Here is a 576,716-nt window from a genome sequence, read left to right as displayed (position 1 = left end):
GTGCACCTGTTTGCCAGGGGTAGTTCGGGGTTGGTAACAGGTTCCCCTCCCCTCCTGGGCGGAGGAGAACGGCAGCAAGGGCCGCCATGACAGGGTCACTCCGGGGGAAGCTGTCGAACTGAGCGGACGGAATCGAGGACAATCTCCATCTTTGCCGCCAAATTCTTTCTGGGATGAGGTATAATTTATTATATTGTTATTAATCATCTCTTTTTCAGGATGGAAGGTACGACCATTCACTTTTTTTTTGAGAAATTTTGCCTGTAAAAATTAGAATTTTCAGTTATGATTTTTTTTTTCCTGTGGGTGAGCATGGGGGGCTCACATTACCCATATGTAGTAATGCAATCAGTCAGTGCCTTCAGCACACGAGAGCAGCAATAGTAACAAAAATCATATAGTTCCACTTGTAGCAGTAGCGTTTTGTGCTTTTAAAATTTCTAACTGGTCTTGCTAACGTAACATGGGACCTCACCCCGCCAAGTTAGCTTAACCCGTGGTCGTAACTCCTGATGAGAAATTTAGACGATGATTCCGTGTGAAACCTGCTAGAACATGCGTGTGTTTCGTGTGAGTTACTTAAGGCTCTAAGTGTGTGACGTAATTTTTTTTAGCAAATTCATAAATTTTGTGCACGGATCTCTTGATTCATGACTAAAGCCCATTCGCAAGCAGCAACCTAGACGATGCTCCACGTCCTAAGTAATTGGTAAATAATAGGTTGTGGGTGTTGTAAGTAGGCTGTTTAGGTTTTTATGCTGGTGACGCCACGTAGCGCTCTTATGAAAATCGCTGACTGCGCTGTGTGCAGTCTGTGGCTGGTTGGACTCATTGTCGGAATGAATATTCAACAGTTGGATGTGAACAGCGCATAGCATCGTGTAGTTGGAGGTGAGCCGCCAGCAGTGGTAGATGTGGGGAGAGAGATGCCAAAGTTTTGACATGTTAATATGAGAGGACGATATGGACGTGTGTCTATTATAAAAGGGAAATTTGTCTGATGGATATATATATATATATATATATATATATATATATATATATATATATATATATATATATATATATAGTGTTGTTGTTGTCTCCAGTCCTGAAACTGGTTTGCTGCAGCTCTCCATGCTACCCTATTCTGTGCAAGCTGCTTCATCTCCCAGTACGTACTGCAGCCTACATCTTTCTGAATCTGCTTGGTGTATTCATCCCTTGGTCTCCCTCTACGATTTTTACCCTCCACGCTGCCCTCCAATACTAAATTGGTGATCCCTTGATGCCTCTTCTAGTCAAGTTGTGCCACAAACTCCTCCCCAATTCTATTCAATACCTCCTCATTAGTTATGTGATCTACTCATCTAATCTTCAGCATTCTTCTGTAGCACCACATTTCGAAAGCTTCTATTCTCTTCTTGTCCGAACTATTTATCGTCCATGTTTCACTTCCATACATGGCTACACTACATACAAATACTTTCAGAAACGACTTCCTGACACTTAAATCTATACTCGATGTCAACAAATTTCTCTTCTTCAGAAACGCTTTCCTTGCCATTGCCAGTCTACATTTTATATCCTCTCTACTTCGACCATCATCAGTTATTTTGCTCCCCAAATAGCAAAACTCCTTTACTATATTAAGTGTCTCATTCCCTAATCTAATTCCCTCAGCATCACCCGAGTTAACTCGACTACATTCCATTATCCTCGTTTTGCTTTTGTTGATGTTCATCTTATATCCTCCTTTCAAGACACTGTCCATTCCGTTCAACTGCTCTTCCAGGTCCTTTGCTGTCTCTGACAGAATTACAATGTCATCAGCGAACCTCAAAGTTTTTATTTCTTCTCCATGGATTTTAATGCCTACTCCGAATATTTCTTTTGTTTGCTTTATTGCTTACTCAATATACAGATTGAATAACATGGGGGAGAGGCTACAACCCTGTCTCACTCCTTTCCCAACCACTGCTTCCCTTTCATGCCCGTCGACTCTTATAGCTGCCATTTGGTTTCTGTACAAATTGTAAATAGCCTTTCGCTCCCTGTATTTTACCTCTCCCACCTTCAGAATTTGAAAGAGAGTATTCCAGTCAACACTGTCAAAAACTTTCTCTAAGTCTACAAATCTAAGATAAGTCGTAGGATCAGCCTCACGTGTTCCAATATTTCTACGGAATCTAAACTGATCTTTCCCGTTTTTCCATTAGTATATATATATATATATATATATATATATATATATATATATATATATATATATATATAATGACTTTTGAACACTATTAAGGTAAATACATTGTCTGCTCTCTATTAAAATTCTTCAGTAGGTAGAACCTTTTATTTGTCTGGTAGTATTGGCGCTCGCTTTATTGTAGTACTTCGAGTAACGAAGATTTTGCCGAGGTAAGTGATTCATGAAGCATAGGTTATTGTTGGTCAGGGATATTCTTTTGTAGGGATTATCAAAAGCCAGATTGCGTTGCGATAAAAATATTGTGTGTCAGTTTAGAAATGATCAGAATAAGTAAAGAGAAAACTGTCGGAGAACGTTCAGTTTTACTCAGCTATTTCAGTATCAAATAATATAGAAGTTTACCAGCACAGTCATTCTTTACATTCAAAGGGGAAGTTTCGTGTGAACAGTTGTATAGATTGAAAACAAGAACGAACAGTGGGGTGAGTACAAAAAATTAGCCGTTGGTGTCGGTCAGCCACGCGGTGTCGAATTGCACCGCCAGCGAGCTACCAGTTCGTCCACGAAAATAGTTAAGGTGAGGGTGCTTGCGTGTGCTATAAACTGTTTATTTGCGTGTACCAAATTTTATAGGATGTTTTATTTTTAAGAATTTTTTTTACGTATACGAGAGATGTTTTGTGTCTGCTTTGTTCCCCCGTTTTCCCTCCAAGAGTCTTCGCTGTAATTTTGACTAAGGGAACGGTGCTGAGAAGCAATGGAGAGAGTTACCATTGAGGAGCCGAACCGTGGTTCATCCGTTAATAACTATTCGGTCCAAGTAACAACATGGCGTGCGAATTTCAATCGCTGTCCAAGCAGACGGACTACATACGCAGCAACGTAGATCCCTCCCATTTCCCTATGCATAATATTAAAAACGAGACCAGATTTCTGATAGCATGAGCACCTTCAGTGCGAGACAGTGTTGAATAGATTTTTGATAACATGGGCACTTTCAGTGCTAAATAATATAGAATTTATTCGTCTTTGCTTTGTTAATCGCAATTGCGAGATGGCTTTAGCAGCGAGTAAAAAAGGATGGTTATAACATTTGTAAAGTTTCTGCGTAAATTATAACAAAACGTCATGTATATTTAATTTCATGGATTCAGTTACTGATTATAACGCCGCCATCCTGTGTAGAGAACAATGTTAGTACTAAATTGAAGTCATGATAATCTGGCGGGAATAAAAATTAAGGACAGAGAATATAGATCATGTTAGAGCGTGGTAATTAGCTACTTGCCCACTTGGTTGCTGAGCACTCCCCGCGTTATCCGTAGCGAAATCTTGATATGATAATCACCTAATCAATCAGACACTAGCTTCGGGCCGGTCCCCTTTCAGTGAATCCCTCCGAGCATTGGACCAAGCGGGTAAGCAGCGTGTATATGAGAAGCTTTGGCACACACGCAATTGGCACGCTTTTACAGATACTGAGTGAGAAAAAAGATAACAACGGAGAAGGTAACCGTTTAATATTAGCTACTGTCCTTGCAATACCACGCACACGAAAAAGAATCGCACGAGGCAGAGCACCTCCAACTTCTCGCAGCACAAGAAATAACTTTCCGGAATATTTACCATCCAGATTAACTGTCAGCATAATTGTATACGAATACGTGAAGGCATAAATGTTAGTTCACCTTGATACGACTCGCTTGGTACCTCTAATTTCTACGGTTCCTTTCATATGCTTTCCCTCTTCAAATTCCGATTAATCGGAGTTGAAAACAAATCCTTTACTGAACGATGGGGTAGACAGACAAGGATGATGAGCTACATGGCTAGACACCTGGTTTAATATCATTTTCACTTGTTAGACACGTATCGTCATCACTGTACTCCTCATGTACATTTTCCGCACAGTCGAGCGTATACGACACCACACATTCCACTGACTCATCTTGCAGAAACGCTAGTATTTCTTCTGCCACTTCTTTCTCACTCTGCGAATTTCCTTGGGTTCCTTTCTGACGAAATGTGAAATTTGGCAACTGTTGTTGTAAATACAATGCAATGATGCTTAGTTTATTGTTGCCGTTGCTCTGCTTTGTATCAGCAGCCCTTCCACTGTAGCATTGTTGTCAGTTACTCGTCGAGCCGTGCGAGGTAGCCGCGCGGTCTCAAGCGCCTTGCCACGTTGCGCGCGGCTGCCCCCGTCGGAGGTTCGAGTCCTCCCTCGTGCATGGGTGTGTGTGGTCCTTAGCGTAAGTTAGTCCAAGTTAGATTAAGGAATGCGTAAGCCTAGGGACCGATGACCTCAGCAATTTGGTCCCATAGGAACTTATCACATATCTACAGATTTTACTCGTCGATTAAGCGGACCAACTACGCTCGTTCATCTCATGGTGCAATCGCCATTGGATACCTCCAGTCCTATCCCCTGTTGCCACTCACAGCCAATATTGTGGTGGAATGGTAGACGATACGTGAGGTGTGAAATGCCGTAAGGATCATTGGCCTTTTGCGACTTCGCATTCAAGGAGTTCCTTGTTAGTATTGCAGTTCAGTTTGGCTGTTTCCTTCCTAGTTTCAAGAAGAAATCTTATCCCATTTTCCCTGTTCTTGTCTTCACTCCACTTTTGTCACACATTATATCTTCTTGTGACTGCGACATTATATTTCAAATTCTACCACTCTTGTTTTCATTACCATGTTTTGGGCAACCAATTATTGCAATGCGTTTTCAGTAGACAGTGTTATCTGTTTCGGTGAAACTTATTGTATTTTGTATCAGCGAACGATTTATAACTTTGGTTAATCAGAATCTACACTACTGGCCACTAAAATTGCTACACCACGAAGATGACGTGCTACAGACGCGAAATTTAACCGACAGGAAGAAGATGCTGTGATATGCAAATGATTAGCCTTTCAGAGCATTCACACAAGGTTGGCGCCGGTGGCGACACCTACAACGTGCTGACATGAGGAAAGTTTCCAACCGATTTCTCATACACAAACAGCAGTTGACCGGCGTTGCCTGGTGAAACGTTGTTGTGATGCCTCGTGTAAGTAGGAGAAATGCGTACCATCACGTTTCCGACTTTGATAAAGGTCGGATTGTAGCCTATCGGGATTGCGGTTTATCGTATCGCGACATTGCTGCTCGCGTTGGTCGAGATCCAATGACTGTCGGCAGGATATGGAATCGGTGGGTTCAGGAGGGTAATACGGAAAGCCGTGCTGGATCCCAACGGCCTCGTATCACTAGCAGTTGAGATGACAGGCATCTTATCCGCATGGCTGTAACAGATCGTGCAGCGATGTCTCGATCCCTGGGTCAACAGATGGGGACGTTTGCGAGACAACAACCATCTGCACGACCAGTTCGACGACGTTTGCAGCAGCTCGGAGACCGTGGCTGCGGTTACCCTTGACGCTGCATCACAGACAGGAGCGACTGCGATGGTGTACTCAACGACGAACCTGGGTGCACGAATGGTAAAACGTCATTTTTTCGGATGAATCCACGTCGTGTTTACAGCATCGCTATTTGGCGACATCGCGGTGAACGCACATTGGAAGCGTGTATTGGTCAACGCCATACTGGCGTATCACCCGGCGTGATGGTATGGGGTGCCACTGGTTACACGTCTCGGTCACCTCTTGTTCGCAGTCACGGGACTTTGAACAGTGGACGTTACATTTGAGATCTGTTACGACCCGTGGCTCTACCCTTCATTCGATCCCTGTGAAACCCTACATTTCAGCAGGATAATGCACGACCGCATGTTGCAGGTCCTGTACGGGCCTTTCGGATACAGAAAATGTTCAACTGCTGCCCTGGCCAGCACATTCTCCAGATGTCTCACCAATTGAAAACGTCTAGTCAATGGTGGCCGAGCAACTGGCTCGTCACAATACGCCAGTCACTACTCTTGATGAACTGTGGTATCGTGTTGAAGCTGTACACAGCGTCCAAGCTCTGTTTGACTCAATGCCCGGGCCGTTATTACGGCCAGAGGTGGTTGTTCTGGGTACTGATTTCTCAGGATCTATGCACCGAAATTACATGAAAATGTAATCACATGTCAGTTCTAGTATAATATATTTGTCTAGTGAATACCCGTTTATCATCTGCATTTCTTCTTGGTGTAGCAATTTTAATGGCCAGTAGTGTATTACAAACAAGAGAGTCCTAAAAGAAACTTTTGTTTTGAAGCCTGACACAAACTTTGCATGTAGGGCGTGGAAACCAGAATCGACGCTAAGTCAACGGCCGAAAAGACAGTTAAGAGCGAATGTTGTGATTGCAAGCACTATCAGGTCAAATCAATATCGTCGAACAAAGCCGGAATCGTCATCCATAACAACTCACAGCGAATTAGACACTAAATCCAAGGCCAAGGCTAGATAATCGAGGTAACCGTTGTATTCTCATGTCGGTGTAACGAAGGTTTCAGCCGGGGCGGGTACCTGTTTCCCGTGGTGGACCAGCGGCCATCTGCACAGCGAAGCGTTTGCCTCCACCCCTGGTGCCGGTGTTACAGCAGCGCCGAAAGCGGAACTCTCTGCCACGCAGATAATACAGGCGACACTCTTTGGAACTTTCTGCCACACACATAATACAGGCGCCACTCTTTTGGTCTGCTTCCTTAGCGGTGGAGAGGCAGGACATTAGAGAAACTCTTTCAAATAAGAAGAAACGTGACACATACCTGAATATTCTCAGGATTGGCTAATTTTTTGATAGAGCGCACAGCACAGTCAAAAATACAGGGTGTACATGAAGTCCGGAAACACTTTCAGTTATTTATTGCACAGGAACTAACCATTGAACAGATGTCATACATATTGCATTTGGAAGAGAAACTCTGAAAGTTTTTTTTACAGACATTCGATATCCGAACCATGAGTGACCCGGCAGACGTGAATACCGTAATCGAATTCTTTCCTTACCCGTCCTAGCATGGCATCGTCGACTGTGGCAGTCGCTTCCCATATTCTCTCCCGGAGCTCTGCTACATCACGTGGTAGAGCCGGTACATACACCAGATCTTTAATGTGTCTTCGTTGGTGGCTACTTGCCGTACTTGGTTCTAAACATTCGTTGAACAGCTGTAGCACACTTGTTTTTGTCGAACTATAACACACAGAAAGCTCGTTCCCCACTTGAAATCGCCATTTTTGCGACTAGCGCTGACTGTCGGTAAATTACCAGATTATGCTATGGCGGCATACATGAGAAAAAAAAACTTTGATTTTTCTTCGAAATGACGTATGTATGATATCTGTACAATGTTCGGTTCTTGTGCAATAACTAATTGAAAGTGTTCCCAGACTTTATGTACACTCTGTATTGTAGCGACTAATGTTAGTATTAATATTTAGCTTGTAGTAATCGAAGTTCTGAACTGATCTGAGAGTACCCTGCGTTGCACAGGTGTGTACTTAATCCAATCTTTCATTACTCCATATCTTTCTTTCCTATCTCCTCCTTCACCCCCTCTCTTTCCATCTACTCCACTCACCCTCTCTGTCCACCCTCTCCAACCCCACTCTCTCTCTCCTCCTGCTCGTCTCTGGGTCCATCTCCTCCTCCAGTTTCTGTTCCATGTCCTCCTTCCACCCCTCTCTTTTGATTCCACATACTCTATGTGGACACCCCCTCCAACATACGTTTTTCACATTAGGTGCATTCTGCTGCAACCTACTGCCGGGTACTCCATATCAGTGACCTCAGTAGTCATTAGACGTCGTGAGAGAGCCGAACGCGGCGCTCCGCGGAACTCACGGACTTCTAATGTGGTCAGGTGATCGGGTGTCACTTGTGTCATACGCTTGTACGCGAGATTTCCACACTCCTAAACATCCCTAGGTCCACTGTTTCCGATGTGATAGTGAAGTGGAAACTTGAAGGGACACGCACAACACAAAAGCGTACAGGCCGACCTCGTCTGTTGACTGACAGAGACCGCAGATATTTGAAGACGGACGTAACGTGTAATAGGCAGACATCTATCCCGACCATCACACAGGAATTCCAAAATGCATCAGGATCCACTGCAAGTACTATGACAGTTAGGCGGGAGGTGAGAAAACTTGGATTTCATGGTCGAGCGGCTGCTTATAAGCCACACATCACGCCGGTAAATGCGAAACGACGCCTCATTTGGTGTAAGGAGCGTAAACATTGGACGAATGAACAGTGAAAAACGTTGTGTGGAGTGACGAATCACGGTACACAATGTGTCGATCCGATGGCAGGATGTGGGTATGGCGAATGCCCAGTGAACATCATCTGTAGCGTGTGTAGTGCCAACAGTAAAATTCGGAGGGGGTGGTGTTATAGTGTGATCGTGGTTTTCGTGGAGGTGGTTGCACCCCTTGTTGCTTTGCGTGGCACTATAACGGCTCAGGCCTACACTGATGCTTTAAACACCTTCTTGCTTTCCAGTGTTCAAGAGTAATTCGGGGATGGCGACTGCATCTTTCAACACGATCCAGCACCTGTCCATAATGCACGGCCTGTGGCGGAGTGGATACACGACAATAACATCCCGCCGCGCGGGCTAGCCCTCCTGAAAGGGGGCAGCAGTCTTTTCAGTAGTTGCTGGGGTAGTAACAGTCTGGATTATTGATTGATCTGACCTTGTAAGATTAACCAAAACGCCCTTGCTGTGCTGGTACTGCGGACGGCTGAAAGCAAGGAGAAACTACAGCCGTAAATTTTCCCGAGGACATGCAGCTTTACAGTATGGTTAAATGATGATGGCGTCCTCTTGGGCAAAATACTCCGGAGGTAAAACAGTTCAAATGGTTCAAATGGCTCTGAGCACTACGGGACTTAACATTTGAGGTCATCAGTCCCCTAGAACTCAGAACTACTTAATCCTAACTAACCTAAGAACACCACACACATCCATGCCCGAGGCAGGATTCCAACCTGCGACCGTGGCGGTCGCGCGGTTCCAGACTGACGCGCCTAGAACCGCTCGGCCACTCTGGCCGGCGGTAAAATGGTCCCCCATTCGTATTCCCGGGCGGGGATTGCTCGGGAGGACGTCATTATCAGGAGAAACAAACCTGGCGTCCTAAGCATCGGAGCGTGAAATGTCAGATCCCTTAATCAGGTAGGTAGGTTAGAAAATTTAAAAAGGGGAATGGATACGTTAAAGTTGATATAGTAGGAATTAGTGAAGTTCGTTGGTAGGAGGATCAAGACTTCTGTTCAGGTGAATACAAAATCAAATAGGGGTAATGCAGGATTATGTTTAATAACGAATTTAAAAAAAATAGGAGCGCGGGTAAGCTACTACAAACAGCATTGTGAACGCATTATCGTAGCCAAGATAGACACGAAGCCCACGCGTACCACAGAAGTAAATGTTTATACGTCAAATAGCTCCGCAGATAATGAAGAGATTGACGGAATGTATGATGAGATAAAAGAAATTAAACACTTGGTTTAAGAACCATGAAAGAAGGTTGTATACGTGGAAAAGGCGTGGAGATACTGGGAGATTTCAGATAGATTATATAATGGTAAGACAGAGATTTAGGAACCAGGTTTTAAATTGTAAGACGTTTCCAGCTGCAGATATGGACTCTGACCACAATCTATTGGTTATGAACTGTAGATTAAAACTGAAGAAACTGCAAAAAGGTGAGAATTTAAGGAAATGGGATCTGCATAAACTGACTAAACCAAAGGTTGTACAGAGTTTCAGGGAGAGCATAAGGGAACAATTGACAAGAACGGGGGAAAGAAATACAGTAGAAGAAGAATGGGTAGTTTTGAGAGATGAAGTAGTGAAGGCAGCAGAGGATCAAGTAGGTAAAAAGACGAGGGCTTGTAGAAATCCTTGGGTAACAGAAGAAATATTGAATTTAATTGATGAAAGGAGAAAATATAAAAACGCAGTAAATGAAACAGCCAAAAAGGAATACAAATGTCTCAAATATGAGATAGACAGGAAGTGCAGAATGGCTAATCAGGGATGTCTAGAAGACAAATTTAAGGATGCAGAGGCATATATCACTAGGGGTTAGATAGATACTGCCTACAGGAAATTTAAAGAGACCTTTGGAGAAAAGAGAATCACTTGTATGAATATCAAGAGCTCAGATGGAAAGCCAGCCCTAAACAAAGAAGGGAATACTGAATGGTGGAAGGAGCATCAGAGGTTCTATACAAGGACGATGTACTTGTAAGCAATATTATGGAAATGGAAGAGGACGAAGATGATGATGAAATGGGAGATATGATACTGCTTGAAGAATTTGACAGAGCACTGAAAGACCTAAGTCAAAACAAGGCCCCGGGGGTAGACAATATTCAATTAGAACTACTGATAGCCTTGGGTGAGCCAGCCCTGACAAAATTCTACCATCTGGTGAGCAAGATGTATGAGACAGGCGAAATACCCTCAGACTTCAAGGAGAATATAATAATTCCAATCCCAAAGAAAGCAGGTGTTAACAGGTGTGAAAATTATCGAACTATCAGTTTAATAAGTCACGACTGCAAAATATTAACACGAATTCTTTACAGACAAATGGAATAACTGGTTGAATCTGACATCAGGGAAGATCAGTTTGTATTCCGGAACACGTGAAGCAATACTGCCCTACGAATTATTTTAGAAGGTAGGAAAGGCAAACGTACTGTACAGGATGGGGGTATGGGCAGGCGGTGGGCGTTGTGGAATAATAGGGTAATTTGTAGAGAAAGGCCATTTATTGGCTAAAGCATGTTGAAAGGGGATACATAGGCCTAGGGAAGTTAGGGTGAGCCAGAGCTTATCATTTGGCGAACATTGTTCGCGAAGCTACCGAAAATTGTATCTGCCAAAACTAAGTCCACAGTGCCGCAGCACCGGGAGAAGCGGGAGATGTTCGATGCTACAGGGCGTGCATCCGACTCGCTGGTGAGCAAGAATACAAGAGAGCGGGCTCGGTGACGGGCGGCCGGGTATGTTCGACGCACCACGCGGCTTCCTCCGCCCTGATTGGTCAGGACCGAGCAAACCGTGCGGGCGGCATGGAACTTTCCAGAGCGTTGCCTGCTAAGCGACGCCTGGGGCGGCGTTACCTCGTAAGCACATGAGGGAGGCACGTGATCAAGGTGCTCTTCCTCGGTGCTGACTTACTGTTAGTAGACCGTGGGACGAAAGAATTTACAGGCAGCTAACACCGCCGGCCGTGGCTTGGCCGCAATGGAAAAATGAAGTTACCGGTTGGAGGCTCATATAATAAAGTAAAATCACCTAATGTCTGGCTCATCCTTTACACTACGTTTCTAGCATTTGTAGACTTAGAAAAGCTTTTGACGATGCTTTTTACAATGTTGACTGGAATGTTCTCTTTCAAATTCTGAAGGTGGCGAGGGTTAAATACAGGGAGCGAAAGGCTATTTACAATTTGTACAGAAACCAGATGGCAGTTACAAGAGTCGAGGGGCAAGAAAGGGAAGTAGTGGTTGGGAAGGGAGTGAGACAGGTTTGTAGCCTATCCTCGATGTTATTCAATCTGTATATTGAGCAAGTAGTAACGGAAACAAAAGAAAAGTTTGGAGTAGGAATTAAAATCCATGGAGAAGAAATAGAAACTCTGAGGTTTGCTGATGACATTATAAATTCTGTCAGAGACAGTAAAATACCTAGAAGAGCAGCTGAACGGTATGGACAGTGTCTTGAAAGGAGGATATAAGATTAACATCAACAAAAGCAAAACAAGGATAATGGAATGTAATTAAATTAAATTGGGTGATGCTGAGGGAATTAGATTAGGAAATGAGGCACTTAAAGTAGTAAAGGAGTTTTGCTATTTGTGAAGCAAAATAACTGATGATGGTCGAAGCAGAGAGGATATAAAATGTAGACTGGCAATGGCAAGTAAAGCGGTCCTGAAGAAGAGAAATTTGTTAATATCGAGTCCAGATTTAAGTGTCAGCAAGTCTTTTCTGAACGTATTTGTAGGGAGTATAGCCACGTATGGAAGTGAGTCTTACTGCATGAAGAGCGAAAATGTGGTAAGTGTAAACACGTTTTTCCTTTCATCATTTTGTGGAGGACACACACACACACACACACACACACACACACACACACACACACACACACACACACACACACACAAGAACAAGTTTTGTAAAGGTTTGAAATCATGTATAAAGTTTGTTGTAAGTCACTAAACGCTACCATTCTCAAATATTGGATGTCTAAAGTATTGATATTCGCATGTAGAGGGCAACTTTTCCTTTTTACCCAAACTCCACCCTTTTGGTAAGTAAGTGGTTATTACCCCCACAGCAATTCTTTCCAGACTGTGTATCAACTTTGATTGAAATCGGTCTTGTGGTTTAGGAGGAGACGTGTAACATCGATAGTCATCAGTCTTCTGACTTGTTTGATGCGGCCCGCCACAAATTCCTGTGCTGTGCCAACCTCTTCACCTCAGAGTAGCCCTTGCAACCTACGTCCTCAATTATTTGCTGGATGAATTCCAATCTCTCTTTTCCCCTACAGTTTTTGCCCCCTACTGCTCCATCTAGTATCTTGGAAGTCTTTCCCTAATGGGGTGGTGGTAAGCTCCTATGGGACCAAACTGCTGAGGTCATCCGTTCCTAGGCTTACATACTATTTGATCTAACCTAATCTAACTTACGCTAAGGACAACACACACGTCCATGCCCCAGGGAGGACGCGAACCTCTGACGGGGGAAAGCCGCGCGAACCCTGGCAAGGCGCCGGAGACGACGCGGCATTCCCTGATGTCTTACAGATGTCCTATCATCCTGTCCCTTCTCCTTGTCCGTGTTTTCCACATATTCCGTTCCTCTCCGACTCTGCGCAGCACGTCCTCATTCTTTAACTTATCAGTCCACCAAATTTTCAACATTCGTCTGTAGCTCCACATCTCAAATGCTTCAGTTCTCTTCTGTTCCGGTTTTCCCACAGACCATGTTTCACAACCCTAAAATGCTGTGCTCCAAATGTACATTCTCAGAAATGTCTTCCTAAAATTAAGGCCAATGTTGGAAACTAGCAGACTTCTCTCGGCCGGGAACGCCCTTTTCGCCAGTGGTAGTCTGCCTTTTGATGTCTTCCTTGCTCCATCCGTCATTGGTTGTTTTGCTTACTGGGTAGCAGAGTTGCTTAACTTCATCTACTTCGTGACTATCAATCCTGATGTTAAGTTTCTCGCTGTTCTCATTTCTACTATTCCTCATTACTTTCGCCTTTCTTCGATTGACTCTCAATCCATATTTTTTATTCATTAGACTGTCCATTCCATTCAGCAAATCATGTAATTATTCTTCACTTTCTTTAGGAGTACCGATGTCATCAGCGAATCGTATCATCAATATCTTTGCACCTCGAATTTTTATTCCACTCGTGAGTCTTTCTTTTAGATCCATCATTGGTTCTTCAGAGTACATATTGAACACTAGGGGCTATAGACTCCACCCCTGTCTTACATCCTTTTTAATCGGACCACTTCGTTTTTCGCCGTCCACTCTTAACATTTTCCTCCTTGGCTCTTGTACATATTTGTGTATTACCGTCTCTCCCTAAAGCTTACCTCTATGTTTCTCTGAATTTCGAACATCTTGCGCGATTTTACATTGTCGAAAGCTTTTTCCAGGTCGCCAAATCCTATGAACGTGCCTTGATTTTCCTTTAGTCTTGCTTTCGTTATCAACAGCAACGTCAGAATTGCCTTTCTGTTGCCTTTATCTTTCCTAAAGCCAAACTGATAGTCATCTCTCTCTCTCTCTCACTCACTCATATATGGATAACAGCGACAATAACAAATTTTGTCGCTCACAACGCACTGTCACATACGACTATTTTATACACACCTCACACAGTTTCCGACCATGAAGACAGGCCGCTCGCATGTGGCTTTCCTAGTTGCGCAGAGGCAGTGCGTCAACCGCTGCTTACACGGATGGCCCGGGTGAGTCACGCGTCTCCTGGTAAAGTCCCCGGCAACGTGCCACTGAGGTGTCGCTAGTCGAATTCCATAACGCAACCGACACACACACACACACAAACGAGCGAGCGCGCGACGCACTCATTCCCCGACAGAAAAACTAGATCTATGGGTGAAGGTTTGACGTGCCGCGGCTGCGTAGCCGAGTAAAGTCTCAACTCGAGCGACGATTGCGGTGCGTCAGACACGACCATGGATTTTCTGCGTTCCTTTCACCTACAGAAGTATTTGCAAAGACCTGAGTGTGCAGAACGACGCGTGTGAAACAGGATGATGCAACTATACGGTTACGGTACGCTTCAGCGAGTAACTGGCGTTGAAAATACGAGGTGCATTCAAGTTCTAAGGCCTCCGATTTTTTTTCTCCGGACTGGAAAGAGATAGCAACATGCGCATTGTTTTAAAATGAGACCGCGTTCATTGTCAATACGTCCCAGAGATGGCAGCACCATACGGCAGATGGAATTTTACCGCCAGCGGCGAGAATGTGAACTGTTTTAAATACTTAAAATGGCGACGTTTTCCTTACTTGAACGGCGTGCAATCATTCGTTTTCTGAATTTGCGTGGTGTGAAACCAATTGAAATTCATCGACAGTTGAAGGAGACATGTGGTGATGGAGTTATGGATGTGTCGAAAGCGCGTTCGTGGGTGCGACATTTAATGAAGGCAGAACATTGTGTGACAACAAACCGAAACAACCTCGGGCTCGCACAAGCCGGTCTGATGACACGATCGAGAAAGTGGAGAGAATTGTTTTTGGGGATCGCCGAATGACTGTTGGACAGATCGCCTCCAGAGTTGGCATTTCTGTGGCTTCTGTGCACACAATCCTGCATGACGACCTGAAAATGCGAAAAGTGTCATCCAGGTGGGTGCCACGAATGCTGATAGACGACCACATAGCTGCCCGTGTGGCATGTTGCCGAGCAATGTTGACACGCAACGACAGCATGAATGGGACTTTCTTTTCGTCGGTTGTGACAATGGATGAGACGTGGATGCCATTTTTCAATCCAGAAACAAAGAGCCAGTCAGCTCAATGGAAGCACACAGATTCACCGCCACCAAAAAAATTTCGGGAAACCGCCAGTGCTGAAAAAATGATGGTGTCCATGTTCTGGGACAGCGAGGGCGTAATCCTTACCCATTGTGTTCCAAAGGGCACTACGGTAACAGGTGCATCCTACGAAAATGTTTTGAAGAACAAATTCCTTCCTGCACTGCAACAAAAACGTCCGGGAAGGGCTGTGGGTGTGCAGTTTCACCGAGACAACGCACCCGCACATCGAGCTAACGTTACGCAACAGTTTCTTCGTGATAACAACTTTGAAGTGATTCCTCATGCTCCCTACTCACATGACCTGGCTCCTACTGACTTTTGGCTTTTTCCAACAATGAAAGACACTCTCCGTGGCCGCACATTCACCAGCCGTGCTGCTATTGCCTCAGCGATTTTCCAGTGGTCAAAACAGACTCCTAAAGAAGCCTTCGCCGCTGCCATGGAATCATGGCGTCAGCGTTGTGAAAAATGTGTACGTCTGCAGGGCGATTATGTCGAGAAGTAACGCCAGTCTCATCGATTTCGGGTGAGTAGTTAATTAGAAAAAAAATCGGAGGCCTTAGAACTTGAATGCACCTTGTAAAACGGTTGGCCACGTCACTGAAATTTAACCGAGTGAGGTGGCGCTATTGTCTCTACGTTAGGCTCGATTAAGGGCGAATGGGAGTGAAAGGATCGATATTTAAATTCTCCGTGGTTTACCCAGAAATACTTCGTATAAATTTCTTCGCATCTTCTTACCCGTAGTGAGACACTGCTGTTGTTATTAACGCACCCGACTGCAATCATGTTACCTCTAGTAGTCTATCCAGTTTACTCTCTCTCTCTTCCATTTATAGCCAGATTAAATAATCCTCGATGCCTCAGGATGTGTTCAGTCAACTTTGTTTTATTTAAGTTGCACATTAGAGCTCTTTTCTCTCCAATAAATTCACTATTCTTAGTTATCAGATCTATCTATATGATCTTCACCATTCTTATGTAACGCAGCTTTTCAGCAGCCGCTATTCTACCCTTATTTCTGGTGTTTACCAACCACAGTTCACATCCATTTGAGGCAACACTCCATAAAAATACTTCTAAGAAGGACCTCATAACATTTAAATTAATTTCAGATGTTAACGTATTTATCTTTTTCAAAACAGTTTTTCTTGCTGAAGTGAATCTACATGCTTTCATGCGTCAGGTTGTAGTCTGATAGAAGCATAGACTAATGGGTATTTCAATCTCAAACGCTGTAAGTCAAAAGTATTCTATGGCTAGAAACGCTATCGTTTTTTGATGACTTCTCGTAGCGATTGTTGGTTCCTTTGGCTTATTCTACGCCACTTAACTGCACCTAAAGATGGCCTAACAAATTACTTGATCACGAGAGACGTTGCTCTTTTATACTGTCTTAGACTGCACTGTCTTTCGAACTGTTGTTGTTGTTGTGGTCTTCAGTCCTGAGACTGGTTTGATGCAGCTCTCCATGCTACTCTATCCTGTGCAAGCTTCTTCATCTCCCAGTACCTACTGCAACCTACATCCTTCTGAATCCGCTTAGTGTATTCATCTCTTGGTCTCCCTTTACGATTTTTACCCTCCACGCTGCCCTCCAATGCTAAATTTGTGATCCCTTGTTGCCTCAGAACATGTTCTACCAACCGATCCCTTCTTCTTGTCAAGTTGTGCCACAAACTCCTCTTCTCCCCAATTCTATTCAATACCTCCTTATTAGTTATGTGATCTACCCACCTTATCTTCAGCGTTCTTCTGTAGCACCACATTTCGAAAGCTTCTATTCTCTTCTTGTCCAAACTATTTAAGGTCCATGTTTCACTTCCATACAAATACTTTCAGAAACGACTTCCTGACACTTAAATCTATACTCGATGTTAACAAATTTCTCTTCTTCAGAAACGATTTCCTTGCCATTGCCAGTCTACATTTTATATCCCCTCTACTTCGACCATCATCAGTTATTTTACTCCCTAAATAGCAAAACTCCTTTACTACTTTAAGCGTCTCATTGCCTAATCTAATTCCCTCAGCATCACCCAATTTAATTTAATTACATTCCATTATCCTCGTTTTTCTTTTGTTGATGTTCATCTTATATCCTCCTTTCAAGACACTGTCCATTCCGTTCAACTGCTCTTCCAAGTCCTTTGCTGTCTCTGACAGAATTACAATGTCATCGGGAAACCTCAAAGTTTTTACTTCTTCTCCATGAATTTTAATACCTACTCCGAATTATTCTTTTGTTTCCTTTACTGCTTGCTCAATATACAGATTGAATAACATCGGGGAGAGGCTACAGCCCTGTCTCACTCCCTTCCCAACCACTGCTTCCCTTTCATGTCCCTCGACTCTTACAACTGCCATCTGGTTTCTGTACAAATTGTAAATAGCCTTTTGCTCCCTGTATTTTACCCCTGCCACCTTCAGAATTTGAAAGAGAGTATTACAGTTAACATTGTCAAAAGCTTTCTCTAAGTCTACAAATGCTAGAAACATAGGTTTGCTTTTCCTTAATCTTTCTTCTAAAATAAGTCGTAAGGTTAGTAATGCCTCACGTGTTCCAACATTTCTACGGAATCCAAACTGATCTTCCCCGAGGTCCGCTTCTACCAGTTTTTCCATTCATCTGTAAAGAATTCGCGTTAGTATTTTGCAACTGTGGCTTATTAAACTGATAGTTCGGTAATTTTCACATCTGTCAACACCTGCTTTCTTGGGGATTGGAATTATTATATTCTTCTTGAAGTCTGAGGGTATTTCGCCTGTCTCATACATCTTGCTCACCAGATGGTAGAGTTTTGTCATGACTGGCTCTCCCAAGGCCGTCAGTAGTTCTAATGGAATGTTGTCTACTCCCGGGGCCTTGTTTCGACTCAGGTCTTTCAGTGCTCTGTCAAAATCTTCACGCAGTATCTTATCTCCCATTTCGTGTTCATCTACATCCTCTTCCATTTCCATAATATTGTCCTCAAGTACATCGCCCTTGTATAAACCCTCTATTTACTCCTTCCACCTTTCCGCCTTCCCTTCTTTGCTTAGAACTGGGTTTCCATCTGAGCTCTTGATATTCATACAAGTGGTTCTCTTCTCTCCGAAGGTCTCTTTAATTTTCCTGTAGGCAGTATCTATCTTACCCCTAGTGAGATAAGCCTCTACATCCTTACATTAGTCCTCTAACCATCCCTGCTTAGCCATTTTGCACTTACTGTCGATCTCATTTTTGATTAGTTTGTATTCCTTTTTCCCTGCTTCATTTACTACATTTTTATATTTTCTCCTTTCATCAATTAAATTCAATATTTCTTCTGTTACCCAAGGATTTCTATTAGCCCTCCTCTTTTTACGTACTTTATCGTCTGCTTGTAACGCCGGAAATGCATATACTCCTATTTCCATCTATTGTACTATTATTTTTTTTCCTTGTTTTGTTACCTCAAGATACGACATTTCTGTCTCTTTATATATTGTAATTGTTTTACTGTTTGTATATATATATATTTATGCACATATGTCGATGTATAATTGGTTTGTTTCGTAAATATTATTTGTATTTTTACACGGGATCTTGCCTAGGGAAAACTGCTATCGAACGATTACATCGATAGGTCGTGTGAAGAATCAAAGTGTGTAGGATCTTTGGTAGTGTGAACTCAGCCGCGTGGAGCGCGGGCAGAGCATGGGGGAGTCTGGCTGGAGCAGCGAGTGGAGCAGGTGTGTTGTGGGTAGCTCCCGCGAGTTGCCGCGCTTTCGGGGTTTGGCAGCATGTAATTGCGCTCGACTTGCGATGATAGTTTCTGACATGGTGTCGCGGACGGGAAGCATTAGCTCGCGCACATCAAGAGCCCGTTTCGTCTGGTGACCGTGTTGAGAAGAAGGCGCGCCAACATCCAGCTTCTGCAACAGCGACGGCCGACAATGAGTGACTGTCGCCACCTCCTCGATCGACGACCTCAAACCTTCAATCAACCAACAAGGAAGACTAAAAGCACGTAAAGTTTCAGAACGGTATGGCAGACCTCAGCTTTTCAAACTGTTCCATTTGCCTCGCAAAATTACAGCAACTTAGCATGAACTTTTGTTGCTCATTGTCCCAATTGCATTACCAAGCAAGGGCCCCTTCCTTTTCCGGAATGAACCCGAGTGTCGTTGAAATTCAAACGCCAGCATCATTCAATTTCACTGCCTTAATTTCAAAGTTCAAGTATTAATAGCTGGCTACAATACTTAGATTACACAAGCACAAATTAAGAGTGCTAGTTTTGTTACCATATTTTAACTTACCTGTGACTGCAGCTCAGCTTGGTACGTACTAAATTATACTATTGTTAATTGTTCAGAATCATTTAATTCAAGTTCAAAGCTAAATCTCTTATTTCTAAATTGCGTAGATTCAAGTAGCTTTTGAAATGATTGTTGAGGTAGTCCAAGACTAACCGTATTTTACTGAATTTCGATGTGCTTAAGAAAGAAAGCTTCTTATTAATTTCAGTCACTAAATTAACTTTCAGTTTTCCGGTTTTATTAATTCTTTTGCTAAATTAAGTCAGAGTGCAGCGAAAGTTATTACTTCTGACAAACTTTCAGTTTTCACACTACACGTGTCAACCTTCAGTTGCCACGCTTCTAGTGCTAATTATATGTGTAATTACCTTTCTTTTTCAGTTACTATAGTAATTGTCCTTAGGACAATTACCGCTAGTTAATTGTTAACGTAACGGCCGCACATTTACTTTCTTTATTAACTTTACCCCTTTTCAAAATTAATTTCCACCAATTTCATTTGCTTTTTTCCTTTCATTTAGATGTAACCGTTTCCTCCCTCTTTACCGACAGATTAACTTCGGTGACGATTGCTTTTCCAAAATTTCCATTAGGTACACGCGGTTTAATTTTTCACTGTCATTAAGGTCGATAAGTGAGGGGGAGGTTACACGTGGCGACCTGGTGACTGGACAATCTTCAAATTTGAGGTTGTTCTGGACACGAATTTTGCATTGTGTAAATCTCGTAACAAAGTACTGGTTACGAAATGGTCGATACGTCAGCGAGAATAAGTAGTGGGAGTAATCCTAATTATATTTGAGATTTAGCAGTTATATTGAAAATTATTAAAATGAGTGAAGGCAACAATTGCCAAAATTTGGTAGACTTGGATACGGAACAATCGGTCGAACAGTGGGAAACGCGCGCCGCGGTACCCATTGTTCAGGGGCAGGCTGCTAGCATGAAAGACGCGACCGCCGAAACGCAACAAAGAGCAGAAATGGAATTCCAAAGTTTAGAAAATGTTTCGGAATCAGAAGTGAAAATCAAATCTGAATCCCTTGATGACGAATACGGGGGGACGATTAAAGAGGAAGCCGCTACGGAAGTAAAACCGGTAGTTTCCGGGAATTTAACTGATTTATTGAATGTTTTGATTAACGAAATCAAGAGTCAATCGGCCAAGCAAGAAGATCAGGCTGCCAAACAAGAAGCTCAGGCTGCCAAGCAAGAAGCTCAGTCTGAAAAATTTGAACGGATGCTAGACAATCAGAACAAAGCTATTAACGTTGTTATCAACAATGTTGGAGTTGTTAACACAAAAGTTGATAAAATCGAAGAAGATATTGTTGTAATTAATACCGAAATCGGTAATCTTAAACAGGAAATGATAGGCGTTCAGGCGGAAATTGCGAGCATAAATACTCGTTTTGATTCCGAAATTAGCAGAATCGAGAAAAGTGTAGGAGACGCAGTTGCTCCGATCATCGAGAATAAGGTGACGGAACAAATTCAATTAGTGAGAAAAGAGGATCATCAGAAGGTGGAAACTTTAAAGGCTTTAGTATCCGAAGTAGATACCAAAGTGACGAAGCAGGCTAATACCTGCGAAGAGAAAAAGAGGGAAGTGGAAACGCTTGCGACAACCACTTGCCAAGTGATTACGAGGGTGTCGGAATTAGAAAGGAAACTTGACGAAAAACAGAGCTATGTGCCAATCTGTGCACATAGTTCGGAGTTGTTGACGAAAGAGGAGCGGTTCGACCCCTTGAAAAAAGGCGGTATACACGCGACGGATTTCATTAAGAATTGTGAAAGAGTTTTACCCAGATCATGGACTAATGAGAGAAAAATTAATGCGGTTATTGATGTGTTGGCTGGTGATGCCAAGCGTTGGGGCTTAAACCTCAACATTACGAACCTGACTTTTGACGAGTTTAAAAATTTGTTTCTGGCTGAATACTGGTCAGAGCAAAAACAGCAAAGTGTCTGGCGCGAATTTGTCGTATCGTGGCCTTTCGATGCGAATTCGCGCGGCTCGATGAAGGAGTTTTGTGAGGGCTGGATCCGCAAGTTGGAATATTTGCGTGATCGCCGCACGGAATCCGAAATAGTCTGGGAACTCTACAAAAAGCTTCCAGATGATACAAAACGCTACGTAGGAAGCAATCACAGGACAATCAATGATTTCCTGGGAAGAGTTGAGGACGAGGACAATTGGCGCAATAATCGCGACAGTGGTAGAGGCCGTGGTAACAACAACGGGTACCACAGCAACCACAACAACGATAACCATGGGAATAATGCATACCGCAACCATGGCAGCAATAACAATAATGATTCGGGCCGTAATAACAATCGGTACAATGCAAATAATAACCGGAATGACGGAAACCAGTATCATACTAGCATGATACGGGCTGCGCAGAATAGTAATAACGCCAGAGGGTGTGACCAGCCGCCTCAGCAGTATCCGGGGAGCGTATCTGCTGGGACGAGACAGGGAAACCATTAGCCGCGCCGGTGAGGGGCCGACCGGGCGTGGAGAAATTTTGGCGGCCCAATAACAGGAGAAAACCCAGGTGTCGTCGTTATGAAAATCCGTATAAAATAATCAACGGCGGGAGAGTGTGCCAGTATTAGGAGAAAGGAGTGCGCCCACAAGTAGTAGATCAGCTGTAGACACAGCAGTAGAAAATACATTCACTGTCAGTGAGAACAATTTAAGTAGTGTTCCGGAAATCGACTATAAAGTGGCAGCTGTAATACCCACTGCGGAACTGGAGATTGAGTTTAAGAATAATTCGCAAGTGTTGAGAGAAGATCAGATGTCGGATAAAACGTCCGTCATCGAGCGAGGGGATGCAGAGAGGGATGAGGTCTGGTTAAGGCTGTTCGGTCGCTTATACCATGAACTAAGAGATTATAGGGGCCTGTACGGGAGAAGTGTTTATGGGGAGCGCGGGCAGGATTTGCCGCGTCTCGTCCCGCAGGAAGATAGTGTTTGTGAAGTGATAGAAAGTTCTGGCCCTAACCGGCAGACTTTACTAGAAATAGTTGATGTTAAGGGGGAGCACGAGCAAGATGCGTCGTGTTTCGTCCCGCAGGAGTTGAATGTTGAAGTAGTAACGGAAAGTTCTGGCCCTAACCGGCAGACTTTACCGAAAGTTATAGTGTTAGAAGTGGCCGACCCATCTGACGCGAACATCCAGTTTAAACATTGCGAGAGTATTAAGGAGAAAGATTACGAAAATTTTAGTGATAGCCGAACACGATTGGTAGAAAAGCACGTAGATTACAGCGTGTATGAGGTTAGAGCTGACATTACACGGTCAGAAGATAACAGTGTGGGTTGCGCAGATCTAGAGGAAGGAATTTCAGATGCTACTGGGCACATTCCTCCAGGTAGATTGGCAGATGAGATCAATCTGACCAAAGTGGAATCAACGAAGGTGACAATTAGTGAATTGATAGCAAAGCAACACTCACTAGTTGACGAGTTACAGGAAAAGGTTTCGGTATTGGAGGCGACGCTACAGACTATGCCTCAGGACAAACGTGTTGAAATTAAAACTGTATGTGAACAGAGGCTGAAAAAGCCGCCAGATAAACCGGATTTAGGATCAAAGCCGGATGGTTTTTTCTGGAATGACCTGGATATAGACGAGGATTTACTGTGGGAAAATAAAGAAACAGTCGAGGACAAGTGTAGACAGATAATAGTGTCTGTTAATATGCACGACCTACAACTAAACGTGTTGATTGACACCGGTGCAGAATTGAGTGCTGCATCTGGGGAAATATTTGAGTTACTGAAAGACAGACCTGGCATCGTAGTTATGCCAGTAACAGGAGTGAAAATTATAGGTGCTACTGGGAAGGCCAGTAAACCGGTCACAAAACAGATTTTTGTCAACTTCGAGATATATGGGGCACGATTTGAACAAGAGTTTGTCGTCGTGCCAGACTTAACTACGGAAGTAATTATCGGGTTAGATTGGCTATTAAAGTACCGTGCAGTGATTAATTGCGAAAGCAAAACTTTGACATGTACGTCCCAAGATAAAACAATAGTAGTTAGTTTTGACGAGGCAGGAGACGGTGTGCATAGGCAATACCAGCCTATACACATTGTTAACTGGCCGGATGACATTGACGCAGGAATTAATTTGAACTGCTGTAACGTGAGGAATTTCGGCATTGACGAAAGTGTAGAAAGTGAATTGGAAGAGATAATCAAATTCCCTCCACGGATTGACATTAGTATTGGTGTGAAAAAAGATCGTTTGCGAGAAGTAATGAAGCTAAAAGTCGATGCTGGCATACGTCGTATTGACGCTAAAGCGCGTTTTGCTAAGTTTGCGATCGGAGACTTAGTACTTGTAAAAGCTCATGAGAAATCGAGCGAGATAGACAATGAAATCTCTAAATTTAAGTTTGTTTATAATGGATCATATAAAGTCATTGGTATACCTCACACAAATGCTTATTGCTTAGAGTATCCAAGCTCTGGAAAGCTATTAGGTATACGAAACATTGTAGGCTTGAAATTGTACCAACCTAGGATCGATTAATACCACACAATGGGTAATTTGTACAGTATGTAAAATAGAGTGTAAGATTTAACGATTTGCTAGATTGCCATGCTTTTGACTGACCTAGAGGTCATTAAAAAAGTTGTAATTAATAAGTAATTAATGTTGATTAAATGATTTAAGAGTTACTGAATATTAATCAATTTAAAAATCCAAGCTGCTAGTTTAAGTTTTCAGCTGAGTCACAGTAGATTAAGGAATGTAAATATGATTTTGTAAATAGCTGTAAGATTTCATAAATATGTGATTTACTAGTCATTGCCGGTGTACTTAGACGCTGTTTTAAGTTTCAGGCTAGTACATGCGTGTGATGATGGACAGTGTTGAGTTATCCACTGTGATAGTATTAATGGACTCCTTGAGATTACTCGGGAGTGAGTTTTTCCGAAAGAATTCAGTGAAACGGACGTTCTGGAAACGCCGTTACGAGGGCGAGTGAGATCAAGCGTGCCGCACAGGCGGGTGCAACAATACTGGCGAGGCGGAGCCGCTGTCGGCTTTTGTGCCGCTGTCGGCATTCTTTGTACTTGCGAGTACGGAAGGCGGAGTTGTTTTTCTTCCCGGACAGCTGATGTGAAAGAATTCTGCTGTCAATATTTATGTTTTTTCGATCTGATGTGTATCATTTTCTCGTTTACCGTTTAAGTGGACTCTCATGGCGAGAGTATTAATTATGAAAAGGTATATAAAATGTGTAGTCTATTTAATTATTTATTTGCATATTTTCATCTACCTGTTTTTATGACCATGTACTCTGATTCCATTTCTTGATAGTGTTACGCATTTTGACGATTTTGGAATAGCTAAACCATTTTCTATATTTTCTATGAATTATAATATGTTGTCAACCTGTTTTATTTTGTGCAAGATGACAGAGTGGAATATGATTAGGAGTGTCTCCACTCAATTATTATGGTCTAAAAATCGATTTATGGTTAATTAGACGAATGCTAAATTTTGTTGATGTTTTGAGCATATGCATTTCCGCTGTTTCTTTTTTGGGACATTTTCTGAGTCTGTTTACGTTACACGAACATCCTCAGATAATGTGGGGCACGTGTAACGCCGGAAATGCATATACTCCTATTTCCATCTATTGTACTATTATTTTTTTTCCTTGTTTTGTTACCTCAAGATACGACATTTCTGTCTCTTTATATATTGTAATTGTTTTACTGTTTGTATATATATATTTATGGACATATGTCGATATATAATTGGTTTGTTTCGTAAATATTATTTGTATTTTTACACGGGGTCTTGCCTAGGGAAAACTGCTATCGAACGATTACATCGATAGGTCGTGTGAAGAATCAAAGTGTGTAGGATCTTTGGTAGTGTGAACTCAGCCGCGTGGAGCGCGGGCAGAGCATAGGGGAGTCTGGCTGGAGCAGCGAGTGGAGCAGGTGTGTTGTGGGTAGCTCCCGCGAGTTGCCGCGCTTTCGGGGTTTGGCAGCATGTAATTGCGCTCGACTTGCGATGATAGTTTCTGACATGGTGTCGCGGACGGGAAGCATTAGCTCGCGCACATCAAGAGCCCGTTTCGTCTGGTGACCGTGTTGAGAAGAAGGCGCGCCAACATCCAGCTTCTGCAACAGCGACGGCCGACAATGAGTGACTGTCGCCACCTCCTCGATCGACGACCTCAAACCTTCAATCAACCAACAAGGAAGACTAAAAGCACGTAAAGTTTCAGAACGGTATGGCAGACCTCAGCTTTTCAAACTGTTCCATTTGCCTCGCAAAATTACAGCAACTTAGCATGAACTTTTGTTGCTCATTGTCCCAATTGCATTACCAAGCAAGGGCCCCTTCCTTTTCCGGAATGAACCCGAGTGTCGTTGAAATTCAAACGCCAGCATCATTCAATTTCACTGCCTTAATTTCAAAGTTCAAGTATTAATAGCTGGCTACAATACTTAGATTACACAAGCACAAATTAAGAGTGCTAGTTTTGTTACCATATTTTAACTTACCTGTGACTGCAGCTCAGCTTGGTACGTACTAAATTATACTATTGTTAATTGTTCAGAATCATTTAATTCAAGTTCAAAGCTAAATCTCTTATTTCTAAATTGCGTAGATTCAAGTAGCTTTTGAAATGATTGTTGAGGTAGTCCAAGACTAACCGTATTTTACTGAATTTCGATGTGCTTAAGAAAGAAAGCTTCTTATTAATTTCAGTCACTAAATTAACTTTCAGTTTTCCGGTTTTATTAATTCTTTTGCTAAATTAAGTCAGAGTGCAGCGAAAGTTATTACTTCTGACAAACTTTCAGTTTTCACACTACACGTGTCAACCTTCAGTTGCCACGCTTCTAGTGCTAATTATATGTGTAATTACCTTTCTTTTTCAGTTACTATAGTAATTGTCCTTAGGACAATTACCGCTAGTTAATTGTTAACGTAACGGCCGCACATTTACTTTCTTTATTAACTTTACCCCTTTTCAAAATTAATTTCCACCAATTTCATTTGCTTTTTTCCTTTCATTTAGATGTAACCGTTTCCTCCCTCTTTACCGACAGATTAACTTCGGTGACGATTGCTTTTCCAAAATTTCCATTAGGTACACGCGGTTTAATTTTTCACTGTCATTAAGGTCGATAAGTGAGGGGGAGGTTACACGTGGCGACCTGGTGACTGGACAATCTTCAAATTTGAGGTTGTTCTGGACACGAATTTTGCATTGTGTAAATCTCGTAACAAAGTACTGGTTACGAAATGGTCGATACGTCAGCGAGAATAAGTAGTGGGAGTAATCCTAATTATATTTGAGATTTAGCAGTTATATTGAAAATTATTAAAATGAGTGAAGGCAACAATTGCCAAAATTTGGTAGACTTGGATACGGAACAATCGGTCGAACAGTGGGAAACGCGCGCCGCGGTACCCATTGTTCAGGGGCAGGCTGCTAGCATGAAAGATGCGACCGCCGAAACGCAACAAAGAGCAGAAATGGAATTCCAAAGTTTAGAAAATGTTTCGGAATCAGAAGTGAAAATCAAATCTGAATCCCTTGATGACGAATACGGGGGGACGATTAAAGAGGAAGCCGCTACGGAAGTAAAACCGGTAGTTTCCGGGAATTTAACTGATTTATTGAATGTTTTGATTAACGAAATCAAGAGTCAATCGGCCAAGCAAGAAGATCAGGCTGCCAAACAAGAAGCTCAGGCTGCCAAGCAAGAAGCTCAGTCTGAAAAATTTGAACGGATGCTAGACAATCAGAACAAAGCTATTAACGTTGTTATCAACAATGTTGGAGTTGTTAACACAAAAGTTGATAAAATCGAAGAAGATATTGTTGTAATTAATACCGAAATCGGTAATCTTAAACAGGAAATGATAGGCGTTCAGGCGGAAATTGCGAGCATAAATACTCGTTTTGATTCCGAAATTAGCAGAATCGAGAAAAGTGTAGGAGACGCAGTTGCTCCGATCATCGAGAATAAGGTGACGGAACAAATTCAATTAGTGAGAAAAGAGGATCATCAGAAGGTGGAAACTTTAAAGGCTTTAGTATCCGAAGTAGATACCAAAGTGACGAAGCAGGCTAATACCTGCGAAGAGAAAAAGAGGGAAGTGGAAACGCTTGCGACAACCACTTGCCAAGTGATTACGAGGGTGTCGGAATTAGAAAGGAAACTTGACGAAAAACAGAGCTATGTGCCAATCTGTGCACATAGTTCGGAGTTGTTGACGAAAGAGGAGCGGTTCGACCCCTTGAAAAAAGGCGGTATACACGCGACGGATTTCATTAAGAATTGTGAAAGAGTTTTACCCAGATCATGGACTAATGAGAGAAAAATTAATGCGGTTATTGATGTGTTGGCTGGTGATGCCAAGCGTTGGGGCTTAAACCTCAACATTACGAACCTGACTTTTGACGAGTTTAAAAATTTGTTTCTGGCTGAATACTGGTCAGAGCAAAAACAGCAAAGTGTCTGGCGCGAATTTGTCGTATCGTGGCCTTTCGATGCGAATTCGCGCGGCTCGATGAAGGAGTTTTGTGAGGGCTGGATCCGCAAGTTGGAATATTTGCGTGATCGCCGCACGGAATCCGAAATAGTCTGGGAACTCTACAAAAAGCTTCCAGATGATACAAAACGCTACGTAGGAAGCAATCACAGGACAATCAATGATTTCCTGGGAAGAGTTGAGGACGAGGACAATTGGCGCAATAATCGCGACAGTGGTAGAGGCCGTGGTAACAACAACGGGTACCACAGCAACCACAACAACGATAACCATGGGAATAATGCATACCGCAACCATGGCAGCAATAACAATAATGATTCGGGCCGTAATAACAATCGGTACAATGCAAATAATAACCGGAATGACGGAAACCAGTATCATACTAGCATGATACGGGCTGCGCAGAATAGTAATAACGCCAGAGGGTGTGACCAGCCGCCTCAGCAGTATCCGGGGAGCGTATCTGCTGGGACGAGACAGGGAAACCATTAGCCGCGCCGGTGAGGGGCCGACCGGGCGTGGAGAAATTTTGGCGGCCCAATAACAGGAGAAAACCCAGGTGTCGTCGTTATGAAAATCCGTATAAAATAATCAACGGCGGGAGAGTGTGCCAGTATTAGGAGAAAGGAGTGCGCCCACAAGTAGTAGATCAGCTGTAGACACAGCAGTAGAAAATACATTCACTGTCAGTGAGAACAATTTAAGTAGTGTTCCGGAAATCGACTATAAAGTGGCAGCTGTAATACCCACTGCGGAACTGGAGATTGAGTTTAAGAATAATTCGCAAGTGTTGAGAGAAGATCAGATGTCGGATAAAACGTCCGTCATCGAGCGAGGGGATGCAGAGAGGGATGAGGTCTGGTTAAGGCTGTTCGGTCGCTTATACCATGAACTAAGAGATTATAGGGGCCTGTACGGGAGAAGTGTTTATGGGGAGCGCGGGCAGGATTTGCCGCGTCTCGTCCCGCAGGAAGATAGTGTTTGTGAAGTGATAGAAAGTTCTGGCCCTAACCGGCAGACTTTACTAGAAATAGTTGATGTTAAGGGGGAGCACGAGCAAGATGCGTCGTGTTTCGTCCCGCAGGAGTTGAATGTTGAAGTAGTAACGGAAAGTTCTGGCCCTAACCGGCAGACTTTACCGAAAGTTATAGTGTTAGAAGTGGCCGACCCATCTGACGCGAACATCCAGTTTAAACATTGCGAGAGTATTAAGGAGAAAGATTACGAAAATTTTAGTGATAGCCGAACACGATTGGTAGAAAAGCACGTAGATTACAGCGTGTATGAGGTTAGAGCTGACATTACACGGTCAGAAGATAACAGTGTGGGTTGCGCAGATCTAGAGGAAGGAATTTCAGATGCTACTGGGCACATTCCTCCAGGTAGATTGGCAGATGAGATCAATCTGACCAAAGTGGAATCAACGAAGGTGACAATTAGTGAATTGATAGCAAAGCAACACTCACTAGTTGACGAGTTACAGGAAAAGGTTTCGGTATTGGAGGCGACGCTACAGACTATGCCTCAGGACAAACGTGTTGAAATTAAAACTGTATGTGAACAGAGGCTGAAAAAGCCGCCAGATAAACCGGATTTAGGATCAAAGCCGGATGGTTTTTTCTGGAATGACCTGGATATAGACGAGGATTTACTGTGGGAAAATAAAGAAACAGTCGAGGACAAGTGTAGACAGATAATAGTGTCTGTTAATATGCACGACCTACAACTAAACGTGTTGATTGACACCGGTGCAGAATTGAGTGCTGCATCTGGGGAAATATTTGAGTTACTGAAAGACAGACCTGGCATCGTAGTTATGCCAGTAACAGGAGTGAAAATTATAGGTGCTACTGGGAAGGCCAGTAAACCGGTCACAAAACAGATTTTTGTCAACTTCGAGATATATGGGGCACGATTTGAACAAGAGTTTGTCGTCGTGCCAGACTTAACTACGGAAGTAATTATCGGGTTAGATTGGCTATTAAAGTACCGTGCAGTGATTAATTGCGAAAGCAAAACTTTGACATGTACGTCCCAAGATAAAACAATAGTAGTTAGTTTTGACGAGGCAGGAGACGGTGTGCATAGGCAATACCAGCCTATACACATTGTTAACTGGCCGGATGACATTGACGCAGGAATTAATTTGAACTGCTGTAACGTGAGGAATTTCGGCATTGACGAAAGTGTAGAAAGTGAATTGGAAGAGATAATCAAATTCCCTCCACGGATTGACATTAGTATTGGTGTGAAAAAAGATCGTTTGCGAGAAGTAATGAAGCTAAAAGTCGATGCTGGCATACGTCGTATTGACGCTAAAGCGCGTTTTGCTAAGTTTGCGATCGGAGACTTAGTACTTGTAAAAGCTCATGAGAAATCGAGCGAGATAGACAATGAAATCTCTAAATTTAAGTTTGTTTATAATGGATCATATAAAGTCATTGGTATACCTCACACAAATGCTTATTGCTTAGAGTATCCAAGCTCTGGAAAGCTATTAGGTATACGAAACATTGTAGGCTTGAAATTGTACCAACCTAGGATCGATTAATACCACACAATGGGTAATTTGTACAGTATGTAAAATAGAGTGTAAGATTTAACGATTTGCTAGATTGCCATGCTTTTGACTGACCTAGAGGTCATTAAAAAAGTTGTAATTAATAAGTAATTAATGTTGATTAAATGATTTAAGAGTTACTGAATATTAATCAATTTAAAAATCCAAGCTGCTAGTTTAAGTTTTCAGCTGAGTCACAGTAGATTAAGGAATGTAAATATGATTTTGTAAATAGCTGTAAGATTTCATAAATATGTGATTTACTAGTCATTGCCGGTGTACTTAGACGCTGTTTTAAGTTTCAGGCTAGTACATGCGTGTGATGATGGACAGTGTTGAGTTATCCACTGTGATAGTATTAATGGACTCCTTGAGATTACTCGGGAGTGAGTTTTTCCGAAAGAATTCAGTGAAACGGACGTTCTGGAAACGCCGTTACGAGGGCGAGTGAGATCAAGCGTGCCGCACAGGCGGGTGCAACAATACTGGCGAGGCGGAGCCGCTGTCGGCTTTTGTGCCGCTGTCGGCATTCTTTGTACTTGCGAGTACGGAAGGCGGAGTTGTTTTTCTTCCCGGACAGCTGATGTGAAAGAATTCTGCTGTCAATATTTATGTTTTTTCGATCTGATGTGTATCATTTTCTCGTTTACCGTTTAAGTGGACTCTCATGGCGAGAGTATTAATTATGAAAAGGTATATAAAATGTGTAGTCTATTTAATTATTTATTTGCATATTTTCATCTACCTGTTTTTATGACCATGTACTCTGATTCCATTTCTTGATAGTGTTACGCATTTTGACGATTTTGGAATAGCTAAACCATTTTCTATATTTTCTATGAATTATAATATGTTGTCAACCTGTTTTATTTTGTGCAAGATGACAGAGTGGAATATGATTAGGAGTGTCTCCACTCAATTATTATGGTCTAAAAATCGATTTATGGTTAATTAGACGAATGCTAAATTTTGTTGATGTTTTGAGCATATGCATTTCCGCTGTTTCTTTTTTGGGACATTTTCTGAGTCTGTTTACGTTACACGAACATCCTCAGATAATGTGGGGCACGTGTAACGCCGGAAATGCATATACTCCTATTTCCATCTATTGTACTATTATTTTTTTTCCTTGTTTTGTTACCTCAAGATACGACATTTCTGTCTCTTTATATATTGTAATTGTTTTACTGTTTGTATATATATATTTATGGACATATGTCGATATATAATTGGTTTGTTTCGTAAATATTATTTGTATTTTTACACGGGGTCTTGCCTAGGGAAAACTGCTATCGAACGATTACATCGATAGGTCGTGTGAAGAATCAAAGTGTGTAGGATCTTTGGTAGTGTGAACTCAGCCGCGTGGAGCGCGGGCAGAGCATAGGGGAGTCTGGCTGGAGCAGCGAGTGGAGCAGGTGTGTTGTGGGTAGCTCCCGCGAGTTGCCGCGCTTTCGGGGTTTGGCAGCATGTAATTGCGCTCGACTTGCGATGATAGTTTCTGACATGGTGTCGCGGACGGGAAGCATTAGCTCGCGCACATCAAGAGCCCGTTTCGTCTGGTGACCGTGTTGAGAAGAAGGCGCGCCAACATCCAGCTTCTGCAACAGCGACGGCCGACAATGAGTGACTGTCGCCACCTCCTCGATCGACGACCTCAAACCTTCAATCAACCAACAAGGAAGACTAAAAGCACGTAAAGTTTCAGAACGGTATGGCAGACCTCAGCTTTTCAAACTGTTCCATTTGCCTCGCAAAATTACAGCAACTTAGCATGAACTTTTGTTGCTCATTGTCCCAATTGCATTACCAAGCAAGGGCCCCTTCCTTTTCCGGAATGAACCCGAGTGTCGTTGAAATTCAAACGCCAGCATCATTCAATTTCACTGCCTTAATTTCAAAGTTCAAGTATTAATAGCTGGCTACAATACTTAGATTACACAAGCACAAATTAAGAGTGCTAGTTTTGTTACCATATTTTAACTTACCTGTGACTGCAGCTCAGCTTGGTACGTACTAAATTATACTATTGTTAATTGTTCAGAATCATTTAATTCAAGTTCAAAGCTAAATCTCTTATTTCTAAATTGCGTAGATTCAAGTAGCTTTTGAAATGATTGTTGAGGTAGTCCAAGACTAACCGTATTTTACTGAATTTCGATGTGCTTAAGAAAGAAAGCTTCTTATTAATTTCAGTCACTAAATTAACTTTCAGTTTTCCGGTTTTATTAATTCTTTTGCTAAATTAAGTCAGAGTGCAGCGAAAGTTATTACTTCTGACAAACTTTCAGTTTTCACACTACACATGTCAACCTTCAGTTGCCACGCTTCTAGTGCTAATTATATGTGTAATTACCTTTCTTTTTCAGTTACTATAGTAATTGTCCTTAGGACAATTACCGCTAGTTAATTGTTAACGTAACGGCCGCACATTTACTTTCTTTATTAACTTTACCCCTTTTCAAAATTAATTTCCACCAATTTCATTTGCTTTTTTCCTTTCATTTAGATGTAACCGTTTCCTCCCTCTTTACCGACAGATTAACTTCGGTGACGATTGCTTTTCCAAAATTTCCATTAGGTACACGCGGTTTAATTTTTCACTGTCATTAAGGTCGATAAGTGAGGGGGAGGTTACACGTGGCGACCTGGTGACTGGACAATCTTCAAATTTGAGGTTGTTCTGGACACGAATTTTGCATTGTGTAAATCTCGTAACAAAGTACTGGTTACGAAATGGTCGATACGTCAGCGAGAATAAGTAGTGGGAGTAATCCTAATTATATTTGAGATTTAGCAGTTATATTGAAAATTATTAAAATGAGTGAAGGCAACAATTGCCAAAATTTGGTAGACTTGGATACGGAACAATCGGTCGAACAGTGGGAAACGCGCGCCGCGGTACCCATTGTTCAGGGGCAGGCTGCTAGCATGAAAGACGCGACCGCCGAAACGCAACAAAGAGCAGAAATGGAATTCCAAAGTTTAGAAAATGTTTCGGAATCAGAAGTGAAAATCAAATCTGAATCCCTTGATGACGAATACGGGGGGACGATTAAAGAGGAAGCCGCTACGGAAGTAAAACCGGTAGTTTCCGGGAATTTAACTGATTTATTGAATGTTTTGATTAACGAAATCAAGAGTCAATCGGCCAAGCAAGAAGATCAGGCTGCCAAACAAGAAGCTCAGGCTGCCAAGCAAGAAGCTCAGTCTGAAAAATTTGAACGGATGCTAGACAATCAGAACAAAGCTATTAACATTGTTATCAACAATGTTGGAGTTGTTAACACAAAAGTTGATAAAATCGAAGAAGATATTGTTGTAATTAATACCGAAATCGGTAATCTTAAACAGGAAATGATAGGCGTTCAGGCGGAAATTGCGAGCGTAAATACTCGTTTTGATTCCGAAATTAGCAGAATCGAGAAAAGTGTAGGAGACGCAGTTGCTCCGATCATCGAGAATAAGGTGACGGAACAAATTCAATTAGTGAGAAAAGAGGATCATCAGAAGGTGGAAACTTTAAAGGCTTTAGTATCCGAAGTAGATACCAAAGTGACGAAGCAGGCTAATACCTGCGAAGAGAAAAAGAGGGAAGTGGAAACGCTTGCGACAACCACTTGCCAAGTGATTACGAGGGTGTCGGAATTAGAAAGGAAACTTGACGAAAAACAGAGCTATGTGCCAATCTGTGCACATAGTTCGGAGTTGTTGACGAAAGAGGAGCGGTTCGACCCCTTGAAAAAAGGCGGTATACACGCGACGGATTTCATTAAGAATTGTGAAAGAGTTTTACCCAGATCATGGACTAATGAGAGAAAAATTAATGCGGTTATTGATGTGTTGGCTGGTGATGCCAAGCGTTGGGGCTTAAACCTCAACATTACGAACCTGACTTTTGACGAGTTTAAAAATTTGTTTCTGGCTGAATACTGGTCAGAGCAAAAACAGCAAAGTGTCTGGCGCGAATTTGTCGTATCGTGGCCTTTCGATGCGAATTCGCGCGGCTCGATGAAGGAGTTTTGTGAGGGCTGGATCCGCAAGTTGGAATATTTGCGTGATCGCCGCACGGAATCCGAAATAGTCTGGGAACTCTACAAAAAGCTTCCAGATGATACAAAACGCTACGTAGGAAGCAATCACAGGACAATCAATGATTTCCTGGGAAGAGTTGAGGACGAGGACAATTGGCGCAATAATCGCGACAGTGGTAGAGGCCGTGGTAACAACAACGGGTACCACAGCAACCACAACAACGATAACCATGGGAATAATGCATACCGCAACCATGGCAGCAATAACAATAATGATTCGGGCCGTAATAACAATCGGTACAATGCAAATAATAACCGGAATGACGGAAACCAGTATCATACTAGCATGATACGGGCTGCGCAGAATAGTAATAACGCCAGAGGGTGTGACCAGCCGCCTCAGCAGTATCCGGGGAGCGTATCTGCTGGGACGAGACAGGGAAACCATTAGCCGCGCCGGTGAGGGGCCGACCGGGCGTGGAGAAATTTTGGCGGCCCAATAACAGGAGAAAACCCAGGTGTCGTCGTTATGAAAATCCGTATAAAATAATCAACGGCGGGAGAGTGTGCCAGTATTAGGAGAAAGGAGTGCGCCCACAAGTAGTAGATCAGCTGTAGACACAGCAGTAGAAAATACATTCACTGTCAGTGAGAACAATTTAAGTAGTGTTCCGGAAATCGACTATAAAGTGGCAGCTGTAATACCCACTGCGGAACTGGAGATTGCGTTTAAGAATAATTCGCAAGTGTTGAGAGAAGATCAGATGTCGGATAAAACGTCCGTCATCGAGCGAGGGGATGCAGAGAGGGATGAGGTCTGGTTAAGGCTGTTCGGTCGCCTATACCATGAACTAAGAGATTATAGGGGCCTGTACGGGAGAAGTGTTTATGGGGAGCGCGGGCAGGATTTGCCGCGTCTCGTCCCGCAGGAAGATAGTGTTTGTGAAGTGATAGAAAGTTCTGGCCCTAACCGGCAGACTTTACTAGAAATAGTTGATGTTAAGGGGGAGCACGAGCAAGATGCGTCGTGTTTCGTCCCGCAGGAGTTGAATGTTGAAGTAGTAACGGAAAGTTCTGGCCCTAACCGGCAGACTTTACCGAAAGTTATAGTGTTAGAAGTGGCCGACCCATCTGACGCGAACATCCAGTTTAAACATTGCGAGAGTATTAAGGAGAAAGATTACGAAAATTTTAGTGATAGCCGAACACGATTGGTAGAAAAGCACGTAGATTACAGCGTGTATGAGGTTAGAGCTGACATTACACGGTCAGAAGATAACAGTGTGGGTTGCGCAGATCTAGAGGAAGGAATTTCAGATGCTACTGGGCACATTCCTCCAGGTAGATTGGCAGATGAGATCAATCTGACCAAAGTGGAATCAACGAAGGTGACAATTAGTGAATTGATAGCAAAGCAACACTCACTAGTTGACGAGTTACAGGAAAAGGTTTCGGTATTGGAGGCGACGCTACAGACTATGCCTCAGGACAAACGTGTTGAAATTAAAACTGTATGTGAACAGAGGCTGAAAAAGCCGCCAGATAAACCGGATTTAGGATCAAAGCCGGATGGTTTTTTCTGGAATGACCTGGATATAGACGAGGATTTACTGTGGGAAAATAAAGAAACAGTCGAGGACAAGTGTAGACAGATAATAGTGTCTGTTAATATGCACGACCTACAACTAAACGTGTTGATTGACACCGGTGCAGAATTGAGTGCTGCATCTGGGGAAATATTTGAGTTACTGAAAGACAGACCTGGCATCGTAGTTATGCCAGTAACAGGAGTGAAAATTATAGGTGCTACTGGGAAGGCCAGTAAACCGGTCACAAAACAGATTTTTGTCAACTTCGAGATATATGGGGCACGATTTGAACAAGAGTTTGTCGTCGTGCCAGACTTAACTACGGAAGTAATTATCGGGTTAGATTGGCTATTAAAGTACCGTGCAGTGATTAATTGCGAAAGCAAAACTTTGACATGTACGTCCCAAGATAAAACAATAGTAGTTAGTTTTGACGAGGCAGGAGACGGTGTGCATAGGCAATACCAGCCTATACACATTGTTAACTGGCCGGATGACATTGACGCAGGAATTAATTTGAACTGCTGTAACGTGAGGAATTTCGGCATTGACGAAAGTGTAGAAAGTGAATTGGAAGAGATAATCAAATTCCCTCCACGGATTGACATTAGTATTGGTGTGAAAAAAGATCGTTTGCGAGAAGTAATGAAGCTAAAAGTCGATGCTGGCATACGTCGTATTGACGCTAAAGCGCGTTTTGCTAAGTTTGCGATCGGAGACTTAGTACTTGTAAAAGCTCATGAGAAATCGAGTGAGATAGACAATGAAATCTCTAAATTTAAGTTTGTTTATAATGGATCATATAAAGTCATTGGTATACCTCACACAAATGCTTATTGCTTAGAGTATCCAAGCTCTGGAAAGCTATTAGGTATACGAAACATTGTAGGCTTGAAATTGTACCAACCTAGGATCGATTAATACCACACAATGGGTAATTTGTACAGTATGTAAAATAGAGTGTAAGATTTAACGATTTGCTAGATTGCCATGCTTTTGACTGACCTAGAGGTCATTAAAAAAGTTGTAATTAATAAGTAATTAATGTTGATTAAATGATTTAAGAGTTACTGAATATTAATCAATTTAAAAATCCAAGCTGCTAGTTTAAGTTTTCAGCTGAGTCACAGTAGATTAAGGAATGTAAATATGATTTTGTAAATAGCTGTAAGATTTCATAAATATGTGATTTACTAGTCATTGCCGGTGTACTTAGACGCTGTTTTAAGTTTCAGGCTAGTACATGCGTGTGATGATGGACAGTGTTGAGTTATCCACTGTGATAGTATTAATGGACTCCTTGAGATTACTCGGGAGTGAGTTTTTCCGAAAGAATTCAGTGAAACGGACGTTCTGGAAACGCCGTTACGAGGGCGAGTGAGATCAAGCGTGCCGCACAGGCGGGTGCAACAATACTGGCGAGGCGGAGCCGCTGTCGGCTTTTGTGCCGCTGTCGGCATTCTTTGTACTTGCGAGTACGGAAGGCGGAGTTGTTTTTCTTCCCGGACAGCTGATGTGAAAGAATTCTGCTGTCAATATTTATGTTTTTTCGATCTGATGTGTATCATTTTCTCGTTTACCGTTTAAGTGGACTCTCATGGCGAGAGTATTAATTATGAAAAGGTATATAAAATGTGTAGTCTATTTAATTATTTATTTGCATATTTTCATCTACCTGTTTTTATGACCATGTACTCTGATTCCATTTCTTGATAGTGTTACGCATTTTGACGATTTTGGAATAGCTAAACCATTTTCTATATTTTCTATGAATTATAATATGTTGTCAACCTGTTTTATTTTGTGCAAGATGACAGAGTGGAATATGATTAGGAGTGTCTCCACTCAATTATTATGGTCTAAAAATCGATTTATGGTTAATTAGACGAATGCTAAATTTTGTTGATGTTTTGAGCATATGCATTTCCGCTGTTTCTTTTTTGGGACATTTTCTGAGTCTGTTTACGTTACACGAACATCCTCAGATAATGTGGGGCACGTGTAACGCCGGAAATGCATATACTCCTATTTCCATCTACTGTACTATTATTTTTTTTCCTTGTTTTGTTACCTCAAGATACGACATTTCTGTCTCTTTATATATTGTAATTGTTTTACTGTTTGTATATATATATTTATGCACATATGTCGATGTATAATTGGTTTGTTTCGTAAATATTATTTGTATTTTTACACGGGATCTTGCCTAGGGAAAACTGCTATCGAACGATTACATCGATAGGTCGTGTGAAGAATCAAAGTGTGTAGGATCTTTGGTAGTGTGAACTCAGCCGCGTGGAGCGCGGGCAGAGCATGGGGGAGTCTGGCTGGAGCAGCGAGTGGAGCAGGTGTGTTGTGGGTAGCTCCCGCGAGTTGCCGCGCTTTCGGGGTTTGGCAGCATGTAATTGCGCTCGACTTGCGATGATAGTTTCTGACATGGTGTCGCGGACGGGAAGCATTAGCTCGCGCACATCAAGAGCCCGTTTCGTCTGGTGACCGTGTTGAGAAGAAGGCGCGCCAACATCCAGCTTCTGCAACAGCGACGGCCGACAATGAGTGACTGTCGCCACCTCCTCGATCGACGACCTCAAACCTTCAATCAACCAACAAGGAAGACTAAAAGCACGTAAAGTTTCAGAACGGTATGGCAGACCTCAGCTTTTCAAACTGTTCCATTTGCCTCGCAAAATTACAGCAACTTAGCATGAACTTTTGTTGCTCATTGTCCCAATTGCATTACCAAGCAAGGGCCCCTTCCTTTTTCGGAATGAACCCGAGTGTCGTTGAAATTCAAACGCCAGCATCATTCAATTTCACTGCCTTAATTTCAAAGTTCAAGTATTAATAGCTGGCTACAATACTTAGATTACACAAGCACAAATTAAGAGTGCTAGTTTTGTTACCATATTTTAACTTACCTGTGACTGCAGCTCAGCTTGGTACGTACTAAATTATACTATTGTTAATTGTTCAGAATCATTTAATTCAAGTTCAAAGCTAAATCTCTTATTTCTAAATTGCGTAGATTCAAGTAGCTTTTGAAATGATTGTTGAGGTAGTCCAAGACTAACCGTATTTTACTGAATTTCGATGTGCTTAAGAAAGAAAGCTTCTTATTAATTTCAGTCACTAAATTAACTTTCAGTTTTCCGGTTTTATTAATTCTTTTGCTAAATTAAGTCAGAGTGCAGCGAAAGTTATTACTTCTGACAAACTTTCAGTTTTCACACTACACGTGTCAACCTTCAGTTGCCACGCTTCTAGTGCTAATTATATGTGTAATTACCTTTCTTTTTCAGTTACTATAGTAATTGTCCTTAGGACAATTACCGCTAGTTAATTGTTAACGTAACGGCCGCACATTTACTTTCTTTATTAACTTTACCCCTTTTCAAAATTAATTTCCACCAATTTCATTTGCTTTTTTCCTTTCATTTAGATGTAACCGTTTCCTCCCTCTTTACCGACAGATTAACTTCGGTGACGATTGCTTTTCCAAAATTTCCATTAGGTACACGCGGTTTAATTTTTCACTGTCATTAAGGTCGATAAGTGAGGGGGAGGTTACACGTGGCGACCTGGTGACTGGACAATCTTCAAATTTGAGGTTGTTCTGGACACGAATTTTGCATTGTGTAAATCTCGTAACAAAGTACTGGTTACGAAATGGTCGATACGTCAGCGAGAATAAGTAGTGGGAGTAATCCTAATTATATTTGAGATTTAGCAGTTATATTGAAAATTATTAAAATGAGTGAAGGCAACAATTGCCAAAATTTGGTAGACTTGGATACGGAACAATCGGTCGAACAGTGGGAAACGCGCGCCGCGGTACCCATTGTTCAGGGGCAGGCTGCTAGCATGAAAGACGCGACCGCCGAAACGCAACAAAGAGCAGAAATGGAATTCCAAAGTTTAGAAAATGTTTCGGAATCAGAAGTGAAAATCAAATCTGAATCCCTTGATGACGAATACGGGGGGACGATTAAAGAGGAAGCCGCTACGGAAGTAAAACCGGTAGTTTCCGGGAATTTAACTGATTTATTGAATGTTTTGATTAACGAAATCAAGAGTCAATCGGCCAAGCAAGAAGATCAGGCTGCCAAACAAGAAGCTCAGGCTGCCAAGCAAGAAGCTCAGTCTGAAAAATTTGAACGGATGCTAGACAATCAGAACAAAGCTATTAACGTTGTTATCAACAATGTTGGAGTTGTTAACACAAAAGTTGATAAAATCGAAGAAGATATTGTTGTAATTAATACCGAAATCGGTAATCTTAAACAGGAAATGATAGGCGTTCAGGCGGAAATTGCGAGCATAAATACTCGTTTTGATTCCGAAATTAGCAGAATCGAGAAAAGTGTAGGAGACGCAGTTGCTCCGATCATCGAGAATAAGGTGACGGAACAAATTCAATTAGTGAGAAAAGAGGATCATCAGAAGGTGGAAACTTTAAAGGCTTTAGTATCCGAAGTAGATACCAAAGTGACGAAGCAGGCTAATACCTGCGAAGAGAAAAAGAGGGAAGTGGAAACGCTTGCGACAACCACTTGCCAAGTGATTACGAGGGTGTCGGAATTAGAAAGGAAACTTGACGAAAAACAGAGCTATGTGCCAATCTGTGCACATAGTTCGGAGTTGTTGACGAAAGAGGAGCGGTTCGACCCCTTGAAAAAAGGCGGTATACACGCGACGGATTTCATTAAGAATTGTGAAAGAGTTTTACCCAGATCATGGACTAATGAGAGAAAAATTAATGCGGTTATTGATGTGTTGGCTGGTGATGCCAAGCGTTGGGGCTTAAACCTCAACATTACGAACCTGACTTTTGACGAGTTTAAAAATTTGTTTCTGGCTGAATACTGGTCAGAGCAAAAACAGCAAAGTGTCTGGCGCGAATTTGTCGTATCGAGGCCTTTCGATGCGAATTCGCGCGGCTTGATAAAGGAGTTTTGTGAGGGCTGGATCCGCAAGTTGGAATATTTGCGTGATCGCCGCACGGAATCCGAAATAGTCTGGGAACTCTACAAAAAGCTTCCAGATGATACAAAACGCTACGTAGGAAGCAATCACAGGACAATCAATGATTTCCTGGGAAGAGTTGAGGACGAGGACAATTGGCGCAATAATCGCGACAGTGGTAGAGGCCGTGGTAACAACAACGGGTACCACAGCAACCACAACAACGATAACCATGGGAATAATGCATACCGCAACCATGGCAGCAATAACAATAATGATTCGGGCCGTAATAACAATCGGTACAATGCAAATAATAACCGGAATGACGGAAACCAGTATCATACTAGCATGATACGGGCTGCGCAGAATAGTAATAACGCCAGAGGGTGTGACCAGCCGCCTCAGCAGTATCCGGGGAGCGTATCTGCTGGGACGAGACAGGGAAACCATTAGCCGCGCCGGTGAGGGGCCGACCGGGCGTGGAGAAATTTTGGCGGCCCAATAACAGGAGAAAACCCAGGTGTCGTCGTTATGAAAATCCGTATAAAATAATCAACGGCGGGAGAGTGTGCCAGTATTAGGAGAAAGGAGTGCGCCCACAAGTAGTAGATCAGCTGTAGACACAGCAGTAGAAAATACATTCACTGTCAGTGAGAACAATTTAAGTAGTGTTCCGGAAATCGACTATAAAGTGGCAGCTGTAATACCCACTGCGGAACTGGAGATTGCGTTTAAGAATAATTCGCAAGTGTTGAGAGAAGATCAGATGTCGGATAAAACGTCCGTCATCGAGCGAGGGGATGCAGAGAGGGATGAGGTCTGGTTAAGGCTGTTCGGTCGCCTATACCATGAACTAAGAGATTATAGGGGCCTGTACGGGAGAAGTGTTTATGGGGAGCGCGGGCAGGATTTGCCGCGTCTCGTCCCGCAGGAAGATAGTGTTTGTGAAGTGATAGAAAGTTCTGGCCCTAACCGGCAGACTTTACTAGAAATAGTTGATGTTAAGGGGGAGCACGAGCAAGATGCGTCGTGTTTCGTCCCGCAGGAGTTGAATGTTGAAGTAGTAACGGAAAGTTCTGGCCCTAACCGGCAGACTTTACCGAAAGTTATAGTGTTAGAAGTGGCCGACCCATCTGACGCGAACATCCAGTTTAAACATTGCGAGAGTATTAAGGAGAAAGATTACGAAAATTTTAGTGATAGCCGAACACGATTGGTAGAAAAGCACGTAGATTACAGCGTGTATGAGGTTAGAGCTGACATTACACGGTCAGAAGATAACAGTGTGGGTTGCGCAGATCTAGAGGAAGGAATTTCAGATGCTACTGGGCACATTCCTCCAGGTAGATTGGCAGATGAGATCAATCTGACCAAAGTGGAATCAACGAAGGTGACAATTAGTGAATTGATAGCAAAGCAACACTCACTAGTTGACGAGTTACAGGAAAAGGTTTCGGTATTGGAGGCGACGCTACAGACTATGCCTCAGGACAAACGTGTTGAAATTAAAACTGTATGTGAACAGAGGCTGAAAAAGCCGCCAGATAAACCGGATTTAGGATCAAAGCCGGATGGTTTTTTCTGGAATGACCTGGATATAGACGAGGATTTACTGTGGGAAAATAAAGAAACAGTCGAGGACAAGTGTAGACAGATAATAGTGTCTGTTAATATGCACGACCTACAACTAAACGTGTTGATTGACACCGGTGCAGAATTGAGTGCTGCATCTGGGGAAATATTTGAGTTACTGAAAGACAGACCTGGCATCGTAGTTATGCCAGTAACAGGAGTGAAAATTATAGGTGCTACTGGGAAGGCCAGTAAACCGGTCACAAAACAGATTTTTGTCAACTTCGAGATATATGGGGCACGATTTGAACAAGAGTTTGTCGTCGTGCCAGACTTAACTACGGAAGTAATTATCGGGTTAGATTGGCTATTAAAGTACCGTGCAGTGATTAATTGCGAAAGCAAAACTTTGACATGTACGTCCCAAGATAAAACAATAGTAGTTAGTTTTGACGAGGCAGGAGACGGTGTGCATAGGCAATACCAGCCTATACACATTGTTAACTGGCCGGATGACATTGACGCAGGAATTAATTTGAACTGCTGTAACGTGAGGAATTTCGGCATTGACGAAAGTGTAGAAAGTGAATTGGAAGAGATAATCAAATTCCCTCCACGGATTGACATTAGTATTGGTGTGAAAAAAGATCGTTTGCGAGAAGTAATGAAGCTAAAAGTCGATGCTGGCATACGTCGTATTGACGCTAAAGCGCGTTTTGCTAAGTTTGCGATCGGAGACTTAGTACTTGTAAAAGCTCATGAGAAATCGAGTGAGATAGACAATGAAATCTCTAAATTTAAGTTTGTTTATAATGGATCATATAAAGTCATTGGTATACCTCACACAAATGCTTATTGCTTAGAGTATCCAAGCTCTGGAAAGCTATTAGGTATACGAAACATTGTAGGCTTGAAATTGTACCAACCTAGGATCGATTAATACCACACAATGGGTAATTTGTACAGTATGTAAAATAGAGTGTAAGATTTAACGATTTGCTAGATTGCCATGCTTTTGACTGACCTAGAGGTCATTAAAAAAGTTGTAATTAATAAGTAATTAATGTTGATTAAATGATTTAAGAGTTACTGAATATTAATCAATTTAAAAATCCAAGCTGCTAGTTTAAGTTTTCAGCTGAGTCACAGTAGATTAAGGAATGTAAATATGATTTTGTAAATAGCTGTAAGATTTCATAAATATGTGATTTACTAGTCATTGCCGGTGTACTTAGACGCTGTTTTAAGTTTCAGGCTAGTACATGCGTGTGATGATGGACAGTGTTGAGTTATCCACTGTGATAGTATTAATGGACTCCTTGAGATTACTCGGGAGTGAGTTTTTCCGAAAGAATTCAGTGAAACGGACGTTCTGGAAACGCCGTTACGAGGGCGAGTGAGATCAAGCGTGCCGCACAGGCGGGTGCAACAATACTGGCGAGGCGGAGCCGCTGTCGGCTTTTGTGCCGCTGTCGGCATTCTTTGTACTTGCGAGTACGGAAGGCGGAGTTGTTTTTCTTCCCGGACAGCTGATGTGAAAGAATTCTGCTGTCAATATTTATGTTTTTTCGATCTGATGTGTATCATTTTCTCGTTTACCGTTTAAGTGGACTCTCATGGCGAGAGTATTAATTATGAAAAGGTATATAAAATGTGTAGTCTATTTAATTATTTATTTGCATATTTTCATCTACCTGTTTTTATGACCATGTACTCTGATTCCATTTCTTGATAGTGTTACGCATTTTGACGATTTTGGAATAGCTAAACCATTTTCTATATTTTCTATGAATTATAATATGTTGTCAACCTGTTTTATTTTGTGCAAGATGACAGAGTGGAATATGATTAGGAGTGTCTCCACTCAATTATTATGGTCTAAAAATCGATTTATGGTTAATTAGACGAATGCTAAATTTTGTTGATGTTTTGAGCATATGCATTTCCGCTGTTTCTTTTTTGGGACATTTTCTGAGTCTGTTTACGTTACACGAACATCCTCAGATAATGTGGGGCACGTGTAACGCCGGAAATGCATATACTCCTATTTCCATCTACTGTACTATTATTTTTTTTCCTTGTTTTGTTACCTCAAGATACGACATTTCTGTCTCTTTATATATTGTAATTGTTTTACTGTTTGTATATATATATTTATGCACATATGTCGATGTATAATTGGTTTGTTTCGTAAATATTATTTGTATTTTTACACGGGATCTTGCCTAGGGAAAACTGCTATCGAACGATTACATCGATAGGTCGTGTGAAGAATCAAAGTGTGTAGGATCTTTGGTAGTGTGAACTCAGCCGCGTGGAGCGCGGGCAGAGCATGGGGGAGTCTGGCTGGAGCAGCGAGTGGAGCAGGTGTGTTGTGGGTAGCTCCCGCGAGTTGCCGCGCTTTCGGGGTTTGGCAGCATGTAATTGCGCTCGACTTGCGATGATAGTTTCTGACATGGTGTCGCGGACGGGAAGCATTAGCTCGCGCACATCAAGAGCCCGTTTCGTCTGGTGACCGTGTTGAGAAGAAGGCGCGCCAACATCCAGCTTCTGCAACAGCGACGGCCGACAATGAGTGACTGTCGCCACCTCCTCGATCGACGACCTCAAACCTTCAATCAACCAACAAGGAAGACTAAAAGCACGTAAAGTTTCAGAACGGTATGGCAGACCTCAGCTTTTCAAACTGTTCCATTTGCCTCGCAAAATTACAGCAACTTAGCATGAACTTTTGTTGCTCATTGTCCCAATTGCATTACCAAGCAAGGGCCCCTTCCTTTTTCGGAATGAACCCGAGTGTCGTTGAAATTCAAACGCCAGCATCATTCAATTTCACTGCCTTAATTTCAAAGTTCAAGTATTAATAGCTGGCTACAATACTTAGATTACACAAGCACAAATTAAGAGTGCTAGTTTTGTTACCATATTTTAACTTACCTGTGACTGCAGCTCAGCTTGGTACGTACTAAATTATACTATTGTTAATTGTTCAGAATCATTTAATTCAAGTTCAAAGCTAAATCTCTTATTTCTAAATTGCGTAGATTCAAGTAGCTTTTGAAATGATTGTTGAGGTAGTCCAAGACTAACCGTATTTTACTGAATTTCGATGTGCTTAAGAAAGAAAGCTTCTTATTAATTTCAGTCACTAAATTAACTTTCAGTTTTCCGGTTTTATTAATTCTTTTGCTAAATTAAGTCAGAGTGCAGCGAAAGTTATTACTTCTGACAAACTTTCAGTTTTCACACTACACGTGTCAACCTTCAGTTGCCACGCTTCTAGTGCTAATTATATGTGTAATTACCTTTCTTTTTCAGTTACTATAGTAATTGTCCTTAGGACAATTACCGCTAGTTAATTGTTAACGTAACGGCCGCACATTTACTTTCTTTATTAACTTTACCCCTTTTCAAAATTAATTTCCACCAATTTCATTTGCTTTTTTCCTTTCATTTAGATGTAACCGTTTCCTCCCTCTTTACCGACAGATTAACTTCGGTGACGATTGCTTTTCCAAAATTTCCATTAGGTACACGCGGTTTAATTTTTCACTGTCATTAAGGTCGATAAGTGAGGGGGAGGTTACACGTGGCGACCTGGTGACTGGACAATCTTCAAATTTGAGGTTGTTCTGGACACGAATTTTGCATTGTGTAAATCTCGTAACAAAGTACTGGTTACGAAATGGTCGATACGTCAGCGAGAATAAGTAGTGGGAGTAATCCTAATTATATTTGAGATTTAGCAGTTATATTGAAAATTATTAAAATGAGTGAAGGCAACAATTGCCAAAATTTGGTAGACTTGGATACGGAACAATCGGTCGAACAGTGGGAAACGCGCGCCGCGGTACCCATTGTTCAGGGGCAGGCTGCTAGCATGAAAGACGCGACCGCCGAAACGCAACAAAGAGCAGAAATGGAATTCCAAAGTTTAGAAAATGTTTCGGAATCAGAAGTGAAAATCAAATCTGAATCCCTTGATGACGAATACGGGGGGACGATTAAAGAGGAAGCCGCTACGGAAGTAAAACCGGTAGTTTCCGGGAATTTAACTGATTTATTGAATGTTTTGATTAACGAAATCAAGAGTCAATCGGCCAAGCAAGAAGATCAGGCTGCCAAACAAGAAGCTCAGGCTGCCAAGCAAGAAGCTCAGTCTGAAAAATTTGAACGGATGCTAGACAATCAGAACAAAGCTATTAACGTTGTTATCAACAATGTTGGAGTTGTTAACACAAAAGTTGATAAAATCGAAGAAGATATTGTTGTAATTAATACCGAAATCGGTAATCTTAAACAGGAAATGATAGGCGTTCAGGCGGAAATTGCGAGCATAAATACTCGTTTTGATTCCGAAATTAGCAGAATCGAGAAAAGTGTAGGAGACGCAGTTGCTCCGATCATCGAGAATAAGGTGACGGAACAAATTCAATTAGTGAGAAAAGAGGATCATCAGAAGGTGGAAACTTTAAAGGCTTTAGTATCCGAAGTAGATACCAAAGTGACGAAGCAGGCTAATACCTGCGAAGAGAAAAAGAGGGAAGTGGAAACGCTTGCGACAACCACTTGCCAAGTGATTACGAGGGTGTCGGAATTAGAAAGGAAACTTGACGAAAAACAGAGCTATGTGCCAATCTGTGCACATAGTTCGGAGTTGTTGACGAAAGAGGAGCGGTTCGACCCCTTGAAAAAAGGCGGTATACACGCGACGGATTTCATTAAGAATTGTGAAAGAGTTTTACCCAGATCATGGACTAATGAGAGAAAAATTAATGCGGTTATTGATGTGTTGGCTGGTGATGCCAAGCGTTGGGGCTTAAACCTCAACATTACGAACCTGACTTTTGACGAGTTTAAAAATTTGTTTCTGGCTGAATACTGGTCAGAGCAAAAACAGCAAAGTGTCTGGCGCGAATTTGTCGTATCGAGGCCTTTCGATGCGAATTCGCGCGGCTTGATAAAGGAGTTTTGTGAGGGCTGGATCCGCAAGTTGGAATATTTGCGTGATCGCCGCACGGAATCCGAAATAGTCTGGGAACTCTACAAAAAGCTTCCAGATGATACAAAACGCTACGTAGGAAGCAATCACAGGACAATCAATGATTTCCTGGGAAGAGTTGAGGACGAGGACAATTGGCGCAATAATCGCGACAGTGGTAGAGGCCGTGGTAACAACAACGGGTACCACAGCAACCACAACAACGATAACCATGGGAATAATGCATACCGCAACCATGGCAGCAATAACAATAATGGTTCGGACCGTAATAACAATCGGTACAATGCAAATAATAACCGGAATGACGGAAACCAGTATCATACTAGCATGATACGGGCTGCGCAGAATAGTAATAATGCCAGAGGGTGTGACCAGCCGCCTCAGCAGTATCCGGGGAGCGTATCTGCTGGGACGAGACAGGGAAACCATTAGCCGCGCCGGTGAGGGGCCGACCGGGCGTGGAGAAATTTTGGCGGCCCAATAACAGGAGAAAACCCAGGTGTCGTCGTTATGAAAATTCCGTATAAAATAATCAACGGCGGGAGAGTGTGCCAGTATTAGGAGAAAGGAGTGCGCCCACAAGTAGTAGATCAGCTGTAGACACAGCAGTAGAAAATACATTCACTGTCAGTGAGAACAATTTAAGTAGTGTTCCGGAAATCGACTATAAAGTGGCAGCTGTAATACCCACTGCGGAACTGGAGATTGAGTTTAAGAATAATTCGCAAGTGTTGAGAGAAGATCAGATGTCGGATAAAACGTCCGTCATCGAGCGAGGGGATGCAGAGAGGGATGAGGTCTGGTTAAGGCTGTTCGGTCGCCTATACCATGAACTAAGAGATTATAGGGGCCTGTACGGGAGAAGTGTTTATGGGGAGCGCGGGCAGGATTTGCCGCGTCTCGTCCCGCAGGAAGATAGTGTTTGTGAAGTGATAGAAAGTTCTGGCCCTAACCGGCAGACTTTACTAGAAATAGTTGATGTTAAGGGGGAGCACGAGCAAGATGCGTCGTGTTTCGTCCCGCAGGAGTTGAATGTTGAAGTAGTAACGGAAAGTTCTGGCCCTAACCGGCAGACTTTACCGAAAGTTATAGTGTTAGAAGTGGCCGATCCATCTGACGCGAACATCCAGTTTAAACATTGCGAGAGTATTAAGGAGAAAGATTACGAAAATTTTAGTGATAGCCGAACACGATTGGTAGAAAAGCACGTAGATTACAGCGTGTATGAGGTTAGAGCTGACATTACACGGTCAGAAGATAACAGTGTGGGTTGCGCAGATCTAGAGGAAGGAATTTCAGATGCTACTGGGCACATTCCTCCAGGTAGATTGGCAGATGAGATCAATCTGACCAAAGTGGAATCAACGAAGGTGACAATTAGTGAATTGATAGCAAAGCAACACTCACTAGTTGACGAGTTACAGGAAAAGGTTTCGGTATTGGAGGCGACGCTACAGACTATGCCTCAGGACAAACGTGTTGAAATTAAAACTGTATGTGAACAGAGGCTGAAAAAGCCGCCAGATAAACCGGATTTAGGATCAAAGCCGGATGGTTTTTTCTGGAATGACCTGGATATAGATGAGGATTTACTGTGGGAAAATAATCCCTCAGAGCTACCCATTCCTCTTCTACTGTATTTCTTCCCCCCATTCCTGTCAATTGTTCCCTTATGCTCTCCCTGAAACTCTCTACAACCTCTGGTTCTTTTAGTTTATCCTGGTCCCATATTCTTAAATTAGCACCTTTTTGTAGTTTCTTCAGTTTTCTACAGTTTTCTACAGTTCACAACCAATAGATTGTGGTCAGAGTGCACATCTGCCCCTGGAAATGTCTTACAATTTAAAACCTGATTCCTGAATCTCTGTCTTACCATTATTTAATTTATCTGATACCGTTTAGTATCTCCAGGGTTCTTCCATGTATACAACCTTCTCTCATGATTCTTTAACCAAGTGTTAGCTATGATTAAGTTATGCTCTGTGCAAAATTCTACCAGGCGGCTTCCTCTTTCATTTCTTACTCCCAATCCATATTCACCTACTATGCTTCCTTCTCTCCCTTTTCCTACTGACGAATTCCAGTCACCCATGACTATTAAATTTTCGTCTCCCTTCACTACCTGAATAATTTCTTTTATCTCATCATACATTTCATCAATTTCTTCATCATCTGCAGAGCTAGTTGGCATATAAACTTGTACTACTGTAGTAGGCGTGGGCTTCGTGTCTATCTTGGCCACAATAATGCGTTCACTATGCTGTTGGTAGTAGCTTACCCGCACTCCTATTTTTTTTATTCATTATTAAACCTACTCCTGCATTACCCCTATTTGATTTTGTATTTATAACCCTGTATTCACCTGACCAAAAGTCTTGTTCCTCCTGCCACCGAACTTCACTAATTCCCACTATATCTAACTTTAACCTATCCATTTCCCTTTTTAAATTTTCTAACCTCCCTGCCCGATTAAGGGATCTGACATTCCACGCTCCGATCCGTAGAATGCCAGTTTTATTTCTCCTGATGACGACGTCCTCTTGAGTAATCCCCGCCCGGAGATCCGAATGGGGGACTATTTTACCTCCGGAATATTTGACCCAAGAGGACGCCATCATCATTTTATCATACAGTAAAGCTGCATGCCCTCGGGAAAAATTACGGCTGTAGTTTCCCCTTGCTTTCAGCCGTTCGCATTACCAGCACAGCAAGGCCGTTTTGGTTAGTGTTACAAGGCCAGATCAGTCAATCATCCAGACTGTTGCCCCTGGAACTACTGAAAAGGCTGCTGCCCCTCTTCAGGAACCACACGTTTGTCTGGCCTCTCAACAGATACCCCTCCGATGTTGTTGCACCTACGGTACGGCCATCTGTATCGCTGAGGCATGCAAGCCTCCCCACCAACGGCAAGGTCCATGGTTCCTTAGTTTGCTACTGTACCCAGCCAGTGGAAGACAACTTGTGTAGTCACACAGATCTTGACAGTTTTCTCTCATTTCTTTGCTAAGTATGTGTTATCAAATGAACTTTTTTAATAGAGTAAAACTAAAAGTTCTCCAGAGTCCCACGTTAGGTCTTTTGTTTATCACAGGATTCAAGTGGGCCTAATGAGTACGCCTTATGGCATGATTCAAAGATTCACTCTTCTGGTATCTATCTTCTATATTTTTGAAGTACAATGAAATATTCCTGAAACGTAGATGGGTTGGCATACGGGAGAGAAGATACGGCGCAAAATAGAATAGCCACAGATGTCGCTCTTAACTAAACCTTAAACTGAAATGTCTTTAAATTTCTAGTTTTAAAATGAAGAAAGAAAAATCATATTTAGCTACCACTCGAACACATAAAATACACATGTTTTTGTGGACGTTTTGATAAACCAAGAAATCATTATACAGCGTGGCGGTTGGCACTTCTTATTGCTGACAATCGTTTCTTATTATTGCTTTTGGTATCTGTCAGTACACAACGTAAGTACTCGCTTTTATTTTCATTGCCACCATAGTTGAAATCCGCCTACCACCTCTAAAGCGAATGTAGTCTTCGTCTATGAAGTTCGTGACAGTACGTCCCCCACTGAACGAGTTATCAGGGGCTCTTCCTGTTCCAGCCATGTATGCAGTGCGGGAAGAATGACTTAACTCTAGGCGTGCTGTAATTACTTTAATCTTGCCTTTGAGGTCCTTACCTCAGCGACACGTAGGGGGTCTATTATATTTCTAGATTCCTTACTTAAAACCGCTTCTTGAAACTTTGTGAAGGGGCTTCCCCGGGATGGATGGCGTCTGTCTTCAACCATTTGCCACTTCAAGATTTGCAGCATCTGCGCTACGCTCTCCCACGCGTCAGACAAACCTGTGACCGTTCGTGGTACTCTTATCATTAGACTTTCAATATTCAGTATATACAGGTCCACACCAGCCGTGAATCCCCTGAGGGAAGTAATTTTGATGCGTACGCTGTATTAATTTTGAAAGAACCACTTTTTCCATAAGTTAGCTATTAGCTAATCTCACTTCCTTTGGTATTTCCGACCTACCAGGCGGTACGTGCAATACCATAAGTTATAGCAGCTTTGGAAAGCAACAAAAAATAAAATAAAAAATTAACACGCATAAAAATGTTACACACGTCTGTTACTTGGATCACAGTAAAACATTGTAAGCATGTGGCATCATAATTATATTTGAGATATCTGTTTGGAGGAATAAACTGCTGATGGCATCCTTAATGATGTCATTTCGTTCATCATCTCCGTGGTTTCGGAAAGCCTGCAACTGTGTCATTTATGATTTACGTAATGTCACACTGCTCCAGTGTGGCATTTTCACGCTGAGCACAGCACTTTTCCAGAATTTTTTCTCATTTTCAAGTGAATTTATTGAAATAGGTATCACCTGCTTCTCTTGCACTGTAGCGTAACCTCAAAGTGACAATAACAGTGCAAGAGATACAGATGGTCATGCATGCAGACATCACAAAAAATATTGACGTAAAGAAATACACTTGAAAATGAGGATAAATTCTCAAAACGCGTTGTGATAAGCATGAAAAAACAAGTAACTAATGCGGCTTTCATTATTTAAACCATTAATAATGCTTTCTCACTACCACGGCTGTTGCGCGTGTACACACTAGTATTTAGTATGATTCATGTAACAAACGTAAAAATATAAATTTCACTTGATATTGCTGTCATATAACGCAGTAAATTACTATTTCGGATGTGAAGTACGTACGTAAAATAAAAAAATAAATGCGGCCCTTACGTGGGTTTTGTCACTGTGAGCGCTTACACCACGTTAAAATTATGTTAGTGCAACATTTCAAACCCAGCTACACATGGTGTGGTCAACGTCTTAAATTAAATGGAGTGCATGTCAACGAATTTAACATAGCATTATCAAATCACACGTCCACACGGTTTTTAATGCTCTATTTCGGGCCCCGATGGCAAATTTATAAAACATTAAAAAAGAAGAAAAAACAGATTTTTGGACTTTCATGCCAGACACTGCAGTCAAGTGTATACTGAAACTACTTCAGAAAAACAATCCGTCACGAAAGTATGTTGAAACTGCAAAGATAACGCCAATGTAAACTTTGGGGGACTAGAACGATCTGGTTCCTACAATGCGTTCAGTAAACCGAAGAAAGAATTGGGGACAACATTTTAGGAAGTTGCTGTTCATCGCATGTTATACATTATCCTGGTAGAATTCCTTCAAAAATGGTTCAAATGGCTCTGAGCACTATGGGACTCAACTGCTGTGGTCATCAGTCCCCTAGAACATAGAACTACTTAAACCTAACTAACCTAAGGACATCACACACATCCATGCCCGAGGCAGGATTCGAACCTGCGACCGTAGCAGTCGCACGGTTCCGGACTGCGCGCCTAGAACCGCGAGACCACCGCGGCCGGCTAGAATTCCTTCAGACATTATGAAGATGGATGTTAAAATATTTGTCCAGAAAGTATTGTTTCATTTTTCAATTTATACTGTGAGAGCACGAAACATGGTTGAATTTTGTAATTTTGTAGGAACTGAAAATAAGACAATACTTTCTCGTAGTAAGACAAGGCGCCTATCACTTATGCTTGCAACTGAAAGAAATTTGCAAAAGCCGGCCGATGTGGCCGAGCGGTTCTAGGCGCTTCAGTCTGGAACCGCGTGACCGCTACGGTCGCAGCTTCGAATCCTGCCTCGGGCATGGATGTGTGTGCTGTCGTTAGGTTAGTTAGGTTTAAGTAGTTCTAAGTTCTACGGGACTGATGGCCAAAGATGTTAAGTCCCATAGTGCTCACAGACATTTGAACCATTTTTTTGAAATTTGCAAATGTTCGAGTTTCTTAAATCTTTCTTCATATCTGAAAATAAAGTCCCTATCACAATTAGGCTTTTCCTGGAAAGTTCTCTGGCTGAATGGTACCTATGGTTTCTTCACAGTGTTTCCAGTTACCTGCAAAAACAAATATTGCGCATTGAAGGTGAAAATAAGATTTTAGTTGAGTGTATTCTGTCCTGAATGATACTGTGTCAAGACTGCAAGCTAATGCTAAAAATAACTTCGTTCCGCTGAAAGAAGAGATGCCGTCTCCAAATGGGACAATGACGACCTTGGTAATGTGTTGAGAAAAGATGTAAATGCTTTTTATTCTGTTTGTAGTGATTACGTTAGCAAATGGATGAGGCATCCGATGATTTAACTGTGTTCAATTGTTTAACTGTTAGCAAACAACTTGATTGGGGAAGTGTGGCAAATGATGTACCTTTTTTGAGAAAGAGTTTTTTTTGTGGATGACACTGACTTGGTTGATAAAGTAAATCGCCTAAAAATGTTTCTAACTCAACAGCTCAAATCTGATCGTGTTCTCAGTACACAGTTTTCCCCCCTGGCTCATATTATTCATGCACGTGATATTATCTTTCCATATTCGAAAACGGTATTGACGCTCCTCGACTGAAATTCCAACGAGTAGGCACTGAACGTGGCAGTCGTTTTCGTACTGTTTCGTGGAGAACTGCTGTTTTTTGAGGAGATGCTGAAGAGAAGCTGCAAACTCCCTGAAGTTTAGTGAAGAATATTCGCACATATTTATTAATGGAAGAGGCTTTAAGCATAATCAGATTCAACTGCTGGGCGTAACAATGAATGTATGAAGTATTGGGAAACTTTTGCTTAACAAGAGCCTGCACACACGTGACGAATCACTGATGACTGGTGCACCATCATATGTTTGCGCTATTAGCTCATGTGGACAGTTCCCCAAATGATTATTTATCTGTTCGATGATGGACGTTGCCAAAGACTCGGCATCATGCTTTTCTGGTGCTATGAAGTCCCAAAATCTTTCAACTGGTTTCCATTAATGATGTACCTTTATACTATAACCATCTGGTAAACACAGGCTACGTCACTGCTTTCGTCAGCTATTACGTCAAAAACTCAGCACCCTTAATTTCCTTTCTAATTTTCTCTTGGCAGACTTGAAGCATGCACTGGAGGAGTTCATTCGGGATGGTTTTTGAGGTTCCTTTGAAAACTGTAGCTTTGTCTAAATCCGATTTTAATACCGAATCTAATTCTGCACTAAAATTAATCAAGGAACGAAAAACACCAGGACTGGAAGATGATTCAGTCTCTTCATGTCCTCTAAGGGCAAGTTCCAACGCACCACAGAAACGAATACAGTTAATAATTAGATTCAATATGTACCTACTATCGGTAACTTTTTGGTTCTGTAATGCCACGGACCTTCTGTACCCATTGTTTAATTGCGTAGCTATATTTACATTGCCTAGACTTGGCATATTCAAAACGTTACTTTCATGGACTGAAGAAAGTTCGTGTTTTCTAATTTTGTCATGGAGATGTTGAATGTGACAGACTCCGTGTTTAGACTATGAAAGATGTCCTCCAAATAATAAACAAGGAAAATAAAATAAGGCATTTTTCATGTCACAACCACACACCCATTCACGCATGTTGTACAATTCAGAGTTAAATTTCCTATTGAATTGGCGACTTTTCGTTTTAACGGTCTGCGAAATTGTTAAAGCAGGAGTTGGTCTACCTAGCCTCTTGATTTCTAATTTTTCCCCAAACTTCCGTGAACTGAAGGGTTCAGAGAGCAATGAAATTACCTGATTCATTATTTCATGTATTTACTTGTCACTTGAGCCTCAAAATTCACTGTAGCATGTGCTAAAATAAATAACAGGACGCACAGGAAATAGTTAGTTCACTCGCACCTACACTTGAACTGGTAAGGTGGCGCGAGAATGCCGCTCTGTTCGAAGATCCGATAGTCCCGTTTCCCTTCAGAGCAGTTCGGGCCCTCTCCCTGCGGCTGGCAGGGTGGCACGGGTGAGGTGTTTATACACACAAGGCCCGCGTACGAGTAAATTGTTGCCAAGCGTTGCCCCTGCACCCCGCACCCCCTCTGAGACACCCAAGTTCGCGTTCGCAGCCACAGTGCAACCCGCTGTCGCCGTTGGCACATTCCGTACAACCCTGCCGCTTTTGGCGTTTGGAGCCCGGGCATTTCAAAAGAGATAAGCAGCGTGCTACTTCACCACTAGTATAGAATGCTCAGAGAGCAAACACAGTCCAACAAAATTATTCCTTGGGGGTAGCGCAAACCTGAAAAACCTATACAGGAGCCACCCCTGCATACAATACAGCAAAATCATGTTTTTCGGAGTCTAGTACAACCGCTCTGGGATCGTAAAACAGGATGTAGCATCAGTGAGCCATGATGGGTCTTCTTTGACCATAGACAAATGTTAAACTACTGGTGCGACAAAGTTGTGCAGCAGCAGGAAGGGTGACGCGACGTGACTTCCAGGCTTCATCAGGGGCACACCACTTTGCCTCCAGATCTACTGTGGAATGGTGTGTGGTGTTTTCTTCTCGTCGTCTTGTTGTCTTCACGTTGGCCTCCTCAGGATTTTTCTCTTCTATGGTGCCTGCGTGGCAGTCAGCTGTGGCGGCCCATTACAGACCTACTTTGCTGCTCCCGGCGCGTACGGCGTAGGGAGCGCCTTAGCACTGCCTCGGCGACTGCAGCGTATCGGCCGGGTGCAAGATGTTTTCGATCAGTGCAGAGAGTCTGGAGGTTACTGCAGCCTGCTCTCCTTCGTGCACTGTGTACACAGTGCTGTGGGTGGGTGCAGCCGGGTTGTGGGTGGTGGCTGGTGTCTTTGCCGCTCGTGCCGCTTCCCGCCGATGTGGCTTCTCCTTTGCACGTTTTTCTCCTGGGGGGGATCGATGCGCTGGTCTGCAGGCATGCCCTCACGAGCAAGTTTTCTGGTGCAGGCGTGTCGTCTTCTGTTGCCCCCTTCACGGGAGGCTGAGGTGGCAGCAACAGCTGCCGGGGTCACTCACTCACTCACTTGTCCGTACGAGTGCCCTGAGTCGTGGGGGGGGGGGGGGGGGTTCAGCATTCGTTGCTATTACTGCATTTCCTCTTGGCTTGGGGTATGATCCTCTCGGTCTGAATTGGCCTGAGGTGGGTTTGTAGTAGGGGGTGTACTGGCTCTGTTACGGGATTTTACTCCCGCAGCAGGTCAGGCCAACGTGTGGTTGGCCTGTCGTGAATAGGCTGGCCAAAGTCCGTGATGAGCCTGTTATCGGACCATTCGGCCCGCTCGTAGAATACTCGCGCTGACTGCCTGCATCTTACGCAGAGGAGGGGGATGCCTGTCTGCTCATGAAGTGGAGCAGTGGAGTACGAGGTGCATTCAAGCTCTAAGGCCTCCGATTTTTTTTTCTCCGGACTGGAAAGAGATAGAAACATGCGCATTGTTTTAAAATGAGGCCGCGTTCATTGTCAATACGTCCCAGAGATGGCAGCACCGTACGGCAGATGGAATTCTACCGCCAGCAGTGAGAATGAGAACTGTTTTAAATACTTAAAATGGCGACATTTTCCTTACTTCAACAGCGTGCAATCATTCGTTTTCTGAATTTGCGTGGTGTGAAACCAGTTGAAATTCATCAACAGTTGAAGGAGACATGTGGTGATGGAGTTATGGATGTGTCGAAAGTGCGTTCGTGGGTGCGACAGTTTAATGAAGGCAGAACATCGTGTGACAACAAACCGAAACAACCTCGGGCTCACACAAGCCGGTCTGACGACACGATCGAGAAAGTGGAGAGAATTGTTTTGGGGCATTGCCGAATGACTGTTGAACACATCGCCTCCAGAGTTGGCATTTCTGTGGGCTCTGTGCACACAATCCTGCATGACGACCTGAAAATGCGAAAAGTGTCATCCAGGTGGGTGCCACGAATGCTGACGGATGACCACACGGCTGCCCGTGTGGCATGTTGCCGAGCAATGTTGACGCGCAACGACAGCACGAATGGGACTTTCTTTTCGTCGGTTGTGACAGTGGATGAGACGTGGATGCCATTTTTCAATCCAGAAACAAAGCGCCACTCAGCTCAATGGAAGCACACAGATTCACCGCCACCAAAAAAATTTCGGGTAACCGCCAGTGCTGAAAAAGTGATGGTGTCCATGTTCTGGGACAGCGAGGGCGTAATCCTTACCCATTGCGTTCAAAAGGGCACTACGGTAACAGATGCATCCTACGAAAATGTTTTGAAGAACAAATTCCTTCCTGCACTGCAACAAAAACGTCCGGGAAGGACTGTGGGTGTTCAGTTTCACCGAGACAACGCACCCGCACATCGAGCTAACGTTACGCAACAGTCTCTTCGTGATAACAACTTTGAAGTGATTCCTCATGCTCCCTACTCACCTGACCTGGCTCCTAGTGACTTTTGGCTTTTTGCAACAATGAAAGACACTCTCTGTGGCCGCACATTCACCAGCCGTGCTGCTATTGCCTCAGCGATTTTCCAGTGGTCAAAACAGACTCCTAAAGAAGCCTTCGCCGCTGCCATGGAATCATGGCGTCAGCGTTGTGAAAAACGTGTACGTCTGCAGGGCGATTACGTCGAGAAGTAACGCCAGTTTCATCGATTTCGGGTGAGTAGTTAATTAGGAAAAAAGTAGGAAGCCTTAGAACTTGAATGCACCTCGTATAGCCTCGGCAGGCGCAGAGCGAGCTTGAGCGCCCGGTTGTGCACACTCTGTAGTTTGTCGATGTGTGTATCGACTGCTTTGCCCCACACAATGGACGCGTATTCCAGCACTGGACGTACCAATGCCAGATAGAGCGTAATTCCGTGGTGGGGAGGCAGAGTAGACGATGGGTTGAGTAGAGGATACAGAACGCGTAGGCGCCCAACTGCTCTCCCCCTTACGTCCTCGATATGCGGCTTCCACGTCATCTTCTGGTCGAGGATGACTCCCAGGTAGCGGCCAGTGTTACTCCATGGGACAGGGCTTCCCACGACGGTAAGGGGCGGGAGATAGGTGGCAGTAGTCTTCATGTGAACACTACTACCTGACTCTCCGCCCCGTCTTGCTTGAGGTGCCACTTGGTCGACCATGCACCAAGGGCCTCGCATCCGCACTGGAGAAGACTGTGCATCTGGACCACCTTCATGCTCCATACGAATAGCGCAGTGTTGTCGGCGTACAGTGCCAGCTTCACTGGCGCCACGTGCGGAGCGTCGGTGGTGAATATGGAGTAGAGCAGAGGGCACCCCAGTATGTACGGGTCAGTGTGTTTATGTTCCATCGCCCAGCTGGACGTGGAACGTCCTGTCAGCCAGATATGACCGGAGTAGGAACCCGTGCACGTCGGCATCCTGTGCACAGAAAGTTTATACATGAGGGTGTCGTGCAACACAGAGTCAAATGCCCCGGAGATGTCAAGGAATATCGCCCCAAGGAATTCCTGAGTCTCCAGGGCGTGCATGGCCTCTCCCACCAGCCGTTTAAGTCACGTGGCGAAGCAGGTGCCTGGCGTAGAGGTGCTCAAACACCTTGGAGAGTGCAGGTAGCAGGCTGATGGGTCTGAAGTTGGCGGCCCCACGTGGGTCCTTGTTCGCCTTGCGGATGACCACCACCTCTGTTTATTTCCACACAGAGGGGTAGACCCCAGAGCAAAGGACCTGGTTGAAGATATCCGCCAGGAGCGGGTGGGTCCCTGCTGGCAGGTTCCTCAGAAGCTTTTTATTATTTGCGTTGGGAGCAAAAAGCCATCTAAATGACGATAAAGATTGTCATACAATAAAAATCCTAGAATATAGCTGCTATACTACATGTATGGAACGGAGTTACACACCAAGACGTCAGTCATTCCAGTGAAGTTACCATGAACGTTGTGACTCGAACTTTTTTGTTTTTACGAGGTTATGATTTCTAACAAAATCGCAACTCGAAGTTGAAAATAGCAAACATTCGAGACTGCTGTTGAAATGGGAAACTAAATTTAATACAATATCAGAGTTACAGTAGGTGCAACACAGAATTGCGTCACACCAGTAGGATTTGTAAGACTTGTGGTCCTAGGCTTGTCCGATAATGATGACCAAACTACCTTGCCATTGTACCATCAAAATGTGTCTTCAGCGTATTTTCTTCGTGGAATTTAAGAAATTGTATTTTAGCTCGAATTTTACTATTTAAAATATTATTTCATTCATTGAAAATGGTCGTAGAACTTACTTAACGATTTTCCAAAACAGAAAAATAGTTGCCTATAGGATTTATTTCTAATTACAAGAGCTGACATACATAATCTATCAACGAAAGTTTTCCATTGTTTGTGTCCAGCATCATTGTTGCCGCTGGGCACACCTAAACGTCGTCAGTTTCGGTGTCCGGAAATACGCGGAAATGGAGATTCACGTTCATCGGAATTTGTGGTCACAATCGGTTCATGGAAAGATTTAGCTGGACCGAAGGGATCGGTATCCTGTACCCTCCCCTTGCTCTCCCCCTGTAATTTTCCCTTTCTCCATCGATCAAGATCTGCTTGAACGTCGCGCTAGCCGAAACATAAATCCTATGCTTACTTTGCTCCCGACACAAGAGCAGGAACATATGGGGGTTTAACACGAAAAATGCAAAGTTTCAAATAAAAGTTCATGTTTTCTAGTCTATACAAACGCTAAAAACGTTGTTTGGCCTCAGAATATTCCTGAAATACCAGTACATACGCTATGCGATCAAAAGTATCCGGAGACCCCCAAAAAAATACATTTTCACGTTAGCTGCATTGTGCTGCCACCTACTGCCTGCCAGGTACTTCATATCAGCGACCTCAGTAGTCATTAGGCATCGTGAGAGAGCAGAATGGGACTTCTAACGTGGTCAGGTGATTGGGTGTCACTTGTGTCATTTCCACACTCCTAAACATCCCCTAGGTCCACTGTTTCCGATGTGATAGTGAAGTGGAAACGTGAAGGGACATGTACAGCACAAAAGCGTACAGGCCGACCTCGTCTGTTGACTGACAGAGACTGCCGACACTTGAAGACGCTCGTAATGTGTAATAGGCAGACATCTATCCAGACCATCACACAGGAATTCCAAACTGCATCAGGATCGACTGCAAGTACTGTGACAGTTAAGCGGGAGTGTGGAAACTTGAATTTCATGGTCGAGCGGCTGCTCATAACCCACACATCACGCCAGTAAATGCTAAACGACGCCTCGCTTGGTGTAAGGAGCGTAAACATTGGACGACTGAACAGTGGAAAAACGTTGTGTGGAGTGACGAATCACGGTACACAATGTGGCGGTTCGATGGCAGGGTGTGGGTGTGGCGAATGCCCGGTGAACGTCATCTGCCAGCGTGTGTAGTGCCAACAGTAAAATTCGGAGGCGGTGGTGTTGTGGTGTGGTCGTGTTTTTCATGGAGGGGGCTTGCACGCCTTATTGTTTTGCGTGGCACTATCGCAGCACAGGCCTACATTGATGTTTTAAGCACCTTCTTACTTCCCAGTGTTGAAGAGCAATTCAGGGATGGCAACTGCGTCTTTCAACACGATCGAGCACCTGTTCATATCGCACGGCCTGTGACGGAGTGGTTACACAACAATAACATCCCTGTAATGGGACCCAGTGGTCTAGGGGTAGCGTCTTTGATTCATAATCAAAAACGTCTTCGGTCCCGGGTTCGATCCCCGTCACTGCCTAAATTTTGATAAATAATCAGCATTGCCGGCCGAAGACTTCCGACATAAGAAGTCAGCCTCACTCTGCCAACGGCCTTGTCAAGGAGGGCGGAGGAGCGGATAGAGGTTCAGGGCACTCTCTTGTACTAGGGGTGGGAAATTGCCCCTAAAGGCGGAAGAATCAGCAATGATCAACGACATGAGGATGCAGAAGGCAATGGAAACCACTGCATTAAAGACGCGTAACGTGTATCCGCAGGACATGTGGCCTGCAATTGAAGAAGTGTCATGATGATCTCTCCATTGGCAAAAGATTCCGGAATAGTCCCCCATTCGGATCTCCGGGTGGGGACTGCCAAGGGGGAGGTTACCATGAGAAAAAGATTGAATAATCAACAAAAGGATAACGTTCTACGAGTCGGGGCGTGGAATGTCAGAAGCTTGAACGTGGTAGGGAAACTAGAAAATCTGAAAAGGGAAATGCAGAGGCTCAATCTAGATATAGTAGGGGTCAGTGAAGTGGAAGAAAGACAAGGATGCCTGGTCAGATGAGTATCGGGTAATATCAACAGCAGCAGAAAATGGTATAACAGGTGTAGGATTCGTTATGAATAGGAAGGTAGGGCAGAGGGTGTGTTACTGTGAACAGTTCAGTGACCGGGTTGTTCTAATCAGAATCGACAGCAGACCAACACCGACAACGATAGTTCAGGTATACATGCCGACGTCGCAAGCTGAAGATGAGCAGATAGAGAAAGTGTATGAGGATATTGAAAGGGTAATGCAGTATGTAAAGGGGGACGAAAGTCTAATAGTCATGGGCGACTGGAATGCAGTTGTAGGGGAAGGAGTAGAAGAAAAGGTTACAGGAGAATATGGGCTTGGGACAAGGAATGAAAGAGGAGAAAGAATAATTGAGTTCTGTAACAAGTTTCAGCTAGTAATAGCGAATACCCTGTTCAAGAATCACAAGAGGAGGAGGTATACTTGGAAAAGGCCGGGAGATACGGGAAGATTTCAATTAGATTACATCATGGTCAGACAGAGATTCCGAAATCAGATACTGGATTGTAAGGCGTACCCAGGAGCAGATATAGACTCAGATCACAATATAGTAGTGATGAAGAGTAGGTTGAAGTTCAAGACATTAGTCAGGAAGAATCAATACGCAAAGAAGTGGGATACGGAAGTACTAAGGAATGACGAGATACGTTTGAAGTTCTCTAACGCTATAGATACAGCAATAAGGAATAGCGCAGGAGGCAGTACAGTTGAAGAGGAATGGACATTTCTAAAAAGGGCCATCACAGAAGTTGGGAAGGAAAACATAGGTACAAAGAAGGTAGCTGCGAAGAAACCATGGGTAACAGAAGAAATACTTCAGTTGATTGATGAAAGGAGGAAGTACAAACATGTTCCGGGAAAATCAGGAACACATAAATACAAGTCGCTGACCAATGAAATAAACAGGAAGTGCAGGGAAGCTAAGACGAAATGGCTGCAGGAAAAATGTGAAGACATCGAAAAAGATATGATTGTCGGAAGGACAGACTCAGCATACAGGAAAGTCAAAACAACCTTTGGTGACATTAAAAGCAACGGTGGTAACATTAAGAATGCAACGGGAATTCCACTGTTAAATGCAGAGGAGAGAGCAGATAGGTGGAAAGAATACATTAAAAGCCTCTATGAGGGTGAAGATTTGTCTGATGTGATAGAAGAAGAAACAGGAGTCGATTTAGAAGAGATAGGGGATCCAGTATTAGAATCGGAATTTAAAAGAGCTTTGGAGGACTAGTGATATCAGTTGCATCTGCGGAATCAGCGGCGCCGAATGAAAATGCGTGCCGGACCGGGACTCGAAGCCGGGATATCGTGCTTACTGCGCAGTTGTGTTAAGCACTGCGCCACACGGAACTAACTGTTTATCGTACATGCGCGGATTATCTCCGTACGCTCCCAGGCGACTCACATATTCACATAGCGCTACCTATCTGCAGTTCACGTCCATGATCTCTATGCTCTCTAATTTTAGATCCCCGCTGGAGGTCGACGTAAATGTGCACTCGCACTGACAGTAGTGGATTCATTGCACACAGAGGCGAGTCGATTATATGAATGAATGGTGTCTGGTCTTTTGACATGTCTGAAAGAGCAGACACCACTCATTCGAATAAAAACCTAGTTCCTCAGACTGAAATTCCCGATTATTATTTTAATACAAACTTTTTAGGTAGCGTAAGTTTGCAGTGACAAATGGGAATAACGTTTATAGATGATTCTCTTGGACACTGATTTCATTTTAAATATTAAAACTGAGTACTAGTGTATCGAATTAAATCAATGTTCCTCGTTGAAGCTCCGGAAAACTGCTTCAACTTCGAACATTTATACAATAACTGATAAATCATTCTGTAAAATACGATTAAGGAATTTGGTAAATCAGCTGTAGCAAAACATAGTAACATGATGATCAAAATACAAATTAGAACTTTTAAGACTTGTATATCTATTTGTTTATATTTGCATATTAATCTGCAGTAGCATTGATTTTCTCGCCATAGAAAATAAAAATCACAAAGCAGAAAAGATTTATTTTTTATTTTATGTTATTGATTAGAAATATTGTTGAACGAGAGATATAACTGATTTGCTGGTTGCCATGACACTTATACTGCTGCCGTTAGCTGATATTAAACACTTATAAACGTCACTCAACTGACCTCTCTGTTGCTAGAAATTTCAGTTACTCATAGTCATTTTTGAACAGCAGTTTCCTCTCTGATTCCAAGTTTTCATTCCCTATTCTGTCCAGTGATATCATTAATAATTTTCCATAAGCGGCCAGAAACATTGGATTTCACTTAACATATTAACATTAAGAGTGTCCTTTTTTTTCTCGTCCACTCGCTTTGAGATATTACTGACGTCCTGTCACACTGAACGCCACTGAGATATTTTCTCAGGCGTGGCCACATCGCAATCTCTTTACACAGACGCTACGGAACAGTAGCTTATGTCATTCTTCTGGCCGAGCATATCTTCGTAGCTCTGTTGCGAAACTATAAAGTTCGCTACCTTCTTTTCAGAAATCGCACCTAAACACTCATATATATTCGAAGATTGATAAGATTATTATTTAAACATGTTCTTTTCTGCTTCAGTAGTTGAATTGTGAGCACTGAATAGTACTTGTATTTCAAGAAACTTATCTTCCAAATGTAATTACGTGAGTTGAATCAAAGATTATTTTTATCAGTCTATTTCGGCTACAATGCTGACCAAGGATTATTGTTAACACCAAGATCAGCGAGTGGAATTATCTCTGGCTCGCGTTTCAGATTCTCAAGTATATGAAATTATTATTTGCCTAATCCGTAATCGCTCCACTAAATCTAATTACTTCTCATTGATATACCTTATGAAGTTCCGATTTTTTCCAAATATTTCAGCATTTACAGTTTATAATTAGTTTTCGTGAGATTGCTAAATCGGAGATGAAATAGCACTTCCCCTTCATAACAGATTTTAAATTTCCATTCAGAACAAAATCAATCGCCGCGCTGGATTAGCCGAGCGGTCTGGGGCGCTGCTGTCATGGACTGTGCGGCTGGTCCCGGCGGAGGTTCGAGTCCTCCCTTGGGCATGGGTGTGTGTATTTGTCCTTAGGATAATTTAGGTTAAGTAGTGTGTAAGCTTAGGGACTGACGAACTTAGCATGGTTCAAATGGCTCTGAGCACTATGGGACTTAACATCTATGGTTATCAGTCCCCTAGGACTTAGAACTACTTAAACCTAAGTAACCTAAGGACATCACACAACACCCAGTCATCACGAGGCAGAGAAAATCCCTGACCCCGCCGGGAATCGAAACCGGGAACCCGGGTGCGGGAAGCGAGAACGCTACCGCACGACCACGAGCTGCGGACGATGACCTTAGCAGTTAAATCCTATAAGATTTTTAGAATCACTCTTTTTCATGATCTTCTCAGTGCAAATAAATTGGATTCTATATCTTCTCCAACAACTTTTATCTTATTTCTCGAAGACCCAATCCGCATTATCTCGGAACACTATATACAGACCACTGCCACTTAACTAATTTAACATACATGTGTTAGCAAGTGTGACTGTCATAAAACTGAACTGAAACAGGTCTCAGTAAGAACTGAGTAATATTTCAGTTATCGTTTTCGAGCTGTTTTAGAGTGATTAATTAACATACGCTATAGCACCTAAGGGAAGCTTGCTGCGTCTTATTGAACGCGGCCGTCGGCTCTTTGAACGTGGCGTCCTGCGGCATTAAAGTGTAGTACAAGGTTGAAGATTCCTTCCGCTACCACTTAACATCTGTGCCCCTCATGAAAACGGAAATAAACAAATACATGCTTTTGTAGTTCTCGAAAAAGATAAGCATCATACATATGAACATTGCTTTCTTTACGTAATAACTACAATCAATAAACTAGGGTGGACATTTATCACACGCCGTTGCTGTGAAACTTATATAGGAAGAAGCCCTGTATCATCGCAACATATCTAGTTTTTCATTTGTTGTTGTTGTTTTTTTTTGACAGAATTAGTTAATAAAATATCAAAAAACGCTTAATCGTTCTTAGACATCGTAGCTTCTTCAAACCGCGTTTCCAAATGAAAATACTGACATAAGTACTGACGGCGGGATGGTGAATTCAGTATATCGAAGGGCTAATATACAGGGTGTCCATAAAGTCTTTCCCTGATTACATAAATTGATAACTCAGGCTACAAGTAAGATACAAATATGAAACTGGTGTCTAATTGCTTACAAACTATCAAGGTTTTTGTCACACATCAGTAAACTTCCACATGAGCACCCTTGGTAGCACGTAGCACATCTTGGCGATATTCAGTTTCCGTCCACACATTAGCCAACATCACTGGAGGGATCGATTCAACGACTGTGGTTATCCGTTGCCGCAGGTTTTCAAGATCTGGTACACGTGTTCGGTAGACCTCGTCCTTGACAAAATTCCATAAAAAGAAGTCTAATGGGGTTATGTCAGGAGAGCGTGGAGGCCACACCGTTGGCCCATCACGAACAATCCATCGCCCAGGAAAGGTCATATCGAGATAGGCACGGACGTCCAAACCCCAATGAGGCGGTGCACCGTCTTGCTGAAACGAGACATCGGGATGATACTGAAGCAGCTGGGGAACAGCATACAGTTGCAACATGTCCAGATATACTGCAGATGTGACGGTAGCCCCAGCGGAGAAGAATGGCCCGATAATTCGATCGTGCAATAGCGCGCATCAAACATTCACCTTTGGACTGCCTCTGGTGCACTCCATGACCTCGCCAGGGGGTTGTGAACCCCAAATGCGCACATTATGGCGAGTCACTACTCCACTGACAAAAAAGGTCGCTTCTTCGGAAAAGGCAATTCGTCTGAGATAAGCATCATCGTCGTCAATACGTGATAGCATTTCGAAAATGGCTCTGAGCACTATGGGACTTAACTGCTGAGGTCATCAGTCCCCTAGAACTTAAAACTACTTAAACCTAACTAACCTAAGGACATCACACACATCCATGCCCGAGGCGGGATTCGAACCTGCGACAGTAGCGGTCGCGCGGTTCCAGACTGTAGCGCCTAGAACCGCTTGACCACCCGGGCCGGCGATAGCATTTCGACCGCGAAGTCATATCGACGTGTACTGTCATTGGGCAACAAGGCCTGGACGATTTGCACTTTGTATTCTCGAAACAATAAACGTTTGTGTAAAATGTCATGGAGAGAGCTTTTTGGCATCTGTAATTCACGTGAGGCCCTGCGCACCGATTTCTGCGGGAGACTTCGCAGAAAAGACCGCCTTACGGCTTCCACCCTGTCTGCTGAGGTTCTTGGTCGGCCAGACCACGGAAGGTCAGCAACCGATCCTGTGTTCTTGAACTTCTCATACCAGGCTTTAATGCTCTTGACATCAGGTGGTTTCCTTCCAAATGTTGTCTAGGCGCTCAGTCCGGAACCGCGCGACCGCTACAGTCGCAGGTTCGAATCCTGCCTCGGGCATGGATGTGTGTGATGTCCTTAGGTTAGTTAGGTTTAAGTTGTTCTAAGTTCTAGGGGACTTATGACCACAGATGTTGAGTCCCATAGTGCTCAGAGCCGCCGGCCGAAGTGGCTGTGCGGTTAAAGGCGCTGCAGTCTGGAACCACAAGACCGCTACGGTCGCAGGTTCGAATCCTGCCTAGGGCATGGATTTTTGTGATGTCCTTAGGTTAGTTAGGTTTAACTAGTTCTAAGTTCTAGGGGACTAATGACCTCAGCAGTTGAGACCCATAGTGCTCAGAGCCATTTGAACCAGTGCTCAGAGCCATTTGAACCTTCCAAATGTTGTCTGGAAGTGTCTCTGCACTGTGGTTGGTGATCGTGTCTCATGGTACCACAGGACACACTGTGGCTCCTGATTGGTTAACATGGCTTCTTAGGCACTGCACCTCATCCACTACTTACGTACTGCGAACCTAAAACAGAAAAAAAGCTTTGATAGTTGTAAACAATTCGACACAAGTTTCATATTTGTATCTTACTTCTAGCCTGAGTTATCAATCTATGTAATCAGGGAAAGTCTTTTCAGACACCCTGTATAACTGTTAAGAAATGCCGAACGTGTGGAGGCCCGCTGTGTAATATCCATGTCGTGAAAGACACGGCGCCTTGAAAGTGCAGATTTGCTGAAGAAACCTGGAAATTGTACCTTTTGCTGTTACAATATTCATCACATTTCTTTGCAATGCAAGCTGGGACTAAATGTTTTGATTTACTCGAAGATATTAGCAAGAAAAGCCAGTTTTTAAATAAACAGACATGTTGTTATTTTGGTTTGTAAATCCTCTTTCGTCTTCGTGCTTTTCAGAATCTGACAAATTTCCCGCCGAAGCTTGAGTACTCAATGCAACACCTTTCCCAATGACAGCCAATATGTTTCTGTGCAGAACAAGATCACATCGAATCTGACTCGAACATATTTGCACTATTATTTCTGTCTCTTGCACTACCTCGGACATAGTTTACAATCTTGTCTACCTATGTGAATCAATCAAAAAATTGCGTGGTAGTCGTTTCATTGTGAAAGCATGAGTGACATTCAAAACAAAATATGGTGCTCTGTCTGCACATACGTCCGTCATATATGCCAACTGTAGCTTCTTTACCTCAACAAGTTATTTTACATATCGGAAGAAGTCTTCTCCGTGTACAAATAGTGCTTTAATAATTTTGCGAACAACAGCATAATACGAGGTTTCTCGTTATCAGTAATTCGAAAAGCTGTTGATGTGACACTTCGACCACTGCTTCTGTTGACTGTGACACTAATGTAACGATCCCCTCGTAAATTTTTGAAGCAAGTTTCTTTACGTTACAGGAATTAAAGTCTTTCCCAAATAACTTCCCGACATCCAGACTGAAATTTTCATTCTGCAGTGGAGTGCGCGTTAATATGAAACTTCCTGGCAGATCAAACCTATCTGTCGGACTGAGACTCGAACTCGGGACCTTTCCATTTCGCGGACAAGTGCTCTACCAGTTGAGCTACTCAACCAAACATGATTAAAAACCAGCCCTCACACAGTGTGTATACGACCCGAGACAACCGGGAGATCCGGGAATTTTTTCATCCGGGAGAAAACGGGATCTTTCGTTGTTTTAGTTTTCAGTTAAATTTTTGTAATTTTGACTGGTAAGAACCGTTACTGCAGAATAATACTGCAGCATTAAAACATTAACGAGAGAAAAAAATGAAAATAAAACTTGAATTTCAAAGGAAATGCGCCACATAAAATAACACAGTGCTCGTACAAGCGTCTGCCAACAGCAAAATGTGTCAAAGGCAATGCTTCATAATAAGACTATGCAATGCTTCATAATAACAAATTGCCTTCGATGAGCATGACGTCACAGCTGTTTACACTAGACTTATTTAATCAGTTACGAGCGGGCTCATGTACACGCGCAGTTTCGAGTCGCGTGTGAGTAGTACCTTCTCCCGCTTCTGGCTACAGAAATGTGGCCGTTGGCTGTGTAAGCAGCAACAGTAGCAACCAGCCACATGGTACCCGGAAAAAATTTACTGGCGCGCCCAAGCTTCCAGATTCACGCGTGTGCAGCCGGCCCGTATCTAGTGGGGAGTGCGGGCAAACCGGGGTATCTGAACAGGGTGGCAATTTCGGGGGGAGGGGGCGAAAGCATACTCTTGAGAAAAAAAAAAAAAAACTTATTTCACAAAGCAGCTAGCATCCAGCGCACGTCGGTCTATCGGTTATTCATGTGATTTTGAAACGCCCCTGCTGGGTTTTGAACACATTCTAAGTTGATTTATGAATGAATTATAAGTTGATTTTTGAATGCGTGCATAGTGTACGTGATGTCTCTACCAGGGGAATCCTCTTCACATCTAGAAATAAACTTTCCTGCTGACAAAACAGGAAGGGGGTATACGAGCTGAGGGGAATAAAGCCGAACCGGTGAATGCCAAGTGCTGCTTGTTTATGTGGTTGATTTGGTTTGCGAATGTTCAGCGTTGTTATAATTACTAGCGAAATCCATAGATTCAGACTACCAGAGTGGAAATAAACGACTAACGGGTAAGAATGATTACATATTATCTACTCGGTGTATCCAAGAAAGTGAAATTTTGACAGAAATTTTTTGGCCAGATCGCTACACGAGACAGGACCAGTTGTGGTCCCCGGCTAGCAGCCATTCTGGGAGTAGCGCGGAAAACGCACTGTAGGAACACGTAATAACGCCTAACCGGAAAATAATCACTGGATAACTAAACGGGTGATTGTGGCAGGGTTAGTGAAGTTAACCGGAGAATGACAGTGGTAGGAATAGTTTAAGAATTAGTGATCACAAGACTGTTTGTTAGCACGAAGAAGGAGAAGAAACGGGGACATCACACAAATTATGGAAGAATATGACGATACCAAATTTATACAAAAATTTCGTTCTACTACTTTTCGGTCTCGTGCATGAGAAACTGGAGCGTATGAATGAAATGTGAAACTATTTCCTGACGTAAAGCTTTTCGCTTGTAGTAGGCCAAGTACGTATTTTGTATTGGTACTTCGTGAATTATATTCTGACATATTATAAAAATGATCATTGTTGCCAAAAAAGTTTCGTTTATTTGGTGTGTGTTACAATTGGGGAAATATTAGAAAGGCCTATTTTGTTTTCTCCAGCACACAGTGACAAAATAGACGTAATCAGATCGAGAAACCACACCAGTCTTGGGTACTATTTGTATTAACAGCTTTTTCAGTATTAGACGATAAGGTAATCGTCCTTTTGCAGAAAGGAAAGCACGCCATGTAAATCTGTAGCAAGTTTAGAGAGAAAAATCGCTAGGACCTAAGGATAGAAGAAAAGTGTACTGTCTTGCCTGTCTCTTGTCTTTACTGGTTTTAGGTGTCCTATATTTAATTTTATGTCAGCAGAAGAGGCGCTACAGGACATTTTAATTTCCAGGACATTTTAATTTCCACTATCCTGAAATAGTTTGATGGCATACATTACAAAATATACACGTTTGGGTTCCACAGAGCGAAATATAGTGACGTGCGGCATAACAATGTCGTTTGAAGATGCGTGGCACCTCACTGCACACTTAAGACCAAATAACATGTCTTACATTTCCTCGAAGATATATCTTTACTGTATCAGACTCTTCAGAAAGACGTGCGAAATATGTGTTTTTTTTTTTTTTTTTTTTTTTTCCTGACGTTCTGATGCGCAGAGCAGTCTGAGTTATAGTGTATAGTGGGGGGCGGGGATGTCTCCACATGACCCGTTTTTACATTCAGTGATTTTTGTTTCCTCTTCGTTTACTGCTCTCACGTCAAATGAAAACAAGACGGATTTCTGTGGCTGGGAGCTATCAAGTGAATTAAAATATGTTCACATAATTACGGAAGGGTAAACTATGTTACTAGTTTCAGATATTTTATTTTATTTCCACCTTTCTGAGAGTCAAGCATTAATCGCCTTGAAGAACAATGAAGCTATTTTTGTCAGTCTGATAAATAAATTTGGCTTTTAGTAAGCTTTCCTGCTTAGGCTGTCAGTTTATTCCATACTATTAGCTAGTTTCAACTAATCGCTGCATTTCAGGTGCACGTTTTCATCTTCTAGCACGTATGGCATTATGCCATAATAAAGAACCAAACATGAGATAATACAGTACTGGTACTCCAAGAAAATTTACGTCCCGAAAACCACACCGCAAGCTTCATATCTGGTCGAGGCCTACGTCATTGAGAATCTGGACATACGAATGTGCGCTGTAAGGCGAACTATGCATTTTAGTATGGTTCACGAAATTCTGACGCTCTTTGAGTATCCTCTGATGTCTTGTTTCTTTTATGACATAATGTAAGATCTTTTAATGGTTTACACGTACGAACATACGGGCTTCCTACATCACCGTAGCTGCGCAAGCGCGGTTAACGCCTCTTATCTGGCGCTCTCTAATTGCTGAAATGAATCTATTTCTAATAGCTCACGGGAAAATATTGCGAATTGTTGTTCGGAAGCGTAATTTTCAAAGTAAATTTTCTTTTACGCAAGATGAACTATGTGCGAGAATGTACGATGGATTTCTTAAATCAGAGTGTTTGGTCTCTTTTAAAAATCAATTCTTTGATGACGAGCCATTTAGAAGAATTTCGAGCCCAGAAGATTAGAGATTCATGTCGATATTAAAAATTTTGCTATCGTATTTGTGTGATGTATCTTAAAGTGTAACGTGCGGCCGGCCGGAGTGGCCCAGCGGTTCTAGGCGCTATAGTCTGGAACCGCGCGACCGCTACGGTCGCAGGTTCGAATCCTGCCTCGGGCTTGGATGTGTGTGATGTCCTTAGGTTAGTTAGATTTAAGTAGTTCTAAGTTCTAGGGGCTGATGACCTCAGAGGTTAAGTCCCATAGTGCTCAGAGCCATTTGAACCATTTTCTAGGCGCTTCAGTCCGGAACCGCGCTACTGCTACGGTCAAATCCTGCCTCGGGCATGGATTTGTGTGATGTCCTTAGGTTAGCTAGGTTTAAGTAGTTCTAAGTTCTAGGGGACTGATGACCTCAGAAGTTAAGTCCCATAGTGCTCAGAGCCTTTTGAACCATTTGTAACGTGCGCTAAACTGATCAACATTAGAAGTGAAAGCTTAGCTTCTCTTGTAGCTTATTAATCTTCGAGACAAATATTATATGCGAAAGGTTTGCTTTTCTTGTAGCAACACTATGTATATTAATTTAAACCATTAACTTTTCCTGTTGGTGGAATTCGAATTTAAACTTTCGTAATACGAGAATATGCAGCGTACATGTTCTGCACATCAAAGTTCTTTCCAAAACGTGTTTTTTCCCCCCTGAGTAACGTTTTCTAAACTTCCGGGAAATTCTACGCTGCTGTATAAAGCAATATCCTATAAGAGGATAAGTTTTACAGTTCCGAGGGAAAGTATACTGTCACATAACATGGCAAAAGCGTATTTTCAGCCGGGAGATCTGGGAAAAATCCGGGAATTTTTTTCTCCTTGTCCGCGTACACACCCTGTCACAGCTCTGTGTCATCGAAAATTGTAATTTAATTTGCTGGATTTCATACTCCTTGCAGTGAGCACTTTATTGCACTGAAAACGTCACTGAATTTCAATATTTATGTCAATAATAGCAGAAAAGCTTACATGACTGTTTTTCCAACAACAAAAAAAAAAGAATAAATAAAGCCTCAATGGGATGACAAGGGATAGAACCCGGCGTCTTAGATTAATAGTGATAGGTTGGCACATGTTCACTGAGATGGCAGTGCCCGTTGGGAACATATCGATTTCGAAATATGATGGACAGACGTGAGGAAGAGTGAGTGCTCACTGCAGAGATAAACGAAGCTCCCAGTCACCGTTGCCCTTCCGATGTCAGCAGAGATGGCGCCCGCCTGCTCTCTTTCAGTGAGACACCAGTGGGTCTGCAGAAAGACTACCAACATCTGGTGTCGCTTACAGGCCGCAACATCCTGTTTACCCGTACACACGCTGCTAGCAAGTGCTGCGTTGTAAGTGACCATTCATAACTGCAGGTGAGGAACACTGAAGGTGAGACAAACCTACCACTGACTAAAATACGAGGGTTGGAACTTAAATAGTGGCAACTATTTATTCACAACCGATACCAAGGAGTTACTGTCCTTCAAAGTAGTCAATATGGCACTGTGCCAGCTGGCTGTGGCTCCATAATGATATAGGTTACTTTTACACGGAACAGACTGGGTCCGGTCCAACTGAACCGATCATTCATTGGCAATGGTTATATTCGGCTCCTCGGAGACCATTTGCAGCCATTCATGACCTCATGTACCCAAACAACGAAGGAATTTATTATAGATGACAATGTGCCATGTCACGGTCCACAACTGTCAGCGACTGGTCTGAAGGAGATTCTGGACCATTCGAGCGAACGATTTAGCCACCTACATCGCCCGACATGAATCCTATTGCACATTTATAAGACACAATCAAGAGATCAGTTCGTGCACAAAATCCCGCAGTGACAACATTTTCGCTCATATGGAGGGACACAGAGACATTATGGCTCGATATTTCTGCAGGGGACTTTCAGTGACTCGTCAAGTCCATGCCACGCGAGTTGTGGCGTTACGCCGGGTAAAAAGAGATCCGCCTAAGTGTCTTTCACCAGATGTTAGCCTTCGCTTTCCTTTGATGGTTATCCCGTCTGGTAGTTTCTTCTCTGATAGCCTTTGTCGCAGTTTTCACAGTCTAATTTCCAGCCTCTTTTGCGCATGACCTACACATCCAAGTTTTTCAATATTTACACTGTCTCTTACTTTCAGGAAACATATTTTTTATACTTAGATATTTTGTATACTGAAGCCCACGTGACTCTTCTGACCGCAAGAACATGTTCTCTAATCCACTCACTTTCATGCCTCCACTAGATCCTTCACAATTTTAAGTACACTTATCAGATGGGCTTCAAATTCACAAAATATCTTTACACCTGTCAACTAGCAGAAATGCACTTCTCTGCAGCTATTTTATAACATCTTTCAGATCATGTAGGGCAACACCGTTTTCTGCATCTGTATCTACGTCATTACTCTGCTATTTACAATAAAGTGCCTGGCAGAGGGTTCAATGAACCACCTTCAAGCTGTCTCTCTACCGTTCCACTCTCAAACGGCACGCGGGAACAACGAGCACTTAAATTTTTCTGTGCGAGCCCTGATTTCTCTTATTTTATTGTGAAGATCATTTCTCCGTATGTAGGTGGGTACCAACAGAATGTTTTCGCAATCGGAGGAGAAAACTGGTGATTGAAATTTCATGAGAAGATCCCGTCGCAAATAAAAACGCCTTTGTTTTAATGATTCCCACTCCAATTCACGTATCATGTCTGTGCCACTATCTCCCCTATTTCGCGATAGTACAAAACGAGCCGCGCTTCTTTGAACTTTTTCGATGTCATCCGTCAGTCCCACCTGATGCGGATCCCACACCGCACAGCAATACTTCAGAACAGGGCGGACAGGCGTGGTGTAAGCTGTCTCTTTGGTAGACCTCTTGCACCTTCTAAGTGTTCTGCCAATGAATCGCAGTCTTTCGTCTGCTCTACCCACAACATTATCTGTGTGATCGTTCCAATTTAGGGTTTTTGTAATTCTAATCCCTAAGTATTTAGTTGAATTTACAGCCTTAAGAATTGCCTTTACTTATCGCGTAATCGAAATTTAGTGGATTTCTTTTAGTATTCGTGTGAATAACTTCACACTTTTCTTTATTCAGGGTCAATTGCCACTTTTCGCACCATACAGATATCTTATATAAATCAGTTTGCAAGTTGTTTTCGTCAGTTGATGACTTTACGAGACTGTAAATGACAGCATCATCTGCAAACAATCTAATAGGGCTGCTCAGATTGTCTCCTATATCGTTAATGTAGATCAGGAACAATAGAGAGCCTATAACACTTCCTTGGGGAACGCCGGATATTACTTCTGTTTTACTCGATGACTTTCCGCCTATTACTACGAACTGCGACCTTTCTGACAGGAAATCACGAATCTAGTCCCATAACTGACGCGATATTCCACAGGCATGCAGTTTGGTTAGAAGACGCTTGTGAGGAACGGTGTCGAAGGCCTTCTGGAAATCTAAAAATATGGCGTCAATTTGACATCCCCTGTCGATAGCACTTATTACTTCATGAGTGTAAAGAGCTAGTTGTGTTTCGCAAGAACGATATTTTCTGAATCCGTGCTGACTATGTGTCAATAAATCGTTTTCTTCGAGATACTTCATAATGTTCGAATAGAGTATATGTTCCAAAACCCTACTGAAAATCGACGTTAGAGATGTGGGCCTGTAATTCACCGAATTAATCCTATTTCTCTTCTTGGGTATTGGTGTGACTTGAGCAATTTTCCAGTCTTTAGGTGCGGATCTTTCTGTGAGCGAGCGGCTGTATATAATTGCTTAATATCGAGCTATTTATCAATAAAACTTGGGAGGAGGCGCTGGCATATTCCTCAAAGCAGCAAATGTTCTAGCTCCTCTATGACCCTTTCCTATGCACTATATATCATGTGCTAACCTGAGATTTAATCCAAAAACCTTCTTCCACTGAATGAATTTTGGTATCATACAAGATTTATTCTCTTGGCAGAGTCTACCTATTCAAACTCAGCTTAGCTGCAAAACTTCTTATAGCATTTGCATCCTCACTATTTTCCTCACGGTTTGTCATGTCACAGTATTTTCAGTTAACACTACTCGTGATAAGATTACTCAGTATGTTTAAATCCACCAAAACACAAACATTATCACTGTCACAATTACTGATGTCATGTAACTCAATTTTTTCTCTTTGATGCACTCAGGATGATATTTGTGAAATGTAGGCGCACTCAGATTGATTAGGCTGCTGTTCTGGTGACACTGTTGAGCATTGTGCGCTGTGTCTGATGCCAGAATGGCGTTGGTTGCTATTAAATAAGCGTATCCTAGGCGTACTCTGTAATAAACACAAGAAGACACATCCGAACTACAGCTGTACTGCAACTGTACAGTAGTACACATGTAAGTACAACAGAACAAAGATAATGACTTAATAGACTACTGAAGGCTCTCTCCGTGGTACCAACACTGTGCAATGCACTGCTGCCAACGTGGAAATTTGGAAAAATTCAGTCCTCCACATAGTTTGACGATATCTGAAGGGGGCGTCGTTACAGTGCATGGTCTTGTTTCAATCAACTCTACAGGCGGAAAAATAATCAAATATGTATGTATAACCCGCCATTCGATTCAGAAAATATTACTCTATAGGACATATTCAAAACTGAAAATTTGTATTTTTCACCCATTTTCATTTCCTTACGCGCTTAAACTTGTTTTAGATTAGAGCATGAGTGGCTTAAATAGCCGCTACATATGATGTCAACAAAAATAGGTAGGGGGCCTCAGGGCAGAACGGGATAGCGGGACACAATGGGAAATTGCTCTTTTCTAGACTGGACAGTGTCGCAACCTGTTGTATGGGCACGTGACTATTTGTCCGAATGGAAGTGAGGGCAGCCATTCTGATTTAGTTTGCAGTGCGAGATCTGAGTGAATTGTTGTCCGTCACGTTACTACTTGCGTTGTTCTAACGTTTGGTGAATTTCAACGCCAGGTAAACTGTTAATGTTAATTGTTGTTGTTGTTGTTGTGGTCTTCAGTCCTGAGACTGGTTTGATGCAGCTCTCCATGCTACTCTATCCTGTGCAAGCTCCTTCATCTCCCAGTACCTACTGCAGCCTACATCCTTCTGAATCTGCTTAGTGTATTCGTCTCTTGGTCTCCCCCTACGATTTTTACCCTCCACACTGCCCTCCAATGCTAAATTGGTGATCCCTTGATGCCTCAAAACATGTCCTACCAACCGATCCCTTCTTCTAGTCAAGTTGTGCTACAAACTTCTCTTCCCCCCCAAATCCTATTCAATACCTCCTCATTAGTTATATGATCTACCCATCTAATCTTCAGCATTCTTCTGTAGCACCACATTTCGAAAGCTTCTATTCTCTTCTTGTCTAAACTATTTATCGTCCACGTTTCACTACCATACATGGCTACACTCCATACAAATACTTTCAGAAACGACTTCCTGACATTTAAATCTATACTCGATGTTAACAAATTTTTCTTCTTCAGAAACGCTTTCCTTCCCATTGCCAGTCTACATTTTATATCCTCTCTACTTCGACCATTATCAGTTATTTTGCTCCCCAAATAGCAAAACTCCTTTACTACTTTAAGTGTCTCATTTCCTAATCTAATACCCTCAACATCACCCGATTTAATTCGACTACATTCCATTATACTCGTTTTGCTTTTGTTGTTCATCCTATATCCTCCCTTCAAGACACTGTCCATTCCGTTCAACTGCTCTTCCAAGTCCTTTGCTGTCTCTGACAGAATTACAATGTCATCGGCGAACCTCAAAGTTTTTATTTCTTCTCCATGGATTTTAATACCTACTCCGAATTTTTCTTTTGTTTCCTTTACTGCTTGCTTAATATACAGATTGAATAACACCGGGGAGAGGCTACAACCATGTCTTACTCCCTTCCCAACCACTGCTTCCCTTTCATGTCCCTCGACTGTTATAACTGCCATCTGGTTTCTGTACAAATTGTAAATAGAAATACTGGAACACGTGAGGCAATACTGACCTTACGACTTATCTTAGTAGAAAGATTAAGGAAAGGCAAACCTACGTTTCTAGCATTTGTAGACTTAGAGAAAGCTTTTGACAATGTTGATTGGAATACTCTCTTTCAAATTCTAAAGGTGGCAGAGGTAAAATACAGGGAGCGAAAGGCTATTTACAATTAACATCGAGTATAGATAGAGAATAGAAGCTTTCGAAATGTGGTGCTACAGAAGAATGCTGAAGATTAGATGGGTAGATCACATAACTAATATATTGTATACCATGTGTCATTTTTTTTGGTATACAATGTATATGTTAATTGTATACCAAAAAATGAGACATTCCCTTAAAGTGCATGACATTTGTTATACTTCAGTTATTTAATGCGTTTAAATACGTCAGTTATTACACTTCATAAAAGCCGTTAACCTCAAAAGTGCTCTTGGGGCGGAACGGGACGGGGCAGAATGGGATATTGTCCCGTTCTGCCCCGTCATATTTTGATCCAAGTAGAAAGCAAACCCAGCCTGGATGTTCATGGATGCCAGACTCTCCCAAGCAGCTATGTTCGACGAACAACTCAGCTTTCCACATATCGCCCGAGGCTGTCATTCCAATCCCACTAATCTGTCAAAATACTCGGCGGACTACAAGACGAAAAGGAAAAACCGTCGTATTAACAGATTCTCCTTATAAGAAGGAACTGCAGAATGCTGTCGCACGTAAAGTAGGCCCTCAGAAAGGCGGAGCGTGCACAAATATGAACAACGTCAGGACAGAGACGTCAGGTGCAATGCAACTTAAGGTAAAAATATCAAACTGTACACCCAAAAAAACCAAAACAGAGGACATCAGAGACCTTAACAAAAATGAAAGGAAGAAGATGATGGACAAGAGAGAATCAGAGAGAGAGAGGATGCTGAGTGTCTGTACTGTGGGAACTTGTACGCCGTTTGTAATGAGGGCTGGCTCGCATGCCAGAGTGGGCGCACAACTCATGTGCTGACACAGACAGGGAAGGTGGAGAGGAAACACTGATTTGTGACTATTGTCGAAAGGGCTGGTAGTTAGTGGTTTGGTGGCTACTAACCATTGTACATTTTTCAGAATGACATTAAAATATTTTCTTATTTTGAAGAATGACTTTTTAATTGTTTAAATTACACATTCCTTAGTCTGAATTGCCTGTTATACAACATTTTGTCATAGTTTAATACGATATTCGTAATTCAAATTCAACGTTTATGCAATAATTTAACAAAAAATACCCTTATCCCATTCTACCCCGTGGGTGGGGCGGAACGGGAAATATGCAAGACTTTCTTTGAAAAATTGTAAAAAAATGCAAAATGTATTGTTTTAAGTGATTTTAAAATAACGTACATTAGGATACACAACAAGGTGTTTTTTTATCACTTTAAGAAGTGTTTCCTTGTGCTCCCCCTTACTTTATAGAAATTGCTAAACATTGAGTACCCCGTTCCGCCCCGAGTTGCCCTACCTCTGTAGATGAGCTCTTCGATCTGAGAACTTTGTCATCTTGATAGGTCGTTTAGTTAAACAGTTACTTTTAATGTTAAATACTCTTTACATTCTTTCCACAAACGTGGTATCAAATTCTTCAGCACGGTTCAAATGGCTCTGAGCACTATGCGACTTAACTTCTGAGGTCATCAGTCGCCTAGAACTTAGAACTACTTAAACCTAACTAACCTAAGGACATCACACACATCCATGCCCGAGGCAGAATTCGAACCTGCGACCGTAGCGGTCACGCGGTTCCAGACTGAAGCGCTTAGAACCGCACGGCCACACTGGCCGGCTCTTCAGTACGTTACGCTCTTTAACTTAGTATTTTACTTTTATGTAACTCGTGTGGTTGCTGTGGTGTGTATAATACTATAAGTTGTTGTTTAACATTGTTACGAAAAACTTGGGAAAGCTTTTGACTAGTTTACTTCAAATTTTTACGTCATACTCTAATAAGCATTCGGACGGAAGTAGACTTTATTTATATAATACATTACTATACAGAGTGAAGCAAAAGATGTTAACGTTAAATGAGTGTTCTCTTTTTTGTTTTTCTTTTCACAGATTAAATCACTGCCTCCCATTATTCCATTGAAGAACGAAAGAAGATAGCTGCTTGGATGTTCTTTCAGTCCACAAGCATCGTGGGACGAAAATCCAAGACCTGGATCGGATGGGAGGCACTATTTCGAGTGACAGTTGGTAGGATCTACGAAAAGTTTGTATGGATGGGGTCCGTTTAAGACGACTGCAAAGGAAACAGCGGTGGAAAGAGACCTGCCGGAACTGAAGAGGATGTCATCCTCGTCCAGGGAGCGACGGTGGCCAGCCCAACCACGTCCTCTCGCAGCTTTCTCTAGAGACTAACATTTCTCAAAGGCCAGAGGTTAGAATTTTGCACCGCGGTTTAGGAATGAAGCCCTACCATTTGGAGTTTGTGCAGCAGCTCACAAACGCAGACGAGCAAGCACGTCTGAGTGCTGCACAAATTATCTTGGAAATAGAGGACATGGAGCCTGACGTTCCGTTCATCTTGTAACGCTGGAAATGCATATCCTCCTATTTCCATCTATTGTACTATAAATTTATTTACCTTATTTTTGTTACCTGAATATTTAACATTTCTGTGTCTTCGTATATTGTAATTGTTTTATTATTTGTATATATATATTTATGCATTTATGTCGATGTATAATTGGTTTGTTGTGTAAAGATTATTTGTATTTTTACGCTGGGTCTTGCCTAGGGAAAACTGCTATCGAACGATTACATCGATAGGTCGTGTGAAGAATCAAAGTGTGTAGGATCTTTGGTAGTGTTAACTCTGCCGCGTGGATCGCGGGCAGAGGGAGAGTCTGGCTGGAGTAGCGAGTGGAGCAGGTGTGTTGTGTGACGCTCCCGCGAGTTGCCGCGCTTTCGGGGTTGGGCAGCATGTAATTGCGCTCGACTCGTGATGATAGTTTCTGACACGGTGTCGCGGACGGGAAGCATTAGCTGGCGCACATCAAGAGCCCGTTTCGTCTGGTGACCGTGTCGAGAAGAAGGCGCGCGCCAACATCCAGCTTCTGCAACAGCGACGGCCGACAATGAGTGACTGTCGCCACCTCCTCGATCGACGGCTTCAAACCTTCAATCAACCAACAAGGAAGACTGAAAGCACGTAAAGTTTTAGAACTCTATGGCAGACCTCAGCTTTTCAAATTGTTCCATTTGCCTCGCAAAATTACAGCAACTTAGCATGAACCTTTGTTGCTCATTGTCCCAATTGCATTACCAAGCAGGGTCCCTTCCTTTTCCGAAATCAACCCGAGTGTCGTTGAAATTCAGATGCCAGCATTAAAGTACAATCATTCCATTTCACTGCTTTAATTTCAAAGTTCAGTTAAAGTATTCATAGCTGGCTACAATATTTAGATTACGCAAGCACAAATTAAGAGTGCGAGTTTTGTTACCGTATTTTAGCTTACCTGTGACTGCAGCTCAGCTTGGTACGTACTAAATCTTACTATTGTTAATTGTTCAGAATCATTTAATTCAAGTTCAAAGCTAAATCTCTTATTTCTAAATTGCGCAGATTCAAGTAGCTTTTGAAATGATTGTTGAAGTAGTCCAAGACTAACCGTATTTTACTTAATTTCGATGTGCTTAAGAAAGAAAGCTTCTTATTAATTTCAGTCACTAAATTAACTTTCAGTTTTCCGGTTTTATTAATTCTTTTGCTAAATTAAGTCAGAGTGCAGCGAAAGTTATTACTTCTGACAAACTTTCAGTTTTCACACTACACGTGTCAACCTTCAGTTGCCACGCTTCTAGTGCTAATTATATGTGTAATTACCTTTCTTTTTCAGTTACTATAGTAATTGTCCTTAGGACTGGCGACCGTAATTTCCCCCAAATCTCAAATATCCAATTACCGCTAGTTAATTGTTAACGTAACGGCCGCACATTTACTTTCTTCATTAACTTTACCCCTTTTCAAAATTAATTTCCACCAGTTTCAGTTGCATTTTTCCTTTCATTTAGATGTAACCCTTCCCTCCCTCTTTACCGACAGATTAACTTCGGTGACGATTGCTTTTTCCCAAATTTCCATTAGGTACACGCGGTTTAATTTTTCACTGTCATTAAGGTCGATAAGTGGGGGGGAGGTTACAATCTTTTTCGACGAAGCAACATTCCATATCAGCGATCGTGTTAACAGGCAGAACCGTCATCTGGGCGTCAGAGCAATACCTGCAATTTCGAGAGAATTCCTCTAAGGTGGACGTTTGATGGGCAGTGAGCAAATTAGGAGTGTTTGGACGTTTATTTTTTGAAGAACATGCCGTCATGGGAGAGAATTACCTTGCCATGCTCAGCGCGTTCATGGAGGAGTACGCACCGCATGCCGTTCACCAGCGAGGGCACTTTCCGCAAGGAGGCGTCCCCTCCCATTACAGTCAGATGGTTCGGCATTGCCTGAACGACATGTTCGGTAAACATTGGATTGGTAGGCGTGGTTCTCTCCCATTTCACCCGACCTGACGCCATGCGTTTGTTTGGCTGTGGGGCATGGTCAAGGATCTTGTCTATACCGGCAAACCTAGCAACTTGGACGACCTGAACCTAGGCATCACTGAGATCATCGCTTCTGCCCCTGCCCAAACGATTCAGTGAGCCTTACAATCAGCAATGGATAGACTCTACAAGGGGACTGAGAGGGATGGGTGCCAAATTGAAAACCTGTAACGAAATCCCTGCCTTGTAATTTCACGTGATTAAACACTCATTCAGTGTTCACATCTTGTTACCTCGCCTAGTACATTGTTAGAGGGCGTTTGGGGGGGGGGGGGGGAGGGTAGGGTTTGGTGCTCGGTTCCTATTTGATCTAGGAACATGGGGTAAAAGTTGGATTTAGTCAGGACCAGCGGCCATTTGCATAGCCACTCTAACATCTGTATTACTGCAGCTACATGTACGTTACATTCATGTAACAGCGCATTAAGCAAGGTTTGAACGACGAACAGGAGCTGGTGCCCAGGTAAATTGTGTGCGTATCGAATAATTCCTTTTCCAAAAGATTTTAATTGGACTGAAGTTAATGCTCAGCTAATGGCACAATTTGTACGCGCACCGTTCGAATTTTATGTGAAAAAAAAAAACACCTTTGTCTGAGAGGTTAGTGAAGCGCGCCACTCCTGTACTTTGAAATTGTTAGAATCGGTTCAGACTTTCCACTGAGGTAGATAAATGAGATAAATGGATGAAGTCAAAAGGAAAATTTTTCATCCAGTAATCTTTATCCGTTGTCGGGATATGATGATTTACAGCCGAGATAAGCGTAACACACGTGTTTTTTTTTTTTTTTTTTTTTTTTTTTTTTTTTTTTTTTTTTTTTGGGCGGGGGGACTTTTTGAAGCGCGCCACAAACTTGTACGAATCGAGAATGAAATTTATTTTCTCTCTGTAGCGGAGTGTGCGGTGATGTATGTAATGTAACTTCCTGGCAAATTAAAACCGTGTGACGAGCCTAGACTTGAACTCGGAACTCGTCCCTCCAAGCCTGGGGAATGTTTCCAGAATGAGATTTTCACTCTTTAGCGAAGTGCACGCTCATATGAAACTTCTTGGCCGATTAAACCTTTGGGCCGGACCGAGACTCGAAACCGGGTCCTTTGCCTTTCGCGGGCAAGCGCTAGAAGCCACGTCTCCGCAATATCCTTTCTTCCGGGAGTGCTGGTCCTGCAAGTTTCGCAGGTGAACTTTCAGGAAGTTTGGAAGGTAGGAGACGAGGTACTGACGGAAGTAAAATTTTGAAGAGGCGTTCTCCTGAGTTGTGCTTCGGTACCTCGGATGGTAAAGCACTGTCTCGCGATAGGCAAAGGTACCGACTTCGAGTCTCCGTCTGGGACACAGTTTTTCATGCGAAGCGGTTCAAATTTTCGCCATTTCTATAGTTTAAACTTGTACGAATCGGTTCAAACTTTGCACGATGGTAGATAAACGGATAAAGTCTAACTACATTTTTTAATCCAGTAATCGTTATCCGTTGTTGAGGTTCAGCTAAATGTAGCACGTAAAATTAGTTCTTACATGAATTACTGTTTAAGTGAATCATATAAATAAATAAAAATTGTTCTTACGATAAAACTGAAAACTCGCTTTCAAAAAATCTAGCTATACTCGAATTATAAGTGCAAAAAATACACTTTTTGTAATTTTTTATGTGCCCACTTCTGTGTTTCAGACCTGTGCCAATCGGCTCAAATTTTGTAAGAAGGTATAAGAAAGCATGTAATTAATGGTCGTCCTGCTGTCTTGTGAAAGCTTTATCCGTTGCCACGATATAAGCAACATAGTTCGAAAGACAATAAAAGGCCTACACCGAATTAGCCGTCCAATGAGTCAACGAAAATCTACATCTGTTGCAAAGCGATGGCGGTCTAATGTCAAAATTACCGCAGAGTAAAAGTTCTCCAATCATAGAAAAAAAAAGTCCTGGGCGGGATTAAGGATGTAAAAGAAAGGAACTGGCTTTTGACTGACCTAGCAGCTTCAAAGGCACTTCAATCAAAACATGTTGAAATATTCGCCCTTTTTTACGAGGTAGCGTTACTTCCGCAGCGGAGTGAGCTCTCTTAGCTGCAAGCTGTTGGCATACTTGCATCTTGCAATGTATAGGCGTAAGTCCCCGATCCTGTGCCAAAAATCCAGAAGATTCGCAGACATACTAAACAATATATGATATCATTTGGCTGAAGAACATATATGTAATAAATTATAATGAAATGAATACCCTTAGCTGCATACAGGCGTTGACATAAGTCAACGGGGACAGCTGAAAATGTGTACCCCGACCGGGACTCGAACCTGGGATCTCCTGCTTACGTGGCAGGCGCTCTATCCATTTTTCTTTAAATCTCATGTTGTTCTATGTTGTTCGTTGACTATGTTCGTGGCGGACGTCCGATGACACTCGTTCAGGTTGTTGATTGATCCGTTCACTCAGTTTTTTTATTACTGAGGGGAGCTAAACCCTCTGACCGAACACGCTGAGCTACCGTGCCAGCGTCCATCGGAGCCACCGAGGACACAGAGCAAAGTGCGACTGCAGGGACTTATCTCTGGCACGCCTCCCGTGAGACCCACATTCCCAACTTGTGGTCCCGCACTATATTCGTGGTGCCCCTGGCCATTATGCTCATTACTCGCAGCTTTACTGCCGATTCCCGTAAGAGTTCGGGCACTGTTTGTGCATCTGCACAGAAGAAGATGGTGAAATGGCCGGTGAGACTTAACTATGTATATATGAATATCGTATCTGTTGTTTCGGACATGTCCGAAAAAACAGATACCATCTTCATAAATATATAAAATAGCTTAAAATGTTTTTGTCGGGGGATAAAATTTCTGGGACTGGGTTTGTTCCCGTGAGGACGCTAAAAAGATTTTTCGATTTCTGGGTGGGGAGTGGGAGAAGGGGGTTGTATTTTTCTCCCAGGAGACCATTTCCGACAGTGCAGGTCTATGTGCAGTAGGTAGTATCCCTGAGTGGGGATGTACGCATCCTAAACTTTAACGACACGTTGTGTCATATTGCATGACATGACAAATGCCATGCTGGATGCCGTGGTGGCCCGCGTCTTGTTACACGACATGACATCATGTACCATGTTACCTTACTTGACACGATGCATCGTATTACATTATGTGAATACTAACAAGTAAAAAAGCACGAATATGTGAAAATGTTTTGATTTAAAGCTGCCAGGTAAGTCTAAAAGCTAGTTCCCTTATTTTACCTCTTTAACTTTGCACAGGACACAAGTATTAGCCTTTTTGTGTGCTATGATAGGAGCATTTTCCATTCTGGTATAATACATGAAGGAAAACGTTGTTAGCATACGTCTCAAAAAGTTATTGACCACCTTAGTTCAGACCTTTACGCGATATACTAATAGACTTTCGGATGGACATAGGTTATATATTTTTTAATATATATGGCATATGAAGAGAAGTCATCATTTAGTTTTCTTACCAAAAATCTCGAAAAGTTGTTGACCAATTTACTTCAAATTTTTATGCAGTGCTCCAATAAACATTTGGACCGATATGGGATATTTTTGTTTATGTTGGTAGTACTGCCGTTTTACGTTTATGACGAATGCTTTGTTTAATTGTTGTATGCGGTATGTCTAATGGTTTAAATGCTATCGTAGTTAAGTGTCTGTGAGAAGGTAAACAAAACCGAACATTTTCGCTGCACGATATAGCATTTTCTTCCTCGCAATCAGTTTTGACGGAAAATCTGTAGATTTTTTGTTGTTTTAAAAAATTTTGCCTACATCCAAAACAATGTTTCCCTGTTATATATTTATACACCACATATATTTAAAATATGTAGCCTTTTTTTTTTTGGTCATCAGTCTATTGACTGGTTTGATGCGGCCCGCCACGAATTCCTTTCCTGTGCTAACCTCTTCATCTCCGAGTAGCACTTGCAACCTACGTCCTCAATTATTTGCTTGACGTATTCCAATCTCTGTCTTCCTCTACAGTTTTTGCCCTCTACAGCTCCCTCTAGTTCCATGGAAGTCATTCCCTCATGTCTTAGCAGATGTCCTATCATCCTGTCCCTTCTCCTTATCAGTGTTTTCCACATATTCCTTTCCTCTCCGATTCTGCGTAGAACCTCCTCATTCCTTACCTTATCACTCCACCTAATTTTCAACATTCGTCTGTAGCACCACATTTCAAATGCTTCGATTCTCTTCTGTTCCGGTTTTCCCACAGTCCATGTTTCACTACCATACAATGCTGTACCCCAGACTTACATCATCAGAAATTTCTTCCTCAAATTAAGTCCGGTATTCGATATTAGTAGACTTCTCTTGGCCAGAAATGCCTTTTTTGCCATAGCGAGTCTGCTTTTGATGTCCTCCTTGCTCCGTCTGTCATTGGATATTTTACTGCCTAGGTAGCAGAATTCCTTAACTTCATTGACTTCGTGACCATCAATCCTGATGTTAAGTTTCTTGCTGTTCTCATTTCTACTACTTCTCATTACCTTCGTCTTTCTCCGATTTACTCTCAAACCATACGGTGTACTCATTAGACTGTTCATTCCGTTCAGCAGATCATTTAATTCTTCTTCACTTTCACTCAGGATAGCAATGTCATCAGCGAATCGTATCATTGATATCTTTTCACCTTCTATTTTAATTCCACTCCTGAACCTTTCTTTTATTTCCATCATTGCTTCCTCGATGTACAGATTGAAGAGTAGGGGCGAAAGGCTACAGCCTTGTCTTACACCCTTCTTCATACAAGCACTTCGTTCTTGATCGTCCACTCTTATTATTCCCTCTTGGTTGTTGTACATATTGTATATGACCCGTCTCTCCCTATAGCTTACCCCTACTTTTTTCAGAATCTCGAACAGCTTGCACCATTTTGTATTGTCGAACGCTTTTTCCAGGTCGACAAATCCTATGAAAGTGTCTTGATTTTTCTTTAGCCTTGCTTCCATTATTAGCCGTAACGTCAGAATTGCCTCTCTCGTCCCTTTACTCTTCCGAAAGCCAAACTGATCGTCACCTAGCGCATTCTCAATTTTCTTTTCCATTCTTCTGTATATTATTCTTGTAAGCAGCTTCGATGCATGAGCTGTTAAGCTGATTGTGCGATAATTCTCGCACTTGTCAGCTCTTGCCGTCTTCGGAATTGTGTGGATGATGCTTTTCCGAAAGTCAGATGGTATGTCGCCAGACTCATATATTCTACACACCAACGTGAATAGTCGTTTTGTTGCCACTTCCCCCAATGATTTTTAGAAATTCTGATGGAATGTTATCTATCCCTTCTGCCTTATTTGACCGTAAGTCCTCCAAAGCTCTTTTAAATTCCGATTCTAATACTGGATCCCCTATCTCTTCTAAATCGACTCCTGTTTCTTCTTCTATCACATCAGACAAATCTTCACCCTCATAGAGGCTTTCAATGTATTCTTTCCACCTATCTGCTTTCGCCTCTGCATTTAACAGTGGAATTCCCGTTGCACTCTTAATGTTACCACCGTTGCTTTTAATGTCACCAAAGGTTGTTTTGACTTTCCTGTATGCTGAGTCTGTCCTTCCGACAATCATATCTTTTCGGATGTCTTCACATTTTTCCTGCAGCCATTTCGTCTTAGCTTCCCTGCACTTCCTGTTTATTTCATTCCTCAGCGACTTGTATTTCTGTATTCCTGATATTCCCGGAACATGTTTGTACTTCCTCCTTTCATCAATCAACTTAAGTATTTCTTCTGTTACCCATGGTTTCTTCGCAGCTACCTTCTTTGTACCTATGTTTCCCTTCCCAACTTCTGTGATGGCCCTTTTTAGAAATGTCCATTCCTCTTCAACTGTACTGCCTACTGCGCTATTCCTTATTGCTGTATCTATAGCGTTAGAGAACTTCAAGCGTATCTCGTCATTCCTTAGTACTTCCGTATCGCACTTCTTTGCGTATTGATTCTTCCTGAGTAATGTCTTGAACTTCAACCTACTCTTCATGACTACTATATTGTGATCTGAGTCTATATCTGCTCCTGGGTACGCCTTAGAATCCAGTATCTGATTTCGGAATCTCTGTCTGACCATGATGTAATCTAACTGATATCTTCCCGTATCTCCCGGCCTTTTCCAAGTATACCTCCTCCTCTTGTGATTCTTGAACAGGGTATTCGCTATTACTAGCTGAAACTTGTTACAGAACTCAATTAGTCTTTCTCCTCTTTCATTCCTTGTCCCAAGCCCATATTCTCCTGTAACCTTTTCTTCTACTCCTTCCCCTACAACTGCATTCCAGTCGCCCATGACTATCAGACTTTCGTCCCCCTTTACATACTGCATTACCCTTTCAATATCCTCATATACTTTCTCTATCTGTTCATCTTCAGCTTGCGACGTCGCCATGTATACCTGAACTATCGTTGTCGGTGTTGGTCTGCTGTCGATTCTGATTAGAACAACCCGGTCACTGAACTGTTCATAGTAACACACCCTCTGCCCTACCTTCCTATTCATAACGAATCCTACACCTGTTATACCATTTTCTGCTGCTGTTGATATTACCCGATACTCATCTGACCAGGCATCCTTGTCTTTCTTCCACTTCACTTCACTGACCCCTACTATATCTAGATTGAGCCTTTGCATTTCTCTTTTCAGATTTTCTAGTTTCCCTACCACGTTCAAGCTTCTGACATTCCACGCCCCGATTGGTAGAACGTTATCCTTTCGTTGATTATTCAATCTTTTTCTCATGGTAACCTCCCCCTTGGCAGTCCCCTCCCGGAGATCCGAATGGGGGACTATTCCGGAATCTTTTGCCAATGGAGAGATATATGTAGCCTATGCCCATCGAAATGTTATTAGAGTCTCATGTAAAATTTTGATGTAAATGCGTGAAGAACTACAGAGATTTTTGCTAATAGTGCTTCCCCTTCATATGCTATACAAATAATTTTGTGTATATGCAGTATTTATTTAAAATATGTAACCTATGTCCGTCTGAATGATTATAAGAGTATCGTGTAAAACTCGGAAGTGAATCAATCACGAACTTTTCGATGTTTCTGCCAACAACGTTTCCCTTTTTTATATCATATTTGAATACAATATATATTAAAAATATATAGCCTATATCAGTATAGACTTTAGAGTATCAAGTAAAAATTCGAAGTAATCTGGTTAAGTACTTTTGAAGATTTTTCTTAAGAACTTTTCCCACTTATACGAGGGTAAGTCAATTATTATCCGCAAACTAGTTACAAAATTTTATTGTAATCAAATAGAAAACTTAATCAACATCATATGCGCCATTTCAAAACTTATCTCTTGGAGGTATTGAGGAACGAGGCACTTGCGGCCCACCAAACCGCACAACATCGAGACAGACACCTACCGTAATCTACTGTATACGCCACTGTAAAACTACGTTCCGAGACTTCTTGTTCTCTGCGTAGATGTTGACAATTATGGCTCTCGATACTCGCGAGCTGCCAACGTAGAGTTTCCCGTGTGAAAAATGTGGTGTGGCCATATGAATACCTACCACTTTGAACGTCTGTCTTTGACTCTCATTTATGGTGATCGAGAAGGCCACTTCCGAAGGGAACTGCAAGCGTTTGAATGGAAAAGCAAGTTTGCTGGGATGGCAGAAATTCGTGATCTCAGTACCGTCTCTGCTTTGGCTCCACCGGTGATGGTGGTGGCCTGCAAGATACGCCTTCTCGGCTCCGCGATGCGCAACCTGGTACCACTGCGCAGTCTCGGTGCATCCAGGTCACGCATCAGTATGACAGGCACATCCAACTTCAGCGCCAACTTGTGGGACGGGTGTGATGAGTTTAGAAACTCCTAGAGGGTGTGCAGTAGCGTCATGTCTTGTCATCACTGTATCGATTGTCGTTTCAGCGTGAAGAAGTAACAAGCACAGTAATTCGACGAAGAAAGAAAGTAGGCAATGTCTATGTCCGTGCAACGCAAGTTTTATAATATTCGCACGTGCAACAACGTCATCTGCCCACACCTGTATGCCTGTTTACACTGGATACGCTCGCACATCGTAATGAAATAAAGCCTCGCTGAAAGCTTACTACGTTCTGCATTTAAGGCACTACGTCTCTTTTGTAGTACAGCATTTAAATGGCACCGCCGTTGTGAGTTATCAAACGTTTCGAAAGCCGTAACATGCGCCTGACACTCTGCAGCTACAATCCAACGGGCATGTATGAAGTATTGGTTCAACTTCTTTGACGATCGTTTAAGCATTGTATTCATTGCGTTGAATCTTATTACGCACGTAATGTTAAACAATAAGAGCAATTTCATACATATGATCCAGTTCAAAAGTCAAACAGTAAATAAGCGTTTTATAAGAGTAATTATGGTTGCACATTTCGCGTTATATTCTTCCAGTAGATAAATATCTTGTGCTACACACTTTTAAATGTAAATTCAAATGGCTCTGAGCACTATGGGACTTAACATCTGAGGTCATCAGTCCCCTAGAACTTAGAACTACTTAAACCTAACCAACCTAAGGACATCACACACATCCATGCCCGAGGCAGGATTCGAACCTGCGACCGTAGCGGTCGCGCGGTTCCAGACTAAAGCGCCTAGAACCCCTCAGCCTCACCGGCCGGCTTTTAAATGTAACCTATGTGTTAATTAAGGGTGTAAGTTGGTTCCATTCCAAATTCATTCCAAATACGTACAGACGTTACTGCGTGAAGGAGTAACATAAACCAAACTTTCGCATTTATAAGGTATATATGATAAGAATAGGCAGACTTTTTCGTATGAAACGTGTTGGCGAATTTCTGTCGACCGGGCAGGGACTCGAACCTGAGACTTGTGGACTTTTTCAAATGTTTAACCCAAATTTGTGAATAACCAATCCGAAACCAAACTGCTGTATGTTCAGTGCCCGCCATTAAAGTTGCAACAACGTGAACGCGTCATTTAACGAACCTTACGAATTGTACTGCGCGCTTGGATATGCAAATGACTGGTATTTCAACAGAGCCGCACAGCGTAGATAGGAGAAACACCATTTACATTCTGTACATAGGGAAAGGTTACGCAGCGGATCTGTCGTTTAGAAATGCCGTTTCAGTGTTGTCTGTGAGAAGGTCGTGTTAGATACCGTGCAAGAAGGCGGAAGGTCTACCAGAATTCAAAGACGGCAGCATCGTGACCTTGCAAGGCGTCGGATTGTCGTTCCACGGTGTTAGATATTACTGGTGGTGTTGGTTGGAGTCCTACAACTCCCATACAGAAGAGTAATCGTCTGAGACAGGAGGAGGCACACTCGACGTCATGCAGGAAATCAACACAACCCGACTAGCGCGCGATAGGAAAGTCGTATGGTTCGATCGGCCGTGCAGGATCGTACACCCCCGCTGCGTACCTTGAGTAAAGCCGTCGTCGCACACGACGAGTTAGCTGACTCGGACTCCTATAACCTGAGCTGAACTGTCCGCCTTGGTTTCCCCAAAGTAATTTTTATGTGAAGTTCCTATGGGACCAAACTGCTGAGGTCACCGGTCCCTAGGCTTACATACTACTTAACCTAACTTAAACTAACTTACGCTGAGGACATCCATGCCCGAGGGAGTACTCGAACCTCCGACAAGAGTGGGGGGGGGGGGGGGGGGGGGGGGCGCGAACTGTGTCAAGCCGCCCTAGATCGCGCGGCTACCCCGCGTGGCCCCCCAAAGTAGATGATATTCATCCTTGTTTACATACGAGTCACGATGCGAGTAGAGATATTTTAATTAGGTGTATTGAACAATTCGTCATAAATATGGGTGGCTGCGAAGCTGTGAACTGCAGTTTTCGCATGTTTAAATTCCCTAGTGACCTGAATGAAGAAAAAGATAAAGGTGAGGTATAGACTGACAGAGACAATTGGGAACCACATGGCACTCAGTTACATATTGTAAATATACGTTAATAAAAGCAGTAATAAACATGAAAACAGTTGCATGCATTTATTCCCAGCCAAAAACTGTACTTAAGCAGTTCGTCTCAAAATTTTTCGATTCCTGAGATATTTTTGCAATTGGAAAAGTGGAGAGGAATATTTGTGATGCATTTATGTGCCTTATCATAAATACACGAACTGTATAATACTTAACCCCATTTTTATATAGGCACGGTAGAACTAGTGAAAATTCAGATGGTTTTTATAGCGGACTGTTCATTGTGAATGAACCTGCGCAAGTAACATAACTTTCAAAGCATAAAGTTCTTACCACAACTCAGCAAGTAACAGACGTATCATGAAGTACATAAAATGGATACTGGTTAAGTTATAGATGAAGCTATTATTAAAAATGCGTTTCACTATAAGATGAAACTATAGTTTCCCCAGCTGTGTAAAATAAAAATGTGGCATTCCTTAAAGTACATCCTTTCGAATAAAAAATAAACACCTCTGTTACAAGTGGCTGTACACAGTGAAAATTAATGAACAGCCGCCACAGGTTGTTACTGCATAACATCCATAATGGAAGGCATTGGTACCATGTTCTTAACTCATTGCTGATCTGAATTATTATATTTGGGTCCTTAGCCGAGAAGATATTTTAATTTTACTTAAGTAAGGCCTTCAGCCATTCCTCTAAATCCTTGTGTTTTAAAAGCAATTATTTAAACTTTATTATTGAGAAGTTACTTGCGCCCTCAGCCGTGAATTGATTCTTGTTGTTTTAAAGAGAAAACTGTGCATTGGTTTTCGAGGAATAAACTTGTGTGTTCTTGTGTAACTAACAGTAACTGATCTTAGCCCCTTTCCACAAACTGATCCGCTCTGTCCTGCGAAACCATATTTCAGCTGGTAGCAAGTTCCGAGCCTACGTTTCTATAGTTGTGTGATATTACATTTCAATTTTTCAGTTTTGTAGATATCTCTATAAATATTAATTACTATTTGGTTCACTTCATCATGCAATATCAAATATTTTATAAGAAATGCTGTAAAAAGTTTGCATGAATATGATAACTACAGAAAAGGTAAATACTGCTGAATCCTCAGAGATGGGAAAAACATGGCGGACGATTCAGCCTGTTGTATAGGAGCACTATAGCTGACGATGATCTCACTTCCTGCTATTGCACCTTGAGAAGCCATTTCGTCAAGTGAAGCAGAAAATAAGCTCTGCGATATTTTGAGAGCGTGCACCGTAAAGTATAGCCCGTGGGAAACAATAACGCTCCCTACGTCACAAGCAGGAAGGAAGACGTCATATTATATTTGTCGTGTTCAGCACAAGCCCATATTCGATGGGTTTTATGTTATACCTTATACCCTACGAATATATGCTGTTGCTACGCACCAGTACACAGAATGCCTCGAGAACGAATCGTTAATTAGTACTATTTGTTGTAACATAATGACTGGAAACATCATATTGATGGTTAAAGAATTTTCGTATTACAAATGGCGTATAATGAAAGTACACCGTTTTAAAACAACGACACGTTGAAGGCTCACGAAAAACATGTCGCTCTTGGTAGGATTTGTTACATTTGTCAGTTAATAACATATCGCAAATGTAAGCCTTTAGGAACCCATAACGCCGGCCGGTGTAGCCGTGCGGTTCTAGGCGCTTCAGTCTGGAACTGCGTGACCGCTGCGGTCGTAGGTTCGAATCCTGCCTCGGGCATGGATGTGTGTGGTGTCCAGTAAAATTTCGATTTTTTTTATAGTTCCTGGAATTGCAATTTTAATGGCCAGAAGTATACTTACGTAACGGAACGAATCGCTTCTTTGGGTTTACACCTACAGAGTTTTCTATTCGTTGTTTCCACATTACTCGTCGGAGGAAGATGCCACAGTTGTTTCTAATGCGGGCTCATAATTCATTCTGTGGACTCTATCAGGTGCCATTAAGGAAAACATCTTTGTGATGCAGTTTCAGTGCGTAACAAGTTAAGTCTACGTTTGTGTTGCGCTATATCAGTCTATGCGGGATGTAGCTTGTATTGGCGCCAGACACCCGAGGATGCGCACATAATGTATCTATCAACAAACGAGTCAGCACAAAGATATCGTCGTTCAATGCTTAATTCACTGAATTCTGTTCCCACTTCGCTTGCTAGTGTGTAATTTGCTGGTTAGAGGTTTTGTGCGATGATCTTCTCCATTGCGTTAGTGATATGACGATGACGCCATCACTGAAACGGGTTAACCAAGCGGACCGCCGTTTGGCATTTCGTCTCCGGAGCGCCGACAACGGCTTCTTCAGTTACACCAGAAGCGTTGCTATTTATTAATTTCCAGAAATCTTATGGAAAGAAGAATGCGTTTTAATACTACAATAAACTTCATGTTCTGTGCCACGTGTTCATCGCATTTGCTTGTTTGTAGGGTGCGGGGCCCAAATTTGGTACCCTTAGTAGTTTAGGACCTGTATAAGCTCTGAAAGGTTATGGAAAAGGCTACAAATTCGAGTATATTTTCCTGGAAAGTATATTTTCTTGGAAAGTTACGATGAAATTGTTATGACATACTAAAGTAAACCAAAGTGAACACTGCAAAAACAGAAATACAAAAAAGTGTTTATAATTTAATCCTCCATAAAAATCTGAAAAGTACAGTTAATTAAAATTTATTTTTCCGTTCTAGGATTACCAAACACTTTCAGCATTAAACATCAACTGAAGAGGGGCGAAATTACGAACATCCCCAGATTTTTTATAATGGCTGCTACACCAGCATAGGTCAAACTCCCGACTATTGAGGTTACACGCCAGAGACTAGAGGACACAACTGAAATACAGCCCAGTATTTGAACACAAATCAGTGCTCGCACTAGGAATAGGTGTTAATTTGACGGCTGCGCCAGCTGACCTGAACGTAAAAACACGAATCCCTTCGTAAACGGAAGCTGAATGTTCTGCACACAACAGACTCTCTCAACAAAACAATGGAATCAGATGATGCAAGCACGTCAGCTAAACATTTGTTACCAACTGTGGAAACCGGAAATTCCTAGCGCAGGGACGATACTAGGGCGCTTTACCTTACGGCATCCAATTTGATATTTTACATTTTTGTCGGATTCATTTATAGAGGTCACCTCAAGACACCATTCAGATAACAAATGAAGAAGTTTTCACGTCCATCTCCTGATGGTTCACTTCCAGTTTACCACTATGAGATACGTTCTTGTACTTCCAGTGCTATCTTTACCTCAGTGTAACCTACGAGATTTGCAACGAAAAGCATGGTTTAATGAGTTTGTGTGTTTGAGGTACAACTCAGCATTCACATGCCTAGACGAACAGGCATCGGAAGTAAAAATTGATGGAGTATGAAATCTAGTTCTGGTTACTGTTTGCCACTGAATGTTGTTTGTAATATCACACCGTACAGTTTGTGTGTATTGTGCATTCCTACACGTAGCCACATTGACATCAACAGAGAAGAATTTGCCAGTAACGCGAACAAGTAGCATAGTTTTCATTCGCTTTGTACGGTTTTGAACTGAAACTCTATCTTTGTGAAATGAGCCTGGATGCAGCCGAAACTGGCCAAGTGTAGTAAAATAAATCAGTTCACTTAAATAGTGACCGACTGCTGAATATAATTCTGTAGTAATAAAAGTTCAGATACGATGCACTACAATCCATTATCGAGAGAACAATGACATAAAATGGTTTTTTCAGGTGGGACTGAATATATTCTATGCGTATACGAAAGAATTAAGTTTTCAAAAGAAATATGGATAAAAAGCTAACTACACACATTGTAGATGGTAGAAATTTGGGGTGAATTTAAATTTAGGCACAGGATAAAGAAGTTTTTTTTTTTTCAAGGGAAACTTCTGGTTTAACAAGTGCCTGTCTTCCGTAAGATCGCACGTCAACGTCCGAATATTACGGAGATGCGACCTTAACTCAAGTGGGAATGCTTGGAGGGAAGACGACAATCCTTTTGCGGAACGTTATTGAGAAACTTAAGAGAACTGGTATCTGAAGTTGGACGGTTCTGCTACCACCAGTGTACATTTCGCGTTAAGAACCGCGAAGATACGAGAAATTAGGGTTCGTCCGAAGGCCTATAGGTAGTCGTTTCTCCCTCGCTCTATTTGCTTGTGGAACAGGACAGGAAGCCACTGGCAGTTGTACAAAGGAAGCCTCCGCTAGGCAGCATAACGTGGCTTGCTGAGTATGTATGTAAATGTAGATAGAACCTTGCTGCTCGTTTTTGAATTGCGTTTGGGTTCAAAGTTTTCATTTACCTTTCACGACTGTTCATTGTGCGCTCCACCGGTTCCCCGGCAATTATCCAGACGATGGTCAAACACGTCTCATACTTTTGTGACATGTCCGAAGATGCTGCATGCACTGCTGTAGCAATTCACTCAAAGTTGTTGAAACAGTCGGCACGCTCACCTCCACAATAATAACAATAATAATAATGTCCTTATGGGGGACTTCAGTACCCAGATTGGAAAAGAGAGAAAATTCCCGAACATTGTGGGCAAACATGTAGCTCACAGAAGGACAAACAGAAATGGTGAAAGATTGATTGATGTTTGCGAATCATTTGTAAAGAAAATTATTTCCACCCAGTTTAAGAGTGCTCCAAAGCAGATGAAAACATGGCGATCACTCAATCCCATGTTCGGAGAATTTCAGATTGATCACGTAGCGGCCACCAGCCCGAAGGAAATAATGAACGTCAAAGTGCAGAAGGGTCCTAATTTTGATTCCGACCATTATTTGACAAGGGTCGAAGTGAATCCAATCCCTGGCAATCGGAGAAGGAAAACCCTCAGAATACAGAGGTACAGAACTGAAGAACTGAAAATCAGTGAAGAAATAGTTGTGAAGTATCAGCATGAACTTGACACGTTAAACTCCAACGAGTGGGACAAAATGGCTCAGAAGATTCGGGAAGCAGCCAACAAACAATTTTCCTTGCTAAGAAAAAGAAACATCCATGGTGGGATGATGACTGTGAAGATGCCTGACGGAAGCGTTCTGAAGCTTGGAACAAGTGGAATTCTACCAAGCAGAGCTCCGAAGAATTTAAAACCCAAAGGAGGACGACAACAAAAGTATTTAGGAACGCCAAACGAAGGAGATAGAAGAGAATTTCCAGAAGAACAACACCAGAAGCTTCTGTCGGACATTTAAATCAAAACTTAGAGGTCACTCTTCACCCAACATCTGTTTCAAAAATGATCAGGGTAAATTGATTATGAACAACAAACAGAATTGTGAACACTTGGCTAGATACTTCAAAGAGTTGCTCAACTGTGACCCAACACCAGTAAAATAAACCTTCCAGAAACCACAAAAGAAACTTCCTGATTTCACCCCACCAGATAAAAAGGAAATACCAGAGATCATCAGGGGCTTGAAAAACCACAAAGTGTCTGGCAAGGATTCAATTGTTGCAGAACTTTTGAAGTATGCAGGAGACAGTTTCGTGGAACGACTTGAAAGACTCTTTCAAGAAATCTGTCTCACGGGAGTGATCCCAGAAGAATGGAGAGATGCTGTCATCCACCCATTGCACAAGAAAGGGGTCAAATCCAATGTAAAGAATTAGATAGGCATATCACTTCTACCAGTAGCATACAAGACCCTTGCCATTGCTCTCAAACGTAGAATAGAGCAATGCGTAGATCAACAACTAGGTGAATATCAAGCCGGCTTTAGGACAGGAAGATCGTGTGCAGAGCACATCTTTACCATCAAAACCTTAATCAAAACAAAGACACTAGCAGCTGATAAGAAAGTGATCATGACATTTGTGGACAAAAAGGCGTACGACTCAGTATATAGAGACACATTAATAGAAGTGCTGAAAGAATTTGGAATAGATGACAAGACAACGAGGCTTATTCAGCAAACACTAATAAACACTCGATCACAAATTAAATTTTTAGGAGAACTGTCAGAGCCCTTTGAAATCAACGCATGTTTGAGACAAGGAGACAGTCTCTCTCCGATCTCGTTCAACTGCGTTTTAGAAAAAGTTATCAGGGAAGGGCGAAAAGAAATGAGCCAGTTCAACTTTCCAAATGGAATCAGGCTTGGCCGCAAACAGTCTGGGCTTACACTTGAAAGCCTCGCGTTTGCAGATGATATAGTGTTTTTTGCAGAGAATCTGCAAATTGCAACTAAACAGATTGAAATCCTCAAGGAAACAGCAGTGAAAGCAGTATTGCAAATAGCTTTTGAGAAGACACAATATATGAAGATAAATGCCACTGGTCTGGTCTGGACAATGAGGACCAAGTATGACGACATCAAAAGAGTTCGGAAGTTCAAGTACCTTGGAGAGATTTTGACTCCAAACGACAATGAAAAGGCAGCAATTGAAGAACGGGCAAGAGAATTGGAAACAGCATTCAGATTGTGTCAGAACACATACGAATCTAAATCACTCTCACACCAGGCCAAATTCCGACACTACAGCACAGTCGTCAAACCTGAATGTTTATATGCATCTGAGACAATAGCCAGGAAGGGACTTTCAGACTTAGAAAAGAAAGAAAGGAAATTTCTTACAAAGATTCTTGGGCCCAGAAAAATATATAATGAATTTACGTTCCGCCTAAGAGAAAATCAAGAACTTTATCAACGATTTGAAATATCACCACCACAATGAAGAAAAGAAGATGTCTTTCTATGGACATATTAAAATAATGGAATCAGAGACCTTCTCCAACAAGATTCTTCTCTTCCAGGAGAACAGGAAGACACGAGTTCCGTGGGTGAAAGAAGTGCACTGGGATATAGAAAAATGTGGGATCACGGCAGAAAAAAATGTGAACAAGCAGATATTTAGGAAAAAGGTTGTGGAGGTGAAGGATTTCTTCGAGGAGAAAACGAGGAAGAACAGAGCATTCTCGGCAGAAAGACGTGCACGAGTGAGCCAACGGATGGACTACTGGCGAAAGAGGAAGTAAGAGAATTTTAGAAAGTGAGGGAAGTTGTGTAAACGTAGCCCATTGATGGCTGTAACGAAAATTTAAAAAAAAAATGTCGTATACAGTAAGATCAGGCAACCTCGCAGGCCAATGGTGCAAGGAGTGGGCCGTGCGCCCTTTACGACGGATGCACCATTGACGCAGCAGCGCTTGTTAAGAAATGCTCTCACTTGAAACTGCATGTTGCACCGGAGATAGCCAAATGACTTTTGTTGCTGTGATATCTCGACGCACGTCGTGTAATGAACGAGCGGGAAACGTAGTTGCACCAGGGCTGTTCCTACGTCCAGTCACATGAACTGCTAACTTACAACAGGCGCCAAGGAAAACTTCGATGCGTTAAATTAAAATATACTCGAAGTTTCTATCTTCATTCATGTACATACAGTCTAGGGTCGAATAAATCTTTTTGAAATATTCTGTAATATAATGCTACTAGTTTTGCGTTTACGTGGTACGTCCAGCTTCTCTGGCAGTGCTGCTAGTCTCTATGTACTACCCAGTGGCTTGCAGCAATATTCTGCAGTTTAATTTTGGATTTACAATAAAGTCAGCACATGGGCTATGTCCTCTATGGATTTTGTTCAGCTAAGTCCAGATCTTTCTCTCAGGAGCTGTGTTACGGATTTACTGTCACACTGTGCAAACCTTACATCATATTCTATGTTTATCAGAGAGTGGCATAATTTGTTTCATGTGGATGACCATATGAAGCCAAAATTATTGACGCATTTGTATTAATGTATGCTTGCTGCGTCTCTCCTATACAAGCAGGCAAACTCTTCTTAACAGATATACGTCGAAACAATTCGCATAGAAATAACACAAATCTGCCAGGAAGTGTCTTGATAATAAAATCGCTGTAGAGCCACGACCTTCAACCAGCCCATTATCACTGTGATTAAGGAAGTTTTCTCTTTGACCTCTCGATTCTGGAGCTATCGTTTCGGTCTGTGAGAAAGCAGGCAGATCGTAAACGGCGAGAAACACGGTGTTTTCCTTGTATATTTTCCCGTCACCCACAGAGTACATCACGCTGCGAAAGTAGATCGAGAAGCATCTTCCCCACAAAGTCCTCTTAAACGTTGTGCTTGATTTCGTCATTGACTGCATCATGGCCACCGAAAAGCACTAAACATGCAAAAGAGTTCTGGAAAGAGATGCCTCCGAATTTTTTATGTGAAAGCTCTTAAGGCTTTCTAAATATACCAGACTTTATTAACATTCTACATCTTTATTTTTCACGTCTACGTATATATTTTCTCAATATACATAGTCACTCTGGCGACGAATACATTTCTCCCAACGAGAGGCCAGTTTGTTGATGCCGTCACTGTGGAATGTTTGACTTTGCCGGCCAGTGTGGCCGAGCGGTTCTAGGCGCGTCAGTCTGGAATCGCGCGATCGCTACGACCGCAGGTTTGAATCCTGCCTCGGGCGTGGATGAGTGTGGTGTCCTTAGGTTAGTTAGGTTTAAGTAGTTCTAAGTTCTAGGGGACTGATGACCTCAGATGTTAAGTCCCATAGTGCTCAGAGTCATTTGAATCACTGACTTTGTTGCCGGAGCCACAACCTGACCTCTGCTTGCATTCATTCATCGTCCGCAGCTCGTGGTCTTGCGGTAGCGTTCATGCTTCCGGTGCAAGGGGTCCCGGGTTCGATTCCCGGTGGGGTAGAGATTTTTCTCTGCCTCGTGATGACTGCGTGTTGTGTGTTCTTCATTATCATTGACTCGCAAGTCGCCGAAGTGGTGCCAACTAGAAAGGACTTGCGATACGGCGCCCGAACTTCCCCGCATGGGGCCTCCCAGCCAGCAATGCCATACGATCATTTCATTTCATTCCTTCATCATAATAAAAGTGGATTCCTCGGAAGTGTTCAAGTTTTAGGAACAGCTGAAGATGGAATGGGGCGAAGTTGTAACTGTATAAAGATCGATCGATGACAGCAGCCCCGAGGCGTCGGATAGCTGCAGCACTCGTGTGAGGTCCGGCATTGTGATGCCTAAGAACAGGATTCTCCACGTGTGGAATAAGTTTTCTGCCGTTAGGATCTCTACTGCAGCACGCTGTTTCTCACGTGCCGACATAGTTACGTCACACACCACCATGTTGCAGGCCACAATTTGGAGCCCTCCGCATCAGCGATGCGGGAAAGTCAACCTAGTAATGTGCACGACATGTAATTCAGCGGATACTGAAAACAGAATAAAAATTTCGGAGGCATTACTTTTCAGCACACCCTCGTCTTTTTAGGTGGAACTATTTGTAATGTTGCCAAGACACACTGGATCCATGCTGAAAAAACTCGGTGTAGTCTGAGAAGGTTATTAATTGTCATTCATCTCATGGTAATGGTACAAGCACCGTCTTTCAGTTGATGAACAGAATGTCACTAACAAACCACATCGTAACCCCCCTTTCTGTCGATCCTACCTATCGCTTCTTGATTGCGTCACATTCCGTTTCACAATAAAGAAACAAGGGGGTCTCACGAGACATGTCTAACATACAAAAATCTCATTCGATACTTTACGTACTGATGATCTTCGGAGCAGAAACAGTCCGAGTACACCTCGTTAGGCGATAGAAAGTAACTGTCCTGGCTAAATTTTTTTATCGACATATAACCTTAACACTTTCAGTATATATAAAAGACTGGTAATCAATCATAGAGAAGAAAGGTACTAGATCACCTACAAGGCTGATGGGAGGAAGGAAGGAAGGAAGAAAGGAAAGAAGGAAGATTAGAGTTTAACGTCCCGTCGACAGTGCGGTCACTAAAGACGGCAAACAATCTCGGGTTAAGAAAGGATAGAGAAGGAAATCAGCCGTGTCCTGTGAAAGGAACTGTCCAGGCATTTGTCTCGCAAGATTTAGGGAAATCACGGGAAAACCTAAATCTGGATGGCCGGACGGGGGCTCGAACCGTCGGCCTCCTGAATGTGAGTCCAGCGTGCTAGTAAGAACTACGTCAGGTAAAGTTGTGCTTTTCGCCTTTCGTGACCTCGTTACTACACATGTCATTCATTCCTGGAGCTGCTGGTAATTCAAAAGGGGGAAACTTTCTTGTAAAGAACCAATTTACACTACAGCTGAGTATATCGCTTTCCTTTTTAATGCTTTGTGATTATTCATTTCTCGTTACAACTGGAAATTTTCATGGCGGATTTTCGACGCATAGAGAAAAGTATCACGACAGCCTTAACGAGAACTAAGAAGTTGTATCTCTCTTGGGATTTAAATAATACATAAGACAATGTCTCGTAGTTTTGTGAGGTGGTGTCAGCGACCCGATGCGACCCCACTTGTACAGGAATGAAAAACAAAGTAGCAACACGTGAGAACTTGTGTCAGACTGCCACTGGTACCAGAATCTCCTCTTTATCACGAGCAGCCACCTTGATCATTAGGCGCCGGCCGCAGTGGCCGTGCGGTTCTGGGCGCTACAGTCTGGAACCGAGCGACCGCTACGGTCGCAGGTTCGAATCCTGCCTCGGGCATGGATGTGTGTGATATCCTTAGGTTACTTAGGTTTAAGTAGTTCTAAGTTCTAGGGGACTGATGACCACAGAAGTTAAGTCCCATAGTGCTCAGGGCCATTTGAACCAACCATTTTTCTGAAGAAGGACAATAAGTGCACGAAACCGGGTAAGAAATTAAATTTCCTTTATGCACCTGGTTGCTGATTATTTCGATGCATACGGCTACAGTTGATGAGGGTGGATAAAGTAGTATCTTTAAGTACCTTCGCTCAAAAACAGCTGCCGACTTCTTACATGATTCTAAAATCTTAAACCGTTACGCGATGCGTGGCTTATATAGCGAACAGCGACTGGTGTTCTTTGCAATAAGAAGGTCCTGGACCGATTCAAGTCGAAACACGCAGTCCGCTCAGTTGCCTTGTAGAATGTTGGCATACAAGAAAAGAAGCAGAGCATTGACCTGCTTTAATAGAAAGCAGAAGGCTCCGATCGAGATCTTGCTTGAAACTTTATGATCATGTCACCCATGACAATTTTCGCCGGCGATATGGAATTTTATTTGTCGTTGAGAAAATGGTGGAAAGCGTCTATGGTGCTACTGAGACATACAGCGAACAGACTATGAAACAATAGGCATCTGAAAGATGCAGTGTTAAAGGAAGGACCCCAAAGTTACAGACCACTATCGATAACTCCTTTTGCTGCAGAATCCTTGAACATATTCTCAGTTCGAATATAATAAACTTTCTTGATACTAACAAGCTTATGTCCACGTATCAGCACGGCTTAAGAAAGCATCGCTCGTGCGAGATTCAGCTTGCCCTTTTCTCACATGATATACTGAGAACCATGGATGAAGGGCAACAGGCAGGTTCCATGTTTCTAGATTTCCGGAAAGCATTTGACGCGGTGCTCATATGGAATAAGTTCAGAGATATGTGAGTGGCTCGAAGACTTCTTAAATAATAGAACCCAGTATGTTGTCCTGTGATGAATGGCAGCTACCTCTAAATGTGGGAAAATGTAAGTTAACGCGGACGACTAGGAAAAACAAACCCGTAATGTTTGTATACAGCATTGTCAGTGACACAGTCACGTATTTTAAATATCTGGGTGTAACGTTGCAAAGAGATATGAAATTGAATGAGCATGTGAGGATTGTGGTAGGAAAGGCGAACGGTCGACTTCGGTTTATTGGGACAATATTATGAAAGAGTCACCTGTAAAGGAGACCGCGTATAGGACGCTGGTGCGACCTGTTCTTGAGTACTGCTCGAGTGTTTGGGATCCGTACCAGCTCGGGTTGAAGCAGGACATCGAGGCAAATAAGAGCCGGGCTACTAGATTTGTTACCGGTAGGTTGGAGCAACAAGTAAGTGCTACGGAGATGCTTCAGGAATTCAAATGAAAATCCCTGGAGCGAAGGCGACGTTCTTTTCGAGAAACACTGTTGAGAAAATTTAGAGAGCCGGCATTTGAAGCTGACTGCCGAACAATTCTACTACCGCCAACAAATATTGTGCGTAAGATACGAGAAATTATGGCTCATACGGAGGCGTACAGACAGTCTTTTTCCCTCGCTCTGTTTGCTAATGGAACGGGAGGTGAAATGACAGGTAGTAGTAAAGAGTGCCCTCCTCCACGCACCGTACGGTGGCTTGCAGAGCATCAACGTAAATGTATACGGTGACATGGGGAGATACAGAGAACAGACCATGGAACAAAAGGCGTCAGAAAGATACGTATTTTTGATACGGGAGTTAAGGTGTATGTAGGATGTATTCAGCAAGCTGTACCACGGTTACTAATTAGAAGAGAGATTTGGAGTGTAACTTTCTTTGCACCTCATGACCAGTATTAGATACTGATGATTCTCGTAAGACAAAGACGGGATTATATGGGCCGTGAATGTCACACACACGTAGTACCGTTGGAATGGCGACGTAATTGAAGAGTTCACTTTCGGTCAAGAAAATTTGGATATGAAGCTTCCTTTTAGATAAAACCTCGGTGTCTGATCGAGAAACGAAACCGGAATCTTGCGTTCCACGGGCCATACGCTTACCGACTGAGCTAGTCAGGCAAGACACATGAGCCATTTTATTCTACTATTGATTGTTGTTGACCAGAAGTTGACCCTGTCTTGTAACACCGATCGCTTTTTGTAGATGGCATACTTCTTGGGGCCTCCAATACTCAACGAGATGTGATCTCGGTGAACGAACTGCGAGAGTTTTTCTACAATATGAAATCGAACGTTACAGATGCCTCCTCATGGACATGGTCTTTTCTAGAATGAGATTTTCACTCTGCAGCGGAGTGTGCGCTGATATGAAACTTCCTGGCAGATTAAAACTGTGTGCCCGACCCAGACTCGAACTCGTGAGTCGTGCTTCGGTAGCTCAGTTGGTAGAGCACTTGCCCGCGAAAGGCAAAGGTCCCGAGTTCGAGTCTCGGTCGGGCACACAGTTTTAATCTGCCAGGAAGTTTCATATCAGCGCACACTCCGCTGCAGAGTGAAAATCTCATTCTGGAAACATCCCCCAGGCTGTGGCTAAGCCATGTCTCCGGTATATCCTTTCTTTCAGGAGTGCTAGTTCTGCAAGGTTCGCAGGAGAACTTCTGTAAAGTTTGGAAGGTAGGAGACGAGATACTGGCAGAAGTAAAGCTGTGGGTACCGGGCGTGAGTCGTGCTTCGGTAGCTCAGTTGGTAGAGCACTTGCCCGCGAAAGGCAAAGGTCCCGAGTTCGAGTCTCGGTCGGGCACACAGTTTTAATCTGCCAGGAAGTTTCATGGTCTTTTCTGTTCCAAAAAACAAGTCAGCAGTTAAGATCGGTTGGCCTATTAAACTGTAAGATTAGCGAGGAAAGACACATAATCTACGATGGACGGATGTTCTCAGAACATTATAATTAGCGTTGTAATCCGTGCTTAGCCTATGACAAACTACAAGGACTTCGCACCAAATGACGATGTTCAGCAACGCTCTAAATACTGCAGAAAATGAACGACTTTCCGTAAGGTGCTTCTCCAAGGACATCTACGCCCTCTGGCATATACCTGCTGGACTTGAAGAAACTCTCATTTGACGGACAGAAGCGAAAAAAACTTGAATGGCATGTCCGGAAACGTTCGTCTCAATCTCAGCTAATAAAGAAAGATGTGTTTCCAATAAACTTGATGCTTAAAAAGGAAAAAGAACAAAGGAATACAAAGTTTTTAAAGTGGGTAGGCAATCTGAGCTATTAAAAACCCCTTAACCGCATGAGTATGACAGTCGTCATTTAATGCTACTATGCCTGCGGACAGTGGAGGTATGCAGGTATGAGCCGTTTCTTTGACTGTCTGATGGTGAGGTCCATTCTTGGCCGGCCGCTGTGGCCGAGCGTTTCTAGGCGCTTCAGTCCGGAACCGCGCGACCGCTACGGTCGGAGGTTCGAATCCTGCCTCGGGCACGGATGTGTGTGATGTCCTTAGGTTAGTTATGTTTAAGTAGTTCTAAGTTCTAGGGGACTGATGACCTCAGATGTTAAGCCCCATAGTGCTCAGATCCATTTGAACCAGTCGTGGGTCACTAACTTTTTGTGCTACAGTCATCGTTCAAAAATATAAAAGGTGTTTAAAAAATGATTCATTTGACTTCCCATAACTGTATCTTCAACATGTATGAAGATAGAAAATTTGGGTACACTTCAGCTTACACATACACTTCTGACAAAAAACTGAACGACCCAGAAGGGGAGGTGGAAACGAAATGGAACTTGACGGATGGAGAGGGTATGCGATGGTATTTGAGTGATTGCAACAGCGAGTCAAGTTTACAAATAACTTCGCAGTATGAGCCTATTTGTCAGTATGACGTTGCATCTTGTATGGCCTGAGTGTATGCTCTGATCCAGTTGGGAAGGCTGTCATTAAGTAGCTGTTTCTTCTCCTTAGGCGAGCTGGGCCACAACTGTTGTAACAGGTCCTTCACATCCTACCTGCTCGCACTGGCGCAGAGTTGACGTCCGAGCTAATCCCACACTGGTTACAGATCTGGGGACTTTGCTGACCACGGGAGAACCTGAACATCACGCATACATTACAGTGCGACAAGCGCCATGTGTGGACGAGCAACTCCTGGTGAAAAATGGCGCCACCATACCGTGGCTTGCGAGGTAACACATGAGGACCCAGGGTGTCCGTGACGTACCGTTGTGCTGCCAGTGTTTCCACAGTCACTATCAACCTTGACATGAAATCCTGCCCGAAGAATTCCCACACCTTGAGCCCTGGAGTAACTCCACTGTGTAACCATCATATCCGTAGACGATGGTCATCCTGGATAGTGCAGAACCGCGATTCATCACTGAACCCTATGTGGACCGGATCATCACTACTCTATACTCCCCAGTCACATCAACACCCCAAACGTAGCAGGTTGTGTTGAGGTGCTAACGGCAGCAGACGCATGGGGCAGTAATCCCCTAGCCCCCCGGTCGCTGCTAGTCTCTGACTAATGGCGCCAGACGACATAGAATGTTCTCGGCTGGCAGGCGCTGATGTCAACGGATTATAAAGTTGTTGCTGCACGATACGGCGATCGTCCCTTGTGGTGGCCAGACTTGGTGGATTGGAACGTAGACGGCGATGAGTTTGACTGCTCTCACGTTCCATGCAGTCCAGCATCAGGCCACTGTCACATATGACTGACCCACAAATCCAGGTAACTGCACGATTCGACCAGTCCGGTAAATGCAGTCCCACAATGAGGCCCCTTCCAAACTGTGTCTGGTGCTGATAAGGCTATCTCATATGCATACGCGGCACCCTCGTGTTCTTAACAGTGATCGCTCAACATCTGGCGCTGTTCACGTGTCTTACATACTCTAACAGCGCTGGTAACAATACTTAACACGAGGAACACTAATCCACTCTGGTGGCCGTTCTACCTGTCACAGAGAACTGGAACTCCAACCATCTACATACCCGGCGATGATGTGTACGTGTATGAAGTTACATTGACATTCGGCCATCTCTGCTCGATGCTTAATATTGCTCTTTTAGGCAGTGTAGAAGTAAAAAGTTTTTATTTTCGAAAGATCCTTTCGATTTTACGAGGCAACATATTTTACATGCATGCATATACACTATATGATCAAAAGTATGCGGACACCTGGTTCAAAATAACTTACAAGTTCGATGCGCCCTCCACCGGTAATGCTGGCATTAAATATGGTGTTGGCCCACCCTTAGCCTTGAAACGGCTTCCACTGTCGCAGGCATACGTTCAATCAGGTGCTGGAAGGTTTCTTGGGGAATGGCAGCCCTTTCTTCACGGAATGCTGCACTGAGGAGAAGTATCGATTTCGGTCGGTGAGGCCTGCTACACAGTCGGCGTTGCAAAACATCCCAGAGGTGTTCTATAGGATTCAGGTCAGAACTCTGTGCAGGCCAGTCCATTACAGGGATGTTATTGTCGTGTAACCACTCCCCCACAGGCCGTGCATTATGAACAGGTGCTCGATCGCGTTGAAAAATGCAATTGCCATCCCAGAATTGCTCTTCAACAGTGGCAAGAAAGAAGGTGCTTAAAATAGCATTGTAGGCCCGTGCTGTGATAGTGCCACGCTAAACAACAAGGGGAGCAAGCCGCCTCCATGAAAAACGCGACCACACCATAACACCACCGCCTCCGAATTTTACTGTTGACACTACACACGCTGGCAGATGACGTTCACCGGGCATTCGCCATACCCACACCCTTCCATCGGATCGCCACATTGTGTGCCGTGATTCGTCACTCCACACAACGTTTTTCCACTGTTCAGTTGTCCAGTGTTTACGCTCCTTACACCAAGCGAGGCGACATTTGGCATTTACCGGCGTGATGTGTGGCTTATGAGCAGCCGCTCGACCACGAAATCCAAGTTTTCTCACCTCCCGCCTAACTGTCATGGTACTTGCAGTGGATCCTAATGCAGTTTGGAATTCCTGTGTGATGGTCTGGGTAGATGTCTGCCTGTTACAGATTACGACCCTCTTCAACTGTCGGCGGTCTCTGTCAGTCAACAGACGAGGTCGGCCTGTACGCTTTTGTGCTGTACGTGTTCCTTCACGTATCCACTTCACTATCACGTCGGAATCAGTGGACCTAGGGATCTTTAGAAGTGTGGAAATCTTGCCTATAGATATATGACACAATTGACACCCAATTACCTGAGCACGTCCGAAGTCCGTGCGTTCCGCTCAGCGCCCCATTCTGCTCTGTCACGATGTCTAATGACTACTGAGTCACTGATATGGAGTACCTGGCAGTAGGTGGCAGCACAATGCACTTGATATGATAAACGTGTTTTTTGGCGGTCTCTAGATACTTTTGATCACATAGTGTACAACCGTGTGGTGCTTGTAACACAACACATTTAGGATCAAAGTTTTCAGTTACCTATTACAAATATTCAGTGTCCTCTCCACTAGACGCACAACAACATCCAGGTGATAGTCAAACTCCTCTCATCTTTTGCACAGCTGTCTTGTAATTCTACGTTGACTGCTGTTGCTATGCAGCACTGCAGTTCACCCAAATTTGTTCGAAAGGGAGACGTATACGCAGGCTTTCACGAATCCTCACAGAGAAAACAACACAACGTGAGGTCAGGTGACCTTGGAGGCCGCTTAACACCGATCCAACGTGCGTCATCTAATTGTTACGAAATGCTCTTTCACGCAGGTCGCCAGCTCAGCCGTGCTCCGTCCTGTTGAAAAATGAACTTCTACGTCATGTTCTCGTATTTGTGGCAAACGTCAGATCACCAGCATATGCAGAATCGGTCTTTTTCGGATATTTATGCCACCTACAGAAAAAGCGCAAAATCATCATCCGCTAAGTCACAACTCGAGCGAAAGTGTGTATCGAGTGATCGTGACAGAGCCTCATGAAAGAGGACAGTGGTGGAAAATAAGAAGACGAATGATTCAGAACTGTATATCGCAGTCGCGAAACCTGTCAGCATCAAAACAACACGAAGAGAGCTCCAGAAATATTGAATTACAGGCCGAACTAGAACTCCAAAGCCACTCACCAGCGAAGGAAATGCCCGAACCGGATTAGGAGCGGTAATGTGTAGCGTTTTCGGTGATTTCATATTTTTGTCCACCCTGAGTTATGCTGCATTAAGCTGACATGAGATGCCGAAGCATTTGGTTATATCAGTGTTACTTTCCAATCATCTTCCAAGTAAGCTATTGTATAATACTGTGCGTAGTGAATTAATTTCTTGTTCATTTCCTCCTAATGTTACTATGCCTTAGTATACCACTAAATTATAAAGATGTGTTCCACTTTTGTTCCAGGAGGCGATGGATTTATTTTCCTGGTGATTTGCTCTGTAAGAAGGTTCAAAAGAAGATGGCCTAGCATCTCATTGTTTCACTCCAAAAGTTGGAAAGAATATTTTTGAAAGACAACTCTGATTCATAATTCTAAAATTGTATACATACAACTGCAGCTTTTGTAAAAATGTTTTAGAATTTGTACCAACTTTTAGGGAATCCAAAATTTTTTGTTGTTATTCACACACTTGCTGTTACTGCAATGAAATCGTTTCTTAATGTCTATGAAAGCACGTGGGAATATTGAAATTTCTTTTCAAACAGGATCTGTAAATTGAAAATGTTAGGCACTATGGATTTATTTCTTCTAAAATCAGTTTGTGCGTCATCAAGAACTTTCTCCAGAAATTCTTGTAGTCATGTAGAGTTTTATTGTAAATATCTTTTACGTAGATTTGAGTAATGATATTTCTCTACAGTCGGTGCAGGAAGATGAAACTCCTTTTTATGTAATGAATGAACTGAAACATCTTTCCAGTCTTCTGGGATTTGCTCATGTTTCCATCTCTAGACAGATAATGAAATTTACAAAGTAGATTCCTTCCTTTCAAAACATCAGTCACTGCCAGCTGCTCCATACTTTTTCCCCTAAGTACATTTTCGTTCACTACTTGCAGAAAGGAATTCTCAGTATTTTTTCACCAGTTTAGAAATCTGTATTCCGGTCTTTGTTTTTTAATATTTCCTGCAAACATGAACATATTTTAGTTCTTTTATTAGATTCCTATTTACATAGATTGTATAACTACTGAAATTATAATTTTGTCTTCTATTCAATTTGTACATTGTTTGCAGTATCCAATGACGGTGTAGACTGAATTCCCATCTGTCGGGCTCAATTACAAGGCCCGAATGCCGCGCCATGGCCGGAAAAACGTGTGACGACAAAGATGAAACCGTACCCATAAAAATCTAGGTATCATCCTAATGTTATGATTTTACATGATATTAAAATTCAATGTGTGAGTAAGTCTGTATTTTCCTTCTTAGTCAATGATGTGATGGTAAGACCGCCTTAACGATGTGCACTAACGAATTTTCTTGTTGTTATCCTGAAGGACTTGACCAACTGTCGAAGATAGTTCGTTCAGTAAGTTCATGGCTATTTTTTATCCGGAGCTCATCCAACTAAGATATTCTAACTCACTCTTGACCTAGAGTTGATGTGTGTGAACAACAAAGAAAGGATGAAATGTAGAAAAATTAAGTCTAAACCTACCCCACGTAAGAGAGCACAAATCCGCTCTAGCGCCGGTGACAGTAGAAGAATTGGTGACTGTAAGTTCACCATAAAAAGACGCGCGAAGCTCATGGGCTGAATACCAGTCTTCTTTGTAGTGTGTGCGGGTCGTGGTCTGTTACTCAGATAAGGACGTTAAGCTTTGCAGCTTTGCTATTCCAGAGGAGTACGGTATGAGCTCTTTAGGCATTTCATCCTCCCCTTAATTTTCATTTCGTGCTCTCCTATAAAAGCATAAACTCAGCACGACAATAGAGAATTGGCGCATTGTCCACGATGCTCATTTCTTGAATGTGTGATTAATTTTGGTTTGGACCATTGACATAAAATTTTCGTGGAATGCATGTTATTTGGGAATGAATACGAGTGAATCATAGCCGCAACCCAGAGTGATCTCGTCTGTGAAGGCAGAAGGTATGCACCAGGAACATCAGAAGTATTCGTAGCTTAAAGAGAATTTAGAACGGCTAGCAACAAGTGTTTCGTGGCCTATTTGTCGGCCATTGCCACGGTATAACTTCACAATGCAGGGTATCCTATTATACAATCGAGATTGTCACTTGTTGCTCTTGGTAGGCCAAGGGCAGCGGACGTCAATAAGTTGTTGCGACAGTCGAGTCACGTGAACAGTCACACTTATGCACTCGCTTGAAGGGCGGGGCAAAGTACAGCCTGCCTGCCTTACATGCTGATCACGTGTCTGGCAGCCTAATAAGCCTACGAAGCTATAAACTGATCATACTATATGCAGGCCGAGACAAGAGAGTCGTTTCATTCCTCCTACTGATAGTTTAATTATCAGATTAGACTGTCGCAGGGATTTAGTCTGTTTGGTAGTTTTACAAAGGCAAGAAATGAACTTTATCTGTATACAAGCTGTAAGGGGTGTAACTGCAGGAATGACTGAGGGTCGTGTACTGAACAACACTCCATCAGCATTTACTTCATTTTCCCACTAATAATTGCAGTTATTAGGAGTAGTATGTTTTTAGGTTGGGTAGCACCTCTACATCTACATCTACATCTACATGATTACTCTGCAATTCACATTTAAGTGCTTGGCAGAGGGTTCATCGAACCACAATCATACTATCTCTCTATCATTCCACCCCCGAACAACGCGCGGGAAAAACGAACACCTAAACGTTTCTGTTAGAGCTCTGATTTCTCTTATTTTATTTTGGTGACCATTCCTACCTATGTAGGTTGGGCTCAACAAAATATTTTCGCATTCGGAAGAGAAAGTTGATGACTGAAATTTCGTAAATAGATCTCGCCGCGACGAAAAACGTATTTGCTTTAATGACTTCCATCTCAACTCGCGTATCATATCTGCCACACTCTCTCCCCTATTACGCGATAATACAAAACGAGCTGCCCTTTTTTGCACCCTTTCGATGTCCTCCGTCAGTCCCACCTGGTAAGGATCCCACACCGCGCAGCAATATTCTAACAGAGGACGAACGAGTGTAGTGTAAGCTGTCTCTTTAGTGGACCTGTTGCATCTTCTAAGTGTCCTGCCAATGAAACGCAGCTTTTGGCTCGTCTTCCCCACAATATTATCTATGTGGTCTTTTCAACTGAAGTTGTTCGTAATTTTAACACCCAGATACTTAGTTGAATTGACAGCCTTCAGAATTTTACTACTTATCGAGTAATCGCATTCCAACGGATTTCTTTTTGAACTCATATGGATCACCTCAGACTTTTCGTTATTTAGAGTCAACTGCCACCTGCCACACCATACCGCAATCTTTCCTAAATCGCTTTGCAACTGATACTGGTCTTCGTGGCCTATTTGTCGGTCATTGCCACGGTATAGCTTACTAGACGGTAAATTACAGCATCATCTGCGAACAACCTAAGAGAACTGCTCAGATTGTCACCCAGGTCATTTATATAGATCAGGAACAGCAGAGGTCCCAGGACGCTTCCCTGGGGAACACCTGATATCACTTCAGTTTTACTCGATGATTTGCCGTCTATTACTACGAACTGCGACCTTCCTGACAGGAAATTACGAATCCAGTCGCACAACTGAGACGATACCCCATAGGCCCGCAGCTTGATTAAAAGTCGCTTGTGAGGAACGGTGTCAAAAGCTTTCCGGGAATCTAGAAATACGGAATCAACTTGAGATCCCCTGTCGATAGCGGCCATTACTTCGCGCGAATAAAGAGCTAGCTGCGTTGCACAAGAACGATGTTTTCTGAAACCATCTCCAAGTACGTTTGGCAAGAGCAAACTATTAACGCTCATTTTCCCCTGGGCAGCAGGCCAGGTGTTGAAGTGTGGACACGTCGACACGAAACATTTAGTCTATACTGACAGGTGTAGTCCACTTACTGGTGCGGTACAACTCTACAGTTGTACAGAAAACATCAGGTCCAAAGGGTCTTCAAAAAGTTTTGCACAGTCGTCTCTAATTTATTTATTTTTTTGCAGGAGGAGAACGAAATTATATGTGAACATACTTGAAACATTCAGCTACACATTGAGCCTACTCAATGTGGCCTCTATCAGCTGCGACGCATCTCGCCCAACGTTCTTTCCATGATGTAAATGCACTTTGGTAAAATTCTGGGGATTGACTTTTGCACTATCGCTTGACACAGGAAAAAAGGTCTTTCTCACTATCAAATGTTTTACCGCGCAGGTGGGCCTTCAGACGACCAAAGAGGTAAAAATCAGACAGAGCCGACCGGGCGCGGTGGCCGAGCGGTTCTAGGCGCTTCAGTCCGGAAACGCGCGACTGCTACGGTCGCAGGTTCGAATCCTGCCTCAGGCATGGATGTGTGTGATGTCCTTAGGTTGGTTAGGTTTAAGTAGTTCTAAGTTCTAGGGGACTGATGGCCTCAGATGTTAAGTCCCATAGTGCTCAGAGCCATTTGAACCATTTTTTTGAGACGGAGCCAAGTCCCGACTGTAGGGAGAATGAACAACAATTTTCCAATCCATTTTCCTGATTTTCTCCTGCGTCATAACGGCTGTATGGGGTTTGGCGTTGTCATGGTGTAGTCTGATGAGCTGACCCTGAAGCTGTGGTCTGTTGGTCTTGATGGCACGTCGCAGGTTGTCCAGTGACAAACATTAATGGTCCCGGTTAATTGTGGAGCCAGGTTCCAAAAAGTCAATAAAAATGACACCGCACTGATCCCAGAAGAAGGAGGCCATCACCTCTCGGACTGCTGTTCGTGAAAGTCTCGGTTTCTTTCTCCGAGGGGAACCCAGATGACCCCATTCAATTGATTGAGTTTTGCTCTCATGTTCGAAAAAAAACAACAACCATGTTTCAGCCTGGGTAATGACGCCGTCAGAACACTGTTTCCACTCTTCAGTACAGGTCTTCATGAGACCCTCGCACACATTTTTCCTCGTCGTTTTCATTTCTCTTGTCATGATCTAGGCACCCAACGTGCACAGATTTTTCTGTACCCTAGTTTCTGTGCCAGTGATACCACACTACCCAATGACAAACGAGTCATTTCAGCAAGCTGTCGTGTCGTCACACATCTGTCACTCTGGATGATTTGATCAATGGTCTCCTTATTCACATCACTCACTGCCGTCGATGGTCTACCGCATCGTGGATTGTCCAGTAGAGAGAAATCACCTTCTTTAAACCTCTGCAACCACCGCTGGATACTGCTGCGTTGCACTGTGTCCTTCTGATAAACAGGGAGCAACTTCCTGTAAATCTAGTCATCGCCGGCCTTCAATAGGAACTCCATCACCGACCGTTGTAGCAAATTGACATCTTCTTCATGGTCCATTATCGCTCACCTGTAAATGAAAGAAAATACTTTCATATACCAACTGATAGCTAAAAATAAAAAAATTAGAGACGACTATGCAGAAATTTTTGAACGCCCTTTGTAGTAAATTATGTGACGTGTTTGTGGGAGGACTGTTACGTGCAGAGGAACATCAACTAATACACTGAAGTGAGTACATACATTACTGGCCATTAATATTGCTAAACCAAGAAGAAATGCTGATGATAAACGGGTATTCATTGGACAAATATATTATACTAGAACTGACATGTGATTACAGTTTCACGCAATTTGGGTGCATAGATCCTGAGAAATCAGTACCCAGAACAACCACCTCTGGCCGTAATAACGGCCTTCATACGCCTGGGCATTTAGTCAAACAGACCTAGGATGGCGCGTACAGGTAGCCATGCAGCTTCAAGACGATACCACAGTTCATCAAGAGTAGTGACTGGCGTATTGTGACGAGCCAGTTGCTCGGCCATCATTGACCAAACGTTTTCAACTGGTGAGAGATCTGGAGAATGTGCTGGTCAGGGCAGCAGTCGAACATTTTCTGTATCCAGAAAAGCCCGTACAGGACCTGCAACATGCGGTCGTGCATTATCCTTCTGAAATGTAGGGTTTCGCAGGGATCGAATGCAGGGTAGAGCCATGGGTCGTAACACATCTGAAGTGTAAGGTCCACTGTTCAAAGTGCCGTGAATGCGAACAAAATATGACCGAGACGTGTAACCAATGGCACCCCATACCATCACGCCGGGTGATACGCCAATATGGCGATGACGAATACACGCTTCCAATGTGCGTTCACCGCGATGTCGCCAAATACGGATGCGACCATCATGATGCTGTAAACAGAACCTGGATTCATCCGAAAAAATGACGTTTTGCCTTTCGTGTGCCCAGGTTCGTCGTCGAGTACACCATCGCAGGCGCTCCTGTCTGTGATGCAGCATCAAGAGTAACCGCAGCCACGGTCTCCGAGCTAATAGTCCACGCTGCTGCAAACGTCGTCGAACTGTTCGTGCAGATGGTTGTTGTCTTGCAAACGTCTCCATCTGTTGACTCAGCGATCGAGACGTGGCTGCACGATCCGTTACAGCCATGCGGATAAGATGCTTGTCATCTCGACTGCTAGGGATACGAGGCCGTTGGGATCCAGCACGGCGTTCCGTATTACCCTCCTGAACCCACAGATTCCATATTCTGCTAACAGTCATTGGATCTCGACCAACGCGAGCAGCAAAGTCGCGATACGATAAACCGCAAGGGCGGTGGGCTACAATCCACCTATATATAAGTCGGAAACGTGATGGCACGCATTTCTACTCCTCACACGAGGCATCACAACAACGTTTGACCAGGCAACGCCGGTCAACTGCTGTTTGTGTATGAGAAATCGGTTGGAAACTTTCGTCATGTCAGCACGTTGTAGGTGTCGCCACCGGCGCCAATCTTGTGTGAATGCTCTGAAAAGCTAATCATTTGCATATGACAGCATCTTCTTCCTGTCGGTTAAATTTCTCGTCTGTAGCACGTCATCTTCGTGGTGTAGCAATTTTAATGGCCAGTAGTGTGTTAAGGTAACAATGATGGTAATGTATGCTGTTATATTCATAACACAGTGTAGCACTAGCTGTGGAGGGTATACAAGAAATGTCAGGAGGGATGTGGAGAACAGTGCAGTCGTCGTCGTAATGTGGAAACTCAGCGATTTATGTGACGTCCAAAAGGGTATGATCATTGGCTTTTGAGCCGAAGGTGGACATCACACATATCCATGCCCGAGGCAGGATTCCAACCTGCGACCGTAGCGGTCTCGCGGTTCCAGACTGTAGCGCCTAGAACCGCTCGGTCACCTCGGCCGGCGCAGCTGTGGTTCATCTCGGCTCATACATGACAGGCATGAACGACGGCTGTGGGGGCTTTCCATCGGTGGCGAAGGCTGGATTTTGCACGTCATTATCGGAACTGGACATCCACTGAGGATCGACGGGCGGGCTTTTCTGACGAATCACATTTTATGCTTCATCGGACAGATGGTCGTTGGCGTGTACGGCGTGAAACGTCTGAAAGCAAACATCCTACAGCCTGGATGGAGCGCTATGGTCTGGGGAATGTTTTCGTGGCATTCCCTGGGCGATCTAGTCATTCTGTAAGGCACAACGCATCAGCACAAGCCATACTTCATCGGTAGGCACACTATCTTGTGGATTATCAACTGCATGAGACCATCAATTGTACATGCAAGAGTATCAATAGATTGGAAATAACAGCCAGTCAGTTGCAAAATAAAAGTTTATTAAGCCTTGACCACGGTTTCGACAGTTTTAAAACTGTCGTCTTCCGGCGGTGTTGTATGTAGAATCACACATTATCTATATCCGATATGGGAGTTGTCATCTGTCTACTGCATGTTCATGTCATCCACTTAATCACCACTTAAAATGCACGGGATATTTGCAAAATAACTGAGTTTCGTTATTATTTTGACAGTTTTACCTAGCTTGAAAATGGGTTTATGTTTTAGTTTACAATAGCTTCAATTTCAAAATGAATTTAACTTTTAACTGGTCTTTGATAATACTTCAGCTTAATTTGATTTCACTTTTTGTTGTTGTGGTCTTCAGTCCTGATACTGGTTTTATGCAGCTCTCCATGCTACTCTATCCTGTGCATGCTTCTTCATCTCCCAGTACCTACAGCAGCCTACATCCTTCTGAATCTGCTTAGTGTATTCATCTCTTAGTCTCCCTCTACAATTTTTACCCTCCGCGCTGCCCTCCAATACTAAATTGGTGATCCCTCGATGTCTCAGCACATGTCCTACCAACCGATCCCTTCTTCTAGTCAAGTTGTGGCACAAACTCCTCTTCTCCCCAATTCTATTCAATCCCTCCTCATTATTAATGTGATCTACCCATCTAATCTTCAGCATTCTTCTGTAGCACCACGTTTCGAAAGCTTCTATTCTCTTCTTGTCCAAACTACTTATCGTCCACGTTTCACTTCCATACATGGCTACACTCCATACAAATACTTTCAGAAACGACTTCTTGACACTTAAATCTATACTCGATGTTAACAAATTTCTCTTCTTCAGAAACGCTTTCCTTTCCATTGCCAGTCTATATTTTATATCCTCTCTACTTCGACCATCATCAGATATTTTGCTCCCCAAATAGCAAAACTCCTTTACTACTTTAAGTGTCTCATTTCCTAATCTAATTCCCTCAGTATCACCCGACTTAATTCGACTACATTCCATTATCCTCGTTTTGCTTTTGTTGATGTTCATCTTATATCCTCCTTTCAAGACACTGTCCATTCCGTTCAACTGCTCTTACAAGTCCTTTGCTGTCTCTGACAGAATTACAATGTCATCGGCGAACCTCAACGTTTTTATTTCTTCTCCTTGGATTTTAATTCCTACTCCGAACTTTTCTTATGTTTCCTTTATTGCTTGCTCAATATACAGATTGAATAACTTCGGGGATAGGCTACAACCCTGTATCACTCCCCTCTCAACCACTGCTTCCCTTTCATACCCCTCGACTCTTATAACTGTAAATAGTCTTTCGCTCTCTGTATTTTACCCCTTCCACCTTCAGAATTTGAAAGAGAGTATTCCAATCAACATTTTCAAAAGCTTTCTCTAAGTCTACAAATGCTAGAAACGTAGGTTTGCCTTTCCTTAATCTTTCTTCTAAGATAAGTCGTAGGGTTAGTATTGCCTCAAGTGTTCCAACATTTCTACGGAATCCAAACTGATCTTCCCCGAGGTCGGCTTCTACCAGTTTTTCCATTCGTCTGTAAAGAATTCGCGTTAGCATTTTGCAGCTGTGACTTATTAAACTGATAGTTCGGTAATTTTCACATCTGTCAACACCTGCTTTCTTTGGGATTGGAATTATTATATTCTTCTTGAAGTCTGAGGGTATTTCGCCTGTTTCATACGTCTTGCTCACCAGATGGTAGAGTTTTGTCATGACTGGCTCTCCCAAGGCTGTCAGTAGTTCTACTGGAATGTTGTCTACTCCGGGGGCCTTGTTTCGACTTAGGTCTTTCAGTGCTCTGTCAAACTCTTCACGCAATATCATATCTCCCATTTCATCTTCATCTACATCCTCTTCAATTTCCATAGTATTGTCCTCAAGTACATCGCCCTTGTATAGACCCTCTATATACTCCTTCCACCTTCCTGCTTTCCCTTCTTTGCTTAGAACTGGGTTTCCATCAAAGCTCTTGATATTAATACAAGTGGCTTTCTTTTCTCCAAAGGTCTCTTTAATTTTCCTGTAGCCAGTATCTATCTTACCCCTAGTGAGATAAGCCTCTACATCCTTACAATTGTCCTCTAGCCAACCCTGCTTAGCCATTTTGCACTTCCTGTCGATATCATTTTTGAGACGTTTGAATTCCTTTTTGCCTGCTTCATTTACTGCATTTTTATATTTTCTCCTTTCATCAATTAAATTCAATATTTCTTCTGTCACCCAAGGGTTTCTACTAGCCCTCGTCTTTTTACCTATTTGATCCTCCGCTGCCTTCACTATTTCATCCCTCAAACCTACCCATTCTTATTCTACTGTATTTCTTTGCCCCATTCCTGTCAATTGTTCCCTTATGCTCTCCCTGAAACTCTGTACAACTGTCAATTGTTCCCTTATGCTCTCCCTGAAACTCTGTACAACGTCTGGTTCTTTCAGTTTATCCAGGTCTAATCTTCTCAAATTCCCACCTTTTTGCGGTTTCTTCAGTTTTAATCTACAGTTCATAACCAATAAATTGTGGTCAGAGTCCACATCTGCCCCTGGAAATGTCTTTCAATTTAAAACCTTGTTCCTAAATCTCTGTCTTACCATTATATAAGCTATCTGATACCTTTTAGTATCTCCAGGGTTCTTCCATGTATACAACCTGCTTTCATGATTGTTAAACCAAGTGTTAGCTATGATTAAGTTATGCTCTGCGCAAAATTCTACCAGGCGGCTTCCTCTTTCATTTCTTAGCCCCAATCCATATTCACCTACTACGTTTCCTTCTCTTCCTTTTCCTACTCTTGAATTCCAGTCACCCATGACTATTAAATTTTCGTCTCGCTTCTACCTGAATAATTTCTTTTATCTCATCATACTTTTCATCAATTTCTTCGTCATCTGCAGAGCCAGTTGGCATATAAACTTGTACTACTGTAGTAGGCGTGGGCTTCGTGTTTATCTTAGCCTACCGATTATTGGTGCGTAGCAGAGCAAATACGTAAGAGATAGGGGACTAAATGCAGTAATGACAAGATTTTTTACTGCAATACTCTTAAATTTCGATAGCGTATTTGTTCCTAGGTACAGGACATTGCAACATGTTTTTACATTTGGAAAAATCTTAATTTATGGGAGAATTTTTTGTAATTTCAGAAAAAGACTGTCGCACATAAAAAAATGAATGGCTTGATTTAAAAATGGAATACGAGAACACATTGCACTTCTATTACAGAACTGGCCAGAGGCGATAATCTGAAATGTTGTAAGTAGGCTGTTTAGGTTTTTTTTGTTGGTAACGCCACGTAGCGCTCTGTATGAAAATCACTGGCTGTGCTGTGTGCAGTCTGTGGCTAGTTTGCATTGTTGTCTGCCATTGTAGTGTTGGACAGCTGGATGTTAACAGCGTGTAGCGTTGCGCAGTTGGAGGTGATCCGCCTGCTGTGATGTATGTGGGGAGTGAGAGATGGCGGATGATCTGGACGTGTGTCCATCAGAGACAGTAAATTTGTAAGACTGGATCTCATGGACTGACATATATATGACGCCCTTTGAACATTATTAAGGTAAATACATTGCTTGTTCTGTATCAAAATCTTTCATTTGCTAACTATGCCTATCAGTAGTTAGTGCCTTCAGTAGTGAGAACCTTTTATTTAGCTGGCAGTATTGGCGCTCGCTGTATTGCAGTAGTTCGAGCAACGAAGATTTTCCTTAGGTAAGAAGTCATGTTAGGTATAGGTTATTGTTAGTCAGGGCCATTCTTTTGTAGGGATTACTGAAAGTCAGTGCTTTGTTAATGTGTTTTCTTATTTTGCTCTTCAAATTGTGCTTTTCTGTGTTATCGTGTGAAATATTGTGGCAATAATGGCGTGTGAGAAACGTAACACTAGGCTCCAAAGTAAACTGAGAAATAATAGTGACGACGAGCGTAGCTTATCAGCACCACCGTGTAAAGAATTAACAGACATTCGAAGTAATAATTTGGTAATTGTGCATAGGGAAATGGAGCGGGCGGCAAATAATGGTGTAGACAGTGAAACAATTAGTGAACAGGGTAGCATTATCGATCGATCGGTCGGCAACAGCTCGCCTCAGGAATCCGAAATGACAGGACACAATCTCGCAAATACTGTAGATTCAGGTTTTGCGACCTCACCGTTTTCTCAAATAAGTCAAGACACATTTTCTGCTCGTCAAAATGTGAATGTTGCCGGTGCAAATGCACTGCCGAAAAGCATAGAGGAACAGATTCCAGACACTAATACATTATTATTGCAATTAATGCAAAAAATGAAACAAAATCAGAGACAAACACAGCAACAGTTAGACACGATATAACAAAATCTTCAAAAGTTCGACACAATTTATCAAAATCTTCAAAAGTTAGACACAATGGAACAAAATCTTCAAAAGTTAGACGCAACGGAACAAAATCAAAAACAGTCACAGCAACAGCTTCAAAAGTTAGACACCACGCTTGAACAGACACGTGAAGGTTTTACTGCTGATTTACTTAAAATCGAATCGAAATGTCAAAAAGTCTTTAATGACGTAAAAACACAAATTTGTGAGCATTTCCATCGTATTTTTTCGCGTCATGAAAATGCATTACAGAATCACGAAGCAGCCATAAAAAAACTGCAAACTATTGTTCATGAAAATCACGACACGTAGCAAGCTAAAATTGACTCAGTTGCATCTACTGATTCGGTTATGCAACTAGCAAGAGCTCAGGAAAACTTAAAGGACACAATAGATACGATTTCAACACAAATGGACACTCTGAAACGTGGTTCAGAAAGACACATGGAGGAAATAAGTACACTATCGGAGAAAGTAGCCGAACTTTCGGATCAGGTCACTAACTTATCTACAAAGGTAGATGATGATCTGAATGACACAAGACCCGTAGCCTTCACTGACACAGAAAAGTATGAACAAATTAAGAAATTCAAACAAAATCAGAATCAAATTAATACGCAACACAAAAGAGAAATCCGGGAAGTACAAGATCAGTTGGCACAAGTAATACAAGAATTACGTATTTCAGAGGACACTCGCGCTCCAACACGGGAAGAGGGACTTGGAAATACGGAGCAGCCACAAAATAATAACACAGGGCACTTCGGAAATTATGAAAGAAATTGGCAAGGTATTATTTTGGCAGGACGTTGCAAAGACGACATTGAAGCTTTCCAGGGACTCTTACAAGAATTGGAAATTGACACTGACAATCGTGGAACGCGAAAACAGGAACACAGCAATTACAGGTCACATCCGTCACAATTCCGCGATGACAGAAATAATAACTGGACATGACAAGGCTATTCTTACAACGTAAATCGTGACCAAAACAGACACCACCCGTATGACAACCGTTGGCAGAGTAGTAATAATTACAGGGAAAGATCACCTCTCCGCAGAAAAAGGCTTTCACAGAGACAATGAGAGAAACAGACAATATGGGAACCAAAATAATTATTATCAAGGGAGACAGAATAACTTCAGACACAACAGTTCAGCGCGCAGTTACGATTCAGGGAGTAATTCTACACCACGTGACCAACATTGTATCAATAAGTGTGTGCATTTGATATCTTTGTTATTGTAATTATGAAAAATTTTATCAAATCAGTATTGGCCACTGCCAAAAACAATTTGTAAAACTTTTTGTGGGGAGCATGGGGGCTATGTGAGTAGGCTGTTTAGGTTTTTTTATTGGTAACGCCACGTAGCGCTCTGTATGAAAATCACTGACTGTGCTGTGTGCAGTCTGTGGCTGGTTTGCATTGTTGTTTGCTATTGTAGTGTTGGGCAGCTGGGTGTTAAAAGCGCGTAGCGTTGCGCAGTTGGAGGTGAGCCGCCAGCTGTGGTGGATGTGGGGAGAGAGATGGCGGATGATCTGGACGTGTGTCCACCAGAGACAGTAAATTTGTAAGACTAGATGTCATGAACTGACATATATATGATGTCCTTTGAACATTATTAAGGTAAATACATTGCTTGTTCTCTATCAAAATCTTTCATTTGCTAACTATGCCTATCAGTAGGTAGTCTTTTATTTAGTTGGCAGTATTGGCGCTCGCTGTATTGTAGTAGTTCGAGTAACGAAGATTTTTCTTAGGTAAGAATTCATGAAAGGTATAGGTTATTGTTAGTCAGGGCCATTCTTTTGTAGGGATTACAGAAAGTCAGATTGCGTTGCGCTAAAAATATTGTGTGTCACTTTAGTGAATGTCTACGTTCAGTTTTGCTCAGCTGTTTGAAAATCAAATAACATAAGATGTTTATCAGCACAGTAATTCATTAATTTTTCTAAGGAGACGTTACAATGTGTCAAGGTACAACACTCTCTCCTATTGCTCGTAATGTTAGCTAATGTTCTAGTTTTGCTAAATGGTGTTTTAACATACCTTTGACGTTGGTGACTCTATACCCCACGGTACCATACTTAAAACTATTTCCACTCTCTTCCATTATTATTACTTTACTACTGTTACCGTTAATAGGGAACATCCCAATAATAGTTTCAATATGATACATGGTATCGATAAAAATACCAAAAATTATATCTCGATAATACTTGAACAAAGGAATCGATATTGACAGCATCGTAAGGTATTCTTTATTTCAAGTAATGTTTTTAAGCTTCTAAGCTTTTCTGCCTTTAATTTGGCGTTCAAGGGATCTTAGCGTGGGATTCCATAATCGAGTTGGCAGTTTAGATCGTTTAAAAAGGGAAATGAATGTTTTGAAGTTACATATTGTGGAAACTAGTGAAGTACGCTGGTAGGAAGTACAGTATTTCTGGTCAGATGAGAATAGATTTGTAAATGTAAAATCAATAAAAGAATATTGTAAGAGTAGGTCTAATAAACAATAAGAAAATTGGAATGCGAGTAAGTTAATAACAACAACGTAGTGAACGGATTATCTTAAGAAAGACAGACACGAAGCCAACATACAGTACAATGGCAGCAATTTATATGGCTATAAACTCCGCAGATGATGAAGCGGTTGAAACAATGTGTGGAAGGGATTATTCATATAGTTAAGGGAGGAGAATATTTAATTTTTGTAGTAGACTGGAATTAGATAATAGGAAGAGAAAGAGAAGCAAAAATGGTATATAAGTTGTACTCGGAGAAAATGAATGAAAGAAGGAGCCACCTGGTAGAATTATCCACAGACGATAATTTGCCGAAATTCTTAGATAACACACAAGTTATTCAACTTCAGTGACGAAAGGAGAAAATGTATAAACATCACAAACGGAGTAGCAAAAGGGAATACAGACGTCTAAGAACTGAGACCCACAAAGAGTGAAAGATGACTAAGCACTTGTGCCTTAGAACAAGTGCAAGGCTATAGAAGCATTTATGTCTATGCAAAAGGTAGATGCCACATATAAAAAGATTAAAAAGACACTTGGAGAAAAGACAAGCACATCCACGAATATGAAGAGCCAAGAAAGCAAGCCATTACAAAACGAAGAAAAGAAAGCAGAAAGATAAAAGGAATACATAAGAACCACTGACCTTGCCGTTGGTGGGGAGGCTTGCGTGCCTCAGCGATACAGACGGCCGTACCGTAGGAGCAACCACAACGGAGGGGTATCTGTTGAGAGGGCAGACAAACGTGTGGTTCCTGAAGAGGGGCAGCAGCCTTTTCAGTAGTTGCAGGGGCAACAGTCTGGATGATTGACTGATCTGGCCTTGTAACACTAACCAAAACTGTGCTGTGCTGGTACTGTGAACAGCTGAAAGCAAAGGGAAACTACAGCCGTAATTTTTCCTGAGGGCATGTAGCTTTACTGTATGGTTAAATGATGATGGCGTCCTCTTGGGTAAAATATCCCGGAGGTAAAATAGTCCCCCATTCGGATCTCCGGCCGGGGACTACTCAAGAGGATGTCGTTATCAGGAGAAAGAAAACTGGCGTTCTACGGATCGGAGTGTGGAATGTCAGATCCCTTAATCGGGCAGGTAGGTTAGAAAATTTAAAAAGGGAAATGGATAGGTTAAAGTTTGATATAGTGGGGATTAGTGAGGTTCGGTGGCAGGAGGAACAAGACTTTTGGTCAGGTGAATACAGGGTTATAAATACAAAATCAAATAGGGGTAATGCAGGAGTAGGCTTAATGATGAATAAAAAAATAGGAGTGCGGGTTAGCTACTACAAACAGCATAGTGAACGCATTATTGTGGCCAAGATAGACACAAAGCCCATGCCTACTACAGTAGTACAAGTTTATATGCCAACTAGCTCTGCAGATGAAGAAATTGATGAAATGTATGATGAGATAAAAGAAATTATTGAGGTAGTAAAGCGAGACGAAACTTTAATAGTCATGGGTGACTGGAATTCAAGAGTAGGAAAAGGGAGAGAAGGAAACATAATAGGTGAATATGGATTGGTGCTAAGAAATGAAAGAGGAAGCCGCCTGACAGAATTTTGCGCAGAATATAACTTAATCATAGCTAACACTTGGTTCAAGAATCATGAAAGAAGGTTGTATACCTGGAAGAATCCTGGAGATGCTAAAAGGTATCAGATAGATTATATAATGGTAAGACAGAGATTTAGGAACCAGGTTTTAAATTGTAAGACATTTCCAGGGGCAGATGTGGATTCTGACCACAATCTACTGGTTATGAATTGCAGATTGAAACTGAAGAAACTGCAAAAAGGCGGGAATCTAAGGAGATGGGACCTGGATAAACTGAAAGAACCAGAGGTTGTAGAGAGTTTTAGGGAGAGCATAATGGAACAATTGACAGGAATGGGGGAAAGAAATACAGTGGAAGAAGAATGGGTAGCTCTGAGAGATGAAGTAGTGAAGGCAGCAGAGGATCAAGTAGGTAAAAAGACGAGGGCTAATAGAAATCCTTGGGTAACAGAAGAAATATTGAATTTAATTGATGAAAGAAGAAAATATAAAAATGCAGTAAATGAAGCAGGCAAAAAGGAATTCAAACGTCTCAAAAATGAGATCGACAGGAAATGCAAAATGGCTAAGCAGGGATGGCTAGAGGACAAATGTAAGGATGTAGAGGCTTGTCTGACTAGCGGTAAGATAGATACTGCCTACAGGAAATTTAAAGAGACCTTTGGAGAGAAGAGAACCACTTGTACGAATATCAAGAGCTCAGATGGCAACCCAGTTCTAAGCAAAGAAGGGAAGGCAGAAAGTTGGAAGGAGTATATAGAGGGTTTATACAAGGGCGATGTATTTGAGGACAATATTATGGAAATGGAAGAGGATGTAGATGAAGACGAAATGGGAGATAAGATACTGCGTGAAGAGTTTGACAGAGCACTGAAAGACCTGAGTCGAAACAAGGCCCCGGGAGTAGACAACATTCCATTAGAACTACTGATGGCCTTGAGAGAGCCAGTCATGACAAAACTCTACCATCTGGTGAGCAAGATGTATGAGACAGGCGAAATACCCTCAGACTTCAAGAAGAATATAATAATTCCAATCCCAAAGAAAGCAGGTGTTGACAGATGTGAAAATTACCGAACTATTAGTTTAATAAGTCACAGCTGCAAAATACTAACGCGAATTCTTTACAGACGAATGGAAAAACTGGTAGAAGCGGACCTCGGGGAAGATCAGTTTCGATTCCGTAGAAATGTTGGAACACGTGAGGCAATACTAACCTTACGACTTATCTTAGAAGAAAGATTAAGAAAAGGCAAACCTACGTTTCTAGCATTTGTAGACTTAGAGAAAGCTTTTGACAATGTTAACTGGAATACTCTCTTTCCAATTCTGAAGGTGGCAGGTATAAAATACAGGGAGCGAAAGGCTATTTACAATTTGTACAGAAATCAGATGGCAGTTATAAGAGTCGAGGGGCATGAAAGGGAAGCAGTGGTTGGGAAAGGAGTGAGACAGGGTTATACCCTCTCCCCGATGTCATTCAATCTGTATATTGAGCAAGCAGGAAAAGAAACAAAAGAAAAATTTGGAGTAGGAATTAAAATCCATGGAGAAGAAATAAAAACGTTGAAGTTCGCCGATAACGTTGTAATTCTGTCAGAGACAGCAAAGGACTTGTAAGAGCAGTTGAACGGAATGGACAGTGTCTTGAAAGGAGGGTATAAGATGAACATCAACAAAATCAAAACGAGGATAATGGAATGTAGTCAAATTAAATCGGGTGATGCTGAGGGAATTAGATTAGGAAATGAGACACTTAAAGTAGTAAAGGAGTTTTGCTATTTGGGGAGTAAAATAGCTGATGATGGTCGAAGTAGAGAGGATATAAAATGTAGACTGGCAATGGCAAGGAAATCGTTTCTGAAGAAGAGAAATTTGTTAACATCGAGTATAGATTTAAGTGTCAGGAAGTCGTTTCTGAAAGTATTTGTATGGAGTGTAGCCATGTATGGAAGTGAAACATGGACGACAACTAGTTTGGACAAGAAGAGAATAGAAGCTTTCGAAATGTGGTGCTACAGAAGAATGCTGAAGATAAGATGGGTAGATCACGTAACTAATGAGGAGGCACTGAATAGGATTGGGGAGAAGAGAAGTTTGTGGCACAACTTGGCTAGAAGAAGGGATCGGTTGGTGGGACATGTTTTGAGGCATCAAGGGATCACAAATTTAGCATTGGAGGGCAGCATGGAGGGTAAAAATCGTAGAGGGAGACCAAGTGATGAATACACTAAGCAGATTCAGATGGATGTAGGTTGCAGTAGGTACTGGGAGATGAAGAAGCTTGCACAGGATAGAGTAGCATGGAGAGCTGCATCAAACCAGTCTCAGGACTGAAGACCACAACAACAACAACAACAGCAGCAGCAGCAAATCCTGTATAGCTTTATAAAATCGCTGCTAGTGGCATTTTAATGGGCGTTAAACAACAATAAATATTTTATGGTGAACTCACTGTCATTAAAATTCGAAAAGACTCACAACATGCAGTTCAGAACATATAAAAAGTTTCTTCCCAGCATATGTATAAAGTGTTATAACCGAGGATAGAAGAAGTTGACAGTATCAAAATCAATGCCTGGTATTACAACTTGCTAATAAATTCGATTGGGAGGAGCATAACACAGAAGTGCTAAACCGCCTAACGAATCCTTATTAGCATTGCGAGCGTTGTCAGGTATAGAACACAAGCATAAAAATGCTGGCGTACTTTCTGCATTACGCTTTGTGGTGTGAGTTCACGAACATCCTGCCGAAGCCTGTTCAAGAAACTGGATGTACTTCTACTGCTTCTCAATATATTTATTCATTAATGAATTTTGTTGTAAATAGTATATTTCTTTTCCCAACAAACAGTTTAGTTCACAAAATCAATACGAGGAACAAGAACAATCTACAGGCCGCGCGGGGTAGCCGTGCGGTATTAGGCGCCTTGCCACGGTTCGCGCGGCTCCCGCCGTCGGAGGTTCGAGTCCTCCATCGGGCATGTGCGTGTGTGTGTGTTGCCTTAGCGTAAGCTGCTATAAGTTGGGTTAAGTAGTGTGTAGGCTTAGGGTCCGATGACCTCAGCAGTTTGGTCTCATAGGAACGTACCACAAATTTCCAAACAATCTACATAAAAGACTTAATGGCTCTTAATTTAGTTGAGAAAAGAGTCCACTATTCTGGAACACACATTTTGAATACCGTAACTTGCCGACAACTGTAGAAAGTTAAGCTACAAATAAAGTTCAGTTTTAGAGGAGCCTGAGAGACTTACTTGTGGTCAACTCCTTCTACTCCATAGACGAATTTCTAAACAGAACCATTTGATGTACAGTGTGTATTATTGGTACTCTTATTATTACTGAAATTTTTTATTATTAGCTTGATGCAAAAGCTCTTAGCGTTTTGTTTTGCACGTTGGTTTCGCAGCTGCTATGGGTTTATTTATGGGTTATCATTTTTTATTCGTAGTTCACTGTTGCTATTTGAATATACTTATTGTCATTTTCGCATTTGGAAATAGTGAGTGGAGCTGTGGACGCTAGAAAATAGAATGCGAAGTGGATAATATTCATCTGTTTGAGTTCAGTAGAGTGATAAGAGTGACGACACCGGATGCTTCCAGAAACATTTGCGCTGTGCGTGGGGATAATGCCGTAGCACAGAGAGCGGCAGGCCGGCCGGAGTGGCCGTGCGGTTCTAGGCGCTACAGTCTGGAGCCGAGCAACCGCTACGGTTGCAGGTTCGAATCCTGTCTCGGGCATGGATGTGTGTGATGTCCTTAGGTTAGTTAGGTTTAATTAGTTGTAAGTACTAGACGACTGATGACCTCAGAAGTTAAGTCGCATAGTGCTCAGAGCCACTTGAACCATTTTTTGAGAACGGCAAGAAAATGGTTTTCTCGTTTTAAGGAGGATTGTTTTGAGATTAGTAATTCTCCACGTTCAGGAAGACTTCAGGGCTTGATGAAGATTGTTTAAACGCATTAGACACTTCATTGTGCTCTAAAGCTGGCAGATGCGATGAATTATGTTCATTTCACCATCGTGCGGCTAAGGGGAAGGTTCAAAAGTCGGGTGTGTTCGTACCGCATGCTCTAAACCAAGATCACAAATATCAACAGGTGGCCATATGTGCATCTCTGCACGTTCATCCTTAATTAGCTCGTGAACAACACCGACTATTCCTATCCTGCATCATTACTGGTGACGAGAAATTAAGTCTTTATGATAACATAAGGAAAAGGGAAGGTATGGTCGAACCCAAACAAGGCAGCAGCCCCTACTCCAGAAGGGAAAAACGGACCACCCAATTTATAAACAACCACCTTCCCGCGTGTGGGAAAACGGAGAAGAATGGTGGGACGACCCCAAAGCAAAACGGCTGTGATTTCACCAAGAAAACAAGTAGAATTTAACAAGAGTAAATCGAACAAGATGTCACCAATCACTTAACTTCCAATAAACTGCGATTTCTCGAGAAGACATGGCGCAGCACCCCCAAATCGCTCTCCCGAACCGTCCGCTGCCAGCCGCCACAACGGACGCAGGAAGGCGCGCCGATCTCCCGTCTCACGGCGTCGCAGCTCGCACCGGCCAGACCGATGTCTTGGGTTGACTCCTGTTGCTCTCGTGTCGACCGCGAAGCCACTACCCCTCGCTGTACGCCGCGGCCCACTGGACTCACGTGGCGACCTCACATGTGCCGACGCTCAAGACGGACAAGTCATCTCGTGTCTCAGTGCGCGACCGACCAACCGATCGATCCAACCGCCAATGACCATTGCCTGAGCAAACTCGAGCAGACTGGCGGCCTAACGCGCAGACTCAGATGCAGGAACTAAACCCCGATCGGGCGACCACTGACTGAGTTCTCTTACTGGCGGAGTGGAAAGAGACTCATTTTGCCAGCTTTAAAGGCTGATCCGAACGACAAACATACTAGCACTCCGAACGACAGACTGACACTAACTGCCTAACAAATGCGGACGAGAGACAGACTAGCAAGCTGGGGACGAGAGACTGACCCAGACTGACCCACTGGCGATCTCATAGCGCCCCTTAAATGCACGTGAACAGGCAACCTTTCCCCTTTCCCACCAGAGGGAGACACGAAAGCTGCGATTTCCACAGCGGCTCCACCGCCAGAAACTGAGGGTGACTGCTTCGTACTACGCACTGCGGCGCGCTCTTCAAAACAGCAATTTTTATGACGGCCCAACATCGTCATCATGGGCTTTCGGAGCCGGATGACCACTCGTGTACCCTTGATGACTGCACGACACAAAGCTTTACGCCTCGCCTCGGTCCGTCGACACCGTCATTGGACTGCTGACGACTGGAAACATGTTGCCTGGTCGGACGAGTCTCGTTTCAAGTTGTATTGAGCAGATGGACGTGTAGGGGTATGGAGACAGGCTCATGTATCCATTGACCCTGCATGTCAGCAGGGGACTGTTCAAGCTGGTGGAGGTTCTGTAATGGTGTGGGTCGTGTAGAGCTGGAGTGATATGGGACTCCTGGTACGTCTAGATACGACTCTGACACGTGACACGTACGTAAGCATCCTGTCTGAACACCTGTACCCATTCATGTCCTTTGTGAATTCCAACGGCCCTGGGCAATTCCAACAGGAGGATGCGACACCCCATACGTCCAGAATTGCTACAGAGTGTCTCCAGGAAGACTCTTCTGAATTTAAACACTTCCGCTGTCCACCAAACTCCGAAGACATGAACATTATTGAGCATATCTGGGATGCCTTGCAAACGTACTCTTACGGATTTATGGACAGCCCTGCAGGATTCATGTTATCAGTTCCGTCCAGCACTGATTCAGACATTAATAGAGTCCATTATTAGGCAGGTGTACCAGTGCATTTGGCTCTTCAGTGTATTATTTATGACTAAAATCCCTGTTGTATCTACTTGTTGTGTTTATTAAACTTACGGAAAAACGCTACGAAATTATGCATCAAACTAATAATATGACATTTTGTGAGTTAAATATATATTTCTTTCACATAAATTAGAGTCATCTCCGTACGAGTCCATGTAACAAAAATTCCATCTAGTGTAATCACAAATATGTGCTTGTTGTTAGTTTAACAGAATCTTTTTTCTTTTTGTTGTGCCTTTCTCCCGCGTCGGCGCAAGATCGCCACGGTTACTAACGGCTTTGGTACGGTTAGTTTAAGGGGTGGACGGATGCCCTTCCTGTCGCAATTCCGTTAACCCCCCCCCGTGACGTTACCCAACTATCTTCGTGTAGTGTCAGTCAATTGAAAGTGAGCAAAAATTTTCTAAATGTTTGCAAATCGTGTAACCGAGCCTGGACTTGGTTACCATCCCGGTATTCACCTTGTGGGATGTGGAAAAACCGCCTAAAAATCGCATTTCGGCCACCTGGCACACCGACCCTCGCCATTAGTCCGCCCAGCCGATTCGATGTCGTACCAGCGCACCTCCCCGTCTGCTTTAACACGCACGGCTATCCAGGCGGGTTTTGGAGTTAAATGTCCTGACGACAGAGGGGTCAAGTGTTAGACGACCCACCGAAAAGAGCGCAATTGTGGGACTTCCAAACGAAAGAAATAAAAAGGGTCGCAGCGTCGCTTTGGGCCACAAGTCAAGGCTAAAGGATCGGAAGTCTTATACAACTGAACAGAGCTAATAGAGACTACACTGAAATAAATGCCAAGGTTCGATCGGCATCACGCGCCTAGCTTACATTATGCTCGAGTTACGAAAAAGATACTTGTGTTTTACCACGTATGTATCATTGATGACAAAGACACCGTAATAGGTGAAGATCTGTGAGTAGTCTGCGTAACATTTGTGTAAGACTTTAGCTCACAGATTTAATATGTCCTACACGTTTAAATAAATGACTACATTAGTTTTAATAACTGTCAACAGTTCTCTGAAACAACTGAAAGAAAAACAGCCCTCGGTCACTATATTTAAACGAATTAACCGGGTTTCAACACGGCTAGGAGTGTCTTTCTCAGAATTAAAATCAAAGAATGGTCTATATTCTATAACATGGTCACAGAACTATGACTAAAAACGTATGGTAGAGTATATGTACGGAATTATTGTACTTATATGTCATTTATAAAATAATAAATAGTGCAAAAGGGCATTAGTCACATAAATATTTAAGATAAAGAATACTGTGATGGCCGACGGACTTCCGTCTTGCAACCTGCACCACCCAAGTAATGAACAACCCTTAGTGGCTCGCCATCACAGTTTTCTTTACCTTAAATATCTTTGTGACTAATGCCCTTTTGGCATGTTTATTATTTTATAAATGACATATAAGTACGATAATTCCGTGCTTATACTCTACCATACGTTTTTAGTCATAATTCTGTGACCATGTTATAGACCATTCTTTGATTTAAATTCTGAGGAAGACACTCCTAGCAGTGTTGAGACCTGGTTAATTCGTTTAAAAATAGTGACCGAGGGCTATTTTTCTTTCAATTGTAACTACTCACGGTCTCTGAACGTGCAGCCATGTACAAAATTTTGCGTTCTCTGAAGATTGTTTCCGCAATCACCAATGTCATTTTTTCGGAAACGGTGAGTCCAACCTCTTTCATGTGAAATGCGTTTTAGGGAAACCGATAAGATCGAACAGAATCGTCACTCTTGCTTTGTCTGGAAGCTACCGGAAAAAAAACAGAGAACGAAATTGAGAGAGAATATGAAATGGAGCCACACGAAATAATGAACACCGCTGAAAAGGGCTCTTAAAACAGAAAATATTTCTGCAACTAACTTTTTTTTGTACTTTGCTCGGTTTCAGTGACTAAAATAAATCTTCCTGACGCGACCGCACGGCACACCACGCCATCCAATCGAAGCGAACGGGAGCTGTTTACGCAAGAGAGCGTAATTTTCATTTCCTCACCGCCACAACTACAACTTGCGCCTAGCAAACGCCTTTCGACATTATCTTCTCAAAACGGTTTGTGGTGTTCCTCAGTTTGTTAATGTTATTCCTTAATGTTATTGTAAGTGACGATGGCCGAGGAAGAATGGATACAAAATGCAGACTTGCTACAGTAAGAAATAATTTACGAAAAAGAGGAACTTGTTGAGATCTAATTTAACTCAAGTGTTAGCAGATCTTTTCTGATGGCATTTCTCTGGAATGTTGCCTTGTATGGAAGTGAAATGTGGACCATAAACACTTCAGACAAGAGCAGAATTGAAGACATGCAAGGAAAAACGGGCTAACCCTCAAGTGTAAGAGCTTAGAGATAAGTACATCTACATCTACATTTATACTCCGCAAGCCACCCAACGGTGTGTCGCGGAGGGCACTTTACGTGCCACTGTCATTACCTCCCTTTCCTGTTCCAGTCGCGTACGGTTCGCGGGTAGAACGACTGCCAGAAAGCATCCGTGCGCGCTCGAATATCTCTAATTTTACATTCGTGATCTCCTCAGGAGGTATAAGTAGGGGGAAGCAATATATTCGATACCTCATCCAGAAACGCACCCTCTCGAAACCTGGGCAGCAAGCTACACCGCGATGCAGAGCGCCTCTCTTGCAGACTCTGCCACTTGAGTTTGCTAAACATCTCCGTAACGCTATCACGCTTACCAAATAACCCTGTGTCGAAACGCGCCGCTCTTCTTTGGATCTTCTCTATCTCCTCCGTCAACCCGATCTGGTACGGATCCCACACTGATGAGCAATACTCAAGTATAGGTCGAACGAGTGTTTTGTAAGCCACCTCCTTTGTTGATGGACTACATTTTCTAAGGACTCTCCCAATGAATCTCAACTTTGCACCTGCCTTACCGACAATTAATTTTATATGATCATTCCACTTCAAATCGTTCCGCACGCATACTCCCAGATATTTTACACAAGTAACTGCCACCAGTGTTTGTTCCGCTATCATATAATCAAACAATAACGGATCCTTCTTTCTATGTATTCGCAGTACATTACATTTGTCTATGTTAAGGGTCAGTTGCCACTCACTGCACCAAGTGCCTATCCGCTGCAGATCTTCCTGCATTTCGCTACAATTTTCTAATGCTGCAACTTCTCTGTATACTACAGCATCATCCACGATAAGCGGAAAGTGTTGCCATCTGTTGCTGGGTGCAGAACCTACCAGAATTGACATTCGTCTCAGGCCTAAATATCACTTAAAATAGGGGTGATAGCAGTGTCAGCAACAGATGGCAACACTTAACTTGAAGCTTTTGCGTTTGAGGGTTAGCCCGTTTTCCCGCTCATACCTTCAATTGAAGATTTTGAAATGTGGTGCTACAGAAGACTGCTGAGATTAAATGGGTAGGTCCGGTAAGAAACGAGATGGTACTGGATCGAACTGGGGAAAAACCAAATCTATCGCTAAACTTAATTGAAAGAAGTCATCAGTTGATAGGAGGCATGAAGGAATTGTCAGTTTTGTAACGGAAGGAATTGTAGGGGGTTAAAATTGTAGATGATGACAAAGAGTTGAATACAGTAAGCAGTTTCAAACGGGTGTGGGTTGCGGTAGCTATTCAGAGACGAAGAAGCTCTAGCAGAGCATAGATCAGCTTGGAGAGCCGCATCAAGCTAGCCTTCAGACTGAAGACCACAACAACATTGGATTCCCACCGTTTAGAATATATCCATCACAAGTTAAGAGATGTGCTGTTGTGTACCGTGTTTGTATGATGTAACAAACATGTGCGAGCAGTATGTATACCGACATGGCACCTTGCACCACGCGCTTTATGTTTTTAAATATTTTAACTATGACAAACCTTTTATAAGTGCTGGGCGGCCGCGGTGGTCTCGCGGTTAAGGCGCTCAGTCCGGAACCGCGCGACTGCTACGGTCGCAGGTTCGAATCCTGCCTCGGGCATGGATGTGTGTGATGTTCTTAGGTTAGTTAGGTTTAAGTAGTTCTAAGTTCTAGGGGACTGATGACCGCAGATGTTAAGTGCCATAGGGCTCAGAGCCATTTGAACATTTTTTTTTTATAAGTGCTAATCTTTACCCGCTTGGCATCTTGCGCTTGAGGTTAAACTTAAAATGAACGTCTTTTACAACAAAAGATTCTAAGACCTGAAGATGACAGCACAGTCTGTTGAAACTGGTTGTCTAACATAAAGAAATATATTGTGCGATCTTGGCTGTTGGATGGTTTTTTACAATTAAAACAGATCGCCCTTCATTCACAGAGTATAGGATTATTGGTAGTTGAGAAACCAAATGTTAGGTGCGTGATGGAGTCGCTCAGGGATATGGCTGCCAAACATGAGAAGAAATCCATTGTGCACTCTGTGAGAGTCATCCCAAATGCCAAACGGGTCCTTCCGGATACCATGAAGAGCACAGGGAGCAGCCAGCTGCAAATGGTGGCTAATATCGAATGTATCGCTTCCAGTCACAAGACATTTCCGCGCTCGTTGTCTGGAGTGGAGAGGCCGCCGGTCTTGCTTGTAAGATGAGGGCGGAGTCCACCATCTGAAGCATCGCAGAGAGGACCGACGGCGGGCCTTTCGTACAGAAACAAGTGAATGGTCTAAATCAGCGGATCAGATGATTTCGCAACCATCTACCCTGCAGATTCTTTGACTTTCGTCGTTTGGTGGAGGGGGGTCTCAGGATCCGCTTAATAAATCAGGGGTGCACTACACACAGGACGCAGCTACACAGCTACCGGGGACTGCGGGCGTCTTTTTAGGTTAGAGGCTCTCGGAATTGTCCAAACTGGGCTACTGTCTTACGCGGAGACACGTCTAGTCACAGTTTTACCAAGTACATGACAGTATTCAGAAAGGATAGGCTCAATTCAGTTGGAGGTGCGAGTTTGTGGTGTTAGAAGTAGTTTATCTTGTAACGAAACCGAAGTACGTGGTTGCTGTGAATTAGTACGGGTAATGGTTATACTCAATGGAGAAAATATTGTTCTTCTGGAGCACAACTGGTTCTTTATTCACACGAGATAAAGAGTGCTATCGACATGCAATCTCTAGCTGATTACATATTTCTGCATTTCCAAAAAGATTTTGACAACTATGAAGTATCGTCTCATTTATGCGACTGGATTTGTGATTTTCTCTCAGAGAGGTCAGAAATCGTACTAACTGAGAGAAAGTCATGTAGTGAAACCGAAACGATAGCTGGGATTCCCCGAGGATGTGTTATAGGCTCTCTGCCGTTTTTAATCTCTATGCACGTTGTTGTTGTTGTTGTCTTCAGTCCTGAGACTGGTTTGATGCAGCTCTCCATGCTACTCTATCCTGTGCAAGCTGCTTCATCTCCCAGTACTTACTGCAACCTACATCCTTCTGAATCTGCTTAGTGTATTCATCTCTTGGTCTCCCTCTACGATTTTTACCCTCCACGCTGCCCTCCAATGCTAAATTTGTGATCCCTTGATGCCTCAGAACATGTCCTACCAACCGATCCCTTCTTCTGGTCAAGTTGTGCCACAAACTCCTCTTCTCCCCAATTCTATTCAATAGCTCCTCATTAGTTACGTGATCTACCCATCTAATCTTCAGCATTTTTCTGTAGAACCACATTTCAAAAGCTTCTATTCTCTTCTTGTCCAAGCTATTTATCGTCCATGTTTCACTTCCATACGTGGCTACACTCCATACAAATACTTTCAGAAACGACTTCCTGACACTTAAATCTATACTCGATGTTAACAAATTTCGCTTCTTCAGAAACGCTTTCCTTGCCATTCCCAGTCTACATTTTATATCCTCTCTACTTCGACCATCATCAGTTATAATTGAAGTTCAACTTTCAAACCGCTGTAGAAATAACACCACTAGTCAGAATGACGTCAAATTGCAACGGAGTAGGAGGAAAAGGTATGGTAGAAGAAAAATAAATAACTACAAAATGTACAAATAGAAAGCATTTTAAGCATCAGAATTTAATAGTTGTCGACTACAAATGACAAATGAAGCATACAACAATGCCTAAGGTGTACGTCTGACATTCAACAAACTGTATTTCTCAGTGTAAATGGATGTGATAATGTTACTTACATAAGCCCATCCACCACGACAAGGTCATATCACATCGGACGAGAAAAACCGGTTTTTAATTGCTCGGAGGCCAAAAACTGCATAAAAAGCATCAGTCACATCGATTTTTAATTCTCCTAAAGCCAAAAACCGCATAAAAAGCATCAATCAAAATGAAATAAGATTATTAATTTCCGTGTGACTAGTGCAAAACATGTTCAATATGCTGTCCACCGTTTTCTGCAACAAGCTGAAATTGACAAACAGCATGTTCCTCAACTGATCGAAGTGTATGCGGGGTCATGTTCAGAATTTGTTGCGCAGTGCGTGCCTTCGATGCAGCTAAGTTTGCAATCGGAACACTGAACACAACAGCTTCCAGATAGACCCACAGCCAGAAGTCACACGGATTAAGATCACGTGGTAGGAACGGCCGGTCTATAGGGAAATGGCAGATGTTAACTCTAGCATTTCCGAAATGGCGCTTCATCAGCTGCTTAACTGGATTTGCAATGTGCGGAGGTGCGCCATCTTGCATAAACATGATCGCATTGACACATCCACTCTGTTGGAGAGCTGGAATGACGTGGTTACACAAAAGACACTCATAGCGCCTACCAGTGACGGTACAGGTAACAGGACCGGAAGCACCTGTCTCTTCGAAATAATATGGCCCTATGATAAATGATGCCGTAAAAAAAATGTTTCAAATGGCTCTGAGCACTATGGGACTTAACATCTGTGGTCATCAGTCCCCTAGAACTTAGAACTACTTAAACCTAACTAACCTAAGGACGTCACACACATCCATGCCCGAGGTAGGATTCGAACCTGCGACCGTAGCAGCCCCGCGGTTCCGGACTGCAGCGCTAGAACCGCACGGCCACCGCGGCCGGCGATGCCGTAAACCTCACTACACAGACCTTTGCAGGATGAAGTGGAGCTGGTTGATTTGCGTGTGGATTTTCCGTTGTCCATATTCGGCAGTTCTGTGTGTTGACATATCCTGTCAGACGGAAGTGGGCTTCGTCTGTCCACAAAATCTTCCACGGCAATCATTGTCCAGTTCCATGCGAGCAAGAAATTCTAAGGCAAAGGTCTCTCTTGCTGGCAGGTCAACAGGAAGCAACTGGTGCACATGGGGAATTTTGAATGGATAGAAAAGAACAATGTTTCGTAGGAATTTACGCACCGTGCTCACGGGTATGTCCAATGTTTGGGCAATTCTCCGTGCACTGCACGTTTGCCCACCATCACTCGTCTCCTCCTGCATTGCTGTGGCCACTGCTTCCACTGACGTTGAATCAATTCGTTTCCCCCCCTCTACCAGGTTGCACACCAAAAGAACTCGTCTTTTAGAATTTCCGAATCATTTTCTCCAGACCCACGGCAGTCATCGGACCAACGCCTTTTTTGAAACCCTTCAGTGTCCGGATCTTATACAAAGCGACGTGTGCACAGTCACCATTCTTGTAATACAGCTTTACAAGCAGAGCGCGATCCTGCATTGAGACAGTCATGGCGAACGTCGCAGACGCGGAAAGACGAAAAGCAGTGTACCCAAACCAACTTCAATGGGTCGTGCGAATGACAGGTGTTTTCATTTACATATTCTGACACATGCAGCGACATCTATTGGACAATTTTCACATTATTTTTTTCTTCTGCTATACGTTTCCCCCTTCTCCGATAATATACCTTGCAATTTGACGTCACTCTGACCAGTGGTGTTATTTCTACAGCGTTTTGAAAGTTTAACTTTAATTATAAACACGCTGCACAATTTAGGAACAATGTTCACATCCCTATCGTATTGTTTGCAGATGATGATGTTGTTTACGGTCTATGAAACTCATCAGAACTGCAAATTGGTTTTACAGGACCTGCATAGTGCGAAAATTGCAAGTTGACACCAATCAATAAAAGGTGTGTGGTATACTACTTACAAAAAAATAATTCCGTTAAATTTCGGTTACACGATAAATCACACAAATGTAATGGTTGCCGATTCAACTAATTGTCGAGGATTTACAATTACAAAACATTTAAAATGGAACTGTCTAATACTAAATGTTGTGGGGAAGAACAGCCAAAGACTGATTTTTACTGGCAGAAAGTTTAGAAGGTGCAACAAACCTTGTTAAGTGACTTCCTACAGTAGTGTACTTGCCCGTCCTCTTCTGGAATATTACTGACCACTATGGGATCCTTACCAGATGGGATATCCAAAAACCTCAAAGAAGGACAGCTCGCTTTTTATTATGGCAGAGAGTGTCTCCTACGTGTTACGTGTGTTGCGGGGCAATCATCAAAACAAAGGCGGTTTTCTTGCATCTAAATCTTTTTCAAGAAAACTTGATAATCAACTTTCCCCTCCGAATGACAAAGTGAGTTAAATGGTTCAAATGGCTGTAAGGACTATAGGACTTAACATCTGAGGTCATCGGCCCCATAGACTTATAACTACTTAAATCTAACTAACGTAAGGACATCACACACATCCATGCCCGAGGCAGGATTCGAACCTGCGACCGTAGCAGCAGCGCGGTTCCGGACTGCAGCGCCTAGAACCGCTCGGTCAGAACGGTCGGCAAAGTGAGCTCATTTCAGCTTATTAATGGTTGCCCATATTCCCATTTCCCTCCCCCCGTGAACCAGGGACCTTGCCGTTGGTGGGGCGGCTTGCGTGCCTCAGCGATACAGATAGCCGTACAGTAGGTGCAACCACAACGGAGGGGTATCTGTTGACAGGCCAGACAAACGTGTGGTTCCTGAATAGCGGCAGCAGCCTTTTCAATAGTTGCAGGGGCAACAGTCTGGATGATTGACCGATCTCGCCTTGTAACAATAACCAAAACGGCCTTGCTGTGCTGGTACTGCGAACGGCTGAAAGCAAGGGGAAACTACAGCCGTAATTTTTCCCGAGGGCATGCAGCTTTACTGTACGGTTAAATGATGATGGCGTCCTCTTGGGTAAAATATTCCGGAGGTACAATAGTCCCCCATTCGGATCTCTGGGCGGGGACTACTCAGGAGGACGTCGTTATCAGGAGAAAGAAAACTGGCGTTCTACGGATCGTAGCGTGGAATGTCAGATCCCTTAATCGGGCAGGTAGGTTAGAAAATTTAAAAAGGGAAATGGATAGGTTAAAGTTGGATATAGTGGGAATTAGTGAAGTTTGGTGGCAGGGGGAACAAGACTTTTGGTCAGGCGAATACAGGATTATAAATACAAAATCAAATAGAGGTAATGAAGGAGTAGGTTTAATAATGAATAAATAAATAGGAGTGCGGGTAAGCTACTACAAACAGCATAGTGAGCGCATTATTGTGGCGAAGATAGACACGAAGCCCACGCCTACTACAGTAGTACAAGTTTATATGCCAACTAGCTCTGCAGATGAAGAAGAAATTGAAGAAATGTATGATGAAATCAAAGAAATTATTCAGATAGTGAAGGGAGATGAAACTTTAATAGTCATGGGTGACTGGAATTCGGTAGTAGGAAAAGGGAGAGAAGGAAACATAGTAGGTGAATATGGACTGGGGCTAAGAAATGAAAGAGGAAGCCGCCTGGTAGAATTTTGCACAGAACACAACTTCATCATAGCTAACACATGGTTCAAGAATCATGAAAGAAGGCTGTGTACATGGAAGAATCCTGGAGATACTGACAGGTTTCAGATAGATTATATAATGGTAAGACAGATTTAGAAACCAGGTTTTAAATTGTAGGACATTTCCAGGGGAAGATGTGGACTCTGACCACAATCTATTGGTTATGAACTGTAGACTAAAACTGAAGAAACTGCAAAAAGGTAGGAATTTAAGGAGATGGGACTTGGATAAACTGAAAGAACCAGAGGTTGTACAGAGTTTCAGGGAGAGCATAAGGGAACAATTGGCAAGAATGGGGGAAAGAAATACAGTAGAAGAAGAATGGGTATCTTTGAGGGATGAAGTAGTGAAGGCAGCAGAGGTTCAAGTAGGTAAAAAGACGATGGCTAGTAGAAATTCTTGGGTAACAGAAGAAATATTGAATTTAATTGACGAAAGGAGAAAATATAAAAATGCAGTAAATGAAGCAGGCAAAAAGGAATACAAACGTCTCAAAAATGAGATCGACAGCAAGTGCAAAATGGCTAAGCAGGGATGGCTAGAGGACTAATGTAAGGATATAGAGGCTTATCTCACTAGGGGTAAGATAGATACAGCCTACAGGAAAATTAAAGAGACCTTTGGAGAAAAGAGAACCACTTGTATGAATATCAAGAGCTCAGAAGGAAACCCAGTTCTAAGCAAAGAAGGGAAAGCAGAAAGGTTGAAGGAGTATACAGAGAGTCTATACAAGGGCGATGTACTTAAGGACAATATCATGGAAATAGGAGAGGTTGAAGATGAAATGGGAGATATGATACTGCGTGAAGAGTTTGACAGAGCACTGGAAGATCTGAGTCGAAACAAGGCCCCGGAAGTAGACAACATTCCATGAGAACTACTGACAGCCTTGGGAGAGCCAGTCCTGACAAAATTCTACCATCTGGTGAGGAAGATGTATGAGACAGGCGAAATACCCTCAGACTTCAAGAAGAATATAATAATTCAAATCCCAAAGAAAGCAGGTGTTGACAGATGTGAAAATTACCGAACTATCAGTTTAATAAGGCACAGCTGCAAAATACTAACGCGAATTCTTTACAGACGACTGGAAAAACTAGTAAAACCCGACCTCTGGGAAGATCAGTTTGGATTCCGTAGGAATATTGGAACACATGAGGCAATACTGACCCTATGACTTATCTTAGAAGATAGATTAAGGAAAGGCAAACCTACGATTCTAGTATTTGTAAACTTAGAGAAAGCTTTTGACAATGTTGACTGGAATACTCTCTTTCAAATTGTGAAGGTGGCAGGGGTAAAATACAGGGAGCGAAAGGCTATTTACAATTTGTCAGAAACCAGGTGGCAGTTATAAGAGTCGAGGGACATGAAAGGGAAGCAGTGGTTGGGAAGGGAGTGAGACAGGGTTGTCGCCTGTCCCCGATGTTATTCAATCTGTATATTGAGCAAGCAGTAACGGAAACAAAAGAAAAATTTGGAGTAGGTATTAAAATCCATGGAGAAGAAATAAATACTTTGAGGTTTGCCGATGACATTGTAATTCTGTCAGAGACAGCAAAGGACTTGGAAGAGCAGCTGAACGGAATGGACAGTGTTTTGAAGGGAGGATATAAGATGAACATCAACAAAAGCAAAACAAGGATAATGGAATGTCGTCGAATTAAGTCGGGTGATGCTGAGAGAATTACATTAGGAAATGAAACACTTAAAGTAGTAAAGGAGTTTTGCTATTTGGGGAGCAAAATAAGTGATGATGTCGAAGTAGAGAGGATATAAAATGTAGACTGGCAATGGCAAGGAAAGCGTTTCTGAAGAAGAGAAATTTGTTAACATCGAGTATAGATTTAAGTGTCAGGAAGTCGTTTCTGAAAGTATTTGTATGGAGCGTAGCCATGTACGGATGTGAAACATGGGCGATAACTAGTTTGGACAATAAGTGAATAGAAGGTTTCGAAATGTGGTGCTACAGAAGAATGCTGAAGGTTAGATGGGTAGAACACATAAGTAATGAGGAGGTACTGAATAGGATTGGGGAGAAGAGGAGTTTGTGGCACAACTTGACTAGAAGAAGGGATCGGTTGGTAGGACATGTCCTGAGGCATCAAGGGACCACGAATTTAGCATTGGAGGGCAGTGTGGAGGGTAAAAATCGTAGAGGGAGACCAAGAGATGAATACACTAAGCAGATTCAGAAGGATGTAGGTTGCAGTAGGTAGTGGGAGACGAAGAAGCTTGCACAGGATAGAGTAGCATGGAGAGCTACATCAAACCAGTCTCAGGACTAAAGACCACATCAACAACAACATTCCCATTTCAATTGTGGAGTTGAGTTTCATTTCTCTATATTCGGGTAACTTTGGGCAATGAAAGGTTCTTCATTCTGCTCGCCCTTGTCGGTTTTCCTAAAACGCATTTTACCCGAAAAAGGTAAGACTCACTGTTTTCGAAGAAAACCGGGCAGAAATATTTGTTTCCTCCGTCATATATCACTCATCGTTGTGCCAAATGTGAGGAACTGTAGTCTATACTGGGTGTTTGTAAGAGGATGCAGATTTTTTGAGGTGACGGAGAAGAACAAATTTACAATTGCAATAGATAACCGTAGTTCTGAAGAGACTTAAGCAGAAATTATAACCAAAAATGGTGAAGTTGCAACTGCACTGTTTGTCTGCTCACAACGATAAAATTCCAAGCGGCGCATTTTTATAATAACTTTGTTTACCTGCACAACTCGCAGCGTCTGTTCAAAATTGCGTTCGATGGTGTTATTCGATCAACGTTACAGACAGCGAGGATTCTTGGCAGGCGTTTGGAAAACAAGTCGTTTGACATAATCTCGCAAGAAGAGATCGATGAGGTCAGATCAGGTGCACGAGTTTCCCATGACGCAGGATCCCTTATAAGGTATACCTTAAGTTACCTACAATGGTAGAAACTCCGTACAGTACTGAGAAATTTATTGCATCGTGCAAACAACGATTCCTGGGCTCTGGTTTTCCTCTAGCAGAGTTATCCCACAATACGTTTGACTCATTCGTTTTCGGACGACAGCCCGTTACCTCAGATTGATACTTGTTTCTCATCCCCTAACGTGCATCGAGTCGACAAAAGGCGTCTTGCCTTCTCCGTTTCAGCTGGTGTAATTCATATCCAAACCTTCAGATGTCAGACACTCAGATCGGTGCCAAACGTTGTATGTCGACAGAACATCAACCAAAACTCTGATTTAGGTATTGCTATGTACTATCGTCCAGTAGAAAATGCTTAAATGACAGTTAAAAGTAACGCCACAACCACGGAGCACAGAAAAAGAGTATCTGTGTTAACGTGCCACAGCAATGCATCTGCGACGTGGTTACCGTCGTCGCTGGCGGAGCAGTGTACCAGTGTATCGCAGTTTGAAGGCGATTGATATTGACTTGGCTGGGCAGTTTAATAAACAGTAATTGATTGGAGGTCCAAATGTTTTTCGTGGACTCCATCAGAACTTTACCTGTGATGTACAAGCAGTGTTTGGAGGTAGTACCTGGTTGACACTTGCTGTTGTGTGGGGCAATCAAGCAGATTATGGTGGCCTTGAAGCATTTCCAGATGCTAACATTTTGGCTTGGAAGACATGGAGTATAGCTGAGACAACAGGAGTGTTGGGTAAACAGCCTTATGGTACTCTTGTTCCAAGCATGCCATTTGTTTTGACTACGAGAAGGAAGAAGAAGTTAAATGCTGATGAGTACCTCTTTTTATGAGCGAAAGTCGGCAATGGCAATTGTAAAATAAAGATCAACGGTGATTGTATGATTTATTATTGACAATAAAGTGTGTTCTGTCCTTTCCTTATCTCTTTTCCTTGTCTTCCTCCCTTTTTTTATTAAAAAAAATCTATTCACTTTTTGTTTTGGTGGCCGTGCCGCTCTTGGTTGCACGCTAGGCGGGTGACCTTGAACGGGACTTAGCCGCTGGACCAGGCTGCCGGGCAACACGGGTACTTGAGTACCACTCCGCCGCTGTTCGATCGTGTGTATCGGAGAGCACCGAATTACGTAGGGATCCAAAGGGAACGGTGATGGACCTTAGGTACAGAAGAGGCTGGAACAGCACATTACGTCCACATGCTAACACCTTTTTATTGGTCTTTTTCACTGACGCGCATGTACATTACCATGAGGGGTGAGGTACACGTACACACGTGGTTTCCGTTTTCAATTACGGAGTGGAATAGGCTGTGTCCCGACATGTCAGGCCAATAGATGTTCAATGTGGTGGCCATCATTTGCTGCATACAATTGCAATCTCTGGCGTAATGAATGTCGTAGACGCCGCAGTACATCTGGTGTAATGTCGCCGCAGGCTGCCACAATACGTTGTTTCATATCCTCTGGGGTTGTAGGCACATCACGCTACACATTCTCCTTTTTAGGTACCCCACAGAACGAAGTCCAGAGGTGTAAGATCAGGAGAACGGGCTGGCCAATTTATACGTCCTCCACGTCCTATGAAACGCCCTTCGAACGTGTACCTCACCCCTCATGGTAATGTACATGTGCGTCAGTGAAAAAGACCAATAAAAAGGTGTTAGTATGTGGACGTAATGTGCTGTTCCAGTCTCTTCTGTACCTAAGGTCCATCACCGTTCCCTCTGGATCCCTACGTAATTCGGTGCTCTCCGATACACACGATCGAACAGCGGAGGAATGGTACTCAAGCGTCGACTTTAGGTTACAATATCTCCGGATGTAATTAACATTTTACAATGCAACAAACGGCACTGATTACGTATTTGTTTATATGTTCAGATGCGCTAACAAAACTAACGGGGTTCCATTTAAAAAAACGTAGGTTTGTGTTAAAAAATATACTTCCGTGCATTTTTTAATGGTTTGTATTAACCAATTACACTAGCCCCTCTCCTCAAGTTCGGTCTGTGGAATTGATTCGTCAGTATTTGATGTGGCTTACGAAATATATCCAGCGGAAATGTTAGGTGACTCACCCTGTATATATATATATATATATATATATATATATATATATATATATATATATATATATATAATTTAAATCATATCATGAGTCGCTAAGCACATTATGCTCACTGTACACGATATACACACTCCCTTCGGGCAGAAGCCCCTGTCTCCCCATTCCGTTCCCTGTGCGTTGCAATCCGTCTGTCTGAAAAATAAATCGGTATAACACCATAATAAGAGAGATGCTGAGATCAGGAAGACGGCAGAACGGTAGAATTTTCCACCACAGATATTGTGTTTCCAGAACTATACCTTAGCTTCATTTTTAAACATGCTCCTTTTAGTAAGCTCTTTCATTTCCTTGGCCAGTTTATTACACAATTTGATTCACTATTAGAAAATACAGTTCCGAAATTTTTGCTTATTTTTCTCGGTAGTTTTAATTAATTCTTGCTCTTGTTCTATAATTATGAATAGAGCAGTTGATGTAAAAATTTCCAATGTTTTTCGTCATATGCATAAGTAGTAGCACGTTCTTACACTACTTTACGTAGTTTTTTTAATTAAACCGATGTACTCCACTTGATGTCCTATTATTTGCATTTGACTCCACTAAATACACTTTTAGTGCAATGTTTCCCACAAGTTAACTCAGCACAACGCCGGAAAGATTTCCTCGACAAAGACAGTGCTGCATCCATGTATGATCTTTTATGCATATACGAGACATTGTTCTGTCTCTAATGACGTCTATGTAGCATGGACGTAAAACAGTAAACTTTTTTTGCTGTTATTAATGGCGTACAAAACATTGCCATAAAACAACGTCTGGCATGTCGTCCTGGTGCAAGTCTTTCAATCAGGTGGCGCCTGCCCCACTTGCGCACCCTTGAAACACTTCTATAAAATGCAAGTAAACTATGTTGTCGTTGGAGAAATCTTCGACGAAAATAATGTCAGAAGGTTTCTCGAAGTAAATATTGAGCTGACACTCATTTAGGACATCATCCAGCCCTGTGATAGCGGAGTAATGTGCTGCAGTATTTTGTAACGAGACCATCCGTTAATAACATTTTTCGCAACTCACGCAGACATATCGCTGGATGCTTTGTGCGTCGTCCAAAAGTCGGCAGAGCCTGCTGGTAGCTACAGATAATTTATTACACGATAGAAAGTGTCATAATTCAGTTCATTAGTGAATATTTCCTCGAATTACAATCTTCAAGAGACGTACTTGGTTCCTGGAAAACAGGGCGTCAGATAGGGCTGGTACTTGTGTCAGCAATGAGCAGAAGTTCCTGGAAGCAACGCGATATGATGATTTCCTGGGGTGTTTCTAACTTGCAAAAATTATCACGTGTCCGACCGGGACACGTCGCAAGCTCTCGGCGATGTTTCGCTCGAAATATTGTGGAGAATTTACGACATGACCCGTGCAGACCCCGAAATTCCTGGACCTTCCTGCAGCTGCCATGTTTGTTGTCTGGTTTATCGCCTTCTTGGGTGAAGCCTCGTTCTCTCTTGGCTGGTTGGCGATAAGCCCTTCACAGAAGCCGAGAGCAGAACAGTGCAACTGCTGCTGTTCCGGTCTGCTTCATTCGCAGCTCGCTGAAGTTGCGTTTTCTTTTCTGTGACTTTATCTCCTAAACAGTTAACAGCTGTTTGTGAATAGTACGAGCTATCTGTTTCACTCAAAAAGATGTAATGTTGACGGGAAAAAGCAATCCTGCCACTCTGATAGGCTACGCTACTGATGATGTCTCCGTGTGCATAGTAGATCATGGAGTGTAGTTATCAGAGGGGGTGTTCGTATAGGATAAAAAAATGCTTAACTTTCGCAACACTAACTCCAGCATCAAATAAAAAATTAGATCAACTAGTGCAATCACGAAACAACTAATACAGAAAAAGAGATACGGAATGACTCAAGTGGACAAAGTAGTCCCAAATAACTGGAAATAACACGGTTGCCAATCCAAAAAGGTAACAGTATTAATAGAACTATTTGTCGTTGAAAATGGACTTTAAGTAAGTTAAATGAACAACATCGAGTGCAAAATCAGTTTGCGACACCTGCGCAGTGGACAATGTTTCGCGTAATGACTAAAAAATAGCCTCTCGGCTCCTTAAGATCTTTAAATCCAATAAAAAACTAAATAATATTACTCAGTAAAACTACGGAAGATGTACTTCGATATTAACAATGATAGTGCATTCGCTCACAGTAATACTTACTTGCATTAAAAGCCTGACTACTATCGCTACTGAAGACTACGCAGATTACCCCTCTGTATACATAAAAAAAGGGTTAGAGGGCCTCAGGGAACCACAGAAAGGGCGTCCGTCTAAAAGGGGGCAGGTGAAACACAGTAAGGTAGTTGTAGAAACGATTGGTATTGTAGTTGTAAATTGTCATAGCTGTGTTGGGAAAGAACCAGAGCTAAAAGCCCTAATAGAAAGCTCTGAAGCTCAAATAGTTGTAGGTACAGAGAGCTGGCTAAAACCGGAAATAAGCTCAGCAGAAATTTTTTCTAACGACCTAACAGTGTTCAGAAAGGATAGATTAAATACAGTTGGTGGTGGAGTATTTATTGCTGTCAGAGGTAGTTTGCCTTGTAGTGAAATTGAAGTAAATATTTCCTGCGAAATAGTATGGGTAGAGGTTATACTTGACAATCGGACTAAACTGTTTACTGGGTCCTTTCACCGACTCCCTCGACTCAGAAGATGTAGTTTCTGAACAGTTCAAAGAAAATTTGGGTCTCATTTCAAATAGGTACCCCACTCATACAATTATACTCGGTGGTGACTTTAATCTACCCTCGATATGCTGGAAAAATTATAAGTTTAAAGCCGGCGGCAGGCATAAATCGTCATCCGAAATTCTACTGAATGCTTTCTCAGAAACTTATTTTGAACAATTAGTTCATGAGCCCACTCGAAGCGTAAATGGTTGCGAAAGCATGCTTGACCTCTTAGCAACAAATAATCAGGGACAAATAGTGAGTATCGTGATGAATACAGGGATTAGCGACCACAAGGCAGTAGCTGCCAGGCTGAATACTGTAGCTCCTATAACCATAAAAAAGAAACGCTAAGTATATCTATTTAAAAAATCTGATAAAAATGCTTTTAACGCCTTTTTAAGAGACAGTCTGGACTCCTTGTGATCTGATCATGTAAGCGTAGAAAAGTTGTGGAATGATTTCAAAGAGATAGTACCGACAGCAATTGAGATATATATACCACATAAATTAATAAGTGATGGTACTGATTCCCCATGGTACACAAAACGGGTCAGATCGCAGTTGCAGAAGCAGCGAAAAAAAAAGCCAAATTTAAAAGAACGCAAAATCCCCAAGATTGGTACAGTTTTGCAGAAGTTGGAAATATAGTGAGTACTTCAGTGCGATATGCTTTCAATAATTTCCACAACGAAACTCTGTCTCGAAATCTGGCAGAAAACCACACCAGTGGCAAGACGCAATCAGTACCTTCTCTGCACGATAACAACGGTGAAGTCACTGGTGACAGTGCCACTAAAGCAGAGTTATTAAACACGGTTTTCCGAAACTCCTTCACCAAAGAAAACAAAGTAAATAATCCTGAATTCCAAACAAGAACAACTGCTAGGATGAGAAACATAGAAATAGATGTCGCAAGGCAGCTTAAATCACTTAATAAAAGCAAGGCTTCCAGTCCAGATGGTAGTCAGGTTCCTTTCAGAGTATGCTGATACAATAGCTCTATATTGAGCAATTACATACAACCGCTCCCTCACAGAAAGGTCCGTACCTAAAGACTGGAAAATTGCTCAAGCCACACCAATACTCAAAATGGGAAGTAGGAGTAATCCGTTGAATTACAGGCCCATACCACTAACGTCGATTTGTAGTAGGATTTTGGAACATATACTGTATTCGAACATTATGAAGTACCTCGAAGTAAACGATTTATTGACACGTAGTCAGCACGGATTCAGAAAATAAAGTGCTATCTACAGGGAATGTCAAATTGATACTATATTTTTAGATTTCCAGAAGGCTTTTGACACCGTGCCTATGGAATATCGCCTCAGTTGTGCGACTGGATTCGTGATTTCCTGTCAGAAACTTCACAGTTCGTAGTTATAGACGGAAAGTCATCGAGTAAAACAGAAATAATATCCGGCGTTCCCCAAGAAAGTGTTTTAGGCCCTCTATTGTTCCTGATCTATATTAACGACATAGAAGACAATTTCAGTACCCGTCTTAGATTGTTTGCAGATGATGCTGTCATTTACCGTCTCGTAAAGTAATCAGATGTCCAAAAAGAATTGCAAAACGATTTACATATCTGTATGGTGCGAAAAGCGCCAATTGACCCTGAATAAACAAAATTGTGAAGTTATTTACATGAGTACTAAAACAAATCCGCTAAATTTCAAATAAGCGATAACTTACACAAATCTGAAGTCTGTAGATTCAACTAAATACTTAGGGATTACAATTACAAATACCCTAAATTGGAACTATTACATAGATAATGTTGTGGGTATAGCCAACCAAAGACTACGATTTATTGGCAGAACACTTAGAAGGTGCAACAGGTCTACTAAAGAGACTGCTTACACCACGCTTGTCCGCCCTATTCTGAAGTATTGCTGTGCGGTGTGGGATCCGCATCAGATGGGACTGACGGATGCCATCGAAAAAGTACAAAGAAGGGCAGCTAGTTTTGTATTATCGCGAAGTAGGGGAGATAGCGCCACAGACATGATACACGAATTGGAGTGGATCGTTATAACTAATGCGTTTTTCGTTGCCACGGGATCTTCTCATGAAATTTCAATCACCAGTTTTCTCCTCCGATTACGAGAATATTCCGTTGACACGCAACTACATAGGGAGAAATGATCACCACGATAAAATAAGAGAAATCAACGCTCGCTCAGAAAAATTTAAGTGCTCGTTTTTCCCGCGCGCCGTTCGAGAGTCGAACGGTAGAGAGACAGCTTGAAGGTGGTTCATTGAACCCTCTGGCAGGCACTTTATTGTGAATAGCAGAGTAACCACGTAGATGTAGATGTAGATGCAGACGTAGAAAAAACGCTGAAACTTTTCAGAGCGACAGTGTGATACGAGTACAGCGAAGGAATACAACAGTCCTAGCAGATAAAGTAGAGCTGGAAGTTCGAGCCAAATATCAAAAGAATTAATCAATTTTAACCAGTCTTCATAATTTAATTTAGATTCACAGTACCATATGAAACACTCATAGTTCTTTCACTGAACTCATTTACTTTAGAAAAAATTAAATTAGTCAAGTATTCTGATTCTCAGACCATAAGTCTAATACAAAACGTGTTTACGCAAATTATCTGGACAAACTTAATAGCCTTTGATCTTTGCATTATTTATCTGCTATTAACAAGATCAGTAGTTAAATAGTACTAGGGACTCAAAAGGAAAAAGTAGTTGCGACTCTAATCAAGAGAAATATAACATGAATTGATGTCAAGAACAGAATGTAGATAGCATTGCTTTAAACAGATTTTTTTCCAATCATAGTTGAAATCAAGCGCTTTAGATTTATTTTAGAAGCTACAGTGCCATCGATGCTAGGCCTTACATTTTGTATGTGAGAGAAACACAGCTGTAGAACAGACTGAAGTCAACAACATGGAGTGCGGTAGTTGACTGCACTGTTGGCCTTATACGTCTTTCAAAGAGATCTGGAAGACAACCAACTCTCTGGGAGTTGATATACTGCTACAAATAACCGCAGATATAGATCAGTACTATGAAAGATTAAATATCATAACTGGTTGACAATAGATATTGTTCATGGAATAAAAAAATTTAAAAATGATAATTACAGTTACATATAAAATTATTTAAATTACAAAGTATGTTTCACAAAACTGAACAAAAATTTCTCGCAGTATTTATACAACCCACAAAAAATTTCTTGATACAACGGGATATTTGTTGTCCACTGATGTCAGTCTGAGGGCATGCCCTATGATAACCTTCTTAATTGGTTGTAGAACTGTCGTAGTAGAAGATCTGAAGAGAGTTTGTAAATTAATCCAAAACTGGTAATCTACTAGTGACGTATAAGAATAATTCAAGTATTTACTTTGGAACACGCAGTGTAACGGCAGCATTGGGGTTAGTACATTACCAGTGCGTTAAACAATGAAATCACTTGTCCTCTTGGTGGTATCGCCTTTCTGGTTTATGTAGTATCAAAGATTTCCGGGGAAGTTCTTGGCTAGTGAATCAGCACAGCCAACAGAACTTAATTTGCGTTATAGCCTCGTGTGCCAGAAGACTACACACACACACACACACACACACACACACACACACATATATATATATATATATATATATATATATATATATATATATAATTTCATATCCGCATGTTTTTCTTCTTTGCTTCCCAAAAACTCTTCATACTCTCAGAATGCTCCTTCTTCCGTTCTCCTGGCGCGATGTGCTTTCCTCTAACTTCAGACTTGTGATTTTATTCCAGCACTCAGTGCGGTCTCCGAAATTTTTTATGTTGATCTGCTGCAGATCCCTCTGGACTTCTTCCACCCATTCTGTGCCGCATTTACTCTTTGTTGTAATACTGAAAAGTTTCCTTGCTGTTCTTGAGTCTTCCATTCTGTAGATATGTCTATAAAATTTGGCTCGGCATTTCCTGATATCGTCTGTTACTGTGTTGGTCTTTATATAGAGCTCGTTTTGTGGTCTATTCATCCAAATGCCGTTTTTGTTGATTGACCCGTAAATCTTCCTGAGAATTTTCCTTTCCTGCTTTTCTATTTCCCTAAGTTTTGAATGACCACCAATCACCATCGTTTCAGCTGCGTAGATGGCTTCTGGAAGAATCAATGTTCTATAGTGTCTTAATTTTGCATCTGTCGAAATGCACTTCTTGTTGTAATGCGTCCATGTTAGCTTGTAGGCCTTCTGGGGCTTGGTGATTCTTTGTTCATTGGCGATTCGGTTTAATCCTGAGGACTGTATAGTTTCTCCAAGGTATTTAAAACGGCAGACTTGTGCAATTTTACCACGTTTTGTGGTTAAAGGCGATTTATTTTCTGGCTGTCTTTCCATATATTTGGTTTTCTCATAAGATATGTGTAGTCCGTTTTTCCACTGCGTGAATCGCTTCTGTTCTGTTATTGGCGATAATTGCAATATCGTCAGCGAAAGCAAGGCACTTGACTTTAATTCGGTTCTCTTTTTTGATACCAATTTAGATGCCCATTACATGCGATTCCCATTCCCTGATGACCTTTTCTAGAACAATATTGAAAACCATTGGGGATAGTCCGTCTCCCTGCCGGACTCCCGTTTTGATTTCGAAGTGTTCTGATATTTCGCCCATTTCACTTTGGATGTTGTTCCTGCAAGTGTCTGTTCTGTGATTTTTCGTGTCTTATGGTCGATCCCAAATTCTTCCATGATTTTAAACGGGGTTTCACGGTCCACTGAATCGTATGCTTGCCTGAAGTCGATGAATGTAATTACTGTGTTTCTGGATTTCCTCATTTGTAATATCGTCTTTAATGGCCAGATCTGTTCCGCACACGATCGTCCTTTTCTGAATCCGGCATGGTATTCACCAATTAGTGGATCTGCTTGGGATTCTGTCCTGTTTAAAAGTCTTTTGGAAAGGCTTTTGTAAGCGACTGGGAGCAGGTAAATTCTTCTGTAATTGTTGGTGTCTGTCTTGTCGTCCTTTTTGTGCAGCAGGTGAAATAGGGTACATTTCCATTCCTCTGGTATTTGCTCCGTCATCAATATGTCTGATATTATATGTTGTAGTTTTTAATAAGTATAGGATCATTTAGTTTCCAGAATTCAGTAATGATTCCATCTTCTCCTGGTGCTTTGTTATTTTTCAACTGTTTGACTATCTCGATAATTTCTTCGTGATACGGGCATGTGAGTCTGATTGTGTAAATACAGGAGAAGAGAAGACAAGTTTTTCTTGGGGTGGTTCGCAGTTGAGGAGGGGACTGAAATATTGGGCTAAGATTTTGCAGTTATTTTTCGTGTTAGTTTCCAAAGAGTCATCGGCTTTTTGAAGCACAAGCTAGGCACTTGGTATCTCTGAAAGTTTTCTGTGAAAGTCTTATAGAAATTTCTTGTATTATTTTTGACGAAAGCTTGATGGATTTCGCAGAGTCTGTTGTTGTCATATCCCCGTTTTTCTTTTCTAATTATTTTCTGAGGTCTGTTTTTGGGTTTTAAGAAAGTTCTCCAGTTTTCTTCAATATTGTAACAGCTAAATTTTTTCCACGCAGTTATTGGGTTCTCGACTGCCTGATCGCAGGTTGCGCCACCAGCGATGTTTCCTGGTGCGAGGGGGTTGTCCTAATTTGATGGCTTCCTCAATTTTCTCTGTTCGTTTCTTCCAGTCTGTTGATTTTTCCTGATTGATTTTCACGATGATTTTTTCTTTGTTGAGTTTCAGATATTCCGGATCTGGTCTGGGTGGCCTTTTTAGCATTCTGTTGGGTTGTAATTCTGTTTCTATTTCGAGAAGATGATCTGATTCAAAGACACCTTTACGGGTTCTAACCTTTAGAATTTCTTTTACGTTTTCCTTGGAAATTGCGACATGGTCAGTTTGGTATTCACCCTATCTAAGAGTGGGTGATCTGCATGTGGTTAATTTATGAGCAGGTTTTTGAAACTGGGTACTCATGACTTTTGTCCGAAGTTTCTGCAGAAGTCGATTAGTTTTTCGCCATTCTTGTTGGTACGTATGGAGGCCAATGGTGTCTCTGAATTTTTTTTCCTTGCCTAACTTTGCGTTAAAATTGCCTAATAAGATTTTGACATGGTGCCTTGCTATTTTATTTGTTGTTTCTTCTTGTGTTTCCCAGAAATTGTCCACTGTTCCATGATCGATTTTATTGTGTGGGGGCGTGCACTTTGATAAAAGTGTAGGCTTTATTAGCTGATGTTACTGAAAGCCTGGAGCTCGTTCACTGGGAGACGTGAATTCAATAACTGAGTCAAGTATGGAAGTGTGTACGGCGAATCCAGTTCCGAAAAGTGATATAGGCTGTCTGTCAGATGTTTTAGTTTGATGGGTAGTGTGTTAAAAAGTTGTATAGATAGCTGTATACTTCACCCCTAAACGAGGAGTTACCCCAGATTGTATCCCATAAGACATCAGTGAACGAGAATATGCTAAATACACTCCTGGAAATGGAAAAAAGAACACATTGACACCGGTGTGTCAGACCCACCATACTTGCTCCGGACACTGCGAGAGGGCTGTACAAGCAATGATCACACGCACGGCACAGCGGACACACCAGGAACCGTGGTGTTGGCCGTCGAATGGCGCTAGCTGCGCAGCATTTGTGCACCGCCGCCGTCAGTGTCAGCCAGTTTGCCGTGGCATACGAAGCTCCATCGCAGTCTTTAACACTGGTAGCATGCCGCGACAGCGTGGACGTGAACCGTATGTGCAGTTGACGGACTTTGAGCGAGGGCGTATAGTGGGCATGCGGGAGGCCGGGTGGACGTACCGCCGAATTGCTCAACACGTGGGGCGTGAGGTCTCCACAGTACATCGATGTTGTCGCCAGTGGTCGGCGGAAGGTGCACGTGCCCGTCGACCTGGGACCGGACCGCAGCGACGCACGGATGCACGCCAAGACCGTAGGATCCTACGCAGTGCCGTAGGGGACCGCACCGCCACTTCCCAGCAAATTAGGGACACTGTTGCTCCTGGGGTATCGGCGAGGACCATTCGCAACCGTCTCCATGAAGCTGGGCTACGGTCCCGCACACCGTTAGGCCGTCTTCCGCTCACGCCCCAACATCGTGCAGCCCGCCTCCAGTGGTGTCGCGACAGGCGTGAATGGAGGGACGAATGGAGACGTGTCGTCTTCAGCGATGAGAGTCGCTTCTGCCTTGGTACCAATGATGGTCGTATGCGTGTTTGGCGCCGTGCAGATGAGCGCCACAATCAGGACTGCATACGACCGAGGCACACAGGGCCAACACCCGGCATCATGGTGTGGGGAGCGATCTCCTACACTGGCCGTACACCACTGGTGATCGTCGAGGGGACACTGAATAGTGCACGGTACATCCAAACCGTCATCGAACCCATCGTTCTACCATTCCTAGACCGGCAAGGAAACTTGCTGTTCCAACAGGACAATGCACGTCCGCATGTATCCCGTGCCACCCAACGTGCTCTAGAAGGTGTAAGTCAACTACCCTGGCCAGCAAGATCTCCGGATCTGTCCCCCATTGAGCATGTTTGGGACTGGATGAAGCGTCGTCTCACGCGGTCTGTACGTCCAGCACGAACGCTGGTCCAACTGAGGCGCCAGGTGGAAATGGCATGGCAAGCCGTTCCACAGGACTACATCCAGCATCTCTACGATCGTCTCCATGGGAGAATAGCAGCCTGCATTGCTGCGAAAGGTGGATATACACTGTACTAGTGCCGACATTGTGCATGCTCTGTTGCCTGTGTCTATGTGCCTGTGGTTCTGTCAGTGTGATCATGTGATGTATCTGACCCCAGGAATGTGTCAATAAAGTTTCCCCTTCCTGGGACAATGAATTCACGGTGTTCTTATTTCAATTTCCAGGAGTGTACTTACTGAACCCTAAATCCCCAGAGATGGCAGTTATTCTTATAGCAAAAGTAGCTGCACATAAACGTATTAACAGATCCACTACATAGTTTTTTCAGTTTAAGTTTTCATGAATACGCACACACAAGAACTTACAATTTTCTACCCTTTTTATTACATCTTACTGGTATACGAGTTTGATAGGAAGTGAGTTATTTTTGACAGTACAATACTGAACGAACTGTGTTTTTTGAATGTTTAAAGCTAGCCACGTTGTGCAAAAACATTGAGTAACTTTCGCAAGAATATCATTCACGATTTTCTCTGTTGAAACTTATTTGTTCGGCTTCCCAGCGATACTTGTCTCATCTGCAAACAGGGCTAATTCTGCCTCTTGATTCAATTAAATTGGCGGATCCTTAACATGAAGCAAGAATAATAGCGGACCAGTGATCGAACCCTGAGGGGCTCCCATTGTAATTTCTCCCCATACAGATGATGTGGCATCCCTCTTTGTATCACTCGAACAGCCTAGAGTGACTTTCTGCGTTCTGTTTCTTAAATAAGAACTGACTTCGATAAATCATAGAAGATTCATATTGGAGACATTTAATCATTTAAAGATTTTATAGTGTGCTCACTGAATGTATAAATAAAGTTAGGTTACACGATAAGTCAATCAAAGCTAAGGAACGTAAATTTAACTAAATGTCCAGGCATTACAGTTATGAACAACTTAATTTGGAAAAGAACGCATAGGAAACGTTTAGGGGAAGGCGCACTAAAGACAGTTTTACTGGCAGAACACTTAGAAGGCGCAGCAGATCTACTAAAGCGACTGCCTACACTACGCTTGTCCGTCCTCTTTTGGAGAACTGCTACGCGATGCGGTAACCTTACTAGGTAGGATTAACGGAATACACCGAAAAAGTTCAAAGAAGAGCAGCACGTTTGGTTTTACAGCGAAATAGCGGACAGGACGTGATACAGTATTTGGGGTAGACATCACTAAAAAATCGACGTTTCTCGTTGCGGCGGGATCTCCTCACAAGCGTCTTCTAACCAAACTGCGGGCCTTGGGAGTATCGCCTCAGTTGTGCGGCTGGGTTTGTGATTTCCTGTCAGAAAGGTCACAGTTCGTAGTAATAGATGGAAAATCATCGAGTAAAACAGTAGTAATATCCGGCGTTCCCCAAGGAAGTGTTATAGGCCCTCTATTGTTCCTGATCTATATTAACGGTATAGGAGACAATCTGAGTAGTCGTCTTAGATTGTTTGCAGATGATGCTGTCATTTACCGTCTTGTAAAGTCATCAGATGATCAAAACGACTTGCAAAATGATTTAGATAAGGTATCTGTATGGTGCGAAAAGTGGTAGTTGACCCTGAATAAGGAAAAGTGTGAAGTTCTTCACGTGAGAACCAAAAGAAATCGGCTAAATTTCGATTACGCGATAAGTCACACAGATCTGAAAGCTGTAATTCAACTAAATACTTAGGCATTACAATTAAAAATAACCTAAATTGGAACGATCACATAGATAATATTGTGGGAAGAGCAAACCAAAGACTGCGATTCATTGGCAGAACACTTAGAAGGTGCAACTGGTCTACCAAAGAGACTGCTTACACCACGTTTGTCCGCCCTATTCTATAGTATTGCTTTGCGGTGTGGGATCCGCATCAGGTGGGGCTGACGGATGACATCGAAAAAGTACAAAGAAGGGCAGCTCGTTTTGTATTATCGCGAAGTAGGGGAGATAGTGCCACATACGTGATACCTGAATTGGAGTGGCAATCATGAAAACAAAGGCGTTTTTCGTTGCGACGGAATCTTCTCATGAAATTTCAATCACCAGTTTTCTCCTCCGATTGCGAAAACATTCTATTTGCACCCACCTACATAGGGAGAAATGATCATCACGATAAAAGAAGAGAAATCATGGCTCGCACAGAAAAATTGAAGTGCTCGTTTTTCCCGCGCACCGTTCGAGAGTGGAACGGTAGAGAGACAGCTTGAAGGCGGTTCACTGAACCCTCTGCCAGGCACTTTATTGTAAATAGCAGAGTAATCACGTAGATGTAGATTTTCAGACGATATTTCAGTCACCAACTTTATGCTGCGAATGCGAAAATATTTTGTTGACGCCGACTTAAATGGGAGGCACGATCATCAGAATAAAATAAGGGAAATAAGAGCTCGCACGGAGAGACATAGGTGTTCCTTTCTTCCGTGTGCTGTTCGAGAGTGGAATAATAGAGAATTATTGTAAAGGTGGTTCCATGAACCGTCTACCAGGCACTTAAATGTGATTTTCAGAGTATCCACATAGATGTAGATGTACACATCTTAACTCAGTAGAACGGCCCTTTTGAAATTCAAGCTGTGATTGGCTACGTATCCCATTACAACATCGGCGGTTGACAACCCTGATGTACATAACCTTCTCAAATATTTTACAAGATGACGTGAGGAGCTACACTGGGCGGTAGTTATTGATATCTGTGGAGTCATCATTTTTATGCAGAGGTCTAACAACGGCATATTTTAGTCTTTCTAGGAAATCATCCTTAGTTACTGATGCATTACAGGACTAACAATATAACATGTTACAGGACGACAAATTTTAGTGTCTTGTTGGAGATAATATCCAACCCTTATGAACTTTCACTGTTTTGAATCATGATGATCTTCAGTGTGAGATTAAATTTAATTCACTAAACGTCGCCTGTACTGTTTCTTCAGTTTGCTTTCTCTTCTGAACTTTTTGCATCAATTTTCTCATCAGTTTTAAAAAGTAATTACTTAGACTGTATGCTATGTATGAACTTTTTTAATATGCTCCCATTATTTTTAACAGAAATAATTGCATTTTCTGTTATTTCTTTCCATGTATCTCTTTTAACAATATTCTAAACTGATTTTATTTTGCTATTTGACCTTTCATTTTCAGACAAGAGCTGCATACTACTTTCACAACACATTAAGAAATATGCTGAATTTGGAGTTAGCGTTAGGTTCATTGTGAACTTCACCCCACTCAATATTTCTTAAGCTTTCTTCAAAATCTTCGGTAGTTTTGTTATCGATCAACCTCACTGATTGCTTAGACTGTTTCTGATATATGCAAGAAGCTAAGTTATATGATGTGACCAACTGTACATCGTAATCTGACAATCCTTTTAGTGCCAGATAGGTGTGTGTCTCTGTAACTTGCACTTGTTGACAGAATACATTTTCTATAAGGATAATACTATCTCGAACAACTCAGGTGGCGAAATTTGTCACTGATACCGAATTATAAGTGATTAAAAGAACCTCTATATCACTTTTCCATTTAGATACTTTCAATATATTTGCATTAATATCACCACAAATTAGTAATCTCTCTTTCTGTCTGATAGAGAGCACAATAATTCATCAAAAGTTTTCGTGAAGATTTCCCAACTACCCAGTGGAGACCAATATACTGTAACAATCACGAATATTTCCCGATAGCGGCTCACAAGTCCATGTATCTATATCCTGGTCTATGCTGAATTTACTTATTTTTTTCAGTTTTTTATTTGTGAATGTGGCAACTTCTTTATTATTAGGGTGCAGCGGAGCTATTACGCTCACGGGGCTAATCCCCCTGATATAAGGAATGTTGCAAGAGTGCTCTATGCGCTCACAGAGTCAAGGGCGTTTTACCTTCAGTGTGGGCCAGAATCTCTGTGTCGCCGCATGTGGTAAGGGCTTTGTCTGATACTTTATTGACAGGACAGAAGAACAAAGCCTACAGGTAAGTGAATAGTGATCGATTATTTTCGTACCTAAAGAACACAGCCTTACAAATTATGGAGTACCATGTAGTAACGTTGAATTTTAAACTTTTATTGTTACTTGTGCAGTATCAGAACACAGGTTATGCAGTGTCAGAATCAACAAATATTGCTGACCTTTTTCCACAAAAAGTCCGATTGGCGCCTCTTTCGAAATGCCTGCACATGGCGCTACTTCGCCCTGTACATGTGAGCCTGTTTCCTCTGTCAGATTATTAGTGTAATTGATGCTTTAATGTAGAATTCTAGAGGACTTGTTTTCTTGGTTTCTTTTCAGGTGGTCGGTACATACAAAAGGAAAAATCCAAGCGCTTCATGGTCTGAGGAAGAGAATTATGAACCAAGCAGTAACAAATGTTATTGGTGGGAGCTGATAAATTATTCAAAATTCGTTATTCGACACTTAAAGTTGGAGAAAACTATTTCAAAATGTGATTCAGCAACGGAAGAAGAGGTTCTTGTAGACCAACTGACCATCCAACCGCATTTAGCGCAGAACAAGTGGATGATCTAGGCTGAAAGACTTAGCTGAAAGAGGTTTCGGCTGCATTCCTCAACAAATTCGAAGAGCAGCATTTACTTAGGCGACGACGAATAACACCAGTCATTCCTGGGGAATGGTAAATATGATTGCACGTAAAGACTGGTTTACTGGGTTTATGAAGCATAGCGATTTATCACTCCGAAAACCACAAGTCTTGCCAAGAACTAGAGCTAAGGAAATGAGTAAGCAGGCCGTGACTGAATTTTTCGACTTGTATCGGAATTTATTTCAGCAGACTGGAGTTTATGGTATGGCTCATCTCATCTTCAATGTTGATGAGGCAGGTTTGCCCCTTAATAATTCCCCACGCAAAATAGTGGCAACAAAAGGTACCAGGCAAGTAGTGAACATAACAAACATGGAGAGCTGTAGTGCTAGCGGCGTTTTTATTCCTCTCTTTACTATCTTCAAATATGTTTTCGGTTTAGAGAGGTCTACAAATATCCTCTACCGGCAGGTTCAGAAGCTACCATGTCTGATTCTATGATTGTGAACGAAGATGTTTTCTAAAGTGGCTCAAACACTTTCAGAAGAACCGCTCACGTAAAAAGTGTGTTTTAATTTTGGATGGCCGTAGTTCTCATTGTTCTCTCCAGTGCCTGGAATATCGACAATGAGATAGAAATGATCTGCTTTCTACCCCACATGACACATGCGCTTCAGCCTCTGGACAGTTAAGTTTTCAAACCGCTGAAAATTTTCGACTATCATGCTGAAAAAAAATGACATGCATTCGACTTCAGAAACTGCAAACAACAAGTTTAACTTTGGAGAACTGTCTTCCACAGCTTGATATAAATGTGCCACTGTTGGAAATTGTGTTAAAGCATTAAAATGCATTGGATTGTTTCCTTTAAACCTGTTAGCTATTCCTGACGACAAATTTTTTCCCTCGGTTCATTTCCAGGCAGACATTTCCAGAGTGCAAGCATCTCCACTTTCGAAGATTCCTCAGTTTTGCCAGCTGCAACCTGAGTCCCCCTTTTGCCAGGATGCTGTTCCTCCGTTCATCAGAAGGCTTCTCCTTTCAATGCATTTATATCGAGTCCAGCAAAAATAATACCAAACAAAAGTAAAAAAAGGTAAGAAGAGAACCGAAGCATTTGAACTCAGATACAAACTACGAAGCGACGAAGGCTAAACACAGACTGAAAATGGAGGATGAAAGGGCAAGGGTAAGAAGTGTCGCCGTCACTTGAGTGGATTGTTTGATGACTGACAGCCAACTGAAATTGAAGGCGATGATGAGAATACTCCTTGTGGATTCTGCGATCTAAAATTGCCAGCAATGTGCTACGTGGTTTGACGAAGCGTGTGGGGTGAAAAAGGACGAAAAATGTTTATTTATGGTATTTGACACTGAAATATACTGGCTGGAATAGTCTCTTGACTGGTCAGAACAGGCCCACCATTTTTGTATGTTGTGATTTCCACCTTTCTTCAGATATTTATTTAATACTTTGTTCATGCAAAGGAAGTTCCGCAAGTATTCACAATTAAAATACCACAATTGTATCACATTTATAGATTCTTTATGAATGAGGAAATCAAAGAAAAACTGGGAATGAACTCTATAGATGTAACAGTCAGGGCGAACAGGCTTAGATGGTGGGGTCATGTTACACGCATGGGAGAAGCAAGGTTACCCAAGAGACTCACGGATTCAGCAGTAGAGGGTAGGAGGAGTCGGGGCAGACCGAGGAGAAGGTACCTGGATTCGGTTAAGAATGATTTTGAAGTAATAGGTTTAACATCAGAAGAGGCACCAATGTTAGCACTGAACAGGGGATCATGGAGGAAGTGTATACGGGGGGCTATGCTCCAGACTGAACGCTGAAAGGCATAATCAGTCTTAAATGATGATGATGATGATGATATAAAGTCTTATGTCGTATTATATAGTGCTTACAGTTGAAATAAGCGAAATGGCCCCGCTCAACCCTCTTGGATCAATATGAGTATGCAGCTAACTGCTAGACACTAACTTTAAGATTTTCTATCTCTGTGGTCATATGCATTCAGATATACAAATGGCGTCAGTTTCTTTCTAACTACTAAGCTCTTGCAACAAAATTAACAACTCGTTTAACTTACTTTTTGCTTCCCTAATATTCTGACAAAGCAATCTGATTTCACATTTGCCTACATAATTACACCAGGTCGAGTTGCAAAGCAATGCCTCTGAATTTTTTTTCTGTGAAAACTCTTAAGGATTTTTAATTCCTGTTAATGCCATGTAGAATGTTTGACTTTGTTGAGAGAGCCACAACCTTATCTCTGATTGCACCGCTTCATCACTGTCGAAGTAAAGTCCTCGAAGGTGTTTTTTAGCTTTTGGAAGCAGATAAATGTCGGAGGAGGCCACGTCGAGAGTGTACAGAGGATGACTGGTGACCAGGAACTCGGTGTGTCGGAATACTGCAGATGTCATATCATTCGTGTGTGGTCCGGCATTGTCATGATGGAGAGGCTGCTCCGTGTGTGAGGGAACACTGAATTCGAAAATTTATTACAGCTCGCTGTTTCTCACTCACCGACACGGTTACGTTAAACATCGCCATGTTACACTCTACCATTCGGAGTCCTGTTGTGGCAGAGAGCTGCAAATGTTTAGGCAGGAAGAATAACAATGTAGAATGTTGCTCGAACAGTCCACGGGTGTACTGCCGGTGCATAGTGTCCAACGAGCGCAATATTTCGGCGATCAGACATGTCGCCATCGTCAGGTGTGCTGACGAACTGAGCTCCTGAGGGCGGGCGGTCGGTTTAAATCCCCTCCCCGCGTGTCAGCTGTCGCTGAGACGCCGGCGTCGGCGTCTGTGGTGGCGTCGGTGTAGCTGCCTCGTCCGCCCTAGTCGCCCATTTGTTCCCTATGCTGAGCGTCTTTTTAATCAGACTCAGTGCTGGTTCCCATGCCCTGCTGAGGTTGTAGCCGCAATCTCGGTTGATGAGTCCGTCCCTGGTACGAATTTCGATAGCCTCTCTAACGACGCAGTCCCAGTATTTAGATGTCTGTGCCAACACCCTGGTATGTTGGTAGTACATCTCGTTATTTTCGGACAAACAGTGCTCTGCGACCGCCGACTTGTTGGGGTACCCAAGTCGAGTGTGCCTCTGATGTTCTCGGCAACGATCTTTGATGGTGCGCACTTTCTGTTCAATATGAGTCTTCCCACACTGACGCGGAATCTGGTATACGCCGGCCTTCCGCAAACCGAGATCGTCTTTGACACTTCCCAATAATGCTCGCGTTTTATTTGGTGTGCAAAAGACTGTTCCTACTCGGCGTTTCCTCAATATTCGTACTATTTTCCCCGATAGTGCGCCAGTATACGGTATATAGGCAGTGGCTACCTCTTCCTCCGTGACTTCTTCCGTCCCGACACGCTGTACTGTAGAGGTAGGGCGGAGAGCGCGTCTGATCTGCCATTCACAGGAACTCCTGTGGACGGTAACGCGTTATGCAGATCTTGGTGCCTCTCGCGTCCATCTAGAAAAGATAACCTGTAATTGCAACCAAGACTGTTTTTAACCAATACTGTTAAGCACTAGTTTGCTGTTATGCGACATATGGACTGGAAGGACTTCTAACTTAACCCATCCTTGCATGACCTGTCACAGTCAGCAAGATTCCACTAGTGCTCTTACTACGAGACCTAACTATCGCAGAGGTTTTTCTCTTTTGGCGCTTGCCTTGGCACTTTTTTGCCCTCCTATACCCTTCAAACCGCTACCCTTCGTTCGACATTCGACCCAATCTACATCCAGATGGGCACGTATTAATGATTAACCTTAACTAGAAGTACGCGAACATTGCAGTACCCACATCCTGCGACACCTCACTTTAGTGAAAACTAACCCCTATGCAGAGAGGGCAGCAGACCTTTTGAGTTGGCCATCATGTCGGTGTGGGCGTGGAGGGGCTCTACCAATAAAAAAGGCCGAAGAACCATTCTCGGGTAGCACCTGAAGAAGACAGCGAGTTACGCCGTCGAAATATCGTGCGAGAACAACCCAAACATCCGCCAGAAGTCCCGTTTTTTTTTTGAAAATGTCAACAGTTCGCCTAGAAAGCCCGAAGAATTACATTAGATTAAACATGTTTTTCCTTAGCAACTCGTTCTATACCGCAGAGGAATTATTGAGTACAGATAATCAGTCACTAGCAAAACCTTGTAAATGGCCTTCATCTAGCCAGTAAATTTTATTTTCTATTTTTTTACTTTTATAATGGGCAGTGAAATGAAATCGAGACAGATGGAACCATTAACTTCACTGTGAGACATGATCGTCAACGACTTCACGGAAGAAAGTTTGCAGTCGCCTACGGAAGCATGATTGCACCAGGTGTGCATCTCCTCGTTCGGAGGAAATCGACGGCCGTGAATGTATTTCTGCGAGGCTCCAAAAATATGGAAATGGCAAAGGGAGAGATCGGGACTGAATGGTGGATCTGTAAGGAGTAAAAGCTTCGAAACAACCTCGGCAATCTTGGTTCTGTAGGGAACCACAAACATTCTCCCATGAAGGCAATGACGATTACTTCTGAAATAATAAACAGCTGATGTACGTTTCCCCGTCTCCTTTTCATTTGACTGCCACTTACGCAAGGACGTGCTGAAAAGTAATGCCTCGGAATGTTTTATTCTGTTCTCAATATCGTTTGAGGTGCTACATGTCCTCCATATTACCTAATCGACTTGGCTGACGCAAGTTGCAGCCGTCTGCCGCCAGAAGGCCTATAACATGGCAGTGTGTAACGTAATGATGTCGGTGCGTGAGAAAAGGTGTGCTTTAATCGAGTTTCTGACGGCAGAAAACGTGCGGCTAATTAAAATCCATAGAATAGTGAAAGGATGTACCCGTGGTCTAGGAGTAGCGTCTTTGATTCATAATCAAAAACGTCTTCGGTCCCGGGTTCAATCCCCGCCACTGCCTAAATTTTGATAAATAATCAGCATTGGCAACCGAAGACTTCCGGCATAAGAAGTCAGCCACATTCTGCCAACGGCCTTATCAAAGAGGGCGGAGGAGCGGATAGAGGTTCAGGGCACTCTCTTGTCCTAGGGGTGGGAAATTGCCCCTAAAGGCGGAAGAATCAGCAATGATCAACGACATGAGGATGCAGAAGGCAATGGAAACCACTGCATTAAAGACACGTAACGTGTATCCACAGCACATGTGGCCTGTAATTGAAGAAGTGTCATGATGATCTCTCCATTGGCAAAAGATTCCGGAATAGTCCCCCATTCGGATCTCCGGGAGGGGACTGCCAAGGGGGAGGTTCCCACGAGAAAAAGATTGAATAATCAACGAAAGGATAACGTTCTACGAGTCGGGGCGTAGAATGTCAGAAGCTTGAACGTGGTAGGGAAACTAGAAAATCTGAAAAGGGAAATGAAAAGGCTTAATCTAGATATAGTAGGGGTCAGTGAAGTGAAGTGGAAGGAAGACAAGGATTTCTGGTCAGATAAGCATCGGGTAATATCAACAGCAGCAGAAAATGGTATAACAGGTGTAGGATTCGTTATGAATAGGAAGGTAGGACAGAGAGTGTGTTACTGTGAACAGTTCAGTGACCGGGTTGTTCTAATCAGAATCGACAGCAGACCAACACCGACAACGATAGTTCAGGTATACATGCCGACGTCGCAAGCTGAAGATGAACAGAAAAAGAAAGTGTATGAGGATATTGGAATGGTAATGCAGTATGTAAATGGGGACGAAAATCTAATAGTCATGGGCGACTGGAATACAGTTGTAGGGGAAGGAGTAGAAGAAAAGGTTACAGGAGAATATGGGCTTGGGACAAGGAATGAAAGAGGAGAAAGACTAATTGAGTTCTGTAACAAGTTTCAGCTAGTAATAGCGAATACCCTGTTCAAGAATCACAAGAGGAGGAGGTATACTTGGAAAAGGCCGGGAGATACGGGAAGATTTCAATTAGATTACATCATGGTCAGACAGAGATTCCGAAATCAGATACTGGATTGTAAGGCGTTCCCAGGAGCAGATATAGACTCAGATCACAATATAGTAGTAATGAAGAGTAGGCTGAAGGTCAAGACATTAGTCAGGAAGAATCAATATGCAAAGAAGTGGGATACAGAAGTACTAAGGAATGACGAGATACGTTTGAAGTTCTCTAACGCTATAGATACAGCAATAAGGAATAGCGCAGTAGGCAGTACAGTTGAAGAGGAATGGACATCTCTAAAAAGGGCCATCACAGAAGTTGGGAAGGAAAACATAGGTACAAAGAAGGTAGCTGCGAAGAAACCATGGGTAACAGAAGAAATACTTCAGTTGATTCATGAAAGGAGGAAGTACAAACATGTTCCGGGAAAATCAGGAATACAGAAATACAAGTCGCTGAGGAATGAAATAAATAGGAAGTGCAGGGAAGCTAAGACGAAATGGCTGCAGGAAAAATGTGAAGACATCGAAAAAGATATGATTGTCGGAAGGACAGACTCAGCATACAGGAAAGTCAAAACAACCTTTGGTGACATTAGAATCAACGGTGGTAACATTAAGAGTGCAACGGGAATTCCACTGTTAAATGCAGAGGAGAGAGCAGATAGGTGGAAAGAATACATTGAAAGCCTCTATGAGGGTGAAGACTTGTCTGATGCGATAGAAGAAGAAACAGGAGTCGATTTAGAAGAGATAGGGGATCCAGTATTAGAATCGGAATTTAAAAGAGGTTTGGAGGACTTACGGTCAAATAAGGCAGAAGGGATAGATAACATTCCATCAGAATTTCTAAAATCATTGGGGGAAGTGACAACAAAACGACTATTCACGTTGCTGTGTAGAATATATGAGTCTGGTGATATACCATCTGACTTTCGGAAAAGCATCATCCACATAATTCCGAAGACGGCAAGAGCTGACAAGTGCGAGAATTATCGCACAATCAGCTTAACAGCTCATGCATCGAAGCTGCTTACAAGAATAATATACAGAAGAATGCAAAAGAAAATTGAGAATGCGCTAGGTGACGATCAGTTTGGCTTTAGGAAAAGTAAAGGGACGAGAGAGGCAATTCTGACGTTACGGCTAATAATGGAAGCAAGGCTAAAGAAAAGTCAAGACACTTTCATAGGATTTGTCGACCTGGAAAAAGCGTTCGACAATATAAAATGGTGCAAGCTGTTCGAGATTCTGAAAAAAGTAGGGGTAAGCTATAGGGAGAGACGGGTCATATACAATATGTACAACAACCGAGAGGGAATAATAAGAGCGGACGATCAAGAACGAAGTGCTCCTATTAAGAAGGGTGTGAGACAAGGCTGTAGCCTTTCGCCCCTACTCTTCAATCTGTACATCGAGGAAGCAATGATGGAAATAAATGAAAGGTTCAGGAGTGGAATTAAAATACAAGGTGAAAGGATATCAATGATACGATTCGCTGATGACATTGCTATCCTAAGTGAAAGTGAAGAAGAATTAAATGATCTGCTGAACGGAATGAACAGTCTAAAGAGTAGACAGTATGGTTTGAGAGTAAATCGGAGAAAGACGACGGTAATGAGAAGTAGTAGAAATGAGAACAGCGAGAAACTTAACATCAGGATTGATGGTCACGAAGTCAGTGAAGTTAAGGAATTCTGCTACCTAGGCAGTAAAATAACCAATGACGGACGGAGCAAGGAGGACATCAAAAGCAGACTCGCTATGGCAAAAAAGGCATTTGTGGCCAAGAGAAGTCTACTAATATCAAATACCGGCCTTAATTTGAGGAAGAAATTTCTGAGGATGTACGTCTGGAGTACAGCAATGTATGGTAGTGAGACATGGACTGTGGGAAAACTGGAACAGAAGAGAATCGAAGCATTTGAGATGTGGTGCTATAGACGAATGTTGAAAATTAGGTGGACTGATAAGGTAAAGAATGAGGAGGTTCTACGCAGAATCGGGGAGGAAAGGAATATGTGGAAAACACTGATAAGGAGAATGGACGGATGATAGGACATCTGCTAAGACATGAGGGAATGACTTCCATGGTACTAGAGGGAGCTGTAGAGGGCAAAAACTGTAGAGGAAGACAGAGATTGGGATAGGTCAAGCAAATAATTGAGGACGTAGGTTGCAAGTGCTACTCTGAGATGAAGAGGTTAGCACAGGAAAGGAATTCGTGGCGGGCCGCATCAAACCAGTCAGTAGAATAATGAAAGCCGTGTACGGTGATTATGACTTCAACGTCAGTAATGTCTGGCGTTAGGCTGTTCGTACTCTCAGTGAATAAAACGGTTGTTCTTACCTTTAATGTGTGACAGAACAAGAAGTGGACGATCGCGTACGGCAGCCGCCGAGACTCGTCGGAATCGGGTTGACGAACTCATCAGAGAATATCGTCGACTAAGAGCGACACAGCTCTCGGGGAAATGTGGCATATGACGAGAGCGTGTACAGCCTATCATTGCACAACTGCAGTACAAAAAACTGTGTGGTCGGTGGGTGCGTCTAAAGCTCACTTCTGACGTGATACAGAGGAGATTAAACATCTGCCAACAATTTCTTTTGAAATTTGAGCTTCTGAGTGTTGGGTTCCTTAAGACCACTGTGACTAGTGACGAAAACTTGATTCACCATTTTGACCCCGAAAGTAATAGAGTGCAGTGAAGTTCGGCCACAAAGGATCACCGACGCAAGAAAAGTTCAAGACCGTGCCATCAGCAGGCAAAGTCATGCTCACAGTGTTCTGGGAGGTGTGGTGGATTAGGAATTCATGTCTGAAGGCACCGCCACAAACTGCAAGGTACTGCGAGATCTTCAGAAAACTGAAAGCACGAACTCTAGGGTTCGTTCACACATGGAGCGCCCCCTTCTTCAGCATGATAATGCCAGACCGCACACGACCTCTGCGACATCTGCAACGACCCGACGCCTTGGGTTCCACTGGCATCGATCATCCTCCATACACTCCCGACTTGGCCCCATCCGAGTTTCACCTTTTTAGAACTTAAAGAACGCCTTCGAGGATTTCACTTTGATGGCGTCGCAGCGGTACAAACAGAGGTCAAGTTGTGGCTCCGTCAACAAAGTCAAACATTCTACACTAACGGTATCAACAAACTGGTGTCTTGTTAGGAGAAATGTGTTCGTCGCCAGGATGAATATGTTGAGAAATAAATATGTAGAAATGAAGAATAAAGGTTTAGAATGTTGATAGAGTTTGTATTGTTTAAGAAGCTTAAAGAGTTGTTGTGACTGACAATTCGCAATTTCTCACAACACAACTTTTATTGATGTAAGTTTACAAGGTTGATGACTGAACATACAAACTAAAGGTAACAATAACGAAAAAAGTCTCATAATTGAGGCAAATAAAAGTTCATTTCTTATTTTCCACAAAGGTTCGTGGTAACACATTCACACACTAGTAACAGTCCAATTCCGAGACGAAAACGTAATCTTTGGCGGTTGCAATACATGAGGTCGGCATCCGGCGTGAAGTGAACATCGGGCCTGCCTCTAGCCCCTAAATAGCTGTCTCCAGCCAATCAGATTTCGGCGTAGTGATACTTCCTGCAGGCCGTGGCTCGAGCTCCCCCTGCAGGAAGTAGTGCTCTGAATGTCTGTTTCCATTATCTTGTATGTAAACAGCCAGTGTTCACCGTGGTGCTTTTGTGTACGACTTGGGCGTAGACAACCTCGTCCTCTGTGGTGTTATATGGGTTGCCGGCCCTCAGGGGCTACATTGGCTCTGGTATAACAAGAGGTTTCACATAAATAATTCGGAGGCATTTGTTCTCAACACGCCCTCGTATATAAGAGTTCTGTGGTTGTTCTGTTGACACGTTTCACACCATAACGGTTTTCGTAAATTAGATCTGTGGAACAAGCAGCCAACTAATAAACTAACAGGTTCCGTCTTAGATATCGATTTCGACACAGGACGCGCTCGCAATACATCAAGTTTACCATCAATTAAGGCACTTCGGTCATATCGGAGCACTTCGTATTCTCAAGCAGCGAGTGACATTGCACGGAATGATCGAGGACGCTTCTCTCGGATACATTCAGGATTATCACAGAGGTGGACTTTATTACTGCATACCTGAACATTCTCGTTAAACTATCTTGTTCTGCTTTGGGTTCAAGTGAATTTTGACTCGTCGCGAACAGCTTTCGAACTCGTGCGTCAGTAGTAATGTGATTGTTATTTCAGTGTGCGGATGCATTAGAGTATTAGTCAAGGCAGTGTCTTTACGTTAGCCGAGCGGTCTACGGCGCTGCAGTCATGGACTGTTCGGCTGCTCCCGGCGAAGGTTCGAGTCCTGCCTCGAGCATGGGTGTGTGTGTTTGTCCTTAGGATAATTTAGGTTAAGTAGTGTGTAAGCTTAGGGACTGATGACCTTAGCAGTTAAGTCCCATAATATTTCAAACACATTTCAAGATTTTGTTTTGTCTTTACGTTGGATGCAGTTACCCTAGGGCTGTTCTATCGGAAACTGTTTGAGATGGATCTGCTTTCACTAACAGCAGCACTTTCCGTCAGATGTTAACCAGACTGTCACTGAGAAGGGGTGGCCATCCTTGCCGCTCCCTGCCGGTTACGATCTTTCTAAGAACACTGTCCTTATGCCACGATTGTTTCACCATTCCTCGCAGACACGCTGGAACAGTCCGCGTTGATACAGCAGCAGATAGGTCAGCTTGATTCACGGTGTGGTCGTGGGCACGTCCCAGCACGGTAGTTCCTTTCTCCCGTTTTGTCGCACCTGCGCGTCGGCCCGTATCGCTTCGCTGATCCCATACCACAGACTGTCACAGAGACAGCACCTCTCTGACATGGCTTACGTCAGCGGTGTAGGGTTACATGACCGCTTGATGCCAGTCCTGCACCACTCACGGTGCTACAGATCTGCTATTTTAAGGGCGGGGCTAAATTTTGCTCCGTGTAGCACAGAACGCAATAAATGAATGCAAAGAGAAGACACTGCAGTGTTCTGATTATGTAGACGCTGGATCACGGATTGGAGCACCGGCGGGAGGTAGTCCTGCGGTATCGGACGTACACGTTAAGAGCAAAATGATTCAACGACAAGACTGCGGCCAGTCTGTGGCGAGTCCTACATAGGAAGTAGGCTGGGAGGGGTGTGGCTCTCTTGACACGCAGTGGGCGGCGTCAAAGGCGATGACGTGCGTGTTGTATGTAACGCGTATGTGTAAACAGTAGCCGCGTTTCTAAAAGCGCTCCTCTTCAAGCAATCATTAGCGTAACTGGCAATCTCATTATCTTTCAATTTAGTCTCTAATTCTATCCACTGGTCGGTAAGTCAGGACCTTAAGTTTGTCGCCATAAAATTAACCACTTTTAAATTAAATTATCAGTGCAGTGGAAGGAGTATCACCGTAATGGTTGTTTACGCAGCCTGTTTCCTCGTTTTATCGTTGTAGGTACTGGATTTTTTTTCTGAGTCATCAGACTTCTGACTGATTTCCTGCGGCCTCCCACGAATGTCTCTCCTGCGCTAATTTCTTCACCTCTCAGTGCTACTTGCAACCTACGTTCTCAATTATTTGCGGGATGTATCTCAATCTCTGTCTTAATCTACAGTGTTTACCCTCTACAGCTCCCTCTAGTACCATGGAAGTTATTCCGAGATATCATAACAGATGCCTAGCCTTCCTGTCCCATCTTGGCCGGCCGCTGTGGCCGAGCGGTTCTGAGCGCTTCAGTCTGCAACCGCGCGACCCCTACTGTTGCAGGGTCGAATCCTGCCTCGGGCATGGATGTGTGTGATGTCCTTAGGTTAGTTAGGTTTAAGTAGTTCTAAGTTCTAGGGGACTGATGACCTCAGATGTTAAGTCCCATAGTGCTCAGAGCCATTTGAACCACCTTTTTTGTCCCATCTTGTGGTCAGTGTTTTCCATATATATCTTTCCTCATCGACTCTGCGGACAATCTCATATATTTTCTCTGTCTGCTCATCTTTAGCATGCGACGTCACCATGTATATCTGAAGTTTCGTTGGCGGTGTTGATTCGCCGTCAATTCTGGTGAAATCAACAGTGTCACTCAACTGTTTCACTCATTCTCTGCTCCACCTTTCTGTTCGTAACGAATCCTACTCCCGTTATACCATTTCCTACTGCTGTTGATATTATCCCTACTGTATCTAGATCGAGCGGCAGCGTTTCTCTTTTCAGATTTTCTATCTCTTGTACCAGAGTGAAACTTCTCGCAGTACGTTATCCTTTAGTTGGTTATTCAATCTAGTTCTCGTGGTCACCTCCCACTTGATAGTCCCCTCCCAGAGATCCGAACAGGGGACTAGCCCGGAATCTTTTGCCAAAGGCGAGATCATCCTGACACGCTTTGAATCACAGGCCACATGTCCTGTGCATACACGTTACGTGTCTTTAATGCAGTTGTTTCCATTGCCTTCTGCATACTCATCCCGTTGATCATTGCTGGTTTTCCGCCTTTAGGGGCAGGAGAAAGAAAACTGGCATTCTACGGATCGGAGCGTGGAATGTCAGATCCCTTAATCGGGCAGGTAGGTTAGAAAATTTATAAAGGGAAATGGATAGGTTAAAGTTAGATATAGTGGGAATTAGTGAAGTTCGGTGGCAGGAGGAACAAGACTTTTGGTCAGGTGATTATAGGGTTATAAATACAAAATCAAATAGAGGTAATGCAGGAGTAGGTTTAATAATGAATAAAAAAAATAGGAGTGCGGGTTAGCTACTACAAACAGCATAGTGAACGCATTATTGTGGCCAAGATAGACACAAAGCCCATGCCTACTACAGTAGTACAAGTTTATATGCCAACTAGCACTGCAGATGATGAAGAAATTGATGAAATGTATGACGAGATAAAAGAAATTATTCAGGTAGTGAAGGGAGACGAAAATTTAATAGTCATGGGTGACTGGAATTCGTCAGTAGGAAAAGGGAGAGAAGGAAACATAGTAGGTGAATATGGATTGGGGGGAAGAAATGAAAGAGGAAGCCGCCTTGTAGAATTTTGCACAGAGCATAACTTAATCATAGCTAACACTTGGTTCAAGAATCATGAAAGAAGGTTGTATACCTGGAAGAATCCTGGAGGTACTAAAAGGTATCAGATAGATTACATAATGGTAAGACAGAGATTTAGGAACCAGGTTTTAAATTGTAAGACATTTCCAGGGGCAGATGTGGATTCTGACCACAATCTATTGGTTATGAACTGCAGATTGAAACTGAAGAAACTGCAAAAAGGCGGGAATTTAAGGAGATCGGACCTGGATAAACTGAAAGAACCAGAGGTTGCAGAGAGTTTCAGGGAGAGCATAAGGGAACAATTGACAGGAATGGGGGAAAGAAATACAGTAGAAGAAGAATGGGTAGCTCTGAGGGATGAAGTAGTGAAGGCAGCAGAGGATCAAGTAGGTAAAAAGACGAGGGCTAATAGAAATCCTTGGGTAACAGAAGATATATTGAATTTAATTGATGAAAGGAGAAAATATAAAAATACAGTAAATGAAGCAGGCAAAAAGGAATACAAACGTCTCAAAAATGAGATCGACAGGAAGTACAAAATGGCTAAGCAGGGATGGCTGGAGTACAAATGTAAGGATGTAGAGGCTTGTCTCACTAGGGGTAAGATAGATACTGCCTACAGGAAAATGAAAGAGGCCTTTCGAGAGAAGAGAACCACTTGTATAAATATCAAGAGCTCAGATGGGAACCCAGTTCTAAGCAAAGAAAGGAAGGCAGAAAGGTGGAAGGAGTATATAGAGGGTTTATACAAGGGCGATGTACTTGAGGACAATATTATGGAAATTGAAGAGGATGTAGATGAAGACGAAATGGGAGATACGATACTGCGTGAAGAGTTTGACAGAGCACTGAAAGACCTGAGTCGAAACAAGGCCCCGGGAGTAGACAACATTCCATTAGAACTACTGATGCCCTTGGGAGAGCCAGTCATGACAAAACTCTACCATCTGGTGAGCAAGATGTATGAGACAGGCGAAATACCCACAGACTTCAAGAAGAATATAATAATTCCAATCGCAAAGAAAGCAGGTGTTGACAGATGTGAAAATTACAGAACTATCAGTTTAATAAGTCACAGCTGCAAAGTACTAACGCGAATTCTTTACAGACGAATGGAAAAACTGGTAGAAGCGGACCTAGGGGAGGATCATTTTGGATTCCGTAGAAATGTTGGAACACGTGAGGCAATACTAACCTTACGACTTATCTTAGAAGAAAGATTAAGAAAAGGCAAACCTACGTTTCTAGCATTTGTAGACTTAGAGAAAGGTTTTGACAACGTTAACTGGAATACTCTCTTTCAAATTCTGAAGGTGACAGGAGTAAAATACAGGGAGCGAAAGGCTATTTACAATTTGTACAGAAACCAGATGGCAGTTATAAGAGTCGAGGGGCATGAAAGGGAAGCAGTGGTTGGGAAAGGAGTGAGACAGGGTTGTAGGCTCTCCCCGATGTTATTCAATCTGTATATTGAGCAAGCAGTAAAGGAAACAAAAGAAAAATTCGGAGTAGGTATTAAAATCCATGGAGAAGAAATAAAAACTTTGAGGTTCGCCGATGTCATTGTAATTCTGTCAGAGACAGCAAAGGACTTGGAAGAGCAGCTGAACGGAATGGACAGTGTCTTGAAAGGAGGATATAAGATGAACATCAACAAAAGCAAAACGAGGATATGGGATGTAGTCAAATTAAATCGGGTGATGCTGAGGGGATTAGATTAGGAAATGAGACACTTAAAGTAGTAAAGGAGTTTTGCTATTTAGGGAGTAAAATAACTGATGATGGTCGAAGTAGAGAGGATATAAAATGTAGATTGGCAATGGCAAGGAAAGCGTTTCTGAAGAAGAGAAATTTGTTAACATCGAATATAGATTTAAGTGTCAGGAAGTCGTTTCTGAAAGTATTTGTTTGGAGTGTAGCCATGTATGGAAGTGAAACATGGACGATAACCAGTTTGGACAAGAAGAGAATAGAAGCTTTCGAAATGTGGTGCTACAGAAGAATGCTGAAGATAAGGTGGGTAGATCACGTAACTAATGAGGAGGTATTGAATAGGATTGGGGAGAAGAGAAGTTTGTGGCACAACTTGACCAGAAGAAGGGATCGGTTGGTAGGACATGATCTGAGACATCGAGGGATCACCAATTTAGTATTGGAGGGCAGCGTGGAGGGTAAAAATCGTAGAGGGAGACCAAGAGATGAATACACTAAGCAGATTCAGAAGGATGTAGGTTGCAGTAGGTACTGGGAGATGAAGAAGCTTGCACAGGGTAGAGTAGCATGGAGAGCTGCATCAAACCAGTCTCGGGACTGTAGACCACAACAACAGCAACAACAGGGGCAGACTCCCACGCCACGGACAAGGCAGTGCCCAGAACCTCTGCCTGCAACTACGCCCTCTTTGACAAGGTCGTTACAGATTGAGAGTGGCTTCTAATGCCGGAAGTCTTCGGCCACGATTTCGGATGATTTTATTCAAACTTTAAGCGGAAGCGGGGTCCGAACCCGTGACCGAGGACATTTTGATTCCTGATCAAAGACGCTACCCTAGAGCACAGGTGCTGCGTACTAGTTGTGTGCAACAAAGACGTGGCAGCCTCTACCAGGAGGATACTTCCTCCGAGACTCCGCCTCTGTGAGAAAAATGGACTCTGTCAAAGGAGGCAGTCTGGGGTAGGGAACAAAGTACAGCAGTGCGTATCTGTAGAGGTATTTTAAGGTGTATTCCTACAACAATCATGGCTACAAATATCGTACGGCTTTTATGTCTGTATCAACAATCATACCACTGTTAAGTGCATGACAGAGGATATTTCTCATTGTGTCACATATTAAAGTCTCTCCTCGCTGCATTCGCGTGTGAAGCGCGGAAATAATGTTGAAATGGATAACTGAAAAGGGAATGATTATGGAGAAAACAAAATATAAACTTATGTTAAGTAGACACGGTACTTCATCAGTAAAAAACAAGAGAAATAGCCCAGAGACATACAACAGAAAGAAAATTGCGCAAGCATTCCAACACTTCTTTAAATGCATTATGAACGCGAAAGTATGTGCGTGAGTATGGTTGTTACTTCTTCAAGCTGAAACTGCTGGACGGATTTCGAAGAGGTTTGGGATACATCTGTATTACAAGTTATTTATTGATTTGAACAATACAATGCGAAATGTGGAACTGTATCATATTTGTGAAGGTAACCTTATTGTTTAATATGTCCTTCGCAGTACGATTCAAGGAAATCAGTACAATGCTTGTACAATCCTCAAAGAGTTTGATCCACACTTCCACACAAGCCCGTTGCATTTCCGCTGCTGAGCAGTCAGGTGCATTTTGAAGACTCACAGCGATGGCGACATTTACGTGTGTGCGACAGAGAGACGACGTGCATTTACATGCAGAACGTGATGGGATTTTAGTGTTCTTGGTTATGATGTGCGAGTGTGTCCACCGGTAACAGGCACACATGCGAAGGTAGATGACGTTGTTGCACTTACAAATAAAGATTTGCGCTGCATCGAATTAGCAATTCTTTATTTTCTTTCTTCGTTGAGGTAGTATGTTTGTTACTCCATCACGCCGAAGCGGCAGGACGGATTTGGATGAAATCTGGAAGGGAGGTAGCCTATACCCTGGATCAGTAGATAATCTAAATTTTATTCCGAAAGAAATAGCTGTTCCCGTAGGACGTGTAACGTGACTAAAAAGTCATCCATGAAAGTTAACTATCAAATGAATGCATTACGTTTTGCATACAGATTTGTTGTTAACTGCTTTGCTAAATGAAATACCCATGTACATACAGGTATGCATAGGACAGTAGAAATATTCCTATAGGAATAACTCCGTACCTGGCGAGGTGACCACCCACACGTGAATCGGTACACTGATGACAAGAGGCGACGGTACTACATAGGCAGCAGAGCTTTTAAACTCACTAGAGCTATCGACGGTACCGTCCCACAAGTTGATGCTGAAGGTCGGCGTGCCTGTCCTATTGACGCGTGACCTGCGTGCATCAAGGTGGTGCAATGGAACCAGGTTACGCATGTATTGCAGGCCATCATCGTCACCGCTAAAAATGGAAATGATTGTTGGCTGGGAGGCCGCATTCGGGGGATTTAGGCCGCCGTATTCCAGTTCCTTTTAACACTACTGGCCATTACAATTGCTACACTAAGAAGAAATGCAGATGATAAACGGGTATTCATTGGACAAATATATTATACTAGAACTGACATGTGATTGCATTTTCACACAGTTTGGGTGCATAGATCCTGAGAAATCAGTACCCAGAACAACCACCTCTGGCCGTAATAACGGCCTTGATACTCCTGGGGATGGAATCAAACAGAGCTTTGATGGCGTGTACAGGTACAGCTGCCCATGCAGCTTCAACACGATAGAACAGTTCATGAAGAGTAGTGACTGGCGTGTTGTGACGAGCCAGTTGCTCGGTCACCATTGACCAGACGTTTTCAATTGGAGAGAGACCTGGAAAATGTGCTGGCCAGGGCAGCAGTCGAACATTTTCTGTATCCAGAAAGGCCCGTACAGGATCTGCAACATGCGGTTGTGCATTATCCTGCTGAAATGTAGGGTTTCGCAGGGATCGAATGAAGGGTACAGCCACGGGTCGTAACAGATCTGAAATGTAACGTCCACTGTTCAAAGTGCCGTCAATGCGAACAAGAGGTGACCGAGACGTGTAACCAATGCCACCCCATACCATCACGCCGGGTGATACGCCAGTACGGCGATGATGAATACACGCTTCCAATGTGCGTTGACCGCGATGTCGCCAAACACGGATGCGACCATCATGATGCTGTAAACAGAACCTGGATTCATCCGAAATAATGACGTTTTGCCATTCGTGCACCCAGGTTCGTCGTTGAGTACACCATGGCAAGCGCTCCTGTCTGTGATGCAGCGTCAAGGGTAACCGCAGCCATGGTCTCCGAGCTGATAGTCCGCGCTGCTGCAAACGTCGTCGAACTGTTCGTGCAAATGGTTGTTGTCTTGCAACGTCCCCATCTGTTGACTCGGGGATCGAGACGTGGCTGCACGATCCGTTACAGCAGTGCGGATAAGATGCCTGTCATCTCTGCTGCTAGAGATACGAGGCCGTTGGGATCCAGCACGGCGTTCCGTATTACCCTCCTGAACCCACCGATTCCATATTCTGCTAACAGTCATTGGATCTCGACCAACGCGAGCAGCAATGTCGCAATACGATAAACCGCAATCGCGGTAGGCTACAATTCGACCTTTATCAAAGTCGGAAATGTGATGGTACGCATTTCTGCTCCTTAGACGAAGCATCACAACAACGTTTCTCCAAGGAACGCCGGTCAACTGCTGTTTGTGTATGAGAAATCGGTTGGAAACTTTCCTCATCTCTGCACGTTGTAGGTGTGTGTGAGTGATCTGAAAAGCTGATCATTTGCATATCACAGCATCTTCTTCCGGTCTGTTAAATTTCGCGTCTGTAGCACGTCATCTTCGTGGTGTGGCAATTTTAATGGCCAGTAGTGTAGTTGACGCCACTTCGGCGACTGGCGAGTCAATGATGGTGAAACACACACAACACCCAGACCCCTGCAGGGAATCGAACCCGGACCCCGTACGTGGTAGGCGGTAAAGCTGCCGCTACGCTGCGGAGCCGGACATCGTCACCGGTGGAGCGAAAGGAGAGACGGTATTGAAACCACGAATTCTTGTCATCTCAACAAACTTTACTTTGCAGTTCAGACGCTTGCAATTCTGTTTGAAAGTGGCCTTCTCGACCGCTGTAAAAAGGGAGTGAAGGACAAATGTTGAAGTGGGAGGTGTCTATCCGAGCAGGCCATGTTTTTCGCACGCATAACTCTACGTTGGCTGCTCACGTGTGTCGAGAGCCGGGTATCTGTATACATATGCAGAGAACAAGAAGTGTCGAAACGTTGTTTACGGAGACGCATTACAATAGATTTCTGGTTTCCATTCACACCAAGACAATTATGATCTTCTCCATGGTAGACATGTCGCAAACAGCCACGAAATTTCTTACTCCGTTTGCTGGCACACTCCGGCACGCAGTTTCCTGCCGGCGTGTGTCATCATCTCAAAATTAAGTGTTTTTTCCCGATGTCGCGCTGTTTGCTGTGCCAGAAGTAGCTCGCGCCTCAATACTTTCAAGAGAGAACTTATGTGATGGCGCATACGCGTGGACAGTTGCTTTCGGCTTTAATATTTCCTTATAAAGAACCGTTTAACCGCGGGTAACACAGCGGGGCCCACCTAGTATTTGTACATTTTAAGACATGAACTGCGAGCCCAGCTAGTTAGTACCGAAAATAGTAGCCATCAGGAAGTAACGTAAAACGTGATGTATAAAACTTTTCGGGGTTCGAAGGAAAGAAAGGACCCTAGGGATGATGTTTGTTCAATAGAAATGAATGACCACGGAAGGAAAATAATACAGAGGAATGTGCAAAAATGTTTACAGAATGCTTGTGAACGAAGACGATTTACGAAAACTGGTACAGTATTGTTCACTAAAAGCCTTACCAGCCGCGCAGAAAAGAACAGAGATTGTAGTCCGGCAAAGGAAGTAACGCATGCAGCTCAGTCGAGCGTATACAAGCTACAGAACCGAATTTAACACTTCGCCTGCGATTAACAAATTTTGGGAAATCTTTCGACTCACAATTCCAACAATACATCCACTTACAGCATTTCAGGAACAAGGCAGAGATTCAGCCTGTAATTTGAGTTCCTCCCGGCTTATTGAATGTTCAAACAATTTGCACCAATGCAGCGTCAGCGCACAATCAAAGGTGACCAACGTCAGAAGTCATCAACACTAAATATTAATTAGCAACTGACGAGAAAGTTGCATTAATTCTGTCCTGTTGTTTCATCAGGGAGAGAGCAGGATTCCAAGCAAACTTTAAACAAACACCTTCGGCGCAAACCTGCGCTGTCAGTGTTAATTTATTGGGGGCTGTTTTCTTAATACCACTGGCACAGTAGCTAGATGTGAACGCCAAGGTCATTGCGTTCCAGTATTCCATAGGGTGACCGGTGCCAAAGCATTGTTCTGCAATGATAAATTTGGCCAGTCGTTGTAACAGTGTGTGACGCTTTTGCTCAGTAGACCGGTCCTCCACCGTCCTGGTGGTCTGTCATACCACTAGACACCCCCTTTACGCAAAGGATAAGAAGGGCCTTCACCTTAAATGACTGCGAGAAACACACTTAACGCCGCTTCCTGCAGAGTACGACCAATACTGTTGGAAGCGCTATCTGTGTGAGGCAGAAATGACGCAGACTCACAGGAAAGATTGCAGCCGGTGGGATCGTCTTTTTCAAACCAAATATACGGCGATGTAAGTTAAGACCCGTGGTATCACTCCGCAGCTATTCACCCTGGTGGGCCCACGTTTGTGAGTAATTGGCGAAAACAATTTTGAAGTTTTGCGTGATGCTCAATAACGTTAAAAAAAGTCGAATTACGTACGAACCTGGTTGCGTGGTGTAATGTATAGGATGATAGCTTCACGTGCAACAGGTTACGTATTTGAATGTCGTCAGGTGCTGTAAATTTTTTTTTAATTTTTAAATCTTTATCGAAATGACTTTGAACATTATTTTTATTCAGTTAATTGGTTTAAATGTATTTTTTTATTTCTATTCGTTTCTCACATTATTTTAATCACCGTATGAAGTTTTTTCATGTGTTTCATTTTGTCTTTATATCATTCTTTTTCCAGTCAGTATTTTTGTGAATATGAATTTAACTATAGTTATCTATAATAATACTCTTTTTTTGAAAATAGCATGTATCAGTTGAAAAACAGAATACCATATAATTTATTTATATTGACTGTCTAGTGCTGTGAAAAATGTATTTTTCGATACCAGGTGCGCAGTTTTTTTGCATACACACATTTAAAACATAAGGAAAATACCTATTGCACTATGGACAAAATAAGGCAGATGAAGATTTAAATGAAACAAGGATTTATAAGCATAACAAAATTCAAACAATATGAGGAACGGATATAATGAGCGCAATAATGTGGACGAAAAAACAGAGCGGTGAAACAAAAGAAATTAAATCGAAATTACTGCATTAAATTAGCTAAGAACAGATGAACAAAGATTTGAAGTCGAATAAGAATGATAGAAATAAAAATGAGAGCTAATATAAAATGGCACACTACGACTAAAATGGTGCAAGAAAGGATATCTACTATCGTACCCATTACGACAAGCAACCAGAGTCCTTGACACGTCTTTTTAACGCTATTGAGTGATACAGAAAATTGCGACATTTCTTTTCGTCAATTACTCGCAAATGAGGACTTACGAGGATGGATGACTGCAGTGTGTGATACCTGGGATCTTAATTTAGAAAACCGTGCACATGGTTTCAAAAAGTCGATCCCACCGCTGAGGACACCCCCCCCCCCCCCCCCCCCCCTGTCAGAGGCCACCTCGTTAATGTCAATATCCACCCGATTCACCGTTGACCGATAGCGCAACCGGCGTCTGATATGTCTCTCATTAAGTATTCTGGCGAAACGTAACTTCCGTATGGGACAACTCAGGAGAGAACTTCCATGGGTTGAGATGACGTGGGCCCTGTGAACCAAGGTACGAAATAGCCACTCACGCTGAGTCTATAAAAGCGGTTTCTATAACTACAAATATAATTACTGTCCCAATTATTCAGGTACGTAGGTATATGTAAAATCCGTAATAAATTCGTCGTCCCACATGTAAGTAAATGAAAGTGAAAAATATAGATGCTCCATTTCATGACACCTATGAGCCTGAAAATACAAACCACAGTGAGATGGCTTCCAATAAACGACACGTCCTAAGGTACCATCAACCTTCCTCCTGTAGCGAAGCGATTATTTGGCTGGTTGGTTGATTCTGGGGAGGGACCAAACAGTGAAGTCATCGGTCCCACCTGATTAGGAAAGAGTGGAGAAGGGAGTCGGCCGTGCCCTTTCTAAGGAACCATTGCGGCATTTACCTGAAGCGGCTGACGGAAATGACGGAAAACCTAAATCAGAATGGCCAGACGCGGGTTTGAACCGTCGTCCTCCCGAATGCGAGTCCAGTGTGTTAACCACTGCGCCACCTTGCTCGGTGCGAATATTTGGGTGTATTGGATTGAAAGGTTCTAAAAAGCTGTTTATGGTCTTACTATCTTGAGACCAAACAACGAAAAACCATTGTATACATATAAAAAAAAGTTGGGCAGGCACGAGTAAGATTCGCTCTCTCAGGATTCCGCACAAACTTAATTATGTATGTAGGTAACAACAGTAATACGCGACTGCTACGGTCGCAGGTTCGAATCCTACCCCGGGCATGGATGTGTGTGATGTCCTTAGGTTAGTTAGGTTTAAGTAGTTCTAAGTTCTAGGGGACTGATGACCACAGTATTTAAGTCCCATAGTGCTCAGAGCCAACCTTCATCGTCCTTCTTAATAATACGGGCACTGCAATATGGTAGGTATCCGCCTGTACCATGTACGCAACTTTCAATTAAAATGTCACCTTCTGTACGGGAATTACAGAAAGTGTGTACGAGTGTAGGTTGTGACGCAGGGACGACGACATTTGGATCTGTCCGTGAGTCGCGCTCGGGTAGTCGATTGGTAAGGCGAGCACTCGCGATAAGCGGGAAATACAGGTTCGAGTCCCGGTGTGGTACAAACTGTCATTATCGCCATTCCCTTGCGTACAGCTGATGGTTGTTCGTATTCGTAACTGCGAATACCTTTTATGTATGACAGACAACAAAGGGTCTCTATCAGGGTTCCATTTTTTTCCGACTGAGGTACGGAATCCTACAAAGCATACGGATTTCAGGTAACAAAGGACTCTCCTGTGCAACTCCATCTGTTTTTACATGAAACTGTCATAGAGTAAATCGTACGTGGAATTCAACGCAGTTCGAAATATGTTAGTGAACTCAGCGAAAAGTGTGACCACCATCTAAGATTACAGCCCTTGTATGGTCTGTAAAGCATGATCTTGGTTTGTGCAGGGCGGTTGTCTACTGTTTCCTTTAAAGTTGTGGCATGTCATATGTTCGTCAGGCTGTCAGGACCGTGGAAGACCGATGAATAGGACACAAGCGTCACGCAAGAAACAGACGAGCATATCAGCAGTTGCAGAGCATTGCCTTGTTACCGGTCATCCTATGGAATATAACAACATAGAGATTGCGGGGTGCACTTCCGGCTACTGAGATAGTGTTATTAAAGAAGCAATTGATAGTGACTTTATAAACAGAAACGGAGGTGTTTGCTTAAATTCTGCGTGGAATCCTGCCATCTCGCTAGTCAAACAACACGGGGGCAGAGTTAATTCTGTCAGTTCACCCGTTAGTAATTAATACACGCTATCGTCAATTTCCGATGTTCATCATTATTGGTTATGTGGAGGCGCTAGTCGTCTACGATGTGTTTGGGTATGTTGTCTTTGTGAAAATTCAGTATTACGGTTCTTGGTCGGCATAGCCAAACCTACCGACGGTTTAAATTCCTTGCACAGCGTTCTCTGGTTGCATTTGAGCCTTGAAATTGACGGGGTGTTGAAATATCGGCTGTTGTGGAAGACATCACTCGGCTGCACCCCCGTAAGCTGTTTGAATATGACGTTACCGCTGACAGCCGAAATGTCGGAACGAAAGGTGAGGGAATAAGTGTATACTTAAATGTTTCATGGTCCTTCCCAATAAGAAAACAGTTAAACCGATGAGGTGGCTATTCAATCATGTGTCAAGACTGTCAGATCGAGGTAGGAGTGAGAGGGCGAAATGTTCCGAGTCGGTTGTGCTGGTCAACCTCAGTGAGATTTTTACACGATCCCCCGCCCTCATCTAGGCATTGGTCGTCTAGATAAGCATTTCTACCTCACACATTACGCAAACGGGCTTGATATGAGAAAAAGCACGTCAACATTCTTCGAAGGCGGAGAATACCGTTCCAAATAGATTTCAAGACCCACACAGCCTCAATAGCCAACCTCTTTAACAAAAAAGGCACAAAAGGACATTCATGCGAAAAAATCGGACAAGTGGGAATAGGACTTGCGCTCTGAGGTTACCGTGCCATCTTAATTAGAAAAATTAATGCCTCCCAATTTTTATATGAAAACTCTTAAAGCTTATTAAATGAAACAACTTTGTTAACATTCTACATCTTTATTATTCATGTCTACACATTTTTTGTCTCAACGCAGTCACCTTGGTGATGAACACGTTTCCCCCAAGCAGGCAATAGTTTGTTGACATCGTCACAGTACGATGTTTGACTTTGTTGACGGACCCACAACCTCACCTCTGCTTGCATCGCTCCATCACTATCGAAGTGAGGCCCTTGAAGGCGTTCTTTAAGCTTTGCAAACAGATGAGAATCGGATGAAGCTAAGTAGGGACTGTATGAAGGATGGCACCAATGTTTTCTGCATTACCAGCACGATTAACCCAACGTCGCACATTATAGTGACTTTTTTCTGTATATATGAGTGGTAGATTCATTATAGCGTCAATGTGGTGTGTTTTACATGTATGTGTATCGTGTGTGTGTACGAGTCACTGAACAATAGGTGTGAGTACACTTTTTCTGTTAACAACACATCGTAAGGTCACATGAGGCTACGTACAGCTTATTCTCTACCATTTCATTACATCGGCATGTAATTTTAGCTTTGGTATTGTTAAGGCTTTCGATATTCAAGCGCACGATACGTAAATCAGTTTGGAGTGTCTGTATAGACGTAATATAAATTGCAAACAGATCGGTGTGCAGCACCCTTATCTTTTACTTTCAGAAATATCTCGGGGTTGTAATTGAATGTCTTTTAGCATAAATAATAATTTATACTTTTGTAGTTTCGCGTCGAGAAACACTTTCTGATTGGTACGCTTATTATTAATTCAACGCTGAACACTTTCGTAACTGCGAAAAAGCTCGTCACTTGACAAAAGATAGCGTGAAGCATCAACCGTAAGAATCTGTTTTCATATCGGACTACTTTTTCAAAATTAGTGAACTTAACATGACTTTAGCCTGTTTGTTCACGAAATAAATTGCAAACCATCTTCTTTTGGCTTAGCACTACGTAATACTGGAGTAATTTAAAAAAGAATCTGCTGTCTTGCAAATGGCGGGCAGCAATACTAAGTGCAAAAATCTCCGAAAAATCGACAATTAATTTTTCATACATGTAGGGGTGCTAATGCTAGTGAAATAAGTGGTTTAGCTATCAATAACAGCTTACGTTTACCAGATACACGTTACAAGATACCAACGTCTCCATCCACGTCTTTCTCGTAGCAAGATTCAAACCAGAGTAAAACGATTGTAAAATTTTATTTCTGTTGTTTTCATTGTTCTCACTATCTTTACTACAGAACATAGCTTCATTATCATTCCATGCGGCTTTTCGTGGATGATGCTGTAGTATACAGAGAAGTTGCAGCATTTGAACATTGTAGCGAAATGCACCAAGGTCTGCAGCGGATATGTACTTGGTGCAGGGAGTGGCAACTGACCCTTAACATAGACAAATGTAATGTATTGCGAGTACATAGAAAGAAGGATCCTTTATTGTATGATTATATGATAGCGGAACAAACACTGGTAGCAGTTACCTCTCTAAAATATCTGGGAGTATGCGTACGGAAAAATTTGAAGTGGAATGATCATATAAAATTAATTGTCGGTAAGGCGGGTGCCAAGTTGAGATTCATTGGGAGAGTCCTTAGAAAATGTAGTCCATCAACAAAGGAGGTGGCTTACAAAACACTCGTTCGGCCTATACTCGAGTATTGCTCATCAGTGTGGGATCCGTACCAGGTCGGTTTGACAGAGGAGATAGAGAAGATCCAAAGAAGAGCGGCGCGTTTCGTCACAGGGTTATATGGTAACCGTGATAGCGATACGGAGATGTTTAGCAAACTGAAGTGGCAGACTCTGCAAGAGAGGCGCTCTGCATCGCGGTGTAGCTTGCTGTCCAGGTTTCGAGAGGGTGCGTTTCTGGATGAGGTATCGAATATATTGCTTCCCCCAACTTATACCTCCCGACGAGATCACGAATGTAAAAGTAGAGAGATTCGAGCGCCCACGGAGGCTTTCCGGCAGTCGTTCTTCCCGCGAACCATACGCGACTGGAACAGGAAAGGGAGGAAATGACAGTGGCACGTAAAGTGCACTCCGCCACATACCGTTGGGTGGCTTGCGGAGTATAAATGTAGATGTAGATGTAGAAATATCGATACTGCTTTCATACACATCACAGTGAGATAATTAATATTTTTACGCACTCTTTTGCACACAGAATAACAGTTCGTTTTATTATGTAAAGGTTTCATGTCAACCGCAAATCGACGTTTCTCGTCCCCAGAGGACCAGTACACCCTCACTGATGTTGATGCAATCAACACCGTACACAGCTTTCATTCTTCTGCAGAATTCAATTGGAGGCACGTTTTGTACAATCACAAATTCGATGACATCATGCTCTTTCTCACGCACCGACATCTTTACGTTACACAACGCCTTGTTACCCGCTACGATTGTTTTATTTAACAGGGTTTCAGGGTTTTAATGTAAAAACTTCGCAGGCATTACTCTTCAGCTCGCCCTCGCACCCTACAGGTTCTGATGAGTGTGTTCGAAGTATCGTAACAGCTGACATAAATGGCCATATCTTTTGACTGCATTCACTTTGATGCTTAAATTTTTCACACCGCCAAGGGCCCGTAGACCTTAGTACTGATATAAATTTCAACTTGATAGTGTATTATTTCCTGAGAAAAAGGGGTCCTAACAGCAGGACAGACAGACAGATGAACAAAAAATTGATCCTTTAATGGTTCCGTTTTTACCGAGTGAGGTGGTGAACCCGAGAAAGGAAAAAGTCTGCAAATGAGTACGTCGGATCCTCCATCTCTGTAATTTGTATCTTGTATCTCGGAGCTCTCACAAATAATCAACATTTCCCTTATAAAGTTTGGATCTGTGGACAGAAGAAAATAACGGGACACATTCTCTAGGACTTCTCCACACATTAAAACGTCACGACACGTCAGTTTGAAAAGCCTCATCCGTACTGAAGATAACAGTGAGCAAACTGACGCAGCTGAACGCGTTGAACATTAAAGCGAGCACGAAAACTTTACGGAAATGCGTTCAAACATGTTCGACAAACATACTGTAAAGGAACACCCTGACTATAAGAAATAGTGAAAAAAAACATAAAAGGACTGAAAAAAAAGCATTAACAGAGCTTAGCTTGAGAGTTGGCAATACTCTCTCAGGATGTAACGGTTGGCTACAGCGCGCATACACAAGCTCTGGAATCTAAGATATTGTTGTCACGCTTCGCAGCGCACGGATTAATCAGTGGCAGTTTGGAGGCCAGTGTAGGGGCCCGCCTGTCCGCCAGCCCGCCTGCTGTGGTGAGCACGTGTGTTGGGCGAGGGGTCGTCGCCGAGCTGCCGTACTGCCGTGTCCGCCAGCAGCCACACAGGATTTGGTAGTGAGTTGATATTTTTTATAATTTGCAGCGCGCTTATTAATTTAAAGAAAAGGGTTTGTGTATGTGCGTAGCAGCAGACGGTAATTTTGATAACGATAGAAGTTGAATTCTTAAGGGGAAACCATTGTTAGGCGAATAGATTAAGTATTGATTTTTGTCAGTGATTTCTTTTGCAATCGTCAGAGAATTGTTTCACTATGTATTTAATTGAGAAGTATTTCAGTCTGTCTCAAGAGTTTGATTAATTTGTAATATTGCTTTAATGCCACTGGAGGCAGATTTACATACGAAGCGATTGTTCAAAGAGCTTCTAGCGTTTTGTTAATTGAATGAGAAAGAATCGCTTTCAGAATATAGTTTTTGAAAAAAGGAATTACTTGTTTGGATTATCATTTATCGAGTTTAGATTTGACCAAACCCTTTCTCTTGAATGATATGTAGTTGTAGTAAGCAGCCGCAGAAACAGCAGGAACCGCCATACAGAACTTGCATTGCACTCAGCATGAATAATAGGTTTTTTTAAAGTTTTTGTTAAATAATGGAATACAGCAAATCAAGCAGTGGCAGCAGAAAGACCAAGAAAGTTATTTGTTGCGCACAGGACCAATAAAAAAATAAAGGTTAGGCGATCTCTGTAATAGTAAAGTTAACAAGAGTACAAGCACGAGAGTACAAGCACGATAGTTGTCAGATTGTGGGTGTATACGTCGACTTAGCGGCCAAAGTCGTTATGCGCGAGGGAAACGCAACAAGTGATTTTCAGGAGAGCTGTAAAATCAGTCCTTGTCGACAATATTTTTGCGCAAGTTGTTAATAATGCACAACAGACAAGCATGGAAAAGAAAATGTAAATAAAACTGTTGTGACAATTTATAGTACATAAAATTTGTTTAATAAACTTGATTTACGAAGAATATATGATATGGTATTCAAAATTCGGAAATACGTGCAGTTTTACATGACTGATGTATGATTTAAAGATATCATTAACAGTAATGTATTATTATCTTCAATTGAAAATAACTAACGGGTAATTCTGACTGGTAGTATGGCTACAGGAGCCCTTAGCACCTGCCACACTTGTGCTGAGTGGGTAAACCGCCTGTGCATTGTGGTCTTCGTAGCAGAACCCTTATGGACCCATATTCGACTTGGCTCCGTCCTCTGCTCCAAATATTTCTACGTATCTTTCTCTGTGAGGTTGCACGAGATCTGTGTCGTTTTTGTCTTCAGTCAGAGTGTGAAAGCACGTCTGTAATAAACGTCTCGTCAACCCCACTGTGATGATAGATTCTTATGGAGCTTCTGACGTGCCGACACAGACACAGTTCAAGGTTGAAAAACAATAGGACACTAATTGCCTACAACAAGTACGACAGGAGTCGTATTTATTTTTTGTCACGGTATGAGTCTGACATCTCTTTACTCGGACTAGTTTTGTTCTTCTTGGGTTTTCTTCTTCCTTAGTATTCAAGAGCAGCTATTTTCAACCAACATCTCAATCGTAATTATGCTCTGTGATAATTGTTGTTGACGTTCCTCCAATGCAATAAGATATCTCGGTTTCGGCTATTATTACGATAATGAACTTATAACTGCTGTTCATGAGCGCTCTTGGTACAAGCTGTGAGCCATGCACGGCTCGCGTTTATCCCATTTATTGTTTGTCATCTTCTATTACGGTACTGCCGCCTCGTTTTCTTATTCCATTTACTGGCGTCACTAACTTCCTGCCTTACTTTCCCGTGAGCGGCAGCACCAGCGTGTGTCGATAAGTGCACTGTTGTACCATGTCTGGAGCGACCTTGTGGATAACATCGGAAGTTCACTGAGGCTTTTTTGCGGATGATGCTGTGCTACATCGAGACGATGTAACAATGGAAAATTGTACTGAAATGCGGGAGGGTCTGCAACGAATTGACGCATGGTGCAGGGAATGGCTATTGAATCTCAATGAAGACAAGTGTAAAGTGCTGCGAATACATAGAAACAAAGAGTGTTTATCATTCAGCTACAGTATAGCAGGTCAGCAACTGGAAGCAGTTAATTTCATAAATTATCTGGGAGTAGGCATTAGGAGTGATTTAAAATGGAATGATCATATAAAGTTGATCGTCGGTAAAGCAGATGTCAGACTGAGATTCATTGCAAGAGTCCTAAGAAAATGCAATCCGAAAACAAAGGAAGTAGGTTACAGTACGCTTGTTCGCCCACTGCTTGATTACTGCTCAGCAGTGTGGGATCCGTACCAGATAGGGTTGATAGAAGAGATAGAGAAGATTCAACGGAGAGCAGCGCGCTTCGTTACAGGATCATTTAGTAATCGCGAAAGCGTTACGGAGATGATAGATAAACTCCAGTGGAAGACTCTGCAGGAGAGACGCACAGTAGCTCGGTACGGACTTTTGTTGAAGTTTCGAGAACATACCTTCACCGAAGAGTCAAGCAGTATATTGCTCCCTCCTACGTATATCTCGCGAAGAGACCACGACGATAAAATCGAAGAGATTATAGCCCACACAGAGGCATACCGACAATCTTTCTTTCCACGAAAAATACGAGACTGGAATGGAAGGGAGAACCGATAGAGGTAGTCAAAGTACCCTCCGCCACACACCGTCAGGTGGCTTGCGGAGTATGAATGTAGATGTAGATAGTATTTCCAGGTCGTCGTGTGTCTGGCGGTCAGTCCGGGACGGACCAGCAGTGCAGTCGGGACGCAGCGGCAGCGAAGTCGGGGGACGGAGCGCCGGTGAGGCGCCGACAGCCAGGGCTCGCCGACCGCTGGCCACACACGTGAACTGTCCGACGGAGGCAGATTGGAGCGGGACGACCGTTGGTCGGTCGTTCGGTTGGTCGTCTCATCGGCCGACGTATACTTGGTGCTTTCACCGTTTCCTGGCCTGGGCAGTTGCTCGGATGGTGTCTAGCAGCGAGGAAATCTCCGCGGCACGTAGTTTGGTCGGGCCCGCTGCCGGCCTCTTTGCGGTGTCGGAGTGTGTGGTGCTGTTCCCACTGCTACGAGGTTCGTGGCTCACCGATGCTGAAGATGAAAGTTGAGTTTTGACTTAATCTACCAGTAAGTCACGACTGTTCACACTGTGTCGTTTGGAGTTCGTTGTCGGCTGTTGGGATATTCCCGCGAGCAACAACGTGTTTTCAAGTTGGCAAATTTTAGCCACCCTCCAGTGGAGTTACTTGGTTAGTTGAACTGAAGTGCACCAATGGAATCTTCTGCCTTGTGGCGGTTAATGTTTCAGTTACCTGCCCTGGCCGTTGACGTAAATTCAGGCAGTGTATTTTCCCCATCGTGTTGTCGCTGCCCAGCAGGGTGTGTAGTTTGAAAGCTCGATGTATAATTGGTTGTGGGAGCCAATACCTTCTACGTTGTTCTGTTGAACTCCCTGTTGTGTGCTGGTCGGGTGAAGCGGAGGTTATCTTGTCGGTGGGTCCGTTGACTGTCTGACGGTTGGGTTGTCGTCGGATGGGAAATGGTTGGGCCGACTGCCTGTCTCACCTAAGCGAGCGTTAGTGTTTGAATTCCAGGCCGACGCTCGGAAATTCTGAGCGCCCTTTGGTGTACTGCCTTTTCTTGTTTGTTCTTGCTGTTTGTACTTGAATGGCTTCAAGCCGATTTTTAGATTAAGGTTGTTTGGCGCTTAAGGCGTCAGATGGTTTGGGTCTTCAGCCTAATTTAAGAACTGTTTTAGGTAAAGCCTTTGGAATTTTTTTTAAAAAAGTTAATGTTATTGAGTCTTAAGTCTTGGACCTTCAGCCGATTTTGAATTTAAGTTTTCTGCTGTTAAAGTGTCAGATTCTTTGGGCCTTCAGCCTTAATTAAGCGAAGGCTTTGCCTTTTAAATTTCTGAGTTTTGGTTGAGTTTTAAATTATTGGCTTTCAGCCGTTCTTAAATTAAAGTGGTCTTGCTCTTAAGGCATGAGATTGTATGGCGCATTCAGCCGCTAATTAAGTGCCAAAACTAAAGCTGTATTTTTTTAAAAATTTCTTGACCCTTGTAATGTTTGATCAAATAAAAGGTTGTATGTTCGAGTGTGGCTGACAGCCGCTTATTTTGGCCCCTTCCCACAACTTAAACTACCTGTCCTGTCCTGCCGGCTTACTGGGCGTCTCAAGCTGCAAATACTGTGGTAGAGTCATCTTATTTCCGCAGTCAGTCAGTGATGTAAATGTATTATTTCGGGGGCTATCACGAGAGTGTGTGCAGTACATGTTGTGGTACTTTGCAAACTAAAGTGGAAAGCGTAGTAGGTGGTATTTCACATTGTAGTACATATTAGGGTTTCGTACCGTTCCATTCGCGAATGACTGCTACAGTGACAGTTTAGGTTTTGCTTACATTCCGTGTCGTCAGTCAAACAAATCTGAGACCGTTCGTGTTGTTCGTCTTTATATACGTTCGATATCTCCTATCTGTCCTATTTGGCGCGGGTATTCTTTGATTGCTACGACTAGTCTTTTATAACAAATCTTCTTTGTACGAGTGAATTGAAGTCTTCTACCAGATTTACCTGTGACTGAGCCTACATGATCGTTCGTATTTCATATCCCTACAAATTATTACGCCCAGGTATTTGTATGATTTGACTGATTCCAATTGTGACCAGCGATAATGTAATCAAAGTAAATTACAGCTTCGCGTGTTTCAAAGTGCGCAGGTTTACATTTCTGAATATTTATATCGAGTTGCCAATTTTTGCACCAATTTGAAAACTTATCAAAATATGACAGAATAGTTTCGCAGGTTTTTTCTTAGCGTATACTTCATTATACATAACTGCATCGCCTGAAAAAAAGCTTGAGGTTCTTATTAATATTGTCCACTAGGTAATAAAATACTTCTTAAACTGCAAGGGTCCCAAAATATTCCCCATGAAACTCCTGAAGCTGTTACTTCTACGTCCGTCGACGATCCTGTCTCCAGGACAACAAGCTGTTTCCTCCCCGCGAAGAAATCCTCATTGCTGTCACAAATTTCGCTTGATACACGATACGATAGTGAATCGTGGACTGCGAGAAATTCGAAAAAGATGAGAATCGAAGTCTCTGAGATTTGGTGGTATAGATGGATGCTGAAAATTAAGAGGACTGGTAAGAGAAGAAATTACGAATTTTCTTCAGAATTGAACAGTAAAGGAATGAGTAGAACATACTAACTGGAAGAAGAGGCAGGATGATATCAACTGCTTTTAAGAAGGGAACATGCATCGGATCACGGAACGGATTTAAAGGAAACCGACCAAGCAATGGAAAAGGATTACGAGATGGTTTACGACAGGGCACATTAAACGTAAGGACTCTAACTGGGAAGTTAGAAGAAATTGTAGAAATGATGGAAAGGAGGAAATTGGACATCTCGGGACTAGCTGAGACTAGGTGGAGAGGAGTTGGTGAAAAACCACTAAGTAAAGGATGTAAACTGTACTGGATAGGGAATGAAAGGGGAAGAAATGGAGTGGCAATAGTGGTCAGAGAGGATCTGCAGGAGGAGGTGAAAGGTATCAATGATCGAATGATAAAAGCTAGAGTACGAGTGAAAGGAAAAAGCATTGAAATCATCCAAGCATATGCCCCACAGGTGGGGTGTACAAAAAAGGAGAAGGAGGAATTTGAAGATGACATGCAAAAGCAGCTAAATGGAGGAAATCAGATTATAATAGGGGACCTCAATGCACATGTTGGCTCAGACAGGAAAGGATTCGAGGAGATAATGGGACCAGAGGGTTGGGGGAACCGAAATAGAGAAGGAAAATTGTTGCTGGAATTCTGCAAGAGGAATGGGCTGGCGATCGCAAATTCCTGGTACAAGAAGAGAAGTAGCCACAAAATAACTTGGTACAGTGGAGACTGGTCCCAAACTTCAGTAGTAGACTATGTACTAGTGGATAGGCAGATGATGAGCAGCCTCACAGATGTTAAGGTCATTCCATCTGAGGCCTTAGACAGTGACCATCGGCTGTTGGTAGCCACCCTGAGAGAGAAAAAAGATAGGAGGGCAACAGATATACAGGAGAAAAGGTTGAAGACATGGATGCTGAAAGAGGATGAACGGAGGACCCAGTACCAGACACTGATCAGGAAGAAGCTGCCAAAGGAAGATCAGAGAACAGTGGAAGAAGAATGGGGAGATTTTAAGAGGGCTCTAGTTGAGGCAACTGAAACTGTGTGCGGAAGAACTAGCACAAAGAGGAGAAGTAAGGAAACCCCATGGTGGAACAACATATGTAAAGAGGCAGTACTTAGAAAGAACAAAGCCTTCAGAGAATGGTTCCGGACCCGAACGGAGGAAGCTAGGGTAAAATATAAGGAAAGCAAGAAAGCGGCACAGACCATAGTAAGGGCGGAGAAGAAGAAGTGGATGGAAAATGGACAAGAAAGAAGAGGACAGTGAAGGGAACAAAAAAGTACTTTACACCATGGTAAGAAATAAGAGGAACGACAGAAGCGAGTGCCTGAGGATCATGGATAATAATGGAAGAGTTGTGGAGGAAATGCATGAGCTCAAAAAGATTTGGAAGGAGTACTTTGAAGATCTGTTGAATGCCGCCAAGCGGGTAACTAACAGCGATGGAGAGCCTAAGGCAGCAGACGATTACAATAGTGGGGAAATTGATGATCTAACTTGGAATGAAGTGGAAGAAGCCATAAAGAGGATGAAAGGGGGCAAGGCACCAGGTTGGGACGAAGTAACAGTGGATATGATACGAGCAGCAGGAGAAGTAGGAACCCAGTGGCTATACAGAGTGCTGAGGGTGGTGTGGAAGGAGAACAGAATTCCTGAGGATTGGAAGAAAGGAATTATAGTCCCGATCTTCAATAAAGGGGATAAAAGGAGATGTGAGAACTACAGAGGAATCACCCTGCTATGCCACTGTGGAAAAATCTATGAAAAGATCCTGGAGAAGAGAATAAGAAGCAGTATTGAAAGTAGACTGCAAGAGGAGCAGTATGGTTTCAGACCGGGAAGATCAACAACGGACCTCATATTTGCGGTAAGGCAACTGCAGGAAAGGCACTATGAGTACGGGAAGGACTTAATCATGGCCTTTTTAGATATCGAGAAGGCGTATGACAGTATCTGTAGGGACAAGCTCTCGGATGTGCTGAACGCAAAAGGGATAGATGAAGAGATAACACGAAAAGTCAGAAAAATGTATGAGGGAAGTGAGAGTTGTGTGAAAGTGGGGAGGGAACGTACTGCATGGTTCAAGCTGGAAAATGGGCTGCGACAGGGAAGTGCACTTTCGCCTTTAATGTTTATTATTGTTATGGATGAAATCCTACAGCAAGTATCAGATGCAATTGGAGATCATAAAATGAAAGCAGTGCTTTTTGCCGATGACCTGATGTTATGGGGAAACTGCGAGAAGGAGATGCAAGCGCAGTTAGATGCATGGGAGGCAACGGCAGCACAATATGGAATGCATTTCTCTGCAAAGAAAAGTGAAATAATTGTCACAACAAGGAAGAAGAATAGGCCAAATGTGGATATAACTTGTGGAGGGGAAAAACTACAAGTGCTAGAGAACTTCAAGTACCTGGGAAGCATGATTGAAAGTTAGGGGGGAAACGCAATGGAAATAAATGAAAGGTGCAGAAAAGCAGGGCAGTTCTACAAATGCATTAGGGGGCTTATTTGGAGCAAGGAGGTGCCACAGAAATCCAAGGGAATTATATACCGAACCTACTTTGTCCCCATATTGGCATACGGAAGTGAGACATGGGTAATGCACAAAAGCGACAAAAGTAGAATACAGGCTAGTGAAATGAAGTTCCAGAGGAGCAGGTTGAGTGTAACGAGACGAGACAGATTGCGAAATGTGTATGTGAGGGAAAGACTAAAGGAGGAACCAGTACAGGAGAGGATAGAAAAATCAAGACTGCAGTGGTATGGACGCATGAAGAGAATGGATGAGGGAAGAATTCCAAAGAGGATGTTTGATCTGCAACTGGAGGGGAAGAGGCCCAGAGGAAGACCAAGAGATAGATGGGTGAAGGGAGTGAAGGAATGTGTGACGAGAAGAGGAGAGAACTGGACGAAGGTGGAACAGGGGGAATGGTGGAAAGACAGAACACGATGGAGAGGCTTGTGTTCCCGACAGACCCAGCCAGTGGCTGGAAACTGTCCAAGATGATGATGATGATGGATGCTGAAAATTAAGAGGACTGGTAAGAGAAGAAATTACGAATTTTCTTCAGAATTGAACAGTAAAGGAATGAGTAGAACATACTAACTGGAAGTAGAGGCAGGATGATATTGTGTTAAGACGTCATGCAATACTCTCCGTGGTGTATGTGGACCGATAGAAGGTAAAAGCTGTAGGGAAGACAGAGATTGGAATACATCTAATAAGGAGTTGGATGTAAATGCTGCTTGGAGACGAAGATTTCAGCACATATACATGCAATCGACATCTGTACTCCGCAAGCCACCATGCGGCATGTGTGGCGGAGGGTAGTTTGTGTAGCAGTGTCTTTTCACCTCCCTTCCTGTTCCAGTCGCGAATAGTTCGCGGAAAGAACGATTGCCGTTAAGCCTCCGTGGGGATCGAATTTCCCTAATCTTTTTATCTTCGTTCCCTTTCCGCGAGATGTATGTAGAAGGGAGCAAATACTTGTTGACTCTAGTAGAAACGTACGCTCTCGGAACTGTGATAGTAAACCACACCGTGATGCCCAGCTTCTCTTTTGCAGCGACTGCTACTGGAGTTCGTTGATCATCTCTACCACTCTAACGTGCTTGCTAAATGAACCTGTAACGAAACGCACTGCTCTTCTTTGGATCTTCTATATTTCCTCTATCTGGTACGGATCTCATACTGATGATCCGTATTCAAGTATTGGTCGAACGAGTGTTTTGTAAGCTACTTCCGTTGTAGATGGCCTACGTTTCCTGAAGATTCTTCTAGTAAATATCAGTCTGGCATCCATGTGCCTTATCTGCGATTAATTTTGTGTGTCTCTTCCACTTTAAATCGCTCCATACGTATGTTGTTGTTGCGGTCTTCAGTCCAGAGACTGGTTTGATGCAGCACTCCATGCTACTCTATCCTGTGCAAGCTTATTCATCTCTGATTAACTGCTGCAACCTACATCCTTCTGAATTTGCTCAGTGTATTCATCTCTCGGTCTCCCTCTATGATTTTTACCCTCCACGCTTCTCTGAAACGAGTAGAACCACTCGGCCACAGCGGCCGGCACAGATGTTTGGGGTATGGACCGTGACCTGTTAATACGTGCACCATTCATCGAGTAGGCGCAATGACGCGCAGTTTGAGTCCCTTATTCCTGGGAATATGCTGGGAAACCACGTTGTGGTGTTTCTAGTATCCCAGTTAGACTGCCATTCATCTAATTTCCAGCCTCGAAACAGTCTTTTCTCAGTAATATGAGTTTCTGTGGTCTTGTTGTCACGCTCCAACCAATACAGCGCTGCCCTGTAACGAACCCCCTGTGGTAGTCGTACGCGCCACCCTTACACCGCAGCGGTACGATATTCTACGGCCCGTTTTGTAGCCCACCATACCGAGCCATCCTGGGCTTACATTTCAGCCAGATAGAGGCCAACACCGTACGACGAGAGTTTCTACTGTCTTCGCGCTTGCCTCACTCTACCTTCTCCAGCAAGGCCGCCGGATCCGTCCCCAATTGAGAACGTTTGGAATGTTATGGGCAGGGCCCTCGAACCATCTCGTGATTCTGAAGATTTAAGTGCCAGTTGGACAGTATTTGGCACGGCAGCCCTCAGGAAGGCATCCAAGAACTCCGTCAATCGATGCCAGGTCGAATGTTTGCATGAGGGCCAAAGATGGGCTAACGCGATGTTGACTAGCTGCATTTGTGAAGCTCTTTCTGTTGAGTAAATGATCGAATGTTTCTGAAATTGTAATCGTATATCGATAAAATCCCTGCGATGAAGGATGAAGCTTTCTTTCGCCGCCAGGATCTGGAAATGCTAGTCACATGGGTAGATTCTGCGTACTGACTGGTCAGTTTACACTCGAGGTATCGTTTGCGACGTCTTTTGAGTCGGTCACTCGGCGCTGTGAGGTGTAGGACTGGCGTGAGCCAAAGCCTTCTAGATACAAGGCCTACGCACAGCGGCCATATTGGCACGTGACGTCAAAAACTGTTGGCCATTTTATCTCTAGTCGGCACTCCTGTTGACGTGTATGTTGTGTTGAAAGTGTGTGCGACGTGGCACTGATATAGATTTCATGCAGTATTCGCCTACAGTTCCTCGAAGTGTTGCGTTCCCTTATGCCAGGGTAATTATAAATTCCAAAAAGGCATGGAAGTGCACATGCTTCGATTTCCCAGATGTGTGAAGTTGAGAAATCGCTAGATTGCAGCTATTCCCAGACAGGAATTCGTGTCTACGCATCATCCAAGGGTGAGTAAATGACAAAAAATTTATAGCGTGTTATTTGTTTCCATTGCACCACATTTGCCGATTGTTTTTAAAAGCAGTTATGTATCATATACCAGTATAATTTGTTTCTTAATTCTGGATCATTGCTGCGAGGTCAGTACGAAGCTGGCTGTGAAATGTGTCTCATATTTGCAACTATTGTCAGATAGAATAGTTATATTAATTAGTGTGGCTCGAAAACGTTTAGTATTTCTTAGCATTCCGACCAGATTATTGAGTTTCCAGTACTTTTATTTGGGAGAGCTACAGATTGATTTTGTTCAGTTTCATATATATATATATATACAGCTATTCGGAAATAATTTCAATTTGAGTTAACTACCATAGAAACGCGTTCGATACAGTTCCCCACAGTCGTTTAATGAACAAAGTAAGAGCGTATGGACTATCAGACCAATTGTGTGATTGGATTGAAGAGTTCCTAGATAACAGAACGCAGCATGTCATTCTCAGTGGAGAGAAGTCTTCCGAAGTAAGAGTGATTTCAGGTGTGCCGCAGGGGAGTGTCATAGGACCGTTGCTATTCTCAACATACATAAATGACCTTGTGGATGACATCGGAAGTTCACTGAGGCTTTTTCCAGATGATGCTGCGGTGTATCGAGAGGTTGTAACAATGGAAACTTGTACTGAAATGCAGGAGGATCTGCAGCGAATTGACGCATAGTGCAGGGAATGGCAATTGAATATCAATGTAAACAAGTGTAATCTGCTGAAAATACATAGAAAAATAGATCCCTTATCATTTAGCTACAAAATAGCAGGTCAGCAACTGGAAGCAGTTAATTCCATAAATTATCTGTGAGTACGCACTAGGAGTGATTTAAAATGGAATGATCATATAAAGTTGATCATCGGTAAAGCAGATGCCAGACTGAGATTCATTGAGAGAGCCCTAAGAAAATGCAATCCGAAAACAAAGGAAGTAGTTTACAGTACGCTTGTTCGCCCACTGCTTGAATACTGCTCAGCGGTGTGGGATCTGCACCAGATAGAGTTGATAGAAGAGATAGAGAAGATCCAACGGAGAGCAGCGCGCTTCGTTACAGGATCATTTAGTAATCGCGAAAGCGTTACGGAGATGATAAACTCCAGTGGAAGACTTTGCAGGAGAGATGCTCAGTAGCTCGGTAAGGGCTTTTGTTGAAGTTTCGAGAACATACCTTCACCGAAGAGTCCAGCAGTATGTTGCTCCCTCCTACGTATATCTCGCGAAGAGACCACGAGGATAAAATCGGAGAGATTAGAGCCCACACAGAGGCATACCGACACTCTTTCTTTCCATGAACAATACGAGACTGGAATGGAAGGGAGAACCGATAGAGGTAGTCAAAGTACCCTCCGCCACACACCGTCAGGTGGCTTGCGGAGTATGGATGTAGATGTAGATGTAGAAAATTGTTTTAATGAATTCAGTGTTCGACAGATTAAGCAGTATATAAAGTAGATTTCGAGGTAAGTGCATTGCTATTAAATTAACAGCACTCTGTGACACGAATTTTAATCAAGGATATAGGAGAAACAATCTTTTCATGTTTAAGGTTCTAAAGGTCTGGAGAAACAGGGAAATGAAATATTTTTTCGGGTTTTCTCGTTTATTAAACGTTATGCCACTTCGTCGAATGATCTGAGTTTCGTGAGAGGACAGCAAATTTTGAAGTGGAGAGGAAAATTAAAAAAAAAAAAAACCGGGGAAACAAATTCTTAAATTCTGTAGGAGCTCCAGCTGCTTTATTTAAAACCGAAGACGTCGGCTCGTTGTTGCATATTGCCGATTTTTTACTGCAAGAAAACGCAGCTCCTGGGGTAAAAAGCAGAATTTAAAATTACAGTTTGTATTCAAGCCTAGAAACGCGTATTTAAGGCAAATCGTCAAAATAATTTTGCATCTTGAAATAACGTTAACTCGTGAAGTCCTTATAGCTGCAGAGTGCTTGACAGGAGCGCTCCGATACAGACCCGACCATCAGTACGTGACGTCACAAGTGTGCGCGCAGGCCTGTAGTGTAGGTGGCGTTGCGTGAGCCGCCGCCGGCCGCCTGCAGAGAGCGCCAGAGAAGCGAAAGCTGGCCGCAGCCGCACGCAGCTGTTGCGCGCACACGCGTGATGCGGTGGGCGTGGCGTGTGCCGGCGCGCCTTAACACTACTACTGGGTCGCATTGCGTCAGCGGCCGTGCTCGCCAGCACGCGGGCCTACGTGACGCTACGGCACGGGCGTGTCAGTCGGGGTTTCCACCGCGAGGTTTCGTACGGGCAGTCACGCTCACAGAGGCGCGAAAAAGACGACCCACGTTCCTGATTGCGTCACGTGTGTGGGATAGTCATAAGGTTTTAATTGTCACCTCGAAAAAGCCGACCTGCGACCATCAAATCTGATAATGGGGTCACTTCTTCTGTACACGTCCACGCCTCAATGCGACACATCTTTCCCAAAGCACAGTGGGATCAGAATCTCGAAAAAGTGGCTACAAATAAAAAATAAAGTTGTGAGTAATAAAACTTTCGTTTAATGGTTCGGCTGGAGTAATGCTGGGACTATTGAACCCCTGTCTCAGAGACGGCCAACTGTATCTTCCGAAATTTTAAATATGGCTGCTGATAATGATGTTTGGTTTGTGGGGCTCTCAACTGCGCAGTTATCAGCGCCCGTACAAATTGCCAACCTTCGCTCAGTCCATACTCGCCACTTTCATGAATGATGATGAAATGATGAGGACAACACAAACACCCAGTCATCTCGAGGCAGGTGAAAATCCCTGACCCCGCCGGGAATCGAACCCGGGACCCCGTGCTCTGGAAGCGAGAATGCGACCGCGACACCAGGAGCTGCGGACTGAATGTGACTGTGATTCAACAACTGTATAAATTTGAAGAGATTGCAAAACCCAGCCAACCTTTTGCAAAACAAAGGTTTATTTAGCCCTTGACCTAGGTTTCGATATTTGTAATAATATCTTCTTCTGAAGGAGTGGGCCTTGTTACATCACATGATGGTTCCGAAGGCTGAATTTTGTTTAGATGGGAATATTTTTGTTCAGCAAAACCAGACCGATTTTTTTATAAATAGAAGCTGCTGATGAAAGTTTGTAAGTGTATAATACACTACTGGCCATTAAAATGGCTACACCAAGAAGAAATGCAGATGATAAACGGGTATTCATTGGACAAATATATTATACTAGAACTGACATGTGGTTACATTTTCACGCAATTTGGGTGCATAGATACTGAGAAATCAGTACCCAGAACAACCACCTCTGACCGTAATACCGGCCTTGATACGCCTGGGCATTGAGTCAAACAGAGCTTGGATGGCGTGTACAGGTACAGCTGCCCATGCAGCTTCAACACGGTACCACACTTCATCAAGAGTAGTGACTGGCGTGTTGTGACGAGCCAGTTGCTCGGTCACCATTGACCAGACGTTTTCAGTTGGTGAGAGACCTGGAGAATGTGCTGGCCAGGGCAGCAGTCGAACATTTTCTGTATTGAGAAAGGCCCGCTCAGGACCTGCAACATGCGGTCGTCCATTATCCTGCTGAAATGTAGGGTTTCGCAGGGATCGAATGTAGGGTAGAGCCACGGGTCTTAACACATCTGAAATGTAACGTCCACTGTTCAAAGTGCCGTCAATGCGAACAAGAGGTGACCCAGACGTGTAACCAATGGCACCCCGTACCATCACGCCGGGTGATAAGCCAGTATGCCGATGACGAATACACGCTTCCAATGTGCGTTCACCGCGATGGCACCAAACACGGATGCGACCATCATGATGCTGTAAACGGAACCTGCATTCATCAGAAAAAATGACGTTTTGCCATTCGTGCACCCAGGTTCGTCATTGAGTACACCATCGCAGGCGCTCCTGTCTGTGATTCAGCGTCAAGGGTAACCGCAGCCATGGTCTCCGAGCTGATAGTCCATGCCGCTGCAAACGTCGTCGAACTGTTCGTGCAGATGGTTGTTGTCTTGCAAACGTCCGCATCTGTTGACTCAGGGATCGAGACGTGGCTGCACGATCCGTTACAGCCATGTGGGTAAGATGCCTTTCATCTGGACTGCTAGTGATACGAGGCCGTTGGGATCCAGCACGGCGTTCCGTATTACCCTCCTGAACCCACCGATTCCATATTCTGCTGACAGTCATTGGTTCTCGACCAACGCGAGCAACAATGTCGCGATACGATTAACCGCAATCGCGGTAGGCTACAATCCGACCTTTATCAAAGTCGGAAACGTGATGGTACGCATTTCTCCTTGTTACACGAGGCATCACAACAACGTTTCACCAGGCAACGCTGGTCAAGTGCTGTTTGTGTATGAGAAATCGGTTGGAAACTTTCCTCGTGTCAGCACGTTGTAGGTCTCGCTAAGCTAGTGCGAGTGCTCTGAAAAGCTAATCATTTGCATATCACAGCATCTTCTTCCTGTCGGTTAAATTTCGCGCCTGTAGCACGTCATCTTCGTGGTGTAGCAATTATAATGGCCAGTAGTGTATGACTGCGATTCAACAACTGTATAAATTTGAAGAGGTTGGAAAAACCAGCCAACCTTTTGCAAAACAATGGTTAATTTAGCCCTGGACCTAGGTTTCAATATTTATAAAAAATATCTTCTTCTGAAGGAGTGGGCCTTCTTACATCACATGATCGTTCCGAAGGTTGAATTTCGTTTAGATGGAAATATTTTTGTTCAGCAAAATCAGACCGACTTTTTTTTTTTAATAGAAGCTGCTGAAGAAGGTTTGTATGTGTATTATCTGAACACTTATTTCATTACTTATAATTAATTAACAATATGTTTTTGTTGATAAACTTCTTAACGGAATGGAAGCAAACAAATTCTATAACACAAGCCAAAAAAAAGAGATGTTTTAGATACCACGACACTCCGCCTTCTTTTTCGTTAGTTGTTAAGTCTGTACTGCAGCCTTTGCGAATGAGCCTAAAATCCATCTACTAGCCGCAACGCCCGCTTTGCGCCGTTTCTGAAGCGACATTTGGAAAATGCCGTTATTTACATTGACGAAATAGAATTAAAAGTTTTACTAAAATACAAATACAAAATTTACAAATAAAATGCACATGCACGTGTAATCACGCAACTGTCATTTCTATAACATTGCTAATAAGCTATTACAAAATAAGAAAAATTACTCTACTGACCATTAAAATTGCTAAACCACGAAGATGAAGTGCTACAGACGCGAAATTTAAGCGACAGGAAGGAGATGCTGTGATATGCAAATGATTACCTTTTCAGAGCATTCACAAAAGGTTGGCGCCGGTGGTGACACATACAACGTGCTGACACGAGGAAAGTTTCCAACCGACTTCCCATACACAAACAGCAGTTGACCGGCGTTGCCTGGTGAAACGTTGTTGTGATGCCTCGTGTAACAAGGAGAAATGCGTACCATCACGTTTCCGACTTTGATAAAGGTCGGATTGTAGCCTACCGCGATTGCGGTTAATCGTATCGCGACATTGTTGCTCGCGTTGATCGAGATCCAGTGACTGTTACCTGAATATGGAATCGGTGGGTTCTGGAGGGTAATACGGAACGCCGTGCTGGATCCCAACGGCCTCGTATCACTAGCAGTCGAGATGAAAGGCATCTTATCCGCATGGCTGTAACGGATCGTGCAGCCACGTCTCGATCCCTGAGTCAACAGATGCGGACGTTTGCAAGACAACAACCATCTGCACGAACAGTTCGACGACGTTTGCAGCGGCATGGACTATCAGCTCGGAGACCATGGCTGCGGTAACCCTTGACGCTGAATCACAGACAGGAGCGCCTGCGATGGTGTACTCAATGACGAACCTGGGTGCACGAATGGCAAAACGTCATTTTTTCTGATGAATGCAGGTTCCGTTTACAGCATCATGATGGTCGCATCCGTGTTTGGTGCCATCGCGGTGAACGCACATTGGAAGCGTGTATTCGTCATCGGCATACTGGCGTATCACCCGGCGTGATGGTACGGGGTGCCATTGGTTACACGTCTCGGTCACCTCTTGTTCGCATTGACGGCACTTTGAACAGTGGACGTTACATTTCAGTTGTGTTACGACCCGTGGCTCTACCCTACATTCGATCGCTGGGAAATCCTACATTTCAGCAGGATAATGCACGACCACATGTTGCAGTACTGTACAGGCCTTTCTGGATACAGAAAATGTTCGACTGCTGCCCTGGCCAGCACATTCTCCAGATCTCTCACCAATTGAAAGCGTCTGGTTAATGTTGGCCGGGTAACTGGCTCGTCAGAATACGCCAGTCACTACTCTTGATGAACTGTGGTATCGTGTTGAAGCTGCATAGGCAGCTGTATCTGTACACGCCATCCAAGCTCTGTTTGACTCAATGCCCAGGCGTATCGAAGCTGTTATTACGGCCGGAGGTGGTTGTTCTGGGTGCTGATTTCTCAGGATCTGTGCACCCAAATTGCGTGAAAATGAAATCACATGTCAGTTCTAGTATAATATATTTGTCCAATGAATACCCGTTTATCATCTGCATTTCTTCTTGGTGTAGCAATTTTAATGGTCAGTAGTGTACTAAACATAAGAAATATTTTAAATATATTAAAAGTGTACTCCCGGCTGTGGTGCAAATTTTAATTCACTTACTCAGCTTCGATCAACATCGGAAAAGTATAAAAAGTACTCTTTATAAAATAATTACTTTATTTCATATTCGTAAGATTTTACTTCATAAATTCAAGTTTGTTGATTTATATTTTACCACTCGTATTTCATCCTCATAGAAACTATCTCCGAGGAAAGTGAAAACTTTGTCGTCGGAAGCTCTTGCCCGCATAGTGCGTGCTACAAGGAATTACGAGGGATCAGATGCTGAGGATGTTGAAGAGAATACAAATGTCAGTGAGGAAGAAGGTAAAGAAGGAAATGAAGTTAAAGAACGAGAAGCATACGAGGCTGAAGATTAAGGAGACTTAAACTTTCTAGTTTTGTTGCTAATAGACTGTCGGGAAAAAAATCGCAGTACCAAGAAGAAGTTGTGCGACATAAATGGTGGTGGTGTGTGAAATCTTACGGGACTTAACTGCTAAGGTAATCAGTCCCTAAGCTTACACGCTACTTAACCTAAATTATCCTAAGGACAAACACACACACCCATGCCCGAGGGAGGACTCGAACCCCCGCCGGGACCAGCCGCACAGTCCATGACTGCAGCCGCTCGGCTAATCCCGTGCGGCTGCGACACAAACTAAAACTGGTAAGTGTGTTTCTACATCTGTTCAAATTTCGCGCTAGTCGCGTAAGAGTGGCGCCAGTTGCACCATTCCGACGATGCAAATCAGGTTTGCTTTAAATACACGCTATAACGGTCGTGAATGTTTGTTGCCTTTGAGATTGGTCGTGCTGGGTTGATGTTAGTCAACAAAGCCTTTAAGGTGACAAAGGCGGCATTATCAGTATCTCACTGAGTTTGATCGAGGTCGCGTAATAGAACTTCGAGAAACTGAATGTTTCTTCCGCGATAGTGTGGAAAGACTTTGCAGGAATGTAGCCACTGTACGTGACTGCTGACAGCGGTGCTCACGAGAAAGTATGGTCGCAGGAAGACGAGACTACAAAAAAGGTTCAAATGGCTCTGAGCACTATCGGACTCAAATTCTGAGGTCATCAGTCCCCTAGAACTTAGAAATACTTAAACCTAACTAACCTAAGGACATCACACACATCCGTGACCGAGGCAGGATTCGAACCTGCGACCGTAGCGGTCGTGCGGTTCCAGACTGTAGCGCCTAGAACCGCACGGGCACACCGGCCGGCAGACCGGACTACAGAAGGCCACGCTGACACCACAGTGACACAACGAGTTGTTACAGATCGGTTGCTCGAGCACATATCGGAGACACACGCCATGTAGCGTCTGACCCCAAACCACCACCGTTTACGACCTCAGGAGTGTCAAGTGAGAGCTCAGTGGTGGGCTACGTAGAGGTCTGTTGCGTTTTGTGACAGCTGGTGCTGCCCCGGTGCCAATGATGGCAGTGTGTTGATTTTAGGGAGGCCAGCTGAATGCCTGCAGGCCAGCAGTCACCGCGGTAGACACACACATTCTACAGCTGGAGTTATGGCCGGGGTTTCGACTTCCTAGGACAGCAAGAGCACTTTCGTGATAATCCCGTGCACTTTCACTGCAAAATTGTTCGTCATTCTGTTGATTCGAGTTGTTGCGCTGCCATTCGGGAACAACATTCCAGGAGGTGTTTTATAGCAGAATAACATACCGCTATGTAACCCAATATACTCTACAGAGTGTCGACATACTGCCTTGGATTGCTCGGTCGTCTCCAATTGACCTCATATGGGACATCATCGGGCGACAACCCCAGCATCATCCAACATCTTTAACTGTCCGGCCGGCCGGTGTGGCCGTGCGGTTCTAGGCGCTTCAGTCTGGAACCGCGTGACCGCTACGGTCGCAGGTTCGAATCCTGCCTCGGGCATGGATGTGTATGGTGTCCTTAGGTTAGTTAGGTTTAAGTAGTTCTAACTTCTAGGGGACTGATGACCACAGATGTTAAATCCCATAGTGCTCAGAGCCATTTGAACCATTTAACTGTCCCTGTAATGACCGAACAAGTGTAACAGGCATGGAAATCTATCCCACATCCTGACATCCGGCACCCGTACAATTGTAAGTTGTTGTTGTGGTCTTCAGTCCTGAGACTGGTTTGATGCACCTCTCCATGCTACTCTATCCTGTGCAAGCTTCTTCATCTCCCAGTACCTACTGCAACCTACATCCTTCTGAATCTGCTTAGTGTATTCATCTCTTGGTCTCCCCCTATGATTTTTACCCTCCACGCTGCCCTCCAATACTAAATTGGTGATCCCTTGATGCCTCAGAACATGTCCTACCAACCGATCCCTTCTTCTGGCCAAGTTGTGCCACAAACGTCTCTTCTCCCCAATCCTATTCAATACTTCCTCATTAGTTATGTGATCTACCCATCTAATCTTCAGCATTCTTCTGTAGCACCACACTTCAAAAGCCTCCATTCTCTTCTTGTCCAAACTATTTACCGTCCATGTTTCACTTCCATACATGGCTACACTCCATACAAATACTTTCAGAAATAACTTCCTGACACTTAAATCTATACTCGATGTTAACAAATTTGTCTTCTTCAGAAACGCTTTCCTTGCCATTGCCAGTCTACATTTTATATCCTCTCTACTTCGACCATCATCAGTTATTTTGCTCCCCAAATAGCAAAACTCCTTTACTACTATAAGTGTCTCATTGTAATTAAGTGTCAATTCTAAGTAGGTTGTTTATATTTTTATGTTGGTAACGAAACGTAGCGCTCTGTATGAAAATCACTGGCTGTGCTGAGTGCAGTCTGTGGCTGATCGGCATTGTTAGAATATTCGCTATTGTAGTGTTGGGCAGTTGGATGTGAACAGCGGACAGCGTTGCGCAGTTGGAGGTGAGCCGCCAGCAGTGGTGGATGTGGAGAGAGTGATGGCAAAGTTTTGAGAACGGACGATCTCGACGTGTGTCCGCCAGAGAAAGGAAATTTGTAAAGATGGATGTGATATATTAATGTAAATACATTGTTTGTTCTCTACAAAAATCTTTCATTTGCTAACTGTGCCTATCAGTAGTTAGTGCCTTCAGTAGTTAGAATCTTTTATTTAGCTGGCATTATTGGCGCTCGTTGTATTGCAGAATTTCGAGTAACGAAGATTTTTGTGAGGTAAGTGATTGATGAGCAAGGTCGCAGAAATAGCTCAATATCACATTCGCCGTAGTGTAGTGATTCTGAAATTATACTCTTGCCTGGAGGGTCGTGAGTTCAAAACTCCCCTGCACTGTAAAATTTTAATTTCTATATTAGGTTCGAGTACATTCTAGAAATATCCACAAATGGCAAGAATCATTGTACTGGAATGTTCTGTAGCTGTATATATACCGTATGTGTTCTGGCTGGAGGCAGTTCGCTGCGCGCTATTGTATATGCAAGTGCTAAATAAACCTTCGTTAAGTGAAGTTAGTGTTTGTTATTCATCTACTTACACCTTCTTCTATGTGACAATATGGGCCTGTAATTTAGTTGATTACTCCAATTAGCTTTCTTGAATATTGGTGTGACCTGTGCAATTTTCTAGTTTTTAGGTGCGGATCTTTCGTAGAGGGAACGGTTGTATGTGATTGTTAAGTATGGAGTTATTGTATCAGCATATTCGGAAAGTAACCTAACTGGTATACAGTCTGGAATGTAAGATTTGGTTTTGTTAAGTGATTTCAGTTGCTTCACTACTCCGAGGGTATCTACAGCTATAGCACTCGTGTTGGCAGCTGTTCTTGATTCGAATTCTGGAATATTTCCTTCATCTTCTTTGGTGAAGGAATTTCGGAAGCCTGTGTTTAGTAACTCTGCTTTGGCAGAGTCTTCGATAGTATCTCCATTGCTATCGCGCAGAGAAGGCATTAATTGTGCCCTGCCGCTGGAATCTCTTTGGATTTTCTGCTAGGATTCGAGACAGATGGGTTAACTGGGAACCGATTTACGATGGAAAAAAAATTAGTTGCAATTTTGGTTACCAGTTGCAAATTTGCCTTGTGAATACAAGAAAGACGTTTAGAAATGTTTCGATGTGCAATGGATTACGAACGGGACACAGGCAGAAAAGGTCAAGCAAGTGAGAAAGGCATAACGTTGATTTTATTAGCCTATTGATTGGCGATTACACAGTTTGTTCAGTATGCGCACCGTGGTCGTCGACGACATACTGCATCCGTTAAAACGACGCGATCAACATTTGCTGGCAGCAGTTCTGGAGGAATCTGAGCAATGTTTACCTGTGCACTGGCCATCGGATCAGGTAGAGACCGAACGTGCCGCTGGTAAACGCGTTGTTGTAGATATCCTTAGAGCCAGGTCAGGGGATCTTGCAGGCCATGCTTCTGGAAAACCTCTGGAGATAACGTGCGTGGGAGGCCGTATTAAGCAGATCTTTCACCGGGCGACCGACATGGGATGTTGCCCCTTGTTGCCTGAAAACAGTGGTTTCGACACAGCTGCGCTCCTCCAGAGCTGGAAACACATGCCTTACGAGGAGGTCTGGATACCGTGCAGAAGTCACGGTACACCCTACACGCGTTCTGGTAGTGTTCTGTTCAACGAAGAACGGACCGAGAGTAAAGATGGCTGTGAATGCACGCCGCACAGTCACATACGGCGGAAGTAATGGCTCTTCATGTACAACGCTCGGCTTAACAGTGCCTCTAACTGGGCAGTTCCGTATAGTCACTGGACACTGTTGTCCACCGAACGAGGTGGCGCAGTGGTTAGACACTGGACTCGCATTCGGGAGGACGACGGTTCAATCCCGCGTCCGGCCATCCTGATTTAGGTTTTCCGTGATTTCCCCAAATCACTCCAGGCAAATGCCGGGATGGTTCCTCTGAAAGGGCACGGCCGACTTCCTTCACCATCCTTCCCTAATCCGATGAGACCGATGACCACGCTGTCTGGTCTCCTTCCCCAAAACAACCAACCAACCACTGTTGTCCACCTGTTTAGCTGGGTGCTAACGTGCTGGCCTCCCATGCAAGCGGGCCCGGGTTCGATTCCCGGCCGGGTTAAAGATTTTCTCCGCTCGTGGACTGGTTGTTGTCTTGTTCTCATCATCACTTCATCCTCCTCACCGGTACCCGAGTCGCCCAATTTGGCGTCGACTGAAATGAGACTCGCACTTGGCGGACGAACTTCCCCAGATAGGGCCTCACGGCCAGCGCTGCCATACACTCATTTCCATTGGACACTGTAGTGTAACATGTGCCTAGTGACTCCGTGGAATATTGCTTGGCCACACGTCATCGACTTCGATTCGTGCCAGAAACCAAAGAGCAAATGCAGAATGTTGCTCCCGATTATGAGGTTTCAGATGCTGCATCGTCTGGATCTTTGACTGGCATCAGTGTAAACTAGACCGCAAAACTTTCCGTACTGTTGACTATGGTCCGGACACTTCTCGTGACACCACATGAGCGCTAGCACTACCCAGGACACTTGCTGCATGGTCAGTTGCAGCAACAGTCAATAACTTCCAACGGGACAGGGCAACTTCCTCCTGGAGGTACCACACCAAGCTCACCCATGTTTTCGATTTCCATTATCATCTTTCTAAACCATTTACTGACATCGGAACTCTCCTCAGACCTTTCAGGTGACTATGCTCTCTCAGTGCGGCAGTGTAACTGCTGCCTTTCACACAATACTAACAGCACTCTTTCTTCTAGCTAGTCGTACTGTTCACTCACATAATGGCTTGTAAAATGACTGTGTGACGTCATATTGTCATACAAAAAATGTGCAACGCCAGATTTGCACCTGGTGGCCAAAAATGGAACTAATTTTGTTTCAAGTGTAAATCGGTTCTGCACTAATGCATTGGCATAGCTAAACAAGTTTCGCCGCCTTACGATAATTGCAGCCCACACTGGATCTCTGTGAGTAGTTTCACAATAATTATAATCACCTGGCAGTTCGGTCTCGGCGTTTTTCTTGACTATGGTCAGTCCACGTGTTTCCACTGCTTCGTCTAGATCTCACAGGGGGCGTGATGGTGATGAGATTGGTGGAATGGAAAGAGGTGGCGGCAAGAGGGCGGCAACTGGTAATAGAAGCTATACATAGATTGGTGAGTAAAAGGGGTGGGGGCGGCAGGTAAGGGGAAAAGGATGAGATGTGGCACGGGGGGAGGAGGAGGAGGAGGAGGGAGACTACTTGGGGTGGGGAGAGAGGAGGTTGAATAGGGTAGGACGGAATCTGTGGGGAGGAGTTCGTGGTCCAGCAGAGAGTTGAAATTTCTTTGGGGGAGGAAGTGGACGGTGTGCAGATAAGATGTTTGTGGGATGTGTAGGTTGATGCGCGGCAGCACACTAGGATTGGAAAGAAGAGGGTATACAATAGAATTGTTGGAGTCGAGTATGCGGAGATGTTGAGTGTGAGCGAGGAGAGTTGAGAATTTGATGAGTTGGTAAAGCATCCCTGTGGGAGAGGGTAAGCGGATGCAGTAAGCGAGACAGAAAGCATGGTGTTCGAGGATCTGGAGGGGGTTATAGAACTTTAGAGAGGCCGAGATGCATGCAACATTTGCACAGCAAAGGATGAGGCAGATCAGAGGTTTGTACATCTGAAGGACAGTGCAGGGCCTATATTCAGCTGGTTACTGGTTTTAGTATTATATTCTATTGTGGCCATTCTGTTGGATGGTTAGGAGGTGAGGTGGTTTAGTTCAAAAATGGCTCTGAGCACTATGGGACTCAACTGCTGAGGTCATTAGTCCCCTAGAACTTAGAACTAGTTAAACCTAATTAACCTAAGGACATCACAAACATCCATGCCCGAGGCAGGATTAGAACCTGCGACCGTAGCGGTCTTGCGGTTCCAGACTGCAGCGCCTTTAACTGCACGGCCACTTCGGCCGGCGGTGGTTTAGTTGAACGATCGATTGCTTTATGTATTGATGCTATGTAATTTCGTAATGCAGCTAATTGTTAATAAAGCGTAATTCATTATTACATTTTAATTTTGTCGCATAACATATAAGAACACTAATCTGCGTTTTGAGATGTATTTGCGCTAATGTGGGAAAGTTTTTGTGCAGTTAATTGAAAAGAGCATTTCTTGCAAGTTATGTGAACTGACATGCAACAACGACATCTAGCGTGACAGAATGCAAGCAGATAACTCGTCGCTGCATGGGCCACATGGCAGTATATGTAATGACTTCAAATTGTGAACATGTCTGGCGTAATAGTATACACGCACTCAGAATCTTGTTTTAGATTTTTATGACGAAGCTTGTGTGACTGATTAGTGTGGCTGTGCGATCTATATACGCAAACACCAATTATGTAAAGTACTGCATTCACTGTGGTACGGAAATCCTGTCATGTTTCCTAATAGTGATTTCTGAATACATATATATATATATATATATATATATATATATATATATATATATATATATATATATATATATGCCCCCCCACTCCCCCCACCTCCAGTACACCTCCTGCAGTATGCCGATGACACCGCATTCCTCGCCCTCACTCCTATCCTCCCACGGTCCCAATGCCTGCTCCAGAATCACGTTGACCTTTTTGCCGCATGGTGTAACCAGTGGCTCCTGAAAATCAATCCTTCTAAGACCCAGGCAATGATCGTAGGTCGTACCACTCGCTTCTTCTGGCTCCTGGATTTCTCCTTTACCATCTGCGCCCGTCCTGTCCGCCTCTCCCCCACCCTCACCTACCTTGACCTCACCATTGACCGTCACCTCACTTGGATCCCTCATTTCCTCTCCATCCAATCCAAAGCCCACAACCACCTTCCAACTCCTCAAACTCCTCTCTGGCCGGACATGGGGGTTAAACCCCTCTACCATCCTCCACACCTACAAATCCTTAATCCATCCCATCCTCTGTTATGCCAGTCCCACCTGGATATCATCCCTTCCCCAAGTCCCTCCAGATCCTCGAGCGCCATGCACTCCACCTCACCTTCCATATACTCCTCACGTCCCCCACGCGGATCCTCTACAACCTGATTCCTATCCCCCATCTGTTCCTATTCCTTGAACATATCCACATACTCTACACCTCCCGCTGCCTTGATCCCCCTCATCCCCTGGTTGCTCCTCTCCTCTCCAACCCCCACCCTCTGCCACTCCTTCACTGTTGTGTCCCCTCTACCCTCCATCTCTACACCTTTCATCTCCTTTCCCAAGGTGGCTTCCGTCAACTCTCCCTCCTAGATGATGATCTCTCTCCCTCCATTAATCCCTATCAACTCTGATCCTCATCTCCCCTCCTTTCCTTTGTCCTTTTCCCGCATTCCCTCTTCCCCTCCCCCATCCCCCCTTCCAGCCTGTTTTTTGCCCACTTACCCTCTGCCTCCCTTCTCTCCCCCGAGCCCTTTTGCGTTTTCCTTCCTCTGCCTTTCCCCATTCCCTCTCGTGTCTACCCTGGTCCACCCTTCTGAGTCCTCTCCCTTCGTCGTTCCCCCCCCCCCCCCCAACCTTTCGTTTTTTCCTCTCCTCCCCCAATTCTCTTCCCCCTACTCTGTCCAGGTCCCCCTCCCATCTGCCCTTGCCTCTGGAGTGTCATCTCCGTGCCGACCTTTTAGTGCAGCATTCCTAGTGATTGTTAAGTGTTGTGCATCTTTTCCGAAGTGTTGTGAGCAGACATCATGCTATCGTAGGGTGTGATTTTTTTTATATATCTCTTGCGAACAGAATCCAGACTGTCGCCGTGTTTTTTTAATTGTCTGTCTACTTTTTCCCTGTCTGCTTCCTATATATTTTATTATCATCGCTCACCATTCGTTTTATGTTTTAAGTTTCGACAATTTTCCGTCGTTTTTCATTTTACGTCAACGTTTTATCGCCTGTTTTTATTGTTTCTTATCTTCTTATGTTTTAAAAATTCTTTACGCTGAAGAGCAGCGCACTAAGCTGCTTCCACCCCGCCCCCTTCGGGAGGAATCGAAATCCAATAAAGTAAAAGAAAAAAACTATATTTTATTTGATTTGGAAACACTGTATATCAAGCTACCTTTGTATATTATATTTTTTAGGTCTGAAGATAGTCGTAGCTGACCGAAATTATTTAACTGATTAATAATTTTTTTGTAATCCATGACTGTATTTATAACAAAAGAAATATTTCCTGGATCGCTGTGTGAATATGTCGCAGCTCGTAAATAATAATGTAACTTCGTAGCTTTATTTGTTCGAGCTATTAACTGAAACAGTATGACTAGCCTAGTTTTTTCGAATGTATGTGGGCTTAGTGACAAAGTGAATATGCCTTATCAAGCTTGCACAAAAACTTTTATGTGAAATAAGAGCTAAACAATAACTAACATAAAGCCAATGTGTTTGAAACTGCACCTTTTTGGATGTCAGCGAAATCGAAATCTGCTTTTGGGTAGCACTCATTATCGTATTGCTCGACCATGTGCGTAGCAGAGGCCAACCCTGGCCCATTCCTCATGCAAGGACGCACTGCACGTTTCAGTAGGTATGAAGAACGCTCAGCCAGGAACATGTTAACACACACCGCAGTCAGTTCTATTCGGTTGATTCTTGCTTCCTGTCGGAAGGTGCTAACGAAATGGGCGCGGTATGGTCTTGCATTATCGTCTTGAAAGACGAACCCAACTTTGTAAGATGTTGACTGCAAGGTTGGACAAGTGACTGGAATGTCCTGTCCCAGTATTGTACAGGCCTCAAATTATTCTCGTTACGCCGAGAGCCGTCCGATATCCATACTTAGTACCTGAACAAGACTCTCTTCTCCCGCTAAACGGCTGCTACTGTATGCCCGAGACGTTAACAGTTACATGGCTGACTCCACTATCTTCTAAGATTGTCATCAGAGGTCAGACAAATCTTACAACCGTCGGTAAAGAGAGACCCGATGCTACTGATTCATTTTTCGTTTAAAGTTTCCAATCAAAGAAACACAAACTGTGCAAGCCATGACTTTTTTAAACGGTTTATGTACTGAGAACACCAATGAAGACTTTACAACTCTTCAATTATTTACTATGACGGCTCAAAGAGCTGCTTTTGATGTCTGGTAGTGCAAATTCGTGTTCTGAGCTCGTCAGAAGCAACAAGTCTAGATAATGTAAAACTGTGATCTTTAATAAATCCCCAGGTGCGAAAATTACGAGGTATCAGACCTTGCGATCGGTTTGGCAATTGTTCCAATTTGACCTAATGCAATTAGCACTGAGTTTCTGTACGAATCTGAACTTATGAAAATTTCTTTACCTGCTGTCCGATTCTGTGAGAGAAATGCAACATTTTCTGGTATTTATCTGACACACACACTATCTCTTCAAAACTCCACTATCTTTATCGCCTATTACCAATCACTGGTCATTTTCAGAGCGTTATCCGCTAAAATACCTCTTACTCGTAGAAAGTCCTTGTTATCAGGTCCCACGTGAACACGATGAAATGATTTCCACGACGACACACATCTTAACAACAGTCCCCTGACAAACGCTGTCGTGAGATTGTTTGGTACGCACAGTTCACAGAGACTGAGATGGAGAGATGGGAGCGTCTAAGCATTTAGAAGCGATCAGCCACCAATTCAGTCGTCACCAAATGTATTTGGGCAAGATGACGAACAGAACGAGCCATACACGGAACGGCTCTGTTCCGTATGGAAACAGATGTCTTAACTCTTTCCAGTATGAAAGGGCATAATGTCACATGTTAGCGAAATAGTAACGTTACCCCACGACACTGGATGTGCTCATACTTTGACGGCCAACCACACAGACACCAAAGGACCAATGACGTAACTACAGGGAAGCAAACCAACACTTTGCAAAGGAACTTCATACTATATAGTAAACTATGCGTTTTTCGTGTTCACTATACCAACAATCAAAAAGGATGTCTGACAGTGACGTTCGTAAATGATAATTGGAAACTTCAGTGACAATGAAAGTTTGAGTCAGTCCTGTAAGCATGCTCAGAGAACCTAATGGTTAAGGCGACTGTTCGCGATGAGGGGGAAATCCCGGTTCGAGTCCCGGTCTGGCACAAATTTGCACTTGTCACTGTTCGTCCATTAACGGGGGTACATTGTGAGGAAAACACTGTAGTGACGCGTTTTCTTCACAAGTTCGATGGTGGAAATCATTTAACGTCTTTTGAAATCTCCGTCATTAGGATTGAGGAAGACATCATCTCCAAAAGGACAGAGATCGGAATTTCTTTCTACGTTGGTGAGCCACAGACACAAATTTTGCATTATTATCGTCACAGAGTTGACACAGCATGGGTATATCTTGTGGATGTTACACTGAAATGAAATCAAATGATCGTATGGCATTGTTGGCCGGGGGCCCCATGCGGGGAAGTTCGACCGCCGTATTACAAGTCCTTTTCAGTTGACGCCACTTCGGCGACTTGAGGGTCAATGACGATGAAAATGGTGATGAAGGACGCACAACTCCCAGTCCCCTGCCGGGAATCGAACGCGGGCCCCCTGCGTGGTAGGCGGATGTTACATTGTCTTTCTGTGATATAGAGCTCATCCTTTTTAAGCGATGCAGAATTCACTGATCTTGAATCCCGTCGCAGAAGTGGGCGGTGAAGCGGAACCACTTTCCCATTTCTATCCCTTTTCCTTCCTGCTCCGTCTTCAGTCTCGTTCCTTCCTTTAACCTTAAACCCTGTGAAATGACCCCTTTTATAATTATTTAATTAATTTTGCAACGAATGACAGCCACATGCTCCAATAGTACCAGTGGTATCTAAATTTTACATACACCATGACATTGTCCTTATTATTATATTATCCGTCGGTTGGTGGGAGTGTTGCTACTTATGTACTACATCCAAAGTTGATGATTGTTTTGCCAAGCCCAGTATCTATTTTCAGTTTTATGTAAATAACTTCTGTAATACTATTTCACCAAAGATTTTATAACATTTTGTTCAACTTTCGGTTTTTATGCAAATAACTTTTATATTATGTGCAGACCTTAATTACTCATTTTCTGGTATGACATAATTATTAATATTAATTTTAATTGTTAATTTATTAATTTTCCATTTCCAAGGGTATTAATGATTGTCAGTTGTTTGTTCTTTGGAAAAGACAAACTGGAGAGGGGAGATGGGTTTTGGAGGCAAGTTTTAACGGCAGATGAAAGCACGTGGTTCGTTGTGATGGAACATTTTGGAAGTGAAAATGTGTTTGTATTATCCGTAAATAAATGACGATCATTCAAAGAAAAATTCTGCAGATTATTATTCTGTCATTTAGGAAGACCAGCTGCAGTAAGACGTAGGATTTCCATTTCCAGAGGAGCAATCAACATCGCCAAGGAATTTAAGTATTACCCTTACCAGCAACACGTACAGCAATAGAGAACTGACTTTTTTTCAGCTTTTCCGGACGTTTATCTGGTGGTGCAGGAGACCGATATGTATGTGCCTAATTCTGTAAGTACAGACATTACTATGCGATGTAATCTCTAACTTGTGAAGAACCCTCTCATCACATCGACAGTAATTGGAATGCTCCCCAAAGAAGCGGAAACATTTCAGAGGCAGTAGTAAACACGCACTGGCAAAAATGGCATCGGTATGATACATGAGTCGCACTCACGCAAATAGTCATTATGCTTATTGCAGTGCAACGGCATGCAAGCGCATCACATGCTTATTGCAGTAATTCCAATACGTAGTAAGCAGCTCACCTCTAGAAATCGTCTCATATATTAACTGTGTGAACCTTAAGATCAGGCGATGTTGTAAACTGTTACTGAAATCTGAGTACGAATCCAAGAATTACAAGAAAAATTCAACTACACCGCGCCTCATAACTCATTACATACATTTTATAAATGATACAGCACAGGAAGCGAGGGAATCAACATGCATCGAGACTAAAAAATAGTGCACTGGTAATGGCTAGACACTAGCCGAAATCTGGATTAGCGTAATAAAACCTGCAAAAAAAAAATATAAAAAAAGACGACTGATTGCTGCGCTCATCATTTAAATTACGTAACAGTCACTGAGTGAACCCACTTTCATAATGGAAGGTAACATGATGATCGTTACATACAGCTAGAAAAAATCACACTAACGAAAATTCTGCGTGAAATGACGAGTATCGGATACATTCAGGAGACCAGCGACGAAGTAGCTACGGCAGTTTCCAACCATTCTTCTTTCCTTAACTGTTAATCATAGGAGACAGGCTGTAAGCGCTCCAAGTGATCTTCATTAAGATGTTGTAATCTTATTCAGGTAGTGAAGGGAGACGAAAATTTAAGAGTCATGGGTCACTGGAATTCAACAGTAGGAAAAGGAAGAGAAGGAAACGTAGTAGGTGAATATGGATTGGGGCTAAGAAATGAAAGAGGAAGCCGCCTGGGAGAATTTTGCACAGACCATAACTTAATTATAGCTAACACTTGGTTCAAGAATCATGAAAGAAGGTTGTATACATAGAAGAGGCCTGGATAAACTGGAAGGTTTCAGATAGATTATATAATGGTAAGACAGATTTAGGAACCAGGTTTTAAATCGTAGGACGTTTCCAGGGGCAGATGTGGACTCTGACCACAATCTATTGGTTATGAACTATAGGTTAAAACTGAAAAAACTGCAAAAAGGTGGGAATTTGAGGAGATGGGACCTGGATAAAGTGAAACAACCAGAGATTGTAGAGAGTTTCAGAGAGAGCCTTAGTGAATGACTAACAAGAACAGAGGAAACAAATACAGTAGAAGAAGAATGGGTAGCTTTGAGAGATGGAATAGTGAAGGCAGCAGAGGATCAAGTAGGTAAAAAGACGAGGGCTAGTGGAAATCCTTGGGCAAAAGAAGATATTTTGAATTTAATCGATGAAAGGAGAAAATATAAAAAAGCTGTAAATGAACTAGGCAAAGAGGAATACAAACGTCTCAAAACTGAGATCAACAGGAAGTGCAAAATGGCTAAACAGGGATGGCTAGAGGACAAATGTAAGGATGCAGAGCCATATATCACTAGAGGTAAGATAGATACTGCCTACAGAAAAATTAAAGAGACCTTTGGAGAAAACAGATCCACTCGTATGAATATCAAGAGCTCAGATGTAAACCCAGTTCTAAGCAAAGAAGGGAAAGCAGAAAGGTTGAAGGAGTATATAGAGGGTTCATACAAGGGCGATGTACTTGGGGACAATATTATGGAAATGGAAGAGGATGTAGATGAAAATGAAATGGGAGATATGATACTGCGTGAAGAGTTTGACAGAGCACTGAAAGAGCTAAGTCGAAACAAGTTCCCGAGAGTAGACAACATTCCATTTGAACTACTGACAGCCTTGGGAGAGCCAGCCCTGACAAAATTCTACCGTCTGGTGAGCAAAATGTATGAATCAGGCGAAATAGCCTCAGACTTCAAGAAGAATATAATAATTCCAATCCCAAAGAAAGCAGGTGAAAATTACCGAACTATCAGTTTAATAAGTCACAGCTGCAAAATGCTAACGCGAATTCTTTACAGACGAATGGAAAAACTGGTAGAAGCCGACGTCAGGGAAGCTCAGTTTGGATTCCGTAGAAATATTGGAACACGTGAGGCAATACTGACCCTACGACGGATCTTAGAAAATAGAATAAGGAAAGGCAAACCTACGTTTGTAGCATTTGTAGACTTAGAGAAAGCTTTTGACAATGTTGACTGGAATAATCTCTTTCAAAATCTGAAGGTGGCAGGGGTAAAATAGAGGGAGCGAAAGGCTATTTACAATTTGTACGGAAACTAGATGGCAGTTATAAGAGTCGAGTGATATGAAAGGGAAGCAGTGGTTGGGAAGGGAGTGAGACAGGAATGTAGCCTCTTTCCGATGTTATTCAATCTGTATATTGAGCAAGCAGTAAAGGAAACAAAAGAAAAATTCGGTGTAGGTATTAAAATCCATGGAGAAGAAATAAAATCTTTGAGGTTCGTTGATGACTTTGTCGTTCTGTCAGAGACAGCAAAGGACTCAGAAGAGCAGTTGAACGTCACGGACAGTGTCTTGAAAGGAGGATATAAGATGAACATCAACAAAAGCAAAACGAGGATAATGGACTGTAGTCGAATTAAGTCGGGTGATGCTGAGGAAATTAGATTGGAAAATGAGACACTTAAGGTAGTAAAGGAGTTTTGCTATTTAGGGAGCAAAACAACTGATGATGGTCGAAGTAGAGAGGATATCAAATGTAGACTGGCAACGGGCAAGGAAAGCGTTTCTGAAGAAGGGAAATTTGTTAACATCGAGTATAGATTTAAGTGTCAGGAAGTCATTTTTAAAAGTATTTGTATGGAAGTGAGACATGGACGATAAATAGTTTGGACAGAAGAACGCTGAAGATTAGATGGGTATTTGAGATAACTAATGAGGAAGTACTGAATAGAATTGGGGAGAAGAGAAATTTTTGGGACAAGTTGACTAGAAGAAGGGATCGGTTGGTAGGACATGTTCTGAGGCATCAAGGGATGAAGAATTTAGTATTGGAGGGCAGCGTGGAGGGTAAAAATCGTAGAGAGACGCGAAGAGATGAATACACTAAGCAGATTCAGGAGGATGTAGGTTGCAGTAGGTACTGGGAGATGAAAAAGTTTACGCAGGATAGAGTAGCATGGAGAGCTGCATCAAACCAGTCTCTGGACTGAAGACCACAAACAACAACAATCTATATGAAGAAACAGACGATTTGTTGACGACATTTAATAAATTTAGTGTTGACGAACAAGTCGATGCTGCAGCTGTGTGACTTAATCGTCTGTGGTTTGTCCGCAGCAGAATCTACCACTGTGCACAATTCGTGCATAGTTGTCGAAGATGGGACATTACTCGCTTAAGGAAATTGCAGACATGTGTTTAGTCTAAGGCGCAGTAGATTCCCGAAACCCGAACGCAGGTGCGTCAAAGCTTTTCGCAACAAACCTTATCCTAAACGCAAGAAATTTAATGCCAAAGATAGAGATTTTCGAGAAACTGGACCATTGGGACCACAGAGAGATAGCCGAGATACTTGTAAAAGTATTGAGCGCACTTTGCAATTTGGGAGATTTGCTACTGGATCGTGTAGGATAAGTATCGCCACTAAGCACCCGGCAATTGGCTCTTAAAATGCACGATTTCAGTAATACAATATGGAGAAACTATTACGCTCCTATCATTACCAACGTATACAACCAAAGGAGTAAATGATTTTGAAGCCACCTTATTTTGCTGTTGTTTCACCTATACAAGAACCTGGAACGGATGATTATTGAAAGAATTCGCCGGTCGTCGAACCACTGCTCATTCCAGAACAAGCTGGCTTTCTGAGAGGGAAAAGTTGCTCTTCACAGGTCCTATATCTGACGCAGTGCATTGAAGATGGGTATGAGATTCATAAAATCACAGGAATGGCCTTTCTCGACTTATCTGTTGCATATCACACGGATAGTTACCGTATAATGTTACGTTAACTGTACAAGACTACAGTATTATGAAATGGCTGAAGTTTATGGTACTCTTCTTTCAGATACTAGGTTCTTTGTTGAATTTCAAGGTCACAGCAGTCGATGAAGGAAGCAAAAGAACGGCTTGCAATAGATCCCATCCTCACCTAAAGCGCAGCATAAACCCCAAACAGGAAGCGCCAGCTACTAATAACACCTAACACCCTTCTGCATCTAACTCTATATCTACATCTACTCTGCAAATGACAGTTAAGTGCCTTGCAAAGGGTTCATCGAACCATAGTTAAGCTATTTGTCTGTCGTTCCATTCTAGAACAGCATGCGAAAAAACAAACACTTACAGTTTTCCGTGCAAGCTCCGATTTCTCGTATTTTATTACAATAATCATTTCTCCCTACGTAGGTGAGGGCCAATATTTTCGCATTAGGAGGAGAAAGTTGGAGATTGCAATCATTCTGCAGTTGGTTTTGATCATCTAATGACTTCACTAGATAGTAAAATGACAGTATCATCTGCAAACAATCTAAGGGGATTGCTTAGACTGTCTCCTAAATCATTTGCATAGATTAGGAGCAGAAGAGGGCCTGTAACACATCCTTGGGAACGCGAGATATCACTTCTGTTTGACTCCATGACTTTCCGTCAGTTATTACGAACTGCGACTGTTCTGACAGGAAATCACGAATCGAGTCGCACATTCGGGACGATATTTCGCAGGGGAGCTGTTTTATTAGAAGTCACTTTCGTCGAACGGTGTCAAAAGCCTTCTGAAAATTTAGAAATATACAACCAATTTGGGATCACCTGTCGATAGCGCTCATTTCTTCACGTGAATAAAGAGCTAACTCTGTTTCACAAGAATCATATTTTCTGAATCGTTTTATCCGAGATAATTCAGTATATTCGGACACAGTATATGTTTCAAAATACTATTCAAAATCGCCGTTAGTGATATACACTCCTGGAAATTGAAATAAGAACACCGTGAATTCATTGTCCCAGGAAGGGGAAACTTTATTGACACATTCCTGGGGTCAGATACATCACATGATCACACTGACAGAACCACAGGCACATAGACACAGGCAACAGAGCATGCACAGTGTCGGCACTAGTACAGTGTATATCCACCTTTCGCAGCAATGCAGGCTGCTATTCTCCCATGGAGACGGTCGTAGAGATGCTGGATGTAGTCCTGTGGAACGGCTTGCCATGCCATTTCCACCTGGCGCCTCAGTTGGACCAGCGTTCGTGCTGGACGTGCAGACCGCGTGAGACGACGCTTCATCCAGTCCCAAACATGCTCAATGGGGGACAGATCCGGAGATCTTGCTGGCCAGGGTAGTTGACGTACACCTTCTAGAGCACGTTGGGTGGCACGGGATACATGCGGACGTGCATTGTCCTGTTGGAACAGCAAGTTCCCTTGCCGGTCTAGGAATGGTAGAACGATGGGTTCGATGACGGTTTGGATGTACCGTGCACTATTCACTGTCCCCTCGACGATCACCAGTGGTGTACGGCCAATGTAGGAGATCGCTCCCCACACCATGATGCCGGGTGTTGGCCCTGTGTGCCTCGGTCGTATGCAGTCCTGATTGTGGCGCTCACCTGAACGGCGCCAAACACGCATACAACCATCATTGGCACCAAGGCAGAAGCGACTTTCATCGCTGAAGACGACACGTCTCCATTCGTCCCTCCATTCACGCCTGTCGCGACACCACTGGAGGCGGGCTGCACGATGTTGGGGCGTGAGCGGAAGACGGCCTAACGGTGTGCGGGACCGTAGCCCAGCTTCATGGAGACGGTTGCGAATGGTCCTCGCCGATACCCCAGGAGCAACAGTGTCCCTAATTTGCTGGGAAGTGGCGGTGCGGTGCCCTACGGCACTGCGTAGGATCCTACGGTCTTGGCGTGCATCCGTGCGTCGCTGCGGTCCGGTCCCAGGTCGACGGGCACGTGCACCTTCCGCCGACCACTGGCGACAACTTCGATGTACTGTGGAGACCTCACGCCCCACGTGTTGAGCAATTCGGCGGTACGTCCACCCGGCCTCCCGCATGCCCACTATACGCCCTCGCTCAAAGTCCGTCAACTGCACATACGGTTCACGTCCACGCTGTCGCGGCATGCTACCAGTGTTAAAGACTGCGATGGAGCTCCGTATGCCACGGCAAACTGGCTGACATTGACGGCGGCGGTGCACAAATGCTGCGCAGCTAGCGCCATTCGACGGCCAACACCGCGGTTCCTGGTGTGTCCGCTGTGCCGTGCGTGTGATCATTGCTTGTACAGCCCTCTCGCAGTGTCCGGAGCAAGTATGGTGGGTCTGACACACCGGTGTCAATGTGTTCTTTTTTCCATTTCCAGGAGTGTAGTTATGTAAGTCAGCGGATTACTGTACTTCCTTTCATGAGTATTGGGGTGACCTGTGCAAATTTCCAGTCTTTATGCACGATTCTTTCATCGAGTAAGTAGTTGTATGTGGCTGCTGAGTAGGGAGCTATTGTCTCAGTACACTTTGAAAGGGACCAGACTGGTATATAATCTGACAGGAGGCCTTGGCTTTACTAAGATCTGTAAGTTGCTTTTCTCCACCAAGACTATCTGCTTCTAAGTTATGTTGGCAAATGTTCTTGATTCGAATTCTGGAACATTTACTTCGTCTTCTTTGCTGAAGAAATTTCGGAGAAATACGTCTAGTAGTCTCAGCTTATGAAACATCCCCTTTGAACAATTTATACAAGACTGCTTAACCTGACACACAATATTTTGTTAGCGCAACGCAATCTGACTTTCAAAATTCCCTACAAAAGAATGGCCCTGACTAACATTAAACTATACCTTTCACAAATCACTTACCTCACAAAAATCTTCGCTGCTCAAGCTACTGCAATACAGCGAGCGCCACTACTGCCAGCTAAATAAAAGATTCAAACTATGGAAGGCACTAACTACTGATAGGGATAGTTAGCAAATGAAAGATATTAATAGAGAACAAACAATGTATTTACCTTGATATCATCATATATAAATATAGCAGTTCATGACAAATTTCAAAACTCCGCCATCTCTCACCCCACATCCACCACTGCTGGCGGCTCACCTCCAACTGCGCAACGCTACGCGCTGTTCACATCCAGCTGCCGCTGCCCAACACTACAATGGCGAGTATTACAACAATGCAAAGCAGACACAGACTGCCCACAGCACAACCAGTGATTTTCATACAGAGGTGGCGTTACCAATAAAAAAACCTAAACAGCCTACTTACATAGCCCCCATGCTCCCCACAAAAAGTTTTACAAATTGGATTGGGCAGTGGCCAATACAGATTTGAAAAAATTTTTTCATAATTACAATAACAAAGAAATCAAATGCACACACTTATTGATACAACGTTGGTCAAAAGCTAAAATTTTGTCACAGTCCATAAAGACAGTCCTGACCATTCATTACGGTAAAATATAGTGTTTTTCTCAAAGTCTGAGCAGTAGAAGAAAATGCACACGGAAGTAGTGGATTTCCATGCAGTCTTGAAGAAGTAGTGTTGTCCTTCCAACGGAAAGACAGTGCTGACTCTCGACATGCTGACAGGTAATGGGCCACAACAGAGCAAACCCACTGCAGAGTCAGTCGAAGTTTTGATGAATATTGGTAGGTAGGTCATCACAGAGTAGACCCACTGTAGTCCTGGTAGAGATTACGATATTGGTGGGTCATCAAAGGTGCAGACCCACTGCAGTCCTTGTAGAAATAATGGTATTGATGGATCATCAAAGATGTAGACCCACTGTAGTCCTTGTAGAAATAATGGCGTTGGTGGGTCATCAGAGATGCAGACCCACTGTAGTCCTTGTAGAGATAATGGTATTGGTGGGCCACCAGAGGTGTAGACCCACTGTAGTCCTTGTAGAGACGGCCAGCAGCCATCTGTTGCGACTGTGCAGGTGCACAATCACCATCGAAGAGTCTTGCGGAGAATATAGCAAGTCCATAAACCACCACTTGTGCACTCACAAAGTTTTTGAAATTGTCCTTAGAACCAGCAATGCTGTTATCCAGTCCCTTGCTGAATTATTAACACATGTGCAAACACTAACAGTCCCTACTTCTCACATATTGTCCATATACTATGACCAACAGAAACGTGTGCAGTGTAATGTAACTAACAAGTTAATAATATCATGAACTGGTGACAATTACAATTTTATAACATAAGAATACAATTACAAAGGTACAAAATACATCATTAAAAACATAACAATACAGATAACATTTGAAGTACAGGCTTTACAAAAGAATCGAAATAACATATACATCAGTGTTACAAAAATAATGACATAAGTACATACATAAAGATCAGAATAACTTTTGAAACATCAACTTCACACATGAGCATTAAACAGAAAACAGAATAAATAATGTCTAAACATCTTTACAAAGTAAATAACACATTATTAATGCCAATTGTATTTGAGGATAACAGTTTTCCTCATCATAGTGAATGTAACTTAGTATTAGAAGAGAAAAAAGTTCTATGAAACAGTACACAGAGACAGGAAGAAAACAAATACACAAGGGTACACAAACATATAGTGGGATAACACAAAAGGGAAAGGACAGAGTTTGTTTACTGCAGTATTTTGCGTGGAGATCTCCCTTTGTTCATCATTATTCCCAAAAAGTCCTATCTAAGCCTGCTTTCTGTATTCTGTTCATATTTCTTTCAAAATAATTATTTCTGATTGTACATTTGGGCCCAAATCTTTTTTATATAACTTCGCAATGCATTCTTTACCTATTCTCCATAGTCAGTTTCTCATATAGTCTACCCCCTCTTAAGCTAACTTAAATCTACTGAGCTCAGATGCTAAACTAAGGGACGAGGCAATGCAGCAGCACATAAAACAATTAATATAAACAGCAAAAAAAATGGAAAATCGCAAAGCAAGCTACAGTAAGTCTAAATTACCAAGCAATTCAACATTACAACTAATATGAGGCAATGCGCAGCAAACAAAAAAATAAATCTGGCTTAGCAGAGTAACACAAATTAAAGTTCAGTAGCACTGTGCCTGGCAAACAGCAGCTTATATCTAGACATGACAAAGCTCAAGCAGAAAAAATAGTACACTAAAGATAACAATGCAGATAAGGAAAATGTATAATCACATCTTAATGTCTAAGTAATTAAAGTGGTGCACCACAACAACTTATTGTAAAAGAAATATTACCATGTACTTGAAAAGAAAATTATGTATGCAGTTACTGTTACTAGTCCCTTCTTATTGTTCTTTCCTTTCCGAGTGCTCCTTTTTTGAAGAATGTGGATCACAAAATTATTATTTAATAGATCTGTTGACAGAAAGTGTTCACATTAGCAAAGGCATTTAATTTTATTTTATGAAACCAATGCTGCAACACAGCTGGAAAACAGATGTCAAAAGAAATAAGCAATTACACAAACCAAAGCATAAAAACATCATTCAATAGCTATGTGGCATTTCGTAAGTCAGTAGCTCTCAACTCTCATAGAAAGACACTTGTCCTAATCAGGTGTGCAGATGTAAAAATATTTCTTGTCATTTTATTAGGCATTTCAGTAAATATCATAAATTACGAGCTCCACGGTATGCTTTCAACAAGGAAATGTCAGTAGCGCGGACAATGGCCTCCCCTTTTTTTTTCTACCTGTGCCGCTGAAAGGCTAATGGCCTTTTTTTTTTTCGGCCGGCTGTCGCCCAGGTGGGTGCCCGCGACGCATTACGTGCAGGTGGTCACTTAACTTTCTTACGGAAATATTTACGACAGCAGTTTCCGCTACAGTGACAGTCTCACATAAAAATATTTCACAGGTCAAGAATTAGCGTTTCAAAACTGTAGAAACAAAATCCTATAAATATAACAGTGTCCAAAAAATTTTCGCCAGCATTGTGATACATTCACTCATATACACACATTTCATAACTCTTAAAGTACGATTCTTGGTTTCCAACAACCTTTTTCACAAATCAGAGTCCCTAATCACTACTCATTATTACTTACCTTATTCGTCGACACTTCTTCAGTATTTCATCATAAGAAATACGTAGCATAATCAAACTCCTCATATACGGTATCATCATCTTATTAATCATAAACATACCTCAACAGTATAATACACATCGTCGTCGTAATAATATCATAACATCTTAGTCAACTCTCAAAATCGTCGTAGCTTCCTCCAATAATTTCAAAACCTAAAAAAAATTCTCTGCTCATGTCAAAAGTGTCATCTGCCTCAAACGTACTTTAAAAATCATGATCTCATACCAAATACATCATATAAAGCTCTCATAGTATCACAATGGTTCCGAAAAATATGAGCATTTCACAAAGTACAGACAAAATACAATTTCATAAGTGTGAAGTTACCCAACTGTGAAATTGCGTAAACATGTGTCACTGATGTAGTAAAAAAAGTTTATCTCTCAGTTAAATGATCAGATAGCTGTGTAATTCTGTGTTAGAGAAATATGGTACCGATGTGTAAAGTTGTATAAGCAAATACCATATCAGCTAGGGTTCCTTGTGGTTGCCACACACATGGTACACAAAGTAAGCGTGTACCCCCCTGAGGATTAATGTAATTATACCCTCAGGTGTTACAGATTACAGCAATGGAATGAAATGTATCACGGAAAACTTTCTTTGTAATTCAAAAATCTTTAAAAATAAATGTTTTAAGTACAAAATTAATCACCGAAATGCGTGTCCTGTAGCGCTAAATGTGCATCTTATTGTAAGATAATCTCTGTGGAAGTGTCGTAGTTATTTTCCTCCGAAAGCTAAGTTCTGCAGAAGCCAATGTACTTACCTCATGATAAACAAAAGTGAAATGCTTTGCGTAGAGATATCTTAGTTATTACGCTTATTGTTGTGATGATGAAAGTACTGTGCTGTAACGTATTGCTGTGCTATGGAAAAGGCTGGCTCCTTGTAGCTATACCACAAAAGTTACTAATAAAACATGTTTTGATTTCCAGAAGAATTCAGAAAAACTGTGCAGATATAAAACACATACACCGCAAAAGCAACATTGTAAATTGTCACTCATTAGTAGCGTCGTGATAACACCATGTAGTTGTCACTTAAACTAACCACTGTGTCGTCTGTTCACTATAACAATGCATTCGTAATTTCTGTTTAAAAATGTTCCCTAGGTTCTAGACTGGATAATTAACTTCAAACATTGTTGCATGTTAACAGTTTCTTAAGTCTGACAAAGCATACTAGAAATGTGAAGTGAAAAGTTTTATGGCAAAGACAAAGTTAAAAAGCAGATTATCTTTCAATAAACGGTTTTACGTGTGAAATGTGGTGTAAACCTTTACTCTTCCTAGTACGCAGAGTTTCAAACTTCAACGCAATTATCATGTGGTATACGTCGGATTCTGTAAGGTCCATTGTAAACTAGAAAGAATTTGTGACTCAAGTGTTTCTTCTTATGTGACAATGAATGAGCTTTAATGAGAACTTTCTGACCATTATACAATTTCTTTGCATTTGCTTTACCGTGTAGTTTTCTCCTTTTGTCTGCTGCAGATTTTATATTTTTAAGAGCCAAATCAATTATGTCTTTGTGTCGAAGTTTACGTGTATTCAGGAAAGGTACAAGCTCTCTGATTCTGTTCGGTGGTTCTTCATTCTTCAGTACAAGAATAGGTGGTAAAGCAGTGGAATCATGAGGCATTTCATTCAGCACATTTTGAAATAAGTGTAAATATCTGTCCCAATGCTGATGCTTTCTGTGACAATAAAGTCTGCAAAGCTTATTGATTTCTTTCATAATCCTTTCAGACGGGTTGCAATGTGGTGAGTACAATGAAATAAAAACAGGTTTGATTTTATGATTCCGAAGCGTGCGTGACCAAACAGCAGATCTAAATTGCGGTCCGTTATCTGAAATGACTTTAGCAACGTGGCCAACTTCACGTAAGAAATTTTTAACAAAGGCGTTGGATACAGATCGTCCAGTGGCTTTACGTAACGGAGTGAAAGAAACAAATTTTGAAGTAAGTTCAACAGCGACTAGAACGCACGAAAATCCATTGGATGTTCTGACAAGGGGTCCCAAGAGATCAACAGCAGCAAATTCTTTTAATTTAGAAGGAATAATAGGAAACAAGGGAGCACGATGTGAGACAGTAGATGGTTTCGCCTTTTGACAAAGTTTACAAATAGACAAGACTCTTCGAATTCGCTTTTCCATATTGTTAAAATAACAAGTCGTTCGAAGAATATGATAACATTTTCGTGGACCAAAATGTGCGTAGCTGAAATGAATGTACCAAATGAGCTTATTAACAAAATCGTCTGGAATGCAAAGTACCCATAGCTTGTCATCAACAGTGCAGCGTTTGAAGAGTATGTTGTTTCTAACCAGGTAATAATGCCGAATCTGAGTGTATGTCTTTTCATGCCATTTACTTTTGATGTCTTTCCAAATCGGATCTTTATCTTGTTCATGAGCAATGTCCTTTAAAGATGTGGTGATGAAGTTTTCAAAGGCGACTTTCTGAATGTAAAAAATATTGAAATTTTTCTCGAGGTTGCCTTCTGTGTTACTTTTCTCAAGCCCAGCAGGTGCGCGTGACAGTGAGTCCGCAACAATGTTCTCCTTGCCGGGAATGTAGACTATTGTAAAGTGGAATTCTTGTAGAAACAATGCCCAACGTTTTAACCTGTCATGATTTAATTTTGAAGACATAAGAAATTGTAATGCACGATGATCACTGTATACTTTTACGTGCTTACCAGAAAGAAAGAAACGGAATTTGTTAAATGCCCAAACGATAGCTAAAGCTTCTAATTCAGTAACGGAATAATTTTTTTCAGATTTTGTTAGCACTCGGCTAGCAAAAGCAATGGTTTTCTGAATGGTAGTGTCATTTTCTATGGCTTCTTGAAATAAATGGGCACCAAGACCGACTTTAGAAGAATCCGTGCTAAGGCAGAAATCTTGTGACAGATCTGGATGAGCTAAGATTGGCGCGTGAAGTAACGCTTCTTTCAAAGAATTGAATTCCAATTGTGCTTGTTCGTCCCAGTTCCAAATAGTATTTTTTCCATTGAAAGAACAAAGTTTTGGTGTAACAAGAATTTGCATATTCAGAAAACGACGGTAAAAATTTACGAGACCTAGAAAGCTGCGGACTTGTCTTTTTGTGGATGGAACTGGAATGGCTCTGATTGCTTCTAACTTTTCAGGATCCGGCTGAATCCCTTCAGAAGAAATAATATGTCCCAAAAACTTCACCTTTGTCCTACCGAATTCAGACTTTTCCAAGTTAACTGTAATTCCAGATTCTGCAAAAATACGTAACAAACTGTTGAGAATGCGATTATGTTGTTCCCATGAAGCTTCTGCTACCAGAATATCGTCCACATATAAGGTGATGTGACGTTTTAAGAACTCAGGTAATATGGAATTTAACCCACGAATGAATGCTGCCGAAGAAATGTTCAAACCAAAACGAACTTTCGAAACTGGTAACAAACGCCGAAACAAAGGAAAGCTGTGTATTTTCTACATTCTGGATGAAGTTCGATCTGATAAAAGCTGGATCTGAGATCAATGGAAGACAACACTTTTACACCATTAAAATTTTGAAGAAGTTCTTCCATCGTCTGCGGCCTGTCTGTTTCAGGAATGATGATAGTATTGATTTGTCTCGAATCTAAGACAAGCCTGATCGATCCATTTTTCTTCTCAACAACATGTAATGGGTTGTTGTATGAGCTTACTGCAGGCTCAATAATGCCCTCATTAAGCATAGATTGTATTTCTGTTCTAACACGGTCCCTATAATGCGCCGGAATTACGTATGGTCTAACACAAAATTTAGTATGCTCACGAACACGAAATTGGTATTGAAATCCCTTGATTGTTCCTGTTTTGTGAGTAAAAACTGTGGAATGTTGTAAAATCTCAAAAAGGTCCTGCCTATCAGTGTCATTACAATTCTCAATTGTTTGAATTTTATTCTGAATTAACTCATTAATTTCAAATATGCCGTCGATGTCATCCCTGTCAGTACTTGCAGAGTGATTGTTAGTGTCTAGTTCCGTAGAAAATTCCGAACTGTTGTCTAACAGAACGTAAAGCCGATTAATTTCCTCATCATAGTTTGAGAGCCAGTCTTCAAATTTCAAAGCTATTGACTTACCTTCTTTCTCTAAACTTATTTCAGCATCGTGAAAGTTTAAGATTGCTTTGAATTCATTCAAAAAGTCTACTCCCAATATAATTTCCGTCGACAATAATGGAACAATAAGAAAGTTCGTAGAGAAGTTGTGGCTTTGACAAAAGAATTCTAAGTTGGTTTGTTGGCGTACATCTACACTTTTTCCAAAGATTGCACCTTGTAATTTAATCTTACGTAACGGAAGTGTGGGGCAATCGTTCGATTTGTTGCATTTGCTAAAGGCTGTTTCACTAATTACTGAGATGGGACTGCCAGAGTCAAGTACTGCCGTAAATTTTACGTCATTTACAGTAATGTGAATCACAGGATATGCAATGTTGTTAAGTTTTACGTCGTGTTCCTGGAGTAAGATGTCCCTAATGTCTTCCATTTTTACGTAATTACTAGCTACGGCAGCTGCGTCATAAGTACGTTTTGTTGCTGCCAGCGGTGTGAGTCATTGCCTATTGTCTCTTTGTTGGCGCGCGTCGTTATTGGGATTTGGAGACCTAACTTCTACAAATTCACCGTGACGAGAGGGCCCTGCTCTGTTTGAATCCCGCCAGTTCTGATGCAATTCAGGTCTGTCGTTACGATCATATCGTCTGTCGTCATGTCGGTAGATTCCATAGTTTCTTTCTTGTCGGTCACATGGTGGAGAATTTCTCCCTGAATCGTAACTGCACGCTGGTCCGTTGCGTCTAAAGTTATTCTGTCTCCCTTGATAGTATTTATTTTGGTTCCCATATTGTCTGTTTATCTTATTGTCTCTGTGATAGTCATTACCACGGAGAGGTGATCTTTCCCTGTAGTTATTACTACTCTGCCAACGGTTGTCATACGGGTGGTGTCTGTTTTGGTCACGATTTGTGTTGTGAGAATAGCCTTGTCGTGTCAAGTTATTACTTCTTTCATCGCGGAATTGTGACGGATGTGACCTGTAATTGTTGTGTTCCTGGTTTCGCGTTCCGCGATTGTCAGTGTCAATTTCTAATTATTGTAAAAGTCCCTGAAATGCTTCAATGTCGTCTTTGCAACGTCCTGCCAAAATAATATGTCGTAAATGTTCAGGCAGTTTGATTAAGCAAATGCGGATGAGTTCTGAGGGGCTGTAAGGGTTTGAAAGATACTGATTCTTATGCAACATGTCTTCAAAATATTTCATAAGACTGGAAAATTCAGATTGTTCGAAACGTTTCATCATTATGATGCTATGTTTTACTCGGTCTTGTGTGGCTTGAGACCAATATGCTGAGAGGAAGGCATGGTAAAACTCTCCTTCACTGTGGCAATCGTGAATTACCGATCGCATTCTTACAGCTGGTTCATTCTCCAAGCAGCCACACATAAATTCTAATCTGTGTTCTAACGACCAGTTGGGAGGAAAACAATGCGAGAATTGATGGAGCCATGCTTGTGGATGAATGTCGTTGCCAGAATTCTTAAATGTTTTGAATTTACGTGTAGTAATGAACAGCTTATAGTCAAAATCATCATGTCGGCGAGTCGCATATCGGTCATTGTTAGGTCGTGTCGGCCGTTCCATCTCAAAATTCGGTGCACATTGCCAATTTCTTTCATAACTTCCGAAATGCCCTGTGTTATTATTTTGTGGCTGTTCCGTATTTCTGTGTCCCTCTTCCCGTATTGGGGCGCGAGTATCCTCTGAAATACGTAATTCTTGTATTACCTGTGTCAGCTGATCTTGTACTTCCTGGATTTCTCTTTTGTACTGTGTATTGATTTGATTTTGATTCTGTTTGAATTTTCTAATTTGTTCATACTCTTCTGTGTCAGTGAAGGCTACAGGTCTTGTGTCATTCAGATCATCATCTACCTTTGTAGATAAGTTAGTGACCTGATCCGAAAGTTCGGCTACTTTCTCCGATAGTGAACACATTTCCTCAGTGTGTTTTTCTGAACCAAGTTTCAGAGTGTCCATTTGTGTTGAAATCGAATCTACTGTGTCCTTTAAGTTTTCCTGAGTTTTTGCAAGTTGCGTAACCGAATCGGTAGATGCAACTGAGTCAATTTTAGCCCACAAGGTCTCATGATTTTCATGAACAATGGTTTGCAGTTCTTTTATGGCTGCTTCGTGATTCTGTAATGCATTTTCATGCCGCGAAAAAATAGGTTGAAAATGCTCACAAATTTGTGTTTTTACGTCATTACAGACTTTTTGACATTTCGATTCAATGTTATGTAACTCGGTAGTTAAATCTTCACGTGTTTGTTCAAGTGTTTGTTCCAATGAGTCTAACTTTTTAAGATTTTGTTCCACTGTGTCTAACTTTTGAAACTTTTGCTGTGTTTGTCTCTGATTTTGTTCCATTGTGTCTAACTTTTGAAGCTTTTGCTGTGTTTGTCTCTGATTTTGTTCCATTGTGTCTAACTGTTGCTGTGTTTGTCTCTGATTTTGTTCCATTTGTTGCATTAATTGCAATAATAATGTATTAGTGTCTGGAATCTGTTTCTCTACGCTTTTCGGCAGTGCATTTGCACCGGCAACATTCACATTTTGACAAGCAGAAAATGTGTCTTGACTTATTAGAGAAAACGGTGATGACCCAAAACCTGAATCTACAGTATTTGCGAAATTGTGTCCTGTCATTTCGGATTCCTGAGGCGAGCTGTTGCCGACCGATTGATCGATAATGCTTCCCTGTTCACTACCTGTTTCACTGTCTACACCATTGTTTGCAGCCCGCTCCATTTCCCTATGCACAATTACCAAATTACTACTTTGAACATCAGTTAATTCATTACTCGGTGGCGCTAACACACTGCTTTCATTTTCACTGTCATTTCTCAGTTTACTTTGGAGCCTAGTATTACGTTTTTCACACGCCATTATTGTCACAGTATTTCACACGACAACACAGAAAAACACAATTTGAAGATCAAAAATAAGAGAACACATTAACATAGCACTGAAAATAATATCTAGTTAATTGCAGCTGCGAAATACTTGGTGCAAATCTACATGCATGCCACAACTGTTTTACTGTACAACAATGAAAGACTGCAACTACAAAGGAGATTTTCTCTACAATTACGCGCTAGCAATAAACAAAATCTACACTAATTACACAAACTACAACAAAAAATCAGAAGATTCCAGTGAGGTATCCTCGGCTAAGGGTCGACATATGAAACGTCCCCTTTGAACAATTTATACAAGACTGTGCTTAACCTGACACACAATATTTTGTTAGCGCAACGCAATCTGACTTTCAAAATTCTCTACAAAAGAATGGCCCTGACTAACATTAAACTATACTTTTCACAAATCACTTACCTCACAAAAATCTTCGCTGCTCAAGCTACTGCAATACAGCGAGCGCCACTACTGCCAGCTAAATAAAAGATTCAAACTATGGAAGGCACTAACTACTGATAGGGATAGTTAGCAAATGAAAGATATTAATAGAGAACAAACAATGTATTTACCTTGATATCATCATATATAAATATAGCAGTTCATGACAAATTTCAAAACTCCGCCATCTCTCTCCCCACATCCACCACTGCTGGCGGCTCACCTCCAACTGCGCAACGCTACGCGCTGTTCACATCCAGCTGCCGCTGCCCAACACTACAATGGCGAGTATTACAACAATGCAAAGCAGACACAGTCTGCCCACAGCACAACCAGTGATTTTCATACAGAGGTGGCGTTACCAATAAAAAAACCTAAACAGCCTACTTACAAGCTTTGTCCGCAGCTCGTGGTCGTGCGGTAGCGTTCTCGCTTCCGCGCACGGGGACCTGGGTTCGATTCCCGGCGAGGTCAGGGATTTTCCCTTCCTCGAGATGACTGGGTGTTGTTGTGTCTTCTTCATCATCATCATTCATCCCCATTAAGGTCGGAGGAAGGCAATGGCAAACCACCTCCGCTAGGACCCTGCCTAGTACGGCGGTGCGGGTCTCCCGCATCGTCCCTTACGCTCCTCGGGGTATGGAACCTCGTCATCATGATCATCAACTCCGCTTTAGGGGCACTGACATTGGTAACATTACCGCTGCTATCGCAAATTGAAGGTTCTGATCGTGTCTCGTCACTGGTGTGTTTTATGTACGAGCGGAACCTCTTTGGATTTTTTGGCACATTTCGAGACATTTTCGTTGTGGAAATTATTAAGGGGCTCCGGAACGCCCTATACTTGCAATGTTAAAATAACGCTTGTAAATTACATCTTTCCTCTCAAAGTATTTGAGGTAGGAAGTTGAACATTTTACAGATTATTTATTGGAATATGGGCTACAACTTAATACAGGGATTTTACAAAATTTTAGTTCAGCTATTAAAGATGATTTTTTTTCAATTGTAATAAAAATTCACAACATTTTTTTGCAATTTTTTATTTATATATTCAAAAATATACAGTTTTTTGGAAAAAGGCTGTGTTAAATTATGCAGAAGGTACTGTGTAACATTTACTGAAAGTTTGAAACAAATATGTTTGGAAGATCCTTAGAAAACATGTAATTAGTATGAGAAAATAAAAGTTTTGGGAATAGAGCGACAAAGATTGGATTAACTTTTTAGTGCATTCCAGGTCCATAGGATGGATTATCTTCATCCTCTGCAAACTCCTCCTCCAGCTTCCTCTTGTTCCTCCTCCTGTTTACTCTTGCTTGTATTTCTAGACTCTTTACAGCCCTGTCTGCAGCCCGAAGGCGTTCCTTGTCTAAAGCAAGCATCGCTCGTTGTTGTGTTCGTAGATTTTGCTACCATTTTCTTCAGTTGCAGTTACTGCAACACTGTTCCAAAAGGTGGTCATGTATGAACACTTATCACATTTCAGTTGTATTTCACTAGCAAGTCCTACGTGCTTTATTATGGAGAGTTGCAGACCAACTTCACTACAATGAATACATCTTACACAGTTTGAAAAAATTCCTTTGAGAACCGACATATCAAATATTTCATTCACATCCGATTCGCCCATAAAACATTCATAGTTTTCACTCATTGAACCAAGCTTCTTCTGTGAAGTATTTTCTTTCCCACTTTGACTGCTATGGGCAGGTGTACTTGAGAGGTTAGGTTCACTCACTTGGTTATCGTCTTTATTGTTTACAGTAATAACACATACCTTTGGCTTTCCAACATTTCTCCTTTTCTTAAAAGCCTTCAGAGGATTTCTAATAACTTTACTTTTACTCATTATTATACTTCAAGAAAACAGAGACTCAAGAAACAGAATTAATTACGAATATTTTCGAGATAACGACAGAGTAAATAAACGTGAAACAATCGGCAATCACACCAGCGATATATATTGAACCATCACAGGTTAGCCACAACACATACTTTATCTCACATCACTAAAATGTACCTGATGAACACGGACGTTAATAATAACACCATTTGACAGCAGTTTAACAGCGCCACAGTGGGTCACGCCCATGTAGAACACATTTCAAAAAAAATTTAAAAATAGTTGTAGTCTTCGGAATTGAATAAATTATATATCTATTAAAAGGTAATAGTCTGCAGATTCAGAAAACGCAAAAAAGTAAAAATTGAACTTTTCATGATTTTGAGCCTTTCCGGAGCCCCTTAAAAGCGTCTTGCATTGAAGTTCACGCTAAATTTCGAGCTTTAGAAAAAAATCCTGAATCTTGTATATTTAGCACTTATTAAGATCTGGAATGCTTTTTTCGTTGCTTCTGTAACAGTGCCCTGACTTGTCTTGTGTACCATGGGGGATCAGTATCAGCTCATTAATTTATTTGGCATATCTCAGCTTCCGTCCACGCTATTTCATTGAATTTAAGCCACATATGGTGCATACAAAGTGATTTTGGAACGACTGGCGACAGTCTCTTAGGAAAGCGTCAAGCAAAATTCGATCTGCTTTTATAAATAGATATATTATGCTTTTATTTTTCGTGGAGCTGGAGGATACAGTATTCAGTATGGCTACAACGACCTTGTAATCACTAATTTCTGTAACCGTTATGGTGCTCCCTATTTGCGTCCCAAACTGACTAGAACCAGTTGGGGTATACAACTGAAGACGTTGGGAACCACTACCACGACTGTGGTATTCTTCCGCAAATTCTTGTCCTGTCTGGTATAGATTCAGTCACGTTAAACAAGTTGACACTTCTCTGAATTAAACATATCGACATATCACTAATTGCTTGAGACCAACAGTACATAATAGAGTTTATTGTTCGACAGAAATCGCTCCAGCACATATTAGAAGTAGCGGCTATGAACCAAAGATCGAAAGCGTTTATCTCACAAGCGCACCAATTGTAAGGACATCTATCGACCCGCCAATAACTGAGGTCTGGGAGGAGTTTCCTCGAAACGACGAAAATTGAAACAAACCTCCTTATATTGCAAGGTTAAGATCATGGAGGATGAGAAACACTCAACTTGCTGGATGGGTGCTACTACTCGAACTTAGGGAAAACTGGTCTACCTGGAAATCGTTAATCGTACCCTCATCTTCAGAAAAAAATAACAGAACACCTTGAACGACTGGAGATAGGACTTTCATATTCACAGGACATAGACATTAGTATGTTCTGCAAAAATGATTAGCACATGAACCATGTCGGCCCGCGGGTTCAAGGAGAATGTCGTTATCACTGCGCAACACCACCTACCAGTAAAATGTGCTTGCGGCTTCATTGTCACCGTAAACCGAAGGTAATGGATCAGAGTGTCTTAAGCAGATGTGCAGGATGACTCACAGACATACGAGCGACCGTACCACCAAATCAGTGAGATTGAAAGACGGTGCATTATTGGCATGAGAGAGTTTTATGCATCGATCCGGGAAATTGCTGGTCGCGTGGGACGAAGTGTGTCGGCGGTGCAACGGGTGTGTGCAGGATGGCTCACGGAAGGTGACGAGAGGGGTGAGGTGGCACAAGCTAGACCACCTCCCGAGTAGATCTACACCCCATCCGAATGGCACTGCAGGACAGATCTGCGTCCTCCTCGGCTCTGGCGCAACAGTGGAACACATCGTAAAGTGTCAGGGGTGACAGCCCGTCTCCGTTTATTACGGCGTGGGTTATGTGCGCGTCGTCCACTTCTCCGCCTACCTTTGACGCGTGTGCAGAAACATGCTAGGCGGCAGTGGTGTACGGAACGACATCACTGGGGACAAGAATGGCATCAGGTAGTGTTTTCGGACGAATCCAGGTTCTGTTCGTCTGAAAATGACGTCCGCATTTCGGTTCACCGCAGACAGGGAGAGCGGCATCACAGTGACTGCATTCGCACAAGACATACAGAGGCAGCTCAAAGCCTTGCGGTGTGGGGTGCTATCGGATACAACGTCAAAACACAGTTGGTGCTTGGTGGTTGTCCAGGGCACTCTGACCAGTGTGACCTACGGGAATGACGTCCTGCGACCCGTAGCAATACCATTTCCGCACAACATCCCAGACGACATTTTTCAGCAAGACAATGCACGAACACATATGCTGCACGAACATGTGCGTTCTTGGCGCCACAGGATATCAGCCTTTAACCCTGGCCCGCCACATCACAAGACTTCGTGGCGTGCTGGTAGATTGGTGTTGTACAATTTTGGGCAGGACTACAACAAAACCAGATACTTATTATTATTAGCGTAACATGAGGTTCTATTCAATCACTGCTTCTCCCGGCTACTAGTCGGCATTTTGTTAAAGAAATCTCCACCTTGGAACGTGTAGCAATGTTGTCTGTCAAGCAGTGTAAATGGCACTACGTTCATGCACAGAAGTGATCTTATACAACCAGTAAACAAGCTAAATCCAAGTTAAGTAATCTCAACTATACAAGAGTAATGATTTTTAACAATCTTCAGTGCTGATGCGTAATAGTCTCATTACTAGTTGCAGATCGTCTATCCGATTTACCGCTACTGCGCTGCCGCTGTTCGAGGTGGCAACACTTTTCTTTAAGCAAAGTGGACAGTTTGGACACGCAGTACCACACGCGCACAACACTAATGTATTGTTTGCTGTCAAAACTATTTCATAAAACTTCCTGGCAGATTGAAACTGTGTGCCGGACCGAGACTCGAACTCGGGACCTTTGCCTTTTGCGGGCAAGTGCTCTACCAACTGAGCTACCCAAGCACGACTCAGACCATGTCCTCACAGATTTAGCTGTTATTTCGTGAGATATTTGGCCCGGTCACGATCAATGGACCACCCTCCCTCATATGGTTACCAGTTAAATGGTTAAAGTAGCTTTTCATTTATTTGACCCTTTCCCGAGAGAGTAACAACCACGTGAAGATTCGCACTCTTCTTGTTTGTGCATGCTCGACAGGAACAAACGTCACTCTCATATGGACAACTCATTGTTAGTTCCACTGCTAGTGAAGCATGTGTTGATTGTGAATCACGTATCATATGTCTGTAGATGTACATGTTGTGATGTCATACGGCGCGCGTTAAGGACGGGTGAGTCATGAGAGAACGGAATGGAAGGCTAAGATGGTCAGCTGGCCATGACGGTAGTCTGACGTTTCAACGCTAGTTGCAATGTGGACACCGCCTCCCACACACGCGGCGTCTGGCTCAAAAGGCAGCAGTGCGTCATACACCGCAGGTATGGTAGCTTCGTAATTACAGACCGTTAGATTTTCCCGAGCATTGGTTTGCGAAATTTTTCTCTCGTCGGTCATTTACGAGTATTTCTATGTATAACTGAAACATACTAGGCTAACATTACTTAGTGCTAATCAAACAGAAAAATCGGAATTTTCATTTTTATTCCTAACAAGCAGCAGCTGCTATCGACACGTTTCGTACACCTCTATTCTGTTGATAACATTCCTTGTTACATATTTTTTAAAAAATCGGCGATCTCAATGGACGAAAAGAGTCTGACGGTTCTACGTGGTTCTTCTAATAACACTGTCATTTAAAAAAATATTAGCAATGCCACAGAGAAAGCAGTTTCGATAGTTACAGATGCATTGAATTGTTTCAGCGTTTCTGTCCGCTATTTAGCAGTATCATCACAAGCAATCGTATGTAATGTTACACTTATACGGGTGGCGAGTTTTATTAAATATCGGAGAATTAGAGTAATTAAAATATAATAAGCCCATGAAGCCAGGAATTATGCAGAAACTTGATTTTGTTAATACCTAATTAATTTTTAAGATTCCTTACGTTAGTCGGTAAAAAACGAAACCTTTACAGGATTACTTTGTTGTCGGTCTGTCTGTGTGTTTGTTCGCCAGTTGAGAGACCTTTTTCTCAGGTATGAGTGGACGTATCAAGTAGAAATTTATGCCACAGACTGAGGTCTTTGATCCCTTGGCGTTGTAAGAAAATTGAAGCTTGTGAGTCAATGCAATCAAATGATACGGCCGTTTATGTCACATATTTTGACACTCGCAAGCTCACTCATCAAAACCCGTACACTACTTCTCTTTGATCTAGAATCATGAAATTTGGCAAAAATGAAGGTTTCGCAGTACAACCAAAGGGGAAATTTATAAACTGTAAATATGTATTTATATCACATAAAAAATTTTTTGTCATTTCTTATCTGACTCTCCGTCTGTTCGTCCGTCTGTGAAGACCCCTTGACTTTCAAGTCACATACTAAGATCTACGGTAGCTTGATGGTGTAAAACATTGAAGCTTCTGAGTCAATGCAGTCAAAAGTTACGGCTGTTTATATCACATACTGTATTTTGATACTTGCAAACTCACTCATCAAAACATACAGAGTACTTCCCGTTGGCCTAGAATCATGAAATCAGGCAAGAAGCAAGGTCAAAGGAAAAAATTAGGAATCTCTAAATTTGTAGTGTTGGTTTTTGGGTCATCAGTCTTCTGACCGGTTTGATGTGGCCAGCCTCAAATTCCTCTCTTGTGCCAACCTCTTCATCTCAGAGTAGCACTTGCAACCTACACCCTCAATTATTTGCTGGATGTATTCCAATCACCGTTTCCCTCTACAGTTTTTGCCCTCTACTGCTCCCTCTAGTACCATGGAAGTTATTCCCTGATGTCTTAACAAATGTCCTATCATCCTGTTCCTTCTCTGTGTCAACGTTTTCCACATATTCCTTTACTCTCCGATTCTGCGTAGAACCTCCTCATTCCTTACCTTATCAGTCCACCTAATTTTCAACATTCGCCTGTAGCACCAGATCTCAAATGCTTCGATTCTCTTCTGTTCCGGTTTTCCCACAGTTCATGTTTCACTACCATACAATGCTGTGCACTAGACGTACATTCTCAGAAATTTGTTCCTCAAATTAAGGCCTATGTTTGACACTAGTAGACTTCTCTTGGCCAGAAACACCCTTTCTGCCAGGTTTAGTCTGCTTTTGATGTCCTCCTTTCTCCACCCAGGTAGCAGAATTCTTAACTTCATCTACTTCATGATCATCAATCTTGATGCCAAGTTTGTCGCTGTTCTCATTTCGTCTTTCTACGATTTTCTCTCAATCCTTATTCTGTACTTACTAGACTGTTCAGTCCATTCAGCATATCATGTAATTCTCTTCACTTTCATTCAGGCTAGCAATCTCATCAGCGACTCTTACCAATGATATCCTTTCACTTTGAATTTTAATTCTACTCCTGAAGCTTTCTTTTATTTCCATCGTTGCTTCTTCGATGTACAGATTGATCAGTAGGGGGGAAAGACTACATCCTTGTCTTACACCCTTTATAATCCGAGCACTTCGTTCATGGTCGTTAACTCTTATTATTCCTTCTTGGCTGTTGTACATATTCTATATTACCCGTCTCTTCCTATAGCTTACCCCTATTTTTCTCAGAACTGCGATCATCTTGCACGATTTTACATTGTCCAACGCTTTTTCCAGGTCGACAAATCCTATGAATGTGTCTTGATTTTTTAGTATTGCTTCCATTATCAATCGCAATGTCAGAATTGCCTCTCTGGTGCCTTTACCTTTCCTAAAGCCAAAATGCTCGTCATCTAACACACCCTCAATTTTCTTTTCCATTCTTCTGTATATTATTGTTGTCAACAACTTGGATGCACGAGCTGTTAAGCTGATTGTGCGATAGCATTTGCATTTGTCACCTCTTGCAGACTTCAGAATTGTGTGGATGATATTTTTCCGAAAGTGAGATGGTACGTCCACAGGCTCATATATTCTACACACCAACATGAATAGTCGTTTTGTTGCCACTTCTCCCATTGATTTTAGAAATTCTGATGGAATATTATCTATCCCTTCTGCCTTATTTGATCTTAAGTCCTCCAAAGCTCTCTTAAATTCCAATGCTGCATCCCCTGTATCTCACCAAACGACTTCTGTTTCTTCTTCTATCACATCTGACAAATCTTCCCCCTCACAGAGGCCTTCAATGTATTTTTTTCACCTATACGCTCTCTCCTCTGCACTTAACAGTGGAATTCCCATTGCACTCTTAATGTTATCACCCTTGCTTTTTGCGTCGCTGAAGGTTCTCTTAACTTTGCTGTATGCTGAGTCAGTCCTATCGTCAATCTTTTTTTTTTTTTTCAATTTCTTCACGTTTTTCATGGAGCCATTTCGTCTTAGCTTCCTTGCAGTTCCTATTTATTTCATTCCTCAGCAAGTTGTATTTCTGTATTCCTGAATTTCCCTGAACATTTCTGTACTTCCTTCTTTCATCGATCAGCTGAAGTATTTCAGCTGTTACCCATGGTTTCTTGTGTAATGCCCTTTTTAGAGATGTCCATTCCTCTTGAGCTGTTTTGCCTACTGAGATATTCCTTATTGCTGTTGAAAGGTGGCTACACTGAGCCACTGCGCCAGAGATTGCGCCAAAGAGTATTATTAAGCCGCCTCCACAGTGCTTGTCGAGAGCTCGTAGAAGTCAGTGCCTGTTAAGAACTCGTAGAAGTCAGTGCTTGGAGAGAGCTCGTAGTAGTCAGTGCCTGTTAAGAACTCGTAGAAGTCAGTGCCTGTCGAGGTCTCGTGGTAGTCTGTGCTGAGATGTTGTAGCAGAGAGTGTTTGTTGAGATGTGCTATTAGGCAGTGCTTGCTGACATGTGATATTGGAGAGTTCTGGTTGAGATATAATGTAAGGATTAGAATGATTTTCATCAATATAAATGAGGTAATGAACTCAGTTTGTTTTTATTTTAGTGTGCTAAATAATGCGTCATTACAGGTTCAGTCAACAAAGCATCTGGCGTGTGTTCTTGTATTAGAGTGTAATTCTACTTTCCTTGAGCAATTATAGTATTTGTAATTTTCTTTTATCACGTCAGTAAAGTTGGTATAAAAAAAATTGTTGTCTTGTTGAAGAAGAACCGTGCCAGATGTCCGTTGAGTCATACTTCCACATACAGAACAGTTATACTTATGCTTTGGTTTAGTAGGTTTTATAGTTGCTGGGGACTTAATTAATTAATTGTGTTAACGAAAAATTTCATTTCATTCTTGTTGTTGTTCTTTGCAGTCAGATAGCGTAATAATACTAGTCAGGGCCAACCGTTTACGAAACAGCGTAATCAGACATACAGCTACTAAAAACTAAAAAATATTTTCAATCATATTTAATTAAGCCCCCATGCACTGTATCTATAGCCTTAGAGATCACCAAGCATGTCTCGTCATGCCTTAGTACTTCTGTATTCCATTTCTTTGCGTACTGATATCACACCAAAAAAACAATTTGTTATTTGTTGTCAGATTGTCTGTCTGTCCGTTCGTCAGTTAATAACCCTTTTTTTCAGGAACGATTTGACGTACTAGGTTGAAATTTATGTCACATACTAAAGTCTATGGTCCTTTGGTGATACAATAAACTTTAGCCTCTAAGTCAATGCAGTCGAAAGATACGCCCATTTAAGTCATATATTTTGATAGTCGCAGATTTACTCATCGAAACCAATAGCGTATTTCCCGTTGGCCTAGAAACACGAAATTTGGCAAGGAGCAAGGTTTCACTGTCGAAATAAAGAAGAAAATCCGAAAATTGTTAATTTGTAATTATGTCTCATTAAATAAATATTTCTTTTTCAGTAGTTCTGCGTTCATGCCGACTGGGTCGCAGTGGTAAAGATCAGACACCAGCCGGTGAACGACTTTATTGTTCATATGACGGGTTCCGGAGTTTATCCATCATCAGAGGTCCAGGAGCGACTGCTGCTCGAAGGTATGGCGTTTCGAGCTGTGTGTGAAGCAGACATTCACAACTGCTGGATATCCTATGATGGATAAATTCCGAAACGCGTCATATGAGTAACAAAGTAATTCCTTAGCTGATGTCCGACTTTTACCATCGCGACCCAGACAGCCTGAAAGCAGAGCTACTCATTATTATAACAATAGTAGCGTGACTATATGTCACATTTATATTATTGAAAATAAAACATTCTCGAAAATCTTACAATCCCTGCGGCCGATATCTTGCCAGTACAAATGCCGGTAACAGTAAAAAATGGTAACGATTCTCGATTCCCGGGATGGATGGACTGTCTACGTAGATAATTAAGTTTGTATGGACCCCTCAGTGCGCGAATCCTACTCACATCTGGTCAATTTCGTTATTAATTTTATGTATGATGCGAAGGCCAACAAGAGATACTAAGTAGTTAGTGACGATACTTGGAACAGGTAAATTTTGTCATCAATTTTGCTGATCGTTAGTTATTTTAGCCAAGATGGCGTTATCCATTAACAGTAAGCCCTTTGTAGGACTGTGAATGGTCTCTCGCGCATGGGTGTACGAGGGTTGGAACTATAATAGTGGCAACTAATTATTTACAGCTCGTACAAAATAGATACGTGTTTCGAAGTTTTACTTACCTTCAAAGTAGTCACCAGCATTGTGTATAACCCGTTGCCAGCGATGTGGAAGTCGTAGGATACTCTTAGCAGTGCCAGGTGTGTTGACAGTTCGAGTGGCGTGGTCTATTGCCCGACGAAATTTGTATCAGTTCTGAAGCGAATGCGGTGAAGCGTTTCCTTCAGTTTAGAAATTGCGTTGAACTCACGACGGCTTAAGTCAGGGGGGTGCAGTAGGTGGTACAGCACTTAGCAGCCCCATCAGTCAAATCGTAGGCTGTCTTCCAAAAATGAACAGCATAGACAAAGAAGTGATGACCTGACCATCATTTTGCAGGACAATGCTCAAGCACGTACAGTGAAAGCTGTTACTGATTTGTTTGACTGATGGGGCTGCTAAGTGCTGTACCACCTACTGCACTCCCCTGACTTAAGCACTCGGGAGTTCAACTCGATTTCTAAACTGTCAAACACTTCACAGCATACAGACACACACAAGCCGACCGAAGTGGCCGTGCGGTTAAAGGCGCTGCAGTCTGGAACCGCAAGATCGCTACGGTCGCAGGTTCGAATCCTGCCTCGGGCATGGATGTTTGTGATGTCCTTAGGTTAGTTAGGTTTAACTAGTTCTAAGTTCTAGGGGACTGATGACCTCAGCAGTTGAGTCCCATAGTGCTCAGAGCCATCACTTCACAGCATTCGTCGAACTGTCAACACAACTGGCACTGCTAAGAGTATACTACGACTTCCACATCGCTGGTAAGGGGTTATACACAATACTGGTGACTACTTTGAAGGAGAGTAAAACTTTGAAACACGTATCTATTTTGTACGAGCTCTAAATAAATAGTTGCCACTATTAAAGTTCCAACCCTCGTATAAGAGAGGCGGATTTAGCAGTTAGGAGATGTCAACATAAGGCAGGCTACCGTGTCTGCGTAGTAAAACGTTGATCAACATATACTGTAATAATGACATTGACTGTATAGCTACCTGTGTTTAACGCCATCAAGGAACAATATACAGTCAAACAAAGTGCTACAAGGCAATCTACTGCCTGTGCTATCCAACACTGCTCAGTCACCTGCCACCAGATAAAACTTCAATAAATCATAACAACATTTGTATAATTCCTTGCTAACCAGTTGTCATTGGCCTTATTAAACCGCCACATGTTTAGTCAAGTAATGTGCATCTCCGCTGCGATCTCAGAAGTCAGACTGATGTCGACTAAATTAACTATATGTGCGTATATTTGTAACATTTTAGGTTAGTTGTTTATCAGACTACAGTCGTACACAAATTTATATTTGGATTAATGAATCTCTTTCACATTTATCGTTAGTAAAAGGAATTTATTTTAAATTCCTAGCCCCCATCCTATTGTTTTGCGCTCATTATTCTCTTCTCTAAGGGGTGGGGCGGACTGTCGTCGATCCGACTCATGACAGTCTCGTTTCTTTCCAGGCAGTCAGCAGGCTGTGTGGTGGTGGGGCCAACTGTGAGGAATGGCGAGGGCATTGCCAGTCCTGGTGCCTGCTTTACAACCCAAGAAGGCTCCCCGCAAATTCGTGTCGGAAGCGGGATACTGGTACTGCTTTAACACTGTTTCGGACAATGTTCTTCTTTGCCCCACACTAAAACTAAAGTTTTGTAAATGAACGTTGTTACGTGCGTAATTGTTACAGTGCAAGGAGTTTTTTTTTTTTTTCATTCGATGTCTGAAGGGAACGGCTTGCCCATTTTCGAATAGTCGATGGGTTCGTTCGGTCCAGGGCTATGTGCTCTGCTGTGATGATAATGTTTATTAAAATTTGTGGTTGAGTGATAGTCTAATTCATCTTATTGTTTGATTTCTTAATTCGTTTTCCATACGGAGGAATATTAAAAACCCCGGGTTATGCCTTACAACTGAGAGAAAAATTCCCTAAAAAACCTCGGTCAGGGATGATTCACCTAATCTTAAGGTTGTTTCAAATATTGCAAGATGTCTGCTTCACCTATTATTCCTTCAAAGGTGCTTGCTTTGGCAATGGGCGGGTGGCGATATTTATGTCTTAGAAAACCTAAGCTTATCGCTTGTTGTTTGTACAATTCTCTTGTTTTTATTTCTGAGGTTAATCTTGATATCCCAAAATTGGCTGATAATCTTATTATTCTTTGCTCTATTGGCTCAAAACGTGCTAGTTGGTACAGGTCTCTCCCATGGGCCAAGCCTGGTTTTAAATGCTGTTCTTAACATTCTTCTTTCTGTGCTAAACATCCGTTGTGTATGAGCAGTAGATGTCATCCAAATGGGTACAGCGTATTCTAAAATTTGTCTGATGAACCTGCGACAAGTATGGATGAGTATGGATATACACTGAAGAGCCAAAGAAACTCGTACACCTGCCTAATATGATGTAGGGTCCCCGCGAGCAAGGGGAAGTGACATAACACGACGTGGCATGGACTCGACTAATGTCTGAAGTAGTGGTAGAGAGAACCGAAACCATGATTCCTGCAGGGCTGTTCATAAACTTGTAAGAGTACGAGGGGTTGGAGGTCTCTTCTGAACAGCACATTACAAGCCGTCCTGGATATGCTCAGTAATGTTAACGTCTGGGGAGTTTGCTGGCCAGCGGAAGTATTTAAACTCAGAAGAGCGTTCCTGGAGCCGCTCTGTAGCAATTATGGACGTGTAGGGTGTTGCATTGTCCTGCTGGAATTTCCCAAGCCCGTCGGAGTGCACAATGGACATGAATGGGTGCAGGTGAGCAGACAGGATGCTTACGTACGTGTCACCTGTCACAGTCGTATCAGGGGTCCCATATCACTCCAACCGCACACGCCCCACACCATTAAAGAGCCACCACCAGCTTCAACAGTCCCCTGCTGACAGGCAGGGTCCACGGATTCATGAGGTTGTCTCCGTACCCCTACATGTCCATCCGCTCGATACAATTTGAAACGAGGCTCTTCCGACCAGGCAACATGTTTCCAGACATCAACAGTCCAATGTCTGTGTTGACGGGTCCTGGCGAGGCTTTGTGTCGTGCAGTCATCAATGGTACACGAGTGGGCCTTCGGCTCCGAAAGCACATATCGATGATGTTTTGTTGAATGGTTCGCCGCTTACACTTGTTGATGACCCAGAATTGAAATCGGCAGCAATTAGCGGAAGGGTTGTACTTCTGTCATGTTGAACGATTCATTTCAGTTGTCGTTGGTCCCGTTCTTGGACGACCTTTTTTCGGCCCCAGCGATGTCGGAGATTTGATGTTTTACCGGATATCCGTTATTCACGGTACACTCGTGAAATGGTCGTACGGGAAAATTCCCACTTCATAGCTGTCTGTCTCGGGGATGCTGTGTCCCATCGTTCGTGCGCCAACTGTAGCACCACGTTCAAACTCACTTAAATCTTGTTCCACAAAAAACACGGGAGAACTGCCGTAAGTCAGTAACATCTTGCCACGATATTTCGGCACAAAGTCTTTTGGCCATCTTCAGGCGAGTACAGCTTTAGAAGTACCTACGACAGTTCTCCCGTGTTTTTATAGAACAATCAGTACGCCGGGGAAATTTCAAACATCACACTTAAATCTTGATAACCTGCCATTGTGGCAGCAGTAACCGATCTAACAACTGCGCCAGACACTTGTTGTCTTCTATAGGCGTTGCCGACCGCAGCTCCATATACTGCCTGTTTACATGTCTCTGTGTTTGAATATACGTGCCTATACCAGTTTCTTTGGCGCTTCAGTGTAGTAGCGCCATAGAATTTTCCTGAGATTAGCTTTAGCAATCCGAGTCTTTTCCGGGATTTTAATATTACTTTCATGATTGCCGGTCTGTGACATCCGACTACTGTCGAAGGTTATTCCTAGGTATTTAGCAGTTTTGCTTGATGCTACTTGTTTTCCGCATTGGTATACACACAGATTTTCAGTGTCGTGTGGTTCGTATTGAGTCAAATTTTTTTGGTGATTATGAGTTAATTCATAACGGCATTTTGTTCAACGTGCATTAACAGCCGATGTTTAATAGTTAATAGAAGTCCCTGCGAGAAAATTTTAAATTTTCGCTGTACCTGAAGAACCACGTCGAATTGCATCAGTCCCTATGGTTTTAACTTCTAAACAAATGGTTAAAATGGCTCTGAGCACTATGGGACTTAACATCTGAGGTCATCAGTCCCATAGACGTAGAGCTACTTAAACCTAACTAACCTAAGGACATCACACACATCCATGGCCAAGGCAGGATTCGAACCTGCGACCGTAGCAGCAGCGCGGTTCCGGACTGAAGCGCCTAGAACCGCTCGGCCAGGTGCCCCAAACATTAGCTTCTTGTGGAAGTGTTTTGATAAAAAAAAATGACAGCCTGATTCATTTTTAGACGCACTAAACATTCTGATTATAGTGCAAAGTGTAAAGTAATCGCTAAATGCGTCGTACTACTCGATCAAATGGGCATTTAAGAACAGAACAAGTCCGAAAATGCCGCCACGCTACAGTTTCTTTCACGAAATCGCTGTAACATTTACTATTTCAAATAATTGTTGCACGCACACTACATAAATTAAGAACAAAAAGCAGTCGTAAATCTGCTAATGTGAGACGTCTCCCGTCTCTCGTCTTTTTCTTCGTCGTCGTTGTGGTGCACACAGCTCGCTGTCGCGGTGTCTCGCTTTTTGCAATTTTTATTACGTTGTATCTCAGGGACGTGACTGCTACGCAGATATCTCGCAAAGGAGACGTCACAAGCCAAGCCTAGTTAAGAATCCTCATACGTGGCTCACAGTTCACAGTTCTAACCCGGCAAGTTATGGATAATCTTATGAGTTGAGGGAAACCACACTATTATTTTTACGTAGTGTTCTGGCCTTATCACAGTTGGCAGGAAACTTTCATGCTCTTGTTCTGTATCTTTGGCTAAAATGTTCAGTCTTATCTATTATGTGAATATACGTATAGCTATCATTTGCGTCATATGCGCCAGTGGTTTTTTTTTTCTGTAATGTTTTCAACATAAAATCCAGCCCAGAGATCGTAGCCTGATATGAATGCAATCGATATTACTCAGACAATTGACTGTAGCGCTGCAGCGTATCATACGATAGCGCGTTAATCCCATGCAGGTAAAAAAAGATGGGAGTTGTTTACGTCACAAACTTGCCGACGTCCGTCGTCTCATGCATCCCAATAACATCAGGTGTTCACCGCATTTACACCTGCACGATTCACCGCGGTGGTACTTCCCGTGACGTCATTCTGACGTGACCCTGCCCACCGTTGGGGATATCTTTTGACTTTCATGGTCGTAGCCTAAATAGATTCGGTACTGTGTTTCATCAAAAATGACAGCTTGCGTCGTTGACGAGTGTATTAATCGATTCGGTCGTAATCTAAACTTTAAAGGAATCACATTTCCTTCTTAAGTGGAGCCGTTGCAGTAATATTTTCTTTTGTATACATGAATTAGCTGTGGGGAGGGGTCGTGAGTCGTAGTTGGGTAGCTTAGTCGGTGTCGGCACGGTAGCTCAGCGTGTTCGGTCAGAAATTTAGCTGCCCTCTGTTACAAAAAAAATAGGTTAATGGATCAACGATGGACTAGAACAAGCGTCATGGTACGTCCGCACCGAACAATAGCGACCAAAATGAGAATATAAAATAAAAAAACTAAGAAGTCGGTAGAGCACTTGCCCGTGAAAGGCAAAGGTCCCGAGTTCGAGTCTCGGTTCGGCACACAGTTTTAATCTGCCAGGAAGTTTCATGTCAGCGCACATTCCGCTGCAGAGTGACAAACTCATATTGGATTCTTTGCTATGTTTTTCATTGCCTTCCAAACCGCAGACGCTGTGACGTACGAGCCACGCTGTAATGTCAACGGCGTCGTCTCCGCACAACACACGGCTGCATGACTGTTCTGGTTGTTGGTGCAGCATCTCAGACCTAAATTCCTCCCACCGATAATTATTCATTGTTCACATTTCCTCCACCTTAAAATTTTCTCGCTAGAACAGCTGGAGTCAGCGGTCACGTGTGTGTGTGTGTGTGTGTGTGTGTGTGTGCTTTCCTTCGTTTCTGAAGAACACCCTGGCCCAAAACTTTTGTGAACATCTTTTCGTCGTGCCTGCTTGCTCCTCGGCGTGTGAGTAGCAATCTGTCCTCTTCACAGTACAGTTATTCCCTCGTCAAGTTTATTGAAAATAATCCACTCCACTTCAACAGTAACAGTGATTTACATATTAATAACAATACGAGAAGAAAAAAATGGCATTCATTACGCCACATTAAGCCTATTTGTAGCACAAACCGGGATTCACAATGCTGCAACCAAAAGTTTTGATCACTTACCCGGTGATATCGAATGCCTGACAGACGACGAAGTAAAATTTGAAACTAAACTGAAAACGTTTCTCTTTGACAAGTTCGCCTATTCCGCAGAAGACTATTATTGTAATTAGTAAATGATGATGACTAGGAATTACTAATATCTGTCAGTCTTTAATTAAAAAGCTAATAAATGTTAAGCATGGAGGCATAACTACAAAAAGAAGAAATGATGTTAATGTACATACATCAAAAAAATTTGCATCACCTCGGTTCCGAGATTTCCGGAACCTGTACAGAAAACTGGAATAGAGATCAACATAAACATCATTTTCGCCCTTTTTACTGCTAATTAAAATCACACATTGCATGTTGTACCACCATACAGCGAGACCTTCAGAGGTGGTGGTCCAGATTGCTGTACACACCGGTCCCTCTAATACCCAGTAGCACGTCCTCTTGCATTGATGCATGCCTGTATTCTTCGTGGCACACTATCCATAAGTTCATCAAGGCACTGTTGGTCCAGATTGTCCCATTCCTGAACGGCGATACGGCGAAGATCCCTCAGATTAATTGATTGGCCACTTCGTCCATAAACAGCCCTTTTCAATCTATCCCAGGCGTGGTAAATAGGGTTCATGTCTGGAGAACATGCTGGCCACTCTAGTCGAGCGATGTCGTTATCCTGAAGGAAGTCATACGCAAGATGTGAACGATGGGGGCGGGAATTGTCGTCCACGAAGAGGAATGCCTCGCCATTATGCTGCCGATATGGCTGCACTATCGGTCGGAGGATGGCATTCACGTATCCTACAGCCGGTACGGCGCTTTCCATGACCACCTGCGGCGCACGTCGGCCCCACATAATGCAACCTCAAAACAGCAGGGAACCTCCACCTTGCTCCACTCGCTGGACAGTGTGTCTAAGGCGTTCAGCTTGACCGGGTTGCCTCCAAACACGTCTCCGACGATTGTCTGGTTGAAGGCATATGCGACATTCGTCGGTGAAGAGAATGTGATACTAATCCTGCGCGCCCCATTCGGCATGTTGTTGGGCCCATGTGTACCACGATCCATGGTGTCATGGTTGAAGGATGGACGTTGGGAGTGAAGTTGCGCATCATGCAGCCTATTGCGCACAGTTTGAGTCGTAACACGTCGTCCTGTGGCTGCTCAAAAAACATTATTCAACATGGTGGCTTTGCTGTCAGGGTTCCTGTGAGCCATGATCCGTTGGTAGCGATCATCCACTGCAGTAGTAGCCATCGGGTGGCCTGAGCGAGGCATGTCATCGACAGTTCCTGTCTCTTTGTATCTCATCATGTCCGAACAACATCGCTTTGATTCATTACGAGACGCCTTGACACTTTCCTTGTTGAGAGCCCTTCCTGGCACAAAGTAACAATGCGGACGCAATCGAACCGCGGTATTGACCGTCTAGGCATGGTTGAACTACAGACAACACGAGCCGTGTACCTCCTTCCAGGTGGAATGACTGGTATTGATCGGCTGTCGGACCCCCTCCGTCTAGTAGGCGCTGCTGATGCGTGGTTGTTTACATCTTTGGACGCGTTTAGTGACATTTCTGAACAGTCTAACGGACTGTGTCTGTAATACAACATCCACAGTCAACGTCTATCTTCAGGACATTATGGAACCAGAGTGATTCAAAACTTTTTTGATGTGTGTAAAATGACTCGTTCCACGTCATTAAGACTTATCGCGCATATGAGATGTGGAACATGAAACTAACTATAGGTATATCACAAAGCTTGGTATAGACTTCTATATTTTAAAAACCACAAAATGAAATTGAAATATAAAATGAAGAAAATGATCAATACATACGTAAATTGCAATCGTGATATGTTTGGGTTGGTTATTCCTGAAAACCTGACAGAGTTACTGGCGGGAAATGTTCCGTGAAAAGAAGGAAAGAGACCACTGTTGGAAAAGTTGACCAATATGTCAAACAGGTTAGACTATCATTACTAAAAAGCTAAATATCTATATTACAGCGTCTAAGCGTTTGAGACCATTCCCTCAATCACATTCATAGTATTGCACAATGCCGGAACATGTTAAAAAATTATACCGTTTTTTCATACTGTAAACTGCCGTTACTGGTCACACAGTGAATGACGCATCATAGATAAGATTTCAAAGTGATAAGACGTTTAAAATACAGTGAAATTAATGCACTGACAATCTAGTGAAACAAGAACTCTATCCTACATGGAGGGACGCCTCTATGCACGTCTGTTTCTTTGACATTTCAATAGTTGTTCACTTTGTTGGCATGCCCAAGGTACGATAGCATGCGTTGCGACTTCGCTTGGGTGTCGCCTTACAGGGGTTGACACTCTGAGGGGCCTAGAGCGCCATCATGCCAGTCAACTCCGTCTGCGCCTGCCAGCTGCACCATCATCGGTGGCTCCGTTGACCCTGAAATATCCACCCTGTCGACCCCCACCTGTACCCATCTGGGAACGAGTTGACCTCCAGGACACCTGCGGCGGCTCCCGTGGATGCAGGATTGGGGTGGAGTCCTTATTGTAGCGTCCATTACAGCGACCATCGTCGCCCCCATTGTCACGCTACAGCACTGAGCCGTAGCGGCTGGCGCTAGGGTGTTCGACTTGCATCGCTGATATCGATATTCGCCGGCCGCTGCGACCGAGCAGTTCTAGGCGCTTCAGTCTGGAACCGCGCGACCGCTACAGTCGCAGGTTCGAATCCTGCCTCGGGCATGGATGTGTGTGATGTCCTTAGGTTAGTTAGGTTTAAGTAGTTCTAAGTTGTAGGGGACTGATGACCTTAGATGTTAAGTCCCATTGTGCTCAGAGCCATTTGAACCATATCGATATTCGGCTGTCCTGTTATCTTTGACTGCTCCCTCGGCGGGTTTTCCGTGTGAATATGGGACGAGCGAGTCTCCGGTGGCGTTCAACGAGCCAAGTTGTGTTGAAAACTTGCCCGCGTCCCCAGCTGTAGTGCACGGGCCTCGCCGTGCTCTCCGCCCTCGTCTTTTGGCGCGGGCCGGATGTACGGTGCCGATCATTGGGCGCCATGACGTGCAACATTGTGGTGGGGGTTCGTCGTCTCACGCTGAACAGCTTCCCAGCTCGTAACTTGCAAGCTCCAAGTTACATATGACTTTTATTCTGTGTTTAACTAAGAAGATTGTTGAAACTTATTGAGGCATGGGTAGCTGCCGGAGATGATTCTGAACTTGGTTCCACAGTGGCTATTTTAAGGAGGCTGATGTTCCTCATTCCGTTTTCGATCGTCCGTGGAGTGTGTGTTTTAAGTGGTTTTCATGCAAATTTTCACTTGTTTTAGGACATATTGTCCGCTTTGGGACTAGTTGCGGATGTGTGCGTGCCCGGCAGCCGTAGAGTTAGTGGGTTAATCATTCTCACGGCAGCATTTGGTATGTTTATTTAATGTTGAAAGTGCCTTAAGGCAACTGGAAGTGATCTCTAAGTTTCCTGCTAATTTACTGGGAGACGGGTAATGTTAAAATACTCCTCCTTAAGAATTTGGGGGCTTGCTTATTATATATTCCAGTGTCGCTGTGATTTGACCTTGTTTTCATTGCAATCTACTTGTGCTGCTGGTCATCTGTTAAGACTGCTCGTTCCCAGGCGTCGGCGTGGTTATGGATTCCTGTCACGACCGCTCATTGTGGGGCCGCTCGGATTATATGGTTCAAATGGCTCTGAGCACTATGGGACTTAGCATCTGAGGTCATCAGTCCCCTACAACTTAGAACTACTTAAACCTAACTAACCTGAGCACATCAGTCACATCCGTGCCCGAGGCAGGATTCGAACCTGCAACCGTAGCGGTCGCGCGGTTCCAGACTGAAGCGCCTAGAACCGCTCGGCCACAGCGGCCGGCTCGGATTATATATAAATATATACCGCCTGCTATGTGACCCTGTACACAAGCCGTGGGGAGTGAACGCTCGTATTGCCTGCCGGCTGCAGCGTCATTGCTTCCAAACACTGCTATGGGCCTTAAAAATAAACGCTTTGGGAATCATTCTGAGTCATTATGTCCGTTAATTGAGGCCACCTTGTTAATATTGGCGTTTCTATAACTCATTTTATTGGTTGAGTTATTACTAGTACTTCTTATTTAACACTTTTAATCTTATTTAACACTGTTAATCATTTGTGTATCTTTAATGAACGTGCTACTTGTTACTATTCCTGTGTGCAAGTTTTGCGATATTGGTTGGCCCAGTTTGATTTTTAGTATAAGCATGTTTCACTGTGGATCTTTATGTGGCCAGTTCAGGTTTACGAGGGCTATCCACAAAGTACATAACGTTTTGGAATTAAAAATAAATAAAGTATTGGAAAATATTTTTATTATATACAGATGAAAGCCACACTTAAATACTAGTTTTCTACATAGTTGCCATTTAAGTTAAGGCACTTATCGTAGCGATGGACGAGCTTGGAAATTCCTTCGTCGTAAAATTCGGCCGCCTGCGCCTTCAACCACGTGGTTACCTCTTCTTGAAGCTGTGCGTCGTCATCAAAACGCTGCACAGCCAACCACTTCTTCATTGCTGGGAATAAGTGGAAGTCGCTCGGTGCCAGGTCGGGACTGTACGGCGGATGAGGAAACAACTCCCACTTAAAAGATTCGAGAACTTCACGAGTGGCATTTGCCGTGTGGGCCCGGGCGTTGTCGTGAATCAGCAAGATCTTTGAGCCCAACTTTCCCCTGCGCTTGTTTTGTATTGCTCTTCTGAGGTTGTGCAGAGTTGGGCAATACCTTTGAGAGTTTATTGTAGTGCCTCTTTCCAGGAAATCCACAAAAATCGCACCTTTTCTGTCCCAAAAGACAGTCATTACGTGGTTGAAGGCGCAGGCGGCCGAATTTTACGACGAAGGAATTTCCAAGCTCGTCCATCGCTACGATAAGTGCCTTAATTTAAATGGCAAGTATGTAGAAAAGTAGTATTGATGTGTGGCTTTCATCTGTATATAATAAAAAAAATTTCCAATACTTTATTTATTTTTAATTCCAAAACGTGATGTACTTTGTGGATAGCCCTCATATTAAGCTTTCAGATCTCTTTGTTTCTTTATGAAGTTATGGTATTATGTGGCTGTGTATAGTGTTGTTAGTCTCTTGAGACATGGTTAAATAAGAACGAGTGTTTGTGATTGATCATTCACCGTGCCTTCTATCACTGATTTTGATTGTGGACGCAAAATAATATGATTCTTATTCGTGTTTTTGTAATTCAATCAAAGTGAAGATGGCCGTTGGTGGCCGAGCGGTTCTGGGCGCTTCAGTCTGGAACCGCGCGACCGCTACGGTCACAGGTTCGAATCCTGCCTCGGGCATGGATGTGACCGCATGGATGTGTGTGATGTCCTTCGATTAGTTGGGTTTAAGTAGTTCTAAGTTCTAGGGGACTGATGACCTGAGATGTTAAGTCCCATTGTGCTCAGAGCCATTTGAACCATTTTTTGAACCTTAAATAACTGTGGTGAGACTGTAATTTTGATTTTCTAACTGGGTAGTACCACGGTTCAAACTCACTGCCAGACGCCCTGGGTTCTTCCCTCAGCTGGAAGGCTTCCATGCATGAGCTTCCTCCACGTCGTCAATTCGCCTTACTGAGCATTATCCTGGGCGCTTCTTGCCCTACACACCCATTTCAGGGGGAAAGTTGACACATCGCTGGCTAGTCTGAAAGCCCACTGGATGGCATGGACCATGATTACTGCCGCTAGATGGCACTGGTCTAATCTCTGACTGCTAGTGTCGCCACTGTAGCACTGGTTACGAAGACACGCCCATCCTGCCGACCTGTCAACGGGTCTGGCTGCCTTTAAATACAGCAGTCCAGCAGCTCAGTCTGAGTGTTCAGTCGGGTTGGAGCCCGGATGGTGATTATAAGCATTGTTCATAACTGCCACAAGTTCTGCTCAGTGTTGCTAGCTGCAGTGTCTGAGTCGACATTCATTTGTCGCTTTTTTCGAAAGTATCTCAGGCTAGTTGGTATTTATAGACGACAGGAGTTATGGTAATTGTTGGCTGGGGTCCTGGCTGTGTCAGTCAGGCCTAGGCTAATTATGAACAGGGCCATGGATAGGAACATCCAGCTAGGCAAATCATCCACTGCACCTTCACGAGGCTATATTACACATGATGATCGACATCCAACCAGGCATGATGCCAGAGTCACTGATCCCGACTGCACCCAATGGGCTAAGGACTGAGCACATCATTCCTCCTGTCACAACTCACAGCCTTTGACAGTGATACCGATTCATGGGAACATTCTCCACAACGCCACATAAAGGACCAATCTTCTACCTCGACCTCATCATCTCAAAATCCTATGGCCTCCTGGTGACAGACCTCTCACCCACTGTAATGCTTTGTTGGAACGAAACACTGATGCAACCAACCATCACCTGGACCCACCACTGAGTGCTGTTTCGTCTATACCATTTCACCAGTCCAGCAGGCCTTCTGGGAACTCCACCCGTGTCAGTGCTCTCCCCCCCTCCCCCACCCCCTTGCAACTGAACATCCAAATGGTTATCCGCTCACGCGAATAGCAGTGGCATTGGAATGGATTCAGATCCTCTCTACCCGCAGAAGCCGCGCCTTTTGATGCTGTGGATCAATAAATGGGTCCCCCTCCTGATCCCACAGCTCAGAATAAAGCGTCAACCCCACCAAAGAAGAAAAAGATCCTTCCTATAGTGGTTTACAATCCCACGAATTACATTAAAGTGAATACTGAACCCCAACACCCGATTAGAGGCCAATTACGAGTAATTTACCAGAAGGACCACATCAAGTACATGCATGACACGAAGCAAGACTACCTCATAGTCCTCCACTTTGTGAAGTCCAAGGCAATGGATTACTACATACATCATGCTTCTGGCACAAAAATGGAACATAGGAACAAAAATGGAAATCAAAGACCATCCACTTGAAGATGCAGAAGTGGACATCAGCCATGAACTGCTCCATCTCAAATTCATGTACCCTTTGGTGCATCTATACAACAAATCGGACCCAGAACTTAATCCCTTTACCATTCATGCTGCCTCCCTGACTAGGAGAGAAGATGTTGAGTGCACCTACCAAATCAGGTATCTCTCATACACCAAGTTGTGTGTTGAATCTTATGAAGGCCACAGCAGACCATCAATCTGCCTTAAGTGTCAAGATTTGTGATGCGCTTAATTACTGTTCACTACTGTATTTCTGCCCTCCAAACAAGAAACACTGGCTACCCCTGCCACCAGTGGACTGCACCCATTTCCCCAACTTATGGGGCCAACCCACCAACGATCAAACCACAGATGCTCAGGCACATGACGTATTTGTGCCACAGGGGCCCCATGTGGCTCAGTCCTTTACGACCACCTTCGCCACTGCAGCTGGGTCTCCTCTTGCTCATCTGTCTCCTGTGACAAATACTAATGCATATCAAACAGAGAGGCCATCTTAGCCCCCTGTTAAAGTCCCCAGCCCTCTGTTGCAGCACTGTCTCCACCTGTCACAGCAATTACCCATGGGCTGGCCGGTGTGGCCGTGCGGTTCTAGGCGCTTCAGTCTGGAACTGCATGACCGCTATGGTCGCAGGTTCGAATCCTGCCTCGGGCATGGGTGTGTGTGATGTCCTAGGTTAGTTAGGTTTAAGTAGTTCTAAGTTCTAGGGGACTGATGACCACAGATGTTTAGTCCCATAGTGCTCAGAGCCATTTGAACCAATTACCCATGCTCACTGAAGGGTAAGCAGCCCATCCAGTATATCCACCCAGTGATGGAGACAGATGCTTCCTTTCGAGATAACATGCGAGAGATCCTCTAGGTCATGTCCCTGTTCACACAGCTCTACATCAGGGCAGTCATTCGTGAAACAGCTCAGAAGATCTGTCACAGAGTGGATGGGCTCACAATGGTCATCGCCCTGGTTGCCGGCCAGGCAGTATGGTTTTGTTATAATGGCGAATCACCGCTACAAAACCACTAGCCCCTCAGGAACTAGTTGTTTGTATTTGTAATGCCACTGGCATTAAACACATGACGACTGAACTGAACACCTTCCTCTATGTCTGACATAAATATTTTACTTATTATGGAAACACACCTCAAACTGGCAGACGATTTTCGTCTATGCAACAAAATTTGCTATTGTGTGGACCAGCTTCATGGCCAATGTGATGTGAACAGCAAATGTTCCTCATGCAGAAAGAAGAGGCTATCCAACCACTGGATCCTGGGGTCATCACTTTTGCTGTGATGTATTTCAGCCCTAACTAGACGCTTCTCAAAGTGGACCTCCACAAACTGACGTCATTTGACGGACTCATCCTTGTGACAGATCTCAATGCTAAGCTTCTGGCTTGACTTTCTGGTGTTGCTAATCCCAAAGGCAGACTCCTCCTCGAACTGCAAAATACCCTGGCACTGTTGGTCTGTGGCGTCCGCAGTCCTACCCATATACAGTCCACTCCAACTGCCATCTGGGCATTCTGGATGTGACCATTTTCAAGAAAATCATGGCGCAGTTTCCGTTGGAAATGCTCCACAAACTGGTGTCAGACTACAACCCAGTGCCCCATATCTATTCTGCCATGATGATCATGGATTGGGGCAAATTTTCCAGGGTCCTCAAGAGCAACACCTGGTAAACCACGACCCGACAACACCCACCAATATTGTTAGTGCTATCGATCACCTTACCACAAAAATCCAGAAGGAAATGAGAATCGCCACGTCCATTGTACCTCAGGCTTTAACCCCACTGGATGACTTGTCTCCCTTATTTTGTGAACTGAAAATCCGGAAGAACCGCTACTGCCAGCGTTGAGCGACATGCACAATAGTTGGTAGGCGTGTTTCTAAACCTTGCGAGGTAGCAGGCGAATTGTCACGTCCTGAAAATATTCTTAGCTTGGAGTTGGCGTGGCCGCACGGGCCGCTCGGCCAGCCGGGGCCCAGCAGCAAACACGAGGTGGACCCGCTGGGAGTGCCAAAGACGGCGAACTTTGTGAAACCTTAATGGCAGACATTTCACAGTTCGTATAGAAATTAATAGTAGCCAGATGAATCGTGATACCTCAAAAAGAAACATGCACATTGCCATCATTTGCACGACGATTCTGATGGTGTAATCAGATTTTCAATTCTTTATTAGTTTACAGTTTAGTATCTAATGGTAAATTATACAAGTAACACCCAGCAACGAATTTCCAAAATGTTAGCCCTTCATCCGATTTCGTAGATCGATATGTCTTTAGAAAGCTGATACTAAAATGTAGACTTTCACGGCCGGAAATTTCATGTCTATTATGATCTGTTATGCCGTGGTCGGTTGATGAATTTTGCCTCAATTCCCAACATTTCGTCCCCGTCTCCCGGAGACATCTTCAAGGGGGTCTGTAGCTCGATGGAAGGTCCAACACACCCACTGGCTCGCTGCTGACTGCCGCTAAATTCCGTGTCCGCGCGCTCCCGCGCCGCTGCGTGACGTCACGTGTTTTGAAAACGTCAGTGTAACTGGCCGCTGTCCGCTGCTGTAGATCGCCGTTGCCATCACCCAGTAGTGGGCGGGTGGTACACATCTTCTTCAACACAGGCATCCATGTTGTTGTTGTTGTTGTGGTCTTCAGTCCTGAGACTGGTTTGATGCGGCTCTCCATGCTACTCTATCCTGTGCAAGCTTCTTCATCTCCCAGTACCTACTGCAACCTACATCCTTCTGTATCTGCTTAGTGTATTCATCTCTTGGTCTCCCTCTACGATTTTTACCCTCCACGCTGCCCTCCAATGCTAAATTTGTGATCCCTTGATGCCTCAAAACATGTCCTACCAACCGATCCCTTCTTCTTGTCAAGTTGTGCCACAAACTTCTCTTCTCCCCAATCCTATTCAATACCTCCTCATTAGTTACGTGATCTACCCACCTTATCTTCAGCATTCTTCTGTAGCACCACATTTCGAAACCTTCTATTCTCTTCTTGTCCATACTAGTTATCGTCCATGTTTCACTTCCATACATGGCTACACTCCATACAAATACTTTCAGAAACGACTTCCTGACACTAAAATCTGTACTCGATGTTAACAAATTTCTCTTCTTGAGAAACGATTTCCTTGCCATTGCCAGTCTAAATTTTATATCCTCTCTACTTCGACCATCATCACTTATTTTACTCCCTAAATAGCAAAATTCCTTTACTACTTTAAGTGTCTCATTTCCTAATCTAATTACCTCAGCATCACCCGATTTAATTTGACTACATTCCATTATCCTCGTTTTGCTTTTGTTGATGTTCATCTTATATCCTCCTTTCAAGACACTGTCCATTCCGTTCAACTGCTCTTCCAAGTCCTTTGCTGTCTCTGACAGAATTACAATGTCATCGGCGAACCTCAAAGTTTTTACTTCTTCTCCATGAATTTTAATACCCACTCCGAATTTTTCTTTTGTTTCCTTTACTGCTTGCTCAATATACAGATTGAATAACATCGGGGAGAGGCTACAACCCTGTCTCACTCCTTTCCCAACCACTGCTTCCCTTTCATGCCCCTCGACTCTTATAACTGCCGTCTGGTTTCTGTACAAATTGTAAATAGCCTTTCGCTCCCTGTATTTGACCCCTGCCACTTTCAGAATTTGAAAGAGAGTATTCCAGTTAACGTTGTCAAAAGCTTTCTCTAAGTCTACAAATGCTAGAAACGTAGGTTTGCCTTTTCTTAATCTTTCTTCTAAGATAAGTCGTAAGGTTAGTATTGCCTCACGTGATCCAACATTTCTACGGAATCCAAACTGATCTTCCCCGAGGTCCGCTTCTACTAGTTTTTCCATTCGTCTGTAAAGAATTCGCGTTAGTATTTTGCAGATGTGACTTATTAAACTGATAGTTCGGTAATTTTCACATCTGTCAACACCTGCTTTCTTTGGGATTGGTATTATTATATTCTTCTTGAAGTCCGTGGGTATTTCGCCTGTCTCATACATCTTGCTCACCAGATGGTAGAGTTTTGTCATGGCTGGCTCTCCCAAGGTCGTCAGTAGTTCTAATGGAATGTTGTCTACTCCCGGGGCCTTTTTTCGACTCAGATCTTTCAGTGCTCTGTCAAAGTCTTCACGCAGTATCGTATCTCCCATTTCATCTTCATCTACATCCTCTTCCATTTCCATAATATTGTCCTCAAGTACATCACCCTTGTATAAACCCTCTATATACTCCTTCCACCTTTCTGCCTTCCCTTCTTTGCTTAGAAATGGGTTTCCATCTGAGCTCTTGATATTCATACAAGTGGTTCTCTTCTCTCCAAAGGTCTCTTTAATTTTCCAGTAGGCAGTATCTATCATACCCCTAGTGAGACAAGCCTCTACATCCTTACATTTGTCCTCTAGCCATCCCTGCTTAGCCATTTTGCACTTCCTGTCGATCTCATTTTTGAGACGTTTGTATTCCTTTTTGCCTGCTTCATTTACTGCATTTTTATATTTTCTCCTTTCATCAATTAAATTCAATATTTCTCCTGTTACCCAAGGATTTCTATTAGCCCTCGTCTTTTTACCTACTTGATCGTCTGCTGCCTTCACTACTTCATCCCTGAGAGCTACACATTCCTCTTCTACTGTATTTATTTCCCCCATTCCTGTCAATTGTTCCCTTATGCTCTCCCTGAAACTCTCTACAACCTCTGATTCTTTCAGTTTATCCAGGTCCCATCTCCTTCAATTCCCACCTTTTTGCAGTTTCTTCAGTTTCAATCTGCAGTTCATAACCAATATATTGTGGTCAGAATCCACATCTGCCCCTGGAAATGTCTTACAATTTAAAACCTGGTTCCTAAATCTCTGTCCTACCATTATATAATCTATCTGATACCTTTTAGTATCTCCAGGATTCTTCCAGGTATACAGCCTTCTTTTATGATTCTTGAACCAAGTGTTAGCTATGATTAAGTTATGCTCTGTGCAAAATTCTACAAGGCGGCTTCCTCTTTCATTTCTTCCCCCCAATCCATATTCACCTACTATGTTTCCTTCTCTTCCTTTTCCTACTGACGAATTCCAGTCACCCATGACTATTAAATTTTCGTCTCCCTTCACTACCTGAATAATTTCTTTTATCTCGTCATACATTTCATCAATTTCTTCATCATCTGCATCGGCATCCATATACCGTTTAATTTCACGCCCTCCTCCTTTCGATTGAAATTATTAGGCGATTTCGATTACCTCCCTGTAGAGCCTTTCGTAGTATCCGCTTGTGGCAGCTAGTACTTGCGTCTCCTCGAGACGAATATGGTGGTTCCCTGGCTGGAAAGCATGCTCCGCAACAGCTGATCGTTCCGTTTCTCCTCTTCTACAATTACCATTGCGCTCTTCCAAACGTTTTGAAACAGTTCTTTGAGTGGTACCCACATAAACATCTCCACAGCTGCATGGGATCCTATACACTCCAGCTTTTTCCAATGGTTTGCGAGCGTCCTTGGGAGGCTTAATGTATTCCTGTATCTTCCTGGTTGGCTTGTAAATTACGGTAATATTCCGCTTCGTCAAGATCCTCCCTATTCTTTCCGTTACATTTTTAACAAACGGCAGGAGAACCTTAGATTTTGCAGTAGCCTGTACGTCACTATGATTTCTGTGTGGCTGTCTCAACGCACGTTTTATTTCGGCGGACGAATATCCGTTCTTTATTAGTGCATTGTGGAGATGTTCCATCTCCGCGTCGAGCAACTCAGGTTCACAAATATTTCTAGGTCCGCTAACGTCTTGATGACACCCCGCTTCAGTTGTGGGTGGTGGTTCGAATCCCGGTGCAAATAACGGTCCGTGTGCGTGGGTTTGCAGTATACTGAGTGGCTCAAACTACCAATTTCGTTTCTAAAATCCAGCACATCGAGGAAATGTAATTTGCCGTCTACCTTCCCCTCCACTGTATACTGAATTCTCGAGTTTGTACTATTCAGACGTTCGTGGAATCGGCTTAGTTCCTCCCTGCAATGTCTCCACAGCACAAACGTGTCATCCACGTATCGGAACCATACATCTGGTTTTTTGCTGGCAGTACCTAAGGCCTGTTCTTCGAATTTCTCCATAAAGAAGTTTGCAATTACGGGACTTAGGGGGCTTCCCATAGCCACGCCATCCGTTTGCTCATAAAACTGTTCATTCCACTTGAAGTATGTGGTCGTCAAACAACACTTAAACAGTTCTGAAATATCGGCAGGAAAAATTCGATCCAGCTGTTCCAATACATTATTAAGTGGTACCATGGTAAACAGCGATACCACATCGAAGCTGACCAATATGTCCTCCGGCTGGACCACTATGCCATTCAATCTGCTGATGAAATGTGTCGAATTCTTTATATAATAGCCCGAACGGCCCACATGTGGTTTCAACAGCGTAGTCAAAAACTTGGCTAACGAGTAGGTGGGCGAACCAATGGCACTTAGTATCGGTCTTAACGGCACATTTTCTTTATGAATTTTGGGCAATCCATAAAGCCTCGGTGGTAGCGCAACCGAACTGCAGAGACCTTTCTGTACACTCTCTTCAATGGAGTACTTTTTTATTAACCGCGACACAGTTCTGAGAACGATGTTAGTGGGGTCCTTATTCAGCTTCCTATAAGCTTGCGGATCCAGTAGATCCGTAATTTTACTCTGATAGTCGGCCACATCCATAACCACCGTTGCGCTTCGTTTGTCAGCTGGGACAATCACAATACTATCGTCGTCATTCAGGAGTTTTAAAGCTCTTCTCTCACCCACAGTTATATTACTGTTCGGCGGTTTTGCATTGGCTAATATTCTCGCTGTTTCTATACGGATTTCTTCAGCTGTTACAGAATCCACACTGCGAATTCCTGCCTCTACACTGGCTATAATTTCTTCCGTGGGCACAAAACGCGGATTAACAGCAAAATTTCCTCCCTTGGCAAGCACAGATGTCTCATCGTCAGATAACGAACGTTTGGACAAATTGATAACGGTCCGGGAAACGTCTAAATGCCGAACAGTCTGATTAGGTAGCAAATTATCAAACTTCTTCTTCTGTCTACTAGACGTCGTCAACATACGCTTCCCCATGGTATCATGCAGTAGTCTATCAATTTTATCCCAGTCACCACTGCACAGTTTATTACTGATCGTAATATGGAGAGACATTAACTTACAGTTTGTGCTTGCCAAGTCCCGCCGGGTCTGCTGAATGCGCTCTCGTAGTAAGGCCTCCTCAGTCCGTTTGAAAATGCGTTGTGCCTTTCCCGAATAGAGCAGTCGCTTTATCTTCAGAAACTTGGGTATAACGCCGACGGCTCTGCAACGAGACATGAATGTGAGGGAACACAAAAGCCACAGTGGCCGGCTACCGTTCAGAATTGTGGACATTGCTACGTTACTCTTTTTTCTGGCATTCCATTATGAATTCTATATCCTTACGGTTCAACCTGTTCCTGATTAATGTTTCTCATTTCTTGAAGCGCATTAATTAGAAGTCTTTTGCTATCTGTCAAAATTTTCAGTTTATCTGGTTCTATTATGGCATTTATGTCGTGTGTTGCTATTTTTCTTATCCGTCCTGTTCTGAGTCTAAATTTTGAACTTCTGTCAGTCCTGGATATTTTTAGATGCTCCAACTCTTCTGAGTTATCTTTCAAATGACTGCCTACCGGATCCGAGAGCAGTCTAGCTTCGGAATTGCAAAGCGATAGAATTTTCCTTAAACGAGTTCCCTCTATATTTGACTTTCAAAATTAGTAAATCTTGTATGGAGCAAACTCTGAGTAACAATTATGCTTGTTAAGCGCAGAGGTTGTTGTGTATTTGGTCCGTGAGATTTATTTTATTTCACTCAAGTCCGCAGGCAAGCTGGTTAGGACCCTCCTATCCCACCTGAGCCGCGCCACATCGGACTATCACCTCTGCGTCTGCTACGACGGCATCGTAGGTTCGTAGACTCTCCCCTACTATTTTATGTTCTCCAGCTATTAATTTATGGAAGAGAAGGATTTTTGTTGTAGGCATCTTCTTAAATGTCTCTCAGACATTTTACATTTGCGATGGATATTAAGTTACTTGGGATTTCGTGTAACATTTTGTCCCCATTTGAAAGATCCTTATTCTTATGTGTCTGTCAGCGTTTGTTCAAACAGCACAGTTTTTTGATGCCTTGTAAGGATGTGGTGAATGTCTGATTACATATTTCTTAATAAACAATAGTGCTTTCGAATAATACACTCAGGCATTGTTTTAGTTTTAATGCTGGTAACAGTGATCTGTATGGATCAGTGAGTTTCATTTATCTTAAACCAATCTGTACAGAAACTCCTAGATACGAGTTGTTATTGGTTCTCGTTCTATGACAGGTCACCGATCGTGTAGACTAATTTTCGTTTTACGATTGCGGATACTATGTGCACTGACGGAAAAAATATCTCAACACAGAGAAGAAGTTGTGCGACATAAACTAAAGATAGAAGACGTGTTTCTACATCTGAGAGACGATGTCTATTCACATTTCGTGCCATTTGCATAAGAGTGGCGCTAGTAACGCCACCATGATGATGATGATGATGACGATGATGATTGGTTTGCGGGGCGCTCAACTGCGCGGTCATCAGCGCCCTTACCAAGTTCCAGTTTTTTCACAGTCCGATTTTTTTCACAGTCCAACGTAGCTACTGTCACGAATGATGAGCATGATGATGAAGTGATGAGAACCGCACAAACACCGAGTCGCCGGGCAGAGAAAATCCCCGACCCGGCCGGGAATCGAACCCTGGACCCCATGATGCAGAGGTAGCAACGGTAGCCACTAGACCACGAGCTGCGGACACTATGAGGATGAAAATCAGGTTTTCTTTAGATACACTCTGTAATGGTCGTGAGCGTTAGTTACCTTTGAGATTGGACGTGGTGAGTTGTCAGTCAAGAATGCCTTTAAGGCGACAAAGACGCCATTATCAGCAGCTCATTGAGTTTGAACGAGGTCTTGTATCAGGAGTAAAAGAAGCCGGGTGTTCCTTCTGCGATGCTGCAGAGAGACTTGGCAGGATTGTAGCTGCCGTACCTGTATTGTGCATTAAACTGACACCAAAGCACCGCCATTTGCAACTTCAGTTGTACCGAGTGGGAGATCACTGGAGGGCAGGGTGAAGCTCTCTTGTGTTTTCTAATGAAAACTGGTTCTGTTTCGGTGCCAATGACGGCCGTGTGTTGGTTAGAAAGACGCCAGTTGAGGGCTTGCAACTGACCTTTCTGCCGTCCGATTTCGTGTGATAGCCGGAGCTCTCTCGTGGTTATCCGACGCACCCTGACTGCAGGCTTGTACATCAATCTGGTGGTTCGACCTGTTGTGCTTTCATTCATGAACAGCATTCCAATGGGTGTTTTCCAACAGGATAACGCTCGCCTACACACCGATGTTGTAACCCAGCATGCTCTACAGGGTATCGACGAGCTGTCCTCGCCTGCTCGATCATCAGATCTGTCTCCTAGCGTGGAGATATGGAACAACATGGGACGACAACTCCAGTGTCATCCCCAAGCAGCATTGACCGTCCTCTTGTTGACGGGCCAATTGCAATAGGTATGGAACTTCATCCCACAAATTGACATACGGTACCTTTACAACACAATGCAAGCACCTCTGTATGCTTTCATTCAACGTTTTGTATGATTCATTGGTTATTAATGTACCAGAATTTCATATTTGCTATGGCTTATCTCGCGCTTACATTAACCTATAATCTTGCAATGTTAATCACTTACAAGTGTATAGCCCAAATTTCATTACTCTACTGCAATTAATTTTTAATGTTGCAATTTTTCCCTCATTGTATTTGTTATAACAAGTACACTGATGAGCCAAAACATAACGATGACGCCATAAGGAAAGTATATAAGCGCAGTAGAGACGAATCATTTTTGCGACGACATGGGCTGCAAATAAAATTAGCGACTTTGATCAAGGGAAAAGTTATGACCTGGCGAATGGGAACGAGGATGTCCGAAACGTCGAAGCTAATCGGCTGTTCGCGTGGTAGTGTCTGAGCACCTGTGGAAACTGAACTTAACTAAACTCAGTCAGAACAGGCCTTGGAGGGCCCAACGGTACCGACCTGGCTGCTGCAAAATGAAACCGCGAGAAAACGACAAGATCTTGGGTGTCCAGAACGTGGAGGTCGGAGGCTTGCCCACTCTATAATGCAGGGTAGCCGGCAATCTGTGGCAGGTCTGACACAGAATGCAGCGATGGTGCAGGAATAAGTGTTCCGGAACACACCGTCCAGCGGACACAGTTGAACATCAGGATCCGCAGCAGATGACGCAGCACGTGTTCCCGCACTGACCCAACTACGTCGTCAGCTGTGGGGACAGACACTCACCTGGCCTTCCAACGGACCTGTGCCGACAGTCGGCGACAAAGTAACAGCAGAGGGCTGCGTGGAAATCGTTGCCCTCTACCTCCAGTCCCTCATCCTCCATGTCGTCCCCTACGCCGATGGGACCTTCCAGCAAAATAACTGTCCGCGTCATAAGGCCAGAATAGTGCTGCAGTGCTTTGAGCAGCACGGCAGTGAACTCAAAATGGTTCAAATGGCTCTGAGCACTATGGGACTTAACTTCTGAGGTCATCAGTCCCCTAGAACTTAGAACTACTTCAACCTAACTAACCTAAGGACAGCACACACATCCGTGACCGAGGCAGGATTCGAACCTGCGACCGTAGCGGTAGCGCGGTTCCAGACTGTAGCGCCTAGAACCGCTCGGCCACTCCGGCCGGCTAGTGAACTCACACCGATGCCTTGGTGACCAAATTCGCCACGCCTGTACGCGATAGAACACGTCTGGGACACTATCGGATCCCAGCTCTGTGCCCAAAAAACACCAGCGCGTTAATTACTGGAATTGGGTGACCTGTACGTAGACATCTTGTGCCACATACCTCCGGAAACCTACCGATGACTTGTCAAATCAATGTCACGCAGAATCGATGTAGGCATCTGGTGTCACATACCATACTGCCAAGGACTTGCCGAATCAGCGTCACGCAGCATCGCCGTTGTATTGTTCTCCAAATGTGGACCAACAGGCTGTTAAACAACTGCTCATAATGTTTGGTTCATCCGTGTATATTTCACATACAGACACTGATACTCCGAATGCGCGAAAATGAGGAACGAAATTTAGTTTAGCGTACAGTGCATTGTCTCAATTATATGTTGTAGTATTTTCAGTTTCCGTTAACTGATCAGCAACGTTTGATTCGACGGTGGACTTGACGTAACAGAAACTCAATAGGAGGAACATTTCATTAATCACAAATGGCGCCGTTCGAAGTTATAGAAACAAGACGCTATAACAGTACATGAACGTTAGTTTGTGGACGTTCGACGTTGTAAACAGAAGAATCTGCTCTAAAGCATTGTAGGGAAGCGTTTCCTGGGTGCTGTTCGGCCGTCACCAAAAAATGAGACAAGTACTCAAGAAAGTTAACGAGATATCTGATGAGAGCAGTGCGTTTACAAAGGTGCCATAACGCAAGGTAAATTTTATTTCTCTCTGCTCGATATGTGAGGCACCGCGTTTTCATGAGCAGCCAACTTCTCACTTTTCTTGATCGATGTGGCCAGTGCGGACTATCCATTTCGCTTTTGTCGTTGGTTTATCATTAAAGGAACAGTATGCATTACTTCTCATCAAACATTATTTCACGTGCTTTTTAAAAAAGATATTGGACGATTCCACCACGAAGCTACCGTAGAGTCATATTGCTGTATTTCTCAGCTGTCAGTAACAGCAGCTAGTAAATGCATACAGTATCTTAACCACACGTTTCACTGCTTTCCGCAAAACAGATGTTTCTGTTTATAGGGAACAGAAGGAGATCTATTTCCGAACAACAACAGCGTGTTTCTCAGCTAACTCGTACAGAACTCAGTTGTTCAGCCTCTTTACATTTTCAGCTATCTGCCAACGCCGCAAAACTGCGGAACAATGAGTACACAGTGTGAACAGCTATTCACTCAGAGCGTAACGAAGGTCAGCCTGAGTCAATGTTTACACTTCGTTGTTGTCCTTAGAGGAGCATGAACAAGCGTTTTTCTCTCAGTGTTCATGTAAGGCCATCGCAAGTTTTGACGTATGTTTGTTTGGAGCGTTCACTTTTCGTGGTAGCTTTTGTTTCATTTTTGTGTCGTGATCATATTTGCACTCAAAACGAAACGCTGACTTAGCCGAACGAAAGAGAAGGTTAATGTTTAAACTTCGAGACAGAGTCCTTTACGGACGGGACACTATCTCAGTTGTGCGTAAATTGTGGAAGGAATTTGCCTTGAATTTGTTGAAGAACCATTCCAACCACCGAAGTGATTCAGTGGAGGAACAGAGAACCTGAATCAAGTTCACAGGAAAGAGATTTGAACCTTACTCCCATCCCAAATCCTCTGTCTTAATTGTTTCGCCAACTAGTACCTCTAGCAGATACTGTTATGTAATTTTCTAATCGTCTGGTTAAGTGCATAAAGATTGTCAGTATCATAATGACACTTCTGTGATAAACTCCTATCAACAAGGGCTTTAACTGTGAAATTTCATGCAATGGTTAAAACTGTAATCAGCAAGTATTTTATTTGTCAATCGATTTTCTCGTTAAAACTAATCCCAAAATACTTTCAAAATACACGTTACAACTACGTGAGCCACTTCTGAAGAAAAAGATTGGTTAATCTAATGAAAACCGTAGGAAGACTTCAGCTGTAAAGAACGGTAAGAGAAAAGTTTGTTGTTTCAAGAAATCGCACAGTAGTTTCAATAAAAAGTCATTAATGAAATATTTCAAGTGCATGCAAAAAGATTTTATTAGTCAGATGGGTCATTGTTTTCAAATATATTTACAGTAACGACCTATTTCTGAAACGGTAGATGCTACCCAATATGCTATTCTTAAACATTCCTCAGTGGGTATTTAACATTGTTCACTTGCCAACTGACTGCACTCAATATGGTTTAGCACTGGTTTTCCACTTTTATTTTCTGGGCGAATTAACGAAACATTACTGCAAAAACTCTCAAAAATACAAAACTAAAATATCCGTATTATTTAAGTTTTTATATTAACATTTTCACTAACAATTTTTGAAATGAAAATTTAATCTATGATTCAGCACAATATAAATTTAATTTTATCAAGCACATTGCTACAGCAGGTAAACAATGTTAATATTTCTACCATCACTCAATCCAAGTAAACTGCGATAAGGGACACAACAATGTTTACTTTCTTAAATAAATATTCACATTTTCCAGATTAGCAACAACTTTTGAAGCTCATATACGTCTGGGGACATATTCAGGATCTTTAACTGAGTCATAGTTACCCACATCTTCATCAGATAAGTAAAAATCAACTATTGAAAAACTTTTCCTGGCGCGAGCAGCGCACGCGTTAAAACTATTGGCAGCTGTATTTCCGGCACTTACCACTGTTTGTGCGCGCACATTCTGACAGAGGTGCCATTAGCGAGAATCTGAAATTAGAAATTGGAGCTGCGGTTTATCAGTTCATCGTGGAACTATCACTAAATACGAAGGTTGGAACTTTAATAGTGGCAACTATTTATTCACAACCGATACAAAAGAGTTACATGTTTGCACCTGTTACCGTCCTCCAGAGTAGTCACCATTGTTGTGTAGAACCCGTTGCCAGCGATGTGGAAAGTGTAGTATACCGTTAGCAGAACCTGTTCTGTTGATGGTGCGAATGGAGCGGTCTACTGCCTGTAGAATCTCTGGAACAGTTCTGAAGCTAATGCCACGAAGTGGTTCCTTCGTCTTCGGAATCAAATCAAAGTCACAAGGACTTAAGTCCGGGGAGTATGGTGGGTGACACAGTACTTCCCAGTCCCATCGACTGAACAGAGCAGCCACAGATTGCTCTGTATGCGCCCGCGCGTTGTCGTGAAATATGATGGGTGGGTTGCGCAGAAAGTGTCGCCGCTTCTTTCGCAAAAACTGGTCGCAGGTGATGCTGCAAAAACGAACAGTAATACTGTGAATTGACGGTCTGCCGTGGAGGAACGTAATGCGTTAGGATAATACTGTCACAGTCGTACAAAAGAATGACCATAACTTTAGACCGTTCCATTCGCACCATCAACAGAACAGGCTCTGCTAACGGTATACTACGCCTTCCACATCGCTGGCAACGGGTTCTACACAAGGCTGGTGATTACTCTGAAGGACAGTAACAGGTGCAAACATGTAACTGTTTTGTTGTGAACAAATAGTTGCCAATATTTAAGTTCCAACCCTCGTATGAATACAGCACACCACTTGCCGTGTCTTTGATGCAATAATTCCCTTTCTCATAGACCTACCGTTAACATAGTCTACAGCCGAAGTCTTCATATTTCTGCGAACTTTGCTTATATCTATTACAAACTAGATATAAAATGAATACTGTTGTGCTGAGACGTTTCGTGTGGGACTACAGCGTTATTAAATTATTTGTGTTATTAATATGGGTTGTGTTAAGGAACAGACAGTTTTATTATTTTAAATTTTTTATTACAGTTTGTAAACAACGATTTTTGAGTAATGTACTGCTTTTTATGTATTTTTTGTGATTCTGTGACACGATACGCAACATTAATTTGTTCTTTTCCATATTTCCTTAAAATTACGAAAACTTTGCAAATTATTTGCAGGCAAAATGTATCATGGCCAGAACTTTAGACAACTTTTAAAGCTAATATGAAATATTGTTCATGTATAATATCATTTGTTATCTTGCAAGAACAATATCATATCAAATGCACGTAACCAAAATAATGTTTATGTAGAATAATTCTTCACTGTGGCTATCAGTTCGACGAGCTATTTACGCCCTGGTTGTGCCATCGTGGAGTCATTCGGTTTCAGTCTGTGGGATGCACTGTTACTCCAGCCGCAGAGGATGATTTAGTCACGAAGCCAGGGACTCGGTGCACGGCTGTGATCTGAAATGGTATACACTCTCTGACCACAGGTACCCAGGCACCTGCTAGTGGACATTATGGGGTGCGTCCATCCTTCACCTTATAACATCTTCAACTCTGCCTCGAACACTTTCAAGGAGATGTCTGAATGTCTATGGAAGAATGGCAGGCCATTCTTCCTCAAAGGCAGAAACTAGAATACGTACTCATGTTGGGCACTGGGTTCTGGAGCAAAGTAGGCGTCCTAATATAAAACGGTGCTCCATTGGTTCAGATGGGGGCTCAGGGCTGGCCAATTCATTTCGGGAATTATTGTCCACAAACCATTGCTTCACAGACGCTGCTTCATGAGAGAGTGCATTGTCATCCTGACAGAGTTATTGTCTCCGAACTGTTCCTCTGCTGTATACAGCACACAACGCTCTAAAATGTGTTCATATTCTGCTGTATTTAGCGTTTTCTTACACGCAATAAGAGGCCGACACCCTGACCACAGAAAACACAGACATGCCCTAACACCGCTTCCTGTGTACTTCACTGTTAACACTACACATGATTGCAGGTGATGTTCTCCAGTCATTTACCAAACTCAAATCCTTCCATTGGATTGCCACGGGCTGTAACGCGATTGATACCTCCAAATCACTCGGTTTCAGTCATCCACTGTGTGGCATCGCGCTTTACGCCACCTCAAGCTTGCCTTAGCATTAACTACAGAAGTGTACGGCTTATGAGGAGCTGCTCGACCGTCGTGCCTCATTCGTTGTAACTCGTAAAGCACAGTCATGATTTCATGTGATTTTTTACGGTCACTCTCCACAGTGCTCGACGGTACCTGTTCGTCCTTACATGTGGTCTGCCTTGTCTTGGTTTACTTGTGGTTATTCCTTCACTTTTCCACTTTACGACCACATCACCGAAAGCCGACTTGGGCAGTTTTAGAAGGGTTGAAATGTCCCTGACGGATCTGTTGCTTTTGTGATGTCCAGTGACTGACAGGTCCGCCTCTGAGCTTTCTGGCCGACCCACTCTGCCGTCACTGCTTCTCTACAGACAACACAACACTCCCCACATCCTTTTATACGGGCAGGTTCGCTTGTCGTGACATCTAGTGGCGAATTCTCACTGTATAGGGGTGACCAGATACCTCTGTAATGTATAGTACTCAGCAATAAGGTCAATAACAATGCATCCATCGCTGATGAATGAAGTATACAGTTCCATTCAGTGGAATTATCGGCCCATTTCGGGGGAATAAATGTTATTATTTGCGACACTTAAAAACCTGCCCAAAGGAACTCATGAGATGATGAGATTCGATGTTGACTACTCCAGTAACGGAAATCCAGATAAGTATGTTTTTATTTAAAGTTCATATTATTTATCGTTCTAGCTTCTGTCATCTTGGATTACTATACAGGATGAGCATGAGGCCTTTCCTTGAATACAAAATTCATTTCTAGCGAACTATGCTGGATATAGCTATGCGTTTTCTTGCAAATGGTAGTTTGCTCATAAAGTTTTATATGGGTGTAGTTCCACGCCTACGTTTCTTACCTATAGAACACCTAGACGATATTCTATTTCTCTCCATGTCTTTGCCAACATATCTTCCGTCACCGCACCTACAGCATCTCGAATTCGTGCCATAAGAGCTTGAACGTACTTAATGTAATCCTACAAAAAAGCCAAGAGAAGTTACTAAAGTGTCCTGCTATGAGACAGTGCATGCACAAAAAGAGACAGTTCCCAGCTAGTGCTGAACTACAGTATTTATGCTCTAAGGTTCAAAATGGTTCAAATGGCTCTGAGTACTATGGGACTTAACTTCTGAGGTCATCAGTCCCCTAGAACTTAGAACTACTTAAACCTAACTAACCTAAGGACATCACACACATCCATGCCCGAGGCAGGATTCGAACCTGCGACCGTAGCGATCGCGCGGTTCCAGATTGTAGCGCCTAGAACCGCTCGGCTACCCTAGCCGGCTATTGTCTAAGGAAGCTATAAGAAAACATAAACAACAGAAACTGAATCTCTACAAAAGGACACAAGATATCGCCCTGATCTGATACGAATGACTCTCATTCAATTAATACAGTTTTAAGAACGTGCAAGAGAAATCACAAAGTCTGTCACGATCGATTACTCACCAAGGTGGGACTCAGTTGTAGTCATGTTCAGCAGTGGTGCACAGGCGTAGCACTGCTGTATCGGTGGCTCGTTGTTCACTCTGCTGGAGAGTTCCGGGCAGAAGTCCTACGTGGGGATACGAGGAAATGGCCGCCGTGACATGGCTTCGCGGATACGAAATAGTGTGGGCTGCGTCCGGTGATCGTGACGCGCTCCATACTACAACAGATGGCGCGGTGAAGTCGAACAGCGTCACCTGCAGGCGTCTGGCGCGACGGCAACCCGCAGGGCATTGCTGTGTGGCGGGTATGCCTGAACATCAGGCATCAGAGGTGCAAGGCATTCCTCTTCCCTTGGAGGGAGACGGCGCAGCCATCTCGAGACATAGACGGTAGCCATAGTGGAGGCCACAGCGAAGGACATAGCACTTCTCTTCCCTTTGGAAGGAGATGCAAAGCCATCTCGAGGCGTAGATGGTGGCTGCCGTGGAGGCGACAGCTGAGGACGTTTCACTCCTCTTCCCTTTGGAGGAAAATGTGCAGCTGGTTGCGGGAAGCGGATTGGAGAGCATAGGCGCAATGGAAGATGAGAGGCTGGTGCTTTGCCTGAAGGATGGAAGAAACAGCTGGGGTCGCGACCTGCTGTGAACGGCACAGTGTGCCGGTGAGACAGAGGCATGTGGTTCAAACAAAGATCCCTCTTGGGAAGGGAGCCCAATGCATGAGGGAATGCAGATGTCTGTAAGCATGGAGACGAGGATGTGGGTGGAACACAGGCAGGTAGAAGAATGGTGAGTGGGCCATGTGCGTGCGGTCAGATGGCTTAGGCAGGCTGGTGGCCAGCACGTATTGTTCAGTGCACCACCCGTGGGTGCAGAGAGTGAGGTGGGCTGGCAGGAGCCACAGAGGTCGCCGCCGAAACCAGCAATGTCTGTACCAGTGACACTGGAGCAGGTGACAGGAAGTGTTCGGCATGGTACTGAAGGTATGCGATGCCAGGCAAAGCAAGATTGTCTGTGAGGAGACATGGAAAAAATAAAAACGTGCAGGGACGTCATCGAACAGGGCACCCAGACCACCAAAGCTGTAATCAGGAGATGTGGCCGAGTCTTTCGGTGAAACTTTCACAAGCAAAGCACAGGAGGTGGAGGGAAGGCCGTGAGGCCACCTGAGAGGGTCACGAGGAACGATGGCTCAGGTTGGCAACCAGAAGGGGGCAGCGACCAGAAGGGGGCGCCGCTGGGCAGGGCCCCACCAAAGGTGGGGTGACGGACGATGCAGAAACAGTAGAAGGATGAGACAGGGCAGCAGCGGAGCAGCATGGGTGGCTGCCGAGGGCACTGGATGAACAGGAGCAGATCAGGTGGAGAAGAACGTCGACTGCGCTGGCTGCAGTGGCGATGGTGGCAGCTGAATAACGGCCGCGTCGGAAGGCGCCGCGTCGGAAGGCGTCGGAGCGGTCGTAGCAGCAGCGTCAGGTGGCGCCGGAGCAAATGTAGGAGCCGCAACTGTAGGTACCGCGTCCGGAGGCGTCGCTTCATGAGGTGCTGGAGCAGTTGTAGGAGCTGCTTCCGAAGAAGCCGCGTCAAGAGGCGCCGGATTGATCGTAGAAGCCACCACGTCTGATGGCGCTCTTCCTGGAGGCGCCAGAGCGGCATCGTAGAAGCCATGGCAGACCGGACAGAAGCACAGAGTCGGAGTGAGCAAGGGCCACATCGCCCGGCACCGGACGAGGTATAGGATCCGCGTCGGGAGGCGCTGGTGCGGCCGTATCCGAGGTAGCAGCGCGGGGCTGGAGAGAAGCACCAGGAAGAGCAGAATTTCGGATTTAGAGGTCCAGGGCAGCTAGGAAAAGGGGCGAGCAATCCAAGGCCGCGTCAAAATCTCAAGAAAGCGGGGGAAGTAGCGTGTCAGCCTCCGCCAGGAGGACATCAGACGGGCAAGGTACCGTGGGAGGAGCTCTGAGGAACGCAGGAAGCGCCTGGCATAAAGCAGAAGGTGTGGTGTCCCAGCTGCAGCACACGGGGGCGTCGCTACCGAGAAGCAGTCAGGCAAACAAGTGGTTTGGTTTCCTGGTTCAAATGGTGAACTGCTGGCCCTGCAACTGGAGAAGCTGAGTGTAGTTGTGGAAAAGAACAAGCGAAAAGAGATGCCGTTGAACGTGCAGAGAAGCACACTGATGCAGTGAGAGGGCTACGTGTGTGAACACAGGAACTGGGACGAAATTCCGAAGCATGAGAAGCTGTAACCTCCCCGTCACTTATCGACCTTAGTGACAGTGAAAAATTGAACCGCGTGTACCTGATGGAAATTTGGGAAAAGCAATCGTCACCGAAGTTAATCTGTCGGTAAAGAGGGAGGAAGGGTTACATCTAAACGAAAGGAAAAATGCAAATGAAATTGGTGGAAATCAATTTTGAAAAAGGGTAAAGTTAATAAAGAAAGTAAATGTGCGGTAGTTACGTTAACAATTAACTGACGTTAATTAGATATTTGAGATTTGGGGAAAATTACAGTCGCCAGTCCTATGGACAATTAGTATAGTAACTGAAAAAGAAGGGGTCATTGCACATATAATTAGCACTAGAAGCGTGGCAACTGAAGGCTGAGACGTGTTGGGTGAAAACTGAATGTTTGTCAGAAGTAATAAATTTCGCTACACTATGACTTAATTTAGAAAAAGAATTAATAAAACCGGAAAATTGAAAGTTAATTTAGTGAATGAAATTAATAGTGAGCTTTGTTTCTGAAGCACTACGAAATTAAATAAAATAAGGTTAGTCTTGGGCTACCTCAACAATCATTTCAAAATCCACTTGAATCTACGCAACTTAGAAATAAGAGATTTAACTTTGAACTTGAATTAAATGATTCTGAACAATTAAAAATAGTAAAATTTAGTACACACCAAGCTGAGCTGCAGTGACAGGTAAGCTAAAATACGGTAAAAAAACTCGCACTCTTAATTTGTGCTTGTGTAATCTAAATTTGTAGCCAGCTATGAATACCTTAACTGAACTTTGAAATTAAAGTAGTGAAATGGAATGATATTACTTTAATGTTGGCGTTTGAATTTCAACGGCACTCGGATTCATTTCGGAAAAGGAAGGGACCCTGCTTGGTAATGCAATTGGGACAATGAGCAACAAAGGTTCATGCGGAGTTGCTGTAATTTTGTGATGCAACAATTTTAAAAGCTGAGGTCTGCCATACAGTTCTAAAACTTTACGTGCTTTCAGTCTTCCTTGTTGGTTGATTGAAGGTTTGAAGCCGTCAATCGAGGAGTTGGCGACAATCACTCACTGTCGGCCGTAGCTGATGCAGAAGCTGGATGTTGGTGCGCCTTCTTCTCGACATGGTCACCGGGTGAAACGGGCTCTTGATATGCGCCAGCTAATGCTTCCAGTCCGCGACACCGTGCCAGAAACTATCACAGCAAGTCGAGCGCAATTACATGCTGACAAACCCCGAAAGCGCGGCAACTCGCGGGAGCGTCACTCAACACACCTGCTCCACCGCCCTACTCCAGTCAGACTCTGCTCTGCACGCGCTCCACGCGGCAGAGTTGACAGTACCCAAGATCCTAAACACTTTGGTTCTCCACACGACCTATCGATGTAATCGTTTAACAGCACGGTTTTCCATAGGCAAGACACAGCGTAAAAATACAAATAATATTTACAAAACAAACCAATTATAGACCTAAACAAATGCATAAATATATATATATATATATATATATATATATATATATATATATATATATATATATGTGTGTGTGTGTGTATTTGTGCAGGTCTATAATATATATATATATATATATATATATATATATATATATATATACAAATAGTAAAAGAATTACAATATATAAAGACACAGAAATGTCATATCTTCAGGTAACAAAATAACGAAAAAATTTATAGTACAATAGATGGAAATAGGAGGATATGCATTTCCGGCGTTACAAAGCCTCGTTGTGCACCGAATGAAGTGTCCCGTTGTGGGATGGTGCACCGACAAAAGAAGGCATTTCCTGGGTAACACTGGACTACAGAATTTATTCTCTAAGGAAGGAGCGAGAAAACATGAACAACAGAAACTGAATCTCTACAAAATATAACGAGATGTCGTCCTCATATGATAAGAATAATTGTCGCTCAGTTAGTACAGTTCTAAGGAGGCCCAAAAGAAAGTACACAGTCTGTCACCATCGATTACTCTGCAAGATCGAATCAGTTGTGGTCAACATCTGTGGTGCACGGACGTGGTCTCAATCCAGTAGTGCTGTGTCGGTGACTCCTTGTTTACTCGTCGGTAGACTCGGCGGCACACTGTGCTCGAGAGCTGCAGGCGGCAGTCCTATTTAGGCCGCCCAGCGTAGGGATACCAGGAAATGGCAGTCACATGGCTTCGGGGAGGCGAATTTTTTTTTTTTTTTGGAAAAATTTGTGGTGAGGTACTTTGGGACCAGACTGCTCAACTCATCGGTCTCTAGGCTTCACACTACTTTACCTTAAACTAACTTACAATAAGGACAACACACACAGCCATGCCGAAGGGAGGACTCGAGCCTCCGACAGGGGGAGTCGCGCGAACCTTGATAAAGCGCCTTACACCGCGCAGCTACCAAGCGCTGCTGGATGGGAAATGGTGTCGGCGGCTATGTCCAGTGATCGTGGCGCCCTCCACACTGCAGTGGATGGCGCAGTGAAACTGGAGGCGTTTGGAGCGACGGCAACCCGCAGGGCATTGCTGTGTGCTGATTGTGCCGGAATATATCTCTGACGTCGATCTGTTGTAGAATTTTAGAACATGTTTTTTGCTCGAGTATCATGTCGTTTTTGGAAACCCAGAATCTACTCTGTAGGAATCAACATGGATTCCGGAAACAGCGATCGTGTGAGACCCAACTCGCTTTATTTCTTCATGAGACCCAGAAAATATTAGATACAGGCTCCCAGGTAGATGCTATTTTTCTTGACTTCCGGAAGGCGTTCGATACAGTTCCGCACTGTCGCCTGATAAACAAAGTAAGAGCCTACGGAATATCAGACCAGCTGTGTGGCTGGATTGAAGAGTTTTTAGCAAACAGAACACAGCATGTTGTTATCAATGGAGAGACGTCTACAGACGTTAAAGTAACCTCTGGCGTGCCACAGGGGAGTGTTATGGGACCATTGATTTTCACAATATATATAAATGACCTAGTAGATAATGTCGGAAGTTCCATGCGGCTTTTCGCGGATGATGCTGTAGTATACAGAGAAGTTGCAGCATTAGAAAATTGTAGCGAAATGCAGGAAGATCTGCAGCGGATAGGCACTTGGTGCAGGGAGTGGCAACTGACCCTCAACATAGACAAATGTAATATATTGCAAATACATAGAAAGAAGGATCTTTTATTGTATGATTATATGATAGCGGAACAAACACTGGTAGCAGTTACTTCTGTAAAATATCTGGGAGTATGCGTGCGGAACGATTTGAAGTGGAATGATCATACAAAATTAATTGTTGGTAAGGCGGGTACCAGGTTGAGATTCATTGGGAGAGTGCTTAGAAAATGTAGTCCATCAACAAAGGAGGTGGCTTACAAAACTCTCGTTCGACCTATACTTGAGTATTGCTCATCAGTGTGGGATCCGTACCTGATCGGTTTGACGGAGGAGATAGAGAAGATCCAAAGAAGAGCGGCGCGTTTCGTCACAGGGTTATTTGGTAACCGTGATAGCGTTACGGAGATGTTTAATAAACTCAAGTGGCAGACTCTGCAAGAGAGGCGCTCTGCATCGCGGTGTAGATTGCTCGCCAGGTTTCGAGAGGGTGCGTTTCTGGATGAGGTATCGAATATATTGCTTCCCCCTACTTATACCTCCCGAGGAGATCACGAATGTAAAATTAGAGGGATTAGGGCGCGCACGGAGGCTTTCAGACAGTCGTTCTTCCCGCGAACCATACGCGACTGGAACAGGAAAGGGAGGTAATGACAGTGGGACGTAAAATGCCCTCCGTCACACACCTTTGGGTGGCATGCGGAGTATAAATGTAGATGTAGAATATCAGGCGCCAGAGGTACAACGCAGTTACATCTGGTGAACGTAATGGCCATGATGATGGACCGTCTTTACTGATCCACCCGTCTGGAAACGTTTGATCCAGCAGCAGGTGAACAAATAACACTCAGTTGGTAGTGCACCGTGTTACTGATACACTTAAAAATCCTGTAACTGACATGGAACGTAAAGCTCCAATATTGTGAGGTAAACTGTTGCCGAAATGGTAGGTTCAGTGAAAAAGAACGGCGCAATAACAGTATTGTGCACCTAGCTACACATGGACTGTGTCATGATATTTGGGTTCTCCGAACTCCGCTTCCAGACATTACGCCTGTTTACTTTTCCGGAGATGTGAGAAGTCGCTTCGTTGAAAAATAAAACTTTACTTAAACATTGTGTTCATCGATTCGTTTCAGCATATCCATAGCAAAATCAGCATTTCTGGGCCTATTACCTACCTGCAGAGCTTTCAGGAGATGCTCTTCGGTTGTGAGGGAATGCAGCCATTTGTAAAATCATCGCAGTGCTGCTTGAGTGCGCTCAATAAGTAATGCAACACATTTGTTTCCTGTAAGGATGTGTGTTTTATTGACGATTCCAGTACACCATGTTATTCCCCACTCTTCTGGACACAAAGCCTTATTTTACAACATAATCTCCGTTGAGTGCGATGGCCTCTCGCCATTTTACTGGGAGATCCGCAGGGGACGACTCTACAGGTCGATGTCGGAGCCAACGTCTTGCTGCATCAGTAATCTCCCCATCATTCACGTACTGCTACCCACGGAGTGCATGCTTCATTGGACCAAACTGACAGAAGCCTTAAGGTGCGAGATCCCGGCTGTAGGGTGGATAAGGAGGAACAGTCCATTTAAGTTTTATGAGCTCCCCTCAGGTGCGCAGACTTAGACCTTGCGATGTCACGGCGAAAGAGAAGTTAGTTTGCATTTTTGTGACGACAAACACGCTGAAGTCGTTTCTTCAGTTTCCTCAGGGTAGCACGTTACACTTCAGAGTTGATCGTCGCACCATGAGGGAGGACATCAAACAGAATGACCCAATCGAAGTGCCAGAAGACCGTCGCCATCACTTCACCGGCCGACGGTGCGCCTTTGAACTGTTCCTTCGAAGCAGAGGTGGTGTGGCGTCATTCCATGGAATGCCATTTTGTTTCACGTTCGAAGTGACGAAATGACGTTTCATCACTTGGGCCGGCCGGAGTGACCGAGTGGTTCTATGCGCTACAGTCTGGAACCGCGTGACCGCTACGGTCGCAGGCTCGAATCCTGCCTCGGGCATGGATGTGTGTGATGTCCTTAGGTTAGTTAGGTTTAAGTAGTTCTAAGTTCTAGGGGACTGATGACCTCAGATGTTAAGTCCCATAGTGCTCAGAGCTATTTGAACCATTTTTTTTTGTTTTTAATCACCCGGGACGATGTTCGAAAAAAAAAAAATTTTTTTTCACGATAAACCTCGTAACGCTCAAGCAAATCCGTACAGATTGTCCTTCGTTGCTCTTTATGGTCTTCTGTTAGGTGGTGAGGAGCCCAGCGACCACACCCCCTTGAGTACCCCAACTGGTGGACGAATGTGTCATCACTACCGACAGAGACGTCCAGTTGTGCAGCAGGGTGTAGTATTGTGATCCTTCGATAATCTACGATGAGCGGCCGGCACGCAGGGGATCTGACTCGTCTGCGCGGCTTTGTTCCGATGACGAGACACGCCACGCCCAGCGCCTCGCCACGCTTTTGTTCACCGCAAGGTCTTCGTAGACATTCCGCAAGCTCCTATGAATATCTGCAATGCTCAATGACAGCCCTCTGCTTGGAACACACCTCCGTTACAGAGGCCGTTTTGAAGGCTACGTATAGGAACCTGCACATACGAAACTTCATAAAACCGTAGGGGTTGAAACGGTAACATTTCACGGTGTCCCACAACTAATTCTGGATTTTTACAACCGAAATTGGCCTAGAAAAAATAAGTTGCATTACTTACTGAACGCCCTTCGTAAAATTTGTTTGGCATCGGAATCTGTCCTGTTTTAAGCCTATGTATCTTCGTACCGGGGTATGACTTACACTAATGTATACTCTGAACTTTCAGAACAAATATTTCAAGCCCCAAGATGGCTATATGCATACGTTCTGAAAGCTGAACGTCAGCAAATTAAAAAAAAAAGGATAAACATTGTCGTCACTCAGTGTGGGTCACCACTTCTGCTCCTGTCCCAACACTGTCAGTTTTGTGTACAGAAAACTTACGTTAAAGTGACACGTTCCACATTATTACGAAACGCCGCATTCATAATCTATGGAACAAGGATTAATGTGTGTATGCATGTATGTACCATTCTTGGATGCTCTCCACATCTGGCATACCTCGACCATAGGCACTTCTTCACTGTTGCTGAACTGTAATGGGCGACCGTGTTACACGAAACCACAAAACACATTGACTTTCTGCTACATAGATGCTTTTGTGACGGGAGCACTCCTAAGTTACACTTCTTATAACAAGATAGGGAGAAAAGAAATCAGATTCTGTCATAGCACATGTAGTAGTGTATACATATAAAAACTACATAAGTTAAGCTACCATTTGCAAAAGAAAAAAACCACATGGACATGTGGAGGTCTATCCATAAGAAAAGAAATCGGTTAGCTATATCTAGCACAGCTCCTTAGAAATAATTATTATACTCATGGAAAGGGAAAGACTTGATGCTCATCCTGTATAACGTGCAATTAAAATCGTAACGTGCGAAATTATGCACGTTTTTAGGTTATAATGCCGAGGTAATGGAATTAAGTTGTTGAGCGAAGCCAAGAAGTGGACGTCACAGATCAAAAGCACATTACATATACATCTCGATTCCTATTCGTATTCGTAAACACTGAGAGGTAGGTCAATATCATTTTCTGGGTGTTAAACATTGAGAGGTATACCTATTAACAAAGTTGGCAGAAACAGAAGACTTCGGCTGTAGACTACAGTAAGGGACGGTCGATAAGAAACAGAGTTATTGCATCTAAAACATGGTAAGTGGTGTGCTTTATTCACATTTGGTTATAGTTCCGCGTTGGGAGGTAGGTCAGTATCGTTTCCTGGGTCTTACGATCCAAGCAACATCGTCAGAGTTCAGTACTGCTAGATCCAGCCCCGCAAGAACAAAGCCAGATAGAGGGAACACTAGAGATTAACGTCCCGTCGACGAACAGATCATTGCAGACGGAGCGGAAGATACGCCATGGTCTGCGTTAGGGGTCGGAGGACAACATTCATTAGTTCCGTGAAAAGGTAATAAATGAGTGGAGAAAACAAAGCACAACATCTTACAGAATGAAAATTATTGAAAAACTATGTTATCCATCACTAAACATGCTATTGAAGCTAGTTTATGATAGCTACCTACAATGGATTAAACTGAATGAGCAAAGTTTGCACAAATTTTGTGGATGTTGACTTTCCTAGTGTACAGGATGTATCAAAAAGAATCATCCGATTTTTAAAAAAAATCACAACTATTATGTTATTTGAGGCGTGCACGTGAACAAAGCACTGTTGAATAGAGAAAACTCTCGAGTTTTACATGGTTCCCGCCAGGTAGCACCGGTGAGCGCCCACTTCAGTTCTAGTAAAAATGGTGTGGGGTTAACAGAAAGCGTTTTGTATTCTACGTTTGCGCAGTGCCGGTCAGTAATAACTGTTCAACGTGACTTCCGCAAAAGGCATGATGTGGATCCTCCTACAGCACAGAGCATTTGATGATGGCACGAACTGTTCCGAGACACAGGTTGTTTGTGTAAAGGCAAATCGCCGGACCGTCCCCGAGTGTCTGACACGAACGTCGAACGCAACCTCCGTGGTTTCACAAGCAGTCCGCAGAAATCCCTTCGCTGTGCAGCTCGACAGCTCAGTAGGCTTCCCATGTCCGTCTTGTGCGTGTTTCGCCGACGTTTAGACGTGAAACCATACAAAATTCATCTACTGCAAGCTCTTCGTGAAGGTGACAAACAACAAAGTGTGAAGTCCTGTAATTTCGTTCTTGTCAAGATGGAGGATGACAGTTTTCTTCCACACTTAGCGTTTAGTGACGAGGCAACATTCCATTCGAATGGAAAGGTGAACCGTCATAATGTGGGGTACGGAACAACCGCATGAAGTTGTACAACATTAGAGGGACTCTCCAAAATTTAATGTGTTCTGAGCAGTTTCACGGGAAAAGGTGTATGGCCCATTTTGTTTTGCCGAGAACACTGTTACAGAAAGCATATATCTCGATACGCTTGAGAACTTTCTTTTCCCACAGTTGGAGACTGATTCAGACGACTTCATTTACCAACAGGATGGTAAATCAAAGGATTACTGGACGATAGATCGGTCGCACTGGACCAAATGATTCAGCCTTAAATTACTGGCCTGCAAGGTCAACGGACCTGACTGTATGTCATTATTGCTTGTGGGGATTTATAAAAGGCTCTGTTTATGTCCCTGCATTACTAACAACAATGAATGAAGTGAGACATCGCATAACAGCAGCTGTGGAACATGTAACTCAAGACAAGGTCGTTGCAGTGTGGGAACAGTTTGAACACCTCATTGACATATGCCATGCATGTCAGGGAAAAGGGGGGGGGGGGCGAGCATATTGAACACCTGTAAAAAGATACGAAAAACCCCTTTTTGAGTTCGCCGTTCATCAAAAGACAAAATTCATTGTATATGTTTATTATTTTCAGAAATATAGATGAGCCAAATTGATTGAATGTTTTTGATGCACCCTGTATAACACTGATGAATAGCTCTCGGACCAGCCGGAAGGCAACGCTAAGACACCACGAAGCTTCATTTAGCTTCATACTCATCATCTTCTAAGCGTCGAAATATTACGGATGTTCCAATATATGCCTTTTGTACATATCATTTTTCTGGCAGGCAGGTAAGATGTGTGAAAATACTTTCTTTATCCTTATACTTGGTAATTTTTTGACACTGAACACGTGAAAAAACATCGCAAATTGAAAACACAACGGCACTGGAAGCTTTCAAAACCTAGAACCATCCGTCATTTTCAGTTTCAACAATAGCATCGACGAACGGTTGAATAGCTTTGGCGTTTCACGATAAATTTTTCTGGAAACACTTACTATTAGTAAATATTTGCTGTCGTCGCCTGCCCTTTTTTTGTTTTTGTGCTCCTGGCAGCCCTGGTTGAGCAGTCCATCAAGGAGGTCAGCGAAGGAGACGGGGTTACATTCCTTTGATACGAGGGGTGAGGATAGTAGTAATGATTCCAAAGGTGGAAGTGTATCCAGAGGGAGTGGCCTAATTTGCTTTAAGATTAAACAGCGAACAAGAGATCAGTGTTCCGGTTTCTTTCACGGGTAGCGAAACTGTTAGGCGGTACTGGGAAGGCAGAGTTGGCCAGTAGTCGAGCATTGTACCACCTTGTCGTTGGAGGCTCACAAATACTGGAATGAGACTATGGTCGCTTTTGGACAATAGCCTTAAGTTTGATTTTACCGCTAAGGGCAAGGTGGAGACTAGTTTGACATCAAAATGAGATGAAATGCTTTTTTATTTTCTGACACAATCACAATTATCTTTGGAGGTCATCGTTTTAGGTCGATTTAAACGGTCATCTTCAGATCTAAAACAAACTTAAAAAGTCTGTATGACTTGCCACATGTAAAATACATTTAGTGTTATAAAATAAAGAAATAACAGCATTCCCACACACTTGCTGCGCTAGAAGGCCATGCATTGTCGCTAGCGTAAAGGTATACTGCTACATTTTGCGTAATACAGTCGAAAATATAAAATAAAATAAAAATCCATCCGCTAGCAGCATCTTGGGGTGGTTACAAAAATGATTAAAAAACATTAACTTTGCGTATTTGCAAACATGAAGATCCATCCTTAATTTATTATGCGATAAAAATGCATTAAGTGCATTAAGCTGTTTCGCTGCTAAACTGAGGAACTGGAAGTGTATTCAGTTGTTTCGTTAAGCTGAGGACCTTGAACATTCTATCCAAAGTTGCATTACATTCTTACTACCTATGTGATTCTTGTATATTTTTACAATATAAGTATTAAAAATTTGAAAAATATTGACGCAGAGTAGGTCAATATCCACTAGAGGGCACCCCCTCTTCGACAGTCGGTTTGTTTACATCGCAGACAATCGATTCTCGCAGGCGTCAACAGTAGGACGGATGCACCGCAGCAACAGGTCGCTCGACAGCTTTCTGTTGCACATCATGTACAGTTTACTGAAATCCGTGTTCGTGATGAGTTCCTCTAATGATTAATTTATGCGCTTTCTGCTTGCCTGCTGTATAAATTTTTAGCTACTCCAGTGTGTCTCCTGTTGGCTGTATGCAAAATTTTTAGATTCTTTTTATCTATATTTACATTACTGTATGTATTTCTGTTTGCAAGTGAAAACCCGATGATAGTGTTAGATTGTGTATCAACAATCAAGTGCACCGAATTTATACAATATTAGATCAAGTGACAAATTTGTTAATTGTACATGTGGTATATTTTGCCTGGCAGACAGTATACGTACCTATTCGTAAATAAGAGTGTAATGTGTGCCGCAAAGTGCTGCCTTGTTCTTCTCCGACGATGTGTGAAAGGAACAAGAGCACGCGACGTGTACCAATGTTCTGTACACAGCAAATGATAAGTTCCATCAGATAACCTCACACGTAAACGAATGTGATGAAAAATGATAACTGTAGCAGAATATGTTTCGTTTTAAAAAGAAGGTAATGCAGAGCGCTATTCATATTAGTTATACAATCGGTAAGTTTGGTAAGTGATCTGATCGAAATACCTTCTGCCATCAACTCATCATATCTGTTGTATCTGCGTTTTCATTGTTTAGAAAACCTACCACAAACACATGATTTCTCTGTGGTTTAATATACGAGTAGATCGAGAAAAATTGTTCTTGACTCAAGAAACATTGTACACTACTGCCCATTAAATGCAAATGATAAATGGGAATTCATTGGACAAATATATTACGCTAGAACTGACATGTGATTACATTTTCACGCAATTTGGGTGCATAGATCCTGAGAAATCAGTACCCAGAACAACCACCTCTGGCCGTAATAACGGCCTTGATACGCCTGGGCATTGTGTCATACAGAGCCTGGATGGCGTGTACAGGTACAGCTACCGATGCAGCTTCAACACGATACCACAGTTCATCAAGAGTAGTGACTGGCGTATTGTGACGAGCCAGTTGCTCGGCCACCATTGACCAGAGTTTTCAGTTGGTAAGAGATCTGGAGAATGTGCTGGCCAGGGCAGCAGTCGAACATTTTCTGTATCCAGAAACGCCCGTACAGGACCTGCAACATGCGGTCGTGCATTATCCTGCTGAAATGTAGGGTTTCGCAGGGATCGAATGAACAGTAGAGCCATGGGTCGTAACAAAAAAATGGCTGTGAGCACTATGGGACTTAACATCTGAGGTCATCAGTTCCCTAGAACTTAGAACTACTTAAACCTAACTAACCTAAGGACAGCACACAACACCCATGCCCGAGGCAGGATTCCAACCTGCGACCGTAGCAGCAGCGCGGTTCCGGACTGAAGCCCCTAGAGCCGCTCGGCCACCGCGGCCGGCGAGTCGGAACACATCTGAAGTGTAACATCCACTGTTCAAAGTGCCGTCAATGCGAACGAGAGGTGACCGAGACGTGTAACCAATGGCAAACCATACAATCACGGGTGATACGCCAGTATGGCGATGACGAATACACGCTTCCAATGTGCGTTCACGGCGATGTCGCCAAATAGGGATGCGACCATCATGATGCTGTAAACAGAACCTGGATTCATCCGAAAAAATGACGTTTTGCCATTCGTGCATCCAGGTTCGTCGTTGACTACACCATCGCAGGCGCTCCTGTCCGTGATGCAGCGTCAAGGGTAACCTAAGCCACGGTCTCCGAGCTGATAATCCATGCTGCTGCAAACGTCGTCGAAATGTTCGTGCAGATGGTTTTTGTCTTGCAAACGTCCCGATCTGTTGACTCAGGGATCGAGACGTGGCTGCACGATCCGTAACAGCCATGCGGGTAAGATGCCTGTCATCTCGACTGCTAGTGATACGAGGCCGTTGGCATCCAGCACGGCGTTCCGCATTACCCTCCTGAACCCACCGATTCCATATTCTGCTAACAGTCATAGGATCTCGACCAACGCGAGCAGCAATGTCGCGATACGATAAACCGCAATCGCGACAGGCTACAATGCGACCTTTATCAAAGTCGGAAACGTGATGGTACGCATTTATGCTTCTTGAACGAGGCATCACAACAACGTTTCACCAGGTAACGCCGGTCAACTGCTGTTTGTGTTTGAGAAATCGGTTGGAAACTTTCCTCATGTCAGTACGTTGTAGGTGTCGCCACCGGCGCCAACCTTGTGTGAATGCTCTGAAAAGCTAATCATTTGCATATCACAGCATCTTCTTCCTGTCGGTTAAATTTCGCGTCTGTAGCACGTCATCTTCGTGGTGTAGCAATTTTAATGATCAGTAGTGTAAATCAATAAATGGTGATCAAATTTTTCAAGGCAGGTATTAAATTAGTGCAGGGAAAGTGAGATGGTTGTTGGAGTTACTGTTTCATTGTCCTGAAACATCTTTCATCATTGCTGTTAGCAGTATGTCATCTACGTAGCGATTCGTCCGCCTAAGTGCGCGGAATGTTGTTGTAGCGGACAAGTGACGTGCCGGAGGGGGAAGAAAGCCGGAAGCGGCCGGTAAAGTGAGCCACTAGGGACGTCCAGCTGCCGCAGCACACACACGCTACAAAATTCATGCTGTATCGATTGTCTTAATGCTTTATCGACTGCCAAAGACAAACTCGCCTCAGGCGAGTGGCCGCAGGTCGTTCACCTCGGCCGCCAAGCCGGGTCGAAAGGGAAGTGCCCTCGGCATTTCCCCTGAAGGAGTCGCAGCCGTTTCTCTACATGTTACCCCATGGTCAAATGCATGTGCTTTCTTAGTTTCCTTCTTCGTAAGACGTAACGAATTCTAATTTTAAAACACCTCAGTTTTACTTTCTTATAGATATAACACTCGTGCTTCTGAAAAACAGAGAGGCTCTAACGATGCTTTATACACCACAACAACTCAAGGATCCAATAGACCTACCTCGGGTACTACGAGTTTCAGTATTAATGTTGACTGAGACTGCGTAATAAACTTGGTGGAGGGGGCAGTTTGTGCGCTCTTGCTACAACTTTATGTTGCGTACCCTGCCAGATGTTTCAAAAATATTTATCAGATTTCACGAGGCTATATTTTCTACATGAATGAAAATAGAAACGTGGGGTAAATTTTAGGTTGGGCATAGGACCGCAAAGTTTTTACTTTCAAAGGAAACCATCCCATTTTCCAAGGGCATATCTTTTGCATTCAATCACACAAAACTTTGACGTAATTTTCACAATTTTTGTACCACAGTTTTCACTTGCATTTCACAAAAGTTCAGAGTGACCTCTAAGAGACAAACGACAAACAGCCAGATGATAATCAAATTCGTCCCACACTTTTGGGAGCACGTGTGAAAGTACTGCACTACACTGATTACGAAGGGTTATAGGGTGTTTCATCACTCCACATCACGGTCATTCATACCGAGCGAGGTGGCGCAGTGGTTAGCAGACTGGACTCGCATTCGGGAGGACGACGGTTCACGCCCGCGTCGGATCATCTGAGTTAGGTTTTCCGTGATTTCCCTAAATCGCTGCAGCCAAATAACGGGATGGTTCCTGTGAAAGGGCACGGCCGATTTCCTTCCCTCTCCTTCCCTAATCCGATGGGACCGATGACCTCGCTGTTTGGTCCCCTCCCCAGATCAACCAACCAACCACCCAACCAGTCATTCACTGCCCAGTGACATCGATCTTTACTCAACCTCACCTGTCGCTTAGCACTGATTACACAAATGTGTGACTAATGAGGAGCTGCCTGACCATTGTACCCATTCCATTTAACTCCCAACGCACAGTCACCGTGCTAGCTGGACTGCTCGCAGTACTTTGGAACCCACGGGTGACATCTTTCGCAGATTTCATGCGATTTTTTACAATCAACCTCCCCTATGCTCGACATTCCCTGTCCGCCAGTGCATGACGTCTACTGGGTCTCTTTTAGCTGTGGTCGTTCCTTCGCGTTTTCACCTCACAGCCACATCTGCAACAGTCGACTTGTTCAGCTTTAGAAGGATCGAAGTGTCCCTCATGGAGCCTTTACTCAAATGACATCTCCTGACCGACCATTCTGCTCTGTTTCTCTACTGACAACACAATACACAATAAACTTTTTTTTTACTGACGTACTGACGGAAACGCCTCTTGTGGCATCTAGTGGTCAATTCCGCATTACGTGGGGGAGTCCCGATTTGATCAGATAGTGTGGATACAGGCTTTAGCAAACCCTACAAAAAAATTCTATTACCGTGAGATCAGGCGATCTTGAAAGCCTATGTTGAGATCCGTACGCCGTTTAGCGGGCGATCCACTGTCGAGGCAGAAATTGTTGAGAATTGCTCTTAAAAGCAGTTACCAGAGCGATTGTCCTACGCCCTGTTCAAAAATGAAACTTCCTACAGGTTCTCGCGTTTGTGGCAGCTGTCACGTGAGCAAGCAGTCGATCGAGCAAGCCTGCATGGAGACCCCGGCCGACAACAACAAGAACTGCCAATAAGTTGGCAACTAATGCAAAAGTAAGCTTTTAAGCTTCGATGCATAAGATAAAAGTCAGTCCAGCTTCCTATCTCCATTCATGTAGAAGATGGTTAAAATGGCTCTGAGCACTATGGGACTTAACATCTGAGGTCATCAGTCCCCTAGAACATAGAACTACTTAAACCTAACTAACCTAAAGACATCACACACACACCCATTCCCGGGGCAGGATTTGAACCTGCGACCGTAGTGGTCGCGCGGTTCCAGACTGAAGCGCCTAGAACCACTCGGCCACTCCGGCCGGCCGTGTAGAAGATATAGTCTGCTGAAATCAGATCAATCCTTTTGAAGTACCACGCAAGTTAAGGAAACAGATTCCACCCCCCCTCCTCTCCCCTTCCCCAGGCGCCCCTCCTGCGAGTGCCAGCTTCGAAGCGTCAAGCATTAGTATTTAGCATATTGGAGGCCCTAAACAAGGCTTCATGTCCTAACGCAAAGAACGGTCAGTTTAAGCTGTTCCAAGTCGCTGACGTGAATAACAAAACTTATTTTAGGAGTCTTCTTTAAGTTCGTTTTCGTCAGTTGTTAGTGTTAGTCACCTCTTACAACAATGCGTGAACACAGATAAAACGCACAGAGACAATTTTATAACTGTCGATAAATGCGTAGAAGCACTTTCTTTACACATTACTGGCAGTGTTTTAACATCGTTCCAGTAAAAAAATCTGGAAACTTATTCAACCAAATACGGTTACAGATGGGTACCTCTTCTTCACATCAAATTGGTAATTAAACTCTACAGAACAATCATATTGATGCAAATTTAGGTTTCAGTGATACGATCTGAACTCAGCTATTTGGTGTTCATTGGCCTAAATATAGAAACGTTATGTCGTGATCGTGAAGAATACAACTTGGAGTCTTAGCTGAAGAGCTGCGCTTCTTTAAAAGTGTTCATATGACAAGCATTGTTTGCTATAAGTCGTTCACGCAGAAAATGGATGAACGCGACTTCCTGGACATCTCAACAAATAGCTGCCAGTTTCTTGGCACCAGACAAAAGGAATGATAATAATAACAAAAATAATAATAAGAACATAGACTGGAAACATTTGCAATAGATATGATAGTTCGGAAATGAAAGAAAGTATTGTTTAACTAAATACGTCGACACTAACGAATGCATCTCTATAAATACGAAAGTAAAACATTATAAGACTATATGCTTGTGTATGCTTAGCAATAAACTATACACTGAACAGAATAGAAATACGTGAACGAAAAACTATTGGAAAAATAATGATTGCAATATAAGCCACAGATGATTGTAAAATAACACGCAATGAGGAGATCTACCAAATTATGCGAAAAATAACAGAAGTAATGGTAAGTTGAATGTCAATCGTCCTTAGACAACGCTACAGAATGAGTGAGAACAAGCTAATGGAGTAAACATTCCTTTATTACGGTATATTGATAATTTTTACTTTATGGACAGTCTGACAGCAACTGAATGAAACACTGTTTCATGCCCTACGCGTTTCGCCTTTATTTTATGCAAGGGATCTTCAATGACCTGGAATATGTACATATGTTTGCTATTTAGTTCACATTTTGGTCACTGTACCTATAGGTTCTAAACAGTTCTGGTGGTTGTTTTTTCTATTATGAAGTAATATTTTGATCTGTACTTACAGGTAGCGTGGAAGATTTTCTACATATTGCGCTCCTGTTGCATTTTTGGTGTTGTTGTTCTTCTTATAAATGCCAATTTGCGGTTTTTTCCCACATTTCACAGCACTATGAACAGAACACTTGTTTTGATGCAATGTTTTGGTTTCTGTTGCTGAGTGCTGATTGCCAAGGATCGAATGTTGTTGCCAACTTTCGAGTGTAATTATTGAAGTATCAGTGATCTGTTTGTGTATGCATTTGTGTGTGTGTGTGTGTGTGTGGTTGTGTGTGTGTGTGTGTGTGTGTGTGTGTGCGCGCGTGTGCGTGTGTATGTGTGTGTGTCTGTGTGTATAATTTTAATGCTCTGACTGACAACTGAACAGAACTACTTTCACTTCGAGAATGAATATTATCTACAAAGAGTTAGATTGCCCATGGGATCCCCAATATCAGGAACATTATCAAACACTTTCATCATTCATCTAGAAAATCAGATATTTGAACAGATAACCATTAATGAAAGTTTCAGAATCATACATTGGTACAGATATGTGGATGACATTATTTGTGTGGTAGATCAGCCCAGTGAAAAAAGTAGATAAACTCCATTCGGAAATCAACAAAGGTCATAAGAACATAAAATTCACACTTGAAAAAGAAAAAGAAAATCAAATAAAGTTTCTTGACATTACAATAAAAAAAGAAAATGGCAAACATACATTTAACATCTTAAGGAAACCAACAGACGCAATATCACATTCCACATCTAACCATCCCCACAATCAGAAACTCGCAGCACTAGGACATTATGTTACATAGATTAAACAGAATCCCACTCAACAAGAGTAACTATGAAAAAGAAATCAATACAATCATAAAAATAGCTAGGAACAATGGGTATGACACACACGTAGTACACAGGCTCAGTCAGAAAATAAAAACACAAATACAAAACAAACATAACATTCCCAAAATACTAGAGAATTCACAACCTGAAAACTTACAAACACACTCAACAAACAAACACAATGACAACACCACACAGAAAAGAGCCAGATGGTACACGACGACTTACACACACAAACTAACACACAGAGTTGCAAACATCCTAAAGAGACAGGGCTTCGAAATAGCATATAAGACTGGGCAAATCCTCCAATCACACCTAAGCCAACCAGCTACCAAGGGGGACAAATTCCAACAATCAGGAATATATAAACTTGAATGTCAAAGTTGTGATGCAGTATACATAGGCATGACATGAGGAATTTTAAAACACGACACAAAGAACATATCAGGTGTTGGAAGTACGAAACAAACCATTCCACATTTGCAGAACATTCATAACACATAACCACCATCCTACAAACATGGAACAAGAAATGAAAATAATGAGAATATGCAACCATGACAAACATCTTATATAAATGCAAGAAAACTTCCAATTTTGAAATAAACATCTGATAAATGAACAAACACACATCAGCACAAGCTTCCTACTACACTTAATAAAAGAAATGGTAAGATGAAAAACATCCCACTCACACAACCAGGAAGAAAAAGTCTATCCCCCCCTCCTTTGCCTTCAGGACACACACACACACACACACACACACACACACACACACACACCACAAAACTGTTTCCCCCTTTACTTTCTGGACATATGCACACACACACACACACACACACACACACATGCACACAAATGCATGCACAAACAGATCACAAATACTTCAGTAATTACAATCGAAAGTTGGTAATAACATTCGATCCTTGGCAATAACATCTGACAGTCAGCACTCAGCAACACAAACTAAAACATTGCATCAAAACAAGTGTTCTGTTCATAGTGCTGTGAAATGTGGGAAAAACCGCAAATTGGCATTTATAAGAAGAAGAATAATACCAAAAATGCAACAAGAGCGTAGTAGGTAGAAAATCGTCCACGCTACCTGTAATAAGTAGAGATCAAAATACTACTTCATAATAGAAAAACCAACCACCAGAACTGTTTACAACCTATAGGTACAGTGACCTAAATGTAAACTAAATAGCAAAGATATGTACATATTCCAGGTCACTGAAGATCCCTTGCATAAAATAAAGGCGAAACGCGTATCCCATGAAATTGTGTTTCATTCAGTTGCTGTCATACGGTCCAAAAAGTAAAAACTATCAGTATACCGTAATATTACACGCAACTGAGGAAGACAGGACCACAAAAATTGAAAACATTCCTTTTCTCTGAAAAAGAAGTCGACAGTATCATGTATTACAGAAATAAGAAAAGAACCAGAAAGAAACAATGTCCAAGAATTAGAATCCGCAAAAAAACGTTTTCGAGAATAAAATATTGGATTACATGGATTTCAGGGCTGGAAAAAGAAGAAATCAGAAACATCGGCAGAAAAAGGAAAGTAAAATATGAAGAGGAAGGAGAGTGACACAATACGAAGCAAAAAAGAAAGAAATGGAGTTTATGTTGTTGCGTGATTGGTCAACATCCACAAAGTTCAGGCCATTGCTTATAACAGATGAGTGCGGCAATTTTTTACACAATAAGAAGGTCTTCTGCGTTTAGAGTCGATAAAAAATTAAGTTCTGACACCCTGTTCAATGACGCAACAAATCCAACTTGTTGATGTCATCAATATCAAGTGATAGATGAAACTGGCTGCTGTCAATTCCAGGATTCTGACCCCCGCAGTTCACCTGTGCTATATGGCATGCAAATACTAATAAATCAAAGCATGTCTCCATATCACAATATTTATTAGGTGAATACATGTTACAAAAGAATTTTACAGTTAACAACAGATATTTGCACGTAACCCTATCTGTTTATGGTTCATCTAAATTTTTTATAATTTTTTGCTTTAAAATTTTCGCATATTGGTACTATATTTTCTGTATATGTTAAGTGTGCTATACTGGAGTTAGAAGTTCTTTGCATTGTATGTAAGTAATGTATGTAAAATACTATGTAAATTGTTTATTACGTTAAATAATATTCTGATGACATATTGTATTTAAAAATATTTGTGTGTATAAAGTGTTTATGTTGATGTAAATTTGACAATTGTAAGAAATGGTCACGCTTAGGAACAATGTAAGAAATAGGTGTTATGTAAAAGCCAGTGTGCTTTTGTTTGAAACGAAGTGGATCTGGGGAGAGGAAATGGTGGCAAGGGCGAATGGCGCACTACCTAATGCAAGCGCGGGAAACAAGTCACGCAGTCTGTAGGTAGCAGTGATTGAGGCAACACCCTTGTGGACAGGAGAAGATTTGCCTGCAAATTTGCACAAAAATGACTCGGATGAAGACTAGAAACGGCTTACGGCATAGCTGCGAGTTGTTGCGCTACTGTATTTAAAATTGAATGACGCCAAGAAGAGAAATCGAGCCAATGCAGCAAGATACTTGCAGGTCGTACTGTGGGCAGTGTAGCCGCTATAACTGTTCGCCACACGCAAGCCTACAGCCACCAGATAAGATTTTTTGGTATTTTTCTTTTGTACAGCATGAACCATTAATCTAAACTGTGTTTTATTACAGAATAACCATTCTGGAACTTCGAAGAAACTGGTTCACCCTATTATTTGGTCCTATCATACATCTGTATATAGTTCCTTCCTGGTGTTTGATTAATCGGAGTATCCTGTTTTACAGACTTATGAAGTGCCAAGTTAATATAAGGAGGCACCATTTACATTGTTTTGTGTAAATGAGACATACGCGTGTGGGACTATGCCCTATAGTAATGAAATGACGTCTCAGTAGTGGAAGGCTGTAAACTGAATAGAGTGAATTTAAACGTAATTTTGCATCATAAAGTTAAAGAGTTCATAAATATTTTCATCTCGACCAATAGTTAAAGAAAAGTTGTCTTAGTTGTTTCACTGAAAGGCGTAATGAAAATTTTAGTTAGTGTAATAACACGTCCATGCTTTAGTACATTACAGAGAAATAAAGTCAAACTATTTTTGTTTTAAAAGTGTTCTTTACTATTGCAAAGTGTTATAGTAAAAGTTTGCTTACGTAAAATTCAGTCAGAGTGAAGTAAAGTTACTAGAATCTGATTAACTTCTCATGGTTGGGATTCAAAGTCATACAATATTTCTTAAAAGACATCATAGTCGCCGTTGACTGTGTGAAATACAGCACTACCAACGCACCATGATTAAACTACTGAAGACAACAGAGTGTATAAAATTTAATAAGAAATGTAAAGAATAAATATTTCATACAGCCAATGGCGACTATGGTGTTTTTTAAGTAATTACTAGAATCTGTTAACTACTATAAAGAATTAGTTTGAAGAGTAATAGCTTTTGAAAATAAATTCCAGTTAGAAAGAGGTTTTCTTGAAGTGAAATGTTCAGTATAAAAAGTGTGTGCTTTATTATCTACGTAATTTAATATTTAAGTTTGTTGGTTGTGGAAAGTGCTTTTCTAAAGGTCCTTCCTTGAAGTTATCTACCGGGCTTTTTCTCTTTTAAAAACGTAATGTATAAGGGTGTAATTGACAAATAATTTCATTGTTTGCACCAACATTGTTTACGTGGAGTAATGTTTACTTGAAGAAGCAACTTAAACAGTAGAAAGATAGTAGGCAAAATTCATACTTGTGCTTTTCCAGTACTTCACTGTTTCACTTCCTGGATAGGCTGGCGGCCGTTACCACACATTTTAAACCACTAAATGAACTTTGAACTAAGTTGCCGTAGCTTCAATATTATACTATTCATACTGCGTTTCTTTCTAACCTTTGGGTAAGCTCTCAGGAAAAGAATTAAATAGTCTGATTTGATTATGCATTAGATACAATAACCGGTCAAATGCTGTAAAAAGGGTAACTCTATTGATTATCCTCCCATAGTGTACTTTATTTGGAAAATAAACTAAATTTAGTAAGACGGTTATACGTGGCATCATAGAGACAGGATTTTCTGTTATTTAGGTAAAAGCATACTAAATTATAATAGTAGTGGTAGGGTTATAGAGTCCATTCGCAGATGTAAAACCATTTTGGCTCTACAACAACACCACTTCACTCCGCATTGCCTTTTGGCGTCTCCTCAAAATCCTTTTAGAGACATTCTACTCACCACTGGTTTAAGGAATGTGAGGTCGCAGAACCAAAGTAGTAATATGTGCTTCGTGATGTAAGGGGCGATCCAAAATTTTCCGTTCGAAGGCAGTACAGTCCAGAATCGGTATGCCAATCGGGCTAAATCGTAGTGAGTGTAGAGGCAATCATCCTACCGACTCACTAGATTGAAGATAGCCATTTGGTGGAACACCATATCCTGCTCTGACAATGAGTCCGCCTGCTGCACATCCTAGTCCCACAGGAATCGTCGACCCTTGAGAACCTTTCTTAAGGCCGGAGTACGTGATGACCGCACGGGGACAGATCAGCTGTATACGCCGTGTGCTCGAGTGTCTCCCACTTTAGTTGTCTCAGCTTTATGACATTTGCGAAGTGGGGACGTGTGCTACCACGAAGCGCTAGCGCCCAGCATCCCTTGCCGCAGTTTTCCCGGGAGTTTCGCCTTAAGCCCGTCTCACACGGAGCAAGGTGCGCCGCAAGTTTGCGAGATGGCGTGCATGCCTGCCGGCTTGCAGGGATAGGAGCCGGCTATCTTCCATGCCGAAGCTCTGCCACGGTGCAAGATCGGCAGCTAGTCGTGTTGTGATCGGCTGCATGTTGTATCGAACGAAGATGGCTGCTTCAGGTACAGATGTTCAGAGAAAACTGGCGTTATTAGCTGTTTTGGTGCTCAACGATGTAGAAATGCATGCTAATGAGAGAAGAAGAAAGAAAGAAAGAATGGACGAAAAACTGGATTAAGAGGAGAAACGCTGGAAAAAGTGTGCTCTCCATGCTTCATAAAGAGTTGAGGTTAGTTCGCATAACACCTACTTTTGTTTGAAAAGTATCACCATTTCATTACCGTTTGATTTTGTAATATACCGATAGGATAGAAGATCGTACATCCTTTGCAAATTTTATACGAATGGATGTATTGGTATTTGCAACTCTTTTGAGTGCCTCTGCACGCAATGTGTTTATTATAATAGTTTGCGCTTTTCGCGACGTACAGACACTGTTCTTCCCTATAAGTACATATCAATGCTTCAATCGCTTCCTTGCACCACTGCGGTGCCATTATTTAATAATTATAAGAACTTCCTACCGCACCTCACAACAGCAGGAAAGCGTCAATCAACAAAGGCTTCCCGCCCAAGCTTTCCGCGTCTCACGTCACAAGCGAAACGCCTCATGACTGGCCAACTCAGGTAGGACGCAGGGAACCTTGCAAGAAAAATAGCACCAGACCTATATTGGAAATCTTACAAGGTTCCCAGCAAGGTAGCCCGCTAGCAGACGACGGAGCCCGCAAGGTAGCCGCCGCGCGAGCCAACAAGGAAACTTAACAGCGAACCTTGCTCCGTGTGAGACGGGCTTTAACTGCATACACATTCTTCATTCTGCGATGGATGTCTACCGGTGTTTGTCCTTCGTTATCAAAGAAAAGAATAACAGCCCGTTGGTCCTGTTTGGACGCATTTGGCAATAACGTCGCCACAGTTCACATTTCCGCTTTTACCGCACGCACCTCGAAAACACACGAATGCCACACACTAGTCACTTGCCTACATGTCGGTGCTTGTACACACCCTTCGTAGTCGCACTACGCTGAATATACACTGCAGCAACGCCCTCAGACGGAAACTTTTTCATCGCGCCTAATAGAATTAAGTTGCGTGTAGGCTAGTGCTATTTTGTTCACATTAGTCTTAACCCAAAATAGTTTTTCCTATGTGTGGTGTCACCGCCAGACACCACACTTGCTAGGTGGTAGCTTTAAATCGGCCGCGGTCCGTTAGTACATGTCGGACCCGCGTGTCGCCACTGTGTGATCGCAGACCGAGCGCCACCACAAGGCAGGTCTCGAGATACGGAATAGCACTCGCCCCAGTTGTACGGACGACGTAGCTAGCGATGCACACTGACGAAGCCTCGCTCCTTTGCCGATCAGATAGTTAGAATAGCCTTCAGCTAAGTCCATGGCTACGACCTAGCAAGGCGCCATTAGTAACATTGCATGTATCTATGGAGTCTCGCTTATATCGTCAATAGCGATGTACCAAGGATGGATTAAAGTTAAGTATTCCAGAAGCTACGTACTTTTCTTTATAGCATTCATTACGTATCCTGTTTCAGACCTCACGCCATCCTAATTTAGCTTAGCGCGTGCCTTTCGGCTTCCTCTCATTGTGTCTAGGCTGTCTTGTCTAGACACAACACTATGTATATTAAATTAGTCAGAATGTGTAAGTGTATTAATGTAGTGGCCGGCCCAGATAACCGCGCGCGTTAGTAGACTGTTTTCGGGATTCAGGGAGCCGCACCGGCTGCGAATCGAATCCGTCCGCGGATTAACGAGAACGGCCGATGTGCTGGCCAGTCTCGGTGTGGTTTTTAGGCGGTTTCCCACATCCGACTAAGTGAGTACCAGACTGGTACCCATTTCCCGATTTACTTTACACGATTAGTAAACATTGAGAAAACGTACGCGAACTTTCACATGGGACGACCGTAGACGCAGACATATGTGGTATACAAATTCCGCCCAAAACTGGACGGGGCGGCGACAAAAAGGGTATCAGGGCACACTATGGCGCTAACATTGCTAAATGCTGCAATTAACGCCCTAACCCTGTGAAGACACAGGAGAGAGGCCAGGAAAAAAAGAAGCAAACTATAAAACAAAAGAAAAAAAGACGCACCATGAAGGAATTGCCCGAGTGGGACGGAAATCTGTATATGTGATTGGACTCGATGACTTATTCTGGAGAAAGAGCTTCGCAAACCGAGCAAGTGAATAGCGCTTGGTCCACCTCTGGCACTTATGTAAGCTGTTATTCGGCTTGTCATTAATTAGAGAGTTGTTGATTGTCCTCCTGAAGGATATCGCGCCAAATCGTGTCCATCTGGCGCCTCACATCGTCAAAGTCCCGGGCTGTTTGCAGGGCCCTGCCCATAATTCTCCAGACGGTCTCAGCTGGGGAGACATGTGGCAGCTTTGCTGGCCAGGCATGACGACAGGCAGTAGAAGCTCCACCATGTGCGGGTGGCTATTATTTTGCTGAAATGTAAGCCCACGATGGCTTGCTATGAAGGGCAATAAAACGGGGCATATAATGTCGACGTACGGCTGTGCTACAAGCCTGCGCGGATGTCAACCAGTGGGGTCTTGCTGTGTAAAGAATTGCCACCCCAGAACATCACTCCTGTTTGTCGGGCTGTGTGGCAGGCGACATTCAGGCTGGTATCCCACCGCTATCTGTGGTGGGTTCAGACACGTCTTCGCTGATCTGTCCGTACATGAGATCTAGAGCGCGGAAGACATTGGCGCACAAGTTGATGCCTCGTTCCCTGCCTTGAGGAAAGCACTTGACACAATCCCTCAGTGTTAGTGAACAAAATATGAGATTACTGAGCATCGATACATATCTGTAATAGAATTCTGGATTCAATCGGAGATAGAATTCAACACGTCGACCTTAACTGAACGAAATCGAAGATGTTGTTGTTGTTGTGGTCTTCAGTCCTAAGACTGGTTTGATGCAGCTCTCCATGCTACTCTATCTGTTGTGACTTGGCAAGACAGCCAAGCAAGCCACTATGAGGTAGCCGAAAGGCACGCGTTTAAGCTCATGCAGGCTGGCGTGAGATCTGGAAAATGACAAGGAAGTGAGACTAGCAAAAAAGGTACGTAGCTTCTGGAATACTTAACTTTAATCCATAATTGGTGAACATCGGTCTGACGGTACATGCATCACAAGATAAATAGCAATTGATAATGGCGCCTTGCTAGGTTGTAGCAAATGACGTAGCTGAAGGCTATGCTAACTATCGTCTCGGCAAATGAGAGCGTAATTTGTCAGTGAACCATCGCTAGCAAAGTCGGCTGTACAACTGGGGCGAGTGCTAGGAAGTCTCTCTAGACCTGCCGTGTGGCGGCGTTCGGTCTGCAATCACTGATAGTGGCGACACGCGGGTCCGACGTATACTAACGGACCACAGCCGATTTAAAGGCTACCACCTAGCAAGTGTGGTGTCTGGCGGTGACACCACACTATCCTCTGCAAGCTTCTTCATCTCCCAGTAACTACTGCAACTTACATCCTTCTGAATCTGCTTAGTGTATTCATCTCCTGGTCTCCCTCTACGATTTTTACCCCCCACGCTGCCCTCCAATGCTAAATTGGTGGTCCCTCGATGTCTCAGAACATGTCCTACCAACCGATCCCTTCTTCTAGTCAAGTTGTGCCACAAGCTCCTCTTCTCTCCAATTCTATTCAATACCTCCTCATTAGTTATGTGATCTGCCCATCTAATCTTCAGCATTCTTCTGTAGCACCACATTTCGAAAGCTTCTATTCTCTTCTTGTCCAAACTATTTATCGTCCATCTTTCACTTCCATACATGGCTACACTCCATACAAATACTTTCAGAAACGACTTCCTGACACTTAAATCCATACTCGATGTTAACAAATTTCTCTTCTTCAGAAACGCTTTCCTTGCTATTGCCAGTCTACATTTTATATCCTCTCTACTTCGACCATCATCAGTTATTTTGCTCCCCAAATACCAAAACTCCTTTACTATTTTAAGTGTCTCATTTTCTAATCTAATACCCTCAGCATCTCCCGACTTAGTTCGACTACATTCCATTATCCTCGTCTTGCTTTTGTTGATGTTCATCTTATATCTTCCTTTCAAGACGCTATCCATTCTGTTCAACTGCTCTTCCAAGTCCTTTGCTGTCTCTGACAGAATTACAATGTCATCGGCGAACCTCAAGGTTTTTATTTCTTCTCCATGGATTTTAATACCTACTCCAAATTTTTCTTTTGCTTCCTTCACTGCTTGCTCAATATACAGATTGAATAACATCGGGGGAGAGGCTACAGTCCTGTCCCACTCCCTTCCCAACCACTGCTTCCCTTTCATGCCCCTCAACTCTTATAATTGCCATTTGGTTTGTGTACAAATTGTAAATAGCCTTTGGCTCTCTGTATTTTACCCCTGCCACCTTCAGAATCTGAAAGAGAGTAATCGAAGATGTGAAGATGATTTCAGGAGCAACATGTTATTTTGTAAGGTGGGCAACCACAGCCAAACTACGAACTTTTTTTCCACAGAAAATTCCGCACTGGCTGTATGAATGATTTTTATTAAATCTGCGACCGGTTTCGCACCACTTATCGGTGCATCCTCAGGCAATCTGTACAAAAATAAATTAATAAGAGCTCGGCCAGTCAGTCAGGTCGCGTCCGGTGCCGGTGTCTCCTCTCAACTTGCACGGTATGTTCTGATATGTTTACATGGCCCTAATTGCGCTGTTTGTTCGTGCTAATGTTCCGCTCTTCGTCGTTCGTGTTTAGGGGAGTTTTATCAGCATCGTATTTTATTTTTATTTTCTAGGTCATTGCCGCTCCCATCATTCAAAAAATTTTAAAAAAGATTTTTAAATTTTAACTACCGCTTTCACCAGATGACGGTACATTGGACGTGAATGGTGGGGAGTGGCTACAGGGCAATGTTCAACGTTACTGTGTTTTAAATAGCGTATGTGAGTACTTTCTTGTTTCATTCAAAATTTGCTATTTAATAGTTTAATTTTCACCTCACAATTGGGGGATCGAATAGTTTATATGAGCTCTTATTATATTATTTTTTTGTGCAGATTGCCTGAGGATGCACCGATAAGTGATGCGAAACCGGTCGCAGATTTAATAAAAATCATTCATACAGCCAGTGCGGAATTTTCTTTGGAAAAAAAAAATTCAGGAGTGTCGGAAAGTTTATAATACACGTAAATGATCTAGCGTATAACTTTCGATACTCCATGAGGCTGTTCGAGAAGACGATCCGATTATATATAAGAAGGTAGTAACGCCAGAAATCTGTAGCGAAATGCATGAAGACACACAGAGGAAGTGTGAAAGGTGAAGGGACTGACATTTGAGCCTGAACACCGATAAACGTAACGTATTGCTCATAAACCGAATCACTGTTCCAGAATCGAAAGCAAAACCTGCCGAAAATCTGTATTTGGTTGTAGGTTCTACGAGTAGGAACAGTGGTAGTTACTATTCGTAAATTACGCGACTTATGTAAATTGCCGACAGACTATCTTCTGTCTTGTGTTTTTATGGCACTTTATAAAAACACTTTATGATTTCAGTATGAAATATTGTCCTGGTCAGTAAGAATTCACTACAGGTTCGCTTCGCCAGAGATTTTGTGTTAACATACTACTTAATTTTACTAAATGCTAATTAAAGTAAATGATGCGCCAGTCCCAGAATAGTTACGCTGCTATGTTCCACTCGGCTAATTTTCTTTCGACCTTATTAATTTTTGAGAATGTAAAATTAAATACCTTTCAGCCGTCAATTTTCAACCTTATTTTATTTCACAACCAGTTTCAGCGTTTTACTACGCCACCTTCAGGCCCCTGACCGGGGTATTAGTAGACATTTGCTACGGCAACACTTCAACCATCAGTCGGCAGGTGTTGGTTGAAGTGTTGACCGTAGCAAATGTCTACTAATACCCTGGTTTCATCGCAACTGAGGTAGATTCTTCCGACACGTGGGTCAGGGGCGTGAAGGTGGCGTAGAAACACGCTGAAACTGGTGTGAAATAAAATAAGGTTGAAAACTGACGGCTGAAAAGTATTTAATTTTACATCCTCTATTAAACAGCCGAGTCCACAATCATCTCTAAAAAGATGGACGTACAGAGACATTAATTTTTAGTCCGTAGTCGTTTAGGTTGAAATGCTGTTACAAGTAAAATATGCAGCAAATGCTGGGGATTTATTACAGCTCCCAGTTCGCGTCTCTAACTAACCATTGGAAAAAACTACGTTGGGATACAGTAAACAAGTATCATTGACTTAATTAGACGGCTATGATACACTCTGTAAGAAGAAAACAACGAATATCACGAAAGAACCAGCTCGCAGACTGTAGTACAAAAACCGCATGTGGCGTCTCGCATTGCAGCGTTGTTTTGTCCATTGGCCAATAAAAACTGCAAGTGTCGTTTCACATCCCATCAGTGTTTTGTTCACTGGGTAGACAAAAAGTTTGATAGGTTATGATGAAGACGATAAACAAAGCTGTGGCACACAGACTAGCCGTCGGACGAACAGATATTGCTAATCGTTCAGTGAGCGCAGTACGAGAATAACCGACTGACCCACTTTATAGTTCGTCCCATTTGCAGTTCGCCTGTTGAACTGCTTTCAGGGTCACCAAAAATTTTATTTTAAATATTTAATATTATTATTGACGGAATTTAAAAATTTAAAATTCTGTCATATTCTACTGATTACGAGGTATAACCTTACGTTAGAGGTTTAAGGCATACATAAACGTACATACATACATTAATGCTTGTTCCATAGATCACGAATACGACATTTCGTAATGACGTGGAACGTGTCACTTTAATTAATTAAATTTTTACATATCTAAGAATTGATCTATTGAGTAGAAGGAGTCGTCATTCAGAAATTCTTTTAATTTGCTTTTAAATGTTGGTTGGCTCTCTGTCAGACTTTTAATACTATTTGGCAAATGACCAGAGATTTTTGTGGCAGCATAATTCACCCTTTTCTGCCCCAAAGTGAGATTTACTCCAGAATAGTGAATATCATCCTTTCTTTTAGTATTGTAGCTATGCACTTCGCTGTTATTTTTGGATTGGGTTGGGTTATTAATGACAAATTTCATAAGTGAATATATGTATTGCGACGGTACTGTGAATATCCCGAGTTCCTTAAATAAATGTCTGCAAGGTGATCTTGGGAGGGCTTCAGCTATTATTATGATTACACGCTTTTGTGCAATGAATACTTTCTCTCTTAATGACGAATTGCCCCAAAATATGATGCCATATGAAAGCAGTGAATAATAATAATAGGCATAGTAGGCTAATTTACTGATATGTTTATCACCAAAGTTTGCAATAACCCTAATAGCATACGTAGCTGAACCTAACCGTTTCAGCATATCATCGATGTGTTTCATCCAATTCAATTTCTCATCGCAATAAGATAAGTAAGTTAGAAATGTTTATACCTCTTGAGACATTGTAACTCACGGCGCGTAAATTACTCAGAATAGATTCATCCAATATTCGAGAATAGAGGCACTCAGTGACTCCTAAAAAACTTTACACGTAATATCAAACTTAGCGAAACTTTTTCTCGCTGACACACCATAAGAAGTAACGAAACAAAAACGTTTATAGCTTACTACATTTTCACTGTTCATGCGGGTATGACGTTTTAATTTATTGCTTCTTGCCTACTAACTTTATTCGCAACACGTTTTGTAGACAGTATCCACATATACCATTGACTGTACCCGCAAATTTGTATCATTGTATTTGTACGAAGGGGTTGCCTGCTTGCAGGTGCCTAAGAATCGGTCGGAAGATAGTCCCTGTACAGATATTTTTAATGTGCTCTGTAAAGGAGTGCGGTTGGCACCTACAGTGTTGCCGCATTGGGGGGGGATAGTACTAATAACTTACGCGTAGAGTTTCATACGCTTGCTTACTCATATTGCAGTCCAGGAACAAAGTTGACGAACCGACTAAACAAAGGTAGTGGTTACAGTCAGTCCATTATATGAAGTATGCAAGCTACATGACATCACTTGCGCAACACACCTAGACAGCTTGACAGACATTGAGCATTGAGGAAACCGGATTCTGAGTGAACAAGTGTGATGAAGAGTTAAAGCAAAGGATGCTAATAAGCTTAGTGAAAAACTAGCTGCTTTTAGCAGGACTGGAACAATGAAAGCCGAAGTTAAAACAAGGATAGGTATGAAACTGAAGAAGGAGATTACAGGGAATGCAATGAGCAAAATAACTGAAAAATTCAAAGTAGTCTTAAGTGCATGTAGCCAGGCAGTAATCTTATAGCAGGTGTGAATCTTGGTAGTAAAATTGCTTCACAAGTTGCTCTCAAAGCAAAACTGCTCAACAGAGAGCATATAATACCCATCCCCAAAACAGCTGAAATATAACCTGTTATTCCAATATTTGCCGCTTCATCAGTGCTTTGAGGATTAGTTGGGAGTGCTGCGGGGATTTCTAAAGCTGTTAATGATGCAAAAACTGTTTGTAAACAGCTAGCTGAGATGGAAAGACATAAGCATGAATTGGAGGCAGTAGCACTTCATGAAGGGAACTCTATAGAACTCTCTATAGGGAAAAAAATGTGGTCTGTATTAGACAAAAAAGTACTCCTTAAACAGTATTCCAACAAGACCACTTACCAACATGGACTTAGAACATAACGCTAAAAAACCAGAAAGAACTCATTCTTGAGATGAGAGACACTCTGCCCAAAAAACCTAAAAGACATGAGAGTACGATTGTTAAACTCCAGCCAGAAAATGAACCTGGTTCACACTATGTAATACTTTAGTCGCTTTGTCAATTTACGGCCTACTCCACAAACAGTGAGGTATTTCCGAAATTATGACTGCTGCAGTTCATTGCAGTCAGTCATCTAAAAGTCAGAGATGTGGTTCCCTTTGTTTAAAGATTCGGAAATCTACGTAAATTAGCAAGTCTTCTAGCTGATACTGACAGTATCTACATTTACATGTACGTACATAGTCCACAAGCCACGATCCTGTGCAATGCTGAGGGCACCACATACCGCCACTAGTCATTTCCTTTCCTGTCCCACTCGCAAATGGAGCGAGGCAAAGACGACTGTCTATAACCCTCCGTAAGAGACCTAATTTCTCCCATCTTCATTGTCTTACGCAAAATGTACGTTGGTAGCAGCAGAATCGTTCTGCAGTCAGTCTCAAATGTCAGTTTTCTAATTTTGCTCAGTAGTGCCTCGCGTAAAGAACGTCGTGTTCGCTCCAAGGATTTCCATTTGAGTTCACGAAACACCTCCGTAATACTTGCGTTATGATCGAACCTACCGGTAACAAACCTACCATGCTTCGAAGTCTTCCTTTAAACCCAGCAGCACCAAGGCATTTTAGCCCGCCTCTCGTGGTCGTGCGGTAGCGTTCTCGCTTCCCACGCCCGGGTTCCCGGGTTCGATTCCCGGCGGGGTCAGGGATTTTCTCTGCCTCGTGATGGCTGGGTGTTGTGTGATGTCCTTAGGTTAGTTAGGTTTAAGTAGTTCTAAGTTCTAGGGGACTGATGACCATAGATGTTAAGTCCCATAGTGCTCAGAGCCATTTGAACCAAGGCATTTTCTTTAACGCGCTTTATGAAGGGTGGTGGGTGGTACTTCATAACCACCAGGAAAAATAAAACAAACAAAATTCGTTAGTTTTCGTCGAAATGTATTAACAACATAGTTTTTAACGCGGTACTGATGTGTAAGTAGGGTCCAGAACCCGAAAATACATTTTACTGCACTTTTAGCAATGTCAGCACATTTTCAGTGACATGTTTTACCGACGTCATTATCACCACAAAAAAGTTTAAAGTGCAGAATTCGTTCATTGTCGTTGACTTTTACTCACAACATACTTTTTAAAGAGATATTGAGGTTCAAGTAAGACCCTGAACCTCAAAATATTGAATAGGACGTCCACTGGCAAAGTTAGACCTGCCACGGGGACTTAAAATTGTGTGTTATGTTCAACTGAAAAATTTAAAACATATGTAGAATCTGGTCGGAGAATTCACTAAAAAAATTTTTTTTAAATCTAAAATTTTAAAATATAACGTAAGTGACAAGACAACAATTTTTTTGAAAAGGTGGGCATGAAATATCTACCCCCCTCCCTCGGCCTCCCCCCTTGGTATTTCGAGGGTTAATCCGATCTGGTGGGAATCCCAAATACCCGAGTAGTACTCGAGAAGGGGTGGCACTGGTTTTCCATATGCCGTCTCGTTTATAGATGAGCTACCCTTTACCAAAATTCTCGCAATGAAACGAAGTCATCCAATCGTCTTCCCTATCAGCAACCTGACGTGCTCGTTTCATTCCATATCCTTTTGCAACCTTGCGCCTAGGCATTTGATCCATATGACTGCGTCAATCACAACACTACTAAAGCAGCATTCGAACACTATCAGATTGTTTTCTTACTCATCCGCTTTAACTTACGTTATGCTACACTTAGAGCTAGCTGCCATTCATCACACCAATTAGAAATTCCGTCTCAGTCATCCTGGGCCATCCTACATTCACTCAATCACGACACCTTGCCGTACATAACAGCGTCGTCAACAAACAATCGTAAATTACTGTGCACCTTGTCCGTCAAATCATTTGTGTGTACGGGGAAGAAGAGCGGCCCTAAGACATTTCCTGTCACTCCTGATGCTACCTTTGATTCTGATGAATATTCGCTGTCGAGAGCAACATACTGGATTCCATTACTGCAGAAGCTTTCGAGCCACATGCTCGGACCTTCGCCAACAGTCTGCAGTCTCTTCAACGCTTTCCGGAAATCTGGGAATATGGAATCTGCCTGTTGCCCTTCGGCCATGTTTTGCAGGATGTCGTGTGAGGAAAGGGCAAGCTGACTTTCGTACGAGCGATGTTTTCTAAATGCATGCTGATTTGCGGACTGAATCTTTCTGTCCCAAGGAAATTTACTACATTCCAACTCAGAATCTGCTCAAGACTTCTGAAGAAAACCGAAGTTAAGATTGTAACCTCCCCCTCACTTATCGACCGTAATGACAGTGAAAAATTAAACCGCGGGTACCTAATGGAAATTTGGGAAAAGCAATCGTCACCGAAGTTAATCTGTTGGTAAAGAGGGAGGAAAGGCTTACATCTAAATGAAAGGAAAAATGCAAATGAAATTGGTGGAAATTAATTTTGAAAAGGCGTAAAGTTAATAAAGAAAGTAAATGTGCGGCCGTTACGTTAACAATTAACTAGCGGTAATTAGATATTTGAGATTTGGGGAAAATTACGGTCGCCAGTCCTATGGACAATTACTATAGTAACTGAAAAAGAAAGGTTATTACACATATAATTAGCACTAGAAGCGTGGCAACTGAAGGTTGACATGTGTAGTGTAAAAACTGAAAGTTTGTCAGAAGTAATAAATTTCGCTACACTCTGACTTAATTTAGCAAAAGAATTAATAAAACCGGAAAATTGAAAGTTAATTTCGTGACTGAAATTAATAGTGAGCTTTGTTTCTGAAGCACTACGAAATTCAATGAAATAAGGTTAGTCTTGGGCTACCTCAACAATCATTTCAAAAGCTACTTGAATCTACGCAATTTAGAAATAAGAGATTTAACTTTGAACTTGAATTAAATGATTCTGGACAATTAACAATAGTAACATTTAGTACGTACCAATCCGAGCTGCAGTCACAGGTAAGCTAAAATATGGTAACAAAACTCGCACTCTTAATTTGTGCTTGCGTAATCTAAATATTGTAGCCAGCTATGAATACTTTAACTGAACTTTGAAATTAAAGCAGTGAAATGGAATGATATTACTTCAACGCTGGCGTTTGAATTTCAACGACACTCGTGTTCATTTCGGAAAAGGAAGGGACCCTGCTTGGCAATGCAATTGGGACAATGAGCAACAAAGGTTCATGCTAAGTTGCTGTAATTTTGTGATGCAATAATTTTAAAAGCTGAGGTCTGCCATACAGTTCTAAAACTTTACGTGCTTCCAGTCTTCCTTGTTGGTTGATTGAAGCTTTGAAGCCGTCCATCGTGGAGGTGGCGACAGTCACTCATTGTCGGCCGTCGCTGTTGCAGAAGCTGGATGCTGGCGCGCCTTCTTCTCGACACGGTCACCAGGCGAAACGGGCTCCTGATATGCGCCAGCTAATGCTTCCCGTCCGCGACACCGTGTCAGAAACTATCACAGCAATTCGAGCGCAATTACATGCTGCCCAACCCCGGAAGCGCGGCAACTCATAGTTTTCCCTAGCAAGACCCAGCGTAAAATACAAATAATATTTACAAAACAAACCAATTGTACATCGACATAAATGCATGTATATACAAATAGTAAAACAATTACAATATATAAAGACACAGAAATGTGATATCTTCAGGTCACAAAGTAAGGAAAAAAATTTATAGTACAATAGATGGAAATAGAAGGATATGCATTTCCGGCGTTACAAGGTACATTGGTCTGTAATTATGCGGGTCTGCTCTTTTGCGTTTCCCGTATACAGGAGTCACATGCGCATTTTTCCAATCGCTCGGGAGTTCACACTGGCCGAGAAATTCTTGATAAACGCAAGCTAAGGAAGGGGCCAGTTCCGCATAATACTCCTCGTAAAACCAAAATGGTGTTCCACTTGGACATGGCGATTTATTTGTTTTCAGCCCTTTAAGTTGCTTCTCTACTCCATGGATGCCTGTTACCATGTTCTCCACACGGGAGTCTTTGCGACCGTCAAATGACGGTATTTTTGTACCATCCTCCTGCGCGAATGATTTCTTAAAAGCGGAATTTAAAACTTTAGCTCTCCTTTGCTCTCTGCTGTTGCACCCCAGACTTGTTGACGAATGAGTGGAGAGAAGCTTTCCAGTTTTCAAGGTAGTCCCAGTCTTCAAGAAGGGTCGTCGAACATATGCGCAAAACTATAGGCCTATATCTCTGACATCGATCTGCTGTAGAATTTTAGAACATGTTTTTAGCTCGCGTATCATGTCATTTCTGGAAACCCAGAATCCACTCTGCAGGAATCAACATGGATTCCAGAAACAGCGATCGTGTGAGACCCAGCTCGCTTTATTTCTTCATGAGACCAAGAAAATATTAGGTACAGGCTCCCAGGTAGATGGCATTTTTCTTGACTTCCGGAAGGTGTTCGATACAGTTCCGCACTGTCGCCTGATAAACAAAGTAAGAGCCTAAGGAATATCAGACCAGCTGTGTGGCTGGATTGAAGAATTTTTAGCAAACAGAACATAGCACGTTGTTCTCAATGGAGAGACGTCTACAGACGTTAAAGTAACCTCTGGCGTGCCACAGGGGAGTGTTATGGGACCATTACTTTTCAAAATATATATAAATGACCTAGTAGATAGTGTCGGAATTTCCATGCGGCTTTTCACGGATGATGCTGTAGTATACAGAGAAGTTGCACCATTAGAAAATTGCAGCGATATGCAGGAAGATCTGCAGCGGATAGGCACTTGGTGCAGGGAGTGGCAACTGACCCTTAACATAGACAAATGTAATGTATTGCAAATATATAAAAAAAGAAGGATCCTTTATTGTATGATTCTATGATAGCGGAACAAACACTGGTAGCAGTTACTTCTGTAAAATATCTGGGAGTATGCGTGCGGAACGATTTGAAGTGGAATGATCATATAAAATTAATTGTTGTTAAGGCGGGTGCCAGGTTGAGATTCATTGGGAGAGTGCTTAGAAAATGTAGTCCATCAACAAAGGAGGTGGCTTATAAAACACTCGTTCGACCTATATTTGCGTATTCCTCATCAGTGTGGTATCCGTACCAGATCGGGTTGACGGAGGAGATAGAGAAGGTCCAAAGAAGAGCGGCGCGTTTCGTCACAAGGTTATTTGGTAACCGTGATAGCGTTGCGGAGATGTTTAGCAAACTCAAGTGGCAGACTCTGCAAGAGACGCGCTCTGCATCGCGGTGTAGCTTGCTGTCCAGGTTTCGAGAGGGTGCGTTTCTGGATAAGGTATCGAACATATTGCTTCCCTCCGGAATAGATCACGAATGTAAAATTAGAGAAATTCAAGCGCTCACGGAGGCTTTCCGGCAGTCGTTCTTCCCGCGAACCATACGCGACTGGAACAGGAAAAGGAAGTAATGACAGTGGCACGTAAAGTGCCCTCCGCCACACACCGTTGGGTGACTTGCGGAGTATAAATGTAGATGTAATGTTACTTAAAATCCGTCTTGATGTAGATGTAGAAGCTTTCGACTTAGGTAGTGATTTTACGTATCTCCAGAATTTTCTCGGGTTCTCTCCAAGATCTTTCGCTAAGGTATGACGTTACAAGCCAAATGCTTCATGCATCGATCTCCTGACAGACTCAAGAATTTCTGCAAACTTCTTATAGACACGAGTGTTCTTTGTTGACTCGTGTGTGCAACACCCTCTGCTTTTATTATCATTATTGTTGTAAACCCTCCCCACCAGCTTTGTAAGGGCGTCGTCGCTACTGCTGTGGAAGCAGAGTCTGTGCGTTCGTGAAATGGCTTCTGGTGCAGTACACCTCTGAGACACTTTTTCTCTGCCACTATTACAGAGCTGTGCTGCACGGTCAGGTAGCAGAATAGGAGAACGAAGGCAGTACAACACTCCAACAAATGCGAAAGTCACACAAATGAGTTTAAAGGTTTACATATCTTTGTGACTAGCTGAATACTGAATTGTAAAATGACACAAAAAATGGCCCTGAATGGCTAAGTGCAAATAATCGTAGGTAAATTTCACAAGTACATAGCAAACACAATTTGCAACAACTGTCTATTCACTTCTAAGAGTTCCCTGTCCAAGTCTGCCCTGGACGATGATCCATAACCAAGTGGGCGAGAGCTGCTCTTCTGTCCTCCGTGTAGGCTTCTGTCCGTTGTCGTCCGGTCACTGGCGGATTGTACTTGGCAGGCAACTGAGCGAGGCGAAGTCGATGCCTTCATCCTCAGCGCCGCCCGTGGCGCTGGTAGAACTCGCGCAAGTGGTGAGTACTGGTTAAAGATGGAGAGACGAGATAAGGTACACACAATAACTGGTGTGCCGATAGAGGCGATACGTTACCTTAAAAGTTGGCGTTTGCATACATGGCAAGGTGAGTGAGATGTAAATGATAAGGGGCGTAGACTGCACGATTTCCTCCCTGACTCAAGGGAGCGGTTTACAATGAAACATATCCATCCCAACCACGGTATGGTACATTTCTTAACCGGGCACGGACCTTATCCCACGCACTTAAACCGCGTGAGTCTGAGGCAGACACCTACATGCACACGCGGGGAAATAGATTCCGCAGAACACACTGTCTTTTTCTGCGGGCAATACGCGGACGATAGACATACACTACGCTTAGACTACACAGAAACAGACATAGATACACACGCAGCAATAAGAGACGAAGATCAATGGGCACAGTTAAACGTATTGACAAACTGTATTTCGAAAACAACACATGAAGAGTACATGCGGACACGACATAACAGGCATGCTTATGTGCAACATAACAACAATCTCCAGAGGGTGGACAGCGATACCCATAGTGACAGCGAAAACAATGATAATGCGGAGGAACAACCGGAGATGTTACAGTAAATATTTATTTATTTAACCTGGCAAGATTAGGGCCATCAGGCCCTCTCTTACATCTAACCAGGCATTCTACTTATTTTACATTCACATGTTTTAGTAGGCGTGTTAAAGAACATCTAGTACAAAAAGTGAAATAAACAATTACAAAGGCACACTTGGAAAAATACATACATATAGAGTTTATATTCGTAGATGGTAAGTACTGCTACAATTAGACATTATGAAAGAGACAGATTTTAGATAGGGGTGCTAGCAGCAGGGAGTATGAGGGAGACTGATGGTGAGGGGAGGAGAAGAATAGACACATGATGAAAAAATAAATAAGGAAATATAAAGGAAAAGAAGATTCCGTGACCAATGGTTCAAATGGCTCTGAGCACTATGGGACTTAACTTCTGACGTCATCAGTCGCCTAGAACTTAGAACTAATTAAACCTAACTAACCTAAGGACATCACACACATCCATGCCCGAGGCAGGATTCGAACCTGCGACCGTAGCGGTCACGCGGTTCCAGACTGAAGCGCCTAGAACCGCATGGCCACACCGGCCGGTTTGCGTGGCTAATAGAGATAGATGAAGAGGAAGAACAGAAAGGAGCAAGATAGGAGACACTAGCTTTGCTATTTGACAGAGGAGAGGACTGGAAAACGTTATGAGGATGATAGTAGGAAATGCTTCAACTTCTTCTTAAAAGCAGCAGGGGATTAAATTTTGCGCAAGGTAAGGGGCAGTTTGTTCCAGAGGCGGACAGCGGCAACTGAGAAGGAGTCTGCCGGCCGGAGTGGCCGAGCGGTTCTAGGCGCTTCTGTTTGGAACCGCACTGGTACTACGGTCGCAAGTACGAATCCTGCGTCGAGCATGGATGTGTGTGATGTCCTTAGGTTAGTTAGGTTTAAGTAGTTCTAAGTTCTAGGGGACTGATCACCTCAGATGTTAAGTCCCATAGTGCTCTGAGCCAATTGAACAATTTCTTTGAGAAGGAGTTTGCAAAAGTTTTTCTTTTGTGAGTGGGCACAGTTGGGATACCAAATAAGGGTGACCTCGTGTTTCGATTATGATGGCATGAAAGGTGTTTAATCTCTGAAGCAGGGTACCGGGGTACTTGGGCGACAAGGAGTCGGTGAAGTAGACGCAATTTGTCCGGCAGCAGCCACCCTAGTTGGTAGAATGAAGCACTAACATGATCATATCGGGGATTGTTACAGGTCTAACGCACACAGGCATTCATGGTTAGTTCTAGCCGTCTTTGGTTTTCACTAGTCATGTCTTGTTGAATTGCATCACAATAGTGGAGGTTCGGTAGAAAGAGTGCTTGCACGAGCTGACGTTTTAAGTCCTGTGGAAAAGGATATGGTGCTAGAGATGTAGCCAAGAAATCAGCAAATGCTGTACACGGATGGGCACCTAAGTTAATAGGATTAGTAATAAATAGGATAAGCAATACTATTTCTCTACTAATAACGATTTGTGTGTGTGTGTGTGTGTGTGTGTGTGTGTATGTGTTTCTGTGTGTGTGTGACTGGCGGTGAACGGCTCGAAGAAACCATTCCGAGGTATTCACCGTCAGTCACATTCGGTGATGGTACTAACAAATCTCTCCTCTATCCTATCATCTTTTTATATTCTTCTTAAAAAATTATTTATATTTCAACCTTACATTATTGGTATTTTGAAAAGTATTGTTCTTTGTAAGTGTGGTAGGAAAAACAAAAGAAAACTTCAAAAAGATGAAAAACGGAAATTGCAAGCTGTACAACCTGTTTTGAAGCATCAGGTAACAGGTCTATAATTTAGGAATAAATAAATAAAAATAAAAGTGGTGAGTGTCTGTGGCACTGGACCACCAGGTCACATCTTCGAGTCTGTGGTGCTTTTGCCCTGGTTGTGTCTTGTTCGGTCGACACAACAATTATTATTATTATCACAATATCATCTAACACGGTACAATATTTAGCTTAATGGTTAAAAAACTTGATTGTATACTCCCCATTGACATTAATGTGACCACGGCTTACGTTCTACGTCAGCCTGCAATAACCACTGACAGACACCAGGTGGCAGCACTAGCAGTGGAGGGTATATAAAGCGCGTCGAGGGGATGTGGAAAAACAGTGCAGCAGTTGTCGTAATGTGGAAACGGAGCGACTTGTGTGACGTCCAAAAGGGCGTGGTCATCGCCGTTCGGGCCAAGACTGGAAGTATTTCCAGAACGCGTAATTCTGAATATTGTTTTTGTGCCGCCGTGGTTGACGGGTAACATACTGTGCATGGCAAAATGTCGCTGTCCAAAACCGCCGTCGAGGCAGCTGTGGTGCAGCACACATGACAGACAGGGGTGAGCGACGTCTTCTGACATGTCTACAGGTGAGCAGGCGCGCAGCTGGTGAGCGGCTGACTGCCCAGATGAACCGACAGTGTCTCCTGAACGGCCATTCAGCCAACACTGCTGTGTACGGGCCTCCGCAGCAGGTCCCTGACCGATGCACCAGTACTGGCTGCTGTTCGTCGGCGACGAAGGCTGGAATTTGCCCACCAGTACCCCAACTGGACGCCATGTGAGTAGCGACTGGTAGCCTTTTCACATGAATCACGTTTTATGCCCCAGCGGACACAAAGCCGTTGCCGTGTACGGCGTGAAACGTTTGAAAGCAACATTATTTATTTTCATTTATTTATTTATTTATTTATTTAACCTGGCAAGATTAGGGCCATCAGGCCCTCTCTTACATCTAACCAGGCATTCTACTTACTTTACAGGCATGTTAAACTACATCTAATACAAAAAGTGAAATAAACAATTAGAAAGGTACACCTGGAAAAATACATACATATAGAGTTTATATTCGTAGATCATAAGTACTGTTATAATTAGACATTATTGAAGACACAAATTTTAGATAGGAGTGCTGGCAGCAGGGAGTATGAGGGAGACTCATGGAGAAGGGAGGAGAAGAATAGACATGATGAAACATAATTAAGGAAATATAAAGGAAAACAAGATTGCCTGGCTAACAGAGATATATGAAGAGGAAGGCATCTCAGGAGCAAGATAGGAGACGCTAGCTTTGCTATTTGACAGATGAGAGTATTGGCCTGGTACATTAATTTTGTGGAGAACTTTATGATGATGATAGTAGGAAATGCTTCAACTTCTTCTTAAAAGCAGCAGGAGATTGAATTTTGCGCAAGGTAAGGGGCAGTTTGTTCCAGAGGCGGACAGCGGCAACTGAGAAGGAGTTTGCAAAAGTTTTTGTTTTGTGAGTGGGCACAGTTAGGATACCAAATAAGAGTGACCTCGTGTTTCGATTATGATGGCATGACAGGTTTTTAATCTCTGAAGCGAGGTACTGGGGTGCTTGCGCGATGAGGAGTCGGTGGAGTAGACATAGAGTGTGGTAGTCACGCAATTTGTCCGGCCGCAGCCACCCTAGCTCGGAGTATGAAGCACTAACATGATCATATCGGCGAATGTTGCAGGTGTAACGCACACAGGCATTCATGGTTAGCTCTAGCCGTCTTTTGTTTTCACTACTCATGCCTTGTTGAATCACATCACAATAGTGGAGGTTCGGTAGAACGAGTGCTTGCACGAGCTGGCGTTTCAAATCCTGTGGAAATATGTTCCGAAACTTTTTGAGAGCATAGAGACAAGCAGACGTCTTTCGGCACACTGCGACTGTATTCTCCGCCCAGTTGAGATGCTCATCCAAAGTTACACCCAAGTTCTTCTCTGTTTTCTGATATGGTATTGGAGTACCGTCGAGCAGAATAGGAGGTAGCCGTTCGCGGAAATCTGAACTTATTAATTTCTGATGGGCTATTAAGATTACTTGCGTCTTTTTTGCATGTAGTTTAAGCCCCAGGCTTTTCGCCCATGTCACTACCGAAGACAGATCATCATTCATCTGAGCGATTGCAGTGTTTACGTCTTCAGGTCTGACGCTTAGGTAGAGCTGGAGGTCGTCGGCATAGAAATGATATTTACAGGAGGACAGAACCGACGAAATATGGCCTGGGAAATGTTTTTCTGGCATTCCCTGGGAGATCTCCTCATGCTAGAAGGCAGAGTGGATCAACACAAGTATGCATCTATCTTTGGGAACCATGTTGTTGTTGTGGTCTTCACTACAAAAATTGGTTTGCTGCAGCTCTCAATGCTACTCTATCCTGTGCAAGCCTCTTCATCTCCGCCGGCCGCGGTGGTCTCGCGGTTCTAGGCGCGCAGTCCGGGACCGTGCGACTGCTACGGTCGCAGGTTCGAATCCTGCCTCGGGCATGGATGTGTGTGATGTCCTTAGGTTAGTTAGGTTTAAGTAGTTCTTAGGGGACTGATGACCACAGCAGTTGAGTCCCATAGTGCTCAGAGCCATTTTTTTTTTCTTCATCTCCGAGTAACTGCTGCAACCTACATCCTTCTGAATCTGCTTAGTGTATTCATCTCTTGGTCTCCCTCTACGATTTTTACCCTCCACGCTGCCCTCCAGTACTAAATTGGTGATCCCTTGACGCCTCAGAATGTGTCCTACCAACCGGTACCTTCTTCTAGTCAAGTTGTGTCACAAATTCCTCTTCTCCCCAATTCTATTCAGTACCTCCTCCTTAGTTACGTTATCTTGCCGTCTAATCATCAGCATTCTCCCGCAGCACCACATTTCGAAAGCTTCTATTCCATACTTGTCTAAACTGTTTATCGCCCATGTTTTACTTCCATGCATGGCTACACTCCATACAAATACTTTCAGAGAATATAGTAACAATATGTAGCAACAATCAATGATAATAGAGTTTATTTTGGGTCGGAACAAAATTTATGCCCGCATCTCGTGGTCGTGCGGTAGCGTTCTCGCTTCCCACGCCCGGGTTCCCGGGTTCGATTCCCGGCGGGGTCAGGGATTTTCTCTGCCTCGTGATGGCTGGGTGTTGTGTGCTGTCCTTAGGTTAGTTAGGTTTAAGTCGTTCTAAGTTCTAGGGGACTTATGACCACAGCAGTTGAGTCCCATAGTGCTCAGAGCCATTTGAACCATTTTTGAACAAAATTTATAGTGGATGTCGTACGGTAAATGCTCCACACTCCTGAAAACTGAAAGAATAGGAAACAGCTCGTTCGAACACTGAAACATTTCTACGTTTATGAACTCGAGACAGGTCAAACAGTATTTATAAGACAGTAAACAGCGCCTTTTTACTCTGTATCTTGTTTTCTTTCCAAGTGGCAAATTACATCCAAAATTATTTTTCTCGTTAAACAGCTCTGACTTCTTCACTGTTGAAACTATTTCCATAGAAACACGTCCCTCTACTCACGTTCTTGTTTCTGCATAACGCAAGTTTTATCTCTGTCCAGGTACCGCTACTGCCTAACGTTAACACTGGTGCGTTTGTGCTTCAGTTACTTCGCCTCTCTTGTGGGAGAAGACTGGCAGGAAGAATAGCGGAGTCTGGTGCTACGTCTGCAGTGTGTCACGAAAAGAAAGCGAAGAGCAAACTAGAGATTAAAAAGACACAAAATGCGCGACTATAGTAGGAGTGAGTTCGGGCAGAATTAGTGAACCTCTGATATTAGCAGACGACATCAGGGTCCCCTGTGTTCGTGCATACGTAGGCTGCAGCATAATCAAAGTTTTAAAACTCCACAGTCTTCACAGTCAACTGGTCACTGGCATCGTTGACCACTCGCAACGTCGCTGCCTGCTGATTTTCAGGCAATCACATGACGCGCGCCCACAACGGGGTCTAGTGTAGCAGGGGATACAACCCGTCGGCTTTGAACAATGACGTCATTCCATAGTCATAGATAGTAATGTCTTCACTTCGAGGCATAGATAATAAAGCAGTTCTGTGTTCTAATAAGCGCTATCATTAAAATAAGTGAATGTGAATCTAAAAGCGATCGCTTGATATTAGATACAGATGCTTCAGTAGCTGATAAGTGTTTTTTGGCTTTAAAAAAAAAAATCTCACGAGATAGAATAGTGATCCTCAGATGCTTCAGTAGCTGATAAGTGTTTTTTGGCTTTTTAAAAAAAATCTCAAGAGAGAGAATAAACTGATACTACTTTATGTTAGTAATAGCGGGGACGAAATAAACAGCACATCTGCAATTTGTATCCCGTGTTCCACTTAGGGTTTACTGAAGCGGAGGATACATCGTTCAAGTGAAGAACAGGACAGTAATGCTAGTGAAAACGAAGAAATCGCCTTATGAAAAACTCGTATGCCGGACTGTACTTAGGCAACACACTTCGAGTGAGCTTTTAATTTGTATCAGGTGTTTCATTTAGGGGTTAGTGAAGCAGGGGATACATAGTTCAAGCGAACAACAGGACAGCAATGCTAGTTGAAACTAGAAATCGACGTACGCTGAACTTGTATCCCGTACTGCACTTAAGCAATACAGTTCGAAAGACTTTCGAGATACAACTGACATACATGTAACGTGATGTATTCTTTGCTAGTAATTTCATTCATTTCTTTCCATTGTATTTTGCGGAGAAATACTAAGATACAAACATGCGATATCGTTAACGTGAAAATACTACTGGCCCTGACATATGTGAAATAAAGTTTATCTCTCTCGCATTCCTTTGTTTCTCAACATTCTCCTCAGCTCTTTCATCTTTGTAATACATGCTCTCTGGCCAATTCTGACGTCATTGTTCAAAGCCGACGGGTTGTATCCCGTGCTACACTAGACCCCCCACAACTAGTAGTCGATTTTCACCAGAAAGTTGCTCTAATTTCCTGATGGTAGGCCACGCCATAAATGGCCTAGTAAAAATTTTTAACTACAAGGAAGCTCTTGTTATTTGCGACGTAAAGCGACGATATGGGCGTGCACAGTTATCTGTAATAGACCTTGTCTCTCCTTCTCCTGCCTTTACAAGATATAAACAAACTACGAGGAAAAGTTTGTGCCTGAAAATGGCGTTACAGGTTGTAAGTAGGCTGTTTATGTTTTCTTGTTGGCAACGTTACGTAGCGCTCTGTATGAAAATCACTGCCTGTGCTGTGCGCAGTCTGTGGCTAGTTTGCATTGTTGTATTGATTGTAATAACAATGCATTGGTGTCTGAAACATGTTCCTCAGTGCTTTTCGGCAGTGAATTTGCACCGGCAACATTCACATTTTGACAAGCGGAAAATGTGTCTTGACTCATTTGAGAAAACGGTGAGAACCCAAAACCTGAGTCTACAGTATTTGCAATATTGTGTTCTGTCATTCCCGATTCCTGAGGCGAGCTGTTGCCGACCGATCGATCGATAATGCTTCCCTGTTCACTACCTGTTTCACTGTCTACACCATTATTTGACGCCCGCTCCAATTCCCTATGCACAATTACCAAATTACTACTTTGAATGTCTGTTAATTCACTACACAGTGGTGCTGGTAAGCTACGCTCGTCGTCACTATTATTTCTCAGTTTACTTTGGAGCCTAGTGTTACGTTTTTCACACGCCATTATTGTCACAATATTTCACACGATAACACAGAAAAGCACAATTTGAAGAGCAAAATAAGATAACACATTAACATAGAAATGGAAATAATATCTACTTAAATACTTGGTGCAAATCTACATGCATGTCACAACTGTTTTACTGTACAACAATGAAAGACTGCAACTACAAAGGAGATTCTCTCTACAATTACGCGCTAGCAATAAACAAAATCTACGCTAATTACACGAACTACAAGGAAAAAATCAGAAGATTCCAGTGAGGTATCCTCGGCTAAGGGTCGACATATGAAACGTCCCCTTTTTGAAGAATTATACAAGACTGTGCTTTAACTGACACACAATATTTTTTAGCGCAACGCAGTCTGACTTTCAGAATTCCCTACAAAAGAATGGCCCTGTCTAATATTAACCTATACGTTTCACAAATCACTTACCTCACAAAAATCTTCGTTACTCGAACTACTGCAATACAGCGAGCGCCACTACTGCCAGCTAAATAAAAGATTCAAACTAAGGAAGGCACTAATTACTCATAGGCATAGTTAGCAAAATGAAAGATTTTAATAGAGAACAAACAATGTATTTACCTTAATAATGTTGAAAACTCATAATATACATATCAGTTCATGACATCCAGTTTTAAAAATTTCAAAACTCCGCCATCTCTCTGCCCACATCCACCACTGCTGGCGGCTCACCTCCAACTGCGCAACGCTACGCGCTGTTAACATCCAGCTGCCGCTGCCCAACACTACAATGGCAGACAACAATGCAAACTAGCCACAGACTGCACACAGCACAGCCAGTGATTTTCATACAGAGCGCTATGTAACGTTGCCAACAAGAAAACATAAAACAGCCTACTTACAAGGTTTTAGCACTATTTCATCGTGACCATCCCGTTTCATACAAGGGGAGGCCACGACGTTGGGATCACAGATTTACTTCAGACTTTGTACTCCTTCAGTGGGCCATTAAAGCAAACGACATTATGTGCAAGTAGCGAAGGTGCACTACTCTGGCAATTCAGAGAAAATCGCAAGAGAAGTTTCACGCATCTCTAATGTGGCTTTTGTGTTAGGTGTCAGGCGTTAGAGCTCGTGGTGGTCAAGTAATTTTTCCGCGTTAGTTTTGTTGTGTCTGCCGAGTGAGTCGCAGTGTCTCCGCTCTGCCTCACTGTCTGTGTTCGCTCCGCTATGGCTACCGTGGTTTCCACGTGTATTCCACGAAGAGCTACTGTGAGCTTCAAAAAATAATAAACAAAGTGATAAGCGATCGAGCTTCGTAAGGCGGACGTAGATGAGGCGACGGTTCGACTCCTCCGCGAACTTAATTATTAATCTATTTTTTTCTCATCGCTTGTCATATTATTTAATTTATTTGACGTTTGAGAGATAATACAATGAAAAAAAAACACGTGTATTTACATGAAGTTCCAGTTTATGTTTTCCATGTCTGTAAGACAAATACCACGTTGAGAGCACATCCGACGAGTAATTATACATTATTCTTGTGGTCTGACGCATTATGACTTACTATATTACTGATTGTGAATAACGTCATTCGCCTCATTATTTATCGAGGTTTGATTTGGGCTCCTCAGAGCTGTCGCTCGTCCTTGAAAATTTAATTGCAAATAGTAAATAGTCAAATTTTGTATGAAATTCGGTACAACTTAATGAAAATGCACGCGGGCCTTTTAATTATATTATCTCTCAAATATTGTGAAAATTGAATAATATGATCAGTGATGAAAAAATATAGATTAAAACAATGGTGTCAGCGGGATTCGAACCGTCGCCTCGTCGAAAACCTTCTTGTTAAGCACGAACGCTAATCACTTTTTCTTTTTTTTTTTTTTTTTAAATCTCATTTTGTTCGCTATCGTTCGTTGTATTTGTTCGGGGCGAACGCCCCACAACACCCGTTCAAGTTCATCGTTGATCCATTCACTCAGCTTTTTATTGCAGACAGAGAGTTTTCTTTTCACTTGACTGGAATGGCTTCTTACGATTGGCACATTTTCACAGATACAGCAGTTACAAAATAGACGCGTAATTAAAGGAAAGTCATCAAGTAGAACAGAAGTGATTTCTGGCGTTCCCCAAGGTAGTGTTATAGGCCCTTTGCTGTTCCTTATCTATATAAACGATTTTGGAGACAACCTGAGCAGCCGTCTTGGGTTGTTTGCAGATGGCGCTGTCGTTTATCGACTAATAAAGTCATCAGAAGATCAAAACAAACTGCAAAACGATTTAGAGAAGATATCTGAATGGTGCGAAAAGTGGCAGTTGGACCTAAATAACGAAAAGTGTGAGGTCATCCACATGAGTGCTAAAAGGACTTCATTAAACTTCGGTTACTCGATAAATCAGTCTAATCTAAAAGCCGTAAATTCAACTAAATACCTAGGTATTGCAATTATCAACAAGTTCCCCACACATAGAAAATGTTGTGGGGAAGGCTAACCAAAGACTGTGTTTCATTGGCAGAACACTTAAAAAATGTAACAGACCTACTAAGCAGACGGCCTACACTACGCTTGTCCGTCCTCTTTTAGAATACTGCTGCGCGTTGTGGGATCCTTACCACGTAGGACTGACGAAGTACATCGTAAAAGTTCAAAGAAAGGCAGCACGTTTTGTATTATCGCGAAATATGGGTGAGAGTGTCACAGAAATGATACAGGTTTTGGGCTGGAAATCTGCTCATGAAATTCCAATCACCAACTTTCTCATCCGAATTCGAAAATATTTTGTTGACACCTACCTACATAGTGAGAAACGATCATCACGATAAAATAACGGAAATCAGAGCTCATACGGAAAGATATAGGTGTTCGTTCTTTCCTCGCGCTATACGAGATTGGAATAATAAAGAATTGTGAAGGTGGTTCGATGAACCCCCTGCCAAGCACTTACGTGTGATTTACAGAGTATCCATGTAGATGTAGCTGTAGATGTAGATGTAGATGAACTTATCTTGCCATTTTCTCGGAGTTGGCAGAATAAAGCCCAGTTTAGACGACGACACTAGGTTGCATCCAACTGAGCCACCGGCCACTGCGCATGCGCGCCGCGCGTTTGCGCAACTCGTTGGTGAAACAAAACACTTTCGGCATGTTCCAACTTTGTCGACACTAGTTGCGTGAGTTTTGAGGTTATGTGTGTTCGTAGAGTGTAGACAAACTGAAACATGAAGTGGGGAACGGATAATAATGTTCGCTTTTTGGATACCTATGCTTTGCATATGTGTTTGTGGGATTTGAGTGAAGCTGATTACAAAAATAAGCAAGATATTGCTGCCGCTGAGACCGTCATGTGCGATCATAACATAGTTGATTTGACAATATCTGAGCTGCAGGGCAAAAATTTACCTAGTTAGGAGCACATATACAACTGAATTAAGAAAAATACAAGCAAGTGTAATTCTAGCTCTCGTGTAGAAGACTAAAATCCCATCGTTCGGGTTGGCCAACTCTTTGTTAAGGAATATCGTTGACAGGAGGCAACGTATACAAATTGAAGAAGCTGCATTCTTTATTCGATATTCATCTATTTCAAACGTCGCTGCAGTGCTCGCCATTCACACATGTTCGAAGTTTGAAATATTGCAACTGTACAGATCTATCTTCAAGAGAGTAGTTTGCAAAAAAGAAAAAAAATGTTCGAATGTGTGTGAAATCTTGTGGGACTTAACTGCTAAGGTCATCAGTCCCTAAGATTACACACTACTTAACCTAAATTATCCTATGGACAAACACACACACCCATGCCCGAGGAGGACTCGAACCTCCGCCGGGACCAGCCGCACAGTCCATGATTGCAGCGCCTTAGACTGCTCTTTTTTTTATTTTATGTTTTTTTTAATCTCATTTTGTTCGCTGCATCTGCTCGGGAAGGACGCCGTAAGACATCCGTTTAAGTTCGTTGTTGATCGATTAACGTTTTTTTTTCTTTTTTTTTTTTTTTTAGGGCGCGGCTAACCCTCTGACCGAACACTCTGAGCTACCGTGCCGGCGGCCGCTCTGCTAATCCCGCGCAGCGGTAGTTTGCAAAACATGCTCTACTTAATGCGGCATGCTTCGAACAATTATTACAGCTGATGTTAATAATTATTACTGTTAAAGATAATAATTATTAGTGTTAGTGAAATAGCATCATCACCAACTGAAACCGTATCATATAGCAGGCCGAATGTTCTCGATCGTGATGCACGCAATATGATACGTAATTTCAGTTCTGGCGACAGTGCCTCGTGCATTTCAGTAGCTTTATTCCTTATGGCACAATTAACTCTATTTAGAAGAAACGTGAACAGTACTGGTGAAATTCTAAGACGATTAAAAAACTTATTGGATCTTCCGATATAAATTATTTCAGCAAGGATGCCGAGCAACCGAGCTGACGTCTTTTCTTCGTCCAGTCACGAATCGAAACACGTTTCTTATTTTTTTCTTACGCAGCGATTGCGCGCAACAAGCTTTAAATCCATCACAACTCGTGCGACGTGCAGCTGCCAAAACTTTCATTTCAGACACGGCTCAGGGACCCACAAAACGACGAAACTTAAGTGTATACTGCTGTCGCCGTGTCTACAGTCGTATATGACACCACTTGCGTGCAACGCATTCCACGCAACGAGTGGCGCAACCCAATGTCGTCGTGTCCATACGGCTTTTCGCGGATGATGCTGTAGTATACAGAGAAGTTGCACCATTAGAAAATTGCAGCGATATGCAGGAAGATCTGCAGCGGATAGGCACTTGGTGCAGGGAGTGGCAACTGACCCTTAATATAGAGAAATGTAATGTATTGCGAATACATAGAAAGAAGGATCCTTTATTGTGTGATTATACGATAGCGGAACAAACACTGGTAGCAGTTACTTCTGTAAAATACCTGGGAGTATGAGTGGAATGATCGTATAAAACTAATTGTTGGTAAGGCGGGTACCAAGTTGAGATTCCTTGGGAGAGTCCTTAGAAAATGTAGTCCATCAACAAAGGAGGTGGCTTACAAAACACTCGTTCGACCTATACTCGAGTATTGCTGATCAGTGTGGGATCCGTACCAGGTCGGGTTGACGGAGGAGGTAGAGAAGATCCAAAGAAGAGCGGCGCGTTTCGTCACAGGGTTATTTGGTAAGCGTGATAGCGTTACGGAGACGTTTATCAAACTCAAGTGGCAGACTCTGCAAGAGAGGCGCTCTGCATCGCGGTGTAGCTTGCTGTCCAGGTGTCGAGAGGGTGCGTTTCTGGATGAGGTATCGAATGAAACTTCCTGGCAGATTAAAACTGTGTGCCCGACCGAGACTCGAACTCGGGACCTTTGCCTTTCGCGGGCAAGTGCTCTACCAACTGAGCTACCGAAGCACGACTGCCCGCATCTCGTGGTCGTGCGGTAGCGTTCTCGCTTCCCACGCCCGGGTACCCGGGTTCGATTCCCGGCGGGGTCAGGGATTTTCTCTGCCTCGTGATGGCTGGGTGTTGTGTGCTGTCCTTAGGTTAGTTAGGTTTAAGTAGTTCTAAGTTCTAGGGGACTGATGACCATCGATGTTAAGTCCCATAGTGCTCAGAGCCATTTGAACCATTTTGAAGCACGACTCACGCCCGGTACTCACAGCTTTACTTCTGCCAGTACCTCGTCTCCTACCTTCCAAACTTTACAGAAGCTCTCCGAGTTCGAGTCTCGGTCGGGCACACAGTTTTAATCTGCCAGGAAGTTTCATATCAGCGCACACTCCGCTGCAGAGTGAAAATCTCATTCTGGAGGTATCGAATATATTGCTTTCCCCTACTTATACCTCCCGAGGAGATCAGGAATGTAAAATTAGAGAGATTCTAGCGCGCACGGAGGCTTTTCCGGCAGTCGTTCTTCCCGCGAACCATGCGCGACTGGAACAGGAAAGGGAGGTAATGACAGTGGCACGTAAAGTGCCCTCCGCCACACACCGTTGGGTGGCTTGCGGAGTATAAATGTAGATGTAGATGTAAACTAGGCTTAATGTACCGTACTACTCGGACATTATGTTGTTTTAATCGCCTACTAAAGGTGTACAAATTTTGAAGTAAGTCCGTGACCTCTACGTCGCGGCCTGCACTTGTTAAGACACTGACCGTGTACACGATAACACTAATTCGCAGCGGGTGGCCCAGTGGAAAGCCACAAGTCGCGAGCAGTTCGGCCACGGAAGGGTAGGCGAGGACAGGTTACCATCTTCCGTCGGCGTTTCCCGGGCCCGGTGCAGCCGGCGTCACGTACGCCGCCAACAAAACGAGCGACGGCGGGACGCCGTGCGTCACGTGTGAGTGTGAAGGACGCGACACGCGCCGCCCGTGTGCAAACAGAGCGCCAGGGCCGCCCGTGAATCGCAGCGAGCGCCGGCCTGCCTGCGCGGTTAGCACGCCGAGCACGTCGCGCCGACTTCCTGGGGAGCGGCCGCCCCAAAGCGCGCCACTCGCGCGTGTGTTTTACGAGCGAACACGAAACGGCGGGTTCTGGCCTCGTCCGTAGCGACAGCCCACGCAAAAGGCGCGCCCGAGGCAGCCGACTGACACGCTCTTGCACAAAAGGGGGCTCGACATTTTCTTTTGAATTTCGTAACAGAAGATTCATAGAATTGTGTGAAAGTGCACTATCTGATCAAAAGTATTCGGTCACGATCGTATAATGCAGAACTGACCAGTAGAAGTAGGTGCCAGTGCAGAAGCAGTAACACAAAAAATGTTCAAATGTGTGTGAAATCCTATGGGACTTAACTGCTAATACGTCTGGTGTGTCACGCACGGCATTAGTGACAGCAGGTGTGTCATATGACAGAAATTTCTTACCGACGCACGTAATTTGTCGCCTGGTGAGTGAGGGAGGTACGCCTCCTTGCCCGGTTTAGGTGTTCGTATGAATGTGAATGTGAATGTGATCACTCCCAAGCAAATGATGAAAACATAATAGTTTGTTACAAAGGAGGCAACAAATGAACGCAACTTTTTCACCATCACGGAGTTCTTCTGTGCTCCGACAAAAAAAGTTTTTCACGTTTCTGAAGTTGTGTTACTTTCCGGAAGTATTGATTCTTGAATTCCTTTACTGTAACATAGTCCACACCCGTTTTATATGTTGTTTTCGTTTCTGTGAGACGTCTATATGGTATCTCTCCTCCTCTCATTATCATCACGTTTAATTGCGACTTTCCCCTTGGCTATTTTCATGTACAGGGCTATTACAAATGATTGAAGCGATTTCATAAATTCACTGTAGCTCTATTCATTGACACGCCCGGGTTTCCGGGTTCGATTCCCGGCGGGGTCAGGGATTTTCTCTGCCTCGTGATGGCTGGGTGTTATGTGGTGTCCTTAGGTTAGTTAGGTTTAAGTAGTTCTAAGTTCTAGGGAACTGATGACCATATATGTTAAGTCCCATAGTGCTCAGAGCCATTTGAACCATCTATTCATTGACATACGGTCACGACACACTACAGATACGTAGAAAAACTCATAAAGTTTTGTTCGGCTGAAGCCGCACTTCAGGTTTTTGTCGCCAGAGCGCTCGAGAGTGCAGTGAGACGAAATGGCGACCGGAGCCGAGAAAGCGTATGTCGTGCTTGAAATGCACTCACATCAGTCAGTCATAACAGTGCAACGACACTTCAGGACGAAGTTCAACAAAGATCCACCAACTGCTAACTCCATTCGGCGATGGTATGCGCAGTTTAAAGCTTCTGGATGCCTCTGTAAGGGGAAATCAACGGGTCGGCCTGCAGTGAGCGAAGAAACCGTTGAACGCGTGCGGGCAAGTTTCACGCGTAGCCCGCGGAAGTCGACGAATAAAGCAAGCAGGGAGCTAAACGTACCACAGCCGACGGTTTGGAAAATCTTACGGAAAAGGGTAAAGTAGAAGCCTTACCGTTTACAATTTCTACAAGCCCTGACACTCGATGAAAAATTCAAACGCTTTGAATTTTCGGCGCGGTGGAGATCATGATCAGCAATTCATGTCATGGCCTCCACGCTCTCCCAACTTAACCCCATGTGATTTCTTTCTGTGGGGTTATGTGAAAGATTCAGTGTTTAAACCTCCTCTACCAAGAAACGTGCCAGAACTGCGAGCTCGCATCAACGATGCTTTCGGACTCATTGATGGGGACATGCTGCACCGAGTGTGGGAGGAACTTGATTATCGGCTTGATTGCCGAATCACTAAAGGGGCACATATCGAACATTTGTGAATGCCTAAAAAAACTTTTTGAGTTTTTGTGTGTGTGTGTGTGTATGTGCAAAGCATTGTGAAAATATCTCAAATAATAAAGTTATTGTAGAGCTGTGAAACCGCTTCAATCATTTGTCATAACCCTGTATAATATATCAGTATATGTTTTTAATGACACATGGTCGCTTAGCCAAGGGGGAAAAATTATTAACTAAAGACAATGCATACCGCATTTCAATCTTTATATTGCCGACACTGGTTTACTATATACTCTGGCTAAAGTGGCATCTGCTTTCATTAGGTTTTTGTATAAATACTGACGCAATCTGAGTATTAGCACGCACATGTTTAACTTGACGATGATTTGTATCAGAATATTTTAACAGTATGTATGACTGCCACACATGGCTATAAATATTCATATTTTATATTTAATGCATCACTGAGACTAAGATTTAGTCACAGTTAATTGAACCTGGTCGCTTACATAATATTTATATTTACAACAGACCTGAAGATGGCGATAAGCCGAAACCGGTCATAAAGTGTGAAGAAATCTATATGATCAAGACGGACTTGTGATAATAAAACTTTGCGTTGTGATGGGGACCTGCCCTATAGACATTACGGGAACCAACATTATGAACAAAACAGAAATGAAACAATGGCGGATTCAAACATGGCACAGAGAGTGGGATGCATCCGACAAGTGTCGCCGAGTACAGTCTTTCTTTCCTGATGTACGCTAAAGACTACAACTGAAACATGTCCACCCAAGCAGGGGTACGGTCCATTTCCTGACAGGCCACGGGTCGTATCCGGTACATTTAAAGAAACCGGGACACCAGAACATGTCACACTGCAGTGCAACACTCTAGCACAAATGAGACCTATAAAAACGACAATGACGTCGCCAGAGTAATACGTAATCCCGATGACTGGAACGCAATAAATGGCGTAACCGATATCGTATCGAATACTCTGCACGAAGAATACAAGCGCCAAAACCCGTATGGAAGGAGGCGTAGACAAGCACAAACATAACAAACACGGTGAACAGATTCCGAAACCGAGGAAGGAACACTAAGTGAACATGACTCAGAAGGGATCAACATGTAAGGGACCAAAACCAACACTGTATGACACGGCATGCCACCACACAGCCACAAACAACACAAAAATCATAAAACAAATAAACAGCGCTACCACATACTAAGACTGTAGTAATACGGTAATGTCCCTTGGGAGGAGAAGGCTCGAAGCACTTTTACTCCGAGACTCCTCCTCCCCAACGGCACCCTCCATAGTGTTTTGAAGTATACTGCACACAAGCAGTAATGTATTGCTCGTCTTATTGTGTGCAGACAGAAATATATTCTCTTCTCTGTTCAAAGCTGTAATCAATGAATTTTATATATCAGTAATGTATTAAGTTATTTAAGGAATAATGCATTCAAGTAGCAATGATCTATATTTTGTTTCTACCAATAAATTACAAACATAATTGTATTTCTCTTGTAAAGCTAAAATTCATGTATTGCATGTATAAAGTGCTCAGTCAGTATTTAATCTGTATAATCTGTGTAAACATGCATTAGCACAAACAATTTCATATGAGAATAGCTCGAGGTTGTACCGAGACCTTTTCATCTGAAAGAGGTAGAAACAGGCCATTATCAACCAACATGCTACTTAGACTGCATTACACATCCAAATACAGCATATCAGTTCCCTGCGCATACTCTAAATTATTTTCACTACACTCATTGTATTACTTTTCTTTTTTTTAATTTTTCTTCGACATTTGCAGTATATAAATTATATTCTAATCAAATAAGTAGTAACAAATTATATGGAATCATTTTAACAATCGTTAAGCATTCAATTCGCTATAATCTCAGAGAAATCTTTATATATTATGTTCTTTATATTATTTTAAAAAAAAGAAAGCATTAACAACTGTATACCAATAAGACTGTAACAATGAGAAGTCTTTGCTCTTAGATTCAGAAGCATCCGACTCACCTTACGTTTCAAGGCAGTGGGTTACTCTGTACTGTTAATGAAATAAATAAATAAATCACTACCATCTACAGTCCCTGTTTTTGGATCTTAAGGGGTAATGGGCTGCCATCCCTTCACTCACATTCAGACAGTTGACTGAAAGTGTCCACAGCAGAGTTCAAGCCGCCATGAAGGCGAAGGGTGGACACACACCACGTTAATGTCCAGTAATAGGTGTCCGGATACTTTTGATCAATAGTGTAAGTAATGCTCTGAGCAGCCGTACTCTGACTCAAGAGATTCCAGGCCAACTGTACCTAACACCGCTCCAAACAGGCTTCTTGGTGAACAGAGGTCAACCGTAGTTGGCGCAAGGGGCGCTGTGAGCTAATCCCCTTTCTGTGAGCCGCCTTTTAATCGCCCGCAGCTCGTGGTCGTGCGGTAGCGTTCTCGCTTCCCACGCCCGGGTTCCCGGGTTCGATTCCCGGCGGGGTCAGGGATTTTCTCTGCCTCGTGATGGCTGGGTGTTGTGTGATGTCCTTAGGTTAGTTAGGTTTAAGTTGTTCTAAGTTCTAGGGGACTGATGACCTAAGATGTTAAGTCCCATAGTGCTCAGAGCCATTTTTAATCGTCCATGTGATCACTCAAACACCAGTTTCATTTCGGATGGACGAAAATGATGAACCCAGGACTCTGAGTGCCTGTCTGACGATTGTTCGGTTGTCTCGTTCCATCGTTTCTCTAGGTCCACCACTTCCTCCTTGACACTGTGTTCAGCCATGGCTCACCCATTCCTGCCGACATCGTTTAATACCGGCATCGCTCCTATTCAAATGTCGAGCGATTCGCCGATGACTCCAACAGGCTTCGTCGAGCCCAACTACACGTCGTCTCTTAAATCCTGAATTCTGCGTATATTGCTCTGTCTGCGAGACATGGTTAGTGTCCAACCGAGTATACAGAACGAAATTCGCTAAGAATTTATGCCCTTATCTCGACATGACCCTGTTTACTATCCTTGCAACCGTGCTGTGAAACTGCGCTGCAGCGTCACACATTCATCTATCGGCCGCCAAAGTTTACAATTTTGCATTTTCCGTCGATACCTGTATGAATTTCAATTTGTGACCAACTTACGTAACACCTTCTTGCTGCGACGCTTTTTTGTCTTAGAGTGTATGACACGTTCCCTAGCTGCCCATGAAAAGTCGTATAAACACATCTTACGTGGCATGTAAGAATCTCAAGTGATCCCTGAAATTAAACTCTGCTATCGAAAGCTTCTGCATTGGTCTCGATAATAAGTGAGGCACAGTACCATCTGTTTCAAATGGTTTCTATTTACTGAATGAAGGCCAATGGTTTCGTCGGAATCGGTAATACTCGAATCGCTGAGTAACCCGTAGGAAGCCAATTTTATGAGACGATAAGAACGTAAATAATGAAATGTATATAACTTACTGCGTACGAACTGAGGGAGTACTCATGATGCATACCAGTCTGCAGCTCTTCGGTTCTGATGCGTCTTTGTCATCTTTACTGGTCTTGCTAAAACTGTCCGCCCCCGGTAGCTGAGTGGTCAGCGCGACAGAATGTCAATCCCAAGGGGCAGCAGAGAACTGAATCTACAGCAGAAAGCCAAGATGATAAATCAAAAAAAATGGTTCAAATGGCTCTGAGCACTATGGGACTTAACATCTGAGGTCATCAGTCCCCTAATACTTATAACTACTTAAACCTAACTAACCTAAGGACATCACACACATCCATGCCCGAGGCAGGATTCGAACCTGCGACCGTAGCGGTCGCGCGGTTCCAGACTGAAGCGCCTAGATCCGCTCGGCCACTCCGGCCGGCAATGATAAATCAACAGCTCCTATCGAAAGTATGATTTCCCGCCCAAATTTTCAGTCCAACAAAAGAAATAGCACATGCCATAGAAGGGGCAATCCAGTACCTTCTCTGGCGACATGAAATTTTCGAAGTGCAAAGGACAACTTCCACTTTAGGTTTAGACGAAGGTGGACTAGGCCTCGTCCACCTCCACCTGCTGATACATCGCACGAGTGTTATAGCAGAGAACTACCCAGACGCCATCACAGCTCGCATGCTAAATGCGTACACGCCAGGATCCCAGGAAGCGCCAGTTAACGTCGCAAATATCTACTCAATAAATGATGACTAACTGAAACCCTCAGCTGCCGACAGGTGTTGTTGATATACCTCGATGTGGACAGCTGAAAATGTGTGCCCCGACCGGGACTCGAACCCGGGATCTCCTGCTTACATGCCAGACGCTCTATCCATCTGAGCCACCGAGGACACAGATGATTAGCGCGACTGCAGGGACTTATCCCTTGCACGCTTCCCGTGAGACTCACATTCCCAACTGTCCACAATTCTACATATGTAATGTACCTTATAGACATTTGCCCATCCACTCACTACTCGCGCACGCTTTGGCGATTCCCGAAAGAGTTTGGGCAACCTGTGCGCATTCGCACAGACGAAGGTCAATGGCTGGGTAGCCTTTTAACTATATATATGAAGACAGTAACTGTTCTCGAAAGAACAGATACCATTGATGACCGTGCAGCTTTACCCTGGAATAAATGATGACTAACTGAAACCCTCAGCTGCCGACAGGTGTTGTTGATATACCTCGATGTGGACAGCTGAAAATGTGTGTCCCGACCGGGACTCGAACCCGGGATCTCCTGCTTACATGGCACCTTTTTGCAATTTCTTGTTTTAATCTAGAGTTCATAACCAATAGATTGTGGTCAGAGTGCACAATTGCCCCTGGAAATGTCTTACTGTTTTTAAAACCTGGTTCCTGAATCTCTGTCTTACCATTATATAATCTATCTGATACCTTCCAGTATCACCAGGCTTCTTCCATGTATACAACCTTCTTTCATGATTCTCGAACCAAGTGTTAGCTATGATTAAGTTATGCTTTGTGCAAAATTTTACCAGGCAGCTTCGTCTTTCATTCCTTACTCCCATTCGCCGGCCGCTGGTGGCCGAGCGGTTCTAGCGCTTCAGTCTGGAACCGTGCGACCGCTACGGTCGCAGGTTCAAATCCTGCCTCGGGCATGGATGTGTGTGATGTCCTTAGGTTAGTTAGGTTTAAGTAGTTCTAAGTTCTAGGGGACTGATTACCTCAGATGTTAAGTCCCATAGTGCTCAGAGCCATTTGAACCTTACTCCCATTCCATATTCACCTACTACGTTTCCTTCTCTTCTTTTTCCTACTGTCGAGTTCCAGTCACCAATGACTATTATATTTTCGTCTCCCTTCACTACCTGAATAATTTCTTTTATCTCATCATACATTTCATCAATATCTTCGTCATCTGCGAAGCTAGTCGGCATATAAACTTGTACTACTGTGGTAGGTGTGGGCTTCGTATCTATCTTGGCCAGAATAATGCATTCACTGTGCTGTTTCTAGTAGCTTACCCGCATTCCTCTCTTCCTATTCATTATTAAATCTACTCCTGCATTACCCCTATTTGATTTTGTATTTATAACCCTGTATTCAACTAACCAGAATTCTTGTTCCTCCTGCCACCGAACTTAACTAATTCCCACTATATCTAACTTTAACCTATCCACTTCCCTTTTTACATTTTCTAAGCTACCTGCCCGATTAAGCTTTCGAAATCTGGTGCTACAGAGAATGCTGAAGATTAGATGGGTAGATCACATAACTAATGAGGAGGTATTGAGTAGAATTGGAGAGAAGAGAAATTTTTGGCACAACTTGACTAGAAGAAGGGATCGGTTGGTAGAGCATATTCTGAGGCATCAAGGGATCACCAATTTAGTATTGGAGGGCACCGTGGAGGGTAAAAATCGTAGAGGGAGACCAAGAGATGAATACACTAAGCAGATTCAGAAGGATGTAGGTTGCATTAGGTACTGGGAGATGAAGAAGCTTGCACAGGATAGAGTAGCATGGAGAGCTGCATTAAACCAGTCTCTGGACTGAAGACCACAACAACAACATTTTACTTACAGACGGGCTATGTACTAGAAACCGCGGTCGAACATCGCACGCGGACAACAAAGAAGTTATACATAGGACTACGAGGGGAAGCACAGAGAAACAGGATAAAGGGCAAAAAATCAGACATAAATTGGAAACTACTGTGGAAAAACTTGAACGAGAGCTCACTTCACACGAAGATAAAATCCACGTGGTATAAATTTATAAATGAGACAATACCGACCAACGCCAGACTGGCTGCAATAAAGTTAAGGCCGTCGGAGAAATGCCACACCTGCGATCAAAGGGACACATTGGAGCACCGTTTCGAATGCGGCAACGCAGCAACAATATGGGAGACTTGTAAAGAACTGGTAGCGCTAATGAACAGAACGGTACCAGCAAAATTAACACGCGAGTTGCTGACCGCACCAGACATAAATCCCTTTCCGAGACAAATGAAAACAACAGCTTCATGGATCCTAGGCCAAACAGTGCACTCAATTACAGACCTCAAACATAAAAACAAAATTGAATAAGTCACATACATATGGGATGAAAACAGAAAAGCCGTGGTGTCCAAAAGCTACCAAACAGAATTCATGGATTTCCTACAGATAGTCCCGGAGGCGGCCCCATCGACACGCAAGTCGCCGACGTGGCGTCATATCGAAAGATTTGCGTCTGGCGAACGGTCTACCCGACGGGAGGCCCTACTCACACGACATTTACATTTATTGCTATAATTACTGACCTCCGGAATACGCCCTAGAATGAGAGAGTCCTTCAGAATAATACGAGTATTAAAATATGCACTAAGAGTGGAGCGACATCTAGCAAGATCTCTGGACAAACGTTGTCCTCTCTCCATAAAGAGAGGGCTGAGGTTACGTCTTCCTCTGCGAAAGTGAGTACAACACAGTTCTTAACATAATCATTACCCATTATTTAATTTCGAAGGTGAATGTGATTATGATTGTGTCTATCAGCTGTGGTGTATACACTGATGAGCCAGACTCTTATCGCCACAGTCCGGAACCACAGAACAACAGCGATTCTGAAACTTCCTGGCAGATTAAAACTGTGTGCCCGACCGAGACTCGAACTCGGGACCTTTGCCTTTCGCGGACAAGTGCTCTACCATCTGAGCTACCGAAGCACGACTCACGCCCGGTACTCACAGCTTTACTTCTGCCAGTACCTCGTCTCCTACATTCCAAACTTTACAGAAGCTCTCCTCTCATTCTGGAAACATCCCCCAGCCTGTGGCTAAGCCATGCCTCCGCTATATCCTTTCTTTCAGGAGTGCTAGTTCTGCAAGGTTCGCAGGAGAGCTTCTGTAAAGTTTGGAATGTAGGAGACGAGATACTGGCAAAAGTAAAGCTGTGAGTACCGGGCGTGAGTCGTGCTTCGGTAGCTCAGATGGTAGAGCACTTGCCCGCGATAGCCGAAGGTCCCGAGTTCGAGTCTCGGTTGGGCACACAGTTTTAATCTGCCAGGAAATTTCATATCAGCGCACACTCCGCTGCAGAGTGAATATCTCATTCTGGAAACATCCCCCAGGCTGTGGCTAAGCCATGTCTCCGCTATATCCTTTCTTTCAGGAGTGCTAGTTCTGCAAGGTTCGCAGGAGAGCTTCTGTAAAGTTTGGAATGTAGGAGACGAGATACTGGCAAAAGTAAAGCTGTGAGTACCGGGCGTGAGTCGTGCTTCGGTAGCTCAGATGGTAGAGCACTTGCCCGCGATAGCCAAAGGTCCCGAGTTCGAGTCTCGGTTGGGCACACAGTTTTAATCTGCCAGGAAGTTTCATATCAGCGCACACTCCGCTGCAGAGTGAAAATCTCATTCTGGAAACATCCCCCAGGCTGTGGCTAAGCCATGTCTCCGCTATATCCTTTCTTTCAGGAGTGCTAGTTCTGCAAGGTTCGCAGGAGAGCTTCTGTAAAGTTTGGAATGTAGGAGACGAGATACTGGCAGAAGTAAAGCTGTGAGTACCGGGCGTGAGTCGTGCTTCAGTAGCTCAGATGGTAGAGCACTTGCCCGCGATAGCCAAAGGTCCCGAGTTCGAGTCTCGGTCGGGCACACAGTTTTAATCTGCCAGGAAGTTTCATATCAGCGCACACTCCGCTGCAGAGTGAAAATCTCATTCTGGAAACAGCGATTCTGCATGACACGGATTCGACAACTGCTTGAATTGCATGTCAGCAGATGTCCACTCACAAGTCACGCATTTGCTTAAATTACAGGCCGATGGTTTGCGGATGTGAAGATGCCACTGAATGGCGTCCCAGATACCTTCCATCGGTTTCATATCAAACGTCGGATAAAAACAGTCTCGATCGCGTTTTCAGATCTTTTTTAATTGTCAGCAGTCGGGTTGGGTCCTTTCCTCAGACAATCTTCAGGCTTTGACCGCCATTATCTCTCCTGGTGGCGGCAGATGGAGCGAGATACTTAGAAGTAAGGCTGTCACCGCCAAACTGCTTGCTAACAAATAAAAAAATCTGGAAGCGCGATCGAGACTTTTTTATCTGATTTTGGTAGTAATGCTAATTTATACCGATCGCTGTGCACCAGAACGCTTTCTGAAATTTTGAAAGGTTTCATATAAGCCGAATTTTGATGTGAGTTCACTATCATGCTCCTTAAATCATTGTAGCACGATTCTGACCTTGTGATACGGATAGGTATCCTACTGGAACATGCCATAAGACAACATTCATGAATGGCGCAGTTAGTCTTCAGAAATGTCCTCATAGTCCATACGTATCATGGTGCCTTCAACTACTACACAGGTCCCGTGGAAACCCGGGTGAATATCTCCCATAGCGTAATGCTATCCCTAGCAGCCTTTATCCCTGGCGGATTTCATGTTTTGAGCAATCGTCAGCCAGGATGATGGCTAACCGGGCACGACCATCGACCTGATGTAAGTGTGAGAGCTCTCATATTTCTATCTTACGATTTTCCTCTCTAATTGCATGTGGTGAAAAGTTGCTATTCCTTCACACGCGGACATCCCACGCAGCGTCTCTCGTCACCCGGGTGGTCCAGTGACAGGCGGGCTCTGCTGATCACGAGAGGGTTAAGCCGACGGGTGTGAGGAAGTCGAGTGAATGCTTTCCAGACGCCGACATTGTCATAAGACACGTCCGCAGGGGCCTGAAGTAGCGGCTGGGCTAGAGGTTCCGTTACTTCGCAGAAACTTAGCGAAAACACTTTCTGGCGGGCTAGCAGCGAGGCGTGGGAACGACTTGTGTTCCCAAGCAGCCTTGGCGCGCAAATTCCCGCGTTTTCTGCCGTATAGTAACTGTCATTGGCTTGCTCAGGGCATAGCTCCGTGACGTAGCAAAATCAGCGCAGAAATTGGCGCCAAGAATCTCCATTGGTGGAATGGTAGTGCTCTGGCAATAGAGTGGAATTTTCCGCCGGTTTTCGAGTTGCTGATTGGAACGTTTAACCATGGCCACTGTCGTGGGGGCGGGAATGTTCTGTGTTCGGCCTGTACGGGTGCTCTTGTGGGTAGTCGGCTCTCGCCTTTCGGTCTGAGTAGGTTACAAGACTGAGCTCTCGCTGCTCTGGACAGCCTGCCTTCCGTTGGCTGTCTAATATACTTTTATTTGATTGTAACTGTTTGACGAAGTTGCTGTAGTTTCGAATTCAACGTAACTTTCCGAGTACAGTTGGCAATTGAGGGTTCTGCGTACAAGTGGCCTATGTTGTCTGTCTTGGGCAGTTTTAGCTAAAGTTGACTGTATCGGAGCTACTGTGTGACTTCGCTTGTTAAAATCAATCACTGTACCATCAGTGATTGTGTGGCGAGCCTTCTTCATCTCCCTCAGAGGCGCATTTGTATTGATAGGAAGTCTTTAGTCTGGAACAACCAGACCAGGATAATTAGTTTCGGGGTAGACTCGCGACATTATCATCACCACAACGGGACGTTGAAGCAACCAGCCATCGCCTCCGGTATGCCAGATCGTGTTCTTGCAGTTAAGAAGACAGTTTGGTAATGTATGTCCGCAGCAACGGCAGATAGGGATTTTCCTAGGTGATAATCAGAGCTCAGCAGAGAGCACCTGTTAGTCTTTTCTAACTTTGATCTGTCTTGGGTGTTCATTGTCTGAGTTCTCACTACTGTAGCAGCAATTAATGCTGGGTTGGCTGTGTGTTTCTCTTAAGATTTGAGTTGCAAGGAATTGGCTCCACACACCACTTCGTCATAAATGCCACAATCAAGTTTAGGGACAACCTCACCTTCACAGCATTTATTTGAGTATCCAATTTGAGCCAATTTGATGTATTGTAAAATGTTTCATGTGTTTTGTTTATTATTTTGATTTTAGTCATAATAAATCATGATGTTATTTTGGACAGAACTTTCATTCTGTTAATCGGTAGAGCAACCCTTTTATTTCTCACTACGTTAATGAAACTGTCCTTTATTTAACTAATGTCTATCAAATTAAATTATTGCAGGTGCCAAAGTCTTTTCTACTCCACTTGCAGGGTCGATTACAGTCAGTTCGCGTTTCTTTTTTAATCCATGAGCAACAGCTAAATTCGGAATTAGAATAGGGGGGGCTTACGACATCCTTTATATACGAAGATTCTAGAAGAATTTAGAGTTAAATACACTGCTAGCCCCGGCACCTCGCAAGTGATTAATCTGATGAGGCGACACGTTTCTACTGATCCACGCTCATATCCCGATGTTTCTGTGCCCACTGCAATCGTAATTGGCGTGTCATTGCGACGACAAGACAACAAATGTGAGCCGTCTGTTGCAGAGCCCCATGTCGGCGATGTGCACTGAACAGTGAGTATCCTGTGGTGAAGCGTGGACGTTCTTCCTCGAACCTAGAACATAGATACAACAGCTCGCGAACAGCAGACAGGTTTCGCTGTCTTCGCGCTAAAGACCTTGCGTCGTGACCCACACCACTGTACCATCACCCCTTCGCACTTCCCGAGTTATAGGCTGGGAGACTCAAACGTTTATAACAGGTGGCAGGGACAAAGAATCCAGTGAAATTTTTTTAAGCACATTATCTGAAAACTACCTTGAGCAGTTAAACAGAGAGCCGACTCGTGGCGATAACATATTAGACCTTCTGGTGACAAACAGACCCGAACTCTTTGAAACAGTCAACGTAGAACAGGGAATCAGCGATCGTAAAGCGGTTACTGCTTCGATGATTTCAGCCGTAAATAGAAATATTAAAAAAGGTAGGAAGATTTTTCTGTTTAGCAAAAGTAACAAAAAGCAGATTTCAGAGCACTTGACGCCTCAACACAAAAGTTTTGTCTCAAGAACAGATAGTGTTGAGGATCAGTGGACAAAGTTCAAAACCATCGAACAATATGCATTAGATGAGTATGTGCCAAGCAAGATCGTAAGACATGGAAAAGAGCCAACGTGGTGCAACAACCGAGTTAGAAAACTGCTGCGGAAGCAAAGGGAACTTCACAGCAAACATAAAGACAGCCAAAGCCTTGCAGACAAACAAAAATTACGCGAAGCGAAATGTAGTGTGAGGGGGGCTATGTGAGAGGCGTTCAATGAATTCGAAAGTAAAGTTCTATGTACTGACTTGGCAGAAAATCCTAAGAAATTTTGGTCTTATGTCAAAGCGGTAGGTGTATCAAAACAAAATGTCCAGACACTCTGTGACCAAAATGGTACTGAAACAGAGGATGGCAGACTAAAGACCGAAATACTAAATGTCTTTTTCCAAAACTGTTTCACAGAGGAAGACTGCACCGTAGTTCCTTCTCTAGATTGCCCCTTAGATGACAAGATGGTAAATGTTGAAAGAGATGACAGAGGGATAGAAAAATAATTAAAATCGCTCAAAAGAGGAAAGGCCGCTGGACCTGATGGGATTGTTGTTGTTGTTGTGGTCTTCAGTCCTGAGACTGGTTTGATGCAGCTCTCCATGCTACTCTATCCTGTGCAAGCTTTTTCATCTCCCAGTACCTACTGCAACCTACATCCTTCTGAATCTGCTTAGTGTATTCATCTCTTGGTCTCCCTCTACGATTTTTACCCTCCACGCTGCCCTCCAATACTAAATTGGTGATCCCTTGATGCCTCAGAACATGTCCTACCAACCGATCCCTTCTTCTAGTCAAGTTGTGCCACAAACTTCTCTTCTCCCCAATCCTATTCAATACTTCCTCATTAGTTATGTGATCTACCCATCTAATCTTCAGCATTCTTCTGTAGCACCACATTTCGAAAGCCTCTATTCTCTTCTTATCCAAACTATTTATCGTCCATGTTTCACTTCCATACATGGCTACACTCCATACGAATACTTTCAGAAATGACTTCCTGACACTTAAATCAATACTGGATGTTAACAAATTTCTCTTCTTCAGAAACGCTTTCCTTGCCATTGCCAGCCTACCTTTTATATCCTCTCTACTTCGACCATCATCAGTTATTTTGCTCCCCAAATAGCAAAACTCCTTCACTACTTTAAGTGACTCATTCCCTAATCTAATTCCCTCAGCATCACCCGACTTAATTAGACTACATTCCATTATCCTTGTTTTGCTTTTGTTGATGTTCATCTTATATCCTCCTTTCAAGACACTGTCCAGTCCATTCAACTGCTCTTCCAAGTCCTTTGCTGTCTCTGACAGAATTACAATGTCATCGGCGAACCTCAAAGTTTTTATTTCTTCTCCATGGATTTTAATACCTACTCCGAATTTTTCTTTTGTTTCCATTACTGCTTGCTCAATATACAGATTGAACAACATCGGGGAGAGGCTACAACCCTGTCTTACTCCCTTCCCAACCACTGCTTCCCTTTCATGTCCCTCGACTCTTATAACTGCCATCTGGTTTCTGTACAAATTGTAAATAGCCTTTCGCTCCCTGTATTTTACCCCTGCCACCTTTAGAATTTGAAAGAGAGTATTCCAGTCAACATTGTCAAAAGCTTTCTCTAAGTCTACAAATGCTAGAAACGTAGGTTTGCCTTTCCTTAATCTTTCTTCTAAGATAAGTCGTAAGGTCAGTATTGCCTCACGTGTTCCAGTGTTTCTACGGAATCCAAACTGATCTTCCCCAAGGTTGGCTTCTACTAGTTTTTCCATTCGTCTGTAAAGAATTCGTGTTAGTATTTTGCAGCTGTGACTTATTAAGCTGATAGTTCGGTAATTTTCACATCTGTCAACACCTGCTTTCTTTGGGATTGGAATTATTATATTCTTCTTGAAGTCTGAGGGTATTTCGCTTGTCTCATACATCTTCCTCACCAGATGGTAGAGTTTTGTCAGGACTGGCTCTCCCACGGCCATCAGTAGTTCCAATGGAATATTGTCTACTCCGGGGGCTTTGTTTCGACTCAGGTCTTTCAGTGCTCTGTCAAACTCTTCACGCAGTATCATATCTCCCATTTCATCTTCATCTACATCCTCTTCCATTTCCATAATATTGTCCTCAAGTACATCGCCCTTGTATAGACCCTCTATATACTCCTTCCACCTTTCTGCTTTCCCTTCTTTGCTTAGAACTGGGTTTCCATCTGAGCTCTTGATATTCATACAAGTCGTTCTCTTATCTCCAAAGGTCTCTCTAATTTTCCTGTAGGCGGTATCTATCTTACCCCTAGTGAGATAGGCCTCTACATCCTTACATTTGTCCTCTAGCCATCCCTGCTTAGCCATTTTGCACTTTCTGTCGATCTCATTTTTGAGACGTTTGTATTCCTTTTTGCCTGTTTCACTTACTGCATTTTTATATTTTCTCCTTTCATCAATTAAATTCAATATTTCTTCTGTTACCCAAGGATTTCTACCAGCCCTCGTCTTTTTACCTACTTGATCCTCTGCTGCCTTCACTACTTCATCCCTCAAAGCTACCCATTCTTCTTCTACTGTATTTATTTCCCCCATTCCTGTCAATTGCTCCCTTATGCTCTCCCTGAATCTCTGTACAACCTCTGGTTCTTTTAGTTTATCCAGGTCCCATCTCCTTAAATTCCCACCTTTTTGCAGTTTCTTCAGTTTTAATCTACAGGTCATAACCAATAGATTGTGGTCAGAGTCCACATCTGCCCCTGGAAATGTCTTACAATTTAAAACCTGGTTCCTAAATCTCTGTCTTACCATTATATAATCTATCTGATACCTTTTAGTATCTCCAGGGCTCTTCCATGTATACAACCTTCTTTCATGATTCTTAAACCAAGTGTTAGTTATGATTATGTTGTGCTCTGTGCAAAATTCGACCAGGCGGCTTCCTCTTTCATTTCTGTCCCCCAATCCATATTCACCTACTATGTTTCCTTCTCTCCCTTTTCCTACACTCGAATTCCAGTCACCCATGACTATTAAATTTTCGTCTCCCTTCACAATCTGAATAATTTCTTTTATTTCATCATACATTTCTTCAATTTCTTCGTCATCTGCAGAGCTAGTTGGCATATAAACTTGTACTACTGTAGTAGGTGTGGGCTTCGTATCTATCTTGGCCACAATAATGCGTTCACTATGCTGTTTGTAGTAGCTTACCCGCATTCCTATTTTCCTATTCATTATTAAACCTACTCCTGCATTACCCCTATTTGATTTTGTGTTTATAACCCTGTAGTCACCTGACCAGAAGTCTTGTTCCTCCTGCCACCGAACTTCACTAATTCCCACTATATCTAACTTCAACCTATCCATTTCCCTTTTTAAATTTTCTAACCTACCTGCCCGATTAAGGGATCTGACATTCCACGCTCCGATCCGTAGAACGCCAGTTTTCTTTCTCCTGATAACGACATCCTCTTGAGTAGTCCCCGCCCGGAGATCCGAATGGGGGACTATTTTACCTCCGGAATATTTTACCCAAGAGGACGCCATCATCATGTAATCATACAGTAAAGCTGCATGCCCTCGGGAAAAATTACGGCTGTAGTTTCCCCTTGCTTTCAGCCGTTCGCAGTACCAGCACAGCAAGGCCGTTTTGGTTATTGTTACAAGGCCAGATCAGTCAATCATCCAGACTGTTGCCCTTGCAACTACTGAAAAGGCTGCTGCCCCTCTTCAGGAACCACACGTTTGTCTGGCCTCTCAACAGATACCCCTCCGTTGTGGTTGCACCTATGGTACGGCTATCTGTATCGCTGAGGCACGCAAGCCTCCCCACCAACGGCAAGGTCCATGGTTCATGGGGGGGGGCCTGATGGGATACTAGTTCGATTTTACACAGAGTACGCGAAGGAACTTGCCCCCCTTCCTGCAGTGGTGTACCGTAGGTCTCTAGAAAAGCGTAGCGTTCCAAAGGATCGGAAAAGGACACAGGTCATCCCCGCTTTCAAGAAGGGACGTCGAACAGATGTGCAGAACTATAGACCTATATCTCTAACGTCGATCAGTTGACTTTTGGAACACGTATTATGTTCGAGTATAATGACTTTTCTGGAGACAAGAAATCTACTCTGTAGGAATCAGCATCGGTTTCGAAAAAGACGATCGTGTGAAAGCCAGCTCGCGTTATTCATCCACGAGACTCAGAGGGCCATAGACACGGGTTCACAGGTAGATGCCGTGTTTCTTGACTTCCGCAAGGCGTTCGATACAGTTCCCCACAGTCGTTTAATGAACAAAGTAAGAGCATATGGACTATCAGACCAATTGTGTGATTGGATTGAAGAGTTCCTAGATAACAGAACGCAGCATGTCATTCTCACTGAAGAAAAGTCTTCCGAAGTAAGAGTGATTTCAGGTGTGCCGCAGGGGAGTGTCGTAGGACCGTTGCTATTCACAGTATACATAAATGACATTGTGGATAACATCGGAAGTTCACTGAGGCTTTTTGCGGATGATGCTGTAGTATATCGAGAGGTTGTAACAATGGAAAATTGTACTGAAATGCAGGAGGATCTGCAACGAATTGACGCATGGTGCAGGAAATGGCAATTGAATCTCAATGTAGACAAGTGTAATGTGCTGCGAATACATAGAAAGAATGATCCCTTATCATTTAGCTACAAAATAGCAGGTCAGCAAGTGGAAGCAGTTAATGCCATAAATTATCTGGGAGTACACATTAGGAGTGATTTAAAATGGAATGATCATATAAAGTTGATCATTGTTAAAGCAGATGCCAGACTGATATACATTGGAAGAATCCTAAGGAAATGCAATCCGAAAACAAAGGAAGTAGGTTACAGTACACTTGTTCGCGCACTACTTGAATACTGCTCAGCAGTGTGGGATCCGTACCAGATAGGGTTGATAGAAGAGATAGAGAAGATCCAACGGAGAGCAGCGCGCGTCGTTACAGGATCATTTAGTAATCGCGAAAGCGTTACGGAGGTGATAGATCAGCTCCAGTGGAAGACTGCAGGAGAGACGCTCAGTAGCTCGGTACGGGCTTTTGTCGAAGTTTCGAGAACATTCCTTCACCGAGGAGTCAAGCAGTATATTGCTCCCTCCTACGTATATCTCGCGAAGAGAGCACGAGGATAAAATCAGAGAGATTAGAGCCCATACAGGGGCATACCGACAATCTTTCTTTCCAAGAACAATACGAGACTGGAATAGAAGGGAGAACCGATAGAGGTACTCAAAGTACCCTCCGCCACACACCGTCAGGTGGCTTGCGGAGTATGGATGTAGATGTAGATGCTTGTTCCTATGGGTAAGACCATAAGTGAGTGACCTTTGTCAAAGTCGCTTACGTCAGTGAATTTCCTCATTCGTTGTCCTTATCGACGCTATAGTGATGCCCCATTCTTCTCTGCTCTGTTTGTATACCCTGCTCACCATATCATGTACCTGTAACCCCATCAGGCGTCAGTCAGCCTCGCGTTTCGTAGTGCTAAATCGTTTTGCTCATCAGCGTACAATGTAACATTGCAAAGCGCTTCATAGAACACAGAAGGATAAGTATAACTGCAACCGATATTGAGATCTACAGCCAAGGTAAAGTTATCGGCAATCCGAAGCTTAGTCCGAACACGGCAGTGCTTTATTAGACATAGTCCTATAGGAGGTGGTAAGACTTGGCCTTTCTTCGACCTTTCAACTGTGATGCCCGGCCAGTTTGACGACGACTCGCACTATGCCGTGCGCTCTGAAAAGCGGCACACAATAGCATACATCACACTTGCAAATCATTTGTAGAGAGGAAACAAGTGATGGAAAAAAATTCTATGACAGATGGAGGCTTGGACCCTGTATTGATGCAGTTGTACTTACCCATTTTGCTTCCAAGCGACACGCAGATCATTAATAACGCTGAGGTCACAAAAGTCATGGGATACCGGTATGCACACATACAGGGGGCGGTAGTGTCTCGTACACAAGGTATAAAATTGCAGTTCATTGGCGGGGGCTGTCATTTGTACTCACGTGATTAACACACTTTGAACGCTGACCAGTAGTTGGTGCTAGACGCATGGGTTATTCCATTTCGGAAATCGTTAGGGAATTCAATATTCCGAGATCCACAGTGTAGAGAGTGTGCCGAGAACACCATACTTCAGGCATCACCTCTCACCACAGACAACGCACTGGCCGACGACATTCATTTAACGACCGAGAGCAGCGGCGCTTCCGTGGAGTTGTCAGTGCTAACAGACAAGCAAAACTGCGCGAAATAACCACGTACGTCAATGTGGGACGTACGACGGACGTATCCGTTAGAACTGTGTGGCGAAATTTGGCGTTAATGTTTATGAGAGCAGAAGACCGACGCGAGTGCCTTTGCTAACAGCACGACATGGCCTGCGGCGTCTCTCCTGGGCACGTGACCAGAACGGTTGGACCCTACACGACTGGAAAAGCCATACAGGGTGATTCAAAAAGAATACCACAACTTTAAAAAATGTGTATTTAATGAAAGAAACATAATATAACCTTCTGTTATACATCATTACAAAGAGCATTTAAAAAGGTTTTTTTTCACTCAAAAACAAGTTCAGAGATGTTCAATACGGCCCCCTCCAGACACTCGAGCAATATCAACCCGATACTCCAACTCGTTCCACACTCTCTGCAGCACATCAGGCGTAACAGTTTGGATAGCTGCTGTTATTTCTCGTTTCAAATCATCAGTGGTGGCTGGGAGAGGTGGCCGAAACACCATATCCTTAACATACCCCCATAAGAAAAAATCGCAGGGGGTAAGATCAGGGCTTCTTGGAGGCCAGTGATGAAGTGCTCTGTCACGGGCTGCCTGGCGGCCGATCCATCGCCTCGGGATAACGTTTCATAACTAACCTTTTTCGTAGGACTCTCCATACAGTTGATTGTGGAATTTGCAGCTCTCTGCTAGCTCTGCGAGTCGATTTTCCTGGGCTGCGAACAAATGCTTGCTGGATGCGTGCTACATTTTCATCACTCGTTCTCGGCCGTCCCGAACTTTTCCCTTTGCACAAACACCCATTCTCTGTAAACTGTTTATACCAACGTTTAATACACCACCTATCAGGAGGTTTAACACCATACTTCGTTCGAAATGCACGCTGAACAACTTTCGTCGATTCACTTCTGCCATACTCAATAACACAAAAAGCTTTCTGTTGAGCGGTCGCCATCTTAGCATCAACTGACGCTGACGCCTAGTCAACAGCGCCTCAAGCGAACAAATGTACAACTAAATGAAACTTTATAGCTCCCTTAATTCGCCGACAGATAGTGCTTAGCTCTGCCTTTTGTCGTTGCAGAGTTTTAAATTCCTAAAGTTGTGGTATTCTTTTTGAATCACCCTGTGTTTCAGTTGGTAAGAGTCGATGGTAGGGGCTTGAATGTGGCGCAGACCTTACGAACCCACGGACCAAAGTCGTCAGCAGGGCACTGCGCAAGCTGGTGGTGGCTAGATAACGGTGTGGACTGTGTTTACTTTACCAGCTGAACCGATCACTGGCTGGAAATGGTTACGTTTGGCTATCTGGAGGCCATTTGCAGTCACTCGTGGGCGTCGTGTCCTTGAACAACGATGGAATTTTTATGGGCTGTAATCTCCCCACGGAAAATTACCCTCTACCACGCAATAATTAATAATGGTCAATCAAATCATCCACATTTATTTACGTTTGAAAAGTATCTGATCAGATTTTCTAGTAATATATGCGCCGACAGCTCGTCGACGCCAAGGTGTTTTTCTAGTACATTTATTCTTTGGAACAACAGAGGTACAGATATGTATGCTCCATGGTTATTATAGGGGGAGAAAGGAACAGCTTCGGAAGTATCGGTTGGAAGATTTTCGGATTGCTAAAAGAGATTTATTTACTCTTCTTCGCGCTAAAGCGAGCTAGGAAAGTTTGTGCCGCTAGCGTGATAGATAAAGAGAAAGAAAAACCTGTAAAAGAAAATTACATGAGACTTGGAACCAACAGAAAACGGAACATGTACGAAAATGGATTCAATATACAATTTTCCTCAGAAATAAGGTTTGTGACCATTTTATTCTAGAGTGAATGATGAATGAGTTCTCTGTCTGAATCACTGATGATTGTCTGGGCCCTGTAATTAATTGGGAAGTTTCAGCTGTGACGAAGAGAGCCTGCAATCTCTGAGTTTTTATAAATCGTCCAAAAAGGCTTCGTCCACATCTGAAATTTTAGATCTGTCGTAAACTGAACGAATTGTTCAAACGATCGATTTTCCCAACTGAATGCAGCGCTTAATAATAATAACAAATGTAAAGATCTTTTCCAGCAAGCCAGCCGCTGAACATTAAGACGAAGGGCTCCACCAGAGATTCTACTAGGCTGATTTCACGTAAATAATATAGTTAAACTGTACACAGATAAAGGACAGAGAGAGAGAGAGAGAGAGAGAGAGAGAGAGAGAGAGAGCGAATGAAATTCGAGAAATTACTCAGAATCCTCCATTAGCATAATTGTTTGTCTGTCTTTTCACGGATCAGCCTAATAAGAAAACACGAAGCCCTGACTTTATTGTACGGATTTATGTGTGAGGGTGAAAGAGCGATAAAGGCGACAGATACACTTCTGTACAGACAAAACATTACACCAAGTTAGCGGCAAGCTGCATTCATATAGACTTTCATCATTTACAGAGTAGAATTCATTATAGGGCGACACTGCGCCATGTCCCTGGGGCGCAATTGTTTGCGATTGGTTTGAAGAACATTGCGGACAATTCGAGCGAATGATCTTGCCACCCACATCGCCCTACATGAAGTCCATCGAACATTTATGGGACGTAATCGACACGTCACTTCGTGCACAAAATCCTGTGCTGCCAACACTTTCGCAATTATGTTCGGCTACAGAGGCAGCATAGCTCGATATATCTGCAGAGCATTTCCAGCGACTTGCCGAGTCCATTCCACGTCGAGTTTCTGCACTACGGCGGGCGAAAGTAGGTCCGACATGATGTTGGGAGGTATCGCACGACTTTTGTCACCTCAGTGTATAAATTAAGGTTAACTCACATTCTATTAACGGAAGGAGCGTGGGAACAATAGTTGCTTATAGACTTTCCCATCTAATGATATTTGACAGAGAGAAACAGTCACTCCCCACCCCAGGAGACATCACGCTAGTACCATGTTTTAGAGACATTTTTAGCATTGGGCCTTATTTCTGATATTTATTATTTGTGTGCTTTTAGTGGTTTCACAGACTGTATGTTGTTGTCTGCTCCTGCTTTAGCCGTTGTATCATGCTTTTCTCATTTGACACGTCATCTGCTATGCATTGTCACGACTATTGGCTCTTCGCAAATAGACAGTGTCTCCATTCTTTATTTTCACCTTTCCTGTTGTTATGTGTTTTGAACCAACTCGGCGTCTATCGCGCAGTATTTGTCTATGTTCCATGCTCCTACACATTGTAAAGCTGTAAACTTTACATTACAGAAATATTGGATTGGCTGCACCCCTGGCCCCCAAACTGAACTCATGTCGCTATAAAATATTATAAATTGTTACATTTGCATGTAGGCCCGCTATTTTTCGCACGGGCACCCATGTCAAACACATACTGGTATTATGTGTCGTCTTTTTGTTGATCTTACATGTTTAGTCTTACTACGATTCCGTACCAGTATTCCATTCAGAACATAACTTTGTTGTTATCTATGATATGTATTTCTTTACTTTGTTACTATTTACTTGTAATCAAATATAATTAGCCTTCTTCACTTACGATCACCCCCTCCCCATATTCTCCCCTCGCCCCTTCCCTACCACCCCTTTTAGTTACATATCCATCTCTACTTACCCCCCTCTCTGTCCATCTGCTCCTTTCCACTTTGTATGTCCATTTCCTCCCAATCCTCTGTCCATCTCCTCTTCCCACCCCTCACTCAGACCTTGATCCTTGTTTTTGCCAATTTAGATTCTGTAGTAATATTCTAATCATAAGCCAATAAGGCAGAAATACAACTTTCCTTTTCTCTCTGAAAACTGTCACAACAGCAGATTGTCAGTTATACACTGAACCCAAATCCTGCAAGTCAATGAGCAAAAGGTGAAAAAAAAAAAAACTGCTGGAAGAGACACTTGAGTTTGGGACGGAACTCAGGTTGCGCGGTCAGGACCCAAATATAGCGAAAGGCATTTAGCGGAGTGTGACCCATGGCAAGGGAGATGCGAACACACTAGGCAGTCCATCAAAGGGAGCAGGTGACTGCCAAGCACTGCCTGAGACGGAGAAATTCTTTAGAAAATAGCGCTGGGAAATCCCCAGGTGGATCCAAACAGGCCTGAGATGCACTTAAATAGAGTCCCATTATCTCATCATGCGGAAGGTCCATGGTGCTCTCGTGATGTACGTGTGTAACTTTTAGGTGTCAGGAGCGGGCACAAAATGTCCGAATGGCTGAACCAAATTCAGAAGGAGTAGAAGTGACGACATTACGGCGCAGTTTGAAAGTACGCCATTTGGGACTGGCAGGGTAGTTTCCACGAGATAAAAATAACGTTCCCCATTGGTCTGAAAAAGCGGTGACACCAAGTACGAAAGGACACAGGTGGGCCGGCCGGTGTGGCCAAGCGGTTCTAGGCGCCACAGTTTGGAACCGCGCGTCCGCTACGGTCGCAGGTTCGAACCCTGCCTCGGGCATGGATGTGTGTGCTGTCCTTAGGTTAGTTAGGTTTAAGTAGTTCTAAGTTCTAGGGGACTGATGACCTCACATGTTGAGCCCCATAGTGCTCAGAGCCATTTGACACAGGTGGGGGACTGTTTACTACGAAAGATGGAATACCAAAAACTTCGGGAACTCCCCTCTGAACCAGCGTCAAATGTAAGACAATGCGTATCACGCTCGACATGACGCAGAAAGAGGAACTTTGTGTGATTACTGCTTTCACTCTGCCTGACATTCAGCTACAAATTAAGTCAAGAGTCATTGAGCTCTGACAGCGGAGAAACGAAACAGCCACGTAGGTAATTGTTCTTGCGAGAGCTGAGAGGGCATTTAAGTGTACACGCTGCTTCATCTGTGTGTGTGTGTGTGTGTGTGTGTGTGTGTGTGTGTGTGTGACCTCGCGCTATGTGACGTCGAACTTTCCCGCACTTTCATTCATTTCCACATAGTTGATAATATTTTATGTTACTTTAGCTATCTCATGCTTAAGTTTTGCAGATCATGTGTATGTGGACCATGGATATGCTACCATAACAGAATGAGTTGTGTCATTGTTGGTGTGTGGCAATGGACCATGGGAGCCTTGTCCTTCGAAGGAGGAGGGAGAGCACAGAGGAGAGAGAGTAATAGGGAGTTCTTTCCCCCAGGTGGCGTTACTACTGAGGACAACCGTGATACGTGCCATAATTCTGGTAGTGTTGTACCTCTTCAGTGGGGAAGTGATGGACACACTGCCTAATCAGTAACTCGAAGGATGAATACTGTTCACCGAACAAAAGGATATCGTACAAACCAGTCACCAGCGGACACTGAGGTTGAGTTGCAATGTGTGTGAAGTAAGGAATGAGGCATGGAGACTGAAACAAATATTCGCCAAATTACGTTTTGAGGCTGAGAGGAAAGAAGTAGTGGGGAAAATACGAGGAGAGAACTATGAGTTGCATCTCTCCTATGAGCGGCTGCAAGAACATTTATGCCAGGTGATGTATCTAGTGCCACACACATACATAGCCGTGTCAGAAAAGGGGGTAGTTGGATGCACATAGGAAATTGTTAAAGACAGTCTTTGAGACTTCGAATGCTAATGGTATCGAAGAGTTGAATGACACGCTGCGTCGAGTGAGAGAAGCAGCTAATGGGAGTGCAGCTGTTGCAGAGTGGTATATCATGTAACTAAGAAACCTCAAACAGAGTGTTTTAAATAATACTTGAACGTTGTGGATGATAGCTACAGAATTGATAGGGTATACAAAAACAGCCATGGGTATAGTAAAGCAGCTTGCACAGAGTGGCTGGGCTGTTTGAGGCGTCATGTCACAGACTGCAAGGCCTATCCCACCGGAGGTTCGAGTCCGCCCATGGGCATGGGTGTGTGTGTGTTGTTCTTAGCATAAGTTAGTTTAAGTAGTGTGTAAGTCTATGGACCGATGACCTAAGCAGTTTCGTCCCTTAGGAATTCACATACATTTGAACTTTTTTTCTGTTAAACATGATACAGATTGAACCCTTTAGATGCTAGAGTCGTAGTGGCGAGACTCTTACAGCCACTAGCAGATAACATTAGAGATTCTAGAGTGGAGGTAACAGCATGACAGCAGACACTACACAATGCAGTATGCCAAGACAGTTCAGTTCATGGCTCGCAGTGGGAGCCCAGGCAGATCTAAAGGCAGAACTGCAGCAATTAGTGAGCTTGTCGTTATTCTACCATGTGGCATAGAAATCAGCACCAATAGAGCCCAGCTTTATATTCTAGTTCAGTTTCGAATAGCAAGTGTTGTTGTGCATTAAGAATGTTGTACAGACCACCCATATCCAGTAAAATGAGAAGCTCTGTGAATGTACATACGGCTAAAACACAGACAGTGATTCTGATCTCCAAGAAGAGAGAAAGCTAAGCGTTGATGTTGGTGGAAGAGTTCCATCACTGTCAGGGAGGACGAGGTACTATGCACCCAACCAGGATGATCCAGCCCAATATGAAAGCATGTGAGACACAGTTATTGCTAGGGAAGTAGATGCAGTAGGATCTCGAAGTGAATTTCTGGCACCCTGCCGTTACCTTCAAAGGGTTGACAAGCATTCGATTTACTCCATGTTTACACCTGAAATAGTGATTATAAATTACTATAAGCAGTTAAAAACCAAGGAAATGACGAGACTGGATCTGCAAAGTAGTGGATTATGAATTAATAATGATTTGCAGCATTGTATCTGTTCTGTTAGTGTTGTGGGTACTCCATCATTTCAGGACCATCCCAAGTCCTCTGGCATAATGTTTGAACAGTTAGACAATTTGCTCTACACCCTTCGATTGGTCATCATAGTGGTTAATATGGATTTAGTTATACAATACTAGCCTAGAAATAAAAACTGCAACAACAGGATGCACACAAGTAATTGTCAATAGCAGATTAGTATCTCGAATAGGATGACATCCAACAAATCAAGGCTGTGTATTTTAAAAAATCTTTCAAAACCAAACACGAAGCAAAATTAATTAAATGATTCAACAAAAAACCGCAAACAAGCGCCGATTTTGTGGAACATTCTTCCTCCAGACATACTCATCTAAATAGCTCTGCAGTACTGAATTTTTCCTTTTTCCTGCCCAATAATACTTTTTATTGCCCCTCAATAACCTTCAGTTGTGTTTGTACATGTCCCTGTTTTGTTGTCCTTAAATTCAATGCAATGATTCACAGCCAATTATATATTCCCAATTTCGTCTAATCCCTTATAACTAGCCCCCCATCTGACATTGTGATTGACCAATCTGCCACATAACTTTTTTAGTAACTGAAACATCATACAAGCCATCATGTCTTTAATTACCTTAAAAAATTATGTCTGGAGAAGAGTAATTCCCTAAAACAACTGTCCCCTCCCCCCACACCCATGGTCCAACAACATCATGCCCTCCCTCACCTTTCTTTTTTTTTCAAATTGCAATTCATCAATTCCTAGAATAATCCCTGACCCACCAAATTTGCCCCCTCTTGTAACAAAATTCGAACAAACTTACCAGCAAAACGAATACCAGTCTATAACAGTTTTACAGTCTGTTTCTGTCTCATGAGCAGCAAACAAAATAGCAGATCTCAAACAAAAAAATAAGAAAGTGAAAAATACTTTTCATAGGAAGCCTTGATTTGTCAAACCACGTCCCTTTTGAATAGACCGCCACACACGATCTATTGCACAGCACCACACATACGAATCACTTGTAGGTTCTTCAAAATCTTGCACAATGTCATCTCGTTACCACAAACACTACACTTACAATAGCAAGCAATTAGAGTGTATTGCCAAGCAAAACCTCATTTCATCAGATAATATCACAACAGTGAAACAAACACGAGCAATATGTTGTTTCCCATTCCCACTATTTTCCCCATCAATATCTGTAGCAGAACTCCGCACTTGTTTTCATATTTCGCGATGCTACTAATACTTGAAAAGCAATTTCAAATCCCATGCAAAGATTAACAAATTACTTTCTGTATATACCACGGAGGTAGAAAAAAAGAGAGGTGACATTATGTGAAACCTGAAGCCAATGTCTGCCACCTTTACTTGCCCAAAGCATTACGTTCAACGCATTCATACCCCCATAGTTCACCACGGTGACACTTCCCAGTGACGTCACTCTGACTGCGTCATATTACCAGAGCAAATAGACATTCGAGAACAGAAAGACGTTCGAAATTGCTTTCCTGACACTATGTTATTCATGTAATTTCTATTATTCTTAGCATTTAAAACAGTTGTTGCGTGCACACGACAGAAATGGTGAACAAAAAGCACCCATAAATAGCAGTCTGCTGATGTTCTGGGCTACTTTAAATGGCTCCCACTCTGGCTTCAAAACAACGTACAGCGTAAGTTTGTAGTGTCACCTCCCTTCTTTTTTTATGCCTCCATGATTTAAACCAACGAGATTACGATCGATAAAATGTAAGTCTACACAGAAATTCATTTCAAAATACGCACCAAATCATGACTTCACAGCATCCATTACGTCACAGGTCAAAGCCGACATCTAGTATCAAACATTCCTCTATGCTTGATGATGTTTTCTTTGGCTGTTAATAAAATTATTCATTGCTAGTTCATTAATGCTGACCCTACAATCCGGCTTTTTGTACCATGAACGGCATTTCATATCCTCACTTTCACCACAGTCTAATAAATACAGTCGCAACACTCTGTGGTGCGAAAGTTGTTACAGTTTGGCAGCTGGAGCGACAAAAGCGCTCCAAGCAGTCAGAAAGTAGACAGTCACATGCGTCATAAGGATAATGTTTGGTTTTAATTATTTTCTGCTTATTCAACAGAATCGTTGTTATATTCCGGCGTTCCATGCGTTAGTAACTAACCAAGAGACATGAATTACCGTGAAATACATGTAAAAACAGGCAAATGGCAATGCCCAATATCATATGTACAACTGTACAATACTATGATTGCCTGGATCAACAAAATAAAATACAATACAATACATAAGCTATAATTCATTCATGAAGAAATGTCCACATTTTCAGCTTATTCCTTTGAAGGCAAGAGAATATAAACATATTTCAAGCGTGAGAAGCATATACTCCTGTTGTCAGACGTTGTTATTATCAGAAGCACTTCCCTTGACACTTAAAATTTTTTTATGTAGTTCCATGATTCGTCCTTTCTTACAGTTCACCCAGCTTTCTTATACATATGCATTTTTGCACATGTAATTATTTCTGCTTCAAAGGCGAATCTGTTGAAAATTCTTGCCATTTGTGGCTTAGATTTAGGGCCTGTTGTATAATCCCCTGTTAGCAGTCGGTTACGCTCTATCCTCGAAATGGCGCGAGAAATGCGTGTACGAACCTAGAATAACACCTAATCAGAAAATAAGCTTGAGATAACTTAACCGGCAATTTCTGGCCGGTTAGCGAGCTTAACTGTATAAGTTGTCAAGACGTCAGGAACAGTGACAGATGCAGACACCGATGACGAGATATTGGCTGAACTGTTTAGAAGAATGAGAAAGAAGAAGGGAGTGAGACGCCTATTCCGAATTTATATCCATATTTCGCTTATCAAAGGAAGCTGTACTTCATCTTTTCAATCATGTAGGTGAGAAACTGAAGCATATTACGGACAGGTGAAACTATTTAACTGTTTTCTTAAATAATACTGTTTATTTGTAGTAATATGCATTTGATTTCAGTACTTTGTGAATTTCGTCATTTATTTATTTATTTATTTAGCATTCGTGTCATCGTACAAATGATGTTGGACTTGTCATACATAGAAATTAACAATATAGAATTTACAAAATGAAATTGTCTACAACTGGATTTGTCATACACAGAAATTAAAATATAAAATGTACAAAATGTAACTGTCTATAATAAATGACAGCAAACTTACAGTTTCTTTTAACATAAATGGTTTATAGTGATTTGTTTCCCAGTAACAATATATAACTAGTACTATAGATGGTAAAGTAAAATAAAATTTGAAACAAATGAAGATAGAAAATTTTGGAGGTTAGTTTCTAAAGTCATTTTCTTGGTCTTCGAGATATTCATATAACAATTAAAAAAATTTCTAAATTCCAATTTAAAATTTGTATTGTTCTTTAAATCTTTAATGTACTGAGGCAGTGCATTATAGAGCTTAATGCCCATGTGGCTTACATGCTTCCGAGTTCGTGTTCTTTTTGTTCTATGTGGATATCATTCTTGTTCCTTGTGTTATAGTTGTGACAGTCTACATTTGTGTGGAGTTTGGTTAGATTAACTTTGGTTAAGAGTACACATTTAAACATATAGATTGATGGCAGAGTAAGAATTCCTAACTTTTTGAAAAGAGGTCTGCAGTGAGCTTATGTCAGACTGTGGGTAATTATTCTAACAGCTGAGCTGGCACAGAACACTATTCCAAATGAGGCAACAGAATGACAGTATCCAAAGTATGCCATTCTGATGCCTTCTAGAGTGCAAACTCTCAGTGCAAAGCAGACTGAGTTAAGTCTGTGTGTAAGAAAAATTAGATGGTGTTTCCAATTCATAGCTTCATCTATATGCATTCCTAACACTTTTCCAAAATGCACTCTCTCTATTATTCAGTCATTTATGTTATTTATGTACATCAGGCACATTTAAAACGACAATTCATGCTAAAATAACCTTGTTTATCTGGCCATGTGTTAAAATTGCTGTAGTAGTGGAAAGGAGTGTTCAGTTTTATTTAGTAGACAGTGCCATAATAGACTTAACCAAATCAGAAAACCACACAGCCAGTATGTGTTCTATCTGTATAAACAGCTTTTCCTGTTTTAGACAAAACATCATTTTTCGTGTTGTAAAACGTTTTGATAAAACTGTAGTGTCCTAATTTCACTCACAAGGGGAGGCCGCCAATTGTGAAATTCAGATTCGATTCATACTGCGCATAATAAAAGCTCATGGCCAGAGGTGTAATGTGGCAAAGCACCAAGATGCACTTCTCAGCCGTTGTCGAGAAAATCCACAGTTAAAAGAAACCGTTGCGGTGATATACACTCTAAGATTGATAATTTTCTACAGCGTCGTGGCGCAGCGGTAAGCGCTCGGGTTTGTAATCCGAAGGTAGCCGGCTCGAATCTCGCGCCAAGCAAAATTTTTTATTATTAGTTTTTTGTAATTCAAATACATAATACATATATATAACACACACACACACAAACTATTAATAAATTGCTTATGCATGTTGGTGAAGGCGGATCGCTCTCCAATTGTACCGCCTCCATTTTTCCGTTTGTTTAACAGGGTGTACCAAAGCTCTCACGTCCGCACTGATTTTCGACGATGTCATAAGTTGCGCTAGGGACCGCATCTACCTTCTTTCGAAGTTAGCAGGCAACTACGCTGTTATGCGGCGGCTCGTGTCGGCCCATTCAACATCTGTCCTTCAAGTGTAACGAGCGAGTAACGGAGTTTATATTTCATACCTGCCACAGCAAATTTGTGTTCGTGGGGTTTCTATTCTAATTCGAACGTTTGACTTAAGCTATACGTATTCGTTTCGGAATATCGTTTCTACGTCTTCCGTTAACTATACGTGGTTAACATTATGAAGACAATTAGAAACGTTTGTGAAATACAACTTTGTTTTTCCACGACAAACGACTTTCAACGACTTATTATATGCATAATTGTTGCAACTGATTGCCGGGAATTATATATATGTGTGTGTGTGTGTGTGTGTGTGTGTGTGTGTGTGTACAAATATTTGAATTACAAAAAAACAAATACCAAAAAAAAAAAAGAAAAATGGTTGCATGGCGCGAGATTCGATCCAGCGACCTTCGGATTACGAACCCGAGCGCTTACCGCTGCGCCACGACGCTGTAGAAAATTATTAATCGTAGAGAGTATTTCACAGCAAAGGTATCTTTTAATTGTCGATTTTCAAGACAACGGCTGAGAAGTGCATCTTGGTGCTTTGCCACATTACACCTCTGGCCATGAGCTTTTATTATGCGCAGTATGAATTGAATCTGAATTTCACAATTGGTGGCCTCCCCTTGTCAGCCAAATTACACCAATAGCAGGAAATATTGTTCTACTCTGTTTTCTGTTGGGAAGGTCTCTTTCTGTAAATACCAAAGCAATGTCAGAACAACTTTCCGCCTTTTAATGAAAATATTAGGATCACAGGACCATTAATGCTTCAAAGCAACAACATTGTCTTCCACCCATCATTATTCACTGAAGCCTGTGAATTATTTATGCTTATTCAGCTTCACTCAGTGAGATTAAAAGGAAACTTAGCATTTTTCTTTTTTTAAAAAAAAGAAGTTGATGCTTCCCCAGCTATAGGACATAGGTGTTCTGTTTCTAAATTATTAGTATTATCCACATAAGCCCACCCATATTTACCACAAAATGATAGCTGTATATGTACTTATAAGAGTAGAATCTGGTTATTGAATCTGCATAGTTGTGGCATGCGAGAGCAGTGCCTGTAGTAATATATTTTAGCTTTTCTCGAATATAAAGATATTTTCAGTGCCTACTTTCTGTCAGACCGAAATTGGTTGAAGGTACCTTAATTGGAAATATCTTACATTACACTTATATGAAGTGCCATTTTTCTAAAATTAATGGTTTATTATGATCATTTAATGTAATTTGATAGTACGCTGCTGTCCCAAGCTCACATAGCCACAGCTATAGCAAAAAATATTGTTCATCCTTATCTCCTATTGGGCCAACAACTTTCCATCTTTTAGTGAATGCTTCAGAGCAACAAAGCTGTCCACCACCTTTCATTATTCCCATAAACATGTAAATTATATGTGCTTACAGAAGCTTAGTTTAACACAGAAAATTAACAGGGAAATCCGATTTGTTTTTTAAGAAATCTGTAGCAGGTAGCTGTTGTATTTCTCTCTTATTAGTATTATTCACATAACTACGTCTGTATTTATCATAAAGTAATTGTTATATTTGTGTTATAAGAACATAGGCACTTGTCATCAAGCTTAACAGAAATCTGTAGTTGTTGAATCTGTGTAATCATAACAGTACAAGGAATGTCTGGCAAGTTATGTTTTTATTTTAAATTTCTCTTGAATTGTCTCGTGTCACTCTTTTCTTTTTTCAGAAATCCACCAATGAACCAGCTACTATGGACGCTCAAATATTTTGTCTCTCGTAATTTCCTTCTGTCATTGGAGACTTCATTGGTACTGGCAAGGGGACAACCAGCAGGATTATTAACACTGGATAACATGCACAAGAGACAGTTTTATTGATCATATCTGTTCCCTGATGTAATTAAATCAAAATAAAATGAGCAAAAGAATATGAACAACATATTTTTTTCTGAAAGCATTTGTTTTCACTTTTATTTTCTGATCCTAATTTTTGAGCTTTATGCTTCTTTTTAACTAATACAGTTCTTTCTCCCTTTTTAGGTTCCTGTCAAACTACTCTACAAGCAGGACCACCTGCAACTCTGCTAATTCTTTCAACTTGGAGAACAGGTATTTCTATTCTGAAAAAAAAACTGACAGTTCTAAGCTGAGATGACTGTAGAAAACAAGAAAGAATGCAGTGAAGGTGTCATGTCTCCATTTATTTCTCCTTCCCTCCAAGATTACATATAGCTCCTAGAGATGACTGCACAAACCAAAATTATGTATGAAATAGTAACTGTTCCTCAAATGTTCAGAGTGAGAGGAATTTGTGGTGGGCCAAATCAATCAAATACATTTAAATAGTTATAGAATTGTTTCTCACTACTGCACGGCCAACTTAAGGCAAGGTGGTGTGGCAGATTATATGCACAAACCTGAGATGTGGCTCAGTACTGCATTGAACAACATATTGAATGCTGTGCTGTCAAATTAGAACTGGAAACTCAGTTGCTCATAATAACTACAGTTTACAGGGCACCTGTGGGAACATAAAAATGTTGTCTCGCAGTTAAAATTATTTCATACAAAACTTCATAGGAATAACAGTGAGATTATAGTATGTGGCCATTTTAACATTAATTTTCTTTTAAATAGTAACAGTCATAAACAACCAGAATCATCATTCTCAACTTTCAACTTGCTCCCAATAGTTTCATTCCAAACAAGAGTTATGGGCACAGCAAGATCTTGATTGGTAGTCTGTTCCTAGACCCCACAGATTACAACAATGTAAAAACATAAGCCATAATAAAAGTTCTGTCTGATCATGATACTCAATTGACAACCTTAAAACACCAGTAGAAAGACAGTAAATGATCCCACCCAGGTTGTACATGTAAGAATAATAAGTACAGAATCTACTAGCTATTTTAGAAACAGTTTACACCACGAAGGAAAGAGTGGTTAACAACTGGCATCAAAATATTATATGCTAAAACCAGAGACCAGTATATAGAACAAACGACTAGTACAAACCTAGCAGTGAAACTACATTACAAAACGTAATTTAAAATTCTAAAATGTCTAATGAGGAGGCCAAATAAATTCATTATGCAGAAAAAATCAGCAAGTCAAAGAATAAAGTAGAAACCATATGGAATATCATAAAAAGTGAGACAAATAGGAACATAAAATCTGAACAAGCAGGGACTCCATAGTCTCCTGGTAGTGGTTCACACAAGAATAATCAAAAAGTTGTAGCCTCTTGATTATAATAACCTTTTTCTCACTGTAACTGAAAGAACAGGGAATCACCAACAGAAACCACAGAGCTACTGAATCACATGCAAAACACACAGAATACAGCATTTTGTTTCGAAAGCACAACTCTTAAAGAAATTTCACAAGCTGCGGCATTGTCGCGAATAAAACAGTGACCCATATATGCAATAATTTTCCTTTAATTTACGTCTATGGCTCCAAACTTTTTGTTATCAGATTACCGGTTTTGGTCTATAATGACCATCATCAGATCTGCTGCAAAAAAGGGAAAAAACATAAATACTCTCACAGATTCTCAACAGCTTAAAAACAATAAATAGATCACAATGAAAAGTACTACTGACATATATAAGTATTTGTGCACTTTAAGTATGAAGAGGCATACCTGTTTTATAAAAACGTAGTCCTAATGTACTGCAGCCATAGTGGCACCGTCAAATGTTAAATGCAATATGAGCATCATCATCGTCAAATATATATCATATGCACGAGTCATGTTGTCAGTTGCACTACTGTTCAAAACGAGCTGCCATACAGTAGTCACAAGATGTTTGTGTTGTAAGTTCACCAGATGTCGCTAATGTAGGCATACACTAGTTTTCAACGATTAATTGAACAGCGTAAAATAAAGGGGGATACAATAGTTGAAGTCTGTAATGAGCTCATAACATATAAAAGGCATTGCAGTAATAAAAAGGGATGAAACACAACATAACAAAATTCTGATTGTTCAAAACAGGAAGAGTTAAGAGACAGTAGTTGACATATGCTCAAGTGCCAATATTCTAGAGAATGACATAAGTAATAAACACCTTTGATAGTGCACAGAATAACAATAAAAAACTATAAATCAAATCGCCAAAGAAGGCACAATGAAAGAAAACGTAGTGCTGCACATAATCAACACCCACTGTTAGCTCTAATGCCAAAATTACGCATGGGCGAGAAGTGGTTGAAGGAACATGACCGGCAGAGGGCCCCTCATTCCCTGTGGCACTCCGTTGCAAGAAAAGAATGATACAATTCCGTAACAGTGCATGACCAACATTATCTAGTTAATGCAGTATATGAAATAAACAGAGAAGGAACAAGAAAATACTAGAGTCATGCGTAAAATGTACGAAAACGAAGTAAATACATGAGGCACTCAACAGTACATGAAACTATCAACAAACTATATATAATAGTGGCGATCAGTCACTAAGGATCTCCGGCGGTACTCCGCAAGGATACCGCCCTTCGATTGTGCCATTCCAGCACTAATCGAAGTGCTAGGTTTTTCGGGTGCCATCCAGCCAGCCAGCCAGCCAGCCAGCAGCAGCGGTCCCGGTCCCGGTCCTGGCCAGCACAGCGGTCCAGCCGGCAGCAGCCAGCCAGCCCTCCTGCAGCAGCAGCAGCAGCAGCAGCAGCCAGCCAGCCAGCCAGCCAGCCAGCAGCAGCGGTCCCGGTCCCGGTCCTGGCCAGCACAGCGGTCCAGCCGGCAGCAGCCAGCCAGCCCTCCTGCAGCAGCAGCAGCAGCCAGCCAGCCAGTCAGCCAGCCAGACCAGCAGCAGCAGCAGCAGCAGCGGCCCCGGCCCCGTCTGCGGCAGCAGCTGCGGCATTCCTGCCACCTGTCGTCGCCGTCAGCGCCAGCACCAGCGCCAGCGCCAGCAGCATGGGACTCTGGTCTTCGTCCGTCTTCGTCTTCCTCCGTCTCCATCTTCGTTTGTCCCCAGTTTTTGTCCTTTCTTTTTCGTCCTGTGCGTTTTTGTTTCTCCCTGTCGTCATGTCAGCCCCCACCACCACTACCACCACAGCCATCGTTTATACTTCCTCCTCCGCCGCCACCACCACCATCACATGGTGTGCCCAGTCCCACCCCCTTCTTTCCATCCCGCATCTTCTCACTCTCCCTTCGCCCTCGCTCTTTGTCGCCCCCTCCCCGGCTTATTCCTCCCGCTCCTCTCCCTCTGATCCTTTCCCCCACTCCCCCAGCCTGTCACTGCAGCTCCAGCTAGGGTGGTTGCCCGTCGGGCCACTGCCCGTGCCCAACTCTCCCCATCGCCTTCGCCGTCACCGCCACCACCGTCGCCCTCCCATCGCCGTCGCCATCCCTGTCACCATCTCCGGCGCCGACTGCTGCGTCCACGCCGGGACCTGCCCCTTCCCGCCACCTCCCTATAGCTCCCGTCCATCGTATCACCACCCATCCTTCTGCCGCCGTTACACGCCCTAGTGGCACCACCACCTCCTCCGCTCCCAAAAAGGCCCCGCCCCGTCCTCCTTCCCCCCCCCCCTAGGATGCCATGGATGTCTCCCCACCTGGCCCTGCTCCCTCTGCCTCCTCCTCCTCCTCCTCCTCCTCCTCCCCCCCTCATTATACAAATACCTCCTCTCCCGTCCCTACCCTTCCCTTCTCGAGGCCCGGAATCTCTCCCTCCTCCTCCGCCAACACTTCCCTGGTGCCCCTATCTCTCTCCTCACTCCCAGATGGGATTCCGCTCTCATCTCCTCCCTCAGCCCAACCCTCCATACTGACATCCTCTCCCACCTCCCCATCACCCGTTTTGGTCGTAACGCCTCCCTCATCCCTGCTCCTTCTCCGTCTCCTACCCGCCAACCCCATCCCCCGCGTCGCCCGCCGACCCTCACCGCCGTGACCACTCAGGTTAGTCCGACGATCACGGAGGAGGAGGTGTTGGCGGAGCTCGAGGCGCATCCCATGCTGGAGGTGCGGGCGGTCCGCCGCATTTTCAACTCGGCTGGCCCCACACACCTTATGCGGGTTTTCTCCGAGGCCGCCCCCTTCATTGACCGTCTCCTGAAGGAGGGTGCCCTCCTCTTCAACCAGCACTGTAAGGTCGACCCCTACCATTCCCCTCCTCAATCCCTGCGCTGCCAGAGGTGTCTGCGCTGTAACGCACACCCAACAGTCGAGTGCCACGAGGCCCCCACCTGCCCACATTGTAGGCAAGCGCACTTCCTCCGGCAGTGCCCTAACCTTCAGTCCCCTCCCTCCTGTAATACCTGCAACCTCCCCCATCCCACCTACTCCCAAAAATGTAAAGCCCGACCCCCTCCGACCACTCCTGAACTCACCGTCCCTGTCCGTCCTCTGGACACCCCCATCCCTCCCGGCAATTCCCTTCGCCCACCCCCTACCGCTGAGGACATCATCAGATTCCTCACCATCTTCCTTCAGAATGTTCATCCTTTTCAGCGCCCCCACACTCTCCAACAGATATCCCTCGCCACCAGTTCCATTTTCCAACTCAAAATGTATGCCACCTACTCCAACAACCAGGCCCATTTCACCTTCTCCCATCTTGACACCCTCGTCTAAATCCCTGACATGGCGCGACAGCACCATATCCTTTTCAACAATATCCGCTCCCTTCCTGCCAACAATAACCTCTTCCTGCACACCCTTGCCACCCAACGTGTGGATGCCTTCCTCCTCAATGAAACCTTCCTCCAACCCCATCACACCGTCCACACTTCGCTCTACCTCCTCCACCGCTCCGATAATCCCCTCCCATTTGCGCGTGGCGGAGTGGCCATTGGTCACCACCGCCAGATCCCCGTTCGGCTCCAACCTCTCCTTCCCGACCCCACCGAACACCTGATCCTTAGTCTCTTCTTCCCCGGCCTTACCATTACCTGCACCACCATCTATGTCCGCCCTAACGCCCTTATTCCCTTCGACTTCCTGTCCCACATTGACCATATCTTCTCCTCCTACGTGATCGCTGCCGGCCTCAACATCCATAGTCGTTCCGCCGCCCAGTTACGGCGGTGGCATCAGTTCCTCTCCTCCCTTCAAGGTGACCTCATCCCCATCCCCCGTCACACCCGTCCCGAATCCAACCTCCTTGGCCGCATAACGGTGGATGTCCTGGAGCCTATTGGTAGCGACCATCTCCCTGTCCTCCTCACCGTTTCAGACGGTCGTCGCCCCCGCCCTGACCCTCGTAATGACCCTCCCCCTAAATACATCCATGACTATTTCCATGCCAACTGAAATGCCTACCGGGATACCCTTTCCACCCAGGTCGATAGCCACCCCTTCCCCTACCACCACCATGACGATGTAACCCATGCCGCCTCCTTTCTCCAGCAGACCTTGTCTGAGGCCGTGGAGGCCCACGTCCCTACTGTCGCCGCCCACCCCCACCATCCTACCTTACCCCCACAGGCCGTCCTCCTCCTCCGTGAATCCCGCCATCTCTACCGTACCTTCCTCCACACGCGTGACCCGGACACACTACGACGCCACCGGCAACTCCAATGACACATTCGTAATTTGCTCGCGGCTAAGAAACGCTGGGACTGGCGACAGACATGCACCCGTTTAAATGCTACGCTACCTATCAACTCGTCCAAGTTCTGGTCAGCCTTCCGTCGCCTTACCGGAACTAAACCCTCCCCCTACTACCCTCTTCTCCATGATGATCACCCCTTCCCTGACACCCTTAGTAAGGCCAATCACTTTGCCTCCTACCTCTCCAACGCGTTTTCCATCCCCGATGATCCCCAGTTCGATTACTACCTCTTCCCGGATGTCTGCAATCGAACTGGCACCTCTGTCCCTCCCCTCGCTCCTGGTTTCCAGTACTTGGACAACACTGTACACACAGAACTCAGTGCCCCTATCACTACACAGGATCTCATTGCTACACTCCACATGAAAGGCAACACCGCTCCTGGTCACGATCGTGTCACCTACCGTCACCTTCGTGAAGCTCCAGTCACTTTCCTCTCCACTCTGGCCAGGCTCTACAATGTAGTCCTGTCCACCGGTTACAGCCCCGATCTGTGGAAAACCTCCCGTATCCTGATGTTCCTTAAACCTGGCAAACTGCCTTCCGCTGTCTCCTCCTACCGTCCCATCAGCCTCTCCTCGGTCTTCAGCAAGGTCCTGGAATCTATCCTCACCCGACGCATCCACCAGCATCTCCACCAGCACCGCCTCCTTCCCGTTACCCAGTGTGGCTTTCGGCCGTCCTTCTCTTCCGACGACCTTCTCCTTCACCTCACTCATCTCCTTTCCGACCAGCTTAATTCCCGTCGCTCCGCAATCTTCCTCTCCCTGGACCTCGAATGTGCTTATGACCGCGTATGGCATTCCGGTCTCCTCTTCAAGCTCCAAACCTTCGCCCTTCCCATCAAATACGTCCGTCTGATCGGTTCCTTTCTCACCCAGCGTCCTTCCTATGTCACCATCCATAACACGGATTCCTATACCTTTTTCCCCTCCGCCGGTGTGCCCCAAGGCTCCGTCCTCTCCCCCCTTCTGTACCTTTTGTACACGGTGGACATGCCGCCGCCGTCAACCCCCCGTCCACCTTCTCCAGTTTGCCGATGACACCACCTTCCTTGCCATTGCCCCCACCTTGCAGCACTCCGAACACCTTCTCCAATCCCATCTTGACCGGTTCACCACTTGCTGCAACCAGTGGTTGCTCAACGTCAATCCCTCCAAAACCCAGGCGATCATTGTAGGCAAAACCACCCCTTCCTTCCGCCTCCTTGATTTCTATCTCATCATCTGTGGCCATCCTATCGCCCTCACTCCCACCCTTAAGTACCTTGGCGTCACCCTCGACCGTCGCCTCTCCTGGACTCCCAATCTCTGGACAATCCAAGCCAAGGCATGCTCCAGACTCCCTCTCCTCAAGCCACCTTTTATAAATCCCTACAAATCCTTGAACGCCATGCTCTCCGCCTCGCCTATCGCATCCGTCTCCCCTCCCCCATGCGGAACCTGTACGATCTTATCCCCTTCCCCCACCTCCTCCTTTTCCTTGAAAGAATACAGATCCTGTACACCTCCTGCAAACTCGATCCTCCTCATCCGCTTGACCCACCCATCCTCTCCTACCCCCGCCCGCTGCCGCGCCTGTATTCCCACGTCCCACCCGGTCTCCATCTCTCCACCCTCCTTACCCTCTCCCAAGGTGGCTTCCGCCAGCTCCCCCTCCCTGATGATGTCTACCTCCGCTCCATCTACCCCTCCTATAAACTTTGATCCTCCCCCCCACTTCCTGTGTCCTTTCCTTTAGGCACCCTCCCTGCCTTCTCTTCCCTTCCCTTCTCTTTCCTTTTCCCCCGTCCCCTCCCTCCTCCCCTCTTCCCCCAGGCTTCCCCTCCCCCTTCCTCCCTCCCCCTATCTCCCCTGCCCATGGCATCTCTGCTCTCCCCTCTCCCCCTCCCACTCCCCTTCCTCCTCCACCTCTCTTGGCAGGTCCCCGGACTCGCACACACTCAGTGAACATTCGCGCGCCGGAGATCATCACCATCAGTGTCTTGTGTGTGTGCCTTCGTTTGTGTTTAGTGTTTGTTGCCGTCACGCCACAACCATTCACGTGTGCCGTCGCCAACATCCATGTTATGTGCACCGTGTCAACTAGTGGTAGTGATGTTTCTTCTCCAGCGTGAACAGCTCCCTGTTTTTTTGTTTTTTAGTGTCTCCATTTTTTGCCTGCCTATTTGACTGTATTCTCTGTGCCACCTCTATGTAACACTTATTGTCAAACTCAAGGCTGAAGAGTGGCGTACTATGCTGCTGACAGCCCGCCTTTGTATAAGGTGTTTAAAATCACAATAAAGAAAAAAAAATCCGTGATTAAACGGGCGCATCCCACGCTGGAGGTGCGGGCGGTCCGCCGCGTTTTCAACTCGGCTGGCCCCACATACCTTATGCGGGTTTTCTCCGAGGACGCCCCCTTCATTGACCGTCTCCTGAAGGAGGGTCCCCTCCTCTTCAACCAGCACTATAAGGTCGATCCCTCCCGTTCCCCTCCTCAATCCCTGCGCTGCCAGAGGTGTCTGCGCTGTAACACACACCCAACAGTCGACTGCCGCGAGGCCCCCACCTGCCCACATTGTAGGCAAGCGCACTTCCTCTGGCAGTGCCCTAACCCTCAGTCCCCTGCCTCCTGTAGTACCTGCAACCTCCCCCATCCCACCTACTCCCAAAAATGTAAAGCCCGACCCCCTCTGACCACTCCTGAACTCACCGTCCCTGTCCGTCCTCTGGACGCCCCCACCCCTCCCGGCAATTCCCTTCGTCCCCCTCTCACCACTGAGGACATCATCAGGTTCCTCACCATTGTTCTACAGAATGTCCACCCTTTCCAGCTCCCTCACACCCTCCAGCGATATCTCTTGCCGCCCGTTCCGTCTTCCACCTTAAAATGTACGCCACCTACTCCAACAACCAGGCCCATTTCACCTTCTCGCATCTCGACACCCTCGTCTAAATCCCTGTCATGGCGCGACAGCACCGTATCCTGTCCAACAACATCCATTCCCTTCCCGCCAACAAGAAGCTGTTCATGCACACCCTTGCCACCCACCACGTGGATGCCTTCCTCCTCAATGAAACCTTCCTCCAACCCCATCACACCGTCCACACTTCGCCCTACCTCCTCCACCACTCTGATAATCCCCTCCCATTTGCGCGTGGCGGAGTGGCCATTGGTCACCACCGCCAGATCCCCGTTCGGCTCCAACCTCTCCTTCCCGACCCCACAGAACACCTGATCCTTAGTCTCTTCTTCCCTGGCCTTACCATCACCTGCGCCACCATCTATGTCCGCCCTAACGCCCTTATTCCCTTCGACTTCCTCTCCCACATTGACCGTATCTTCTCCTCCTACGTGATCGCTGCCGGCCTCAACATCCATAGTCGTTCTGCCGCCCAGTTACGGCGGTGGCATCAGTTCCTCTCCTCCCTTCAAGGCGACCTCGTCCCCATTCCCCATCATACCCGCCCCGAATCCAACTCCACTACTGATGTCATCCTCTCCTCCCCTAACCTCCTTGGCCACATAGCGGTGGATGTTCTGGACCCCATTGGTAGTGACCATCTCCTTGTCCTCCTCACCGTATCAGACGGTCGTCGCCTCCACCCCAACCCCCGTCATGACCCTCCCCCGAAGTATGTCTATGATTATTCCCATGCAAACTGGAATGCCTACCACAATACCCTCTCCAGACAGGTCGATGGCCCCCCCTTCACCTACCACCACCCTGATGATATTGCCCATGCCACCTCCTTTCTCCAGCAGACCTTGTCTAAGGCTGTGGAGGCCCACGTCCCTTCTGTCGCCATCCACCCCCACTGTCCTACCTTACCCCCACAGGCGGTGAATCCCGCCGTCTCTACCACGCCTTCCTCTGCAAGTGTGATTCGGACACACTATGATGCCACCGGCAACTCCAGAGACACATCCGCAACTTGCTCGAAGCTAAGAAACGCCGGAACTGGCGATAGACATGCACCCGCTTAAATGCTACCCTTCCTATCAACTCGTTCAAGTACTAGTCAGCCTTCCGCCGCCTTACCAGGTCTAAACCGTCCCCCCTACTATCCTCTCATTCATGACAACCGACCCTTCCCTGACGCCATTAGTAAGGCCGATCTCTTTGCCTCCTACCTCTCCGATATCTTTACCATCCCTGACGATCCCCAGTTCGATTACTCCCTCTTCCCGGATGTCTGCGATCGAACTGGCACCTCTGTCCCTCCCCTCGCTCCTGGTTTCCAGTACTTGGACAACACTGCACACACAGAACTCAGTGCCCCTATCACTACACAGGATCTCATTGCTACACTCCACATGAAAGGCAACACCGCTCCTGGTCACGATCGTGGCACCTATCGCCACCTCCGCGAAGCTCCTGTCACTTTCCTCTCCACCCTGGACAGGCTCTACAATGTAGTCCTGTCCATCGGTTACTACCCCGACCTGTGGAAAACCTCCCGTATCCTGATGTTCCTCGAACCCGGTAAACCGCCGTCCGCTGTGTCCTCCTACCATCCCATCAGTCTTACCTTGGTCTTCAGCAAGGTCCTGGAATCCATCCTCACTCGACGCCCCACCAGCATCTCCGCCAGCACCTCCTTCTTCCCGTTACCCAGTGTGGCTTTCGGCTGTCCTTCTCTTCCGACGACCTTCTCCTTCACCTCACTCCTCTCCTCTCCGACCAGCTTAATTCCCGTCGTTCCGCCATCTTCCTCTCCCTAACCCTTGAACGAGGTTATGACCGCGTGTGGCATTCTGGTCTCCTCTTCAAGCTCCAAACTTTCGCCCTTCCTATTAACTACGTCCGTCTGATCGGCTTCTTTCTTTCCCAACGTCCTTCCTACATCACATTTCACAACACAGATTCCTACACCTTTTTCCCCTCCGCCAGTGTGCCCCAGGGTTCCGTCCTCTCCCCTCTTCTGTACCTCTTGTATACGGCGGACACGCCGTCGCCTTCACCCCCCATCCACCTTCTACATCTAAATCTACATCTACATCCATACTCCGCAAGCCACCTGACGGTGTGTGGCGGAGTGTACCCTGAGTACCTCTATCGGTTCTCCCTTCTATTCCAGTCTCGTATTGTTCGTGGAAGGAAGGATTGTCGGTATAATTCTGTGTGCGCTCTAATCTCTCTGATTTTATCCTCATGGTCTCTTCGTGAGATATACGTAGGAGGGAGCAATATACTGCTTGACTCTTCGGTGAAGGTATGTTCTCGAAACTTTAACAAAGGCCCGTACCGAGTTGTAGATCATCTCTCCTGCAGAGTCTTCCACTGGAGTTTATCTATCATCTCCGTAACGCTTTCGCGATTACTAAATGATCCTGTAACTAAGCGCGCTGCTCTCCGTTGGATCTTCTCTAGCTCTTCTATCATCCCTATCTGGTACGGATCCCACACTGTACAGCAGTATTCAAGCAGTGCACGAACAAGCGTACTGTAACCTACTTCCTTTGTTTTCGGATTGCATTGCCTTAGGATTCTTCCAATGAATTTCAGTCTGGCATCTGCTTTACCGACGAGCAACTTTATATGATCATTCCATTTTAAATCACTCCTAATGCGTACTCCCAGATAATTTATGGAATTAACTGCTTCCAGTTGCTGACCTGCTATTTTGTAGCTAAATGAAAAGGGAACTATCTTTCTATCTATTCGCAGCACATTACACTTGTCTACATTGAGATTCAATTGCCATTCCCTGCACCATGCGTCAATTCGCTGCAGATCCTCCTGAATTTCAGTACAATTTTCCATTGTTACAACCTCTCAATACACCACAGCGTCATCTGCAAAAAGCCTCCGTGAACTTCTGATGTCATACACAAGTTGATTTATGTATATTGTGAATAGCAACGGTCCTATGACACTCCACTGCAGTACACCTGAAATCACTCTTACTTCGGAAGACTTCTCTCCATTGAGAATAACATGCTGCGTTCTGTTATCTAGGAACTCTTCAATCCAATCACACAATTGGTCTGATAGTCCATATGCTCTTACTTTGTTCATTAAACGACTGTGGGGAACTGTATCGCACGCCTTGTGGAAGTCAAGAAAAACGGCATCTACCTGTAAACACGTGTCTATGGCCCTCTGACTCTCGTGGACGAACAGCGCGAGCTGGCTTTCTCAAGACCGTCTTCTTCGAAACCCATGCTGATTCCTACAGAGTAGATTTCTAGTCTCCAGAAAAGTCATTATGTTGTTGTTGTGGTCTTCAGTCCTGAGACTGGTTTGATGCAGCTCTCCATGCTACTCTATCCTGTGCAAGCTTCTTCATCTCCCAGTACCTACTGCAACCTGCATCCTTCTGAATCTGCTTAGTGTATTCATCTCTTGGTCTCCCTCTACGATTTTTACCCTCCACGCTGCCCTCCAATGCTAAATTTGTGATCCCTTGATGCCTCAAAACATGTCCTACCAACCGATCCCTTCTTCTAGTCAAGTTGTGCCACAAACTTCTCTTCTCCCCAATCCTATTGAATACCTCCTCATTAGTTACGTGATCTACCCACCTTATCTTCAGCATTCTTCTGTAGCACCACATTTCGAAAGCTTCTATTCTCTTCTTGTCCATACTAGTTATCGTCCATGTTTCACTTCCATACATGGCTACACTCCATACAAATACTTTCAGAAACGACTTCCTGACACTTAAATCTATACTCGATGTTAACAAATTTCTCTTCTTCAGAAACGATTTCCTTGCCATTGCCAGTCTACATTTTATATCCTCTCTACTTCGACCATCATCAGTTATTTTACTCCCTAAATAGCAAAACTCCTTTACTACTTTAAGTGTCTCATTTCCTAATCTAATTCCCTCAGCATCACCCGATTTAATTTGTCTACATTCCATTATCCTCGTTTTGCTTTTGTTGATGTTCATCTTATATCCTCCTTTCAAGACACTGTCCATTCCGTTCAACTGCTCTTCCAAGTCCTTTGCTGTCTCTGACAGAATTACAATGTCATCGGCGAACCTCAAAGTTTTTACTTCTTCTCCATGAATTTTAATACCTACTCCGAATTTTTCTTTTGTTTGCTTTACTGCTTGCTCAATATACAGATTGAATATCATCGGGGAGAGGCTACAACCCTGTCTCACTCCTTTCCCAACCACTGCTTCCCTTTCATGCCCCTCGACTCTTATAACTGCCATCTGGTTTCTGTACAAATTGTAAATAGCCTTTCGCTCCCTGCATTTTACCCCTGCCACCTTTAGAATGTGAAAGAGAGTATTCCAGTCAATATTGTCAAAAGCTTTCTCTAAGTCTACAAATGCTAGAAACGTAGGTTTGCCTTTTCTTAATCTTTCTTCTAAGATAAGTCGTAAGGTTAGTATTGCCTCACGTGTTCCAACATTTCTACGGAATCCAAACTGATCTTCCCCGAGGTCCGCTTCTACCAGTTTTTCCATTCGTCTGTAAAGAATTCGCGTTAGTATTTTGCAGCTGTGACATATTTAACTGATAGTTCGGTAATTTTCACATCTGTCAACACCTGCTTTCTTTGGGATTTGAATTATTATATTCTTCTTGAAGTCTGAGGGTATTTCGCCTGTCTCATACATCTTGCTCACCAGATGGTAGAGTTTTGTCAGGACTGGCTCTCACATTCTAATGGAATGTTGTCTACTCCCGGGGCCGTGTTTCGACTCAGGTCTTTCAGTGCTCCGTCAAACTCTTCACGCAGTATCGTATCTCCCATTTCATCTTCATCTACATCCTCTTCCATTTCCATAATATTGTCCTCAAGTACATCGCCCTTGTATAAACCCTCTATATACTCCTTCCACCTTTCTGCCTTCCCTTCTTTGCTTAGAACTGGGTTTCCATCTGAGCTCTTGATATTCATACAAGTGGCTCTCTTCTCTCCAAAGGTCTCTTTAATTTTCCTGTAGGCAGTATCTATCTTACCCCTAGTGAGACAAGCCTCTACATCCTTACATTTGTCCTCTACCCATCCCTGCTTAGCCATTTTTCACTTCCTGTCGATCTCATTTTTGAGACGTGTGTATTCCTTTTTGCCTGCTTCATTTACTGCATTTTTATATTTTCTCTTTTTATCAATTAAATTCAATATTTCTTCTGTTACCCAAGGATTTCTAGCAGCCCTCGTCTGCTGCTTTCACTACTTCATCCCTCAGAGCTACCCATTCTACTTCTACTGTATTTCTTTCCCCCATTCCTGTCAATTGTTCCCTTATGCTCTCCCTGAAACTCTCTGCAACCTCTCGTTCTTTCAGTTTATCCAGGTCCCATCTCCTTTAATTCCCACCTTTTTGCAGTTTCTTCAGTTTCAATCTGCAGTTCATAACCAAGAGATTGTGGTCAGAATCCATATCTACCCCTGGAAATGTCTTACAATTTAATACGTGGTTCCTAAATCTGTGTCTTACCATTATATAATCTATCTGATACCTTTTAGTATCTCCAGGATTCTTCCAGGTATACAACCTTCTTTTATGATTCTTGAACCAAGTGTTAGCTATGATTAAGTTATGCTCTGTGCAAAATTCTACAAGGCGGCTTCCTCTTTCATTTCTTCCCCCCAGTCCATATTCACCTACTATGTTTCCTTCTCTCCCTTTTCCTACTGACGAATTCCAGTCACCCATTACTATTAAATTTTCGTCTCCCTTCACTACCTGAATAATTTCTTTTATCTCGTCATACATTTCATCAATTTCTCCATCATCTGCAGAGCTAGTTGGCATATAAACTTGTACTACTGTAGTAGGCATGGGCTTTGTGTCTATCTTGGCCACAATAATGCGTTCACTATGCTGTTTGTAGTAGCTAACCCGCACTCCTATTTTTTATTCATTATTAAACCTACTCCTGCATTACCCCTATTTGATTTTGTATTTATAACCCTGTAATCACCTGACCAAAAGTCTTGTTCCTCCTGCACCGAACTTCACTAATTCCCACTATATCTAACTTTAACCTATACATTTCCCTTTTTAAATTTTCTAACCTACCTGCCCGATTAAGGGATCTGACATTCCACGCTCCGATCCGTAGAACGCCAGCTTTCTTTCTCCTGATAACGACGTCCTCTTGAGTAGTTCCCGCCTGGAGATCCGAATGGGGGACTATTCTACCTCCGGAATATTTTACCCAAGAGGACGCCGTCATCATTTAATCATACAGTAAAGCTGCATGTCCTCGGGAAGAATTACGGCTGTAGTTTCCCCTTGCTTTCAGCCATTCGCAGTACCAGCACAGCAAGGCCGTTTTGGTTAATGTTACAGGGCCAGATCAGTCAATCATCCAGACTGTTGCCCCTGCAACTACTGAAAAGGCTGCTGCCCCTCTTCAGGAACCACTATTTTGTCTGGCCTCTCAACAGATACCCCTCCGTTGTGGTTGCACCTACGGTACGGCCATCTGTATCGCTGAGGTACGCAAGCCTCCCCACCAACGGCAAGGTCCATGGTTCATGGGGGGGAAAGTCATTATACTCGAACATAATACGTGTTCTAAAATTCTACAATTGATCGACGTTAAAGATATAGGTCTATAGTTTTGCACATCTCTTCGACGTCCCTTCTTGAAAACGGGGATGACCTGTGTCCTTTTCCGATCCTTTGGAACGCTACGCTCTTCTAGAGACCTACGGTACACAGCTGCAAGATGGGGGGCAAGTTCTTCCACGTACTCTGTGTAAAATCGAACTGGTATCCCATCAGGTCCAGTGGCCTATCCTCTTTTGAGCGATTTTAATTGTTTCTCTATCCCTCTGTCGTCTTTTTCGATATCTATCATTTTGTCATCTGTGCGACAATCTAGAGAAGGAACTACAGTGCAGTCTTCCTCTGTGAAACAGCTTTGGAAAAAGACATTTAGTATCTCGGCCTTTAGCCTGTCGTCCTCTGTTTCAGTACCATTTTGGTCACAGAGTGTCTGGACATTTTGTTTTGATCCACCTACCGCTTTGACATAAGACGAAAATTTCTTAGTATTTTCTGCCAAGTCAGTACATAGAACTTTACTTTCGAATTCATTGATCGCCTCTCGCATAGGCCTCCTCACACTACATTTCGCTTCGTGTAATTTTTGTTTGTCTGCAAGGCTTTGGCTATGTTTATGTTTGCTGTGAAGTTCCCTTTGCTTCCGCAGCAGTTTCCTAACTCGGTTGTTGTACCATGGTGGCTATTTCCATCTCTTACGATCTTGCTTGGCACATACTCATCTAACGCATATTATACGATGGTTTTGAACTTTGTCCACTTATCCTCAACATTATCTGTACTTGAGACAAAACTTTTGTGTTGAGCCGTCAGGTACTCTGTAATCTGCTTTTTGTCAGTTTTGCTAACCAGAAAAATCTTGCTACTTTTTTTAATATTTCTATTTATGGCTGAAATCATCGATGCAGTAACCGCTTTATGATCGCTGATTCCCTGTTCTGCGTTAATTGTTTCAAATAGTTCGGGTCTGTTTGTCACCAGAAGGTCTAATATGTTATCGACACGAGTCGGTTCTCTGTTTAACTGCTCAAGGTAGTTTTCAGATAAAGCACTTAAAACAATTTCACTGGATTCTTTGTCCCTGCCACCCGTTATGAACGTTTGAGTCTCCCAGTCTATATCCGGCAAATTAAAATCTCCACCCAGAACTATAACATGGTGGGGAAATCTACTCGAAATGTTATCCAAATTATCCTTCAGGTGCTCAGCCACAACAGCTGCTGAGCCAGGGAGCCTATAGAGACATCCAATTACCATGTCTGAGCCTGCTTTAACCATGACCTTCACCCAAATTATTTCACATTTCGGATCTCCGTCTATTTCCTTCGATAATATTGCACTTCTTATCGCTATAAACACGCCTCCCCCTTCACTGTCCAGCCTGTTTCTGCGGTATACATTCCAATCTGAGATTAGGGTTTCATTATTGTTTACGTCTGGCTTCAGCCAACTTTCTGTCCCTAGTGCTATATGGGCGTTGTGACCGTTTATTAATGAGAGCAGTTCTGGGACCTATCTATAGACGCTCCTGCAGTTTACTATTAGCACATTAATATTGTTATTCCCTGTTGCATTTTGCCTACTCCTACCTTGCCGCGTCTCAGGAGGCATCTTGTCGGGCCTAGGGAGGGAATTTTCTAACCTAAAAACCCACATGTGCACTCCACACGTGCCCCGCTACCCTTGTAGCCGCTTCCGGCGTGTAGTGCACGCCTGACCTATTCAGGGGGACCCTACATTTCTCCACCCTATAGCGGAGGTCGAGAAATTTGCACCCCAGATCTCCGCAGAATCGTCTGAGCCTCTGGTTTAAGCCTTCCACTCAGCTCCAAACCAGAGGACCGTGATCGGTTCTGGGGACGATGCTACAAATAGTTAGCTCAGATTCCACCTCGTGAGCGAGGCTTTGCGCCTTCACCAATTCCGCCAACCGCCTGTACGAACTGAGGATGACCTCTGAACCCAGACGGCAGGAGTCATTGGTGCCGACATGAGCAACAATATGCAGTCGGGTGCACCCAGTGCTCTCTATCGCCGCCGGCAGGGCCTCCTCCACATCTCGGATGAGGCCCCCCGGCAAGCAGACAGAGTGAACACTGGCCTTCTTACCCGACCTTCTCCAGTACGCCAATGACACTGCCTTCCTTGCCCTTGCCCCCACCTTGCAGTGCTCCCAACACCTTCTCCAATCCCATCTTGACCGGTTCGCCGCTTGGTGGATCCAGTGGTTGCTTAAGGTCAATCATTGTAGGTAAAATCACCCCTTCCTTCCGCCTCCTCAATTTCTACATCACCATCTATGGCCGTCCTATCGCCCTCACCCCCACCCTTAAGTACCTCGGTGTCACCCTCAACCGTCGCCTCTCCTGGACCCCCCACGTCCGGACGATCCAAGCCGAGGCACGTTCCCAACTCTGTCTCCTCATGCTCCTTTCCGGCCGTACTTGGGGTCTGGACCCCTCCACCATCCTCCATACCTATAAATCCCTCATTCGCCCTATCCTTTGCTATGCCAACCCTGCCTGGATCTCTGCTCCCCCTACCTTTTACAAATTCCTTCAGATCCTCGAACGCCATGCTCTTCGCCTCGCCTATCGCATCTGTCTCCCCTCCCCCACGCGGATCTTGTATGTCCTTATTCCCTTCCCCCACCTCCTCCTTTTCCTCGAACGGATACGGACCCTCTGCACCTCCCGCAAACTCGATCCTCCTCACCCGCTGGTCTCTCCCATCCTCTCCTGTCCCCTTCCGCTGCAGCGCCTGTACTTCCATGTCCCACCTGCTCTCTATCTCTCCACTCTACACACCAAGGTGGCTTCTGCCAGCTCCCCCTCCCTGATGATGCCCTCCTCCCCTCCATCTACCCCTCCTACCAACTTTGATCCACCCTCCCTCCTCCTGTGTTTTGTTCCTATGGGCACCCTCTCTCCCTTCTCTCCCTCCTCCCTCTCTCCCCACTCCTCCCCCGGGCTTCCCCTACCCCCATTCCTCCGCTCCTACTCCCGTCTCGTCTGCCATTGGCATCTTTGCTCACCCCTCTCCCTCCCCCTCCCCCTCCCCCTTCTTCCCCTCTTGGCAGGTCCCCAGACTCGTACACGCTACGTTAACATTCGCGTGCCGGAGGTCATCATCATCAGTTTCTCGTGTGTGTGCTGTCGTGTTTGTGTTAGTGTTCACCGTCAAACTCTAACGTTCACCTGTGCCGTCGAATCATCTGTGTTTGTGCGCCGTGCCACCGTGTTTCAGTGACATTTTCGTCGAGTGTGAACAGCTCCATGTTTTGTATTTCTGTGTCTGCTGTTTTTTGCCCGTCAACCTATCTATTATGTATCTTCTTCCTGTTTTTTCTCGTTGTCGACTCGAAGGCTGAAGAGCAGCGTAAGATGCTGCTGCCAACTATGATGTATCATGCAGCGTAACTTGCTGTGACAGTGCGAGAGAGAGACAAAGATATTGTTTATTACTCTGTGGCGGTCAGCGCTCACATAATTATTCTTAGGATATAGTTTTTGTTTGTTCTTGTTAAGAGTAATTTGAGGGGAGGAGAGCCATTCTTGTGATGTAAAAAATCGACGCCATTGCGAATTTTTGATTCACATTGTAAAATATAAGTGCATATGGAAGGAAATCACTTATTAGAACAATAAAATATTGTTCATTTCAAGAAGGTACGTCTTATTATACACCCAGCGATATACTGCTATTGTGATTTACTAATAAACACCAGTTGAGAACAGTTCCGACGGGAGCGTTCAGTTCTAGTGAAATAGTTCGATGTTTTCTTCGGAAAAGAAGTCACTTCATGGATCATTCAAATCCACAATAGTAACTGGACATTTCTCAGAACTGAAAGCAATCTGATTGCTATGCAACAGAGCCCCGAAGAATATTTCTCCGTACTTTGGTTACCACTTTCAGCTCAACACGGTATCTGCAGCATCTGGAGCAGATTTCTACAACAGCGGAAGAGTGTAATCGCTATCAGTTTCACACACCGCCCTGTGTACACTGTATGTATTTACCCACAACAGTGAACATACAGTTACTCACATACATAGAAAGACAATACTAGGTGGTGTGGGGAAACATTTCAGTATAAAGGCCCTGTAGAGCTAAACAGTAATTAGCCTAGTAAGAAGGGAGTCTTTATATATGTCTACCGTTAGACAGGACACGATCCTGATACAACACTCATAGTGAACTTGAAATATAACCATGTTAGTCATTTAGTAATTAATGTTTCATTGTGTGTATATATGTCTAGTTTTATAGAGTAACTACATTATGGTCCTTTGTATGTTTCATGCTAACTGAACGTGCGGGAGTATCTTGTGAAGAGAACGAGACGCCGTCCCAGCAGCCGAGCAGAAACTTCAAAAAGGCCAGAACATTTGAATTACTAGCTTTCTGGAGCATTTATGCATTTAGTGACCTTTCATCTATTAATTTTCTAAGTATAAATAGTGTTGCTATATTACTTTTACTAGAATTCCAGTATTTCAGTAGATACCAAGACAATATTTTATGTGTTATCTATGTACTGTGTTTGTGTCACATTGTAAAGTGTACATTAACAGCATTAGGACATTAACGTTTTTTTTGCGTGTGTAAAAGTTCAATAGTCACTTTTGTAGGACTTATTTAGAGGAGAAACTGTCAATTGCTCATTTACATGGTGATAACTAGATCTATGTTCAAAGCCAATAAGCAAGCACGCATCACAATGGCACAAAATGAATTAAATAGTGTGAATGAATCGTCAACTAGTGCCACAGAATTTAATACCGCCGTAGTTAGCGATATGTCGATTACGGCTGAGCAACCAGCAATAATTAATGCGCTCACGCCGTCGACACAAACGGTTGCTAGTTCCGACATTCATATGTCGGAAGAAGTCCAGAGAAATATGCAGCAACCAACAAACAACATGAATTTCATCTCTGACCCAGACGCGTGCGAAAACGAAATGACTGTACCGAAAATTGTGTCGGTACAATCCTCATTAAGCCCAGTGCAATCGCCAATTGCTGAGAATACCGATTTGTTATCCCAGCTGATGTCAAGTTTGACTGTCATAACACAAGGGATTAAGGCATTGGAAACATCGCAATCTAATCTTGCAACGGCACAATCCACGTTTGCAAACGACATGAATCGTAGATTCCAGGCACTGGAAACTACGCAATCCACTTTTTCAAATGACATGAATCGTAGATTCCAAGCATTGGAGAGTGCGCAATTTAATTTGGCTCAGGAGCAATCTAATAAACTAAAAGAAATAAATGATAAGATTACTGAAAAATTCCAGAGTTTGGAAACAAAGCAGTGTCACTTTATTACCAGTCAGGCACAACTCATACTTACACAAGAACAACAGTATCAGGAATTAACAAACAAATACAAAGACATCTTATGTCGTCAAGATACACTAAATCATCAAGTGCAAGAAGTTATTCATGTACAGAACACTATGGCGCAAGACGTGAATACAATTAAGCACGATAACGAGCAAGCTGTCATTGAACTTACTCGGAGGATAGACACTCTCAGTCTCCAAGACGAGAAACACATAGAGAAACTTTTCAATGAACATAAGATCGCATTCTCTAAGGACATTGAAGATTGGGCGAAAGAGCAAACCGAGACAGTGCGAAATTATGTTGACAAAACCTTGAAAGAAACGGTTTCTAACGTGCAAGTTAACAACGAAGCTGCACAAGAACAACTTAAAGCAGAAGTTAAAGAGATTAAGGAGAATATAGGAGATGAATTTCCTGCTTGGAAAGCAAAGATAGAAAATACATTAAAAGCATGCCAGCAAGGTCTAGTTAATACTAGAGGGGCACATACTACTTGCAGTTTATCAAAAGCAGACATTATTCTTGATGAAACCAGTGAAACCGAATCCATGCAACAATATCCATGTATTGGTGCATATTTACGTAATCAACCAGAAACAAATTATCGAGATTATCATTCACCGCGTAGTAGCCACCAGAATACACCTGTGACTATGAATGAAGAAAAAATGCTTAAATATCGTCAATTCCAGATATTTATTCCCGAAAGGAAGTCGATCAATCCCGTGGTATTTATCAAGCAATTTAAAGGGATATTGCCGCGAATGTGGACTGAGCAACAAAAAATTATGTACGTTGCAGGATTCATACATGGAGATGGATCGATGTGGGCGTCAGAAGCATCCGATTGGTGTCAAGATTATGACCAATTTGAACGCGCTTTCTGGCACAAATACTGGAATAAGGGAGTGCAAGAAAGACTACGTAAGGAAGTTTTTGACCCACAACCTTTTTCTTTCAAAAATGGATCTTTAAGAAAGTATTTCGAGAAGTATATAAATAAAAGCAAATACTGGAATGACCCAATCCCGACGCAGGATATCATTCGAATATTAAAGGGCAAACTTCCACTTGAGGTTAAGGAAAAACTTCTACATGTGCCTGAACAACATGTGGAAGATTTTCTAGCCACATTGGATTCAATAGACATTCTGTTCGAAGAATCATGTGTGCGCTATAACCAGCCAAGTTACCAACCTAACAAATACAATAGTAACAACAAACATTATGGAAACAAACCTTTTGCACACAATTCACCAAACCCACAGGTGAATTATTTCCAGAAAAACGTGAAATTTGGTAACGAAAATCCCGACCAGTGTAATCATAACCAACAATGTGAACAAACATATAAACGGAAATGGAGGAAGAATAATAAGAAGAGGAAAGGATACTATCAAGAAGGGAATTATCAGCAAAAACGCCGATATCAGCAACCAACCCAAGAATATCACAACCAACCACAAACTTCAGGTTGGGTACCAAATGATAATGCAAATGAATGGAGAAATCAACCACCAATAATAACCGACGTAATGGAGCAGACATCTACTAATAATGGACAATCGTCAAACTAAACTCGACTGTCAGAAGCCCCGACGGTGCAGTCGAGGATGTTTTCAGGGGCGAAAATTCAAGCGTCAATTTCTTTCGGTACAATGATGGCAAATTATTAATAGAAGAACTTCAGCAGGATATGATGCCTTGTCAAGAGGAACATATCACTGAACCTGTTGCGAAAATTCAGGCGGCAACTGAAGGCATTACTGTGCAAGTTACTTTAGGTACAGGAGCAGCAGTAAATGTCGTTTCTGAGAAGTTATTTCAAAGAATACTTCAGAAAGCAAATCCACCGATTTTTCCTGTTCAATGTTATAGAATTGTAGGTCCTACTGGTCATAAGTCTTCTCAGGTTAAAGTGCAGACTCAACTCCAGTTAGATATAGGAAATGTAGCTATAAATTGCACGTTCCTTGTAATAGAAAAATTGGTTGAGGACTGTATCCTGGGTATAGATGAATTTAGAGAGAGAAATTGGCAAATCGATTTTTCTCTAGGCCGCGCCAGTTTTACAATAATGGATCAGAAACATCAAGTGAATCTTCTCAGGGAATATAGTACCCATGGAAAGTATTGTCAGGGACGAAAGCTGCAAATAAAGTGGATACATAGCAAACCTGTACGGTATTACCAAATTAATTACTTGCAACCAGTTTTAAACCCTGAAGATATGGTATATGAAAAGGTACAAGAGCCTGAATATTTGCAACAACACCAAAGAAAGCAATTATATGATCTTCTACAGGAATATCATGAAGTCTTTAAAGAAAGACCTGGTGTAATCAAGGGATACACATGCCATTTAGATGTGATACCACACCAAGTTTTCTGCCGATTTTTTATCCAGTACCATGGCACCAACGAAAGGCAGTTGATGCGGAAATCCACCAGATGCTTGAATGGGATCTGATCGAACCTTCGACGAGTCCATACTGTAGTCCGCTTCATGTCGTCTCGAAAAATGGAGGAAAAGTTCGTCTCGTGCTAGACGCACGGCAGATAAATAAGATTATCGTGCCCATGCGAACTCACCCGGAAAATATCGATGAGCTAATTCAAAAGTTCGAGGGGATGAAATACTTAACAAATATTGATTTGAGAAGTTCATTTTGGCAGGTGGCTCTAGACGAACCATCAAAAAAGTACACCGCATTTGTACATGCAGGTAGAAGCTATCAATTTAAGGTTTTACCTTTCGGGCTAAACGTGAGCTCAGGAGTTTTTATAAATGCTCTAGATTATGCATTGGGACCTGCACTTCTAAGCAATTTAACTTTGTTTGTGGACGACATGCTCATAGCTACGACCACATGGAAGGAGCACGTTGATTTATTGAGAAGAGTGTTAGAACGTTTCAAGGAAGCAGGCATAACCGCAAATCTGCAAAAGTCCCATTTTGCTCGAGATAAAATCAAATTTTTGGGTCATCTTACAAATGGAAAAGGCATCTTACCGGACTCCGAGAAACTAAAGGCAATCAAAAACTTTGCACCTCCAACAACAAAAAGGCAGTTAAAGGGCTTCCTCGGAGTTGTCTCTTTTTTCAGGCGTTTCATTCACGACCACTCTATTAATGCAGAACCGTTGTACAGCTTGTTGCGCAAAAATACTCCGTGGGTGTGGACGCAACAATGTCAGAATGCATTTGAAGCAATAAAACATGCCATAGTCAATTCACAAATATTATATCATCCAGGTATGAGCAAAGAATTCGGTTTAATGGCAGATGCTTCGGAAATTGGAATAGGTTCATGCATCTTCCAAGTAAAAATGATAGATAGGAAATCAACTTTCTGTCCAATAGCTTTTGCTAGCCGACTCTTAACTGCTTGTGAAAGAACATATACGACTACCGAAAGGGAAGCATTGGCCGTAGTCTGGTCATTTAAGAAATTTTACTATTACTTATATGGAGCAAAGACAACAGTATACTGCGACCACAAAGTGTTAAGTTTTTTGCAAACATGTAAATTATTACATCCATGATTAGCAAGACGGACGCTCTCACTCCAAGAGTTTCAATTTGAAATTAAATACCTAAGCGGACAGGATAATTTCATCGCTGATGCACTGTCTAGAATGCCAGATGGAGATTTGTCAACTATCAACATCACGGGCAATCCGTCCGAATTTAATGTTCTTATAATGACTGATAGAATATATAGGAAACATTTTCTTGACATGTGTAAGAACATGGAAAAACTTCAGAATGAAGATCCTCATTGGCATTCAATAAAGGAAACTTTGGCAAAGCCTGGAAACGATGATCTGCAGAGACTGTACAAAGTTGAGGATGATGTCTTATTTTTCAAAGGGCATCTTGATTCAGATAATTGGAAGGTGTGTATTCCCGAGAAGAATGAGAATGACTTAATTTTGCACACGCACATCACTTGGGGACATTTTGGAGTATTAAAGTGTGCTCAGAAGATTCAAGCATATTGCTACTTCCCAAACATTCGCAGGAAAGTGCACAGACAGTTAAGGAAATGTAAAATTTGTCAGCTAGCCAAACCAGGAAATTTTTGTGTGAAACATTTCCTACATCCTATTATACCCACTAAACCGCTGTCAATCATTTCGGTCGACGTCTGTGGTCCTCTACCATCATCAAGGGGAGGATGCAAATATATTGTAGCTTTTCTTGATATATTGACTAAGTATGTCAAACTTTATCCATTAAAATCAGCTACTGCTGCATCCATAGCCAAGAAGCTGGTCAAGGATTGTATAGTCAAGGTAGGCAAACCAGAGGCTATTCTTTCTGACAATGGGTCAATGTTCACTGGATTTCGCTGGAGGCAAACATTAGCCAGTTGTGGTATAAAACAAATTCTAACATCAGTGTATCACCCTTCGGCGAATCCCGTGGAACGAATTTTTCGTGAATTGAACCGGTTCATGAGAACATATTGCCACAACCAGCAATCCAAATGGTTCGATTATCTTCACGATTTTCAGGAAATTGTAAACAATATGCCACATACTACGACAGAATACACCCCATACGAACTGATGTTTGGAAAACAGGAACAGAATGACTGGATTCGACCAATTCCTAAAGTAGCTATTAACAAAATAGATCTACAAAATAAAGTACGACACTCCTTACTCAATATAATGGACAAGGCAAGAAAAAGGAAAATATATTTTGACAATCGACTTGGAAAAATAAAAACATATAAAGTGAAAGACCAAGTTTTAGTAAAAACTCATCCTAAGGCTTCACTTATACAGAAGAAGAACACAAAATGGCAATTATTGTATCAAGGACCATTTGTGATTACCAAAATACCCCATCCAGGAACTTATGTTTTGAAGGACGTGAAGAATGGAAAGGTGAAAGGAATGTATCCTCATCACTTGTTAAAGCAATTTCATGATGACTGAAGATTCTGAAGATTGAAAATACTATTCTTATCAAATAATATTGATTAGAGAATTTTCATTAAACCTATGAATCATACTTAGGATAGTTTCTTTCTTTTTGCAATTTAGTAGTTAGTTTTTCTTTTCAGGCATAATGTACGAGAGATATGCAGACGTTGTGTATTGGTTTTCCACTGTAAAGATAAGTTTTCTTTTCAGTATGCAGAGAATTTAGCTATAGTATGAATGATTTCTTTTAATTTTTTTTTATTCTGTAGATAGTAACTTAAATCAGGTTTCACAATGCACAATGACCATGGGTTAGTGACTCAAATGAATCTGGTCTATGGCAAGATATTTTTCCTTATGTCAATTTAACAATGTCAGTGTATGTTTGTATTTGCTTTTTTACTCGCTGAGCTGAAGTCATGCTGTTTGGAAGGGGTAACCCGTTCTCATTTTTAAAAGGACGCCTATTACTTTGTTTCAATCTTTTGTGATGAACATTGTCTTTATAATTGTACTATTGTTGTAACATACCTGAGTATGTAAATTATATCAATTGTTGCTCGCGAAGTTACCAACTGAGCGAATGCCTTTCAGTTATAAGCACATCAACAAGTGTTAAAGTCCATCTGAAATATGACGAGCATAAGTTGACACGGCAGCACCAGTTGGATTTGTGTATAGTGCATTCTAGGGTTGTTGATAGAAATGAAGAACACCTTACGACTTCCGAATATTTCGAATTCAGGACAGAGAATTATAAAGAACTTTAGATTAGCTTCTATTTCAGCTCAGCATAGATCAAACACCTTTTCCACGGAACTTGCACTGACTCTTATTTTCATGTTAACCATATGCGGAAAACCATAATACCCACGCGGAGACGGTGAAATGGGAATAGAATTCAATCAGTTACCCGAAGATGACAGATAGAAGGGAATCGTAGATGGATGTAAACTAACGCGTCGATGGTTCACCTCAAGACACAGAAGATTAACAATGTTGTGTTTCTTTTGTGAACAGTGTTTAAATTCATTCAAAAAAAATCCATATTGTAAATTTTTTTTATTTTCCATTGTAATTCAATTAATTATCATTGCAAATGAGAAATACGAGGATGGTAAATCTACCCCGAGGTTTTCCTTGGTTTTCCTTTGTGGGGCTTGGCCGAATGGCTAGATTATCCATTTGAGACATCCCAAGGCGAGTGACAGAAGCTTTAAGTGATGATGAAAAAGGTTTCTGATCACATCTCATGCCATCCTCAACAGATGAATAAAAGCAAGCATGTAAGCTATGCATATATGCTGCATCAGGAATTCAGCACAGGCTTTGTCAGCAGTATATGCACCCAAATCTATAATTTACATTTAGATAGTCATTCACTAATACCAAAATATCATAAGAAATACAGTGGACATTAATACTCTAGTGGACATTAATACAGCGTCATAAACAATCACCGATATAGTGTTGTGTGAACGCTCGTGTTTGCTTTTGCCCAAAAACGTTCGTCCACAAGAGGGGCATATATGATGTATCATGCAGCGTAACTTGCTGTGACAGTGCGAGAGAGAGACAAAGATATTGTTTATTACTCTGTGGCGGTCAGCGCTCACATAATTATTCTTAGGATATAGTTTTTGTTTGTTCTTGTTAAGAGTAATTTGAGGGGAGGAGAGCCATTCTTGTGATGTAAAAAATCAACGCCATTGCGAATTTTTGATTCACCTTGTAAAATATAAGTGAATATGGAAGGAAATCAGTTAATAGAACAATAAAATATTGTTCATTTCAAGAAGGTACGTCTTATTATGCACCCAGCGATATACTGCTATTGTGATTTACTAATAAACACCAGTTGAGAACAGTTCCGACGGGAGCGTTCAGTTCTAGTGAAATAGTTCGATGCTTTCTTCGGAAAAGAAGTCACTTCATGGATCATTCAAATCCACAATAGTATCTGGACATTTCTCAGAACTGAAAGCAATCTGATTGCTATGCAACAGAGCCCCGAAGAATATTTCTCCGTACTTTGGTTACCACTTTCAGCTCAACACGGTATATGCAGCATCTGGAGCAGATTTCTACAACAGCGGAGGAGTGTAATCGCTATCAGTTTCACACACCGCCCTGTGTACGCTGTATGTATTTACCCACAACAGTGAACATACAGTTACTCACACACATAGAAAGACGCCGGCCGCGGTGGTCTCGCGGTTCTAGGCGCGCAGTCCTGAACCGCGCGACTGCTACGGTCGCAGGTTCGAATCCTGCCTCGGGCATGGATGTTTGTGATGTCCTTAGGTTAGTTAGGTTTAAGTAGTTCTAAGTTCTAGGGGACTGATGACCACAGCTGTTAAGTCCCATAGTGCTCAGAGCCATTTGAACCGTTTGAACCATAGAAAGACATTACTAGGTGGTGTGGGGAAACATTTCAATATAAAGGCCCTGTAGAGCTAAACAGTAATTAGCCTAGTAAGAAAGGAGTCATTATACAGCCTACCTATGTATAGGTATAAAAATTACAATAAAGGAAAAAAAAATGATTAAACGAGGAGTCGGCTTCCGAACAGGACTGGCGCTGGGCCTGTCACGCCCACCACGGCTGCCTCCTTTGCCAAGATTTACCAATCTTACCTGCCCATGTTTGACTACGCTTTTATGTCGGACCAAAGAGTACTGTCACCGTTGCAGGGTGGTATGGGGCTCCAAGTCGCACCCCCACACCTCCAAACTGTACTGCAGTGACGCAATGTCACTGCCCTATGGTTTATATTTACTGGCTCACCAACACAGTTAGACTGTGGAACGCTGGTGATGCTGTAGTGTACAGTATTAATTATTTTAAAAAATTTTAAAAGTGATTATACGTGCTACAGGTTGGATCCTTATAAGTGCTTCGTTGTACGAGTGTGTTGTCGTTGTACGTTTCACCGTATATCAGCGCTGCCAATCTGCCTTTCCGGCGTTGATATTTCGTAGTTTTTGCCCCAGATTAGCTGGAAAGTTTTTGGTGTGGGTAGTCCTTTCGTGCTGGGTCCCTGGCTACATCAGGCAGACCCATGTCCACCTTGGAGAAGTCTGCGGAGCAACCTCCGCGTCCCTCCAGTACGTCCACCACCGCCCTTTGTGGTGAATCACGCCTGAGACGTCGCTCACCCCGGCTACCGATCGCGCCTGATGTTCCGCCCACCTCGCAGCGGGCGGAGGATAGTCTGAATCGCGCCAACCGCCACAAATCGCCAGTGGATACCACTGGCACTGAAACCGACCCCCGTGACGACTGTCCACCGTCCCGTGTCAGGGTCCGTTCTTCGGTGTCGTCGTTGTCCGACGACTCCTCTGATCGTTTAGTAATTGATCTTTCCTGTGATGAGGTGGCAGCAACCTCGGCTGTGTCTGACCACCACCTGGCTGTACCTATGAGTGCACCTAATCCTCCGTTGTCCCGCCACTGTGGCGAGTCTTCTGGGCGCCCTGACCCAGTTGGAAAGTCCTCTGGCCGTCGCTCTCGTCTGCCCACACAGGCCGTGGTGATCGAAGATCGAGCTCCGTTGTCTCCCTCCTGGGGGACACAGCTACAGATGGTCCGGTGGATGCGAGCATGGCTCCTGTTCCTGACCCTCCTTCGTGGGAGACACCTTCCAGCCCTCTAAAAAGAGAGAAGATACCCCCTATTGTGGTTTATAATGTCACTAATTATACAAAACTGAAATCTGAGCTCCAGCAGCTCATTTTCGGACAGTTGCGGGCTATATACCAAAAGGATCATGTGAAGTATCTGCTCGACAGTAGGGACAACTATCTAACCGTTCACGAAATTGTCAAAACAAGGGCGATGCCTTACTTTACCCACCAGACGTCTGACACTCGCTGGACGAAAATCGTCATCAACGACTTACCCCCAGAAGTTACAGCAGGGGAGGTCCAGGAGGAACTGCTTCGGCTCCGTTTTGAGGCTCCTTTGGTCCGCCAGTATAGCAAGAGAGATCCTGTGGCCCAGGTATTGATACCCTGCTCTACCCATGTCGTCTCCCTTTCCCGGAGGGAAGATGTAGAGCGGATTTACCAAACCCAGTACGTTCTGTAGACGAAGGGCCGTATTGAATTGTATGAGGGCCAAAATGGGCCCCTCATCTGTCGCAAATGCCAGTGTCTACAACATACTGAGAATTACTGCTCCCTACCATTGTGGTGTGTGAAGTGTACCATCCCACATTTAGTGGAGAACTACACACTCCCTACCTCAGAGAAACCTACATGCACCAGGTGTTTGGGCTCGACCCAAAGTCCCCACCACATGGCATCCTAGAGGGGGTGCTCTGTTTACCAGAAGGGATTGAAGTCTTCACGTCCTCCCAAACAGAAACTAAGAACGAATTGCCCTCTCCCACCGCAACAGGACACCACCAACTTCCCTGTTTTGTGGGGCCAGCCTGGTGCACCTCCCTCAGCAGCTGCTGTGGGACCAGCCACTCAGACACTGGACGTTCCTGAGGCACCTGTTACCACCTCTTCCCAGACACCCAAGTCTTCCTTTGCTGCTGCAGCCCAGTCTCCCCCTCATTGTCCGTCTTCCATGATGGCTTCCCCTGCACACCCACTACAGGAGCCAGCTGCAGCCCCCTCCAATCCACCTGTGGCTGTATGCCAGCCTTCTGCCCCTACCCCCAATCTGCCTACTACTACACCCACTCCTGCCTGCCGCAGGGGCAAGCAGCCCTCCGGGAACCCTCCCCCAGTGGCAGCGGACGAGAGTTCTTATCGGGAGGACATGCGCGACATCCTCCGGGTCATCAGCTTCTTCGTGTGACCCCAAAACTGGGATGTTATTCGTGACACTGCCCACAAAATCGGTCGGTCGGAGGACAGGCTCTCCAAAGTCATCGCCCTCGTGAAAGGGCTAAGTCAAATAAATATTGCTGTAATGGTGGCTCGACCACCACAACCCCACCAGCCCCCTCGAGATCGTGTCACCTGCATTTTTAATGCCAGTGGCATTAAACGTATGAAGACAGAGCTGAACACCTTCCTCCATGACCATAGTGTGGATATTTTACTGGTCACAGAAACACACCTTAAACCAGCAGACCATTTCTGCCTTCGCAACATGATGTGTTACTGCTCTGACTGCCTCGACCACCATCGTGTGGGCATGGCTGTGTTCCTCAACAAAGCACTTGTCCATACCCAGAGACTCTCCAGCCAATGGAACACATAGAGGCCACAGCAGTTACCATTTCCACACACCTTGGTGCTATTACCTTCACAGCACATACTTGAGCCACTGCTCGAAGCAGACCTTCGCGCCATGACGTCATTCAACAGGCTCATCATTGGGGCGGTTCTCAATGCCAAGCACCCAGCTTGGCATTCTCGGGTCTCTAACCCCAAAGGCCACCTCCTCCTTGACCTGGAGGACACTTTAGCACTGTCAGTCTATGGCCCCCACGTCCATGGCAGAAGTCCAGCGGATCCTACGACGGAAACGTGGCCGGTCAGCCCCTGATTGGTCGGAACATTGGGACTGCACATCCACGTCGCTGGCAGCGCCATCTGGTTCCACTGACCATCCTATAGGAATCGGCTTCCGAACAGGACCAGCACTGGGCCTGGCACGCCCACCACAGCTGCCTCTTTTGCCAGGACTAGCCTTCCATTCCACGTCTACGACTTTCCAGTCTTACCTGCCCATGTCGGACTACGTTTTTATGCCAGACAAAAAAGTACAGTCACTGTTGCCGGACGGTATGGGACTCCAAGTCCCACCGCCACACCTCCAAAGTGTACTGCAGTGACGCTGTAGTGTACCATATCACGAAAGAAAAGGAAAACAGCGACTAAACTAAAACATTGTCAAACTAAGCAAAGTAGGCATTGGGCACAACCTCCATGGTTCACTGGCTCCTTCGTCTACCTTTGGACGAAAACAAAATTTGGAAGGAACTCAGTATTTTAAAGCACATTGTGGTACCTAACGGTTTTTCTGTAAATGACGTCACACGCCCCTACATTAGGCTAAAGAAACGTATAACAAACAGCAGACACACACACACCCACATACAAAATAGAACCAGTAAAGACAGAACGAAAACCATTCCTATGAAATTTAATGGCAAAATGCCCCTGCAAGTAGGAAAATGTTTTGAAAAGTCTGATGTCAGATATGGCTTTCAGGTTAACAACGCCCTAAAATTGCGAGTAAAACATAAACTGAAAGGGAGGTATGACAAATTTGATGTCTCTGGAGTATACAGGATTGACTGCACTAACTGTAACAAATATTATATCTGTCAAACAGGCCGCTCTTTTAAATTAAGATTTAAAGAACAGCCACAGAACAAAACTGCTTTGGGACAGCATTTATCTGAAACTGGTCATTCCATAGGGAGCATCGAGAATTGTATGCATATTCTCCACAGAGAGGAAAAAGGCCGTGCTCTTAATTTGTTAGAAGGAACTTGAAATCTATAAAGTAAGAAAGAAAGAACCAACAAAACTGCTTAACTGGCAGAACGACTTTGTGCCCAATGCCTACATTGCTTCGTCTGACAATGTTTTACTTTAATCATTTTTTTCCTTTATTGAATTTCGATTCCCCCCCCCCCCCCCCCAAAGGGGCGGGCTGGCAATAGGTTATTATGCTGCTCGACAGTCTACAGACCTTTTAATACGTAAGAGGTAGATAAGAAACAATAAAAGCAGGTGATAAAACGGCGACTTAAATTGTAAAACGGCGGAAAATTGGGGAAAGTTAAAACATAGAGCAAAGGGTTGGCAAATACACAGGAAGCAGACAGGTAACATAGTGGACAGACAATTAAAAAAACATGGCGACTGTCTGGTTTCTGTTCGCAAGATATAAAAATCACACCCAGTGACAGTATGACGTCCGTTCGCAACACTTCGGACAAGACACACAACACTGAACACTCACTGTAAACACTGTACTAAAATGTCGGCACAAAGATGACACACCATAGCCAAGGGCAGATGGGGGGGGGGGGGGAACAAGCAGGGAGGACAGGAAAAACGAAAGGGGGGGGGGGGGAACCAAAGGAGGTACTTTAATCTCTGAACCCTTCTGTTATATATACTTTGTTAATAGTTTCACGTACTGTTGAGTGCCTCATATATTTACTTCGTTTTCGTACATTTTACGCATGACTCTAGTATTTTCTTGTTCCTTCTCTGTTCATTTCATATACTGCATTAACTAGATAATGTTGGTCGTGCACTGTTACGGAACTGTATCATTCTTTTCTTGCAACGGAGTGTCGCAGGGTAGGAGGGGCCCTCTGCCGGACATGTTCCTTCAACCACTTCTCGCCTGTGCGTAATTTTGGCGTTAGAGCTAACAGTGGGTGTTGATTGTGTGCAGCACTACGTTTTCTTTCATTGTGCCTTCTTTGGCGATTTGATTTATAGTTTTTTATTGTTGTTCTGTGCACTATCAAAGGTGTTTATTACTTATGTCGTTCTCTAGAATATTGGCACTTGAGCACATGTCGACTACTGTCTCTTAACTCTTCCTGTTTTGAACAATCAGAATTTTGTTACGTTGTGTTTCATCACTTTTTATTACTCCAATGCCTTTTATATGTTATGAGCTCATTACAGACTTCAACTATTGTATCCCCCTTTATTTTACGCTGTTCAATTAATCGTTGAAAACTAGTGTATGCCTACATTAGCGACATCTGGTGAACTTACAACACAAACATCTTGTGACTACTGTATGGCAGCTCGTTTTGAACAGTAGTGCAACTGACAACATGACTCGTGCATATGATATATATTTGACGATGATGGTGCTCATTTTGCATTAAACATTTGACGATGCCACTATGGCTGCAGTACATTAGGACTTCGTTGTTATGAAACAGGTATGCCTCTTCATACTTAAAGTGCACAAATGCATACATATGTCAGTAGTGCTTTTCATTATGGTCTATATTGTTTTTAAGCTGTAGAGAATCTGCGGGAGTAATATGTTTTTCCCATTCTTGCTGCAGATCTGATGATGGTCATTATCGACCGAAACCGGTAATCTGTTAACAAAAAGTTTGGGACCATAGTCGTTAATTAAAGGAAACTCTCAAAGAAAGTGAAAAAATCGTAAAATTACTTAAAAGCTCTGGATTGTCTGGACATGATGGAATAACAAATATGATTCTAAAATCATGTGCAAACTTAATCAGTCACATATTATGCTATTTATGTAACCAGTCAATGAAAACTGGGACATTTCCAGACAGACTTAAACAGGCAATAGTGATGCCCATCCATAAAATCTACCATGCAATTATCGGCCCATTTCTTTGCTGCCAGTTTTCTCAAGACTGTCTGAGAGTGTATTTTATGGGAAGATTTGTGGCCATATGACGCAAAATGGCTTACTGACATCTACACGGTTTGGCTTTTATAAGGGAGTCTCCACAGAGAGAGCTATATTTAGACTATCAGATGAAACTCTAGGCATATTAAATCTCAGAAGGTATCCAATGGGAATCTTTTATGACCTTTCTAAAGCTTTCAACTGTTTAGATCATAACACATTGCTAAAAAAGCTTCCACACTATGGTATCAAAGATAAACGTCTACATCTACATCTACATCTACATCCATACTCCGCAAGCTACCTGATGGTGTGTGGCGGAGTGTACCCTGAGTACCTCTATCGGTTCTCCCTTTATCCAGTCTCGTATTGTTCGTGGAAAGAAGGATTTCGGTATGCTTCTGTGTGGGCTCTAATCTCTCTGATTTTATCCTCGTGGTCTCTTCGCAAGATATACGTAGGAGGGAGCAATATACTGCTTGACTCCTCGGTGAAGATATGTTCTCGAAACTTCAAGAAAAGCCCGTACCGAGCAACTGAGCGTCTCTCCTGCAGAGTCTTCCACTGGAGTTTATCTATCATCTCCGTAACGCTTTCGCGATTACTAAATGAATTTCAGTCTGGCATCTGCTTTACCGACGATCAACTTTATATGATCATTCCATTTTAAATCACTCCTAATGCATACTCCCAGATAATTTAAGGAATTAACTGCTTCCAGTTGCTGACCTGCTATTTTGTAGCTGAATGATAAGGGATCTATCTTTCTATGTATTCGCAGCACATTATACTTGTCTACATTGAGATTCAATTGCCATTCCCTGCACCATGCGTCAATTCGCTGCAGATCCTCCTGAATTTCAGTACAATTTTCCATTGTTACAACCTCTCAATACACCACAGCATCATCTACAAGAAGCCTCAGTGAACTTCCGATGTCATCCACAAGGTCATTTATGTATATTGTGAATAGCAACGGTCCTATGACACTCCCCTGCGGCACACCTGAAATAACTCTTACTTCGGAAGACTTCTCTCCATTGAGAATGACTGTTCTGTTATCTAGGAACTCTTCAATCCAATCACACAATTGGTCTGATAGTCCATATGCTCTTACTTTGTTCATTAAACGACTGTGGGGAACTATATCGAACGCCTTGCAGAAGTCAAGAAACACAGCATCTACCTGTGAATCCCTGTCTATGGCCCTCTGTCTCTCGTGGACGAATAGCGCGAGCTGGGTTTCACACGACCGTCTTTCTCGAAACCCATGCTGATTCCTACACAGTAGATTTCTAGTCCCCAGAAAAGTCATTATACTCGAACATAATACATGTTCCAAAATTCTACAACTGATCGGCGTTAGAGATATAGGTCTATAGTTCTGCACATCTGTTCGACGTCCCTTCTTGAAAACGGGGATGACCTGTGTCCTTTTCCGATCCTTTGGAACGCTACGCTCTTCTAGAGACCTACGGTACACAGCTGCAAGATGGGGGGCAAGTTCTTCCACGTACTCTGTGTAAAATCGAACTGGTATCCCATCAGGTCCAGCGGCCTTTCCTCTTTTGAGCGATTTTAATTGTTTCTCTATCCCTCTGTCGTCTATTTCGATATCTACCATTTTGTCATCTGTACAACAATCTAAGGAAGGAACTACAATGCAGTCTTTGGAAAAAGACATTTAGTATTTCGGCCTTTAGTCTGTCATCCTCTGTTTGAGTACCATTTTGGTCACAGAGTGTCTGGACGTTTTGTTTTGATCCACCTACCACTTTGACATAAGACCAAAATTTCTTAGTATTTTCTGCCAAGTCAGTACATACAACTTTACTTTCGAATTCATTGAACGCCTCTCGCATAGCCCCCCTCACACTACATTTCGCTTCGCGTAATTTTTGTTTGTCTGCAAGGCTTTGGCTATGTTTATGTTTGCTGTGAAGTTCCCTTTGCTTCCGCAGCAGTTTTCTAACACGGTTGTTGTACCACGGTGGCTCTTTTCCATCTCTTACGATCTTGCTTGGCACATACTCATCTAACGCATATTGTACGATGGTTTTGAACTTTGTGCACTGATCCACAACACTATCTGTACTTGAGACAAAACTTTTGTGTTGAGCCGTCAGGTACTCTGAAATCTGCTTTTTGTCACTTTTGCTAAACAGAAAAATCTTCCTATCTTTATTAATATTTCTATTTACGGCTGAAATCATCGATGCAGTAACCGCTTTATGATCGCTGATTCCCTGTTCAGCGTTAACTGTTTCAAATAGTTCGGTTATGTTTGTCACCAGAAGGTTTAATATGTTATCGCCACGAGTCAGTTCTCTGTTTAACTGCTCAAGGTAGTTTTCAGATAAAGCACTTAAAAAAATTTCACTGGATTCTTTGTCCCTGCCACCCGTTATGAACATTTGAGTCTCCCAGTCTATATCCAGAAAATTAAAATCTCCACCCAGAACTATAACATGGTGGGGAAATCTACTCGAAATATTTTCCAAATTATCCTTCTGGTGCTCAGCCACAATAGCTGCTGAGCCCAGGGGGCCTATAGAGACATCCAACTACCATGTCTGGGCCTGCTTTAACGGTGACCTTCACCCAAATCATTTCACATTTCAGATCTCCGTCAATTTCCTTCGATATTATTGCACTTCTTATCGCTATAAACACGCCTCCCCCTTCACTGTCCAGCCTGTCTCTGTGGTATACGTTCCAATGTGAGTTTAGAATTTCATTACTGTTTACGTCTGGTTTCAGTCAACTTTCTGTCCCTAGTACTATATGGGCGTTGTGACCGTTTATTAATGAGAGCAGTTCTGGGACCGTTCTATAGACGCTCCTGCAGTTTACTATTAGCACATTAATATTGTTATTCCCTGTTGCATTTTGCCTACTCCTACCTTGCCGCGTCTAAGGAGGCCTCTTGTCAGGCCTAGGGAGGGAATTCTCTGACCTAAAAAACCCCCGTGTGCACTCCACATGTACTCCACTACCCTTGTAGCTGCTTCTGGCGTGTAGTGCACTGATATCGCTGGTGGTAACACAAACGAGACAGTGTGTCGTGACTGTTGCGTTAGAAACTACTTTCATCGTTCTATACTGGGCTAAAAAAGTGATTTAGAGTGTGGACATTCTGTCTCGTGTGATCACATTAACATTGGACGATGATGTCGCCTGCAGTTCTGCTCCTTTGACGTGTGATAAAACCTGGTCCAAATCCAGTTCAATGTGTATAGCACAGTCTAACATAGCAGTCGGGACACTCACTGCTGTAAAAGTTGTTACCGTTTGACAGATGGAGCGACACTAGCGCTCCGAGCGGCGAGTAAGATGAACGTCAGACACGTCGTAAGCATAATGTTTGTTTTGGATCCATTTCCTACGTAATTTACGAAATATTTGAGTGATTTTCTTGCCGCCAATGGTTTGTATAGTATCAGAAAGCGTATATGTTTCTAAGAATGATTCTAAAATAAGCGCAAGTATGGACAAAAACCATGAATCGAGTGGCAAGCTACAACACATTCGTGAAGGAACACTTGTGACGTTGGATAGAATTGCAGCTTACCACGGTGATATCAAAAGAATATAAACACACGGATTCACACGTAAGAGGGACAGACATGTACCTCTACAAGGAAAAGCAATCGACAGCTCATTTATCGTTCTGTAGGCCTACTGTGTTTGTCATTGTCGCCTGTTGCCACAAGTACGACCTTCATCTTTATATTATTCTAAGTGGTACAATCAACTGCCAAATAGTGGGAGAAATATGTTGCAACATTGTAATGAGCTGATTACATTACATTTCACGCAAAACCAAATATCTGAATAATTTTCAAACAATCTTATCAGTGAACAAGGTGCTAAAAAAATAATGTCATCACACGAAGGAAGCAAGGAAAATTAAGTGACTAACAACAGAAGTGAATGAAATAAATACCAAACATTACGCCTTTGTAAGACACGAATAACTGTACTTAATCTAATCACTTCATCGTCAAAGCAGGTCTGTGTTGACGATCCACACGAATCTGGCACTGATACATGGAGAGTTAAACCGGCTGCTTCTGTGTCATAGGACTATTTTACAGCTTTAGATGGATTGTCGAATCTTTGTGGCAGTTTCCTCTTCATCGTCAGTTGAGGTGGCTTATTTGGGATGTCAAACATTGTGGGTACTGCATTTCACACGAGTTTATTATTGTCTGCGTTCATGAACTGGTTTTGTTCGAAATGTAGCGAACAAAACCTAATATTATTATACAGGTAAACTGGGGCTGTTTTCATAGGGTCTTCTCGTCTGTTATTAACTAGCCATTTTCTGCTCCTAAAACGAAACATTGATCATTAATACACATGTAGTTTGCAAGTGAATCCTGACGATACAGTTTAGTAACATGATGGTATATACCTCTCAGGATCCCTAGGAAACCGAAAAAAAGACAGCTGTGGTGTCTTCTTCCTGTTGTTGTGCAATTTATTGCGCTACAAACGCTCCCGCTTGTAAAAACCATTGTAGAAATATAAATAAACAACCACTATTCGCTTTCACGATCGCGCTGAACCCACAGTTTAAGTTACTGGCCGCTTGGGGCACTGCTGACGCGGTAGGCAACAAAATCGAGGCGAAGTGTCGCGACTGTGGTGTATAGCATACCGCAGCGAAAAATGGGTGAAGTTGTTGTTGTTGTTGTGGTCTTCAGTCCTGAGACTGGTTTGATGCAGCTCTCCATGCTACTCTATCCTGTGCAAGCTTTTTCATCTCCCAGTACCTACTGCAACCTACATCCTTCTGAATCTGCTTAGTGTATTCATCTCTTGGTCTCCCTCTACGATTTTTACCCTCCACGCTGCCCTCCAATACTAAATTGGTGATCCCTTGATGCCTCAGAACATGTCCTACCAACCGATCCCTTCTTCTGGTCAAGTTGTGCCACAAACTTCTCTTCTCCCCAATCCTATTCAATACTTCCTCATTAGTTATGTGATCTACCCATCTAATCTTCAGCATTCTTCTGTAGCACCACATTTCGAAAGCTTCTATTCTCTTCTTGTCCAAACTATTTATCGTCCATGTTTCACTTCCATACATGGCTACACTCCATACGAATACTTTCAGAAATGACATCCTGACACTTAAATCTATACTGGATGTTAACAAATTTCTCTTCTTCAGAAACGCTTTCCTTGCCATTGCCAGCCTACATTTTATATCCTCTCTACTTCGACCATCATCAGTTATTTTGCTCCCCAAATAGCAAAACTCCTTTACTACTTTAAGTGTCTCATTTCCTAATCTAATTCCCTCAGCATCACCCGACTTAATTAGACTACATTCCATTATCCTTGTTTTGCTTTGGTTGATGTTCATCTTATATCCTCCTTCCAAGACACTGCCATTCCATTCAACTGCTCTTCCAAGTCCTTTGCTGTCTCTGACAGAATTACAATGTCATCGGCGAACCTCAAAGTTTTTATTTCTTCTCCATGAATTTTAATACCTACTCCGAATTTTTCTTTTGTTTCCTTTACTGCTTGCTCAATATACAGATTGAACAACATCGGGGAGAGGCTACAACCCTGTCTTACTCCCTTCCCAACCACTGCTTCCCTTTCATGTCCCTCGACTCTTATAACTGCCATCTGGTTTCTGTACAAATTGTAAATAGCCTTTCGCTCCCTGTATTTTACCCCTGCCACCTTTAGAATTTGAAAGAGAGTATTCCAGTCAACATTGTCAAAAGCTTTCTCTAAGTCTACAAATGCTAGAAACGTAGGTTTGCCTTTCCTTAATCTTTCTTCTAAGATACGTCGTAAGGTCAGTATTGCCTCACGTGTTCCAGTGTTTCTACGGAATCCAAACTGATCTTCCCCGAGGTTGGCTTCTACTAGTTTTTCCATTCGTCTGTAAAGAATTCGTGTTAGTATTTTGCAGCTGTGACTTATTAAGCTGATAGTTCGGTAATTTTCACATCTGTCAACACCTGCTTTCTTTGGGATTGGAATTATTATATTCTTCTTGAAGTCTGAGGGTATTTCGCCTGTTTCATACATCTTGCTCACCAGATGGTAGAGTTTTGTCAGGACTGGCTCTCCCACAGCCGTCAGTAGTTCCAATGGAATATTGTCTACTCCGGGGGCCTTGTTTCGACTCAGGTCTTTCAGTGCTCTGTCAAACTCTTCACGCAGTATCATATCTCCCATTTCATCTTCATCTACATCCTCTTCCATTTCCATAATATTGTCCTCAAGTACATCGCCCTTGTATAGACCCTCTATATACTCCTTCCACCTTTCTGCTTTCCCTTCTTTGCTTAGAACTGGGTTTCCATCTGAGCTCTTGATATTCATACAAGCCGTTCTCTTATCTCCAAAGGTCTCTTTAATTTTCCTGTAGGCGGTATCTATCTTACCCCTAGTGAGATAGGCCTCTACATCCTTACATTTGTCCTCTAGCCATCCCTGCTTAGCCATTTTGCACTTCCTGTCGATCTCATTTTTGAGACGTTTGTATTCCTTTTTGCCTGTTTCACTTACTGCATTTTTATATTTTCTCCTTTCATCAATTAAATTCAATATTTCTTCTGTTACCCAAGGATTTCTACTAGCCCTTGTCTTTTTACCTACTTGATCCTCTGCTGCCTTCACTACTTCATCCCTCAAAGCTACCCATTCTTCTTCTACTGTATTTATTTCCCCCATTCCTGTCAATTGCTCCCTTATGCTCTCCCTGAATCTCTGTACAACCTCTGGTTCTTTTAGTTTATCCAGGTCCCATCTCCTTAAATTCCCACCTTTTTGCAGTTTCTTCAGCTTTAATCTACAGGTCATAACCAATAGATTGTGGTCAGAGTCCACATCTGCCCCTGGAAATGTCTTACAATTTAAAACCTGGTTCCTAAATCTCTGTCTTACCATTATATAATCTATCTGATACCTTTTAGTGTCTCCAGGGTTCTTCCACGTATACAACCTTTTTTCATGATTCTTAAACCAAGTGTTATTATGATTATGTTGTGCTCTGTGCAAAATTCTACAATGCGGCTTCCTCTTTCATTTCTGTCCCCCAATCCATATTCACCTACTATGTTTCCTTCTCTCCCTTTTCCTACGCTCGAATTCCAGTCACCCATGACTATTAAATTTTCGTCTCCCTTCACAATCTGAATAATTTCTTTTATTTCATCATACATTTCTTCAATTTCTTCGTCATCTGCAGAGCTAGTTGGCATATAAACTTGTACTACTGTAGTAGGTGTGGGCTTCGTATCTATCTTGGCCACAATAATGCGTTCACTATGCTGTTTGTAGTAGCTTACCCGCATTCCTATTTTCCTATTCATTATTAAACCTACTCCTGCATTACCCCTATTTGATTTTGTGTTTATAACCCTGTAGTCACCTGACCAGAAGTCTTGTTCCTCCTGCCACCGAACTTCACTAATTCCCACTATATCTAACTTCAACCTATCCATTTCCCTTTTTAAATTTTCTAACCTACCTGCCCGATTAAGGGATCTGACATTCCACGCTCCGATCCGTAGAACATCTTTACTGATAAACGCTGGAATGCAGATGTTTTTGAAAACAAAACGAAAATAAAAAATTATTTGTTGTGGTGCCGAAAGATGGACACGAAATTCGTGCGCTGAAGACAAGAAATGACTGACTGAAATCTTACACAGTAATATTATGCAAGGTCATATAACTATGGTGCAATAAAATTAGCCAACGTCTCTATCAATACATTCCAGTGAATCGTTTATTGCAATATAGTGCATGCTGGGAAGATAAATTAGCCTGTAAAACTGATAATACGAAGTAGTGATGGGCTAAATAGCGATTTTACGATATCAGCGATTTCTGTGAATGCTACTTTTCAGTATCTATTATTCTTAACTGTGATTTGTCGCAGTTGCGAGTCGCAGTTAAGGGACCTAGGTCGTGTATCCCTACGCCACTGCGACTTCTGCTACTTCTGTGATTTCTGCTACTTCTGCGACTCCTGCGATTTCTGCGACTTACCACCGTATGAAAAAGTTACATCTGTCCTCACAGAAAATTGCATCTCAACAAACCTGTCATTGGTAAGTATGTTTTACGTTTGTTCTTCTGTTGGCTTTAAGTTTGTATTAAAGAAACAACGGTGAAAATATTACTAGTGTAATTAATTTGTAAGTAGCCATACAGTAGCGTAATAGTTCGTGTTTATAAAATGAATTCTAACATATTGTTATGTTCACAGGTACGCGAACTACATTTCAGTCACTCAGTAAAGTGATAACTCAGAATATCATTGTCAACAGATCTGGAGAAATTGCCACTGCGTCTTTAGACCGTTTTCGTCAGACGAGAGGTTAGTTTCTAAGTGTTTCGATGGACTTAATTACTTCAGTGAGATCGTTCTTGCAAATGTGAAATATACCCCATTGAGTGGCTTTCATTAGAGCAAATTTTAGCAATCTACTCTGTCAATTATATTGCTTGTAATTAGTGACAGCAAAAATTGTTTAATAATCCTTGCGATTTTGCAGACATAGTTCTGACTGATTACTGGTTGCTGTACGTATCTATCCACATCAAGGCTGTTGAGAGAGACTCGTGAAGATTCAAGACAGGTTTTAGAAGATTTTGCAGTTTAAAAGTGACATAATTGTGAAATAAGTGTGCAGATGAGTGATTAAACTGTGTTTTATTGAAGTTGTTGTGCGATTTTAAAGGAATAATAAATGTTAAATACAGTGAGTGAATAATGAAAATCTCATTTTCCACATGTTTAAGCCGTCCTATACCCGTAATTTTCCGCCACTTATTTACTGGTAAACACTTGTTGGAGAGTGACATGCCCCCCCCCCCCCTTCCACAATCTTGGTGTGACACTGACTTTTAACATATCCCAAAGTCTACAATATGCATTTTGAGACTGTTGATATGAAAGTGGGAAGTTCAGATCTTGCAGTTAAATCAGGAATAGCTTAAGTGCATTACTTGAAAGTAACACAGGAAAAGCTTACTTATGTAGGTGGTAGTAGTGTCGGCAAAAAGTTCTTGTGTGTGAAGTTGCCATGTAGAACACCAGGTGTAAAACTTTTATCTCGAGTCTTGAACTGTGTCGGAACAAAAGTGAGGCATTCATATGACTCAATAATACTGTTTTCATTTCACTACACTTATACAGATGTCTGAGTTCTGCTGTGTTAACATTGCAAAGTCCTGTGGGCATGTGGAGTATTAAGCAAAACTGTCATATTGGAAGCAGAATCAAACACATTTGTTACGTTACTTGATATTTTCAGGAGAAAAAGGTAATGTTGCTTCTTAATAATATAATACTTTCAGAGTCACAGCTGTGTTTGACCAACCATAACTGTTGCTGAATGTGCATGTCGTCATATAATGTGAAGGGCGTATTTCAATAGTGGTACAAGTCCATTACCTCCACTTTTCTATCTATAATGCTTCTGAAATTAATGATCCAAACTAACATAAATAAAGGTTCATGTCTAGCAAGAAGCCATATGCTTGAATATTTCTGGTATCTCAACTGCAGATTTTTCAGCGCTCATTTTTACTTTACGACTCTGTATCTCAAAATGAAGAAAAATGGACTTGTACCACTAATGAAATAAGTCCTTCATATGCACACACAGCACACCGATCTCGTGAGGCACAAGGCTCTCATAACGAAGTACGTACGTCGGTCGACAGATGGCACTAGGAAACGAATGTTAACTGCGCTTTTTAGTTGCTACTTGCGACTCTTAGTTCCGATTTGTCACAGAAATCGCAGTTTCTCGGTAGCGAATAGCGTACTATGAACTTTGCTCAACAGATGGCACCGTTAACTGCGCTTTTTAGTTGCTACTTGCGACTTCTAGCCGCGACTTATCACTGAAAGCGCAGAAAGCAGTACGGAAATCGGCCAACAGATGGCTCACGGCGTTGAATGTGAAATGCTACTTGCGACTGCTAACTGTGACTGAAATCGCAGTTAGATTTTGTAAAGTTGTTATTGTGATATCTGTGACTTCTCAATCACTGTGATTTCTAACGCGATTTCCTGCCCACCACTAATACGAAGTACCGTATCATTGTAAATAGAAATGAGTACTGAGAGGAGCGCATGCTTGTTCTGTAAAATATACGATGGAGACGAACCCACAGAAGTGTTGTATCGGGATGAAGATTACATAGTGTTTCCAGATATTAAGCCGGCTGCGAAACATCATTATTTAGTAATTACGAGAGAGCACATACGGCATGCCAAACAACTAACTTCGAAAGATAAAAATATTAGTAAGTTGTCAGACTAATTCTAAAGAGTTTTCTCTTTGTAGAATTAGTGTTAGAGAGTAGATTATTATGCGTTGTGATGCAGATACGAAACAAACCCTTTTCAGTGTGCGCATAATAGCACCGTGTAGTTTTGATTATTCATTTGTTTAAGAAATTGCAGGGCAACAGTCTGGATGATTGACTGATCTGGCCTTGTAACATTAACCAAAACGGCTACAGCCGTAATTTTTCCCGAGGACATGCAGCTTTACTGTATGATTAAATGATGATGACGTCCTCTTGGGTAAAATATTCCGGAGGTAAAATAGTCCCCCATTCGGATCTTCGGGCGGGGACTACTCACGAGGACGTCGTTATCAGGAGAAAGAAAACTGGCATTCTACGGATCGGAGCGTGGAATGTCAGATCCCTTAATCGGGCAGGTAGGTTAGAAAATTTAAAAAGGGAAATGGATAGGTTAAAGTTAGATATAGTGGGAATTAGTGAAGTTCGATGCAGGAGGAACAAGACTTTTGGTCAGGTGATTACAGGGTTATAAATACAAAATCAAATAGAGGTAATGCTGGAGTAGGTTTAATAATGAATAAAAAAATAGGAGTGAGGGTTAGCTACTACAAACAGCATAGTGAACGCATTATTGTGGCCAAGATAGACACAAAGCCCATGCCTACTACAGTAGTACAAATTTATATGCCAACTAGCTCTGCAGATGAAGAAGAAATTGATGAAATGTATGACGAGATAAAAGAAATTATTCAGGTGGTGAAGGGAGAAAAATTTAATAGTCATGGGTGACTGGAATTCGTCAGTAGGAAAAGGGAGAGAAGGAAACATAGTAGGTGAATATGGATTGGGGGAAGAAATGAAAGAGGAAGCCGCATTGTAGAATTTTGCACAGAGCATAACTTAATCATAGCTAACACTTGGTTCAAGAATCATAAAAGAAGGTTGTATACCTGGAAGAATCCTGGAGATACTAAAAGGTATCAGATAGATTATATAATGGTAAGACAGAGATTTAGGAACCGGGTTTTAAATTGTAAGACATTTCCAGGGGCAGATATGGATTCTGACCACAATCTCTTGGTTATGAACTGCAGATTGAAACTGAAGAAACTGCTAAAAGCTGGGAATTTAAGGAGATGGGACCTGGATAAACTGAAGGAACCAGAGGTTGTAGAGAGTTTTAGGGAGAGCATAAGGTAACAATTGACAGGAATGGGGGAAAGAAATACAGTAGAAGAAGAATGGGTAGCTCTGAGGGATGAAGTAGTGAAAGCAGCAGACGATCAAGTAGGTAAAAAGACGAGGGCTAATAGAAATCCTTGGGTAACAGAAGAAATATTGAATTTAATTGATGAAAGGAGAAAATATAAAAATGCAGTAAATGAAGCAGGCAAAAAGGAATACAAACGTCTCAAAAATGAGATCGACAGGAAGTGCAAAATGGCTAAGCAGGGATGGCTAGAGGACAAATGTAAGGATGTAGAGGCTTGTCTCACTAGGGGTAAGATACTGCCTACAGGAAAATTAAAGAGACCTTTGGAGAGAAGAGAACCACTTGTATGAATATCAAGAGCTCAGATGGAAACCCAGTTCTAAGCAAAGAAGGGAAGGCAGAAAGGTGGAAGGAGTATATAGAGGGTTTATACAAGGGCGATGTACTTGAGGACAATATTATGGAAATGGAAGAGGATGTAGATGAAGATGAAATGGGAGATACGATACTGCGTGAAGAGTTTGACAGAGCACTGAAAGACCTGAGTCGAAACAAGGCCCCGGGAGTAGACAACATTCCATTAGAACTACTGACGGCCTTGGGAGAGCCAGTCCTAACAAAACTCTACCATCTGGTGAGCAAGATGTATGAGACAGGTGAAATACCCTCAGACCTCAAGAAGAATATATTAATTCCAATCCCAAAGAAAGCAGGTGTTGACAGATGTGAAAATTACCGAACTATCAGTTTAATAAGTCACAGCTGCAAAATACTAACGCGAATTCTTTACAGACGAATGGAAAAACTGGTAGAAGCGGACCTCGGGGAAGATCAGTTTGGATTCCATAGAAATGTTGGAACACGTGAGGCAATACTAACCTTACGACTTATCTTAGAAGAAAGATTAAGAAAAGGCAAACCTACGTTTCTAGCATTTGTAGACTTAGAGAAAGCTTTCGACAATGTTGACTGGAATACTCTCTTTCACATTCTAAAGATGGCAGGGGTAAAATACAGGGAGCGAAAGGCTGTTTACAATTTGTACAGAAACCAGATGGCAGTTATAAGAGTCGAGGGGCATGAAAGGGAGCAGTTGAACGGAATGAACAGTGTCTTGAAAGGAGGATATAAGATGAACATCAACAAAAGCAAAACGAGGATAATGGAATCTAGTCAAATTAAATCGGGTGATGCTGAGGGAATTAGATTAGGAAATGAGACACTTAAAGTAGTAAAGGAGTTTTGCTATTTAGGGAGTAAAATAACTGATGATGGTCGAAGTAGAGAGGATATAAAATGTAAACTGGCAATGGCAAGGAAATCGTTTCTGAAGAAGAGAAATTTGTTAACATCGAGTATAGATTTAAGTGTCAGGAAGTCGTTTCTGAAAGTATTTGTATGGAGTGTAGCCATGTATGGAAGTGAAACATGGACGATAACTAGTATGGACAAGAAGAGAATAGAAGCTTTCGAAATGTGGTGCTACAGAAGAATGCTGAAGATAAGGTGGGTAGATACGTAACTAATGAGGAGGTATTGAATAGGATTGGGGAGAAGAGGTGTTTGTGGCACAACTTGACTAGAAGAAGGGATCGGTTGGTAGGACATGTTTTGAGGCATCAAGGGATCACAAATTTAGCATTGGAGGGCAGCGTGGAGGGTGAAAATCGTAGAGGGAGACCAAGAGATGAATACACTAAGCAGATTCAGAAGGATGTAGGTTGCAGTAGGTACTGGGAGATGAAGAAGCTTGCACAGGATAGAGTAGCATGGAGAGCTGCATCAAACTGGTCTCAGGACTGAAGACCACAACAACAACAACAACAAGAAATTGCACTCAACATGCTTACGTAACTTACAAAATATGAGTTGCAAATAGTTAGGGGATAAATTATGCCACATAACGTGACATACGTGCGTTCTTATATATTTCCCTCAGATTTATGATTTACACATTAGTTTACACAGCAGTATGGGACACAGTTCATATTACATTCTTTCAGAAGCTTAACAGATACTTGGACTGAAACAATCTTTGACAGATAACAAAAATCCACCAATATTCAAAAAGTACCAGATTGATCAAGGAACAGGAATGCAATAGTTGGAGTGTTATTGAACAAAGTCATTTGTAATAGAGCAATATTGTGAGTAAATGAGGATGTGTTAAGGTAAAGCGAATTACTTAAAACTTTTTTAAATGTCAAGAGGTGGAACATTCAGTGATTTGAAGCAAGTCCAGACAGTTGCATACATTAAGGAAGAGGAGGAGGAGGATATTAGTGTTTAACGTCCCGTCGACAACGAGGTCATTAGAGACGGAGCGCAAGCTCGGGTGAGGGAAGGATGGGGAAGGAAATCGGCCGTGCCCTTTCAAAGGAACCATCCCGGCATTTGCCTGAAGCGATTTAGGGAAATCACGGAAAACCTAAATCAGGATGGCAGGAGACGGGATTGAACCGTCGTCCTCCCGAATGCGAGTCCAGTGTGCTAACCACTGCGCCACCTCGCTCGGTATTAAGGAAGAGAAAATGTTGTTATACATTCAGCATACTATGTTAACAATAAAATATCATCAAAGTTATGAAGTCTGTTTGAGTTTTCAGCTGACTACAGTTTGATATGAAGCAACATTTTGACTTACATCCAGTTTGTCACCTTGTGATGAAATACCAGTTTCCATCCGAGGGGACGGGCTGTTCATTCTGTCTGCTGTTCTCAGTGAGAAAAATTCTTGACAAATTTGCAATAATGCAGCAATATATGCTGAACTCAGCAGGAAATCACTGTCATGATTAAAAATCATTGTTAATGCTGATTTATGCCACTTCCTCTCTTATGACACTAGGTATTTGTATAAATTGTAAATTGAACGTATTGGTAAGTGCTATGACCAAATATGCAAACTACTATACTTGTAAATTAAGTTGACAATTGGCCACCTGCGACAAGAATAGCTTATGTTGTTTGCACGTATTACACTATGAGATCACCTCTTGGTAAAGAATTGCACACACATATGGAGTACTTTTGGAAAGGAGCTCAGGAAACCAAGCTAAAATCAAAATTTTTTGCCGATATATGAAAGATATTTTTGTGATTTCACCAGATAGTGAAAAAAATAGGATGGAATTCGTGAAACACCTCTACAGCATTTACAGTAACATAAGGTTTGTGAAAGAAAGTGGATGCCTTCCAGTCCCACACATTCTAATAAAGAAAAAGTTTGTTGCTTTATTCAGCCATTCTGTATCCAGGAAGAAAATGCTCAAGAAGTACAAAGACTCTACTGTCTGCCACAGAGCAGTACTGTGGTCTTCACCTGGGTGTACAGAGTTCAAGCCACCTGCGACAAGAATAGCTTACGTTCCAAGTTACAGAAACTGCAAGAAATCTTCAACAATACATATATTCCAAACAGTAATTTTTGTAGTTGTTAAAACTTTAGCAACTATGCCTAGTCAGAATTGCAAGTAAAATGTGTTCTCCAGATGAACAGCAAGAATGAGAATATGAAGAGAACAAGAAAACATCACATTTTTAGCCTTGCTACGATATATAAGGCCACACTTTGCCTTTTATAATGAATGCTACGCGAGGTGATCCATTGGTAAAGAAATAAATAAATAATAATAATAATAATTATAATTTGGGAGGTTGGTGGTTCAGATCCCTGCTCAAGTATACATCCACATCTATACTCTGCAAACCACCATGAGGTGCATGGCAGAGGGTACAGCCCATTGCACTGTTTACTATGGTTTCTTCCTGTTCCATTCATGTATCGAGCGGGAGAAGAATGATCGTTTGAGTGCTTCTGTGTATGCAGTAAATATTCTAATCTTATATTCATGATCCCTATGTTAGCAATATGTAGGGGATTGTAGTATATTTCTAGAATCATCATTTAAAGCCGGTTGTTGAAACTGTAATAGACTTTCTCGGTATAGTTTATGTCTATCTTCAAGAGTCTTCCAGTTCAGTTTCTTCAGCATTTCTGTGTCACTCTCCCAGGAATCGAGCAAACCTGTGACTATTAATGCTGCCCTTCTGTGTATACATTCAGTGTCCCCTGTTAGTCCTACTTGGTATCGGTCGCAAACACTTGAGCCATAGTCTGGAACCGGTCACACGTGTCATTTGTGAGCAGTCTGCTTTGTAGATTGGTTGCAATTCCCCAGTATTCTATCAATAAATCAGAGACTACCACGTGCTTTACCCGTGACAGAGCCTCTGTGATCATTCTGTTTCATATCCCTACAAAGTGCTGTACCCAGGTATTTTTATGAGTTGGCTGATTCCATCATTGATATTATAGGATACTGTGTATTTTTTTGTTTTGTGAAGTGTACAGTTTTACATTTCTGAACATTTAAAGCAAGTTTCCAATCTTTGCACCACTTTGAAACCTTGTCGGGATTTGACTGAATATTTATGCAGCTTCTTTCAGATAGTACTTTGTTATAGATAACTGCATCGTCTGCAAAAAGTCTGAGGGTACTATTAATATTGTCTGCATGGACATTAATGAATAACAAGGGTCCCAACACACTTCCTGGGTACATATGTGAAGTTACTCCTACATCTGATGATGACTCTACATCTGAGATAACATGCTGCGTCCTCTGTAGCAAAAAGTGCTCAATCCACTCACAAATTTCACTTGATACCACACATGATCATCCTTTTGACAATAAGTGTAGGTTTGGTACTGAGTCAAATGCTCTTGTCGGAAATCGAGAAATCTGACTAACTTCATCCAAAGCTTTCAGTATCTCATGTGAGAAAAGTGCAAGTTGGGTTTCACATGATCGAGGTTTACAGAATTCATGCTGGTTGGCACTGAGGAGGTCAATTGGTTCAATATATAGCATTATGATTGGCTTCTAACATTCTACAAGAAATTGTTGTCAGGGACATTGGATGATAGTTTTGTGGGTCACTTCTAGTACCCTTCTTCTACACGGGTATGACCTGAGGTTTTTTCCATGAGCTGGACAAGGTTTTTTGTTTGAGTGATCTGCAATAGATTATAGTTAGAAGAGGGGCTAACTCAGCTGCAAATTCAATATAGGATCTGATAGGAATTCCATCAGGACCTGGAGCTTTGTTCAGTTTTAACCATTTCAACTGTTTCTTAACTCTGCTGACACTTATTTCAGCCATCTTATTCAGTGGTATAAGGATTAAACTATGTTGTCCTTTGTAAAGGAACATTTGAAAATGGAGTTAAGCATTTCAGCTTTCGCTTTGTTGCCCTCAGTTTGTTTCCATCTCCTTCACTGGGGACTGTGTGGAGTAGCAGGTTATTAATTATAATAATGATTATATTATGTGAAACAAATACTAACAAAGAGATAGAGGGGCTGGCCAGTACTTACCTCAGCTCAGTACAGCCGATAGATACACATAAAACAGAACTGAAAATTTACATTCCTAGCTTTCGGAACTTTGTTCCTTCATCAGGGAGGAGAGAGGGGAAAAAAGGGAAGAAGGGAAAGTGGATTCAGTTACTCACAACCCAGGTTATGATGCAACAGGGAAAGGTAAACAGGGAGGGTAGCAAGGATGGAGGCATGGTTGTCAGAGGGAAGCCAAAGATATTCTACTGTAAGTACTGTGCCAGCTTCAAACCAAAGAGGATGCATACAGAAGTAAAGAGGTATATAGTATAAAGATAAACACAACTATGTAGGATGAAAAGATGCGTGAATGGCTAAAGAGGAAAGGGAAAGAGGAGAAGACTGAAGAGTGAATGGGAGTGAGGTTGTTTAATGTAGGTTCAGTCCAGGGGGATGGCGGGATGAAAGGATGTGTTGGAGTGCAAGTTCCCATCTCCGCAGTTCAGAGGGACTGGTGTTGGGTGGGAGAAGCCAAATGGCACATACGGTGTAGCAGGTTCCTAGGTCCCTAGAATTATGCTGGAGGGCATGCTCCGCTACTGGGTATTGGGCATCTCCTAGGCAGACAGTTCGTCTGTGTCCGTTCATGCGCTCAGCCAGTTTGGTTGTTGTCATGCCGATGTAAAAGGCTGTGCAGTGCAGGCATGTCAGTTGGTAAATGACATGTGTAGTTTCACACATAGCCCTGCCTTGAATTGTGTATGTTTTACCAGTAGCGGGGCTGGAGTAGGTGGTTGTGGGGGGATGCATGGGGCAGGTTTTGCAGCGGGGTCGGTTACAGGGGTAGGAACCGCTGGGTAGAGAAGGTAGTCTGGGAATATTGTAGGGTTTAACAAGGATGTTACGGAGGTTAGGGGGGCGACGAAAGGCAACTCTGGGTGGTGTGGGGAGAATTTTGTCAAGGGATGATCTCATTTCAGGGGTTGACTTGAGAAAGTCATATCCCTGGCGGAGTAATTTGTTGATGTTTTCGAGGCCAGGATAATATTGGGTGACAAGGGGGATGCTTCTGTGTGGTCTGGGGGTAGGAACATTGTTGTTGGACGGGGAGGAATGTATTGCTCGGGAAATCTGTTTGTGGACAAGGTCTGCAGGATAGTTGTGGGAGAGGAAAGCACTGGTCAGGTTATTGGTGTAGTTGTTGAGGGATTCGTCACTGGAGCAGATACGTTTGCCACGAATACGTAGGCTGTAGGGAAGGGAGCGTTTGATGTGGAAAGGATGGCAGCTATCAAAGTGAAGGTACTGTTGTTTGTTTGTGGGTTTGATATGGACAGAGGTGTGGATGTGAGCTTCAACAAGATGAAGGTCAACATCCAGGAAGGTGGCTTGGGTTTTGGAGAAGGACCAGGTGAAATTCAGATTCGAAAAGGAGTTGAGGTTATGGAGGAAATTAAGGAGTGTTTCTTCACCATGAGTCCAGACCACAAAGATGTCATCTATAAACCTATACCAGGCCAAGGGAAGCAGCTGTTGGGTCTTCAGGAAAGCCTCCTCCATGCGGCCCATGAAGAGGTTGGCATAGGAGGGAGCCATCCTGGTTCCCATGGCCGTTCCCCTGATTTGTGTGGAGTATGTGGCAGAAGGACTGCGTCAACTCTCTGACACCTCAACCTACAAAGCTGTTACCCAGGATCCCATTCCCTCCATCCAGACTGAGCTGCAAAAAATCCTAAAAATCCAAGGTCCCTCACAAGGCCTCACAACGGCTTCCATAGACTTACTCACTCCACCTGAGCCAAGTACCCCTACCTTCTACCTATTACCCAAAATCCACAAAGAGAACCATCCTGGCCGTCCCATTGTAGCAGGCTTCAAATCCCCAACCGAATGTATCTCAGCTCTGGTAGACCAGCACCTACAACCTATCACCCGCAGACTCCCATCCTACATCAAAGACACAAACCACTTCCTAGAACGCCTCAAATCCATTCCCACTCCTCATCCACCTGAAACCTTTCTTGTCACCATAGATGCTACATCCCTTTACACAAACATCCCACATACCCATGGTCTCTCTGCCCTTGAGCACTACCTCTCCCAACGCCCACCCGAAGATCTTCCAAAAACCTCGTTCCTTATCACACTTACCAACTTCATCCTCACCCATAATTACTTCACTTTTGAAGGCCAGACCTACAAACAAATCAGGGGAACGGCCATGGGAACCAGGATGGCTCCCTCCTATGCCAACCTCTTCATGGGCCGCATGGAGGAGGCTTTCCTGAAGACCCAACAGCTGCTTCCCTTGGCCTGGTATAGGTTTATAGATGACATCTTTGTGGTCTGGACTCATGGTGAAGAAACACTCCTTAATTTCCTCCATAACCTCAACTCCTTTTCGAATCTGAATTTCACCTGGTCCTTCTCCAAAACCCAAGCCACCTTCCTGGATGTTGACCTTCATCTTGTTGAAGCTCACATCCACACCTCTGTCCATATCAAACCCACAAACAAACAACAGTACCTTCACTTTGATAGCTGCCATCCTTTCCACATCAAACGCTCCCTTCCCTACAGCCTACGTATTCGTGGCAAACGTATCTGCTCCAGTGACGAATCCCTCAACAACTACACCAATAACCTGACCAGTGCTTTCCTCTCCCGCAACTATCCTGCAGACCTTGTCCACAAACAGATTTCCCGAGCAATACATTCCTCCCCGTCCAACAACAATGTTCCTACCCCCAGACCACACAGAAGCATCCCCCTTGTCACCCAATATTATCCTGGCCTCGAAAACATCAACAAATTACTCCGCCAGGGATATGACTTTCTCAAGTCAACCCCTGAAATGAGATCATCCCTTGACAAAATTCTCCCCACACCACCCAGAGTTGCCTTTCGTCGCCCCCCTAACCTCCGTAACATCCTTGTTAAACCCTACAATATTCCCAGACTACCTTCTCTACCCAGCGGTTCCTACCCCTGTAACCGACCCCGCTGCAAAACCTGCCCCATGCATCCCCCCACAACCACCTACTCCAGCCCCGCTACTGGTAAAACATACACAATTCAAGGCAGGGCTACGTGTGAAACTACACATGTCATTTATCAACTGACATGCCTGCACTGCACAGCCTTTTACATCGGCATGACAACAACCAAACTGGCTGAGCGCATGAACGGGCACAGACGAACTGTCCGCCTAGGAGATGTCCAATACCCAGTAGCGGAGCATGCCCTTCAGCATAACTCTAGGGACCTAGGAACCTGCTACACCGTATGTGCCATTTGGCTTCTCCCACCCAACACCAGTCCCTCTGAACTGCGGAGATGGGAACTTGCACTCCAACACATCCTTTCATCCCGCCATTCCCCTGGACTGAACCTACGTTAAACAACCTCACTCCCATTCACTCTTCAGTCTTCTCCTCTTTCTCTTTCCTCTTTAGCCATTCACGCATCTTTTCATCCTACATAGTTGTGTTTATCTTTATACTATATACCTCTTTACTTCTGTATGCATCCTCTTTGGTTTGAAGCTGGCACAGTACTTACAGTAGAATATCTTTGGCTTCCCTCTGACAACCATGCCTCCATCCTTGCTACCCTCCCTGTTTACCTTTCCCTGTTGCTTCATAACCTGGGTTGTGAGTAACTGAATCCACTTTCCCTTCTTCCCTTTTTTCCCCTCTCTCCTCCCTGATGAAGGAACAAAGTTCCGAAAGCTAGGAATGTAAATTTTCAGTTCTGTTTTATGTGTATCTATCGGCTGTACTGAGCTGAGGTAAGTACTGGCCAGCCCGTCTATCTCTTTGTTAGTATTTGTTTCACATCTTATATGAGATTTTCCATTAATCATAATGATTATATTATATAGTCATATCATAAGTAATGATGTATTAAATGATGATGATGATGATGATGATGATCATAAGTAATAGAAGAAAATATTTGAAATATTGGAATATTGTTGAATTGCTGTAAATATTGGAATATTGTTTGCCGCCTTTTACAAGAGCCTGGAAACCATTTCTGCTGTTAGCTAGAAAACGATGGAGAACATAGTTCCCAATCTGCAAGTCCACATGCTTGTCCAGCGCACTGAAAGAAATGTTTCTATTCTCTATTTGGTCAGTGGAATCAGAACTATAATTATAAATCAAGATTTTGAGTTGTAATTGATAGATATACATATCTGGTAAAGTTTCACATGCTCAACATTGTAATACTGACAATAAATCTCTCTGTCCTACACAGCACTATGACCAGTTCAGAGGTGACCTCCACAGTAAGTTCCTATTGTCTTTTGCCCTGACTTCTGATAATCAAAATAACTGCTCGCCACAAAAGTGGAAAATAATTGTCACCACTTGCCACGCAGATTTGGTAACCTTATGGGCAGCACACCAACAGTTACTTCTGTGAAATCTAAGTGATCCAGGACAGTGTACAGTTCTCACGAGTTCACTTTCTAAAATTACTGAAAATATGCGTTTAGTAACAGGCTGTCTCTGACGTCATCCGAGGCAGTGTGCACTCCAGCATTTGACTGATGCAGATCGTACAGTGGCTAGGTGCGAATTGAAGCCTAGTCTTGCCTCTCAGGTTGTATTTACGTATGTGGCACTTCGGATGGCCAAGGGAACACCTGCTGTCATCTGCCCTATGTCCATGGTAGCGGCCTCTAAACAGCCACTTTCTCAGATACAGAATATTTTATAACACTGTCGTGTATTAATTTAGAATCTTCTTAATTTTTGTATGCATAGAGTTAAGTTGGTTGAAAAAGTTTTAGCTCACCTACGTTTAAACTTCGCCGTCTAGAATTTTCAGAATGGAACTGACAGTAGAACCTAACCTCTGAACTACAACTTTTAGAGACCTTGTATTTGTTATTCCTTGCATCCAGGCCTTGAAACTTGTTATAGCTCTATTATTTAATAGGTTTCATCATGTGCTGTAACCAAAACTTTCTAGCATTAATCTAACAAATACTTAATCTATTACAAATAAGGAAATTTTAGATCCAAATTTAGTTTTCTGCAAATTACTCGATAACTACTAGAGTTACCTCTGTGGGGTTACATAGTTAATATTTTTATATTGAACTGAAGCTTCATAAAAATTTTCACATTTCTAAGTCTAATATTTAGCACCTTCAATTTTTCTTAAAAATGCGGATTCTGACCAAAATATTTCTTTAATCATGTTGAGACTTGTACCAGTTAATTTTGACATACATCTGCACATTATGACAAATTTTTTGGTTTCTAGATTTATTATTTAGTGCCATTTATTTTTTTCTTAAAACGATGTATTTAGGGAAAAATATTGACCTGATCATTTTGAGATTTGACAGTTTACAAATTAATATACTTGAGGGGAGATGCTCGGGTTAGTTACACCAAACAACCCCCATTCAGCAGTAGTTCCTTTACTCACCTAAACACAGGCAAGGCTCACAAAGAACTAAACATCGCAGAACAGCCCAAAGACAATCTCAGAGTCCATATCGATGCTGGTGTCGACCCCATCGGTGCCACATAGCCCCCACTGTCACCCCCGCCCCCCACCCACCCCCGGAAACCCCCCCTCGCCCCACCCGCAGTACAGAGTACTCTTGGGAGGCTGGGAGGGGGAGGGGTGACTAAGGCGTCGGCAGGGGTGGTCCGCGGGAGCCGGACCACGGTCAGCTCGACAACGTCGTCGGGGAGCTGTGTGGGTAGATGTTGTGAAGGAAGGTTTGGCCACCGGACCTGGAAGTCGTTGAAGCGAGCTGGGCATCGTACTGGTCGTGTGGCGACAGGTAGGCCGGCAGTTTGTGGGTGGAACGGAGCGACGACGACGATGTCTCCAGTGGGCGTGACGAACACACAAAGCATGTCCTGGTCGACGTTGGGCGGGAGGGGAACACATTTCACCATGTGGCAGGGAATAGTGGAGGTTGTGTCATGAGCACTGGATGCATGAAACACACGGCGAACAGTGTATAATCGCGCAGCATTATTGTTAAGTCGTGGATTATGTCCAGGGGGACAGGCACAAACACCTCAAGCGAGGGCACGTTCAAGACGGTGGGCGTGAGGAACCTCGACAGGGCGAGGCAGGCAACGGTGAAGAGGTCGAAGGGACCGGCGAAGGGCCCAGCGGCGAGGGTGTGATTGTAGGTAAGCTTGACGTGGGCAGCATGTGGTCACTCGACGGAGTGCGTGAGACCAGAAAACAGGGCGAGGTCGGAGAAGAGTTCGATGATTGGAGCTCGAAGTCACCCGATCGAGTGTGTAAGTCTGACGTGGTGGGAGTGGTTGGAGAGTTGTGAGCCACGACAGTGAGTGGCGTGGTGGTGGCCTGAAGGGGGGTAGAAGCGGGCTCGACATGAGCAGGCTTAAGTCTGTTGAAAGAGACTGTGACAGCTGAATCTTTCATCTGGGTGTCATAGGTGTTGGCTGAGTGCCGGAGAACTCGGTACGGGCCGGTATATGGAGGTTGGAGGGGAGCACGGACAGTGTCATCTCAGAGCATGACATACTCGCAATTGTGTAGAGCTTTCGGGAGGTGAGCCTTAGGGCGGGAATGGCTGGTGGGTGGAGGGATATGGAGGTTGCTGAAGTGGCGTCTGACGCAGTCCACGAAGGAAGGTAAGCAAGTTCGCCAGGGAAAATGATGTTCTGGCCATATACGAACTCGGCTATTGTGCCTTTGAGGTCTTCCTTATAGATCCCATGAATGCTGAGTAGCACAAGGGGAAGGGCCTCCGTCCATAAAGATTCGTGGCATCGAAGAGCTGCCTTGAAAGTGGGGTGCCACCGCTCGACTAGCCCGCTACTTTGCGGGTGATATGCTGTGGTATGGATGCGTCGGATGCCGCAAATGTTACAAATCGCGTTGAACAGGTCCGACTCAAATTGTCTGTCCTGGTCAGTCGTGATGATAGCTGGACATCCGAAACGCAATGCCCATTACTCGACGAAAGCTCGAGCATTAGTTTCTGTCGTAATATTAGGGAGCGGGGCAGCCTGGACCCAGCGAGTTGTTCGGTCAATAGACGAGAGAACATAACGAAAGCCATAGGGGGGAGGGGGGAGGGGAGGAGGGCCGACAATGTCAATGTGAATATGCTGGAAACGCCCAGGAGGGATCGAAAAGGCGCCGAGGGGGGTTGAAGTGTGCTTGTGTACTTTGCAGCGTTGGCACGCGACGCAGGAGTGTGCCCATTGCTGGCAGTCCTTGTTGACATTTCTCCACACAAAGTGCTCCGCTAAGAGGCAGGCGGACGCATGAACACCAGGGTGGACTAAATTATGCAATGCATTGAAGACAGCTCGACGGAGTGTGGTTGGGATGAAGGGGCGTAATGTGCCCATACTGTCGTCGCACCAGATCTCACCAGAAATGCCAGGGAAGGTGGTGCGGACGAAGTGTAGTGAAGAGGTAGAGTCTGAAATCGGGTTTTGTTGGAGGTTAGGCAGTTCAGAGAGGTCTAACAGCGAATGGGCGGTGTCTACTCGTGAAAGGAAATCAGCAACTATATTGTCAGCACCCTTTATGTGTCTGACATCGGTGGTGAACTGAGATATGAAGTCTCTGTATCTGAAGCGGTGAGGAGGCGGGTCAGCTGGCGAGTTTGTAATGGCCACAGCCAGGGATTTGTGATCCGTTAAAAGATAGACAGCATGACCCTCAACGTCAGTCTTAAAATGTTTGATCGCTTCGTAGACGGTGAGCAACTCCCTGTCAAACACGGAATATTCCCATTGTGCATTGGTGAGCTTGCACGAGATGAACTCAAGAGGCGAAGTTTGGCCGTCGATTGTCTGGCTAAGGACTGCGCCGATGGCAGTATCGCTCGCGTCTGTGATGATGAAAAGCTGCGCATTGGGGAGAGGATGCACGATGGTGCAGGCCTCGGCAAGAAGATTTTTGAGGGCAGTGAAAGAGTCAGTCATAGCAGGGGTCCATGGAACCGGCTGAGATCCAGAAGTGTTGGTGCCTGCCAAGGCGTCCATCAGTGGAGCCTGAATCTCCACAGCCCGAGGTAGATGTCGGCGGTAATAATTAACCGTCCCCAGAAAGCGCCGGAGCTCTTTAAAGACGAAGGTCTGGGTAGGTTTAGTATTGTTTGTACTTTCTCAGGGCGCGGTGAAATGCAGTCGGCAGAGACCCGAAAACCAAAAAAAGTGACAGCGGGTTGATGTAGCTGCAATTTGTCCTGGTTGGTCTCGATGCCTGCTGCCACGAGTGTGTTCATAACAGTTTGCACATGTTGAATGTTGTCCTCGACGGAGGAGCTGAACACAACCATGTCATCAAGATATGCAAAGCAGAATTTTAGGTCGAATAGCACTTCGTTGATGAAGCATTGCCAGGTCTGGGTTGCGTTTTTCAGACCAAAGGGCATGAATCGAAACTGAAATAACCCGATCGGGGTGGTGACTGCTGTCTTCTCGATGTCTTCAGGTGCCATGGGGATCTGGTGGTAGGCCCGTTTGCAATCAATGACAGAGAACGTGGTCGCACCTGCGAGGGAACTGGTAAAGTCGGCAATGTTGGGTATGGGGTAGGTGTCCATTATTGTTCGTGCGTTTGGTCGACAATAGTCTCTGCGCATGCACCAGCACCCGTCTGTCTTGGGTGTCATATGTATGGGCGTAGACCAGCTACTGGCAGAGGGTTCAATGACGCCGGGGCTTAGCAGTTTAGAAATCTGATTTTTAAGGTCGGAGAGCTTCTTGCAAGTTATTTTCATCTCCTAGAATGTAGCAAATAGTGATCATCCACAAAGGTTTAACACTCAAAAGATGTTATCCGAAAAAAACCACTGTATTAAGTGCATTTCTTTCCTTTGTTTTTGCAGTAGAAGACATGGTAAGAATTGGGAAGGAAGTACTGGAGGAAAGAGGTGGTGATCTCTCAGACTTAAGGTTTGTACAAGTATTATCAAGTATTAGTTTAGTCTGTTATGGGCATAGTGAATAGTACTATAAAAATGTAAGCATACTTATTGGGAAAAAAGTGGAGGGGGGGGGGGGGACTTAACAGATCACTAGCTAAAATATTAAATTTTGTTTTGAAATAACCCTTTGGACATGGGAAGCTCAAATTCATAAGTTGAAAGGCAGAAAAGATCTAGTATTAAAAACTGCCCATATTACAACTCATTATCATTCATTGCAGCTTGGACTGCTTAAATGAAATATTTTTATTGGTGATAATTTTTATGTTCCAACATAAAATATTTGTAAAGTTATTGAAAAAATATAATAACCTTTTATAGTGCAGTACCTTAATTGTTGTTAACGGTGTTCCATAAATTTATTGATGACTGATAATTGTGTGTGTATGTTTGGTTGACAGACTTGGATTCCATTGGCCTCCATTCTATTCAATTGGACACTTGCATTTGCATGTGATTTCTCCTGCAAGTGATATGTCATTTGTCTCGCTGTTAATGTTTCGAAACAACTCGTGGCGGTTTGTCTCGGTAAGTTACATTAAGTGTTCTCTGATTTCCATTAACTAATCTGGATAACATATGAGAAAGTAAGACTTCTGTTTCATTTGCAGCCGGAATATGTTAAATCACATCTTTGATGAAGAGAAAACATAGGGGAAGCAGCTTTTCAGTAAATAGAATAAACTCTCTGAAGGACAATTTGCAAAGTAATGAGACTGAGTTTTTGATTGTAAGCATATGTATATATATTATGTACAGCATATTATACATTTCTAAATATTTGTATCTACCCTTTACCTCACTATTCCATTTTATGGCTACATGATATTATGAAGTTTGTCAGTGATGCTTAACAGTTTATGTATTTGTTGTTCTTTTTTTACAGTTTATATTTTGGCTTCATAAACAGGTCTTCATACCATTTTTCCACTTTTTTGTTGTTAAGATGCTATATTTGTAACATAGCATAAACAAAACTCCAGAGACATATAGGCAGCCTACCTGCATTAAACTTCCATATTGTATGTATAAGCGTGGTTTATTGTCAATAGCATCATAATAAATAAACATACCGTGAACAAATTCTGAAATATACTGTGAACAAATTCTGAAATTTCATGTTGTGTAGGTGACATACACAATGATGGCAATCAAAGGTTTTTCATGACTGCATAAATATTTGTAATAAATGGAAAAGGTGCACATTTTGCTTGCTAGTGTGATATTCCTTCATAGCTCATAGCATAACTTTGCACATCTTTTCAGGTACATGATCATCAATATTTTTTTATTTTATTTTAGCAAGCACGCTGAACATCTGAGCCATTGAGAACTGTGTGCATGCCATGCATAGAAGAAAAAGCACACACACTCTGTCTCTCTCTTTCTCTGTGACACGACAGACTATATTTGAGCATGGATAACATGTTTTGGTTCCAAGCAGCACTCAACTCATGCACGCCCTGGGTCACAGAGGCCAGGGGCATGTGGCCCAGGCAGGGCTGTGGTGGGCATGTCAGCTGCCAATAATGGCCGGCAGCCATGTCAACCTGTCAGATTCAAAATAACAGACATGATGGCAGTTTCACCACTGACGCACACAAAGAATAATTTTATATTGTTTGTGTTTATACAGCTACAACACAAACTGTAATAAATACAGTGAAGGACAATATATCAAATAAAGAGGAGAGCAACATGATTTTGCCAGTACACAGATATGATTTGTAAATAATATATGTGAGAAGATACAGAACCGAGATAATTTACGTAACTGAAATTTCGCAAATCTTATGTAACTTTTATAATATTTGTGGTACAAAAGAGATCAAGCTCTCTAATTGCAGAGTTCAATGATGCTCATTGATTGAGTTACATTTTGTAACAAAATTAAGCTGTAAGAAACATACAAATCAGCAAGGCGGCCTGCATTGGCAGACATTGTTACACACCACATCCAACATTTAGTTCGTAAGATTTATACTTTTCATTATATTTTTGATTAATTGTTTATAAGTTTGCATAGTTTTGCCCATAACTTATATAAACTTTCATAGTTATCATTATTCTGATCACTTCAGTGGAAAGAGGAGGAAATATCCAATAGTAAGGTGGTGCCATATCCATATTTATTACAAGAATTGGTGGCACAGAGATTACGCACTGATTTTTAGCACCACAACAAAACTTTATATTTGTTTAAATACCAGGCAAAGCACTGCACATAAAATTAAGTGTAAGGTATTGGTTTTGATGATAATTTCAGCATGCAGTTAATGGTGCAGTTGGGTTTTGGATATCATTTATCTATAAAAAGTTGTGAATCAGGCTGGTGAAAATACAAAGTCCTTTAGTGACATACATGCTGGTCCACCCGCGTGTGAAGTTGATTTGGACTATGAGTTTGTGCACTGAGTCTGGACTTTTACTCAGGGACTTTGAATATTTTCTGCCACTAATCGACACTTAGGTTAATACATTGTGTCAGTTAGACTTATTTATATATGAGTTACTGTTAAATTTTAGCTGTGAACGCTGCCTGTGTTTTCTAACTATTTTTGTTTATTAATTTTATATAGTGTGTTCACTAACCACTATATTGGGGGCTGAAGCTATTTTCAAATCACTTAATCACACAGTTGTTTTCACCAACCTGTGAATTAATGTGTCTATATTAATGATGATAAACTTTTATTAGTTAAATTATAAACTGTAGTAGTTGGGGTACGTTATTTAACATTGAGTGCATGTGCGTTCAGCCTGGTAATTATTTGTCTGTCTGATTAATACATCACAGGCAAATGTATTAGTTTATTTTATTTTAAAAGTTCGCAGTAATTAGTTGTCTTTCTATGGTGCTATGGGAGCTGGGGATACCACCAAAGCTAATAATTCTCATGAAAATGACCCTAAGCAAAACCAGCTGCAAAATAAAAGTTAATGGCAAATATTCCAATAATTTTCCAGTCTTTCAAAAACTTAAGCAAGGGAATTGTGTGTCACCGACATTATTTAACTTGGTCCTGTAGGCTTTCGTGTGAAAACGGCCAAGCAAAACAGATGGTTTATTTAACTTGGTCCTGTAGGCTTTCATGTGAAAACGGCCAAGCAAAACAGATGGTACTGTTTTCAGCAGGACAACTGAGGAGATGGCATTTGCAGATGACATAGCCATGCTTGAAAGAAACAAAATATTTGATGGAAAAGTATGTAGTTTTAGAATGTGAAGTAGCTGCACATGGGTTTGCTGTAACTAAAGAAAAAAGCATATGCTCAATACCTGAAACAAAACAAGGTGGAGAGGTATTAAGCAGTTTGGAGGATTCGACAGAGTGAATCAATATTGGGAGGAATGGTTACGGTAGGTAATATGATACCAACAGAGATAAAGGTAAGAATAGCTGCATGTATCGGGTGCTATTACAGCTTCTTTAACTCGTTGCATTCCTTCCACATTTCAAGACACATGAAGATGACAGTTTACTAACAATTATAAAATCAGTTGTTACGTATGGGGTCGAAATGTGGCCAATGACAACTGGTCAGAAAAGCCTTGAATACAAGAGACCACAATGTACTGTACAAGATATATGGTGAGGTGTATGAAAATGGTGCTTGGAGAATTAGGACCAATTCAGAACTGTATGAACTCTATAAAAATCCCCAAGTCACCGTAGATGTAAAGGCACAAGGGTTACAGTGGTTAGGGAATTTGCAGAGAATGGAAGAACAGCGAGTGCTGAAGAAAGAACTGATGGCAAAACCAGATGGTAGCTGCTCAGCAGGGAGACCAGGATTGTGATGGCTAGTGTGTGATATAGAGACAGCTCTGAGAAAGTTAGTGTGTATGGAACTGGAGAAGGCTGGTGAAGTCAAGAGAGGATTGGAAGAGACAGGTCGTCAACAAGGCCTGGGCCCTTCATGGGCTGTAGCATCGGAAAAGAAGAAGAAGATTCATGTATTAATAGCCTTCTCAGCAATATGGCAAAATTTGCAGACTACCATTATACTGATAGAATATTCTTTGTTACAACAACGGAGTAAAATTGTATTCTGTTGTTCAGTTTTATAACATAGTTTATTGGCAGCATTAGAAAGCCTGGTGATGTAGTTTGCTGTCCCACTACCCACTCAGAAAGTAGCCTTTCTTTAGTTTTGAAAGGGTGAAATTTGCAATTAAGCCATTGGTGTTGAATTATAATTTTCCGTATTTATGTTTGACAGTGAAATTGTAGTCATTTTGTTTTAAAGGCCAGCATATTAGGCAACTTTTTTTGTGTAATAAATAGTATAATGAACCATGGACCTTGCCGTTGGTGGGGAGGCCTGCATACCTCAGCGATACAGATGGCCATACCGTACGTGCCACAACAACAGAGGGGTATCTGTTGAGAGGCCAGGCAAATGTGTGGTTCCAAGAGGGGCAGCAGCCTTTTCAGTAGCTGCAGGGGCAACAGTGTGGACGATTGAGTGAACTAGCCTTGTAACGTCAACCAAAATGGCTTTGCTGTGCTGGTAATGCGAACAGCTGAAAGCAAGGGAAAACTGCAGCCGTAATTTTTCTCGAGGGCATGCAGCTCGATCTCCGGTGGGGACTGCTCTGGAGGACATCATTATCAGGAGAAACAAAACTGGCATTCTATGGATCGGAGCATGGAATGTCAGATCCCTTAAATGGTGCAGGTAGGTTAGAAAATTTAAAAAGGAAAATGGAAAGGTTAAAGTTATAGTGTGCATTAGTGACGTTCAGTGGCTGGGGGAGCAGGACATCTGGTCAGCTGAATACAGGATTATCAATACAAATGGGTAGAGCATGTAACTAACAAGGAGGTACTGAACAGAACTGGGAAGAAGAGGAATTTGTGGCAATACTTGACTAGAAGAAGGGGTCAATTGGTAGGACACATTCTGAGGCATCAAAGAATAATTAGTTTAGTACTGGACGGAAGTGAGGAGAGTAAAAATCATAGAAGTAGAGTAAGAGATCAATACAGTTAGCGGATTCAGAAGGATGTAGGTTCCAGTAGTTATTCAGAGATGAAGATACATTCACAGGATTGAGTAGCATGGAGAGTTGCCTCAAACCAGTCTTTGGACTGAAGACCACGACAACAACGTAATAAAGACATAACTGCCATGTCAATTCAGAATGATACTTAACAACAGTGAAATTTGATACTATATAAGTAATTTGTGGTGCCAGAAACTCCCTTTTGGTTGTACTGTAAATAAGCTCTGCTTGTTTTAACTTCCATGAAATGTAGCCTATTGGCCTATGGGGTCACCCTAGGCTCAGTTAATACACACGACCATCATAATTCCTAGCACTGCTAGATAAACTGAATGATTTCACAAACTCTTGTTAAACTAATACTGGCAACTACGTTAGAACCTCCTTTTAACTTTGACACCCCTTTTTCACAATTGGGTTCCACATAAAACTTATGCCCTTTTTTAACTTTTAATTAGGGGTGTAGAAATCTTCACATGATGAGGATTGAATCACAGATCATAGTACAAAAGCCCTCGAAGCAACTGTAATTATTTTGCACAACTAGGGGCAGGGAATTCACGAACATCGCCCGTTGAGGGTGGAATGGCCATACTTCTTTGCCTGTGATTATACATCCTAAATAATTTAAAAGTTGATTGCACAAACCTACACTTTTCCAGTTTTAAACTTAAGTTAGTACTTTGTAATTGATCTGTCATTTTCCATTTGTTCTACATGTTTGGACATAGAGTGAGAGAAAATTTTGGCACCATCCAGATCGTACTGTGTCTACCCTCCTGCATGGCTATCAATCTGGTTTGCAAAGAGCACACTCATTTGAGCCTCAGTATCTGCTAATAGCTTGACCTGTCCAACCATACCTGTAGAGAAGCTTTTACCACATTCACTAATCCCAAAATTCACAAGGTTTTTGCCTCATTGGCTCTCAAGTGCCCAGTGACTAGCCTGGTCAAGAAGGTAACGTCCAGTCTCTGCTCTAAATAAACAGTATGGTTGTGATGACTTGGTTGTGTCATGCCATAAACTGACGGGCATCTTGTTGCAGCACCACTAAATAAACAGCATCTGGTAAAGTTCATGGAATAGAACACTGAGTTTCCATGCCTATGCTGGGATCTATTCTGTTAATGAGTCTATCTTCTGCTTGTGCTTCTGCCCCGTCAAGGAGAGCCACATTTTGAGTACTTTTGTTGCCCAGGACATAGGTTGGCACAAGTACTTCATAATTTTCTGAAGTTTTTTCCTTTGAGAGAGGACAACTTGCCGCATTCAAAACTGATGCTCCTATGGTTGGTACATTCTAAACCCTTGGTCAATATTTCAAGCCTCTTCAGTTAACAAAAATTCTGCCAAGTCAAACTATGCAGTGGCATCCACTATGAGCTTTAGTCATGTGATGTTCAGCTGAAATTCATAACTCCATACAAATATCTTGCTATTTCATGAATGTTCTAAAGGAAAACAACATTCTCGGTCACTGTTTAGGTGGGAATAAAATTACTAAGTGAAATGTAGAGCCATATTTATAAATACTGCTACCTGAATTTATGGTTGGAACATTTATAGCTAAATCTGCAGGATACTGAAGTACACATTAGGTATGGTCAGATTTTCCCAGGACACCTGCAACCACTCCCACAGCTTTTTGTATTCTACTTGAAATGGTTCTAGCTCCTTTGATGATGACCTCGATACTCCCTCACAATTCAGTATTCATCAATTGGAGCTTTTGTGCCTCAGTTTGGAAAGACTAATAGGCCCCCTTCACTGTTGTTAATGTCACTTTTCAGCTGCTAACATGTGATGCACCACTTTTAACTCTATGGTACTTGTTACTCAAAGTACAGCAGCAAACAAACATTGACATGCAACATAAAAACTGAAGCTAAACACTAGTACAGACAGAACATTCCCGTTTGGCTGGTGTGTTCTCGTGTGTGTTTGCAATCATTGAAACCTACACTTTGAAAGACCTTTTTATCTCCACCGTCAAGCGAGTGTACCCCCCTTCAAACACACTTCCGACCATATGTCTATGTAACCTTTTTAGCTCATTATCCTCTCAGCAATAGTTTCCTGCAGTTTGTTCCTATTTAGAAAAAACATTGAGTAAGTGAAAAATACCAAGTCATACCATTGTTCAGAATGCTTTTTAAATTGTAGGTCCTCTTTTAATTGCGTGGATACTTTGGTTCACATGCCAGAGGTAAGGACATACCACATGCAAAAGAACTGTGTTCAATAAGATGCTGTGGTGTTCAAACTAACCTTCAGGTTCAGAGAAGCTTCAGCTCCTCTTTTCAGTAATACTATACATGTTAGTGAAAAAAAATTAATATGCTTATGGGTACATTTGCAACTCTTGATGTGCTTCTGTGTTAAATTTGAGGAAAAATTAAGAAATATTAACAATGGTAATATGCATTGAATAAAAGGAAGTTTTATTTCAGCTTATTTTTTAAGTACAAATTTGTATTTTAAATGAATGGTACATGAGGTCGTTGGAATGTTCCTTCATTAAACATCTTCTCCCATTCGTGTCCAAGTGGGTACTCATAAGATTCTGCCGATTTAGCTTTCATCTTTGTACTGTAACCTGGAGCCTGTTAAAGATACAGCACATAATTAAAATTAAAATATAAATTAACTGATACAGTATCTATAACTAAGCAGTGTGCAAACAACTAATTTCTTATAAAGTGCAGCTGAAGTCTTTTCAGTAGCTTCCAAGGATGTCTGACCATTGCTTTATGTGGTACACTTCAGAGTTTTGACCAGTTCTCATAAGTTAATCTGCTTGCCACAGCAGTAATTAGGTTTAATACTTCCCTGACTCTTCTGTTTTACAATAGCACCACTAACAGTGTACCTGAGTATTTGTAGTTCCTGAGGAATGTCTCTGATAGACTGGCAAAAGTCCCTACAACCATGCATCATTCAACTTGATCAGGTTTCTCTAGTGACTGATTTGAGACAAATATCAATAGTTGTATTTGTACTTATACACCATCAGATGTATATTGTGACTCAGTGCAGAGTGCATTCAGCAGGATGTCCAGAAACTCCTTACATAGTGTATGGGAGGCAGGTGCTGTACAGCAATGGTAAATGAGGGAATTTATTGTAAAGACAACTGCATAGCTCAAATATCACGGTGGGGTGTGTCCTTGATCTTACTGCTACATAAGAATGTTATTTACACTACTGGCCATTGAAATTGCTACACTAAGAAGAAATGCAGATGATAAACGGGTATTCATTGGACAAATATATTATACGAGAACTGACATGTGGTTACATTTTCACGCAATTTTGGTGCATAGATCCTGAGAAATCAGTACCCAGAACAACCACCTCTGGCCGTAACAACGGCCTTGATACACCTGGGCATTGAGTCAAACAGAGCTTGGTTGACGTGTACAGGTACAGCTGCCCATGCAGCTTCTCACAATACCACAGTTCATCAAGGGTAGTGACTGGCGTATTGTGACAAGCCAGTTGATCGGTCACCATTGACCAGACGTTTTCAGTTGATGAGGGATCTGGAGAATGTGCAGGCCAGGGCAGCAGTCGAACATTTTCTGTGTCCAGGAAGGCCCGTACAAGACCTGCAACATGCGGTCGTGCATTATCCTGCTGAAATGTAGGGTTTTGCAGGTATCAAATGAAGGGTAGAGCCACGGGTCGTAACACATCTGAAATGTAATGTCCACTGTTCAAAGTGCCGTCAATGCGAACAAGAGGTGACCAAGACGAGTAACCAATGGCACCCCATACCATCACACCGGGTGATACGCCAGTATGGCGATGACGAATACATGCTTCCAATGTGCGTTCACCACGATGTCGCCAAACACAGATGCAACCATCACGATGCTGTAAACAGAACCTGGATTCGCCCGAAAAAATGACGTTTTGCCATTCGTGCACCCAGGTTTGTCGTTGAGTACATCATCGCAGGCACTCATGTCTGTGATGCAGCATCAAGGGTAACTGCAGCCATGGTCTCCGAGCTGATAGTCCATGCTGTTACAAATGTCGTCGAACTGTTTGTGCAGATGGTTGTTGTCTTGCTAATGTCCCCATCTGTTGACTCAGGGATCGAGACATGGCTGCATGATCCGTTACAGCCATGCAGACAAGATGCCTGTCATCTCGACTGCTAGTGATACGAGGCCTTTGGGATCCAGCACGGCGTTCCGTATTACCCTCCTGAACCCACCGATCCCATATTCTGCTAACAGTCATTGGATCTTGACTATCGCGAGCAGCAATGTCGCGATACGATAAACGACAATCGCAATAGGCTCCAATCTGACCTTTATCGAAGTCAGAAACGTGATGGTACGCATTTCTCCTCCTTACACGAGGTATCAGAACAATGTTTCACCAGGCAACACCAGTCAACTGCTGTTTGTGTATGAGAAATTGGCTGGAAACTTTCCTCATGTCAGCACGTTGTAGGTGTCGCCACCAGCGCCAACCTTGCTTGACTGCTCTGAAAATCTAATCATTTGCATATCACAGCATTTTCTTCCTGTCAGTTAAATATCGCATCTGTAGCACGTCATCTTCGTGGTATAGCAATTTTAATGGCCAGTAGTGTATATGTCATTGAAATTAAATAATTTCACAATCAAGACTGTTTTTGTTTTCAAACTATGTTATTTATTTAGCTGGGTGCTCAATGAATTTCTGAAATGGTTGGAAATTTTTGTGTTACCCTGGATTAACAAAGCAAAATAGGAAACATCATGATAAAGTTTCAAAGACTGACAAGCCTGACAGGAATTGTACTTAAACAACTTGCTGATTCTGTCATGAAACTGGGGCTACAACCAATTAATGCGTAGGAGTTTTCATTTACAGGCCAATAACTGCTTAAAACAAATTGTACATCATTGGAGAAAATCAGCAGAAACCTTTCAGGTAAAAGGTTACTATAAAATGTTATGTAAATACCAATAAAAAAAATAATATACATATACTATTAAGGTCCAAACAATATGTGTCAGTCTTTGTGGAGTTAAAGAAAGCCTACAGTTCAATAGCCTGTGCTGTCCTGTTAAACAACCTCAAAGAATTTGGAGTTTACATTAAACTGCTGGCATTAATTAGTCACCCTGACAGATACAAACTCCAAGATAAAGTTCCTATGACCTCTCTCAGATTGCTTTGAGATCAAAATAGGTGTCAGGAAAGGTGATGCTTCTTAACTGTGTTCTTGAAAAAATCATCAAGACGTGATCAAAATTGATGGAAACCACCTATAACCTGATGAGAATGGGAACTAAATCCAAGGTAATCTTTCTAGATGTCTAGCTTTTGCTGCTGTAGAAATGGCTAGGATTCAAACTGAAATATTAAGAAAACGCCAAACAAACTGACTTTCGGATATCATTTGAAAGAACGGAAGTAATGACTAACATAAAAGCTGCGTCCCTACACCTCTGGACGAGTTATGGAGATGTCAGCAGAGTAGAAAAACTGAAGTACCTGGATGAGATCATTCTGAGAAAAAAAAAATTGACATGGAAGCAGTTAAGGCATAAATATGCAAACTTGAAATAGATTTCCAAAAGTCTTGCATGATCTACAAGAAAAAATGCCTTTCATAAAACCTAAATACATCATTATGAAATGGTTCTGAAGTCATTAGCTATGTATGTAGCCAAAACCCTATCCGTAAATGCAAATAAAGGCCATCCTTGAAGAACCAGACAAAAAAAAAAGAACGCAGAATTTTTAGGGCAATTGTTGGATCCAATTACATAAATATCATCCACAAGTCTGTGGCAAAGGCAAGAAAGTATACACAATCTACAAAAGAAGTGCACAATTTTACAATTATATAGAGTGGATGGGCAGGAACAAGTTGACCAAGATCATCTTACTCTTTCTTTCTGCAAACCTCAAAAACAGAATGCCCTGGTTTAGTAATCCCAAAGACGACCTCCAACTTGTAGCAATCAAACCTGAAGATACCTTTGACAAGAATCTCTTCATCAAGAAAACTGTGATGAATGGGCTACACTAAGATACAGAACCAAAAAGAAGATGCCGTGTCCCCTTGGACGGAGGAGTGTAAGCAAGCTCGTTGACACACAATTAAGGGCATTTGGGCTGAATTAAAAGTTCACTGCCAAATGCAACAAGATTTAATTTGGTCTTAGACGGTCCCAGCAAAATATCAATATAAAGACAAACTGGAGGGCTGTCTCAAAGCTTGCTAAAAGCCATGGATTGATAATATCGCCAACTGCCTCTGTCATTTTTGTGTTATTTATGGTGTATTTTGCTTTTTCAATTGTTTTACAAATAATTAATATCTTCATTTACGTCATTTCTCATCTGATGACAGTTTTATATCCTGAAGTAAGAGCAATGCTACACAGGGAAGCCATGTGTATACTTGTGATTCTCTTAAGTTACTTCTATTGCAATTTAGGTTTTCATCTGTATTTCATTGTGATGGATTTCTGTGTCAGTGAATACTTACAGTAGGTGCAATGTAGTGAGCATGTTTAACATTGGTTGGGTTTTCAAAATGCTCGTGCTGCTGATCGACATACTCAATTACTCGGTTCTCCTTCGTTGTCGAAAGACAGATGTAATCAAATATCTGGAGATGTTGCACCATCTCACAGAGTCCAACACCACCAGCATGAGGGCAAACTGGAACTGTAATAAAGAAAAAAATAATTAATCCTTCCTTCATTTCTATGAATATAATTGAAAACACCAGCTTTTGAAAATATAGAGCTATCATACAAAGTTTTTGTGACTTTCTTCAGAGTCACATGTATATGGGGGAGGGGGGGGGGGGGGGGGTCGTCTGCCTGCCTGCCTGCCCGCCCGCCCGCTTAATGTTATGAATGTTATGATTTGGAGGTCAATGGTAGGTCAGTGGTGACTTATCGTTTCATCCAAATCCTCCTTCAGAACAGACATTAAATAAACTAAAGTGAACATACTTTTTATGTTTTAATCTTTCTGTCCAAAAGGGGAATGTGAGTTTGAATGCTTAATAGTCATCACCACTTTTTGCGTGTGTATCCATCACTTGAATCTTCAACGTAGAAGGGAGTGCAGGTCTATCATGTGAATCATTATTTTTGTCTGATCCACAATTATTGTAACAATTATTTTGAGTACTGCAAAGTACATGGAATTATTTTATTTAACAATTTAAAATAGCCCTCAATGTGATCCCTCAGGTTTTCTCTGTGCAAATGATTAATAGTGTGTTTCCAGGTGTTCTGCTGAGCTGTTGGTTCCATTTTATGCACAATATTTTGATGACTGCCCTAGCCATCTTCTTCAGGTATGATGAGTTTTGCTGTTTTGTGTGTTCACTGCCTGGACTCCAACCATTTCTGGGACAGCATAATTAAGAAGTCTATCAAAATGAAGGTGTCAGAAAACCTGAAGAACATGGAAGGCACTTGGAGGCTAGCACTCAGTTTATTAAAATATTGTCAGTCATAATGTCCACCAGAGTTGGAAGAAGGTGAGAGAATTACTTTTACATGTGTGGTGTCTTTTTTTTTCGGGACATGTGGTGTCTGTTCTTTCGGGCATGTCTGAAAGAACAAACACCATGCAGTCATGATTCCATGGACGTATATATATGGTACATGATGAAAGAGAGATACCAACATCAGCTGCATGATGGCATTGATATAATTCAGTGGTGACAAGTAAAAATTCATGCTGGACTGGGACTCAACCTAACCTGGATTTCCTGCTTAAGGCAGGCAGTCTCCTACTTGCTTCAGTTATCCAAGCATGATTCTTGTCCAACCCAAATTCCCAGCTTGCCGCACATTGATTTCGTACCTCCTCTGGTCCATTTTCCTTATTGCTTGCAGTATCTCATACGATTCTTGCAAGAAAATGGCCTAAATATTACTATTATATGTGTGGTGTCTGTTCTTCTGGACATGTCCAAAAGATAGTCAGATAGCTGAAGCGATTAACACGACCCCTCACTTAAAGCAGGAAATCCAGGATTGAGTCCCAGTCTGGCACAAATTTTCACTAGTTGCCATTGAATTATTTCAGCGCTCTTATGCAGCTGATATTGGGTTTCTCTTTCATTGTGTCGAGGGAATTTGATTTTCACCAATGCCAGTGCTGTCTGTGAAAAACCAAGGGGCATAGTGGGCATCAGAAATAAAACTCAGTTATAAATAGCAGAGTGGGTCCAACAATAGTTCACAATCTAGTTTGAATCCAGGTAACACATACACACAACAGCATAGCTTGCAGTGCCTGAAGTAGAAAGCTGGATCAGTAGATATTGTGCATAAAATGAAAACAACAACTCAGCAAAACTGCGAAAGGCTATCAAGCCCTCGACAGGCGAATAATTGTCTTTAAACTGTAATACATAACTTTATTTCTAAGAGCATGTGTTATGCAACAATATATGACATAACTAGACATGATGTAGGAATAAGTATAAGAACTACAAAAAAAAGTAAGAAATTATATACATTACTTAATAAGAAAAAGTTACCAACCACTGACGATGTCTATAAAATACACATTGGACCATGAATGAATGAATAAATAAATAAATCAAAAAGGAAAAAAAATGATGTAGGCATGTCTCATTCTGCATAAATCTTGGGCACATTACAAGGACTTAAGTAATGATTACACAACAATTCAGGGGAACTTATATTTTGTAAGCTTTGTTTGAGGCAGCTGAAAATCAAATGATCAAAGAATGCAATTGGCAGCATTTGTGTACACTGTTGCCCAACTTATTGGATAGCTCAATAACAGATTCACGAAAATCCATACTGAACAAAGTGCGATACTTTTGCTTATGTGTATATTGATTACAATATGTGCCAACAATTCTGATAACTGATTCAGATGTGTGTTGTGTGTGTTTCCAATTTGCATTGTTCAGAAATGTAAGAATGCTGATGTTTATAAAGGACTGAATGAGATCATCTCTGCAAATTCATCACCCAAAGTAATCACTAGTTGTGACAGCTCATTTTACAGCTGCAACCTTTCAATTTGCTTTTGGTCTACAGCAGAAATATCCTTAGAAGGTGTAGATGATCCAGATAATAATAATAATAATAATAATAATAATAAGAGGGAGAAGAAGAAGAAGGAGAGGAATTTAGGGCATATGCATGTTCTCATGTTTGTTTGTACTTTTATACACTGATCATGACGCTATTATTACAGTGAAGTACTGCATGAGGAGATAAGAACTATCAACTCCATTCTCAAAAATTTCAAACACACAACTGTATGCTATGTTCACTACTGAACAATGAAATTATTATTGACAGGTGTTAGAATTTAGAAATAAACTACTATCAGCATTAGTGCTTATGATTTCATTCTTTAGGAGTTGGGACACACAAGAAGTACTTTCTGAAATCTGAACAGGACTGTTAGTTTATGACAGTTTTGTACAGGAAGTGCAATGAAATGGAACAATTAAACGTGTTGGAAACTGTGTGTGGCATCTCCCCTGAATATGAGAATTACTGTAACAAGGCACATGTTCCTCACAATGCAAAATATCTTCATACAAACAGCACAATCTTTGAAATTATAGCACCTCCACAAAATAAAAAAAAATGTGGTTTAATAGAACTTCAATACACAAAACTGTATCACTTTTATGAAACCCTGTAATTGTCTCCCATTGTGATGCATAAGTTTGAAATTTGGCTCAAGGTGGCTACAAACTTCCTCTTTAATGGTGCAAAAACATGGCGCCCTGTGACTTCAACCTCGGGCTCAGTGACACTTCAAACGGCAAGGTGTCAACACAGGTGAAAAATAGGCCACAGCTCAGAAGTTCATTAGACATCCTTAAAGTGGGGTTGAATTGACCAGGATGTGGTTGCAGTGTTGAACAATGTGAACAACATTGTCCTGATGCTCCCTGTACTGTGAACTGTAGGTTTCACCTGAGAAATGTGTGGGAATCAGTGTCCTGAGGGAAGGGGTCATTTCAAATGTTCAGATGTGTGTGAATTCCTAAGGGACCAAACTGCGAAGGTCATCGGTCCCTGGACTTACACACTGCTTAAATTAACTTAGACTAACTTATGCTAAGAACAACACACACACCCAAGTGAGGGAGGACTCGAACCTCTGACGGGGCGGAGCCGCACAGATCGTGGCAAGATGCCTCAGACCGCGTGGCCAGGGTCGTTTCAGTGCCACCTTTTATGCCAGCTCCTGAAGGCGTTTCGTGTTGATTCTGAGAGGCTATGTGTCTCAAATATTTTCATCGGCTTCACATAAGAAAACTGGGTGATTCCAAAGCTGGGTGTTGCAGTTCTGACTGCCTCCACAGAAACGTCAAAGGAAGGGGTAAAATGTGTATAAGAGAGTGTGTTACGACCTTCCCATCATTTGACACATCCATGATTGGGCAGAATTGTGGTGAAATTTGATGCCAATGTCACGTCATTCAGCCACTTTACATCTCGTATGAACTTTGCATGTGTCGACACCTTGCTGTTTGAAGCGCTGCCAAACCAGGGGATGATGATGTAGAGTGCCATACTTTTGCACTATTACAGAGGGGTAGGCTGTAGGCACCTTTGAGCTAAATTGCAAATTTATGCATTACAACGGGAGACAATAACGAGGTTTCAAAAAATTGATACTTCCTTTTTGTTGTGCACTGTATCGACATGTCTTTTATGAACTTATTGATACGTGAGTACTCCATGAAGTCTTTAAAAAGCTTTACAGTTTGGATATGGTAGCGTAAGCCACTGAAATAATTTTAGCAGAAAATTTTTGTGTATCTTCTGTATCATTTCAAGCTTATTAGAATGACATGGAGAGCATGGAGAGCTGCATCAAACCAGTCTCAGGACTGAAGACCACAACAACAACAACAACAACAACAACAACAACATAGAATGACACCAATTCAAATTGATTTCCGTGTCCATTTTTCAACAGTGATAAATTTTTGATGAAAATATTCCACAAGGGTTAAGAGATGAATTATACTTTATAGGAATTTTGTGATGTGGGGTTGTCATGGTTGCACAGCTTATTTTCTAGGCTCAGAAAATGTATATGGCGATTTTATAGTGTAATTTGAGTAGATACTTTATATAGTGTAATTTGAGGTAGCTACTTGGAAGACAAATATTACACTCCACCACACTTTTTTTAAATAGTTTGTGTTTCATTAAACTTATATTTTCATACAACCTAGCACCTTTCAGTTAATTGTGCAGTTTTCTAAGTAGTACTCAAAAACAAATCTCAGACCTACAACGTGGCACGCACTGATAAGAGTAAACTTAAGGTCCAGTACTCTCTTTTGGAAAAAATCAAATAGGGTTTCCAGTTCTCTGTCTACAATTAGCAGATATATATTTCTGTTTTGTATGATTCCAGAAGCAGAATCAAAGAGGGTGTTAAGGAGTGAGACAACTGGGAGAGGAGGGAATAGTATGAGTGGGCCAAAGAGGAAGTAGAGATTTTCCCTGGAATATAATCGTATTTAAATGATTTGGCACTCCTGTTTTTTATATTTTGTTTTACTTATTTATTTATTTACTTATTTTTTTACTTTAGCATTGCTATATTTCCTTTCTTCAAATAGATAATGTCATCTTACCAAGAGATGCAATCAAATGTCATATCCTTTCTTATCAGTAATTGTTCATTGCAAGTTTACAATGTTTCTTGTAATATAACAGACTGATAGAACAAAAGTGACTGGATAGTAATGATGAAGTGATGTCACCCTGTTGTTCCTTTCCGTATCCAGTAAGGAAAGACTAGGTTGCTTGTGGCAACACAATAGCAACTTCCAAGATGTAAATGGTATGGAAATTGGTTGTGAGGTACATTCCTTAATCCAAAGTCATGTGTGTACCATTTCAGTGCTACAGAAAATTGTTCAGAACTTCAGGTTATAAAATCACTGATTGGACCACAGCAACCTCGAAATACATGACTTTGCCAGAGTAGCTAGTAATAACACAGCTAGCTACAAGCTATCTGGTAAACAATTACATATTGAAGAGAAGTGGTGGCCCCGTTGACTCTGTCACAGTAAAAACTTGCTTTTTGATCACACGATACTTTCAGTTGATGGCCTAGCACCACATCCGCAAAGTATGAACTTGACTATGTATTACAAATAAATAGGTGAGATATCTGCTCATGGCCCAAAATCTCCTTTGAAAAATGCAATGGAGCTGTGAACAGCAATGTAAGTGGCATACCTCAATGTTTATGCACACATGGTCCATCAGTTAGTTTATGTCATGTAGATTGCTGCTCTTCATAATGGCAGATATCCTAAGCATTATGAATGTTCTAGTACTGCAGCATAATAAATGCAAAATTATTTTTACATCTGACTAAGAGTTCATAATACAGGTTGCATTTTAGAAAGAGCCAATAGAATTCAGCTTTAAACATACCTCCCAATTTGTAAGCCATTAGGTAAACAGACAATATCTCATTGACACCACCAATGCGGCATGAATCAATCTGACAATATTGCATTCCACCAGCCTGCAGAAATTACTTGAACATTACGCGGTTGCAGCACATCTCTCCAGTTGCCACACCAATCCCAAGTGGTTTCAGTGCCTATTTTGTTTAAAAATGCACAGAAAAACAATAAATTATTTTGACATCAAATTTATTTTGTTTCCAGTAATTCCATTTCCTAAAATATTTAATTATAGTTACTGGGGATTTGCTGTACCTTGGCTATTGCAGCATGTCCAAGAACATCATCAGGGGGAGCAGGCTCCTCGATCCAAAGTGGCTTGAACTCGGCCAGTGCCTTCATCCACTCAATAGCTTGCTGTACGTCCCAATTCTGATTGGCATCTACCATCTTCAAAAAAAGGATGCCAATCAGTAATGTATGTTATAATATAACTCAGTATTTACAAAGTCAACTTTTACCTACACAAAAATATGTGCAAATTGGGACCAGGATGTAAGAAACATAATATTACTTTTAAAAAATCATGAACTTTCAGAACTGCACATTTCTTATTGGAAATGTAAAGAGGAATGACTAGGGAAAAAACAAATACTAACATAGTTTCACTCAGCTGAGAATCAAACCCGGCCCCCTGCAGTTGGCATTCAGCTACACTCACCCCGTAGCTACCAAGGCGGACTTCCCGGTGACTGACTGATGTGTGCTACACAGAAACATAACAGCACAGGAAATTTATCTAGTGTTTGAACAAGCTACCACTTTTTTACTCTCACTCACTCTCTCTCTCTCTCTCTCTCTCTCTCTCTCTGTCTCTCTCTCTCCCCCCCCACCCCCCCACCCTGCGCGCGTGCCCCCCCCCCCCCCCCCCACACACACACACTTGTGTGATTTATAGAGGGTGATAACTGGGAAAGTGTAGAATGAGTGGGGAATGGAACATTAGTTACGGGCACTCTATTATATTTCATTTACATATCATTATTGGATAATGGATAATCCATTCAGCTGTTTTACTGATGTTATTTGATTCATATAATCAATCAATTTAAAAATTATACAGTTTTATCTTCAGACGTCCTTGTGACAGTCCAACTCATCCAAAACACTCAAATAAAAAAGTGATCCAAAACATTGGCATACTGAAAATCAATAGTGCTACTGTAAGCATAAAATATGCCAGTTCTTGTGTACATACAATGTGAAGCTACTGGGGCTGTGATGCACAGCATTTTCAGCCACTGAGCATCTGGGTTTGGGGAAAAGTAGTGTTCCACAACAGCAGCAGCAACGCTATGGGGTATGTTGACATGCAGGAACATAAGGCCAGCATGTAGTCTAACGATAATAGGACAGGAACCATGGAAATGCATGAATTAAGTGGTCAATGTCTTGAATGAGATTTTCACTCTGCACATTATGTGAAACCTGAAGCCAATGTCTGCCATCTTAACTAGCCCAAAACATTACGTTTATGGCGCCAATGAAATTGACACCAACATCGATATGCATTCATCTTTGGACTCTAAGCATTATCTTTGGCTGTTCCGTCATGTTCAGTTCGGTTCTTTGTGATCCTTGTATGTGTTAAGGTTAATAAATGAACTATTGCTAAATGGGTGCAATTAAGGTACTGCACTATAAAAGGTTATTATATTTTTTCAATAACTTTACAAATATATCGTTCAGGAGAGTAAACGGAGGTCTTGGCATGAGTTCCTGAACTCCATCAATAGGTCCACATCCTCAAGCAAAGTATGGGAAGCCATTAGGAGGATCTCAAGGCGATACTCTCGACCTCCACTAGCCGCTATACGTGAGCGGGGGTGTCTCCTAACATCTCCGAGAGACATCGCTCGGGCATTGGCAGAATCTTTTCAAACTATTACGGCTGATTCTAGCCAGGACCCAGAATTTCTGCGCTATCGGGGTACACAGGAGAGGGCTGGTTTTGATTTCCGTTCACAGAGCACTGAGGAATACAACCAGCCTTTCTCTTTGTGGGAGTTGGACTCTGCACTGTCCATATCTCGGGATACCGCACCTGGTCCAGACCTGATATCGTATAGCATGCTGCAGCAGTTGGATCTGCGGTCAAAGGAAGTCCTCCTTCACCTTTTTAATGAAATTTGGAAGACAGGCGACTTTCCTAGTTCGTGGAAAGAATCGATTTTAATTCCCCTTTTAAAACCAGGGAAGGATCGGACTGAACCCAGTAGCTACCGTAGCATTAGTCTCACGAGCTGCGTCGGAAAGACATTTGAGCGTATGGTCAATAGGCGCCTGGTGTGGGTTCTCGAATCTAGATCCTTACTTACCCGCTGCCAGTGTGGATTCAGGAGGTATCATTCCACCCTAGATAACCTGATCCTACTCGAAACAGCGATACAAGATGCTTTCCTGCGTAAGCAACACCTTATCGGGGTTTTCTTCGACCTGGAGAAGGCGTACGATACTACCTGGAGGCATACCATTTTGCGGCAGCTTTATGAGTGGGGTTTCCGTGGGCGTTTACCCACACTCATCCGATCCTTTCTGTCAGACAGGTGTTTTATGTATAAGGTTGGGAATGTCCTGTCTGACCGTTTTAAGCAGGAGAACGGTGTCCCTCAAGGAAGTGTCCTCAGTGTGACAGCTTTCGCAATTGCCATCAATAGTATTGCGTCCACAGTGCGCCGGCCCGTGCAGTGCTCCTTGTTTGTGGACGATTTCTCCATTTTCTGTGCGTCTTCCTCCGTCACAGCTGCTACACGCCAATTACAGCTGACGCTCGTGCGATTGGAGAAGTGGTCTAAGACCACGGGCTTTAAATTCTCTTTGGAGAAGACCATTTGTGTAGATTTTAACCATTCCCGTTCTCTTTTTAATCTGCCTGTTTTAAAACTAGGAGACACTGTTCTCCCCTTTCTGGAAAAAGTGAAATATCTCGGACTTATTTTTGATGAGAAGCTCACATGGTTGCCACACTTAAAGGATCTAAAGGTCCGCTGTTTCAAGGCTTTAAATGTCCTTAGATGCGTCAGTCATAGATCCTGGGGCGCTGACAGGGCACGTCTGCTCCAACTTTATAAGGCCTTTGTGCGACCTCGACTGGAATACGGATGTCAAGCTTATGGCTCTGCAAGACCTTCCTACCTCAAAATGTTGGATGTGATTCACCATGAGGGTATTAGGCTTTCAACGGGGGCTTATCGCACGAGTCCGGTTGCTAGTCTGTGTGTCGAGGCGGGAGAGCCTCCGCTGTCCATTCGGCGTCTTCTCCTCGTGGTATGGCACGCGTACAGGACCAAGTCCACTCCTCTTTCATTGGCGTCCGACACTTTTTCCCAGCCGGCACTGGCACGTCTCTTCCGCCACCGTCCAGCGGCAACAAAGCCGTTTGGCATCCGTGCAAAGGAGAGTCTCGAGTCGGTACACCTGGAGGGCATTAAGGTCCTCCACCAGGGATGGAGTAGGGGATCTCCCTGGCGACTACAAAGGCCAAGATTACTTCTTGATCTGGCTGCTTACAGGAAGTATTGTACCCCGGACCACCTTTTTAAAATTAAACTTACTGAGATTTTAGAACGCCATTCCGATTTTATTCCTGTTTACACGGATGGTTCTAAACAGGGGGATTTTATGGGCTGCTCTGCTGTGTTTCCCGATACTGTCCATCGGATAGGGCTCCCAGAGCAGTTCTCAGTTTACTATGCAGAACTGTTTGCCATTCTGCAACCATTAGAGCATATGCGCCGACATCGTGGCACGAAATTCATCATCTGCTCCGATTCCCAAAGTGCTCTACACACTCTTCAACAAATGTACCCAGCAGATCGGATGGTGCAAGAGGTGCAGGACGCACTCCTGCTCTTGCAACAGCAGGGTAAGGATGTGATTTTCTGCTGGGTTCCAGGGCACATAGGGATTCCTGGGAATGAACTTGCAGATGCGGCTGCCAAGGAGGCTTGCTCCATCCCACCTCCTGCTCGCTGTTCCGTCCCCCTGCAGGCCATTATGTCTTTCGTGACTCAGAAGGTCATGCCTTGGTGGGAGGCTCAGTGGCTGGACGTGAGGGATAATAAGTTGCGAGCAGTGAAGGATTCTGTCCGACCGTGGCTCACCTCCTTCCGACAACGACGCGCTGAGGAAGTAGCCCTTACACGGCTTAGAATAGGACATTGTCCTTTGACACATGGTTTTCTGTTACGTCGTGAGGAGCCACCAACGTGTCAGCCATGTGGGGCACAGTTGTCGATACGGCATATTTTAACTGAGTGTGTTTTATATGCAGGTTTGAGGGAAGATTTCAGTTTCCCACCAGACCTCCCCTCTCTTTTAACTAATAATGAGGTGAGTGTCACTAGAGTTTTACGTTTTTGTGTGATGTCTGGCCTTCTTCCCAAAATATTGGGATTGAAGTCTTAATGTGCTGTCCAGTGGTTTGGTCACCCATTATTTGTAAGTGGTCACTCAGCCACCGTTACTTATTTTTCCCTGTTTGTACTGCTATTTTATTTTTAGTTTTATCTCCCTGTTTTGATGTGCTGTGTCCAATCTTGCAATTTGAACACTACCACTTCTCTCACGATTCGGCTCTGAATTGAACTTTTGGGAACGGGCGCTGATAACCTCGCTGTTGTGCGCCCTAAAACACTAATCATCATCATCATCATCATTTACAAATATTTTATGTTGGAACATAAAAATTATCACCAGTAAAAATATTTCATTTAAGCAGTCCAAGCTGCAATGAATGATAATGAGTTGTAATATGGGCGGTTTTTAATACTAGATCTTTTCTGCCTTTCAACTTATGAATTTGAGCTTCCCATGTCCAAAGGGTTATTTCAAAACAAAAGTTAATATTTTAGCTAGTGATCTGTTAACCCCCCCCCCCCCCCCCTCCACTTTTTTCCCAATAAGTATGCTTACATTTTTATAGTACTATTCATTATGTCCGTAACAGACTAAACTAATACTTATACAAACCTTAAGTCTGAGACATCACCACCTCTTTCCTCCAGTACTTCCTTCCCAATTCTTACCATGTCTTCTATTGCAAAAATAAAGGAAAAAATTCACTTAATCCAGTGCTTTTTTCGGATAACATCTTTTGAGTGTTAAACCTTTGTGGATGATCACTATTTGCTACATTCTAGGAGCTGGAAATAACTTGCAAGAAGTCTTTTTTCTTATGACTATTGCTACAAATAATTTTAGTTACTGTATTCAAGAATGGAAAATTCAGAATGGAATAACAATAATGAAATACACTAGTATCAGTGACCATGATGTGGTTGTGGCAACAATGATTACCAAAGTACAAAAGACAACTAAAACAAGCAAAGAGATACATATGTTCAGCAAACTAGATAACAAATCAGTAGTGTCATATCTCAGTGAGGAACTTGAAACTTTTAGTACAGGGTAGGAGCTTGAAGAGGAACCACGGCTTGTGCTTAAAAGCATAGCTGACCATGCACTGGATATATATGTACCCAGTAGAACAGTTCATAATGGAAGAGAATCTCCATGGTATACAGTCACCGTAAAGAAACTACTGAAGAAACAGAGATTACTGCACAACAGGTGTAAAAAAAAAGTGTATGGCTGTAGAGCGAGATGCTGAATGAAACATATTTGGCTCTCATGGGAGAAATTCGACTCTGAAATTGTCTTTGGGCTGTTCCGCCATGTTTAGTTGTTTGTGAGCCTTGCCTGTGTTTAGGTGAATAAAGGAACTACTGCTGAATGGGGGTTGTTTGGTGTAACTAACCCGAGCATCTCCCCTCACTGGTGACCCCGAGTTGTAAAGTGTTCCGTTTTCGCCGTTTTACTGTATCCGCGTCGGTTATTTTCACGTGTATTAAATCGACACAGCATTCGAACAATGACTTCAGCCCAGTGCCTAATGCCGGATTTTGTGATCGACATGCATCGTGTTGCGGGCGATGTACACCTGCCAGGACTGCAACACGATGCCTCTCACTCGACGATTCCACTGATTTGGACGGACGTTTTCGGGCCTGCAACAATAACAGAGGTTAGGAGTGTGCATGACTCCGGCTATCAAATGCCTTTGTTCCCGCCACATGTGCCTTCCCTCATCAGCTGTGCAGTTACCTATTACGGGTCTCTGTGCCATGCGGGACCAATGCCGATTTCTGCAAATGCTTCGTCGGACAACCTACTACCGCCAGGACAACGATTTACCACGCCGCAATCCGTGCAGTACCACGCGGATACCTGCCACATGGCCGGAACTGCTTCGTCCACAGGTCAACCACCTCAGCATCTGACCACGCCAGTGCCTGCCTCGGTTCAGCATCAGCACATGCCATCCTACTTTGATACCTCGGCCTGCAACAGGAACAATAATTTGTTATCTGTGCCTGACCTCCACCTCCGCCCCACTGCTATGCCTCAGTGTTTTGTGCCACGACATTCACCTTATCCACACACCGTTTTGAGTGGAGTGACTATGAACAGTGAACATTCACACATTCTGTCCCACGTTCGACATAATTTCCCACACTATGCTTCTGGACAGCCCGCACCTCCGTAGCCCCCCTGCAACACAGGTGGCCCCGGCTCTGATCATATGTCAAGCTTTCCGTGGACGAACACGCATTCTCAAACTTTGAACTTTTTCTCACCTGTCGCCGTAACGCGGGCTCCAGTCAAGCTTCCGCTACCGTTCTCGGCACATCTCGGTGCCTCATCCGCGTCGGTCTTCCACGACGTGTCAATCCAAACACACCCACAACGTGTTGAGCTTCTGCAACCGCAATCGACACATTACGGTGTCTCACCCGTGTCGGCCTTCTGTGTCGCGACGGATCACGTTCAACCACAACACGTCACCTTCACGCTGCCACCCGCACAGCCGTTGTCGCCACATCCCCTGAAGGCACACTCTCCTGGAATATTACAGCAACAACAGCTCGATTCAGGCAGTGCCCCGACAAACTCAACTCAACCTGTTCGTCTGAACATTCTACAACGCTTACCGACGCTGCCGCCGTTTAATCCTGACAGAGCAACAACCTGGTTCAAAATTGTGGACGAAGTGTTCGACCATTACAAACTCGACGAGTCAACCTGGTTTCTGTGCCTCATCACCCACCTGCACGACCAGGAGGACTTTATTGCTGACCTGGTCGATGCCCCGGACTCATCTACCCGGTACACTCTAGCCAAAAAGACAGTTCTACGTCGGCTTGCACGCTCAACTGAGGCAGCAATACGGCAAGTGCTCCACGTCGAGTAACTACGCAACGACAAACCTTCCCAGCTCTGAAGACGGCTACGTGCCCTGGTCAGTGCCGATCTATTCTCAGACACAGCTCTCTCCGCCATCTGGACAGATAAACTATCTCCTCACATCCGCTTTGCTCTGGCTCAGAGGTCTCCTGAACCTGTCGAGCAATGAATGACAATTCCTGACAAGCTACACGATGCATCACGGCTCCATTTCGCCAGCCACTGCCTACCTGACAAGTCTCAGGTTCAGGCTCATCGCCATGCGTTTGGAAGTGGCCAGGGCTGTAATGTGCCGACCGTTCCGCTCGCTCTGGGAAGCAGTAAACAAGCAACTTGGATGTCACCGGCTCCACCCACGGTCACGCCCCCTCCTGCAACCGAACCTGCTGTGGCCACCACCACTGGCAATGAACTTTCCGCAGGAAATGCAACCGCACTACCCATACTGTTACTTCCACACACGGTTTGGTGAGGCGGCACGGAACTGCAGACCACCCTGCGCACAATATGACAGGCACCCCCCAGTGCTCCATTCTGTCCGGAAACGACCAGATAATTGCGGACAACTTTACATTAAAGACATTTTGTCGGGACACCTTTTCCTAGTGGACACAGGCGCTGATGTTTCGCTGCCGCCTACGTCCTCAGTGTCGTCGAACATCCGCCCTCATCACACTTCACTGCAGGCCGTGAATTCAACTAAACTACAATGCTCAGGTTCAACTTCCCACGTCGTCTCACTCTTCGAAAACTGCAAACTCGAGTGGACTTTTTTAGTGTGCGAAATTGATGAACCTATACTAGGCATTGACTTCTTGTGACACCACAAACTTTCACCGGGCCTAGTGCAAAACACCGTGTTTCACCATCCGTCCAAGACTCAGTTCCCCTGTGCTCCGTCGAGCAAACCCCCCTGTGACACATCGGTTCAGGTTCATCTCATCCGTACATGCTTGTCTCTGGTGACAACATTACAAGAAACCACGCACAAGTGCCTTGTTGAGCTTGAGCACATCGCTCACCTATGCAAGGAAAACTTCGAGCTCTCCCTCTGGCTCCACGAAACACAGATCCAGCTCTCCGATGCAGCAAACGAATTACAGACACTGCAGCAAGGACAAAGCAAGGTGAGTAATGCGCCGAATCTGTTTGCAGTCCCAGCAATCGAGCCTCCGTGTGTTTACCTCCCGCTACCCCTCGCAACTGTGCTATCAAGACTGCCATAACATGTACTGACAGTTCCGCAGGGCCACACCCTCCTAACATGGCAGCACTTGACACTCGGCCGGACACAAGTGCGCATGCGCAACGAGCGTCACGTGTTCCCGAACTGATGGCTCCTACCCCGCCCCTCGCGGACAGCACCTCAAACTATGCAACTTTGGCTCCTGCGCGCCGCGGTGCGACTGCCACTGACAACACAAACAGTGCACTCGCGCCAAGCGTTTCACCCACGACCGTGCTGCCACAGGCCGTGTCCTCGGACAATGGACTCACCAACGGCTCACGAGCTCTACCGAGCTCACCCGACCATGGTGCCACTGCTTCGGGCTGGTGGCCATCTTGTCGCGTTGACTCCTGGTACACCTCGCCGCCTCGGCTCCCGTCGGATCCACGGAGTGGCTCCGAACACCACGACCATGCCTCACCTGCCCTGCCCGCCACACATGGTAAACAAACCGCCTCCCGTGCCACCAGCAACATTTCTGTCGTCACCAACGGCATGGTTCACAAGCTTTGCCTCACGCCAGGTCCCCCGATCTCCAGTAAACCATGTAGACTTTGACCCAAGCGCCTCTCCGACCTTAATATTCAGATTTCTGAACTACTAAGCTCCGGCATCTTTGAACCCTCTGCCAGTATCTGGTCTATGCCCATACACATTACACCCAAGAAAGACGGGTCCTGGTGCATGTGCAGAGACTACTGTCGACTAAACACATGAACAATTATGGACACCTACCCCATACCCAACACTGCCGACCTTACCAGTTCCCTCGCAGGTGCGACCACGTTCTCTGTCATTGATTGCAAACGGGCCTACCACCAGATCCCTATGGCACCTGAAGACATCGAGAAGACAGCAATCACCACCCCAAGAGGGTTATATCAGTTTCGATCCATGCCCTTCGGTCTGAAAAACGCAACCCAGACCTGGCAACACTTCATCAACGAAGTGCTATTCGACCTAAAATTCTGCTTTACATATCTTGATGACATTCTTGTGTTCAAACTGTTATGAACTCTCTCGTGGCAGCAGGCATCGAGACCAACCAGAACAAATTGCATCTACATCAACCCGCTGTCACTTTTCTTGGTTTTCGGGTCTCTGCTGACGGCATTTCACCACCCCCTGAGAAAGTACAGCCAATACGAAACCTACCCAGACCTTCATCTTTCAAAGAGCTCCAGCGTTTTCTGCGGACGGTTAATTATTATCGCCGACATCTACGACGGGCTGCGGAGATTCAGGCTCCACTGAAGGACGCCTTGGCAGGCACCAACACTTCTGGATCTCGGCCTGTTCCATGGACCCCTGCTACGACTGACTCTTTCACTGCCCTCAAAAATCTCCTTGCCGAGGCCTGCACTATCACACATCCTCATCCCAATGCGCAGCTTTTCATCACCACAGACGCGAGCGATACTGCCATCGGCGCAGTCCTTAGCCAGACAATCGACGGCCAAACTTCGCCTCTTGAGTTCTTCTCGTGCAAGCTCACCAATGCACAACGGAAATATTCCGCGTTTGACAGGGAGCAAGCATTTTAAGACTGACGTTGAGGGACGCCCTTTCTATGTTTTAACAGACCACAAACCCCTGGCTGCAGCCATTACAAACCCGCCAGCTGACCCGCCTCCTCGTCGCTTCAGATACGTGGACTTCATATCTCAGATCACCACTGATGTCAGACACATAAAGGATGCTGACAATATAGTTGCTGATTTCCTTTCACGAGTCGACGCCGTACCTTCGCTGTTAGACCTCTCTGAACTGCCTAACCTCCAACCCGCCGACAAGGAGAAACAAAACCTGATTTCAGACTCTACCTCTTCACTACACTTTGTCCGCACCACCTTCCCTGGCATTTCTGGTGAGATCTGGTGCGATGCGACGACAGTACGGGAACATTACGCCCCCTGATCCCAACCATGCTCCGTCGAGCTGTCTTCAACGCATTGCATAATTTAGCCCACCCCGGTGTTCATGCGTCCTCCCACCTCGTAGCAGAGTGCTTTGTGTGGAGAAATGTCAACAAGGGCTGCCAACAATGGGCACGCTCCTGCGTCGCATGCCAATGCTGCAAAGTACACAAGCACAGTTCACCCCCCCTCGGCGCCTTTTCGATCCCTCCTGGGCGTTTCCAGCATATTCACATTGACATTGTCGGCCCTCTCCCCCCCCCCCCCCCCCCCCTCCCTCTATGGCTTTCGTTATGTTCTCTCGTCTATTGACCGAACAACTTGCTGGGTCAAGGCTGTCCCGCTCCCTAATATTACGGCAGAAACTATTGCTCGAGCTTTCGTCGAGTAATGGGCATTGCGTTTTGGATGTCTAGCTATTATCACGACTGACCAGGACAGACAATTTGAGTTGGCCCTGTTCAACGAGATTTGTAACATTTGCGGCATCCGGCGCATCCATACCACAGCATATCACCCGCAAAGTAACGGGCTAGTCGAGCACTGGCACCCCACTTTCAAGGCGGCTCTTCGATGCCACGACTCTCTATGGACGGAGGCCCTTCCCCTTGTGTTACTCGGCATTCGTGCGATCTATAGGGAAGACCTCAAAGGCACAAAAGCCGAGTTCTTATACGGCCAGAACATTGTTCTCCCTGGCGAACTTGTGAGCCCTTCCGCTTCTCTCCCTCAGTCTGACTTACCTTCATTGACCGCATCAGACGCCACTTCATCTACCTCCACATCCCTCTGCATGCCAGCCATTCCCGCCCTAAGGTTCACGTCTCGAAATCTCTCGACAATTGCAAGTACGTCATGCTCCGAGATGACACTGTCTGTCCTCCCCTCCAACCTCCATATACCGGTCCGTACCGAGTTCTCTGGTGCTCAGCCAACACCCATGACATCCAGATGAAAGAGTCAGCTGTCACAGTCTCTCTCAAGCCTGCTTATGTCGAGCCTTCTTCTACCCCACCTTCAGGCCACGACCACGCCACTCACTGTCGTGACTCACGACGCTCCGACCACTCCCTCCACATTGGACTTACTCACTCAATCGAGTGACTTTCAGCTCCAATCGTCGAGCTCTCCTCAGATCTCGCCCCCTACTCAGGTCTCACGCACTCCGTTGAGTGACCACATTCTCCCCACGTCGAGCTTACCTACGATCATGCCCTCGCCGCCCGGCCCTTTGCTGGTCCATTCAGCCTCTCCACCATTGCCTGCCTCGCCCTGTCGAGGTTTCTCACGCCCCCCCCCCCCCCCCATCTTTAACGTGCCCTCGCTTGAGGTGTTTGTGCCTGTCTCCCTGGACATAATCCACGACATCTCACCTTCATCCAGTGCTCATGACACAACCTCCACCATCCCCTGCCACCTGGTTAAATGTGTTCCCCTCTCACCCGACATTGACCTGGACATGCTTCGTGTGTTCGCCACGCCCACCGGAGACATCGTTGTCGTCGCTCCGTTCCACCCACAGACCGCCAGCCTACCTGTCGCCGCACGACCACCACGCCCAGTACGATGCCCGGCTCGCTTCAACGACTTCCAGGTTCTGTGGCTGAACCTTCCTTCACGACATCTACCCACACAGCTCCCGACGATGCTGTCGAGTACTCCGTACTGTGGGGGGAGGGGGAGGGGGCTGTGTGGCGCCGATGAGATCAACACCAACATCAATCTGAGTATCGTCTTTGAACTAAGCTAAGATTACCGTTGTGCAGTTCCGCCATGTCAGTTTTCTGTAAGCCTTTGATGTGTTTAGGTGAATAAATGAACTACCGCAAAATGGGAGTGTTGTTTGGTGTAACCGACCCGACATTCCTACTCAGTCTCATGTCAAATCTAACATTAAGAAACCAATCAGAAATACACAGTTTACCTGAATAGCTTAAAAATATTTCACCAAAATATTATGAGCATTTTAAATAAAAAAAATGAACTACTGCTTTCTCTTCAAGAAGTAGCTGACACTGCTCAAACTATTGCTGACGGGCTCTGCTTAACTGAACATCACCTAGAATAAAATCAATCAAATACATTTAAATAGTTATAGAATTGCTTCTCACTACTGCAGGGTCAACTTAAAGCAAGGTGGTGTGGCAGTTTATGTGCAAATGCACAAATGTGGCTCAGTACTGTGCTGGACAACATATTGAATACTGTGATGTCAATTTATAACTGGAAACTCAGTTTCTCTTAATAACAACAGTTTACGGGGCACCTGTGGGAACATTAAAATGTTTGTTTTGCAGTTAAAATTATTTAATACAAAACTTCACAGGAATAACAGTCAGATTATAGTATGTGGCCATTTTAACATTAATTTTCTTTTAAATAGTAACAGTCATAAACAACTGGAATCATCATTCTCAACTTTCAACTTACTGCCAATGGTTTCATTCCCAACAAGAGTATAGGGGAACAGCAAGATCTTGATTGATAATCTGTACCTACATCCCACAGATTACAACAATGTAAAAACATGTTGTTGTTGTTGTGTGGTTTTCAGTCCTGAGACTGGTTTGATGCAGCTCTGCATGCTACTCTATCCTGTGCAAGCTTCTTCATCTCTCAGTACCTACTGCAACCTACATCCTTCTGAATCTGCTTAGCGTATTCATCTCTTGGTCTCCCTCTACGATTTTTACCCTCCATGCTGCCCTCCAATGCTAAGTTTGTGATCCCTTGATGCCTCAGAACATGTCCTACCAACCGGTCCCTTCTTCTTGTCAAGTTGTGCCACAAACTCCTCTTCTCCCCAATTCTATTCAGTACCTCCTCATTACTTATGTGATCTACCCAACTTATCTTCAACATTCTTCTGTAGCACCACATTTCGAAAGCTTCTATTCTCTTCCTGTCCAAACTATTTATCGTCCATGTTTCACTTCCATACATGGCTACACTTTCAGAAACGACTTCCTGACACTTAAATCTATACTCGGTGTTAACAAATTTCTCGTCTTCAGAAACGCTTTCCTTGCCATTGCCAGTCTACATTTTATATCCTCTCTACTTCGACCATCATCAGTTATTTTGCTCCCCAGACAGCAAAACTCCTTTACTACCTTAAGTGTCTCATTTCCCAATCTAATTCCCTCAGCATCCCCCAACTTAATTTGACTACATTCCATTATCCTTGTTTTGCTTTTGTTGATGTTCATCCTATATCCTCCTTTCAAAACACTATCCATTCCGTACAGCTGCTCTTCCAAGTCCTTTGCTGTCTCTGACAGAATTACAATGTCATCGGCGAACCTCAAAGTTTTTATTTCTTCTCCATGGATTTTAATACCTGCTCTGCATTTTTCTTTTGTTTCGTTTCCTGCTTGCTCAATATACAGATTGAATAACTTCGGGGAGAGGCTACAACCCAGTCTCACTCCCTTCCCAACCTCTGCTTCCCTTTCATGCCCCTCGACTCTTATAACTGCCATCTGGATTCTGTACAAATTGTAAACAGCCTTTTGCTCCCTGTTTTTGACCCCTGCCACCTTCAGAATTTGAAAGAGAGTATTCCAGTCAACATTGTCAAAAGCTTTCTCTAAGTCTACAAATGCTAGAAATGTAGGTTTGCCTTTCCATTATCTATCTTCTAAGATAAGTCGTAGGGTCAGTATTGCCCCACACGTTCCAATATTTCTACGGAATCCAAATTGATCTTCCCCGAGGTCAGCATCTACAAGTTTTTCCATTCGTCTGTAAAGAATTCGTGTTAGTATTTTGCAGCCGTGACTTATTAAACTGATAGTTCGGTAATTTTCACATCTGTCAACACCTGTTTTCTTTGGGGTTGGAATTATTATATTCTTCTTGAAGTTTGAGGGTATTTCGCCTGTCTCATACATGTTTCTCACCAGATGGTAGAGTTTTGTCAGGACTGGTTCTCCCAAGGCCTTCAGTAGATCTGATGGAATGTTGTCTACTCCTGTGGCCTTGTTTCGACTCAGGTCTTTCAGGGCTCTGTCAAACTCTTCACGCAGTATCATATCTCCCATTTCATCATCATCTACATCCTCTTCCATTTCCATAATATTGTCATCAAGTACATCGCCCTTGTATAGATCCTCTGTATACTCCTTCCATTATATTCATACAAGTGATTCTCTTTTCTCCAAAGGTCTCTTTAATTTTTCTGTAGGCAGTATCTATCTTACCCCTAGTGAGATAAGCCTCTACATCCTTACATTTGTCCTCCAGCCATCCCTGTTTAGCCATTTTGCACTTCCTGTAGATCTCATTTTTGAGATGTTTGTATTCCTTTTTGCCTGCTTCATTAACTGCATTTTTATATTTTCTCCTTTCATCAATTAAATTCAATATTTATTCTGTTACCCAAGGATTTCTACTACCCCTTGTCTTTTTACCTACTCGATCCTCTGCTGCCTTCACTACTTCATCCCTCAGAGCTACCCATTCTTCTTCTATTGTATTTCTTTCCCCCATTCCTGTCAGTTGTTCCCTTACACTCTCCCTGAAACTCTGTGCAACCTCTGGTTTAGTCAGTTTATCCAGGTCCCATCTCCTTAATTTCCCATATTTTTGCAGTTTCTTGTTTTAATCTACAGTTCATAACCAATAGATTGTGGTCAGAGTCCACATCTGCCCCTGGAAATGTCTTACAATTTAAAACCTGGTTCCTAAATCTCTGTCTCACCATTATATAATCTATCTGATACCTTCTAGTATCTCCAGGATTCTTCCATGTATACAACCTTCCTTTATGATTCTTGAACCAAGTGTTAGCTATGATTAATTTATGCTCTGTGCAAAATTCTACCACGCAGCTTCCTCTTTCATTTCTTACCCCCAATCCATATTCACCAACTATGTTTCCTTCTCTCCCTTTTCCGACTCTCGAATTCCAGGCACCCATGACTATTAAATTTTCGTCTCCCTTCACTACCTGAATAATTTCTTTTATCTCATCATACATTTCATCAATTTCTTCATCATCTGCAGAGCTAGTTGGCATATAAACTTGTACTACTGTAGTGGGCATGGGCTTCATGTCTATCTTGGCCACAATAATGTGTTCACTATGCTGTTTGTAGTAGCTTATCCACACTCCTATTTTTTTATTCATTATTAAACCTACTCCTGTATTACCTCTGTTTGATTTTGTATTTATAACCCTGTATTAACCTGACCAAAAGTCTTGTTCCTCCTGCCACCGAACTTCACCAATTCCCACTATATCTAAATGTAACCTATCTATTTCCCTTTTTAAATTTTCTAACCTACCTGTCCATTTAAGGGATCCGACATTCCATGCTCTGAACCGTAGAATGCCTGTTTTCTTTCTCCTGATGAGTAGTCCCCGCCTGGAGATCCGAATGGGGAACTATTTTTCCTTCAGAATATTTTACCCAAGAGGACGCCATCATCATTTAACCATACAGTAAAGCTGCATGCCCTAGGGAAAAATTACGGCTGTAGTTTCCCCTCGCTTTCAGCCGTTCGCAGTACCAGCACAGCAAGGCTGTTTTGGTTAGTGTTACAAGACCAGATCAGTCAATCATCCAGACTGTTGCCCCTGCAACTACTGAAAAGGCTGCTGCCCCTCTTCAGGAACCACATGTTTGTCTGGCCTTTCAACAGATACCCCTCCGTTGTGGTTGCACCTATGGTACGGCTATCTGTATCGCTGAGGCACGCAAGCCTCCCCACAACTGGCAAGGTCCAAGGTTCTTGGGGGGGAGGTGTAAAAACATAAGCCATAATAAAAGGGTGGTCTGTCTGATCATGATGGTCAATCGACAACCTTAAAACACCAGTAGAAAGATGGTAAATGATCACACCCACATCAAACATGTTAGAAGATTAAATACAGAATCTACTAGCTTTTTTAGAAACAGTTTACACCATGAAGTAAATAGTGGATAACAACTGGCATCAAAATATTATATGGTAAAAACAGAGACCAGTATATAGTACAAATGGCTGGTACAAACCTAGCAGTGAAACTACATTACAAAAAATTCATTAAAATTCTAACATGTGAAATGAAGAAGCCAAATAAATGCATTATGCAGAAAAAATGAGCAAGTCAAAGAATAAAGTAAAAGCCATATGGAATATCATAAAAACTGAGACAAATAGGAACATAAAATCTCAACCAGCAGGGACTCCATAGTCTTCTGGTAGTGGTTCCGACAAGAATAATCAAAAAGTTGTAGCCTCTGATTTTAATAACCTTTTTCTCACTGTAGCTGAAAGAACAGGGACCATAACAAACTGCCTCCAACAGAAACCACAGAGCTACTGAATCACATGCAAATCACACAAAGTACAGCATTTTGTTTCGAAAGCACAACTCTTGAAGAAATTGAAGGATATGATGGAATAACAAGTAAGAATCTAAAATCATGTGCAGACTTTAATCAGTCAAATATTATGCTATTTATGTAACCAGTCAACCAGACAGACTGAAACATGCAGTAGTGATGCCCATCCATAAAAGTGGAGCACAGAATGTACTATGCAATTATCGTCCCATTTCTTTGCTGCCAGTTTTCTCAAAGGCATTTGAGAGCGTAGTTTATGGGAAGATTTTTGGCCATATGACAAAAAATGGCTTACTGACATCTACACGGTTTGGCTTTTATAAGGGAGTCTCCAGAGAGAGAGCTATATTTAGACTAACAGATGAAACTCTAGGCATATTAAATCTCAGAATATATCCAATGGGAATCTTTTGTGACCTTGCTAAAGCTTTCAACTGTTTAGATCATAACACATTGCTAAAAAAGCTTCCTCACTATAGTATCAAAGATAAACCTTTGATGTAGTGAGAATTTTACCCACACAAAGGAAGCAAAGAGTTATCTTAATGGATGCAGGTGTAACAGTAAACAGACTGGGGAAATGTAAAATATGTAGTCCCGCAGGGCTTGATCCTTGAGCAACCGATTTTCCGATCTACATAAATGATCTACTAGTTACAATTGATGACAGAGAAAAGTAGTCATGTTTGTAGATGATACAAGTATTTTGGTCATGGGTCTCAACTCCACAATGCAGGATACAGCCCTTCACAGTCACTAACCAAATACACAAATGATTCACAGCAAATAGCCCAACCCTAAATTTTTCAAAAACTAACATTATGCAGGTTCAGGCAATAAATAAAAAAAACTCCAAGTTACTTAAATGGAGATCAAAAACCAAAAAATTTATGAAACCACACATACAAAATTCCTAGGCATCCAAATAGAGCACCAGCTAAGATGGACAGAGCAAATTGATGGCTGGTAAAAAAATTTAGGAGGACACGATTTGCTCTGAGAGCTATTTCTCATCTCGTTAACAGAGAAATATTTTTTTTGTCATATTTTGAATATTACCATTCTGTATTCTCCTATGGAACTATCTTCTGGGAAAACGCTACATGAGTTAAAAGTTTTCCAACTACAAAAATGAGCAGTGAGGTTGATATGTGGGGTCTCTAACAGAACATGCTGCAGAGGTCTTTTTAAGACTCTCAGGATATTTACTCTTACGGATCAGTATATATACTCACTAATGATGCTTGTAGCCTACAATAAGGAATTATTCCAGAAAATTTGTGACATTCACAAGCATATCACAAGACAGGAGAAATGTTTCCACCAAGGCTCTGCAACTGTGACAAAAGTCCATAGAGGAGTAATTGAGTCAGGAATAATAGTATATAATGAGCTTCCCATCACTATAAAAAAGGAAATTGATAATGCACAGGTATTGAAAAGGAAACTGTAAACATTCCTCAGAGAACAAACCTATTATAAAATGAATTAATTCCTAGAACAATTAGACATCCTTCCGAGTAAAAATAGAGGCAAGAAAATCTTTACTTATGCCATGAAGACAAAACTGTGTACTTCTACCACAAATTATGGTGACAAGTAAAGTTACTTATATCATAGGTTAAAATGTGCACTGGCACTTCTTCTACATTCTTAAGTATTCACTCTAACTTACTTATGTGGTGGAGATAAAAAGGTTGCATTTTAATTTAAGTCATAATGACAAAATGTAAATTTCATTTTTTATTTCTGGCACTGGGATCAAAATGTGTACTTCCATTCATTGCGATATTTTAAGTATTCAGTTCAGCTTATACCAGGAAAATGCTGTTTGTAATATTGTCCACAATCAATCGTTCATAGAAAATAATTATTTGTATAATATATATAATGCTCTCATCATTTTGTTTTATTTCACTTTATTTGTCCTATATTACTAGTACACCCTTTGTACAAAATGTAATCAAAAGGACCAAAGAGAAATTAAATCAAATCACGAAATGACGTATGCAAAAATACCGAGAGTGCTCTTCAGTTGCTGCCAACTTGAATGGAATGCTATTTCAGGAATAACTAACCAGGGAATAAAATAGCACTGTACAACATCCGTGGTTAGCCTTTTCCTCAGTTAGCTATCCCTGGATTTAATGGAGATCATACAATTGTGGAACTGGTTTACTCATGTTTGGAAACAGTTTCATTGCTTTTGAAGATTATATTATCACATCTTTGTGGTTTTCCCTTAAGCTACAGTTGTCGTGGCGTACTTCATACGTTAAATAATGCAGGTATTATATTACCTACAAGTTTCCTTCGTTTCACATTAACTGATTTGGCTGAAAGTGTAGCAAAGAAAACTCTGCTTTGTTGGATAGATATATGACGTCTATCTGTAAAAGGTCAGGTCTTCTGGTGTTTACTAGCAATTTTTGTAGAGAGGTTAGGAGTGAGGCAAACCTTCAGTTTGAGAAAGAAACCAAAAAATATAATTCTAGCTTATTACATCAGCATAAGCAGCTATTGGTTAAGAATTTACAACAGTCAGCAGATATTTTAACTCTACCCAATTTTAACTTAGTCAATGTGAAATGTCAGCTATTTTTAGTGCATCAAAATATTCGAGGACTGAATATAAAATTAATGAATTAATTATCTGCACATATGAATTAGAGTCTTCAAACCCAGCTGACATAATCTGCCTCTCAGAACATCATGTGACCACTGGTATAGAACTTTTAAGTGTTACAGGGTTTAGGTTAGCATCTCACTTTTGTACCTCTGTCTGCAGCAGTCAACAGTATAATAGAATCAGGCACCTTTACAGACAGACAAAAAATAGCACAGGTAACACCAATTTTTAAGAAAGGTGACAACAACAAAATAGAAAACTACAGACCAGTCTCAATCCTTCCTGTCTTTTCCAAAATAGTTGAGAAAGTTATATACAACAGGATTATAAACTTTCTTAACAAACACAACCTGATGTTCGAAAATCAAAATGGATTCGTAAAAGGTAAATCAACTAGCACTGCAGCTGCTCAACTAATTGAAGAGGTGTCAGGGGGTATCGAAAGCAAGGAACATGTGGCAGGTGTATACCTAGACCTGGAAAAAGCCTTTGATTGTGTGAACGTTGACATCCTATTAGACAAGCTATGGAACATGGGCATTAGAGGCGCTGCTTATGACCTAATAAAGTGTTATATGAGCAATAGAAAGCAGTTTGTTCTACTTAAAACAGAAAGTGGTGTCTACAAATCAGAGGTCACTTGCATAAAATATGGCATGCCTCAGGGCTCGGTGTTGGGCCCCCTTCTGCTCTTTATCTATGTAAATGATATTAAATACTGTACTATAAATTCCTAAATTGTTCTGTATGCCGATGACACGTCCATTGTATGTAAAAAGAAATCATGTAATGAACTAGAGGCCGAGTGTAATAATGTGACAAAAGAAATTGTCCAGTTTTTTAATGAAAGCCACTTAAATGTAAGCACCAGTAAAACATGTTTAATGGAGTTTAACAAAAGTAGTTTGAATAATGAAATTAAATTATACATGGGCAACGAATTGGTAAAGAAAGAGTCTAGTGTAAAATTCCTTGGCATAACAATCCAAAGCAACCTGAAATGGGACACACATATTGACTCTCTAGCAACTAAGTTGTCAAAAAATATATTTGCAATCAGTACTATTAGCAAGTTCTGTAGAGACACCGTAGTCCTAAAGACTGCATACCATGCTCTTTTCTCCTCTCACTTGAACTACGGTATTGAAATTTGGGGGGCAACAACCAAAGCTAATCTAGATAAGCTACTCATTCTTCAAAAAAGGGGTGTGAGAATAATCTGTGGAGCAAAATATAGGGAATCTTGTCGCAACTTGTTTCCAAAAACAGAGGTGTTAACTGTTATAAACACATACATTCTAAAAGCCATATTGCTTGTGAAAAGATTGCACCCAAACACTTATTCAGATTTCCACCAGTACAATACTAGAAATAAAGAAAGATTTTACATTGGCAGCCACAGAACAGCACTTTACGAAAAGGGGCCTCAGTATGCAGGTATAAAATTAGCTAATGCACTGCCTAGAGCAGTCATGGCTCTTCCTACAATTAAACTGAAACATCAGCTTAAGAAATTTTTAGTAAAACACCCTTTCTACACAGAAGAGTATCATACTTATATGAAGAACAACAAATGCTTTGTGAAATTATGTGAATAGAAACAAGTAAACACCTTATTGTAATTTTGTTGTAAATTAATGACGTATTCAGAAGAATATGTCTTGTGTATTGTACAAATAACTGTAATCATTACTGTTTCTTTGTACATGTGCAGTGTACCATTCGATGTTGAATAAAGCTATTATTGTTATTATATTATTATTATTAGATCAGAAATGGAGAAAGGAGGAGTTGCCACATTCATCAGGAACTGTCATAAATTTAAGAACATAGACATTCATAAATTTTGCCTAGAACAGCATATGGAAGCATGTGCAACAGAAGTAGAATTTCACAAAAAATCCTTCATAATATTAAGTGTATATCAAGCACCTGCAGGTAACTTTAATCTGTTCGCAAACCATCTTGAAGCTGTACTGGCCCATTTAACAACCAAAAACAAAGAAATAGTGATTGCTGGTGATTTCAATGTAGACTTCCTTAAAGACTCTCCCAATAAGAACTTATTTGAGTTAGTAACACTATCATTCAACTTAATTCCCACTGTAAAGTTCCCAACTAGGGTAGCCAATTGCTCACAAACAGCCATTGATAATATCTTTATAGAAAAGTCCAATGAACAAAATTATATTACAAAACCAATAGTCAATGGCCTCTCAGACCATGACATGCAGTTCCTTCTGTTAAATGTTAATATTGAACAGGATATAAAATCTGTTAAATCTGAGCTCAAGAGGGTAATCAATAAGCCAAAAATTGATTATTTTAGGACACTCCTCAGGGACATTCATTGGACTGATGTTTACAGTGTTCATGGCATGAATGAAAATTATAACACTTTTGCTAATAAAGTGCTTACCTTATTCGAACACTGTTTTCCCCCAAAACTTACCATGGTTAGAGCAAAGTCTACAAAGAAGCCACGGATTACTCAAGGAATAGGGGTATCTAGTAAAACAAAAAGAAAACTGTATCTGTCAATCTGAAACGGTTCCGATGTTGATGCTATAGCACATTACAAGAAATACTGGAAAATATTAAAGTCTGTAATACGGACGTCAAAGCAAATATATTACAAGGAAAAGACAGTCATATCAGATAACAAAGTAAAGACTATATGGGATAGAGTGAAGGAGGAGACTGGTAGAACCAGACATGAAGAGGGACAAATAGCATTAAGAGTAAATGATACATTGGTGACAGACATTTACAGTGTTGCAGAACTTTTCAATAAACATTTTATAATTGTTGCTGACAAGATGGGGTTTTCAGGTTCTGTAGATGCTGCTATGGAATACCTCAGACCAGACATTTCAAGTAACTTCCATAATATGAATTTGACTCTCACTACCCCAGCAGAAATAATATAATCATAAAATCATTAAAATCAAAAACATCTAGTGGGTATGATGAAATATCAACAAAGTTAATTAAAGAATGTGATTCTGAGTTAAGTAACATATTAAGCTATCTGTGTAACCAGTCACTTATCAGGGGAATATTTCCTGAATGGTTGAAATATTCTGAAGTTAAGCACTGTTTCAGAAGGGAGATGAAGAAATAGCATCAAATGTCCGTCCAATTTCACTTTTGCTGGCATTCTCAAAAATTTTAGAAAAAGTAATCTACAATCGGCTTTATAACCATCTTATCTCAAATAACATACTGTCAAAGTCACAGTTCGGATTTCTAAAGGGTTCTGGTATTGAGAAGGCTATCTACACTTACAGTGAAAATGTGCTTAATTCATTAGACAAAAAATTGCAGGCAACTGGTATGTTTTGTCATCTGTCAAAGGCATTTGACTGTGTAAATCACAATATCCTTTTAAGTGAATTAGAATATTATAGTGTAACAGGAAATGCTGCAAAATGGTTCAAATCTTATATCTCTGGCAGGAAACAAAGGGTGTTATTAGGAAAGAGACATGTATCAAGCTATCAGGCATCATCCAACTGGGAACTAATTACATGTGGGGTCCCACAAGGTTCCATTTCAGGGCCATTACTTTTACTTGTGTATATCAATGACCTTTCATCAGTAACATTACCAGAAGCCAAGTTTCTTTTGTTTGCTGATGATACAAACATTGCAATAAATAGCAAATCAAGTGTAGTCTTAGAAATTTCAGCTAATAAAATATTTGTGGACATTAATCACTGCTTCCTAGCCAATTCTTTGTCACTAAACTTTGAAAAAACACACTACATGCAGTTCAGAATGGGGTGTCCCACGAGTATATGCCTAACATACGATGACAAGCAGATAGAAGAAGTGGACAGTGTTAAATTCATGGGATTACAGCTTGATAATAAATTCAACTGGGAGGAGCACACCACAGAACAGCTGAAGCGTCTTAACAAATCTCTATTTGAAATGCGATTTGTGTCAGACTTAGGGGATATAAAAATGAAAAAGCTAGCATACTATGCTTACTTTCATTCCATAATGTCATATGGGATTATTTTTTGTGGCAATCCATCAAGCCAGGCTAAAGTTTTCCGGGCAGAAAAACGTGCAGTAAGGGTTATATGTGGTGTGAACTCAAGAACATCTTGCAGAAGCCTGTTTAGGGAACTAGGGATACTAACTACTGCTTCCCAATATATTTATTGCTTAATGAAATTTGTCATTAAAAATATATCACTTTTTCAAACCAACAGCTCAATTTATGGAATCAGTACTCCATTTTCTAACTTCTGTACCAGTTCAGTGCAATAATGTGTTCATTGTAAATAAGTATTTAGTAGTTGTATTACACGTTTATTACCTGATAAATAAAGAAAAAAACTTTTTTATTTTAAATTCAATGCATTAGTATTTGTAAAATGATTCTTTCATATAGCGTTCATTAAAGAATGACAACCATGCCACTTGGGACCTGTGGAATGGTACATAAGCTTATTTGTTTGAATTGTAAATATTTGCCATGTATTGTTGTTTTTTCTGACATGTTCTATATCCTGGAGGACCTCCTCACTGTGGATCGATTGGAATGAAAGTAAATCTAATCTAATCTAAAAAGGAAAAAGAAATTTTTCAGCAAACGTCTGCATGTTACAAAAGAACCGTAAATAAACTGTCCTGTAAAGCACCTTTTCTTACTTGCCAGAGTCCTTAGGAAACTAAATAATCACAAATGGGGTGTATTTTTTTTAGCTATATTCGATTTTTATGGCACTATACACACTCTCTATTGTAAAAGCTATGTTACAACTCAATATAAACATTAGCATTCGCGCTCATCCTGTATTGTATTCATTAGTGTCGCTTTCTGGCCGCTTGGGGCACTGCTATCACTAGTGGTAACGCAAACGAGACAGTGTGTCGTGACTGTTGCGTTACAGACTACTTTCATCATTATATACTGGGCTAAACAAAGTGATTTAGTGTGTTGACATTCCGTCTCGTGTGATGACATTAACATTGGACGATGATGTCGCCTGCTGTCCCGTTCCTTTGACGTGTGATAAAACCCCGTCCATATCAAGTTCAGTGTTTTAGCATACCTTCGCTAAAAAAGGGTGAAGTAGAATATCTTTACTGATAAATGCTGGAAAGCAGATGTTATTGAAAACTAAACGAAAACAAAAATTATTTGTTGTGGTGCCGTAAGACGGACACGAAATTCGTGCGCTGAAGACAAGAAAGACTAACCGAAATCTTACACAGTAATATTATGCAAAGTCATATAACTATGGTGCAAGAACATTAGCCAACGTCTCTATCAATGCATTCCAGTGAATCATTTATTGCACTATAGTGCATGCTGGGAAGATAAATTAGCCGGAAATACAGAAGCGTCCGATCTTACCCGTCGGCTTTGACCCATGACGTCACAAATACCGCGGAAACGACTATAAACAATTCCAATATGGCGGATATAAAAACATCGCATACGTATTGTAAACACTGAAATACACAAGTTTCACAAAAAGCCTAATGACTGTAACGGGACAAGCGTGGGAAATTAGGGGTTTTTGGGTGCGGAGAAACTAAATATACAGAAATGTAGCCACTGACCGCCATTCAAAAGCACGCAAAACAACGAAATAAATCAACATCACAAAACTGACCAAATACCAAAAAACACATTCCTATCCATAATCGGACACTTCCCTTAACCTATATAGCTCAACAGAAGCTACCGATCACATCCCCCAATAGAAAACTAAGAAACGAAAGCTTCCCTTACACCTACATACATCGGCACTTATGCAGTTTAGCAGGTACGGAAAAAATTTTTCATTTTTTTTCAAAATTTGATCATCATGTGTCGTTATGCGGTGGGGGGAGTCTGCAGTGCCACCCCATCCCCCCACAGGCTTCATTAGTGTCAAATCAATATTTTCGAATCATAGGCGGCCGCTGCCGCGGCCGCATTCCAAAAAAAACTCCCAACCTAACCTCAAGTGGGCTACGCTACAGATCAATATGTTCATCAAATTGCTTCATATTACGTATACATGTTCATTAGTGTCAAATCAATATTTTCGAATCATAGGCGGCCGCTGCCGCGGCCGCATTCCAAAAAAAAAAACTCCTAACCTAACCTCAAGTGGGCTACGCTACAGATCAATATGTTCATCAAATTGCTTCATATTACGTATACATGTTCATTAGTGTCAAATCAATATTTTCGAATCATAGGCGGCCGCTGCCGCGGCTGCATTCCAAAAAAAAACTCCCAACCTAACCTCGTATTCAGGGCTACGCTACAGATCAATGTGTAGGTCCCTTACGTCACGGGTCAAAGCCGACGCGTGAGATCGGATGTTTCCTCACCCGACGTACAGCAATGAGCATTAAATTAACCATTAACTCACTAATAGAAATTCCGCTTCAAATCCAACACCTGAGCAACAGAAAACTGACCCCACCACACGAAACAAACGAAAACCATGAACACACCACCAGAGAGCACGACAAACAAAAACAAGACATCTACAAACACGCCACAATCGCAAATCAAACTCCGCGCCGTAATGACGTCACACACCACAACACGCTTACGTCACGGGTCAAAGCCGACGGGTAAGATCGGACGCTTCTGTTGACCCAATTAGCCTGTAAAACTGATAAGAAGTACCAAATCATTGTAAATAGAAATGAGTACTGATAGGAGCGCGTGTTTGTTCTGTAAAATATACGATGGAGACGAACCCACAGAAGTCTTGTATCGGGATGAAGATTACATAGTGTTTCCAGATATTAAACCGTCTGCGAAACATCATTATTTAGTAATTACGAGAGAGCACGTACGGAATGCCAAACAACTGACTTCGAACGATAAAAAAATTCGTAAGTTGTCAGACTAAGTCTAAAGAGTTTTCTCTTTGTAGAATTATTGTTAGAGAGTAGATTATTATGCGTTGTGATGCAGATACGAAACAAACCCTTTTCAGTTTGTGCATAATAGCACCGTCTAATTTTGATCATTCATTTGTTAAAGAAATTGCACTCAACATACTTACATAACCTACAAATATGAGTTGCAAATAGTTCGGGCATAAATTATGCCATAAAACGTGACGTACGTGCGTTCATATATATTGCCCTCAGATTTAGGGTTTACACATTAGTTACACAACAGTATGGGAGACAGTTCATATTACGTTCTTTCAGAAGCTTAACAGATATTTGGAGTGAAACAATCTTTGACAAATAACAAAAATTCATCAGCATTCAAAAAATACCAGATTGATCAAGGAACAGGAATGCAGTGGTTCGAGTGTTATTGACCAAAGTCATTTTTGATAGAGCAATATTGGAAGTAAATGGGAATGTGTTAAAGAGAATTCTGAATCCCACTCTTCTGCCAAAGAAGTATCAGGTGGACCAATCACTTGCTTCGACTAGTGATGGGGAATGTGTGTGTGTGTGCTGCACGGGGGGAGGGAGGGGCTGTTCATTCTGTCTGCTGCTCTCAGCCGGAAAAATTCGTGACAAATTTGCAATAATGCAGCAGTATATGCTGAAATCACTGTCATGATTAAAAATCATTGTTTACGCTTATTTATATCACCTTTTATGGCACTAGGTATTTGTATAAACTGTAAATAGAACATATTGGTAAGTGCTATGACCAAATATGCAAATATTATACTTGTAAATTAAGTTGACACTTGGCATGATGGCTGTTAGGAGCTACTGTAAATGGAAAAAGCCATTACAGTCACTACCAGCAGTTACTACTCAGAGTTTCAACCTAGTGTGCACGTATTACACTATGGGATCACCTCTCGGTGAAGAATCGCAGACGCATATGGAGTACTTTTAGAAAGGAGCTCAGAAAACCAAGCTGAAACCAAAATTTTTCACCGATATATGGAAAATATTTTTGTGATTTCACCAGATAGTGAAAAAAATAGGATGGATTCTTGCAACACTTCTACAGCATTTACAGTAACATAAGGTTCGTAAAAGAAAGTGGATGCCTTCCAATCCCACACATTCTGATAAAAAAAAAAGTTTGTTGCTTTATTTAGCCATTCTGTATCCAGGAAGAAAATGCTCATGTACCAGTCAAGAAGTGCAAAGAGTTTCTAACGTCTACCACAGAGCAGTACTGTGGTCTTGACCTGGGTGCACAGAGTTCAAGCCATCTGTGACAAGAAGAGCTTACGTTCCAAGTTACAGAAACTGCAAGATATCTTCAACAATACATATATTCCAAACAGTAATTTCCGTAGTTGTTAAAACTTCAGCAATAATGCCTAGTCAGAATTGCAAGTAAAACGTCTTCTCCAGATGAACAGTAATAATGAGAATATGAAGAAACAAGAAAACATCACATTTTTAGCCTTGCTACGATATATAAGACCACACTTTGCCTTTTATAATTAATGCTACGCAAGGTGGTGCATTGGTAAAAAAAAAAAAAATTGATTCATATTTGGGAGGTTGGTGGTTCAGATCCCTGTTCAGGTCTACATCCACATCTATACTATATCTGCAAACCACCATGAGGTGCATGGCAGAGGGTACATCCCATTGTACTGTTTACTAGGGTTTCATCCTGTTCCATTCACATATCAAGTGGGGGAAGAATGATCATTTGAGTGTGTCTGTGTATGCAGTAAACATTCTAATCTTATCTTCATGATCCCCATGTTGGCAGTATGTAGGGGATTGTAGTATATTTCTAGAGTCATCATTTAAAGCCGTTTCTTGAAACTTTAATAGACTTTCTTGGTACAGTTTATGTCTATCTTCAAGTTCAGTTTCTTCAGCATTTCTGTGTCACTCTCCCAGGAATCAAGGAAACCTGTGACTATTATTGCTGCCCTTCTGTGTGTACATTCAGTGTCCCCTGTTAGTCCTACTTAGTATCGGTTCCAAACACTTGAATCATAGTCTGGAATCGGTCACACGTGTGATTTGTAAGCAGTCTTCTTTGTAGATTGGTTGCAATTCCCCAGTATTCCATCAATAAATCAGAGACTACCACCTGCTTTACCCGTGACAGAGCCTCTGTGATCATTCCATTTCATATCCGTATAAAGTGCTGTACTCAGGTATTTTAGTGAGTTGGCCGATTCCATCAGTGAATTATTGATATTATAGGATACTGTGTATTTTTTGTTTTTGTTTTGTGAAGTGTACAGTTTTACATTTCTGAACATTTAAAGCAAGTTTCCAATCTTTGCACCACTTTGAAATCTTGTCGGGATTTGACTGAATATTTATGCAGCTTCTTTCAGGTAGTGCTTTGTTATAGATAACTGCATTGTCTGCAAAAAGTCTGAGGGTACTATTAATATTGTCTGCATGGTCATTAATGAACAACAAGGGTCCCAACACACTTCCCTGGTACATACATGAAGTTACTCCTACATCTGCTGATGACCCTCCATCTGAGATAACATGCTGCGTCGTCTGTACCAAAAAGTGCTCACTCTAGTCACAAATTTCATTTGATACCACATATGTTCATTCTTTTGACAATAAGTGTAGGTGTGATACTGAGTCAAATGCTTTTGTTGGAAATCGAGAAATCTGACTGCCTTGATCCAAAACTTTCATTATCTCATGTGAGAAAAGTACAAGTTGGGTTTCACATGATAGAGGATTTCAGAATTCGTGCTGTTAGGCATTGAGGAGGTCAATCGGTTCAATATATCTCATTATGATTGGCTTCTAACATTCCACAACAAATTGTTGTCAAAGATATTGGACAATAGTTGTGTGGGTCACTTCCAGTACCCTTCTTGTAGACGGGTGTGACCTGAGCTTTTTTCCATGAGCTGGACAAGGTTTTTTGTTTGAGTGATCTGCGATAGATTATAGTTAGAAGAGGGATTAACTCAGCTGCAAATTCAGTATAGGATCTGATAGGAATTCCATCAGGCCCTGGAGCTTTGTTCAATTTTAACCATTTCAGCTGTTTCTCAACTCTACTGACATTTACTTCAGCCATCTTATTCAGTGGTATAAGGATTAAACTATGTTGTCCTTTGTAAAGGAACATTTCAAAATGGAGTTAAGCATTTCAGCTTTTGCTTTGTTGCCCTCAGTTTCAGTTCCTGTCTCCTTGACTAGGGACTGTGTGGAGTAGCGGGTTATTAATTATAATAATGATTATATTATATATTCATATCATAAGTAATAGGAGAAAATATTTGAAGTATTGGAATATTGTTGAATTGCTGTAAATATTGAAATACTGTTCGCTGCCTTTTATGAGAGCCTGGAAACCATTTCTGTGGTTAGCTGGAAAGCTATGGAGAACATAATGACCATAGCTCCCAATCTGCAAGTCCACATTCTTGTCCAGCCCACTGAAAGAAATGTTTCTATTCTCTATTTGCTCAGTGGAATCAGGACTATAATTATAAATGAAGATTTTGAGTTGTAATTGATAGATATACATATTTGGTAAAGTTTCACATGCTCAACATTGTAATACTCATTATGTTAATATTGACAATAAATCTCTCTATTCTAAACAGCACTATTGACCAGTACAGAGGCGACCTCCACAGTAAGTTCCTATTGTCTTTTGCCCTGACTTCTGATAATCAAAATAACTGCTCGCCACAAAAGTGGAAAATAATTGTCACCACTTGCCACTCAGATTTGTTAACATTATGGGCGGCACACCAACAGTTACTTCTGTGAAATCGAAGTGATCCAGGACAGTGTACAGTTCTCACGAGTTCACTTTCTAAAATTACTGAAAATATGCATTTAGTAACAGGTTGTCTCTGATGTCATCCGAGGCAGTGCGCACTCCAGCATTTGACTGACGCAGATCGTACAGTGGCTAGGTGCGATGTGAAGCGTAGTCTTGCCTCTCAGGTTGTATTTATGTATGTGGCACTTCGGACAGCCAAGGGAACACCTGCTGTCATCTGCCTTATGCCCATGGTAGCGGCCTCTAAACAGCCACTTTCTCAGACACACAATATTTTATAACACTGTCGTGTATTATTTTAGAATCTTCTTAATTTTTGTATGCATAGAGTTAAGTTGGTTGAAAAAGTTTTAGCTCACCTACATTTAAACTTTGTCGTCTAGAATTTTCATAATGGAACTGACGGTAGAACCTGACCTCTGAACTACAACTTTAAGAGACCTTGTATTTGTTATTCCTTGCATCCAGGCCTTGAAACTTGTTATAGCTCTATTATTTAATAGGTTTCATCAGGCGCTGTAACCAAAACTTTCTAGCATTAATATAACAAATACTTAATCTATTACAAATAAGGACGTTTTAGTTCCAAATTTAATTTTCTGCAAATTACTCTAAAACTATTAGAGATAACTCAATGGGGTTACATAGTTAATATTTTTATATTGAACTGAAGCTTCATAAAAATTTTCACATTTCTAAGTCTAATATTTAGCACCTTCAATTTTTCATAAAAATGCGGATTCTGACCAAAATATTTCTTTAATCATGTTGAGGCTTGTACCAGTTAATTTTGACATACATCTGCACAGTATGACCAAGTTTTTGGTTTCTGGCTTTATTATTTAGTGCCAATTATTTTTTTCTTAAAATGATGTATTTAGGGAAAAATATTGACCTGATCATTCTGAGATTGACAGTTTACAAATTAATATACTTAAGCACATGCTAACAGAGTTTGGAAAAGTAACTTTAACTTTTAATTCCATTCTTAAATTATGGTACAATACTTGTGTGCTACACACAGATGCGTAGTGGTGACATGGTGCTACTAGCAGTGAACTGGGGTAAGTCCCGGCTCATTTGCTTGCCTCTTTATTTCTCCATGATACATTCTGCATGGTAGTCATCTGCATCATGCATTGCTCCCTTGAGAGCCAAATATGTTTCATTCAGCATCGCTCGATATGTAGTCATACACTTTTTTTTCCCTTCAGCTGTTGTGCAGTAATCTCTGTTTCTTCAGTAGTTTCTTTACAGTGACTGTATACCATGGAGATTCTCTCCCATTATGAACTGTTCTACTGGGTACATATATATCCAGTGCATGGTCAGCTATGCTTTTAAACACAAGCCGTGGTTCCTCTTCATGCTTCTACCCTGTGCTAAAAGTTTCAAGTTCCTCTCTGAGATATGTCACTACTGATTTTTTATCTAGTTTACTGAACATATATATCTCTTTGCTTGTTTTAGTTGTCCTTTGTACTTTGGTAATCATTGTTGCCACAACCACATCATGGTCACTGATACTAGTTTCAATGTGGACATCCTCAAAGAGCTCAGGTGGCCACTGTCAGATGTCTGTGCCGACGGTGACTCTCTCTCTCTCTCTCTCTGTGTGTGTGTGTGTGTGTGTGTGTGTGTGTGTGTGTGTGTGTGTGTGTGTGTGTGTGTGTGTGTGTGTGTGTGTGTGAGTCTTTGTCCAGTCGCTTTGCTTACTTTTAATTGTCCTTTATATGTACCTGTCTGTCACTCAATGCCTCTTGTATGTGGTGAGTAGCAATCTATCGTATTTCATTATTGTTATTCCATTCTGAATTTTCCATTCTGGTATACAGTACCTAAAATTATTTGTAGCAATTGTCATAAGAAAAAAGACTTCTTGCAAGTTATTTCCAGCTCCTAGAATCTAGCAAATAGTGATCATCAACAAAGGTTTAACACTCAAAAGATGTTATCCGAAAAAAAGCACTGTATTAAGTGCATTTTTTTCCTTTGTTTTTGCAGTAGAAGACATGGTAAGAATTGGGAAGGAAGTACTGGAGGAAAGAGGTGGTGATCTCTCAGACTTAAGGTTTGTATAAGTATTAGTTTAGTCTGTTACGGGCATAGTGAATAGTACTAGAAAAATGTAAGCATACTTATTGGGAAAAAAGAGGGGGGGGGGGATGTTAATAGACCACTAGCTCAAATATTAAATTTTGTTTTGAAACAATTCTTTGGACATGGGAAGCTCAAATTCGTAAGTTGAAAGGCAGAAACAAATATCTAGTATTACAAACTTCCCATATTACCACTCATTATCATTCATTGCAGCTTGGACTGCTTAAATGAAATATTTTTATTGGTGATAATTTTTGTATTCCAACATAAAATATTTGTAAAGTCATTGAAAAAATATAATAACCTTTTATAGTGCAGTACCTTAATTGTTGTTAACGGTGTTCCATAAATTTATTGATGACTGATAATTGTGTGTGTACGTTTGGTTGACAGACTTGGATTTCATTGGCCTCCATTCTATTCAATTGGACACTTGCATTTGCATGTGATTTCTCCTGCAAGTGATATGTCATTTGTCTCCCAGTTAATTTTTCGAAACAACTCGTGGTGGTTTGTCTCGGTAAGTTAAATTAAGTGTGCTCTGATTTCCATTAACTTATCTGGATAACATATGAGAAAGTAAGACTTCTGTTTCATTTACAGCCGGAATATGTTAAATCACGTCTTTGATGAAGAGAAAACATAGGGGAAGCAGCTTTTCAGTAAATAGAATAAACTATCTGAAGGACAATTTGCAAAGTAATGAGACTGAGTTTTTGATTGTAAGCATGTGTATATATATTATGTACAGCGTATTATACATTTCTAAATATTTGTATTTACCCCTTACCTCACTATTCCATTTTATGGCTACATGATATTATGAAGTTTGTCAGTGATGCTGAACAGTTTATGTATTTGTTGTTCTTTTTTTACAGTTTATATTTTGGCTTCATAAACAGGTCTTCATAGCATTTTTCCACTTTTTTGTTGCAAAGATGCTATATTTGTAACATAGCATAAACAGAACTCCAGAGACATGTAGGCAGCCTATCTGCATTAAACTTCCATATTGTACGTATAAGCGTGGTTTATTGTCAATAGCATCATAATAAATAAACATACCATGAACAAATTCTGAAATATACTGTGAACAAATTCTGGTATTTCACGTTGTGTGGGTGACATACACAATGATGGCAATTAAAGGTTTTTCATGACTGCATAAATATTTGTAATAAATGAAAAAGGTGCACATTTTGCTTGATAGTGTGATATTCCTTCATAGCTCATAGCATAACTTTGCGCATCTTTTCAGGTACATGATCATCAATATTTTTTTTTTTTTTTTTTTTTTATTTTAGCAAGCACACTGAACATCTGAGCCATTGAGAACTGTGTGCATGCCATGCATAGAAGAAAAAGCACACACACACTGTCTCTCTCTTTCTCTGTGACACGACAGACTATATTTGAGCATGGATAACATGTTTTGGTTCCAAGCAGCACTCAACTCGTGCACACCCTGGTCACAGAGGCCAGGGGCATGTGGCCCATGTAGGGCTGTGGTGGGCATGTCAGCTGCCAATAATGGCCAGCAGCCATGTCAACCTGTCAGATTCAAAATAACAGACATGATGGCAGTTTCACCACTGACGCACATAAAGAATAATTTTATATTGTTTGTGTTTATACAGCTACAGCACAAACTGTAATAAATACGGTGAAGGACAATATCTCAAATAAAGAGGAGGGCAACATGATTTTGCCAGTAAGCAGATATGATTTGTAAATAATATATGTGAGAAGATGCAGAACCGAGATAATTTACGTAACTGAAATTTCGCAAATCTTCAGTAGCTTTTATAATATTTGTGGTACAAAAGAGATCAAGCTCTCTAATTGCAGCGTTCAATGATGTGCATCGATTGAGTTACATTTTGTAACAAAATTAAGCTGTAAGAAACATACAAATCAGCAAGGCGGCCTGCATTGGCAGACATTGTTACACACCACATCCAACAGTTAGTTTGTAAGATTTATACTTTTGATTATATTTCTGATTAATTGTTCATAAATTTGCATAGTTTTGCCCATAACTTATATAAACTTTCATAGTTATCATTATTCTGATCACTTCAGTGGAAAGAGGAGGAAATATCCAATAGTAAGGTGGTGCCATATCCATATTTATTACAAGAATTGGTGGCACAGAGATTACGCACTGATTTTTAGCACCACAACAAAACTTTGTATTTGTTTAAATTTTGGGCAAAATACTGCACATAAAATTAAGTATAAGGTATTGGTTTTGATGATAATTTCAGCATGCAATCAATGGCACAGTTGGGTTTTGAATATCATTTATCTATAAAAAGTTGTGAATCTGGTTGGTGAAAATGCAAAGTCCTTTAGTGACATACATGCAGATTATTTCCATGGATGGAAGGCCCGAGGCCTTAAAAGTGCAGCAACCATCTTGAAATTTCTTACAGTTTTGTACGCGGTTGAAGAGGCAAGATCTATGCTGGTCTGAATGGTGGTCCACCCGCACACATTTTCGGTGACAGGAATATTTTGCATTGCCAGGTTTATTTCTGCCAGTAGTTCAGTTTTGTGTGTGTGTGTGTGTGTGTGTGTGTGTGTGTGTGTGAGAGAGAGAGAGAGAGAGAGAGAGAGAGAGAGAGAGAGAGAGAGAGAGAGAGTTGATTTGGACCCTGAGTTTGGGCACTGAGTCTGGACTTTTACTCAGGGACTTTGAATGTTTTCTGCCACTAGTCGACACTTAGGTTAATACATTGTGTATCAGTTAGACTTATTTATATATGAGTTACTGTTAAATTTTAGCTGTGAACACTGCCTGTGTTTTCTAACTATTTTTGTTTATTAATTTTATATAGTGTGTTTGCTAACCACTATATTGAGGGCTCAAGCTATTTTCAGATCACTTAATCACACAGTTGCTTTCACCAATCTGTGAATTAATGTGTGAATATTGATGATGATAAACTTTTATTAGCTAAATTATAAACTGTAGTAGTTGGGGTAAGTTATTTAACATTGAGTGCACAGTAATTAGTTGTCTTTCTACTGGGGATACCACCAAAGCTAATAATTCTCATGAAAATGACCCTAAGCAAAACCAGCTGCAAAATAAAAGTTAATGGAAAATATTCCAATAATTTTCCAGTCTTTCAAAAACTTAAGCAAGGGAATTGTGTGTCACCGACATTATTTAACTTGGTCCTGTAGGCTTTCATGTGAAAACAGCCAAGCAAAACAGATGGTACTGTTTTCAACAGGACAACTGAGGAGATGGCATTTGCAGACGACATAGCCATGCTTGGAAGAAACACAGAACATTTGATGGAAAAGTATGTAGTTTTAGAACGTGAAGTAGCGGCACATGGGTTTGCTGTAACTAAAGAAAAAAACATATGCTCAGTACTAGAAACAAAACAAGGTGGAGAGGTATTAAGCAGTTTGAAGGATTTGAAAGAGTAAATCAATATTGGGAGGAATGGTTACGGTAGGTAATATGGTACCAACAGAGATAAAGGTAAGAATAGCTGCGTGTATCGGGTGCTATTACAACTTCTTTAACATGTTGCAATCCTTCCACATTTCAAGACACATGAAGATGACTGTTTACAAACAATTATAAAACCAGTTGTTATGTATGGGGTCGAAATGTGGCCAATGGCAATATGTTAGAAAAGCCTTGAATGCAAGGGACCGCAAAGTACTGTGCAAGATATATCGTGAAGTGTATGAAAATGGTGCTTGGAGAATTAGGACCAATTCAGAACTGTATGAACTCTATAAAAATCCCCAAGTCACTGTAGATGGAAAGGCACAAAGGTTACAGTGGTTAGGGAATTTGCAGAGAATGGAAGAACAGCGAGTGCCAAAGAAAGATCTGATGGCAAAACCAGATGGTAGCTGCTCAGCAGGGAGACCAGGATTGTGATGGCTAGTGTGTGATATAGAGACGGCTCTGAGAAAGTTTGAAGAGTATAGAACTGGAGAAGGCTGGTGAAGTCAAGAGAGGATTGAAAGAGACAGGTCGTCGACAAGGCCTGGGCCCTCCATGGGCTGTAGCATCGAAAAAGAAGAAGAAGATTCATGTATTAATAGCCTTCTCAGCAGTATGGCAAAATTGCAGACTACCATTATACTGATAGAATATTCATTGTTACAACAACTAGGAGTAAAATTGTATTCTGTTGTTCAGTTTTATAATATAGTTTATTGGCAGCATTAGAAAGCCTGGTGATGTAGCTTGCTGTCCCACTATCCACTCAGAAAGTAGCCTTTCTTTAGTTTTGAAAGGGTGAAATTTGCAATTAAGCCATTTGTGTTCAGTTATAATTTTCCGTATTTGTGTTTGACAGTGAAATTGTAGTCATTTAGTTTTAAAGACCAGCATATTAGGCAACTTTTTTGTGTAATAAATAGTATAATGGACCATGGACCTTGCCATTGGTGGGGAGGCCTGCATGCCTCAGCGATACAGATGGCCATACTGTAGGTGCAACCACAACGGAGGGGTATCTGTTGAGAGGCCAGACAAACGTGTGGTTCCTGAAGAGGGGCAGCAGCCTTTTCAGTAGTTGCAGGGGCAAAAGTCTGGACGATTGAGTGAACTGGCCTTGTAACGTCAACCAAAATGGCTTTGCTGTGCTGGTAATGCGAACAGCTGAAAGCAAGGGGAAACTTCAGCCGTAAGTTTTCTCAAGGGCATGCAGCTCGTTCTCCGGATGGGGACTGCTCTGGAGGCCATCATTATCAGGAGAATCAAAAATGGCATTCTATGGATTGGAGCATGGAATGTCAGATCCCTTAAATGGTGCAGGTAGGTTAGAAAATTTAAAAAGGGAAATGGAAAGGTTAAAGTTACAGTGTGCATTAGTGACGTTCAGTGGCTGGGGGAACAGGACTTCTGGTCAGGTTGTAACGTGCCAGGCTGTATCCTCATATTAGTGCCTCTTACTAGTTCACGCCACAACCGGATGTACCGGTATTGAAACATTTCCTCACCCAGTAGATAGTGCGCAGTGTTCTCGACCTACCTTGCTTTGCTTATTCAATATTGTCTTCTCGGTAGCTGCGTCTGTCTCACCTAAATCACACTACAATTAAGAAGCCAGGATCCTAGATTATGTTTTCCAAAATCAAAAGTCAAGACCTTATTCATTGTTGAACACATATGACAACCACAGTGCGATTTATTTGATATCACTCACACACACAATATTCACGTGACCAGGCCTCTTACACTTAATCGTCACATTAGGTAGGTCAAAAACTTCCAGTCTTTAACAATGTTCACAATTACATTTACCGAAAAATTAACCAACTTGCCGCACTTTTGCTCCAAGAGAATCTGACCGAGAACTAACTGAAAAAATACTAAATGTCTTTTTCCAAAGCTGTTTCACAGAGGAAGACTGCACTGTAGTTCCTTCTCTAGATTGTCGCACAGATGACAAAATGGTAGATATCCAAATAGACGACAAAGGGATAGAGAAACAATTCAAATCACTCAAAAGAGGAAAGGCTGCTGGACCTGATGGAATACCAGTTCGATTTTACACAGAATACGCGAAGGAAGTTGCCCCCCTTCTTGCAGCGGTGTACCGTAGGTAGAAGAGCGTAGCATGTCAAAGGATTGGAAAAGGCCACAGGTCATCCCCGTTTCCAAGAAGGGACTTCGAACAGATGTGCAGAACTATAGACCTATATCTCTAACGTCGATCAGTTGTAGAATTTTGGAACACGTATTATGTTCAAGTATAATGACTTTTCTGGAGACTAGAAATCTACTCTGTAGGAATCAGCATGGGTTTTGAAAAAGGTGGTCGTGTGAAACCCAGCTCGTGCTATTCGTCCACGAGACTCATAGGGCCATAGACACGGATTCACAAGTAGATGCCGTGTTTCTTGACGTCTGCAAGGCGTTCGATACTGTTCCCCACAGTCGTTTAATGAACAAAATAAGAGCATATGGACTAACAGACCAATTGTGTGATTGGATTGAAGAGTTCCTGGATAACAGAACGCAGCATGTCATTCTCAATGGAGAGAAGTCTTCCGAAGTAAGAGTGATTTCAGGTGTGCCGCAGGGGAGTGTCATAGGACCGTTGCTATTCACAGTATACATAAATGACCTTGTGGATGACATCAGAAGTTCACTGAGCCTTTTTGCGGATGATGCTGTGGTATATTGAGAGGTTGTATCTATGGAAAATTGTACTGAAATGCAGGAGGATCTGCAGCGAATTGACGCATGGTGCAGGGAATGGCAATTGAATCTCAGTGTAGACAAGTGTAATGTGCTGCGAATACATAGAAAGATAGATCCCTTATCATTTAGCTACAAAATAGCAGGTCAGCAACTGGAAGCAGTTAATTCCATAAATTATCTGGGAGTATGCGTTAGGAGTGATTTAAAATGGAATGATCATATAAAGTTGATCGTTGGTAAAGCAGATGCCAGACTGAGATTCATTGGAAGAATCCTAAGGAAATGTAATCCGAAAACAAAGTAAGTAGGTTATAGTACACTTGTTCGCACAGTGCTTGAATACTGCTCAGCAGTGTGGGATCCGTACCAGATAGGCTTGATAGAAGAGAGAGAAGATCCAACGGAGAGCAGCACGCTTCGTTGCAGGAACGTTTAGTAATCGCGAAAGCGTTACGGAGATGATAGATAAACTCCAGTGGAGGACTCTGCAGGAGAGACGCTCAGTAGCTCGGTACAGGCTTTTGTTGAAATTTCGAGAACATACCTTCACCGAAGAGTCAAGCAGTACATTGCTCCCTCCTACGTATATCTCGTGAAGAGACCACGAGGATAAAATCAGAGAGATTAGAGCCCACACAGAAGCATACCGACAATCCTTCTTTCCACGAACAATGCGAGACTGGAATAGAAGCGAGAACCGATAGAGGTACTCAAGGTACCCTCCGCCACACACCTTCAGGTGGCTTGGGGAGTATGGATGTAGATGTAGATGTAGAAAACTGCACCAGCTCAGACCTTATATACACGAGCGCTTGAATATTTGACTATTTCCGTTAATATATTATAGTTTATAATTCCCCAGGGTTAAAATGATCCTTTCTAACTGGTTTTGAAGTTAACTATTGGGTTTTATTATTTAAATAACATGAGTGAGCTGTATCAATTTAAATACGCGGAACTAACTTATGCATCCGCCGTGGGAATTCCCGACTTATAACCACGGCAGCCCTTTTGAACAATAATTTTTACATATTCAAATTTACTTAATTCTTAATTAATGCACTTACAAAGTCGAGACTGGAGTTATTTTACATAGAAAAATAATGGTAGCAAAATATCGAAACAGATCTCGGAATTATTTGGTAGTTTGGTCACAATTGGCACTGAAAGTCATATAGGCTACAGATTTTAAGTCTTAATATCTATTTAACTAATAGACTTTAGGTTAATTTAAACACTTTACTGGAAACAGTAAAATTTAGGCTTTCTTTTGGATGCAGTCTTATAGCTGAATTTGACCTATTAGCTCACTCGAATTTTACTTAATAGGTATTGCACAATATACATCATTGTCCATAACTGTTAATAGTATGCATTTCCAATAAAACTGATTAGCTCATTACTTTCAGAATAGACATTAGAATGTACTGAAATAATAGATTTTACTAGGGGAATTTTATTTAAACTATTTCTGAATTTTGTACTATGAGGCTGAAGGCCACAGAATCTGTAGTCTAAATCTGAGTCGTGAAAAAAAAAAGGTAGTTTATTGCTTAATTAAGTTACTGAAGGAGTGTAAAACCAAAACAGGATAGCAGTGGGCAACCCTGCTTCGTTACAAGGTGAATACAACATTATCAATACAAATGGGTAGAGCATGTAACTAATTTGGAGGTACTGAACAGAACTGGGAAGAAGAGGAATTAGTGGCAATACTTGACTAGAAGAAGGGATCAGTTGGTAGGACACATTTGGAGGCATCAAGGAATAATTAGTTTAGTACTGGAGGGAAGTGAGGAGAGTAAAAATGATAGAGGTAGCGTAAGAGATCAATACAGTTAGCAGATTCAGAAGGATGTAGGTTCCAGTAGTTACTCAGAGATAAAGATACATTCACAGGATTGAGTAGCATGGAGAGTTGCCTCAAACCAGTCTTTGGACTGAAGACAACAACAACAACAACAACAACAACAACAAAATAAAGACATAACTGCCATGTCAGTTCAGAATGATACTTGACTACAGTGAAATTTTATACTATATAAGTAATTTGTGGTGCCAGAAACACCCTTTTGGTTGTACTGTAAATAAGCTCTATTTGTTTTAACTTCCATGAAATGTAGCCTATTGGCCTATGAGGTCACCCTAGGCTCAGTTAATATACACGACCATCATAATTGCTAGCACTGCTAGATAAACTGAATGATTTCACAAACTCTTGTTAAACTAATACTGGCAACTACGTTAGAACCTCCTTTTAACTTTGACACCCCTTTTTCACAATTGGGTTCCACATAAAACTTATGCCCTTTTTTAACTGTTAATTAGGGTTGTAAAAATCTTCACATGATGTGGGTTGAATCACAGATCATAGTACAAAAGCCCTTGCAGCAACTGTAATTATTTTGCACAACTAGTGGCAGGGAATTCATGAGCATCGCCTGTTGAGGGTGGAATGGCCATACTTCTTTGCCTGTGATTATACATCACAAATAATTTACAAGTTGATTGCATAAACCTACACTTTTCCAGTTTTAAACTTAAGTTGGTACTTTGTAGTTGATCTGTCATTTTCCATTTGTTCTACATGTTTGGACGTAGAGTGAGAGAAAATTTTGGCACCATCCAGGTCATACTGTGTCTACCCTCCAGCATGGCTATCAATCTGGTTTGCAAAGAGCACACTCATTTGAGCCTCAGTATCTGCTAATAGCTTGACCTGTCCAACCATACCTGTAGATAAGCTTTTACCACATTCACTAATCCCAAAATTCACAAGGTTTTTGCCTCATTGGCTCTCAAGTGCCCAGTGACTAGCCTGGTCAAGAAGGTAACATCCGGTCTCTGCTCTAAATAAACAGTATGGTTGTGATGACTTGGTTATGTCATGCCATAAACTGACGGGCATCTTGTTGCAGCACCACTACATAAACAGCATCTGGTAAAGTTCATGGAATAGAACACTGAGTTTCCATGCCTATGCTGGGATCTATTCCATTAATGAGTGTATCTTCTGCTTGTGCTTCTGCCCCGTCAAGGAGAGCCACATTTTGAGTACTTTTGTTGCCCAGGGCATAGGTTGGACATGATACAGATCATAATTTTATGAAGTTTTTTTTCTTTGAGGGAGGACAACTTGCTGCATTCAAAACTGATGCTCCTATGGTTGGTACATTCTAAACCCTTGGTCAATATTTCAAGCCTCTTCAGTTAACAAAATTTCTGCCGAGTCAAACTCCGCATTGGCATCCACTACGAGCTTTAGTCGTGTGATGTTCAGCTGAAATTCATAACTCCATACAAATATCTTTCTATTTCATGAATGTTCTGAAGGAAAACAACATTCTAGGTCACTGTATAGGTGGGAATAAAATTACTAAGTGAAATGTAGAGCCATATTTATAAATACTGATACCTGAATTTATGGTTGGAGCATTTATAACTAAATCTGCATGATACTGAAGTACATCTTAGGTGTGGTCAGACTTTCCCAGAACACCTGCAACCACTCCCACAGTCTTTTGTATTCTACTTGTTATGGTTCTAACTCCTTTGATGATGACCTCGATACTCCCTCACAATTCGGTATTCACCAATTGGAGCTTTTGGGCCTCAGTTTGGAAAGACAAATAGGCCCCTTCACTGTTGTTAATGTCCCTTTTCAGCTGCTAACATGTGATGCACCACTTTTAACTCTATAAGTACTTGTTACTCAAAATATGGCAGCAAACAAACATTGATATGCAACATAAAAACTGAAGCTAAACACTAGTACAGACAGAACATTCCCATTTGGCTGGTGTGTTTTCATGTGTGTTTGCAATCATTGAAACCTACACTGACACTGTCAAAGACCTTTTTATCTCCACCGTCAAGTTAGTGTAGCCCCCTTTAAACACACTTCCGACCATATGTCCATGTAACCCTTTTACCTCATTATCCTCTCAGCAATAGTTTCTTGCAGTTTGTTCCTATTTAGAAAAAATATCATGTAAGTGAAAAATACCAAGTCATACCATTGTTCAGAATGCTTTTTAAATTGTAGGTACTCTTGTAATTGCCTGAATACTTTGGTTCACATGCCAGATGGAGGTAAAGATATATCACTTGCAAAAGAACTGTGCCCAATAAGATGCTGTGGTGTTCAAACTAACCTTCAGGTTCAGAGAAGCTACAGCTCCTCTTTTCAGTAATACTACACGTGTTAGTGAAGAAAAAATTTAATATGCTTATGGGTAGATTTGCAACTCTTGATGTGCTTCTGTGTTAAATTTGGGCAAAATTAAGAAATATTAACAATGGTAAAATGCATTGAATAAAAGGAAGTTTTATTTCAGCTAATTTTTGAAGTACAAATTTGTATTTTAACTGAGTGGTACATGAGGTCGTTGGAATGTTCCCTCATTAAACATCTTCTCCCATTCGTGTCCAAGTGGGTACTCATAAGATTCTGCTGATTTAGCTTTCATCTTTGTACTGTAACCTGGAGCCTGTTAAAAGATACAGCACATAATTAAAATTAAAATATAAATTAACTGATACAGTATCTATAATTAAGCTGTGTACAAACAACTCATTTCTTATAAAGTGTAGCTGAAGTCCTTTTCAGTAGCTTCCAAGGATGTCTGACCATTGCTTTATGTGGTACACTTTAGAATTTTGACGAGTCCTCATAAGTTAGTCTGTTTGCCACAGCAGTAATTAGGTTTTATACTTCCCTGACTCTTCTGTTTTGCAATAGCACCACTAACAGTGTACCTGAGCGTTTGTAGCTCCTGAGGAATGTCTCTGATAGACTGGCAAAAGTCCCTAAAACCATGCATCATTCAACTTGATCAGGTTTCTCTAGTGACTGATTTGAGACAAATATCATTAGTTGTATTTGTACTTATACACCATCAGATGTATATTGTGACTCAGTGCAGAGTGCAGTCAGCAGGATGTCCAGAAACTCCTTACATAGTGTATGGGAGGCAGGTGCTGTACAGCAATGGTAAATGAGGGAATTTATTGTAAAGACAACTGTGTAGCTCAAATATCACGGTGGGGTGTGTCCTTGATCTTACTGCTACATAAGAATGTTATTTACTCTACTGGCCATTAAAATTGCTACACCAAGGAGAAATGCAGATGATAAACGGGTATTCATTGGACAAATATATTATACTAGAACTGACATATGATTACATTTTCACACATTTTGGGTACATAGATCCTGAGAAATCAGTACTCAGAATAACCACCTCTGGCCGTAATAATGGTCTTTGATACACCTGGGCATTGAGTCAAACAGAGCTTGGAAGGTGTGTACAGGTACAGCTGCCCATGCAGCTTCAACACGATACCACAGTTCATCAAGAGTAGTGACTGGCGTATTGGGACGAGCCAGTTGCTCGGCCACCATTGACCAGACATTTTCAATTGGTGAGAGATCTGAAGAACGTGCTGGCCAGGGCAGCAGTGGAACATTTTCTGTATCCAGAAAGACTCGTACAGGACCTGCAACATGCAGTCATCCATTATCCTGCTGAAATGTAGGGTTTCACAGGGATCGAATGAAGGATAGAGCCACGGGTTCGTAACACATCTGAAACGTAACGTCCACTGTTCAAAGTGCCGTCAATGCGAACAAGAGGTGACCGAGACGTGTAACCAATGGCACCCCATACCATCATGCCGTGTGATATGCCAGTATGGCGATGACGAATACACACTTCCAATGTGCGTTCACTGAGATGTCGCCAAACACAGATGCAGAAACTCGATTCATCCGAAAAAATGATGTTTTGCCATTCGTGCACCCAGGTTCATCGTTGAGTACACCATCGCAGGTGCTCCTGTCTGTGATGCAGCATCAAGGGTAACCACAGCCATGGTGTCTGAGCTGATAGTCCATGCTGCTGCAAACGGAACTGTTTGTGCAGATGGTTGTTGTCTTTCAAACGTCCCCATCTGTTGACTCAGGGACCGAGACGTGGCTGCACGATCCGTTACAGCCATGCGGATAAGATGCCTGTCATCTCGACTGCTAGTGATATGAGGCTGTCGGGATCCAGCATGGCGTTCCGTATTACCCTCCTCAACCCACCAATTCCAAATTCTGCTAACAGTCATTGGCTCTCGATCAACACGAGCGGCAATGTCGCGATACGATAAACAACAATCGCAATAGGCTACACTCTGACCATTATCAAAGTCGGAAACGTGATGGTATGCATTTCTCCTCCTTACATGAGGTATCACAACAAAATGCATAACAAACTGACTTTCAGATATCATTTGAAAGAACAGAAGTAATGACTAACATAAAAGCTGCGTCCCCACACCTCTGGACGAGTTATGGAGATGTCAGCAGAGTAGAAAAACTGAAGTACCTGGATGAGATCATTATGAGAAAAAAGAAAATTGACATGGAAGCAGTTAAGGCATAAATATGCAAACTTGAAATAGACTTCCAAAAGTCTTGCACGATCTACAAGAAAAAATACCTTTCATAAAACCTAAATACATCATTATGAAATGGTTCTGAAGTCAGTAGCTATGTATGTAGCCAAAACCCTATCTGTAAATTCAAATAGAGGCCATCCTTGAAGAGCCAGAAAAAAAAAAGAGGAGCACAGAATCATTAGGGCAATTGTGGGACCCAATTACATAAATGTCATCCACAAGTCTGTGGCAAAGGCGAGAAAGTATGACACAATCTACCAATCTACAAAAGAAGTGCACAATTTTACAATTATCTAGAATAGATGGGCAGGAACAGGTTGACCAAGAAGATCTTCCTCTTTCTTCCTGCAGACTTCAAAAACAGAATGCCTTGGTTTAGAAATCCCAAAGACAACCTCCAACTCGTACCAATCAAACCTGAAGATACCTTTGACAAGAATCTCTTCGGCAAGAAAACTGTGATGAATGGGCTACACTAAGATACATAACCAAAACGAAGATGCCGTGACCCCTTGGACGGAGGAGCGTAAGCAAGCTCGTTGACAAAGAATTAAGGATATTTGGGCTGCTCAGGAATTAAAGTTCACTGCCAAATGCAACAAGATTTAATGTGGTCTTAGACAGCCCCAGCAAAATAACAATATAAAGACAAACTGGAGTGCTATCTCAAAGCTTGCTAAAAACCATGGACTGATAATATCGCCAACTGCCTCTGTCATTTTCTGTGTTATTTATGGTGTATTTTGCTTCTTCAATTGTTTTACAAATAATTAATATCTTCATTTACGTCATTTCTCATCTGATAACAGTTTTATATCCTGAAGTAAGAGCAATGCTACACAGGAAAGCCATGTATGTTTGTGATTCTATTAAGCTACTTCTATTGCAATTTAAGTTTTCATCTGTATTTCATTGTGATGGATTTCTGTGTCAGTGAATACTTACAGTAGGTGCAATGTAGTGAGCATGTTTAACATTGGTTGGGTTTTCAAAATGCTCATGCTGCTGATCGACATACTCAATTACTCGGTTCTCCTTCGTTGTCGAAAGACAGATGTAATCAAATATCTGGAGATGTTGCACCATCTCACAGAGTCCAACACCACCAGCATGAGGGCAAACTGGAACTGTAATAAAGAAAAAAATAATTAATCCTTCCTTCATTTCTATGAATATAATTGAAAACACCAGCTTTTGAAAATATAGAGCTATCATACAAAGTTTTTGTGACTTTCTTCAGATTCAAACGTATGTGTGTGTGTGTGGGGGGGGGGGGGGGGGCGTCTGCCTGCCTGCCTGCCTGCTTAATGTTATGATTTGGAGGTCAATGGTAGGTCAGTGGTGACCATGCTCTTATGTAACTATGTAACTTTTGGAGAACAGATCCCTCCTTAACTCAAATTGAATTGCCAAGAGACATACAGCCACAAAAAGGAGTGTCTTAGATTATGTTATCATTTCATCCAAATCTTCCTTCAGAACAGACATTAAATAAACTAAGGTGAACATACTTTTTATGTTTTAATCTTTCTGTCCAAAAGAGGAATGTGAGTTTGAAATCTTAACAGCCATCACCACTTTTTGTGTGTGTATCCATCACTTACTTGAGTCTTCAACACAGAAGGGAGTGCAGGTGTATCATGTGAATCATTATTTTTGTCTGATCCATAATTATTGTAACAATTATTTTGAGTACTGCAAAGTACATGGAATTATTTTATTTAACAATTTAAAACAGCCCTCAATGTGATCCCTCAGGTTTTCTCTGTGCAAATGATTAATAGTGTGTTTCCAGGTATTCTGCTGAGCTGTTGGTTCCATTTTATGCACAATATTTTGATGAGTGACCTAGCCATCTTCTTCAGGTATGATGAGTTTTGCTGTTTTGTGTGTTCACTGCCTAGACTCCAACCATATTGTGAACTAGTTTCTGGGACAGCATAATTAAGAAGTCTATCAAAATGAAGGTGTCAGAAAACATGAAAAACAGGGAAGGCTCTTGGAGGCTAGCACTCAGGTTATTAAAATGTTGCCAGTCATAATATCCACCAAAGTTGGAAGAAGGTGAGAGAATTACTTTTACATGTGTGGTGTCTGTTCTTTCAGGCATGTCTGAAAGAACAGACACCACGCAGTCATAATTCCACGGATGTATATATACATGATGAAAGAGAGATACCAACATCAGCTGCATGATGGCATTGATATAATTCAACAGTGATAAGCGAAAATTCAGCTGGACTGGGACTCAACCTGGATTTTCTGCTTAAGGTGGGCAGTCTCCTTACTCGCTTCAGCTATCCAAGCATGCTTCTTGTCCAACCCAAATTCCCAGCTTGCTGCACATTGATTTCGTACCTCCCCTAGTCCATTTTTCTTATTGCTTGCAGTATCTCATATGATTCTCGCAAGAAAACGATGTAAATATTACTATTATATGTGTGGTGTCTGTTCTTCTGGACATGTCTGAAAGACAGTCAAATAGCTGAAGCGATTAACATGACCCCTCACTTAAAGCAGGAAATCCGGGATGGAGTCCCAGTCTGACACAAATTTTCACTTGTTGCCATTGTATTATTTCAGCACCCTTAGGCAGCTGATATTGGGTTTCTCTTTCATTGTGTCGAGGGAATTTGAGTTTCACAGAATATCAGTGCTGTCCGTGAAAAACCAAGGGGCATAGTGGGCATCAGAAATAAAACTCAGTTATAAATAGCAGAGTGGGACCAACAATAGTTCACAATCTGGTTTGAATCCAGGCAGCACATACATACAACAGCAGAGCTTGCAGTGCCTGAAGCAGAAAGCTGGGTCAGTACATATTGTACATAAAATGAAAACAACAGCTCAGCAAAACCATGAAAGGCTATCAAGCCCTCAACAGGCAAATAATTGTCCTTAAACTGTAATATGTAACTTTATTTCTATGAGCATGTGTAATGCAATAATATATGAATAACAAGAAATGCTGTAGGAATAAGTAAAAGGAGCTACAAAAAAAAGTAAGAAATTATATACGTTACATAATAAGAAAATTTTATCAACCACTGATGATGTCTGTAAAATACACATTGTACCATGAATGAATGAATAAATAAATAAATCAAAAAGAAAAAAATGATGTAGGCATGTCTCATTCTGCATAGATCTTGGGCACACTACAAGGACTTAAGTAATGATTACGCAAGTATTCAGGGGAACTTATATTTTGTAACCTTTGTTTGAGCCAGCTGAAAAGCAAATGATTAAAGAATGCAATTGGCAGCATTTGTGTACTCTGTTGCCCAACTTATTGGATAGCTCAATAACAGATTCATGAAAATCAACTCTGAACAAAGTGCAATACTTTTGCTTATGTGTTTATTGATTACAATATGTGCCAACAATTCTGATAATTGATTCAGATGTATGTTGTCCCCCCCATGAACCATGGACCTTGCCGTTGTGGGGAGGCTTGCGTGCCTCAGCGATACAGATGGCCGTACCGTAGGTGCAACCACAACTGAGGGGTATCTGTTGAGAAGCCAGACAAACGTGTGGTTCCTGAAGAGGGGCAGCAGCCTTTTCAGTAGTTGCAGGGGCAACAGTCTGGATGATTGACTGATCTGGCCTTGTAACATTAACCAAAATGGCTTTGCTGTGCTGGTACTGCGAACGGCTGAAAGCAAGGGGAAACTACAGCTGTAATTTTTCCCGAGGACATGCAGCTTTACTGTATGATTTAATGATGATGGCGTCCTCTTGGGTAAAATATTCCGGAGGTAAAATAGTCCCCCATTCGGATCTCCGGGCGGGGACTACTCAAGAGGACGTTGTTATCAGGAGAAAGAAAACTGGCGTTCTACGGATCTGAGCGTGGAATGTCAGATCCCTTAATCGGGCAGGTAGGTTAGAAAATTTAAAAAGGGAAATGGATAGGTTAAAGTTAGATATAGTGGGAATTAGTGAAGTTCGGTGGCAGGAGGAACAAGACTTTTGGTCAAGTGATTACAGGGTTATAAATACAAAATCAAATAGGAGTAATGCAGGAGTAGGTTTAATAATGAATAAAAAAATAGGAGTGCGGGTAAGCTACTACAAACAGCATAGTGAACGCATTATTGTGGCCAAGATAGACACAAAGCCCATGCCTACTACAGTAGTACAAGTTTATATGCCAACTAGCTCTGCAGATGATGAAGAAATTGATGAAATGTATGACGAGATAAAAGAAATTATTCAGGTAGTGAAGGGAGACGAAAATTTAATAGTCATGGGTGACTGGAATTCGTCAGTAGGAAAAGGGAGAGAAGGAAACATAGTAGGTGCATATGGATTGGAGGGAAGAAATGAAAAAGGAAGCCGCCTTGTAGAATTTTGCGCAGAGCATAACTTAATCATAGCTAACACTTGGTTCAAGAATCGTAAAAGAAGGTTGTATACCAAGAATCCTGGAGATACTAAAAGGTATCAGATAGATTATGTAATGGTAAGACAGAGATTTAGGAACCAGGTTTTAAATTGTAAGACATTTCCAGGGGCAGATGTGGATTCTGACCACAATCTCTTGGTTATGAACTGCAGATTGAAACTGAAGAAACTGCAAAAAGGTGGGAATTTAAGGAGATGGGACCTGGATAAACTGAAAGAACCAGAGGTTGTAGAGAGTTTGAGGGAGAGCATAAGGAAACAATTGACAGGAATGGGGGAAAGAAATACAGTAGAAGAAGAATGGGTAGTTCTGAGGGATGAAGTAGTGAAGGCAGCAGACGATCAAGTAGGTAAAAAGACGAGGGCTAGTAGAAATCCTTGGGTAACAGAAGAAATATTGAATTTAATTGATGAAAGGAGAAAATATAAAAATGCAGTAAATGAAGCAGGCAAAATGGAATACAAACGTCTCAAAAATGAGATCGACAGGAAGTGCAAAATGGCTAAGCAGGGATGGCTAGAGGACAAATGTAAGGATGTAGAGGCTTGTCTCACTAGGGGTGAGATAGATACTGCCTACAGGAAAATTAAAGAGACCTTTGGAGAGAAGAGAACCACTTGTATGAATATCAAGATTTCAGATGGCAACCCAGTTCTAAGCAAAGAAGGGAAGGCAGAAAGGTGGAAGGAGTATATAGAGGGTTTATACAAGGGCGATGAACTTGAGGACAATATTATGGAAATGGAAGAGGATGTAGATGAAGACGAAATGGGAGATAAGATACTGCGTGAAGAGTTTGACAGAGCACTGAAAGACCTGAGTCGAAACAAGGCCACAGGAGTAGACAACATTCCATTAGAACTTCTGATGGCCTTGGGAGAGCCAGTCATGACAAAACTCTACCATCTGGTGAGCAAGATGTATGAGACAGGCGAAATACCCACAGACTTCAAGAAGAATATAATAATTCCAATCCCAAAGAAAGCAGGTGTTGACAGATGTGAAAATTAATGAACTATCAGTTTGATAAGTCACAGATGCAAAATACTAACGCAAATTCTTTACAGACGAATGGAAAAACTGGTAGAAGCGGACCTCGGGGAAGATCAGTTTGGATTCCGTAGAAATGTTGGAACACGTGAGGCAATACTAACCTTACGACTTATCTTAGAAGAAAGATTAAGAAAAGCCAAACCTATGTTTCTAGCATTTGTAGACTTAGAGAAAGCTTTTGACAATGTTAACTGGAATACTCTCTTTCAAATTCTGAAGGTGGCAGGGGTAAAATACAGGGAGCGAAAGGCTTTTTACAATTTGTACAGAAACCAGATGGCAGTTATAAGAGTCGAGGGGCATGATAGGGAAGCAGTGGTTGGGAAAGGAGTGAGACAGGGTTGTAGCCTGTCCCCGATGTTATTCAATCTGTATATTGAGCAAGCAGTAAAGGAAACAAAAGAAAAATTTGGAGTAGGTATTAAAATTCATGGAGAAGAAACTTTGAGGATCGCCGATGACATTGTAATTCTGTCAGAGACAGCAAAGGACTTGGAAGAGCAGTTGAACGGAATGGACAGTGTCTTGAAAGGAGGATATAAGATGAACATCAACAAAAGCAAAACAAGGATAATGGAATGTAGTCAAATTAAATCGGGTGATGCTGAGGGAATTAGATTAGGAAATGAGACACTTAAAGTAGTAAAGGAATTTTGCTATTTAGGGAGTAAAATAACTGATGATGGTCGAAGTAGAGAGGATATAAAATGTAGACTGGCAATGGCAAGGAAATCGTTTCTGAAGAAGATAAATTTGTTAACATCGAGTATAGATTTAAGTGTCAGGAAGTCATTTCTGAAAATATTTGTATGGAGTGTAGCCATGTATGGAAGTGAAACATGGACGATAACTAGTTTGGACAAGAAGAGAATAGAAGCTTTCGAAATGTGGTGCTACAGAAGAATGCTGAAGATAAGGTGGGTAGATCACGTAACTAATGAGGAGGTATTGAATAGGATTGGGGAGAAGAGAAGTTTGTGGCACAACTTGACTAGAAGAAGGGATCGGTTGGTAGGACATGTTTTGAGGCATCAAGGGATCACAAATTTAGCATTGGAGGGCAGCGTGGAGGGTAAAAATCGTAGAGGGAGACCAAGAGATGAATACACTAAGCAGATTCAGAAGGATGTAGGTTGCAGTAGGTACTGGGAGATGAAGCAGCTTGCACAGGATAAAGTAGCATGGAGAGCTGCATCAAACCAGTCTCAGGACTGAAGACCACAACAACAATGTATGTTGTGTGTGTTTCCTATTTGCATTGTTCAGAAATATAAGAATGCTGATGTTTATAAAGAATTGAAAGAGATCATCTCTGCAAATTCATCGCCCAGAGTATTCACTAGTAGTGATAGCTCATTTTACAGCTGCAACCTTTCAATCTGCCTTTGGTCTACAGCAGAAATATCCTTAGAAGGTGTAGATGATCCAGATAGTAGTAATAATAAGAAGAAGAAGACGAGGAGGAGGAGGAGGAATTTAGGGCATTTGCATGTTCTCATGTTTGTTCGTACTTCTATACACTGATCATGACTGGCTGTTATTACAGTGAAGTACTGCATGAGGAGACAAGAATTATCAACTCCATTCTCAAAAATTTCAAACACACAATTGTATGCTATGTTCACTAGTGAACAATGAAATTATTATTGACTGGTGTTAGAATTTAGAAATAAACTAGTATCAGCTTTAGTACTTACTGATTTCATTCTTTAGGAGTTGGGACACACAAGAAGGTACTTTCTGAAATCTGAACAGGACGGTTAGTTTATGACAGTTTTGTGCAGGAAGTGCAATGAAATGGAACAATTAAACGTGTTGGAAACTTCGCATGGCATCTCCCCTGAATATGCAAATTACTATAATAAGGCAGATGTTCCTCACAATGCAAAATATCTTTATACTAACAGCAGAATCTTTGAAATTATAGCAGCTCCACAAAATAAAAAAATTGTGATTTAGTGGAACTACAATACACAAAACTGTATCACTTTTATGAAACCCTGTAATTGTCTCCCATTGTGATGCATAAGTTTGAAATTTGGCTCAAGGTGGCTACAAACTTCCTCTTTAATGGTGCAAAAACATGGCGCCCTGTGACTTCAACCTCGGGCTCAGTGACACTTCAAACGGCAAGGTGTCAACACAGGTGAAAAATAGGCCACAGCTCAGAAGTTCATTAGACATCCTTAAAGTGGGGTTGAATTGACCAGGATGTGGTTGCAGTGTTGAACAATGTGAACAACATTGTCCTGATGCTCCCTGTACTGTGAACTGTAGGTTTCACCTGAGAAATGTGTGGGAATCAGTGTCCTGAGGGAAGGGGTCATTTCAAATGTTCAGATGTGTGTGAATTCCTAAGGGACCAAACTGCGAAGGTCATCGGTCCCTGGACTTACACACTGCTTAAATTAACTTAGACTAACTTATGCTAAGAACAACACACACACCCAAGTGAGGGAGGACTCGAACCTCTGACGGGGCGGAGCCGCACAGATCGTGGCAAGATGCCTCAGACCGCGTGGCCAGGGTCGTTTCAGTGCCACCTTTTATGCCAGCTCCTGAAGGCGTTTCGTGTTGATTCTGAGAGGCTATGTGTCTCAAATATTTTCATCGGCTTCACATAAGAAAACTGGGTGATTCCAAAGCTGGGTGTTGCAGTTCTGACTGCCTCCACAGAAACGTCAAAGGAAGGGGTAAAATGTGTATAAGAGAGTGTGTTACGACCTTCCCATCATTTGACACATCCATGATTGGGCAGAATTGTGGTGAAATTTGATGCCAATGTCACGTCATTCAGCCACTTTACATCTCGTATGAACTTTGCATGTGTCGACACCTTGCTGTTTGAAGCGCTGCCAAACCAGCGGATGGTGTTGCAGAGTGCCGTACTTTTGCACCATTACAGAGGTAGGTTGTAGGCACCTTTGAGCTAAATCTCAAATTTATGCATTACAATGGGAGACAATAACGAGGTTTTGGAAAAATTGATACTTCTTTTTTGTTGTGCATTGTATCGACACGTCTTTTATGAACTTATTGATACATGAGAACTCCATGAAGACTTTAAAATTACAGTTTGGATATGGTAGTGTAAGCCGCTGAAATAATTTTAGCAGAAAAATTTTGTGCATCTTCTGAATCATTTGAAGCTTATTAGAATGACACCAATTGCAACTGATTTCAGTGTCCATTTTTCAACAATGATAAAATTTTTGATGAAAATATTCTACAAGGGTCAAGAGATGAATTATACTTTATAGGAATTTTGTGATGTGGAGTTGTCATGGTTGCACAGCTTATGTTTTAGGCTCAGAAAATGGATATGGCAATTTTATAGTGTAATTTGAGATAGTTACTTTATTTAGTGTAATTTGAGATAGTTACTTGGAAGACAAATATTACACTGCACCAAACTTTTTTTCAATAGTTTGTATTTCATTAAACTTATATTTTCATACAACCTAGCACCTTTTGGTTAATTGTGCAGTTTTCTAAGTAGTAATCAAAAACAAATCTCAGCCCTACAACGTGGCACTGATAAGAGTAAACTTAAGGTCCAGTGCTCTCTTTTGGAAAAAATCAAATAGGGTTTCCAGTTCTCTGTCTACAATTAGAAGATATATATTTCTGTTTTGTATGATTCCAGAAGCAGAATCAAAGGGGGTGTTAAGGAGTGAGACAACTGGGAGAGGAGGGAATAGTGTGAGTGGGCCAAAGAGGAAGTAGAAATTTTCCCTGGAATATAATATTTAAATGATTTGGCACAGTTTACAATGTTTCTTGTGCACTTTAGAGTTAATATAATAGATATAACAGACTGATAGAACAAAAGTGACTGGATAGTAATAATGAAGTGATGTCACCCTGTCGTTCCTTTCCGTATCCAGTAAGGAAAGACTAGGTAGCTTGTGGAAACACAATAGCAACTTCCAAGATGTAAATGGTATGGAGAGTGGTTGTGAGGTACATTCCTTAATCCAAAGTGATGTGTGTACTATAATCTACCCTATCAGTGCTACAGAAAATTGTTCAGAAGTTCAGGTTATAAAATCACTCTTTGGACCACAACAACCTGGAAATACATGACTTTGTCAGAGTGGCTGGTAATAACAGCTACAAGCTATCTGGTAAACAATTACATATTGAAGAGAAGTGGTGGGCCCGTTGACTCTGTCACAGTAAAAACTTACTTTTTGATCACAGGAGACTTTCAGTTGATGGCCTAGCACCACATCCGCAAAGTATGAACTTGACTATGTATTATGCCGGCCGGAGTGGCCGAGCGGTTCTAGGTGCTACAGTCTCGAACCACGCGACCGCTACGGTCGCAGGTTCGAATCCTGCCTCGGGCATGGATGTGTGTGATGTCCTTAGGTTAGTTAGGTTTAAGTAGTTGTAAGTTCTAGGGGACTGATGACCACAGCAGTTAAGTCCCATTGTGCTCAGAGCCATTTGACTATGTATTACAAATAAATAGTTGAGATATCTGCTCATGACCCAAAATCTCCTTTGAAAAATGCAATGGAGCTGTGAACAGCAATGTAAGTGGCATACCTCAATGTTTATGCACACATGGTCCATCAGTTAGTTTATGTCATGTAGATTGCTGCTCTTCATAATGGCAGATATCCTAAGCATTATGAATGTTCTGGTACTGCAGCATAATAAATGCAAAATTATTTTTACATCTGACTAAGAGTTCATAATACAGGTTGCATTTTAAAAAGAGCCAATAGAATTCAGCTTTAAACATACCTCCCAATTTGTAAGCCATTAGGTAAACAGACAATATTTCATTGACACCACCAATGCGGCATGAATCAATCTGACAATATTGCATTCCACCAGCCTGCAGAAACTGCTTGAACATTACGCGGTTGCAGCACATCTCTCCAGTTGCCACACCAATCCCAAGTGGTTTCAGTGCCTATTTTGTTTAAAAATGCACAGAAAAACAATAAATTATTTTGACATCAAATTTATTTTGTTTCCAATAATTCCATTTCCTAAAATATTTAATTATAGTTACTGGGCATTTGCTGTACCTTGGCTATTGCAGCATGTCCAAGAACATCATCAGGGGAAGTAGGCTCCTCAATCCAAAGTGGCTTGAACTCGGCCAGTTCCTTCATCCAGTCAATAGCTTGCTGTACATCCCAATTCTGATTGGCATCTACCATCTTCAAAAAAAGGATGCCAATCAGTAATGTATGTTATAATATAACTCAGTATTTACAAAGTCAACTTTTACCTACACAAAAATATGTACAGAATGGGACCAGGATGTAAGAAACATAATATTACTTTTAAAAAATCATGAACTTTCAGAACTACACATTTCTTATTTGAAAGGTAAAGAGGAATGACTGGGGAAAAAACAAAATACTAACATAGTTTCACCCAGCTGAGAATCAAACCCGGCCCCCCTGCGGTTGGCATCATTCAGCCACACTCACCCTACAGCTACCAAGGCGGAATTTCCGGTGACTGAGTGATGTGTGCTACACAGAAACATAACAGCACAGGAAATTTATCTAGTGTTTGAACAAGCTACCACTTTTTTACTCTCTCTCTCTCTCTCACTCACTCACTCTCTCTCTCTCTCTGTCTCTCTCTCCCCCCCCCCCCCCCCCCCCCACACACACACACACACACTTGTGTGATTTATAGAGGGTGATAACTGGGAAAGTGTAGAATGAGTGGGGAATGGCACATTAGTTACGGGCACTCTATTATATTTCATTTATATATCATTATTGGATAATGGATAATCCATTCAGCTGTTTTACTGATGTTATTTGATTCATATAATCAATCAATTTAAAAATTATACAGTTTTATCTTCAGACGTCCTTGTGACAGTCCAACTCATCCAAAACACTCAAATAAAAAAGTGATCCAAAACATTGGCATACTGAAAATCAATAGTGCTACTGTAAGCATAAAATATGCCAGTTCTTGTGTACATACAATGTGAAGCTACTGGGGCTGTGACGCACAGCATTTTCAGCCACTGAGCATCTGGGTTTGGGGAAAAGTAGTGTTCCACAACAGCAGCAGCAACGCTATGGGGTATGTTGACATGCAGGAACATAAGGCCAGCATGTAGTCTAACGATAATAGGACAGGAACCATGGAAATGCATGAATTAAGTGGTCAATGTCTTGAATGAGATTTTTCACTCTGCAGCGGAGTGCGTGCTGATATGAAACTTCCACAGTATCCTCCATTTCTATTTACAAGACATTGGCCATGAAACTTCCTGGCAGATTAAAACTGTGTGCCTGACCGAGACTCGAACTGGGGATCTTTGCCTTTCGCGGGCAAGTGCTCTACCACCTTAGATCTGAGCTACCGAAGCACGACTCACTCCCCATCCTCACAGCTTTACTTCTGCCAGTACCTCGTCTCCTGAAGATGTCGATGAACCAAGAAAATGTTTCTTTGGGAGCATTGTAGCCAGTTGTGGTGATGTGACCAGTAGATAGACTAGCGTATTTCATTTGTCTTGCTTTGAAAGAAGTGAAAAGTGCTGGCGTAAGAAGCAGATAGAATCAAGAGACAGATTTTGTTGGAAGCCATATTGGACTTACACAATGGGATCATAGTGGTAATGTTTGTAAGCAGATATAGTGTAAATCTAGCAGAGATATTCAGCCTGTGTCTCTCATCCTTCCCTATCTCTGTTTTGACATATCATTATTTTCTCAGTGCTGGTGAAAGTGATCTGTATCCTCTCTCCTCCCTCAAATTACCTCTTCATCCCACAGATACACAGCCATGGTCACTACAACTGTAAGGGTTGGTTGCATTTTATTTGTGTGTGTGAGGTTGAGGGGGAGGGAGGGAGGGAGGGAGGGAGGGAGGGAGGGAGAGAGAGAGAGAGAGAGAGAGAGAGAGAGAGAGAGAGAGAGAGAGAGAGAGAGCACATATACGTGTGCCTCTGTCAATGGCGAGATTATGAACAATGAAGCATTGTAAAAGCTAGAAATATTTTGCTGACTGTTTTCTTATGTTATTTGACCCATTTCTGCTGTACACGAATATGAATTATTTTTTTTATGTTTATGTTTTTTACATACAGAGTGTACAAAAATGTGCCAGAAAATGTATGCCTAGTGATTTATTCTTCTAGCAATTTATTCTACAAGGGTTAGTGCAAAAGCCATTGCAACTATTTTTTTTTTCTTGCAGATATGTGAACAGACCACAAACTGCTGTTTGTCACATTAAAGCTAAAGATGCATAGTGTGTATTCACAACAATAGATGGCTCTGCGATCGCTCGTAGCAGCATATAGTGCACTACAAAATCAGTTGTGTGGCAAGTGTCATGTGAGATTGAAGTAACCCATTTTGAGCTGCACACACACATCAAAATAAATCTACTCCAAGGAAGAAATGTGAAAGAATGTCACAGTGAATTGGTGGAAGCCCTTGGGAATAATGCCCTCCCACACCATATGGTAGCATAGTGGGTGGGAAAGTTTCAGCAAGAGCATGTGGCAACTGGTGATAAGTATTGCTTGGGATGACCTTTGAGTGTGCAGGCCAGTGTGGCATATTCCATAATAGAGTATCTCTTGGAGGAGACAGACAATGGACGCTACTGCAGTTAGAAAGAGTAAGCGGTATTGAGAAACCAACCATCCACAGGATATTGGGAACAGACCTACAAATGTGCAAAATCGCTTCACAGTGGGTACTTGCTTGAACTGAAAGAAGTTCAGTGGTGGTTTTGATACGTAATATGCTACAAACATTTAGCACACCGCAACAGGATGGCAACCACTTCTTCTCATGCATAATCACCATTGATGAATTTTGTGCCAAGCGATATGAACTGAAACTCAAAAGATCGATCCACGGAGTGGTGACATGCATGATCACCAAGGCAACAGAAGTTATATCAGAAAACTTCCCCTGTGAAACTGACAGTGTTTGTCACATATGATGTCAGGGGTGTCAGTGTGTGCCACTTTGTTTCACAAGGCAGAATAATGAGAACTGGAATTTATTGATGCGACAGGTATGATGTAGCATTTGGGCGGAACGTCTGGATCTTGTGGACAGTGCAATGATATGGCAAGACAATGCAAAACCACATAAAGCAGAGTGTGAATGGTGGCAACTGTGACACTGGGTGTGGGAACGATAGGAACACCCACTGTATTCTCATGAGCTTTTGCCCTATGATCTCACATAAAAGATAAACAAATCACTATGTGGCAAGCAGTTTGCGACAAGAGAGGACATTGCAATTGCTGTGTGACAACAGGTGACCCAATTCAGACATGGTGCAAGAAATGGTGGTGCAGATGGTGTTCAGTGCGTCCCACGTTGTTGGCAGCATTTGGTGAATGTTGCAGGGGGCTACTTTGAATGCCTTTAGATCCAGTTTTTCCATGTCAACTGTATGTGTGATGCGCTGTAATTATTTTGCACCATCAAACCAGTATTGTCCTGGACACTACTATAATAAATATGTGAGGTGCAATGTTCACATGTTCTTCAGTGTCTATACGGATAGTCCCCACCTTGTTGTTTCATCTGTATATGTTGCATTTTCAGATTGGCTGGTATCTGCAGGATGAAAACAGTTGCAACGACTTTTGCCCCAACTGTCATTTATACAAATTACACATGTACAAAACACATTTACAGCTACAAAAATTGCTCGAAGTGACCACTCTCTGCTTCCATGCATTCCCTGAGCTTTCATTCCAAATTTGGTCAAATCAATTTTCAATATACTCTCTCAGAACATCGACATTTGGTAGTTTAATACAGCAAGGAGTTTAAATGTCCCCATAGGAAAAAACCAATGGCTTCAAATCTGACAATCGAGCAGACCCTTCAATGGATCCCCCTCGGCCAATCCACTTGTTCAGAAACTAGTTATCAAGATACTGGTAAACTATCCATGTAAAGTTAGGTGGAACACCATCGTGCATAATCCACATTTGTTGGGTGATATCTAGAGGTACACCATCAAGTGAACAACTCTTGCTGGGAGACTGTAGATGTCTAGCAAGATGTTGCAGAAAGAAGTAGGGACCGATGAGATGATCACGAATGATTCTGTCCCACACTGCAATTGAACTTCTGTTGATGTCTGTCTTGCCATACTTCACGACCATTTTACTAGCTCAGATGCAGATGTAATTGTTATGATAATCGATGACCCCATCACATGAAAAGCCAGATTAAACAGTAAATAAGGTACATGCTAAGAGCTGCAGAAACACAGTACTGAGCCCTAAAATGCATTGGCTGAAAGTTTGCATCATTTAATCCTTGCACATGTTGAAGGTGATATTAATACAGAAGATTTTCATGCAGAATGTTCCAGATCATCAAGTGATTAACCCCATCCCTTTCCACAATTCTCCTTGTACTAGGTGATGAAGTTTCATCCACAGAGTGAAGAAACCGTTCATCTAGCTCAGGCATTCACATATTGTAGGTCTCCTGTCATTTGCAAGTGTCTTCTCAAATGAGATTCTTCCAGAAGCTAACTGCCTCCCTGAGAAATGCTCAGCATAAAGCTGACATTCTGCATTCACATTCCCATCTGCTAGGCCATAAATGTAGTGCATATCTGCCATTTCAAACATTGAAGACACCCTTGTGAAGCGTTCTGGTGGAAGTTACTGTAAGCAAGAAGTGAGTGAAAACACACATTTGAAGATACCGTATTTACTCGAATTTAAGCCGCACTCGAATCTAAGCCGCACCTGAAAAATGAGACTCGAAATAAAGGGGGAAAAAAAAAAAATTCCCGAATCTAAGCCGCACCTGAAATTTGCGACTCGAAATTCAAGGGGAGAGAAAAGTTTTAGGCCGCACCTCCAAATCGAAACAAAGTTGGTCCATTGTAATACGAGACACAATTTACGTCGAATGAATGACGATACAATCGTAAGCTTAGCAGTTAAGCTTTACCAGGTAGCCATTGCTATGCGTCAGGCGCTCCGTCCGTATTTGTGCGAGTACCATTCCTTTTTCACGTGCTCTGTCTGGTTTGAATCGATTGCTTATTTTGTTTTGATCTGATAAGTGCCGTTTTCTTTGTTATAGGTGTTCACGTCATCCTAAGCTGAAAATGCATTACTGTACTGTCAAACATTGTTTGTCGCATTCTGACAGTGCGTGTTTACGGCCTGTCGCCGCTCGCGGCACGGTTTGCTTTTGTGCGCGCTACCGCCGCTTACAATTAAAAAAAAGAGAGAGAGGGGAATCGTCTCATTAGCGAAACAATGGCAAGAGACTGCTATTTGTTGTTACTTACACTGCTGCTTTCTTTGATAATGATCAACAAGAACCAAATAATAGACTGCGTATTTCAGCAGATGTTCTGAACGAGAGTTCGGCGAAAATTTTTCTCCGTTTGAAAATCTTTGCGGCCGCTTCTGTAGTACATCAAATTCTGCACAGAAATTAGAGTCATCTTAGATTTAAAAATCTGGTCAGTTGCCATACTTCATTTCTGACTGTATCACATTAGGTATAAGAATAACACGAATATAAACATGACACGATACGTATATTCTTCCGCGTTTGCTGTTGTCTCACTCTAGTTTCGTAGTTTATTAGGCAGGATTTAAATGAGGTAGCAGCAAACGCGAAAGAATACATGGCAAAATGTTTATATTCGATTATTCTTATGGTGAAGAGAATACTGCATGTGATTCACATTTCATCAGGTTCCTATTAGCAACCAACTCTTCTCACTGGTAGGAAAAAATTCAGAACGTAGAGTTGGCCATATTGACAAACAGTCTTGCCAGTCGGATTTTCGTAGTACATTGAAATTCTGCTACATTCGAAGATGAACAATACGGAATTTGTATTTACTTCGTTGGATAATGTATGAAAATGCAGTGGTCGAAACTCGGGGCGGAGAAAAAAAAAGCTCGTCTTCCACCTTTCTTTTTTTTTTTTAATTTATTTACTGACGCAGAGGTTTTGGCGAAAGTATTTATCTTTGTGCCTACAAAGCATACCTGTGTAGCGCTACATATATTCGACAGCAGAAGTTATAGTTGTAGCGGCACCTACCAACATTTTTCAGAACTTCCACAAAAATGGGAAAAAAAGTGCGGCTTAGATTCGAGTAAATACGGTAATTACACAACCAGGAATCATTGCAAGGAATCCCTTTCATAGCTTCCTAAAAAGGATTTTTGGCCACATGTTAATACAAACATTTTGTAATGTTTTAATGTCAAGAACAAATCCCTAAATTTTCTGATACATGTTTCTATACACCCTGTATAATATAATGGATAGAAAACTAAGTAACATAGCACTAGAATAAACACTGTTTTATGTATGGGTTCCCATTAATCTTTAAAATTGGTTCAGATTTAATTTTCAGAATTTCTACACTTTCTCCTTAAGAAATATGTAAGTACATCAGACAAGAGAGTTTTTGTCTACATACCAATTTATTGTCCCAGCCGATGATTTCTCTTACTATTTTACAACGGCGTTTATCATCCTCTAAATTTTGACCAACTTTAACTTTGAAACACGTGAATCCCTGAGAAAGGTACTCTCGACAAAGATCACGCACACGTTCAGATGAATAACCTAACCAACCTGTAATGTAAAATGAGTATAAATAGGGTTAGTTGATATAATAAATAGCAAGTGAAATTTCAAGTGCAGAATATCCTCTTTCCCTCCCCCAAAGTCACTACTGTTTTATTGTGCTGCCCTATTGCACTGCTGCCAGGAAATCTGTGAATATCTTACTTTTCCTTAAAATTGAGATGTAATATCAGTGAAGTTCATCTAGATCTACACCTTTATCGACATACAAACTGTACAAGCCACACTGTCATGCATGGTGGAGGGTACCTTGTACCACTATCAGTCATTTCCTTTCCTGTTCCACTTGCAAATAAAGCAAGCGAGGGAAAAGCGACTGTCTATATGCCTCTGTATATGCCCTTATTTCTCTTATCTTAATCTTTGTGGTCCGTATGCGAAATGTACACTGGTGATAGCAGAATGATTCTGCAGTCAATTTGAAATGCCAGTTCTCTAAATTTTCTCAACAGTGTTTCACAGAAATAACATAGTGTTCCCTCCAGGGATTCCAGTTTGAGTTCACGAAGGATCTCCATAACACTTTTTGTGTTGACCAAACCTACCAGTAACAAATCTAGCAGAACACCTCTGAATTGCTTCAATGCCTTCCTTTAATCCGACGTTTTGGGGATCCCAAACATTCAAGTGGTACTTAAGAATGGGTTGCACTAGTGTTCTATATGCAGTCACCTTTATAGATAACCTACACTTTCCTACAGTTCTCCCAATAAACTAAAGTCGACGATTCACCTTCCCTACTGCCCAATACATGCTGCCCCATTTCCTATTACTTTGCATCATTATGCCTAGATATATAATTGAAATGACTGTGTCAAGCAGCAAATCACTGAACTCATGTTCATTTACAAGTGTAGTAATCCACTGTATCAACAAAGCTCCCAGAAGCCACCAGTCAAACTTACTACAACCATCCAACAGCTGCATCACCATCAACAGTGTGGCATGTCCCCATTTCCTGATCAGCTGAATCAGCTGAGTACAAGAACCTGATACACAGTCTTGCTATCAGGAACCGTGTACCCGCTCCTCTCCTCTAAATGCTGGATAAATTCTGGCAATGAAATTTGTTGCTCCCACCAAGGATTGAACTAGTTATCTGCACATGCATTAGTGCCCTTGGCTATAAGGCCTGGCATTCCTTCAATAACCACCCACGTAATGAACAGTTTTAGTGATAAGGTGGATGCTGTGGTTTTCACAATGGTATGTAGGGTCCCCCTGAATAGGTCAGGCGTGCACTACACGCCGGAAGCGGCTACAACGGTAGCAGAGTACGTGTGGAGTGCACATGTGGGTTTTTTAGGTTAGAGAATTCCCTCCCTAGGCCCGACAAGATGCCTCCTGAGATGCGGCAAGGTAGGAGTAGGCAAAATGCAACAGGGAATAACAATATTAGTGTGCTAATAGTAAACTGCGGGAGCGTCTATAGAAAGGTCCCAGAACCGCTCTCATTAATAAACGGTCACAATGCCCATATAGTGCTAGGGACAGAAAGCTGGCTGAAACCAGACGTAAACAGTTATGAAATCCTAAACTCAGATTGGAATGTATACCACAGAGACAGGCTGGACAGTGAAGGGGGAGGCATGTTTATAGCGATAAGAAGTGCAATAGTATCGAACGAAATTGACAGAGATCCGAAATGTGAAATAATTTGGGTGAAGGTCACGGTTAAAGCAGGCTCAGACATGGTAATTGGATGTCTCTATAGGCCCCCTGGCTCAGCAGCTCTTGTGACAAAACACCTGAAGGAAAATTGGGAAAATATTTCTAGTAGATTTCCCAACCATGTTATAGTTTTGGGTGGAAATTTTAATTTACCAGATATAGACTGGGAGACTCAAATGTTCATAATGGGTGGCAGGGACAAAGAATCCAGTGAAATTTTTTTAAGTGCTTTATCTGAAAACTACCTTGAGCAGTTAAACAGAGAACCGACTCATGGCGATAACATATTAGACCTTCTGGTGACAAACAGACCCGAACTATTTGAAACAGTTAACGCAGAACAGGGAATCAGCGATCATAAAGCGGTTACTGCATCAATGATTTCAGCCGTAAATAGAAATATTAAAAAAGATAGGAAGATTTTTCTGTTTAGCAAAAGTGACAAAAAGCAGATTACAGAGTACCTGACGGCTCAACACAAAAGTTTTGTCTCAAGTACAGATAGTGTTGAGGATCAGTGGACAAAGTTCAAAACCATTGTACAATATGCGTTAGATGAGTATGTGCCAAGCAAGATAATAAAAGATGGAAAAGAGCCACCGTGGTACAACAACCGAGTTAGAAAACTGCTGCGGAAGCAAAGGGAACTTCACAGTAAACATTTTTTTTTCTCTCTCTCTCTCTCTCTCTCTCTCTCTCTCTCTCTCTCTCTCTCTCTCTCTCTCTTTTTTTTTTTTTTTTTTTTTTTTTTTTTTTTTTTTTTTTTTTTTTTTTTTTCCATCAGTCTACTGACTGGTTTGATGCGGCCCGCCACGAATTCCTTTCCTATGCTAACCTCTTCATCTCAGAGTAGCACTTGCAACCTACGTCCTCAATTATTTGCTTGACGTATTCCAATCTCTGTCTTCCTCTACAGTTTTTGCCCTCTACAGCTCCCTCTAGTACCATGGAAGTCATTCCCTCATGTCTTAGCAGATGTCCTATCATCCTGTCCCTTCTCCTTATCAGTGTTTTCCACATATTCCTTTCCTCTCCGATTCTGCGTAGAACTTCCTCATTCCTTACCGTATCAGTCCACCTAATTTTCAACATTCGTCTACAGCACCACATCTCAAATGCTTCGATTCTTTTCTGTTCCGGTTTTCCCACAGTCCATGTTTCACTACCATACAATGCTGTACTCCAGACGTACATCCTCAGAAATTTCTTCCTCAAATTAAGGCCGGTATTTGATATTAGTAGACTTCTCTTGGCCAGAAATGCCTTTTTTGCCATAGCGAGTCTGCTTTTGATGTCCTCCTTGCTCCGTCCGTCATTGGTTATTTTACTGCCTAGGTAGCAGAATTCCTTAACTTCATTGACTTCGTGACCATCAATCCTGATGGTAAGTTTCTTGCTGTTCTCATTTCTACTACCTCTCATTAACGTCGTCTTTCTTCGATTTACTCTCAAACCATACTGTGTACTCATTAGACTGTTCATTCCGTTCAGCAGATCATTTAATTCTTCTTCACTTTCACTCAGGGTAGCAATGTCATCAGCGAATCGTATCATTGATATCCTTTCACCTTGTATTTTAATTCCACTCCTGAACCTTTCTTTTATTTCCACCATTGCTTCCTCGATGTACAGATTGAAGAGTAGGGGCAAAAGGCTACAGCCTTCTCTTACACCCTTCTTAATACGAGCACTTCGCTCTTGATCGTCCACTCTTCTTATTCCCTCTTGGTTGTTGTACATATTGTATATGACCCATCTCTCCCTATAGCTTACACCTACTTTTTTCAGAATCTCGAACAGCTTGCACCATTTTATATTGTCGAATGCTTTTTCCAGGTCGACAAATCCTATGAAAGTGTCTTGATTTTTCTTTAGCCTTGCTTCCATTATTAGCCGTAACGTCAGAATTGCCTCTCTCGTCCCTTTACTTTTCCTAAAGCCAAACTGATCGTCACCTAGCGCATTCTCAATTTTCTTTTCCATTCTTCTGTATATTATTCTTGTAAGCAGCTTCGATGCATGAGCTGTTAAGCTGATTGTGCGATAATTCTCGCACTTGTCAGCTCTTGCCATCTTCGGAATTGTGTGGATGATGCTTTTCCGAAAGTCAGATATTATATCGCCAGATTCATATATTCTACACACCAACATGAATAGTCGTTTTGTTGCCACTTCCCCCAATGATTTTAGAAATTCTGATGGAATGTTATCTATCCCTTCTGCCTTATTTGACCGTAAGTCCTCCAAAGCTCTTTTAAATTCCGATTCTAATACTGGATCCCCTATCTCTTCTAAATCGACTCCTGTTTCTTCTTCTATCCCATCAGACAAATCTTCACCCTCATAGAGGCTTTCAATGTATTTATTTATTTATTTATTTATTTATTGTTCCGTGGGACCACATTTAGGAGAAGTCTCCATGGTCATGGAACGAGTCAATACATGAAATTATAACACGATTGTAGAAACAGATAAAATGAAATATAAGAAACATATTCAGGCGACAAGTCGTTAGTTTAAATAAAGAAAATCAAAAATGTACACTGGAATTTGCTTAATTTTGTATCTCTTCCAGGAGCTCCTCGACAGAATAGAAGGAGTGAACCATGAGGAAACTCTTCAGTTTAGACTTAAAAGTGTTTGGGCTACTGCTAAGATTTTTGAGTTCTTGTGGTAGCTTATTGAAAATGGATGCAGCAGAATACTGCACTCCTTTCTGCACAAGAGTCAAGGAAGTGCATTCCACATGCAGATTTGATTTCTGCCGAGTATTAACTGAGTGAAAGCTGCTAACTCTTGGGAATAAGCTAATATTGCTAACAACAAACGACATTAAAAAAAATACATACTGTGAGGGCAATGTCAAAATTCCCAGACTATTGAATAGGGGTCGACAAGAGGTTTTCGAACTTACACCATACATAGCTCGAACAGCCCGTTTTTGAGCCAAAAATACCCTTTTTGAATCAGAAGAATTACCCCAAAAAATAATACCATATGACATAAGCGTATGAAAATATGCGAAGTATACTACTTTTCGTGTTGAAATGTCACTTATTTCAGATACTGTTCTAATGGTAAATAAAGCGGCATTTAGTTTCTGAACAAGATACTGAACATGGGCTTTCCACAACAGCTTACTATCTATCTGTACGCCTAGGAACTTGAACTGTTCCGTCTCGCTTATAACATGCCCATCCTGTCTGATTAAAATGTCAGTTCTTGTTGAATTGTGGGTTAGAAACTGTAAAAACTGAGTCTTACTGTGATTTAGCATCAAATTATTTTCCACAAGCCACGAACTTATATCATGAACTACATTATTTGATAATGTTTCAATATTACACACAAGATCCTTCACTACCAAGGTGGTGTCATCAGCAAACAGAAATATTTTTGAATCACCTGTAATACTAGAAGGCATATCATTTACATAAATAAGGAACAGCAGTGGCCCCAGCACCGACCCTTGGGGAACGCCCCATTTAACAGTGCCCCATTGGGACTGAACATCATTACCACTCTCAATATTGCGGAGGATTACCTTCTGCTTTCTGTTCTTAAAGTAGGAGGCGAACCAATTGTAAGCTACTCCCCTTACTCCATAATGTTCCAACTTCTGCAGTAATATTTTGTGGTCAACACAGTCAAAAGCCTTCGTTAAATCAAAGAAAACACCTAACGTTCGCAACCTTTTATTTAATCCGTCCAAAACCTCACAGAGAAAAGAGACTATAGCATTTTCAGTTGTTAAACCGTTTCTAAAACCAAACTGTACATTTGACAGCAAATTATGTGAATTTAAATGCTGCAGTAACCTTGTATATACAACCCTCTCAATAACTTTAGCAAACACTGATGGCATAGAAATAGGTCTATAATTGTCAACATTATCCCTGTCTCCCTTTTTATAAAGTGGCTTCACTACCGAGTACTTTAATCGGTCAGGAAACCGACCACTCCTAAAGGAAAAGTTACAGATATGGCTAAGTACTGAGCTAACATACGTGGAACAATACTTCAGTATTCTGCTAGACACCCCGTCATATCCATGAGAGTTCTTGGTCTTTAGTGATTTAATTATTAACTCAATCTCCCTCTTGTCAGTATCATGGAGGAGCATTTCAGGTAACAGTCTCGGAACACTTTTTTCTAAGAGCGCTATATGATTCCCTGTTGGGACTAGGTTTCTATTTAGTTCACCTGCTATATTCAGAAAGCAATTATTAAGTACTGTACATATATGCGACTTATCAGTAACACGGACATCCCCACTACGCACTGATTCTATATTCTCGACCTGTCTCTGCAGACCAGCCACTTCCTTTACGACTGACCATATGGTTTTAATTTTATCCTGAGACTTAGCTATTCTATCTGCATACCACATACTTTTTGCCTTCCTAATAACTTTTTTAAGCACCTTACAATACTGTTTGTAATGGGCTGCTGCATTTAGATTTTGACTGATTCTAACGTTTTGATATAATTGCCACTTTGTTCTACAAGATATTCTTATCCCTTTAGTCAGCCACCCAGGCTGCCTGTTTGTGCTAGTACCCTGTTTTGAACGTTCTAACGGAAAGCAACTTTCAAAGAGCACGAGAAAAGTCTTGAGGAAAGCATTATATTTATCGTCTACTGTATCAGCACTATAAACATCTTGCCACTCTTGTTCCTTGATAAGGTTTACAAAAGTCTGTACAGCAACTGGATCAGCTTTCCTAAAACGTTGGTAACTATATTTAACATGTGTTGCAGCACAAAAAACTTTTAGACTTAAAATTTGTGCATCATGATCTGAAAGGCCATTCACCTTTTTGCTAACAGAATGCCCTTCTAATAATGACGAATGAACAAAAATATTGTCTATGGTTGTTCTACTGTTCCCTTGCACTCTCGTTGGAAAGAATACGGTTTGCATAAGATTATATGAATTAAGGAGGTCTACCAGCATCCTTTTCCTTGCACAATCACTTATACAATTAATATTGAAGTCACCACATATAACTAACTTTTTGTATTTCCTATAAAGTGAACCAAGAACCTCCTCTAGCTTTAGCAAAAATGTTGTGAAATCGGAGTCTGGGGATCTATAAATAACAACAGTAAGAAGTTTAGCTCCACTAAATTTAACCACACCTGCACAACATTCAAACACCTTTTCAGTGCAGTACTTTGAAACATCAATTGACTCAAATGGGATACCGTTTTTCACATACATGGCTACTCCCCCACACCGCAAAGAGCTCCTAGAAAAGCTGCCAGCCAACCTGTATCCTGGTAAAGGAAGCCTCTGAATTATCTCCTTATTTAAGAAGTGTTCAGATATACCAATAATTTCAGAGTCAACATCTATAAGCAGTTCACTAACTTTATCTCTAATACCTTGTATATTTTGATGAAATATACTAATTCCCTCATTAATCGGATACCCAAGCTTTGTAGAGAGTGGTTTCTTTGTTAGAGAGACTTCCCTTAAGCAGGAATACCTATCAGCTGACTTCAATCTAAAAAAGGTACAGCTCTAACACCCACAACTACCGGAATTTTCCCATGAGTGATCCCACCACCCCCACCTATGCTGTCACCTATAAGTTTTGCCAACCTCCCCTTCCCATACCTGTTGAGGTGCAGGCCATGTCTAGTGAAACCCGTCCTACTGATAGACTCCACCGACACCACTGAAATGTGACTCATGCCTTCTGTCATCAGCGCACCCCCAAGTCTCATGTTATTACGCCTGACGGCTGTATTAAGATGAGGCCGATCGTGACGCTGAAACAGTTCCACGAAATGCACATTCGTGTTGCCAGTCTGAGTGGCTATCTTTTCCAGGTCACCATCTATGTCATACTCCCCATCCCTATCAATACTATTACCAGCCCCACCCACAATCACTACCTGATCCTCTTTAGTAAAATCCCTACATAACCCCCCTATGTTAAAAGTCACCTGAGCCAATCCTGCATTAGGCTTCACAATGCTGGTGACCTGGTACTCACTCCCCAAAACTTCCTGCAACTGCTGGCCTACACCTCTACCATGAGAACTACCTAACAGCAGAACCTTCTTCTTTCTCTTAGACTTTGCAACTGTCCTAGCCACCGTAACTGCTGAGGTCTGCTGCATACTTCCTACATCTACAGCTACTAGAGATTCCTCTCCACTAGACTCTGACAGTTGGTCATATCTATTACAAACACCAATAGTAAAACTATCTGAAAATCTCCTTCTCCTAGCAGATCTCTTGCCAACAGCCAGCTCCCATTCCCCAACCCCCTTCTCCCTCCTCATCCTATCTAGCTCCTCCTGTGCGTTTTTCAACTGCACCTGAAGGGCACAGATCTTACGCTCCTGCTCCTCTATCAACTTACTCTTGCTACATAACCTGCAGTTCCAGGAGAGGATCTCACCAGAATGCCCACTGGCTTCCCCACTGCATTCCCCCCAGTGAAAATACTTCGAACAAGTCTCACACCGCAATCCACTACTCACGAACCTACGGCAAAGCCCACACTTCTCACTCATGGTAAAATTTTACAATTATTGAAACAAGAAAACAACTTTATCTAAGTTCCGCTACTACAATAAGAAGATGTTAAAAACTGACTACAATAATGACAAACTTGCTCTACAAGGGAAGTAACTACTATTATTGACAGTATTAATCAACAACAAATGAGAATATAACAAAATACTAACACAGAAAGAAAATCAAACGTCTAATGACAGTAACGAAACTGAAAGCAGTTCGCAAAAATTTCTTCTGAAGTTATTTCACCGGAAAACACCAAGAACACCGGTTGAAGACTACTAAAGTTCCTAAATAAACTACTATACACAAACAATTAATTAGTACTTAGCTTTCGATGCGCCGCTACAGCTGCAACTGGTCAGCGCGGAATGTAAACACCGGTAAGAGGTTAAGTTGCTCGATACGAAACACTCACAAATATCAGGCCACAACACAAGAAATTCTTTCCACCTATCTGCTCCCTCCTCTGCATTTAACAGTGGAATTCCCGTTGCACTCTTAATGTTACCACCGTTGCTTTTAATGTCACCAAAGGTTGTTTTGACTTTCCTGTATGCTGAGTCTGTCCTTCCGACAATCATATCTTTTTCGATGTCTTCACATTTTTCCTGCAGCCATTTCGTCTTAGCTTCCCTGCACTTCCTATTTATTTCATTCATCAGCGACTTGTATTTCTGTATTCCTGATTTTCCTGGAACATGTTTGTACTTCCTCCTTTCATCAATCAACTGAAGTATTTCTTCTGTTACCCATGGTTTCTTCGCAGCTACCTTCTTTGTACCTATGTTTTCCTTCCCAACTTCTGTGATGGCCCTTTTTAGAGATGTCCATTCATCTTCAACTGTACTGCCTACTGCGCTATTCCTTATTGCTGTATCTATAGCGTTAGAGAACTTCAAACGTATCTCGTCATTCCTTAGTACTTCCGTATCCCATTTCTTTGCGTATTGATTCTTCCTGACTAATGTCTTGAACTTCAGCCTACTCTTCATCACTACTGTATTGTGATCTGAGTCTATATCTGCTCCTGGGTACGCCTTACAATCCAGTATCTGATTTCGGAATCTCTGTCTGACCATGATGTAATCTAATTGAAATCTTCCCGTATCTCCCGGCCTTTTCCAAGTATACCTCCTCCTCTTGTGATTCTTGAACAGGGTATTCGCTATTGCTAGCTGAAACTTGTTACAAAACTCAATTAGTCATTCTCCTCTTTCATTCCTTGTCCCAAGCCCATATTCTCCTGTAACCTTGTCTTCTACTTCTTCCCCTACAACTGCATTCCAGTCGCCCATGACTATTAGATTTTCGTCCCCCTTTACATACTGCATTACCCTTTCAATATCCTCATACACTTTCTCTATCTGTTCATCTTCAGCTTGCGACGTCGGCATGTATACCTGAACTATCATTGTCGGTGTTGGTCTGCTGTCGATTCTGATTAGAACAACCCGGTCACTGAACTGTTCACAGTAACACACCCTCTGCCCTACCTTCCTATTCATAACGAATCCTACACCTGTTATACCATTTTCTGCTGCTGTTGATATTACCCGATACTCATCTGACCAGAAATCCTTGTCTTCCTTCCACTTCACTTCACTGACCCCTACTATATCTAGATTGAGCCTTTGCATTTCCCTTTTCAGATTTTCTAGTTTCCCTACTACATTCAAGCTTCTGACATTCCACGCCCCGACTCGTAGAACGTTATCCTTTCATTGATTATTCAATCTTTTTCTCATGGTAACCTCCCCCTTGGCAGTCCCCTCCCGGAGATCCAAATGGGGGACTATTCCGGAATCTTTTGCCAATGGAGAGATCATCATGACACTTCTTCAATTACATGCCACATGTCCTGTGGATGCACATTACGTGTCTTTAATGCAGTGGTTTCCATTGCCTTCTGCATCCTCATGTCATTGACCATTGCTGATTCTTCCGCCTTTAGGGGCAATTTTCCACCCCTAGGACTAGAGAGTGCCCTGAACCTCTATCCGCCCTCTTTGACAAGGCCATTGGCAGAATGAGGCTGACTTCTTATGCCGGAAGTCTTCGGCCGCCAGTGCTGATTATTTATCAAAATTTAGGCAGTGACAGGGATTGAACCCGGAACCGAAGATGTTTTGATTATGAATCAAAGGCGCTACCCCTAGACCACGGGTATCATAAACATAAATGTAGCCAAAGCCTTGCAGACAAACAAAAATTACGCAAAGCGAAATGTAGTGTGAGGAGGGCTATGCGAGAGGCATTCAATGAATACGAAAGTAAAGTTCTATGTACTGACTTGGCAGAAAATCCTAAGAAATTTTGGTCTTATGTCAAAGTGGTAGGTGGAACGAAACAAAATGTCCAGACACTCTGTGACCAAAATGGTACTGAAACAGAGGATGACAGACTAAAGGCCGAAATACTAAATGTCTTTTTCCAAAGCTGTTTCACAGAGGAAGACTGCACTGTAGTTCCTTCTCTAGATTGTCGCACAGATGACAAAATGGTAGATATCGAAATAGACGACAAAGGGATAGAGAAACAATTAAAATCGCTCAAAAGAGAAAAGGCCGCTGGATCTGATGGGATACCAGTTCGATTTTACACAGAGTACGCGAAGGAACTCTTGCAGCGGTGTACCGTAGGTCTCTAGAAGAGCGTAGCGTTCCAAAGGATTGGAAAGGGCACAGGTCATCCCCGTTTTCAAGAAGGCACGTCAAACAGATGTGCAGAACTATAGACCTATATCTCTAACGTCGATCAGTTGTAGAATTTTGGAACACGTATTATGTTCGAGTATAATGACTTTTCTGGAGACTAGAAATCTACCCTGTAGGAATCAGCATGAGTTTCGAAAAAGAAGGTCGTGTGAAACCCAGCTTGCGTTATTCGCCCACGAGACTCAGAGGGACATAGACATGAGTTCACAGGTAGATGCCATGTTTCTTGACTTCCGCAAGGTGTTCGATACAGTTCCCCACAGTCGTTTAATGAACAAAGTAAGAGTATATGGACTATCAGACCATTTGTGTGATTGGATTGAAGAGTTCCTAGATAACAGAACGCAGCATGTCATTCTCAATGGAGAGAAGTCTTCCGAAGTAAGAGTGATTTCAGGTGTGCCGCAGGGGAGTGTCATAGGACCATTGCTATTCACAATATACATAAATGACCTTGTGGATGACATCGGAAGTTCACTGAGGCTTTTTGCAGATGATGCTGTGGTGTATCGAGAGGTTGTAACAATGGAAAATTGTACTGAAATGCAGGAGGATCTGCAGCGAATTGACGCATGGTGCAGGGAATGGCAATTGAATCTCAATGTAGACAAATGTAATGTGCTGCGAATACATAGAAAGATAGATCCCTTATCATTTAGCTACAAAATAGCAGGTCAGCAACTGGAAGCAGTTAATTCCATAAATTATCTGGGAGTAGGCATTAGGAGTGATTTAAAATGGAATGATCATATAAAGTCGATCGTCGGTAAAACAGATGCCAGACTGAGATTCATTGGAAGAATCCTAAGGAAATGCAATCCAAAAACAAAGGAAGTAGGTTACAGTACGCTTGTTCGCCCACTTCTTGAATACTGCTCAGCAGTGTGGGATCCGTACCAGATAGAGTTGATAGAAGCAATAGAGAAGATCCAACAGAGAGCGGCGCGCTTCGTTACAGGGTCATTTAGTAATCGCGAAAGCATTACGGAGATCATGGATAAACTCCAGTGGAAGACTCTGCAGGAGAGATGCTCAGTAGCTCGGTACAGGCTTTTGTTGAAGTTTCGAGAACATACCTTCACCCAGGGGTCAAGCAGTAAATTGCTCCCTCCTACGTATATCTCGCGAAGAGACCATGAGGATAAAATCAGAGAGATTAGAGCTCACACAGAAGCATACTGACAATCCTTCTTTCCACGAACAATACAAGACTGGAATAGAAGGGAAAACCGGTAGAGGTACTCAAGGTACCCTCCGCCACACACCGTCAGGTGGCTTGCGGAGTATGGATGTAGATGTAGATGTAGATGTAGATATTTTCTCATTTATATTTTATTGCTGCATTATTATTCTGTAGTAGTGGGCTGAAGTAAATTTGTTAGAGTTATCTTTTATTACCAGTCAAAATTAGAAAAGTTTAACTGAAAACTAAAATAATGAAAAATTCCTGAAAGTCTAAAAACTTCCTGAGTTTTTCTCGAATTTCCCAGTTGTCCTGGGGTGCATATACCATGTACGAATTTTCACCATCAGAAATGAGTCTCCAAATGTAAGGTCTTATGTAGTCTTTAGGAATAGCACCAACAGTTCAAAACAGTAATCTCACTCAAGCAGGTGTGTGATAAGCACATTTAGTGGTGCCTCAAATAAGGTGAAAATTGTATGTAGTACAACAGTTTCATGAAAATAACACTAAGACAACTGATGACACAATTGAGGTTATAAAAATGTCATTCAGCCACAAGAACGTGAATCTTTGCATATTCACAAACAATGAGCAGCAAATGTGAAAGACCTGACTGGCTGTGGAGACAGCTACACTACATTTATGATTTGCCTTTTCTTTGAGGTGACTATGTTGCATGCTCCTTTAATATAAATGAGAGCTGCACTAGTTATAAGCACAAAAATCAGACACTCGTAAAATTTATTCGCACATGGTACAGCCTCCTCTTCCTTTTTCTTGTTCAGTCCACTTTACCCCATCCAGTTGCCTCTCCCATCATGCGCTGCTGCTGCTTATAGTCTGGGTTCAGCTGCCAGAAACTGTGGTTGTGTGTGTGTGTGTGTGTGTGTGTGTGTGTGTGTGTGTGTGTGTGTATCTATACTCTCCAAACATTGTGAAGTGCATGGCAGAGGGTACTTCTCATTGTTCTACACATTAGGGTTTCAGCAAGTGTATTTGCAGCTGTGAATATGGACTAATATTAGCTGCATAATGATATGATGACAATGAAATTTTGTGCCAGACTGGCACTCGAACCTGTGTTTCCTGCTTTTCACAAGTGCCCACCTTACTGTTTGGCTATCCGAGCATGACTCATGGCCAGACCCAAACTTACATATGTTGTCAACCGTGTGCCTACAAATTACACTTGTGCATCCATTACGTATATTCCCATACAGGGGAGACAATTTATTTGAAAGTCGCTTGCCCAGTGTTGGTGGAAATACAAAATATTGCAGTGCCTTTTCTGAATTACAAAGCAATGTTCCTTCGTAATTTGGAATAACACAGGCACTGCTTCCACTGGACAAGTGACTTTCAAGTAAAATGTCTCCTCTGTATGGGAATATACATAATGGCTGTACAAGTACAGGTTGTTGTAGACATTATGGCCACCGACCTACTATCAATATAAACCCATTCGGGCAACAGCAACGTCACGTGGCAAGGAATGACTGCTAGTCAGACACGTGCACAGTGCATGTAGTATCAGTGAGTGTGCTGTCCATTTGTAGAATGGGGAATGTGCGCAATCTATCTGAGTTTGACCGAAGTCTGATAGTGATTGCCCGAAAGTTCGGCACGAGCATTCCGGAAACTGCACGGCTTGTCAGGTGTTTGAGGAGTGCTGTGCTGAGTGTCTTCAACATGTGGCAAAACACGGTGAAACCACGTCCAGACATCATGGGGTGGCCACCCCTCATTACCTATGTCGGACATCGTATGCTGGGCAGACCTGTAAAACAGGACATGGCAGAGCACAAATGTGTCTGAGTGAATAGTGGACCAAACACTCCGAATGATGGGCCTAACAGCCAATGACCCATGCATGTATCAATGTTAACACCATGGCATCAGCAACTATGACTGGGCACTTGACCGTCAGCACTGTCTGATGAATGCCGATACCTTCTTCATCGTGCCGATGGGAAGGTGCGAATCTTTTGTCTTCCAGGAGAACAGCTTTTTGACACCTGTACTGTGGGACAGAGACAAGCTGGTGGCAACCGCTTTATGCTACGTGAAACATTCATGCTGGCACCCATGGGTCCAGTGGAGCTCGTGCAAGGCACCCTGATGGCCAAGGGGCATTGTAAACTGGTTGCAGACCATCTACACCCCTTCATGATGATTACGTTTCCCGACGGCAGTGGCATTTTTCCAAAAGATAATGAACCATTTCACATGGCCAGGAGTGTGACAGAGTGATTTGAGGAACACAGTGGCGAGATCCAATTAATCTGCTGGCCCTCCAACTCACCAGATCTGAACCTGATCAACCACATGTGGGATGTAATGAACGTCGTATCAGAGCCCATCAACCCCTTCCCCGGAGTTTACTGGAATCAGGTGACTCGTGTATGCAGATGTGGTGACAACTCCCTCCAGTGACCTAACAGGGCCTCACTGCTTCCATGCCATGATGCATTGCCTCTGTTATCTGTGCCAAAGGTGGACACACCAGCTGTTAGGTAGGTGGTCATAATGTTTTGGTTGATGACTGTGCAGCCATAAGCAGAAAATGACAGCCTTTAAACACCAAACCACACAGCACAACCATATTACAAGAATTTATTATGTTTATGTTGTCAGAATAAAACTTTCACTCAGTAACAGAGTACAGTATATGCAACAATGAAATTTTGTGACTGATTAAAACTGTGTGCCAGATCATGCATTTAAAGTAATTGAATGGATAAAAAAATCTACTCACCAACTGGTGGCAGGAGAACACACACATGAAAGAAGGTTATACTTCTGCAAGCTTTCGGAGTCGCTGGCTTTTTCTTCCAGCAGAATGGTTGAAGGGGAAGGAAGAGGGGTGAAGGAAAAGGACTGGAGAGGTTTAGGAAAAGGGGTAGATTTTGGAAAGGTCACCCAGAACTGTGGATCATGGGAGACTTATCTAAATCTCTCCAGTCCTTTTCCTTCACCCCTCTTCCTTCCCCTTCCACCCTTCTGCCACAAGAAGGAGCCACTGACTCTGAAAGCTTGCATAAGTATAACCTTCTTTTATGTGTGTGTCCTCCTGCCACCACTTGGTGGATAAATTTTTTTATCTATCCAATTATATTATATTGTCAAGTATTAATTATTTTTGTTGTTATATTAGATCATGAATTTAGCATATGATGATAAGTTTATGCCGTCAATATCTGAGTGCATTATGTGTAAGAGCATATACTGTTGACATTATGTCTATTTGAGCATATATGTGGGTTAAGTATTCAGATATATAGATAAGAGGTGAAGGTCAAGAAGAATTGAAATCAATAGTTATCAGTTTGTCAGTAGATAAAAGGAAATAAATGAAAGACAACATGTTGATTAAAGGAAATAACAATACACAAAATATCTTGAAGGTTCAGATGTTTGTGAATGCATACCAACTTGTGTCGTATACGCAGGGTAACCTACTGTCCTCATTTCTTCTTCTCTTTCTCCTTTCCCTTCCTGCTTCGATTTTAGTATTTGAATAGCCTCCTCCTTTGTGATGACATCTGATCTGTAAAAGACAGCAAGTTCCTTTCATTCATTTGGACATAACATCATTTTATAATTTTAAAAAATGCGTACAAAACATCTTTGTGAACTATTTACCATCATTAGTAAAGTGCGTTTAAGCTGTATTTATTTATTAACTCATTTAATCCTGTAGAACGTCTCCAATATCATGCTTATAAATTAACAAAACAATATGAATATACCAAATATATGAAGAATGGTATATCCTAAAAACTGAACACTGTGCTTTTACTGAGTTACATCTTATATAATGGGAGTCATAGGAACCCTCATTTTTTATTACATATTCGTGTAGTACGTAAAGGAATATGAATGTTTTAGTTGGACCACTTTTTTCTCTTTGTGACAGATGGCACTGTAATAGTCACAATCATATAAGTATGTGGTATCACATAACATCCGCCAGTGCGGATGATAGTTCCTTCGTGATACATTACCCATGTTAAAATGGACCATTTACCAACTGCGGAAAAGGTCGATATCGTGTTGACATATGGCAATTGTGATCAAAATGCCCAACGGGCGTGTGCTATGTATGCTGCTCGGTATCCTGGACGACATCATCCAAGTGTCGGACCGTTCACCGGATAGTTACGTTATTTAAGGAAACAGGAAGTGTTGAGCAACATGTGAAACGTCAACCATGACCTGCAACAAATGATGATGCCCAAGTAGGTGTTTTAGCTGCTGTCGCGGCTAATCCGCACATCAGTAGCAGACAAATTGCGTGAGAATTGGAATTCTCAAAAACGTCAGTGTTGAGAATGCTGTATCAACATCGATTGCACCCGTACCATATTTCTATGCACCAGCAATTGCATGGTGATGACTTTGAACATCATGTACAGTTCTGCCACTGGGTACAAGAGAAATAACGGGACGATGACAGATTTTTTGCACGCATTTTATTTAGCGACGAAGCGTCATTCACCAACAGCGGTAATGTAAACCGGCATAATATGCACTATTGGGCAACGGAAAATCCACTATGTATGCAACAAGTGGAACATCAGCGACCTTGGTGGGTTAATGTATGGTGCGGCATTATGGGAGGAAGGATAATTGGCCCCCATTTTATCTATGACAATCTAAATGGTGCAATGTATGCTGATTTCCTACGTAATGTTCTACCGATGTTACTACAAGATGTTTCACTGCATGACAGAATGGCGATGTACTTCCTTTCATGACAGGTGGAGTGGTCGTCGAGCACCATACCGTGGCCCACACGTTCACCGGATCTGACGTCCCCGGATTTCTTTCTGTCAGGAAAGTTGAAGGATATTTGCTATCGTGATCCACCGACAATGCTTGACAACATGTGTCAGCACACTGTCAATGCATGTGCGAACATTACGGAAGGTGAAGTATTTGCTGTTGAGAGGAATGTCGTTACACGTATTGCCAAATGCATTGAGATTAACGGACATCATTTTGAGAATTTATTGCATTAATGTGGTATTTACAGGTAATCATGCTGTAACAGCATGCATTCTCAGAAATGATAAGTTCACAAAGGTACTTGTATCACATTGGTACAACCGAAATAAAATGTTCAAACGTACCTACATTCTGTATTTTAATTTAAAAAACCTACTTGTTACCAAATGTTCATCTAAAATTGAGAGCCATATGTTTGTGACTATTACAGTGCTATCTATCACAAACTAACATTCATATTTCTTTACATACTACACGAATATGTAATAAAAAATGGAGGTTCCTATTTTAAATAACGCAGTTGATATCCGTTTGACCTATGTCAGTACCATCTAGCGGGCCAACCATAGCGCCATCTGGTTTCCCCCTTCAAGCTAGACAAGTTTCGTTCTTTGTAGTTTTTTCGTTTGACGCTTATTTCGTGAGATATTTGGCCTGGTCACGATCAGTGGACCACCCTGTATATATGGTGTCTGTTTTTTGGACATGTCCAACAGAATTGTGAGTGGTTTATTAGTCTTGTAACATACATGATCAAAATCATTTGATTCAGGTACAGGAGACACGTCAAAAGTTTGGTAAAATTTACCGTAAACGTAGAAAGCTGATGTTACATACAGCAGCATAATAATAATACAATTTTGTTTTATATACACAAAAGGCCCTGTTAATAACAATAAATAAAACAGTATCTAAAACTGTTACACTAAATTACCCTAGCTCAAATTATCAAGTCATCATCTAAAATAGTAGCATTTCTCCCCCAGAATATGATGTAGCCTTATTTTCAGGATCTCTGGCTTAACAATAAATTTACTTTTGCCCATTAATTTGTTATATGTTGTCATTTTCCTATACTGTGGAGCCCATTAATATAATTTCAATTTGTGTGTGAGAAGCATAAAATTATTTTTATTTCTTGTGTTGTATGTGTGGTTAAAATGATGTTCCTCAAATAATTTTTCTGCTGTGTAGGAAGATAATAATTTCATAAATGTATATGGAGGGTACAGTTAGGATTTGCAGTTGTCGAAATAATGGACGACAAGATTCTGTTTCCTGTGCAGTACACATGTATCTGATAATTTTTTTCTGAATTTTCAGTATACGAGATACTCTACTTGAACTCCCCCAGAAAACTATACCATACCTAATGACTGATTCAAAATGACTATGATATGCTATTTTTTATGTACTCATGTTGGTAGAATTTGCAAGTATCTGCATTGCAAATGCAAAACTGCTTAGTTTATTTAATAAGGAGTCAATATGTGTGTTCCAGTTCAAGTTCTTGTCCACATTTAGTCCCAGGAATTTGACAGTGTCAACTGCTTCCACAGGTTGATTACTGCATTGTATTTTAAGCTCTGCACATTTTGAGTGTTTGGGTTGGAAATGTACCATATGGGCATTTGCAATGTTCAGTTTCAACCCATTTAATTGGAACCACTTTTCTAGGGTATCCAGTGTACTCACAATGAAGCTTGGAATTTTTTCTGCATTGCCATCTTCAATTAAAACAGAAGTATCATCTGCGAAAAGAACTGATGGGGAATTGATATTTGTGGATAAGTCATTTACATATAATAGAAACAAGATTGGCCACAAAATGGAGCCTTGAGGGACACCTTGTGTACAGTAATCCACTTCGAAAAATAATTCACCACATTTGAAGTGATAAAACAGACACCTTGCGTGATCCTGCAGCCTTATATGATTATTATCCAAAGGAAATAATGACATTAGCTACTAGTGGGCACTGAAAAACATCAATAGGGAAAGTTGAAAATTTGTGCTGGACTAGAAATCAAACCCAGATTTTTCTATTTCTTGTGAGCGGTTGCCTCGAGCGTCTGGACGTAGTCCCTGACCAACTCAAATTTCCAACTTATCCACACACTGCCGACACAATGCCCTGCCCATTATCCTCATTATTCACAGCAATTTGCCAATTCCTGTAAGAGTTTGAGCGTGTTTGTGCCTCTGTACATAACTAGAGTGAGATGGCTGGTTGGCCCAGAAATTTACAAGGGGGAACCACACTGATTATGTTGACTAACCGAGCTAATGTGAGGCTCAAACAGCTTTACTCAATGCTCAACAGGCAAAGCACACTGTATAGGAGAGTGTCGAGGTCCATGTCATGATGATGATATGATGATAATGTGATGATGATGATGATGATGATGAGGTACCATACTCCGAGGAGCGTACAGGACGATGTGGAACACCCGCACTGCCCACTAGGCAAGGTCCTAGCGGAGGTGGTTTGCCATTGCCTTCCTCTGACCGCAATGGGGATGAATGATGATGACGATGAAGACAACACAACACCCAGTCATCTTAAGGCAGGGAAAATCCCTTACCCCACAGGGAATCGAACCCGAGATCTCGTGCATGGGAAGCAAGAACGCTACCACAAGACCACGAGCTGCAGAACACAACACTAATTAGACCACTGATGACGTATGCAGCTCTAGTCTGGCGATATGCAGCTCCAACATGTCTGCTCCACTTGCAGATCATACAAAACAAAGTGCTATGTATCATAAGCGACGCACCACGACACACACGCACCACAGACCTTCACAGAGAATACTGCCGTGAGACTCTCACAGAGGTATTCGAAAAAATTGCCACATGACGGTACAGGAAAGTGAGAATTCGAACAAACCTTTCATCCTTAACATGGGAAACTATGATCACAACCATAGGTGGAAACATAACAGTCCAAAAACACTCCTAGTTAGGGACAATTAACTACCTATGGATAGCAGCAACACACAGACATGGCGAACACTGGTCAATACCTTAGGGGTTGCGAAGCAACTCAAATCGCTTGATACAGGCAAGTCTTCAGGTCCAGATTGTATACCGATTAGGTTCCTTTCAGATTATGCTGATACAATAGCTCCCTATTTAGCAATCATATACAACCGCTCGCTCACTGATAGATCTGTACCTACAGATTGGAAAATTGCACAGGTCGCACCAGTGTTTAAGAAGGGTAGTAGGAGTAATCCATCGAACTACAGACCTATATCATTGACATCGGTTTGCAGTTGGGTTTTGGAGCATATACTTTATTCAAACATTATGAATCACCTCGAAGGGAACGATCTATTGATATGTAATCAGCATGGTTTCAGAAAACATCGTTCTTGTGCAACGTAGCTAGCTCTTTATTCGCACGAAGCAGTGGCCGCTATCGACAGGGTATCTCAGGTTCATTCCGTATTTCTGGATTTCTGGAAAGCTTTTGACACCATTCACAAGCAACTTCTAATCAAGCTGATTCATGATTTCCTGTCAGGAAGGTCGCAGTTCGTAATAATAAACGGCAGATCATCGAGTAAAACTGAAGCGATATCAGGTGTTCCCCAGGGCAGCGTCCTGGGACTTCTGCTGTTCCTGATCTATATAAATGACCTGGGTGACAATCTGAGCATTCTCTTAGGTTGTTCGCAGTTGCTGTAATTTACCGTCTGGTAAGGTCATCCGAAGACCAGTATCAGTTGCAAAGCGATTTAGAAAAGATTGCTGTATGGTGTGGCAGGTGGCAGTTGACGCTAAATAACGAAAAGTGTGAGGTGATCCACATGAGTTCCAAAAGAAATCCATTGGATTTCGATTACTCGATAAATAGTACAATTCTCAAGGCTGTCAATTCAACTAAGTACCTGGGTGTTAAAATCACGAACAACTTCAGTTGGAAAGACCACATAGATAATATTGTGGGGAAGGCGAGCCAAAGGTTGCATTTCATTGGCAGGACACTTAGAAGATGCAACAAGTCCACTAAAGAGACAGCTTACACTACTCTCATTCGTCCTCTGTTAGAATATTACTGCGCGGAGTGGGATCCTTACCAGGTGGGATTGACGGAGGACGTCGAAAGGGTGCAAAAAGGGCAGCTCGATTTGTATTATCACGTAATAGGGGAGAGAGTTTGGCAGATATGATACTCGAGTTGGGATGGAAGTCATTAAAGCAAAGACGTTTTTCGTCGCGGTGAGATCTATTTACGAAATTTCAGTCACCAACTTTCTCTTCCGAATGCGAAAATATTTTGTTGAGTCCAACCTACATAGGTAGGAATTATCATCAAAATAAAATAAGAGAAATAAGAGCTCGAAAAGAAAGGTTTAGGTGTTCGTTTTTCCCGCGCGATGTTCGGGAGTGGAATGGTAGAGAGATAGTATGATTGTGGTTCGATGAACCCTCTGCCAAGCACTTAAATGTGAATTGCAGAGTAGGCATGTAGATGTAGATGTAGATGAACCCTGCAGCATAGCAAAACTAACTAGCAGTGACAGCTGTAAACCAGCTGAGCAACTGGCAATGCAGGGAAGTTGTACTGCACACTAAAATGCAAACAAACCCAACGAAAATCCTTACACAGTGTGATCAATTTATGACCAATATACTGCCTGTATAACGACCTTGGCTTGTTACAGGTACAGACACTACAGCTGGCCCACGAAACTCACACGTGCCTAGCCCAGCAGTACCCCTCCTCGATAGGACTCACACGATATCCAAAACTAACAAAACCTCACCTTCGCATGATCTGTCACAGATGACAAGAAAACTGGTACTGCTCTTACTACCCAACCAGAGTATCGTAGGGACTTTTTTTTCCCTTGGTGGTTGCTTTGGCACTTTTTTCCTTCTGTCCTCGAAACCCTACCCTTTGTTCACATTTTGTCCACTATTTATCTCCTTGATGTGACCACATTTGTGGGTAATCCTACCCACATGTACAGATAGCATCACCGGCCCACATGCCATGAAGTCCTCGATTAGTAACTAACATATACAGAGGTGACAGTAGAACTTTTGTGATGGTCACCATGTTGGTGTAGGGCGTGGAGGGGCTCCACCCTTTTTTTAAAAAAAAAAAAACGGGCCCAATAATCCCTTCAGTGCAGATGCACAAACACACTTGAACTCTTATGGGAATCAGCAAATTGCTGTGAGTAACAAGAATAATGAATAGGGGCACTACATCAGTCATGTGTAGATAAGTTGGAAATTTGAGTCAGTAAGGGACGATGTCTGGATGGCAGAGGTGGATAAGTCAACTGTTCATGAGAAATGGGAAAATCCACATTCAGGCCCCAGTCTGGCAGAAATTTTCAACTTCCCCATTGATGTATTTCAATGTCCACTAGCAGCTAATATCATTATTCCTGTGAATCATAATCAAAAATTTCATTTTGGTTTCTCTGACTGAACCAATGAAATAATTAATAAAGGATATCAGGCAACAGGAACAGTGTACATCCTCTACTAACAGCACAGGTCAAAACCATGTAACATTCAAAAACATATATTTGGATGGTTCATTTCTCAAATAAATACTTGCAACAGTTGTGCATTTGCTTTATCAACAGTGATATCTACTGTCAAGTGTAAAATATTTTAGACTAGTGTCAAATACGTTTTTATACTTACATATATCTGAAGTCAATTGTGGATACAAGAGTTTCTGGATTCATGTCAACCAGCAATTTCCATAGAGGTTTATGTTCTGCTGTAGCCCACAAATCCCACAAGGCATTGACTATTGCAGCTGTTGCCAGATGAATTACTCCCTTCTCGGGACCCACCTGTGGTAACACAGAAATAACAACACAGAAATAACAACTATTATTGTACACTGACACATAATTAACTTATTTCACTCAAAACTTGCAAAACAATTGTTTAACATGTGTAATTTGGCTTTCAATTATTTCTTGTAACTAAAATCTGAGTAAATACATTTTCTCATGTAAGTGAATGGAAGACAAAGATGTTGTATTTGCTATAATAGCTGCCTTCTCTCAAAAATGAAGATGACTGGAGGGATGTGCGTTGAGTCAAAATAAATGGCTTGCCTCCCCCACCACCACCCCTCTCTCTTTCTCAGCCTGTCAAGTTACCGTACCAAAGATTCTGTGAAATGAGAATGCAATCACTTAAGATGATAGAAGTGAAACAGACTGCTTGTACTGCTTAATCAATTAATCTACCATGCAGTTGGATATTTTACAAAATGATGAATTGATGGTTTTCTTTTTTCTAGACTTCCCAATTTTGAAAGCTCATGAGCACCCCTTCTGCATTTCCTACCAAGTCCCAATTTTGTGTGGCTCATTTCTACACAGGATGGAACCAAATTATCAAAATTAAAAATGAAATGCCACACTAAAGGGCTTACTACCATAACCACATTAGAAAAGAGACAGAGAGACATTCAAAAGCTCAAGGTTTACATTTCTTTTGTACCTAGTATTTTAATACTATTTTACTGCTATGTTGATATTCTGTCTTTTTTCTCTAATTTTGCCTTTGTATCCTTAAGAATAGTTAAGAAATTCTGTGAGTCTGAATTTTGATGATATTTTATTTATACGCTAACTCATTTGACATCATTCAATCGCTGTATTCCACAGTTCTCATCAAGATAGAGGATCTTAATGGACATGGAACAGTGATGATATACATGCCTCATACATAATGTTAAACTAAATATTTGTTTTTATAATATTAAGTCCTATTATTGCTGGATCAGTTACATAAGTAGTAATCTTTTCCTATACGCTGCTCTATGACAGTTGAAAGTGCCAAACATCATACTAAGAGAAAATAGTAAACTTTTCTACATGTATTATCTATCTAGGTGCACTGGCATGAAATGACAATGACCTGAGAATGACTTAAAACATCACATGTTCTTCCAGGAAACAGAGTTATGGGTTACAAATAATGGAAGGAATAGAGGTGGCTACTCACCATATAGTTGAAGCATTGCACAGTTAAAAAGCACATAAGTAAGATTGAAACTGTTGCTGAGCTTTCAGGCAGTGTTCTTCTTCAGAGACAACTAATACAAATATACAAAACACACAAATACATGCTCAGTTACACTGTCTCAGCAGTACAGTTTCAGAACAGTGTAGTTGGCTGGGACATTGAAGCAATGTGTGTGTGAATATCGGAACTTTGAATCGGTTAACTCTGGAGAACACTGCTCAGAAGCTCAGCAAATTTTTCAATCTCGTTTATGTGTCTGTCAACCAATAAGGCCTCAACTATAGTGATTAGTTATCTTTTACTCCTTACATTATTTATACTCCGCACAGGACTTTCCAATATAATATTAAATTTATGAGTTAATATAATACTATCCTTTTCAACTACATCTAAACCATAATTTTAATGCAGAGACAATTTTATTTCTCTGCCAAACATAGGGTTTTAGTGCTGTCATATCTGAAAAGAGAGCCATAACCACAAGACAGGATAATCAAAGGAAAAGTGTGAGTACAATATTTTTAACTCATGATTTGGTTCACTTTTGTTTAATATTATGTTCATAGTTGTTTCTTGTATGAATTACAAAAAAAAAAATTGAAATCAGCTGGCACATTTTTTACAGAAAGTAACTTTTCACTCTAGTGATAAAATTGTTTTTCAATTATATTCTTACCCATCTTAGTTGTGATTCACTTGTAAGCTTTCTCCAAAAGCTGCCAAAGTCCTTGAAAATGTCACCTGCATCTTGGCCTACCACAAGGTAAGACAAGGACTTAACTGCTTGCACCACTGAAAAGAAAAAAAAAAATGCATCTGTAAGATGATATCCCATTCATCAAGCATGGAATCTGTGCCAGGCCTACAAACACAATGAAGAGAAAATTTTGATATTCTAATTTTTGTCACTGATTAATTTCTGCAGGTGTGAAAGATGGGAAAGAACAAAAGTATCTCCCATAGCTTTTATTATTAGTTTCAAATGAAGGAATTTTCTTTTACAAAACATCAGATTTCATCACTTATTTTGCAGATAACTTTAACCGCTGGTCTAATAGAAATAGGAGAATAATGCATGAAAATTCTTCAAATAAATAAAACTAGTAAAGTAGCTGTCAGCACTGAGGAGGCTAGGAGCTGAAGTGTAGACATTAGACTTTCTCAAGTATAAACTTTAAAGCACAGGGTTTTATTTAAATAAAATCACATCTAAGTTAACCATGTTACTTAAATCTCACTTGAGGACAGTATTCTGTTTATAACTGTTATGACAAGAACAAACATGATTTATGGAACATAGTACTTTATAGAGCCAATTACAATACAATGAAGTACAGGTGGCATGTAGCACTGAATACACTGAATGGACAACAGTAATACAGGTTACAGAGTATGCCGGGCATTCATTTGTGATTGCTTAAATAATACTGTTTCCTTGGCGGCTCACCAGATCGCGTCTGGAAGCCAACCCATGGGGCCTCTGTAAGCGGGCCTGTGAACTGTATGGATGTGCAATCTCTGAAATTGTTTGAGTCATGAGTGAAGGTACAACACTTGTTCCTTCTAGGTAGTTGGAAAACCACATACATACATAAAAACACTAGGCACAGAAAAATACATGGTACTGAAAAAAATGCAGGGTACAGAAAAAAGTCACTGGTACCAAAGAAGCATGGTACTGGAAAAGCACTAGTACCAAAAAATCACTGATACTATGAAAAAAGCAATGATCTCACAAGGCACTGTGATTATGAGCCATGAAGAACATCACTGGCAGCGCTGACATCCATTTCATCACCCCTAGATGGCAGTTGCTGCAGCATGTGGCAAGCACGCACCAGTAAGTAGGGTTGCAAGTGATGAGGGGGCAGTTTGGCATGCCATTTCTCCTCTTATGAGAGGCCACAGGACAGGACCAGGGATGGCATCTCCATTGCGACATCCTTTTCAAGGTCAACAAAAGGTTCTGGAGGCATCAGTGGGGGCGTCGGAGACAACAGCCACGCAGGACCCAGCAATGGAGGTGGCAGCTGTGGCATCAGGTGCTGTGGAGGCTGCATTGGCAGCGGTAGTCAAGGAGCAGGGGTGCAGGCAGGAACCCCAGACAGCAATATGCTAGGCAGCGACGCCTGCTGCTGTGTGAACTGAACTGTCTATGACATAGGGATAGTCATCAGCAGCGCAGTGGGGGTGGGGGGGGGGGGGGGGGGGGATGGTGGGCCCTCTGGAACAGACCCTGCCACGCATGACCGCAGCTGTTCCAAGTGACCATCAGCAGTGTGGACAATGCACAGATGCTGGTCCCGTGATGCTTGATGATGGCAGGAACCCAGTTCAGTCGGCGGCCGAAACCGTGAGCCCAGACAGGCACACCCAGCCGGAACCAATGCGGAGGCCTTGAGGTCGGCAGGTGCGGCGTCAGATGCAGCAGGTGAAGGAGGGTCTGTGGTTGGCATCCATGGAGCAGCTTGGCCAGGCTCTTGCCCCCACCAGAGTGAAACAGTATGAACTCAAAAAACGATCTACAGCAGCTTCAGGGGACCAGCCGGAGATATAAGTCCGCATTTGAATTTTAAACATCCAAACCACATGTTTGTCCTCACCATTGGACTGACAATGAAATGAGGGAGCTGTGAGATGGCAAACGCCACTAAACTGTCAACAAGATGCAAATTCTCAAGAAACAAACTGGAAGCCATGATTGGTAACTACAGTACATGGAAGTCCCTCAATTACAAAAATCTTAAACAAGGCCAAAACACCACAGACATGGATGGACAAAGCGCCACATAGGGAAACTTGGAATAGGCCACTACAGTGAGCCTACTGATGTACGAGGGGCCCAGCAAAATCAACATGTAGATTCTCCCATGGGCGCTGTTGGGTTGGTCAGGGGGAAAAAGATGCCTGCAGGACAGCCTGTTGCTGAACACCATGAGTGCAAACAGCAATAAGCCACATAATGTCCCTATCTACGCCCAGCCAATACACATGCTGGCGGGCCAAAGCTTAGGTGTGAGAGGTCCCCCAGTGACCAACACGTAGAAGCTGCAGTACATTACAGCATAAGGAAGCAGGAATCACAACCCGTGAAGCAGCATTCTCTGTAGCTAACAAAAGATCCCTGTCAAACACAGAAAGACAGTGCTGCAAGGAGAAGTAATTATGCGAGGCACGGCCCGGCTTTTCCGGCCAACTGTGCTGCACAAAAGAGAGGACATGACTAAGTACTATCATGCCATTAGTGATGGGGAAACCTTCGACTGCATTCTGGTTCTCAATATCTAAATAGAAAGAAAGCAACCCGTCATGATCGAATGGCAGGTCTGACCCAGTGGGAAGGCAAGATAAGGCATCAGTATTGGCTTTTTGAGCCATTGGCCAGTAATGGATCTGATAATTATAATGGGAGAGAAAGAGAGCCCAGCACTACAAATGATGCACTGTCTTGTCTGACATAGAAGCCAAAGGGTTAAAAAGAGCAGTCAATGGCTGCATCTGGCAAAAACATATGGTAGGATGCAACTTTATCTAGAAACACCTGCAGTTCCTTAACAAAGTCGGCCATGGCAAAGTCACAATTGTATCAACATAGTGATGCAATGACTTGACCCTTGTGTGAGAAACCTCAAAACCTAAATAATCAATTGACCACTGAAAAAATTGAGATTTGGGAATATTGCACGTAAGTCCCGCAGACTGCAAAACAGTAAACGACAACTGGACATTTCTAAGGTGGTCTTCAATGGAAGCACCTGAAAGAGTGTTGTCATCAAGATAACTGATGCAGCCAGGCACAGAGGCTGTTCTAAAAATCATTGAAAAATTGCGGGCACACAGTGTTGATATTGCTATAGGCCGAAAGGTGTATTGACAGTGGCCTACTGGCTTCATTCGAGGGGAGCTGGAGGTACACTTCTGACAAATCAGTCTTGGAAAAGTAGTGGTTGCCTGCTAATTTTGCAAGAAACTTGTAAGAGTGGGGCAAAGGGTACATATCTGTCATGGACTGTGCATTACTCATGAGACGGAAGTCACTGCAGAGGCAAATCTTACCCGTCAGCTTCATAACAATGACCAGTGATGTAGCCCGGCCACTGGAAGAAATTGGCCAAATGACATTGAGAGACATCAAATGGTCTAATTTGGCCTTGACAGAGTTGTGCAAGGTGACAGGCACCTGTCGCACCTGAACTAACAAGGGCGGGTGGAATCTTTCATGGTAATGTGAACTGAAAATCGGTAGTACAACCAAGCCCAGGGCAAAATAGTGATGAAAACTCAGAGCAGAGGGCCTCTAGTTGCTGGTATGGAACTTGATCTGACTCTAAATTTACCTCATCGGCAATGGAGAAACCAAAAGCATTAAAAGCATCTAACACAAACAGATCTGTGGTATGGGAATGATCCACAGCAAGGAAGGTGAGAGGGCAAACAACAGATTTGTAAGATACAGAAGTGGAAAACTGACCAAGGATTAGAGTCTGCTGTTTATTGTAGCTAACTAACTTCTGTGAAATGTGTGTGATGGGAGGGAACCCCAAGTCCATGTATGTTTGTGCATTTACTAAAGTCATTGCAGCTCCTGTGTCCACTTGCATTTTTAGCTGTTTATTAAACACACGCAAGTCAATAAACAATTTGTTCAGAGAGAGAGACATTGAAGAGAGGCAGTTGATGCCCATCAGTACTACTGTATCTGTTACGTTTGAAAAAGAATTGCACACTGATGCAATGTGGCCGTTCTTTTGACACTTGCTGCAAACAGCCCAATGCTTAGGGCATGCAGCACACTCATGCTGGATGAAGCAGTACTGGTAAGACAGAAGGGGGGCACACGGTCACTGTTGTCGCATGACCTGATGCAGCTTTTTTGCGGACTTCCCTATCCGGGGCCATACGAATAATAACATCATGCACCACATGATCAGTGTAGGATTCACGATGGGTGCTAGTGACAAATTTTCAGTGATGGCTCAACCCATGTAATTCTGCAGCTCAGGCTTTGTAAGATAGGTTTGGGCATTTCCAACTATAGTAAAATTCTACACATAACGTGTGCTCAGTCACAGTAATAGATTGAGAGGAGCTTGCACATTTTATCAAATGATAAGCTGGCCAGTTCCTGCAAAGCCGGAAGTTGGCGCAACAACTGATACACGTGTGGTGAAAGGCAGGAAAGAAAGAAAGAAAGCCCTACACAGGTTTACATTGCCCACACGAAAAACCTGGAAATGTTGGCATAACCATGTCTGGTAGGAGCCCCAATTTCCAGCAGATTCATCATATGCTGGAAATGGTGACAGTTGCACTGGCGAAAGAGCAATCTACCATGAACATACAAATGCCACTTGAGTGAGAGCGGAGGTGAAAGCCTACTGTTGTTCCACTAAAGCTTGCAGCTGGGCAATGATATATTGTAGTACTTCTTCCACCGAGATGTTTGTCAGTGATTAGCACTGATACAAACTCGTGAAGAAAATCTAACCAAGTTTGTTATGGCAAGAACTAACATGATTTATGGAACGTAATACTTTATAGAGCTGAGGTTAGGGACAATGAAGTACAGATTGTGCGTAGCACTGAACACATTGAATGGACATCAGTAATACAAGTTACAGAATAGGCCGAGCACTCGTTTGTGATTGCTTAAATAATACCATTTCATTGGTGGCTCACCAGATCATGCCAGGCCCGTGGGCTGTATGGATGTGCCATTTCTAAAATCGTATGCATCATGAGTGAAGATACGTCAATAATGTAAACAGTCTGCCTATCTTTCTGTTTTCTGCTTCCATCTTTGTTTGTGTGTATTTCTTGGCTTCAGTTCCTTGAAGAAATTAACATTGTTCTTGAATGCAGTTGTTCATCATGTTTATTTCTGTAGGTCCATTTTCCTGCACTGTTGAATCTAAAAATACCATACGATGCACTATTGGAAAATGCAGGTTGGTGAGTAAACAAATTAAACTGCTTGCAAATCATCAGCCAAGGACTTATAGTGCTCCTGTACTAAGCAACTTAGCCACACATCAGTCACCTACACGAGACAGTACAGTAGAGACATGTGACATGCTAACCAGTCAAGTAGCAGCAACTAGAAAGACACTCAGACAATGAATTTCATGAGGAGGGAAGGAGGGAGAATTTTGATGGCTTTATCTAATAGTGAAATGAATTATCATACAAGCTGAATTTATATCATGATGTTTTGGGGTAACTAAAACAACCATACAACTCCATGCAACATATTTAATATTCCCACCTGGAATAGTAAGTACACTGTAGCTTAATAACAATAAGATAAGAGAATATGCTTCACATAGTTACATGTTTTGACAAGTCATCAAGCATTCTGCTTCAACCAGGGTGAGAGAAAGAAATTACTCTAAAGCTGTTGACGAAAACATACCAGAATTGATTTGTAGCACTTTGGAGAGATAATAAAGAACAAAAATCAGGCACAGAATTTGGATGTGACTCCACCAAGTTGTTGGTTTATTGTTTTACACTAAGTCACACTAATTGGTACTGTAAACAGGTTAATGTGAGGATTACAAAAAGATTCAAAGAGTAAAAGTGAAGACAGAAAAATAATGGGAAAATCTGAAATGTTTTGAGACACTGAAAGAATATTATCGATAGAAAGCTACAGGAATATATTAAGAGAATCAGAGAGGACAGAAAATATAAAATTGTGTAAGAGCAAGAAGAGGAGATCTTGACCTGGCAGAAACAGACTACTTTTACGTCAAAATGCACTTTTTGAGGTAGTTCTCCCTGGGGTCAATACATTTAGCCCACGATTTTTCCCAGTATATTTTCATCCATGATGTGTGTGAGAGCTACAAAATATGTGCCATGACCTCTCAGTTGGACTGAAAATGTTTACCAGCACAAATTTTTTTACATGTGAGAATGGGTGCACGTGAGACATTGCCAACTGTAGTGGATAGGGTGCATGTCCCAACAATTTGCTCTTTAAATTTCTCAGTTAACTAACTGCCAAAAAACTTATGCAGAAGTGCATTGTCCAGACAAAAGATGTTTTTTCTTTAGCTATTCATTTGGTTTTTTCTCATCCTTGTATGTTTCTCATCCAGTTGCTCCAAAAGTTTCCAAAGTATTTGTCAGTTACTGTTTCATCCTTTGCTAACTAATGGATAAAAGGAATCCCTTTTGCATTTCCAAAAACTATGAATATAACATTTCTCAAAGATGAGTTCAGTTCCTCCTGTTCCAATGCTTAGCTGCCAGAATCCAACCTTTTCTTTGATTGCTGTTTCATTTCTGGTAACAAGCAGGCCACCAATTTCTTGCCCACAATAATAAATTAGCATAATTAATGCAGGGATTCATTTTAAAGTAGTCCATGCATTCATTTCCATGTTTGCTTTTAATCAGCATCAACACATGCAGCACCCATCTCACAAAAATCAATGTCATAGTTAATTCTTCATGCAAAATGTACTTGTCTCTTTCTTTTACTATGCTTACAGCATCACAAAGATTCAGTTAGGCAATTTCAGACAACCAAAAATGATCTGCTAATACCAGAAGCAGACATTAATGGCACCCTGTTCAATTGGATTAGAAAATATTCCTTGCTGATTAGTTGGATAAGAAATTTAAATGGAGTCAACACATAAATAAACTAATCAAGAATCCCTGTTCAGCAAGCTTACCCTTCTCTCATTGTGACAGAAAAATTGTATGTTTGCCATCATATGTACAAATCATTTTCTACCAGTTTCAATCATAGCAACCAACTTCACGGGAAGAAAAAGAGCTGTAGATGAGATGGATCACTGAGTGACCATTCTGTTTCAAAATAGTGATGTTAATTTTGTGATTATATCGAAATCATGGCCCTGTTAAACATGGAGTCTGTTAACATTTTATGATTAGTGGGTTTCAATTTATCCACTGGAATGTTGGATTGCATATCCACCTCATATGCATCTTCTTTTTTTCCTCTGAAGATGGTCACCATTTCTCTAACTAGAAACACAAGGAAAGCCACAACTGTAAAAGAGGTACAATTTATTGAATCACAGAGTGACAACAAGAATACATTGAAGGTAGTTACACATCTCGAACATATTACAACCTAGGACCCAGAAGCCTATCCATGGATTAGGGTATAGAGATTCATGCAGGGAAATCTTTGTTCATCATAAATACCTCACAGTCTACTCGCTGTATCTTTACAAATTAATTATATTTTTTGTGACACATCAAATCAAAACAACAAAGTGCTCTGATATGCATGCCTATAATACAAGAAATAAAGACTGCTACTAACCAAATGAAAGTGCTGGCAGGTCGACAGACACACAAACAAACACAAACATACACACAAAATTCAAGCTTTCGCAACAAACTGTTGCCTCTTTCCTGATGAGGCAACAGTTTGTTGCGAAAGCTTGAATTTTGTGTGTATGTTTGTGTGTCTGTCGACCTGCCAGCACTTTCATTTGGTAAGTCACATCATCTTTGTTTTTTATATATATATATATATATATATATATATATATATATATATATATATATATATATATATATATATATATATATATATATATATATAAAGATGATGTGACTTACCAAACGAAAGCGCTGGCAGGTCGATAGACACACAAACATTCACACAAAATTCTAGCTTTCGCAAGCAACGGTTGCTTCGTCAGGAAAGAGGGAAGGAGAGGGAAAGACGAAAGGATGTGGGTTTTAAGGGAGAGGGTAAGGAGTCATTCCAATCCCGGGAGTGGAAAGACTTACCTTAGGGGGAAAAAAGGACGGCACACACACACATATCCATCCACACATATACAGACACAAGCAGACATATTTAAATATGTCTGCTTGTGTCTGTATATGTGCGGATGGATATGTGTGTGTGTGCGAGTGTATACCTGTCCTTTTTTCCCCCAAGGTAAGTCTTTCCGCTCCCGGGATTGGAATGACTCCTTCCCCCCTCCCTTAAAACCCACATCCTTTTGTCTTTCCCTCTCCTTTCCTCTTTCCCAATGAAGCAACAGTTTGTTGAGAAAGCTTGAATTTTGTGTGTATGTTTGTGTTTGTTTGTGTGTCTGTCGACCTGCAAGCACTTTCGTTCGGTAAGTCACATCATCTTTGTTTTTAGATGTATTTTTCCCATGTGGAATGTTTCCCTTTGTGTAAAATCTGAATATTTGTAATAGGTACGATGTAACACCCAATATTGTGCCTTATTAGGTACAATGGTACATTTGTATCATGTATATGTAATCAGATATGTATATATGACTGTACTAAACTTGTATAAAAATGCTATGACGTTTGCAAAAGACACCAGTTGGTGTCTCCATGCAAAAAAATACAATAAATAAATAAACGTCTTTATGAAAACACTATCCCCACCAGGTACTGCTGCGCGAACATGGCAGACCAGGTGATGGCAGTTGGTGACTGGGCAGCCCCTGGCAGCTGCCTCAGGTAGTTGGGGGCTTGCCATTTCAACATTGGCATGCACTACAGTGGGTTACTACAGTCCTCCTTCCTTACAGAGGGGAAAAAGTGGCTTCACCGTCCATGATGCTGTGACTGAAGAGACATCTGTGGCATCCATGGCAACGCCAAGGGTGATAGCCGAAGGCATGGGAAGTTCCTGATCCACACAGAGAGGCACGTATGGACGAAAATAAGTGGGACAAGGGCACCCCCTGCTGCCCACAGACCCTTAGGCAACCAGTGGACAGGTCCAACAACAGGGAGGCAGCAGCCATCTGAATGTAGAGAGTCCACAACGCGGTGTCCAGCATGAGCAGCAACAATTGTGGACTGGGCAGGAGAGGCTCTGGTGATGGAAACCTGACTTCCATCCCTGCTGTCAGTGGCACCTGTTCAGCACAGTGGGAGGTGCCGGCAATTGCCACAGGAAGCAAAACCAGAACTGGTGCTGATGAAGCCCTGACCATTGGGCTGGGCAGGTATGACTGAGCCTTTGTGATGCCTGGAGTGCCAGGGATAAGTAAGAATGAGACGTCCTGCCTACGGCCAAAGGATGGGGCCAAGCGTCACCCTCAGATGCAACTGTTTCTGATGGTATGCCATGAGGTGATCTTTGGTGTGAATCATGAAGATGCTGTAACAGTGCCAGCTGTCGACAACACCCTGAATCCAGTGAGGGTGCCATCCTGAGCCCTGGACCAGACTGATGAGCCAGATGCGAACATCAACTAAACTGGTACTGCTCGGAGCACCTGCCCAGTAATAAGAGGTTGAGTAGCATCAGCAGCTGACGGCTATCCAGGAGCTAGGCAGGAGTCTTGTCCACAAATGGCATCATTTTGTAAGAGCTTAAAAAAGATATAAGAGTCTCCTCTGTTAGGAAACCTTCTACTATGTGTGTCTTAAACATTCAGATAAGGTGTCGTGCCTTGCTGTTCAACTGCAGCTGGAGGGGAGATACTGTGCCGTGGTGAATGCCATTTTGTGTATGAATGTCTTTGAAAGGTTGCACCATGAAATGAGGACCATTGCCTAAAACCAAAGCGCAAGGCAAGCCTTCTATGGAGAATATTTTGGACAGGGTCTCGACAGACATGGCTTCTCCACAGACAGACAACAAATGACACAAGGAAAATGGGAAAAAGCATAAATTGCCAATAACCACAAGGTGTCTAAAAAGCTAAATCAATGTGGACTCTTGCCCAAGGATTGTAGGGCCCAGGATAGCAAAAAAATAGTGTGCGGTTGCTGCCTCTTGGCCCGTACACATGTGGCAGGCCACAACAAGGTTTTTCACCTCCCGATTGATGCCCGGACAAAGCACATGGCAGCGCACCAACAGTTTCGAGCAAGAGATCCCCCAGTGACCCTGCTGTAACAAGTGGAGGACTTCCAGCTACAGAGTGCTGGAACCACTAAACAGGAAGTAAACCTTCTGTCGGCAGGTGAATAATGGCATGATGCATAAAAATTCTGCCCAGCAGACAGTCGAGCCAACCCTATTATAACGTCTACAACCTACCAGAGCCCTGGATCTGCCTTCACAGTACAGGCAGCATGGCAACTGCTGATGGAGAAGCTATCCACTGTGTGCTTCACATCCATATCCAGTTGAAAACAAAGCAGCCTCCAGGTCAAACGAGGGGTCTGGACCCATGGGGAGTCAGGACAGAGCATCTGGATTCAGATGTTGTAACTTGGGGTGAAAATGGATCTCATAACTGTCCAGTAACAAAATCAGAGCCCAATGCTGTAGATGATGAGTAACTTTGTCTAGTAAGGACACTAACAGGCTAAACAGGGAAATCAAGGGCTTACGGTTGGCGATTAAATGAAATTTTGCACCATACAAGAACACAAAAAGTTTTTAAGGCATAGGCAATGGCAAGGGCTTTTTTTCCACTTGAAAATAAAGCTGCTGAGCCAAGTGTTTTCAGCTCAAAGGCACAGGTCATTCAGAGCCATTTGAATGGCAATTGACCAGGACTGTCCCTCCTGCCCTCCCCCTGTGCTCAGGCCCATCCGTGGCCAGGAACAGACGCTTGTCGGGTTGAAATCTTGTAAGACACCATACAAATCAAAGGCTATCCTTAAGCTGCACAAAAGAAAGCTCACAAGCTGCAGAATAAACAAAAGGAGGATGTTTCTGAAGCAACAGATGAAAGAGGCGGTCGATACTAGCTTCTCTGGGAATACACCTATGATAGTATGCCACTTTGCAATGAAATGCCTGTACTTCTTGCACATCAGCCAGATGGAGCAAAGGCGTAATGGTAGTGACACATTCCATGGGGCGTATGGCCTTCTGGGAAATTTCATGACCCAAATAAACAATGGAAGGCTTGACTTCCGCAAGGCGTTCGATACAGTTCCCCACAGTCGTTTAATGAACAAAGTAAGAGCATATGGACTATCAGACCAATTGTGTGATTGGATTGAAGAGTTCCTAGATAACAGAATGCAGCATGTCATTCTCAATGGAGAGAAGTCTTCCGAAGTAAGAGTGATTTCAGGTGTGCTGCAGGGGAGTGTCGTAGGACCGCTGCTATTCACAATATACATAAATGACCTTGTGGATGACATTGGCAGTTCACTGAGGCTTTTTGTGGATGATGCTGTGGTATATCGAGAGGTTGTAACAATGGAAAATTGTACTGAAATGCAGGAGGATCTGCAGTGAATTGACACATGGTGCAGGGAATGGCAATTGACTCTCAATGCAGACAAGTGTAATGTGCTGTGAATACATAGAAAGAAAGATCTCTTATCATTTAGCTACAATATAGCAGGTCAGCAACTGGAAGCAGTTAATTCCATAAATTATCTGGGAGTAGGCATTAGGAGTGATTTAAAATGGAATGATCGTATAAAGTTGATCGTCGGCAAAGCAGATGCCAGACTGAGATTCACTGGAAGAATCCTAAGGAAATGCAGTCCAAAAACAAAGGAATTATGTTACAGTACACTTGTTCGCCCACTGCTTGAATACTGCTCAGCAGTGTGGGATCCATACCAGATAGGGTTGATAGAAGAGATAGAGAAGATCCAATGGATAGCAGCGCACTTCGTTACAGGATCATTTAGTAATCGTGAAAGCGTTATGGAGATGATAGATAAACTCCAGTGGAAGACTCTGCAGGAGAGACGCTCTGTAATTCGGTACGGGCTTTTGTTGAAATTTTGAGAACATACCTTCACTGAGGAGTCAAGCAGTATATTGCTCCCTCCTACGTATATCTTGCGAAGAGACCATGAGGATAAAATCAGAGAGATTAGAGCCCACAAAGAGGCATACCGACAATCCTTCTTTCCACGAACAATATGAGACTGGAATAGAAGGGAGAACCGATAGAGGTACTTAAGGTACCCTCCGCCACACACCGTCAGGTGGCTTGTGGAGTGAGGATGTAGATGTAGATGTAAAACGTGAGACTTTAGCCAGATTAAATTTGAGGCAGTCAGTCAGTAGAACAGTAAACAAAGAACGTTAATTATATAGGCGACCCTCCATGGTAGCACTGTCACAAAGATATCATCAAGATAGTTAATGCAATGGCAGACTACCAACATAACCTATTCTAAAAAATGTGAAAGATAGCAGGTGTACTAGTGAGCCCAAATATTATCCATTGATACTGATAGAGGCTGAAAGGTGTATTAACCACAAGTAATTGTTCTGATACCTTGTCCAATGGAATTTGAAGGTAGGCTTCAGCCAAGTTGATTTTCGAAAAGTATTGACTCCCAGCCAATTTTGTGAGCATGGCAGGGAGTAAGTGTCTATGACTGACTGTGCGTCAATAGTGACCTTGAAGTGGCGACAGGGCTGAAGTTGACCATACAGCTTCTTTATGATTACTAAGGGCATAGCCCATCCACTTGAAGAAATTGGTCTAATCACTCCCAATGACGTCAAGTGATTCAGCTCCGTCTTAATCTGGTCACATAAAGCTACTGGCTCGACTGTGCCTGAAAAAAGTAAGGATGGTTGGAGGGTTTGAGGGTGATGTGTACCATGAAATTGTTTGCACAACATAATCCTGAAGGAAAGAGCTCCGACAACTCACAACACAAAGAATCCAATTTGTGGTAAGGCACACTTGATCTGATACCATATGCACTGCCTTCACAGTAAGAAAAACCAAAGGCAGCAATCTAACCCAAACAAATTTTCAATACTCACATTATTAACCACCGTGTATGTAATGGAATGGGCAACTGATTTTGAGACTATGTCAGCTGTGAATAGGAATCTGCTGTTTGTTATAGCTGACCAATTAAGATTACCAATTAATGCTCAACACATGCCAATGGTGGTGACCCAAGCCTGGCATACGTCTATGAATCAATTTGGGACACAGCAGCTCCTATGTCGATTTGTAGGATTAATGGTTGATCCATCACCCACACTTCAATGAATATTTAGTTTTGTCCTGTAGACAACGGTGAACACAATAAAAAAACAATATAAATATTGACTGCCATTTTCCTGCAGTGACTCCTAGGGTGGGGAGAGGAGGAGGGAGGAAGGGGGGGGGGGGGAGGCAGAGATAGACATACTACTGCTGTGTGACCCCTTTTCTACATTTATGGCAAGAGGCCCACTGTTTGGAGTGGGCTGCCCACTCATGCTGTGCAAAACAAGAGGGGCACAACAGAAGTGACATTTGTTATTCCTACTGCCGACAATGTATTTGTCCACATTGGCCTGATTGGCTGTCTGTACTCCAACTACCTCCTCCATCCCTAGGCTCCAAGCACTGGGGTTGTATGCTGTCAACAACAGCGACATCACTCAAAGCCTCTAAATAGCAGCCAGTGCTGCAGGAGCCTCAAACAGCTGTAAAGTATTCCAAAATTCTTCTAATTTAGGGTCCTCAAACTGAAGGGCATATTGACACAGCTCCTTACCTGGGGCTGAAAGAATGCCTGTGTCTCTGACTATTTTGCCTTAGCCATGACAAACTGACTCAACTGAGTCTATGAACTGTGGCCATCCATGCTTGATATGACTGCTGTTGCTGCTCATGACATTGGCAGAATTCAATACATGTCGCCATCACATGCTTACAATGCACATCATCAGAAGAAAGTGATGCTGGTTGTGCAGAGGAGTTAAATGGCAGAGTAAATGAGCTGTGCAAGGGATATCCATGATAAGAAAAGAGCCTTACAGACCTTCTTGTCAACCAGCTGGAATACCACGAAAGGTTAGCAAAGTCGCTTCTTGTAAGTGTCCCAATCTTCTGCAGATTCATCACAGGGTGGGAAAGCAGGCGGGTGAACAACCAGCAGCTGAGGCTGAGTCAATGCAGTCAACAACGATTCCAACACAGCCATCTGCACATGCCGTTGCAGAATGGACTGGGGTAAAGCCAGTAGGAAAGGTATCTAACCCAAACAAATTTTCAATACTCACATCATTAACCACTGTGTACATAATGGAATGGGCAAATGACTTTGAGACTGTGTTGGCAATGAATCAGCCCAGAATAGGAATCTACTGTTTGTTGTAGCTCACCAATCAATGCTCAATATGTGGATGAGCAGACTCCATAATACACAGATATTCAACCCTCGTCATTGTCAGTTGTGTTCTAACTAGGAACACAAAGCAACACAAGGCCATAAGAGAGATATAATTCATTGAGTCATGGAGTGACAACAATAAGAATTCACGGAAAGTAGTTACCCGTCTCAAAAACATTATGACTAGGGGCCCAGAGGACCACGGATGGCCTTATGAAGATGCTACCCTTTCAGATGTCACTGGTGTAGTGGCGCATGTGCACAGCGAACCAGGTGATGGTAGTCAGTGACTGGGCTGATGCTGGTGGTTGCCTCGAATAGCTACAGATGTGCTCTTTGAATGTTAGCATACACTTTGACTTGCTGTTGTGTACCAACTTACACCCACTGTGGGCGGTATGTGTTGTAACTCGTGAGTTACTACAACTATGACACCAAAACTGGTAGAAAATGACTAATACATTTCTACAGCTCGTGGCAGACAGGCAATTCTTCAAATTCATGACAGCTGTATTGAGTCACCTCATTAAATTGTTAGTCTCACTGTGTTAATGTAGCAACAAGAGTTTTAGCTCATTTTGCATACTTACACTCTTTGTTGTCTTACGTAATTCTCTTCTGGTGCTGTGCACTTGTAGTAAATAAAGTGCTTATTCAGCAGAAGTGAACAGTAAGAATATTGTGTAAAGTAGATAACAATACATCTTACAGATGCCTTTTTAAAGATCTTGGAATTCTTACACTTGCTTCCCATTATATTTATTTCTTAATGGTTTTTGTTGCTGACAATAAAAATTAGTTTCAGCTGAAATGAGATCTACACAGTCACTACACTGATACAAAAATAATTTTGATGTAGACTGTGCCTTCTTGCCTAGGGTATGCACTCTGGTGCCAAGGCATTCAACAAGTCTCCATCTAACATAAAGCCAAAATTGAGAATTCCAGCCAGCTCAAAAGAAAATTTAGCATATCGTCTGAATGTCTAAATTCAAGGACTGAAAAGCTGTGTTAGCTACACGGCAGGTAGCAGTGTTCATTGCACCTGTACAACACGTAGTAAGGTAGTGTAGGCATGACACAGTATTTAGAAATGTAAGTTACTGTTTTCCCTGAAAAGTGCCAGTTTAATCAAATAAATATTAAACTTCCAATAAGATATAAAGAACATCTATTTAATATAACTGGGGAGGTAGCAGCTTTCTCTTTAATTTACTTGATTGAATTTAGCTGACATAAACATGCGTGGTGGTCTGTGGGTAGAGCATCAGACTCTGGCTCTGGAGGTCCCAGGTTCAACCTCAGATAGGGGCAGGGAGTTTCCTCATTCCAGTATTTCCAGGATGGCCCTAGATCCACTCAGTCTGTTATGAAATGAGTATTGCGGATGTTTCCCAAGGGTAAAAGGTGGCTGGGGCTATCGGCCAACCACCTTTTGCCTCCTAAGGCTGTGGCAATGAGACTTTACCTACAGACAGGCCAATAGCCCTGTCACAGGCTTGCGCCACAGAAAAGTAGGAAAACATGAATCCAATACGGTCAATTTATGGTTAAAAATTTGGATAATCTGATCATGGATCATCTTCATGAGAAGTATTGCCATGGTGAATTAAGATGTTTATTCCTTAACTATTGAAAAAGAATGTGCAGACTCCTTACACCTATTCACCAAGTTTGTATCAGGTTTATCACAGCATGAATTTAAGTTTGTTTTCAATACATAGGGCGAGTCAAGAGGAAAGGTGCATGCTTTGATGGGTGATAGCATTAGTGATTCTGAACAGAAGATTTCATATGGATGTATGCCCTACTCTGAATGATTTCACATTTAATATCACTTATTCCATTTTTCTTGAGTAACTCAAAAACTGAGCCACCAGTGAAAACACATCAAAATGCAAAATTAAACTACATTAAATTCTGTACAAAAAGGGAACTATTCATTTCTTTTCTCTAGGACTAATAGATTGTGTGAAGAAAATGCAAGAAAACAAAATCTTGCGGGATGCGCTTGTGCTGTAGCTTGTGGACCAATATGAAGTAGTTTTCTTAGTTGCTAGACCACGAGTGTCCTGCATCAAACTGTTTGTCTTAACTTGCTCTACACTACTATGGTATGTGGTAAACAATGACAATGTTTGAATAATACCAAAAAAAAAAAATAACAATGTATATCAAATGTGTTCTGTCTCAGGAACCAATCAGAATAGGGCATATGTCCATATGTAGTTTTTTGTTCAGAATCGCTAATACTATCAAGTCCTCAAAGCATGTACCTTTTCTCCCGACCCACCCCATATTAACAAACAATATGATTACTTTGAAAAGCCATATAAACAAAATTATTCTGCAGCTCAAGCTACATATGATTTATTTGCAAATCAAGTTGATATTTGATTCATGATATTGTACAATGCAGAAACAAAAATTCTTTGATACCATCACCACCTCAAAGTTAAGCAGCAAAATTTTCACCTTGTACCCATATCATAAAATACGCTTACATCCATACAATGGCTTATCCTTCATAGATATGAATAATGATGAAAGCCCTAACAATGAAATGCATGTAATTCTAATTCTTTGTTTGCTGCACTGAGGTGGCAAGAAGCAATTAACTGAAAAATGTGTGAATCCACGTGGCAGTGAATGAAAAAAACTAAGACATAAAAAATACAGCAGTGATTCTCAGACAGGCACAAACAGCTTACCTATTTCAGTCCCACGGCCACAAGTGAAGGTTAAGCCGTGACCTTCGATTTCTCGGTCAGTATAAATGATAACGTACGCACAAGAATAGTCTGGATCTGTGTGCTGAAAATGGAAATAAAAAATCCTATTTATTACTAATGAAAGATAAAATTAAATGTAACACTTACATTTAAAAGCATTGAGTCTTAAAGAGCATTATTCAAAAGAAATTCATTGCTGAATTAATGGCCTCATTAGAGGACACACAATATAATTTACTACTTCTCATTTTCTGCTTGAAGTAGGTCACTTCATAAATTAATTTGTCACTGTTCATTTACACACTCTATTTTTTCTAGAGCAAAAATTTTTCATTGATACACAAATTTATTTCACAGAATTCTCTTAAAAATCTTTTTTTGGAACATCAGTAACTATCTTTGATTACATACTACTGTTTGCATAACATATATTGTGAAGTGTTAAGCTTTAATGCGCTATGGGGTTATATGTACGCACACAACATCTAAGAAGAATTGAATAGATGGTGACATTGTTCATTGAGTGGAAAATGTGAATAAACATGAGTTCAGAGTGGACCATCTGGCAATGGTGAAAGATTGTCAGCATCAATAGGAATTTCAGAATGAATAATTTTTCTTCCAAGTATGGAAGCAGTTTACACTGATCTAAAGCTATGGCAAAACACATTTCACTCCCATAATGTTCGGTGGTACTTTTCGTGGGCTAGCCCTAAAAGAGATTTCTTTAAGTTATGAATTACTCTATCGAATCTCAATTCTGACAGAAGCATGTGAACATGGAGAATCCTTGATGAAATGCATAAATAATTAAGTGTGGTGATACAGTGAAAGCTGAAGATGAAAGCTTTGGGGTGAACACTTGTAACTACCACAAACTTATGTATGTACTGTTGCAAATACCGGCACATGAATTATCTGTTCCACTTCTTCTCTCTCACTGCTGCATAGCCTTCTGTGTTTTGTATTCATCGCATTATCAAATATATCAAAAAAGGAGGAAGATTAGGGTTTAACATCGGTTTACTGTGAAGTCATTAGAGACAGATCACAAGCTGTTTCAAGGATGGGGCAGAAAATTGGTCATGCCCTTGCAAAGAAATGATCACAACATTTATCTGGAGCAATTTACGGCAATCAGGGAAAACATAAATCAGAATGATCGAACACAGATTTGAACCTTCGTCCTTCCAAATATGAGTCCAGTATGCTACCCACAGTGCCACCTTGACCAGTCACCCAAATAAATGCAGCTTACAGTGACTGGCTCTATAATTTTGATTCTAGATTACTTGTGAAGATCCATATTGTGTAGTTTTGTGGATCTTAATTCAAATTTGGGGAGATTAAGGAAGATGAATCATCGACTCAATTTGATAAAAGATGTTGTGTGGGTGGTGGAATGCAGTAGGTGATACTCAAATTGAGTCTGATATGTTTGACAAGTTTTTTTTTTCTTTTGTTACAAAAGGATTAAGGATTTTGCCCTTGGTTTTTAATTCTTACAAAAGATTTATCACTGGGTTTTTAATTCTCATTTCTACTTCAATGTTGTTTCTCTTGCCTATCCTTTCCTTCCTTTCTGCACTATTTGACTCTTCTTTCCTTTTTCTCTCCTCTATTTTACTATACCTCATGTCTTGCTGCCATTTGAACACTGATTTTCACACTCATTGGTACTGCCCTACTTTCGTCAGCCCCTTTATTTGGCCTGGTGAAAGAGTTCCTAGCTTGTATTACTTTTTTACATAAATCTGTTGTCAACTGTTGATAAGAAGATTTTACTACAAATAATGTTATATTCAATTAAACTGGAAGAAACTGTTACTATTCATTCGTTATAATCCAAGTAAAAAAGATCTGAAAACCTCAAGTTATTTATAATGACTGCTTCTACTTCTCTTTAGAGAGCAGCTTCTTTTACTTTGGAAATATGATGAATCTACAATCCTGTAATATTTATCACCCTCATATAGTTTTTCATTGATGCTGTCTTTAGGGAAACCAAATTTTCCATTTCTGAGGATATTACAGTTTTCCTTAAAATGTCTACATTTCAGTGCTACCAAAATTATTAGTTAGCATACACAGAGTATTGTTTGAATCCCAATGTATACTAATCCCTTACAAATAAAAAAAATAGATATAAAAATGTCAGGGCTACTTCCTTTTGATGTTCATTCCAAAATGTAAAAATGTTTTATACAGATGGTTATTACTGTGATAATCTGACACATTCTACACCCTAGCGATATACGCACATCAAGGATCTATGTAACACAAAAATAAATAAATAAAATTAAATTATCAAGCAGAATACTGAAACTCGGAAACACTCATACAATGAGAGGTTGCCATAGTAGGCACAGTGTTCATGCACTTTAAAGAAACACAAACAAATAAATGAACACTTACTTACTGAATGTAGTGCAACTACTTGATCTGCTCAGTTGAAAACAGTACCTTTTACAAGCACTTGAAATGCCTAATATAATGTATATAACCTTCAACTCATAAGATGTGATTCAGCTGTGATGCTGTAAAACTAAGCACTTATAAACTTAAGAACACTTTGGAATAAACATGTTCAATGCTAAATGCTTGTAGAATGAATTCCACTGATATTGGCTCAGAACAGCACTTACTGTTGTGCTATAGGAGACTGGTCATTAATTTTAGAGCATACTGTATGCAGAACACTGGCTTTGTATCAACTGCAAAAACAATGCAAATGCAGCAAAGAAATGAACTACAAAATTTTGTATGAATAAATGGTCCACTCTTTATAAGACCCATTACATTACTAGCACACGCATAACTAACTTCACAAACAAATATTTTATTAAATAAGTTATTGAATTACCATAGCATCTGAGCCATGCGCACCTAAGGATGTGGGAAAACGAATATCCCGCACATGCAAAGTACGTATCCTTAATCCCGTTCCAGGCATGCTTCCTCTTACACGTCGGACTCTATAACAAAAAATACAAGATATCTGACACACTGTATTTTAAATTGTTATGATCAGTTTTGCAAAAATTGTATACAAAAAAATTTAATTCTCTAGCAAATTTTTATTTGTTCTGTATTATTTGCAGTTCCTTCAGAATGGTACTAGTCAGTAGTTAAAAGATTATGTAGAAATGTCCATAAATATTTTGATTGTGTGCTTATTCATTAACGTTTAACTTTGATACAGGTAAAAAAAATGATAGCTGCTCCTTTTCCTCACAACAGAATACCTCAAATGTGTCTCATGTCTCCAAGATAATTTGCAAACTTCTTAAAAACTGAGAGTGTCACTACATTTATGTATCTCAATAAACACATATACTGTTTGTTATGTTTCATACAATGTTGTTCAGTACATTCCTTATAACTTCTAGTATAAAATAATACATTCCTGGTGTAAACCACAGCATGAAAAATCTAAGCATTTTTAGTTCATCAAATGTACTGTGGTTATTATCTGGACACATGACACCTTTATTACTGAAATGCTGCATAAGTCTGCAAGGATAATGTATTTATGATTAAAACATCATGTCTTGTGTTCTGCTGTCAAGGGCATCAATAACTTGAAGTACTCACAATTTGCAGTTGCACAGGCCGTCACCAGCCTGTGCCTTACTGAATATGCTACACACAAACCCACTACTATCTCTATAGCTCAAGGTCACCAATGTTAGCAGAGCATTTAGAATACGTTACACCATTCAAGGTTTGCACAGCTGAAGGTGTGGCAATTTCTTTGGTGGAAGTTTGGGGGCAGTGATTTGTGCATTAATTTTTGCAAGTGAACTTTTGTGCTATTGTCAGTAAAATAAGAATACTGTGCAACTGTTATATTCCCACTTAAGATTCCTGGGTTATGCCAAAAGAATTCTCTTATTTTTAAATTTTATAAATTCAGTTCATTAACAGAATTCCTGTACAAAAGATGAATGCAAGCAATGACTTCAACGACTGATTTAAACAGCAACCACTACTATAGATATGTTTATCTCCATTTTCATAAGAGGAAAATAAAAACAAATAAAAATGTTATCACATTAAAAAGCGCATGCAGCAATACAGAAAATGAATTACAGTAGCAACTAGCTGTGCAGATAATAAAATGCTGGGACCTGAAATACAGTTAGAGTTAATGGTAGCAGCACAGTTATTTAAGATACGGGTAGTCATTACGAATAAAACAGTAATTATTGAAATCTCATAGTCTGTATAAATTGAATCCACATGAGCTTGAAAAACCACATAATTACCATTATATATCCTGTTAGCTTCTGTATGTTAATGTACCTATTTGTATACCTTAATATCAAAATATCTTTTTAAAATGTAATCTTTCTTACTTTATTTCTTTAAAAAAAAATTAAAGAAAACAACATAAGTATGCAAGTGATAACAACTAAACCAAGTAATTCTTACAAGTTAGTGATGTTAAACACTTCTCTGAAAAACCATTAGGAATTTTGTCATTACCTATATGCTACATTATGGTTTGTCCACTCAATACTATTAAAATTTTGCTGATTATTTAAGGATATTTATTCTTACAATACATAACCATATCATCTTTACACTGAATGGCAAAATATATGATTACCAAGCAAAATAACATTTAATTTTAAAATCTTTTATTTATTTAGTTTATATACATTATCACAGTGATGATTTACATCATGTACAAAATCTTGTCATTCTTATCAACATATCTTTATCATAAAAACATTATTCTGCTTTATTAGATTATAAAATTATATATGTACATATAGGTAAAATAAAAGCTAGTGAAACACCTTGGTCAATTTTACTAAAATAGGTATAGTAACATGTAGCACAAAAGTTAGGTGCATAATTATATACGTACAATGATGAAAGAAGTTTAGTTTTATCTATTATACTTTGATAATTATGAATTTTTGTTTAGAGGGATTATGAGGCAGACCTACAGATTTGAGCAAAGTTCCGGGTATTTATTAGTGCTGTAGACACTGTTGTTTGTTACTAAATTTTTTAGTTCTTTTTTAAATGTATTAATGTTTGGTATTTTTTTGATGTTATCAGGCAGTGCACTTTAGAGAATTCTTGGTTTGTACACAACTCTGTCCTGATATTTTGATTTTCTGTGCATATCCCTATGATAGTCATCTATTTATTTATTTAGTCCTTCCGATCCTACATGTGAGAATATATACAAGGACATTTGACATGGTTAGGTCTTTACAAGATAAAATACAGTTTGTATTGTATTCCTAAGGGCTAGATATTTAAGTAATTTAGGAAAGAATAATATATACAACAAACATTAGAGGCAACATACAATGTAAAATATTCATAATGCATCTTTATTTTTGTTGTTTGGTTTCTAGGTACTCTGTCAGACCGTAAAAGCAATGATCAATTAAATATGCCTTTAGTTCATCCTTAAAACTACTGAGATTACTAGCTGATTTAATATGGTTAGGCAGATTATTGTACATATTTATCCCTGTATGTAGAGTGCCTTTTTGGCACAATTACGTTCTCACCTGTTTCATATGAAGATCAGAGTTTTGTCTTGTATTGATGCATGTATATCTTCATTTTTTAATAAGATATGGGGGGGTGGGGTCTATAAATATACTGTTTGATAAAAACTGACATTTTGTATATAAAAAAGCAAGGAAGAGGAAGAACTGACAGTTTTTTGAATATGGGTCTGCATGATTTCCTATTGGTTACCCCATCAACAATTCTTAATATTCTCTTTTGCATCCTGAAAAGTTTAATATTTGTTGTTGCATTGCCCCAGAAGATTATGTCATATTTAATTACAGAATGCACAGAGGAGTAGTATACATTTAACAGGCTGGCTTTGCTGCAACAAATTTTTAAGATCCTTATCATGTAGCAGGTTTTGCTTAGTTTTCTTTGCAAATATTCAATGTGTACCTCCCAGCTATTCAAAGCTGAAACTTGATGGTTTTTAATGAAGCAGATACTTTCAAATACAAATATGGATGGTAAGGTCATGATTCTTAATTCCTTAAAGATACCTCTACATGATTCTCTGTAAGCAACATCACTTATTAATCCTACAACTTCCTTTTGAAGTTTAAAAGACTGCTTTGCAAAAGAGATATTTCCCCAGAATACTATACCAGACCTCAGTAGACTATGCATGTATGCATAACAAGCACTTAATACTGTTTCGGTAGTGCAGCAATCTTTAAGCTTTCTTAATATGTAACAGTACTTGCTTAATTTTTTGTTAAGCATTTCTACATGTTTATCCCATCATAGATCCTAAATATTTTATGTGATTCTCTTGTTGAATTTGGCTACTCGATAATGTGAATTTTTCATTGATCCTAATTTTGTTCCTTGTATGATTGAAGTTCATCCATACAGTTTCTTTTCAGTGACAAAAATGGCTCAAATGGCTCTGAGCACTATGGGACTAACTTCTGAGGTCATCAGTCCCCTAGAACTTAGAACTACTTAAACCTAACTAACCTAAGGACATCACACACATCCATGCCCTGTCAGTGACAACTAGACAGTTATCTTTGAACCACTTTTCAGCCACTTCTGCTGTTCTGTCAGAGGTTTTTTTTTTTTTTTTTTTTGCTGTATCTCATAATATTCTTTCCTTTTATAAAGAAGCTGGTGTCATCAGCAAATAATATAAGATCAGCTATTGAACATTGTTGTGGTAGGTCATTAATAAAATCCAAGAATAACAATGGTCCCAGTACCAAACCCTGGAGCAACACATGATTAACTCTTTTATACTGAGAATGGTACACATTACCATTCTGAGAAATTTGCACTCTTTGTTGTCTGTCATCTAAATATGACTTGAACCACTTATAGGAAACACCATGGACACAATGATTATATAGTTTTGACAGTAGTAGATTATGATTTATAAGATCAAACACTTTGGAAAAGTCAAAAAACAAGCCACAGATCAATTCCTTGCCCTCAATAGCTTTGTAATCAAGTTTTAGGAAATTGAAGTGAGTCATTTGCATAGATTTGCCTTATCTGTAAACATTCTGTGCATTTACAAGAATTTTACTTTTGTTTGGGGAGTCTAGCAATCTGTCATACATTATTTTTTCAATTACTTTCAAAAATGCAGATCATAATTACAGTGGTCTGAAATTTTTAATGTCAAACATGTCACTACATTTATAAATTGGTATTACTGTTGACCGCTTAAATTTACTTGGAAGCACACCAGTTTCAAAGGAATCATTGATTATGTCCACAGGTTGAGAGACAACTTTATCAGTACTGTATTTAGTAGTTTTGTCAGGGATACTGTCAAATCCCCCAGGTCATTTTGCTCTTTAGTTTACTGATAGCCTTTTGTACTTCTTCGGGTGTTATGGGATACAGGCACATTTTCCTTTCATTTATTGAAGCTTTTACCTTTGTCTTTGGATTACATTTACTTGTGATCAGGTTTAGGGCTACATTATATAATGCTCATTAAGTATATTAGCTATTAGAAGTGGATCATCAACAATTTCATTTCTGTGTTTTATGTTGATTTTATTAATTAGTATTTTCATGTTTGCCTGTATGATTATTAATAACTTTCCACCTTGATTTCATTTTTTTGTTGCCCTTTCTGTTATATGAATCATTGTGCTTCTTTTTTGCAGCAATTATAGCTACCCTGTGCTTTTCCCTATAACACTTTACATATGGTTTCGAGGTAGTATTTTGATTTTCTTGTATTTGAAAACTTTTCATAACTGCATTTCAAAAATTTGCAAAGTGAGTTCTGTGTGAGATTACCTCTTGGAAGTAGCAATTACGCCTTTAACATTATTTATATTTCCACAAAACTGTATATATTCAGTTAAAAGCTGGCTGTATTCTTACTTAGATCAGTTCTCATAGAACTTTCTGGAGAAGCTGATTGTAAGCATTGCAAATCAAAACTCTATATTTGTTAAATGGCCTCAAAACAACATATGGATATAATCACACAACATTCCGTTAGCTTAAGCTAATGTTGTTTTGCAACAGCTCTCGTCATCAGGAACTATAAGGTCTAAGCTGTATAATGTCACGGACTTCTCTGCATTCCATAGATCAAAAATACTAATTTCACAATGACAATGTGCTCTCTCTCTCTCTCTCTCTCTCTCTCTCTCTCTCGCTCTCTCTTTCACACACACACACACACACACACACACACACACACACACGCACACATGTGCGAGTGTATACCTGTCCCTTTTTCCCCCCAAGGTAAGTCTTTCCGCTCCCGGGATTGGAATGACTCCTTACCCTCTCCCTTAAAACCCACATCCTTTCGTCTTTCCCTCTCCTTCCCTCTTTCCTGATGAAGCAACCATGGGTTGCGAAAGCTTGAAATTTGTGTGTGTTTGTTATTGTTTCTATCAACGTACCAATGCTTTCGTTAGGTAAGTTACAGAATCTTTGTTTTATATATATATATATTTATAGCAACTGATCGTTATACTGCATGTGGAGCATACTTAAAAAAACTGTGTTGTTTTGATTTACACAATTGTTGTTACTCAGTAATTTTACTGAAAACTAATTACAGTTAAACAAATCTAGGCCCAGCCCTACTAACACCATGCAGACCTGTTGTAGCATGATGCCCAAAAATTAAAGGCTATGGTTAAGGCTCTTTCTGAGATATTCATCGTTACAGGATTGTCACAGCACAAATTAGGTGGAAGGAACTCTCTGGGAAGTAGAGGAGATCTACTTGCAGAGAGAGTCCTCGAGCATTCTTAGCCAACTTAGTTCATATGATCATAATCTAAAAAATGCTAGTCCAAGAAGTCCAGGACAGCATCCATGGAGTTTTAAAAGTGCATGACAGAGACAGACAGATTGAAGCTCTGAATTTGGCTGTGAGATGTGTACAGCACAAAAGGCTATAGGCTAGGTTTAAGTCCACAGTTGTAATCTGCCAAGAATTCCGACAAAAGACAAATGTTAAACATCTGACAATAAATATTTCAGAACTGAAAATAAAAGGAAAAATTTGGGAACAAATGACACAGGCAACAGTACTTAGAACCCTGGTTCTAGCATTACACAGATTATAGATTAGGATTAAAATGAAGTAACTGAAGTTCAAACATAGTTCTCCTCTCAACGAGAATCATTTCTTTTTCCTACTTTTCTGTAGAAGCTGTTGATGAACATACTGTTCTAGATTCCATTCTGATATACAGTATTGAACAAATGTTCACTGAATTGTTGTCTTTACTCCTTATATTATTGCACAATTAAACTGTATTGTTAAGATTATAAAAGTCTAAATAGGAGGTAGACAACAAGCTCTGCTCAGTTAACTGATCCAGTTTTCTGTCATATGCCACTCTCATAAGCATAAACTTATCGTAAAACTGGCCTTTGGAACACACTGGAAATCCCAGGACAGAATGGATATCATAGGTTTATTGGTGCTACTTTGGTCAGAATTGAGGCTTTTGGCAATTAGCAGTGCAAGTAGCTCTTACTGGAAGAATTCAGGTACAAACCCTGATACTAAATAAATAACTAAGTAAAATATGAGGTGACCTAGTATAAGGTGACACATCAGCCACACCCATGTGTGACTGTCCTTCTCCTCTAAGCGGTTTTCTACGTTCTGCATTAACACTTTCCACAGTACACTTCATCCAGGGCTTGTCATACTACTGAAAGCATGACAGGATCTCCACCCATGTGTGAGAAGCGCTCTCAGCAACATGCCTAGTGCCATCTTCAGTTGTAGAGTTAAGGTTATTGTCCAAACTGCTGCCTGCAACTGTTGCTATTGTTATATGATATTCTTTGCCAAGATATTTCCACAAATAGCCTAAATCATAGGTAATAATGCTGAATACTGCACTTGGTTTACAACTACTAGTTATGGCACCTGGTAATCACTTCCCAAAGAGTTCTGTACGCATTCTGACATTCCCCTCCCACTACTACTACCTAAGAAGAACACCTTAACACTTTTATTACTGAACTTTGCTTGCATCTTATGTCCTGTACTGTCAGATTGCTTCTTTACTTTTCAAATTCCCCATGCCTTCTCACAAACCTGAAGAATCTGAACACTGTAATCAAAAATTCTTAAAGAGAGATGCATAAATAAATAAAACACAATTAATTATCTATATGTCTGTCAGCCATCAATACAAAATATGTCCTCGGGTTATACACTCTTAATCAATGAAATTCATCTGGAGAAAAATAACATAGGTAATGTTTATACTTACACTATATTTAACAAATTCCAAAATAAATAAATAAATAAATAAATAAATATTTTCATAGACAGAATAAGAATCTTAAATATTAACTGTAGAACAACAGTGTAACTTACTGAGATATCAGTGAGAGATCGTCAATACAATAGGACCTTTAAAATGTGTTGTTGGAAACAGGAATCTGTACTGAATCACCTCAAAAAATGTGGGTTCTCTACTGAAGCAACATATTATTTCTACTAAGAGCCTGAAACTGTATGCTTAGTAACTGGAGACATGAGATGGTAACAAAATCAGTGCACCATTTGACAAACAAGACTTCTGAAACTAGATTTAATGAAGGAAAAAGCGACTGGTTTATAAAAAAATAAAACAAATATCATTAGCGCTCATCACTGAAAAGTTCCTCTTCTGTAGCACAACTGAGCTGTGTGCTTTATTTTGTAATAATTTTTTTCTACCTGCTTGTTTTTGACATGAAAAACCATATATTTGCCTTTAGGTAGAACTAACATGCACAAAAATGTGGTAGTATCACATCCTCTGGAGACTTTCCAGGCTACAAAAATTATTTTCCAATTAGGCAAAAGCTCATTAACACCTCATTAAGAAACGTCATTACCAAAACAGAAGCATCTATTTTCAGGAAGTGAATCCTGCAAGGTGAAGGCAACAGATTACAAATAGAGACAAACAGTGTTATTCACTTATGAAAGTCCTGAAAAACACTTATTTCTTTTATAGGAAAGTTACATTAAACACAGAAATGAGCATAAACAACTAAGTAAGAATTTTACTTTTCTGTGATTTAGGTAATGCAAAGCAGTTTTACAGGTTATTGTTACAAAATTGCTTAAATGCATGTTTATAGTATAGCATACCCTTGTTTAGACATTGATGTTAACTTATTCTTGTTTCAGAAAGAAATGAAAGTAATGTAGCTCAGTTATCTTGTTGTTGACTGTTTCTTAATAAGGTTATGTAAGCTACTGTATCTAACCTTGAAATTCAAAATAGCATTCCAAGCAGTGCTGTCATATGTCAAGTATCACTTGACACACAATCTTATCATACAATTGTGATATAACAGCCTATGTCAATGTAGTTCAGTGTAAATAATAATACTTGAATCACATGAAGGCTGCAAAACTGACAGCCAGTGTGCAATAAAACAACATACATATCAAAGTACAAGTCAAGAATGTCATTTCCAATAAAAACTCATAATGTTAATAATATCAGGTGACAATATGTAATACAAATCTAATATCAAAATGCTTGTTTTTGTTTGCATATGTTTCATTTACTTTTGTCTTCGTTCCTCTTAACAGTAATGAAATGTAGTGAATTCCTAAAAATACCAGCACAATCTATATGGCCTGATTCACATTTGTTGAAAATAAGGCTAATACTGCGCACTACTGCATCTAGAAATATCACGGTTGCTAGGACAATCGCATACTGGTACACAAAACTTAGTTATTAAAGCCAGTAACTTTTCAGTTAGTAAAACATTAACTTATTTTTTACCCTATTAATGATAGAAATTGGTCAAAATTTGAAAAAAGAAGATCTTTATTTTATGACTCATTAGAGATAAATAACAAAACAAATGTCATTTTTGAGGGAACGTAAAACCAAATCAAAGACTGACAGAAAGTACATTAATACATTTCAGGGCTCTCAAAATATTTTGTATAGTGTTAACTCTGGTAGTGTATATGCCATCTGATTATAACTCTTAAATTATTCAACTGAATCTAAACAATGAAAGTTCTTTCTCCTTCCAACAATTTTAAATGCAGAGGCAACTACAGCCATTCACTAATATTATTACATTTAATTAGCATCTAACAACTAAATTCAATGTGAAAATAGAAAATTGTGCCTGTATTATAAGCAAAGAATTGAGTAAAGGTGAGTACTAATCTTTCAGCCAAAGCCTTCTTCAGAAAAGAAAGAAAAGGAAAAAACACACACATTCATACGAGTAGGCATACCTCACACACACATGAACGCTATCTTCAGCCATTTTAGTATTTCTTGCTAAAGCAGTAGCAGGTAGGGGTCATGTGTGTATGAGGTGTGCCTACTTGTATGAAAGTGTATGTGTATTTTTTCCTTTCTTTTCTGAGAAAGCTTTGGCTGAAAGCTTAGTGTGTAACAGTCTTTTTTTGTTGTGCCTGTCTGCAACTTGTGTCATCTTTATGGTCAGTAGCAATCTATCCTTTCCGTGTTGTTGTTGTTGTGGTCTTCAGTCCTGAGACTGGTTTGATGCAGCTCTCCATGCTACCCTATCCTGTGCAAGTTTCTTCATCTCCCAGTACCTACTGCAACCTACATCCTTCTGAATCTGCTTAGTGTATTCATCTCTTGGTCTCCCTCTAAGATTTTTACCCTCCACGCTGTCCTCCAATGCTAAATTTGTGATCCCTTGATGCCTCAGAACATGTCCTACCAACTGGTCCCTTCTTCTAGTCAAGTTTTGCCACAAACTCCTCTTCTCCCCAACTCTATTCAATACCTCCTCATTAGTTATGTGATCTACCCATCTAATCTTCAGCATTCTTCTGTAGCACCACATTTCAAAAGCTTCTATTCTCTTCCTGTCCAAACTATTTATCGTCCATGATTCACTTCCATACATGGCTACACTCCATACAAATACTTTCAGAAACGACTTCCTGACACTTAAATCTATACTAGTTGTTAACAAATTTTTCTTCTTCAGAAATGCTTTCCTTGCCATTGCCAGTCTACATTTTATATCCTCTCTACTTCGACCATCATCAGTTATTTTGCTCCCCAAATAGCAAAACTCCTTTACTACTTTAAGTGTCTCATTTCCTAATCTAATTCCCTCAGCATCACCCGACTTAATTCGACTACATTCCATTATCCTCGTTTTGCTTTTGTTGATGATCATCTTATATCCTCCTTTCAAGACAATGTCCATTCTGTTCAACTGCTCTTGCAAGTCCTTTGCTGTCTCTGACAGAATTACAATGTCATCGGCGAACCTCAAAGTTTTTATTTCTTCTCCATGGATTTTAATACGTACTCCGAATTTTTCTTTTGTTTCCTTTACTGCTTGCTCAATATACAGATTGAATAACATTGGGGAGAGGCTACAACCCTGTCTCACTCCCTTCCCAACCACTGCTTCCCTTTCATGTCCCTTGACCCTTATAACTGCCATCTGGTTTCTGTACAAATTGTAAATAGCCTTTCGCTCCCTGTATTTTACCCCTGCCACCTTTAGAATTTGGAATAGAGTATTCCAGTCAACATTGTCAAAAGCTTTCTCTAAGTCTACAAATGCTAGAAATGTAGGTTTGCCGTTCCTTAATCTTTCTTCTAAGATAAGTTGTAAGGTCAGTATTGCCTCACGTGTTCCAATATTTCTACGGAATCCAAACTGATCTTCCCCGAGGTCAGCTTCTACCAGTTTTTCCATTCATCTGTACAGAATTCGCATTAGTATTTTGCAGTTGTGAATTATTAAACTGATAGTTCGGTAATTTTCACATCTGTCAATACCTGCTTTCTTTGGGATTGGAATTATTATATTCTTCTTGAAGTCTGAGGGTTCTTCGCCTGTCTCATACATCTTCCTCACCAGATGGTAGAGTTTTGTCAGGACTGGCTCTCCCAAGGCCATCAGTAGTTCTAATGGAATGTTGTCTACTCCCGGGGCCTTGTTTCGGCTCAGGTCTTTCAGTGCTCTGTCAAACTCTTCACGCAGTATCACATCTCCCATTTCATCTTCATCTATATTCTCTTCCATTTCTATAATATTGTCCTCAAGTACATCGCCCTTGTATAGACCCTCTATATACTCCTTCCATCTTTCTGCTTTCCCTTCCTTGGTTAGAACTGGGTTTCCATCTGAGCTCTTGATATTCATACAAGTGGTTCTCTTTTCTCCAAAGGTCTCTTTAATTTTCCTGTAGGCAGTATCTATCTTACCCCTAGTGAGATAAGCCTCTACATCCTTACATTTGTCCTCTAGCCATCCCTGCTTAGCCATTTTGCACTTCCTGTTGATCTAATTTTTGAGACGTTTGTATTCCTTTTTGCCTGCTTCATTTACTGCATTTTTATATTGTCTCCTTTCATCAATTAAATTCAATATTTCTTCTGTTACCAAAGGATTTCTACAAGCCCTCATCTTTTTACCTACTTGATCCTCTGCTGCCTTCACTACTTCATCCCTCAGAGCTACCCATTCTTCTTCTACCGTACTTCTTTCCCCCACTGCTGTCAATTGTTCCCTTATGCTCTCCCTGAAACTCTGTACAACCTCTGGTTTATTCAGTTTATCCAGGTCCCATCTCCTTAAATTCCCACCTTTTTGCAGTTTCTTCAATTTTAATCTGCAGTTCATAACCAATAGATTGTGGTCAGAGTCCACATCTGCCCCTGGAAATGTCTTACAATTCAAAACCTGGTTCCTAAATCTCTGTCTTACCATTATATAATCTATCTGATACCTTTTAGTATCTCCGGGATTCTTCCATGTATACAACCTTCTTTTATGATTCTTGAACCAAGTGTTAGCTACGATTAAGAAGTGCTCTGCGCAAAATTCTACCAGGCCGCTTCCTCTTACATTTCTTAGCCCCAATCCATATTCACCTATTATGTTTCCTTCTCTCCCTTTTCCTACACTCGAATTCCAGTCACCCATGACTATTAAATTTTCGTCTCCCTTCACTATCTGAATAATTTCTTTTATCTCATCATACATTTCACCAATTTCTTCATCATCTGCAGAGCTAGTTGGCATATAAACTTGTACTACTGTAGTAGGCGTGGGCTTCGTGTCTATCTTGGCCACAATAATGCATTCACTGTGCTGTTTGTAGTAGCTTACCCGCACGCCTATTTTTTTTATTCATTATTAAACCTACTCCTGCATTACCTCTATTTGATTTTGTATTTATAACCCTGTATTAACCTGACCAAAAGTCTTGTTCCTCCCGCCACCGAACTTCACTAATTCCCACTATATCTAACTTTAACCTATCCATTTCCCTTTTAAGATTTTCTAACCTACCTGCTCGATTAAGGGATCTGACATTCCACGCTCCGATCCGTAGAACACCAGTTTTCTTTCTCCTGATAACAACGTCCTCTTGAGTAGTCCCCGCCCGGAGATCCGAATGGGGGACTATTTTACCTCCGGAATATTTTACCCAAGAGGACGCCATCATCATTTAACGATCCGTAACTGTTGATATTCCAACTTGGACTTTCCATTGCAGGTCAAAGTACGTCAGAATCTTTACATGACTCTGAATACTGGGCAAGCAAGGATTTCTTTTTTTAATTTTTTGTAATACTGTTATCATCCAGTATATTTTAATCTTCATAACTAGAAAGGACCGTCACATGGAATTTCATTCCATATGTGTCTATTAACATGTCTTTCTAAGGCCAATAACTTACTTGTCAGTGAAGAACCAGTTTGTAACCCTATTACATATCACCTTGAATAAGTCTCAAATTGTGATTCTTGAGTTTCTCCCGGCGTATTTTTTGCTCGAACAGTCCACGGGTATACTGCCGGTTCATAGTGTCCAACGGGCACAATATTTCGGCGATCAGACATGTTGCCATCATCAGGTGCACTGACAAACTGAGCTCCTGAGGGTGGGCGGCCAATTTAAATCCCCTCCCCCGGGCGGGCCGCTCTCTTCGCAGTCCGCGCCCACGCACCGGCGGTCGCAAAAACGTGGTCGTCGGAATCTGTCATAGTGTCGATGTGCTTGCTATGTCTGCCCTGGTCACCAGTTCGTACTTATTGCTGAGAGTCTTCTTAATTACATTCAATGCCGGGTCCCAAGCCTTGCTGAGATTGTAGCCGCAATCTCAGTTGATAAGATCTTCCCTGGTTAGAATTTCAATAGCCTCCCTTATAACGCTGTCCCAATATTTAGAGGTCTGAACCAGGGTCTTGGTATGCTCATAACCCATCTTGTGTTTCTCTGACAAACAGTGCTCTGCTACTGCCGACTTATTTGGATATTTCAGTCGAGTGTGCCTTTGATGTTCTCGGCAACGATCTTCGATGGTGCGTACTGTTTGTCCGATATAAGTCTTCCCACACTCGCAGGGAATTTGGTATATGCCGGCCTTCCTCAAACCGAGGTCATCTTTCACACTTCCCTGTAATGCTCATGTTTTATACTATGAGCAAACGGATGGAGTCGCAATGGGCAGCCCACTCTCGCCGGTGGTCCTGAATTTGTACATGGAGTACTTCGAGGAGGAAGCCTTGGCGTCATCCAATTTGGAAACCTAGTTGTTTCTTTTGTTATGTTGATGACACGTTCTTCATCTGGCCCCATGGCAGGGACAAGTTCCTGGCTTTCCTTACACACTTAAACTCCATACATCCAAATATCAAATTCACTATGGAGAATGAAGCAGGAGGAAGATTACCATTCCTGGACGTCATGGTCAAGAGAAGAGCTGATGGTACCCTGAGCCACGGTGTGTACAGGAAGAAAACGCACACTGACCTGTACCTGCATGCAGACAGCTGCCACCACCCTTCTCAGAGGAATGGAGTACTTAAAACATCAGTGCACAGGGTGCGCAGCATCTCAGACACAGAGAATCTGCCCCAGGAATTGGAACACCTCAAAACCGTGTTCCGAAAAAACGGGTACTCGGAATGGCAGATTAGACACACTCTCCATCCCACCACCACAGCACAACCTGTGGAGACAGATGAAGTCACGGAAGAAGAGATAGCCACTGCCTTTATTCCGTACAATGGCGCACTATCGGGGAAAATCGGCCATATATTAAAGAAACACCGAGTTAAACCATCTTCTGCCCACCCAGTAAAACATGGGCATTACTGGGAAGTGTGAAAGATGACCTCGGTTTGAGGAAGGCTGGCATATAGCAAATTCCCTGTGAGTGTGGGAAGACTTATATCGGACAAACAGTACGCACCATCGAAGATCATTGCCGAGAACATCAAAGGCACACTCGACTGAAATATCCAAATAAGTCAGCGGTAGCAGAGCACTGTTTGTCAGAGAAACACGAGATGGATTATGAGCGTACCAAGATCCTGGTTCAGGCCTCTAAATATTGGGACAGCGTTATAAGGGAGGCTATCGAAATTTGCACCAGGTAAGGTCTTTTCAACCGAGATTGCGGCTCAATCTCAGCAAGGCTTGGGACCTGACACTGAATGTAATCAAGAAGACTTTCAGCAAGAAGTACGAACTGGCGACCAGGTCAGATGTAGCAAGCACATCGTCGCTAGGACTGATTCCCACGCCCACGTCTTCGCGACCGCTGGCATGTGGGCACGGACGGCGAAGAGAGCGGCCTGCGGGGGGAGGGGATTTAAATCAGCTGCCCGCCCTCATGAGCTCAGTTTGTCAGCACACCTGATGATGGCAACATGTCTCATCACCGAAATATTGTGTCCGTTGGACACTATGAACCGGCAGTATACCTGTGGACTGTTCGAGCAAGTCTCAAATTGTTCATTTTATGTCTCTTGCCAAGATGTTCAAACCAGAAAACATCGCAGGTACTGGAAAATTTTTTAGTATTTTTGATACAGCATTCATGTAGGACGGAACAGGAGCATGTCAAACACCAAAATATATGTTGTTCCCTATTTTAGATTTTACTATTCTGAGATAAATGTCAGTGTTGAATATCAGCCTGTTACAGTGGCCATTATCTTCTGTTGTGGAAATGAGATTACACCCATGCAAAACAGGTATTATTAGTTCCTTAAAATTCTGTTTTTTACTGAAACTATACAATGTATCTCTGGAGAAATGGTCAATATGCAGGGATGTAACAGGAATGACCATTTGAAGCAAACAAATCTAGTAAATGTGGGCTCTAAAATGCATACTTTCAGATCTATGAGCACTTTTTCATCTTTGATATTGTGAAACAGATCTCTTCTACTGCAATCTCTTTGCTATCCCTATTTTGGGAAGAGGTGGTATGGACCAAAATGAGAACAAATTGTCTAGTAAACAGGGGCTCTAAAATGTATATCTTAAAAGCTATGAGCACTTGTTCAGCACAAGAGATGTGTTTCACAGTAGTGATAATAAACAAGTGCTCCTAGCTTTTATGGTATGCACTTCAAAGCGCATGTTTATTGGACTTTTTTTTTGTTTTCATCCATACTACCACATTTCAAAATATCGAAAGCAGAGAGCTTAGAGTAGAAGAGATTTGTATTACAGTATCAAAGATGAAAGGTACATGTATGTATTTTAGATCTCATGTTTACTAGACATTTTTGCGACAAATGATCATTGCTGACATATTCCAGAATAATGATCACTGCTCCCGGGACACCATGTACAGCTCACTCAATCAAAGACACAGAAAGAGCAAACAAGATATGTCTCATTCCTGTTTGCTCTGTCTTGGTTTGATAGGTAATGCTTTGTAAAATACATACCAGGAAGCTGTTACCCCACATTTCTCGAAAAACTGTGCATTCTATTTCATGTGTATACATTTTTTAAATCTATTGATTGAATAAAATGGATTTGTTTAGTCCCTAGGATACAAGATACAAATTCTACATTAAAGAAAGCAAACTGCCTTTAATGGTTGCACTGTTCAACATGACAACTCAAGTTGTAAAGGCTACCATAAGTAAGTGCTCAGCTCAAGGCAGGAAACTGACGACTGTTCAAAAAGTAACCCACTTTTATTTATGAAATCAATCTTTATTCAGATACAATTGTTTGACACTAGTCCCCTTCAGCTTCTACACAGCTCTCCCAATGCTGCTACCACTGCTGGAAGCATCAATGGAAAGTCTATTTCGGTATGATATGCAGCTGCTCCATCAATTCTTTCCTGTTCTTTTTTAGTTTGGGGAAAAGCCTGAAGTCACTCGGTGCTAGGTCAGGGTAAAAGAGAGACTGACATACTACACCTGTGTTGTGTTTGGCAAAAAAAATCTGAATTAATTAAGAATGATGAGTGGATGCATTATCTTGATGAAGGTGCCAACTGCCTGCAAATCTGGCCATTTGTGTCTCACCACTTCACAAAGGTGATGCAGAACCTCTTGGTAATACTCCATATTGACACTGGTGCCTTTTGAGGTGTACTCATATGGAAAACACTACTGAAGTCAAAAAAGATGGTCAGCATGGTTTTCACATTGCTGCAGACCTGCCTTCCTTTTTTGGGTCTCAGGGATGATGGTTGCTTCAATTGCAATGACTGAAACTTTGTTTCTGTGATAACCTTAAACTCAGGATTCATTACCAGTGATCACTGTGTTATGAAAGTTGGGATTACTGTTTGCAGCACCCAGCATGTCCTGTAAGAACTCTGAACAGAGTCGCTCCTGCTCAGTTATTAACAACTTTGACTCAATTCCCAGGTGGTACTTGTTTTTTTGTTACTTCTTTCATTTCTGCCAATGATTTATTACTGTAAAAAAATATTATGAAGCACCATGGTACAGAGTCCACACTAAACTGGATATGTCAGTTCCAAGGACAGAAAAGGGCAAAGGCAGACCACAGGCAACGTAACCATGTCTAGTGATTTGCCACAGAGTTCAGTCCAGCCTCCAGGATAAAGTCAAGTCATCTTTACTTTCTTTCATGTCCAAACAAAGATCTGATATGTAGCAATTTTGGAAATGATGATTATTATTAATTCACTGCAAGTTTAATGCCAATAATTTTTTCTATTAATGGAATTGGCCAAGGGTATAATTTCTTTTTTTCTTATTGTAGTGAAACACATGTACATCACTGCTCTCAATAACTTTTTTCTGCTTGCCACATCAAAACTAGCAACATTCCCATTACTTTAAATTCAGTTGGAGTCTCCAAACCTTTCCCTATCCTTATAACATTTCCTCCTCTTAGAAAATAAAATCTGGTTATACTGTACTCCACAAAAAGCCAGTTTCACACATAATACACAATTACAAATTTCTACTTTTATACTGAGGATTCAAAAGATAGCTGTACATTTTTGACAGTTTTATTTCTTTATTTATAATACCTCCAAAGAACACAGAAATATGTTAAGTTCTGGAAATTTTTGTATCAAAATGCATCAAAAACTTCTGTGAAAAACAGAAAGCAGTCAGTGCAATCCACCTACATGAAATTTCCTCACTTCCAGTCCTACTGGAGCATGTCAAAGTGTCCAAGCAAAATGGCTCGAAACCCCTGGCTCCGGGAAATCTGCACCATGACCACCACTAGATAACCAATTCATTTCACGCCTAAAAAGAATATTCTCTGTGGTTTACATTCTAGCTACTATCAACAGCTGAATGTTCTACACACATAAAAAAAGTTTTGCATCACTTCAGTTCCGAAAATTCCGGAACCTATGCAGAAAACTGGAATAGAGATCAACATAAATATCATTTCCGCCCATTTTATTGCTCATGAAAACCACACATTGCATGTTGTACCACCATACAGTGAGACCTTCAGAGGTGGTGGTCCAGATTGCTGCACACACTGGCACCTCTAATACCCAGTAGCACGTCCTCCTGCACTGATGCATGCCTGTATTCGTCGTGGCATACTATCCTTAAGTTCATCAAGGCACTGTTGGTCCAGATTGTCCCACTCCTCAATGGTGATTCAGCTTAGATCCCTCAGAGTGGTTGGTGGGTCACATCGTCCATAAACAATCTATCCCAGGCATGTTCGATAGAGTTCATGTCTGGAGAACATGCTGGCCACTCTAGTCGAGTGATGTCGTTATCCTGAAGGAAGTCATTCACAAGATGTGCACAATGGAGGCACGAATTGTCATTCATGAAAACGAATGCCTTGCCAGTATGCTGCTCATATGGTTGCACTATCGGTTGGAGAATGGCATTCACATATCGTACAACTGTTACGGCACCTTCCTTGACTACCAGAGGCATACGTCGGCCCCACATAATGCCACCCCAAAACAGCAGGGAACCTCCACCTTGCTGCACTCGCTGGAGAGTGTGCCTAAGGTGTTCAGCCTGACTGGGTTGCCTCCAAACACGTTTCTGACGATTGTCTGGTTGAAGGCATATGCGACACTCACGGGTGAAGAGAATGTGATGCCAATCCTGAGCAGTCCATTTGGCATGTTGCTGGGCCCATCTGTACCACACTGCATGGTGTAGTGGTTGCAAAGATGGACCTCGCCATGAATGTCAGGAGTGAAGTTGTGCATCATGCAGTCTATTGCGCACAGTTTGAGTCGTAACACAATGTCCTGTGGCTGCACGTAAAGCATTATTCAACATGTTGGCATTGCTGTCACAGTTCCTTCGAGCCATAATCCGTAGGTAGTAGTCATCCACTGCAGCATTAGCCTTTGAGCGGCCTGAGCAAGGCATATCATCGACAGTTCCTGTCTCTCTGTATCTCCTCCATGTCCGAACATTGCTTTGGTTCACTCCAAGATGCCTGGACACTTCCCCTGTTGAGAGCCCTTCCTGGCACAAAGTAACAATGCGGACGTGATCAAACCGTGGTATTGCCTAGGCATGTTTGAACTACAGACAATACGAGCCATGTACCTCCTTCCTGGTGGAGTGACTGGAACTGATCGGCTGACGGACCTCCTCCGTCTAATAGGTATTGCTCATGCAAGGTTGTTTACATCTTTGGGTGGGTTTACTGACATATCTGGACAGTCAAAGGGACTGTGTCTGTGATACAATATCCACAGTCAATGTCTATCTTCAGGAGTTCTGGGAACCGGGCTGATGAAAACCTGTTTTGCATGTGTTTACTAAACATAAAAACATTCAGTTCTACTTAGGCTATGAGAAGTTTTGGTTTTGTCTTACTGCATCTTAATCAGCAACACAGGAGCAGGTTAATTTGTGAAAGAATTGTACAGCAGGTGATCCCTGTAGTAATGACATAGGTACAGATAAATTAAAACTATTCAACACATTCAATATATTCCTTTAAAAACTGTGGAAAACGTGTAGCAATTAAAACTAAACAAATACATATGGATTATTTTTACAAAGGTAAGTATTGTATAAGCTTCCAAAAGTCAATAAACCTCTAAGGACATTAGATACAAGCAACTGAAAAGTGCTATCTTACTTGGAAATACTAGTAAATATGTATCCAATAAATCTTTTGTTGGATTGGTACCATAAATCGCTGATCTCCTTGGTAACTGGTTAATGATTTAAACTATATTTTCAGGAGGTTGGAAGGTAATATATCAGTCACATTAGTATGTGTGCATCTTATTCTTCTCAGCTGTCCTTCAAGCCCATCATTCATCTATTCCCTCAACCACATTATCGAATGCTTATCTTGCGACTTGAAGAGTCACATAATCTTCGCATTCCAAGTGATGTAGCTAATGTGGTCTTGTTTTGGCATTAGCCTACGCGGAACTATTATCTATGGGTAGTCACAACATCTCATCTTCTTAATCCTTCTCTTTCTGGCCTTTGCTTACTTCTTGTACCATGTACTGGCATACTGCTTTTAATTCCATTTGATAGTCTATAAAGTTTCAGCTTCTGATCATATGGAACTAAAGTGAGCAAAAAAGTATGGATAAAATTTTAATGGAAGCTGCAGGGCAGAACGGCATAGCTGTGGTTCTGATTCCTAGTTGAACTTTGGAACCCACAAAACGCTCTGAAAATGCTCTCAGGTCAGAGAAGGAAAGAACTTACCTACTAGGTTTACCTACAAAATGACATTGCTTATAATAGTAGGTCATTGTGGTGCTCAGACTGATGATATGTTTTGACTGTTCATGCTAAGGGAGTTACAGGAAAAGTTATTGATTGGCGACTCCATGGAGTGTCCTGTGCACCACGACCAGATAATGGATATACTTGGAAGGAGAGACAGCATTGGTCGTATTTTTGTTTTATTAACCGCAAAATCGATTTTCGGTCACTTAGTGAACACCAGTGCCTACCAATTTAAATTGTATATTACAGCGCTGAGGATGGTCACTAAGTGACTGAAAATCGATTTTGCGGTTAATAAAACAAAAATACGACCAATGCTGTCTCTCCTTCCAAGTACACGAAAAGTGTTACATAATTTTCTTTATATCTGTGTCAGCAGAACACCACTGCCCTCTTTTTTTTATTGCTTGGGCCTGCTTCCCTCGCTCTCCTTCCTGACCATATCTCCGTCTGCATTTGCAGCTGCCAACTTTTCCCATAAAACGATACTTCAGTGCAACAGTAGCTCCAAAACCATTGTTGAACCTGTCGTGAACTTGCAAATACCGCCTATGGCCACTATTTGGTGATTAATTGATTCCTCATCCACAAAAGTGGCAAGAAATAATTGTAAACCCTTTATGATTGATTTTGTGCACAGGATAGCTTTGCTGCCAAATTGAATTCATCATAAAATCCCCTCATTTCCTTCTCTTAGTTTTGTTCAAAATAACTTAAATTGCACTTCAACTGCTGATACAAGTGTTTGGCTCCACTTCAATGTGCACAGTTATTGGACATGTTTACTTGGGTCTAAGAATGTATTTATACTGTAGTTTATATCATTATTAGTATCTGCAGAGTTATGTGGCACGTTCATTTCTGATTACACGTAATACTAAGGCTTCCTTGACTCCATATGGTACTCTTAATATGTAATCTGTCTGCCCCCATGAAATGGGAGTCCACAAAGCATTGAGGGCACTGCGACTGCACAGTCAGAACTTCACCAGCTGCGTTCCATGATTTGAGAGCTATTTTTCAGTTATGTATCTGTTCATTCCTGCTCATATTTTGTCACACAGGGGAAAAGGGAGGCCCCCTCAGAAGTGAAAATGCAACAAACATTTGTTGTTGTTGTGGTCTTCAATCTGAAGACTGGTTTGATGCAGCTGTCCATGCTACTCTGTCCTATGCAAGCCTATTCACCTTCAAGTAACTACTGCAGCACATGTACATTTGAACCTGTTTACTGTATTTGTGAATTGGTTCAAATGGTTCTGAGCACTATGGGACTTAACATCTGAGGTCATCGGTCCCCTAGAACTTAGAACTACTTAAACCCAACTAACCTAAGGACGTCACACACATCCATGCCCGACACAGGATTTGAACCTGCAACCATAGCCGTCGCGCGGTTCCAGACTGAAGCGCCTAGAACCGCTCGGCCACACCGGCCACCTGTGTCTTGGTCTCCTGTAATTTTTACCACAAACAATTACATCTAATAGTAAAGTTACAATTCCTTGATGTCTCAGAATGTGTTCTATCAACCAACAATGTCTTTTAGTCAAGTTATGCAATGAAATACTTTTCTCTCAAATTCTGTCCAATACCTTCTCATAAGTTACACAATCTACCCATCTAATCTTCAGCAGTCTTTTGTAGCACTACATTTCAAAAGCTTTTAGTCTCTTCTTGTCTGAACCACTTATCATCCACGTTTCACTTCCATACAAGGCTACACTTCAGACAAATGCCATCAGAACACAATTCCTAACATGTAAATTTTATATTTCATGTTAAAAAATCTCTCTTCTCCATAAATGCTTTTTTTTTTGCCATTGCCATTATACATTTTATATCCTTTCTACTTCAGGCATCATGTTATTTTACTGCCCAAATAGCAAAAATCATGTACTACCTTTAGAGTCTCATTTCCTGATCTAATTCCCTCTGCTTTTCTTGCTTTAATTCAACAACATCCCATTACCATACCCTTGTTATGATTCTGTCAATGTTCATTTTATATCCTCCTTTCAAGACCTGTCCATTCTGTTCAACTGCACATCCTAGTCATTTGCTGTCTTTGATTTAATTACAATGTCATTGGCAGACTATAGGGTTTTTATTCTTCTTCCTGAACTTTAATTCCCTTTATGAATTTCTCCTCTCTCTCCACCTGAGAACATCTGGAGCTTATGGAGAGGGCCATCCAACCTGCTAGGGGGTTTAGATGGTCTAAGCACTAATTGGATGGAATTTGGCATGGAATTCCTCAGGAGCACATCCAACAACACTGTCAATCAGTGTCAAGCCATATAACTGCTTGCACAAGGGTCGGATGTGGATCAATGCATTACTGACTTTCTCAGTTTGTGAAACTCCTGAAGCTGCAATCATTTGTTTGTACATGTACATGTACATCATACCTACCAGTTTCTATCTCATTCAGATAATTCCTTCCTGGTTGTTCTTTTTTAGTCTTAGACTGTATATTGTTTCATTGGCAGCTTGTGTGTCTATGACACTGATTGGCTACATAAATGCTAATCACTTCAAACACTAAGTAAGTAAAAATGTATTTCGTTTTACACTAAGATGTAAGTGTCATTCCACATGTTAATATCAGTTCGTATTTAATAAGTGTGTGCTTTGTTTATGCATAATATCTGCTAGAAATGACATGCCTGAGCAAACCCTATCAACTTTGTTAACGAGGTGTTTGCATTGCTCTTATTAATTACACATATTTAAATGTGTGTTGTGGCTAATGTGGTACCTATGCTATTGATTTCTGTTGCAGGAGTTTTCTGTATGATAATGCAGTGTATGAGCAAACCATAAGTAAAACAACACAGAATCAATTTCATGATCATTCTGCTAATTTCCAGATCACAGCAGATTTTTGAAGTGACAGAGCAGAATTATCACTTTTTTTTTCTTTTTCTACTAGTTTTGAAGCAGTCTGTCTTGTTTTTCATACATCTGGAACATGGGATGTAATAGATTCAAGAGAGCACACAATCAGAAAAATTTTTTTGCACTCTAGTGTCAGTTCGTGAACGCCATATAGTAGTTGGCACAGAACACTAAAAATATAAGAATTACAAGACTCATATTAAGGCTAGTTCACTCAACAACATTAGGTTGCACAACTCGTATCGTGAAAGAAGTTTTGTGTAGGTGGTTTCATATATGACTGCAGACACAGCAACACCTGCGTGCACTTCAGTTTTGTGTTTTTTCGAGTGTTGGAGTTGTCTTTGAAATAAAAGTTTTGCAGCTGTACGAACGGGGGATTTAATGCATTTTTTGATGAAATCGCTGAAAAAGAAAAGAAATACAAGACATGATTGGGTTCTTGATTGGAGACCTCATTCAGTCATCTGAGAATGTCCACAGAACAGTTCATATTGATTCTAAGTGGGTTAATAATGCAATAAGGAAGAAAGGTACTACACTGCATTAAGCGTTGTCACCTCAACTGAAACTACACATCAAGTTGTGCTTCTCAGATTGTGGGGATTCATGTTCATATCCACAGTAGTATACCATGTTCCAAAATCGACAACTGCCAAATTTAGCATTTTTCTCTTCGCAGTTCCGAACAGTAATTACTGTTTTACTTACATTGATATGGATGCAGCAGGAAGGTAATCTGATGGTGGTATCTCTGCGAACAGTGCTCTAAAATCAACAGCAAGTCTGGGACTCTCGGCCTGCCAGAAGATGCAATTTTATTGGGTGATGAGGCATTTCCACTACAACCATTGTTAATGAAGTCCTTTCAGTTCACTGAGCTTCAGCTTGAGCGTTTGCTGCATTGTGGAAAATGTATTTGGAATTTTGGTTTCCAAATTTCCTTTACATGATTTTCCTTAAAGAAGAATCGGCCAACTTGAACCATGGGTTTTCAGTCTTGTAGACACGGGCTGTTCCAGAGTCAGATGTTTTGCTTGCCTGTATTTTTTTTAACTGCTCTGTATTTGTACTCGTAACTGAGTGAATTTCAAGAATCAAGAATTTTATTCACCGTAAATCATTTTACAATGATACTGGCTTCATCATACAGGATGTCAATACATTATAGTATACATTTTAAGCATTGCAGTGTACCAAATTACACCAGCAATAAGCTATACTATAACATACCATAGTATAGTATACCATGTACATAGTGTATTGTGTATTGCATACACTATGTACATACACACGACTTAACCACAATACATAATAATATGTTTAACTACAGAGAGCTTTTAAATGCTAATATCCTCCTCAGGCATCTCAAAGACTTCTTTACTGTCACAAAATAGGTGATCTGGCAACCAGCTGTACCATTTAATTTTAAAAAATTTTATGACAAATTATTGAACATTTTGAGTGGGTTTACTTTGCGGCAATTTCCTGTTCTTTCTATCTGTGGCGTGGTACGTCTAAATTACCCTTACCTTTGGTGTTGTGTTCATGTATTTCCCCTCTGGCAATACATTCTCAAATATTATTTTTAATATAGAGTACAGACACATAAATTTATAATTGTGAGTATTTTGTGTCTGGAAAAAAGATGACGACCGTGCTCCCTATGACTTCTTTTACATATTATGCCTAAGACTTTTTTTTTTTTTTGTAATTTCAAAATGTTGTTGATGTGAGGGGTGTACCCCCATATAATCAGACCATATGAAATATGTGACTAGAATAGCCCAAAGTATGTCATGCTACAGTACTCCAAACTCACTATCTCACTTAGTGTCAAGATAAGGTGGTTGCCGAGATCCTCCCATTAGAGTTTTGAGTCAATGTAAATACCTAAGAGTTTTACTGGCTTATCACTTGCTTCATTTGATATTCTCATTAAAAGTTGTTGGTTTTTATCAGGATTGCATATGAGCTTAAAGGCCATTCACATCTGAAATGTTGTGATGTGTGGTAAGTGGTGGTGTACCGTCAGCATAACATAAGACAGGGTGGGCTATGTAATTAGATAAATCATTGACAGCTGCAATGAAGACGAGTCCAAGGACAGACCCGTGTCGTACACCTATGCCGAATTCCATTACGGAAGAATTTACAATTCTGACTGACACAAATTGTTTTCTGTTACTTAAATACGAACTTGTCACAGCTAAAGTGCTCTGGAGCTCAGATATGATCAATCCCTCGATGTTTAGGTCCCGTAGGGCAGCCGCAAGTGCAGCTACATATTGCTTCATGTTTTTGTAGTTAGCATAATTGAATTCAAACATATATATAACATTTTCTTCCATTCTCCACTTCATATCTCAGTTTTCCTATCTGTTGACAGGACACCTAATCCCAAAACATATGCAACCAGAGCCGCCAAAGTTGGAACGAACCCAAACTACTTAGTACCTCCATCGAATTGCGCTGTACATTATTCTGCACTTCCACACGACCTAGCTTCGTCGTGTAATACGCAGAAGCAGAGAATGACAGCACCACTCATAGTGGCCTGGCAAAGAACTTAGAATATGAGAAAATGTGGCGCGAAAATCCAAACTTTTAATTAGAAACACGCGATTTATTACGACAATGCTCGAACAGTCCACGGGTATATTGCCGGTTCATAGTGCCCGTTGGACACTATGAACCGCCAGTATATCCGTGGACTGTTCGAGCAACAAATACGCCGGGAGAAACTGAAGAATCATACTAAGACAATGTTTTTCATTTATACTTTATGGATAAGCCTAGTAATCCAGTAACAACGTGCGCGCCTGGAAACTGAAAAGTTTTTGTAAGTTTGCAAAGTAATATATTCGAAAAATCTCAATCAAAAACAAAGATTAACTCACATACTTACATACATACATTAATAATTGTTCCATAGATCATCCTAGCTGAGCCTCACAGTCATCTTTTATTTTGTAAATGACGCTGTAGTCGCCTTCTGCCAGTAAAATTATTTATTTGTAAAACCAATTATTGCAATTTCGACCATGTTTCTATTACTGATTGGAAATAACTGTGCCTTAGCACACACCAAACCCTCAAAAATCATCAGACATATCATGACACGGAATGTGGTTTCACTGCATTATGTTCATAATTACGACTTCTTGTGTGTATTGCACTCTTTGAAATGATTGTGAACATGTTGCTATAATCTGCATTATTTTTGCTCACGTCTGTAATACTGGATAGAGTGTAAATGGTCCCGTATTCGTTTTTGTTTCATATAAAAAGGAAGCTGTTTCTATTACATGGTGCTCTGAGGAAATTTGTGCCCACCTACGAATCTGTGTGTGAACAGTTCAATTTAAATGTGTTTTAAGTATACTGATCGTGTGGCACAAAAGTACAAAAAACAGATGCCAACTAAAATAAAATAGAATACGATCAGCATATTTGTAATGTATTTAAATCGAGCAGCTCACGTGCGAATTTGTAGGCAGGAAGAAATAATGTCCACAGAACACTGTGACGAAACCAACTTCTATTTTATGAAAGAAAAACAAATGCGAAATCATCTACTTTCCATCCAATATTACAGATGTGAGCAAAAATCAAGCAGTATATGAGCAACATATTTACAATGCAATTCGAAGAGCGCATTACACATGTGGGAACTCGGGATATGGATGGACGTAGAATATCGAATACAGGATCCCTACGCAGAGTAACCCTACACTCTCAAAGATAAAATACATGAGACATCTGCACACGACCAGAGCACAGTGTTTGCTAAACAGTCAGAGAGAGTCCAAACAGTCACTCATTCTGGTCAGCAATGTTGTTGTGCTCGATCGGCACTGCACTATAGAGGCGCCCCTCGCCTACAGTGTGAAGCATGGGAGAGGAAATGAAGGAGCGGCCCCAAAGTCAGCGAGGCGACGTGGCAGTTGGTCGGCGTCAGGCGTACTGTGTACTAACTTTGCCTGACCTGCTGCGTCGTGCCTGGCCCAAAGCACGGGGGGATGGGGGGGGGGGGGGGAGGGGGGAGGTGCTGGACTGTTTCTCATAAGGGATGAGGTGCAGATGCACTTGACCCATCATTCAGTGGCTGACACTTTCACAAGACATGCCCTCCGCCACACACCGTTGGGTGGCTTGCGGAGTATAAATGTAGACTGGACCGTTTCTTGAAGTTGTGGTGGCTGTCATACGAATGCTGTACAGGTGGTATATGTGTGATTGATAGGGGAAATGTCTAATGTGCCCACATGGGACGCCGATGGTGTTAACAAATAGAAGAGAGGTGGGTAAGGAGGCCACATGTACCAAAGGGTCTCTTAGCTGATCAAAGTGACAGAGTATTTTGAGAGGATGGTGTGACTGATGTGAATCGCTAATTTCTTAGCCAGAGTGAACTTTAATGGGTGTGGTCTGCATGGTGATTGTCCATGATGGACTGGAGGTCGAGATGAGGCAGGAATGCTGATGCTGAGTTCCAATACGTTTTGGGTTGTGCTTGAACTCGGTGTAGGCAGAGATGCAGTCACAGAGTCTGGCACTGTTGTGTTGAACTCATCTTCAGAACAGACACTGAAGTAGTCAGTGACACTTTGAGGTGAATAGTCCAACTGACAGTGGTTGCACTTTCATTGTGTTGTCTTCGATTCCCCTGATGTGTCAAATGTGATGATGTAGAGCATCGTCAGCCTGTGGTAAGTATGTGGTAATAGAATGTGGAAACAGATGAATGTAGTCAGTGGAGTCAGTGATGTTGTTGAAAACTGGCAGCAGACGGTGATTGAGCTGTGTTCTAGTCAGTCATGTGGAAAGAGATGTGGTGATAGTGTGCTGTCCGGTTGAAGGGGTATGCTCAAAGATGCCAGCAGCAGAGGAGCCAGTGGTGAGGAGAAACATGATGTGCTGGCATGTGTTTTGTTGCATGTCTGGGATCAGTATCAGTGCAGAAGCTAGATGGAGTGAGGAATAAGTGTGATCGTACGTTGGGTAGGCATGACTGGTTGGCAGGACCGGGATCATGAGCGTGCTGCCACAATCATCATGATGGGATGTGTTGAGACGATGAGCTGCTCATATGTGGATGCAGAAGCAACACGGTCTCAATACGGAGTATGTATGATGATGCACAGCAGTCAACATAGTGTTGATGAGTTGCTAAGAACTTGTCAGATGAGGAGGCACACGGCCTGAGTGTGCGTTAGATGTACAGTTATCTTCTTGCTACATTTTCTGAATGGGTAATGTAACAGGTAGGGGCGGAGATGCCAGGGTGAAAGATTTTGGGATGCAGAGGCCCATGTGGAAGTACAGGGGCACAGGGTGGTGAGTGAATAGCGACAAAGATGGCGCTGCACGGTAAAACAGTAAATGAGGACAGTTTCGATAAATGTGACTATAAAAGTGTTAACAATTGTAAGATGTACGACAAAAAAGTGATTAAAGGTGTTCGGTGTAAAGGCTGTCACCGCTGGTTCCACGAAAAGTGCGCTAAATTAAGCATAAAATTTGTAAACGAGGACTACATATGGACTTGTTTCACGTGTGCTAGTCATGCTGTGAAAAACAAACTTAGAAACACCATCATGGAAAAAGACGAAAAATTTAGAGTACTTCAAAGTGACTTACTTACTCTAAACAACAAATACGCTACTCTGAAGAATAAGTGTACAGGTAGTGCAAAGGTACATCTTCAATTAAAGGAACCAAGTGTAAACAAACCAGACTCCTTCTCGGTAAAAGAAGACGATTTCTCGTTTAAGGAAGATTATGGACACAAAGAAACATCGAAAGAAGTCTTCTCAGCGTCGTGTAAAAACGATTCTACGAAGAAGATACAACAGAAGAAGACGGTGAAGATATTCGGCGACAGTCACGGCTGCAACATTCGGGAACTATTGACAAACAGTGTAAATAACGATGTTCATATGTCAGGCATTATAAAGCCTGGTGCCAGTTTTGACAATGTGGTTAAAAGTGTTAACGAAGATTGCTCAAAACTCACAAAAAAAAGACAGTGTGGTGATAATAGGAGGTGCAAACAATGTTTACAGAAATGAAGCCATGGCCTTTATTAAGAAGCTGATCACAGTGCTGCGGTTCCTGTATTTTACAAACGTAATTGTAACAACACTCCCACAAAGGTATGATCTTCCGGACTGGTCGTGTGTTAACAAAGAAATGCGACGAACGAATTATAAGTTATAAAGTTTTTGTGCCAAATTTGTAAATGTAAAGCTCATAGATACTGATACTTACAAAAGAAACTGTTTTACATGCCATGGAATCCATCACAACAAACATGGTAGGAAAAGATTAGCTGCGAGCATTAACGATGTACTTGAACAGATATCTATTGATAACAAAAACAGACCTGTTATTGCTATGGAAGCCCATTCACAGGGAAACTAATACGGCAGACGAATTCCTATGGAAGTAGGTCCAAAAGAACTAACAAAGCGAGGGACCGTAAATTTGCAATAAAAACTCACATAGGTGTAAACCTTGCCAACAGTTTAATAGATACTGTAAATTCTTTAGTCAGTAAAAATAGGTTCATAATGCACTTAAAC

At 42.2% G+C, this 576,716-nt stretch overlaps 2 protein-coding genes, 2 long non-coding RNA genes and 2 other non-coding genes across 17 annotated transcripts; 3 read left to right on the top strand and 3 right to left on the bottom strand.

Annotated features, from left to right (window-relative positions):
• Positions 1-241,089: 241,089 nt before the first annotated feature.
• On the bottom strand, positions 241,090-241,164 carry Trnal-caa (transfer RNA leucine (anticodon CAA)). The gene has a single exon. It is a non-coding gene; the product is annotated as a tRNA-Leu (tRNA).
• Positions 241,165-241,559: 395 nt separating this feature from the next.
• Positions 241,560-474,049, top strand: LOC126474983 (adenosine 5'-monophosphoramidase HINT3-like). Of its 8 annotated transcripts, none has more exons than XM_050102527.1 (5): positions 241,560-241,641; positions 363,781-363,849; positions 423,141-423,207; positions 473,274-473,400; positions 473,484-474,049. In XM_050102527.1, the coding sequence occupies exons 1-5, from the start codon at positions 241,575-241,577 to the stop codon at positions 473,508-473,510; spliced, it is 357 nt and encodes a 118-aa protein (XP_049958484.1). In that variant the 5' UTR covers positions 241,560-241,574; the 3' UTR covers positions 473,511-474,049. The 8 variants fall into 8 exon arrangements, 7 of the variants coding, with proteins under 7 accessions (XP_049958484.1, XP_049958486.1, XP_049958480.1 ...); XM_050102529.1 differs by lacking the exons at positions 473,274-473,400; positions 473,484-474,049 and adding exons at positions 423,641-423,767; positions 423,851-424,444; XM_050102523.1 differs by lacking the exons at positions 241,560-241,641; positions 363,781-363,849; positions 423,141-423,207 and adding exons at positions 405,031-405,223; positions 466,712-466,945; positions 472,785-472,851.
• LOC126474985 (uncharacterized) lies at positions 256,523-363,677 on the top strand. Its single transcript, XR_007586621.1, has 2 exons — positions 256,523-256,564; positions 363,468-363,677. It is a non-coding gene; the product is annotated as an uncharacterized LOC126474985 (long non-coding RNA).
• LOC126474984 (uncharacterized) lies at positions 405,417-406,164 on the top strand. The gene is made up of 3 exons (XR_007586620.1): positions 405,417-405,510; positions 405,669-405,779; positions 405,958-406,164. It is a non-coding gene; the product is annotated as an uncharacterized LOC126474984 (long non-coding RNA).
• On the bottom strand, positions 411,378-411,450 carry Trnaa-cgc (transfer RNA alanine (anticodon CGC)). The gene has a single exon. It is a non-coding gene; the product is annotated as a tRNA-Ala (tRNA).
• On the bottom strand, positions 430,674-572,639 carry LOC126474982 (mitochondrial enolase superfamily member 1-like). 5 transcript variants are annotated; one of them, XM_050102519.1, is made up of 11 exons: positions 572,587-572,639; positions 547,127-547,238; positions 544,243-544,345; positions 527,187-527,302; positions 525,167-525,321; positions 518,131-518,249; positions 502,424-502,581; positions 496,024-496,158; positions 495,734-495,905; positions 486,460-486,641; positions 430,674-430,856 (listed from the first exon to the last, which is right to left on the bottom strand). In XM_050102519.1, the coding sequence occupies exons 1-11, from the start codon at positions 572,607-572,609 to the stop codon at positions 430,731-430,733; spliced, it is 1,401 nt and encodes a 466-aa protein (XP_049958476.1). In that variant the 5' UTR covers positions 572,610-572,639; the 3' UTR covers positions 430,674-430,730. The 5 variants fall into 5 exon arrangements, with proteins under 5 accessions (XP_049958476.1, XP_049958477.1, XP_049958474.1 ...); XM_050102520.1 differs by lacking the exon at positions 486,460-486,641 and adding an exon at positions 434,753-434,934; XM_050102517.1 differs by lacking the exon at positions 430,674-430,856 and adding an exon at positions 483,375-483,557.
• Between the last annotated feature and the right edge of the window lie 4,077 nt (positions 572,640-576,716).

This window comes from Schistocerca serialis, chromosome 4 (genome assembly GCF_023864345.2).
Source record: "Schistocerca serialis cubense isolate TAMUIC-IGC-003099 chromosome 4, iqSchSeri2.2, whole genome shotgun sequence".
Classification (NCBI taxonomy): domain Eukaryota; kingdom Metazoa; phylum Arthropoda; class Insecta; order Orthoptera; family Acrididae; genus Schistocerca; species Schistocerca serialis.
This window is presented reverse-complemented; position numbering and strand designations above follow the sequence as displayed.

Excerpts from the sequence above, each read along its gene's own strand:
- LOC126474983 (XM_050102523.1), top strand. The coding sequence starts at position 466,753 with ATGAGTACTGATAGGAGCGCGTGTTTGTTCTGTAAAATATACGATGGA. Across the intron at positions 466,946-472,784 it reads TTCGAACGATAAAAAAATTC|TAGAAGACATGGTAAGAATT; the intron begins GTAAGTTGTCAG and ends TTGTTTTTGCAG. Across the intron at positions 472,852-473,273 it reads GGTGATCTCTCAGACTTAAG|ACTTGGATTTCATTGGCCTC; the intron begins GTTTGTATAAGT and ends TTTGGTTGACAG.
- LOC126474982 (XM_050102519.1), bottom strand. The coding sequence starts at position 572,609 with ATGTACAGCGCAATTCGATGGAG. Across the intron at positions 547,239-572,586 it reads TACAGCGCAATTCGATGGAG|AGTCCGACGTGTAAGAGGAA; the intron begins GTACTAAGTAGT and ends TTTTTGTTATAG. Across the intron at positions 518,250-525,166 it reads ACAATTGACTTCAGATATAT|ATCAGATGTCATCACAAAGG; the intron begins GTAAGTATAAAA and ends TGTCTTTTACAG.